General features: G+C 37.5%; 14 protein-coding genes and 2 long non-coding RNA genes across 26 annotated transcripts; 9 read left to right on the top strand and 7 right to left on the bottom strand.

The window, feature by feature from the left end:
• Positions 1-5230: 5230 nt before the first annotated feature.
• On the top strand, positions 5231-10678 carry LOC120413413 (L-2-hydroxyglutarate dehydrogenase, mitochondrial). Its single transcript, XM_039574218.2, has 3 exons — positions 5231-5705; positions 5780-6089; positions 9648-10678. Exons 1-3 carry the CDS (start codon positions 5605-5607, stop codon positions 10572-10574), a joined length of 1338 nt encoding a protein of 445 aa, XP_039430152.1. The 5' UTR covers positions 5231-5604; the 3' UTR covers positions 10575-10678.
• A 5308-nt stretch (positions 10679-15986) lies between these two features.
• LOC120413387 (zinc finger BED domain-containing protein 4-like) lies at positions 15987-17539 on the top strand. The gene is made up of 2 exons (XM_052709512.1): positions 15987-16386; positions 16448-17539. The coding sequence occupies exons 1-2, from the start codon at positions 16006-16008 to the stop codon at positions 17282-17284; spliced, it is 1218 nt and encodes a 405-aa protein (XP_052565472.1). The 5' UTR covers positions 15987-16005; the 3' UTR covers positions 17285-17539.
• A 17420-nt stretch (positions 17540-34959) lies between these two features.
• LOC120413376 (uncharacterized) lies at positions 34960-301833 on the bottom strand. 10 transcript variants are annotated; one of them, XM_052709510.1, is made up of 10 exons: positions 300967-301832; positions 297284-297743; positions 137417-137536; positions 84883-84953; positions 56745-57280; positions 56533-56650; positions 52059-52534; positions 43660-44689; positions 43460-43571; positions 34960-35862 (listed from the first exon to the last, which is right to left on the bottom strand). In XM_052709510.1, exons 3-7 carry the CDS (start codon positions 137517-137519, stop codon positions 52064-52066), a joined length of 1299 nt encoding a protein of 432 aa, XP_052565470.1. In that variant the 5' UTR covers positions 137520-137536; positions 297284-297743; positions 300967-301832; the 3' UTR covers positions 34960-35862; positions 43460-43571; positions 43660-44689; positions 52059-52063. The 10 variants fall into 10 exon arrangements, with proteins under 10 accessions (XP_052565470.1, XP_039430109.1, XP_039430101.1 ...); XM_039574175.2 differs by having other exon boundaries at positions 43460-44689; positions 56533-56647; positions 300967-301833; XM_039574167.2 differs by having other exon boundaries at positions 43460-44689.
• On the top strand, positions 109682-111627 carry LOC128093282 (uncharacterized). The gene has a single exon (XM_052709509.1). It carries the CDS (start codon positions 109950-109952, stop codon positions 111276-111278), a length of 1329 nt encoding a protein of 442 aa, XP_052565469.1. The 5' UTR covers positions 109682-109949; the 3' UTR covers positions 111279-111627.
• Positions 150901-152424, top strand: LOC120413378 (odorant receptor 82a-like). Its single transcript, XM_039574176.2, has 5 exons — positions 150901-151319; positions 151380-151560; positions 151619-152054; positions 152107-152259; positions 152316-152424. Exons 1-5 carry the CDS (start codon positions 150950-150952, stop codon positions 152370-152372), a joined length of 1197 nt encoding a protein of 398 aa, XP_039430110.1. The 5' UTR covers positions 150901-150949; the 3' UTR covers positions 152373-152424.
• On the bottom strand, positions 156446-161026 carry LOC120413379 (odorant receptor 45a-like). The gene is given in 2 exon segments (XM_039574178.2): positions 156446-157316; positions 159365-161026. Coding segments are annotated over 2 exon segments (1182 nt in total). The 5' UTR covers positions 159810-161026; the 3' UTR covers positions 156446-156579.
• LOC128093281 (uncharacterized) lies at positions 229993-233846 on the bottom strand. The gene is made up of 2 exons (XM_052709504.1): positions 232208-233846; positions 229993-232111 (listed from the first exon to the last, which is right to left on the bottom strand). Exons 1-2 carry the CDS (start codon positions 233823-233825, stop codon positions 230688-230690), a joined length of 3042 nt encoding a protein of 1013 aa, XP_052565464.1. The 5' UTR covers positions 233826-233846; the 3' UTR covers positions 229993-230687.
• Positions 292788-293847, top strand: LOC120413380 (uncharacterized). The gene is made up of 3 exons (XR_005604938.1): positions 292788-292927; positions 292992-293306; positions 293473-293847. It is a non-coding gene; the product is annotated as an uncharacterized LOC120413380 (long non-coding RNA).
• A 20516-nt stretch (positions 301834-322349) lies between the features above and the next one.
• On the bottom strand, positions 322350-324756 carry LOC120413423 (phenoloxidase 8-like). The gene is made up of 4 exons (XM_039574235.2): positions 324158-324756; positions 323638-324093; positions 322955-323582; positions 322350-322896 (listed from the first exon to the last, which is right to left on the bottom strand). Exons 1-4 carry the CDS (start codon positions 324686-324688, stop codon positions 322451-322453), a joined length of 2061 nt encoding a protein of 686 aa, XP_039430169.1. The 5' UTR covers positions 324689-324756; the 3' UTR covers positions 322350-322450.
• A 6141-nt stretch (positions 324757-330897) lies between these two features.
• Positions 330898-333480, bottom strand: LOC120413408 (phenoloxidase 8-like). Its single transcript, XM_039574213.2, has 5 exons — positions 332349-333480; positions 332193-332294; positions 331514-332141; positions 331206-331449; positions 330898-331143 (listed from the first exon to the last, which is right to left on the bottom strand). Exons 1-5 carry the CDS (start codon positions 333228-333230, stop codon positions 330945-330947), a joined length of 2055 nt encoding a protein of 684 aa, XP_039430147.1. The 5' UTR covers positions 333231-333480; the 3' UTR covers positions 330898-330944.
• Positions 333481-334098: 618 nt separating this feature from the next.
• Positions 334099-339622, top strand: LOC120413398 (phenoloxidase 8-like). The gene is made up of 10 exons (XM_039574197.2): positions 334099-334641; positions 334705-335788; positions 335847-336093; positions 336154-336343; positions 337143-337682; positions 337738-338091; positions 338148-338249; positions 338309-338936; positions 338997-339240; positions 339300-339622. Exons 1-10 carry the CDS (start codon positions 334114-334116, stop codon positions 339499-339501), a joined length of 4119 nt encoding a protein of 1372 aa, XP_039430131.2. The 5' UTR covers positions 334099-334113; the 3' UTR covers positions 339502-339622.
• Positions 339488-364462, bottom strand: LOC120413399 (uncharacterized). 2 transcript variants are annotated; one of them, XM_039574199.2, is made up of 7 exons: positions 363845-364462; positions 351622-352038; positions 351379-351508; positions 342101-342503; positions 341869-342024; positions 340019-340266; positions 339488-339944 (listed from the first exon to the last, which is right to left on the bottom strand). In XM_039574199.2, the coding sequence occupies exons 1-7, from the start codon at positions 364258-364260 to the stop codon at positions 339846-339848; spliced, it is 1869 nt and encodes a 622-aa protein (XP_039430133.1). In that variant the 5' UTR covers positions 364261-364462; the 3' UTR covers positions 339488-339845. The 2 variants fall into 2 exon arrangements, with proteins under 2 accessions (XP_039430133.1, XP_039430132.1); XM_039574198.2 differs by having other exon boundaries at positions 339488-339953; positions 363845-364458.
• Positions 364463-366640: 2178 nt separating this feature from the next.
• Positions 366641-367290, top strand: LOC120413407 (DNA polymerase epsilon subunit 3). The gene is made up of 2 exons (XM_039574212.2): positions 366641-367027; positions 367119-367290. Exons 1-2 carry the CDS (start codon positions 366757-366759, stop codon positions 367211-367213), a joined length of 366 nt encoding a protein of 121 aa, XP_039430146.1. The 5' UTR covers positions 366641-366756; the 3' UTR covers positions 367214-367290.
• Positions 367291-371978: 4688 nt separating this feature from the next.
• On the bottom strand, positions 371979-373271 carry LOC120413393 (RNA exonuclease 4). The gene is made up of 4 exons (XM_039574191.2): positions 373051-373271; positions 372926-372976; positions 372482-372860; positions 371979-372415 (listed from the first exon to the last, which is right to left on the bottom strand). Exons 1-4 carry the CDS (start codon positions 373079-373081, stop codon positions 372187-372189), a joined length of 690 nt encoding a protein of 229 aa, XP_039430125.1. The 5' UTR covers positions 373082-373271; the 3' UTR covers positions 371979-372186.
• A 5119-nt stretch (positions 373272-378390) lies between these two features.
• Positions 378391-382738, top strand: LOC120413389 (uncharacterized). Its single transcript, XM_052710038.1, has 4 exons — positions 378391-378541; positions 378606-379846; positions 381364-381542; positions 381600-382738. Coding segments are annotated over exons 1-4 (2067 nt in total). The 5' UTR covers positions 378391-378539; the 3' UTR covers positions 382245-382738.
• Positions 382739-487190: 104452 nt separating this feature from the next.
• On the top strand, positions 487191-488427 carry LOC120413429 (uncharacterized). The gene is made up of 3 exons (XR_005604944.2): positions 487191-487482; positions 487546-487614; positions 487669-488427. It is a non-coding gene; the product is annotated as an uncharacterized LOC120413429 (long non-coding RNA).
• The last annotated feature ends 31418 nt before the right edge of the window (positions 488428-519845 follow it).

Raw genomic sequence — 519845 nt, 5'->3', positions numbered from 1 at the left:
AAAAAAAAAAATTGAGGAATTCAAAGGAGTTTTTTTTTGGAAAAAGTGAAGAGCTTTTGCAAAATGTCGTTGAAGTTTGGCTTTGAAATTTGTTTTGATTCATAACAACAATGAGTTATTATGATTTTGGAAACTCGCTTCCGTTTCCCGGATATCGCAATACACACTTGTGACATAGACCAATTTATCATCAAAATGATTGTGCACACTTGTGACACGTCATACATGTTGTTGGAAAATGTGGAATTTTTTTTCTTGTTTTTCACAAATTTATGTACACACATACTTTCTAAAGGCAATGCAACCTTTTGTTTATAAAAATATTCTGATTAAGTCGATTAAACCATTGATTTGAGCTTATTTAAGTTTGTATGGGAATTCTGTGCACACTTGTGACACGTAGTACAATTTTGCTTTCAAAACACACTTTTGACACGTGCTTTTCAGATTTTTGTTTACAATATTTACTGTATCTTTTAACTGGTGAAACCAAATTAGTTGAAACTTGGAGCGTTTGTTAAACGATAGTATACGAACCGATTGCTTCAAAAAGTTTGGCTCTATCATTCATAGTTTTGAAATTATTTACCAACAAACTTTAAAAATCGATTTTCTCGAAAAATACTAAATGGTCGTTGTCACAAGATAGCACACAACTGACGCCATGTTGAAATGCTTTTCTATTCATTCCATAAAAATATAAATTTACTATTTAAAATAAAAAAAATCATTATTGAGAAAAAGGTATATCACAAATAAGTTATGTAAATGTTATATATATATACAGCAATTTCTCACGAAAGCAGCATGAAAAAAAACAAAAGTGCTCGGATCGGGCTCAAAATTTTTCTGAGGGTTCCCTGGCCGAAATAATTAGACCCGTATTTTTTTGTTTGGCCATTAGGGTGACCTACGCCGTGTTAGGGTGGTCTGAAAAATGGCCATTTTCGTCGATTTTCGCAAAAACCACTTTTTTCGAAAAATCATTACTCCTCGTCATTTCAACCGATTTCAATTGTCTTATACGCAAATGAAAGGTGATAAGTTGCCCTTTCAAAGAAAAATATTAAAAAGTTTCAAAAATCTTGCCTAACATATGAAAAAGGCGTATGAAACATTAAAATGCCGTTTTGACGGTGTCTGGACCAAAGAGCCTATGTCTGGAAATATTTTGATCGGATTCCCCGGACATTTTTACATAACATATTAAAAAATGGGAGGAGTTCATTAACAGGATTCCGAGATATGATTTTTTGAAAATAAAATCCGTGTTTTTGGACGCGCCGCGCGCAAAAACCGGAAAATGACGAAATCGGCAAAAAATCAACTTTTTTCACTAAAATTGCGATAACTTTAAAATTTCAGCGATGACCTATACATGTCTGGGTACCAAAAGTTGCGTCTTTTAAATACAAAAATTTTGGTACCATAACATCTATTTTGTGGGTTTCGTGGCGCAGGGGTAGCGGCTTCGGCTGCCGATCCCGATGATGCTATGAGACGCGGGTTCGATTCCCGCCTTATCCACTGAGCTTCTATCGGATGGTGAAGTAAAACGTCGGTCCCGGTTTCTCCTGTCTCGTCAGAGGCGCTGGAGCAGAAATCCCACGTTAGAGGAAGGCCATGCCCCGGGGGGCGTAGTGCCAATAGTTTCGTTTCGTTGCGTCAAAAAACACGGATTTTATTTTCAAAAACTCATATCTCGGAATCCTGTTAATGAACTCCTCCCATTTTTTGGTATGTTATGTAAAAATGTCCGGGGAATCCGATAAAAATATTTCCAGACATAGGCTCTTTGGTCCAGACACCGTCAAAACGGCATTTTAAAGTTTCATTCGACCTTTTCATATGTTAGGCTACATTTTTGAAACTTCTTACTATTTTTCTTTGAAAGGCCAACTTATCACCTTTCATTTGCGTATAAGACAATTGAAATCGGTTAAAATGGCGAGGAGTTAAGATTTTTCGAAAAAAGTGGTTTTTGCGAAAATCGACGAAAATCGCCATTTTTCAGACCACCCTAATACGCCGTAGGTCACCCTAATGGCCAAACAAAAAAATACGGGTCTAGTTATTTCGGCCAGGGAACCCCCAGAAAAATTTTGAGCCCGATCCGAGCACTTTTGTTTTTTTCCATGCTGTTTTCGTGGGGAATTGCTGTATATATACAATCCAGACTCGATTATCCGAAGGCCTCGGAAAAACTTCACTTCGGATAATCGAATCACGAAAAAAATATTTTTGATTTTTGATTGTTGAGCATAGGTATGACCCCTAAACTACGCTAAAATTATTTAGAATTTTTTTAATCCAAGATGACGGCTAAAAGTTGAAAATGCAAAAAAAAATCATAACATTATATTCATCAGATCATTTAAAAATAATCAAAATAAAAAAAACTAGTATTGCAAATAAGATTTATTTATCTGGATTATAAGAAAGAATAACAAAGATACCTTTTGAAATTAAAATTAAATAATAAATAGAATTTATTTAAACGAAATTTGGATCCAAATCTTCTTTACCAAAAAAACACTTTTTGCTTTATTGTGCAATTTTTTGCAAATATCTTACAAAATATTATAAAATGATTTGAAACACATACAAAATTAAAAAAGTTTTTTTTTAAATTTCTTCAAACAATTGAAATTCAGTAAATCTTTTTTTTTTTGCTGTTTTGAGACATTTTTCAATAATACAAAAATATTTGCAGCGAACTCCGTTATCTGTATAAATAATTTGCTTTTTAAGCTTATTCTTGACAAAATCTATTACTAAAAGGTTTTATAAAAACTACATCATTTTTTTCTTACTCATTTTAAATAAAAATCAATTTGAATAAAATAGCTCAGGACAGAAAAACTAAAATTTAAAGTAAACACATTCAAAATTGTAAGAAATTCAATATTAGAATTATTCTGTACAACAATCAAGTTTTTTATCGTAGGGGAGAGTGGGGAGACTTGATCCCCGGGGAGACTTGATCCCAAGCCTGTATCTCGTCAGCATGTGGGTAAAACAATTAGCTTTGTTCTAGAAATTTGTGCGAAATTGACTAAAACTCATTGTAGAAAACAAAGAAAAAAATTAAAAAAAATGTTTGGATTGAGCTACACACATTTTTCTACGAAGTGCTGCAAAAAACTTCCAAGAGATCTTTTTCCTTTGTTTTGATAAGTATAGAAAACACTCAAAAATTATTCAAAAACATATTTTTTATCCATGAATTGTTTGATAAACATATCAACTCCAAAACCCTTACGCATTTGACGTTAAATTTATCGTCATACTATTTTTACAATCAATTGTTTAAAAAAATGCGTTAAGGGAGACTTGATCCCTGCATTTTTACAGTCATGCAAAAAGATCATAGTTTTGTGAGAAATTGACAGAGTTATGTGCGATACAAAAAAGGGGATCAAGTCTCCCCACTCTCCCCTACATTTAACAATTTAACGAAATTGATAATTATACTTTCTTTTCCTAGTTTTCAATTTAATTATTGATTTTGAAATCATCAATATAGAAGAGATAAAAACTAAATTCAAACATAAAGAATATTTGAATTTGAAATAAAGACATTGCTAAAGCATAAAATAACAGCCAAATTTTCTCAATTAAATTTTTGTGAAAATATGTGAAAATTTGATCTTAAGCTTATCTTTTTAAATCTAGACTCTAAATTTACTTATCGAATATTTCATTAACTGCCTTAAGGGCCATTGATAGAAATATTTTGAAATGCAGTCGCGGGCCGTCCGTTGGACAGGCCTGCCGTACACTAAAATGTAAGTCCATATTTGAGTATTCACACGTTTAAACAAGTGTTCGAAATTCCAATCTGTCATTATCGAGTGTCTGGGTTTCAAAGCAAGGGTATTTCAATTACCTGTCCAACGATAGGGCGAATTATTGATCTGGGCATGGTTTTTCATACATATAAGTGAGAGTCGGTTAAAAACGGTACATAAATATTTAATGATAATGGTCATAACTTAAGACAGGGTTGCAGATTTGATTTGTTTTAGACTCGTTTGGAAGGTCTTTTGATTATTTATCAATTGATTTGTTGTATGATTGATCCGGACATAGTTTTCATACAGATAAGTGTGATCCGGCTTCAAAAAAGTACATAAACAACACTAAAGTGAGTATAACTTGGGGCCTGGTTGCCAAAGCTTCAAAATTTACTGCTTGTTTAAAAGGACTTTTTATTACCTATCAAATGATTTATAACATGATCATATTTGATAGATTTAAACTACTTATCAAAGCGTCAAACAATTCAATGGCGAATGGAACCCTGAACTGAGTTGAATGCGACCGGTTTGGTTAAAATCGGTCCAGCAAGTGAAAACTGAGTGACAATTTTCGTGACACACATACACACAGACAGACTTTTCTAGAGTTTTTTTTAAATGTGATTCATTTATATTATTCATTTAGTTTATTGGACCTTTTAAAAAACCCCTGGATTCGTCCAGTTTTCGATTCTGAGTCGATAATTACACATGAAGGTGGGTCTACGAGCTTTGTTTGAAAAGTTCATTTGTAGAGCAGGATTATAGCCTTACTTCTCAGTAAGGAAGGCAAAAATGTAATTGAAATGTGTTCGAAAAGTGTAATATTGTATGATTTTCCTTGGAAATGAGTGCCTAAATACGTTTGAGTGACAGTTATACATTTTCAATCCTATAACAGATTTTTTGTAAGCAGAAACAAAAATAATATAATATGTTCGGATTTCAGAACATGACTAGCATTCGTTGAGTTGTTGTTAAGAATAGACCCCGGAATTGTAATAAGGAACCAAAACTAACGCTTAGAAAAACGAAAATCTTGGTGAAGTTGGGATAACATCTTAGAGACAACTCCTAGAGAATGTAATATTACCAATACAAAATATTTGTTTTAATCCCCTGAATTAGTGAAATAAGCATGTTTTAAATCTTTTATTTAAAGATAAAACATGAAAGTTTTTGATTCTATATGTGTTTGAATCGCCGTCTTCTGAATCGATATGACAAATTCAACTTTTTGTTTAGCTTTTTCAAAAGCTTTTTGTTCAAATTTATTTCATATAATATGAACCAACATGATCCGCAGCAGTATTCGTGTGTTCTAGACAGCACTCATGCTCTCACGCCAACCACGTGCCCTACTTATGCTGGTTGTGATATCACACACAACACACGCGTTTCGAGCAGCTGACGTTTGTGGCGCATGCGCAGTCCCACTTGTTGTCATCACACGCGTTCGCTGATGTTGTAGTGTGTGATATCGCGAGGCCCTTGATTTCACAAGAGTCGCGTTTTTTATTCTTTTGGCCAATTTTCGCATCTTCACTCAAGTTGTGACTCTCACACACAGCTCTGATTCGTTTGACACCGTCAAGTGATGAAGGTCAAACTTTTCGGAACTCAGCAATTTTTTAGTCAGTGAGACGTCAGTGTACTCTTGGCCGTCGGTCACAGCTGATACCGTCGTCGTCTTCGTCTTCTCAGCTAGTCGTAGCGGTGTTTGCATTTAAAATCAGCTGTTTGTTTCGGACACCAGCCGGTTTGCAGTCTAGTGCATTTAGACTATTAGTAAGTAGAGGTAAGCATGTTGTCACGAACGATCGACCGGTCGGTTCTTCGGCTGTACTCGCTGGCCAATGGCAGTCTCAACACTGGCTTCAGGGCGTACTCTCAAGCAGCGAAAAAGTAAGTCACTTTCATTCAGCACAATATTCAAAGTGAAATCGATCGTAAATTTAATTCCCTTTTTACCTTTTTAGGCAGTATGACATCGTTGTGGTTGGGGGCGGTATCGTCGGAATGGCCTCGGCCCGCGAAATTCTTCTGCGCCATCCTTCGCTGAAAGTTGCCGTCGTCGAAAAGGAGAACAAACTGGCCTTTCACCAGAGTGGCCACAACAGCGGTGTGATCCACGCTGGAATCTACTACAAACCTGGTTCGCTCAAGGCGAAACTATGCGTCGATGGTCTGCATTTAAGTTATAAATATTTGGACGAGAAAAATATTCCATACAAAAAGGTGGGAAAGTTGATTGTTGCCACGAACGACGTCGAGGTGGAAAGATTGAACGTAAGTAGTAGTAGCAGTAGCTCTTGATTTATGTTGGTCGGACACCTCGGGAGATAACCCGACGCTTATCACGGTCAGACCTTTTTTTTATGTGACCAACCAACCTGAGTGGGGTGAAATTTTGGGATGCGTCAGCAAATTTTGGTTATGGTTGTTTACTTGTTGATTAGTATGTGTCGGTTGCTAACGAACTTTATTAAAAGATCAATCAATTTTGGAAGAAGTTCAACTTAATCTAAGATCTGGTGTCTGATTTTATCATTGCGAAACAAATTAGTCGTATTAGGATAAAAGATTGAAAACGGTATATTTTTTATCAACTCAACAGGACTAAATTACGCCCAAGCCTCCCAAAAAAGTTTGAACGGTAACTTTCTTTCGCTGGTTCTCAGCCAATACACTTTTTCCGGTGATTTGTTAGGATGTTTAGGTGATCTTAGAACAACGCAAAACTCGATCTGTTTAAATCTGTAATCGTTCCAACCTTTTTGTTGCGCTTGCCTCGCTGGAATTTTGAGCATTTTTTTCACACGGGCAAAAATAAAGTTGAAACGATTTTTTTGATTGCCAAAAATACAGATTTGATCAAATCGAGTTCTGCAAAGTTCTAGGATCATCTAGACAACCTTGAAATTCACTCAAAAAATAAATCGTTATGTCTCGTATTTCTCGTAATTTTACGGGGTAAATTTAAATGTTGAAATAATCGAGCAACTTTCTATTTTTATTTTTTCTTTCGATTTTATCGGATGTTTCGTCAGAAAAGTCACTGAAAATCGATGAAATGTCGGATTCATTTACTTATCCATCAAATTTCCTATCAAAATGCCTGAAAGGACTCTGAACTGCATATTTGACCAATAGTTTACCTCCAATAAAAAAAAAATCCAACCCAAATTTACCAGTTTCCCATGACATTATCATAAAATGAACCAAGACGATCGAATGAAAATCTTTTCTGTTTGCAATTTGCTATCAAGATACAACAACAAATACAAATTTGGACATTAAACAATGCTAAACTTAGACTTTTTAATTACAAAGCTATTTACAATTTTTGTTTCAATTCTTCACCATATTAAAACAATACATTTTAGAATTCTTTCGAATCAATCACATTGTAGATTACAGACTTCAGAAAAAGTTCCATGAAAAGTATCAGCTTTGGTTCAATATAAGCAGAGATATATGTCAGATAACTCAACTTTAATTCAATATTATAGGATTTTGAAATTGTTGTAGTCAAGCTTTAATGGTGTCCCCTAAAGTGCAGGACCTATACAACTATATGCTTTGTTCCACGAAAAAATATGCTAATTTGGAGAAACACATTCCAAAAAACGTGTTTTTCGATTAGGAATCATCCGAGCAATTCCAGCCCAAAACAGGAATTTTTTAGGTACTTTTTTCTCGACCCTCTCCGATTTCAATGAAACTTTGTAGACATGTTATCCTAGGCCTATAAAAGCCATTTTTGTGTATATGGAGCCAGTTACACTCGATAATGACATTTGAGAAGGGCGCAAGTGTTTTAAATATTTTTGTGTTTCGTAATTTAAATATTGATGTATCTCTAAGCCGTTGCATCGTATCAAAAAGTGGTCAAAGACAAACTTGTAGGAAATTTGACGGGCTTTTCGAAAAAAATACACTGAAAGAAAAATGCACTCCACTTTTATGAGATTTTTTGATTTTTTAAGTTTAAAAGACAAATTTGAAGGAGAGCCCACGATTTTTTTTCGTTCAAAATTTTTGTGAAAATAGCCTAAGATGTTACAAAAAGACTCACGAAAAATGCAGGATGGAGCAACTCACCTAAAAAAATACAAAAATCATTTACTGAAACTGTTTTTTTCAAAAGTGCTCTAAACGTCAAAAACCGAACACAAGAGTCGATTCTCCAGACAATTTTACATAAAAGTCCAATTTTTGTGAAGTTACAGCGGTTTTAAAAATTAAAATGTTGAAAAAATAGCGTTTTTGATGGTTTTTGGCAATTTCTATATGACAGACTTGATTTTTCAGTCTCGACAATATTTTTACCGGAAAGCTCGTCCAATTTCCTATAAGTTTGTCTTTGACTCCATTTCAATTGGATGCATGGGCTTGCTAATTTACTATCCAGGTTACTACAATGCACTGAAAAAATATTATGTTTTCAGTCATGAGCAATGTAATTAGCTTATATCTGTAAGCCCATACATCCAATTGAAATGTGGTCAAAGTCAAACTTATGGGAAATTTGATGAGCTTTCCGTTAAACATATTTTCGAGACTGAAAAATTAAGTCTGTCATATAGAAATTGCCAAAAACCATCAAAAAACCTATTTTTTAACATTTTTATTTTTAAAACCGCTGTAACTTTACAAGAATTGGATTTAGGACAATGGTCAATATGAAGACTTTTATGTAAAATTGTCTGGAGAATCGACTCTCGTGTTCGGTTTTTGAAAATTATGACGTTTAGAGCACTTTTGAAAAAATAGTTTCATTAAATGATTTTTGAATTTTTTTTAGGTGCGTTGCTTTACCTGTATTTTTTGTGAGTCTTTTTGTAACATCTTAGGCTATTTTCACAAAAATTTTGAACGAAAAACAAAATCGTGGGCTCACCTTCAAATTTGACTTTTGAACTTAAAAATCAAAAAATCTCATAAAAGTGGAGTGCTTTTTTCTTTCAGTGTATTTTTTTCGAAAAGCCCGTCAAATTTCCTACATGTTTGTCTTTGACCACTTTTTGATACGATGCAACGGCTTAGAGTTACAGCAATATTTAAATTACGAAACACAAAAATATTTAAAACACTTGCGCCCTTCTCAAATGTCATTATCGAGTGTAACTGGCTCCATATACACAAAAATGGCTTTTATAGGCCTAGGATAACATGTCTACAAAGTTTCATTGAAATCGGAGAGGGTCGGGTACAACCGATTCCCTATTTGACATGGAATTGCTCATCCATAAACCACGTGGAAACTTTAAGGGGGGAGGGGGGTTGCTTGGCGATTGTCCACGCTCCATACATTACAGTTTTTTTTGTATGGACAATTGTCCACGAAGGGGGGGGGGAGGGGGGGGGGAGTTGAGATTCCCAAAAAAGTGTCCACATGGTTTGTGGATGGTCCCTTATTTGCTATTTTGTGCCACTCGACTGTAAAAAGGTTACTTAAACCACCTTAGTGATTGGTGGCGGTTGGTGGTGGTAAAGTATTTTTTTATATAAATATAAATGATAAATATGACATCTAGATCATTGATAAAATAATCAAGTGAAAAGTGGGTTTAGCATATTATATAATAGGGCTTGTGGTTTGGTTGAGCGTATTAGCAGAATGAATTACTATGAGCACAAAGAAACGAGTTGTTCCTTTTAATTCCGCAATATATTTTAAAATCTTGACAGATACGTATTTCGTCTACTACTTGCAGACTTCATCAGTGTTCTTTTGTTGATTTACAGGGCTTATTTTTGGAAATTGTCGATTATTTTAAATAAAACCAATCTGATTTAAGCTATGCGTGAGTTGATAACTTATGATTCAACATTACATTACAGGACCTCTACAAACGTTCGCTGGCAAACAACGTGCCCGACGTCCAGCTGGTTGACGCCAAGCGCATCAAAGAGATCGAACCATACTGCCAAGGATTGAAAGCCATCTGGTCACCGCACACCGGAATCGTCGACTGGGGTCTGGTGACGCAATACTACGGAAAGGATTTCAAGCAAGCGGGTGGCGATGTGCACCTCAACTTCGAGGTGTCCAAATTTGAGGAAAGCAAAGATCCCGACTACCCGATCATGGTGAAGAGTAAACAAAACGAAACCGTGCAGTCCAAGTACATCCTGACCTGTGGCGGACTTCAGTCGGACAAGGTCGCTGAACTTACCGGATGCTCACCACTGCCCAAGATTGTCCCATTCCGGGGCGAGTATTTGCTGCTGAATCCGGACAAATGCCACTTGGTGAAGGGAAACATCTACCCCGTTCCGGATCCCCGGTTCCCGTTCTTGGGAGTGCATTTCACTCCACGAATGGACGGTAGCGTGTGGTTGGGTCCGAACGCGGTGCTGGCCTTCAAACGTGAGGGTTACAAGTGGAGCGACATTAATTTGTTTGAGCTGTTCGATGCTATCCGATTCCCGGGATTTATCAAGATGGCGCTTAAATACGTCGGAGCTGGCATGCAGGAAATGGCCAAATCGGCACTGATTCCGCTGCAGGTGAAGGAGCTGCAAAAGTTCATTCCCGATGTGCAGGATTATGACGTGAAGCGAGGACCTGCTGGTGTACGAGCCCAAGCCTTGGACAACGATGGTAACCTGGTGGACGACTTTGTGTTTGACCAGGGCAAAGGAGACAATGCGCTGGCGAAGAATATTCTACACTGCCGAAATGCACCTTCCCCGGGAGCAACGAGCTCGTTGGCGATCGCCAAGATGATTGCGGATAAAATTGAGAGTCAATTTAATATCAAGTAATAGAATGTATTGTTTTAATTTGATTTATTTTTTGTTGAGTGTTATGTTTTTGAAAACTTTTAAATTGCCTTATTTGGAACAATAAAACAGTTTTAACAAATCAATTTGCTTTCTGACGATTTAAAATTATCACCAGCATACAAAATAATAGAAGTTTATGCAACCTGTTGTAAAAAGAAGATATTTTCAGCACGTTTTCTTATCAGCACAAGTCGTACATTAACTCAATTCGCCTATCAAAAAATTAAAAATAAACATGCTAAATTGAAATTACCTGTTATCTTTCAAAATTTTGATGCAAAAAATGATTTGAAAATCGTGGAATTGCTCGATTTTGGAATGAATTACTATATGCTGCTTTGTGTTTAAGTAAATCTTTTAAACATTTATATACTTTATACAATCAGTTACAATAATAAATGTTAATGTTTTTGGAACGTTTTATTTCAAAACCCTACCTCAAATTTAAACTGCAGCCGTACTCTTTTTCCTGTTTTTTAATGGTATCGCACAAAGCTCTTCATGAAGAGGCATTAGTGTTTGATTTCCACGTGAACGCGCACATCATAATTTGTGTTGTATGTGACTGCAACTGAGTGTGAATTCCCCAGAAGGAATGTAGAGAAGGCCTCATTATATAACGGGGACGGGGTTAGAGAGCTGTTGAAAGCATGGATGGTGGTGGTGAGATTCGTTATGCCTTTTTCCGGAGGCATTAGAACGTGAATGAGATGTTGTGAGAGTTGTGCGGTCGTGTTTACAAAGTTGACGGTGTTGATAATTCAGAAAACTGATGGAATGAGAGCTTTTATTCAAACCCATTGCTTCGTGTTTTGAATGTGTGATATCTGGGACATGTAGAAAATATAAACCCAGTTTCAGTCCAACCGCCGACCAATTTCTAAAAAAATATTAGCTTTTGTTTATAAGTACGCCTATTTGAAATAAATAACAACAAAAGAGTGCTAACTAAACTTAACATTTTTTTTTTGCTATGAGCCCGCTGAAAACGCTTATGGAATCACTAACATTTCGAGCCAGACATTTCATTAGGGCACAAAACCAAAGGGCACTAAAGCGCTATCACCTGATTGTTGTTTTTGATGATGTTTATGGGCCTTTTTGTTTAGTTAGAAATAATGAGGAATTCAGCGAAAATTTTGATGATTGGTGAAGTTTTGTAATCGAATGGTGTAGATAAGGTATGTGAAACATAAAAAAATCTTCAAACGTGTGCTGAACACGCCGTATTAAATATTGTATTTCGGCGAAGTTTTTTTCTGCAGAAATCCTTGGTGAAACGTAAACCAAACATTGTTTTGAAGTGAATGTATGAAAAGTTCACTTTATAACATAGAAAGTTCCTTAACCCCGAAAAACTAACGAAAAATAAAAGGGCACAATTGAACTTTTTTCTGGTTTGGAGTGAACATTGATATGTGCCCCACGGCGTGTTTTCTAGAAAAACCTTATCAGGAAAAAATAGTCATCGTCACTTTCAAATGTGTCTTATAGGAAATTTTCTCAGCTTTCCAATGCTTCTAAATGCGAAATGTTTCATCGGGAAATTTCTGAGATATCTCTATTTTAAGTTTTTTGGTTTTAAATTCCTTTATTATTTATTGGAAACTTAATACTAACAGTTCAGAAAACTTATCAAATGATGTGTGTCATGAGTCATTTACTCATCAAAATGTTTGCACATTTTGATGAGTAAGACAAGAAACAACTTTGTAGAAGGTTGCAAACCGCTAAACATTTTGAAAATTATGTTTTGTCTAAGTTTTTGAATATATGGGATTTATTCAGAAATTAAAATCATAAAACAGTGTAAAAATATATTTTTTACAAGAATTATTTGATAATAACATATTTTTTGTGTACAAATATCACGTGTCTAATGGTCTAATGGTATTATTGAATTTTAATGAATAAATTTGATATTTTCTTAAGCAAACATTAACAAGGAACATAAATACAAATATGATTTGAAATCGAAAATGTACTACATATTACCGTAGCAAGCTTCAAAAGTCATATTTTTATTAGTATAAAATAAAGATAAAATTTTATAAAATGTTTTCTGTAGAAAATGCACTTAAAAGTAGCAATAAACTGCCCATGATCGCATAAATGTCCCATATGCATTTTCATCACTTTCGAGTTTTTGATGCAGGTTGGTTCAAAATCGTGTGCTCTTTCTAAAGAGCCTATAACATCCAGTACTTTGAAATCGGAGGAAATACAGTTTTTTCGTGAAAACTTAACACGCAGCCTTACGTGTGGGACAAACTTCAAATGCGTTTTTCTCAGTTTGTTATTTTTGCATATGGGACATTTATGCGAACATGGGCAGTAAAACTCGAGTCTGCCAAGTCAGAATTCTGTAAACACCGTCACAAACATTTGTTTTTGTTTGAACAAAAATTAAATAGTATTTTAACAAAAAAAAATCTAACAGAAATGAGATTGAAGGAGTCTTATAAACTTCTAAAATAATGCTAATTCCTTGACCATTTAATACAAATAAAAACTGAAACAATCATTTCATACTAATGAAAAGTATTTCTCCTAGAGCTAGTAACAGTAATTTGCAGTAAAATTTCGAGTATAAAACATGTTTTGTATCCATGCAACTAGTTAGTGTTTGATTAAGGAAATATGATATTTATTCATAAAAATCTTGTAATACCCTATTAATCTCAAACCTGAAGAAATTTCGGTTGTATCAGCCAATTCCAAGCTGAATCAGAGCAGACCGGTGTTATTTGTACACAACAATTATGTTATAATCTATTTGTTCTTGTAAAAATAATATTTCAATACGGGTTTATTATTTTATTATTTGAATAAATTCCACATATTCAAAAAATCGGTTAAAACTTAATTTTCAAAATGTTTAGCGGTTTGCAACCTTCAACAAAGTTGTTTCTTGTCTTATTTTGCACATTTTGGTCAGTAAAATACTCTTGAAACACATCATTTGACAAGTTTCCTGGACTGTTATTTAAAAGTTTCCAATAAATGATCATGGATTTTAAAAGAAAAAAACTTAAAATAGAGATATCTCAGAAATTTCCCGATGAAACATTTCGCTCTTAGAAGCATTGGAAAGCTGAGAAAATTTCCTATAAGACACTTTTGAAAGTAGTGATGACTATTTTTTCTCCTTAAGGTTGCCCAGAAAACACGCCGTGTGCCCTTTTGTGTTTTTGATTTTTGCCTTCCTCACCTTACTGAGGAAAGGCTATAAAATCACTCGAAAAATGAACTTCTTAATTCGATCTCGTAGACCTACCTTCACGTATATCTATCGACTCAGAATCAAATTCTGAGCAAATGTCTGTGCGTGTGTATGTCTGTAAGTCCGTGCACCGAAAAATATGCATTCGATCATCTCCGGACTGGCTGAACCGATTTGGACCGTTCTGGTCTCATTCGATCCGTCTTGGGGTCCCACAAGACCCTGGTTAATATTATAAAGTTTTGATAAGTACTTCAAAAGTTATGCTAAAAAAACGATTCTGACTAAAGTTTGAAAGATTGTAAAAAGGGTGGCTTTTGTAAGCAAACCCGTCTGATCATACATTTTTAGAAAGGTATTTGAAAGACCATTCTAATGAGCCCAAAAGATTGAAGATCTGATAACCCCATCAAAAGTTATGAGCACCTAAGTGTCATTTGCACACATTTTAGAGGCCGGATCTCAAATATGTTGATGAAAAAGTTGTCCGGATCTATCATGCGACCCATCTTTGAATAGCCGAGCTCCTGTGGTCTAATGGTTACAGGTTTCGCTTTACGAGCGGAAGATCGTGGTTTCAAACCCACATGGCTCGGCACATCCTTTCCCCTGTACTCTTCACATGTATAAGGACCAACTGTTCTCTGTATAATTGCCCTACAGAGCTCCACGGCCCGATCGCAAAAAGTGCTTTGAAGGGACGAGTTTTCCAGAAACCAGAACTTAAGGGCTAGCTGGGTATAAGTGAACGTGAAATGTGCACTTCGGTTCTAGCGCGATACATTTGGACAGTACAGAGTGGAAAAGGCAGAGCCAAAGAGGATTGAAAAAAAAAAAAAAAAAAAAAAACATTCAAACCTCTTCGGCGGTGAAGTTACGGCAGTGGATCGCTCGACACACTCGCTCAACAATAGCGTGTGTGCGTGTCCCATCTGCCTAATAACAGAAGAAGCCTTTGTGATTCTATAAATAGAATTGCAAGTCCGCAATAGATCTAATTCCTGGTCGCAGTGGATAGTGGCATCAAACAAAAAAAAAAAAAAAATCTTTGAATAGGTAATCAAAAGACCTTTGCAACAAGCCCAAAAGATTGAAGATCTGATAACCCTATCAAAAGTTATGAGCACCTAAAGTTTCATTTGTACACATTTCAGAGGCCGGATCTCAAATATTTTGATGATCTGGCTCCTGGGATTTTGTTGATTTGAATTTCCCGGGAAAATGACCAGCAGACATGCATCGGCACGGCACGCGTGTCGCTCGCGTTCTCCTAATGGTTAAAAGAACAGTACTTTTAATCAAAGTACGCGAACATTATGTTCAAACTGATCTTAGTACCCCCGTGTCAGAACGTAAGTTGAAATTTTTTATCAGATCGCGTTTGATTGTCACCGAAGAAAGATGTCTACGGTCCACAAAAGGAATCGCAGTGTGTGTCCTCAAACACCTATCATCAAGAACCAGTTTGAAGAAGGAGAAGACGGATCGGCAAGGTGCAAGTTATGCAAAACCGTGTTGAAGAGCAGCAAAACCAGCAATTTGAAGCGGCACCTCGAAACGATCCATGTAGAAGAATACGGAGCTATTTTTGAAGAGCCACCCCCAACGCCCAGGAAAATGCGGAAGATTCAAATTGAAATGGACGAAGCGCTTTTTTACGAGGCATGCGTGAAGATGACGACCGTCGCGGGTATGCCCCTCAACGTGTTTGAGGCCCCTGGGGTCCAGGATGTCTTTTCGCGGATTGAGAGCGGTCTTGGGATAAACCACGTGAACCGGAACAACGTAACTGGTAATATATTTTGTCAATTCTGTTAAATTGTTATTTATTGATTATTTGTTTCACTTTCAGAAAGGATAGAGCATGTGGCGAAGCAGTTCCGGTCGTTCGTCAGAAGTGAGCTCAAAGGGAAGAGGGTCTGCTTGAAAATGGACGAGGCATCGAGACGCGGCAGGAGTGTTCTTGGGATTAATGTCCAGTTCCTCCACCAGAAGAAGCTGGTCATCCGCACACTCGGTCTAATTGATCTGGAAGTGGCCCACACGGCGGAGAACATCAAAGCTGAAGTGATCAAGCTCATTTCAGAGTATGGTTTGAGCCTTCGGCAGATATATACGATCACGACGGATAACGGAGCGAACTTTGTAAAAGCGGTCGAATTGCTGAAGCAGGAAATAGCGCGCTACATGCAGATGAGGGCCACAGGAAGCGATCACGAGTCTGACGATGAAGAGCTCGAAGACGAAGGTGAGGACCAAAATGAGGAAATCCACAGCGACGACGACGGCCAGGAGAACTCGGACGAAACAGCGGGAAATATTGAAGATGAGGACGACGAAATCGACAAAGCGCGTGTTCTGCTTGGAGGAGTGAGGTGTGCAGCACACACTCTGCAGCTCACCGTGCACGATTGTATAAAAGAATGCAATCTCAAGAAGCACCTCGTCAACGTTCGCTCGGCCGTGAAGGTTTTGAGAAAGTTTCCGTTTAAGGCGTCTTTCAAAATGGAAAAGAAGAAACTGCCATTCCTCGACGTCGAAACGAGGTGGAATTCAGCGTTCGAGATGGTTGGTATAATATCGTCTTTCCATTTGGCTCTATCTATTTTTTTTCTTTAATTTTTTTTAGGTATCGTACTTCAAAGAGAACGAGACTTTCATCAAGGATTTGCTTAAGTCAAACCAAAAGGAAGCGCTGATCAGCAAATCCACGTGGACGTTCATTTGGTCGTTTACGGCGGTGTTCCAGCCTGTGTTTATCGCGACAAAAAAACTGCAGGAGGAGAACATGACGATGGGCGACTTCCTATTCGCTTGGGAAACCTGCCGGCTCGAGCTTGAGGATTCAACGAGCAACATGGCAAAGTGTTTGATCAGACACATGGACCGTCGACGAGTGAAACTGTTTTCACCTCCGGTTGTTGCTGCTCTTTATTTGGACCCGAGAGTAAATTTCCATGGATCAGAGTTGTTGACCGATGTTGATCGAAAAGTGGCAGTAGATCATCTGTTGGAACTTTGGAATAGCCTGAAGGACGACCAAGAAAGCCAACCAAACGCACCTCCAAAGGATAAACGAACCACAGTGACCACCAGCTCACCCTCTACTACCAGCCAACCTTCGAAAATGGAACTGTTCTTGCGACGCAAGTCTCCAACAAAATCACCGGAATGCTTGAATATTGAACAAAAACTTCACGAGCTTTCGCTGCAACCTAGGGTGAGTTGTGATGACGACGTTCTCGAGTTTTGGGACTGCAAGAAAAAACTTGAGCCGGAACTTTACGCCCTAGCTCAGGTTGCATTAGCAGTTCCTTGTACGCAGGTGTCCGTGGAGAGATCGTTCAACTCGCTTGCGTTGATACTAAGTGACAGGAGATTGCGCTTGGGAAACGCAAATTTGACTAACATTCTTCTTGTGAAGCTCAATGCTGTATTGTTCGAGTTGATTGATTTGAAGTTTTGATTTTTTTACATTATTTTGATTTCAATTGCGTTCAATGTTGCTGATGTTATTTGGTAGAGGAAATACATGATATTCAACCCTCTTAAATAAGTGTTTGTTTACTATCTGCAGAATAAAATTATGATATTCATCCCAAAATATATAACAAGACTTTTAATTTCAAGAAAACTAAATCAAATACCATAAGAGCCGTTAAAAGAACGGCTCGCGTTCTCGTAAGCGAGTTCAGAACATTGTTCTGAACCATTCAAAGCATGCTTTGCACATTAAAGCTCGAGTACTTTGACGTACGTTCTTTTGAAGAAGTGCAAGAGCCGAGCGTTCAAATGCATGACCAGATATATTTTTTTTACTGCTTTAAGGCTTACAAAACTTTAAAGTAATATACTGCCCATGATCGCATAAATGTCCCATATGCATTTTCATCGTTTTTGAGTTAATAATGCAGTTTGGTTCGAAATCGTGTGCTCTTTCAGAAAAGTTTATAACATCCAGTACTTTGTTCTAGAAATCAGGAGGAAATCCAGTTTTTTCACGAAAACTTAACACGTAGCCTTATGTATGGGACAAACTTCAAATGCGTTTTTCTCAGCTTGCTGTTTTTGCATAAGGGACATTTATGCGAACATGGGCAGTATAACAATTGAAAGTGAACAATTTTCATGAAACAGCCCCGTAGGTGTTGTTCTAATATTACGTCCAATGATTTTTGAGATTCTAGACCCCATACTCCATGTAGATATGTTGTAAGAAGTAAAATTTAGATAAAATTTGTAGGTTTGACATTCTTACTACAGAAACAAATATGTACATAATTGTGAGGAAGGCACCAACCACCATCGGTGGATTCAGTAACGTGTACTAATGAATGGAATAGTGTAATAATCCCAAATGTTTACGTTTTGGTTTTGTGCCCTAATGAAATGTTTGGCTCGATTTCTGTGAGTATGACAATTTAACAACGAAATTGGTTTACAAAATAATCATCAATTAAATTTGTATACTAAAATGTCCCAAATCCTTTCGTGATTAAATTGTTTAGAGTGTATTTCCCTTTTAAAATCAGTGGGTTTTTAATGGCTACCATTTGAAACCCTTTCCCTTTCGGTAAAAGGCTTTTACAGTCGAAATCCAATTCAGCTTTTGATGCTGTTGGTGAACAAATTTTGGCAAATTTGTTTCGGAGAACGAAACCCCATCAACCAGAACCCGTTGTGGCGATGTAGACTGTTGAATATTTATGAGTCGATAAATTGACGTTCGGATCTCGTCGAGCTCAAAAAGGTCCACCAAATGATTACGAGGAAAGTTAAGGTTGTGTTTATCTCCCGCCGTTGTTGGTTGATTGAAATAATGACGGGTTCCTGAAAAATGGGTGGCAGTTCATCTATGAGGGAGTGATTGAGTGTAATATATTTTCTTTTTTTGTTTCATACTAGCATTATTTTAGGATAGTTGTGTCAATACTCTTTGGTTGTGTGCAATTTCACTAAATTTACTAAAAACATAATTTTCAAATACTCCTGAAAGTTTTACGAAGATAATTCATGACTGAACTGAGTAAGCGACGATTTAAGTTCACAATTTTGCCATGCGCACAGCGAACTGTCAAAATTGTGAACGTTTTTCCCTAAACAAGGAGTTGATTTACGGGTGCCACGATATCTCGAGATGGGATGGACCAAATTGGCTGAAATTTGGGTTGAAGACTCCCAAGACATATCCCGTGTGAATGACGAAGCTCGATTTCGAAGTTTTGCTTTATATTTTTAAACTTAAGTTTTTGAAAATCAGCCTTCGTCATGCACACAGGACCGATTTAACGAGTCTTCACCAAAATTTTGAGCTGATTTAGTCAAAGCAGTGTTGAGATATCGTGGTACCCGTTATTTGAAATTGCTCGGCAATAATACATCCAAATGTCTTCATATTTATTTTGTTAATAGATGAAAATGTACATTTAAATACCTTGCCAAAAGATTATAAAAAAATTAAATGTGTGCTTACACCAACCTCGGACATTAATTACGATTTACATGTAAACCCCTTAACGACCCACTCTGCCCATGTTCGCATAAATGTCCCATATGCAAAAACAGCAAGCTGAGAAAAACGCAAATGAAGTTTGTCCCATACTTAAGGCTATGTGTTAAGTTTTCGCGAAAAAATTTATGCGATCATGGGCAGCACTGGTCTTTTGTGGTCTAAGCTGCATGTTTTTGCTCGAATCTAGGATTCCAAAGGCTTGAATGGGGAGAGCAACCAAACCTTTTTTTTACTCCAAGGAACTTTCCCCAAGGGATTCGAACTGTTGACCTGTGGATTGCGAGTCCAACACAGGTGACAATTGAATATGCAAATGTTAAATCGATGCCTGATCACTTATGTATGTTAACTTAGAAATCTAAGCAAGTTTAGTACAAGAGAGCACATAGCCATTGAAGTGTTGGCATTGCACAGTGGTCCAGATCGCAAAATTAAGTGGAAAATGAATTTTCCAAAAAATGACGAAGTTTTGGCGCTTTGGTGTCTTCAGAAGAGCCGGTTGATGTGTCTCTACACCAGTTAAAAAATTCCGTTGCTTTGGGGGCATGGGAACTTTCTTCTGGTATTATCACTAGTATTTGTAATAACAAAATTCGTACCAAAATGTCGGCGGGTATGAGAATTATTCATTCATTCATTTGGAAAATCATACTTTTCAGGAAAATGCTTGGTATTGTTTTGTCTACTAGAAAGATGTTTGGTTTGCCAATCCAAGCAACTTTGTCGAAGACACTTAAATTTTATCTCGCAATCTACGTCTTCCATGGTGAAATTTATAGATAGCATCTGAGCAAACCTTGAAAAATTAGTTTAGTTTAGTGTAACGTTTAATGGAATTTTAAATTCTTAAATCTGGTAGGCATATGGTGAATTAATAAATGTAGGGGAAGCGTCATCAAATTCCTCAAGAGTATTTAATTTATTCATCTGTATATCACTGTCTCTGTCGTCCTGTTGATTGTACTAATATAAGTTTGTGTAGGGAACAGCAAACGCTAATTGAATCCCTTAACGAGCTCCCTATGCAGCTAATTGTTGGCAATCAGAAAATCAATTAATTACGCTATCAATACGTGGCTTCACGCGCATTCCTTGAAAACTTTTATTTTCAATGATGTATAATATACATTGTATATATTGACGAACGGAAATGGACCCAAATTCGAACGAACTATTTCCATATTCTGAATTGTTGTAATGCTTTTTAATTTTCTATTTTCTAACGATTATAAATTTTACATGCATTGTATTATACTTGAATTTCGCAAAACATTCGTTGAATTTTACGCATTCCTGTCATGCGACTAGTTTTACAAAGCCACCATTTCCATAATGGATGCGTGATTAATATTTCAATTTTCTCGCCGGATAGCCCAATGAACTTCGTCATTAATCATGATCCCATCGGTTAGCTTTTCCGGCCCCCGCTTGGCGGCCGCCACTCCCGGAGGAAACCCTGACTGGCCGACCAACCGTTCCGTCGGGAAATGAGGATGTCACCGAGGGGACGACAATAAAGAGCATAAACTCGGCAACCGCAAATTGACGGGACAAGGCAAACGTGTGTCCTTTGTAAACACCACTGCCGGATGGGGCTTGGATCGGGCTGGGCCAGCCTGCCAGCAGAGAAGGGGGCCTGACCGAGAGCCAGTTTTGCCGGAAACATCACGGCGGTTGGTGGTGTGGTGTCTCATAAATCATCCCCACGGAATAATAAATTCTGGCACGATAATTAAAAAATGGCGGTCAGGAAAATTGCTCAACACTTTACAGTCATTTTGCGGTTTGTTGCTCAATTTCTGATGAGTGCTATTGGTACCCAGCCATTTTGAATTTCACATTATAATCGTTCTGATGCAACTTAACAGATTGTTTTTTTGACGTCAATTTGGTTCATAACTATGAACTTATTAGACCAAAAAATCGTTCTGCTGTTTTGAAAATAAACAAAACTATGAAACATGTTCGTTATTGTTGGTTAAAATCTGAATGCTCTACACAGAAAAAAAATCTGAATGTTACATCATTAATGATATAACACTTTTGCACGTCACTAATCATATAAATTTATATGCAATTTGATGTTAATTTGCAAAAATCATACGTAAAAACATGATTTTACGTGTGAAACAGTCGTTTGTATCGAATCTTAAGTTTACATTAACCGAGTTTACATGTGACTAATTATTTTCTTGTCGAGTAAATTTACACTTTTTTCTGTGTAAGAGTCAAATCTGTGATGATCTGGTGTAGTTGAGTGCTTTAAACGATTTTCATTCAGTAAGACCCAACTTTCTTAAGATGCATGCACACTTCGAAAAAAACATGTAATATTCTGTCAAATAGATGCACATAACTGGAGCGTCTAAAAAAACATAATATTACGTTAGGTTTGAAAATTACACGATTCCAAAAATTGGACAGCAGCAATGTAATTTTACGTCATTTGAAAATTACATTGATGTAATTCGTAATTGGTCGTCGCTGTTCAGTTCCAATTGGAATTCTTATTGGAATAAAATACAAATATTTTTCATACTGCAAACACAGCTGCACAGATAGATTATTCATCAAAAACTTTCACTAAAACACAATACATTTTATCATATTTTCCTGGTCAATGTTCTTGGCCTGAACTTGTATCTCAGAACACTGTTTTCCTCACCTAACAAAAGAACTAGCAGGACACTCTTTTTACTTAACCCAAACATTCTTGTTGACACTAAACAGCACTAAAATCACCGGTTCATGTTCAGTCCTGCGAATCACGATTTTCGGGAGAATTTGTAGAAATTCAAACACTTAAAATCTGCAAGCGTTGTGGTTGGCTTGTTTTTCCGATTCAGGCGTTTAGCGATCTGGCCCGGACAGGCCACTCCATTGCAGGCGGTAGCCAATTTGATTGCTGCGATCGAATTCTGGTTCTGCTCCGGTCGTCACGAACAGCTGTGAAAAAAGCAGACATTTGTTTTCTTTTTGCAAACAAATTGTCCTCTGTCGCAGCTGATGGTTAATTGAACTTACCTTAATCATTTGAAAGGAAACTCCCTAGATTTTAGATGCATTTTCCGGTTTCCGGATGACGGTAAAAAACTCGACCTCCGCTGATTTGCACAACACAAAGATGGCTGACGTTTGGTTTGCACTGTCAAGAGAAAGCACTCAAATTAACTTAAAATTCAGTCAGCTGAGACTTAAAATTACATCTAAAAGCACGCTCCAACCATGTGCATCAAATTTGAAGCAGAATCAAGTCAAACATAAATTAAATTTACACGATATTTGATATAATGATTTGTTTCATGATTCAAGCAGGGATTTGGGAATCTGTATCAAATCAAACATAATTTTACGTTATTTTCTGAAGTACATCTATTATTTTTACATCGGATTAGAAATTCAGTTAAGTGTAATATTAATTATTTTTTAGTGTGTGGTGCTTAGGGTGACAACAAATAATCGACATCAGAGATACCCTCTGTTTCGATTCCCTAGGCAAAAATAAGTATCTGTGCTGATTTTGAGCCAAATCGGTTAAGTTTAAGGGGTCGCTTCTTATCGTTGAAAATTATAAGGGAAAACATCACTTCAGGACTTTGACAGCAGGTGGCGCAGGTCTCACCAAAAATTGTCCATGTGTGAGATTCTTGTAGGAAATTTAATTCCCTACAACTTTGTCGAAGGGTGTTGATTTCGTAAAAAGTTTTTTTTCTTATTTACTATCTATACTCCTTACCCAAGTAACATTTTTAAACCAACTAGCCACCACCAAGTTTTATTGAGGTTTTATTTTAGCATCTTGATTGCTTAATAGTTTTATTTGGGCATTCACCGCAACCAACAAGCAAGAGCTAATTAATAGGTTCAAACAGGGTTTTATGCCTCGGACATAAAACCGGGTGGAAATAAAAGCCGACTGGCTTTCAATAAGGTTTTATGAATGTTTTAATAGAGGCTTGAAAACCACATGGAAATGCCATGCCAGACGGTTTTATCGCATGCTTTGTTAAAACCTAGGGTGTTGTAGCTGTCAAGTGCCATTAGGCATGTAAAAAGCTCACTTAAAACCATAAGCTCCTAAAAGAGCATTTATCGCGGCCAAGTAGCAGTGCATAAATATGGCGCTAAACGCGTGCTCTGATTGAATATGATTGACCACCATCTTGATTAAAAAAATAGAAAACTGAAAAATTTGATTTAAATTTGATGAAAACACACATTTATGCTGAATTTCTGGTATGATAAATACAGCGATGGATGTTTAAAAATATTTTGAACATTTTTTTCAAAGAATTGCAATAAAATATTTTTTTAAATATTAAACACTATATGATTACAAAATCCCGCCCGTGTGGATCAATCGGACCGCGCGCTGGACTCACAATCCAGAGGTCGCCGGTTCGAATCCCACGGCGGGCGCTTTAAAATTCTTTGAGTAAATATGGGTATTCGGCGCCGTCGCTCCGTGCCATACTTTCATACACTAAGGAGCCCAGGGCGGCGAAGTCCTTGTAGATAAAAGGAAGACACTAGTGGTTGGTACTAGCAATGGTGGCCGACAGCTATAAAGTCAACTTCGTTTTCGATTACAAAATATTGATTTTTGATGAAGCGAGTTGAATTTTTTGTCTCTATCTCCCCTACATTTATCAATAAAATTTCAACCGCAGTTGAGTTTGAGCCATCAATTGCTAGAAATAAGCTTTCACATTGTTTGGATTTCCTCTAATATCTATTATTTATCATGGCCATTTTTGACAACCATCTCCATAATTTCATTTGGCAAGACGAAGACTTTTTTGCCAAAATAAAACCTATTTGGCATAAGACGTTTGAAGATGTATAAAATGTCATTTTTCCATAACTCCTGACTAGGTTTTAACAAAGGTTTTATCAAGACTTTGAGGATGTTGTTAGGATTCAGTTGTAAAGCCTTGAACTCCTGTGTAAGTTTTATAAATAGGCCGTAACAACCTTTTGCGGAGGTCCTTTTGGGTTTTAAGTGGGGTTTATCAAGGTTCTGTGGAGTTTGTTACGACTAAGGGGTTTTAATGTTGGTTTTGGCTGATAGGTTTTATAGGGGTTGTGACAGCTTTCATAAAGCCTAAAATGTTACTTTGGTATAAACCTTCAAGTAGGGGAGAGTGGGGAGACTTGATCCCCTTTTTTTGTATCGCACATAACTCTGTCAATTTCTCACAAAACTATGATCTTTTTGCATGAATTGAAAGCTTAAACATTCAACTATGTTTGGCTGATAAGGGTATTTCATCAGATAAATTCTTAGAATAATGACAAGCGTTTTAAAAAAATATTTTAAACCGGCATTTTCAAAATGTTGGGGGTAATTTGATCCCCCTTTCAACATTTTGAAGAAATCTTAAGCAAAATGTTTCTTATTAATCCAAACTTTTAATTTTCTATAAGATACAGCAATTTCACATTAAACCTGTACGTTTGTGTTCAAAATATAACAAGTTTAGCATGTAAAATATTTAAAAACTTAAAATTTTCTTTTTTAGACCGAAATTGAGCATGTTTGCAAAAGCTGGTAATTTTTGTTTACAAAACTTTTGAAAAATGGTTCAAACTGCAGTTAGTTATGTACAACTATACTAAAGGAAACTACGTACGAAAACCCAGCCAGTGACTGTAAAAATGCAGGGATCAAGTCTCCCTAAACGCACTTTTTTAAACAATTGATTGTAAAAATAGTATGACGATAAATTTAACGTCAAATGTGTAAGGGTTTTGGAGTTGATATGTTTATCAAACAATTCATGTATAAAAAATATTTTTTTGAATAATTTTTGAGTGTTTTCTATACTTATCAAATCAAAGAAAAAATATCTCTTGGAAGTTTTTTGCAGCACTTCTTCGAAAAATGTGTGTAACTCAATCTAAACATTTTTTATTTTTTTTTCTTTGTTTTCTACAATGAGTTTTAGTCAATTTCGCACAACTTTCTAGAACAAAGCTAATTGTTTTACCCACATGCTGACGAGATACAGGATTGGGATCAAGTCTCCCCGGGGATCAAGTCTCCCCACTCTCCCCTATATAGCAAGCCGATTTCTTTTCATCGCATTTCTAATAACTCATCAAGATCAACTCGAATCTTCTTGCACCCTTCGACAAAGTTGTAGGAAATTGAATTTCCTTCAAGAATCTCACATTTGGACATTTTGGGAGAGACCTGCGCCACCTGCTGCCAAAATCATGAAGCGATGTTTTTCCCCATACATTTTAGCGATATTCCCGATATAAACTTCAACCTTAAATGATTTTGCTCTAAATTGGCACAGTTACTGATTATTGCCTAAAGAATCAAGCCAGCCATATTCCAAAAAAAAATTTTGTCGCCCTGATGTTGCTTCAAGTTGTATTATCGAAATACTCAAAAAACAAGTTTAAATTAAAAGTCTTCGGCATCCACTCATCACCAACATGATAGTGCAACCAAAAATAAAAGGTGAAACATAAACAAAATCGATGTTAAATTTGTGGAATGCTCGAAAAATATTTCGATTGTACAGAAATTGTGGGTTTCCAATATCGACCTACTTTTTTTGTAGCGCATTTTCAAAAAAAGTTATGAGATTGCCCAATTATTTTTCATGGTTCACGTTTTTATTCCATATTCGTTCAGTGATTTATTTCCTGCTCCATTTCGGGGGTAACGAATTTCCTGCATAAAAAGCCACAATTTGGGAGCAAAGTTTATTCCCCGAGGGACGATTACTGTTCACGTTTGAATACCAATCAGTGTTCAGCTCTTGCTGCCACATCAAACTGAACTGCTACAAATTGCGTAGTACGTATCGGAACTACTCGTGTGCCTAATCGGAACTGCAGTAAGTAGTATACTCAATCAATATTTCAAACTCAATCAGGCACAACATCATCGTCGGAGGATAAATCAATTAAGTGCAAATTTCTGCTCGGGAAATTGAACCTTCATCACCTTTGGTGTAGCGTCCCGACCAGTCAGTCTCGTCTCAATATGGCATAAAAAGAGACGACCCTGGGCCGTAAAGCAATGTGGGCACCCAAGCTTCTGAACCCTGACAGGCCGCTGCTACTGCTGGTGGGGAGGGGAGAACGAAAATCACAACCTTTGATATCATCGCAGAGGCTCAATTGCATTAGACACGATTGATTTATTTTCGATATTCCTAGCATCGTTTCGGCACTACTGGTACGTTGGTACTTGGCCTTGCCGGAGTACCGTTGGACCTACACTAGGGAAAAAAGGGCACTCGGCTGGAAAATGGCCTTTCACAAGATGATGATTATTTAGAGAGGGTGCCTAAAAGAGTCTAATAAATTTGAGGGAAAATCTGGATGGCTGAATTATACTACAAGCGAATGGAAAGGACTTAAACTGACACTGATGTTCAATAAATAACAGGATGCTGATCATTTCAACTGACGAATCCCAAGAAATGGTAATCACATCCAAAGGTCACAGGGGAGTATCACAGTCTTCATCATTACATTTGAAAAGCACACCCCAGATCAGAATACCCTAACCGACATGAGACCAGATTGAACTGTCGGATTAGCATGTCAACCCGATGACAGGCAATTTTGTCTACTACATAACAGTTTCAAGAGCTCCCACTCTAGAATCACTTCCGAAGTTCACCGGGCTAGGAAACATACCACTCTGGGGAGAACTTCAGAGCATTAAAACGAAATCATCATAAAACAAGAAAAGCTGACGGAAACCCCCCACCTTGTAAATGCCACAGAACCCACACACTTTTCACCACCCCCAAAACGGACCCACTTCTTCGGAAGTGGGAGCTTTCAGATTGTAGGTGTATATATGTCAGTTGTTCCTTTTCAAAAACATTCAAACTACAAACCTCAGAATCCATTCGACAGCCGGCCGGCAACTCAGTTGGGAAAACCTTCGCCACTTTGGTGTTTGACTTTACAAGGCTTTTACCTCGGACACTGAAAAGGGGTATTTCTCAATCCTGGTCGAGCCTTGCCTCTCCAATGGAGATAACGATATCATTTTTACAAACTAGATTACAACTTGGAGGAAAGGCCATACGGTTACGACCGATGGAGGGGAAGGGTCTCATCATCGAGGGACTTTGCATATCGGATCAGCCCCTGAACTTGGATGTTCGGCCGAAGCACACAAATGGATGGGGTTTAATGTTTTGCTCTCGAGGAAGCCTTCGAAGAATCAAATTTCCTCGTTCATCTGTGCACGATTTGATTTTGATATGGCTTTCTTAGTCAATTCTAGTATTTTTTTTAATAAAAAAATTTATTGAGGAAAATGTTGCAAGATTTTGATGAATAGTATGTTGAAATTGCATTCAATTTTTTTTGTGAACTTTTGATAAAATGCTTCGTATTTAAATGGAACTAAAATTGATCAAAAGTGCAGTGCTTCTGGGGATGCGCAGTCCTGTTTTTTCGTGATCGTTTTCGTCTCTTTTGTGTCGCTGTTTGTGTGCATGGGGTGATTGGTTTTATGTGACCAGGTTTTATTTTTTTTATGTTATTTTCTTTCTCTTCATTTCCGCAGTTTGATTTGCGATGCCTTTCCGTCGGGTCGTGTTTTTTTCGCGTTCGTCGTCGGTGTGCAATAACAACAAAACCTTATCATACCATTTCAGCTCGATAAACATCTTAACTCGTCGTTCGCTTCGTTAATCAGTACCCCACTAAACATCAATCATGTAAAACTCGTAAAAACATCTCAATTAAATAGTCAGACTGTTAAATCCTTCATCATTTAATTACAAATAATTTTGGTTCTATCTTTCCACAGCCGGCTGTCTAAGATTAAACCATTTCAATTAAAAGTTAACACCCGATAAACGGGAAATGTCTCATCCGCAGCATCCGATTGCTTGCCTTGAGAATAAAACATTATACCTTTCAACAAACACTATGATTTTAGGTCGCATCATCATCTTCTATGATGAATCCTGACCAAACACCCTATCCTACTAACAAATTTTCAGGTTCCTGGCGCTTGTGGGGTGTAAGCACATAGTAAATCAGCTGCCCTAGTAGCAACCTGCGCTAACTAACATTCCCGTCCCTTAAAATCGAGATCTACAAACTGACATGGCGGGCGCCGTTGGTGGCCAATGACTGTTACCTATTCGCAACTGATCTTGTTTTGGCAATCATGGTGTTTTATCTTTTCAGCGCATTCATACATGCTGTTGATAAGGGAAACACCATTTGATTGTCGAAGCCTATGATCAGTAGAGCTGAAAGGATATTACGGTCCTGTTCAGCAAAGGAGAAGGACAACCATGGGTGGTCTCTCATGCTCATGCTCTGCTCATGCTCGTATTTAAATGGAACTAAAATTGTCGTTGTCAAAAGATGGTATACAAGCGACGATATCACAATCAGTTTCAGACGATATCACAAATGAGAAGGATTAATTTTGCTAATTTGGATATATTTTGCTTCATAAGATAAGATTACCATGGTACCGTGGTGTAGGGGTAAGCGTGGTTGCCTCTCACACAGTCGGCTTGGGTACGATCCCAGACGGTCCCGGTGGCATTTTTTGAGACGAGATTTGTCTGACCACGCCTCCCGTCGGATGGGGAAGTAAATGTTGGCCCCGGTCTAGATGTGTTAGGTCGTTAGCTCAGTCCAGGTGTAGGAGTCGTCTCCCTGGGTCCTACCTCGGTGGAGTCGCTGGTAGGCAGTTGGGCTAACAATCCAAAGGTCGTCAGTTCGAATCCCGGGGTGGATGGAAGCTAAGGTGTAAAAAGAGGTTTGCAATTGCCTCAACAATCAAACCTTCGGACACTTAGTTTCGAGTAGGAATCTCGCAATTGAGTGCGCCAAGGCAATGCTGTAGAGCGTATAATTTGATTTGAAGATAAGAACTTTTCATTTTTAAATGATTCAACGTTTCTCAGTAACAAGTTGCACGACAAGTCCAGAAATTTTTTTTTTTGAATTTCTTCATCTCATCTAAAAAGTTTTTTTTTTTGCTATAACAATAATTTCTAAATCTAAATGAAAAGCATAACTCAAAAGGGACATTTCAAACAATAAACTAGAATGAAATTGTTATTTTCTGATTTTTTTCTCCAGAAATTGTTAAGAATTATTATGTTAATAACTTCCTTCAGAAGGACGTTCCGGCAGCAGCCAGCCAGACGATTGATGGTGCCATCCTTCCTTATTTGAATCGCATTTTCAGCTTCCTTTTCCCATTCAGCGTTAAGCGTGGCGGTGGATGGCGCTAGTCATTCAGTCCCAGGCCAGTTGGTTCATTTTCCTACAACCAGAGCCGCCCTCTCTTGCTTTGGAGTCATGCCAGGGCAATAACGCAGAACAGACACCAACGGGCCAACGACTTGGCGACGTGTGGCGAAACAAGGCCAAGTTTTTTGTTCCCTACACCATTTTCCCTCAGTCGCCCACTGACAACTAATAAAAAGAGGAAAATTAAATCTCATTTTTCAATTTCCTATTCAATTTCCCGCTTTCCGAGAATGGTGCTGCTGACATTTCAAAGCACGCAAAAAAAGCATGAGTTGTTTCACCTCGGAAAAGGTCTCCGGGACGGCAACCGACTGTCCATCCGTCCGTTCAAAGAACCGTGTGTCCGGTCACTGGCTGGTTCTCAACGTGGGAGGGAAACTCATTTCGTGGTTTAGGGCTTTAAATCTTGTGAGGGAGGATGCACTTTTATTTCAAAGCGACATCACTTTTGAAATTAGGATTTTTTTTGTTTTATAAATATATATTTTAAAAGAATTAATACAAAGGTTCATTATTCAAATTATACTAGGTGTATTGTTTTTAGGCTTATATATACGCCTACTATTAGAACAAAATCTAATTTAAATGAATTTTGAACAAATCGTTGCAGTTGTGCTATTTCCGAAATTTCATGGTAACTTAAAAAAAACTTTTTTTTTTGATAATATTCATTAGAGTGTTACCAAAATGACTTTTTGGCAGGCATTCAGGGGCTGGTTCCGGTTATCGTACTGAGCCCAAATTCCAAATATGAGCTTGATTGGACATAAGAGGAGCTGGCGCTCCGCCCTTTAATTTTAAATGGGATTTGACCAGTAAAAATAGATTTCTCAAAAATGTTTATTTTTGGGGCACTTTGGCCACCAATACGTTAACATCACTGGCGTATAGGCCAGATTCTTGCGCATGTTTTGGTATACATAACATTGAAGTTTTGAGCATTCTAGAGCTCGGTACAGGCCTTCAAAGTATGGCATTTTTTCCTCCCCAGCAAAAAAGATGTGCGTTGTGACGCCCGAGACGCCATATAAATTTTCTGGGGCAAATGTAAAAAACGAAACTATTGGCACTACGCCCCCCGGGGCATGGCCTTCCTCTAACGTGGGATTTCTGCTCCAGCGCCTCTGACGAGACAAGAGAAACCGGGACCGACGTTTTACTTCACCATCCGATAGAAGCTCAGTGGATAAGGCGGGAATCGAACCCGCGTCTCATAGCATCATCGGGATCGGCAGCCGATGCCGCTACCCCTGCGCCACGAGACCCAAATGTATTGCATTTCAATTTTACTGGATAATTGGCATGATATAATCTTTTATATTTATGCCTTCTTTTATTTAATTATTTTTTCCCGTATTCAGGAGGTAATTTTGAGCAACTTTTGTTCTACGAAAAACTTGACTTCTATTGTTTTATATATTTCTTGTTTCATATTTAGTATTTTAACTTGTATTTATCTTGATTATTTTATGTTTGTTTCTGGTAGTATTAGGCTTAATCTGCCACCTCCTATAATTAACTTTTACTTTTATAGTTGTTTCATGTTCAGTTTTCAATTTGTTACTTGATTTCAAATTTTCTGCTATAGAACGATACCATTATTATTCAAATGTAGAAAAAGAAGAAGAAAGAAGAAACGCAGCGAAAATCGACCCAAGAAAAAAATCATTTTTAAAAAATATACTGCAAAGTCACATAACGTCCTTCATATTTCTCTTGGGAACCTGGAACCGGTTCCAAAGTGGCCAGATAGTTCCAAGATTGGTCTTGAGTATCATGAATGAGTTTGATTTCGAAAATTCTCATACCGGCAGGAAAAAAAAATATTCCCCGAACAACACCAATTTTTCCCGTACTCCGGATTTCACCGGGGAACCTGGAACCGGTCTCAAAGTGGCCAAATCGGTCCAGGATTGGTCTTGAGTATCATGAATTAGTTTACACTTTCACTGTGATATGAATTTGATAAAGATTATCACATAATATTTCAATCTTCTGTCAAGACAAATCGTATAAAACGAGTTGAAAAAAAGTTTCTTTATTGTTTCGGTCATAACTTAGAGTAAATGGCTCTATTTTTGACTTATCATATAAGGAACATCATCTGGACATCTGTCCCTATCTTTGGCTTTCTGAATTTCGAAAATCCGCCCTCAAGGAGCGAAGATACAGCTGGTCAAAATCGACTTCCGACTTTTTTGAAAAAAAGTTATTTCATTGATTCGTACATAACTTAGGGTAAATGCATCTTTTTTTGACTTTAAAAAAAAAGGAAAATTATCTAGACATCTGTCCGCATCTTGTGCATTTTAAATTTTGAAAATCCGTCCAACGGGAGCTGAGATACACCTTGTCAAAGTTGGACTTCCGGCTTTTTTCGCGAGCTGGGTAGTTCGCGGGATAATTTCTTCATGGGAGTTTCAGTGTTAAATTTTAAGTTTAATGTTAGTTGATAGAGGGTTGTCATATTTATAATTATATAACTTATAAATATAGTCTTTAGAAAATGGGCATTTTTTTCTCGACTCACTAATTCAATAAAATAACATTTATTACATTACTGAGCAAACATGTGGAAACAGATTAAGAATTTGTGTGAATTTGGAAGGTGTAAAATCATGATGGAGGAAACATTGAATCTGGGAATGGGTACATCTTACCTAAACTTTTGTGTTGGAATAGAAGTCTGAAAAGGGACAGCACGTTTTGGAGCACTTAAAGCTTCAAATTTGGGAATTAATGAACACTTTTTGTTACTCTGAATCTGGTAATAGAAGGCTGCAACATTGCTAAAACTGCTTTCTCAATTATCCCTATGTGTTTCGATTCCCGGTCTAACCTAGTCTAACCGTTAATCCCAGTCTAACCTAGAGGTAAGGTCGTTAGCTCAGTCCAGGTGTAGGAGTCGACTCCTTGGGCCCTGTCTCAGTGGAGTAGCTGGTTGGACTAACAATCCAAAGGTCGTCAGTTCAAATCCTGGAGTGGATGGAAGCTAAGCATGAGCATGGTTGACTGCCAATAAGCTGCTACTCCGTTATTGAATCAAAAATGATCAGTGGGATCCATCCATCCGTTCACTATTTAACCTCTGAAAATCCCTTCTTTATTAGTCAATACCAGCGCCCTCCCAAAAAGCCTGCAGTTCGACAAAAAGGGTGGAAAGGTAATGGCTTTTCGATGCCTCCCGAGCTACGATACTATGGGGAGGACTTAACACATATGCACCCGACGTCGAGCCCTCTTAGCTACGAAGCGACAAAAATGACTGAGCAGGCTAAACTCAAGAGGCAGCATGAAGTTTGGGGTCTCCAGACCCCAGGTTTAGTTTCTTTAAAAAATATTTTGAAACCCTTTTCAACAATCTGCTTGATGAGAACAATAGCGGCTTGTGTCTAATAAATCCTTCTTCTGTTATTGATGGTCAACACATCACTAAATTCATCCTCCAAGAAAATTACCTTGCACCATAAATCTACAATTGACCCATTTCCAGCGCAAAGTGGTGTGGTGCCAAAGACCCATCAGCCCATTAGCATCGCCCCGATGCACTATGGGGTTTCAGGCGGCCATAAATCGAAAAACCGACATACTCTAATTATTTTTTTGGTATTTTTTTTCGAAAATAAACATTCTAACTAAGAAAAATCCAGAGTTTGAAAGTTGTAGGTTCAAAATTCACTGAATTGCAGACCTTCAAAGGCGAAAATGGTAAGAAAAAACATGTTTTTTGACAAAAAATGATTATTTTTCATAGTTGTATTGTGTAGCTGTTTATGTATTTTTTCCTGCATCATTATATATATTCAGAAAGGTAATTGATTCAACTTTTTAATAACATTTTACAAAACACACTTTTACAGGCTAAAAAAATAATAAAAATCAAAAAAGATGGATTTTTATTCAAAATTTAGTTTTTTTCAACTTTGCTAATGGAGTACTTTTTTTGTGTGCATTTGTGCGGTCTGAAAAATTTGCAGCTTAAAATTTGAACCATGTCCTAACTTGTCTCCAAATTTCAAAGTGCACTTATGTGCACTTTTTGAGTTATGCCATTTTGAACATTTTGATTCATGCATGAAAATTAATGATTTCGCGTATACGCTTGGTTAAAATCACATTATTTACCTGCGGAAGCAGAAATGACGTACCTGCTATGTATGTTTTGAAAATGGTTTGATATTCATGACTTTGTTGGTACTTAGGTACGTTTAATAAAATTAGAAATACCTATTCTAAGTATTTTACAGAAACGATTCGTCGAATATTCATATCAGTTCGTTGTTGTGTTCTTTTGAAAGTATGGATAATAATACCGTAGTGTCCCTGTACGATATAACGAAGCACTATTTTGAAAACGTGAGAACTACTTTCGAGTATATTTGTAAGAATTACAACATTGCAGAACCATCACATGATCAACTCAGGGAAAAACCACCGAGGAAAAACTACGCATGTTGTTCTGTAGCTTCAAAACGAGGTATACAAAAGCCCATAGAAGAAGTTCATATTTTAAGTAATCTAACGACAATCGGTTACATAGTGATTTTGATTTAGAAGAATTTATCGTGGAAAACGTGAATTTGCAAGTGGATCAACAAAAAACGTGGACGAGAATCCATACAATGTTCCATAAAATAAACCGTCTAAAATTCTAAAACACCGCAAAAATCAAATTTTGATTGGAGGGGGAGGGGGGGGGGGGGTGTCTTCAAAGAGAGGTGGATTTTAACTCAAGAAGAAGGGGAGGGAGATTGAACGTAAATCAGAAACTTTAACATAGCATAAACCGCCATTCCGTGCATCAAATAGACAGAGCAAGAATATTAAAATTCACCACATTAATGCATGTGGCCTCAAATATATGAAAAAATCGAAAATTAAACTTATTTTCTGGAAAAATATCAAAATTCATTTGTTTTCATTATACTAAGTACAAACAACACAAAAAAGTCACAAAAAAGCAAAAAAATATTTTTGGCCGCTCGCTTATATGGAAATACCCCATAGTGCGATGTCGGCATCAATCTTCTCCGCTGCTCTCGCCGTTAAGTATCACTTACAGATGAATTTCGCTTGGGCGCCCTTTCGGGAATGCTTTTACATCCTGGACAAAAAAAAAGAAACGAATGAGAGGGAGGGGGAAACTATCGCTAGTAGCTGCGAGAGTGAAGCTTTTAGCGCGAATGGCACTTGACTTGTTTTATGTGCGATCCTTTTGAGTATTACCACTTGATCACCTGTTTACGATTTACGAGTTGTACTGGGGAGAGGGGGATTATTATGTTTTATTCATTCTCGTGTTGAGCTATTTCTATTTTTGGGAGGAAAGGAGTTCGGATGAATAAGTAAGCAGAGTGGGCTGAAGAGTCACTGTAACTTTTATTTAGCGATGATAATAACGAGCTTCTTTCTCCATTTTCAAGGATTGGATCTTACTAAGGTAGCACTATTCGAAATATATTCTAAACAGTTTACATTCTGATACATCAACATCGTGGCAATAATTTATATATAGTTTGATCTTGGGATACGAGGGCACAAAGTGTTTTCTTTTCTTTTATCGTCATATATCGTTTTTGGCATTTGGCATTGAATTAATTTACTAAACTTTTAACAGGGTTTTAGAATTAATAGAAAATATCTTCATCATTATCTTACATCTAAGTTTATTTTCATAATACGTCTTCAATCTTTAAGAGTCCATTGCAAACGTTAGGTTTGAATAACATTTTACGTTTTTACGGCTTCTAGCGCTAATAGTTAAGTTTAATCTCTTTTAATTTTGTTGCTCTTCTTACTCGATACCGTCACATTCAAATTGTGATATTAAAACGTTTAATGTTCGCATATTTTACAAGTTTTGCGCGCAGCAGCTCATAAGAACAAGTTTTCGTCCTCTTTCCCGGGCTTTCCATTGGCGCTCTTTTCTCATTTTCACGCGCCAGAAAAGGGAAGCGCGGGGTGGAAAACTACTGCAAACTATGTTTCGTGCTACCGGCTACCGGAAGCTAACGTGCAGATTTCCATTTGAAAGTTCCTGTTTTTGCCTTTGCCTGCTGGAGAACGAAGTGCAAGTTGTGCAGCAAAGTTGTGAAAAGAAATGTTGTTTTTTTTTGTTTCTGAAGTTGCACAACAATCCATACGAACACACTTAGAGTTCCAATGTGAAATTGAAAATTAAAAGTATTTCCCAGATCTTGGCAAGGTGTGTGTGTGTGTGTGTGTGCGCTGTTGTATACGAGTCCCGATGGCCTTGCTCAGGGCTGTAAGAGAGAACAGAAAAAAAACTGGTGGGGGTGGGCTGAAAAAGTTTGCTGCTATGTTTTTCAGTTTTTTTTTCTCTCATTTTTAGCAACCGAAAATACCGTGCATTTCGCCCCGGCGTGCGGCCTGAGCCAGAAAAATCTACTCAGACTTTATGAAAATTTAATTATTGGACTGTACAGTGTGCCCGCACCCGCTGGGACGATGGTGTTATAATTACGTATAACGAGCGAAATGTTGAATGAAACGAAATTCATTGCGCAACTTTGTTTATGCATTTGCGGTCAACAGAACGGGACGAAAAAGTGAAATGGAGATATAATGATCGAGCATTAAGTACTGTTGGTAGTTGGAATCGTTAATTTAAATAATATTTTTAAATGTTTTAATTAATCAGAACAAGAAATTACCGGATTACTGGTTGAAGCGTAAAAATGTCGATTCTTGGTTTCTGTGTAAAAATATCATATACATAAACCCATATAATCCCAAAATATGAATAAAAATTGATATTTTAACACTTCGGCTCAATTCTGAGGCAAATTCAGATTCAGTGGGCAAAAAGTACTCGTAGTAAGCATATAGTTGGATAATTTTTGAATTTCGTTAGGGTGGTCCCACATAAATTTTCATTGAAAACTAGACATTTTCAAATTAGTATATTTCGAATTTAAAGAATAAAACCCCTGAGATTTTTTAAGCTGCTAAACCCTCTTTTCGAATGCAACCTGCCACTTTTAGCTATAAAAGTGCTGTTCATATCACTTTTCTTTAAACTTTAATTCTGAATTGCAACGTTAAAAAAATGATTTTTGAAAGTTCAATCAGATGCTTTCGTTAAATTTAGTTGTAGATGCCGTAGGCTGCGAGATAAAATGTTGGTATCTTCGACAAAGTTGCTTGAGTTAGCAAGCTTAACAACTTTTAAAAGACAATCAAATCCCAAAAATATTTCTGCAAAGTTAGTTTTTTACAAAACCTTTATCACCAGAATCACTTTGACTTTCAACCAAGCCAAAAGTTGCCGTTTCCCGTTTGCAACAACTCTTCAGAAGACATCAAAGCTCAAATGAGCAATTCTTTACCAAAATCGGAAATGGATTTTATTTGTATTTTTTTTATTTTGCTCAAACTTCGTGGGAGCCTTCCCTATGATTAAAGAAGTCATTTTGTGTCGTTGGTTTACCCGTACAAGTCTATATTCGAAAATTGTAACTTTTGAAGGAATTTTCTGATCAGTTTGGTGACTTGGGCAAAGTTGTAGTTATAGGTACATGAAAAAAATAATCAGGCTGATTTTATAAATAACTTTTTTTTTACAAAAATGGAGTTGATCTTTCTGTCAGGCTAATATAAAGTTTAACATGACAGGTGCGAAAAAATATTTCGACTAATAATGTCTTAAACCTCTTTCTATGATCTAATGCTTGAACAATTGGTCGTGAGAATACGCAAATTGGAATATACAAATCCAGAGTTTTTTTTTGAAAAGGTCCAATAAACCAAACTTTCATTTTTTGCTTTTTGGGTGTTTTGGAATACCCCTGACTCAAGGCGGTTCTTAAAACACCCAAAAAGCTAAAGATGCGTAAGTTTTCCATTCAATACAAGTAAAACACGTTTTCAAATTAAAATCTTTTGTTTTTTCATAATTATTCAATTTTTGAAATAAATATTTTTTGATTTATAATGTGGTTTATCAAACCTAGTTTTTATAAGTGCGCGTATTGCAGACGCACGCCGCATTTTGAGATGTCAAAAGTTCAACTAATCAAAGTTGGGGTGGAAAATAGGTACAGTCTTCAAAATACATTCAATAAGTTCAAAAAGGATCAAACATGTTTTACTTGGCATGCTTATGACAGATAAATGGTCAAATTATTATCAATTTCCAATAGTTTGTTATGCATAAATTAAGTTTCGAAACGATCCTGAAACGAGCCAAATTAGTTAGACCGTTCCTGAGCACAATGCGAAACATGTTAATGCTGTGAATAGTAGGTCCAAAATTAGGCCATATATCCTAATAAAAAACAAATTATGTATTTTCACATTTTTATAGTTTCTTACTTTTAACGTCCAATTCGAGTTCTGCGACCCAATTTTGGTCTAATTTGAATAGTTGATTGCCTATTAAACTGCAAACAAGCATTTTTTCAATATTTTATCACCGCCATTTTGGCCGCCATCTTAGATTTGAAAATTCTAAATCACTTGAGTGTAGTTTAAGCTCTTTGATAAAAAAGACAAAAACATTTTTTGTGATTTGATCATCCGAAGTGATTTTTTTTCGAGGCCTTCGGATAACACTGACCTACAAAAAATGACAGACTCAACTCAAGCGCAGGCAAGAAGTTTAGGGTCCTCAGAAAAACGTGCACTTAGATTTTTTTCAAAAATATTTAGACAGGGCTGAATTGTTTTTCTCCAAAGTTTGTATGGAGAATCAGGGCGGTATGTGGGATCAGCGAACAGCACTTATTTTTCATACAAAGTTTTGAGAAAAAACATTCGGCCCTGTTTGTATATTTTTGAAAAATTCAAAGTGTTCCCCTCTAATTGAGGCTGTGCAGGAATTTTGCTGGTCGGTGTAATCGAGTCTGGAATGTATCTTGTAGTGTTTCATGTTATTATCAAGTTGTTTATTTAACGCTTGAAGTTTTTGATGTAATTTTTGTTTATTTTACTATTTGGGAGAAATTCTAATTCGATGTTTCCAATTTATTTATGTCAATTTTCCTCTACAAACATTATCTTTCAACAGCGATCCCTAAGCGATCCCTGAAGACGAATCAATACTTTACTCGTAATTGCTGAAAAACTTTTTTCTAATAGAAACAGCAATTTGGGACATTCTGTTTCAACGATCAAAAGAGAGAAAGTCTCGGCTAAGTTTCTCACTGCGTCTTCGGTAAACATTTACGCAAACAATCAACCTCAAATTTGTGCTGGTCTGCTGTTTCTTTGATAATGGTTGATTAAACCTCCGGTGTACTACCTCAGCAAAACAGCAGCATCAGCCTACGTTAATGAGACCATCATCGTTTCAGTTTCGGTGCCGACGCTTGTCGAAACTCTTCGCTTTTTTTCTACAGTCGAAATCACTCTAAACCTTTTTGTCTCACTGTTTGACAAGGAGCCTCAGAGGGTAGGTTAAAATTTTGAAACAGTGGAACTCGAAGAAGAAGTTTTCCTGGAAACACGCACTTTCCAAACTAATTTAGTATTAAAATTTGAACCTTTAGGTTGAGTTTTAGTTAAAATCAAAATCAGCGTAAATCCCGCAACGTAAAACAACAACCCAAGTTCCAAAATCGTTCACCCCTCCGCTGTATCTCGATAATGATGAAAGAAAGCTTTTTCACCGAAAAGGTAAGCTTTCACCGGTCGTCGGAAGGTAGTCCCGCCCGCCCAACGCGCTAGCGAAAGGATGGCAAGAAATAAAAACCGTGCAAAAGTTTTCCCGTTTGCCAGGTGTCGTAATTACAGCTTATTTTCCCGGCCAAAGCTCACTTTCTCGTCGGGACGCTGGAGTTTCGACTTGTCTCTAATTTTCAATGCTGGATTGCTGCGAAGGGGATGGGGGGTTCTGGGTAGCTCGTTGAAGGTAATTTAGAAGAATCGTACAATTAGTGGCTAAAGGAGTGCGCGAGGGGGCTGCAAAATGGCGCCTTGGGTTGAGGGTTTTTTAGTGTGCTTATGCTTGGTTGTTGGATGTCGGAAAAGTAGAGAGGTAAACAGTTGTTGCCGTGTACTGATAGCGCTAATTAGTGAGTTGTGTTTTGTGCTTGGGCATGGCAAGGGGGGAAGAGCAGTGTTTGTTTGGTACAGTGAAAATAATTGCTGCCTGTCGTAGCTCGTTTAGGTTTTTTAGCTACTTTTGTTGAGACTGCTGTTGAAATTACGCTGTGGTGAACAATTTGAAATGTTTATTTTATACAACCCTGATTAAGTTTCTATGGAGTCCCTACAAAGTACTTAACTAACCAGAATCCAAACTTAAAGCTTTTTTCCCCAGCAAAACCCACAAAACGGATTACTTTCAGTTGAAATGCAAAGAAGAATAACTTCACAAGGTACATTTCCCTTGCAGCAAACTAGAAAAATCGTACAGAAATAAAGGAGAAGCAAAAGCTAGATGAAAAACCGAAACCAACAAACGATAAAGGTCAGAGCGCAAAATAAATAACCAGAGAGATAAAAAGACAACCGGAGGGCAACAGAACTAACTTTGCTCTCGTTTCTTAGATCATGGACTGCGAAAAAAGGGAGCTTTTGCGGGGAAGGATCGACACGAGCAACGAGAAAGCTTTTACTTACTACCCCAGCGCCGGTTCAGTTCTCATTTTCATTCATTTTGCCTTTTGATTTCATCAGACACTCTGGGGCTATTTTGTGCCAACCATCTTTCCCGTTTGTATTTTTCTGGGCTGTTAGATTTTTCACCATTAGATAAGACGAACCCAATTTCATTAAACGTTATCGCCGGGCAAAGATCTGGGCTCGTGTTGAACTTTTTTGTTGTGTATTCTGTTTGCTTAACAGACGCAATGTATACAATTTTACGGCCAGGTTAAATGTTTGCAAATGGGCAGCAAAAAGGTGGTCCTGCGGGAAACGAGTCAATTAAAGTCCCCGGTCGGTGGATGGACTTATCAAAATGGAATATTATTTTGAATCATGATTTAGTTGTAACTGTGATGGGTTGTTATGGGTCTTGAATAGTTTGCTGAATAAATGAAAATTGTGCCACACAAGTGTTCGGAGAAATCTTAATCTAAAAAAAAAAAAAGATTAAACAGCATTTTTGTTTAAAGCCAAACTAAATCCAACTGTGGTTGATGCCTTTCTGTCTCTTTATCAAAAATAGTTTACACAAGGGATCCTGAAGTAAATTTCAAGTAAAATCTTAGGGATCCATATGCACAGAAAAACTTTAAGCTTCGTTAGTAAGAGCAATGTCCATTTTTATCCATTTTAACACACATTTGAGCAATTCGAAATCGGCGGATTTTGACCATTTTTATTTTTATTGATTTGGTTCTTCGGCAATGTTCTAGGTATTGATGAGGGCTGTTTTTAAATTAACTTTTTTTCCCAAAAAATAACAATTTCCTAAAATTTGTATTTTTTAAAATTTTTGATATTTTTTATGTTTGAGGGAATAAACCGCAACTTTGGCCGATAGAGAAATATGAACAAAAAATTTGCCACCGAGTTATGATTATTGTTTTAAATTGTGTTTTTTTTTGAAAATAGAAATTTTGGTCAAACATTTTGTATGGCTTCAGTTTCATATGGACGCATTTTTTTTTATGTTTTCCTTTTTGAAATGTTATTCTTGTTTCCAAAATTATCAAGTTATTTTTTTCGAAAAGATTATAAAGTATACAAATGTTTAATTTTTCATCATTGAGTATTGAACCATTAATTGCTGAGATATTGGCAATAGAAAATTTGAGATTTTTTTGACGAGACAAAGAAAACTTTAATGGGTAATTCTCTACCAACTCACACGAAATCGGAAAAAGTTGCCCCGACCCCTCTTCGATTTACGTGAAACTTTGTTCTTAGGGGTAACTTTTGTCCCTGATCACGAATCCGAGGTCCGTTTTTGATATCTCGTGACGGAGGGGCGGTACGACCCCTTCCATTTTTGAACTTGCGGAAAAAGATATGTTTTCGATAATTTGCAGCCTCAAACGGTGATGAGATAGAAATTTGGTGTCAAAGGGACTTTTATGTAAAATTAGACGCCCGATTTGATTTGATCAGAATTCCGAAAAGACGTATTTTTCATCGAAAAAAACACTTAAAAAGTTTTAAAAATTCTGCCATTTTCCGACTATAAAAAAATTTGGAACATGTCATTTTAAGGGAAATTTCATGTACTTTTCGAATCTACATTGACCCAGAAGGGTAATTTTTTCTTTAAGAACAAAATTTTTCATGTTGAAATTTCGTGTTTTTTCTAACTTTGCAGGGTTATTTTTTAGAGTGTAACAATGTTGTACAAAGTTGTAGAGCAGACAATTACAAAAATTAAATTCGAAAAGTACATTAAATTTCCCTTAAAATGATATGTTCCAAAAATTTTTACAGTTGAGTAACGGAAAATGGCAGAGTTTTTAAAACTTTTTCAGTGTTTTTTTGATGAAAAAATACGTTTTTTTCGGAATTCTGAGTACGCCATCAAATCGGGCGTCTAATTTTACAAAAATGTTCCTTTGACATCAAATTTCTGTTTCATCACCGCTTCAAGCTGCAAATTTTTGAAAAACACCTCTTTTTTCGCATGTTCAAAAATGGAAGGGGGTTTGAGGCAACTGCTGTGTGAGTTTGTGGAGAATTACCCAAATAGTTTTTGTTTCTTTTTCATTTTTCGCTGTATTTCAGCAACCAGAGGCCCATTCTTCAATATCTTTTATGAACAATCATGGACGCTGTTTCAAAATCTGAAATCGGGTATTTTTCAGTTGAGCCGAGCTACCGTGGCCGTGAGGATACGGGTTTCGCTTTGTAAGTGGAAGGTGATGGGTTCGATTACTGTCTGGTTCGGCAAAGTCAAATCCCTTAGAAGAGTAATTCTACTCACTGGGAATACTGACCGCTAGGGGATGGGTTCCGACTAGTGGCGTTAATATTTTCAACAGCTTTCGCTGGATTTCCAATCCAGAGGTCGTTTGTTCGATTCTCGTACCGGGATGATGAAGATAAAAAAACTTAAAAAATAAGCTTTAGGCTGTATCTTGAAAACGTCTAAACGTCTAACGTCCCAGAAGATCCGGGGGTGAATAGAAGCTTAGGTGTAAAAAGAGGTTTGCAATTGTCTCCACAATCAAGCCTTCTGGAAAATTGTTCCCGTTTCTCCCCACTTCCCTCTGTCGTAGAGGGCTCATATTTGGCATATACTCACTAAGAAATTTGGTTCGAGCCTCGAGTCTATTCTGGCTTAAATTCGAGCCAAATCGACTAGATGCCAAAATTCTCAGTATTGAATTGATAAACAAACGCATGAAACAGGGGTGCCCAACTGATATAAGTAGAAACGTTCGTTTAAGTACACAGCAAACAATCCGATTGTTGCGACGGGATTAACGTTCCACTACAGGTTTAGCCGAGTGGGAACAAATCTTTCTTAAGGGCATTACCAACTATTGGAAATGTAGAAAGGAGAAGTAAAGAGAAAAGAAGATCGATAGAAAGGCAAAAGAAACGACCAGAAATCACAAGTACGACAAAGATCCGGCCAAGCCGATGCCATTTGAGAATTAACGCATACTGAAAAATTGTAAGTAAAGCTTCTACTATGGTTGTATCCAAACTAATGAATTAAATAAATTTTTAGCTAATCGCCAACTAAACACGGTTGCCCAGATTTGCTCAAAGAAATTCAGTGACGCCGACTCTACCTAATCTCAACACCGATGGTCAAATCGCATGCAAAAGCATGCATAGCCGAGCGGGTTGGGGCACGACATTTTCAGGTTCAGCTTTAATTTAAAAAAAAAACATTGTGCAAACATTTTAGCCAATTAAATGATTCTCTTCTTCGAAATTGTAATTCGGACATTCAATTTTTCAACTTCAACTTACATTTACACTATCCTGAATCATATCACCAGTCGTAAGATAATAAACCAAGTATCAACAATATCAAACATTAATGATCTTTCCGATGAAGATTTACTGAGAAAACTTGCTGCTCCTGCTCCCCAGATAGTACGCAAACAAAAGAAAAGAAAAATCGAGCATGAAAAGCTATTTTCCTGCAGTCAATGGGAAAGGACACGTACCAACTCGTTCCATCTTGTCGGCGTCGTCGTCGTCGTCTCTCAACATTACGTACGCACGATCTATTAAACTTCCATTCCACAAACACACACACCCATGGAGCCAAGGCCAGGGTCTTCTTCGTTGGGCGAGTTGTTTGCTCTTGCCAGGGTTGTCACAGAATTGATTTATCTGCTGCGCTTGGCAGGCTCTAGCCTAGTTCGCGCCAGACATCCTCGCGCCATCACCACCACCCACACCCACACTTCTTTTGTGGTGGGTGGGTGGTTCGAACAATTCATCTTGGGAGAGGTGTTTTTTTTGTTCTTTGCTCCCAAAAACAACATTTCCCCACAAGCAGTTCTTAAGAAAATCGCATTTTTTGCTTGATTTTTGAGTTGATCAAACTATGACCATGCCTAGAAAATCATTTTTAAAGCATTCCTAATCGATTTAATAAACTGTAATGGATTTCACCAGGCAATTTGTTGTGCAAACCGGTATCATTTGCTCAAAAGAACGAATGGACGAAGTTTCAATAAAGTTTGAAAAGAATTACAACGAGTTTTGCGATTTCCTAGAGAATTGCCATCACTGAGTACAATATACGCGTCTACCCCGCAAGGCTATGAATTTGAAGCGTAGCGCAAGTAATCCACTTAAAACTAATGGATCAGATCGTAGAACGTGACTTTGCTGCTTATCACGCGCTTTTTTTCTTTTCTTCTTTTGCTTCCTTCGAACCTAGTCTACAATTGTGGGAAAATACGCGCAAGGACACATCAACACCGCACACCCGTGACGAGGGTTGCCCAACGGGGGGACAAGTAAGAAAAACTTATCTTCTTAGTCTGGTTCGATCCGTCCGCTGAGCCTGTGTGTTTGATCGACGTCGCTCAATGCCGAGGACCACCGTGGGAAAGGTCACCAGCTCGGCTCCGTTAGCAGCTGGCTGGGTGCTGAAAGGATGGTCTCCCGTGGCCGTTGATGATGGCCAACATATCGTCCTGGGAGATATTGCTGGGAAAAGTGTTGCCAGTGTTGTTGGTTTGTCTGGAATGAAATATGTTTTTGGAAAATCTCAATTTGAAATGAAACATTGCGGAAAAATCATCGTATTTTATCAAAATTACTTTTTCTAGTCGGTCGGTTGCAGGCCACACAGCTTTTAAATTTTAAATGAAAAGAAAACAATGTTTTTAACAGCTTTCCACTGTGACTGCTGGTCGTTGCCATGTCTGCGGGGTCAGATTTAGAACTTTTTTTTGCTTTTCCGAAAATCCATTACCGCCGGCTGTCGGACGCAGTTTGTTTCCTGGCCGAAAATTCAATTACACCACCAGAAATTGGACGGCTACTGTTGGAAAACTTTGATTTTCTTACAAGAAAAGCATTCATTGCAGCGTCCGGAACTTACTAGCTGGGCTTTTTTAAATTCTTTCAAAATTCAAATAAATTAGAAATTTAAAAATAACATCAATCGACAACCACACTTCAAAACAACTTCACAGAATCAAAGTGACCTTTTAAACCAAAAGAAGCCAAGTAAAGCTTTCCGTCATCAAGTTTCGCAGCCCCTGCTGGGCTAAATTGCAAAACTATGAGTTCGAAAGGGGATGTCAAACTGTCAAAGTGCGAATCATGATGATACATGCAAATTGCCTTACAAAAAGTGTATCGGCAAGAATAAAAAAGAAACTTTTGCTTCCCCAATCGATGCTGGTTTGACAGTGTGTAGAGCGGGAATGGTATCAGGATCCACTTCAAGTTTTCCGTATCTGCAGAACAGTTGGTGCCAAACGACCATGGGAACATTTTTTTTTATTAGTTGTTAAAAGTTATTTGATGAATTTGACTGCAAAGCTATGGGGGTTAAGATTTCCAAAAAAGTACCCACGTGGTTTATGGATGGTCCCTAACCTAACCATGGATATTTTTACAGTTTATTTTTGAACAACTAATCGAAACTTCAACAATTAAATAGCAATGCATGGGACCCAAAACAGCGGTTCCGCCAATGCAGATATAACTGAGAAAACTTACAATTTTGATGACACACAGACAGAAAACAATTGGTTCAGTTTCGATTCTAAGTCGATAGGTATACTTTAACGTAAGTCTACGAGCTTTCTGTGAAAAGTATATTTCAGGACCTTTTTTTGACCTGTAAACAAATGTTAACATTGAGTGTATCCTCCCACACCTTATTCCTTTTTTGTATTTTTAATCCAGCTGAAACTTTTTTGGTGCCTTGGGTATGCCCAAAGAAGCCATTTTGCATCTTTAGTTTGTCCATGTAGGGGAAGGTGGGGCAAGACGACCATATGGGGCAAGAGGAACAATCGCTAGTAAGGCCGTAATTTTTACAATTTTGATGATTTCCAGTATGAGGAATTGTTGCTAGCAATGCAATTAGCTGATTCTACTACCACATAACCACCAAAACGACGTAAACGCCACGGGGCATAATATTGAATGAAGTTTTTTTTCAAAACCTTTGCTCCTTATAATATTTGGAAAGTACAAAATAAGGCTTAGGGTCCGTTTTAAGGCTCATTTTATCAAAATGCTATTTTTCCTAGATCAGTAGTGTCCCTACCAATGACTTGCACGTATTATAAAGTATGATTTATGTTTTGGTTATTTTTGTAGAGAGCTTTTAAAAAATCTTGTTTAGGTGGGGCAATAGGGTGTAATATCAAAATCGATTTTCCAGCACAGCACTTTTTCAGTTCCTTTTGGAGTCCTAAACAACTCCCCAAAGTTTGGGACCGATTGGTTTAGTCCTCACTTTGCGCAAAGCAATTCAATTTTCCATATAAATTTGTATGGGGAAAATCATTTTTTTGGATTTTGGTATTTATCAAATCCACGTTTCATGCTATATCAAAACCGGACTCATATTCGGATGCTCTGGAATGTCCTCTACAACTTTGCTGAAGAGAGTATGGTGCTAACTTGCTCCTGAAAGAAGATATAGCGTCCTCAAAACTCGTCTAAAACGTGATTTTCGGGCAAATAACATGTTTTAGACGAGTTTTGAACACGTTGTATCTTTGTTTAGGGGCAAGCTAGCACCATACTCTCTTCGGGAAAGTTGTAGAGGACATTCCAGAGCATCCGAATATGAGTCCGGTTTTGATATAGCATGAAACGTGGATTTGATAAATACCAAAATCCAAAAAAATGGGTTTCCCCATACAAATTTATATGGAAAATTGAATCGCTTTGCGCAAAGTGAGGACTGAGCCAATCGGTCCCAAACTTTGGGGAGTTGTTTAGGACCCCAGAAGGAACTAAAAAAGTGCTGTGCTCACTAAATTTGGACAACTTTATTTTTTTCCATACAACCATATTACACCCTAGTGGGGCAAGCGTACCATATGGATTTTTAGTATGGAAAAAAATACGAATTGCGAAAATCAAAAAAATTAAAATCAATTTTTTACATTAAAAACAGATTTTTTTAAAAACTTGCTCTACCAAAGTCTCAGTCAAGACCTGGAATAAGATGATTCAAATAAATCCAACAGATTTTTTTACGTTTTTAATGGGTTATAACGAGCATTTCCTTAGCTTGTTACACTTTCCCCTAATGTTCCATACAAATTTGGCAGCTGTCCATACAAATATGATATATGAACAATCAAAAATCTGTATCTTAAAAAGTTTTTTTTGTGATCGATTTGGTGTCTTCGGCAAAGTTGTAGGTATGGATAAGGACTACACTGAAAAAAATGATACTCGGTATTTTTTTGTGATTTTTAATTTCACTTTTTGTCGCTAACACTTGATTTGTTAGAAAACACTATTTTTTTGTATGACATCAAATGTCATTTTTTCATAAATTTCCAGAACGGGCAAAAAATATGTGACCGGGTTATAATTTTTTGAACCAATACAGATTTTTTCAAAAATTCGAAGCATTGATCGCAAAAAAATTTCAACTTCATTTTTCGATGTAAAATCGAATTTGCAATCAAAAAGTACTGAAGTGAAATTTTGATAAAGTGTTCAAGTTATTGCCATTTTGAAGTTTTTTTTTAAATAATCGCAGCTATTCAGTTTTTAAAATCAGTGCCCATGTTAGCCTACTTTTGAAAAAAATATTTTTGAAAACCTGAAAAGCTTTTGAAATTCTCAATATTATGCTTTTTTGACTTTGTTGATACGACCCTTAGTTGATGAGATATTGCCATGCAAAGGTTTAAAAACAGGAAAATTGAAGTTTTCTTGGTCTCACCCAAACAACCAACCATTTTCTAATGTCCATATGTCAGCAATTAATGGTCCGATTTTCAATGTGGAAATATGAAACATACGTAAAATTTTTCGATCTTTTCGAAAACAAATTCAAAAGGGCGTAATATTGAATATATAATTTTTTACCGTGTATCATTTTTTCAGTGTAGTCCTTATCCATCCCTTGTCCATCCCTACAGCTTTGCCCAAGTCACCAAATCGATCAACATATTCCTTCAAAAGATACAGATTTTTGAATTTTCATATATAATTTTTGTATGGACAACTGCCAAATTTGTATGGAAAATTATATGGACAAACTTATGATGCAAAATGGCTTCTTTGGGCATACCGAAGGCACCAAAAAGTTTCGACTGGATTAACAAATACAAACATTAAAATTAAAAAAAGGACTGATTTTGTAGAGAACTGCTCTTATGTCAATGTCCATCGGAGTAAGCGGGATATTAGGATATAACAAAATGGGTGAATTTTGCGGGCATTTCAGGGTATGATCCCCTAGGTAAACTGAGTCTGAATGGGAAGGACCTGGCGAACATTCTTAAGAGCGAGTTTTTCACCGATGTGAAACAGGTCGTATCAAGTTGCTCCGATTTGGATGAAACTTTCAGGGTTTGTTTGTATATATATTAGATGAACTCATGCCAAATATGAGCCCTCTACGACAAAGGAAAGTGGGGTAAAACGGGCATTGAAGTTTGAGGTCCAAAAAACATGAAAAATCTTAAAATTGCTCGCATTTCCGTAAAACTTCATCAATTCCAAAACTCTTAGATAAATTCGAATGGTCTTTTGAAGCCCTTCAAAATGTGCTATAGACATCCAGGATTGGTTTGACTTTTTCTCATAGCTTTTGCAAATTACTGTTAAAAATTGATTTTTTTAAATCCTTAATAACTTTTTGCAACAGCCTCAAACACCCATACTCCCATAGGTCAAAAGTTAGGGAAATTCATGGACTATAAGCCTACGGTATTAGCTTTTTGGCCAATCGCAGTTTTTCTCATAGTTTTACGATTTTTCTATAACAAACATTTTACAACGTTGGTTTTTGCCCTGTAGGCTTCCATAGCGGCACTTTGTGGTCTTAATTTTGACATATTCGGAATCCTCAGAAAATTTTACATTAGATTGAGGTGTTGAAATTTTTGAATTTGATTGAAAAAAATGCCATTTAGAATTAATTAAAATATTTTTTTGCATTTTGTCGGATTATGGGTAAAACAGGAATTCGCCTACTTAATACAGCATTTGACGTATTGAACGCAGGGTATGAAAAATCTAACTTTTTTCATAAATGTTTTATTTAATTATTTTCTTAATCAAATTCATAACTCCAACATCTCAATCTAATGTAAAATTTCCTGACGATTCCGAATATGTCAAAATTGAGACCAAAAAGTGCCGCTATGAAGGCCTACAGGCCGAAAACTAAAGTTGTAAAATGTTTGTTATAGAAAAATCGTAAAACTATGAGAAAAACTGCAATTGGCCAAAAATTTAATACCGTAGACTTATAGTCCATGAAATTCCCTAACTTTTGACCTATGGGAGTATGGGTGTTTGAGGCTGTTGCAAAAAGTTATTAAGGATTTAAAAAAAATCAATTTTTCACAGTAATTTGCAAAAGCTATGAGAAAAAGTCAAACCAATCCTGGATGTCTATAGCACATTTTGAAGGGCTTCAAAAGACCATTCGAATGCATCTAAGAGATTTGGAATAGATGAAGTTTTACGGAAATGCGAGCAATTTTAAGATTTTTCATGTTTTTTGGACCTCAAACTTCAATGCCCGTTTTACCCCACTTCCCTTTGTCGTAGAGGGCTCATATTTGGCATGTGTTCATCTCATGTATAGACAAACAAACCCTGAAAGTTTCATCCAATTCGGAGCACCTCGATACGACCTCTAGAACAAACCGAGCAGAATCTACAAATACTGCCTCTTAATAGTTGACGAATCTTTTCGTCCGCTTCATGGGAACATGGGCTATGAGTTCATGAGGTTTTTGAAAAATGCAAAAAACGTAAAGGGGCTTAACACTGACAAAAACCAAAACGCACCGATTTTACGGGTTAAATCTTATTTAAACTTTTAACTCAAAGCTCTAATTTCTCTCGCCGCCATTCAAGCTCATATTTGGGATACAGGCTCAGTACATGCCCTGAAATGCCCGACGAATTAATCCATTTCGGTACATTTCTTGATTCTTGAAGTGGAATTGTAAGGTCAGGTTTCTAAGAAAATATTTGATTAAAATGATCTCTCGATCAGGGGAAAAAAGTAGATTCGGGCTACTTGTATTAAATTTGTATTAATATTTTTGTCTCATAAATTTATCAGAAAACAAAAAATAAATCCATTTACTTTAGCCTCTAGCTCTAGCAAGTCAGAACATTTAAGAGAAAACTTTTCAGGTATAACAAACTTTAAAAATCCTAACAATTCATTGACTTTAACCCACCGGCAATCGCATACGTGTACTTTGTACACAGTTTGTAAGGGCACTTGTAAGAAAGGCGAAAACACGCGACTTCCCGAAGGTTAAAATGCGTTTTAAATTTCGATTCAAAAACTGTAGCCTAGTTAAATTTAACTTTCTGACAAGCTTTTGTTTTCGTGTTCTTATTTAACTTTCTCAGCCACCATCCCAGAGCTTAAAATTATATACCGTCAGACAAAAATCTTAAATACCTAAAGCTTCAAGCTTGTCCTCAACCAACCAGGCAGCAGTCAGCCGACGGCAGGATTGATTCAAGAACAAATAAGTAATTTAAACGACGGTTGTTTGCTTGGTTTGGCTTTACAGCGTCAGGGCGTTTCAGAGGAAAATTCTGCTTTCCTAAGAAAACTGCTTGCTGCTTTCATTTCGAAAGATGATGACAGGCCCGGGGTTTGAGAGGAAACAACACAAAAATAACCGAACCAACTTTTCCGGCGTCGTCGTCGTCTTTCGTGTCATTGTGTGAGTGTGAGTGCGATTGTCGTCACGGTGAAAGATGAACAATCTACTTTTAGAAAGGCCGAATTGAAAGACGTTTTGTCTGCGTAGGTGGCGGAGGGCGCCCCAAGGATGGGAGGATATTTTGCCGAATGGAAGAATTAGCCGTTTTGTTGTTCAGCTGAGATTAGCAAATATTTATTATTAATTTGAGCATTCGTTTGCGAGACGCGTTCGATTGCTATGAGCTTTGCTTAGTTCATTTACAAATTTTCGGTGAACGTTATAAAAACCGAACAGAAACTCAATTTCCAAAAATCCGTACCGAAGAACCGAAATCCGCAACTTTTGAGCCATAGAGAAGCAAGGTCAAACATTTAGCCGCCGAGTTATGAATTCTTAAAAAATAGTTTTTTTTGAAAAATATCTAAATTTCATGCAAAAAATTGTTTTGCCTTAATTTTTGATGTAAATTTGAATTTTCAATCTAAAAGTACTTCACAGATTTCTTGATAAAATGCCTCGTTTTCAAGATATAGCCACCGAAAGTTTGATTTCAGCGAAATATTTGTAGTTTTTCGATTTAAAAAAATTACTATGGGTTTACATTTCTGAAAAAAAATATATTTCAATTTCAGTAAATTTGCTATAAAATTGTTTAAAAAACATTGAAGACAGGACCTCTGATTGCTGAGATATAGTGGCTTAAATAAAAAGAAACAGGGAAATCTAAGTTTTTTAAGCCTCACTTAAACAACCCTCCGTTTTCTAATGCCTAATATCTCAGCAACTGATGGTCCGATTTTCAATGTTAAAACATGAAACATTCGTGAAATATTGTTCGGTTGCCTATATCAGGCCATACCCAAAACCCATTTCCGGTTTTGGTAGAGAACTGCTCAAATGTTAATAATAATTAATAAGTCCAAAAACATTAATTAAAAATTGCATTAAATCCTTCATATTAGCTGTCCACCCTGTGATTATCTGTCAAAATAATTAGCACCTTCAAGCTAATAAACAAAAGGTGCTCACAATCTCTACTTCATCAAAAAAAAAGTTAAAAAATTATAACCATCTTTCAAATAAACCAACATCAATACCTCAGTGAACAATCAAATTTTCACCCATCTGAAATTTATTCCAGCAAAATTCCATCAAACGAACGAATTGTCCGTTGGAGTTAACAATTTGCGACACACAGTATTATTGCGTACCTTTCTCATGCTTCCAAATTGCTGTTCACTTCCAGTTCGTTAATTCCGTTCGCAACGGCATAATCTCGACCAGCGGAAATCGACGCCGAATCATTTTGCTGCTCGGGACCAATTTCGGTCTCATTACACTTCCGCCGGCGCACTCGTCCTCCGTCCGTCTCCGTTTCGTGAACCTGGCCAGAGATCCCTCCGTGGCGTGAATATTGATCATCTTTATTGTTACCATTGTCGTCCTCATTTTCGGCGCCATCAAAGTCGTCTTTTTGGCCGTTGATGGCGGTGATTTCGCTGGGATTGATCTGGTGGTGGTGGTGGAGCTGGTGCTGTTGACAGACGACTTCGGACAGATCTGGGTGACGACTGGTGTCATTGGACGTGAAGTACGATTGATTTACGACGAAATTGTCCTCCGGATCGTACGACCGGTCCGAGTACTCCGAGTACGAGTCGAAATCATCGCAGTCAAAGTATTGGCTCTGGGGGAGAAACAGCAAAAGGAAGTGTTAATTGATGGGTATGCGAAGAAAATTGACGTTGAAATGAAAATTATCTTTTTGCAATTCCGTCGTGAAACTATTTACTTTTCCTGTCATTCTTGAACGACGAAATAGCCTACTTTTCTATACCAAAAATAACAGAATCGAATAGCAACACTTTTCAAAATAAATGCTGAAAAGTTCTACTTTTCAGCACTCAAATGGGTGCTGAAAAGTTGCAATTTTCAGCACTTGTTTCGAAAAGTAACACTTTTCAACATTTTTTTGATTTAAACGATTTATTGACAAAATACATGAAAATTTGACAAAACATTTCACTCAGTGTGTGTTTTTTGAAATTGCAAGAAATTTTGTATGGAACTCGTTGCAAAACTTGATTTTTTCAGCACTCTTCGTATTTATCCAACTCGGTGAACCTCGTTGGATAAATGTACGGCTCGTGCTGAAAAAATCCTCTTTTTGCAACTTGTTGCATAAACTACTATTTTTAACCTGACGTTTCAAACTTATGCAACTGTCATCTGCATGAAGAATTTAAAAAAGTGTAATTAATTTAAAAAAAGAATTCTTTCAAATTAATTTACTTAATCATGAGAAAAAAACCAGCTTGCATACCACCGCTATCCCCGTCCAATCAACAGAGCGCAGTATTTAAAAAGCCGGCGAAAGGCAGAAAGTTTTCATTAAAATGCTAATAACTCCGTAATTAATGGGCGGGAAAAATTATTCATGTACCGAGTGCTTCTACTGCTGCGCATCGCTGAACTCTGAATTGTGCCATCTGAATTCAAATAAGCTGCCTTGGCTCGCTTTCTGGCTGTGACTCGGAACAACAAGTGCCGGAGTGGAAATGGGTTCTGGGAAGATGACTCCACCTTTTCACCGAAAACCACTGGACATGTATTAAGGATCAACTCATTGAAAATTCTACTCCCTGTCTCGCTCACTTACTCTTACACTCTGTCTCTCCTTCTCTATTCTCATCTTGTTGTTTAACCATGTGAAATGAACAGCCGGTTCGAGCTTCCCGGGGATGAAGGCAATAATGAATACCGAACCTGATCTGCATACATTGAGCTGTTGAGGACTCATCTCGTCTCTGACAACGGCAGACAATACCTTGGGAGTCGTTCGTAAACTCCGTGATTTGATTTTGATATGAATAAAAGCCGTCCAATTCTAAGTGAAACTTGTCAAACCCCGATGGTTTGACACCAACTGTTGTCAAACGAACGGGATCACTTTTTAGTTTGACACCCCTTTTACACGGAGTTCACACACACTACCAAACGATGGTTATGATAGTGATCGTGAGCGCTGTGTAAAAAGTGACAGTTCGTTACTTTTTAGTTTGATTTTGACCAACCAACGGGGTACAAATGAAAAAGTGACCAATCATCGGGGGTTGAGTGTGCCGTGGAGATTTTCCCTTAACGGAATCGATACCTCCTAGTAGAGCCAACTCGCATTTTTCACAATTTTTCAATATTTTAAACACTTTTTCATAACCCTTTGTACGAAACAATGAAATCTGTTATGGACCCCCTTTTCCTATAGTGGACCCGGTTACATAATCCGATTGTGGACCCGGGTCCACTATAGGAAAACTATTATTTTTATACCAAATTTAATCGATATTTGGTGTTTTGATGGATGGATGGAGGTGTTATGATAGATATAATGAATAAAAGATGGATTTTCCATCATAAACAAATATGTTTTGTTAGCAAATTTGGCTTAAAACAACAAAACACCTAACAGACATTTAAGCACATTTCTAGCAAAACAATGCCAAAGGGCCGTTGTGGGTTTGTAAACAAAGAGTGTATCCCTTTCATGCCAGATGTAAACATCCTCTAGCGTGAGCAGGACACACTCTTTGTTTACAAACCCAAAACGGCCCTTTGGCATTGTTTTGCTTGATTTATTTCAGAAAAAATCAAAGAAAACGTTTCAAAAACAACATTAAGACATTAAACATTAAAATGATTAAAAAAGTAATTTTGATGCACTTTTTCCATATAAATTACATAAATAGTTGACCGAAACAAAACAATAGATTTGTTTACAGCTGCTGATACAAATAAGCATGTTTATTTTCAAAAAATGTTTTGTTATTGATTTATTATTATAAAATATCTTTTAAAACTTTGATTATATACTCATAATTGAAAAAAATATGCAATTTTGTTGATAAAAACAAGCATTTATTGTATGTTTAAGAGAAAGTTTTGCTTAAATTCACAGTTTTCTTTATTTTTGAAGGTTAAATAAACATTAAATTAATTAAATTAACTTTTGGAAAAGTTAGGATTTTCGTTGTCCTATATTGGACCTCCCTAATTTTTGTTTGAAAATGAGAAGTTCTTCGCTTTATTTTAGTATAGGTAATTAAACTTACATTATTTCGACTTACTGAAGTTAAATAACCAGTCAAAAAATGATTGGTTAGTTAATTCAATCATAAAATAGAAATGCTGTTTCGTTGTGGAAATGCTAGTGGCCATGGCTGATTTCAGTAGTCGAACTCAAAACACTTATTTTGTGCAAAAAGGACAATTCAATGTCAATCAACATGGTTTTAAATGATGCTGAACATGACAAATAAAAGATTTGCAGACAAAAACACGCTTGAAATAAGGATTTTATTGATTTGGGTCTCGTGGCGCAGGGGTAGCGGCTTCGGCTGCCGATCCCGATGATGCTATGAGACGCGGGTTCGATTCCCGCCTTATCCACTGAGCTTCTATCGGATGGTGAAGTAAAACGTCGGTCCCGGTTTCTCCTGTCTCGTCAGAGGCGCTGGAGCAGAAATCCCACGTTAGAGGAAGGCCATGCCCCGGGGGGCGTAGTGCCAATAGTTTCGTTTTTTGATTTTTTCCTCAAAAACCCTTCAGAGGGTCCACTAAAGAAAAGGGGTCCACTAATGGATAACGTACCCTACTTTAACGAAACAAATAATAACAATAACTTAACATAAAAAGTGGTAAACAAGAGAAGAACCAAAAACAGAATGAACCATTCCGCAGAACTTGTTCAATTTGATGTACTGAACACGTAATCTGGAATTGGGAACATTGTCGCAACCTTTAAGTGAAAAATTACGCATATTTTGAAGAAAGGTTTCACAGACCATCATCAAATTTTCAGAACTTTCTGTTAGACCCAAACGTGTGCCTTTGCAATGAATTAACAATGTGGTTTATAAATTACCCCTTATGCTATGCGCTGCGTACAGTGTGTATATTAGGATGTAACAAAAATGACTTTTTGGCGGGCATTCAAGGGTTTGTTCCGGTGGGCATACCAAGCCCAAATCCAAAATATGAGCTTGATTGGACGTAACAGGAGCTGGCGCTTTGCATTTGAATTTTAAATGGGATTTAACCAGCAAAAAAAAAAGATTTTTTTTTTTTCAAAAATGTCACTTTTTGAGGCGTTTTGGCCACTGAAGCGTATATTTTCAACATCATTGGCGTGTAGGCCAGATCTTTGCGCATCTTTTGGTATATATAACATTGAAATTTGGAGCACCCTGGAGCTCGGTACAAACCAGCAAAGTTTTGCATTTTTTTCCAACAATCGGTTCCGGCAAACAAGATATGCGTTGCGCCTTGCGACGCCCTAGACGCCATTTGATTTTGCTGAGGTCAATTTTTCGAAAAAATGACAAACTTTGAAGGTCTGTACCGTGCTCTAGGGTGCTCTAAATTTCAATGTTAAGCGCCTCAAAAAGTGACATTTTTGAAAAAAATCTTTTTTTACGGGTTAAATCCCATTTAAAATTCAAATGCAAAGCGCCAGCTCCTGTTACGTCCAATCAAGCTCATATTTTGGATTTGGGCTTAGTATGCCCATTGAAACATACCCTTGAATGCCCGCCAAAAAGTCATTTTTGTTACACTCTAGTGTATATGTTTGAGAGTGAAATGTTCCGGAACGAATCGCTGGGATATTATAAATACATCTCTCCTCACCTGACAGTCGATGCACCGACAGCTGTCACTGAGCGTACACCTGATTCCGAGCAACTGAGCCGCCTCGTTGTACAGATCTTTGGTAGATTTCTCCTCGCTGGGGTTGGATTTCCTCCTGCTGTGTTGGGTTGCGTGCACAGGGATAAAAAATGGGGACACACGAATTAAAATCAGGACATTCCCGGGCTTGTTTGAAATTTGTCCGTACGTACCTCTGACACCGGCTGAAGAACTCGCTCCCGCCGTTACTGCTGGTCGTGGTGGCGTTGGTCGTCGAGCCTTTGTTCTGTATTCGGTCCTCGTCGAAGAGCTTCCAAATTTTGGCCATCTTGGAGTTGGTCCTCGAACTGCTGCTGCCGCCATGGTTGGTCGTTGGCGTCGCTGTCGGCAGGTGGGTCGTGTGCGGGTGGGGGTGGCTAGCTCTGTACCTGATTAGGTCGTTCGCATCGACAAATTTGTTGCAGTTGGCAGTTGAGGAGGCTGTTGAGTGGTGGCTCGAATGGTTGGCGGCGGCGGCACTGATGGTGCTACAGGTTCCACTGAAGCCGCAGTTTTGCAGCGGATGGTACAAGGGCTGCTGGCAGAGGGCAGAGTGGTTCTGGGTGGTGCTGGCAGAGTTGCTGGAAATGCTGGCAATGTTGGAGCTGCTGTTCGATTTACTACACGAGTGCATTTCGGCAGCTGTTCTATTATTCACCGTTAATGCTCTGCCAGCTGGCGAGCCGAATAATTCTATCATGTCGAAGTCCTGTGGAGAGGGTGAGAGGGGGAAGCATTCGTTTTTTTCATGTTAGTATTCGAGCGCGTTGCAGTGGCATAAATAGGCAAAGATAAGGCCGAGTGGGTTTATGGGACGGGTTGGATTGGATGTTATTTGGGAATGGTGGCACCCAAAAAATGAGCTGTTGGCACTAAGCCAATGGATGTTTCGTAAAGAGTTTTACTAATGAAAATGGGGTATAAACATTTCAAATTTTAAGATCACGTGGTATATGCAAGATCCCGTACTGAGCTTTTTTTTTACTCTGGTTCAGTCACCCTAACCATAGACCAGGGTTGTTAAAATATCAAAATATCAGCTCTCAGCAACTACAATTATCCCGCCTGAATATTAATGCCTCAAATACAACTGCTCTTCTCTCTTCATTGAAACTCTCAGCGCCGAACATAGCCGAACACGTTTTCGTGCTTGCCCACTCGCGATTGACATTTTCCTTTTCTCTCTCATTCCCGCTTCCACGATCATGCTACCGCAACAGCGTTTAACCACAAAAGCCGCCACAAAACCAATTTCGCAAACGCAGTTTGACGGGACGTCATGCGTGGTCGGATCCTAATCGCCATCTCGCGTTCTCTCATTGCAGTTTTTGGAGAGATTGAGAGACTCAGCGGTGAGAGCGCATAGTCGGGGTAAAGGGGAAGAGTGATAGAGAGAGAATGACATCGCTGGGAATCACGAGGCACAAGAAGAGATCTCACAAGCTATAGTGACGGCCACTATACTCTCGGATATTTTTGGTGCAGAGATAATCTGTTGATAGCTTTTTTATCACTCATTTGCAACACTGCCATAGACTAATTAATAATAATTATCTATGCCCTAAGACAGCAAAAAATCCGATGGTAAAATCGCATGCAAAAGCATGCACGTCCCTTCGTCAAAATAAATACTTAATATTACACACTGCATGTACACAGCAAATAAAGTAGTAATCCAGCTGCGTGTAAAAGACCTGGGTGTAAAATAAATTTTGCATTATTCTATGAGATTCTGTGTAATATTACACCCTGAAATATGTAGCCCATTAGTATGGGAAACCTACTTGACCGAAATGTGGAGCTCACATATACGTTTATCCTTTACATTTTTCATCGGTCTGATAGCCGAGCGGACTAAGGCGCCAGTCCTTACTGTAGGTGCTGGGTTTGAATCCCGTCGGTTGCAACTTTTTTTTTGTGTTTACAAAAATTGTACATGCAGCGTGTAAAATTAAGTGTTTATTTTGACGAAGGTGATGTGCATGCTTTTGCATGCGATTTTACCATCCGATTTTTTGCTGTGTACATTTTTTGCAAACACAAAAAAAAGTTGTTATTCTATGTAATATAACATTTTGAAATATGTAGCTCATAAGTATGGGAAACCTACTTGACCGAAATGTCAAGCTCATATATGCGTTTATCCTTTGGATTCTTCATTGGTCTGATGGCCGAGCGGGCTAAGGAGCCAGTCCTTACTGTTGGTGCTGGGTTTGAAACCCGTCGGTTGCATTTTTTTTGTGTGTAGTAAAATTGTACATTAGCGTGGTTCACGTTTCTATGAAAAAGACAAAAGTTGTTATTTTGTCTTGCATCAACCGGAATTTCGTTCTTTTATGTCCCCAGAAGCACTCCTGAAAATTTGAGCCCATTTGGTAAGGTCTAGGAGCTCCAGTTTTAATTTGAAATTTATATGGGATTTTGATTTATTTTCCATGGGAAACTATCTTTTTTTACATTGTATTAGGATTTTTTTAATAAATCGATGAAATGACTTGATTCTTATAGTAGGAGATAGGTTTTGAACTGGGGAACAACTTTGTAGAACATACCAACATGCTAGGAAGTGACCCTTTAAAGATACAGATACTTTTAGATGGTGGCTGGCCCCTTCAAAAGCCACCATCTAAAAGTATCTGTATCTTTAAAGGGTCACTTCCTAGCATGTTGGTATGTTCTACAAAGTTGTTCCCCAGTTCAATACCTATCTCCTACTATAAGAATCAAGTCATTTCATCGATTTATAAAAAAAAATCCTAATACAATGTAAAAAAAGATAGTTTCCCATGGAAAATAAATCAAAATCCCATATAAATTTCAAATTAAATCTGGAGCTCCTAGACCTTACCAAATGGGCTCAAATTTTCAGGAGTGCTTCTGGGGACATAAAAGAACGAAATTCCGGTTGATGCAAGACAAAATAACAACTTTTGTCTTTTTCATAGAAACGTGAACCACGCTATTGTACATGCAGTGTTTTTTACGAAGGTGATGTGCATGCTTTTGCATGCGATTTTACCATCGGATTTTTTGCTGTGTATGGGGAAGACCTTGCTTCAAGATTTTGCCAGCAACGGGCGTAGGTCTCGCCCAAAATTGTCGTTAAAAGATCCGAGATGATCCTGATGAGTTGAAAGCCATGCGATGTTTTTCTTCTTACATTTTCGCCATACAAACCCCAACGCTCAACAGTGACCCCTAAACCTCAACCGAGAAAAATAATCATTTCTAAAGCTGTACATATCCTTGATTTTAGTGGAAACTAAATTTGACACATTCTGTCATTACGTTACAACGGTTTGAGGATACTTTTTCAGTTTTTATGCTGTAAATCGGAAATTTCCAAGCCGCCATGGCTTCATCCATAAAGCACGTCACGCTAAAATCAGCCAAAATTTACCCCCCCCCCCATCCCCCCCCTTTGTCCCGCTTTTCCTATACTTACAACACGCAATGTCAAACTTGCTCAGACCCCCCCTCCCCCCCTAGAGCGTGACATACTTTATGGATGACGCCCATGGGTGGTCATTGGCGTTTACGTCAATATTTTTACAGATTCTAAAAGTACGTTAAATTTGCCATAAGAATCAACACAGGGCGAAGAATTTTTATTTTTTAATGCCCTTTCTGATGCCACATAGGTTGACTATGAATTGTGGACCGGTTCGGATGCCAGCGGATTTTCCGACGACGTATTTCCGGGTTGGTACGAAATTCCAACGAAAAATCTATTCTAGCGATACAAAGACCCTCAAAACGGTGTTATACCCGCTCCAGAATGTTTAAATAGCAATTTTATGGTAATATATTGACATTTAGTTAAATTGAATGTTTGCAAAATTAAGTTTAGATAAGTTTTATATAGAATTTCCAGAATTATATAAACTTTTATACTAAGTAGTTAGTAAACTCTATATTCAATCCAAATTATTTTTTTTAATCAGTCAAGTATGCCTATTGGAGTTGGGAGACTGAATTTATGGTGATTTGTCAACAAATAACATTATTTATGTTAATTTTTCGAAAGGTGTACAAACTTTTTTTGCACCTTTTTTATTTTTGTAGTAGTATTTGTTATATAACTTTTTATAGAAAACATCTATTCATGAGCTTTTTGTAGCAAACGTAGTACTAGGTTTCTGTCAAACTTTAAATTGTTACATGTTTCATCACAAAATGTGCATAGTGCTCAAGAGGTGTAAATACTTTTTTACATACTGTATACCACTAGGTGACGTAGAGATCTCTGCGCATTCTAGATAGATGTTTACTAACATACCTTCCAATCCCCGAGGTTAGCAAGGTACCGGCCAGGAGCCCCTTATCTTACTGGATAGTATTACACGCTCATCTAAAGATGAAATCATGGTATCTCCCGTGTTGGAATATTGTAACCGGATGAGAGTCTAGTGCTATTATACGTTTAATTACAGTTAAACAGCAAGATAAGCGTTGTGCAGCCTTCCGGATTTGTGCGACCTTTATTGCTAATGCTAATGCTTATGCTAAAAAAAATTCAAATTCAATGGAGACGTATGGTACTTTGAGGCAGATCGAATTATTATCGTATTGACCAATTTAAATTTTCCAGTGAGAATTTTCCCTCTTGCCAGTTGCCAAATGATAATACAGCAATGCTCATTCCGTCAGGTCCGCGGTGGCATTTGTAATTATGCGGCGGGACGATTATTCAAACGGTTGATTATGCAGACGTTGCAGCAGCAGCTCCAAAAATCTAGATAATTCTAATGGATGCAAAACATGACAAAACACACGTTTTATAGATTAGTGGTATTTTGCACACGTCGTCGTCCCGTGTGAATGGTTCGTGTCATCAGGGGGTGGTGAAATCAATCGAGTGAAACGCATCAAGAGTTATGAAATTGGTGCAGCTGGTGATGTTTGAATTGCTTATCTGATTTGCCATTAGCATGAGGTTAGCAATTTAGAGTTCGGTTATGAAATAGCTTATTGGCTCTCATCGCTGTGGTTCAGCCAAGCATAGTGATTATTATACAAAATTTCAATTAAATTAAATTAAGCTTAGGTAAATTTGCAGTGCACTGATGCGCAATTATTCCAATAATTTTGAAGCAGTTTGGAGTTACTTTTCTCAACGGCGCTCAACGCCACGAGTGCTCTGAACGTTTCTGATTTGGTTTCATCTCGGTGGATTTAGCTTTGGGAAATGAATTGAAATTGCTACTGTGCTTGCAATCATGAAAGCTAGCAAAAGCAACCCCCCAAGCTTTTGCCTTTTAGGGGGCGCAAATCACAGACAACAAACACAAATGGATGGAAATCCCAGTGCTGGCACTTCTGGCAACCCGGCTCTTTGTCTCGCTGGCATCTGTACTAGCCTCGAATGCCGCAATGGATCGTGGGCGCCGTGATGGAGCAGACCCTCGAGGACGGAAGCAATGGGCATTGTGGTAGTGCCAAAATTTGAGCTTCATTCATCTCTGCGCAATCACTGCCACCGACGAGAATTCAGCTTGGATCTGGCCTGGTGTTTGTCGAAAATTCAAGTGCTCCAATTTTGGCGCCGAACCGGATGGTCTCTCTCTGCTGCTATCTCTGACTTTCCGTCATAAATCATGAATCAGAAGCGGTTTGTATAATTTCATTTTCCGCCTGAGTGAATCTGAAACCGGCTGCCATTTTGATAATGCAAAACCGCACTGTGCAGTTCAGTGATCTATGAGGATGAGATATGTGCGGTGAGAAAAAATGTTCATTGGATCATATTTTAAATTGGAAAACGGAAAGTATAGTTGGCCTTGCAGGCTCAACAAATGAGCTTTTGAGCTTTTTAAGCTTGACTATAGATTATTGGGAATAAATTAATTATGAAATCACATCTTTCAAAAATTTAGTTTTTTCCTTTTAAAAGTGACTCACAAAAACCGTATTTCGCTCGATGGTAGTCAGTTACACGTCCGCGACCTAGACACAAATTGAGTGCTCTGATGAAAGGCAAAAAGTGGATCATGAAGGTTGTACGCTGTAAACATTCCTCTTCATTGTGGCGTGAAGTGACGACGAGTGGGATGATGATGGCTTTAAGGATACCTCCTAGGCACTGCCTACACAACGACGATGTATTTTTGGATATTTCGTCACTATCATATCTCACGCAAAGTCAATGGACATGAAATTTGGAATGTCAGTTAAAAAAATTAGGAATTTTTTTTCTCCATACTTTTTATGGATCAAAAATTGCAGTAGGAGCGGCCGTGACTGACTGATTACGGTGTTCGCTTTGTAAGCGAATGGTTCTTGGTTCGATCCCCATCTGCTCGCAACGCGAAAGTTAAGAACACAGAATTTGAAATGTTGAACGAAAAATCAAAGTCTTTAGAGGCGGGGATCGATCCCTCGTCCTTTGGATTGGTAAGCAAAAAGCTAAAGTCCATGTTGACTTGGTGAACTTTGACTGGAATTAGGAATACTGCTACTTTTTAAATTGTTACAAAGGAAAGGAACAGAATAAAGGGTGTTTGTCATAGTCTGAAACCTCCTTTAGTTCGACTCCGCCGTAGGCCGTCCCAAAAAAAATGTCAACGCAAAGCTGAGATATTTGCATTTTAGTGAACAAAATGTGACTAATTTTCAAAATCATTAGTATAAACCCGTTTTTAGCATGAAACATTGGCTACTATGATTACAAACGGGATGGCATATATTTTGGATATTTTTATTTTGCTCGCTCATAAACGATATTTGTTAATAACATTTCCTGAAAACACATGAAATTTTCTCACAATGTGACGTAAACGACAAATAATCATAAATCAAAAGTATTTTTTTAAATTCATATCTCCAAGCTGCGAATGTGATATTTTTGCATGTACATTCGAATGAAACAAATTAATTTATATAAAATATTTTTTCAAAAATAGTTTCCCATACGAACTTTATTTATTCATATCGAGAAGATCACAGAGCAGTACTTATAAATATGTATTTACGTCACATTGTGAGAAAATCTCATTTTTCATGAAATGTTATTAACAAATATCGTTTTTGAGCGAGCAAAACAAAAATATTCAAAATATATGCCTTCTCATTTGTAATCATAGTAGCCCCTGTTTTATGCTAAAAACGTTTATATGACAAGAATTTTGAAAATTCTTCACTTTTTGTTCACTAAAATGCAAATAGCTCGGCATTGCGTGGAAATAAATTGAATGTTAAAAAAGCAAAATGATCTCCGTGAAATTACTTATAAACTAAATGCATTAGTTTTGCCTGCAAAAAATTGGCTCCTTTGGGGAGTGATTTTTTTTTGTTTTTAGTTTAAAAATAAATTTTTTCTCCCTCAAGCATCCTGCTATGTCGAAACACACGTTTTTATGGACTATATATGTACAAGAATTTTTTCAGGAAAGATTAAACTATAAATTGAAGCCCAAGGTGTCCAAATATGATAACTTCAGTATGATTGTTATGCGCATTTCTGAAAAATACTCGAAAAATGCACTTTTTGCATTCAAGCTCCTCGCGCGAGTCGTAAACCATTTTTGGGATTTTTTGTTGTATGAAAATATTGCTTCTGACATCTCATTTTATTATTCTAGGGGTAAGCACCAAATATTTGACAACTTTTCATTTTTTTGGGACACCCTACTCCGCAGCCTTGATTGTCAGTTTGTATTTTGTTTAAAAATCCTGCAGAGCCAACTCTCTAAATTTGGCATATGAAAAAATGTTACGTTAAAATTAGTGCAAACTACACAGAAAAAAATATGTGAATTTACTCGAAACGGAAAACATGAATCACATGTGAATTCAGATGATGTTAATTTGAGATTCGACGTAAACGGTTGAATCAAACGTAAAATCATGTTTTTACGTATAATATGTCGCAAATTTACATCAAATTGCATTTAAATTTAAATGTTTAATGACGTGCAAAAGTGTTACATCATAAATGATGTAACATTCGGAAATATTTTTTTGTGTTTAAGGAAATGTTTTAGAAAAACCAACGAAATAAGATGTTTAACGCCAGTATGTAAGATGAAGTTTTAGTGTACCAGGGTATTTCTCCGCCAACTCACATAGCAGTTGCCCCGACCCCTCTTCGATTTGCGTGAAACTTTGTCCTAAGGGGTAACTTTTGTTCCTGATCACGAATCCATGGTCCGTTTTTTGATATCTCGTGACGAAGGGGCGATACGACCTCTTCCATTTTTGAATTTGCGGAAAAAGATATGTTTTCGATCATTTGCAGCCTGAAACGGTGATGAGATAGAAATTTGCTGTCAAAAAGACTTTAAAAAAACTAGTCACCCGATTTGATGGCGTATTCAGAATTCCGAAAAAACGTATTTTTCATCAAAAAACACTAAAGAAGTTTTTAAAACTCTGCCATTTTCCATTACTTGGCTGAAAACAATGTTGGAACATGTCATTTTAAGGGAAATTTAATTGCTTTTCGAATCTACATTGACTGAGAAGGGCCAGTTTTTAAAATTTCCAACAATTTTTTTTTCATTTTAAAATTCCGTATTTTTAAACTTTGCAGGGTTTTTTTTTAGAGTGTAACAGTGTTCTACAAAGTTCTAGAGCAGACAATTACAAAAATTTTGATATTCAAGCTTAAGGGGTGTGCCTGTAAACATCACGAGTTATCGCGATTTTACGAAAAAAAGTTTTGAATTTTTTCGAATTGTCTGCTCAACAGCTTTGTAGAACATTGTTACACACTAAACAATAACCCTGCAATGTTTAAACAACACGAAATTTTAAAAAGAGAGATTTTATTCTAAATGAAAAAATAACAGGTCAGTGTAGAATCGAAAAGTACATTAAATTTCCCTTAAAATGACATGTTTCAACATTTTAACAGTCAAGTAGTTTTTTTTTGGAATTCTGAGTAAGCCATCAAATCGGGCGTACAAGTTAACATAAAAGTCCCTTTGCAAATTTCTATATCATCACCGTTTCAGGCTGCAAATTATTGAAAAACACCTATTTTTTCGCATGTTCAAAAATGGAAGGGGTCATACCGACCCTCCGTCATGAGATATCAAAAAACGGAACTCGGATTCGTGGTTAGAGACAAAAGTTACCCCTTTGTACAAAGTTTCACGAAAATTGAAGAGGGTTCGGGGCAACTTTTCCCGATTTCGTGTGAGTTGGTAGAGAAAATTAGCCACCATACTCTTTCCGAGTGTCCATATTTACTGTTTTTTTCTTAATTCGAAGTAGAATGATTTGATAAATAAACTTCAACAAACTTATCGGAATACAATTGAAAACCTATTTAAAATTAATGCAACCCCTATACTATATTTCATCTATTTTTTGTTAGAATCACTGCTGTGTTGTCCTCCTAGTCCTGAACTAAAAAATAAATAAATAAATGGTATTGAAAATCTTCAAGCTTCATAAAGAAAATCGTTCACAAAGACACGTTTTAAAGTTCCACTAACAAAGTATCCATACCACCTACCCCCACACACCGCTTCTCAGATATAACATGTGTCCCGTCCAAACAAATTTCCTTCCTCGTGAAAACAAACACCACCACACGCTGCTGCTGCGTCTCCGGTTCCGGTCTACCCCTACTCCTTCCTCTTTACCCAAAACGTATAGGAAAACAATGATCATCCGTTTCGTCGTGTTTGTTCCGGCGGTGCTCGGAAGAAACTTTCTACTTCCGACTTTTCACACATGTGTGATACTTTTTCGAGAGAAGGAAGGTAAGGTTGGGGGTAGATTTCCACTGTTTTTTCCCGTGTTTCTGACATGAAAGCGAGAGACGATGAAAGGCTTAAGCACATCTGACACGCCGGAATCCCTTGTCTCGATGGTCGGAAGAGGTGGTTCTTTTCGGTGGAAAGAAAATCAACGTCAAAAAGCGTGCTGTTCGTGTCAAAAAGGTTGGGTTTGGAACTTTTTTGTTTTGATATCTTTGGTTATTTGGATAAGATTACTTTTAAAATTGTTGAGTTTTAAATCTGTAGATATACCTGAAATTGAAACCACATGGCCGAAATGAGCAGCTGCGAACCTATTTCCAGTTGAAATAACCGAAACGTTCCGAAACGAGTCAAGAACCGGTGAAAACGGTTCGGACACTGCGAATTCAATTTGGTGACCAGAGACTGGGCTTAACTGAGCAGAAAAGAACACAAACTGATGATGGCAGCAGAATCGAGTCGAAAAGTTAGTCATACAGAAAATCAACCGTAGCAAATTGTTTCCACTTCTCGTGCTGCCGGACAACGTTCGAAAAACAAACCCCCTCACCGGTTTCGGATGGAAAAGTTGGCAAGCCAAAGCTGTGCGGTCAGTTCTTCGAGATGTTTGAGAATGGAAAATGCTGACAGCTCGAAATTGTGTGGTTCGATTGTGAAGCGCAATCGCCTCAAAGGATGTATTAAATTGTAAGCTTTTCATTTTTAGCTGATGCCATTAAGGTTCAATTGTTTGAATTTAGCTCATACTTTAGTTTTATTTCAACAATGATTTGTCAAGTTTGACTATGTTCCTTCTTCCCTTAAACAAAACTAGTTCAATTAGTTTTAAATCATGCTTTTCGCACCAATCATGTACTTCTTAGAAAGTTATTATCCAACTGTTGGGGCGACGCCAACTCAATAATTCATCTCAAAAATCGCTGTGCAGAATCAAAAAGCATTTGGCGTCCCCACCCGGACCAATTACGGCAGGTATCTGCCGGGGAAAAATCTTCGCAATTTGTCCTAATGAGGCACTTGTCGGGCAATTCCAGCCAAAAGCCGAAAGCGCGAAAAATGTACGACACTCCTAGGAGTTGAGTCTGGATGGTTCGGTTAAGTTCTGGTGCGTTTGCTCCCTATTCTGGCAGTATTCTTCAGAAAGTAACAGATACCTTCTCTAGGAGAGAGAGGAATCCATGCGGGAAGTAAACGGCATAATAGACATTCGTTTTTCTCGGTTTCCAAGATGAGGTAGTTGTGCCCTTTTGCCACATTATAGAATTGCAGGGAGTGGTTGGAGATTGTCCACGATCCAAACAAAAAAGTTTTTTTTGTATGAACAACTGTTCACGGGGGGGGGGGGGGAAGGGGCGGGTGTGGGGTTTGTTAAGATTTCCAAAAAATGTTCACGTGGTTTATGGATGATCCGAATTGATTGCAGAGCTTCTAAAACTTTTTTGTGTTTTTTTTTTGATGAAAAATACGTTTTTCGGAATTAGAGTACGCCATCAAATCGATCGTCCAATTTTACATAAAAGTCCCTTTGACCCCAAATTTCCATCTCATCTCCTTTTCAGGCTGCAAATGATCGAAAATGGAAGGGGTCGTACCGCCCTTCCGTCACGAGATATAAAAAACGGATCCGAAATCAGGGGCAAAACATACCTCTTAGGACAAAGTTTCACGCAAATCGAAGGGGGGTCGAGGCAACTGCTGTGTGAGTTGGCGATGAATGACCCATTTTGTAATCTGTTTTAGGGGACAAAAACCGCAATTTTTGAGATATTGAGTATGGAGCCGCCGAGTTTTTCGAAAAAAAAATTGTTTTTGGGAAAATAAAAATTTAACTGGAAGAAATTTGGACTTCAATTTTTAATGTTTTTAAAACTTAATAAAAAGCGTAAAATGTGGCAACCGAGCACAACCTCAACCGACCTGGAGATCGTCTACAGCCGTCGAGTGGAACGTCTTGTCAGCACTGCGGATCCGGAGCGACATTCATTATTATTTCACTTGCAAATGAAATAATAGACGCGCTTAAGTGCTTAGCTTTCATGGGCCGGATAATTAGGAGCATTTGAATTTTTATTTTCCAGTGAGGGAAAAGCTCTTGATAAGTGAGCGGTACTTGGTGTTGGGGAACTTGGGAAACAAAAATAACGAGCTGATAGGGCAGTTGAGATTAAAATTGGAGTTCTTTTTTCTTTATAATTTGTACGACAAAGTTCTGGTTATCATAAATCTGCTTTAGAACTTCCACTCGAGCACTTTCACTGGGCTGATTTAGATCAGTTTCCAAACGATTCTGTACCTTTAACGGCAAACACCTCGAACACACCTTTTCCGACCAGGCCCCAAAGTGCCGGTTGGTAACATTCCCCGGCAAAGCTCCGCCACCATGTTTGACATAAAAGCATGAATCAAAGTTATGGCACCGCCGAAAATTTGCTCCATTGTTAGAGAACCCTATTCCGAACCAGCTCAACCTGGCGACGGAGCGGAGACGGAACACGTAGATAAGCTCCCCATAGACCGACGAAGTCTTACAACCATCGACCAAGGTGGGGCGTAGATCCGTCAAAAGCTTCCGTTACAACCCCCACGTGGCTGCGACGGGGAACGTCAACGATGAACGTGAACCAGCTCCGTGATGAATTTTATGGTTTCATTTCGACAAATGTGAAAGCTGATTTTCTCGTTTTTCATTTTCCCACGTTTCTTTTTTTTCTTCCTTCCTTCTTTCTCTCTCTCTCTCAGCTCGACTACGTTTTTATGTATTTCTATTATCGAGGCATTACCGTGGAACAACCGCGTTTGGGCTGACGGAAATGGCCCGGGGGAGCAGACCTGGGAAAACGTGGGAAGTTGGGAGGGGCACGCTCCACTGGGGGATGATGGTTGTTGTTTAATTTTGGAGAGTGTGAAAAAATGTTGGCATTCCCCTCGGTCGTGGCGGGCTGATGTTGTTAGTGCTTTTTTTTTGGTTGGGTTTTTGGGGTTAGACGGTGATGAGCCTGAAGGGAGAGAGGGGGGAGCTGAAGAAATTGCTTGTTCGGGATGGTTCTACGCTCTGTTGTGTTGGGGAGCGCTGGATGAGGCCTTTTCACGCCCCAACTGATTTGTGTGGGGAGTTTATAAATGTGGTTACGCGTGGTTAGATACAATCATCGTTGATGCTACGTTTATTTTGCTTGTGAGTTTTATTATTTGGTTTGGATGACTAGCATTAAAAAATCGGATTTAAAATTTTAAAGACAGATATTTTTTTTCCATTAAAAGGAGTGTTAATACTGAAAATTAAGTCATCCATACAGAATTATGCAAACACAAATTCAAGCACAAAGAAATGTCACAACCAGCGATGGAAGATTTTCCGAGCAGGGCCACAGTGTTCGGAATGGCAAAATTAAGTGGAATAAATTGATAACTCCTTTATTTGACGTCCAAGCCAAATGGTGTCTTCGGAAGAGTTAATGTACTTGATAAGGGCTATCTTTTAAAGTTATTGACATACAGGGTGATGACCTTCCAGGGTGTCAACCAAAAACTAACTTTGTTGGATGACGTTGTAGGGCTTTGGTGTCTTCGGCAAAGTTGTAGAGGACAAAATTTCATGAAAGTTTGTCGAAGGCGTAAAATTTGTAGCTCTTTATCTACTTGAGATATACGCCTTTTTCGTGATAACTCAAAATGTTAGCATTTAGCGGCCTACTATGTTCTGAAGAGTTGTTTATGACATAATGTTATACATCTTTGCCGAAGACTGCAAAATGATTTGAGTAGTTTTAACAATTTTTAGGTGATTTTGAGTCTATTTTCAAGTTGCCATGTTTTCAAAATGGCGCATTTTGGCGCAAAACCGAACAATGCACCTGAAAGTATTCACTTTTAACCACATCGGTGTCTATTTTTAGATATCTCAATTTGAATTTGACGGTTTTAATCAATTTATTTAAAAATGCAATTTGAAGTCATAATGAATACAATGAGAGAATCGGTAAATTGAAACGTAAATTGATCAATTTTTATGGAAAATACTTTGTCTATGAAAAATACGACAGCCTGTCTAAAGTGACCAAATATAAAAGGAAATTCTTTATTTTCACTTACATTATTTTTGGACTGAACATGTTTTAATTCATAATTTTAGAATGTGTGTCATAATTTTAAGAATAAACAATGTTTTTTCCATAAAAATCGATCAATATACCGATTATTACCACGTATTCAATAAAATTCCGCTCAAGAGGCAGTATTTGTAGATTTTGCTCGGTTTGTTCTAGAGGTCGAATCGGGGTGCTCCGATTTGGATGAAACATTCAGCGTTTGTTTATCTATACATGAGATGAACTCATGTCAAATATGAGCCCTCTTCGACAAAGGAAAGTGGGGTAAAACGGGCATTGATGTTTGAGGTCCAAAAAAAACATGAAAAATCATAAGATTGCTCCCATTTGCGTAAAACTTGATCCGATCCAACTCTCTTAGATGAATTCGAAAGGTCTTTTGAAGCACTTCAAAATGTGCCATAGACATCCAGGATTGGTTTGACTTTTTCTCATGAAACGAAACTATTGGCACTACGCCCCCCGGGGCATGGCCTTCCTCTAACGTGGGATTTCTGCTCCAGCGCCTCTGACGAGACAGGAGAAACCGGGACCGACGTTTCTTTTTTTTCTCATAGCTTTTGCAAATTACTTTTAAAAATTGATTTTTTTTAATAAACTTATTGTATCTTGATTATTCACAAATAAACCGAATTGCGAATTGAATAAAGCAACAAGTTTTCATTTACAAAACCTACGCTGAAAACCATTTAGAAACTAAACGTGGACTACGTAATTCGATTCGTCGTCCTTTTTTCTTTAAAATAGGTCCTGGATACACCTTCTAAGAGTTGAGGTTCTCGATATATCGCATTTTTTAAATTGAGGTTTTTTCTAAATTTTCACGAAAAAGGCGAAAATTTGGTCCGATTCTTGCTTGTTTCGAATCAATAGTCCCACCAAATTGAGCTTCATCTTCATCTATTTTTTACTTTTTTGTGTATGGTTGAGGTGGAATGACCCCATGTACTCAGATGTATGTTCATTAACAAATATGAAAAAAGAAAATACAGATAAATAGGGGAAATATACCCATTTTAATCACTCTAAGCCGTTCGACCAATTCTCATCACTTTGCCGTTTTCCGCTATTAAATCAACATTTACAGATATTTCAACAATGGAGAGTTGCTTGCTCACTTTAATTCGAGCTATTTATAACTTTGGAACAGTCAAAAACACTTTTTGAAAGCCGTAATTCATGAACAAAGTGCTGATAGGCCGATAATAGAAATAGGCTGAAAAAGGGTATAGTTCCCCTAATAAGGATCAATATTGTTAGAAATATGAAAAGTATGATGAATGTCCCTTGAATGACATACTCCTCGATTGTTAACAGTTAAGTAACCACCAATAAAAAAACTATGTAAAACCTTTTTTATATACCACAATACCTACTATTGCTTTGAAACCCCTAATCAAGACTCGTGATCAGGGACTAAAATTTTCCTGACAGACACAGTTCAAAGTAGCAGCGGAGAAATAGCTGAGCAAAAGGGCGACAAAAAAAAAAATAGAAAATTTTGGAAAATCTGAATACATACCCCCTGACTCGAATCTTTAGACAATAACAAGTAACTGTGCCAATTTTGAGCCAATTCGGTTAAGGTTAAGGGGGCGCTTTTTAAAGTGGATTTTAACAGCAGGTGGCGCGGGTCTCGCCCAAAATAGCCCAAGTGTGAGATTCTTGTAGGAAATTTAATTCTTACAACTTTGTCGAAGGGTGCAAGATGATCCTAGTTGACCCTGAAGAGTTATTAGCAATGCCATGAAAAGAAATCTTGAAAGTATATAAGGCGTATATGGGAAGTATTTAAGAAAATACGTTTTACTAAAAAAATCACCAACAAATCAGGATCAATTTGGATCGTTTTGCACCCTTCGACAAAGTTGTTAAATTTCCTACAAGAATCTCACAATTGGACAATTTTGGGCGAGAACCGTGCGACCTGGCAGAAAAATACTGCAACGATGTTTTTCTGCATACATTTTTGCGATTTTTCCCATATAAACTTCAACGATAAAAAGCGACCCCTTAACCTTAACCGATTTGGCTCAAAATTGGCACAGATACTTATTTTTGCCTAAGGAATCGAATCAGAGGGTATCCCTGATGTCGATTTTTTTTTATTGTCACCCTACTGAGTAAGCTGTGTGACTTGATAGAATTTTGCCAAAATTTATCCTGGATATCGAAAAAAATCGACAGGATGGATAAAATTTCGGCATTTGCCATGCAACAATCTAACCTTTTGCAACAATGTGTAGGTACTGATAAATTTGTTGTATTCAAGGGAAGATCCTTCCATCATCGGGGGAAATTCCAATCAGACTTGGACGGCTAAATAATCACCGGAGGCAGCACGTCGTCAAGAAGTTTCTTCAACAAAATGAACCCCCGTTTCGTAAGCCAAGTTCCACAGGCGAGCTTTATCAAGGTGGTGGCTTCGTAACTTCACAGCGAGTGGCAAAGAGCAACGATGACGCTGGTGTTGGTGGTGCTGCTGCTGTGGTTCCTGATGATGAAGTTTTGCATATTTCATCCACTCATTCAACTGATGCTCGGCGCATAAATTGTGCACACAAGCGCACTATTCAAGACAAGGGACATGAAAGCTTTTTTTTTCTTGCCGCTCCAGCTTCCAACTATCTCAGCAGGCGTCGTTTGGCCTCGAACAACGGTGGGTTTAGGTTCTCCTTTGAGTGTCTTCCTTTTCAAAAGAAAGCAGAGAGGAGAAAGTGAACAAAAGCTTTGACATTAGGATTTTGTTTAATTCATCGAAGCACTTTAAAAAGTTTATTTTTTGCTTGATATTTTTCTTAATTGTTAACTTTTGCTGAAGTTAACAAAACTTATAAATCTTTTCAGTTCAGAAAACTTTCCTCGTAAAACATTAGTTTTTTCTGGTGGCAATAGCAACGAATGCACGGAGCACCATACGGGCACCGAATCCGGATTATCGTTGACCTGAATAAGATTATGAGCAGAGGGTTGGTTCTGCATAGCATACATGCTGTGGACAGTACAGATTGACTAGTAAAGATTCTGTTCTAAGAACTGGGCACTGATGGTCGTAGCCGCCGGGTGTGAACGTGACGAACAGCTCATAAGCTTAAATGATTTAATTAGGTAAATCCCGGGCAGACGGTAATAACAAAATTCGTGTCATTTCAATAACGGATTTTGTTATAATAACAGAAACTGTTATTGAATATTCTTGTAAATAAATTTTGGAAGAAAAAATAATAACAGTTTTTGTTATTTTAACAAAAAATGTTATTGGTATGACATTCAATTGGAAATTTGGAATAAGATAATAATAACAGTTTATGTTATGTTTTTCCAATAAATTCTATAATAACAGAAACTGTTATTGGTTTGATTTTCTAGTGGAAATGTGAAATAAGATGATAATAACAGTTTAAGTTATGTTTTTCCATTTTATTGCATAATAACAGGAACTGATATTGATTTGATATTTCTTTGGGAATGAGGAATAAAACGATAATAACAGTTTAAGTTATGTTTTTCATGCTGTTACGCCGTCCTTCTTGGCAATTTTATTTTTTTTTTATTTCTTTATTTTTTATTGAAGAATCTTTTTTTTGGGAGTTCAGAAACATGACAAATTATTTTGGTGGTTATTTTTATCAGGAACCAAATTTTCGAAAAATCGCCGAAATTAAAGGAAATTTTCTTGACTTCTGAAAAACATTTGATTTAGATCAAAAAGTTCAAAAGTTAGTTATTTTTGCCATTACAGTTATGAATTTCATTTGTGTGCAAATACAGACTTTTCAAACACTACTCAAAATTGGCCACCATTACGACGTCTTTCTAGTTGATCTGTGCCTTTCTGTTAAAGTTGACCTAACCACCTGTTGACGTAATGGTCGAGACCCGTTTGCTTTTGTTGTTGTTGACATTTCGATCCGTCAATTTTTTTCCTATCAGTCGTCGTCCGCGGAGGAAGAGAAATCGGTGAAAATAACAGGGGGATGACAGATGGCGATTCCAGCCTACCGCACATCTTTTGCAATATGGCGTCTTTTGTTTACTAACATTAAAAATTTCTAGCTGGAAGCGAAGTAGCTTGTAAAACTCGTGCTTTTTATTTTTTTTTATTTTTTAGCCAGCGCAGCTTCCGGCGGTGTGGGCTTACCAAATATCGATAGCCGAGTAAATAATAGCGACATAAGAATTAAAACAAAGTTACTAATGTTTGTTCCATCAAAGAGAATAATCAATAAATTACGTGAAATCACTTTCTATTTGAATTTCCATAAATAGGTAACATTGATAAATTGACGTTTTACCCGAACGAAATGCAAGTTGTGCGATAAAAGGGTAATTCATCGGTACCAACATTGACACTTCTGACTTGTCAAAGTACCAAAACATGTCAAAGTACCAAAAGGTGAGAGGTAGGCTCCCACTGTATGGAATTTGACAGGTCGTCTACTCCCTGGTTTTCTCTCCCTCTCACGATGGTGATTCGACAAACGTCAAAGTAGGCTTGTGCTGATTGTTGTTGTTTTGCGCTCAGCAGTTTTTGAAACATTTTTCGCGTATCGTCGCGAGTTTTGTGTTGTACGTTTGTGTTTTGTTTATATAAGTAGTGGCCTGTTGGAAGCGGCCACCTGAGAAGCAGGATTTTCACGAAGGCGGCCTCCAAATCCACTCCAATACAAGATGCAGCTCGCAAGCCGGGAAGAATCCGTTTGCGTAAGTTTATAATTGGTCAATCCACTGGAAAATCACACAAATTCAAGTAAAACAGTGTATTGAGGCCAATGTCGAAATGTAAACAAAGAGTCTGTCCTGCTCGTTCCTAATGTAAACATCGACTGACTTGAGCAGGCTAGACTTTTGTTTACACTTGGACTTTGGCCCATTTACACTGCGTTGCTTGAAATATATCCTTGTAAACAAACCAGTCATCCCATTCTTGACGAAAGTTCTTTTTCAGATGTTTTGGAAACTTTTCTTTCCATGCAGGGGACGCTACCGACATCAGCTGGGAACTAAAAGGAGCGGATTTGGTTACTTCTAGTGGAGACTGCCCATTTCGGTTGTCCCGAGGCCACGTCGCGACCTGTAGGCCAGGACGATAAGATCGGCTGTGGGCAAACTACGTGGTTTTGCCGCATTAAATTCTGCAATCGTGATCAATTAGATAAGTATATTGGTATATTCTTCCTCCTCCTCCTACTTTTCGTCCTCCTTCTCCATCTTCGTCTATTCCCTCCACGTATTTTGCAGTGTTTTATTTAACTATTTAAGAATTGATTCTCTGTGTTATTTTCTTTTTCACAGAACTTCAAACTACAGGATTAATAATCGAAAACTGGGTTTCTATATTGAAGTAGAAATTGAACTGGCCCAGTTGCTGCTGCAAGAAGGCATCGGTCAAATGATTTATTGAATTTGATCAGTAAGGTATGTATACAAATAATATCTTAAGTGAATTTATCACTTTTATCATTTAATTAAAGTGTCAACACTTGTTAATTCAGAAAAACGCTTTGAACATGATGCAAATGAAATCATACCAGCAAATGATTAAAATATGGACAGATTTGTTAAGGCTTTCTTTAAATAAAATTCACTGCTTGTTGATCCAATTTCAAATGTGATTTGATCATTTCAATACAAAATATACTCATTTTAAAAAGCTGACTTTCCACTTCCACCAGCAGAGCTCGGTTATATTTTTTTTACAAGCTATAGAGGAATTAAAAGTGCAACATGGAGTTAAATTTTCTGTCAAGCTGCTGTGAAGTTTTCCATGACAGCTGCGAAAGTTTAACATCATGTTACCGGCTCACATCTCTCTTTTTAATTTCTCGATACTGCCCGTGTTCGCATAAATGTTCGCAAAATGCAAAACAAGTTTGTCCCACACATAAGGCTACGTGTTAAGAGCGAGTCCATGAACAGGGCATACCCCTTTTGTATGGGACGTCGTTTGGACCTCACCAATCTGCCTAAAATTTTCAGGGGTTGTTTGTACATATGAAACTAGCATCTGGCCAAAATATGAGCACTCTCTCCCGTTGACCTAGAGTGCTCATATTTTGGCCAGATGCTAGTTTTATATGTACAAACAACCCCTGAAAATTTCAGGCAGATTGGTGAGGTCGATGCGAGATGGGTATGCTTTGCTCGTGGACTCGCTCTTAAGTTTTCGCGAAAAAACTGGATTTCCTCTTGAATTCACACAGTAGAAAATAATGTAGATTTTGAAGGTCTAATTTTGGAAGGTTGAACAATACTTTTATGATTTCACCTCAAATTAGACTGAAAAAGAGACATCTATATATATAAAAAATTTCGATGGTTTTGTTCGAACGCGAATCAGTTGAACATCACAAGTTTTTTTCCGTCTGCTCGGGTATGCCCAAAAAAGCCATTTTGCATCATTAGTTTGTCCATATAATTTTCCATACAAATTTGGCAGCTGTTCATACAAAAATGATATGTGAAAATTCTAAAATCTGTATCTTTTGAAGGAATTTTTTGATCGATTTGGTGTCTTCGGCAAAGTTGTAGGTATGGATATGGACTACACTGAAAAAAAATGATACACGGTAAAAAAATTTGTGATTTTTAATTTCACTTTTTGACACTAAAACTTGATTTGCAAAAAAACACTATTTTTAATTTTTTTAATGTTTTAGAGGACATCAAATGCCAACTTTTCAGAAATTTCCAGAATGTGCAAAAAATCTTTGACCGAAATATGATTTTTTGAATCAATACATTTTTTTTTCAAAAAATCGAAATATTGGTCGCAAAAAATTTTCAACTTCATTTTTCAGTGTAAAATTGAATTTGCAATCAATAAGTAATTTAGTGAAATTTTGGTAAAGTGCACCGTTTTCAAGTTATAGCCATTTTTATGTAACTTTTTTCAAAATTCAAGAATATTCCATAACATTTTCTGTTATTTTAACAGTATTTGTTATTGATATGGCATGAATTTAGTTATTACCGTCTGATCGGGGAATCCGAAGTTTGGTAATTTCTTATCAAATGTCTGATGAGTCAGTCTTGTTACAACTTTCAAAGATTATAATACAGTAAGATTTCTGTTATTTTTCTGTCAAAAAAATCTGCTCATAGTGATAAAATAATAACACTTTTTGTTATGCAATCAATCCATATAAATAACAGTTATTGTTATTTGGGTGCTCCCCATCCAGCGCTCAGAATAACTAACCTTGTTATTCTATTGTTCTGGATTCTATGTTATTAGTATGTTATTGAAATAACAGAGCAATAACAATTTGAGTTATTTTTCGAACAAATCTTTGTTATGGAAATTTGTTATTTTAACAACTAATCCGATCATCCCAATAACGATTTTTGATCTTCTCACAATATCAAAAACTGACCTTCCCAAGTTATTTCCGTCTGCTCGGGATGCAAATGAGGAAATGAACACAGGAGAAGAATAGAAGAGTGTGAATGTGAGAGGAAATATGCATGGATATTACAGTTTTTTTCTGTGAGGAAAATGCTAATGAATGGCTGTGGCTTTTTATGTAGACAATTCCAGGAACATATATTGCGATGGCATATCCCCAAGTTGCGAGCTTAATATAGAATATTTACCAGGGTGTTACATAATTGTATTGTTTATAGATATTGCAGGTCATGCTCCATTGAACGTAACAAACGAAATTTTCACATAGAAAAAAATGTTAATTTACTCGACACGGAAAAGATGAATCACTTGTAAACTCAGTTCATGTAAACTTGAGATTCGACGTAAACGGTTGAATCACACGTAAAATCATGTTTTACGTACAATGTGTTGCAAATTTACATCAAATTGTATTTAAATTTTTAATGACGTGCAAAAGTGTTACATCATAAATGATGTAACATTCGGAAATATTTTTTTGTGTGTAGTTTACTTGTTACCACCAGCAGTCACATGAATACATCACACACTTTTTAAGAGGCAGTATTTGTAGATTTTGCTCGGTTTGTTCTAGAGGTCGTATCGAGGTGCTCCGATTTAGATGAAACTTTCAGCGTTTGTTTGTCTTTGGATGAGATGAATTTAAATGAGATGAAGTTGCCAAATATGAGCCTTCTGCGACAAAAGGAAGTGGGGTAAAACGGGTATTGAAGTTAGAGGTCCAAAAAACATGAAAAATCATAAAATCGCTACCATTTGCATAAAACATGATCAATTTCAACTCTTGTAGATGCATTCCACAATTCAATAGGGCGAATCTGCGTTTGTAAACAACGTTAACTCTTGGCCTACTTTTTTCTGAAAAATAGTGATTTTTGAAAAAAAAAACAATCGCTCACAAAAAATTTATTGACCACATTTTTTTATGTAAGTTAGAATCTGCAATCAAGAAGTTAATTACAGATTTTCTGATAATGTGCCTTGTTTTCAAGATATAGCCACCGAAAGTTTGATTTAATTGAAATAGTTGCAATTTCTGATTTTTTAAAGATTGGCTTAATGTTGAATGTTTGGCTATTTTAAAATGTTCAAAAAATCAAATTATTCGCTCTACAGCATTGCCTTGGCGTTCTCGATTGCGAGATTCCTACTCGAAACTAAGTGTCCGAAGGCTTAATTGTTGAGGCAATTGCAAACCTCTTTTTGCCTTTCTTACTAAAGAAAGGTATAGGGTTTGCTTTTGGCTCCGACGCCAAATCAAGCTTCGTTCCCAAATCATTTCTCGAGCAATATTCATTCGAAAAATCTGCAAGTTGTCAAGTTGAGCTTCACATGCAGACGCGAGCAATGCTGGCGCGTGATGCTGGCGCGTATAGAGTTTTGATACTAGATTACCCCCTTTTAGTGCAAGTTGCTTTATCGATTGCTCGGTCATCACACATCGCCTATCATTATTTTCTATGTTAAGCTTCAGTGAACGCAAACTAGACGCAAGCAGCTATCTGTTCTGAAGCCTCATGCTCATTCTTTTGCCTTTCTTTTTTGTTTTGCTCATTCTCTGATCGATATCTTAGCGAACGAATTTCTGGGAAGCGTCCAAGCTTCCCATATGCCAGTGACAATGCACATCGCGGATTTGGTTTTCTAGCTTCGGTACTAGCCTTTTTGTGTATTAGTATTTTTGTTTATCGTACCAGCGCACCAAGGTGGTTTATTCGGTACGTTTGCGTTTGTCGTAGTGAAGTCCCACCGAGCGCTCAGTCGTTGTTTGCTTCCCAATCCCAAAAACGCCTAAATGCATACTCTGGCTTGCTTATTGAAAGCTCACAATTTTGCCTAACGCCTAAATGACAGTTTAGTGAATTACAGTAGGCGTTTCAAAGCTTTCAAGAACATTTATGCGGCTTTACCGTTACATCGTTGTTTACAACACGGCAAATTCTCGGGTGTTGAAACACTTTCTGCCAGTCATTTTGTAACCACTTTAACGCTCTGGAGCAAGACGGAATTATTTTGTTTTCTCGTTAATTTTTAATATTTTGAAAAGTGCAAAAAAACACTCAGAGAATACGAACAATTTAGCGATATGCAGAAAACATTACGAACATCGCAAATTGTGAGCTAATTCTCTGTCGCAAAAACAATGTGTTCTGATTTAAAAAATCGAAAATGCTTGTGTGCGAGCACAGCTTACAACCGGCCATGGCAAATGGGGCAAAAACCAGCGCTTTTCAGTTTTATGAAAAAATCATGTTGAGTTTTGAATTGATTAATGAATGGACCATTTTTTATTTTGCTATTTCTTTGAAAAAAAAAAAAAAAATCTACTGCCGTTAACTTCCTTTTGTAAGAAAGGCTCTATCTCACCCCAGGTGGGATTAAATCGGGTTTTACACCTTAGCTTCCATCCACCCCGGGATTCGAGCTGACGACCTTTGGATTGTTAGTCAAACTGCCTTTTTTTTATTTAACCCCATAACAGGATCAGGTCTAAGATGATGTTTTCTCGTTCGAAATTCTTTGCTTGTGGTGTGTTCCGGTACGCGTTATTTAAGAATGTTCCGGATGGGTCTATTTCGCGGGTCGATTATCCGGTTTACAGAATCCGTGTTGTACTTCACCCGTGACTTCACCGGAGTTTGGTGGGTTAAAGTGGAACCAGAATTCCGACGGTTTTTCGGAGGTGTTCACGTGGATTGGGCGTTGTGACATTTTGACGTGAAATCTCGGTCACCAAATAGTGTTTTTGAAGCCAAACTTTGGGTCTGGAAACAATGTTCGTCTCAAGTGACTGAAAATTGTGAAATTGCTCGATTTTTTCGAGTTTATTTTGTAAAATTGTGAAACTTAATTCTAAATTTCAAAATGGAGGTGTTAAAAACTGTGCCTGCTGCTGGTAAAAATTTTGGTGTAGGAAGTGAAGGGTGTGGGAGGGGGGGGGGCGATTGTGGTTTGTGTTAAGTGGAATTTTCTCAGACAAGGAAGAAGCAATTCGAGGTGGAGCATACTCCGGAGAAAATCGGGGCCAGGTGGCTGTGGAAGCTGGAAACCAGTTCAACGACGACGGAGGCAATCGTGTGGATCACTTGGCGGCCACATCCGGCAACGCAAGAGATGCAAAGGAAGCGGGGATTTACATAAGAGTTTACGGAGCTGGATGGGTGATCCCAGAATTTGGTGAGAGCGTTCTAGTATTGTCTCTATTATGGAGCAGCCGTGGCTGACTGGTCACGGTTTTCGCTTTGTTAGCGAACGATCCTGGGTTCGATTCCCATCTGCTCCCAACAAGAAAATTAAAGAAATATGAATTTTTGAAACTCTAAACATGAATGAAAAATCAAATTCGTTCGAACCGGGGTTCGATCCCCCGTCCTTTGGATTGGTTGAATTAGGAATACTATTACTACAAACTATATACGCGCTGGGTCTTTGTCCACTTGACAAGGGCTCGGAAGTTCTAAATAACGTTTGAATCCGATTGATGCAATCGTTCTTTAGGGCGGGGCTTGTCGATTCAAGCTGAGGTACCTCGCGCATGGCTAGCCTGCGTAGAAATGGGTCACCGAAGCTCGGCAGAGCTGACACCGTCCAAATGCCTATGCGAGTTATTTGCATGTATAGAATACAAAATCTAAAATACATGGAAACAACTCAATTTGTAAGAAGTGACCGCGTGGTCCCGTTTAGTTGGTTGCACACACACACACATAACAGGATCAGGTCTAAGATTTAACAAGATGAAAAAATTTTGCAAACTTCTGGCAGTAGCATAACTGCACTTGTGAAACTTTTTGTACTGATTATGGAAAAATATTATCTTAAAATAAATCTTTCGATGCAATAAAAAATCGAAAGTGACTAAAATAAATTCCCCAATTTGCTCGGCTGAAGAGAAACGTTGATTACTCCTGCTGTAAACTCCAAGCCAAAAGTTTCGTAAAAGTTATTTTGGGTTGGATTATCCACGGAGAATGAAATCATAACCGTGAATCACATGCCGCCCTCGACGAAATAAAATTAATCACGCTTGGTCAAGCCATAACCGGTGAAACGGCTACTCGGAGTTTGCGAACCAATTGAGAAGCTTATCGTGGCCTCACCCCGAGGACCCCGGAGGCCATTCCAAAAGTTCCCAACCCAGCAGTTACCGGCCCACACACCAAAGCTCCAGGAGGCCAAGTCAATTTTGTAAAGTGCTCCAATTGTCGGAAACTTTTCTCATTACCCGTTTGCCACTTGAGCAATTGTGAAAATTAAAACGGAAATTTGAAATTAAAATGCGCTCCAGGATGCTTGCCTTCCTTTGGCTCCGCTCTTGGTTCTGCCGCTGCTTCCACGTGTACCAACGACATGCAGGAAAAAATCTACTTCAGAAGTACGACTTCCCAGCCGGAAGCCGGAATAATCGCCACGGATAAAGCGAAAGACAGAGAACATAAAAAGATGATGCACAGTGGGAAGCTTTGATTTCCATCGTAACAAACCCATTAGCATACGTTTTACATAATTTTTACCAGCAAATTCAAAACATCCGCCCACCGTGCCACACTGCGTACACTGGGAGTGCACGAGGAATGAACCATTCATCATCAATTCATCACTTTGTCAGATGGGAAAAAGAGACATTCCCAAGATCTGCTGCCGCGTAACTTATGCATCACATTTTGTAATTGTTTCCGCATTCATCCCAGTCAAGTTGAGTTGCACGAGCCGACATACGTTCCACACTTTCCCCCCGAGTGAATGAAAATGAGAGCTCAGAGAGTTGGAACTGAAGCGTACGGTGAAAGCTCTTTGAAATTATGATGGTAAATTGCTTGAAGGAAATGTTTTATGCTCGAGAAATGATGAAGATTTCACACATGTCTTGTACGTTAATGGACGTGAAATACACTGCGTGTTTCTTAGAAATGGTAGATGTAGGAACTTTCAAGAAAGGCTAATGTAGTCACTGTATCTTGTATGTGGCATTGTATTGAAATTTTATTCTACTCTCTTGCCAGTGTTGTGAAAACAATATCAGGTAAATTTCTTTATCGTTAAAAGTTAACTATTTTTTAAGTTCCACCCAGAATTACGTTAATTAAATCAATCCCTGCTGGATTTCCAATATAAAAAAATTGTTTTAGGTAAAATCAGCCAAATAATAAATCACATTTTCATTCGCCACTTGTTTTGAATCGCCGAATGGACAAAAAAATTGAAGAAGCTAAATGAAATGGAAATAAATTTTATTAAACATGGAAAACAGCAAAAATGTACAATCCAGATATTTTTTAAGTTAAAGGCTATGTAGTTGGTGTTGGTGGAGTCGGAGTCAACCATTTCTGAGTAGCCAGAGTCAGAGTTGTTATATTTTCAGAATCTGGAATCGGAGTCTGCAAATTTTTAACAACTTTGTTTGGACCGGATTCGGATTCAGAGTTCTTTCAATAGCTACCCGACTCCGCGACCCTGCGACAATAATTTAAACGGAAAAGAAATATTTTTTTTTCTCTTCAATAAAATTAGTTTCAATTCATATCTATCTTTTTTTCTGAATCAGCAAATACAAGATCGTTTCTTGAGCTTATAAGTACTCAAAATAGTAGTTTAAAATGTTCACAAATCTTACACAGAAAAAAAATCTTGTAATCATGAATTAAGTTCACGAATGTGAGAACCACGAAGGAATTTAGTATGGTGCATTTGCACTATAAACGTGAATATATTCCTTCGTGGTTCTCGCATTCGTGAATTTAATTAACGATTTCGAGAATTGATTTTTTTCAGTGTAATTCGCACTGAGTGATTTTTCAAAAAAATCATAACTTGTTGCAGGAACTTTTTATTCGATTTTTGTGAAGTAAAAACATAGCTTATATTTAATTTCCGAGTATTGGGATTTTAACAATATGATGAATAACGACTCAAAACAACAATTTATACTTGTTTTTCAAGATCAACTGTAAATATTCATTGAAGAAATATTTACAGTTATCAGTAAAACCCGAATGTTCTCCAGATTGCCAGAGTTTTTTTTTCAAAATATAATTGAATATTAAAGTTGACATGAAACACAAAATATATATGGATATGGAAATTGAACTTATTTTGCTTTCCCCTCTTAGAAATAGTAAATAAAAATAATATTAAAAAACGTTCGATTAATTTCTGGGGTGTAACTGCAAAGCAAGGTAAATTGAAATTCCTCATTGTTTTGGCTTCTCTCAATTATAATTATTGGAATTTTTGACAAGTTAAATTTTACATTTTCATAATAAGCAGATTAGAGAAGCATTGGTTTATTCAAAATATTAACTACGAACATTGAAATACAATGATTTAAAAAATTTAAATTTTTTGAAATAATTTGATTATTAGATTGTATAATTTTGCTTCGATATTTATAAGTTTAAAATTTCCCGGGAGTTTCGACCGATTTTCATGCCATTTGTTTTAAGAAAATACACAAAACCAACTTGTATGTTGCATGGCATATCGAAAAAGCGAGCAAATGGACACTGCTATTACACTCATCTTTCTAGAAAATTGAACAGTAAATGTCCCCACCGCCTGTGTGTACTATCGCAGAGCAAACTGTCCCTGTGCACCCTGCTGAGCAAACTCGACAGCAAGGAGATGGATGCGTTCGTAACAAGATTCCTTCCTTCCAGCCCGTCAGGTATACGATATTTGAGTTCAATTTAATTTCACCTGGCACGTTTCAAACAGTAGTCCCCCTTCTTACTTCATATCCGAGCAAAGAAAATGGAAAGAAAAGTGTCTTTCGGATGTCGCATTTTTTTCCTGACGTTTCAACGTTGAAAGCTATCGCCGACTGCCGTACCATGGGAAATGTGTTTGAGTGGGTGTGTGTACGGGTAAAAAGGGAAAATGTCTCGGCAGAAATCACTCACCGAAGAATTTCACTAAGGTATAAGAAAATTTCACCTTTCTTGGAAAGCATTTCGCCTGACGACGATGGGCGGGAAGGAATTTGTCTAATATTTATCTCTTATTTCGCTCCACTTATTTTGGGATTCGGACGGATTTGGAAGGGTAAAAACATTGGTCGAGGGTGGATTGTGTGGGACGGACTCACCCGGTATCGATAGCTGGAGTTTAGTACGTAAACACTGTTCTTGTTGCACTGCACCAGCATGTCGTCCATTTCTGCAAGAAAATACACAAATGAATGGATTAGTTTCAAGAAGCAGCTGGAATAAATTTACTATCCCTGAAAGCAAACGATATCGGATACACGTGTCGTTCTCAAGACTCGGTTTATCCTCCGGAAAAGCATTAGTCGAGCTACTAAAACCACAAACCAGGTGGGAATATTATCTCTCTGTGGCACATCCTTCCAGCCCAAGTTTCCAAACATTGTGTAAGTGGAGCTCACACCGTATCTCTTCTCGAGATCTGTCAACACCAATTAGGTTTAACTGCAGTACAAATTCAGAGTTAATTGGACGAGTAAATATCCGAACCAACTCAGAGATACTTATAGATGAGTGCGAGGTATAGTGACGAACTTTCCCAAAGGATCAACTTTGGGACGGAAGCGAAGAAGTGGCAGAGTTGTAGAGTGTGAATGTGTGTTCGGAAACATCAATCACAGTCAAGTAGTACAGATTACGGGCAATTACGCAATACAGCTGGTGGATAATCGAATTGAAATTGGCTCTGTCAATCCTAATGCGCTAGAGGAGATCAAAGAGATTCGTGCTTGTGACATGTTGGTCCTGCAATGATTGACAGTCGGGATTTGGGTTTTGCATTTGAACATAGGTTAGTTCATGCTGGGGTGGAACTGGTGCAATGGTCAAGATCGCACACCGTCGATGAATTGAAAATATTAATCATTAAGTTAAAAAATATGTTGATATTTGGTTTCGCTACATGTTTAAAGAGCATGAGCATGAGCATGAGCATGGTTGACTGCCAATGAGCTGCTACTCCGTTATTGACGGATCAGCTGAAGTTACACAATGAACCAACGGATGAGTAGTGGGAGCTAATCATCCTCACTGTATAACCCCTGAAGATCTCTGCTTTATGTCAATACCGCCCCCCCCCCCCAAGGAGATGCAGTTCAACAAAGGTAGGAATATTAGTCCGATAGTTGAAGTTGCAGACTCATCAGACACAGAGTTTGTCGCTCTATACCTGTTGACACCGCATGAGACCGTTGAATCCACAGCATCTCCTTCAAGCATCACGGGAAGTGGGGGAATTGTGTTAGTAGGGGAAGGAAAGGGAAGGTCAGGATTCATCTTGGTAGATGATATGACCAGAAAATGAAGCATGATCCTTGCCTTCCGAGCTACGACGCTATGAGAAAGACTTATTCAATCGCGTATATTTAGAAACTTCATACCGCCGGCGTCCCAAGCAGCATTTATTGTCGCCAAGCCTTATTTGCAACTAATGCCAATATTTGTAGGAGAAATTGATGGTGTTGCAACAATGTAACAAATATGTTTCAAATATGTTACCATTATGGTGAAATTTTTGGTTGCTAGAAATCAAACGTGCATCCGAAATGATTTCAAGCGCAACAAACTTCTAATTAATTTTTCATTAAATATGTTTCCGCTTTGGTTTCGCTACAAAACAAAAATGGATAAGTCTGGAAAAATAAACCAGTCGCATTTTTCGTCGACAACAAACAAAATTGTTTTTCTTAAATGTATATAGAGTGTATTTCTTTGGCCATTTCAAGTTTACCGAGTAAAATTGCATTCTACTCGAGATATTTTCATGCGCCCTTGATAGTTTAAAAATTTGCTATGTTTTTTAGAGCTATTTTCGTTTGAAGATTAAAAAAAAGTTTGCAAATATATCTGAAAATTATCTGCTTTTCAATGCAAGTTATGCAGAATGTAAATTCTGTAGAAAAACAGGGTTTTAATAGCTGAAAATTGATTATGAAAGTATTTTTTCCAATCTACCATCATGGCGCTCCGTACGCACAGGGGTGTATTCAGGAACCTTTAATAAAATCAGCGGTGAGATTTTTTTTTTTTTTTGCAAACTTGGAGGGCATCTTGCTTTTTAATATGTTAGGCGATACTTTTGTGTAAATTTTCTGATATTGGACATGCAATTTAAAAATAAGTTGATTTTATTTTATTTTGATCTAAGGGGTCCCCGAACAAAAATGTACAACCAACAATAAAAGTGTCTGTTAAATATTTTAAACTGCCTTACCCAAAGCGTTATCAGTCTCAGATGGTAGATGTCCCCCACAAGCTCCTGGTCGAATCTAGTTGATATCTGGACGGAACACTTTTTTATTTGAGTTTGAAAATTGTGCTATTTTTTCACTAAAATGCCAATAACTCCCTTCAGATTTAACCAATGGAGCACCTAATTCGAGTGGTAGAAATGACAGTTCTCCCATAAGGAATTCATTGTAGAAAAAATCAAAAACTGCTCGAATGGAAATGCTCCATTGGGATGCTTTACCCAGCATTTCGTTGCATTTTTCAAGCCCTTTCAGATGCATTTTGAATTTTAAATTAAATTGAATTTTGCTTAAGTTACTGCCTTTTAACAATTTTTGACGTTTTTAAACCTTCAAACTTTGTGTCCCGATTTGCCCCACTTCCCGTTGACCTAGAGTGCTCTAGCAGTTGCTAGTTTTATATGTACAAAAAACCCCAGGCAGATTCATGTTCGTGGACTCGCTCTTAAATTTTGTTTTTGTCAAAATATGCTGAAACCGCATCGAAATGCGGTTTTGCAAACATCAATCATCAAAGTTTTCCCTTAGTGAGTGCAAATCACCGGCTATCCCCCAGGTATATTTTAGGCTTTAGTAAAAAAATCTGTTTTCTGTTAGACTTCTTTTTCGTAATCCCTTCCGATTTAACATTGGAAAACCTTATTCAGAATGAAGAACAAAAACTATTAAATTGGATAAATGTGATAGGATTTCTAAATTATTCACCCTTGGTACGTCCCTGTTTACTTCTCTTTGAGCAAATTGCCAACCATCACTTCTGTTGAAACAACGTTTCAGATATGTAGCAACGATGTTGAAGCTAAATATCCAACACCCCAATTTGTGTAACATTGTGGTAACATAATGGTAACATAAAATTTGCAAACATTAATTTGTCTATTGAACTGTCAAACGAAATAAAAGTTCTCATTTTATTTCAGCGGTGAGATCGTAAATGATGTATATTTTAACGAATCCGTGGAATGAATTGTGTTTAGAAGGTGTGTTTTAAGAATCCTAATTTCTGGATAGCGGATGTTTCTTGGTGGGTGGTTCTCCTCCCCCTTGCGAAAAATCAAGGGGTGCGAAACGTCGCGGAGTGGGTACCGTCAGCCCTAGGCTGGTTTCGGCTGTCCCGTACCCCACGGAGGGTGTTGATTTGGGTGGTCACGTACTGGGGCCACGGCCGGAACCGTGAAAGAGTCTCGCCGGGAAATCTGATTGGGCAAGACTGTCCATCGGCGAGAAGCTAAGTGGCTCCGGGTAGGCGGCTCGGAACACCCAAGTACGCTTGCCGTGTGTGTGTTGCGGAGGTCGTCCTGAAAATCACACAGACTTGTTTTGACTCATCCGCGAAATCCTCCTCGTCATAATCAGCAGAATTATATCATGAATAGTGAATTCGTTATTTGCTGATGTGTCTAATTATCGTTTTAAGTCGATAACAGTGTGGAAAAAGTTAGTTAGAAGTTCATCTTCATGCCTCAATACTTCTGACTGTAAGTCCGTTTGGACAGATTTTTTGGTAGCTTATTCCATTTATTTAAGCGCTTGCACATTGTGGACTTCATTTTTGTGTTTTGATGGTTGCAACAAAACCACAAACTGGATTAAATTCTTTTTTTTTTCACTAAAGATGTGTTTATGTCATGGCTGTTTACAAATAGTTTTATCAAGGAAACTTTGCTGCAACTAATTTGCAACATTTTCCGCTCAACATGAAGTATGTTTTTTGTTTGTTTTAACATTGGTACAATAATGTCACCGAAACGTTGCATCAATACACAAAATCAAATTGTTGCCACAGCATATAATTGTAACTATTGGATGAAGAACTATGTTTCGATGTAACATTTTTGCGAATTGCAACATTGTTGCTCCCTTGTTGTAACATAATTTGGACTTAGACGTTTTCAACATGTTGCGCGATGCTGCTTGGGGTGTCATCCGAGCAACGAAGCTATGGGAAGGGCTTCCGAAATGAAGAGTTATTATAATTGACGTTTTAATCCGTGACGTGCAGTTCATAATATAATATCCCAAAAGTATCAAATAGCTCTGCTACACCGCGTACGACACAGCGTCAAAATTCACACAACGACACGAATTCCCGAATTCCCACTACTATCTCGCGGGTTCTCGAGCGTCGATTCACGAACCGATCTCCCCCACGAACACCAAACGACTCTTGGTTTCGCTACATGTTTAAAGATCATATTAAGTCCTGTTTAACATTATTGGCACAATTTTCACATTTTGTTTGACTAGAAGAAGAAAGCAGCAGCGTCCCACGAGCGTAGCCGTTCTTGCAGCTGGCCAGCGTAAGGTTCCCTCCTGGAGCGTGGTCGCTGCCGATAGCGGCGATGCGGCCCAGCAAGGAGTCACCGGGGAAGATCTCTTTACCCTGCTGGAGTTTTTTGCTCTCGCGGGGGAGATGATGACGCGGTTTCGAACCTGCCGTAACAAGGCGGAGCAATTTCTGGCCCTCGGGGAGCTGATGATTAAGCACATCTACAATAGATATAAAAAACTGTGATCTAGTGTAAGCTTTTTCTAATTCTATTCCCTTTTAGTAATTTTAGTAATTTTCTCTATATTTTTTCTTAATCTTGGTAATCTCTTAGTTATAAGCAATAATCGTTCCAAAATGGATTGAGATAAAACACACAGCTGAAAGGAATTCCAAAACTCTGTTATGAACTGCAGAAGAACTTATTGTAACATGATTATTCACTAATAAAACCGAATTGAAATTGAAAATGTTCGACTATTAAAATAATGGTTACCGTCATCATTTCATCCGTAGTTCTGTTAGATCATTCAAAGTATCATGGTCATAACAGATCGTAATTTGGGACGGTTGAAAGCAAGGGTCGCGACAATGCGGAAATGGGAAGATTGTAGATGGTATTGTTTTGATTCGCAGCAAGTTCAACGAGGTCTTCAGCTACATTGATCCGCTCTTTATATAGTTTATAAGTTAGTTTTAAGGTATCCATTTTTCCTTTTGTAAATGTAGGACCTGTATGGTCCGAAAGAATTCTTCAGGAGAGTTTTGTCCAGCCGCGGTTCTGGTTGATGTTGGCAGGGAATTACCCAAAATTTAGTTTGGTGGATAAGAGGTATTCAGGGAGCCAACATTTATTATACCTTGACGAAACTGAACCCTGTACTCACTTCAAAAATTTCTAGGTGTGTTATACATTTCTTTGTAGATTTTCTTGGAAAATCTGGTAAAACATCATAGGGCTTTTGTTAATTTGATTTGGTTAATCGCGGTGGATTTTCTTGAAATAATTCGAACTGTCAAAGATCCACCAAAGCATCTACCACATTGATCGCACAAAAATCTGTGGTAGAAAAGTATCCACCGGTAGATGCTTTGGTGGATTTTTGACAGTTCGAATTATTTCAAGAAAATCCACCGCGGTTAACCAAATCAAATTTACAAAAGCCCTCATATTAATAACGGCAAATCAATCTGTCAGTTGGCAATCCAGCAAAATATTCGGTTGAAGTTATTAGCTAACATTTCGACGTCGTCATGCTATCTTGCCGCACCCGCAATTTCGACGTTCCGAGAAAAACGCGTTTAATGTTTGATCTTGAACAAACAAAAACGAAAGCACGCAATGTAAACAATAACAAACACGTTTTGTTTGGCTGACCATTATGTGCATTGTCCCGACGTTTGGTTGAAGTTGGTTGCTGGAGTCCCGAGTTATAATTACAAATGTTTACGGTAATCTAACTTGTACGTGCGTCAAACGCGTTCTGACCTGAAATCCTTTTGGCCAGTTGTCGCACTTATATCAATTTTCAGGGAGTGACAAGATAGCACGACAAGATTGAAGCTACTTTCATATGTAAAGTGACAAAAATGCACGGAGTTTTTTTCGGATTTCGTTGAATATCTCAGGATTGAAATCGAATTTTTGGGGATCTGTGAAGGTCAAAACATGAGGCATTGTGAGCTGGACAAAATGGCGTTCTTAACTTCATTTGGCTCATATTGCACGTACGACAAGTTAGCACAACGGCGACGATTTGACGATTGATTCTCGATCCGCAACAAAGTGGCTTTCTAGCTATTTCAGCTCTAATGAGCTAGCTAGCGTCCCCTTGATAAACGGTGCACGTATTGAGTTAATTGAAACAGATTTAAATTAATATCGGCCAATCAATTTGTGGTTAGCCCGGGTTATTTACTGAGAGGTCATAACGTCAACAGGCAGCAGCCGGGATTATCCGGTTCAGGACGAGCAGAGCGGAAGCAGCGCTCCCCCGCTCAACACAAAACCTATAACGAATCCGGCTCTGATTATGTGGTTTCGAACGGTTTAAATTATGCCAATCTTTTCGGGCAACAATCTTGTCGAGCCGTGTATCACTTTGTGTTCTCTTCTGCGAGATGCTGGCAAAACTGCTGACTCGACGCCTGAACAAGGCAAGTCTAGAGGCAATAACTTTTAATGGACGATAAGCATGATGAGGTTCGTTCGTCCCGCTAACCTCTCGCTTCCTCACGGTGATGGTTCCTGTTCTCTCCTGGCTGGTGGAATATCACTTGATGTGCCCTGTCAGTTGCCATAAAATTTGCTCTCATTTCAGCCTGCAATCGATACAATTTGCCATTACTCCCCACCAGACATGCATTGGCACTGTACGCAGTTAGCACGCGTGCTATTTTAACGGATAGCACTGCGCTTTCAATCATAGCACTCGCCCTGGCACTCGAACATTTTCATTTGTTGATTTCAAGTTTACTGTTGTTATTGTCCAGAATATGATGAAACTAACTACAACCACATTCATCTGCGAATTTGGTGCAGTGCTAGTGTTCAAGGAATGTAAGCATAAGATCCATGGTTCTGATCCCTTCAAGGTGAACTTTTTTTTTTTGCTTTGGCAAAAATCGTAACATTTTTTTTTAAATCAATGCAGATTATTGTCCTGAAAAAAAATAAGCTTCATGGAATGAACAAGTTGATCGTTGGAAGTACCCGAAAATCAGTTCCAGGTGGCCTGGAGACATAAATGGACGTGACAAGGCTGGCATTTGAATGGGTACAACATTTGAATTTAAACATTCTGAAGATTTTGCGGATCCTGAGGTCAAGGTCAAATTTGCTTGAGGCCCCTAAAAAGGAAAAAAAATCTATGAGTGCTAAATGGGAGTGCTAAATAATAGCACTAGCACTGGGCTGGAGTAGCATGCTTTGAACTTGGTGTAAGTGCTAAATTTGAAGTGCTAGTGCAGAGCGTGCCAATGCACGTCTGCTCCCCACCATCCCTTCGACAGCGTGATTGAAACAAGGTGAATGTTTTTATGGCGCTTTGATGACTAGAGGAGCTTTTTTTTGGGTGGGGTAGTCAATTTTGCGAATATTTTGATAGGCGCATGGGTGAAGTCCGACAAATGATTTTGTAGGTCGTCGAGATTTTTTTTAAATTACATTCCTTTTTTGTTGCTTGATTCGCGTGTTTGAAATCTATAAATGTTTATAAGTTGTTGGCATCTGGAGGCTCTGATATAATTATAAATACTGATATGATACACCGACCAACACAATTTCTGCAGAGGCTCAACTCGAGGGGAAGCATTTTGGTCCCCAGAAACGCGTGCACTTTCAGTTTTTCAAAAATATTTAGACAGGGTCGATGGTTTTTCTCCAAAGTTTGTATGGAGAATCAGTGCTGTTCACTACTCCCTCATATTACATGCAATTTTTGCTTATATGCAATAGCGACGAACCGCCCTAACTCTCCATACAAACTTTGGTAAAAAGCCATTCCGCTCCGTCTAAATATTGTTGAAAAAATCAAAATGCACGTGTTTCTGGGGATCAAAAATCTAATGCTTCCCCAGGAGTTGAGCCTGTGCAGTCATTTTTGTCAATTTTGTCAGTGGTCAGTGTCATAATTACCTTTTTTATGTTGAAAAAGTGGAATTATACAGAAAGAGATGTGCCAATTTCAAATTTAAAAAGATTAAATTACACTTTTTTTGACATATGATTAAATTTTAGCGGGAACATTGACAGAACCTTCCATTTTTTTCATATAAAATGGAGCATAATCAATTTCAATAATAACGTAAAATGATTCGAATTACTACATATGGGCAAAAGTTAGTCTTGAGCTTAAAACGTGTTTCCTCGATCAACCGTTTTCCCAAATTGAACCCTGGTAACTGGCAACCACCCGGCACTGAAGCCGCGGGTGTCATTGCTGAAAATTTTACACCCCAAAAGTTTGGTGGCGCCCATCAATATCGTAATTACATTAACATTACCGATATTGAAGCTCGAGCGCAGCATCGTTCGTTGCTCAGCATTTTGTAGCGTTGTAAAACGGAAGGAAGCCATCGGAGGTGGAGGGACGACAACCGGAAGGAAGGAAGGAAGGAATCGAGCATGAAATAGAGTTGCTCACAGTTTTTGTTATGGGTGCAGAGTGGGTGAACTACCATGAACGATTTATGGGGAGTTCATTGAATTTTGTTGACAGAGTTGCATAATTAAGTTCCTCCATCAAATTGTCGATCCAATAAACAGAGTGATGATTGCTTTGCATATTGGCAAGACAATTTACAGGAAATTGAGAAGTTCAGAGCAAGTCAGCAAGCGCATTAAGTAATGATCCAATTTCAGGAATGAAAGTGTATCCATTGGAGTAATAAATTCTAGGATCAACAGTAGCGTTCAATCCATCTATCTAATTTCCCTTGCCAGCTAACTATGGCTCTTTGTTGCGATTTTCGTCCTGGTGGTAGACGACGTCGTCGTCGTCGTTCAAGACTACAAGGCTTTGCTCGTTGTTAGTTCGCTTGAGGGGGTGATAATCAAATTACTCTGGTATATGACTTTCCTTCGACACTTTGCTTGCCTCCCACAGACTCTGTATAGAATATCCGGCTGTGCTGGTGTTATACTGTGAGCCTCCGGGGAACTTCCAGCAAAACCCGGCACTCCCGGAATCGCGCAGACGAGACAAATTTATGTTTATTCACCAGCAACGACAGCCCGACCAGTTCCAACGTGTCCCTCAGGATATTTGCCCGGAAGGAAGACGATGTGCGTTCGGTTCGGTCACCAGAAACCGGATCACTTCGAACGACTCGGAGCTCGAACGGGCAAAACCACGGAGACAGACGAAGAAGCTCAAGCTGAGCTGAGCCGGAAGATTTATCGGAAATGTTAAGCGTATGCACATCGCACCATACATTATGCCAGCCAGCCAAACTGAATTTGGTAATAATATATGAGCTGACACGTGGTGGTAATTTATTGCCATTTGGAGGAAAGTGCACTACACTCGGCCCCACGTATAGTGTGTGAGCTCACAAACGACACGATTAATTTGAACAATTTGAGGGGGTAAACGGGAGCTGGCAGAGTGTACACATAATCGGGGTTAAAATTGGGAATGCGTCAAGTTTAGTAAAAAATCTACATAGACTTTTGTCTTAGGACACTTTTAAGGCATGAATTTTAGCGTTTCAAGAAACCCAGGAGCACTAATAATATCCAGCAAGAAAAAAATAAAAATTAGTTCATCAGTTTATTATCACACTACACTACAAAAGTTTCATACTTGTTATCGAAAAGAATACACATTTTGGGAAATGAAATTATAGCTTTTCTATGTAATAATCAGCACGGATGAAAGAACATTAAAATTGCTTGGATTAAAATTTAATTGAGATGACTAAATGGGATGAAATTTGGGCTAGAGGCCCAATTTTCAATACTCTTTCGGACCATCTATATGATTTTGAATCTGAGCTTCGTTTTTACCCGGGTTTATTAAAATTAGGTTAGGAAAATAAACTTGTTTTACAATCCTGATGTTGATGTTTGCTCTACAACATTGCCTTGGAGAATCATACTAGAAACTAGGTGTCCGAAAACGGTGAGATAATCCAAGCTTCTTTTCCCACCTAAGCTTCCATCCAACCCAGAGTAGCAACATGCGCTAACTAACATTTCCGTCCCTTAAAATCGAGATCTACAAACTGACATGGTGGGCCTCGTTGGTGGCCCACCATGTCTGTTTCCTATTCGCAACTGATCTAGTTTGAGCAATCATGGTGTTTTATCTTTTCAGCGCATTCATACATGCTGTTGATAAGGGAAGTAGTGCTGAAAGGATATTACGGTTCTGTTCAGCAACGGAGGAGCCACCATGGCTGTTCGCTCATGCTCATGCTCATGCTAAGCTTCCATCCAACCCGGGATTCGAACTGACAACCTTTGAATTGTGAGCACTGGCGGAATCAGGGGGAGAGGGCTGGGGGTTCCGTGCCCTCGCCCCCCCCCCCCCCCTTCGACAGAAATATGTTCTATTTTTTTCCGAGGAGTCATTCACAAACACCGTAATCAACATATTTCCTATGCGTGTGCCCCCCCCCCCTCCCCCCCCCTTCTGTCAGAGCCTGGTCACGCTACTGGTTGGTCTTTCTAATGACGAGATCTCAGCAAATAATGGTTCGATTTTCAAGAACTTATGGTTAGATTACGCCTCAAGTTCCTTCTTGTCATTATTAATGATTGCAGTACTTTCGAGAACCCCCGAAGTGTATTACAGTCATTAAAGCGACCCGGCCTACTGCCTGCGTTGCATTAACCGCATGAGACAGATTCTATGAACGGATCCCACATTTCATAGAACCATCAGGGGAAGAAGAAGAATCCGGGGACATACCGTACCAACCGGTTCGAGTTATTTATAGATTATAATGGTGTGTGGTGTGTAGGGGAATCGTTGGGGAAGGGATTGCCATGGTTTTATTTTTAGGTATTCCCGCGCCCTTGGAAAATCATATTTTGGTATTTCTGTGGTCTTTCACATACATGATTTTGGTATGATTTCATGGTATTTTACCATCTATTACTGGGCAACCAAGAGCACATTATGGTCGCTGGTATTTGAACAAGTTATACCAAAATTTGGTATTTTCATACCATTTTTAGTGCAGCAGTTGCAGTTAGTGAAAAAACGGAAATTATTCATATGCAACAGCCAAATCTACTCACCTGATGATTCCATGTTGTTATTAGTGATATTCTTCACCACACCGAATGCATTTGTCATTGATGAACGGCCTGCGCTTGAAGTTCTTGAAGCTTCTGAAAAATAACAAGATTGAAAAATAAGTATAATTAAAATGAAACTGAATTGAAATTCACCAAAATTCATTAATCTGTCGATTGACTCGTTTTTCAAAGTATTTGGTTATCCCGACTTAGAGATATTTCAACGTTTTGCCTTCCTCACTGAGGTAAGGCTATAATCCTGCTCTAAAAATGAACTTTGTATAAAAACTAACTTAATCCACCTATGTGGTTGGAGCCTTCCTCACTCATTACTAGAGCTGGAACTTCGGATTCCCGGATAATTTGCAGCATTGATAATTCTATTAGAAAATGATCTAACTCATACATGTGAGCTTTTTTCTCACGACTGTAGGGCAAAATTAAGACGAAACAAAATAATTTGACCGGAATTCAAATGACCTTTAATTTTGTATCACAGATTTTATGGTCGAATACTATTATCCGAAAAACTATCCGATCCGTTATATTTTTATTCTTAAATCTTTTTTGGGTTTGTCAATAATTTTTATCCAAATAGTTTTCAGTTCTGATAAGATTTTCGTACATCTCTTTTGATTTGGTTCGATTGAAAAGATGATACCTGATTTTATATAGAAATAATTGTAAATCATCCGGTTATCCAAAGTCCCAGCTCTACTCATTACCAACAATGGCTGTACACAAATTCCGGAATAAAAAAGTACATCAATATCACTTAAGTGGCCATATCTCGAGACAGGGTTGCCAGATCTTCAATGTTTTGGACTCGTTGGAAAGGTCTTTTGATAACCTAACCAATGATATGTCGGATGGTGGATCCGGACATAGTTTACATACATTTAAGTGAGATCCGGCTTCCGATTAGTGCGCTGACCACGGGGACGCGTTGTCTTGTTTTTGCATGCTCATTTTCATTTCTTTTGTGTCGCTGTTTGTGTGCTTGGGTGCGTGGTTATTATAATTAAATAATGGCATCATTAGTGCGCTGACCACGAGGACGCGTTGTCTTGTTTTTGCATGCTCATTTTCATTTCTTTTGTGTCGCTGTTTGTGTGCTTGGGTGCGTGGTTATTATAATTAAATAATGGCATCATTAGTGCGCTGACCACGGGGACGCGCTGTCTTGTTTTTGCATGCTCATTTTCATTTCTTTTGTGTCGATGTTTGTGTGCTTGGGTGCGTGGTTATTATAATTAAATAATGGCATCATTAGTGCGCTGACCACGGGGACGCGTTGTCTTGTTTTTGCATGCTCATTTTCATTTCTTTTGTGTCGATGTTTGTGTGCTTGGGTGCGTGGTTATTATAATTAAATAATGGCATCATTAGTGCGCTGACCACGGGGACGCGTTGTCTTGTTTTTGCATGCTCATTTTCATTTCTTTTGTGTCGATGTTTGTGTGCTTGGGTGCGTGGTTATTATATATAGGTGAAGGGATTTTATTAAATGATCATTATATTGCATTATTATATTTATTTGATTATATAACCACACTATACTTTACACTTAACACATTATACAAAACACATATGAAACTGTAAACAGGAGCGTTTGGTACGGTATGTCCACGCATCCTTCCTCCCCTGTAGATTCTGTGAAATGTGATCCGTTCTCAGAATCCTCTCTGCGGTAAACACAACGTAGTAGGGCTGGCCGCTTTAATTTTTGCAATACATTTTCGGGTGTTCTCGGATGTACTGTAATTATTAATAATGACAAGAAAAATGCTTGGGGCGTAATCTAATCACAAGACTTTCCAGCATGCTTTCATCGGACTGGCTGCGTTTGTGTTAGATTAGATTAGATTAGATTAGATTTAAGTGAGATCCGGCTTCCAAAAAGTACATCAATATCACTTAAGTGGCCATATCTCAAGACAGGGTTGCCAGATCTTCAACATTTTGGACTCGTTGGAAAGGTCTTTTGATAACCTAACCAATGATATGTTGGATGGTGGATCCGGACATAGTTTACATACATTTAAGTGAGATCCGGCTTCCAAAAAGTACATCAATATCACTTAAGTGGCCATATCTCGAAACAGGGTTGCCAGATCTTCAATGATTTAGACTCGTTGGAAAGGTCTTTTGATAACCTAACCAACAATAGGTCGGATGGTGGATCCGGACATAGTTTACATACATTTAAGTGAGATCCGGCTTCCAAAAAGTACATCAATATCACTTAAGTGGCCATATCTCAAGACAGGGTTGCCAGATCTTCAATATTTTGGACTCGTTGGAAAGGTCTTTTGATAAACTAACCAATGATATGTCGGATGGTGGATCCGGACATAGTTTACATACATTTAAGTGAGATCCGGCTTCCAAAAAGTACATCAATATCACTTAAGTGGCCATATCTCAAGACAGGGTTGCCAGATCTTCAATATTTTGGACTCGTTGGAAAGGTCTTTTGATAACTTAACCAATGATATGTCGGATGGTGGATTCGGACATAGTTTACATACATTTAAGTGAGATCCGGCTTCCAAAAAGTACATCAATATCACTTAAGTGACCATATCTCGAAACAGGGTTGCCAGATCTTCAATGTTTTGGACTCGTTGGAAAGGTCTTTTGATAACCTAAGCAATGATATGTCGGATGGTGGATCCGGACATAGTTTACACACAGTTAAGTGAGATCCGGCTTCCAAAAAGTACATCAATATCACTTAAGTGGCCATATCTCGAGACAGGGTTGCCAGATCTTCAATGTTTTGGACTCGTTGGAAAGGTCTTTTGATAACCTAACCAATGATAGGTCGGGTGGTGGATCCGGACATAGTTTACATACATTTAAGTGAGATCCGGCTTCCAAAAAGTACATCAATATCACTTAAGTGGCCATATCTCGAGACAGGGTTGCCAGATCTTCAATGTTTTGGACTCGTTGGAAAGGTCTTTTGATAACCTAACCAATGATATGTCGGATGGTGGATCCGGACATAGTTTACATACATTTAAGGGAGATCCAGATATATGTGAAAACACATTTTTATACATAACTTTTGAACTACTTATCGAAACTTCAATCTGTATAAAACTCGATCTATGGGACCCTAAACCAAGTCGAATACAACAGGTTCGGGTCAAATCGGTTCAGCCAGTGCCGAGAAACATGAGCTAGTTTGTTGGTCACATACATACATACACACACACATACACACACACATACACACACACATACACACACACATACACACAGACATTTATTCAGTTTTCGATTCTGAGTCGATATGTATACATGAAGGTGGGTCTACGACGTTTTTATACAAAGTTCATTTTTAGAGCAGGATTATAGCCTTACCTCAGTGAGGAAGGCAAAACGTCGTAGACCCACCTTCATGTATACATATCGACTCAGAATCGAAAACTGAATAAATGTCTGTGTGTATGTGTGTGTGTATGTGTGTGTGTATGTGTGTGTGTATGTGTGTGTGTATGTATGTATGTGACCAACAAACTAGCTCATGTTTCTCGGCACTGGCTGAACCGATTTGACCCGAACCTGTTGTATTCGACTTGGTTTAGGGTCCCATAGATCGAGTTTTATACAGATTGAAGTTTCGATAAGTAGTTCAAAAGTTATGTATAAAAATGTGTTTTCACATATATCTGGATCTCCCTTAAATGTATGTAAACTATGTCCGGATCCACCATCCGACATATCATTGGTTAGGTTATCAAAAGACCTTTCCAACGAGTCCAAAACATTGAAGATCTGGCAACCCTGTCTCGAGATATGGCCACTTAAGTGATATTGATGTACTTTTTGGAAGCCGGATCTCACTTAAATGTATGTAAACTATGTCCGGATCCACCACCCGACCTATCATTGGTTAGGTTATCAAAAGACCTTTCCAACGAGTCCAAAACATTGAAGATCTGGCAACCCTGTCTCGAGATATGGCCACTTAAGTGATATTGATGTACTTTTTGGAAGCCGGATCTCACTTAACTGTGTGTAAACTATGTCCGGATCCACCATCCGACATATCATTGCTTAGGTTATCAAAAGACCTTTCCAACGAGTCCAAAACATTGAAGATCTGGCAACCCTGTTTCGAGATATGGTCACTTAAGTGATATTGATGTACTTTTTGGAAGCCGGATCTCACTTAAATGTATGTAAACTATGTCCGAATCCACCATCCGACATATCATTGGTTAAGTTATCAAAAGACCTTTCCAACGAGTCCAAAATATTGAAGATCTGGCAACCCTGTCTTGAGATATGGCCACTTAAGTGATATTGATGTACTTTTTGGAAGCCGGATCTCACTTAAATGTATGTAAACTATGTCCGGATCCACCATCCGACATATCATTGGTTAGTTTATCAAAAGACCTTTCCAACGAGTCCAAAATATTGAAGATCTGGCAACCCTGTCTTGAGATATGGCCACTTAAGTGATATTGATGTACTTTTTGGAAGCCGGATCTCACTTAAATGTATGTAAACTATGTCCGGATCCACCATCCGACCTATTGTTGGTTAGGTTATCAAAAGACCTTTCCAACGAGTCTAAATCATTGAAGATCTGGCAACCCTGTTTCGAGATATGGCCACTTAAGTGATATTGATGTACTTTTTGGAAGCCGGATCTCACTTAAATGTATGTAAACTATGTCCGGATCCACCATCCAACATATCATTGGTTAGGTTATCAAAAGACCTTTCCAACGAGTCCAAAATGTTGAAGATCTGGCAACCCTGTCTTGAGATATGGCCACTTAAGTGATATTGATGTACTTTTTGGAAGCCGGATCTCACTTAAATCTAATCTAATCTAATCTAATCTAACACAAACGCAGCCAGTCCGATGAAAGCATGCTGGAAAGTCTTGTGATTAGATTACGCCCCAAGCATTTTTCTTGTCATTATTAATAATTACAGTACATCCGAGAACACCCGAAAATGTATTGCAAAAATTAAAGCGGCCAGCCCTACTACGTTGTGTTTACCGCAGAGAGGATTCTGAGAACGGATCACATTTCACAGAATCTACAGGGGAGGAAGGATGCGTGGACATACCGTACCAAACGCTCCTGTTTACAGTTTCATATGTGTTTTGTATAATGTGTTAAGTGTAAAGTATAGTGTGGTTATATAATCAAATAAATATAATAATGCAATATAATGATCATTTAATAAAATCCCTTCACCTATATATAATAACCACGCACCCAAGCACACAAACATCGACACAAAAGAAATGAAAATGAGCATGCAAAAACAAGACAACGCGTCCCCGTGGTCAGCGCACTAATGATGCCATTATTTAATTATAATAACCACGCACCCAAGCACACAAACATCGACACAAAAGAAATGAAAATGAGCATGCAAAAACAAGACAACGCGTCCCCGTGGTCAGCGCACTAATGATGCCATTATTTAATTATAATAACCACGCACCCAAGCACACAAACATCGACACAAAAGAAATGAAAATGAGCATGCAAAAACAAGACAGCGCGTCCCCGTGGTCAGCGCACTAATGATGCCATTATTTAATTATAATAACCACGCACCCAAGCACACAAACAGCGACACAAAAGAAATGAAAATGAGCATGCAAAAACAAGACAACGCGTCCTCGTGGTCAGCGCACTAATGATGCCATTATTTAATTATAATAACCACGCACCCAAGCACACAAACAGCGACACAAAAGAAATGAAAATGAGCATGCAAAAACAAGACAACGCGTCCCCGTGGTCAGCGCACTAATGATGCCATTATTTAATTATAATAACCACGCACCCAAGCACACAAACATCGACACAAAAGAAATGAAAATGAGCATGCAAAAACAAGACAGCGCGTCCCCGTGGTCAGCGCACTAATGATGCCATTATTTAATTATAATAACCACGCACCCAAGCACACAAACAGCGACACAAAAGAAATGAAAATGAGCATGCAAAAACAAGACAACGCGTCCCCGTGGTCAGCGCACTAATCGGAAGCCGGATCTCACTTAAATGTATGTAAACTATGTCCGGATCCACCATCCGACATATCATTGGTTAGGTTATCAAAAGACCTTTCCAACGAGTACAAAACATTGAAGATCTGGCAACCCTGTCTCGAGATATGGCCACTTAAGTGATATTGATGTACTTTTTTATTCCGGAATTTGTGTACAGCCATTGTTGGTAATGAGTAGAGCTGGGACTTTGGATAACCGGATGATTTACAATTATTTCTATATAAAATCAGGTATCATCTTTTCAATCGAACCAAATCAAAAGAGATGTACGAAAATCTTATCAGAACTGAAAACTATTTGGATAAAAATTATTGACAAACCCAAAAAAGATTTAAGAATAAAAATATAACGGATCGGATAGTTTTTCGGATAATAGTATTCGACCATAAAATCTGTGATACAAAATTAAAGGTCATTTGAATTCCGGTCAAATTATTTTGTTTCGTCTTAATTTTGCCCTACAGTCGTGAGAAAAAAGCTCACATGTATGAGTTAGATCATTTTCTAATAGAATTATCAAAGCTGCAAATTATCCGGGAATCCGAAGTTCCAGCTCTAGTAATGAGTGAGGAAGGCTCCAACCACATAGGTGGATTAAGTTAGTTTTTGAAAAAAATATTAGTGGGTATATCACACTAATTTTTAAAATCATCTTTAACATTTTTGGGTTTCAAGTCATTTTAGCGCAAAATTAATTAACTCGTAAATGTTTTTTAACAAATTTCCCATAGTTTCAGAGGAATTTAATAAAACACTTAAATACCAAAATAATACCAAAATGTGCCATCCTGACTTAGAAAATTTTCCACAATTTCAAGTCATTTCTTTAGGGGGTATATCAAAAATGTTTAAAATCAAGTTTGAAATTTCCGGTTTTGAATGAAAGCATTCGCTTTGAGACATCATTATAGCGCAAAATTAATTGTTTTGTCAAAATTGGTCAAATTTTTCCCATAGTTGCAGAGGAATTTGATAAAATACTGTAATACCGTCAGTGGGGGTGACTATGGGTCAAAAAACGAAACACCTCTCGAAATTTCTTAATAACAAAAACAATTTAAATAACATCGAAAATCTTTTAACGTAGATTTGTTCTTAGATAGTTTACTAACATTTTCCCAAAATATGGTCGATTTTGATGAACACTACCTTAAATGCCAATTGTTTGAAAATTGACCCAATCTCACCCCTTAGAGGGGGTGACATTGGGTCAAATGAAACTAAAATGATGCTGAAATACAAAGATATGGTAAAAACAAGTCATCCAACAGCGTTTCTTGTTCGAGGGAATCGTATTGACACGCTACAATGTTTGAAGTGGAGATTTTCAAACACTTGGGTAGTTTTCGAGCAATTCTAACAAAAATATTAGAAAAATGATTTTTCGAGAGGTCATTTTTGGCCAAAAACGTACCCCAACTTTAGACATCTGCCAAAATAACAGGATATGTTCTAGGAACGAATTTTTTTCAGCGAAGTCATCTTAAGATGTCCCCTACACAACCCTTTTAACAGAATTCAGTTTCATTGAAAAGAATCTGAGAAATGGTAAAATCCGTAAAAAATCACTTTGACCCAATCTCACCCCCCAGACCCAATGTCACCCCCACTGACGGTACCAAAAGAATACCAAAATGTGGTGTTCGATCATTGACAAATTCTGCAATTTTGCAATATCAAAACAATACCTTAAATTGGTATGATACCACATTTTGCTCTTGCATAATCCTTAAGACAAATTTTAAAGGGTCCAGGAATACCAAAATTTGGTATTGATACCAGAGAAAGGTATTATTACGCATTTCCCTTGTTATTTACCCATGCTCGGGACGGGCCGGTCTTGGTCCGATTTTCAATGTTAATACATGAAAAATTTGTGAAATTTTCCGATCTTTTCGAAAAAAATATTTTGAAAATGTTTAAATCAAGACTAACATTTTAAAAGGGCCAAAAAGACATCAAAGAACATGTCATCCAGTCGATTTTTTTTTACAAAAAATAGAATTTGCTGTTTTGTAATTTATTTTTTATCTCCATTGAAATCACTCACGTCAGCTGGGTCCAATCAGGACTTCAATTTTAATATAGGGGGACAGGGGGTAATATGCACCCCCTTAGGGAAAACTGTGATTTCTCAACCATAACAGCATTTCTGTAAAAGAATTTCGTTAGATGTTCATAAATATTCAACGTCATCCAAGTGAAAAAAGTCATTAAAAATCTCAAAATTGTTTAAAAATAACAGATTTCTTAAAATATTTTTGATTACTTTCAGACAACCATGCGGGGCAATATGTACAGCAACATTGGGGCAAAATGCACTACAACAACGGGACAAAATGCACCGCAACAATGGGGCAAAATGCACCGGGTAAAAGCTGTTTTCACTAGTCACCACTAGATGACACCGCTGTTTTTACAAAGGAGTTTCACAGCAGTGCACTTTGCTCCGACCACGCTTTTTGCAGAAAATTAAATTAAAATGCATTTTTTTGGTGTTTTTGAACTCATCTATCTTCAGAATTATGAAGATTATGGCAGAAAATATATACCCCAACACATACAATAACAATAAATGCTTTTTATATTGTCCAAAAATCATAATGAAAGTTCAATGAAAATTAGATGAAAACACAACATTTTACAGTTTTGCAAATAACTTAAGCTTTTTTTAAGGCTAAAATTTTCCAGCATGGTTTAGCAGTGTTAAGCTTCCAATTTCTATGATTTTTCCCCCGGAAAATTCTTTCAAATACCGAGAAAAGCAGGGAGTGCATTTTGCCCCGGGGTGCATATTACCCCCTCTCCCCCTACAACATTTGATTTTTAAATCGGAGTACTAATTTTGTTTTTTTGTTCCTGCAGGAACAAAAAACATTGTGAATAACATATTGAATTTATTTTCGAATTTAAAAATTTTAAAATGCGAAAATATACCCAATCTATTAAAACAAATTTAATCTACATTCCTTATACTGAATAAACTAGGTACTAACGGATCTGTACAATAAAATTTTAATAATTTTCTTTAGTAAGCCAAATTGATATCCGGTAAACTTTTTAAATCCTTTTGATTACTAAATATTCAATTGTTCCACTATTTTCAGAACAAAATCTTAACATGCAGGCTAAAAGGGTTTTTTCAATTTCGGGGAAACCGGGATAAAATATTAAAAATCCCGGGATTAGGGAGTTCCCGGTTACGAAAAATCCCGGGAATTTTGTTTCTGGAAATCCCGGGATGGACGCACTAATTGCAAATTGAAAATATTTCATTACCAAAAGGACATCACCGTTATGTTTTTTTTTCTATCGTCGTGAAAATTGTGACAATGGAAATGGAAAATAATTGCTTCATACCCGTACTGAAAAGTTTACGCTGCCTCGTTAGCCCCATCGCGCTGTAATTAATCAAATTAAACTTCTTTTTTGTGTGTGTGCCTCCGCTTGGAATTGTAAATCAATGAGTTGAAATGAATTATCACGTGCGGTGGTAAAGGACAACTTTAATTAGCCAACACGTGTGCAACTGTAATTATTTCAGCAAACAAATATTGGTGGTTACGAACATGATGCTGTGCGGTTATTACACGCACAGTTGTCATTGTTGTGAATTACACTGTGTGGTATTGATTTAATAAATGTTGCCTTTCATGTTTCGGTATGACAGATTGAATAGTCAATTGTGTTAAATAATATTTATATGGATGAACACAGTCTGTTTGGATAATTGAAACAAATATTTTAAAGCTCAATTTAGTTCACATTGAGAAACCTTAAACACATTCTCAGATGGATTTATGGTGGAATAGAAGCATCTCCACCTCGCCAGCAGCCAAATAAATTATTTATAGCCTTTCACACTGACCAGCAAACTGAAGCATTTCAACTTTCCAGTGCTCACCCCAAAGTGGAACGGAAAACTTCCCATAATTTTCAAGTGTGAAAAGTTCCACTCTTGCTAAATATTTCATTGCCTCCTCATGAGTACTAGTAGTCCATAAACACTAGAGTGGTTCAAATTTTTAAATTAAAACCATTCTTCGCTGACATGAACTATACAGGTGTGCTGAGATTAATAGTTAAATATGACAGTGATTGACGACTTTGAAAAATGTTACGTTTTTTACATAGAATTTCCAAATATTCATTTCAATATCGGAGGTTGGAATAAGTCGTAAAAATGTCCAACAAGCTGAGAAAGTGACCTTTCTGAAACATTTCCTTTTAATTAGAATTGTTTGAAGGGAAGCTCAAATTTGGACCAATCTAATAAACACAAACACAGTCTGGCGACCGGGAGGGAACCGGGTGCACAGGAATTAATTCTCAAGTTTATGCCGTTAGTTGGCCGCCACAGCTGCCAGCGGGGAGGGCCTTCCGAAAAGCACTCTCTACCTGACTGAGTTCCGTTTTTGACTAACGATGTTCCAAGAAATACGGTACGGCGCGCACCGTCAGGATAAAAAGGGGTAAATGGCCCTCGTGTCTAAGTCTTCTCGCCCCATGCTTTTTCCTTCCCTCCGAAACCAGAGTTAGGCGAAACCCGGTGCGGAAAGTGCCATGTTATAATGCTAAATGGTCCTAATTTATTTCGTCGTTTATTACCCCGCCGGGTTTCACACTGATGTGGCAAGCTCGTTATCGAATGACTGTAGATTTTAAAACAATTATCTGATGTAGACGTGCTGCTGCTGCTGCTGCTGTTGGGTCCTGGCCACCCCGGCCAGGGCATGGGGTGCGACCTTCCGGATCTTCCGGGCTTGGTTGGACTTTTTCCTTGCCTTGGGATACGTTGTTTGGAAGGAAAGTAAGCACGGAATGTGGTGGGGTGCTGAAAAAGCTTTTGCATATAGAAGTGTAAGAAGTGTGGTTATGAGGAGAAAATTCCATTGAAAGGACATAATTGGCGACGACAGTGGGGGGCTTCGGTACAGCAAAGAACAGCAGTCTGGTGATTGAGTTGTGAGGATTTAAAGCACAAATTAAGATGGTATAAAATTAGGTATATCGATTATGTCGTCACTCGAATAAACTTTACAATAGTCCAAATCAAAATAAGTAAATATGTGATAAAAATAGAAGCTGATTTAAGCTGAGAGTAAAAAATACTAAACGGAATAAAATTCAAGTATATAGTCGTGAAAATATAAAATTTTCCTGTCATTCTCAAACGACGAAACATTATAAAGCTCTACCAGAAAAAAGGAATCGCATAGAAACACGTTTCTAAACAAACACTGGAAAGTTCCTTTTTTCATTACTGAAATGGATGCTGAAAAGTTGTACTTTTCAGCACTTGTTTAGAAAATTAATACTTTTCAACATTGTTTTGGTTTAAACTGTGAATATTGACTCACTTGGCTCACAGTTAGGGGGAGAAGGAACAATATGCAACCCTGGGGCAAAATGCACCTCCTACTGTATTGGGGAAAAAATGGAGTTATTGGAAGCTTAACATTGTAAAACCATGCTGGCAAATTGTAGCATCGTAGGATAAAAACAGCTTAAGGTATTTGCAAAACTTTAAAATGTTGTGTTTTGATCTTGTCTCATTGAACTTTCAACATGATTTTTGGACAAAATAAAAAGCATTTATTGATATTGTTATTGTTGATTTATATAGTTTTTGCCATAATCTTCATTATTCTTTAGAGAGATGAGTCCAAAAACATAAAAAATGTATTTTAATTGAATTTTATGCAAAAAGCGTGGTCGGGACAAAATGCACCGCTGTGGTGCTCCTTTGTAAAAACAGTGGTGTCATCTAGTATCGTGGTCAAAGAGCCTTTTTTAAACCTAAACTAGTTGAAAAGTGGTTTTGCGAAAATCATTATTCATAAATAAATAATTAAATAAAGAAAGAAAAGTTTTAAGCGATCACCTGGGACGATTTTGTAAAAAGGCTCTTTAACATTTTTGTCTGCCACGATATGTTCTTAAACGGTTTTTAAAACCTTTGTCAAACTTACTTCTGAATCTTGAAGGCAAGATGTTGTTAAATGGTTCTAACAAGGTTTACCTTACCCGGTTCAGAATCTTATGGTCAAGGTTTCTTATGATATGTTTAAGAAACGTTCTCTATGCAAGTATGACTTGCACTTGCAAAAATAACTTAAACCACACACATTTCTAGCGGATAAAGAAGTAAACGAGTTCAACAACCAGTTCGGAAATTTCTTGGCGAACAAAGTGTGGTACTTGGGTATAACACTATTCCAAATAAGTATAACAATAAATAAAAAAAAACATGTCTAAAACAGCTGTCCCAATTTGCCCCAGTGTACGGTATCGAATTTATTTAAATATTGTCCTAAATCACGAAAATCAAAGCATAACTCACGCTAAAGCAACATTAGCTCAAATCTTTTCAGTGGAATCCCCTAAAAGCATGAATATCAACCGTTCGTATTCTGAAATCAAAACAATGTAACGAATGATCCAAATCGTTCCCCGAAGGGCACTCAGCGCCCGTACCTCGGCCCGCTTCCAGGATAGAGTGCACTCTCGATGATTCTGACACACCACCACCGTCAACGGAAACCATTCTCCAGGCTGCTTGCGTACGCTGCTGCTGGCTGCCACTCGAAATTATGCAACATGAATATTGATGAGTTGATGGCTGCCAGTCAGCGTAGAAGAAAAATGAGCAGCGGCCACCCCACCCTCACCCACAAATGATGAGATGCCACGAGGAAAAACTTTGCACAATCACGACAGACAGCTGATGCTCTCTTACAAGGGAAGGTCGAGAGCTTTTTTTAAGTTTCTCTGCCGTCGGTAGGAAAATATGCATATCACATTATTTCAGTACATCCTTTTGGTGGCATGCCGAGGTCGGTCGCTCCATTAGGATGTATTAGGATGTGACATTAGGGTGTAATATGGTTGTATGGAAAAAAATAAAATTGTCCAAATTTAGCGAGCACAGTAATTTTTCAGTTCCTTTTGGGGTCCTAAACAACTCCCCAAAGTTTGGGAACGATTGGTTTAGTCCTCACTTTGCGCAAAGCGATTCAATTTTTCATATAAATTTGTATGGGGAAAACAATTTTTTTGGTTTTTGATATTTATCAAATCCACGTTTCACGCTATATCAAAACTGGATTCATATTCGGATGCTCTGGAATGTGCTCTACAACTTTCCCGAAGAAAGTATGGTGCTAACTTGCTCCTAAAAAAAGATACAGCGTGTTCAAAACTCGTCTAAAACGTGTTTTTTGCTCGAAAATCACGTTTTAGACGAGTTTTGAACACGCTGTATCTTCTTTCAGGGACAAGGTAGCACCATACTCTCTTCGGGAAAGTTGTAGAGCACCTTCCAGAGCATCCGTATATGAATCCGGTTTTAGTACAGCGTGAAACGTGGATTTTATAAATATCAAAATCCAAAAAAATGGGTTTTCCCATACAAATTTATATGGAAAATTGAATCGCTTTGCGCAAAGTGAGGACTAAACCAATCGTTCCCAAACTTTGGGGAGTTGTTTAGGACCCCAAAAGGAACTGAAAAATTGCTGTGCTGGAAAATCGATTTTGATATTACACCCTAATGTGACATGTTTGCTTAATCTGACGGAGTGTCCGTTGTTTGTGTCTCAAATGAGCGGACTGGAAAATTAAATTTAAAGGGTGTTAAAACTAGTGTTTTTCCATCAAAATTTTTGTGTTGACGTGGAAAGATCTGTGCAGTGAGCTAACATTGGAGTGCAGTCCTGATTTGCAACAGAAGACTGATTTTTTCGTCGAGTTTTAATCCTGCCTCTGTCTCGAAGCTAAGTACCCTTGTTGCATTTGTTTTTTTGTTTGTTCTACACGGGCAAGTGCCCGGACCAGTAGAAATGGTCAAAGACGGTGATACACACATGCAGCCTTGCGCGCAGTGTGCGAAACCGATCACAGAAGAAGACGAGACGTTAGAATGTTTCGGTCACTGTAGACTCGAAATACACACAAACTGCTTGCCCGGTGCTACCGCGGTGGAGATCGATCAGCTGAGAAAGATCCACAACGCAGTCTTTGTGTGTGATGCGTGTTATGCATTGCACGGGTATGAGTACGATGCTGGACACTGTAATAAAACATTAGATGAAATTGTCAACAAATTAAATGATCTCGCGTGTGTCGTCGAATTGGTAAAAAACTTTGAACAAAAAGTGCGAAAAATTGTTAAAAGTGAATTAGTGAAAAATAACTCTAGTGTGACAGTGCAAAAAGATAATAAGGAGCAAAATGGACGAGTTCTTCGATCAGAAACCAAGAAAAATAAACCGGAAACACCAGTGTCTAATATTGCAAACGTTGAGGAGACACCCAAATCAACGTTGTCGTTTGCGGAAGTGACCAAAATTGGGCGCGTAAAGCAAAAAGCAGCGAAACCACCAGATGAAGCAGAGCCGACAGCCCCAAAGCAGTACAAGAAACCGGAGCCGGTTATCGTTATCAAGCCTAAGCAGGGTACGGAAGCCGGAAGCACAAGGGAAGAGCTGAAAAAGAAAGTGAACCCGAAAAATTTGAACGTCAGTCGCGTGATTCAAGGCAAAGATGGAGCGGTAATGGTAGTTTTGAAGGATGAAGGATCGTCGAAACAGCTGAAGGAGAGTGTCAAGAAGGCAATGGGAGATAAATTTGACGTGTCTGTACGAGAAAGCATTAAACCTACAATCAAAATAGTTGGAATGAATGAGGAGTATGAGGAAGAGGAACTACAGGAAACGCTGGTCAGCCAGAATGACGTCTTTCAAGGTATCAAGCACTTCAAACTGCGGAAGTTCCTGAGCAACCCAAGGCGAGAATATGCACAGTACTCTGCGATTGTGGAACTGGACGCTGCGACATTCTTTAAGGTGATGGAGCTGGAAAAACTCAACGTTGGATGGGACCGTTGCCGTGTTTTCGACGGTGTGGACGTTCTGCGTTGTTTCAAGTGCTGTGGATTCAATCATAAAGGTGCTGATTGCAAAGTGGAAAGTGAGATATGCCCAATTTGCAGCGAAAATCATCGCGTAAAGGAGTGTAAAGCGACCCAAGAAAAATGTATCAACTGTGAAAAGTTCCGTGTAGAACAGAAGCTGGATATTGCCGTTGACCATGCTGCCTGGAGTGTCGACTGTCCTGTTTACTTGAGGTTCAAAAAACGACGAGAAAAACAAGTCGATTTCACGCTGTAGCAACCAGAGAAACCGGAAGTCATCAGTATGAACATTGCTGGAATATCGTCGCACTTTGATGAGCTGGTGCATCTTGTAGAGAAACTAGAGCCAAAAGTTGTTATCCTGACGGAAACGCACCTGACAGCATCGCACCATCTGGAGAACTACAACATTCGGAAGTACAACATGATAAACTGTCTCTCGCGATCATCTCACACTGGAGGAGTGACAATGTTTGTTGACGATCGCCTACGAGCGACAACTGTTTCGAACCAGACTGCGGGGGATAATTGGATGCTGGCGATAGAGATTCACCATCAACAATTCAACGGTATTTTTGGAGGAGTGTATCATTCACCTAGCAGCAGCGACAGGGATTTCTTGGACAGCTTTGAAAACTGGCTTCAACAAGTTATGGCGGATGACAAAACGAATGTGATAAGTGGTGATTTCAATATCTGCTGGAATAACGAAGGCTATTCAAGGGACCTGAAAAACATTGCGGATGCAGTTGGACTAGAGCAAAAAGTATTGGAACACACTCGGATCAGTGTCAGAAGCCGCACTACTATTGACTTGGTGTTTGCAAACGTTGAAGACTGTACTGTAAAAGTACTAGCAGATTGGAGAATTACAGATCACGAGACATTGGGAATCAACGTGGAAGGAGTTTGTAAAATAAACATGCCGGAGAAGAAAACGGAGTACACATGCTGGAGAAAGTATTCTAAGGAACGGCTGCAAAACACTTTATTGTGTGATGAGACCCTGTGGAGAAACAATTTGCCGGTGGATGAAAAAGCACAGCAGTTTAGCAGAGCTCTAGCAACAGCAGTAGGACAACTCACGGAAACACGTATGCGACGCTCAGCAGACACCAAACGGTGGTTTACTCCACACTTACAAGCGGTGAAACTAAAGCGAGACGAAGCATACAAAATTTTCAAGACAACGAACTGCGCGGAACACTGGGAACGGTACAAACAATTCCGGAATGAGTACGTGCGAGAGCTGCAAAAAGCGAAAAATAGTTCGGTTCAGCAAGAGATTCAGAGCTGCAGTGGAGATTCAAAGAAGTTATGGAGATGTTTAAAAGATTTGATAAAACCTGGAGGAACGCCCGAAAAGGAAATTATCTTCGACGACAAAACTGAGCCATGCAGCGATGAAGAGACGGCGAACAGACTGAACCATTACTTCATCAAGAGTGTGAAGGAGATACACGATTCCATCCCGACTGTGAATCAACCTCAGCAAGACCCGTTACCAACTGTGCGTACGCTGGACATCTCGGAATTCAGCCAGTTCCAACCCATTTCTATGGAAAAGCTTCGAAAGATTGTAGCAGCGATGAAAAACTGTGCAGGAGTCGAGAACATCTCGAAACGTGTGTTGGAGGACGCTATGGATGTTGTAGGAGATAAGCTGCTCGATATTATCAACAGTTCATTGAACCTGGGTGTTTTCCCTCAAGAATGGAAGAAATCTGTGGTGGTGCCGATTCCGAAGGTACCGAACTCGACGCGTGCAGAAGACCGGAGACCAATAAACATGCTGCCAATCTACGAGAAGGTTTTGGAGACGGTTGTAAGGGAGCAGCTGGTGGAGTACGTTGATCGGGCCGGATTACTTATCGAGGAACAATCAGGATTCAGAAAGCAGCACTCGTGTGAATCAGCCCTTAACCTGTTGATGCTGAAGTGGAAGCAGTCTATCGAGAACAATAAGTTTATCCTGACGGTGTTTGTTGACTTGAAACGTGCTTTTGAAACCATTGATCGGCGGAAGCTGTTGGAAGTGTTGCGGCGAAACAGGATTAAAGGGGACGTTTGGAGGTGGTTTAAAAGCTATCTGGAGTACAGAACCCAAATTACACGGTATAACAACTCAGTATCAGAAGCAGAAGCAGTAGAGTTGGGTGTTCCACAAGGGAGCGTGCTGGGACCATTACTGTTTATCCTATACATAAACGACCTGACGAAAGCACTTAGGCGGGCATGTGTTAACCTGTTTGCTGACGACACCGTGATATATGTTGCTGGAGACAAACTAGACGAGTGCTACGAGATCATGAATAACGAGCTGGCAGTGTTCGCGGATTGGCTGAAATGGAAAAAGCTGAAACTGAACGTCAGCAAAACAAAATACATGGTGGTGACAACAAGGAGGAGTGAAAGTAACTGTACAATATCTGTCGACGGTGAATTGGTCGAGCGGGTTAATGCCATCAAGTACCTTGGTGTAATGTTGGACGAAAAGCTCTCTTTTGCGGAACACGTGGACTACACTATTCGGAAAGCTGCTCGGAAGTTGGGTGTCCTCTGCAGAATCAATCGCTACCTATCGTTTGACAACAAAATTATGGTCTACAAAACGCTGATTGCACCACATTTTGACTACTGCGCTTCAATTCTGTTTCTTGCCACGAACCAGCAACGGAAGAGGATGCAGATCGTACAGAGTAAAGCTATGAGGATGATACTTAGATGTGACAGATTGACACCAAGAATTTTGATGCTTGACTCTCTGCAGTGGATGTCGATTAGGCAACGTGTGGAGTATAGTACATTAGTGTTTATTTTTAAAGTTGTTAACGGATTGGCACCACAATACTTGACAAAAACTGTACAGTGTGGAAGAGACGTTCATCGACATTTTACTAGGCAAGCAGGAGATATCAGATTGCTGAATTTTAAGAAATCGTGCACACAGAACTCGCTATTCTACAGAGGATACAACTTGTTCAACATGCTACCGGAGTCAACGAGAGCGACAACTAATCTTCGTGAGTTCAAGAAAATGTGTAAACCTTTTGTAAGGCAGAGACCTTTGGAATGAAGTGGCATCCCATAGGTGTGGCTGTGAAGGAGAGCATGTCATGACGGTCGGCTTCTCTATATCGGTTCACGTCCTAATGAGGATGTCACTGGGCCGCATATGAAACAGTCCAAAGAAACGCGATTCTGGGCGCGGTAAACCCCTATGTGCTCATATGTGTGTGGAACAGGAAATGATTCCAGTACCCAAAGTGGATGTAAGCAATCTGGTGAAATGAAAAAGACTCTTGAAAGTATGAGCGCCTTGAGATGACAAATGAGAGAGACGGATGGGCATACACGGAAGTAGAGTTAGATTTAGGACACTCTCAAATACGGACAATTGAATTATCGAAAGATATCTGCTCGTAATCCTTCCATGCTACAAAGATGTGTATGGGTAAGAGGTGGGCCATCCAAGGAAAAAAAAATTAGGATGTAATGATGAAAATGAAAACAAAAAATAATCAAAAGTTTGCCCAAGAACTCCGCAGAGTCTTCCCATAAGCTCTGCAAGATTTACACTCTGCACTCGAAAAAGCTTAACACACTCACCACGTGGCGAAGCTGCTGAGAGAAAAATTAATTTAAAACTTTTCCATGCCGTACCCCGGTAATCTTGACGTGTTTGCGGTTTTAATGAGATTTTACACCTCACTCATATTTTCGGGTTTCTCGCCGGCTTCGAACGTTGCTGCACAGACTTTGTCTTTTTGATGGTGCCAACTCGAGATGATCATCAATTTAAGAAGATTATTACTTTTCAAAAATCAAAAAGCAAACTTTCGCTCGCTTCCTAGTCTCCTGAAAGTAATAAAATCGAGTTTGCCCATTTTCGTCGTTAGCCATGGCGACGGCCAATTTGTGGCACTTAGTCATCGGGGTGAAAAATCTTCGTTCTTCGTTTTCTTCTTATTATTTTTTTTAAGTTCGCGCGTTCGTTGGCCGATGAGTTTTTTTGTTCTCTTTATATAGTTTTCGATAAAAACGATCCGAGTTCGTTAGGTTTATCGCGTAACAAAATTATTTTGATTCATCAAGAACGTCGTGTTGTACGCGAGTCTTTTTTGTGTTGAAAAGACCTTCCCATAGCTCCGTAGCTCGGAGGGCTCGACGTCGGTTGTTTGTGTGTTAAGCCCTCTCCATAGCATCGTAGCTCGAGAGGCAACGAAAATCAATACCTTATCTAGCTAACAGAAAGAAGATCGAAAGGCATTTGATGGTTGAGTTCGTAGCGTCTATTCCGTAACAAATTTATGAATTAAATGGTTATATAATTAAAAATCAGACTACGCTATCATTGCAGCATTGCGTTTAACACCTCATTCTATAAATAAACATTATTTGGCTTTATCTTTCCACAGCCGGTTGTCTAAGATAAAACCATTTCATTTAAAATTTAACAACAGTTAAACGGGAAATGTCTCATCCGCAGCATCCGATTGTTTGCCTTGAGAATAATATATAAAACCTTTCAACAAACACTTCGATTTTGGGTCGCATCATCATCTTCTATGATGAATCCTGACCAAACACCCTATCCTACTAACAAGTTTTCAGGTTCCTGGCGCTCGTGGGGTGTAAGCATAGAGTAAATCAGCTGCCCTAGTAGCAACCTGCGCCAACTAACATTCCCGTCCCTTAAAATCGAGATCTACAAACTGACATGGCGGGCGCCGTTGGTGGCCAATGACTGTTACCTATTCGCAACTGATCTAGCTTTAGCAATCATGGTGTTTTATCTTTTCAGCGCATTCATACATGCTGTTGATAAGGGAGACATCACTAGATCGTCGAAGCCTATGATAAGTAGTGCTGAAAGGATATTACGGTTCTGTTCAGCAACAGAGGGGCAACCATGGGTGATCTCTCATGCTCATGCTCATGCTTAGTCATCGGGGTGAAAAATTGACTTTGTTGGGAAATTCCTGAGAAAAAAGGTGGTACTCACAATCACAATCGATTTAAAAATAACTTTCAAAACCGGACAAATTTTGACCCAAAATACTACAAAGCATAACTGTGCAAAGTCCAGATTATGAAAATGTGTATGAAAATGTGACATTTTTATATATAAATCCATGAGGGGGTATGATACGGCACAAGTAATTTTCAAAAGTTTTAATTCAAACGATTTTATGTTTCAAATAAACGAATACAATTTTTGAATATGATTTTAAATAATATCAAATTATCCTGTCCTTTGCTTCATATTTTCAGCACAATTTTATTTTATTTATTGTAAAAATATACAATTAAACTTTTTAAAGCTCTAATCCCAGATATGGTAGCGTAGTCATCAATGAAACAATCTTGGTTTTCAATTTTCAATGATTTTTGTATTTTTTCATAATATTTTTGGTTGAATGAATTAAAACTCGAAGAATGTGCCAAAAATACTTTCAATGCATGTTTTGGAATATTGCCATGGATTTTGAATAGTTTAATCAAGAAAAATCAAAGTGTCTCATTGTGACTTATGGGCTGAAAAAAGAGGGGAACAATGACACAGCTCTGGATTCTGCGTGTATTCTAAAATTTGGGTCTTTGAGGTGAGATTGATTAATTTTTTTTTAAATTTTAAATTACCTATTCACCTAACTTAAAAAAAGTCAAAACAAGGTTTGTAAAAATACAATCCGGAACTTAACAAAAATTACTACATACATATTTTGAAATAAAAAGAAGGAAATATTAGTTAAAATCACGGCCAAAGTTAAGCATTGGCAAAGACAAAAAAGGATTTTTTTAAATAATGATTTTCAAAGATTAGAAATTGGATCAAACAATGTTATTTACGAATTTTGTAGAAAATTTTCCATGTGAAAAAAACACTCTCCCATCCCCTAAATGAAACGATGAAATAAACAGGAATGCAGTAAAAATGAAAACTAAAGTTGTCTATTGATGAAAGTTTTTTTTGCGCGAAAATAGTCTGTACCAGGACAACAAACTCAAAATAGCATCCCTCTACCGAAGAGATACGAGACGCCAGGGAACTTTCACCAAAGTTAATTAGTTCCGCAAATGTTCCGGTTCGACAAGTTTGTAACCCAACCCAGGTACGGTTCAGGGGATGGTTAGTTGAGCGGTTTACGGTATTATGTGAAAGCAAAAGTGACGGTCATTGGATTTGGCTAGGCTCTGAAAACAACTACCCAAAAACTTGTTCTTCTGCTGAATGGTGTTTTAAAGTTTGTCAATCGCCTACGGGATCACTAAATTGAGCAGTTTTGATGTGGTCCAGGCGCCATTGTTAGTAATTTTATGTTAAAGGGTTGCTTTAAATGAAAATGTCTTCATCATCTTTATGATTACTTTTACGATGTAATTGATTTAATTTTCATCTCATAAGCTAACCTTTCGGTTGGCTGAACATACCAGTTAGCTCAACAAAGGTTTCCTTAAAAGGTCTACATGCTTAGGAACTGTTCTAGCCCGTTTTTCCAGAGTTCAAAATGTTAATTAGATGGGAAAACAATCCAAAAGAAGCGTTTTCATTTTGGGTTTTTTTCTTCTTCCTTGAAACAAAGCAGGGTCCACCGACCTGAGTAAACTGATTCCAGCAATTCGCGGATTCGTTGGAAATTTTGAGGGCAAAAAAGAGCACCGGGTCAAAAGTATACTTAGGATATTCATGCGCTAACAAGCTAAAAGGTTACCAAAAGCCAACAAAAAGTGGCAAAACGCGCCATTATGGAAAAGTTTTACCGTTTCGTTCACCCAAACCTGCCACCGGGCGTAGGAAATGGGAGGTTTTCCTCGGTGCTGCACTCGTTATTGCTAGGACTATGAGGTTTTGAAGGGTGTGAAAATGTGATAATGATGGTGATTTAAGTGTGAGTGTTTTTTTTTTGTTTTTATACGTTATTTTGAATATATTTTTTCTTAAAATTATTAAAAAAAAAATTTCATATTTAAGTGCAATTCTCAAAATATCATTTAAGCTTCGTTCCAATATCTAGTGAGCGAAGTTTCAAGCATTCCACAGCAAAAGTGCCCTACTTCCTACCGAAAACACTCGCAACGCCGGCTGGCAACGCACAACTTTTTTGATAAAGTTACAACTTTGATAATTTAAAACAAATGAGAATAGTTTCTAACGAGCGTGGGAGTGGCAGGGTATGAATATCATTATTAAGACAATTTAGAGATTCCTCATGCACAATATGCGCCGTTGACTCGAGACCCACCCCCGCCCTGCCCTGTCGATGCTGAACCAAAAATATGTTTCCATTTTGGAACTGCTGCTGCTGCCGTATTAGGTATGGAATGCTTGGGTTCTTCTTCTACCCAGCGAGCAAAGGCACAAGGTGAAGAATGCCGAGTCGTAGTCTCTCGTAGACTTGGCATCTTTTCCGCAAATATGCTTCTTCTTCTGCAGTCAGAGGTTGAGCAGACTCTATGTGTGGGAGGGAAATCTTGCACGGTCTGTATACTATATATTGTACAAGTAAATATGTTAAATGCACAGACTGCTTTTGAAAAGATGTGTTTAGCAATACTTTTGAAGCATTTTTGAAGTTCAACTGCATCTAATTAGGGTATCAATTCTTAAATACTCAAAATTCTGCCCATTCTGTTAATTGTCCCGAATTTTGGTTGGTTGTGTTGTCAGCTTTCCGAGTTGCAATCAAAAATGTAAACATTTACATGTTACAAAACGTCCTCTGTCAAAATTTCCTTTGGCCAGTTGTCGCACTTGCCGAGTTTGCGTGGCCGTGAGGTTACGGGTTTCGTCCCCCCCCCCTTCATGGACAATTTCCATACAATTATTTTTTTTTGTATGGATCGTGGACAAGCGCCATCCCTAAAGTGTCCACGTGGTTTATGGACGGTCCCTAATCATTTTTTCCGATTTCGCAACATTGTTGTTTAAAGTCGGTAAAAATGTTTACAATTTCGACAACATTGAGTTATCGGATCAGCGTGCACGATTGCTACACCCAAAATTCAGAATCGAGATAATCGTTCTCTCAAAATTTATTGAGGGCTCAGTGCCAAAATCGATAGAATAATGGTACCAAATCACACCATCATAACAAATGAGTTCATTCGTTAGTTGAATCAATAAATCTCCTACAAGTGTCATACATCGACTTCTGACTCCTCCATGGTCACCAAACTGTGGTGGCCGAAGCAGCTAAGTCGTTGGATTGGTTTGTCAAAGGTCTCTGGTTCGATTCCCGTTGTCGACACTTTTGGTTTTTTGTTTGACGGATGAACTTTTTTTGCAAATGAACCTCGAGAGAATAGTTCTATCGCCCATCTCGAGCTGTGTTCTCTGCGTCCGTGAATGGTACCACTATTCTCTCGACTCGAGACCATCATTCTCTCGGACTAGCGCTGCCAGTTTTGGGTGTATTCGTTCCCAGAATTCTCTCGGTGTAAAATGCAACACAGCCCAAGCAACATATTTTCCAGGAGTTCTACAAGAGCTCTTCAAGATAGCTACAGCATAGCAATTTGGACCGCGGTAGGATAAAACTCTCTTCAAGTACTCTTCCAAACTCCTGAAGAAGTTTTGAAGAGAATTTTATCCTACCGCGGTCCAAACTGCTATGCTGTAGCTATCTTGAAGAGCTCTTGTAGAAATCCTGGAAAAAATGTTACTTGGGAGTAGGCTTGGCCGCTTTATTGAGGGTAACACATCTCGGGAAGCCTCGAATGTACGACGATCATTACTATTGACAAAATATAATTTGGGGCGTAATCTATCCACATGTTTTTTCTAATTACGCTTGTGTGATAGAAATCTTGAGATCGGTATCGTCCATGTTGCCGAGTTTCTAAACAATGACAAACAAATCATCCACTTTAACAACTCACAGGTCTCTTGTGGTCTCTATTGCAAGTTTCTACACGAAACGAGGAGTCCGAAGACTTAAATGGGGAAAGCACCCAAACCTCTTTTTATTTCGAAAAACCTTCCACCCCAGGATTCGAACTAACGACCTTTGAATTGTGAGTTCAAACGCCGACAAGCGAGCCCACGGGAGCAGGCTGATGGAAGGCTGGAACCCATGATCATCCGCTTAGAAAGCGGACAGCGTGACCATTCAGCCACGCCTGCTCTTACAAAAAGTAACAATAAGTTGCTCCTAAAAATGTTACCAATTTCTCCTATCAAATGTTCTTAGAGGAAACACACACACATTTAGAGGAATAATTCATCAATTACAAAAACAATTGATATTTTCTAATTCGTCAACATTTATTTTACGGATTTGCTAAAAAAAACTCTATCCTTGCACTGAAAAAAATCTCGAAGAAAAATTCGAAAGAGACTGAATCGAGCAAGGGTAAATAAAAATACCTTTTTGCAATTTCGTTGTGAAACTACTTACTTTTCTTGTTAAAAATAACAGAATGGAATAGAAACACCTTTCAAATTAAATGCAGAAAAGTTCTACTTTTCAACTACACTCAACCCCCGATGGTTGGTCACTTTTTTGTTTGACACTTTTTTAGTTTGTACCTCGTTGGTTGGTCAAAGTCAAACTAAAAAGTGACGAACTGTCACTTTTTACACGGGACTCACAATCACTATCAAACCAAACGTTTGGTAGTAGGTGTGAGCTCTGTGTAAAGAGGGTGTCAAACTAAAAAGTGACCCCGTTCGTTTGACAACAGTTGGTGTCAAACCGTCGGGGTTTCAGTGTATATTCAAAGGGTGTTTGATTTGGAATTGCAAAAACTGTTGTATGGAACTCGATGCAAAACTTCATTTTTTAGCAATCGTCGTATTTATCCAACTCGGTGAACTTCGTTGATAAAAATTTATTTTATTATTTATTTATTATTTGTTATTCTTTTATTATTTATTGAACATTTAATGTACAACTCGTGCTGAAAAAACATTCTTTTTGCAACTTGTTATATTAAATACTAGTCTGTGCTATCAATACTTAAGTTTGGTATATTGTAAAAATTCAAAAATTTTCGAAGGATGTTGTTGTGATATTTCAATTGTTATCAAATATGTATGAAAGTATGGGAAAATTTGAACTTGTTTAAGGTCCATTACACATTTTTTTCTGCTTTCTGAATGTTTTTGAATACTCTTGACTCAAGGCGTTTTCAAATACACCCAGAAAGTGACTTAGCAAATATCTGGAGCAATATTTAAAAAGGACGCAAAAGCATTCTGACAGCTAGAAGAACTATTTCGCAAATTCCAGGCCAACAGGAAACTATTTAACACTGGAACGCCCAACGCATGTCCAACTTACACGGACGCCCAAGCCTCCCAAAAAAAGGTGGAACGGTAACTTCAACTCGCTGGTTCTCGGGCATTACTCAACCAATCGGGACGATTCTTGTTTCCAGTGATTTGTAAGAATGTCTAGATGATCCTAAAATTTTGCAGAACTCGATTTTAACAAATCTGTAACTTCTGCGACCGCAAATACGTTACACCTTTTTTAAAACAACTGCCTCCGCGAAATTTTAGGCGATTTTTTTACACTCGAAAAAAAAAGTTGGAACGATGTTTTTGATCGCAAAAATTACAGATTTGATCAAATTAAGTTCTGCAAAATTCTAAAATAATCTAGAAGTCTTAAAAAACCACTGGAAAGAAGAATCATCTTGATTGGCTGAGTTATGCCCAATAACCATTGAGTTGAAGTTACCGTTCCAAATTTTTGGAGCCTTGGACGTTGGAATGCAGCGTTAGAAGGTAGCCGAGAAGGGAAAGTATTGTTTAACTTTTAAGGTTTGGTAAAAACAGTTACCTTTTGTCTTGAAATTTTCTAATTAGTTCCAGCTGTCAAAATGCTTATCCGCCCTTTTCTCGTGTTGCTCCAGATATTTTGACCAATTTTGACAAGATCTTTGATTTCAAAACAAAGGCTTTCAACAGTGGCAACAAAAATTTTAAAGTTGATTTTTTAAGGAAATTTAAAAAATCGATGAAAATTTTCTAAGTCGGGATACCAATTTTCGGTATTTGTTGACATTTTTGTTTTTTTACCATATTCATCAAAATGTGATAATTTGAAACATTTATGTAGAAGAACTCTGCAATATCCAAATCTGCTAACCTCTTAAATCTGGTAAAAAAATGAAATTGTCGGCTCTACAACAAAGTAGAACATTGATACACTCTAAAAAATAATACTGCTTAACATCAGACACAAAACTTTGAAATGATTTTTGTTGTTCTGAAAAAAGACCCTTCAGGGTTATTACAGATTCAGAAAGTACTTCAAATTTGGCATGATAGAGGTTTTAAAAATACCCGAGCAGACGGAAATAACTTGGGAAGGTCAGTTATTGATATTGTGAGAAGATCGAAATATGTTATTGGGATGATCGGATTAGTTGTTAAAATAACAAAAATCAATAACAAAGATTTGTTCGAAGAATAACTTAAACTGTTATTATGTTGTTATTGCAATAACAAACCAATAACACAGAAGGAATCATGAAGGAATAACAAGATTTGTTATTTTGTGCGGAGAGGTGGAGCAGCATAATAACAAAAAATGTTATTGAACTGGTATGTCTCCATAACAAAAAAAGTTATTGTTTTGGTTTATTTGTAATTTGCAAATAAACCTGCAGTTGCCATAACTCCTCTGTACTAGTCAGGGCTGCAGAGTCGGGTACCTCCAAGCGACTTTGAATCCATACTTTGAAGACAACTCCGACTCTGGATGCAGGATATGACGTCAACGACGACTTTAGCTCTCCAAAAATACCCGACTTCACAGATTCCGATTCCAAGTAAAAGTTGCTGAAAATTAGATGAATCCGATGCAGTCTCCGAGGTCACACTCCAGCTCGAACTTCAACGTCAGCTCCGACTTCCTGGCTCTGTGAAAATAATAACAGTTTTTGTTATTCACACTTCAAAAATTCCCAATAAATAAATCAATTCCGTTAGGGAATATAACAAAATAAAAAAACAAGAACTCTCAAAAGTTAATTTATCGGATTAATTTTAGCTTGAAACCCCATTTCATGACCAAAATAATGATCCCGACGAAATTGGTAAAAATTATCCCATAGTTCTAGCCAATTTTAGCAAAGTCCCTTAGGGGGTATATCAAATAATTAAAAAAATCAACTTTCAAAATTTCAACTTTTTAGAATAATTTTAGCTTAAGGACCCCATTTCATGGCCAAAATAATGACCCTGACGAAATTGGTCAAAATTATCCCATAGTTCTAGCCAATTTTAACAAAGTCCCTTAGGGGGTATATCAAATAATTAAAAAAATCAACTTTCAAAATTTCAACTTTTTAGAATAATTTTAGCTTAAGGACCCCATTTCATGGCCAAAATAATGACCTCGACGAATTTGGTCAAAATTATCCCATAGTTCTAGCCAATTTTAACAAAGTCCCTTAGGGGGTATATCAAATAATTAAAAAAATCAACTTTCAAAATTTCAACTTTTTAGAATAATTTTAGCTTAAGGACCCCATTTCATGGCCAAAATAATGACCTCGACGAATTTGGTCAAAATTATCCCATAGTTCTAGCCAATTTTAACAAAGTCCCTTAGGGGGTATATCAAATAATTAAAAAAATCAACTTTCAAAATTTCAACTTTTTAGAATAATTTTAGCTTAAGGACCCCATTTTATGGCCAAAATAATGACCCCGACGAAATTGGTCAAAATTATCCCATAGTTCTAACCATTTTAAACAAAGTCCTTTAGGGGGTATATCAAATAATTAAAAAAATCAACTTTCAAAATTTCAACTTTTTAGAATAATTTTAGCTTAAGGACCCCATTTCATGACCAAAATAATGACCCCGACGAAATTGGTAAAAATTATCCCATAGTTCTAGCCAATTTTAGCAAAGTCCCTTAGGGGGTATATCAAATAATTAAAAAAATCAACTTTCAAAATTTCAACTTTTTAGAATAATTTTAGCTTAAGGACCCCATTTCATGACCAAAATAATGACCCTGACGAAATTGGTCAAAATTATCCCATAGTTCTAGCCAATTTTAACAAAGTCCCTTAGGGGGTATATCAAATAATTAAAAAAATCGTCTTTCAAAATTTCAACTTTTTAGAATAATTTTAGCTTAAGGACCCCATTTCATGGCCAAAATAATGACCCCGACGAAATTGGTAAAAATTATCCCATAGTTCTAGCCAATTTTAGCAAAGTCCCTTAGGGGGTATATCAAATAATTAAAAAAATCAACTTTCAAAATTTCAACTTTTTAGAATAATTTTAGCTTAAGGACCCCATTTCATGACCAAAATAATGACCCTGACGAAATTGGTCAAAATTATCCCATAGTTCTAGCCAATTTTAACAAAGTCCCTTAGGGGGTATATCAAATAATTAAAAAAATCATCTTTCAAAATTTCAACTTTTTAGAATAATTTTAGCTTAAGGACCCCATTTCATGGCCAAAATAATGACCCCGACGAAATTGGTAAAAATTATCCCATAGTTCTAGCCAATTTTAGCAAAGTCCCTTAGGGGGTATATCAAATAATTAAAAAAATCAACTTTCAAAATTTCAACTTTTTAAATAATTTTAGCTTAAGGACCCCATTTCATGGCCAAAATAATGACCCTGACGAAATTGGTCAAAATTATCCCATAGTTCTAGCCAATTTTAACAAAGTCCCTTAGGGGGTATATCAAATAATTAAAAAATCAACTTTCAAAATTTCAACTTTTTAGAATAATTTTAGCTTAAGGACCCCATTTCATGACCAAAATAATGACCCTGACGAAATTGGTCAAAATTATCCCATAGTTCTAGCCAATTTTAACAAAGTCCCTTAGGGGGTATATCAAATAATTAAAAAAATCATCTTTCAAAATTTCAACTTTTTAGAATAATTTTAGCTTAAGGACCCCATTTCATGGCCAAAATAACGACCCCGACGAAATTGGTCAAAATTATCCCATAGTTCTAACCATTTTAAACAAAGTCCTTTAGGGGGTATATCAAATAATTAAAAAAATCAACTTTCAAAATTTCAACTTTTTAGAATAATTTTAGCTTAAGGACCCCATTTCATGACCAAAATAATGATCCCGACGAAATTGGTAAAAATTATCCCATAGTTCTAGCCAATTTTAGCAAAGTCCCTTAGGGGGTATATCAAATAATTAAAAAAATCAACTTTCAAAATTTCAACTTTTTAGAATAATTTTAGCTTAAGGACCCCATTTCATGGCCAAAATAATGACCCTGACGAAATTGGTCAAAATTATCCCATAGTTCTAGCCAATTTTAACAAAGTCCCTTAGGGGGTATATCAAATAATAAAAAAAATCAACTTTCAAAATTTCAACTTTTTAGAATAATTTTAGCTTAAGGACGCCATTTCATGGCCAAAATAATGACCCCGACGAAATTGGTAAAAATTATCCCATAGTTCTAGCCAATTTTAGCAATGTCCCTTAGGGGGTATATCAAATAATTTAAAAATTCAACTTCCAAAATTTCAACTTTTTAGAATAATTTTAGCTTAAGGACCCCATTTCAAAAGCTTGACCCCATCGGGGTCAAAATATTGACCCCGACGAAATTAGACAAAATTATCCCAAAGATCTAAACATATTTAACAAAAGAAAAAATAATAACAGATTGTGTTATGGACACTTAGAAACTTTTCCATTTGTGCGATTTGTGGTAATTTTATTTCTAAGTCAGTATACCGAACGAATAACAAATTTTGTTATTAGGAGAGTTTTTGAAATGTATAACATTTCCTCTTATTGGCGTGTTATTAAACATTTTCAATATAATATCACTTCAATACCAAATTTTGTTATTTTATCAGAAACTGTTATTATTTTTTCTTCTTGAAGTTGAACTTCAGGTTAAAATAATAACACTTTTTGTTATTTTAACAGGATTTGTTATTGAAATATTATCAATTTTGTTATTACCGTCTGCCCGGGATACTTTTATTTTTTTATGAACATGCGATTTTTTTAAGTTCGCCATCTAACCAGGCATTTAATTTTACATAAAAATCCTTTTGACACCAAATCTTCACCTTTCTGCGAAATAATGAAAAACTTGTACTTTTTTAAATTTTGTTATCGGGGCAACTGCTGTTTGAGTTGGCGGAGAATAACTAAACAATGTGTTAAATTTTTTTATAGACTGACTACGTTTTCAAAATGATTTTCTTGGTTTGTCAAATTGTAACTAACTTGGCTTATTACTTTTTTCAACCCTTTTACAGTAAAAACATTGTTTAAAGATTTGAAAAAAAGTTTAATACTACATGAGGACCATTGCTTTGATAGAAAAATAATTGTTAATTAAAACCCTCACTCGAAAAGAAAAAAAAAATCAATCAACAATTCAGAACAAAGAGTACCAAAACTGATTTCGTTCGAGGAAATTCCATCAATCAACGATATCAAACATGACGTCGACTGCATTTAATTTATTTACACCGCCCTGATATGGTTCTACTGATGAGAATGTCACCCCACCGTTGACGTCTGACAGGGGGAGGTCATTTATTTTCCTGTCACCCTGCTCCGCGTGGGTGGTTCACAGTGGCGCGAAATGATAATTGTGGTCTTTATAGGCGAGGGGTTTGCTAAAGTCGCCTATTGAATGGTTATCAATGTGGCAAAGTGTTTTCACATACTTTCATACCCGATCGGGAATATGCAACGGAAATTACATTCGCCTAGCAGGAGGCTTGATGCTATCGTGAATGGTTCATCACACATTCACCTGCTCTGGGGTCTCTGATGGTCGACCATATATGCAAATTCCAGCTGCCAACGCATATGTCAATCATTATATTGATGGGATCATGGTGGGTGAGTGGGTGGAAAAAAGAACGAACGAAGAACGGTAAAGTTGATTGCTGATGAATTGCACCGTTTGCAGGTGGGATGTGGGATTGGCTTGATGGCATTGAGTGTGCGTGGTTAATTAACGGTATTTATTTGACGAGCGTGGAGGTAAGCAATCAAGGCCAGAAGTCATTCATCCAGATCAGTGGATGAAGATATCAATTGACCGGTAGAGATGGAGCTGGGATGGCAGTAATCGTTAATTTAAAAGAGAAAAAATTTAGCCGAAAAATGCAACCATATTACTAAGAGAAAATGATAAAATATTTTGTATTGGGGTCGAAGGGGTCGAATGGTTTGTCTCCAAACTGGGTATGAAGAATAAGTAAAGTTTATCACTATAGCAAAAATCTAAGCAACTGCATGCAAAACGTACGAGGCACGAAACCGACTAATTCTCCGTTCAATTTTACGAAATTTCAAGTAAAATCTGTAAACTCATTTTCAATTTTTTGTATCATGCTACAAATTCTCTTCTACAATACACAACCCAGAGTCCAAAAAACCTACTGCCGTACTCAGAAATTCAACAACAAAGATATCATAATCCCATAAAGAAAGAAGAAAGCCCACTTTTGCCAGCTTGTCACGCTTTTCGCCGAACATAGTAAGGTTAAACTAAAACCAAACCGACCTTCCGGCCTGCCATAAATTCTCCGCGCAATCGGCCAAATCACAGCAAACAAAAGGGCCACCACCACGTTGAAATTCGGTCCCAAAGATTTACTGCTGCTCCCGAGGAAGTTGATTTAGGGCTTTCGAAACGGCAAAACCTGGCTCCCCCCGTTATCACGCCTCAAATGACGAGGATTGACATTTTCTTGCGAGGGTAAACATTCGCCATTCACGCGAAGGGGGAAACACTTTATGGGCCTCCTTTCAACAAAAAGAAGCTTTTCTATGAAGAGATTCGCAGTTGGGCTTGAAACAAAAAGAGCCGAGTTGGGGTTTTCCATGGAAATTCGTACACTAGATTTAACACGTATACAACCCTCCTCCTTGATGGAGATCTATGAGGTGAGAAGACAATTGACAGCCTGACACGTCTCGTGCATTGTTTTCCCGCCAAGCTTGTATGAGGGAACGTTCACTCTCAATGCAACGAAAGTCGTTGATTTTCTCAAGTGTGATCATTTCGAACGTCCCTCACAGTTCACGAAAGAAACAAAAAAAGACACCTCTTTGTTATTCGAACTGAGTTTTTCTCGGAATAAATTATTACTTACTTCCCGACCAGCAGTGTTGCCATCTCACACGCACACGCACACGCCTACGTGAGCGGGAGATGTGCAAGACGACGCTCCGATTCCCGTAAAGAATGGGACTAAAAGCCCAGAACAAACACATCCTGACGTAATAAGAAGAATAAATTGATATATGTTTTGCCTTGAGAAGGCGCTATGATAATGGTTTCGCGTCTCAATCGCCATTTAGGTGTGAAAATATAAGTTACTATTTTAAAATAACCAATATGTTTAAGATGCTTACTATCCCTTTCAACATAGGCTCTGTGAGTGACAAACGTTTTACCGAAATCGAATGTTAAACTGTTTTCTATTCGCTTCGCTTCGCTAGAGGACGGTGATTTTAGCGGATTGCAGACTGGATTTTCGCCATGTGATGTGATGATTGTCTAAGCCCAAGTTGCCTAGGAATCGATAATTGGGAATAGAACCAATTCCACCTGAACCAGATTCTCACCACCATGGCAGCCGTCCATTGCCGGCCGCTCCCATCTCCACCGCACACCAGGGACAAGGAAAGGGATTTGGAAGACGGGAAGTGTTGATGCTCCACTTGTTTAAGGGGTCAAGGGCAAGTAAATTACTAATATAAGCTAATATCAAACTGTTTTCTATTACAGATAAACCTCGCATAGTGCGCTGGCGTTACGTTTTGTATTTCTTCTATTGCTCTAAAACGACAAAATATTTTTGCGATTTTTTTGAAGCTTATTGTAGATTGGATCAAGACGAGCGTTTGGTACGGTATGTCCACGCATCCTTCCTCCCCTGTTGATTCTGTGAAATGTGGTCCGTTCACAGAATCTGTCTCTGCGGTTAATGCAACGCAGTAGGCCTGGCCGCTTTAATTTTTGCAATACATTTTCGGGGTAACTCGGATGTACTGCAATTATTACTATTGACAAGAAAGAACTTGGGGCGTAATCTAACCACAAGTTCTTCCAGGATGCTTTCTTCGGACTGGCTGCGCTTGTGTTCGATTAGATTAGATTAGATTATTGTAGATTGGATCAAGACGAACAAATTGTTTAAAAAAGACTGCAAAAATATTGTGTCATGTTTGAGAAAGCGACGGAATACAAAGCGTAATGCCTGCCCACTATGCGAGTTTTAATAGTACAATTAAACTTTCAAGAAGTTTACTGCCCCTGATCGCATAAATGTCCCATATGCATTTTCATCGTTTTTGAGTTATTGATGCAGTTTTGTTCAAAATCGTGAGATCTTTCAGAAAAGCATATAACATCCAATACTTTGTTCTAGAAATCAGGAGGAAATCCAGTTTTTTCGCGAAAACTTAACACGTAGCCTTATGTGTGGGACAAACTTCAAATGCGTTTTTCTCAGCTTGCTGTTTTTGCATATGGGATATTTTTGCCAACATGGGCAGTTTACACATTAGTGATTATTTCAGATTAAACAACAAGTACAAGCAAAATGACGATTTTCGACATATTTTGCATTTTTGAAAAATTGTGATTTGTGACAGAATCGTTTGATTCCGTGTTTGGTAGACTCAAAACCCAAGTATTACTCAAGTATTACACCATATTCTTGATTTACACAACGAAATGGGGGTGTTTAATACGAGAATCGTTTAAAAAAAGAATGTCCATGACTTAAATTGAGACTATGACTTAAATTAAGAATCTTTGGGATTTCGTAATTTGTCGGAGAATTTTCATCATGTATCAATTGTATTTGGTTTAGTTATGTTATTAAAACATTTTAGCCTGGTTTTGGAACACCTGGGATGTTCTAGTCCATCCGAAACTTCCGGAAATTTTGTGCAGCAGGCTAACCGAAGAAACAAGTTGAACTTCAAAATTTTGACAATGGATCCTACCCAGACTGCTTCAGTGAGTGCGGTAGGCTACAGTGCATTGTTGTAACAACTTATTGGGATGATCTGGGACATCCAAGGACTCCCTGGAGTTAAGATCTGTGGGTCTACCGCCGTAACAAGCAAGAGGTCGACGGATTTTGACCCCGGAACATATCCACATAGCTTCAGTGAGTATGGTAGACTACTTTGCTGATGTGTTGGGATGTCCTGGGTCATCCAAGGACTCCCTGGAGTTAAGATCTGTGGGTCTACCACCATAACAAGCAGGAGGTTGACGGATTTTGACCCCGGAATATACCCGCATAGCTTCAGTGAGCATTGTAGACTACTTTGCTGATCTGCTGGGCTATCTTGAGTTATCCAAGGACTCCCTGGAGTTAAGATCTGTGGGTCTACCGCCGTAACAAGCAAGAGGTCGACAGATTTTGACTTATTTTTATTTTTAATTTTTTTTTTTTTTCTTTATTGGAGGTGGACAAAAGCCCCCTTGAGCTGTGTCTGGTTATCGATAAAAGACACTTTCTCAAAAAGGCACAAAACCACCTCATCTTATCGCATCAACAAGTACACAAAACTCAAATGATACAAGACCGGGTCACTCTTAAAACTAACTCAATAAAGTAAAAAAAAATATCACAGTTCTAAAATCTACGTGTGTATCGTCAGGTTAGGGATGGGATTTCAGGTGATTAAGGAATCGTTTTTTGATTGTGTCACGGGAGATGTCAAAGTCAAACAGATCTGAGCACAAGTTAAAAACACGACACATACTTGAAACCGGTTCGTTCTGCCCATAGTTTGTGAGAGCCCTGTGGACAGTCAAGAACGAGTGATTGCGGAGTACGCGAGGGCGAGTGTTTATGTTCACCAGTTGCAAAACGGCAGGACAATCGATGGACGATCGAAGGAGATCTGCAACGAAGGTCGCCTTGGAAACGTCACGCCTTACTGTAAGAAGTTCGAGATTAAGCACTTTACAGCGCTCTGCGTAACTCGGTGGATTGGCGGGATCAGGCCAGATAATGTGACGTTGCGCGTACTTAACGAACTTCCGCTGGACCGACTCCACGCGTTGAATCGCGTTCTGGTAGAAGGGAGCCCAAACAATACAACAGTACTCTAAAGTAGAGCGGACCAACGAACAATAAAGAGCTTTGAGACAGCCTAAATCCCGGAAGTTTTTAGCTATCCTAAAGATGAAGCCAAGAGTTTTGGAAGCCTTGGAGACTGTATACGTAATGTGGTCAGCAAACGTCATTTTGCTATCCAGCATCACACCTAAATCTTTCACACAGGAGGTCCTAGGTATGGTGGTGTTTGAAAGTGTGTAGTGGAAAGACATTGTGTTGCGCTTGCGTGTGAACATATCCGCATAGCTTCAGTGAGTATGGTAGACTACTCTGCTGATGTGTTGGGATGTCCTGGGTCATCCAAGGAGTCCCTGGAGTTAAGATCTGTGGGTCTACCACCGTAACAAGCCAGAGGTCGACGGAGTTTGACCCCGGAATATACCCGCATAGCTTCAGTGAGTATGGTAGACTACTTTACTGATGTTCTAGGATGTTCTAGGTCGTCCAAGGACTCCCTGGTGTTAAGATCTGAGGGTCTACCACCGTAACAAGCAAGAGGTTGACGGTTTTTGACCTCGGAACATATCCGCATGGCTTCAGTGAGTATGGTAGACTACTTTGCTGATGTGTTGGGATGTTCTGGGTCATCCAAGGACTCCCTGTAGTTAAGATCTGTGGGTCTACCACCGTAACAAGCCAGAGGTCGACGGAGTTTGACCCCGGAATATACCCGCATAGCTTCAGTGAGTATGGTAGACTACTTTACTGATGTTCTAGGATGTTCTAGATCGTCCAAGGACTCCCTGGTGTTAAGATCTGTGGGACTACCGCCGTAACAAGCAAGAGGTCGACGGATTTTGACCTCGGGACATACCCGCATAGCTTCAGAGAGTATGGCAGACTACTTTGTTGATGTGTTAGGCTGACTTGGGTCATCCAAGGACTCCCTGGAGTTAAGATCTGGTTGTCTATCATAAATCCAGGGAGTCCTTGGATGACCCAGAACATCTCAACACATCAGCAAATTAGTCTATCATAATCACTAAAGCTATGCGAGTGAGTCCCGGGGTCAAAACCCATCGACCTCTGGCTCATTACGGCGGTAGACCCTCAAATCTTAACTCCCGGGAGTTTTGGATGACTCAAGTCAGCCCGACACATCAGCAAAGTAGTCTACCATACTCACTGAAGCTATACGTGTATATTCCGGGGTCAAAATCCGTCGACCTCTTGCTAGTTACGGTGGTAGACCCACAGATCTTAACTCCAGGGAGTCCTTGGATGACCCAGGACATCCCAACACATCAGCAAAGTAGTCTACCGTACTCACTGAAGCCATGCGGATATGTTCCGAGGTCAAAAACCGTCAACCTCTTGCTTGGTACGGCGGTAGACCCTCAGATCTTAACTCCAGGGAGTCCTTGGATGACCTAGAACATCCTAGAACATCAGTAAAGTAGTATATAATGCTCACTGAAGCTATGCGGGTATGTTTCGGGGTCAAACTCCGTCGACCTCTTGCTTGTTACGGCGGTAGACCCTCAGATCTTAACATCAGGGAGTCCTTGGATGACCTAGAACATCCTAGAACATCAGTAAAGTAGTATATAATGCTCACTGAAGCTATGCGGGTATATTCCGGGGCCAAAATCCGTCGACCTCTTGCTAGTTACGGTGGTAGACCCACATATCTTAACTCCAGGGAGTCCTTGGATGACCCAGGACATCCCAACACATCAGCAAAGTAGTCTACCGTACTCACTGAAGCCATGCGGATATGTCCCGAGGTCAAAAACCGTCAACCTCTTGCTTGTTACGGCGGTAGACCCTCAGATCTTAACATCAGGGAGTCCTTGGATGACCTAGAACATCCTAGAATATCAGTAAAGTAGTATATAATGCTCACTGAAGCTATGCGGGTATGTTTCGGGGTCAAACTCCGTCGACCTCTGGCTTGTTACGGTGGTAGACCCACAGATCTTAACTCCAGGGAGTCCTTGGATGACCCAGGACATCCCAACACATCAGCAAAGTAGTCTACCGTACTCACTGAAGCCATGCGGATATGTCCCGAGGTCAAAAACCGTCAACCTCTTGCTTGTTACGGCGGTAGACCCTCAGATCTTAACTCCAGGGAGTCCTTGGATGTCCCAGATCATCCCAATAAGTCGTTACAACAATGCACTGTAGCCTACCGCACTCACTGAAGCAGTCTGGGTAGGATCCGTTGTCAAAATTTTGAAGTTTCAACTTGTTTCTTCGGTTAGCCTGCTGCACAAAATTTCCGGAAGTTTCGGATCGACTAGAACATCCCAGGTGTTCCAAAACCATGCTAAAATGTTTTAATAATATAACTAAACCAAACACAATTGATACATGATGAAAATTCTCCGACAAATAACGAAATCCCAAAGATTCTTAATTTAAGTCATATTCTCAATTTAAGTCATGGACATTCTCATTTTAAGCCATGACTTAAAAAAAGTTGCGTAAATCGAGAATCGTTTAAAAAAAGGTGACTTAAAAAAAGAATATGGTGTACACAAGTGCTGAAATGTTGAACTTTTCTGCACTCAAAAGAGTGCTATAATAACATTTTCAGCACTTTTTGTTATGATAGAGCAATTTCGTCGTTACAGAATCAAAGAAAAGTAAGTATTTTCAAATCGGAAAGGAGTAATTCCTTCAAAACCCGGCAATGGATTTCATTAATTTGTATTTTTTTTAAATTTGACTAAAATTTTCCCGGAGGCTACTCTCTGAACAAAGAGCCATTTTGCATACAAGTCTCGATACAACTTTGTTTTTTCGCAAATCTTTAACTGTGAAGAATTTTTTGATTGATTTCTTGTTTTGGGCAAAGTTACAGTTTTTGGTTAGGCCGATGCAAATATTTAAAAAAGTTTTTGTCCCTCGGCCCTGGCCGAGGTCAAGGGGGGGGGGGGGGGGCAAAAAAATAAAAAAATATAAAAATTTAAATAACAAGCCATAGTCTACACATTTAAATGAAAAATGTGTTTTAAAATGCATTTTACACTTGTTCAGTTGTTTTGCAATCATTAGTTTTCAAAAATTCTAAGATCTGACAAAAACAAAAATTGTATCGAAAAAAAAAGATTTTGCATCGAAAATTTTCAAAAAATCTTAAGATTTTTTAATAAACCCAAACATGCTAAAAATGATTTAAAACGCAGAAGAATGTATTTTAATTTGATTTAAGCTGGTTGCACTTGAATTTTCATTGAAATTTTGAAGTTTATTGTAAAAATATTTTTTTTGCCCCCTGATTTTTCGGGCCAATTTTGAAGGGGGGTGGGGGGTGACAAAAACTTTTAAAAATATTTGTACCAGCCTTAGGACATTTCAGAAAAAATAGTTACACTCTTAAAAATCACTATTTTCTTAATTTACTTTATATCGATAAAAGTAGAATTAAAAAAAGTGTCCATGACTTCCATTAGTATGTCCCAAAAAAAGACGATTTGGTGGAAACCCTAGGGATTTCGATAGGTTTTTGTCACAGGAAAAAAAATCATGCATTGAAAAAAAATCCAAAAATTGTTTAGAACTCGCGATTTGCGATTTTCTGAAAAATTGCCTGTTTCCATAGAAACTATATTATTTCGTTCTAAAACATTGAAATTTTTTATCAAATTGTCTCATAAAATCAGCATTGTATGTATGTAAATAATATTTTCTGTTTGATAAAAAACGTTACTTAACCCACCTTCCTGACATTCATATAGTAAATACATTTAGTCAAAATAGCACAATTCCCTCTTAACATGTTTCAAACACGATGCTTCATTACTAATTTCTTGTGTTTTTGAATCTTCAATTTTTTGGCCTATTGCAAAGATCTTTTGATTACGAATTCAATTGATCCGGACAACGTTTTCATCAAAATATTTGAGATCCGGCATATTTTTCTTTATAAATGACAGTCAAGTGCTAATAACTTTTGATAGGGGGCCAGATCTTCGATCTTTTGGATTCCTTGGAATGGTCTTTTGATTACCCATCCAACGATGGGTTGCATTAAATCCGGATAATACATTCATCAAATGGTTGAGATCCGGCCTCAAGAATGTGCATAAATAACACACTTATAATTATTGATAGGGTTGTCAGATCTGCAATATTTTGGGCTATTTATTGAGGTCTTTTGAAATACATTTTTAATTCAAAAAGCAATATTGTTTAGAAAGAAGTTGCCTACCTGTTGATGGCGTTTGTTTTAGCAGCTTTTTTTAGTTGGTTTTAGAGAGAAATTGGTTGATTCTAGAGAGAAAACATCAAACACCGGGTTGATTTACAGGTTCCAAGATATCTTGAGATGGGATGGACCAAATTGGCTGACATTTGGAGTGAGTACTGCCAAGACTTATCCCGTGTGCAGGACGAAGCCCGATTTTGAAATTTAGGTTTTTATCAAAAAACTGTTGAATTATATGAAAAACAGAAAAATATTGTAATATTTTTTTTGTTTGAAAATCAGCCTTCGTCATGCACACGTAACCAATTTAGTTAGTCTTCATCAAAATTTTGAGCCGATTTGGTCAAAGCAGTGTTGAGATATCGTGGCACCCGTTTTTGGAAACTGCTAACTTCAAGTAGCTATATCTCGGCAATGATGCAACCTAATGTCCTCAAAGTTTTGTTGATAATAGTTGAAAATGCTTATTTTAATGCCCTGAAAACTATTTTTTAAAAATAGTGTTTGCTCATACCAACCATTTTTATTAATTTACACATATTTAACCCATTAATAACAGAGCAATTCCAGCTCAAATCAGGATTTTTTCTGGTACTTTTGTACCCACTTTCCGGTAAAAATATTCACGAGACTGAAATATTAAGTCTGTCATATAAAAACTGCCAAAAAACCACAAAAAACTATTTTTTCAACATTTTTATTTTTAAAACCGCTGTATCTTCACAAGGATTGGACATAGGACAAAGGTCAATATGGAGGCTTATATGTAAAATTGTCTGGGGAATCGATTCCTACTATTGGGTTTTAAAAATTTTGACGTTTAGATCCCTTTTCAAAAAAACAGTTTCAGTAAATGATTTTTGTATTTTTTTAGGAGAGACATACCATCTTGTATTTTTCATCAGTCTTTTTGTAACATTTAAGGCTATATCCTCAAAAATTTTGAACGAAGAAAAATCGTGACAACACCTTAAAAATTAATTTTTAAACTTTAAAATCAAAAAATCTCATAGAAGTGGCGTGTATTTTTGTTCCAGTGTATTTTTTTCAGAAAGCACGTCCAATTTCCTACAAGTTTGTCTTTGACTACTTTTTGATACGAAGCAATGGCTTCGAGATACAGGAATATTTAAATTACGAAAGACAAAAATATTTAAATACCTTACGCCCTTCTCAAATGTTATTTTCGAGTACTATTGGCTCCATATACACAAAAATGGCTTATATAGGTCAAGGACAACATGTCTACAAAGTTTCATTGAAATCGGAGAGTTTCAGTCGGTTAACCTTTACAAAAGTACCAAAAAAATCCCTGATTTGAGCTGGAATTGCTCAAAAACACTATTTTTGACAAATTCAAAATTTTGCAATAAAATCATCTTAAAAATAGTGAAGATTTTGTTTCTTTCCACCTAAATAATAAAAAAAAAACAATAAAATTTAAGTTTTCTAAGTGTCACTCGCGCAATTTGTTTTATTGTTTTATGTATTGGAGGAAGAAAAGTCAAATTTGAGCCAATCTAATGAAAAGTTAAAGGATTTTTCAATATTTAAACTTTATTTCAGAACACTGAAATAAAAAAAGTACCGAATTCCTAAATTGTAGGAATTTTGGCTCATTTCCTTATTTAGTAATTGGGGTTTTTGGATTACTATAAGAGAAAAGGAGGCAAAATTCCTAGAATGTAGGAATTTGGTACTTTTTTCTAAATCCAGTGTAGGATTGGTGTTTGTCAAAATTGTATTTCTTTAAAGCATGAATGAACTAAATTAATTTTATACAAAATTCAGTTGAATGCAAACTATAAATAAACTTATAAATAAAAACAAAATGTAAATTTTGTCAAATCTGCAATCCAGAAACAATTGTACAGTATAGAAACCTAAGAGAGCACACCAGCCATCCAAAGCAGCTACACAAAACAGGATAACGTTATTGGATTGGTTTGGCACTGAGTCCTCGACGTCTCCCCGAGTGAATAAGTGATGAGTTGATTGTTTGGATGTGGCTTCGAAGCTGGGGATGGGAAAGGGATCTTTGGAAGCAATCGACATGGCACGTGTCAGCTATTAAGGGATTACGTTTGTGATTAGGCCAACCGGCGGCGGCTCATCCGTATTTGTGTAAGCACACTAAACAGCTTACCTTTGCTGTCGATTGCAACGGACGGGTGAAGAAACTGGGCGAACCCGTCCGCGGGGTATTCGTCACGCTGACTGTAATCCCAGGGACTGCACAGTCTAGTCATCCACAAGGATTGGAGACCTGTAAGTAAAAAGAAAGTGTTTCGGAAATAAGTACTTATTCAAGGGTTAAAGTCTTGAAATATTCAAATGAAAATTTACACCTCTTCACTTGAAGCTATTTTACGTGCCATCATAGCCACCACAAAATAGCCATAGTTCATGTCGGCAATAAATTCTTCATTCTCCGAGCCCACAAAAGGCGCCACAATAATGAATGATTATACGGTTCAGGCAGTGACAGTTTCATTCCAACCCCTTGCCGACCGAAGTACGGCGACGACTAATGATCTGGAAAAAGATGTCTGAACGGGTGTTCGCTTTAAAGGGGATTTCTGGGGAGTGAATTTTCCGGACGCCTTCGGCTTAGGCCGCGTGGTTGAGGTTGAGGTACGGCAACCAAACGAGAGAAAGCTCAACGACGAAGGATTTTGCAAAAAGAGGGTACAAATCATTTCGCATGCCATGATGAATGACTCTCCTGCCGGGCTGGAATGTGCATCGCAACATTTTTTTCTGGCTGTCGATTCTCAACTCCACAGCTCCACAGCGGTGTAGACTGAGTGCGATGTGTTTACGCCTTTGGGATGCTCAATTTTTGCAACATAGCTGGAAGCTTTATGTAACGTCTAACATCCCTAGTTTCCGTCAGCGATTTCATCCATCAGCACCCAAAGATAGAAGAATTTTTAGTAGTTCTGGCTGCATACTAGGGAGATGGGGGGGATAGGCCAAGCTGACAAGAATTCACACATGACAGACTTTCTCGATTGTAAGGACGATTTGAGTGACTCTGACGATCAGCAAAACAGCAGGTGAGCAATTCTCTACGAAATCGGTCTTTTTTCTTCAATTTTAATTTTTGTATTTTATAATCCGACTGAAACTTTTTTGGTGGCTTCGGTATGCCCAAAGAAGCCATTTTGCATCATTAGTTTGTCCATATAATTTTCCATACAAATTTGGCAGCTGTCCATACAAAAATGATATGTGAAAATTCAAAAATCTGTATCTTTTGAAGGAATTTTTTGATCGATTTGGTGTCTTCGGCAAAGTTGTAGGTAAGGATATGGACTACACTGGAAAAAAATGATACACGGTAAAAAAAATTTGGTGATTTTTTTATTTAACTTTTTATCACTAAAACTTGATTTGCAAAAAAACACTATTTTTAAATTTTTTTTTATATGTTTTAGAGGACATAAAATGCCAACTTTTCAGAAATTTTCAGGTTGTGCAAAAAATCTTTGAGCGAGTTATGAATTTTTTGATCAATACTGATTTTTTCAAAAAATCGAAATATTGCTCGCAAAAATTTTTCAACTTCATTTTTCGATGTAAAATCAAATTTGCAATCGAAAAGTACTTTAGTAAAATTTTGATGAAGTGCACCGTTTTCAAGTTAAATCCATTTTTATGTGACTTTTTTGAAAATAGTCGCAGTTTTTCGTTTTTTTAAATTAGTGCACATGTTTGCTCACTTTTGGAAAAAATATTTCCAATTCTCTATATTTTGCTTCTTGGGACTTTGTTGATACGACCTTTAGTTGCTGAGATATTGCAATGCAAAGGTTTAAAAACAGGAAAATTGATGTTTTCTAAGTCTCACCCAAACAACCCACCATTTTCTAATGTCGATATCTCAGCAACTAATGGTCCGATTTTCAATGTTAATATATGAAACATTTGTGAAATTTTCCGATCTTTTCGAACACAATATTTTCAAAAATTTCAAATCAAGACTAACATTTCAAAAGGGCCAAACATTCAATATTACGCCCTTGTAAAATGTTAGTCTTGAATTGAAAATTTTGAAAATATTGTTTTCGAAAAGTTCGGAAAATTTTACAAATGTTTCATATATTAACATTGAAAATCGGACCATTAGTTGCTGAGATATCGACATTGAAAAATGGTGGGTTGTTTGGGTGAGACTTAAAAAACATCAATTTTCCTGTTTTTAAACCTTTGCATTGCAATATCTCAGCAACTAAAGATCGTATCAACAAAGTCCGAAGATGCAAAATATAGAGAATTTTCTCAGCTTTTCAAAAATATTTTTTCCAAAAGTGTGCAAACATGTGCACTAATTTAAAAAAATGAAAAACTGCGACCATTTTCAAAAAATTTACCTAAATATGGATTTATCTTGAAACGGTGCACTTTATCAAAATTTTACTAAAGTACTTTTCGATTGCAAATTTGATTTTACATCGAAAAATGAAGTTGAAAAATTTTGCGACCAATTTTCGATTTTTTGAAAAAATAAGTATTGATTAAAAAATTCATAACTCGTTCAAAGATTTTTTGCACAACCTGAAAATTTCTGAAAAGTTGGCATTTTATGTCCTCTAAAACATATCAAAAAATAAAAAAAATTAAAAATAGTGTTTTTTTGCAAATCAAGTTTTAGTGATAAAAAGTTAAATAAAAAAATCACCAAATTTTTTTTACCGTGTATCATTTTTTTCAGTGTAGTCCATATCCAAACCTACAACTTTGCCGAAGACACCAAATCGATCAAAAAATTCCTTCAAAAGATACAGATTTTTGAATTTTCACATATCATTTTTGTATGGACAGCTGCCAAATTTGTATGGAAAATTATAGGGACAAACTAATGATGCAAAATGGCTTCTTTGGGCATACCGAAGCCACCAAAAAAGTTTCAGTCGGATTAAAAAATACAAAAAAAATCGAATGACCGAAATCCTAGAGAACTGTTCAGGTGAAGAGTTAAGTGTTGTCGGTGAAGAGTTTTTTTTTGTTTGTTTGAAAACAGTGAGATTTACTTTTGTAAAGATGCAGTTTTTTTTGTTTTGATCATTGGTGCGCTGGAAGTGGGAACGCGAAGTCGTGATTATTCAGGTTAATTTTTTTGATGTGCTTTTGTGTCGCTGTTCGTATGGGATGAGTGATTGTGCTAATCAAATAATAGCGCGTGGTCGTAAAAAATATTCGCAGTGAAAAGTGATTTTTTTTGTGTGCCTTTTGTCGTGAATTGTGTGTGTTTCTTGCTAGTAATAATAATATCAGTCCTTCCTTTATCATTGTTGATCGGAGGGCACGCCGCCGGTTGAGTTTGTCGTATTAATAGTGTTCCAAAGTAACTGGGTGTTAATTGTGTTTAGTACTTCAGTCGATTGCGGGCGGTGAGGCCACGCGCTTGCCTTACTGAATTATTTTTGTCTTTTTCGTTGAGTAATTGGTGTTTTTTTTTTGTGCTTTTGTAAACTTAATTAATTGTTTTGTGATTTTCAAAGCCCTTCCTATATCATCGTTGATCGGAAGGCACGGCGTCGGGTGGATTGTGCTTAAATTTTTCGAATAAGGTTTTATTTTTTTGCTGTGAAAAAGCCATTTCTATATAATGATCGAAAGACGCACTGACATTTTGGATTAATTAATAGTGGAGTGAGATAATTGTGAGTGAGTGATTTTGTGTGTTAACCAGAAAGACCTTCCCATAGCATCGTTGCTCGGAAGGCTCGCCGACGGGTCTGTTATGAAAGTCCTCCCCATAGCGTCGTAGCTCGGGAGGCATCGAAAAGCCAATACCTTATCCTACTAACCAAAAAAAAAAATTAATCACGTGATGCTTGAAGGAGATGCTGTGGATTCAACGGTCTCATGCGGTATCAACAAGTATATAGCGAAAAACTATGTGCTTGATGAGTCTGCAACTTCAACTATCGGACTAACATTCCTCCCTTTCGTTGAACTGCAGGCTTCTTGGGAGGGCGCCGGTATTGACTAATAAAGTAGGGATCTTCAGAGGTTAAACAGTGAACGGATGGTTGGCTCCCACTGATCATTTTTGATTCATTGTTTAACTTCAGCTGATCTGTCAATAACGGAGTAGCAGCTCATTGGCAGTCAACCATGCTCATGCTCATGCTCATGCTCATGTAAAGATGCAGTTTTTTTTGTTTTCTACAAGTCTTCTTTGAATGTTATGTAAATGATATAGTCCATTTGAGTCATTCTCCGCCAACTCACACAGCAGTTCGATTTGCGTGGAATTTTGTCCTAAGGGGTAACTTTTGTCCCTTTAAATTTGGAAATTGATGTGGGCGTGAGCAACCACATTTATCAAAAATCATAACATGTATATGATCGCATATGCATTTTCATCGTTTTGCCTTCCTCACTGAGGTAAGGCTATAATCCTGCTCGAAAAATGAACTTTTGAAAAACAGCTCGTAAACCTATATTCATGTATACCTATCGACTCAGAATCGAAAACTGAACAAATGTCTGTGTGTGTGTGTGTATGTGTGTGCGTATTCCCCTTGGTGCTCAAAATTCTTGCCAAGTTTTCTCGGCACTGGCTGATCCGATTTGAGTCAAATAAGTTGCATTCGATCCAGTTTGGTGCCACATACTGCACTATTGAATTGTTTGAAGATCCGATAAGTAGTTCAAAAGTTACGTATAAAAAAGTGTCAGAGTTGCGAATCGGATCTCACATAAATGCATGTAAACTATATCCAGACCCATCACCCGACCCATCGTTGGTTAGGTTATCAAAAGACCTTTCCAACGAGTCCAATACATTGAAGATCTGGCAACCCTGTCTCAAGTTATGACCACTTAAGTGATATTTATGTACTTTTTTGATGCCGGATCTCACTTAAATGTATGTAAACTATGTCCGGATCCATCATCCAACCCATCGTTGAATAGGTAATCAAAAGACCTTTCCAATGAGTCCAATACATTGAAGATCTGGCAACCCTGTCTCAAGTTATGACCACTTAAGTGATATTTATGTACTTTTTTTGATGCCGGATCTCACTTAAATGTAGGTAAACTATGTCCGGATCCATCATCCAACCCATCGTTGGATAGGTAATCGAAAGACCTTTCCAATGAGTCCAATACATTGAAGATCTGGCAACCCTGTCTGAAGTTATGACCACTTAAGTGATATTTATGTACTTTTTTGATGCCGGATCTCACTTAAATGTATGTAAACTATGTCCGGATCCATCATCCAACCCATCGTTGAATAGGTAATCGAATGATTTTTCCAATGAGTCCAATACATTGAAGATCTGGCAACCCTGTCTCAAGTTATGACCACTTAAGTGATATTTAGGTAAACTATGTCCGGATCCATCATCCAACCCATCGTTGGGTAGGTAATCGAAAGACCTTTCTAATGAGTCCAAAACATTGAAGATCTGACAACGCTGAGTATCAAGTTATGACCGCTTAAGTGACATTTAACTATTTCTTTATTGAGAAACAAACCTTACCTGACAAAGTTCGTTCTGCCTTTTTTCGTTTGTTGAAGTTTTTGACTTTTTTTGCTTATTCAGCCTCCTGTGATCAAAACTTGATTTTAACCTATCCCATACAATCTGCAAATTTTCCGGAATCGGTTCCAGAGTGGCCAAAGTTGTAACTTTTTGGCGTAAGAACCTTCCTTGGACTCACGAACTTACCATACGAACCCATCGCAACAAAGAGCACCTCGATCGGACGTTCCGTGTTGAATTGATTCGCGTTCGAACAAAACCGTCAAAATTTTGTATACATATAGAAGATAGATAGAATTTGTGTCCAAACTCATAATATCACCAAATGTTGGTAAAAAGTGAGGAAGGCACCATCCACATAGGTGGATTAAGTTAGTTTTTAAGTTATTGATGCAGTTTTGTTCAGAATCACGTGATCCAGTTCCAGTTTTTCTGCGAAAACTTAACACGTAGCCTTATGTATGGGACAAACTTCAAATGCGTTTTTCTCAGCTTGGGCTTCATCCATATAGTACGTCACGCTAAAATCAGCCAAAACTTACCCCCCCCCCTCCCCCACTTTGTCACGCTTTTCCTATACTTATAACACGCAATGTCACACTTGCTCAGACCCCCCCTCCCCCCTAGAGCGTGACATACTTTATGGATGACGCCTTGCTGTTTTTGCATATGGGACATTTATCTGACCATGGGCAGTATAAACATTGAGACAAGGTTGCCAGATTTTCCATTTATACTTTGCTAATGAATCCTAACATGGCCGTTCCGTCAGCCTTGAAAAAATGTTAATTTGTAAGATTTCTAATCACCCTTTAAAAATTTAGTTGCTTTTCGACAAAATTCATAATATCGTTCGATTACAAAAAAGATGAATAGCAAAATAAATCCTTTGCTCTGGAGACACATCAAAAGCAAAATCGTCGCCTTCTAGGGTTAACTTCGCAAATCAACAATTTCGATAGAGTTTAGCTGATAGTCTGGGAGGACACATTAATTAGCATATATAATGTTTATCTTTTGGTAAATTGCAAATGTTTTGAATCTCCTGTGATTGTACCCCGCATGTCTGAATACTTCTCAACATAACAATGTGAAGTCAAAATAGTTACAATTTCCTTAGAGAACCTGTTCATAACATTGTGATATCCTTCCTCCCTGGTCATCCGGCAAAACCATCCCCGGCACAGACGATGAAGTTGGCCGTTCCGTAACCGGCATGACAACAGCGAAAAAAGGTGTCATGAACGTCTTGCACTATCGCGGGGTACTTCATTAAGCTCAAGAGCAAACTTCCCTCCGTAAGAAAAGGGACCGTCGACGTTGACAAGGCCATTGTAGTCGCCGTGTTGACGTTGTTTGTTTGGAAAAGCTCTGCCGCTGAAACCGATGGCGACGACAAGGACGACGATGGCCACTCCGACCCTCCTTTTGCAGACAGAGAATGGAATGTCAACAGGCACCGAACAACAATCGGCAGCTGGCAACACTGCCGGCTCTTGAGACTCCTGGAGAGATGCTTCTGTGGACACGATGCATCCTTTGCATGCCGTTGAGAGATTTAGGTGGGAAATTCCCGCACGAGTTGTTGGCCAGGGAAATTATTGCAATGTTGATGTTTCTATTCTTGTCACCGCTGGCCTGGTGACGACATGAACGGGAATTTAGATGGCTGAACGGGGCTGTTGAAATAAGTTCACGCGAAGGGAATTCCGCTTTGCTGAGGATATCGATAGTTTTTATAATCATTCTTACGAAAAAGTTCGTCATTTTGCATCCTTCGAATAACCGAAAATCAATGTGTAACTTATTTGGAAATACCTTGGAGAATTCTCCTTATCCCTTTAAAAAAAAAGTAGCTTCAGACCATCTTATCGGTATATTTTAATCAAACAAATAAAAATTGCAAAAACACTCAACCATAATGGGTAATTCTCCGCCAACTCACACAGCAGTAGCCCCGACCTTTCTTTGATTTGCGTGAAACTTTGTCCTAAAAGGTAACTTTTGTCCCTGATCACGAATCCGAGGTCCGTTTTATGATATCTTGTGACGGAGGGGCGGTACGACCACGGGGATGCTACGGCTGTCATCTGCATACAATGTTACTGAAGCCTAAAAAGTACCAAAGTTTTGGTGTCTAGTGTCAAAATTATGGGGAGTAACATGACGAAAAGGGCGCAAAATCGAAAGGACGAAAATCATTTTATTTTTTTTAATATTTAAAATGAAATTAAATGTGTACTATTATTCGGGCAAATCGAGACACATGGGGTGAATTGAGAAGTGATTTTAGCAATGTTTTTGCACAATATTTGAATATTTTCATTGGTTTCAGGTAGAATAGACATAAAACAACAAAATTAGTTTCTAAATTTGAACTATTATGTCTAAAAACAGCTGTTCATAGAAGGCTTTCAGGTACCATATAAGTTGGTTTGTTTGACTCAAAAGCATGCTTTCTTGTAAACGTAAATAAGGTAAAATCTGGAGTTTTTTTTAATAGGTCAATAAACCAAATTTTCAGTTTTGGCTTTTTGGGTGTTTTTTAATACCCCTGACTCAAGGCGGTTTCAAAAACACCCAAAAAGCAAAAACTGGAAATTTGGTTTATTGGACCTTTTCAAAAAAAAAAAAAAAACTCCAGAAATATACCATGCTTTCTCGAAACTACATAGTGAGCTCCACGACGTCCCTAACAATGAGCTATGCCTTGTTCGTGGACTCGCTCTTAAGGATTAAAATTAAATTTATGACAATCTGTGAGTTCATTGGCCAGATTAAAATTTGCGGAAGACTTTTCGAAGGTTTTAAAAGACACCTGCTGGGAAGCTTTGCCTGAGACCTGATGCTAGACATATATTGTTGTTGGTGGCATTTTTGGTTTATTTTAATGAAAGAATCATTCTGAGCAGCTACAGGATTTTTTTTCCCAAAAATCAATAAGATTTATTATATTTTGATTTGTGACCCTCTGAAATGTTAATACCGAAACAGCGCCACCAAACATTTGGTGGCGGCTTCAGCAAGCTACGTCAGTATCGCGGGCCTGGGTACGACCCCTTCAATTTTTGAACATGTGAAAAAGAGGTGTTTTTCAATAATTTGCAGCCTGAAACGGTGATGAGATAGAATGTTGGTGTCCAAGAGACTTTTCTGTAAAATTAGACGCCCGATTTAATTGCGTACTCAGACTTCCGAAAAAGCGTATTTTTCATCGAAAGAAACACTAAAAAAGCTTTAAAAACTCTGCCATTTTCCGTTACTTGACTGTAAAAAATTATGGAATTTGTCATTTTATGGGAAGTTCAATGTTCTTTTCGAATCTACATTAACCCAGATTTTTTTTCATTCAGAAAAAAAATCGTTTTAAAATTTCGTGTTTTTTTAACTTTGCAGGACATTTTTAAGAGTTTAACAATGTTCTACAAAGTTGTAGATCAGACAATAACAAAAAAATTGATGTAAAAACATAAGGGGTTTGATTACAAACATTACAAGTTATCGCAATTTTACGAAAAAAAGTTAAATCTAAACTATTTAAATTATCATGAAAATCAGATACTAATTTCTTTAGGTACCATTTTCGAATAACCTAGTCAAAAGTTCGCTCCAATCCTGATTGGATTTCCACCCGAATGCGCCTCAAAATTAGCCCACCGATGCAAAGCTCCGAAGAAATAAAACCCAGCAGGTATCGTTCCGTAGGAATTTACATCCCGCAACTTCAATCTCATGCCACTTAAGCCACGGTGTGCGGTAACCCCCTCTGCCCCTGACCCGGAAAACCAACAACCAGTTATTGTTTCACAAGTAAATCTCACCTTCATCAGCCCTCGAGGGCCCCACCCCCTACTGGAAATGGCTGCTTGCTTGCCGGGGTTGTTGAGTTAGATTCAACCCGGTACCACGAAACGAAGGCCAAATTTATGGCAAACCGAAATTTATTTTGCGTTTCTAAATATTTGCCTGGACGCGCGCGTTTCGCCTTTTCAGGCAGCCCCTGGAAGGTTTTACAAGGAACTTTGGTTGGATGCTCGGCCCTCTGGCATGTCTTGGGTTCTTTGGGATTACGGGTCGGAATGCATACCCAGGTTGAATTGGGTTGAAGTGGAAATTTAATTTCAATTTTATGGGGATCGCAGTGCTGTTTGGTCAAACATGTCGGATGTACTTTTTAAACCATTTTTGTTTGATACATCTCACCAAAATTTGTATTTTTCGGAAAAAAATCTTTTTTTTTTTAAAGAAGCTCCAACATGTATCTTTATTTTCATGAGTAATTATCAGTGATTTCAGTTCTGCAATTTAAAATAAGTACGATAAAAAAATAAACAAAACAAATAATTTAAGATAAACAAGGCAATACTAAGACATGTGTGCCCAACTAATATAAAAAGTGATAATGTTCACACAAGAAAACGACAGTTTTCTTCTCGTACCAACTTTTGTCTTCTTCCGTACGACACTCAACCGATAAAAACTACATCAACAAATGGTTTCTGGGAAGCAAAACTTGATCCTAGTTTTGGGAACAACAAAAAGAAAAGAAAAGAAAAATGTATATGTTTATGCGAAGCTTGCGCATTGCAAGTTTTTCTCCCTCATTTCTTCGACAAAACTAGGTCCTGAGTATGTAAAAGTTTCCTTTTCCGGCGTGGAACAATGGGAAAAAAGTTCAGTTCCCCTACTTACTCACAGCCGAGCACCTTCTGGTTCGGCCCAGAACTTGACGACACCACCACCAACTTGACGAAACGAGAAAGTGCCCGGGATATGTGTGGTGCTGACCAGGATCAGGCCAGAGGGGACCCGGACAAAAAAAGAAACGACCCCATAAACTCACACGGCACTGCAAAATCGCACGAAATTTCAAACCAGAATGGCTGACAGCTAAAAAACACACCCACGCGCGATACACCCACTCATGTGTGGTTTCTGGGTTGAGGTTTGCGGAAGTGAGAAGTGAGTGGAAAAAGTTTTGCCCACCCTCAACTGTCAGTTCGTTTTCTAATTTTTGCCACGTGGTTCCCACACGTGTGGGCAAGTAGTGGAAGCTTTCGGCGCATTTCGCAACGACGACTGCTTGCAGCAAAAATTAACCTCATGAGTGACACTCTGACGGACGCGACGACCCATAGCGAGGGCGAGCAGCACACACCATGTGACCACGTGGTTCCCAGCGGGACCAAGTGGGAAAAGCTTTTTCCTACTTTGCTTGGACTTATGCCCAAGAAGGAGGAAAGTTGATGTGAAAATTAATTTTCAAGTGTTTCGTTTGAAAAATCACTGTTTTAGTTGTGCATTGAAAAGAAAAATGAAACAAACCAGAAACATCAACAATATGGCAATATGTTAGGTTGTTAGCAACTTCCCTTCGTTGATTTTTAGGGAAAAAATGCTTAGAAAATTATAAACTACAAATCGTCGCCGTCGTGCTAACTTGTCGTACGTTCATTTTGAGCCAAATTGAGTTAAGAACGCCATTTTGTGCAGCTCACAATGCCTCATCTTTTGACCTTCACAGATTCCCAAAATTCGATTTCTATCCTGAGATATTCAATGAAAACCAAAAGAGCTCCGAAAATTTTTGTCACTTTTCATATGAAAGAAGTTTCAATCTTGTCGTGCTATTTTGTCACTCCCTGAAAATTGATGTAAGTGCGACAAAGGGCAAAGGGATTTCAGGTCAGAACGCGTTTGACGCACGTACAAGTTAGACTACCGTAAACATTTGTAATTTTAACTCGGGACTCCAGCAACCAACTTTAACCAAACTTCGGGACAATGCACATAATGGTCAGCCAAACAAAACGTGTTTGTTATTGTTTACATTGCGTGCTCTCGTTTTTGTTTATTCAAAGTCAAACATTAAAACACGTTTTTCAACAAATTAAAAAAAGCTAAAAAAATGAAATTACAGGCCACGGTGTAAACATTTGAATCAAAAAAGTGTTTTAGAATGCATCATACACCTGTCCAGTTGTTTTGTCATCATTGATTTCCAAAATTTCTAAATACTGACGAAATTTTATTTTTGCGAGAAAAAAAGTTTTTGTGGTGCTGTACATTGTAATTTCATAAAAGTTCAAAATATTTTTAAACGATTCCAAACATGTTAAAAATGGTTATCAATGCAGAAAAAGGCATTTAAGATTGTTCTCAGTTGATTAGACTTCTATTTCCATTGAAATTTTGATATTTTTTTGAAAAAAATATTTTTTTTCCTCCTTTTTTTTTCGGACTAGTTTTGAAGGGGGAGGGGGGGGGATGACATAAACTTTGAAAAATATTTGCAGCGGCCCAAGGTGATTTTCAAATCGGGAAATTTTAGAGCGTATTTTTAAGAACGAATATAATATTCTTTGTGTGGAAACCACTCACTCAAAAGTTAAATCGTAACTAAATTATTGACATGAATTTTGAAATTATCTTCGTTGTAAATAATTGATGATTTTCTAAATAACGGTTAACAATAAGTTCACAAAAAATTTAACTTGAAAATCCAAGTGACTTTGATAGTCACTAAGTAATTCGCTACGAAATATGTTACTATTTATTTTAATTTTTATTTGGCTCAAACTTTGTGGGGGCTTTCAATATCACCAAAGGAGCCATTTTGTGCCATTGGTTCTCCGATACAAATCTCCATACAACTTTGGCAGCTGTTCATACAAAAATTGTACGTAAATATTTGAAAATCTGTGAGTTTCCTTGGAATTTTATGATTGATTTGGTGTCTTCAGTAAAGTTGTAGGAATTGATAAGGACTATTCAGAAAAAATAGCCACACGGAAAAAATTGTAATTTTTTAATTACTTTTTTTTAATTTCCATTTCCCAAAATACGTATTTTGAAATTTTTGATTTTTTTATATTTTTTAGGGGACAAAATCCGCATCTTTTAAGCCATTCAGTAGTTTGAACAAACATTTTATGAGTTATGATTTTTTTTTAAATAGTGATTTTTGTTTAAAAAAATGAAATCTTGTACCTTATATATTGTTACTTCATTTTGCCACTATAAGTCTATAATCCTGCTCTAAAAATGAACTTTTTATTCAAATCTCGAAACCCCACCTTGATGTATACTGATCAATTGTCTGTGGGTATATGTGTAACAGCAATTCCCCACGAAAACAGCATTATTCAAAAAAAAAGTTCTCCGATCGGGCTCAAAATTTTTCTGGAAGTTCCTTGGCCGAAATAATTAGACCCGTATTTTTTTGTTTGGCCTGTTAGGGTGACCTATGCCGTGTTAGGGTGGTCCGAAAAATGGTAATTTTCGCAGATTTTCGCAAAAATCACATTTTTCAAAAAATCATAAATCCGCACCATTTCAACCGATTTTAGCTGTCTTGGGTGCAAACGAAAGGGTATTAAATAGGCTTTTAAGGATAATAGTTCAAAGTTTCAAATACCTAGTCTAACATTTGAAAAGGTCAAATGAAAACTAAAAATGATTTTTCGATGGTCTCAGGACCAAAAAGCCTATGTCTGAAAATATTTTTATCGGATTCCTCGGAAAATTGTGAATACCACATCAAAAAATGGTGAAGTTATGTTTTAAATATTCCAAGATACGATTTTTAAAAAAATAAAAACTGGGTTTTTCGACGCGCCGCGCGCAAAAAAAGGAGAATGACGAAATCGTCAAAAAATCGACTTTTTTCACTTAAACTACGATAACTTTAAAATTTCAACAATGCCCTATACATGTTTGGGCACCAAAAGTTGCGTATTTCAATCGTTTCTCGGAATATTTAAAACATAACATCACCATGATGAACAAACTTCCTGGTTTATTCTAATCTGAAACTTCAAAAAGAAATCGTTAATCGATAATCAATTGTTTTTCCATGTTACTTTAATGAGTTGTTATATGTTTTATGCACCAACATTTACAAGGATCTCACCGCTCCTGATTGACTGCAAAAAAGTCATTTTTGTCGCACTCTAATATCACGATCAGTTGGATTTTTGGCTTCATCATCGTGGTTCTGCCTTTTGAAGACAACCAGTGATACAATAATCGCATGGTGCCACCAAGGATTGTCTCCATGACCTATTTTCTCACGTTTGTCAGTGGAAAAGTACTGGTCTCGTCAATACTCGTTGGTCAATAAAAACCGCTGTCAGTTCGTCTCCGTAGACCAGAGTGAACCTTAAACTGAAATGGCCACATTCACCTCCAAAATTGCCTGGACTGCCAACGATGGCAACCACCGTCGGGGCCAATCACCAGACAAGGAAAAAGACAACTTTCTGCGGGTGCAGTTGTTCACCATGGCGCTGAACGGGATTCGGAAGCACGAAACTGTGTCAAGTCGGATTTACTTCTACGGCTGTTTCCTCACCATGCTGATCATGGACTTGGCTGGGGTGCACTTTGCCTACCAGAATGCCGGCGAAATCTTGCTCGTGTGTGACTGCCTGGGGCCAACCTTCACGTGCTTTTTGGGCGTCGTGAAACAGTACTATTTGGATGTCCATCGCGAGCAACTATGGTACATAATTCATGAGCTCAGAAAGTTGAAGCAAAACGGTAAGGGATTTTTTTCGGCATTTTCTTGATGCTAACTAGTTGTGATTCATAAAACTTCAGCGACAGTGAGTGATATTGAAATGATCGAGAAGAACAACAAAATAGATCAATTTCTGGCAACAGCTTATTTTGCATCGGCTATGGGGACCGGAACAATTTTTATCGTGGAAGCCATTTTAAAAGGAACGTATAATTATTTTATTCGTAACTGTATTGAGTGGAATCTGCCGATAGCTATTAGGTAAAATACTATCAAGTTTTTTTCCTTCATAATACATTATTTTTTCTCCAATCTTTAGCTTTCCATTTGACATAAGTCATCCGGCAATTTTTGCCTTCTTTTTCATATGGTGCAGTGCTGCCACCTACATGGTTGTATTCAGCAGTGTATCCAGTGACGCCGGTTTCGGTGGATTGGCTTCCAACTTGGTGGTTCATTTCAAGATTCTTCAAAATAGATTTAAAGATCGTCGATTTGAGGACAACGACCAATCGCTGGAAGATCTCATCGAGTATCATACGTTGGTTTTGAAACTTTCACGGCGACTCATGAGTTCATTCAGGATCATAATTCTGAACAATCTACTGGTTGCCTCTGTTTTGCTGTGTGTTTTAGGATTCGAGATGGTTGTATACTTGGGAACTTCGCTGATGTTGCTCTACATCACTTATATAACCGCAATAGTAATTCAGATCTTTTTCTTCTCATATTACGGATCACAGCTGTTATACGAGGTATTACGCAGTTATCGTTTTATTTGTTTTAAAATGTTACAACTTTTTTCAGAGTGCCGCAGTTGGAGACGCCATCTATTGTAGCAACTGGTACGAAGCAACCCCAAAAACCAGAAAACTTTTGCTGTTTTGCATCAAGAGAGCGCAAGTTCCGGTTAATACCAAAGTGGGCATCATGGTGGCATCGCTGCCAACGTTTCGTGCGGTACTTATCTAGTCCACATTTTGTTAAATTAATTTTTCAAAGTTCTTCTCTCCTAGATCGTGAATTCTGCTGGATCATATGTTGCTCTACTTCTGTCCTTTACAGAAGATTAAAACAGATTCTGTATTAAATCGATTGAATTAACAAATTCCAGCAAATAAATAAAAGTTTGAATTACATTAGGGAAAACTCTCGTATGTTTGGCAGTTTAAGCACCTGCTTTTAAATTAAACTTTTTATTTAAACAACTTATTTTACCAGGACCGTGGTGTAGGGGTGTAGGGGTAAGCGTGGTTGCCTCTCACCCAGTCGGCCTGGGTTCGATCCCAGACGGTCCCGGTGGCATTTTTCGAGACGAGATTTGTCTGATCACGCCTTCCGTCGGACGGGAAGTAAATGTTGGCCCCGGATTAACCTAAAAAGGTTAGGTCGTTAGCTCAGTCCAGGTGTAGGAGTCGTCTCCCTGGGTCCCTGGTCTCGGTGGAGTCGCTGGTAGGCAGTTGGACTAACAATCCAAAGGTCATCAGTTCGAATCCCGGGGTGGATGGAAGCTAAGGTGTAAAAATAGGTTTGCAATTGCCTCAACAATCAAGCCTTCGGACACTTAGTTTCGAGTAGGAATCTCGCAATCGAGAACGCCAAGGCAATGCTGTAGAGCGAATAATTTGATTTGATTTTTTGATTTTTGATTTTACCAGACTTTTGATAGAAACTTGCTTGCGCACTTCTTAATGAGCTACTGACCACTCGATTTCAGTTGAAAACGCTTTTAATCATTGTGTATGTTGTGTCAATGGTTTACAGTAGATGGATTACAAAAGATGTCTTCACTCAAATTCCACACAGGACCCGGGCGGACAGTAGTAACTAAATTCATGCCATTTGAATAACAAATACTGTTAAAACAACAGAAAGTGTTATGGAATCTTCTTGAAAAATCCATTTTTGCATAAGAGTTTAATAAAAGTTTATGTTATCATAACAGAATTTGTTATTGGTCTGATATTGATTGAAAACCAAAACAACTTTGGAATATTTTTTTTGTTATTGGTAGAATACCTGCAACTGTTATTGGGATGATCGGATTGGTTGTAAAAATAACAAAAAATTTTAACAAAAATATGTTCGAAGAATATTTAACTAAAAGTGTTATAAGTCTGTTATTACAAAATCAATCAAATAACAAAAATTTCTTGACGAAGAATAACAAATCATAATCATAACATAAAATGTTATTGGCCTAGTATTTTCAAACATCAAAAACTGTTATTCCCAAGTTATTTCCGTCTGCTCGGGGAGCGAAAAAAAGTTGTCCCAATAAAAACATAAAACAAAAACAACTTAACGTTATGAGAAAGAAACACATTATTTTATATTTTTATGCTTGATTTTACTTGCTCTTAAACTTTTCCAGGGCTTTAGTCAAAGGGTGTTTGATCAAAATTTCTTGTTAGGATTTTTAATGTTTTATGTCTTTTCTAAAAACTTTTATATTTTTCTTAGTAGTGTTTTGCAGCAAAAAAATACTTTAAATGTTATGTTGCTTAGTTTTCGCGTTCTTTAATTGTTTAAACTAAAACATTAGCATCTTAATTTCAGGTTATAGTTTCTTGGCAATAAAGCTACATTAGGGTGATAATAGAAAAAATCGATATAAGGGATACGCTCTGACTCTGTGCCAATTTTGAGCCAAATCGGTTAAGGTCGCTTTTTATCGTTGAAATTTATATAGAGAAAATCGCAAAAACGTTCGCAGAAAAACGTCGCATCAGTATTTTTCTGCCAGGTGACGCGGGTCTCGTCCAAAATTGTTCAAGTGTGATATCTTGTAGAAAATTCAATTCCCTACAACTTTGTCCAAGGGTGCAAAACGTTCCGAGTTGATCCTGATTTTTGATGATTTTCTTTTTAAGAAAAAGGTATTTTCTTATAAACTTTCTGTATACCCCTTATATACCTTCAAGTATATAAGCCGATTTCTTTTCATCGCATTGCTAATAAATCATCAGGTTCAACTCGGATCTTTTAGCACCCTTCGACAAAGTTGTAGAAAATTAAATTTCCTTGAAGAATCTCATACTTGGGCAATTTTTTGCGAGACCTGTGCCACCAGCTGCCAAATCCTGAAGCGATGCTTTTCCCCATACATTTTTGCGCTTTCCCCCATATAAACTTCAACGATAAAAAGCGACCCTTAAACCATAACCGATTTGCCTCTAAATTGGCACCGTTACTTTTTATTGCCTAAAGAATCGAGTGTCTCTTTTCTTGTCACCCTAAGCTACATTCAACTAGGTAAACCGTTGGAAAGTGTAGATTAAAGTGTACATGATATGCCTTTTTTGAAAACTAATAATTGGTGATTTTTTTTATATAAAAACCCTTATAGCGTTGGTTAGAGCCGGATATCCGGATAATTTACAGAATTAATAATTCTATTAGAAAATGAACAAACTTATACAAGCCAGCTTTGTCTCACGACTGTGGGTTGACATCAAGATGAAACAATAGTAGTTTATGCAACAAGTTGCAAAAAGAAGATTTTTTCAGCACGAGTCGTACATTTATCCAACGAGGTTAAGCCAAGTTGGATAAATACGACGAGTGCTGAAAAAATCAAGTTTTGCAACGAGTTGCTTACAACATTTTTTGCAATTCCAAAAAAACCCTTTTTGAATGGAATTTTATGTCAAACATTCATGTGTTTAGTAAATTCACCGTTCAAAACAAAAAAATATTGAAAAATGTCACTTTTCGATACTAGTGTCGAAAAGTTCAACTTTTCAGCACCCATTTCAGTGCTGAAAAGTAGAACTTTTCAGCACTGTTATTGAAAGGTATTAATTTTCCATTCAGTTATTTTGGGTAGGGAAAAGTAGGCCGTTTCGTTTTTCCAGAAGGACAGAAAAAGTTGACAGTTTCATAGTGGAATTGCAAAAAATATTTTTTCAGGTTTCCAAAAGACCTCTAATTTTGTATCACACGAATACTATTATCCGAAAAACTATCCGATCCTTTACATTTTTAATTCTAAATCCATTTTGGGTTCATCAAATAATTTTATCCAAATAATTTTCAGTTCTGATATGATTTTCATTTATCTCTTTTGATTTGGTTTGATTAAAAAGACGATATCTGATTTAATATAGAAAAAAATGTAAATTATCCGGATATCCAAAGTCCCAGCTCTAGCGTTGGTGCAGGGTTATGCAGTGTGAAAACACTTTTGGATTGGTGTATTTTTCCCAAGTGTAAATGCTTTTAGGTTTATGAACATTTTTGAAGATGTTTTGTTTTTCACACAGTAATGACATTTTTTACCATCAGTAATGACATTTTTTACTATCAGTTACCATCAGTACCATCAGAGAAAATCAGTTTTATGTATCAGTAAATGAAAGAAGAAGTGCTACGTACGATCCAGCTGAATTCAAAATCTAGAAAAGAATAATTTCATAGACAATTCGACAGTTTCATAAACAAAATGTACCGCCAGTAAGGATGACTATGGGTCTAAAAGAATGCACCTTTCGTGTTTTCTTAATAGCAAAAACAAAAAACATTTAAATTATATCAAACATTTTCTAAGTAGATATTTTCCTAAATAGTTGAACAAAATCTTTCTAAAATCTTTCCAAAATCTTGCGAGGTTAGTTTCATTAAACTTCGCAATATTTTAGGAAGATTTTGTCTAACCGTTTAGTTTCGTCTCCACTTAAAATGTTCTTTTATATCATTTTAATTGTTTTTGCTATTCAGAAATTTTCATGTCAATTCATTTCATTTATTTCGTCGTTTAAGCATTTCTTGTGTAAAGTTGCTACCCTGAGCTGAGATGCTAGATTATCCCCCACTTTTAGATAGTTAGAAGAAAGGAGGGTTATTTAAAAATAAAAATGTGAATCGTTTGATAATTGAAGTTAGAATGATGCTCAAATACAAAGAATAATTTAAAACAAGCTATTTAACTGTATAACATGTTAGAGAATTAACAGTAAGTACTTTACGAATAATTACAAAACAAAATTGAAATGTTAAGTTTGAATGAGATCTTTTTTGGCAAAAGCGTATATGAACTGGTGCAAAATGACATCATTCTAATTGAATTTCAACCAAAGACCCTGAGACCTTCTCACTGACGGTATGAAAAAGAAAAGAAAAACTTACAGCACGAAAGGTTGGCATAGATGCCTCGATAAATCCCACTCTTATATTCACAGGCACTTGAGCTCTCATCAAACATTGCAGCAACAGCCTTCTAGTTTTGGGACTTGTTTCATACCAGTTACTACAATAGATTGCATCCCCAACCAGCGCACTCTAAAAAGTTAAGGTACAAACATTGGTTTGTTTACTAACTCCTCCAACCTCGCGACATACTTCGTGCGACAGCTGTGATCCATAGTAGGAAAAGAAGGTTATCTGTATCACAATCGCTGTAACGAAAACGATGTAAAGAAACATCATTGTGGATCCCATAAACAGCACCAGCTGAAAGCCCAGCACACAGAGTAAAAACGACGCAACGATAAAATTGTTCAGCATAATGGGTCGATACGCCGAAATCAACTTGCGCGACAGATCCAGCACATGCCTATGGTACTCGATAAGATCCTTCAGCGATTGATCGTTGTCCTCGAAGGAGCGGTCTCTGAAACCGGCCTGAATGAACTTGAAATGGACGACCAAGTTGGAGGCCAGTCCACCGAAGGCGGCATCGCTGGAAACACTGCCAAACACGACCATGTAGATGGTTGCACTGGTCCAGACAAAGAGCACGGCGAACATCAGTGGGTGACTGATGTCAAAGGGATAACTGTAGAAAGAGGAGAAAAAGGCAAATTTCAATGTACTTATCATATACAAACGGGCTTACCTTTGGAGCAGTGGCAGCTGCCATACGAATTTGCCGTGGACTACCTGTGAGTAGACAGCCTTGACAATTGCTGTTACAATAAAATGTGATCCTGTGATAACGGCAGAGGTCAAATAAGCCGTAGCCAAGTAACGATCGATCTGATTGTTTCGCTCAATGGACCTGATCTCGTCTGGTTTTGCTGAAAGTTGATCCGTACACAGATGTAGAAATTGCATTTGAGTAAGCTGCCCATAATTGAAAATTCGGCTATTATGCCAAATCAAGTATTCCGAAAAAAAACGCGTTTTAGTGTTTGTCACAAAATCTCCGTCAAGGCAATTTCCCATAAGAGTGGCATATTAGCAGTTTGGTTTTTCGCATCGGCAGCCAAGTCTACACAGAAAAAAATATGTGAATTTACTCGACACGGAAAAAATGAATCACATGTCAACTCAGTTCATGTAAACTTGAGATTCGACGTAAACGGTTGAATCACACGTAAAATCATGTTTTTACGTATAATTTGTTGCAAATTTACATCAAATTGCATTTAAATTTAAAGGCAAAAGTGTTACATCATAAATGATGTAACATTCGGCAATATTTTTTTGTGTGTAAACACTATTTCAGTAAAATTCAAGTTCCAGAAGATGCGTTGGAACATCCTCTACCACCTGGTGCTAATATCTCGTATTTGCCAAAAGTGGATATTAGTCGTTTTTTCAATGGTGGGCAGTAAGTCAGTCTCCGCCAACTCACATAGCAGTTGCCCCAACCCCCCTTCGATTTGCGTGAAACTTTGTCCTAAGGGTCGTTTTTTGATATCTCCTGACGAAGGGGCAATACGACCCCTTTCATTTTTGAGCATGCGAAAAAGAGGTGTTTTCAATAATTTGCAGCCTGACGGTGAAGAGATAGAAATTTGGTGTCAGAGGGACTTTTATGTAAAATCGAGAAAAACACTAAAAAAGTTTTAAAAACTCTGCCGTTTTCCCTTACTCAACTGTAAAAAAATTGATTTAAAAATGTTGGAACATGTCATTTTAAGGGAAATTTAATGTACTTTTCGAATCTACATTGTAGATGTAGATTGTAGATTCGAAAAGTACATTAAATTTCCCTTAAAATGACATGTTCCAAAATTTTGTACAGTCAAGTAACGGAAAATGGCAGAGATTTTATATTTTTTTCTCGATGTTTTCATACGTTAAGTACGCCATCAAATCGGGCGTCTTATTTTACATAAAAGTACCTTTGACACCAAATTTCTATCTCATCATCGTTTCAGGCTGCAAATTATTGAAAAACACCTCTTTTTTCGCATGTTCAAAAATGGAAGGGGTCGTACCGCCACTCCGTCACGAGATATCAAAAAACGGACCTCGGATACGTGATCAGGGACAAAAGTTACCCCCTTGTCCTAGGTTTCACGCAAATCGAAGAGGGGTCGGGGCAACTTTTCCCGATTTCGTGTGAGTTGGTAGAGAATTACCCATTTTTATTTTTTTTAAATACCGTAAACATAGTTCGTACTAAAGAATTATAAATGATTTCAATTTCAAGAAAATATTTTAGAAATACAGTCAAGACTCGATTGTCCGAAGTCTCGATTATCCGAAGATCGGAAGAATTTTGAAAAATCGATTCACGATTAAGAAGATGTTTTTGTTTTATTTTTTCATTTTTAAATCGCATCACCGCCATCTTGGACTTAATAATTCTAAGATACTTTAATGTAAGGTAAGGGTCATTACAAATTTTATTTTTATTTGTTTATTCAATTAAGTAACGTAAGACTACATGTCTTTTAAAATGTAACAAAGCTCAACAATCAAAAAAAAAAATTGTTATCAGATTATCTGAAGATTCTTTTATCCGAAATGACATTTTTTTCCAAGGCCTTCGGATTTTGATTTTGTTACCTGCATTTTTGTAATCGAAAGCCGCAACTTTTTGTGCTCAAAATAGTACAGGACTTCACCTCAATTTTAAAGTTATCGCAGTTTTAGTGAAACAAATTTTTAAAGACGTTCTCGCCATTTTCCTGGTTCAGCACGCGGTGCGTCGAAAAACTCAGTTTTTATTTTCCACCAGAACTTTAGGCTCGATTGCCTTGATTTTTTTTTATAATAGTGCTGTTCGTGGGAATTGTTTTGATTTTCATGATTTTTTTTATATGTCTGAATCCATTGCTTGCTAGTTTTAGAGGAGGACAAAATCGGGACGAACAAATTGACGATTACTTACCAATCTGTTTCAACTTTTTCAGCGCATAAATAATTTCCCACAGCTGCTTCCGTTGCTCGCTGAGATAGTGCTGCTTCACCATACCCAAATACGCGGTAAACCCCGGTCCCAAACAGTCACAAACTAGCACCATATCGCCGAAATGCTGCACGGCAAAAAGGACCATCGAAAGGTCCATAATCAGCAGCGAGTAGAAGCAAAAGTAAGAATAGATCCGACTTGGCACAGTTTCACGCTCCTGAACGCCAATCAACGCCATGGAGAACAGTTGTACCCGCAGAAAGTTTTCTTCGTCATCCATGATTCGGCCACCAACGTCGGTAACCCAAGCCGCCCTCGGGGTGCCAGGATTAGAAGTAGCCTTCGCAGTTGTGGTGGCCATTTCAGCGTCAAATGCACTTTGGACATCCGGGGCGGACCAGCTCCAGCTTTTATTGACCACCATGCTTCCGTCCTTTTCCGCCGCGGGCCACTGGATGTCATAATTATTTCTGTGTGCCACACTCCGGATTGACGAACGTGAGAAACTTGACCACAAAAACAGTCCTTCGTGACAGGGACAATGGTTGACGGATATGGAACGGCCTTGAACTTCAACAAACGTGCTTTAAATGTTGCATTTTGAAGAAGGATTGCAATTTCCCACATTTTTTTATGGATATATTTTGAAAATGGAAGCTTATGGTACAGACACAACGTCGCCATCGTGCTAACTTGTCGTACGTGCATTTTGGGCCAAATTGAGTTTAGAACGCCATTTTGTTCAGCTCACAATGCCTCACCTTTTGACCTTCACAGATCCTCAAAATTCGATTTCAATCCTGAGATATTCAATAAAAACCGAAAAAACTCCGTGCATTTTTGTCACTTTACATATGAAAGTAGTTTCAATCTTGTCGTGCTATCTTGTCACTCCATGAAAATTGATGTAAGTGCGACAAAAGGCCACAGGGATTTCAGGCCAGGAAAGTCAGGATGCGTTTGTCGCACGTACAAGCTAGACTACCGTGAACATTTGTAATTATAACTCGGGACTCCAGCAACCAACTTCAACCAAACTTTGGGACAATGCACAGAATGGTGAGCAAAACAAAACGTGTTTGTTATTGTTTACATTGCGTGCTCTCGTTTTTGAATATTCAAGGTCAAACATTAAAACGCGTTTTTCTCGGAACGTCAAAATGGCGGGTGCGACAAGATAGCACGACGACGTCGACAAAAAGGTTTCCTGAATTGCCATGCGTCTCCATTAAACAGTAAGTGTTAAAAGTAAACATCTTATCTTGGTGACGCAAGATTGATGGATATTAATTCATTTTTTTTGAGATAATATTCTTCATACAAAGTTGCTTTTATAATTTTATAATCAAAAGTTAACACAAGGTGTGAGAGATAAACTCAATGTTTACATTTGTTTATGAGCAGTTCTCTAGGATTTCGGTCATTCGATTTTTTTTGTATTTTTTAATCCGACTGAAACTTTTTTGGTGCCTTCGGTATGCCTAAAGAAGCCATTTTGCATCATTAGTTTGTCCATAAAATTTTCCATACAAATTTGGCAGCTGTCCATACAAAAATGATGTATGAAAATTCAAAAATCTGTATCTTTTGAAGGAATTTATTGATCGATTTGGTGTCTTCGGCAAAGTTGTAGGTATGGATATGGACTACACTGAAAAAAATGATACACGGTAAAAAAATTTGGTGATTTTTTTATTTAACTTTTTATCACTAAAACTTGTTTTGCAAAAAAACACTATTTTTATTTTTTTTGATATGTTTTAGAGGACATAAAATGCCAACTTTTCAGAAATTTCCAGGTTGTGCGAAAAATCTTTGACCGAGTTATGAATTTTTTAATCAATACTGATTTTTTCAAAAAATCGAAATATTGGTCGCAAAAAAATTTCAACGTCATTTTTCGATGTAAAATCAAATTTGCAATCGAAAAGTACTTCAGTGAAATTTTGATAAAGTGCACCGTTTTCAAGTTATAGCCATTTTTAGGTAACTTTTTTGAAAATAGTCGCAGTTTTTCATTTTTTCTAAATAGTGCACTTTGTTGATACGACCTTTAGTTGCTGAGATATTGCAATGCAAAGGTTTAAAAACAGGAAAATTTATGTTTTCTAAGTCTCACCCAAACAACCCACCATTTTTTATTGTCGATATCTCAGCAAGTAATGGTCCGATTTTCAATGTTAATATATGAAACATCTGTGAAATTTTCCGCTCTTTTCGAAAACATTTTTGTAAAAAAATTTAAACCAAGACTAACATTTTAAAAGGGCGTAATATTGAATGTTTGGCCCTAAAATTGAAGAAAAAAGACCGATTTCGTAGAGAACTGCTCTTATAGGTCATTCATTCTCTGCCATTTAAAAGAGATCGGAAAAAATAAGACCCTTCTTTGAGTTGCTTGAAACTTTGTCCTAAAGAATAAGTTTATTCCCTGACCATGAATCCGAGGTTAATTTTTCGATATCTTGAGACGGAGAGGCAGTACGACCTCTGTCATTTTAGAACAATCGAAAAATACGTGTTTTTAATTAATTTGAAGTCTAAAATGGTGATGATTTTGAAATTCGTTGTCAACTGGACTTTTTTGTAAAATTAGACGCACAAAAATGGTACAAAACACAGCTTTAAATCCTTTGCCTTTTTAAAACTTCTGTATTGTAAATGAGTCATTCGACCGAGTACACTTTTGGATTCTACTTCTCACTTTTCTTTCTAAAAAACCTTTTTCTCTTTTAGTCGAAACTTTCCAACTTGTAGACCAAAACTCTTTCTTCTGGTTGCATTTAATAGGAAACATGCTAAATCCGACAAACTTCGTCTTTTCTTTTTTCGTTTGTTAATCAGCCTCCTGTGATCAAAATTTTATTTAACGTAACTTTTCCCATACAATCTGCAGATTTTCCGGAATCGGTTCCAGAGTGGCCAAAGTTGTCACTTTTTGGCGTAAGAATCTTCATTGAACTTATACGAACCCAACGCAACAAAGAGCACCTCGATCCGTACTGTGTCTTTTTTAGTTTTTGCCTTCCTCACTGAGGTAAGGCTATAATCCTGCTCTAAAAATGAACTTCGTATAAAAACGTCGTAGACCAACCTTCATGTATACATATCGACTCAGAATCGAAAACTGAACAAATGTCTGTGTGTATGTGTGTGTGTATGTGTGTGTGTATGTGTGTGTGTATGTGACCAATAATGTCACGCAGTTTTCTCAGCACTGGCTGAACCGATTTTGACCAAACCAGTCGCATTCGACTTGGTTTAGGGTCCCATACGGTGCTATTGAATTGTTTGAAGTTACGATAAGTAGTTCAAAAGTTATGTATAAAAATGTGTTTTCCCATATTTTCGAAAGTTGAATAAATGGCAGTAAACTGAACCAAACATCATCATGATATACATCGTTAGTTAGGTAATTGAAAGACCCTTCCAATGAGTCTAAAACATTGAAGATCTGGCAACCCTGTCTCGAGTTATAACCATTTAAGTGATAATTATGAACTTTTTTGTAGCCGGATTTCACTTAAATGTATGTAAACAATGTCCGGATCCATCATCCGACCCGTCGTTGGTTAGGTAATCGTAAGACCTTTCCAACAAGTCTAAAACATTGACGATCTGGCAACCCTGTCTCGAGTTCTGACCACTTAAGTGATATTTATGTACTTTTTTTAGCCGGATCTCACTTAACTGTATGTAAACTATATCCGGGTCCATCATCCGACCCATCGTTGGTTAGGTTATCAACGAGTCTATAACATTGAAAGATCTGGCAACCCTGTCTCGAGATATGGCCACTTAAGTGATATTGATATACTTTTTTGAAGCCGGATCTCACTTAAATGTATGTAAACTATGTCCGGGTCCATCATCCGACCCATCGTTGGTTAGGTTATCAAAATACCTTTCCAACGAGTCTAAAACATTGAAGATCTGGCAACCCTGTCTCGAGATATGGCCACTTAAGTGATATTGATGTACTTTTTTGAAGCCGGATCTCACTTAAATGTATGTAAACTATGTCCGGATCCACCATCCGACCCATTGTTGGTTAGGTTATCAAAAGACCTTTCCAACGAGTCCAAAACATTGAAGATCTGGCAACCCTGTCTCGAGATATGGCCTCTTAAGTGATATTGATGCACTTTTTTGAAGCCGGATCTCACTTAAAAGTATGTAAACTATGTCCGGATCCATTATCCGACCCATTGTTGGTTAGGTTATCAAAAGACCTTTCCAACGAGTCCAAAACATTGAAGATCTGGCAACCCTGTCTCGAGATATGGCCTCTTAAGTGATATTGATGCACTTTTTTGAAGCCGGATCTCACTTAAAAGTATGTAAACTATGTCCGGATCCACCATCCGACCCATTGTTGGTTAGGTTATCAAAATACCTTTCCAACGAGTCCAAAACATTGAAGATCTGGCAACCCTGTCTCGAGATATGGCCTCTTAAGTGATATTGATGCACTTTTTTGAAGCCGGATCTCACTTAAAAGTATGTAAACTATGTCCGGATCCATTATCCGACCCATTGTTGGTTAGGTTATCAAAAGATCTTTCCAACGAGTCTATAACATTGAAGATCTGGCAACCCTGTCTCGAGATATGGCCACTTAAGTGATATTGATGTACTTTTTTGAAGCCGGATCTCACTTAAATGTATGTAAACTATGTCCGGATCCACCATCCGACCCATTTTTGGTTAGGTTATCAAAAGACCTTTCCAACGAGTCCAAAACATTGAAGATCTGGCAACCCTGTCTCGAGATATGGCCTCTTAAGTGATATTGATGCACTTTTTTGAAGCCGGATCTCACTTAAATGTATGTAAACTATGTCCGGATCCACCATCCGACCCATTGTTGGTTAGGTTATCAAAAGACCTTTCCAACGAGTCCAAAACATTGAAGATCTGGCAACCCTGTCTCGAGATATGGCCTCTTAAGTGATATTGATGCACTTTTTTGAAGCCGGATCTCACTTAAAAGTATGTAAACTATGTCCGGATCCACCATCCGACCCATTGTTGGTTAGGTTATCAAAAGAACTTTCCAACGAGTCTATAACATTGAAGATCTGGCAACCCTGTCTCGAGATATGGCCTCTTAAGTGATATTGATGCACTTTTTTGAAGCCGGATCTCACTGAAAAGTATGTAAACTATGTCCGGATCCATTATCCGACCCATTGTTGGTTAGGTTATCAAAAGAACTTTCCAACGAGTCTATAACATTGAAGATCTGGCAACCCTGTCTCGAGATATGGCCACTTAAGTGATATTGATATACTTTTTTGAAGCCGGATCTCACTTAAATGTATGTAAACTATGTCCGGGTCCATCATCCGACCCATCGTTGGTTAGGTTATCAAAATACCTTTCCAACGAGTCTAAAACATTGAAGATCTGGCAACCCTGTCTCGAGATATGGCCACTTAAGTGATATTGATGTACTTTTTTGAAGCCGGATCTCACTTAAATGTATGTAAACTATGTCCGGATCCACCATCCGACCCATTGTTGGTTAGGTTATCAAAAGACCTTTCCAACGAGTCCAAAACATTGAAGATCTGGCAACCCTGTCTCGAGATATGGCCTCTTAAGTGATATTGATGCACTTTTTTGAAGCCGGATCTCACTTAAAAGTATGTAAACTATGTCCGGATCCATTATCCGACCCATTGTTGGTTAGGTTATTAAAAGACCTTTCCAACGAGTCCAAAACATTGAAGATCTGGCAACCCTGTCTCGAGATATGGCCTCTTAAGTGATATTGATGCACTTTTTTGAAGCCGGATCTCACTTAAAAGTATGTAAACTATGTCCGGATCCACCATCCGACCCATTGTTGGTTAGGTTATCAAAAGACCTTTCCAACGAGTCCAAAACATTGAAGATCTGGCAACCCTGTCTCGAGATATGGCCTCTTAAGTGATATTGATGCACTTTTTTGAAGCCGGATCTCACTTAAATGTATGTAAACTATGTCCGGATCCACCATCCGACCCATTGTTGGTTAGGTTATCAAAAGAACTTTCCAACGAGTCTATAACATTGAAGATCTGGCAACCCTGTCTCGAGATATGGCCTCTTAAGTGATATTGATGCACTTTTTTGAAGCCGGATCTCACTTAAATGTATGTAAACTATGTCCGGATCCATTATCCGACCCATTGTTGGTTAGGTTATCAAAAGACCTTTCCAACGAGTCTATAACATTGAAGATCTGGCAACCCTGTCTCGAGATATGGCCTCTTAAGTGATATTGATGCACTTTTTTGAAGCCGGATCTCACTTAAATGTATGTAAACTATGTCCGGATCCACCATCCGACCCATTGTTGGTTAGGTTATCAAAAGAACTTTCCAACGAGTCTATAACATTGAAGATCTGGCAACCCTGTCTCGAGATATGGCCTCTTAAGTGATATTGATGCACTTTTTTGAAGCCGGATCTCACTTAAATGTATGTAAACTATGTCCGGATCCATTATCCGACCCATTGTTGGTTAGGTTATCAAAAGATCTTTCCAACGAGTCCAAAACATTGAAGATCTGGCAACCCTGTCTCGAGATATGGCCACTTAAGTGATATCGATGTACTTTTTGGAAGCCGAATCTAAAAAATAGATGAAACTTATGTACCAGTGCTGTTAAACGTTTAAATTAACGACGTTTAACTTAACGGAATCGTTAAAAGTTAACCTAAACGTGAACGCGAACGGAGCCTACGTTGATCTTAACGAGAACGCGAACGGAACACGTTAATTAACGCCGTTAATTAACGTCGTTAATTAACGTCGTTAATTAACGTCGTTAATTAACGCGTTAATCCTTCTGAGGCCCCGACTTTGAAGGCCTGTATATCCCGAATGACAACATTTAGCGGGTTACTTCCAGTTGCATTTTACGGGCATTAACTGTGACTATGAGTTCCCGGTGAGGTTATTTGTCCAAAGTTACCACCGGTTCCGGCAACCCGGAACATCCGTCAAGCATGTTTTTTTAAAGCTTTTGTCATTCAATCGACATTTGAGCCAATGTTATGAAACCTTGTTTGTAGTACATAGGTACACTGAATACCTTGGGTCAGTTCAGGGCATCTGTGGCCACTCCGGAACCGATTCCATGGTACCACGCAAATGGTTCCGATGATTGTGATGTTCAAAAGTCGACATGTTGCTTATCAAATTTAGTGAAATGAAACTCATTAATCAGCTATTATCATGCCGGTGTCCTTTGACCCGATCGGACCACTCCGGAACCGGTTACCGGAGACCGGAGGAAGTGTAGTGAGTATAGGAAAAGTCCTTTCATGCGACATATCAAACTTCATGAAATTGAAAATTATGTCCTCTTAGATGCATGTCGATGCCTTATGATTCAATATGTAGATTTTTTATTTTATTCAGGAAATATACAATTACACTTTTGTATTGGTTCCGGTTGACCAGCCTTTAAACTCCAGTGCGCTTTTGCAGTTTGTAGGCTACAAGATGGTACGCAGTTGGAGTCCCATTGCATTCCATCCAATAAGGCCAAGTAGCCAGCTGAATTGTACAGGTTTGACACTCTCATCTCGCCGGTTACCATGGAAACCCAATCAAAGAGCCAGTAGTTGCTGTTTATTACGTCAATTGTCAAATTTGCCTGATTTTTAGTTCAAGGCCTCCTAGATTGCGTTACGGAACCACTTCCGAATGTTCTGTCAATGATTTTAAAACCAGCCAACCAATACAAGTGTATAGCCACAAAGTAACACAGAGCGAGCAGTCCAAATAAATGTCATTTTACTTTTTGGCTCCATAAGGTTTGCTGGTAGCAGGCGTGCGATGTACCACAAAGTGGAACCATAAATCAAGTGGCAGTGGTAACTCTGTCTTACTCTGTGGTATAGCTAAAATATATTTATTAATAATATGAAATTCTTCAAAGGCGTCGACACTTTATCTATGATGCAGGAGAAGCGAGAGGGGAGGGGGAAGCACTGTGGCCTCCAATGGCCGATTCCGGAAGGATCAACCCTGATGACGTCAGTTTGGCCTTCATTGGTTATAATTTTCAATTTCATGATGTTTGATATGTCGCATGAAAGGACTTTTCCTATACTCACTACACTTCCTCCGGTCACCGGTAACCGGTTCCGGATTGGTCCGATCGGGTCAAAGGACACCGACATGATAATAGCTGATTAATGAGTTTCATTTCACTAAATTTGATAAGCAACATGTCGACTTTTGAACATCACAATCATCGGAACCATTTGCGTGGTACCATGGAATCGGTTCCGGAGTGGCCACAGATGCCCTGAACTGACCCAAGGTATTCAGTGTACCTATGTACTACAAACAACGTTTCATAACATTGGCTCAAATGTCGATTGAATGACAAAAGCTTTAAAAAAACATGCTTGACGGATGTTCCGGGTTGCCGGAACCGGTGATAATTTTGGACAAATAACCTCACCGGGAACTCATAGTCACAGTTAATGTCCGTAAAATGCAACTGGAAGTAACCCGCTAAATGTTGTCATTCGGGATATACAGGCCTTCAAAGTCGGGGCCTCAGAAGGATTAACGCGTTAATTAACGACGTTAATTAACGGCGTTAATTAACGTGTTCCGTTCGCGTTCTCGTTAAGATCAACGTAGGCTCCGTTCGCGTTCACGTTAATTTTAACGATTAACGGACGCGTTAACGTTAATTAACGTTTAACAGCACTGTTATGTACAGCCATTGTTGTGAGGAAGGCTCCAACCACATATGTGGATTAAGTTAGTTTTTTTGTTTGATTTTGATAATTATCATTGAGCGAGTTGTAGCGCTATAACCACGGCAAAGTAGTGTTCAGGACATTCGTGGAAATACAAATCCAAGAGGGTCCCGGAGCACCAAAACTTCTTAGCATGGTGCTCCCAACGATTCATTACCCAAACAAACAGGAACGTGAGCGGGAGATCACCACGTTTCTTCCTCCCATGTAGATTTGGATTGTGTTGTTGTTTGATCATTTACGCTCAAATTCAATCCAACTCAAGGATTCATCTTTGCGGTTTAACTTTACGCAGTTGGCCGGACCGCTTTAACGTTTATGATGTTTCAATGCAATTTACTGAAATGGGGAACTTAAAAAAAATAAATTTATTCGCTCTACTGCATTGTTTTGGCGTTCTCGATTGCGAGATTCCTACTCGAAACTACGCCACGCCATCCCCCTATGACTTTTCTTATAAAAATTTCATGGAATAAGATGGAAGAGAGGAGAGGAGCCCATTGATTAGTCAATCTTTGTAAGCAGCACTGAGGATACCCGGATATGGGCCACCCTAATGTGTATGCAGTTCAAAGATCTTAAAATTCTGTAATCTAGCAATCTGACATTTTTACAACCTTACCATCCTACAAACTTGCATTCGACAATTTTCAATGGGTTCATCTACTTGTGATGTTACTATTGCTTTTTTTTTCTTCAAACCCACTATTCACTGTCAGAGAGATTCCCTCTCTGCAAACAACTCCTGATGTCGAAGAACAATGATTTACTCTCGAAAGCTCACCGCAAAGCTCGAGGACCTAGCATTCTTCCAGCCCCAGCTTTGAATGGATGTGAAGCTGTCTGCTTCAGACATTTCTCCTATAGCTACGGAGATTCTTCCTTCATAGAAACAGTCACCGTTGCATTTCTTCGTTTTCCATCTCTTCAGCGCGCTTCGCAGTTGCGGCATTTATGGTGTGTATTGTTATTGCGAAGGGCACTTTCGTTTTATTTATTTCTTCCACCGCCCTTACAGCAGAAGCAAACCTGCGAAATTATTCATAAAAATTGAGTTTTATTCATCATAAATCGTATCATTGTGTGCGGAGTAGCAATGCTGAATGGCTGAAAAGTAGCGATGGAAGCGTTTTGTGCGGAATTTTTGTTGCTTTATTTGTTGGTAATAAAATCTTCCTAAATTGTTCATCATACTTATCGTGGCTTTGCAGCAGTGGGATTCGGTAACGTTCGTGAATTCTAACTGCTTCCAACATGCAATCCATCACGGTTGAAGTTGCACCATGAGCACTAACTGCAGATTATGTTCTCGTGCTCAAAGTGCGCTGCTAAATTTTAAACCGAAACGGTAATAAATCACGAACCATGAATTATCCAAATTTTCATTCGTCTGTGCGCCGATAAATCTTAAATGGTACCGTTGTAGGAGAGGCATCTTGCTCGGTTTCAGCACTAGGCTTTAGAGTTTGGACCGGGACAATGTGGGTCATGCCACTCTACGAGGCTTAGTGTGCATAATCCCGAGAATCTGCTTTAGTTGTCTTATAGATTTTAGTGCACTGAAAGTGAAATCGAGAAATAATCTTAAAATTTTAAAATAAAGCCTTGCTTTTCAAAAGGGTAAACATCTTTCATAAGAAAATATTTAGCATGATTTGAACATGTTTGTTTATACAAAAGAATAGGCCAACCAGTTTTCATAATAAATCAACAAATCACTAAATTCGTAAATAGTTTGAAAGATGTACGAACTTGTATTTAACGTTTTGGAAAGACAAGATTTTGAAAAAAAGATAATTACCTCAAATCACACCTTTAACCATCAATTAGTGAAATTTTTCAAACATTATCAGAATTGATTGCTCAGTGTGTTGTGCAGAAAATAGGTAAATTTTTCCTATCTAACATTTTCATCTTCCATTTAATTTTCCATCATAAGTCAAATTATGCGGGACAGTCTATGGGAGAACGCAAATTAAGGGGGCGCATCAGACTGAGAAAAAGTGCTCTGCTGTGCTTGACATCGTATTTAAGTCTGTGACCTCGCACCAGACCAGACCAGACATACCGTTTTTGCTTCGGTCTATTCTTGAAGGAGACTGGGATTCGTGAAGAGGATACGGCTTTCAAGGACATCGATGAGCAGGGTAGTTCTTTTATCATAGAACGCTTATGACGAAGATGGAAAGCTTGTATGTCGTAATATTTGATTACGTTTTTTTGTGAGCTGCGAACTTAAAGCCCAAGATTTTAAAGTTCGAACGGTTTTGCGTTAGTTTCAAGTTCATACTCAAGCATACAACATAAAAGATAAATGAGTCCGTCAACTCAACAACTCAAAATCATTTCGGGAAATTTATGCTATGTCATCAAAGCACGGTGTCTGCCATAAATTTATAAAATCCTACTCTTTCTCTCTCTTTCACCTCCAGCAGGTGCAACGCCTTACATTTATCCATCAACACAGGTTAGAAACGGCGGTCACACACCGTCAGAAACGAGCAGTTTGCGGTTTATTCCGCGGTCCCTGCACCTCCCGCCTCGCACCCACAAATCCTCCCGTTACTTAAGAATTTTCCACGGGGAGGACAGGTCCACAATAAATCAAGCAGAAAACAGACACGCAGCAGGAGTAGTAGTAACAGGAGGTCCGTCCTTCATGGTTCTGCACCCAGTAATTTTACATCGGTAAGTCAGTAACATTCTTCACATTCATGTGCATGTACTTGCGAGATCCCGGGGATAGCGTGTGTTGAGTGACTTTTTCGTGGGTGAGAGCAGTGCTGTAAAGTCAAGTTCCACGAAAATTTCGTTACCCTTAAGGGAGGACGTGAAAGGTGATGGCAGACCCGGTAAAAGGCCCCAGATAGCTGTACAGTGTACACTGTTGGGGAGTTGAGCTGGGCCAAAGACCTTCTTCATGCATGTCCGTGGCAGAAGATTCAACTCACACACACACTTACCCACATCAAACAAGACGATGTATCGTGTGAGGAAATCTTTGCAGTAAGTGCGGATGTGGTTTGGGACTCGAAACCCGTGGGGAAGGTTAAAGGTTGGCAAAGGGGAGTTTTGAAAGCTTTTCTTGTTTGATCTGAAATGTATGAGGAGACGTATGACATATGCCTACATGTTATAAACTGTTCAAGATTCAGAAAAAAAAAACATACAAATTAAAGTGCCACCAAATCTTTACATTTTCTCGTTTTTGCTTATGTTTGTTTAAAAAAAACAAAACTCTTGATGAAGAAATTATCAAAAAAAATAATATATATTTCCCGTAAAAACTCAAACTGTAATATACTAGCAGGGCTGCGGAGTCGGGTCATATTTCAAGCGACTCCGACTCCGACTCCGGCTTTCTGGGATAAGCCGACTCCGATTCCGACTCTGGCTCCGGCTTTCAGATCCAACCGACTCCGACTCCGATTCCAACTCCGGCCCACCAACTCTAGCCGACTCCGACTCCGACTCCAGCTTTCAAAAAATGGTTGGCTCCGGCTCTGACTCCGACTCCACATATTTTTAAATATTTCAAAAATAAGTTTGCTATTATTTCGAAAACATTGATAAATAGGATTATTTAAAAACTCTTTAAGTGAAAAAACCGGTAAAAAGTTTCTAGCTTTACAAGATTAAGACGTTATGGAAACAGAAATAAAAAAAAACGCCAGTTTTGAAGGCATTTTCAGAAGAACAGTTTGGTAAGTAAATTTGGATTTATTTACTTAACCTCAAATTTTCATAAAATGGATAAAAAGCTAAAATATTAAATTGTTATTTTTTAATGATCATTAAAAGAAAGCTGACCTTTTAATGATTGATTTAACATATAAATTCATTTTGCTCACTTTTAAGTTGACATTTCTAAGAAGCACAGCGACTATCATAGTCACCTTGTATTTTTAAATAACAATTTAAAACGAAACAATTTTTTAAAGCTCCATTGAAATTTTTAAGACGTACATGGATACACGCCAAGGCTGAAGAAGTTTATTACAACAAATCAATGTATCTAAAAAAACTCTTCGTGGTAAGAACGCTTAAGGGACCATCCATAAACCACGTGGACACTTTAGGGGGGGGTATGGCGATTGTCCACGCTCCGTACAAAAAAGATTTTTTTTTATATGGACAATTGTCCATGAAGTGGTGGGGGGGGGTGGTTGAGATTCCCTAAAAAGTGTCCACGTGGTCCTAAGGGGTCCCTAGGGGGTCCCTAAGGGGTCCTTTTTATATATCCGTGACCTAGAAAATATTTTACCTCGGAATTTAGGATTTATTTTATTTTTTATTTTTTTATATATATTTAAAAGGAGGCGCGCGATACTTCTTGCATCTTCGCCTAAAACGAAGCATTATGAATGGTCGTGCGCCTGAAAATATATGAAAAAACTTAGAATTGGATAAAAAACAAAAATCCACAAGATAAATATTTTCTAGGTCGCGGATATTTTTTTTATCTTGAAATCCTGTCCTATCCTGAAATCCTGAGATTTGTTCAACGATAATTTGCAGCAATATCAAAATAGTTTGCCTAAGGATCAACATTCTCAGACACTTTTAATTTTTTGTACAAACTTATAAACAAAATGCGCATGTTGAGTTCCAAGTTATAGATTGTTATAATCGTTGAATGTTTGTTGGTAGAGTTATCCTGTCAGTGTTTTTTTTTTGTCTTCGATTTCCATAAATAGTGATTATTATTTATATTTTTTGATGTACCGCGTAACTTTTTTCTTGAACATTGATTTACTTAAAACCACCAAGACATTCACTATCAGGATATAAGATGACTGTTAGCGTGGTTCACGGATATATGAAAAAGACAAAAGTGTTCAATTTCGTTTGCATCAACCGGAATTTTGAAGTACTATGACCCAAAAAGCTAGCCTGAAAATTTTAGCTTATTTGGTTATGGTTTAGTTGCTCCAGTTTTGATCTGAAGTTAGTATGGAATTTCAATAAATTTGATTGATTTATTTTTCGCTTTTTAACTCTTCTTCTAGAAAGTTTTCCTCAACCCGATAAAACTTTATCATGTAAGAGTTTTCTTATAGATTTTGATTCGGGGAACAACTTTGTAGAACATCGCAAAGCGCTAGGAAATGATCCCGAAAAGATACAGATTAATTTTTCTAGCATATTTTGAAATTTTGCCGAAAAAAGTAAACTCTAAAAAACATCCTGTATCTTTCCAGGATCAATTCTTAGCACTTTGCGATGTTCTACAAAGTTGTTCCCCGGATCAAAACCTATAAGAAACCTATGAATAGGAAAATTTGATAGGGTTTTGGGAAATTTTCTATAAGAATATGTAAAAAGTTACAATTCTCCATATTAAATTGAATCAAGTTCCATACTAACTTCAGATCAAAACTGGAGCAACTAAACCTTAACCAAATCGACGTCGTCGTGCTATCTTGTCGCACCCGCCATTTTGACGTTCCGAGAAAAACGCGTTTTAATGTTTGACCTTGAATATTCAAAAACGAGAGCACGCAATGTAAACAATAACAAACACGTTTTGTTTGGCTCACCATTCTGTGCATTGTCCCAAAGTTTGGTTGAAGTTGGTTGCTGAAGTCCCGATTTATAATTACAAATGTTTACGGTAGTCTAGCTTGTACGTGCGACAAACGCATCCTGACTTTCCTGGCCTGAAATCCCTTTGGCCTTTTGTCGCACTTACATCAATTTTCATGGAGTGACAAGATAGCACGACAAGATTGAAACTAATTTCATATGTAAAGTGACAAAAATGCACGGAGTTTTTTCGGTTTTTGTTGAATATCTCAGGATTGAAATCGAATTTTGGGGATCTGTGAAGGTCAAAAGGTGAGGCATTGTAAGCTGCACAAAATGGCGTTCTTAACTCAATTTGGCCCAAAATGCACGTACGACAAGTTAGCACGATGGCGACGAAATGAGCTCAAATTTTCAGGCTAGCTTCTGGGGTCATAGAACTTTGAAATTCCGGTTGATGCAAACGAAATAGAACACTTTTGTCTTTTTCATATATCCATGAACCACCCTAATGACTGTGTGTGTACTTTTATCAGAAAGAACTAGATTAAATTTGGTCAAATTTGAGTTTAAAGGGCACATAAATATTGGCAAAAGGATGCAGTCAAAAATCAATAAAATATTTCTGACAACAAAACCAATATTGTTTTTGCCTTCCTCACCTTACTGAGGGGAGACTATAAAATTACTCGAAAAATGAACTTTTTAGTTAGATCTCCTAGACCTACCTTCATTTGTACATATCGACTCAGAATCACCAGCTGAGCAAATGTCTGTGTGTTTGGCTGTATGTAGACATGTGTACCGAATCAATGTCACTGGAATATCTCGTCACTGGCTGAGCCGATTTTGACCGTATTACCTCATTCGATTCGTCTTTGGGTCCCATAAGCTCCCATTGAAATTTATAAGATTTAGTAAAGCACATCAAAAGTTATGCCATTTCAAATGCGGTGTCTGTATAATCTTGACAAAAAGTCTGTAGGTAGTCTGTTTTTTTACTCATCACTTATTTTTATTAGGACCTCTTAGGTGCTGCGATCACGTTAGGGGAGATCCATAAACCATGTGGAAACTTTAGGGGGCACCAACCGCCTAAAGGTGGATTATGTAACGTTTTTTTAGTTATGATGATACTTCATACTTGGGTAAGAGCTGAGAAACAGGTTATCATTTAGTGATCTCTAAAAAAATAAAAATGGCAACGCAGCGCATGCAATTATAAGAAGTTTTATAGCATATACTAAAAATTAAAAAATAAACATAATTTTTGTTGAATTTATGATAACTCCGACTCCGACTCCAACTCTAGGTAATCAAAAATTGTCGGCTCCGACTCCGACTCCGACTCCAGCTAATAAAATTTAGCCGACTCTGGCTCCGACTCCGACTCCAGCTGTTCTAGTGTTTACGACTCCGACTCCAGGCTTCCCAAAAAGACCCGACTACATTCAGGTGGTTGTTCCACGAAACAAGAAACATGAAACAAGAAACAAGAAACAAGAAACAAGAAACAAGAAACAAGAAACAAGAAACAAGAAACAAGAAACAAGAAACAAGAAACAAGAAACAAGAAACAAGAAACAAGAAACAAGAAACAAGAAACAAGAAACAAGAAACAAGAAACAAGAAACAAGAAACAAGAAACAAGAAACAAGAAACAAGAAACAAGAAACAAGAAACAAGAAACAAGAAACAAGAAACAAGAAACAAGAAACAAGAAACAAGAAACAAGAAACAAGAAACAAGAAACAAGAAACAAGAAACAAGAAACAAGAAACAAGAAACAAGAAACAAGAAACAAGAAACAAGAAACAAGAAACAAGAAACAAGAAACAAGAAACAAGAAACAAGAAACAAGAAACAAGAAACAAGAAACAAGAAACAAGAAACAAGAAACAAGAAACAAGAAACAAGAAACAAGAAACAAGAAACAAGAAACAAGAAACAAGAAACAAGAAACAAGAAACAAGAAACAAGAAACAAGAAACAAGAAACAAGAAACAAGAAACAAGAAACAAGAAACAAGAAACAAGAAACAAGAAACAAGAAACAAGAAACAAGAAACAAGAAACAAGAAACAAGAAACAAGAAACAAGAAACAAGAAACAAGAAACAAGAAACAAGAAACAAGAAACAAGAAACAAGAAACAAGAAACAAGAAACAAGAAACAAGAAACAAGAAACAAGAAACAAGAAACAAGAAACAAGAAACAAGAAACAAGAAACAAGAAACAAGAAACAAGAAACAAGAAACAAGAAACAAGAAACAAGAAACAAGAAACAAGAAACAAGAAACAAGAAACAAGAAACAAGAAACAAGAAACAAGAAACAAGAAACAAGAAACAAGAAACAAGAAACAAGAAACAAGAAACAAGAAACAAGAAACAAGAAACAAGAAACAAGAAACAAGAAACAAGAAACAAGAAACAAGAAACAAGAAACAAGAAACAAGAAACAAGAAACAAGAAACAAGAAACAAGAAACAAGAAACAAGAAACAAGAAACAAGAAACAAGAAACCAGATTTAAATTCAATGTCTCTAAATTTGTTTCAAATTCATTTTATCTCAGATCCTTTTTCCATTGTGACAAAAATAGGTCATCTCCTTTATTCAACTAAGAGTAATCGACAATAAATGATGATTGACACATCAAATTTGTGCGATCCCCAAATCAGCGTCATCACAACTCATCGTGAACTCATCCACCACTGTTTTGTACCCAACAGCGTAATCTGGCTTTCAGTCGAACAATAAAAGGAAGCGTTGGCCCAATTTTAATTTTCATCTAATTAATTCGTTCGAGCGTTCACGTCTAGATAACAGCTCGGAGGACCCCCTCCCCCCTTTTACCCTCCCTAAAAAGCTAAATGAAACGATTGCTCATCAATAAGTCAGGCAAGGGAGAAAAGCACAACAGCAACAACAGCGTGAAAAGCAGCGTGAAAAAATAACAAAGAGATATCCGCCTGGAACCTGATAGTCATGCTCGCTTTTCCTGAGTTTTTTCCTTGTTTCGTCTCGTTCCGGTGCTGGCGGCAGCAGCAGCAGCTTTTTGCCCTCGAACCTTCCAGGGCTCTTAATTTATGCAATATTAATTTGACTCCTTGTTCCTTCAGAATTTTTGCTCTTCGTTGGCTTGAGATTTTTCCGTGCTCCTTTTAAAGAAATATTATGCATTAGCTGAGTTTTAAGCTCAGAATTCATATAAAAAAAAACAAGTTTCAAGAAATTTACATAAACATACTAGGTGAATCGCTCATTTTCCCACTACAAAGGTCGAGCGTAGATGAGGCAGTGTCTACGCTGCATGTCGTTGCTTGACCACCCCCTGGTCCGGTGACGGCCATTGTACAGGTTAATCACTCTGTCAAATGTTTCTCATTGTTGGACGGTGAGCTAACGATTTAATCCTGCCAAAAAATGAGATAAGAATTTCCTTGCATCGGTAAACTGTTGTGCCATAGGGCAAACTTGGAAATTTTAAAAAATATTTTAATTCAAAATTGTTTAAGAGTTTAAAATATTTTAATTTTTAACATTGACAATCAGACGCATATTTGCAAGGGAAATTAAGTGAGTAAAAGAGTTTCCATGTATACTAACATGGACAGCATTTACTATCAAGCAGTAAACTGCACGCAACGAAATTTTTACTATCAAACTATTTACAACATAATCGGTGAGCATTTGGCTGTGAGACCAAAACATGCATTTTTCTGTATGCCAGTGACAGGGATGCCAAGTACTTTTTAAAAATATCTGTAAAAAGTCTGTGTATGTCTGTGCATTTGTCTAAAAGTCAAATACATCAATTTATGGCCATGGAAATCCATCAGAAGTTTAGCATTTTAAGACTAACAAAATGAGTTTCGGTTGAAAGTTTTACAAAACATTTATTTAATGAAGTTTTTTAATAGTCTGTGCACCTCTGTGAAACAAAGAAAAATCTGTGTATTTGTCATCCTTGGCCAGTGGTAAGTTAAAACCACAATTTCAATGGAAAGGACATCCAAAATTTGTGGTTATCCAGAGTGCCATCAGTGTCTAACCAAATCCTTCAATAAACACTGATAAATTGAAGTGAACAGTGGGAGTTTTTGTGGTAAAGGATTATCACTCAATTATTCCGAGCTTGATAACCTGGATACATCAAGCTCAAAATTCTATTAACAGGGCAGTCTTTGTTGGAGATTTTGGCATTAAAGATTAATGGGAATAATTCCGGCAAACTTCGTATAATTTTGGAAGCGCAGCCTAGCTAGGCCATATTTCATAAAACTTCTTTATGTAGCGGAGACTGCATGAAATAGGAAGAGGTGGAACCAAAATTAATAAAGTTATGAAATGTGAACTTGCCCCGACGTTCGTGTTTGGGAAAAAAGTAAACAACTGGTCTTCCACCGGAACCGAAGAAAAAAGCTAAACGCAGCATCTAGGCCCGCGGCCAAGGACAAAGGCCTGGTCTTTCGGTGATGGCTTTTTTCCCCAAGACCAAGCGCGCACAATCGAAGCAATAAATCCTTCTTAATGCAGGCCCTGGTTTTACCTGGTTGGTCGTTTGGCGTGGCCGTTCCCTGGCCAGGCCATGTGTCTCCGGGATCAGGGGCGGGAGGTTGCCTTTCTAGCTTGGAGTAAACTCTTGGAGCGCGATAATGTTCATAATGGAATGCTGGAGGGCGAGCTGAAGAGAAAAAAAAGGCACAAAAGCCGGAAAAAATTGCCGGAAACCGGGGAAATTGAGTGTCCCGTCTTGGCCTCGCCGGTCGGTAGTCGGGAATGAAGTTGAAAGTCTGTTCACTAGCCGCGGGATAGTCTTCTTTTTTGTAGGTGGGTAGAGCATATTTCTAACAAATTGAATATATAGTTTTTTATGCTATTGATGAGGTATGCAGAGTAGAGCTAGAGGTGTAGCTTAAACTTAGGTAAAACTTATTTTTCTATGAGTTTCAGGAAGTTTAACTCTTCTACAAACAAAATGTGTTCTTTGCCATATCTATTAAATTGAATCTTTGTCATGTCAGATATTAAAAATTATATTTACAAATTTAAAGTCATAAAGACGAACCCCTCCTACTTTTCTCCAGAAACGTCGTAGCCGACCACTTCAGACACTGAAACAATGAACATCCGACCGTCGTGAAGGGAAGAAGTAGAAAGCACATGGCACAAAAGCATTATTTACTTTCATTATTGCGGCTTTATTTCCTGTTGGACGGCAGCAACATAAAGGCTTAAATTTTGTTTAAACGAATTACAAAACTTCTCAATAAAATAATAAAAATGTACAACTAACATTTAAGATAATAACTTGACAATCCTCTAAGGGGTGAGATTGGGTCAATCTTCAAACTATTGGCATTTAAGGTAGTGTTCATCAAAATCTACCATATTTTTGGGAAATGTTAGTAAACTATCTAAGAACAAATCTACTTTGAAAGGTGTTCGATGTTATTTAAATTGTTTTTGTTATTAAGAAATTACGAGAGGTGTATCGTTTTTTGACCGTGGGGTGAACCCCACTGACGGTAGCTTAAGTGAATTGCGGCCATCTGTGAAGTTTTTACATTTTTCAGTACAAATTTTGACAAAAAAAAACTAGTTTTTCGGTTTATTTCTTCAGGCAATATCTTAAATGTGTTCTCATAATCCGCTGATTAGCTTTATTGTAACTAACATCATAAAGCTGTCAAAATTCCTAGACATCCATCCATCATAGCCATCAATCATCGACCAAAACCGAGGGATTTCAAAAGGTTGCGTTTTCTCTGATTAGGATGCTGATGAAGCTGCTCCTTCCTCGGGAAACAATAGTGGTAGAATGGTTGTGGGCTAACATGAATCACGGCTATATGTGCTTATTATACAGCGAAGCTTCCCTCCGGTCTATGTTCGTTGACTTGCCAGATTCCCACGCTCAACCACACCCACAGACGACCACAAACATCTAGTTCAAGAACGACGAAGACGACGGCAAAGATAACGTCGTCACGCGGCTTTGCTTTCGCCCATATATTTTGCCATCACAGCATCATCATCATCGTTGTTATGGTGCAGTATCTCGAGCTCTTCCACTTGGGTGACTGTTCTTCACACATGACGTATCACCGTACGCGATCGGGAACATCCATGCAAACACCGTGGCGTGTGTGCGTGTGTGTGTATGTATGGACGGACGAACGGCGATTGGCTACACGCACGGGTGAATGTTTATGATATGGTAGAAGATTGAAAAAAAATCAACGTTCCTCGGTTATTGATTTTTTTGTACATTATCAATCATTTTTACGTTTTATTAGTCTCATCCAAACAATCCCACATTTTCTAATGCAAATATCTTAGCAACTAATGGTTTAATTTTCCATGTTAAGAAATGAAACATTTGTGAATATTCTGAAAATTTTGGAAATAAGAATTACATTTCAAATAGGCGTAATATTGAATGTTTGGAAATTGTTTTTTTTTTTGTGAAAAACGTTATTTAATCCACCCTAACTTTTTTTTCCCTCCCGTGTGGATCCAGAGGTTGCTGGTTCGAATCCCGCGGCGGGCGCTCTAAAATTCTTTGCGTAAATATGGGTATCCGGCGCCGTCGCTCCGTGCCGTACTCAAACACTTAGGAGCCCAGGGCGGCGAAGTCCTTGTAGTTAAAAGGAAGACACTAGTGGTTGGACAGCTGTAAAGTCAACTTCGTTTTCTAATTTATGAAGTACTTAACCAAACTTCATAATTTCCAAAACAGACTTATGGGACTTTATGACGGATTGAATGAGACCAAAACGGTCCTAATCGGTTGAGCCAGTGTCGATATAATCGAGTGCAATTTTTTTGATTAACATCCCACCACACATAAAGACATTTGCTCAGAATTTGATTCGGCGTCGATATGTATACGTGAAGGTGGGTCTAGGTTTTGAATAAACCTTTCGGCGGTCGCGTTAGTATACTTTGTATAAGGATGTTCGTAAGAGAGGGTGATACACGCGACTTCCGAAAGGTTAAGATGTTCATTTTTCGAGTGATTTTTAAGCCTTTCCTCAATAAATTGAGGTAGGCAAAATGTTAATTTAAAAATCGGCAGTTCTTTCAATAGTAACAGAATTTAGAATATTTCTGTACCATTTTGCCTTCCTCACTAAGATGAGGCTATAATCCTGACCTATTTATTAACTTTTCACATAAACTCGCAGACCCACCTTCATGGCCCACCATTGAAAAACGGGTAATATCCACTTTTGGCAAAAAACGAGATATTAGCACCAGGTGTTAGAGGATGTTCCAACGCATCTTCTGCAACTTGAATTTCACTAACAGGATATTGTTTCAATAAAATTACAATTACAATTACTTAAATAGTGTTTGGATTTGGCTGCCGATGCGAAAAACCAATCGGCCAATATGCCACTCTAATGGGAAATTGCCTTGATGGAGATTTAGTGACAAGCACTGAAACGCGTTTTTCTCAGAATACTTGATTTGGCACAATAGCCGAAGGTTTTTTTTTTAAATGTCACTTTTTCAGGCATTTTGGCCACTAAAGCGTTTATTTTCAACATCATTGGTGTGTAGGCCAGATCGTTGCGCATCTTTAAGTATATATAAAATTGAAGTTTGGAGCACCCTGGAGCTCGGTACAGACCTTCAAAGTTTGGCAATTTTTCGAAAATTCGTCCCCGGCAAAAAAGATACGCGTCACAACTCGCGACGCCCGAGTCGCCATTTGATTTTGCTGGGATCAATTTGAAGGTCCGTACCGAGCTTCAGGGTGCTCCAAACTTCAATTTTATATATACCAAAAGATGCGCAAGGATCTGGCCTACACGCCAGTGATGTTGAAAATAAACGCTTTAGAGGCCAAAATGCCTTAAAAAGTGACATTTTTGAAAAATTCTTTTTTACGTGTTTAATTCCATTTGAAATTGAAGGGTGGAGCGGCAGCTCCTGTTACGCCCAATCAAGCTCATATTTAGGATTTGGACTCAGTATGCTCACCGGAACAAACCCCTGAATGCCCGCCAAAAAGTCATTTTTGTTACACTCTAATACCTATCGAATTGTAGTTCAAATGCTATGTATATAGATTTGCTTTTGGATATTTTCGGATGAAAGTAAAAGCTGGAAATCATCATGTTATATATCATTTGATAGGTAATTAAAAGAACTTGCAGGTGAGTCTAAACCATTGAAGATCTGGCAACCCTGTCTCAAGTTATAACCACTTAATTGCTTTTGATGTACTTTTTTAAAGCCGGATATCACTTATTTGTATGAAAACTATGTCCGGATCAATCATCCGATCTATCGTAGGATAGTCAAAGGGGTGAGGAAAGCACCAACAGGGGCCAAATTAGTATGGAGACTTGTACGGGTGAACCAATGAAATAAAATGGCTGCTTTCCCGAGCATGGGTAAATAACAAGGGAAATGCGTAATAATACCTTTCTCTGGTATCAATACCAAATTTTGGTATTCTTGGACCCTTTAAAATTTGTCTTAAGGATTATGCAAGAGCAAAATGTGGTATCATACCAATTTAAGGTATTGTTTTGATATTGCAAAATTGCAAAATTTGTCAATGATCGAACACCACATTTTGGTATTCTTTTGGTATTTAAGTGTTTTATCAAATTCCTCTGAAACTATGGAAAACTTTTGACCAATTTTGACAAAATAATTAATTTTGCGCTAAAATGATGTCTCAAAGCGAATGATTTCATTCAAAACCGGAAATATCAAACTTGATTTTAAACATTTTTGATATACCCCCTATAGAAATGACTCGAAATTGTGGAAAATTTTCTAAGTCAGGATGGCACATTTTGGTATTATTTTGGTATTAAAGTGTTTTATCAAATTCCTCTGAAACTATGGGAAAATTTTGACCAATTTTGACAAAATAATTAATTTTGCGCTAAAATGATGTCTCAAAGCGAATGCTTTCATTCAAAACCGGAAATTTCAAACTTGATTTTAAACATTTTTGATATACCCCCTACAAATAAGACTTGAAATTGTGGAAAATTTTCTAAGTCAGGATGGCACATTTTGGTATTATTTTGGTATTTAAGTGTTTTATCAAATTCCTCTGAAACTATGGGAAAATTTTGACCAATTTTGACAAAATAATTAATTTTGCGCTAAAATCATGTCTCAAAGCGAATGTTTTCATTCAAAACCGGAAATTTCAAACTTTATTTTATACATTTTTGATATACCCCCTATAGAAATGACTTGAAATTGTGGAAAATTTTCTAAGTCAGGACGGCACGTTTTGGTATTATTTGAATATTGAAAGGTTTCATCAATTTTCTCTGAAACTATGGGAAATTTGTTAAAAAAAATTTACGAGTTAATTAATTTTGCGCTAAAATGACTTGAAACCCAAAAATGTTAAAGATGATTTTAAAAATTAGTGTGATATACCCACTAATATTTTTTTCAAAAACGTTGAAATATCTCTAAGTCGGGATAACCAAATACTTTGAAAAACGAGTCAATCGACAGATTAATGAATTTTGGTGAATTTCAATTCAGTTTCATTTTAATAATACTCATTTTTCAATCTTGTTATTTTTCAGAAGCTTCAAGAACTTCAAGCACAGGCCGTTCATCAATGACAAATGCATTCGGTGTGGTGAAGAATATCACTAATAACAACATGGAATCATCAGGTGAGTAGATTTGGCTGTTGCATATGAATAATTTCCGTTTTTTCACTAACTGCAACTGCTGCACTAAAAATGGTATGAAAATACCAAATTTTGGTATTACTTGTTCAAATACCAGCGACCATAATGTGCTCTTGGTTGCCCAGTAATAGATGGTAAAATACCATGAAATCATTCCAAAATCATGTATGTGAAAGACCACAGAAATACCAAAATATGATTTTCCAAGGGCGCGGGAATACCTAAAAATAAAACCATGGCAATACCAAGTTTTGGTATTCAAGCAATGTTCAAAAATCCAGAAGACCTCAACTTGGAATTGAAATGGTTTTATTTTGAGGTATTATTTTACCCTTGGAATAACATGGTTTGGTATTGTTGTGCCCTTACACATACAAGATTTTGGTATGATTTCATGGTATTTTACCATCTATTACTGGGCAACCAAGGGCACATTTTGGTCGCTGTTATTTGCCCAAGTAATACCAAAATTTGGTATTCCCGTGTTATTTACCCCTGCTCGGGTTGAGCCAAATCAAAAAATACAAAATAAAAAAAAACTGTAGAAATCGCTAGATTTCGTACAAAACAGCTCAGGTGTCATTTTCATCTCATCTAGAGATTGATAAATTAAAAAAAATGTACTTAAAGAAAAAAAACATTGAAGAGATAAAATCACAGACTTAGTGATAATAGTGTTAGAAGAAGTAAACAAAAGTAACAAATAAGTAGGCTTAGTGATTTTTCACACTCAAAAATTGCAAATTTCACGGAGACCTCAATTTCAAAACACCAAATTTCACGCAAATTTCGAGGAACTTGAAAAATATTAAAATAACTATTTTTTGGAGAGACTGCATTTTTTGTCAGTTTTTTGGTTATATTTTAGGCTATTTCCTCAAATAATTTGAACGAAAAATCGTGACATCACCCTAAAATTTAAGTTTCAGACTTAAAAATCAAAAAATCTCATAGATGTAGCGTGTATTTTTATTTCAGTGTATTTTTTTTTTTTTCAGAAAGCCCATTCAATTTCCTACAAGTTTGTCTTTGACCACTTTTTGATACGACGCAACGGCTTCGAGATACAGTAATTTTTAAATTACAAAATACAAAAATATTTAAATACCTTACGCCCTTCTCAAATATAATTTTCGAGTACTATTAGCTCCATATACACAACAATTGCTTATATAAGCCTAGGATAACATGTCTACAAAGTTTCATTGAAAATGGAGAGGGTCGGGTACAAAAGTACCAGAAAAATCCTGATTTGAGCTGGAATTGCTCAAAAACAAAATTTAAAATCAATTTTCAAAAATTATATAATTTTCAACAAATTCGGAATTTTTATTCTAAATGAGAAAAGAAAACAAACAAGTAGTACTTTTTAATTTCACGCAAATCATCCACCCAATCTAAACAGGCCCAATAATGATATGCTTCTAGATATGCTTTTAAAATGTGATTCCAAAGATAGACAATACTCTTCATTTTATTTTGAATTTAACAAAGCTTGATTCTTTTAATTTCTTTCAAAACTTTACCTTTCAAATGAAATAGCACACTAACATAAAATTTCACGGGATTTCGCGGAAAAAGCCAAATTTCGTGGATTTCACACTGTTCGCGAAATTGTGGAATTGCACTAACCCTACAAATAAGTAAACATTTTTTTATTTTATGTTGTAATAACCCGAACAAATTTAATCAATATTGTTAAATAAATATATCATTAAGTTAAACATTTCAGCACTTGTATCAAAAAGTAATAATGTTCAAAAGGTTTTTTTAGAAATTGCATATTGATATTTTCAACGCAAATAAGTTCATATCATCGCGTTTCAACACTTGCAACCTGCCATGTTCAATACGTCTAGGCAAGCATGAAATCTTCCTTGGTCCCGTGGCCAGCATCGGGATAAAGCGGTTCTCACGCCAGCCGGCCTGCCTGCGGTTAGTATCCGCATCCTCCTCTTCATTTAGAGGAGGTTAGCTGTATGATTTCCGCGCGCGTGCTGAAAAACCTCGCCGGATTATGATAGTGCCAAAAGCCTCCTAAATTTGGATACATCATCATTGTGGTCGTACCAACGTCAGGACTGTGTGGTTTGTGCAAGAAAACTTAGTGCTCGTCAGCTGATTTAATGTGGCGTTGTTTTGCTTTCCCACCAAAGAGACCGCAAGTGATTGTCTTTGGTGAGATTTAAGTGTTCATGTGTGGAAAAAAAATGTGGGTAATTCTCTACCAACTCACACGAAATCGGGAAAAGTTGCCCCGACCCCTCTTCGATTTGCGTAAAACTTTGTCCTAAGGGGTAACTTTTGTCCCTGATCAATCCGAGGTCCGTTTTTTGATATCTCGTGACGGAGGGGCGGTACGACCCCTTCCATTTTTGCGAAAAAAGAGGTGTTTTTCAACAATTTGCAGCCTGAAACGGTGATGAGATAGAAATTTGGTGTCAAAGGGACTTTTATGTAAAATTAGACGCCCGATTTGATGGCGTACTCAGAATTCCGAATAAACGTATTTTTCATCGAAAAAAACACTAAAAAAGTTTTAAAAATTCTCCCGTTTTCCGTTACTCGACTGTAAATTTTTTTGGAACATGTCATTTTATGGGAAATTTAATGTACTTTTCGAATCTACATTGTCCCAGAAGGGTCATTTTTTCATTTAGAACAAAATTTTTCATTTTAAAATTTCGTGTTTATTCTAACTTTGCAGAGTTATTTTTTAGAGTGTAACAATGCTCTACAAAGTTGTAGAGCAGACAATTACAAAAATTTTGATATATAGGCATAAGGGGGTTGCTTATAAACATCACGAGTTATCGCGATTTTACGAAAAAAAAGTTTTGAAAAAGTTACTTTTTGCAATTCCACTGTGAAACTGTCAACTTTTCCTGCCCTTCTGGAGAAACGAAACGGCCTACTTTTCCCTACCAAAAATAACAGAATGGAAAATTAATACCTTTCAATAACAGTGCTGAAAACTTCTACTTTTCAGCACTGAAATGGGTGCTGAAAAGTTGAACTTTTCAGCACTAGTATCGAAAAGTAACATTTTTCAATATTGTTTTGTTTTGAACGATGAATTCACTAAACACATGAATGTTTGACATAAAATTCCATTAAATAAGCGTTTTTCGGAATTGCAAAAAATGTTGTAAGCAACTCGTTGCAAAACTTGATTTTTTCAGCACTCGTCGTATTTATCCAACTCGGTAAACCTCGTTGGATAAATGTACAGCTCGTGCTGAAAAAATCTTCTTTTTGCAACTTGTTGCATAAACTACTATTTTGCGTTTCTCTTTGTTTCGTCGTCCGTGTCTGTCGCGGGTGACCATGAACGGCCATGATCGATGACGACCAACTTTTTCAAAACTTTTTTTCGTAAAATCGCGATAACTCGTGATGTTTATAAGCAAACCCTTCATGTCTATATATAAATATTGTTGTAATTGTTTGTTCTACAACTTTGTACAACATTGTTACACTCTAAAAAATAACCCTGCAACGTTAGAAAAAACACGAAATTTTAAAATGAAAAATTTTGTTCTAAATGAAAAAATGACCCTTCTGGGACAATGTAGATTCGAAAAGTACATTAAATTTCCCATAAAATGACATGTTCCAAAATTTTTTACAGTCGAGTAACGGAAAATGTGAGAATTTTTAAAACTTTTTTAGTGTTTTTTTCGATGAAAAATACGTTTATTCGGAATTCTGAGTACGGCATCAAATCGGGCGTCTAATTTTACACAAAAGTCCCTTTGACACCAAATTTCTATCTCATCACCGTTTCAGGCTGCAAATTATTGAAAAACACCTCTTTTTTCACATGTTCAAAAATGGAAGGGGTCGTACCGCCCCTCCGTCACGAGATATCAAAAAACGGACCTCGGATTCGTGATCAGGGACAAAATTTACCCCTTAGGACAAAGTTTCACGCAAATCGAAGAGGGGTCGGGGCAACTGCTGTGTGAGTTGGCGGAGAATTACCCATGTACCTTTTAAGTTGCTCTAAATAGACATTTTTTATTAATTTATTTAAACCAATATTTTCACGTTATTTTGTGAAAATGATTGGAGAATTTCGATAGCTAACTCTGACGACCAGTTTGCCAGCACTATTTAATTTGTATCGTGATTATTATCAACTTTGATACAACCTACCTAGCAGTTAACTCAACATTTGAACAGTGCAGCGCAGAACCAGAAAGAACCAGCTGCAAATTTGCAAATCATCATCCCAGCATCTCTGATTACGAGCAAACGAAAACGTTGAGCCCGATGGTTTAAGTCCCAGTCCAAATTTGTACTTTTCCATCAGCAGCAGCAGCAGCTGCACTCTCGGAAGGCTCCAAAGGCCCACAGTTGGACGTCCTGCAGGACCAGTGGCCCAAGCTTAGTGCGATGCAATCTGTGAGCAGTGCACATTATTCACTTCCGGACCAGTTTTATTCTCTCCGTTCTCCGTACTTCTCGGGGGGCAGTTTGGTCCGGTGTTGGCTTTTGGGACTGCTTGTTTCATTTCCTAGCTTGGGGTCCGCTTCTGGGAATGATGGCCTTGGACTGGTGTGTGTGTGATGAGTTGAAGTTTAGTTTATCCCCACACACCATGGACAGGACCAGAGCAGCAAGGATGTGTTTTGAGTCTCACTTTATGTTTTTCTTTGCCTTTCTGGGGAGCCAACACTGCTGGATGTGTGAAGGATCCGATTATGCTCTGGCTTTTGGGTTGTAATTACTGTGCTTCTTTGGGAAATCTCCACGCTGGAGGGTCACTCCAAGGAGAGCTGTTGCTGACAAAAAACGGACGAAATGAGAAACTTCAGCATTAGTCAGGGATTTGGTGTTTTCACTGTTAATCCTTGTTGCCTCTTTTGAAATGGAAACCAACAGAGTTGGCTTGTGTGCAGTGCATTAGAGTGTTCCACTATGTTACCTTCTACAGAAAATCTGCATTTCTTTAAGTTCACAGTTGGATACTATATATTTATTGCTGATTCTCCATGCACTTGCTTTGGATAGGATTTATTAGATTTGAAATGACTGCTAAACAATTTAAAACTGATTTATTTTTAATGGAACTTCAGGATTTTTTAGACTCGATTATTCAAATGCAAAATTTAACTAAATTATTTTAATTTTCTTTAATTTTTTTTTGTCATCCAAAAATGAGATTTTTCAAAAATGTTCATTTTGTTTCTTGTTGCAGAAAAGTAAATCTATAAAAAAAAGTATTTTTTTAGACTGTTAGGCCGTTGCAAATATTTTTCGAAATTTATGTCGCCCCCCCCCCCCCTTCAAAGTTAGCCTTGAATAATCAGGAAGCAAAAAAGTATTTTTTCGAAAAACTTCAATTTTTTAATAACAATTAAAGTTTAATCAACTCAAAACCAGTTAAAATGCATTTTCTCGCGTTCATAATCATATCCAGCATGTTTGAACTCCTTTGAAAACATTTTTATTTTCATGAAATTCCAATGTACAGTCCCACGAAAAGTTTTTTTTGCGAATAAAATTCCGTCAATACTTATAAACTTATGATTGGAAAGCAACAGTACCCCCCCCCCCCCTCGACTTTTATCAGAGCCGAGGGACATAAACTTCAAAAAATATTTGCAACGGCCTTATTTTTTGTCTAAAAAGTTCTAAGCAATTCCTAGATTTTACCGAAGACACCAAATTCCTAAACTTGCATTTTTATTCAGATTTTCATTCAAATTTTATAAAAAAAAATATTCATTTTACTAGCATGTTTGAAGGTACAGCTGTCAAAAATGTATAAAACTTGTATGGACGAACTAATGATGCAAAATGACTTCTTTGGTCCTAGAAAAAGTAAACACAAAGTATATTCTTAGTACGAAATACAAAAAAAAACGTTTTCTCAAAGAATTGCTCTTCTACATCATCAAAACCTCAAATGCATTTTTTTTTTGCAAAAGGGAGCAGGTTGTTGCAATAGATTTTTAAAGCGATTTTTTCAACTCTGTGGTTTTGTCCAACCTTTGAACCACACTACCAATGCATGGTGCATCACGAGTGTTCGTCGGGTCAACGCCATATCGGACGACAACTTCATGCCTTGTTGTGCACCTCGGAAAACTCATTTTAAAGCAATAATATTTGCTCTGAACACGGCCAAAGCCGCCGGAAAATTACGGCTATATAAAATTGCAAGCACTAAAAAACAACAAAGAAATCATCACATGTCACGCGGTCACCCTTCGCGGAACAATATGTCCAATGTTGTCCAATATGTGACCGATATTGTTGTGCATGGCTGGTCGAGCGCACATGAGCACACAATCGACCCTTGAAACGATACACACTAGGACCTGCCCCCGGAGGGCAGTCAAAATAAATAAAACCTTGCCACACATTGATGTCGCCGTCGTTTTTGATGATGACGGCAGTGACGATGCTGCAGCAGCTGATGCCACATTTATGAACCGCTCCCCGCTATCGATTACCCATCGGGCCTCGTTGCGTTGCCGTTGTGCTAATTTGTAGCATGACGTTAGTTGGGTCACATTGGGCCATAGCCTCTTAAAATGTTTAAATTCTACTCTTGACAAGATGCCACAACGGCGACGAATATAAGGCTTTATATAAAAGAGAGCCCAAGTATCGGCCACACTTTCATCACATGTCACAGAATGAAGCGAAAATGTCCGCATTGAGTGTAAAAATCATCGACCAAAAGTTTGTCCATGTCCTCATTGTATGGTTCCGTGGCGGGAATTGGGTTCATCAGCGATTCACCATACGCCATAGTCGTTGCGGTAGGACGACGGCTGGATATGATAACCGTACCATCAGCTCTACTTGACGTTTACTGTGGAGTATGTCACACTTAACGGTACAAGCGCTTGCACAACATGACAATAATTAACTAATGGAAACAGTATCGTTTCGAATTTGGGTATCACCTCATGGTACCGAGAGGAAATTTTGAAAAAAAGTCGCTTTATGCCAGATGATGACATCCTCTAGACTTTGTAGTCTAGTAATTAACTTGAATGGAGTATCAGTTTGTTCAGGACAAAAATAAATCGTTAGGATATCGCAACAACTTTTAACATTCAAAAAGTCAAACAATTGTTTGGCCAACATTGTGACATTTTGCTATTATCAGAATTATTTCTGGTACTTTTCCACCCGACCCCCTTCGATTTCAATAAGCCATTTTTGTGTATATGGAGCCAATTGTACTCGAAAATAAAATTTTAGAAGGACTTAAGTTATTTATTTTTGTATTTAGTAATTTAAAAATTGCTGGATCACGAAGCCGTTACATCGTATCCAAAAGTGGTCGAAGACAAACTTGTAGGAAATTGGACAGGCTTTCTGAAAAAAATACAGTGAAATAAAAATACACGCCACTTTTGTGAGATTTTTGGATTTTTTTGTTTAAAAGTAAAATTTTAAGGTGATGTCACGTTTTTTTTCGTTCAAAATTTTTGAAGAAACAGCCTATGATGTTACAAAAAAATAAAAACTATGCAGGATGATATGTCTCTCCTAAAACATACAAAAATTATTTACTCAAACTGTTTTTTTAAGTTGCCTAAACGTCAAAATGTTTGAAAACCGATTGTGGGAATCGATTCTCCAGACAATTTTACATAAAAGAATTCATATTGACCATTGTTGTTTTTGAAAATAAAAATGTTGAAAAATAGGTTTTGATGGTTTTTGGAAATATTTCAATAAGCTCACGTAAATATTAAAATATCGAATTAACCATGAGGCACCAGTGTTGTCACAGTTTTCTCACTCGAATCGTGGTTCAAACGATACGTCATGACGTGACGTGATTTCCGAATGATCCCCACTGCTCCTCCCTAATACAACTGCACTAAAGCTGTAAACATAAACAAAATAGAAGCATAGAAGATTTTGGAACTTATGATATTAAAGTTTTCGCTGAAAAAATAAGTTCTTTGTGTTGTTTTTTGTTCGTAGATGGGCGGTTATTGCGTCAGAAGTGGGGGAATTTTGTGAATCGCAAGAGCAACCGGATGGAAGTTACGAGATTATGTATCTTTGAAGCGCAGTGATAATACAGGAGTAAGGTTATTCAATATTATTTGGCAGGTGCCATTCACAGTTACTGATAATTCGTCGTAAACAATTCGTAAACATAGGTTTTGTGTGAGGCATAGCGCTTATGTAAATGTTAGCGACGAATTATGGCAATCTCCATTTCATCTCTTTTCTTAAGACTAACTCAAAAGCTCGACGCCCTCGACTTTTTTATTCCTGACAAAAAAATAATAAAAAATATTAACATTTCAGTAACAAGCCTACGTTTCAACATTTGGATGGAAAATGTGTTTTGAAATGCATTTTACACGCGTTCAGTTGCTTTCTAATTATTAGTTTTCAAAACATTGATGTATTGACAAAAAAAAATTTCGGAAGAAAAAATCTTGGAACTGTAACTTGGTATTTCATGAAAATTTAAAATGTTTACAAAGGAGTTCAAACATGATAAATATGATTATAAACGCATGAAAATTGTTTTGCCCCCTTATTATTTAGGTGAAATTTGAAGGGCGTGGGAGGAGCAAAAGATTTTTTTTTAAATGTTTATTATAAAAATGTTGGCGTTCTCGATTGCGAGATTCCTACTCGAAACTAAGTGTCCGAAGGCTTGATTGTTGAGGCAATTGCAAACCTCTTTTTACACCTTAGCTTCCATCCACCCCGGGATTCGAACTGACGACCTTTGGATTGTGAGTCCAAACCTCTACCAGCGACTCCACCGAGGTAGGACCCAGGGAGACGACTCCTACACCTGGACTGAGCTATCGACCTAACCCTTTAAGTTAGACCGGGGCCAACATTTACTTCCCCATACGACGGAAGGCGTGGTCAGACAAAATTTCAAAATATTTTTTTCGAAAAGATCGGAAAATTTCACGAATTTTTCATGTATTAACATTAAAAATCGTACCATTAGCTGCTGAGATATGGTCATTAGAAAATGGTGGGTTGTTTTGGTGATATTAAGAAAACTTCAATTTTCGTGTTTCTTTTTCTTAAAGCGGCTATATCTTAGCAACCCGAGGTCCAATCTTTAATATCTCTTAGACAATTTTATAGCAAATTTTCTGAACTTTTCAAAAAAAAATAATTTTAGAAATGGTCACTCATGGTCACTTTTTTTTAAAAATTGAAAAACTGCAAATATTTCGCTAAAATCAAACTTTCGGTGGCTATATCTTGAAAACGGAGCCCTTTATCAAAAAATCTGTAAAGTACTTTTCGATTCCAAATTCAATTTTGCATTAAAAAATAATGTCAAACTTGTTTTTGCATGAAACTTCGATTTTTTCCAAAAATCACTATTTTTTCAAAAAATCATAACTCGGCGGCAGATTTTTTGACCATGTTTCTCTATGGCTCAAAAGTTGCGGATTTTTGTCCCCTAAAACATATCAAAAAATCTCGAAAATCAAAAAATACGTATTTTGGGAAAATGAGTTTTAGTGAAAAAAAGTTGAAAAAAAAATCTGCAATTTTTTTTTCCGTGTACCTATTTTTTCTCAAAAGTCCTCAACAATACCAACAACTTTGCCGAAGACACCAAATTGATCAGAAAATTCACTCAAAAGTTACAGCTGTTTGAATACTTACATACCATTTTTGTATGGACAGCAGCCAAAATTGTATGGAGACTTGTATGGATAAACCAATGACACAAAATAGCATATTTGGTCATAGGGAAGGCCCCCACAAAGTTTGAGCCAAATCAAAAAATACAAATAAAATCCATTTCCGGTTTTGGTAGAGAATTGCTCAACTGCCGAATTTTTATCTAAACTTGTAAAGACGAGCCAATCTCACAAAATTGCTACATTGATCATAAGAAAGGCTCCTACAAATATTAATGCAATTCAAAAATCGCGGTAGGCGTAAGCGTGGTTGCGTCTGACCCAGTCGGCTGGGTTCGATCCCAGATGGTCCCGGTGGCATTTTTCGAGACGAGGAGTCGTCTCCCTGGGTCCAGTCTCTGTGGAGTCGTTGGTAAGCAGTTGGGCTAACAATCCAAAGGTCGTCAGTTCGAATCTCGGGGTGGATGGAAGCTTAGGTGTAAAAATAGGTTTAGTTTCTCTTTTATTTCATGCAGTCTTTTGACTTTAAAGTATCTACGGATCATTTAAGCTTATTTATCATTTTTGAAAATTGATTATCCTGTACCCTGAAGCATGAGCATTGTTCATTCAGTTGTGCACGTATGAACAGCACCACCACAACGTTTCTGAGAAAGGAAGGCATTAGCTAGATGAAGCATAACTGCTACTCGGCGCGCGACGGATACAGCAGTGTGTTATGATGTGTGGTCAGAGCAAAACCGCAACGCAAATGATGACCCCAACAGGTCATGCGTAACATCAAGCACTTATAGAACACGTGCAACGTATCATCCGTATTCACACTATATCTACAGAGTGGAGCATTTCCGCGAAACGATTCCAACTGGGAGATGCACAGAATCGGCGACATTTGATTGCATAATTTTTGGTCGGCTTTTCGGAACTCGGGATCTGGCCCGAAATTTGCACCATCAGCAGCAAACCACAATGCAGCTCTATATCAAATTACGTAACCGCGTTGATATGCTCTGGCGGATGGTGCTTTGTAGCGCATAGTGGTGACGGTGGTCGTGGCATGTGTAGCTATGCGAATTGGACGGCAATGGCGGACATTGTCACCAAAGTGACCACTAACAGACCAGTTTATCGCTTTCATGTCGGGGCGATAAATAAATTTTGTCCCGGTCAACGCGCACGTAATTTTGGTTGGGGAGACGAATGAATTTTAGGAACAGATGCAAAAAGTGAGGCTTGTATTTTTTTTTTATATTTTTAATTTTAATTTTTTATTGGTGGCATCAATACACCATCGAAGACACTTTTAAATTAACCCTCTACAACCCAACCCCACCTTTAGACGGGTTTTGATTAAAAAAAAAATCCATTTTCAACCAATTTTTGATCTTTAAACAGCATTGGAAAGAAGAACTCTTAAAATTTTAGAAAATTTATGGGTTGGAAGTTTGACTTGTTTTATGTGACTTTGCCAATGTTTTTAAAAATGTCAATTTCTGTTTAGCAAGTACTATTTTTAAAAGTGAAGTAGTAAGGAGATGTTCAAATAAAGCAGGGCTGTGGAGTCGGAGTCGGAGTCGGAGTCGTCAAAACTCGAACAGCTGGAGTCGGAGTCGGAGCCGGAGTCGGCTAAATTTTATGAGCTGGAGTCGGAGTCGGAGTCGGAGCCGAAGATTTCTGATAACCCGGAGTCGGAGTCGGAGCCGGAGTTATCTTAAATTCAACAAAAAATATGTTTTTTTATTGTTCAGTATTTCCTATATAACAGCTTAATTTACAAAACAACTTATATTTTAATTGATTTATCAGATGCCATTATGTATTTGAAGCTTTTGATTGTGATTGATAAGCACTAATTGTGTTATTACACTATAATCACTAAATGATAACCTCTTACCCAAGTATGTAGTATCATAATTCAAAAAATAATAAAAAAACATGGTTATGTAGTCAGACTATATTTATGTTCCCTTTCAATTCAAATTTGACCAAATTTCATCCAGTTATTTCTGAAAAAAGTACACACAAAGTCATCTTTTACCCCGATAGCGAATGTCTTAGAGGTTTTAAGTTAAATCATTTTTTAGGAAAAAAATACGAGGTACATAAAAAGATTATAAATAGTAATCACTGTTTTTGCAGATCGAAAAAGAGTCACTGGCAGTTTAACTTTTGTAACAAATAATCAACGCTAATAACAATCTCTTACTTGGAACTCGACATGCGCATTTTGTTTATAACTGAGTACAAGAAAATCAAAGTGTTGCATTTAAAATAATTTAAACTAACAAAAAATGTGAAAAGAAGCTGCAACATATTTGAAATAATCATTGATTCCTAATGTTGATGTTGATTTTAGGTAAACTATTTTGATATCGTTGCAAATTATCGTTGAACAAATCTTAAGAATTCAGTACAAAAATGAACTAATAAAAAAATGTATAGAACAAAATATAGGATTTTAATTTATTTTTCAAATATTATAAATAAAAAACACAGAATCAAAATATTATCAACTGGTACGAATTTTCTCATACTGTATGTCTTACGCCAATATGACGGAAGGTGATAATTATTGCAAATCAATGTACCTTATAAAAATGAAATATTTGTGAACTAGAAAATATTTAACTTGTGGATATTTGTTTTTATTATATTTTAAGTTTTTTCATATATTTTGATGGAGGCGCAAGATCATCCAAAAAGCTTCGTTTTAGGTGAAGATTCACGAAGTATCGTGCAACTCCCTTTTAAAGTATATAAAATTTTAAAATGAAAATAATTCAAAAATTTCCAGGTTAAAATATTTTTCATGTCACAGATATTTGAAAAGGACATCTTAAGCATCCTTTTCACGAAGAAATTGTTTAGATACATCGATTTGCAATAATAATCTCCTTCAGCCATGGCGTGATGTCCATGTACGTCTTAAAAACAAAAAACAAAAAAAAGTTTCGTTTAAAATTGTCATTTAAAAAAAACAAGGTGCCTATCACTGTGCTTCTTACAATTTAAATTTATTAGCTTTGAAAAAAATATTTTCAAATTTGAGGTTAAGCAAGTAAATCCAAATTTACTTACAAAACTGTTCTTCTCAAAATGCCTCTAAACTGAAAATATTTTTTGAATTATGTTTCGATAACGTAGGGGAAATCTACCCTTTCCAATCAAACACCTATCTTCGTCATATGGAGAGTTTGATGCTAGATTAAAGCTCCAAAAATACTATTTGGGCTATAAACTTACCAGCAACAGCACCGCCTCGAGTAAGCACGCAAATGTATGCCACTTACTGGCCAAAAAGATCACATTTAATGCACTTTTGATCATAATTTGTATTTTGCGAGACCACTTCTCATCATTTTGTTGGCACACACAGTGACACACACGAGAATCCCTCAAACGCTTAATGAATATCGCCAAAATTAACTTTTCACTTTCGCTTACCTTTTCACGGCGCTTAAGATATGAAATTGCTTCCAACTACCGGCAACATGTTCTTTTGATCATTAGTAAGGCACTCACTTGAAGAATAATCCCGAAAAATGTAATAAATTAGCAAGCGCCATCAAAAAAACAAACGCGCCAAGTCGTTTGACGTTTCAATTTTCACTTTGCATTCCACTCGAAGGCTGAAGAAAACCGAGCGAGAGACGAAGGCAAAAAAGAACAAAGGCTGGCCGTCAACACCACCAGCAGCACAGCCAGCGATGCCAGGAAACTTTCCCTATAAATGCCACTTTTCGTGAGTGTTCGTTTGAACTGTCAGCGCAAATGGCAACACTCGACAGAGTGTTGGAAGAAAAAAGAACTAAGCCGATATTAGAAAAATGGGCGTGGCCCAATGCATTCGCCTCGATTAGAATACCCTTGGGAATTTTTTTTTGTTAAATGCTTGGTAAAGAAATAGAATAACTTTTAGTGAAAGTGAAAATAAACAGAAATGTTCACAAAAACTTGCTCTACTCGTTGGTGTACTTGGTTTTAGTAAAATTCAAGGGAGACTCTAGATTATCCAGCATCATTCATACACGACCGCTTATTAGGATTAAAATGGGTAGATTTCCCCTATAAAACTTGTAACCTAGAAACTTTTTTCCGTTTATTTACTTTACTTTACTTTTACATAACTTATTTTTCTTGAGAAAAACTTGTCGCTTAGAGAGTATTTAAATAATCCTATTTATCAATTTTTAAAAAATAATTAACTAATAATAGTTAACTAACATTTAAAAACATGTGGAGTCGGAGTCGGAGTCAACCATTTGTTGAAAGCTGGAGTCGGAGTCGGCTAGAGTTGGAAGGCCGGAGTCGGAGTCAGAGTCGGAGCCAACCATTTGTTCAAAGCCGGAGCCAGAGTTGGAGTCGGAGTCAGCTAATTTGAGAAAGCCGGAGTTGGAGTCGGAGTCGGAGTCGTTTGAAATATGACCCGACTCCGCAGCCCTGAAATAAAGGTCCTTAAAAATCAGCCCGGGAGCATGTTGACAGCTCCCATACAAACTGAGCGTACCCCTTTTTGTGGGCCCAGTGGGCCTAAGATGGCGGCCTTTGCTATCATCTAGCCAAACATTTGAAAATGGCGAATAGTTTAAATTAATATAGTTTTTGTCTTGTTTCGGTTTAAAACGGCAAAATAAGCATTCTGGAATGATTTTCTTGAAAAACTTGTTTTAAGATACGCCACGTTAAAATATTAGTCTCGAACAGTTGGAGGGAGCGTGCCGCGAAAGCCGTCAAGAAAAAAAAGTTTCCCATGCCATTTTGAGTTGCGTTTTTAATGGCCGGACTCCGACGAGGTCATCTCGACGTCGTCGTGCTATCTTGTCGCACCCGCCATTTTGACGTTCCGAGAAAAACGCGTTTTAATGTTTGACCTTGGATATTCAAAAACGAGAGCACGCAATGTAAACAATAACAACCACGTTTTGTTTGGCTGACCATTCTGTGCATTGTCCCAAAGTTTGGTTGAAGTTGGTTGCTGGAGTCCCGAGTTATAATTAAAAATGTTTACGGTAGTCTAGCTTGTACGTGCGACAAACGCATCCTGACTTTTCTGGCCTGAAATCCCTTTGGCCTTTTGTCGCACTTACATCAATTTTCATGGAGTGACAAGATAGCACGACAAGATTGAAACTACTTTCATATATAAAGTGACAAAAATGCACGTAGTTTTTTCGGTTTTTGTTGAATATCTCAGGATTGAAATCGAATTTTGGGGATCTGTGAAGGTCAAAAGGTGAGGCATTGTGAGCTGCACAAAATGGCGTTCTTAACTCAATTTGGCCCAAAATGCACGTACGACAAGTTAGCACGATGGCGACGATCTGTCGGTGGATACGTGCAACTCACGAAAACTGTCATGTTAGGGGACGGCTGTTAAAATTAGAAGGGTCGACAGAAATTGAGCATTTGGCAGGCTATTGACAAATTATCACAAAAGTGTTCCGAGTTTGCGGGTGTTTTGAATACGTGGAGTGACGTGGAGTGGAGTGGAGTGGATTTTTTGTGAACATATTTCAAAAAATGTAATTTGGTCCTAAAAATGCTCCTGACATCACAGACTATCTCATTTCTAGAAAAAAAGAACAGTTTTGTGCTGGATCTGTCCATGAGATCCTGAAGTATGTAAGGCGAAAACATCAAAATGTATGGAGAAATGCAATTGTTTCAGATGTTGACCACTAGAAAGCACTCTTATTTGTCAAACAAAACGCTGCCCAATTACAAATTGTATTCATTAAATCTGAACGGGAAACTTTTTTCGGTTAGAAAAAAAGCAACATTTCTAAAAACAGTCAAATAATGTCTGCTTTAAATAGCGCAGGATAGCACTTTCTAGACCATTTTCAGAAAAAAAAGATCAGGGGATTGAGTGCTGGCGTGTGATTTTCAAACGATTGCGTTTTAAATCTTATTTTCATTGCCCTCCCAAACTAGCTGTGTCCTCTAATGGGTGCTGGTGGTTCAAATGTTGCCACTCGGAACCATTTTCCACCATAATCCTTATCACCGTAATCCCACTAAATGTACTCACCCAAGTTTATGGCCATACTAACAGGCACCCCTTTACAACACTGTGTGACTTTGTGTGAGTGTGTCGGAAACCGTGTCCCCGACAGACCGAGAACGAGAACATGTGGTCAATTGCAATTTGTCGGTCCGGTACATTGTACCTTCCCTTTCTTTCCACCACAAATCCCAGCCACCCCCCTTCTTCCGGTCAATGGGGCAGTGGCTTTTCCGCATGCATCGAAATGCTCCCGAGTTTATACAATCGGTAATTTGTTTAATTACAATCCAATACTGAACAATTAATTGCATTTGTCTCAACCGATTTTCGAATGCCAAACATTTCGCCGGCTTAACCTTTGTGCTCTCTGGCTCGAATGTCCTGGGTCACCGAAGCTTTGGCGTATATGAAGGCACTGATGAGGTTCAGGGCTTCTCAAGTGGTTGATTTTTGTGGCGAACTGTCAATTAAAAACCGTTACCTTATTCTTAAATCCTCACATTTGTAAGGTCTTTTTCAAAAGATATCTTGTGATAGTGCTAAATCTTAAAAGTTTGTAGTTTTTGAAGTACATATTATTTTTAGCATAACTTTAAATGTTGCTTGTCAGTTCTTCACAAGATCTTGGGGTAATTCTCTACCAACTCACACGAAATCGGGAAAAGTTGCCCCGACCCCTCTTCGATTTGCGTGAAACTTTGTCCTAAGGGGTATCTTTTGTCCCTGATCACGAAACCGAGGTCCGTTTTTTGATATCTCGTGACGGAGGGGCGGTACGACCCCTTCCATTTTTGAACATGCGAAAAAAGAGGTGTTTTTCAACAATTTGCAGCCTGAAACGGTGATGAGATAGAAATTTGGTGTCAAAGGGACTTTTATGTAAAATTAGACGCCCGATTTGATGGCGTACCCAGAATTCCGAATTAACGTAGTTTTCATCGAAAAAAACACTAAAAAAGTTTTAAAAATTCTCCCATTTTCCGTTACTCGACTGTAAAAAAATCTATCATTGTCCCAGAAGGGTCATTTTTTCATTTAGAACAAAATTTTTCATTTTAAAATTTCGTGTTTTTCTAACTTTGCAGGGTTATTTTTTAGAGTGTAACAATGTTCTACAAAGTTGTAGAGCAGACAATTACAAAAATTTTGATATATAGACATAAGAGGTTTGCTTATAAACATCACGAGTTATCGCGATTTTACGAAAAAAAGTTTTGAAAAAGTTACTTTTTGCGTTTCTTTTTGTTTCGTCGTCCGTGTCTGTCGCGGGTGACCATGAATGGCCATGATCGATGACGACCAACTTTTTCAAAACTTTTTTTCGTAAAATCGCGATAACTCGTGATGTTTATAAGCAAACCCCTTATGTCAAATCAATTTTTTTGTAATTGTCTGCTCTACAACTTTGTAGAACATTGTTACACTCTAAAAAATAACCCTGCAAAGTTAGAAAAAACACGAAATTTTAAAATGAAAAATTTTGTTCTATATGAAAAAATGACCCTTCTGGGACAATGTAGATTCGAAAAGTACATTAAATTTCCCATAAAATGACATGTTCCAAATTTTTTTACAGTCGAGTAACGGAAAATGGGAGAATTTTGAAATGTTTTACTGTTTTTTTCGATGAAAAATACGTTTATTCGGAATTCTGAGTACGCCATCAAATCGGGCGTCTAATTTTACATAAAAGTCCCTTTGACACCAAATTTCTATCTGATCACCGTTTCAGGCTGCAAATTGTTGAAAAACACCTCTTTTTTCGCATGTTCAAAAATGGAAGGGGTCGTACCGCCCCTCCGTCACGAGATATCAAAAAACGGACCTCGAATTCGTGATCAGGGACAAAAGTTACCCCTAAGGACAAAGTTTCACGCAAATCGAAGAGGGGTCGGGGCAACTGCTGTGTGAGTTGGCGGAGAAATACCCCTTGAAATGAGAACGCGAACCCCTGTACCGAAAAAGTTCAGAACCTGAGGTCAGCGCAGTTCGGACAATCATTTGCTGTTGACCGGTCGGTGGTGCGTCGTCTCTAGCCCCCCCCCCCCTTCAATCCCTCCTCATATTCCAGGTCACCGTTCGGGATCACCAGAATAAGTACCACAAAACGCATTATAGCATTTTTATTGCCCCACCGCAAACCTCGCCCACTCCCTCGCAATTACCTTTTGCCACAAAAAGCAGTCCGAATGGTCCGGGCGGTCGCTGGTCCACGTGAGTCGCTTTCACACAGTGGACCGGTAGACTGGTTGACCAATGCACATAGTCAGCCTCGGCACGTGGCAGCAGTGTGTGTGTGTTTGAGGATTGGAAGAGAAAATCCTGCCGATCCTGGCTTTGCATTGGCAGTCGAAATCAGCAGAAATCCCGAGCCAAAGTGAGATTTATTGGACAAATTTAATTTTATCGAATTAAATCTGAAGTCTAAGGGAGAAATGTGTTTGTTGGGGTTTAAAATGTTGCGAGCTTGAGCCGAGAGAACAGAAGAAATCTTGTTTGAATGCCAAAATAATAACAAATTCATTATATGTCTCATATGAGCGACCTTGCGTGGGGCTTTCTTCCTACCGAAGAATTTCAGGATGGTTTCGAGTCTTTTACTAGATTAAGGATCATAAAATAAAACTTTTGAGCTATGGACTAATAGGATACAAAAATCATATCATATCATAAGAAAGGTGATTAGTTGGGCTTTTAATGGCAAATACTAATGCATGTTAAATCCGGGATCGGTGGTGTAGAGGTAAACAATCCACAATCCGAGGGTCGTCAGTTTGAATCCCGAGGCGGATTGGAGCTTAGGTGTAAAGAATGGTTAGGACGGTCTCACCGTTCAAGGCTTCGGACACCTGGTTTCGGGTAAGATTTTCGCCATAGAGAACGCCAAGGCAATGCTATAGAGCGAACAATTTGATTTTTAAGACATATTAAAAACATAGCCTAATCCATAAATAGATCGATTGGTTTTTTTTTTCCTCATTTGAAAGTCTCGGGACTCAAGTCTCAAGTTTATTTTTTTTTTATTTTTCAAATTCTACGAATGGTTTTTTAAAAATGAAAATCAGACCATTAATTCCAGAGATAGTGGAGTTGAAAAAATGAGTGCAGTTTAATTAATTCTAAGATAATTTAAATTGAGTTGTTTCTTAATATTTCAGGGGCTGTATCTCACGAACGCAAAGCCCAATCTTCAATGTTTCTTGGACGAATTTCTAGGTAATTTTCTCACCTTTTAAATAATATATTTTTGAAATGGGCATGAGCACTCAACGGTTTTATCAAAATTATGATGATTTTTGTCAAAACTAAAATTTTAAAACGGTGCACTTTTTAAAAAATTTGTAAACAACTTTTCGTTTAAGATTTCGATTGAAAAATTGATTTCTTTCTTACTTTTTCATACAGAAGAAACCCATGGCGCATTGGTTGTTTTGAAAAAGTAATCTAGATTTTACATAAAAAGTTGCATTTTTTGCGTAAAAAATCCTTTTTCACGAATAGAAATCTTGTAAACAAATCCGGTAACTCTATGTTTTAGAATTCGTAAACATTGAAATGTTTTCAAAATCGTCAACATTTTTCGAGCAACAGTGTTATCGATTTTGAAACATTTCAATGTTTACGAATTCGAAAACATAGAGTTACCGGTTATGTTTACAAGAGTTCTATCCGTGTTTTATAAATTCATATGTTTACATAAAATCCCTTGCTTTCAAAGGCTCAATATATGCTTTTTAGGGTCCACTAAAACAAACAAAAAAATCAATTTTATTTAAAATATTGCTTTTGGGAATTCAACTTCTTTTTATAAAAAGTTGATTAAAAAATATTTGTTTTTGAGAGGGGAACATTTTTTCTGAGTACAGTCATGCTCCGGTTTTGCACTGCCCCGGTTTTGATTCGTTCAGCTGCCTCGGTTAAGCATGGTCCAGTGCTTAACTGAAGCACAGAGCTTATGGGATTTTGGCTTTATGGGAAACATTGGCTATAACTCTATGAAAAATCATCCAAACTTTGAAAAAAAGAAGAAAGAAGAAATTTTTTTTTACGATTACATTTAACCCATATAATAAAACTTAAATTTTGAGTATTTAAAAAAAATACGTAGTTCTCGGACCGGCAGCAGCAGCAGGAAAGCTCAGCCCAGAGCAGCAGCAGCAGGAGAGACCAGAGCAGCAGCAGCAGGAGAGAGGGACCAGAACTGGAAAAGAAGCGCGCATCGCCTTCTCGTCGTCACCATCAGCCAGTTGCCTCTCGATGGCCGGACCGTTTGGATCTTTCGTGGTTCGGAGTTGCCTCACTCCCCTTCCCTCGTCCCACCCGGAACGAGGCATCAACGAGATGAGGCGCGCGCCTGCTGCTTTCCGCTAAAGAGCCTCTCGTGGGTCAAGCCGTGGTTGTGAAACAACAACTAGCTCGTCGCATTCGCGGCGAGCGCTTCTGAAAGAATTGCGTCGTGTCCAATTCCAAACTGTTGAAAGAGTTGCCCTCATCCCTCGTTCCACCCGGGACGAGGCAGCGAGCTAATTTCAATTTAAATTTCAGGAACAAATTTTGGTCTTCGGGGGCGACGGAATGCACAGCTTTCTGAGGCTGCTCTCGCTAAAATTCCTTCGTCTCTTTCTTTCCTCTCTTTGGCGTTCGAATGGGTGTTCCGTCCAAATAAGAAACTGCGCCAGATTTCAGACCATCATTCACGTCTCAGACGTCGGACCGGCAGCAGCAGCAGGAAAGTTCAGCCCAGAACAGCAGCTGCAGGAGAGAGACCATAGCAGCAGCAGCAGGAGAGAGAGGGACCAGAACTGCAAAAGAAGCGCGCATCGCGCAAACTTTCATTTGGTTCGCGAAAAAATCGTTTTTCTATCCTCCATTCGATGTTTCCATTGTTTAAATAAGGCTTTCTAGTCAAAGATTTACCAACACATTCAAAGTATGATTACATGGCAGTTGAGTTGACTGGAGTGTTTAAGTTCTGTTTTGTCGGTGGGGTCCATCTCCCATTTACGATCTTATTCCGTTAATGTATTTCAAGTATCTAGCTAATTCTTCAAAATTAAGATATGGAAAACTCAATTTCCACATCTCAAAACTTTACGTAGTCTACGCCATTCCGGTTATGTCTGTGACATAACTACTTTGACTTTTTTTTTTCTTTGCTGTAACGTAACTTTAAGCAAAACTCTCCACTGAACATTTCAAGTCTCTAAAACAGTAATTTAAATTAATTAGTTTTTTGTGTGATTGGCTGAGTGAATGAATGATTGAAAGAGTATGTAAATTACTAATGATATATTTGTTTTCAGGGCAAGCTTACTGCTGATATAAGAACAAACGGGTAGCGTTTCTCGGTGGTCGTGAGATCGATTTTATTTTAATGAAATTTAGTCCGATAGATTAGTTCGATTAGCACCGCGTCGGGTCAATTTTGTGTTGCGCGTTCGTCGCCGTGTTTGATAAACGATATAGCCGTTTTTCCGTGTATTATTTCTACGATTTGACAGTATGTGTTTTGTAGGTTCGCTATACGCTTGCGAGGTATAAATTTAAAATTTGAAGAGACGTTTTCCGTGAAACGCATGAAAAAAAAATTCTCAGCATTATAGCTCGGAGAGCACGATAACGAGTATTTCTCCTACGCGGTTGTTAAGCCCTTCTTGTAGCTTCGTAACTCATCGTCATCAGTTATCGGTCGCTAATCTTATAGTTATTCAAAAGTTGAAATCGTCTATGATCCACTCGAATTAAACACTTTACGTAGGGTTTAATATTTTACCTGTTAAATACATTCTTTGTGGTTTTATCTTTCTACAGCCGGCTGTCTAAGATAATCCATCAAAACGTAAATAAATCACAAATAAACGGGAATAGTCTCAACAGCAGCATCCGATTGCTAGCCTTGGGAAAAATACATCAACCCATTAAACAAAACTTATCGATTATTTGGGTCACATCATCATCTTCTATGATGAATCCTGACTATTACCCTTCCCTACTAACAAAATTCCAAGTAGAAGTAGTTTTCCGGCACACGCGGGGGTGTGGATATCGTATAGAACCCACCCTTGGTAGCAGCCTGTGCTAACTAACATTCCCGTCCCGTTCCCTCGAGATCTACAAACTGACATGGCGGGCGCCGTTGGTGGCCAATGACTGTTTCTTATCTACAGCAGCTCTAGTTTTGATAATCTTGATGTTTTATCTTTTCAGCGCATTCATGCATGCTGTTGATAAGGGAAACATCACTAGATCGTTGAAGCGTATGATCGCTAGTGCTGATAGGATATTACGGTCCTGTTCAGCAACGGAGAAGGACAACCATGGGTGGTCTCTCATGCTCATGCTCATGCTCATGCTCATTTAAAAAAAATACGTAGTTCTGTGAAAACTTTGAGTATTTTCAAAAAGAATCCATGAATCATTTTATACCCATTTTGAAAAAAAAAAACAAAAATTTTAGTATTTTGTCAAAAAGACTTAGTTTTGAGAAAATTTAGAGTATTTAAAAAAAAAAAGCAAAGCAATCCACTTTAACGACCCCCGGGTCTTTTGTGGGCTTTGTTGCAAGTTTCTGCTCATGTCTATGCGTCCGAAGGTTATGTGTGGTGAGTCACCCAAAACCTCTTTTACACAAATGGACCGACGTTTTACTTCCCCATCCAATAGAAGACCAGGAGGATAAGGCGGGAATCGAACCCGCGCCCCATAGCAACTTAAGGATCGGCAGCCGAAGCCGCTAACCACCACGCCACGAGGCCCGATTTCACAAAACATATTATTATTATCGAAATTTATTATAAAATCCCGACCATTTTATACCCATATTGTAAAAACTAAAAACTTTTGTATTTTTTCGAAATTTGAAGTTTTGTGAAAATTTTAAGCATATGAAAAAAATTATATTACTATTAAAATGTATAATAACATCCCGGTCATTTGATATCCATATTGTAAAACAATTTAAATTTCTAGTATTTTTTCAAAAAATGCGTTGTTTCCTGTAAATTTTGAGCATTTTAATTTTTTTTTGTTTTTACTTTCAAATGTATGACATAATCCCGATCATTTGATACCCATATTGTAAAAACTATTTTTTAGTATTTTTCCAAAAATTCGTAGTTTTGTGAATTTGAGTGTTTTCAAAAATTTATGGAAAAATTCAGATCATTAGATACCCTTAAAGCAAAAACAGTCATTTTGAGTATATTTTCGAGAAAACGTATTTTTGTGTAAATTTTCATGTATTTATAATTTCTTACTGTTTGGATGATTTTTCCTAGGTTTATATTCAATATCTCCCATATAGCTCTGTGCCTCAGTTATGCACGCCACGGTTTTGCATCCCCCATATGCAGTGCTAAACCGAGGCGAGACTGTAATCCCAGCCAACAACTACAACTTTGCTGATGACATCAAATCAATCAGAAAATTCCTTCCAAAGATACGGATTTTCGAATATTTACATACACCTTTTGTTAAATTAGCTGTCAAAATTGTATGGAGATTTGTATGGGCAAACCAATGATGCAAAGTAGCTGCTTTGATCATAGGTAAGACCATTACAAAGTTTAAGCCAAATAAAAAAATAAATACATTTAAAATCCAATTCTGGTTTTCGAGAAGAATTTATAAAAATGGAATGACAATTTATCTTTAACAATTTAGTTTCTCATACATTTAAACAAACTACTACAATATTAAATGAGTTCAATCACGTCAAGGTTTTTCAACAATCGAAAACAAAACCATTCATCCAGAACTGTATTGTGTATTGTGAAATTCCAAGCTCCCGTTCAATGGTTGCGAGGTTTTTGCTGTCCTCACTCGACGCTCGACACGGCAGAGATTAGAGTGACAAATCCCTGCCATTTTTCATCTGCTTGGAAAATACAGTTGCCTCGTATATCCACCACGGGAACGCTTGATTTGGTAGCCTCCACCACGGTCAGGTTGATCCACTGGCCCAAATTTATGTTGGCCGGAGCAGTGATAAATAATACTCCCTAATAGCGTTATATTGTCCCTTTTCCTATCTAAATAGGCATTAAAACGTTTCTTGATGTCACGACATTAGTCATCGTGTTCGGGTCAGGGATCTGGAATTTTGGACGCGCTGCAAAGCAGTGTTGCCGTTGAATATGTGTGTGTGTCTGAATCCTTTCGTCAGCTGCCCTTGAGCCTGGAGGGGCCAAAAGGGGCCACTTGTGCCGCATACATATAGGGATATGCTTTGACTCGAACTTTTTAGAGAAACATTTATTCACGTGCTGTGCTCTATGAAAATGGTTCCGAGGTCAGGTTTATCACATCATCTATCATCCATTATTGGTCGATTTTGCTGGCCCTCGGTGGCCAATCGGTTCAAAATGCGTCAGTCACAGGCGCGCTCTCTTGGGTCGGAAGTGACGGGACCGATGACGTCCAGGATGGGGGAAAAGATGTATCCCTTAACGGTATGGCGTTGGCGAACGTGTCGATGTGTATTCTATGTAGGTGTGGACAAACGGAAGGACCTAAGGATGAGGTAGCCTATGTTTGGTCTATACTAACAATCGTTACCACGTTGGACCAAAAAGCCACTATAATTTCCTAGACAAATCTACGATACACCAATGTGCTATGACAAATAACCACAACTTGGCAAAACTTGCCCAAATACCTTAAAGTTCCACGGAGGAACCATCCGAGCAGGCTGGGAATAAAAGAAAACAGCCCACGCCGTCACTTTACCCATCGCATGCAGGATGCCATGCGAATATTAAAATTAACATGTCTTCTTTTGTGCGGAGGCAGCCAGCCAGTAGCAGTGTTGCCAGTGACAGCTTCAGTGAATGGTGGGCGATTCACGATGTTTTCATTCAGCGTGGCTTGCACACACACAAACATACACACATACACTCACTAACGAGGAAATGTGGGCTTCCTTCTATTCCGAAAACAAGTATGTCTAACGACGTGCGGAAATGTAACAGCCTTTTATTTGATTTCTTTTTAAATATTTGACGTATGAGTGAGGCAGAAGGTTGTTGTTTCTCCTTTGATCTATTTTTAGAGATCATAAAAATAAAATTTAAATGAGACTTTTTGGCTTTTCAGATTGTAAATTGCTTCTGCACCTTTAAAAAGTTATCGACGTAGTTTAAAGTTATTTCTTCAAACTTCATAAAAATGTCTAATTTTCGCTTAGTTACATTTTTTTTAAATTTTCTTTAAAAACAACTAAGTAAGGGTCCTGATTTTCGGTTCAAAGTTTAGAAATCACTCAAACATTGCTGAAGGAAAGCTGACTGGAGCGCGAAACCATTCGTGAGCGAACACGACTCGCTAGCTTCCAGCGTTTTTGAAAATCGCTTCACACATCCATACAAACACTATGTGAATTTCTATGAATACTCCGTCCGGCGACCCGGGTCACAAACGAATATGCTCAGAGAGGAGAGAATTTAACAAAATACCAGCGCCAGGGTGATGTTCTATAAAGTTGATTATAAAATTAATAGAAACTCATTTTTGCCGAAAAATGTTACGTTCCTTTATTTTTTTAAATGATTTTGAGCCTATTTTCAAGTTGCTATGTTTTAAAAATGGCGTATTTTTCCGCAAAACCAAACAAAGCGTCTGAAAGTACATAATTTCAAATACATTTTCTAAAAATATCTCCGTGTCTTTCGGAGTCTGTTTTAAGATATCTCAATTTGAATTAGACGGTTTTCTTTTATCAATTTATTTACAATTTTCACAAGGAATCTTATCGAAAACGAGGAGATGATCATTTTCTTAGTTAATAAGGCTGGTACAAATATTTTTAAAAGTTTTTGACACTCCCCCCCCTTTTTTTTTTTTTTTTTGGGTTTTTAAAAAACGTTTATTGTTACGGTAGTTTTGGTCAAACAATACAGTTTACAGTTTACAATATTTTACTTTCCTAACTCTCTCGTCCTACATCCCTAACCTTAGCAAATGTGTTCCAAAAACTTTATTGAAAATTAATCTGTTATTCCATCTCATTTCACGTATTTCCTTTTTGAAAACAAACAAGCTAGGTCCAGGGTAGCACTTTAAATTGAAAGAAATCGCTAGAATACATAACCACAAAGCGGCTATTTCTGATTTTTTATTCTCATCGATCTCAAATGACAGAATATCTTCTAGATTCACTAATTTTATCCCACTTATCTTTTCTACTTTATTCTTTGTCCAATTTGAAATAATCCTGGATTGAGGGCATTCCATTATTCTGTGTCCGTTATTGTCAATTCCATTACAAATATCACATAAATTATTTGACAATCTTCCGATGTTGTAGGCCATTAGTTTTTCCTTGTTTGGTATTAAATTATTTAAAAAAGCAAAAAGCCTTGACTTTTCATCAGATCCAATGAAATTAAAATTTAAATTTTTCCAAATTGTTGTCCATTGAAATTGTGGAAAATCAACTTTAACTTTTGGAATGAAGTTTTCCTGATTCAAAAAATGTTTATAAAAAGCCTTCGAACTGTCCAATAAAGAATCGTTTTTGCAAAGTCTAGCAACTTCGATCCACTGCCTAAAACACAAGGGCAGTTGGTGTTGTGTTGAATATACTAAAATGTAATTTTCAGAAACATTTCCTCCAGGGTAAAGAATGTTTCTTATGAACAAAGCTTTCATTTTAAACTCCGCATTAACCAACCTTATACCTCCTGCATCATAATCTAAATAAAGTTGATCGCGAGCTGTTTTAAATATAAACCCATTCCACAAAAACTGCCCTACTAGTGAATTTATAATATCAATATGTTTTTTGTACGGTGGGAATATCTGCGCAAGATACCAAAACTTTGATAAGATAAAAGCATTTAATAACCACCCTCGTTCCACTAAATTTAATTTTCTAACACCATGGAGATGAAGCGTATGCTTAACATTTAAAATCACTTTATCATAATTTAAATTAATTGATTCAGATATACTATTTGAAAAATGAATTCCTAAAATTTTAAAACTATTTACTTCCCTGATCATTTGTGGTCCAAAGTTTGCACGGTTTATTCTTAAGTAAACTGACTTATTAAAATTCATCTTAATTTTTCCAAATGACTCGAAGGAATTAAGAATTTGGATTAACAAATCAAATTCCTCATCATTCCTTATAAAAATATTTATGTCGTCAGCGTAAGCAATGGTTTTTATGAACTTATCATAAATAAGTACACCTGCGATGCCGTCACTAATTTTTCTCAAAAGTGGCTCGATGTACAATACAAACAAAATCATGCTAAGTGGGCACCCTTGCCGCACCGACGATTCAATCTTAATACTATTAGTCAAAAAACCATTAAACAGAACCTTTGACGTTGCAGAATCATATAAATTTCGAATACAACTAATCAAACTATCTGGAAAATTAAATTTTTCCAAAACTTTCCATAAATATGTATGATCTACTTTATCGAAAGCTTTTTGAAGATCAATACTAACTAATGCTCCTTTAAAACGTTTTGAATCATTTGCACGAAGCATAATTCGTCTGATATCTTTTAAATTGTCCGAGCAAGATCGATCTGATTTACATGCAGACTGTTCACAGCCTAGTAAATCATCAAGATGTAACTTTATGCGCATTGCTATAATTTTAGTGAATAATTTATAATCACAGTTAAGTAAACTAATTGGTCTATAATTATTTAAATCATTCTTATCATTACCTTTATGTATAAGAGTAATAATACCAGCAGTAAAATCTCTAGGAGGTTTTTTTGTTCCTGATAAATATTCGTTAAACAATACTACCAAATCATCCTTAATTAAATCAAAATGTTTTAAATAAAATTCGTAATTCAAACCATCAGGCCCTGGTGATTTTTTATGTGCACATAATTTTAAAACGGTAAACATTTCATCAACTGTAATCGGTCTTGTGAGCTCTCTTTGCTGTTCATCTGATAAGCGACTGGTTACACCTTCTAAAGGATCAGTGATCCCATCTAGTGCATTATCCAGAGATTTTTTGAACTGTTCAGAAAAATGATCAAAAATAATTTGTTTCATAATCGAGCAGTCCCCTGTTATCACATTACCATCCTTTAATTTGAGATTGTTTGACGTACTGAATTTCTTAATTTGAGCAGAAACTTGAAAAATATTCATAACCTCCCCTTGTAACAATGAGAAATTATTCAATTTATTACTATAATGTTTAAGTCTATCTAATTCAATTTCCATTAAACGTGACTTAACTAAAAACATATCTTTGGATACCTCTTCCCCAAGACATCTTCTACGATGTAAATCGTTCAAAACTCCATGAAAATAACTTTTACGATCTAAAATATATTTATTAATTGCCCAGCTCTCCCCTTTAAAAAATTGTTTGAATTTAACTTTAGCTATCGAGTTCCACCACTGATTTTTATCATTGAAATAAGATGATCTGTTACAGATTGATTGATATTCAACACTAAGTTTATGTGAGATATTTTCATCAAAAAGAAGACTGTTATTAATTTTCCAATAGCCCCTTCCTTTCAAACAAAATGAGTTTGAATCTGTTTTAATTTTTAACACAATAGCACAATGATCAGAAAAAGGAACTGATATTGTTTTAGCTTCTATAATCAAATCAACAAAACGCGACGGTCCATAAATCCTATCAAGTCGCGAAGCGACTCCAGATCGAAAAAAGGTGAATTCATTTTGCTTCATTTCTGCAAAAATATCTTTCCATTGAAGTGATTCTACGAGTCGTTTGAGGCCCGCAGACACATTTTTTGTTGCTCCTGTAGCATCGGAAGAGTTTAAAATACAATTAAAATCCCCGGCCAGAACGGAATATTCAATACCGGATTTACTCAAATGGACAGTTAAATTGTTCAAAAATAGCTCATCTCTTTCTTTCTTTTTGTTAGTTCCTGAAAATGCGTAAATATTAATATAATTGATGCCATTGATAACTAAAGAAGATATTCTACCATTCGGATCAAGAACAACGTTGTTGAATTCGAACGATTTCCGCAACAGAATGCCAGTTCCCATACCATTTTGATTTAAATTAATAATCGCAAAATGAGAAGGAATAAAAGAAAAATTTTGATAGCAAAGCTCCTGAACAAAAACTAAATCTATATCCTGATTCCAAATAAAATCTCTTAATAAATTTTGATTGATAGTAGTTGTTGTACTGTTTAAATTGACAGACGCTATTTTAAGTGTAAAGTTCATTGTATAAAATTAAAAGAACAAAATAAATCTAACTAATCCTACCATAAAGCTAACCTATTCTAAATTGAATGTAAAATATAGCTACTTATATGACCAAAATCCGAAACAAACCCATAGTGACTAACTCCATTTTTCAAAGATTCTCCTCCAGATTGGCATCAACCCCTTCCCCCTCCCCATTCCCCCCCAATTTATCCTTCCCCTTTACATCCCCCTTTCCCCGTGTATCCCCCTTCCCCTTTACATCCCCCTTCCCCTTTACATCCCCCTTTCCCCGTGTATCCCCCTTCCCCTCTGTATCCCTGTCCCTCAAACTACGTGATCGGCTTCTCTCTTTGTTGTCCTCTTTCTTCTTTGAACGACCCCGCGTCTCCATGCTCTGCGCTGCACTCAAGTTAGACGGTGGGATAAAAATCATACCTGATCCGGGCTTTGCTGGAGCGTCAGCTGAAAGCGATCGCATTTCCTCCTTCCTCTTTTTCTTACGACCTTGCACTAGCTGGAACTCTTCTTCACCCTGCGCCTCCTTCACCGCACCATCCGTCACGATCGGCACTGCCAACGACGATACGCCGCCGCCGGTAAGAACTCCTTCGGCTGTTGTTGTCTCCTTCATTTCTGCGTCCGGCTCACTCATTGGGAGAACGATCTGCTCAACACTGCTCGAGCCGAGTCCGGCCTGATCGATCGGCTTTACAGCCGACGGTACCTCGGGCAACTTCGTCGGCACCAACAAACTCGGTTTCGCCGGCCCGAAAAAGTTGTTCAACACGACCATCTGCCCTTCTCCTCCACTCTCTCCTGCCTTGTGCGTCGATCCTCGACCCAACCAGAGCGGTGGTTGCGCAGTCACCGCACTGTACGACAAGCTTCCGTTTTGTTCCATCCGTTGGTTGACCTTCGACTTCTTTGGGCAGTTGACCTTGACGTGATCTTTGCTGCCGCAAATGAAACACTTATTCTGAAGTCCATCGTAGTACACACGCGCTTGGAAGTTTCGCACGTGTATGGTGGCCGGAATGTCCTGCTTGATTTCCATATGAACTCCCCGGACTGAGGACCAGATTGGGAAGCCAGTCTCAGGGGCGTACCTTTCCCTGACCATCCGCTGAATGACGCCGAACTTAGACATCACAGTCGAAATCTCCTGGTCGCTGATCTCCGGTGGCAGGTTGAAAATTCGGACATACTTAAAAACCGTCGATGCCGATGAGAAGGTCACCTTTGTCGACTCGTACTTGTTGTACTCAAAGTCCATCGATTCCGGCAGGTCCAGCAAGGTGTTCGTCAGCATTTCCTCCGTCTTGAACTTAATGTACACGCAGTTCTCCTTCGATTCCTTGTACATCGACAAGAGTGAATTTGGGTTCAATCTCATCTTCTGCTTCATGAAATTGAAAATTCCATGATCCAGCGGTTCCTTCTTCCCGGGGCCAAAGTAGATCCTCAACGAGTTGGCACGTGCTTCCTCAAAAGTCGCCATTTTCTGCACTGTTCCGATTTTAAAACTAAATACTATTGTTCTCGAAGAACAAAACACCCGGGCAGAGTAGCCTGAGCTACAACAAAACGTTGTCTCAACTATTAGACCGCAAAGACAATATCGACCGTTCGGCTTGAAGTCTGGCCATCAACTCCCAAAATTGGCCCGAAAAATCAGGGGGCAAAAAAAAAAATTTACAATAAACTTCAAAATTTCAATGAAAATTCAAGTGCAACTAGCTGAAATCAAATTAAAATACATTCTTCTGCGTTTAAAATCATTTTTAGCGTGTCGACAAGAGTGAATTTGGGTTCAATCTCATCTTCTGCTTCATGAAATTGAAAATTCCATGATCCAGCGGTTCCTTCTTCCCGGGGCCAAAGTAGATCCTCAACGAGTTGGCACGTGCTTCCTCAAAAGTCGCCATTTTCTGCACTGTTCCGATTTTAAAACTAAATACTATTGTTCTCGAAGAACAAAACACCCGGGCAGAGTAGCCTGAGCTACAACAAAACGTTGTCTCAACTATTAGACCGCAAAGACAATATCGACCGTTCGGCTTGAAGTCTGGCCATCAACTCCCAAAATTGGCCCGAAAAATCAGGGGGCAAAAAAAAAATTTTACAATAAACTTCAAAATTTCAATGAAAATTCAAGTGCAACTAGCTGAAATCAAATTAAAATACATTCTTCTGCGTTTAAAATCATTTTTAGCGTGTTTGGGTTTATTAAAAACTCTTAAGATTTTTTGAAAATTTTCGATGCAAAATCTTTTTTTTTCGATACTTTCTTTGTTTTTGTCTGATCTTAGATTTTTTGAAAACTAATGATTGCAAAACAACTGAACTAGTGTAAAATGCATTTTAAAACACTTTTTTCATTTAAATGTGAAGATTTTGGCTTGTTATTCAAATTCTTATATTTTTTTTTATTTTTTTGCCCCCCCCCCCCCCTTGACCTCGGCCGAGGGACAAAAACTTTTTTAAATATTTGCATCGGCCTAACGGCATTTCAAAGATTCATAGATGGAGTTTTTGGTCTTAAAACTATTGAAAGGCGAACGACAATCGACAAATAATACCATTTTTTGGACCACCCTTACACGGCGTAGGTTACCTTAATGGCCAAATAAAAAAATAAGAGTCTGTTTTTTATGGCCAGAGAACTCCCAGAGAGTCCATGCTATTTTCGAGGAGAATTGCTGTATCCAGGTTTTTAAGCGAAGATGGCGTTCGAATGGTGAACGCCCGAAGTGTCAAAATCGCGCAGTTGTACCAACATTACGAAAAAAGTGTGCCATGGCATGACAGCCACATTTTTTCTAATGTTGGTGCTACTGCGCGATTTTGACATTTCGGGCGTTCACCATTCGAACGCCATCTTCGCTTAAAAACCTGGATAGGGTTTGTTAAAAAATTACGTCAATGAATAGGAGGAGGGGGGGCGGGATCTGAGGTTTGTGACAGCTCATGTTAAAGGTATAGGAAAAGTGCGTGTGACAGGGGGGAGTGGGGGGTGTCTAAAATCCTGAAAATCTCTGGACGAAATATTTGAACAAACCCATAGCTGGTGAACCTAAGAATGTTCAAATTTAACTAAACATTGTTAGCCTATTGCAATTTCGTTCTGTCACACACTCTGATAAGTCGATTTCGAATCACTCAGCTATTGGTTTGAGCATGCGGCATTCAGCATATCCCAGTTTAAATCGACTGACAACTTTATAGTTCTGCAAAATTAATCAATCATTACTTTGCACGGCAAACAACGTATACGTTGAATAAACAAGAAAAGCAAACACATCCATATGAATCCCATTTTTACTCCCCGGGGCGCCCATTTCACCAAACCCGTACGGATGGGTTGCGTCAATATTTGCAGCTGCCATAGTCAATTGATTTACTTGAAAAGCATCGCTCTTCCCTTCATCCCCCATGTTTCCTTGAAAGCTTTCCTGTGTTATTTCGGTGAAAGAAGAAAGACGTTTTTTTTATTTATTTATTTATTTATTAAATATATCCCCGCTCAACGACATTGTCTTGATTGCTTTATTTTGGCCGTCGCAATTTTGGCAGGTCTTTTCATTTCGTTTCTCCAGTTTTGGCTTTTGTCGTCCGATGCTGTTGTCATGGGCTCCAAAACACACCGAAAGATCTGCCTCCTGGACTACGGGTTGGGCTGATTGCTCTGCCAAAAAGTGGCGTTATTTACATCGACCCGAGAAGCATCAACCGGGACGACGGAAAGCCAAAAGCAATTGTTCAAGTCTCCGGAAAATCAAAAGTTTAAACTGAAATAAAGATATTCAAAGAATAAATCTTCTACACAATCTTCTATTTCAAAAATGGTTTGAGGGGTCCGTGTGGTTCAAGTTTTGTTTTTTAAATGTTTTAAAGAAAACAAAGTTTTTGTAAATTTACATAAATGGAATAACCGAGAGAAAAATGACCTTCTCATACAGAACAAATGTGTTCATTCGTTCATTAAAATAGTAAATATGAACAAGGTTTTACATATCGACTTATGATCTTCGTAATCTAATCAAGCCGTGGTGGTCGATACTGTAAAGGCTCTGCCTTGCAGTCTGTCAAAGGTCTAGGGATGGATTTTCGTTACCGACATTTTTTTGCCGGTTGGGCGAACTTTTTTTTGGAATGAACATGATACTTAGTTTATTGATTTCCGATTCTCATCAAAACCAAGTGACTTATTTTATTGGATGACATTAAAACGTTACAATACTTATAAAAATAATTAAAAGTGAAACTTGAAAGTTTTATTTAATTTCCCAAAGAAATCTTCAATTGCTTTTCCTCTCACTGTTTTGTGTGTATTTGGCCAAAGTCCGTCCGACAGTCCTTTGGCTAAGGGTGAAGAATGTGCTCGGGTTCGTGTTATGCAAATAAAGTATTTGCGATCAGAATGGAAAAAAGTCGAACGAAACGAATAACGAGACCTGGGTTCGGGGAAGAAGAGATGGAATGAGATTTAGTATTTTTGATATTCTCTTGTCCTTTTTTTATTTACGTCTCAGATGGATTTGCCGTACTGGATGATTGCCAAGTGATGAAGAAATCAACGGAACCGGGTCAACAGACGAGCTGGACGAGACAAGGGCAGCGCATAAAGTTGAATGGCTTCTGTTTTTGTGCCAAGTGATCAATTCAATCGAAGATTTTTTTTCTCGTTTTAATCATGAAAATTCCAACAGGTTTCATTTCCAACTAATTTTATGCAAATTAAAAACGATTTTGTTTAATTTCGCTAGCATTGACGAATATAAAATAAAACTTGAAAAAAATATTATGGAATACTTTTATAACCGCTAACATAAGTATTTAACTTCATAAATTTTCAGATTATTCAAGCTTTCGAAACCCCCAAAAACTAAATCTGAAGCCATCTCAACTCTCAAAGGTTCTTCCCAAAACTTGAAATGTCCAGTTTAGCAGTCATGCCAAATTGGTTCCAGTACTCATTCGGACCAGATGTTCCGTGAAATGAATTCCGTATAAAATCTCGGCAATAAGAAACAGGAGAGCAAAAAAACGACAAGGCATTCATATTTGTCAAAAACAAATGTATTTTACTTTTTTCCTCCTCTGTTCTCTTCTCACAAGTCCGCAAAACACCTTTCTCTGGCAGGAAGTTTGTTTCGGGCTTCGCTTTGGGGTAAAGAGCATCATCATCTGGGGCTTAACCAGAACTTTTTCTTTTTCTGAGGGGGTTGGGAGGCATCAGTAGTGGAAAAGAAAATACAGAAGAATGTCAGAATCAAATAAATTACAGCTTTACCGAGACAGAGCGGTTGCCAGCGTATAGTGGTGGTACAATATCAAAAACAAACGGCAACCGTAACAAAGTCGGTAACCGATTCGGAGAAGGAAGTGACATTCCGTTGGAATAGGACCACATTAATCGAGAAGTTATAAATGTAAGAAACAAAGTAAGTTTATATTTTCATATTAAAAAAATGTCTGTGTTTGAAAAAATATCAGTTGGTATCACCGGTTTTTTGTTTTCCTTTGAGTTAAAAAAATGACAGAATTATTGAGCCACATTGATTCCATTTACTCACCCCTGGTAAGACATTATAAATTTTCTTAAAGCAACCGATAGTCGGGTTGAACTCACTGTAAAGAGGAAGCTGCGTTCATACCTGGAAGAAAATGAGAGCATATAAAAATTATGAGATAATCGTTAGCTGTAAGCTCATATCATAAAATTTTATGTACTGTCAAATAATAAAACTCCAATTCGGAAGCAAACCCCATCCACTTCGCAGCACCTTGCTGGCAGAATGCAAATTCTTGTACAACTTTATCTATTCCGAAAGCGATATCAAAATATCGTGCGCAGAAATCCCTGAGTTTCCTCAGTTTCCTGCCGTACTCTCAAGTCAAGGTAAGGCAACTTAAAATTCACGTATTAACCCCTAATACTAGCAATATAATACACACAGACACTCACACAGATGTGAACACATGGTGTATGATGCCGCTAAGCTTCGAAAGCACACACACACGCTCACGCACGCGTTGAAATTTCAGTCGATTTTCCTCATTTTCCACAGAAAGGCGCCGCTGACAGCAGCAGCTTACCGAATCACGTGAAAAACAAAACGTCGAAAATTTTAGAGAGGCGGTCTGACGCACACACGGAATCCCAGAAAACCCCCAGCCCCGGAAAGCTTTCGCCAAGATTATACACGACCTCCGCGAGCTTTCGTCTGCTCATCGCATGTGCGTATTTTCGATGCGGATAGCGGCAGCCGGGATTAGGTTTTGAGTTTCGTCTTAGAAACAAAACAGAAAAAAAAACAGCAGCAGCACCACCACGTGCCGGCAAGAGACGTAATTATGTCTAAACAACTGAATCCTCTTAGCTACAGGCTGATGCTTTTAAATTTGGGTCGGGAAAGACACAGATGTGACTACACTAGGTCATGAAAAAAAAAGTTTCCCAAACCATTGAAATAAAAAGAAGGGAAAATATAATTGGTACAACGATTTCAAATAATTTAGTGTCTAAAAAGAAAATCAGGCATTATTTTTTTGTTAGAACCACTGTACAAAATGTTGAAAACATTTATTGTAAAATTGGCTCAGGAACTGTAATTTGATAAAATGATCTCCAGAAAATGGGTTAAAGTGCTTTATTCTACACCTCAAACTGCCTTGCCCAAACCGTTCTCACTCACAGATGATAATTCCAGATGTCCCCTACAAGCGCAAAGTCAAATTGATTTGATATTTTTTTCATTTGAGTTTAAAAATATTGCTCGTTTTGCCTTCCTCACTGAGGTAAGGCTATAAACCTGCTCTAAAAATGAACTTTTTATTAAAAGCTCGAAGACCCACCTTCATATATACATATCGACTCAGAATCGAAAACTGAACAAATGTCTGTGTGTGTGTATGTGTGTGTGTGTGTATGTATGCATGTGTTCAAAAATCTTGCCAAGTTTTCTCAGCACTGGCTGAACCGATTTTGATCGAACCAATTGCATTCGACTTGGTTCAGGGTCCCATACATCGCTATTGAATTGTTTGAAGTTTCGATAAGTAGTTCAAAAGTTATGTATAAAAATGTGTTTTCACATATATCCGGATCTCAATTATATGCATGTAAACGATGTCCGGATCCATCATCCAACCCATCGTTGGTTAGGTAATCAAGAGAACTTTTCAACAAGTCCACAACATCGAAGATCTGGCAACCTTGTCTCGAGTTATGACCACTTAAGTGATATTTATGTACTTTTTTAAAGCCGGATCTCACTTAAATGCATGTAAACGATGTCCGGATCCATAATCCGACCCATCGTTGATTAGATAATCGAGAGACCTTTCCAACGAGTCCACAACATTGAAGATCTGGCAACCCTGTCTCGAGTTATGACCACTTAAGTGATATTTATGTACTTTTTTAAAGCCGGATCTCACTTAAATGCATGTAAACGATGTCCGGATCCATCATCCGACCCATCGTTGGTTAGGTAATTAAGAGACCTTTTCAACGAGTCCACAACATCGAAGATCTGGCAACCCTGTCTCGAGTTATGACCACTTAAGTGATATTTATGTACTTTTTTGAAGCCGGATCTCACTTAAATGCATGTAAACGATGTCCGGATCCATCATCCGACCCATCGTTGGTTAGATAATCGAGAGACCTTTCCAACGAGTCCACAACATTGAAGATCTGGCAACCCTGTCTCGAGTTATGACCACTTAAGTGATATTTATGTACTTTTTTGAAGCCGGATCTCACTTAAATGCATGTAAACGATGTCCGGATCCATAATCCGACCCATCGTTGATTAGATAATCGAGAGACCTTTCCAACGAGTCCACAACATTGAAGATCTGGCAACCCTGTCTCGAGTTATGACCACTTAAGTGATATTTATGTACTTTTTTGAAGCCGGATCTCACTTAAATGTATGTAAACGATGTCCGGAACCATCATCCGACCCATCGTTGGTTAGGTAATCAAGAGACCTTTCCAACGAGTCCACATAATTGAAAATCTGGCAACCCTGTCTCGAGTTATGACAACTTAAGTTATATCTGTGTACTTATTTTTCTGGACCTAAAAAAATAGCTGAAATATGTGTCCAAACCACTCATATTACCCATTGTTGGTAAAAGTGAGGAAGGCATCAACCACATAGGTGGATTAAGTTAGTTTTTCACTAAAATGCCAATAACTTCCATGCTTTATATTAGCTCTTGTTTTGTTTTGGGATTTTTTTTTAATTTGCCTCAATTAATTTTCGATTGTAAATTCGATTTAATATCTTAAAATATAGTCAAACAATTTTTCGAATTCTCTAAACAGTTTTCAAAATCATTTTTTTGTTTCGAAAAATTGTCAACACTGACAAATTAATTTTTAACAACTTGTGCTCAAAACATGTTATCTAAAACATTTCCAAAAACGAGAATATTGAAAACGGTTATTTTGCGCAATGCGTTTGTAGAAGTTGAATTAAAAAAAATGGGCATTTTTCAGATTATAACTATTATTTTCTTCAAGTCTTATACATTACCAACACTTTGCCAATATAAGATTTTTCTTTTTTTTTATAGCATGTTTGTGTGGACAGCTGCTGATAAAAGACTTGTATAAAATAATGATGCAAAATGTATTTTTTGTTCGCAGATAAGGTACATACAAATTTAAACATACAAAAATAAAATTTCCATTAAATTTGCTAATTCTTGGGAATGCCAAGTTCAATTTTATGTTTATTTCATCGAAATGCGATTTATCCTGTGAGAAGCATGACTTCCAATGACTTGTCCTAAATGTAAAGCCTCTTTTATTTTAAGTATTTTTTGTCAAGACCCTTAAAAAGTTTGGTTTAGGTGGGGCTAATATGCCATACTTATGTTTAATATGATAAGTATAAAATATTTCAAAAAAACACTTTGTAAGGAAATTAATACGCATAAAAGGATGTTATCCTTCAATGATATATTGTGAATCCTATAGGATTTGGAAAAGAAGCATAAAATTTAACATGAAGTGATTATTTTTATTGAATTGTTAATAAAAAACGTTACTTAATCTACCCTTAGGTGGTTGTTGCCTTCCTCACATTTAGAGGGTAATTCTATCCAAAATAGATACACAAGGGCGGACCTTTCAGTGTTCTATCAACTTTATTCATTATTCATACCATCAGATTGGGTAGTCAGATCTTCATGATTCAGGGCACTTATGTGCTTATAACTTTTGATAGGGTTGTCAGATCTGCAATCTACTGAACTCGTTGGAAAGGTCTTTTGATTATCTATCCATCGACAGGTCGCATGATAGATCCGGACAACGTTTTAATCGAAATATATGAGATCCGGTCTCTAAAAAGTGCATAAATAACACTTAAGTGCACATAACTTTTGATATGGTTGTCAGATCTTCAAACTTTTGAACTCGTTGGAAAGGTCTTTCAAATACCATTCTAAAAATATATAATATGACGAGGTTTCTTACAAAAACCACCCTTTTTACAATCTTCCGGACTTTTGTTAGAATCGTTTTTTTAGCATAACTTTTGAAGTACTTTACTAAACTTTATAATTTTCAATACCGACTTATGGGACCCCAAGACGGATCGAATGAGACCAAAAAAAATCAAACCATCTACATTAACGACCCCCGGGTGTTTTGTGGTCTCTATTGCAAGTTTCTGCTCAAACCTAGGAGTCCGAAGGCTTGAATGGAGAGAGCACCCAAACCTCTTTCTACTCCAAGGAACCATCCACCCCAGTGTTTGAACTGACGACCTTGAGTCTAGGAAGTCAAATTAAGAATTTCTTTTTTCGAGTGATTTTATAGCCTTTCCTCAGTAAGGTGAGGAAGGCAAAAAGCTTTATTTTTCATGCACAGTTACTTTTGCTTCAAGATTTGTTAATCTTTTCCTACCTAGCTTTAAATGTGCTGGAAAAAAAATAAGTTTCAAAGCGGTTTTATGCGATAAAATTGTTTGTTCTTGCAACTTGTTTTACGTGAGATAAAAGCAATGTAAAAAAATTAACCGATATTTGTAGTTTTTAAAAGGGTTTTTTAAAGGGCCAAACATTAAATATTACGCTCTTTTGAAATGTTAGTACTGATTTAATTTTGTTCAAAATATTCTTTTCGAAAAGATCGGAAAATTTCACGAATGTTTCGTGCTTTAACATTGAAAATCGGACCATTAGTTGCGGAGATATCAACATAAGAAAATGGTGGGTTGTTTGGATGAGACTTAGAAAATTTCAATTTTCCTGTTTCTTTTTCTTTAAGCCGCTGAATCTCAGCAACCAGAAGTCCAATCTTCCATATCTCTTAGACAATTTTATAACAAATTTTCTGAACTCTTCAAAAAAAATATTTAGAAATGGTCACTCATTTTAAAAATCGAAAAACTGCAAATATTTCGCTAAAATCAAACTTTCGGTGGCTATATCTTGAAAACAGAGCCCTTTATCAAAAAATCTGTAAAGTATTTTTCGATTGCAAATTCATTTTTACATTTAAAAGTTTCGTCAAATTTGGTCTTGCATTAAATTTCGATTTTTTTTCCAAAAATCACTATTTTTTCAAAAATTCATAACTCAGTGGCAGATTTTTTGACCATGTTTCTCTATGGCTCAAAAGTTGCGGGTTTTTGTCCCCTAAAACATATAAAAAAATCTCGAAAATAAAAAATACGTATTTTGGGAAATTGAGTCATTGTGAAAAAAAGTTGATTAAAAAAATCTGCATTTTTTTCCCTGTACCTATTTTTTTCTCAATAGTCCTCATCAATACCTACAGCTTTGCCGAAGACACCAAATTGATCAGAAAATTCACTCAGAAGTTACAGCTGTTTGAATATTTACGTACCATATTTGTATGGACAGCAGCCAAAATTGTATGGAGACTTGTATGGGTGAACCAATGACACAAAATAGCTTCTTTGATCATAGGGAAGACCCCCACAAAGTTTGAGGAAAATCAAGAAATAAAAATAAAATCCATTTTCGGTTTTGGTAGAGAATTGCTAAAATGACAATTTTTGAGGCGCTTGAGCTTCCAATGCGATCAATTTGGTTTTGTGTTTTAATAAAAAAATTGCTTTGTTATCGATACAAATATTGAAAATAGCTGTTAATGTAGTTGAAAATAAAAACTTGAACAAATCTTTTTGTAAATCACGAAGGCTAGCTGGCAAGCAAACCCCCATCATTTATATTAATTTGATTATTCTCAAACTTCTGTAGAACATTGTTACAATTTTACGGAAATTATATTATAATAATTGTCAAATGATTTGGTTAAGCACAGTCAGGCCGTTGCAAATAGTTTTGAAAGTTTATGTCAACTTCCTTCTCCCTTCAGAATTGATTTGAACGTTCAGGGGACCAGAAATCATTTGTGTGTCCTCGTTTGAAAACATTTTGATTTTGTTTGGTGAAAATTCCCGATCAATTCAATACAGACCTGCAAACATGGTCTATCATTTTGGGCGAAAATATCGTTCGTCTTCATTATATGGTATTTTGCAATGGACTTTTTTACATTCATTTACTTCATAAAAAATAAAGGACTCAATTAACAAAGTATAAACCCCATTTTCAGAGTTTATCACTCAATCACTCACGGATTCATTTTGTTATCATGTGTTTCATTCCATAAAAAAACATCCTTTTATTCAATACAGAACAAAGCAGAAAAAAGGAAAACAAATCAAAATAACGACAATCAGAGGGGATTGAGTATCGAGTGATTCAAAACGTCATCCTAATCCAACTGACAACGGAGAGACATGTGTGTGCCTTTTTGATTAGATTTTTCAGTACTCTTATTTCGAGCAAATGCACACACACACTCACACATACATCCATTCGTACACTCATACATTAGCACTGGACTGGGATTGGAAAATGGGATTTCAATACCACCAATTTATGCGGATGATACAAAAGAGGGGTGGAGAAGCGAATGATGGGAAAGGATCCTGGAAAAATGGCGATGAAACAGAAAACTGGGTTTTTGTCTCGCAAAAGCCCAGCTGTGGGGCATCCGTGGCGGCGTCGCTATAGGCTTTGGGAAAATTTTGGATACATTTTTTTGGTTTCCATAACATCAAATCCGGGGGCATAATCCAGGAAGCGATAACGACTGTAGTGTGTGCGTACATTCACAGTGCAGGCCATCGAGATGTGAGGAAGTTGAAGTTAAAGTTTTGTAATTAATTGTAAAAACTTGAGTAGTGAAATTTTGAATATTGATTTCCACTAAATCAAATTCCACTGTAGGTGAAAGGTTCTCCAAAACACTACACTAGTTATTATGTAAACAACATAGAACATAGAAACAAACATGAAATCGATTGAACTGAATCATTAGTTGGTTGTAAGTTGTTGTAGATTCAATTAATTGTCGTGAAAAAATAGAAAATTCCACATTTTTTGGACAGGACTGTAAGTGTACAAAAAGGCTAAATATGAAATCAAATCATACCGATTCTACAGTTCTTTAGTGTTCGTTCTGGTGTACCATTATTTATTTTTCCGAGAAAATGTATAGTATGTTGCGAGAAATTCTTTGTTTTGCAACAGATGACAGAATAATTTTGGTGTAGTTCACTCATTTAACATTCAACTGGTGTGACCCATTTTTATATTATTTTTATTTTTTATTTTTTTTTGATTTAATTTTTTTTTAATTTGAATAATTAATATGAAATATACAAAAATTTGGCTGAAATGTTCAGCCTGATATTTCCTCTTAAATTATACAAGAACCGATGATATGTAATTTTAAACCTTCTCATAAACAGTTTATGTCGATTGATAGTAGCTAGCTAGAATCACAAACAAAAAATATCCGCAAAGTGCAAATTACTCACAATGTTGCACCCTAAAAGAGCTGACAAACCAAAATCCCATGCATCAGCTGCTGCGCCACATCATCGTCAAAAAGCCCCTAAATTTGTTTCCAACACAATTTCACGAACGAATAAACTTGCAAAGAGAGGGGCGCCATTCTTGTCAGACTGCCAGCCAAGTCAAAGCGTCACATGTCACCCTCAGAACAATGGGAAGTGCAGTCAGTTGGAGGCAGTGATGGGGTTTGTGGGGGGAAGGGACACGTGTAGTCTCGCTCTTTATCTCTGTCTGATGTCTGATGGGACCAGTCCCAGTCAGAAGTGACTGTGTGATTGGGGTGGTGTATATGAAATTTTCGTACTTAAAAGTCATTAACCAGTTCTTGAAAATTTTTTTTTTTAAATAATCATAAAACAAAAGCGTATCCCAAATTTTGTGAAACTGTTGCATATAATAATTATTTTTAATTACAAAAGTGTAATCAATTTTGTGCTGATCAAAATGATGTTTATTGATTAAATTTAAATAATTGAGAGTGATTCCAACCAAATTCATGCAAGGTCTTGCCGCTCGATTGGAACCCAGAGACCCCCCCTACACAGCAAAAAAAGTGTAAATTTTGAAGGTGTAGTTTTAGAAGGTTGAATATTACCTCTTTTATGATGTAATTTTACCTAAATTTAGACTGAAAATTACATTACACCAGAATAGTGGTAAAATTACACATTTTCAGAGTTAGAATTACAGTCAGTGGGGGTAACATTGGGTCTGGGGGGTGAGATTGGTTCAAAGTGATTTTTTACGGATTTTACCATTTTCAGGTTATTCTCAATGAAACTGAATTCTGTTAAAAAGGTTGTGTTGGGGACATCTTAAGATGACTTCGCTGAAAAAATCTCGTTTCTAGAACAAATCCTGTTATTTTGGTAGCTGTCTAAAGTTGGGGTACGTTTTTGGCCAAAAATGACCTCTCGAAAAATCATTTTTCTATATTTTTGTTAGATTTGCTCGAAAACTACCCAAATGTTTGAAAATCTCCACTTCAAACATTGTAGCGTGACAATACGATTCCCTCGAACAAGAAACGCTGATGGATGACTTGTTTTTACCATACGTTGTATTTGAGCATAATTTTAGTTTCATTTGCCTCTAAGGGGTGATATTGGGTCAATTTTCAAACTATTGGCATTTAAGGTAGTGTTAATCAAAATCCATCATATTTTGTGAAAATGTTAGTAAACTATCTAAGATCAAATCTACGTTGGAAGATTTTCGATGTTATTTAAATTGTTTTTGTTATTAAGAAATTTCGAGAGGTGTATCGTTTTTTGACCCATAGTCTCCCCCACTGACGGTACCAATATTTTCTGACATAAAAGATGTACCCCTTTCCAGATGAAATATTACCATGATTTTTTTTGTGTATCCATAGAGGCTCTCTAAATTTGAAACAAATAAGATGAATAAAATTTTTAATAGAGATGTCATACAAATGTATATCTAATCGAAAGGATCTTTCAAAAACCTTGATTAATTTAAATTAATAGATTATCTCTAAAACCACACAGGACTTTCTTTAAAATTGCATTTTTGCATGGTCTTTTTGAATTTCAATGGGGACTTCAGGAACAGTTCGAATTTTAAGTCAATAAAAAAAAATAAGAAAAAATAACACTAATCTTAAAAATTTGTTTTTATTTTTATAGTTGTCTCAGCTCTGCCCGAGGTTGACAAAAATTAACAAAAAGATTCGTTTCTACGGTGCTGTACATCGAGAGTATTCAAAAATTAAAAAAAAAACGGATTCGACGTAACACCTTATAATGTGGCCCTCTTAAACCTTGCGGTTTCGTCAACGGATCCACAGGTGTGTATCGTTCTTTTTGCGACAAGACTCCGCCTCCCGGGTCTCCTAAGTGTGAAGGTATGGCACGGGGAGAGGGAACTCAAAAAAAATAACCTAAACTTTGAAAAATATTTGCAACGGCCTTATTTTGAAAACAAATCAGTAAAATTTAATTTTAAGTTTTTGCCCAATCAAAATTTCCATAAAACTCAGGGGGTTAACAAAATTATATACGTTTTATTGAATTTACATTGCAGCTTTGCAATTTTAGCGAAAGAAGTTGATTTTTCCCCGTTCTCTCCATTTTCTCGTTTTTGTGTATTGAATGAATTTTCTTTCTTTCAATTTTTCGAAGTTGTAGGTGTCAAAGTGGACAATTCAGAAAAAATGTTTTTCCACAAAAAATAATTTAAAATCCAATGTTTCAATGTTTAGAAACAGTCCATAGATTGTCCAATCTTCAATTTTATTTCGAGAGATTGAGAAAATTGATAATACAGTAAATAAAAGAAAACTTAACAAGAAAATTAATGTTTTCTAAGTCTCATCCACACATTTCCCCATTTTTAATGCCAATATATCAGTAACTGATGGTCCAATTTTCAATAAAAAAAATCTTGAAATTTTATGATCTTTTTGAAAAGACAATGCTTTTAAAATTTTATGTTCATGACTTTCAATTCGAAGTTTTACAATGAGACGAAAAAAGAAGATCACTTAGAAGTAAATTCGAGAAAAAAAAACCTTTTTTTAAACACCCTGCTGTATATGTTAATGTACAGAGAATTGGTAACAACACACACATGCAGCCGCACACATTACATTAAAGTGTAACAACATTGACTTAAATCAACTAAACTTATTGATCTTGCTAAACCACCACGCAAGTTGCTTTTTGACGTGAACAAGCAATGTAAACTATAACAAACACATTTTGTTTGGTTGGCCATTCTGTGTATTATTCCAAAGTTTGATTGAATTTGTTTGCCGGAGTCTCAAGTTATAATTAAAATTGTTTTAAGTAGTGGGACATGTACGTGTGTCATATTGCTTTTGACTAAATTCCATTTGAATAGTTGTCGCACTTACAGCTATTTTCAGACTGTGTCAAGATAGCACGATAAGATGGAGTGACAACAATGTACGGTGTTTTTCGGTTTTTACTGAATATCTCAGGATTGAATCCAATCAGTGCGTCCATCCCGGGAATTCCCGGGACAAAAATCCCGGGATTTTTCCAAAACCGGGAATTCCCGAATCCCGGGATTTTTTATAATTTGTCTCGGGAATCCCCGAAATTGAAAAAAAAAATCTAATTTTGGACCGGAATTATACTTTTTTGGTAGAAATACATCAACATTCCAACGCCCAAGGCTCCAAAAAAGTTGGAACGGTAACTTCCATTCAATGGTTCTCGGGCAAAACTCAACAAATCAAGATGATTCTTCTTTCCAGTGATTTGTTAGGATGTCTAGATGATTCTAGAACTTTGCAGAACTTAATTTGATCAAACCTGTAATTTTTGCGATCAAAAACATCGTTCCAACTTATTTTTTCGAGTGAAAAAAATAATTCGCCAAAAAATCCGCGGGGCAGTCGTTTAAAAAAAGGTGGAACAATGTTTTCGGTCGCAGAAATTACAGATTTGTTCAAATCAAGTTATGCAAAAATTTAGGATCATCTAGACATTCTTACAAATCACTGGAAACAAGAATCGTTCGTTCCACCTTTTTTGAGGGCTTGGGCGTCCGTGTAAGATGGACATGCGTTAGACGTTCCAGTGGTGATAGTTGAATACATAATAATCGATAAGAATTTAAAAGCATTAAAATTTGTATTCGGCATATATCAGCAAATAATTTGGCTTATTAGTGAAAATTGTTAAATTTGAGCTAACAGATTTACAAAATTCCTAGTGTTTCAAATATTTTTTATATATCTCTCTATATTTTTTAAAGACTGGTTATTACATTTATACATATTAATAATTTTAAAATATTGGAAACTATATTTAACTATTCAGACGTTAGTCTCGGTTTTTCCCAGTTGGCCAAAGCAGAATAAAAAAACAAAAAAGATATATTTCTAATTTGTTTTGAGGGGTTACATGCATGAAGAAAATGCAAAAAAAAACTTATTACAGAAAATTTATTACATCCAATTGAAAGATGATCCCTCCTGAAAGTTTCATTAAGATATTTCATTATTTAACTGAGTAAGAGACGATTTAAGCACAAAGTTTTGCCACGCGCAAAGCAAACTGTCAAACTTTGTGAACATTTTTTTCTCAAGATAGGATGGACCAAATTGGCTGGAATTAGAGAGAAGACTCGCAAGACCTCCCGTGTGCATGACGATGCCCGATTAATGAATTTTGCATATTTGAAAAATGCCTTCGTCAAGCACCGGAACCAGTTTAGCGAGTGTTCACCAAAATTTTGAGCCGATTTGATCAAAGCAGTGTTGAGATATCGTGGCAACCATTTTTTTAAACTGCCAACTTCAAATTGTTATATCTCGGCAAAGGTACAACCAAAAGTTTTCAAATTTATTTTGTTGATAGATGAAAATATATATTTTAATGTCTTGAAAATAGATTTGAAAAAGTTTAAATAATGTGTTCTCATACAAACCTCTGACATTTATGCCGATTTACATTTATGTAACTATTTAAAAGCTGTCGTATATGTTTAGATTGAAGTGTAGATTTTCACCAATTAATATAATTGAGCTAATTCTATGATTTTAAGCTTGAAAACATAACAAATATAAAGAAAATATAAATTTTATGAATGTTTAAAAAAAACCCGGGAATTCCCGGTGTAATGTGCAGTGCATTACTTCAATAACATTATTTTCGGATTATTAGTAAATTAACCCGGCGTAAGTTCGAGGATGTAAACTAACAAACTGGTGATTAAAAAGTGACTGTTTATTAAAAAGTTTCGGTTACATTATATAGTTCCTTAAATTTAGTACAATTTTTCAATGCTCTCAATCAAGAGATTTCGCTCTTGTTCTAAACCTCTCTCCTGGACTTTTGTCCTTTTCTTCCATACGCGCATAGCCTGTATATCTCGCTTACGCGGCGGTCTAGTTTGTTCTATGTTTTGTCCTCTCTATTCTAGTGGCGTCGTTCGCTCAATTTCTACTTTCTCTCTGCTTTGATCGATTAATCCGTTTGCTCGATCGTCCCTTTCACTCTATACGTGCTACTTTGTATTCAGGTGCGCGAACATGCTTCGGATGCTTGTTCTCAAGCTCTGTGCGGACAATACCGTCTTTTCATGTTTCTGATTCTAGGACCTGATAAACTTGCAGGATATATGGTTATGTCTTCGTTTGAATTTTAACCTTCTGATTTGTACTTCTGAAAAGGGTTTTCTGATGTTCCTAGAAACCTAGCTGCCTTTCCTGTCGATAGTGGTTTTCTTGGATTTCGTGTTTCTTACAGGAAATGTAATAAAATAAATCTTTCTTCTAAATTACCCGACACCGCTTGGGAATTTCTTGATTTTCGTGATTGTTGCGTCACAGGAAGCGCGAGTAAGCTTTTTCTAATAACTGAAAACATTTCGGTTAATTCAACTTCAACTAAATCTGACACCGTCAGCTACACCGGACCCCGTAAATCTACATCCGTAGGTTTACCACAAATATGAATTTAGTTGGAGTTGTTACATGAGTAAATTGTTCCTTATCCTTATGGGTATTGTTGAATATGTTTTCCTTACATTTATGTATTACTTGAAAGATGAAATTAATATAGGAAAAATAATATGATTTATTTGCTTTTACTATATATATGCTGAATACCTTCTTATCATTCCATACTTATCATCATTTTGCTTATCATCTTTCATTTCGATTTTCTTATTGCCATCATCATCTGATGCATTCCTTTGTTTACGCTTGACGTCGAGAACGGCTAATTTCACGACTGGTCTTGTCAAATACTTTCCTGATGCTGTTTTGATTCTAACTGATCTTACTATCCCGTCTTTTCCGGGTCTTGTGTCGGTTACCAAACATTTGATCCACTTTCCTTTGTTCTCTTCATCAGGAGTTATAGCAATATCTCCAACTTCAATTGGTTTCATTTCTTGATTCCATTTTGGTCTCTTTGTAAGACTGGGTAAATACTCTTTTATCCATCGGTTCCAGTAGTTATTTGCCAACTGGCTGGACCTTTTCCATTGCTCTCGTAGAGCTTCGCCTTTTGAAACATCATTTAACATTGGTTCCATATCACCGGAACAATTTATCAGAAAGTGATATGGTGTTAAAACTTCGTCGTCTTCTGACTCCAGTGGAATATGAGTCAACGGTCTGCTATTTATGATATACTCAATTTCAATGAGTAAGCCTCGTAGAACATCTTCTGGCATAGTTTCTTGCACCGATGCTAAAATACTTTTGACTTCTTTTACCATTCTTTCCCAAACACCTCCAAAATGAGGCGCTGAAGGTGGATTGAAGAACCATTCAATTCCTTCGCTTGCTAATCTCTGACGGATTCTTTTGATTTCATTATTTGCTCCAATGCAATTTGTTCCATTGTCACTGTACAATTGCATAATTCTACCTCGTCTTGATTGAACATTTTTCAAACAGATAAAAAAGGCATCTGTACTCAGATTACGAGACAGATCCAAATAAACTGCTCTTGTTATTAGGCAAGTAAATACTACTCCCCAACGTTTTTCAACTCGTCTCCCTATAGAGACATTTACCGGCCCAAAGTAATCTACTCCGGCATAAGTAAACGGTTTAACAAATGGAATTGTTCTGTATGACGGAAGCGCAGTCATTATGGGTGGCTGAGGTTGCGCCGATCTATTTTTGCATAATTGACATGCGTTCTTTACTTTCTTCATTGTTGCTCTAATGTCAATTATCCAGTACTTTTGTCTAACTGATGCTATTGACGCATCCAGTTTCAAATGGTAGAATTTCTCGTGGTAATATTTCAGTATGAGTTTACTAACATGGTGATCTTTCGGTAATATAATTGGAAACTTAGCTGCGTAGTTTAGCACGTCAGCATTTTCCAATCTTCCTCTCGACCTCATCACTCCCTTTTCATCAAGGAACGGTGTGAGACCTCTAAGAGAACTATTTTTCTCAATTGGCAATTCAAATGTTAATGACTTCATTTCGCTCGGGAACTTATCCCACTGAGCCTTTTTAATCAGAACGATTTCAGCTTCACAGAAATCTTCTTTAATAGTCAGGACCCGGTGCCTGCAATCCCCGTTACAGTTTATATGAAATTCCAATAAGAATGTAACAGAAAAATCAGGCTTCGGGTCCAGACTGTTAAGCAATGTATTTTCGTAGGCCATATTCTTAGCTTTCGAAACGATCATTTTCATTATACCACCGATGGCTCGTTTCAAACGACTCCAATCGGAACACCATTCTATTTGAATGTAACTATAGTTTGGAATTTTGCATTCCCTTATGATATGAACTGGCTTCAATTCTTCATTTGTTTGAAAACGTTTTCCTTTTACAGGCCAGTTTTCTTCTTGATACTTTAGGAAATTTGGACCATGCATCCAAATGGATTCCTTTGTTACAACCTTCGTTGCTTCATCTGCTGGATTGTTGTTCGTGTCTACCCATCTCCATTGAGATATGGTTGTAGAGTCGAGTATTTCACTAATTCGTAATCCTACGAATACATTATATGATCTAGCATCAGACTGTATCCAAGCTAGCACTGTCTTCGAATCAGACCAATATATGGTTCTGTCGATTTTCAATCTTAGTTCATTCATTATATTTTCCGCGATTCGAGTTCCTAATACTGCTGCTAATAATTCAAGACGTGGAATGGACAGCATCTTGTTGAGGGCAACACGTGCTTTTGCTGCTGATAGATTTACTTCAGTTTGTTGTCTTGGAAATTTGATATTTTTAGTAGCTAAAAGTTTAGTTAACCAATGATTCCAGGACTCATTCAAATCTTCTGGAATTGGTTCATCCCATTCTAACCCCAACTTCCACAACTCTTGCATAAATATTTTACCTTGAATTGTAATGTTTGAAATTAATCCCAATGGATCATATACTCTCATAATCGTGGATAAAATATTTCTCTTCGTTGGATTTTCCGTTTTGAATTCTTTATCATCGTGTTGTAGACCAATTTCACAATGGCCATTCTTGTTATGCGCTTCTTCAATTACGCTTTCTGTTTCCTCAATTCTTGCAATTAGAGGTTTCGACAAATTACTTTTTGGTAGGAATACACTTTTCATTTTATTTATGGATGTTTCATGATGCTGCACTTCCTTGTGCAACGCGACTGTATGTCTCCCATTGGAGTTCTTATTGGAATTATTCCCAGATACCTTGCCATGCAAGACCCAGCCTAATCTGGTTCTGTTTGCAATGGGTTCATTGAATTTGCCTACTCTTGATTCTAATCCTTGAATAACGAACGAGTGTGGCAAGCCTATTAAAAGTTTTGGACATTCTTTTCCATAACTTTTCAAATTTGTATCCTTCAGATGCGGATAACGTTTAATCATCTTGTCCTTATTTAAGGACTGTTCGGGTAGTGACATGCTACTGATAGTACGCATTTTTCGTAACTCGTAAGTTTTTCCATAACAGCCTTCGATACTAACTGTAATCTCTTGACTGTTCTCATCGTTTTGTACGTTTCCATCAGTCCATGAAAGAGCTAAGGGTTTCTTAGTGCCCTTTATGGCCAATTCTTTTCTTACATCATCTAGCAACAAACTAGTAGATGAACCGAGATCTAAAAGAGCTAAAACCCTAACTCTTTTATCTCCATTTGATAATACCACCGGCATGATTTGATAATACACACTACTATCATTCCTATCATGGTGGTTAACTTGATTTGCTGTATTTTCAGACTTTTTCTCCACGGTAGGAGTTCTTTTGGTTTCGTGAAGCATTGGGTGGTGGTTTATCTTACACCCAGCAATATTGCATTTCCTAGGGTTCTGGCAGTTTCTCGAATTATGGTTCGAGAAGTTACAACAAGCGAAACAAAGTCTATTTTGCTTCACACTTTCTATTCTTTTAGCGACATCCATTTTTGCGAAAACTGGACATTCAGCATTTCTATGAGTTGTTTCATTGCATGAGAAACACTTGTATCTTTTGTCTGATTTTATATCCAAATGAGCATTCAATTTTTCTCTTCTATTGAACCTTTCGCGGTTCCCTGGTTGAGAGTATTCTCCCGTCTTATACGACATCATCATGGTTGCCAATGACTTATGGTCCTTTAGCCATATAGAAAACGATTCTAAATCAGGCAATTTATTTGCTTCAAGCAAATTCACTGCTTTCTCTTTTTCAAGCAACGATTTCAGCCATTGCTGACGCAAATTGAATGGTAGTTTTGCTACCAGATCTTGTATCAACCTTTGATCCTTCAGGTAATCAGGTTGTTTCAGCAGTTTGATATTTGTAACTAAGTTCTCGATCGAAGTTACAAAATCAATCATTGATTGTGGGTTCTCCACACTTGGGTTTTTAAGACTGAGTGCATCTTTTAAATATCCTTCATAAAGGAATCGGACGTTACCGAACTGTTCCTTCAAGGATTTCATAATTAGTGGAACATTTGTATGATCTGTCAACAGAGACTCTACGTGAAACAGGGCTTGTCCCTTCAAATGTTTTTCTAGGCGGTTCAGATTTTCCACATCACTGAAGCCTCCTTCTTTTGTAGTTGTTTCAAAGATACTCTGAAACCTGGGCCATACCTTATAAGACCCGTCGAAATCAGGCAAGTCCATGAGGGCTTGTCTGGTCACAATTTTGTTAAGTTGGAGGATTGCAGCCTCCCCACTTGGATTATCAACTACCATTGCAGATTGATTTTCGAGTTGCTCATTTTTAACATTCAATGATGCTTTAAATGCATCCATCATTTCTTTTAAGGTTGCTACCTGATTGTTAGTACTCTTATTGGACATGTAACGGAATGCTTCCTTTTGTGCTTCCATCATTTCGATAATTGGATTTACACTTCCTCTAAGTTTTTCCGCGATGGTCACGCATCTTGGACAAAACCATTCTTGTTTCTTGGGTGGATCTTTTGGAACATTTGCACAACTTTTGTGAAACCAATGTTGGCAATCGTCACAACCTATCATCTTATCCTTTTCATCAGCATCATTACAAAGCTGACAGTGACCATTCGTATTGCCACTAAACTTGAACAATTTTGAAGCCATATTGCTTCTTTACACTCTTTTTGGTAAATTTGCGATTTTTTCCTAACTGATCACTTCTTACGGGCTAACGTTGTAGACTTACTACTTTTCTGCTGTAGCTCGTTGCGATGGTGATGCTGCGATGCTCGTTGCTGCTCGTTACGCTGCTCGTTGCGATGCTCGTTGCGTTGCTGATTCTGCTATGCTCGATGTGATGCTTCGATGTCTCGTTGTCCACACGACGATAGATTTTCCTTCAGATTGATCAGCTTCGATTGACGATTCACTGATGAAACTCCTTGGCGCATGTAAGCTCGACCTGATGTCGAATGCGACCGGGCAATCTCTAATTGACCGGATTTCTTCGTTGTAACGTGCTCTTCCAGTGAACACGACAGTTGCTGACTATTGATATCTAACCGGACTTATTCGATGTCCGGACCAGGCACACTTATCCGCAATTCGGGTGTGACCGAACAGATTTGTCCGGATTTTGACGAACGCACTTTTCCAACCGTATGTTGAAGGCGACCGATCGGCACGTGGCACTTGATCGGATTTTGATGAACACGAGTCAACCTAGACGTTGGTCGCGGCCGAAGGAAAGTGAACTACTTCTCACTTTTTACACATGAGTCACTATTTTGTGAAAAGAGTCCGTTTTGCGATGCCTGTCCGTCGGGTCGCATGTTTTTCGCGTCGTTCGTCGTCGGTGAGTTTGTCGGGTGAGTGCGCGCGTGTGTGTGTGAAGTTGCGACTGGCTCTGGTTGAAAAATGACAGTTGAGCCAGTCCGTTTTGCGATGCCTGTCCGTCGGGTCGCATGTTTTTCGCGTCGTCCGTCGTCGGTGAGTTTGTCGGGTGAGTGCGCGTGTGTGTGTGTGAAGTTGCGGCTGGCTATGGTTGAAAAAATGACAGTTGAGCCAGTCCGTTTTGCGATGCCTGTCCGTCGGGTCGCATGTTTTTCGCGTCGTTCGTCGTCGGTGAGTTTGTCGGGTGAGTGCGCGTGTGTGTGTGTGAAGTTGCGGCTGGCTCTGGTTGAAAAATGACAGTTGAGCCAGTCCGTTTTGCGATGCCTGTCCGTCGGGTCGCATGTTTTTCGCGTCGTTCGTCGTCGGTGAGTTTGTCGGGTGAGTGCGCGTGTGTGTGTGTGAAGTTGCGGCTGGCTCTGGTTGAAAAATGACAGTTGAGCCAGTCCGTTTTGCGATGCCTGTCCGTCGGGTCGCATGTTTTTCGCGTCGTTCGTCGTCGGTGAGTTTGTCGGGTGAGTGCGCGCGTGTGTGTGTGAAGTTGCGACTGGCTCTGGTTGAAAAATGACAGTTGAGCCAGTCCGTTTTGCGATGCCTGTCCGTCGGGTCGCATGTTTTTCGCGTCGTCCGTCGTCGGTGAGTTTGTCGGGTGAGTGCGCGTGTGTGTGTGTGAAGTTGCGGCTGGCTATGGTTGAAAAAATGACAGTTGAGCCAGTCCGTTTTGCGATGCCTGTCCGTCGGGTCTCATGTTTTTTCGCGTCGTTCGTCGTCGGTGAGTTTGCCGGGTGAGTGCGTGCGTGTGTGTGTGTGAAGGTGCGGCTGGCTCTGGTTGTCACGATGACAGTTGAGGCAGTACGTTTTGTGGTGACCTGTATGTTTGTCTATTCCTTTCTATTGACGTGGCTTTTTTTTCCTTTTTTTTTTCTTCTTAGTTAGATTGTAAAGTTCAATATCGCGATCGTCTTTCTCGTTAGTCAGTCGGGTTTCTTTGTTCTATGATTCGCGATTGTTTCATGGGTTGATTCGTTCTTAATTGCGTTAGCATAATATAAATTATATTTGACCATTCGTTTCCCGCGAAATCATTTTTTAGCATTATAGCTCGTAAAGCACGGTGACAAATATTGTTTCAACGCGATTGTTCAAGTCCTTCAGATAACTCATAACTCACCAGTAATTAATTGGTCGCTCATCTTATTAAAACATTAAAGTATAAATAGTCTCAGGTCAACTCTACGTAAATGTGTTACGCTGAGTATAATATTTCACCTTTTAATTACACATAATTTTGATTCTATCCTTCCACAGCCGGCTGTCTAAGATTGAATCATTTATGCTAAACTCAACACCAAATAACCGGGAATGGTCTCATCCGCATCATCCGATTGTTTGCCTTGAGAATACATAATACATCACCCTATAACTCAACGAAATTCATTGATTATTGGGCCACATCATCATCCTCTATGATGAATCCTGGCCATTACCCTTTCCCACTAACAAAATCCCAAGTAGAAGTAGTTTTCCGGCACACGCGGGGGTGTGGATATCGTATAGAACCCACCCTTGGTAGCAGCCTGTGCTAACTAACATTCCCGTCCCATCCCCTCGAGATCTACAAACTGACATGGCGGGCGCCGTTGGTGGCCAACGACTGTTTCCTATTAGCAACGGCTCTAGTTTTGATGATCGTGATGTTTTATCTTTTCAGCGCATTCATGCATGCTGTTGATAAGGGAAACATTATTTGATCGTTGAAGCGTATGACCGGTTGTGTTGATAGGATATTACGGTCCTGTTCAGCAACGGAGAAGGACAACCATGGGTGGTCTCTCATGCTCATGCTCATGCTCATGAGTCACTATTTTGTGAAAACTCGGCAAATTCCACAAACACTTGGTCCTTACTTTTGAACCATCACCAGTTTTGTACTTTTCCTCTCTGGGGAGCCACCATAAAATGTAATGTGCAGTGCATTACTTCAATAACATTATTTTCGGATTATTAGTAAATTAACCCGGCGTAAGTTCGAGGATGTAAACTAACAAACTGGTGATTAAAAAGTGACTGTTTATTAAAAAGTTTCGGTTACATTATATAGTTCCTTAAATTAAGTACAATTTTTCAATGCTCTCAATCAAGAGATTTCGCTCTTGTTCTAAACCTCTCTCCTGGACTTTTGTCCTTTTCTTCCATACGCGCATAGCCTGTATATCTCGCTTACGCGGCGGTCTAGTTTGTTCTATGTTTTGTCCTCTCTATTCTAGTGGCGTCGTTCGCTCAATTTCTACTTTCTCTCTGCTTTGATCGATTAATCCGTTTGCTCGATCGTCCCTTTCACTCTATACGTGCTACTTTGTATTCAGGTGCGCGAACATGCTTCGGATGCTTGTTCTCAAGCTCTGTGCGGACAATACCGTCTTTTCATGTTTCTGATTCTAGGACCTGATAAACTTGCAGGATATATGGTTATGTCTTCGTTTGAATTTTAACCTTCTGATTTGTACTTCTGAAAAGGGTTTTCTGATGTTCCTAGAAACCTAGCTGCCTTTCCTGTCGATAGTGGTTTTCTTGGATTTCGTGTTTCTTACAGGAAATGTAATAAAATAAATCTTTCTTCTAAATTACCCGACACCGCTTGGGAATTTCTTGATTTTCGTGATTGTTGCGTCACAGGAAGCGCGAGTAAGCTTTTTCTAATAACTGAAAACATTTCGGTTAATTCAACTTCAACTAAATCTGACACCGTCAGCTACACCCGGGATTTCAAAAATATTTTTCCCGTTTCCCGAGAAATTCAAAACCCGGGAAAATTGGACGCCCTAAATCAAATTTTGGGGATCTGTGAAGGTCAAATAGTGAGGCATTGTGAGCTAGCGTCCTTAACTCAATTAGCCCCAAATTGCACATGCAATAAGATAGCAAGACAACGACGACTACACCTAACGAAACAAAACCTGTAGAATATCAGCAAAAAGTAAATTTTGTTACACCCTAACCTACATACATATGCAAAAGTGGAAACTCGTGTACAATGTAGCATAAAATTATACACCTAGTACAAGTAAAGTTTCGCTTTTCGTAAAAGAAACATTTCCATCAAACTGAAAACGGGTGAAAGCATCAACCAGGATAGGTCATAAAGCTCCAAATCAGACATCTCAGCCAGAAGTTCGTGTGCATGAGTGTTTGTGTGCGCCAAATGGTGTACCGAGTAAAAGAGTCAAAGTCACATAATAGCGCACGAAATTTACACAGAAAAGTTTCGTTGTAAAAAACATTTTCCCTGTGACTTTGGCAGTGGGTCGTCGTCGTCGCCGGCGGAACAGACGTACATTATTACTACTACACATGAGGACAGAGTTTGGCATCCCCTTTTTCCCCACGGCACTACCCTCGGGTTGAATTACTCCTGATCGCTTGGGATCGCGGGTCTTAGTTGGCAAATCAGACCGGATGATTACGGACTGTGGGAGGATTTAGACGGAAAATTAAAGTGTGTCCTATTTTACACATAATTTTTGATTAGGGAAAGACATGATAAAAAACATGAAAAATACGTTTTATGTGACAGATAAGATAAAACATCCTTTTGAAACAATGTGTAAGAATCGAAAAATATATCTACTTTCAAACGATACGAGTAAGTTTCGACATTGACTCAATATATTGCCCACAGTGCAATGGCTCAAGCGTAATGCTCAAACTTTTAAGTCATTCTGAGGATTTCAGGAGCCATTTCAAAAGTCCTTCCAATGATGTCGCGACGAGGGTGGAAGGAGGAAACCACCAGCGCAGCACTGGCAGTCCTGTGTCACATGAGTTGAATGGATGAAGGCAATAATGTTTAAATTATCGTTTTCGTTCTGCATCCCACCTTCCAGCAGATGTGTGGATGCTGGGAGTGGCGGGGCCGTATCTTCTCATTGTAATACAAATTGCACTTAACTTTCATGGTCCAATCCATTACGACGGGAGGAAAGTGAGAGTGTGAAGATTTATCTGTTTGTACCTGTCCTTGATATGAACGGGCAAGGAGATAAGATTGTTTTTATTGAAATGAGATTCTTGACAAGTCTGAATTTGATATGGAATGAAAACTGATTTTTTTTTATCGTTTCGGAGAGTCAATAAGAAAAGACAAAGACAAGACATCTCAAAAAAATAATTTCCTTTATTTTTAATTGCTTTCTTCAAGTTTAACCCAAAAAACCTTCCATTTTCTAATGCTGATTTCTCAGCAACTAGGGGAAATATACCCATTTTTAAGCCTAATAAGAGGACGCGTTTGAATGATGCTGGATAATTTGGAGTGTAAACCAAGTAGAGCAACTTTTTGTAAACTTTTCTGTTTATTTTCACTTTTACTAAAAGTTATTCTATTCCTTTTACAAGCATTTAAAAAAATATTTCCAAAATGTATTCTTATCAGACAACAATGCATTTGGCCACGGCCATTTTTCTATTTTCAGCTTAATTCTTTTTTCTTCCAGCGCTCTTTTGAGTCTGCTTAGTGCTGCCAATTGTGATGAAATTTCAAGCGAACACTCACGAAAATTAGTATTTATAGAGAAAGTTTCCTGGCATCACTGGTTCACTCTAACAAGCGCTGCTGGTGGTGTTAGTGGCCACCCTTTGTTCTTTATTTGCCTTCGTTTCTCGCTCGATTTTCTTCAGCCTTCGATTGGGATGGGTCGTCGAAAGTCAAACGTCAAAATAATTGGCGCGTTTGTTTTTTTTTTTTTTTTTATGGCGCTTGCTAATTATTTGCATGATTCGAGATTATTTTTCAAGTGAGTGACTAACTAATGTTCAAAAGAACATATTGCCGATAGTTGGAAGCAATTTCATATCTTAGGCACTTTGAAAACGTTAGCGCAAGTTAAAAGATATTGAAGCCAACTTTCGTTAAGCGGTTAAGCTCTCATCTTGCGTGTGGATCTGTGTGCTGACAAATTGATGAGAAATGGTTTCGCAAAATAGAAATTATGATCAATAGTGCAATAAATTTGATCTTTTTGGCCAGTAAATGGCAAACATTTGCGTGCTCATTCGAGGCGGTGCTGTTGCTGATAAGTTTATAGCCTAAACAGTATTTTTGGAGCTTTAATCGAGCATCAAACTCTCCATATATGATGAAGATAGGTGTTTGATTAGAAGGGTATATTTCCCCTAATCGTCCGATTTCCAATGTAAAAAAATTAAACATTCGTGAAATTTTCCGATCTAACACGACTAACAATTCAAAAGTGCTTAATATTGGATTTTTAGCTTTTTGAAAAGTTAGTCTCTCAATGAAAATATTGTTTTCGAAAAGTTCGGAAAATTTCACGTATAACTTCATACCATAAGTTGTGGGTTTTGGTCTTCTAAAACATAAAAAAATATTGAAAATTAAAAAATATAAATTTTAGGAAATTGAGTACAGTCATCCCACATATTCGGAACGGTTTCCAGATCGGCCAATGTTCAAAAAATCATAGCAAATCGATAATTGAACTTAATGATTCGCTTTTACCTTCATTTGAAAGCTTTTCTTGCGATCTTTCGAATGCTGTATCGAACATCTGCAAATTTTAATTTTTATATGAAGTTTTTGAAGAATTACTTTGACCCTTGAAATCCACAAATTCGGAACACTTTTTTCTTACGAATGTAAACAAACTTTGGATCTCTCCAGGAGTACATATTTAGTACCAAATAATGACTTCACACACTGAAACTAATGAAACTCAAGCTTAGTGATGTTTTATACATGGTTTGATAATTTTTTTCGTGAAAATATCAGTTAAATTCAGGTGTTCCACAATTGTGGGAGGCATAATAACATCCCACAATTATGAATCAGGCCATTTGGAGGCAGTGTTTTGCTGTTCTGGACAAAATAGTCTTGGAATGAAGTATTTTGTTCAAAAAGTCCTACTTTTACTAGTGAAATAGCAAGATAATGTCCAAATGAAGGTTCTAAAAATAGTATGCTTGACAGAAAATCTAATTTTGGCATGCTATTGACAAATTATCATAAAAGTGTTCCGAATTTGTGGGTGTTCCGAATATGTGGGATGACTGTAGTTGTCAAAAAAAATCTTAAAAAAATCAGTACGATTTTTTTCGTGTACCGTCTTTAGGGGTGAATTGGGTCTGGGGGGTAAGATTTCGTCAAACAAAAAAACAGTAATTTCAGATCTTTTCAATGCCTACATCTTTGTTGAAGACACCAAATTGATCAGAAAATTCCTTCAAAAGTTACAGATTTTCGAATATCTACGAACTATTTTTGTATTGACAGCTGCCAAATTCTGTGGAGATTTGTATGAGTAAACCATTAAAATAAAATGGCTTCTTTGTTTATAGGGAAGTTTCCCACAAAGTTCTAGCCAAATAAAAAAATACATTTCCGGTATTGGTAAAGAATTGCTCATCGCCAAAAATAAAATCAACAACAAGCAGCACAACATTGCGCTTCAAAAGAGTGTGAAAGTATTGCCTCGTTGTGAACGTGCTATCTTGACGCAGGTCGATTTTGACCCAAATTGAGTTAAGAACGCCATTTTTGCTGCTCTCAATACATCACCTTTTGACCTTTACAGATCCCCAAAACTCGATTTCAATCCTGAGATATTCAACGAAATCCGAAAAACTCCGTGCATTTTTGTCACTTTACATATGAAATTAGTTTCAATCTTGTCTTGCTGACAAGACAAGGTCACTCCCTGAAAATTGATGTAAGTGCGACAACTGGCCAAAGGAATTTCAGGTCAGAACGCGTTTAACGCACATACAAGTTAGATTACCGTAAACATTTCTGAATTAAATTTTCAAAACAACCTATCCGTCATGGGTTTTCTAAGCAGAGAGGACCTTTTGAATATTTATTTTAGAATTGTAATTATAACTCGGGACTCCAGCAACCAACTTTAATCAAACTTCGGGACAATGCACATAATGGTCAGCCAAACAAAACGTGTGTGTTATTGTTTACATTGCGTGCTTTCGTTTTTGTTTATTCAAGGTCAAACATTAAAACGCGTTTTTCTCGGAACGTTGAAATGGCGGGTGCGACAAGATAGCACGACGACGTCGATATGTAATTATAACTCGAGACTACGGAAACCATATTCAACTAAACTTCGGAATAATGCACAGAATGGTCAGTGAAACAAAACATGTTTGTTATTGTTTACATTGCTTACTCTCCCGGGCAGAAAGTTGCATCTTGGAAAAATCTACCTATGTTCGTAAAAACACGAACAAGTCAAGTTCACCCCAGGGTATGGTTAAGAGATAACCGAACATGGCCACGAACATAAATTGTTCGAGGCGTATCTGCGAAAAATCTTGTTGAGTTTATTTGACCAACAATGCCACATCAAGTTGAGTTTATAGTAGCAAACAACTGAAATCTTCCAAAAATCATATCAAGTTCATAAAGTAGATTTTGATCCCAAAAATAATTTTATTGGTTTTTAATGCACCCCGCCACAATTCAGACCCCCCCCCCCCTCCCCCCTTCTTCCTCTTCACAAATATGAGTAATATTGCAGGAATATACGCACTTACATTAAAACAAGATTTTTCAAAGTTGAAAAATTATTTTACTTTAAAAACTCATTAAAAAATTGAGGAGAAAGCGTTGAATTGCCAAAATGTCATAATAATTTTCCAAATCACGAAAAATCCAAAGTCTCTATATTCCATTTTTTTAAATTAAAAATAACAGTTTATGAAAATATTCCTAAAATTGCATTAGTCCAAAAATCCACAGTAAAATTCCAAAAAGCCTGGTAATGTTTCTTATCAAAATAATTTTTCAAAATGTTGAAAAATATTCAACTGGCTGAGAGCAAAAATTTCGCAAAGTCCTGAAAATCTAAAAAATTCTACCAAAAATCTTATCGTGATACTGATCCCGTAAATTTTCTAAGTGCCGGAACGATTTTTGTAGGGGGTATATCAATAATTATTAAAAACCAACTTTCGAATTTCAAAATTTCAATGAAGACGTTTTGTTAGGGACATTATTTTAGGAACAAACTGATGTTTTTGTAAAAATCGGACGAAAATTTCCTGTAATTTCGACCATTTTTTCCGAAATTTTACTGGCCAAAAGCCAAAATTTTGATAAGTCCAAAAAATCAAATAAATTCTACCGAAAATCTTGTCGTGATACGGATCCCGTAAATTTTCTAAGTGCCGGAACGATTTTTGTAGGGGGTATATCAATAATTATTAAAAACCAACTTTCGAATTTCAAAATTTCAATGAAGACGTTTTGTTAGGGACATTATTTTAGGAACAAACTGATGTTTTTGTAAAAATCGGACAAAAATTTCCTGTAATTTCGTCGATTTTTCCGAAATTTTGGTTCAAAGCAAAAATAAACATCAAAATAATTTATCATGTTTCCAAACTCCCGAAAATTTTCTAAGTCCCAAAAAAATGCTTTTTCTGTAAAAAGTAAAGAATTTTTTTCCTTGGATGGCCCACCTCTTACCCATACACAGTTTTTGTAGCATGGAAGGATTACGAGCAGATATCTTTCGATAATTCTATCGTCTATTATTGAGAGTGTCCTTTGATCTAACTCTACTTCCGTGTATGCCCATCCGTTCCTCTCTTACTTCATCTCAAGGCGCTCTTACAAAATCCTGTGTAGAGTCCTTTTGTCTTTCACTCAGATTGCAGCTTCCATTTAGGGTATTGAGATCATTTGCTATCCCACACACATATGAGCACATAGGGTTAGAACCGCGCCCAGATTCGCGTTACTTTTGATCAAGCTTACATCATATGAGGCCCAAAGTGATCCCATGCGACATGTACCGATAATGAAGATGGCCGGCCGTCATAACATGCTCTTCCTCACAGTACCGTCGTGGTTCACTTTTACTCCATCGGTCGTTGACGCACGAAATTCTTACACAAGTTTTTGAACTCGTTGATGTTCCTTGTGTTCTTTGCTGCTTCCGGTAGCTGGTTGTACATGCTGTATCCTTTGTAGAACAGTGAATTCTGCGTACACGCCTTCCTGCACATCTGCAATCTGAGATTGTCAGCTCCTCTGGTGTCGTGCTGATGGATATCCCTCCCGTATACCACCGTACCTGTCAAGTATTTGGGCGCCATCCCTTTAGTTACACGAAACACAAAAATTAACGTATTGTACTCGATCCTTTGACGAACAGACATCCATTGTAAACAATCCAGCATGTTTTGCCTTGGTGTTAAACGATCACATTTCAAAATTAGTCGCATCACTTTGCTCTGCAGGACCTGCATTCTTTTCAGTTGTTGACGAGTTGCTAAAAACAGGATAGAGGCACAGTAGTCGAAGTGAGGAGCAATCAGGGATTTGTACACGTCTATTTTGGCTTCAGTCGTCAGGTAACGGTTAATTCTGCAGAGTACTCCAAATTTTCGGGCTGCTTTCCGTATTGTGTAGTCAATGTGGTCATTAAAGTTCAATTTTTCGTCCAGCATCACTCCGAGGTATTTGATCGTCTCGACCCTCTCGATTTCCTCGCCATCTATCCGAACCGCTCTGCTTACGCCGTCGCTTGGTCGTGTGGTCACTATCATGCATTTTGTTTTGCTGACATTCAGCTGTAGTTTCTTCCATCTCAGCCATTCGGTAAAACTGGCAAGCTCAGTATTCATCACGTTAAAGCACTCTTCAAAGCTAGTTCCGGTCAGAAACAGTACAGTATCATCAGCGAAAAGGTTTACTTGAACTCGTCTCAGTGCTTGCTTCAGGTCGTTGATATATAAAATAAAGAGAAGCGGTCCAAGCACACTGCCTTGAGGAACTCCAAGATCTACTGCCGTGGCTGCTGACGTGGAGCCGTTGTAACGAGTCACCTGCGTTCTGCTGTCCAAGTAGCTGCTAAACCATTTGAGCGCTGAACCGCGAACACCGTAGCGACGCAGTACTGCTTTCAGTTTGGTTCGGTCAATGGTCTCGAAAGCTCGCTTCAGGTCTACGAACACCGATAGGACAATTTTCCCTTCTTCAATTGCTTGTTTCCATTTCAGCAGTAACAGGTTGAGCGCTGACTCACAGGAGTGATGCTTTCGGAAACCAGACTGCTCTTCGAGTAAAACTTTCGTCCGATCCACAAACGCCAGGAGCTGCTCCTTTACTATAGTTTCCAAAACCTTCTCATAGAGTGGCAAAATGTTGATTGGTCTGTGATCTTCCGGGCGCGTCGATTTCGGTACCTTAGGTATCGGTATCACCAAAGTCCGCTTCCAAGGTTGTGGGAATTCTCCGCTTTCCAGGGATCTGTTGACAATCGCCAACAGCTGCTCTCCAACAACGTCAAATGAATCCGTCATGACCCGTTTTGTCACGCTATCAACACCAGCGCTGTCTTTTAACGAGTAGACTGTTTCTTTAAGTTTCGTCAAGGTGATTGGTTGAAGCTCCGTTAATAAGTCCTCGCTGCCATCTTCGTTTACCCTTACTTCTGCTGGTACTACTGCTGGTTCCACCTGGGCTGGTGGGATGTTTCTATGGATTGTCTCTACACTTTTCACGAAGAACTGATTCAAGCGTTCCGCCGTTTCCCTTTCGCTTCGCGCTCCCTCGAAAACAATTTCCATTGGAGGTTCTCCACCAGGCCGAATCAGCGATTTCAGGCTTCTCCAAAGCTTCTTGGGATTTCCGTGACAACTTCGAATTTCCTCTTCTACTGCCAGATTCTTTGATGATCTCAATCCTCGGACGTAGCGGTTTCGAAGCACTTTATAAAGGTTCCAATCATCCAGCCTTTTTGTATGTTTGAAGGTTCTGTAGGCATCATCCCGCTCGGTTTTCAGGTTTCTCAGCTGTTCTCCATACCACGCGTTTGAGACTTTCCGGTCATTGCTGCATAGATCGGTCAGCTCCGCAACCGCCGTCGCCAGTGTTGAGCCAAAAGTTTGTGCAGCTTCTCCAACGGTCACTCCAGCGTCAGCTCTCCTCAGTTTTGCTCGTAGCGCAGCTTGCAGTCGTTCCTTTGTATACCGTTTCCAGCTAACGTAACTCTTTTTCTGCTCCGGTAGGTTAATCGTGGTTTCTCCGACGTGAATACAGATGGTCTCGTGATCAGTTATCTTAAGCTCTTCAGTGACGCGCGCCTCCACCCCCTCCAGGTTTGTAAAGACAAGGTCAATAATTGTACTGCTACTGGGACCCACACGCGTCGGTTCTGATACTATCTGCTTCATCCCTAAGGCTTCGGTAACGTTCTTCAGCTCACGTGCGTATCCCGGTTCGTTCCATCGGATGTTGAAGTCGCCAACGAGTAGATTTGTCCTGCAGTCCTGGTAGACCGTCCTCAGCCAACTCTCAAAGCTGTCTATGAAATCAACGTCACTGCTGCTGGGAGAATGGTAGATTCCTCCATAGATTCCATTGAGCGTTGTACTTTTCACGTCGATCGCCAAGAACCAGTTATCTCCTGCTACCGTATTCGAGACAATCTCATACTCCAAGCGGTCGTCTACATACACCATCACCCCACCCGTGTGTGCTGATCTGGACAGACAGCAACTGCATCGGTAATTCTGGATCTCAAATTCGTCTAGGTCGTGCTTTTCTGTCAAGTGTGTTTCCGTCAAAAATACTATTTTAGGTTTTGTGTTCTGCATCATCAGTTTCAGCTCGTCAAGATGTGATTTTATTCCAGCAATGTTCAGGTACAGTATTTCTCCGCGTTGTTTTGGTTGCTAGATTGTGAAATCCACCATTTTGTTCCGTTTTTCCTGCTCTTTGATGAATACTGGACATTCGCTGCTCCAAGCCGAGTGGTTGACATCAATGTTGAGTTTGCGTTGCACGCGTAGTTTCTCGCAGTTGGCACACTTCTCTGTTTCAGCGTTACAGTCCTTCCATTCGTGGTCTTCACTGCAGATTGGGCACACTAAAGTCTCGGCCTTGCAGTCCGCTCCCTTATGGCCGTATCCGTTGCATTTGTAGCACCTTGTCACTTGAAGCCCGTCGAAAACACGACACCGATTCCAACCACAGTTAACTTTTCCCTGCTCCAAAACTTTGAAAAATGTCTCCGCGTCAAGCTCAACGAATGCAGCATGGTTGTTAAAGCGCCACTTCTCGATCTGGAAAGTTTTGCGCAACTTGAAGTGTTTCAGATTCGCAAAGACGTCATTCTGCTCCACCAACGACGCTCTCAGCTCCTCTTCACTAAACTCGTCACTCATTCCGATGATTTTGATCGACGGCTTCATGCTTTCCCGTAAGCGAGCCTCAAATCGACCTCCTAGCTGAGCATCCACGCTTGCTTTTAGCACTCCGACTGACGCTTCATCCTTCAGCTCGACGATAACTGAACCATTTTTGCTGCTGGTGACGCGTTGAACATTCAAATTCTTGGCGCTGATTTTCTTCTGCACCTCTGCTCGCGCGTCTTCCACCTGTACCCCTTCTTTTGGCTTGATGACAACGACTGGATCTGGTTTTCTTGCCTGTTTCTTTTTGACCTCCTCCTCCGTGACTTTCACCCGCTTTCGAAGCGCTTCAGCAAAGCTTGTTTTCGGCGTCACAAATCCTATTCCGGTTTCCTCAACATCCTCTGCCCTGTCTTCCGCTTTCCGCTTGCCTGCTGCTGCTTTTGCTGCCGATCGAGTAAATATTTTACGCGTTACTTCCGGTTTTTCCTCCGTCACTGTTTTTTTCACATTCGCACGCACTAACTCTTCACGCACTATTTTTTTGACAGCCGAATCAAAGTTTTTCACGAAATCAATCACGCCCGTCATATTGTTCAATTTCGCGTCAATATCTTGCAACATTTTCTCACAGTGTCTGTCGTCATATTCTTGCAAAGCCAGACACGTATCGCACACAAATACTGCGTTAGGCATCTGGCGAAATATTGCTATCCCTTCTGCCGGTGCCCTAGGCAAGCATCTCACATGAATAGAGAGTCTGCACTTCCCAAAACAATCGACAGACTCGTCACCGTCCGCGATCGGCGCTGCGCATTGTCCACACGGGTACGAGGATACGTTTCTCCCTCCCTCCTTCCCCTCGCCCGTGTCCATCGCCTCGGACATCGCGCCGGGGCAAAATAAACACACAATAGACGATCGTGATACTTAGCTTTGGGTTGCAGGTGAAAACTATTCGGCCAAATAATCCACAGTATAGACCATTAGTCGATTAAACTCCACCGTCCACTTGAAGCATTCACTTAATTCGTCACTTTGTACAAAAAATCTAGTCCTTCAGCGGAACAGAACACCCAGAAAATTATAATTAACGATCGGGCATTAAAACTGCAACTGTTGCTGAGTAACACAATGAATTAAAAAATATACGCAAAAATTTCAAAGTCCAGCATAAATAAAATCAAACTTTAAAATATCAGCTCATGAAAATTATTCTAAGTATCGGAAATTGAAAATTCCGTCAGTGACTGCAAATTTTGCTAAGTCCAGCATAAATTTGAAACAAAGTCAAAATAATCATTTCATGATGTTCGGGTAAAATTTTTGAAAAAAAATTAATTTTCGAAATTTTTGCTAAGTCTAAAAAAACTACCACTAACAGCTCAATATCAACTGTAGATAATGCAGTATGATCATGGAATATACTTTCCATGATTCGCAGTCGGTTTCAAAAGTCGTCATAACTCGAGGAGTTTACAGCAAGATGCGAATAAACAAGCCAAGATAGTTCGAAGTTATATCCACCAACTCACTTTCCGCCCGGGCTATTTGTTATTAAATATCTATCTATATTTTTTTTTGAAAATGTCCAATAAACCAAATTTTCCAGTTTATGATTTTTGGGTGTTTTTGAAACCGCCTTGAGTCAGGGATATTTAAAAAAACACCCAAAAAGCAAAAACTAAAAATTTGGTTTATTGGACATTTTCAAAAAAAAAACTCCAGATATCTAAAAAATTTCGGTTTTGTTGAAACGCGAATCAGTTCAATACGGAGCGTCGGATCGGGGTGCTCTTTGTTGCGTTGGGTTCGAATAAGCCCAAGGATGGTTTATACGCTAACTAATTAACACTTTGGCCACTCTGGAACCGATTCCAGAGCATCGGCAAGTTGTATTGAGAAAGTTACGTAAAATCAAATTTTGATCTCAGGAGGACAAAATAAGCAAAAAAGCAAAAAAACGTCAACAAACGAAAAAAAAGGCAGAACGAAGTTTGTTGGGTAAGGCTTGTTAAAGATAAAAAATTAAAACGCATCGAATTGCTCAACTGTCAAATAAACAAAGATTTGTTCTGGAAACGGGATTTTTCCGTTAAGTCTGTTGACCGTGTTTTCTAACCACAACCGTTTAGTAAGTTTCGTGATATTTTGATTATATTCTGAGATTTTGCCAAAACTGTTAACATGTGATTAACTTACAGTAACACGCGTTATATAAATCCAGTTATCTAACAGGAATTCAGTGCAAGTCATCTGAACAACATTACAGAATGAAACAAAGCAAAACTTTTAATGTCACATTCGTTCACCCACAGTCACTAAATCAGGCTCTGCTTGGTTACAACATAACCGCAATGCTCCATACAAGTATCACTCTCGAAACAATATCACTGTGACTTTTCCAAGTGCTCGTCTTCTGCATCAAAGGGGTTCCCACGAGCAAGGACAAGACGCAAACTATTACGGTAGGTCATATCAGGGAGCAGAATCTCGCTCGACTCACTCTGGAAGGTACTGCTGCACTCAACGGCGTGTGTACTGCTCCAGGGCTCCCCTCCTTCCAGGACATCAACAGGCCACAACAGTGCCGGGAGGGGAACGAGCAAACCAAAAACCAACTTAAACCAACAACTCTTTTCCCGGGCAATGATATTATCGTAGTGTTATGTGTGTCCCCTTCTTACCGAGAGTACTTAAGGGGGCGTACGAATACAACGTAGTTATTTAAAAAAAAAAGAAAGTGAGAATCTTAAAACCGCATTGTTTATGAATGTCCCCAGAAGCTGCTTCAAAAAGAACCCATAGCAATTTCAGGAAGGAGGTATGGGGATTCTTTACTAACTAGGTTGTACACAACTTACACACGTCAGCCCCACTTCAGACTGGCACAAATTGTCTACTTGTTCGGCTCCTGTGAAGATCATCTCCTCTCCCACCCAAGCACTTCCGGCGCGCCTCACGAGAGTCTCCGGACCGAAAGTAACTCTCGTCTGTTGGTGTTGTGAAAGCTTGCCGTTCACCGCACCATGCCATCAGTTAATTTCACGATACTTCACTCCACTCAACGCTGGGTTCATTACCACTGCTGATGTTGGGCGCGCTGCTTCCATTCGAGTGAAACTTTAAAGGAAATTACTGCTCGTAATCAGCGGGGAGATTTTGGAGGGCCGGGTGTGGCTTCCAGCACCACAGAATTATAACTTTCCTTATGCTTCAATTATTACATCTGGCTGGATCAAAGCGCTGGAAAATTAATGATGTTTTTTTAAATAGTTTTTAATTATTTTTTTGTTCGTGTTGTACATTTTAAATTTCACTGCTAAAATTCCAAACAACAAGTAAAGTATTTTTTTTCCATGGCCCATGAAGAGTATCTGGGCCGCATTTACAATACGGATTTATTTGTCAACATAATTTTAACATGTTGAGGTGTCGTGATAAGGTCCAGCTTTTGATGATACACTTCCTTTCCTTTACTAAGCAATCGAATCCAAAAGGGAAACGATCACCAATTGTGTTGGTCCGAGCCGGGATTTGATCCCTGATCTACCACTTACGAGGTGGAAGCGTTACCACTAAAAAAACACAAACCACCACTAACCTCCACTAAATTTACATTTTTTGCAAAAAGAATCACATCTGAATGTTTTAAAGCAGGGTTTTCCATTATATTTTTAAACCCCACTAAATTGTTTTGCTAAACTTTTTTTTTGTCTGAACCAGGGAGAAGGTACCAAGCAGATTACAATAAACTTGTAGCTGAAATCACTACTTTAACTGCGCATCGATTTATCTGGCGCCACATTCAATACCATTCAATTGTTTCTTGTCGCAGAATCGAGGTAAATATGTCCGCTTAAATAAACTATACTCCCGCTCTTATTGTACTATCCCCTAACTGGTTTAGAGTGTGTGTTCCTATTTTTAACCATAATTAAAAAAAACTTGGATTTTGTTTTCAATACACCTCTACTATTTTTTTGTAATTCAAAGACATTTAACAGTTTTTGACAATCAACATTTTAGAAATTAACTCTACTTTTCCGTTTTCCAATACATGGTTGCTCGCACCAGCTTACACAAACACGTCCGCCGTTCCGTTTGTGTAGTCGGAAAAATGTTCCGTGCCAAGGAAAACATCTCCTCCCTATCCTTTGCAAGCTTTGGGGGGAATACATATCCGAGAACGATAAGATGACTGGACCTTCTGGCGCCATTGAGTCCGGAGGAAAAAGGAAGCTGTCAAACAAGCGTATTCAGAGTTCTCTCTCTGTCTCTCTCTTGCTCGTTGTGCAAAAATCACTTATTTTCCTGTTCCAAGCCACGTCCTGTGGAGTTGCCTTTGTGGCGTGCCTTTTATTGATTTATGACAATGATTTTCTATGCGTTTTATAAAGATTCGGAGAATTTATCATGACTTTTTTCAAGGGTTTTTTGTCAACAAATAATATTATTTGTATTTTTCATAATTCAATATCCAACAAATAAATTTATGGAAAAAACCTCTTTAAATTCATAGCTCGTAACCACATCCGGAATCCATGCAGATACCGACCTTTTGTCATCTGCTTTTGGTCCAGCTGCAGAACCCGATTACCTTTCCGTCCGAGATTAGGATTGGTTCTAAGCTACGTTTTATTGGTGTTTATGGTCGGAGGGGTAGCTCCTTTGCATTCAGAGCCAAACCCATTCTCACCGCTGACCTCAATTGGAGCATTTTATTACCGCTTCGTGATTAGGATTACGATTATTTGGGCGACAGAGGGCAGCGTCGTCTTAGAAATGCGTATATTTTCTATTCTTTGGACGAAAAAATAAAAGCGAAATCCTTTCCCAAGTCCAACTTTCTTTCAAGTGATTTAGTGCAGAGGATCTCAAACAATTCAATTGGGTCCTAAAATGAAGCTTAGATTGCTGATATTATTGTTCACAGCGATAAAGCTTATTTTTCTGAGTACAATGACCTTTTGTACGACCATAAAGAGCTTAAAATTGATTTTTAAATCAATTTTGAAAAATTAACCTCGCGGTCCTTCTTGACAGAAAAGCTTGACAGGTCGTTCCAAGGGGACCATAGTTGATCCATCGAAAAAATGTTGTCTTGTCAAAAAAAAATTTTGCATTAAAATGAAAAAAGTGATCAGAAATGGTTTTTAATCGTGTTTTTTACCGTTGTACATAAAAATTGGCATAGGGCTTTAGTACCCAATTCTTCAATTTATGAATTCTTCAATTTATGAATTCTTCAATTCTTTAATTCTTCAATTCTTCAATTCTTCAATTCTTCAATTCTTCAATTCTTCAATTCTTCAATTCTTCAATTCTTCAATTCTTCAATTCTTCAATTCTTCAATTCTTCAATTCTTCAATTCTTCAATTCTTCAATTCTTCAATTCTTCAATTCTTCAATTCTTCAATTCTTCAATTCTTCAATTCTTCAATTCTTCAATTCTTCAATTCTTCAATTCTTCAATTCTTCAATTCTTCAATTCTTCAATTCTTCAATTCTTCAATTATTCAATTCTTCAATTCTTCAATTCTTCAATTCTTCAATTCTTCAATTCTTCAATTCTTCAATTCTTCAATTCTTCAATTCTTCAATTCTTCAATTCTTCAATTCTTCAATTCTTCAATTCTTCAATTCTTCAATTCTTCAATTCTTCAATTCTTCAATTCTTCAATTCTTCAATTCTTCAATTCTTCAATTCTTCAATTCTTCAATTCTTCAATTCTTCAATTCTTCAATTCTTCAATTCTTCAATTCTTCAATTCTTCAGCCTGTGTGGATCAATCGGACCGCGCACTGGACTCACAATCCAGAGGTCGCCGGTTCGAATCCCGGGGCGGACGCAAAAAATTCTAAGTGTAAATATAGGTATTCGGTGCCCTCTCCCCGTGCCCATACCTTCACACTTAGGAGACCCGGGAGGCGGAGTCTTGTCGCAAAAAGAACGATACACGCCTGTGGATCCGTTGACGAAACCGCAAGGTTTAAGAGGGCCACATTATAAGGTGTTACGTCGATTCCGTTCAATTCTTCAATTCTTCAATTCTTCAATTCTTCAATTCTTCAATTCTTCAATTTTTCATTTCTCCAATTCTTCAATTCTTCAATTCTTCAATTCTTCAATTCTTCAATTCTTCAATTCTTCAATTCATCAATTCGAGAACCCCTGCACGTCAAACTTTTCCCCGCTCACAAATAGCTTGTGTCATCGCAAATTGAAAGGGAAGCGCGCCGTTTCTGATCGTTAAAATTCGATTTTATTCGTGCAAGTCAGACCACCCCAGAACTTTCAACTGTCATCCAGCGCCGCCACCGTTTTCCGGTGTGGTGCTTCCATTGTTGAGGTGCTTTAGCATCATCACACATAAGGGTAGTCGCATCCCCAGATCGAGAGAGCTTTTCGCAGAACGAGAACTTTGAAAAGAAGAATTTTCGTCGATAGCGGAAAAGTGGAAATGAAACCATTGGAAAAGGTTCCATGGCCGGAATGGGAGTGGAATTTTTCATTTCCTTCGCAAGGGGCACCACTATACCGTTCGATTCACTTTAGTATAATTGATTGGAATTGGAGCGTTGACAAAAGATCGTCATTGAGTGGAAAAGAGGATAGAAATGTGAAGTGTAGGGAAAAAAGTTCTATTGCCATTCGAGGTATGCCAAAATTTCAAAAGATGAAAACCAAAATCGAGCACACCAAAGAGCAACTCACTTAAAACTCGATAGTCAATTATGCTACTTGGAAAAGTCAGCATGGCAGTCGCAAGTCGCAAGCCCATGTGCATCGAGATTGAATCAGCCAACCCCACCCACCTCACCGAATCAATCGTTCATCGTTCGTTCCACACATCGGCAGCGCATGTCCTCCCTGCCAACAACCGAAACATTGTGCAATATCACGGCATCTGATCAGCTGGCTGGCTGGCTGGCTGGTGTGGTGCCACATTCGGTGGCTGTGCACTTGGAAGCAGTTGAACTTGAAACCAGAGGGAAAAGTAGCATCGCCACGAGCCAATTCAATTTGCTTCCGCAAATATACATCACCATTTTTGAGCACCAGCGATGGAGCGAACCCAAAAAAAAAATCCTCGTGCGAAGAACAAAAACTTTGGGTCAGAGATGGGAATTTCACAAAGTGACTAAAATCTGTTTTTAAAGGGTCTGAGATGTCCTGAGCTGTCTGCCTGTGTGGATCAATCGGACCGCGCACTGGACTCACAATCCAGAGGTCGCTGGTTCGAATCCTGAGGCGGACGCAAAAAATTCTAAGTGTAAATATAGGTATTCGGTGCCCTCTCGCCGTGCCATACCTTCACACTTAGGAGACCCGGGAGGCGGAGTCTTGTCGCAAAAAGAACGATACACACCTGTGGAACCGTTGACGAAACCGCAAGGTTTAAGAGGGCCACATTATAAGCTGTTACGTCGATTCCGTTTTCCGATGTCCAAGTTGGCTTATTTTGAACAAATTTGGAGACCTTGATCTAAACAATCCTGGTCAAATTTTAGTGTTGATTTAGTGCCCTCCAATTTTTCATACAAATAATCAAACATAGATTACACAGTCAGTGCCATCTTTTACTATTTGAAAAAAAAAAATTGAAAATTCTGAACTGTCAAAAAAAATCCCATCTCTGATCCTAAATAGAGAGCATCGAGTATCATCGACATGGCGACAGTCAGTCCGTATGCACTAGAACCGAAATGCTGTCTAGCAAACGACGACGACGCAAGAACCTCCCGTCGACAGTTTGAGCAGATTTTTCGAATTTGTCACCCTCCACGGTCGATGCTGTCACCACCAGGCACCGTGAGAAAAAAAATAACGGTGATGTAGTGAAAATCCCAAAGCATACTCATCTTCACTTTTTATGCTAGAATGTGCGCACCCCATTTTGTGGAAAGTTATTAAAACGAGCAACTGCACATATTTTGTTTGGGTGTTAGACAAAAGGTAGACAAATTGAGCAAACTATAGAAACTTACTAAGGAAATAACAATAACAATATACTTTTTCAAAAACTATCTAACTATATAAATTATATTTATTTTTGAAGTGATTTATGTTAACTCACTAACTTGCACTTTGACAGGACACTTTTAAGAAACACCAAAACACGCGACTTCCGAAGGCTATAAGATCTTTTTTTATAATTTTTGATGTTGTGCCTGTGTTATTTGTTCAACCATCTGTGCAACTGTTTTTTAACTCTAGTCAAAATTTTATTTTATTTTTACGATGATTTAATGCTTGTCTTCATTAGTTCTCTCTATTTTCGCAAATTGACTTTTTTTAGTATTTTTCAATTTGATGAAACTTTGTCCTTTTATGTCGATGTTTCCCATGTGTCACTTAAAATGCCTGAAATTTTCTTCTGACGGTATACTGGATACTATTGGTTCAAATTTCAAAATTAAAAAAAATCATTTTAAATCAAGCAAGACTTTAGAAGGGGTACAAAAATAGTAGTTTATGCAACAAGTTGCAAAAAGAGGATTTTTTCAGCACGAGTCGTACATTTTTCCAACGAGGTTCACCGAGTTGGATAAATACGAAGAGTGCTGAAAAAATCAAGTTTTGCAACGAGTTCCATACAACATTTTTTGCAACTTTCAGTGCTGAAAAGTAGAACTTTTCAGCATTTATTTTGAAAAGTGTTGCTATTCGATTCTGTTATTTTTGGTACAGAAAAGTAGGCTATTTCGTCGTTCAAGAATGACAGGAAAAGTAAGTACTTTCACGACGGAATCGCAAAAAAGATTATTCTATCATTAGATATTTTAGACCATGATTAAAAACCTGACATTATTTCTTACCCAAACGCTTAGGAAGTCATTTCACCCTTATTTTTTCTTAAAATATTATAACTATTGGAAGAATTGACCAACACGGATAGAAATCTTTGTAAGCATATCCGGTTACTCTATGTTTTTGAATTTGTAAACATTGAAATGTTTTTTCTCGATTTTGATGTAAATGTTTTCAAAATCGACAACATTGGACGATTTTGGAAACATTTCAATGTTTACAAATACAGAAACTCAGATTTACCGAATTAGCTTGCAGGATTTCTATCTGTGAAATTTTATGCTTCCAGTTGCAAAAGATCCCGATTTGTCTATATTTTCAACTGCCAAATGAGGGAAAAATGGTCTTATTTTATCGAAAATGTTCCAGATTCCGTTGGGATACCTCGGCCCTAATATATGTAATTTTGGGCAATAAAACAAATACTTATAAACAGAACAATGATTGAAATTATGAAAAACCTGACGGCATCATAATAATACATCATCCTGCGAAAATAAATGACAAGGTTAAGTCCAACGGGGCACCAGAGCCAGTTCCGATTGACCACTAATCGACATCAGCTCAGTGCACGGTTTCCCGTTGGAACCGGTTCCAGTGCCCCAAAAGACTTGACCATGTCAATGTATCGTTCTGTATTCAGTATTTTTCTGTGGAAAAGTTTTTATTAGGAACGAGCTACAACAACGAAATCCGGAACATCTCCTTGTTACAGTTAACAATATAGACAGATCTGGATCTTTTGCAACCGGAAGCATGAAATTTGGTCCATTCTACCAAAAGTTATTATAATCAAGGGTCTTGATTGCTCTAAAAAGACTCATTCACTCGCGATTCATCAAGCTTTCATAGCATGCTAAGGAAAATTTGATGCTTTTTGAGGGAAAATCGTTGATTCCGGAGACATCGGATTGTTTGCCGATGCGCCAGGTCTAGGGACAACGAATCCATATGCTCTCTTCGGGAAAAGTGTTCTCCAGACCATTCCCTATAGGCCTAACCATACCAAAAGTTGGCGCGTGATTTTCCCAGACCTGTAGGAGCGTTTGAACAAAAAGTTCCAATTTCCCATAGTAATTCCCATGTAAACTTTAACCCTGATGCGCGCAGCCAGTTTACAACCAAATGAGCTGATATTTGGCATGAAAGTCCCTATGGGCATGCCCTACAAGGGGAACCATACTAAAACTTGATCCGAGAACTTTTTGAAAAACGTACCCACCCTAATGTACATACCCATTTTGTTCGACTAGTCCGCAAAATGAATGGAGGCTTGCATGGAAAAACTCATGATGCAAAATTGCCATTCAGGGGCTTTTCCGGTGGGAGTACTGGGCACAAATCCCAAATAGGCGTCATCCATAAAGTACGTACGCTCTTAGGGGGGAGGGGGGGTTACCGTAGGTGTGACAAGATGCGACGAAGGGGGTAGGGGGGTTTGCGAGACTGTGACGTCACGCTAGGTTTTTTTATGATTGCGTAATATTAATTCGAAATGCACACAATTAAATTAAATCCTCTTTTCTAAAATTGTTTGTGTTAACGCACATAAGAGCGTCTGTTGCTTGGTTCGTGGCATGATCGGATCTGGACAGAACTGAAACTCGCGGGTTAGCTAGTGCACAGTAATTTGTAATCAAAACTTTATTGCTCTTGGTTTCTGTCGGTTTATTGAACTGTACTGTACTGGTAATAAGACAAGAAAACTGTAACTTTCTACATCTTGAGCTGTATTTCAGAACAGGACGGTTCTGTTCTGTCTGATCTGTTCTGTACTGTGTCTCGTGGAGCAATGGCCACTTCTCGAGAAGATTCTTGTGACCAAAGCTGGTAGTTCTAGCGGGAAATTCTATAACAATGCCTAGAACTCATTTGGAGATGCTTAGAATTATTCTGTAGTACTAGATCTAACTGAACTGATACAAATCTACAATCTGAACCTTTTGCATGCGCAAACAGTTTGCTTACTATTATTTAGAAGTACCGTCATCAGGGGTAACATTGGTCAGTGTCTTGCGAACCTTCGTGGTGAACGGACACTAGAGCTGCGGTATTTTTTACTACCTAAGCTCAGAGTTATTTCAAAACAAAATTCACAGTCTTTTTAAAGACTACCTGAGTTATTTTCCAAAATTCTAAACAGTCTTTTCAAGACTAACCCCACCTGAAATTTTGTTGTATTTTACAAACGAAGCCATCTTTTTAAGAGAACTTTGCTTGCAAAATGCGTCAAAACAAAGGTAAACGCAAATCTTCTGAAGATTTGGTCGTTACGTCGGTGAAGCGTTTGAACGCTAAACCGGCTAACGGAAACAGAAAAAGAAAACAGCCTCATCCGAGGTCTGATTCTGATTCTGAAAGTGAGGTCAATCCTCCAATTCCATTGACAAACAGTTTCGGTGTTTTATCCGAAACTGATGACAAGGAACCTTCTCCTCGTACTGAGCCTTCTGCCGTCGAGAAACGAGTAAAGGCTCCGCCAATTGTAGTGACTTCCGTCTCCGATTTGGCCAGCTTTCGAACGCAACTGAAGAATTGCAAGGAAACTTGCAATTTGAAAGTTTCGTTCCAGCTTGGTCGAAGAGGAGAATGTCGCTTGTTGACGGAATCTTTACAAGATCACCAAACTTTTGTTGGTTATTTGAAAAACCACAAACACAATTTCTACACGTATGAGACCAAGAATGCTCGTCCATTCAAGGCGGTCTTGAAAGGTCTCTCCAACGACTTGTCGGTGGATGAGATCAAAAACGAACTTAAGGTGTTGCTTGGCTTTGCCCCATCCCAAGTAATACCGATGAAGAAAAAATCAAACGGGAATATTTCTCGCTTTGGTTTGACTTCACAATTTTATCTGATTCATTTCAACAGAAATGAAATCAACAATTTGAAACTTTTGGACAAAGTTCAGTTTTTGTTCCATGTACGGGTAAAGTGGGAGCATTTTAAGAAACATGGCGGTAATGGCCAGAATCTGACCCAGTGCCGGCGTTGCCAGGCATTTGGTCACGGTACTGATCATTGCGCCATGGTTCCAAAATGCATGGTTTGCGGGGATTCTTCTCACGACAAGGACAATTGTCCCGTGAAAGAAGTCACCCAATTTAAATGTGCAAATTGTGGTGGAAATCACAAATCAAATTTTTGGGATTGCCCCATCAGAAAAAAGGTTTTGGATTCTCGTGCTAAGCATCAGCCGAAATCCAAACCGAAATTTTCTCAAAGTCAGGTTGTACCTGCATCTTTAAATCAAACGTTCGTACTGTCTCACTCGAACAATTCTAGAAATACCCCTACCGTGGAAAAGTTAGGTAACAACAATGGCATTTCTTATGCTAACGTCGTTTCGGGTTCATCCACGAATTTTAAATCCTCTACCAATCTTTCTGAAATTGGGCAGGTACCTCAAATCTCATTTGAAAATTTTTCTGCTGGCAACGCTTTGGGATCTTCTGATCTCGGCGATGTTACGTTTGAAAAAATGACTTTTTTGCAAAACTCACTGTTTGGTTTGATTCAAACAATGAGTAATGCTACATCCATGATGGAAGCTATCCAGATTGGATTAAAATTTGCGAATGATGTTGCACTTACCCTGAAGTTTAATCATGGATCTAAGTAATTCCATCAATATTATGAATTTTAATGCTCGCTCTTTGAAAGCGAAAGAAAATGAATTTTTCAACTTTTTACGAGTTCATAACGTGCATGTTGCTGTTATAACCGAAACATTTTTAAAAACTGGCACTTATTTGAAAAGTGATCCAGATTATAAAGTTATAACTAATAACCGAATGAATCGAAATGGCGGTGGAGTTGCAATAGTTATCCACCGTAGTATGACTTATAGCACGTTACGTGACTTTAAGTTAAAAGTTATTGAAAGTTTGGGCATTGAACTTGAAACTTCTTTTGGGAAAATTATGATTGCAGCTGCATATTTGCCATTCCAATGCTCTGGGGAAAATAAAAATTATTTCAAAGGGGATTTGAATAAACTTACTCGGCATAGATCTCGATTTTTGATCATCGGTGATTTTAATGCCAAACACCAATCTTGGAATAATTCTAAAGTAAATTCCAATGGTAAAATTCTATTCAGAGATTGCACTTCTGGTCTTTATTCGGTTTTATACCCGAATGGGCCAACTTGCTTTTCTTCTGTTAGAAATCCATCAACAATTGATTTGGTTTTGACAAATCAAAGTCAGTATTGTGGTCCTTTAGTGACTCATGCTGATTTTGATTCTGATCACCTCCCAGTAACTTTTTCACTTTCTCATGAAGCAGTTACCAGACCCAATAGTTCTGTGTTTAATTACCACAAAGCTAATTGGGACAGGTATCAGCATCATATTGAGAATAATTTAAATCATGATTTTGTTTTAGAAACCAAAGCTGATATTGATTCAGCCTTGGAATCTTTAACTAATGCAATTTTGGATGCTAGGAATATTGCTATTCCTAAAGTCCAAGTCAAATTTGATTCTCCCATTATTGATGACGATCTTCAGCTTCTGATTCGTCTGAAAAATGTTCGCCGAAGACAGTATCAACGTTCTCGTGATCCTGCACTGAAGCGAATTCAAAAAGATTTGCAAAAGGTTATTGACCACAGATTCACTCTCCTGCGAAATGAAAAGTTCGCAAGAGATGTCGAACAAATTAAACCTTATTCCAAACCTTTTTGGAAACTTTCAAAGGTTCTTAAGAAACCTCAAAAACCCATCCCTTCTTTAAAAGATGGTGATAATATTCTATTAACTAATGGGGAAAAAGCTCAAAAACTTGCTCAGCAGTTTGAGAGTGCTCATAATTTCAACTTGAATGTTTTGAGTCCTATTGAAAATCAAATTTCAATAGAATTTCAGAATATTGTTGAACAAGAATTTTCATTAGATGAAGTTTTTAATACGGATCTGAATAAAATCTATTATCAAAAAATTTAAAAATATGAAAGCCCCTGGTGAGGATGGCATTTTTTACATTTTAATTAAAAAATTACCAGAAGCAACTTTAAGTTGCTTGCTCAAAATTTTCAACAAATGTTTTGATTTGGCATATTTTCCCAGTAGTTGGAAAAATGCCAAAGTAATTCCGATTTTGAAACCGGATAAAAATCCTGCTGAAGCCTCAAGCTATCGGCCCATTAGTTTGCTTTCATCTATTAGTAAATTATTCGAAAGAATAATTCTTAATAGAATGATGACGCACATTAATGAAAATTCAATTTTCGCTGATGAGCAGTTTGGATTTCGCCTTGGGCATTCAACTACTCATCAGTTGTTGAGAGTTTCAAATTTAATTCGAAGCAACAAATCTGAGGGCTATTCTACTGGCGCTGCTTTTCTAGACATAGAAAAAGCATTTGACAGTGTTTGGCATAGAGGTTTGATTGCGAAATTGAAAAGGTTTAATTTTCCGATTTATATCGTGAAAATTATTCAAAATTATTTGACGGATCGTACTCTGCAGGTATGTTATCAGAATAGCAAATCTGATCAACTACCTGTACGTGCTGGCGTCCCTCAAGGAAGCATTTTGGGTCCAATTTTATACAATATTTTTACTTCTGACTTGCCTGATTTGCCCCCAGGATGTCAGAAATCACTTTTTGCTGATGACACAAGCATCTCCGCCAAAGGCAGAAGCCTTCGTGTCATCACAAGAAGATTACAAAAAAGCTTGGATATTTTCAATTCTTATTTGAAAGAATGGAAAATTACTCCAAATGCTGCAAAAACTCAACTTATTATTTTCCCTCACAAACCAAGGGCTGATTTTCTTAAACCAAAAAGTCATCACATTATAAAGATGAATGAGGTAAATTTAAAGTGGGAGGATCAAGTGAAATATCTTGGACTTGGTTTTGACAAAAACCTTACTTACAAGGATCACATTGAAAGTATCCAGGTTAAATGTAACAAATATATTAAATGTTTGTATCCACTTATAAACAGGAATTCTAGACTTTGTCTCAAGAATAAACTGTTAATTTATAAACAAATTTTCAGACCTGCCATACTTTATGCTGTGCCGATCTGGACAAGCTGTTGCTTAACCAGGAAGAAAAAACTTCAGAGGATTCAGAACAAAATTCTGAAAATGATTCTGAAACTTCCTCCCTGGTTCAGCACCAGTGAACTTCATCAATTAGCCGAAGTTGACACTTTGGATGTTATGTCCAATAAGATAATTGATGCATTTCGACAAAAATCATTGCAGTCTTCAGCTGCATTGATCCGCTCTTTATATAGTTTATAAGTTAGTTTTAAGGTATCCCTTTTCCCCTTTGTTCATGTAGGACCTCCTACATTTGAAATCACTGAATAGCGAAAGCTACAATATTTCATGAATAAATGAAAGTTGCTAGTATTTAAAATTGAGGTGAAAAGTCATCGTTTGTGATTGGACACTCAATAATATTTTAACTGAATGAATGTACATGGAAAAGAAATTTGAATAAATATAAATTAAAAAAAAAAAAAAAAAAAAAAGGGGTAACATTGGGTCTGGTGGTAAGATTGGGTCATACAAATTTCTGCATTTTTGTATGACCCAAACTCACCCTCCAGACCCAACGTCATCCCTGATGACGGTATCACATTATGATCTATTATATAGTCACATTTTTTCAGCTAGACCTTCAATATTTTGCAAATTCATAAGAAAACTGCTATAAATGGTTTGAACTTATTACATACAAAGCTGTGAAAAACAGTTTTTAAGATTTTGTAATAGGGTAATTCTCTACCAACTCACACGAAATCGGGAAAAGTTGCCCCGACCCCTCTTCGATTTGCGTGAAACTTTGTCCTAAGAGGTAACTTTTGTCCCTGATCACGAATCCGAGGTCCTTTTTTTGATATCTCGTGACGGAGGGGCGGTACGACCCCTTCCATTTTTGAACATGCGAAAAAAGAGGTGTTTTTCAATAATTTGCAGCCTGAAACGGTGATGAGATAGAAATTTAGTGTCAAAGGGACTTTTATGTAAAATTAGACGATTTGATGGCGTACTCAGAATTCCGAAAAAACGTATTTTTCAAAACTTTTTTTTCGTAAAATCGCGATAACTCGTGATGTTTATAAGCAAACCCCTTATGTCTATATATCAAAATTTTTGTAATTGTCTGCTCTACAACTTTGTACAACATTGTTACACTCTGAAAAATAACCCAGCAAAGTTAGAAAAAACACGAAGTTTTAAAATGAAAAATTTTGTTCTAAATGCAAAAATGACCCTTGTGGGTCAATGTAGATTCGAAAAGAACATTAAATTTCCCATAAAATGACATGTTCCAAAATTTTTTACAGTCGAGTAACGAAAAATGGGAGAATTTTTAAAACTTTTTTAATTTTTTTTTTTTCGATGAAAAATACGTTTTTTCGGAATTCTGAGATCGCCATCAAATCGGGCGTCTAATTTTACATAAAAGTCCCTTTGACACCAAATTTCTATCTCATCACCGTTTCAGGCTGCAAATTATTGAAAAACACCTCTTTTTTCGCATGTTCAAAAATGGAAGGGGTCGTACCGCCCCTCCGTCACGAGATATCTAAAAACGGACCTCGGATCAGGGACAAAAAATACCCCTTAGGACAAAGTTTCACGCAAATCAAAGAGGGGTCGGGGCAACTTTTTCCGATTTCGTGTGAGTTGTTAGAGAATTACCCATATCGCAATGTTTATTCTAAAAAAATGAATAATTAGACAACTTTTTTATCATATTCAAATTTACAAAAACACAAAAATCAGCTTGATTTATTTTTAACATTCAGCATTAAAGTTTTGAACACACTGGAGCTCACACTTCAAAAATCAATACAGTATAAATTTAATGCTCTTGAAAAAATAGCAGCAATTAATGCAAAATTCCCTCCCTTTTCCAAGAATTTAAACAAACGAGGGGCAGTGCAACAAATTGTTTTCTAATAATCAATAAACGGAAGCTATAAATTGCGCTGATTTATGATGAATTTTCCACACCAAGCACTCGCCATAGCACCTTCCCCAGTCCCAACCCCGCTTTACCCTCTCTTGGGATGGCGCAATAAATTTAAAAATACTTCCTATTGTGTGTACGTGTGGCCGGATATAGTGCTGGTGCCAGCGAGCTGAGTGAAAAATTATCGCCTACAGGCTGCTGGACGGTTCGAAATCGAAAAACTCGAGGGGGTTTCACATCGAAGCTGGTCCATGGGGAAAAAATAAACTGAAACTTTATTGAATAACTTGTGTTAACCATACTAACCCTTCATTCGGTTTGTCAAAATGCATGAAAGTTTTCAGCTGAATGAAAAAATATTTCTTGAAATTGTTTATTTAATTGTCAACATGCATGGATTTCTGTCCAGTTCTACTATTCATTTGCAGCAGCATCCAGCTAAAGTCTCTTATGCAGAGTTAAACTCTGCTGGTTGTTTTACGTTATGTTTGTTCCGTTTTCCCGCTCACCCGATAAAATATTAAGCGTAGAAAAAAATAGATTTTAAATAATTTTCTTAATTTATTTATTGAATTATTGCTACCATAATTTTGATTTGACTTCGTCACTGATAAAGATTTATACAGATATGATCGATTCTCATCGAATGTGACTTGTCACTAAGCAAAATTCATATTTAAATGTTTGTAAATAAAAAGAAATTTAAAATATTGAACAATGCTTGCGATAGTTGCAAAAAAATCCACCAAAGTCATGCGATTGATTGCTTTTCTAGCCCGCGGCCGCTCTTTGCATAAGCAATTCAAGAAGCTACTCCTGTTATTATGTTCCGGAAAGTTTTCTTATCTCCTGAAGGTAATAGCACGCAAGATAAGCTTCAAAAAGGCACCCGGCAAAGTTTACGAGCGGGTCGATCAAATATTTCATCTCCTCTTGGAAATTCATGAATACAAATCCTTGCCCCCTGGAACATCCCCCTCAGTCACCTCCTCCGACAGGAAACATGCACGGTAAGAGTGTATCGACTGATGTCGAGCCATGCAAGGGATTCGAGTGTGGAGCGCAGAAAAGCTCCGACCTTTGAAGTGCTCCACAAATCCGCTCAAGCTTGGATCGTACCCACCTGCACCACCACCACCACCACACGGTTGCGTCCTTTTGGGGGGGTAAATCCTCTTGCAAGTGGCTAGAGAGCCGGTGTACCTGTACAAAGGTAAACAATACGATGGTGATGTTCCGGCCGAACCACTCCGGAAACGCTTCGTTTTTGCCTAAACCTACTTACGATACATGTTCGAACATCCCACGTCCTTTTTCGGTTCGTCCGCCCAAAACAAGGTAAAGGTAAACCTTAAATCTTATAAAATTGGGGTAAGCTTAATGGGAAATCCTACATACTACGTATAGTTTCAGTTTTCAAAGATACCTTTCATTACCTTTCATCAATCAAATTGCAAACAAGATGAGACGCAAAAAAAAAACCATTATTGGTGAACATAATCAGAGCGACTCATCTTGTAGAGCAATCAATAACACTGACCAACAAAAATGGACAAAAATGACTGCACAGGCTCAACTCGAGGGAAAGCGTGAAACACGGGTTCTCAGAAACACGTGCACTTTGATTTTTTCAAAAATATTTAGACAGGGCTAAATGGGTTTTCTCCAAAGTTTGTATGGAGAATTAGCGCGGTTCTTTGCTCTTGCATACAAGCAAAAAATGCATGAAATATGTGGGAGTAGCGAACAGCACTATTTCCCCATATAAACTTTGGACAAAAACCATTTGGCCCTGTCTAAATATTTTTGGTAAATTTAAAGTGCACGTGTTTCTGGGTACCGCAAAATTTCTTGCCTCCCCTTGAGCCTGCGTACAAATTTTGTTGGTCGGTGTAATCAGTAATTCGAATTTCTTGTAGAATTTAAGAGCGAGTCCACGAGCAGAGAAAACTAATCTTGCATCGATCTCACCAAACTGCCTGCAATTTGCAGGGGTTGTTTGAACATGTTTATCTAGCATCTGGGCCGAATATGATCACTTTAGGTCAACGGAAAGTGGGGTTATAAATGGATAAAAAATATATTTTTTTGCATTTTGCTATTGAGCAATTTTCTGAGATTTCGGTCATTCGATTTTTTCTGTATTTTTTAATTCGGCTGAAACTTTTTTGGTGCCTTCGGTATGCCCAAAGAAGCCATTTTGCATCATTAGTTTGTCCATATAATTTTCCATACAAATTTGGCAGCTGTCCATACAAAAATAATATGTGAAATTACAAAAATCTGTATCTTTTGAAGAAATATTTTGATCGGTTTGGTGTCTTCGGCAAAGTTGTAGGTATGGATATGGACTACACTGAAAAAAAATGATACACGGTAAATTTTTTTTTTGGTGATTTTTAATTTCACTTTTTGTCACAAAAACTTAAAGCTTTCGACACCGTCCTATAGCAAGGAAACAAAAAATCCACTGAAGAATACTAGTTATAAGTGATTTTTCGGTTTCCAAAAACAAATTTAAAACTCGATTTTACCAGGACCAATCGTGCTGAAGAAAGTCATAGTTATACAATAAAGTACGATTTTCATTAGCAATTATAAAATAATAACTGTGATATTTCATTTTTTTTTTGTTTTGCAAAGACCTTAATAATTTTTAATTTATTAATTACACACACGAAATATGTTGATTAGAAAAGACCAAAGTTAGATAAACTTTTTGTGTATTTGTGGGTGTAGGTGTGTGCAACGAGATGTGTGTGTGTGTCACTTTTCCCGTTGTATTTGTTTCACAGTTTTATTTTCCGCTCCCACGTTTATGTGCACTGCAAGCAAATACAATGTGCATCAGATGGTGTTTGCTTCCGCTATGAGCAAATGTTTGAGTAGGATAGTTTCCACATCGACAAAGTTAAACAACATTCGACGGGCACAAACGGTAAATGTTGCATTTTCTGGGATGTTATTGAAATCACACCACACATCCTTTGACAGCTTGAATGTTGTTATATTCGGTGCAAAAGTAATAACGGAAAAGTTATGTTTAGTTCCACTTGCGCACACAAAGAGACCACTCTATTGTTGGAAACAATTATTGACGATAAACGCAAATAGTTTGGCTGAAAGCAATTCAAGTTTTTTTTTTTTGAAAACTCCCAATTTATGTTGGATAGATAACTTTTTTTTCAATTTTAAATTCCCTGCAGCTCAAATTGCAATTCGGCATTGTTGAATTCTGCGAACTGGGTTATTGTTTCGCCCCCCAAATAATTGACTTATATTCAATTGAGTGAAACTCACACACACACACACAACTCTCCTCCAATAAAAGGGAAGCCAGTTTTGGCGGACGCTTTGTTCGAAATTAATGATGTCGTCGCGGTGGGCCACAATTCAGTGAATAAGCCGCACATAAATTAGCGATGAAAGCAATCCGTTGTTAATTAAGCGTGAGCGTCAAAGCAATTTATACTAATTAAATTAGCGCTTTTTCTTCACAATTTGGGTTTGATTGAATTAATGACTTTAAAACTCTTCCCGCCAAGTTTGAAATAAATTACTACTGTCGCTTTGGCGTCGCATTTTTTTGAAATTGTGAAGAAGCTCCAACAGCTAGGTAGTGTTTGTCCAAATAAAATCAAGTTAAAGGATAACTACGCGAATTTAAAATTTACTTTTTTGTTAAAACAGAACTCTTTGGATAATTATGAGAAAAGATCTGTTCGTCTATGTAAACTCTGACTTATTTCTCCTGTATATTCAATATAAATAAGTATGGAGTATTTTTTCGATTCACCGTTGATTGTTGCAATGATTTTTTTGATCAATTTAGTGCCTTTGGCAAAGTTGTAGGCGTTGACCAAAACCCGCAACTTTTGAGCCATAGAGAAGTATGGTCAAAAATTCTGCCGCTGAGTTATGAGTTATAGAAAAATAGTGATTTTTGGGAATAATCAAAATTTCATACATGAAATATTTTTTACTCAAATTTTTTATGTAAAATTGAATTTGCAAAAGAAAAGCATTTAACAGATAATTTGATTAAGCGTCTCATTTTTAAGAAAAAACGAAACTATTGGCACTACGCCCCCCGGGGCATGGCCTTCCTCTAACGTGGGATTTCTGCTCCAGCGCCTCTGACGAGACAGGAGAAACCGGGACCGACGTTTTACTTCACCATCCGATAGAAGCTCAGTGGATAAGGCGGGAATCGAACCCGCGTCTCATAGCATCATCGGGATCGGCAGCCGAAGCCGCTACCCCTGCGCCACGAGACCCACAAATTTTTAAGATATAGCCACCGAAAGTTTGATTTCAGTCAAATATTTGAAGTTTGAAATAAAATGACCATGAGTGATCATTTCTGAAAATATTTGTTTTGAAAAGTTCAGAAAATTTGTTGTATAAATGTCTAAGAGACACTGAAGATTGGACCTCTGGTTGTGGTGATCCGTTGGTGGTTGGTGCCTTCCTCGAAACCATAGAGTGAATACACTCATGCAAACAACCTCAAAAAGTGTATAAATAACACTTATTTCTATCAAAATATCTGAGATCCGGCCTCAAAAAAAGTGTATTAAAACACAAAAGTACTTATAACTTTTGATAGGCTTGTCAGATCTTCAATCTTCTGGGCTTGATGGAAAGGTCTTTTGATTACCTATCCAACGATGGGTCGAGAGATAAATCTGGACAACTTTTTCATCAACATATTTGGGATCCGGCCTTAAAAAGGTGTATAAATAACTCTTAAGTGCTTATAACTTTTGTTGAGGTCGTCAGATATCCAATCTTTTGAACGCGTTAGAAAGGTCTTTCAAATACCTTTCTAACAAATTTCACCCTTATTACAATTTTCCGAAGTTTAGCTGAAATCGTTTTTTTAGCATAACTTTTGAAGTACTTTTCTAAACTTCATAATATTAACTAGGGTCTTGTGGGACCCCAAGACGGATCGAATGAGACCAAAACGGTCCAAATCGGTTCAGCCAGTTCGGAGATAATCGTGTGCATATTTTTCGGTGCACGGACTCACATCCAGACACACGCACAGACATTCGTTCAGAATTTTATTCTGAGTCGATAGGTATACGTGAAGGTGGGTCTACGAGGTCGAATTAAATAGTTCATTTTTCGAGTGATTTTACAGCCTTTCCTCATTGAGGTAAGGAAGGCAAAATTAACCTAATCCACCTATGTGGTTGGTACCTTCCTCACTCTTTACAAACAGTTGGTGACATGATGGAACACATACATTTGAACATAAATTTCATCTATTTTTTTTAGATCCGGAATAAAAAAGTACAAAAATATCACTGAAGTTGTCATAATTTGAGACAGGGTTGCCAGATCATCAATGTTTTGGACAAATTGGAAAGGTCTTTCAATTACCTAACCAACGATGGGTCGGATGGTAGATTTGGACATAGTTTACATACATTTAAGTGAGATCCGGCTTTAAAGTGGTACATAAATATCACATAAGTGGTCATAACTCGAGACAGGGTTGCCAGATAATCAATGTTTTGGACTCATTGGAAAGTAATAATTTTGGTCACACACATACACACACACACATACACACAGACATTGACACAGACAGGTGAGGAAGGCAAAAGTCAGGAAAATTTAAGTTTTCTAAGTATCACGCAAACAATCCTCCATTTTCTAATGTCGGTATCTCAGCAACTAATGGTCCGATTTTCAATGTTAAAACAAGAAACATTCGTGAATTTGTCCAATCCTTTCGAAAACAATATTTTGAATTCTGTTTAACAAAGACTTATATTTCAAAAAGGCGTAATATTGAATGTTTGACCCTTTTGAAATGTTAGTCTTGATGGAGAATATCAAAATATTGTTTTCGAAAAGATCGGAAAATTTCACGAATGTTTCATAATTAATTTAATATAATCGGAACATAACTTGCTGAGATATCGACATTACAAAATGGAGGGTTTGTTTGGGTGAGACTTAGAAAACTTAAATTTTCCTGCTTCTTTTTCTTTAAGCCGTTGTTCTCAGAAACCAGAGGTCCAATATTTAATTTCTCTTAAACAATTTTATATGCAAATTTTCCGAACTTTTCATAACAGACATTTGGTGGCTTTATCATGAAGACGCGGCACAATATAAAAAAATCTGTAGATTTTTTTTCGATTGCAAATTAAATGAAACATTAAAAATTTGGAAAAAATATGTATAAAATTTAGATTTTATCCAAAAATCACAATTTTTCTGACAGAATTTCTGACCATATTTCTCTATGGCTCAAAAGTTGCCGGTTTTGGTTGATAATAAGTTCATGTAATTTAATTAACATTTTTCAAAGTTACATATAGACCGGCTCCGTGGCTAAATGGTTGCGGCTTCTGCTTCGAAAGCAGAAGGTTTAGGAATCAAATTCCGATCGGTTTCCTTGAAATTTGGAATCAGGAATTGAACATTGAATATGAAGAAAAAAACCTTTGAGAATCAGGTAGGATTCGAACTCACACCTTCGGATTGATGGTCTGGGATGCTAACCAGTCGGCCATCATGGAGTTAATGCTCTAGAACTGAATTGATCCGTAGTGGCGAAATAATTTCACAAGGCATAATATATCAAACCATTATATAACTACTAACACCGTCTTAAAACAGCCCAGGGCTATCTCATATACTCATGAACTGGACGAGGGAGTCGTGGGTTGCCTGGCCCGAGTCATCTGCATTACCGATCTATGTATGTACAATTTCAGAAGAAATCGTTAGCCATAGAAAGGTTTTTCGCTTCAAAGGTTCTTGACTTGAGATATATGGTGGTTACTAACCGAACCGTCTCAGTTGAAATATACTGTGGTCATGGCCAAGCCCTGCCAAGACCGGGGTTCAAATACATACATACATACATACATAGAATATTTTTCAAAGTTATATACAATAATGTAACTTTATTTAGAACATCAAATCAATCAGAAATGATGCTTAACTTGCTTGTGTATGCAAAACTGTGACTAAAGCAAAGTATTGACAATTTTTCATTAGTCCATTTGTTGTAAAAAAAAATGTTTTCATACGTTAACTTAACCATTTTGTAGCGGTTGCGCATCTGCATTGAATATAATTAATCCATAAGCAGGTATTGAACTATGACAAACGAACAAACAAAATCGCACTTTTGACAGTTTGGCAGTTTGCCTACTAAGTCGTTTTGCCTTTGTACGTCACCCTGCAAACATTTTGCTTTGTTTGCGAATTTGACAAACTGTCAAACACGAAAAAGTGAACGCCAAACCTGTCAAAATTCCTAGCCACAAAAGTTAGTTGTGAGCTCATTTTCTCCTCTACAAAACCGTTTAAACAGGACACAGCATTTTAGATAATTGAAATTGAAATGCATTGAAGCAGATATTATAGGTTAATTTAAAAAAAGAAGTCCACTAACATATAAAATACCTTACGCATATGCAGGTAGGTATACAATTTCCAGCACAACTGTTTAAAACAAATAATGTTGTTTATGAAATAAATCATTTATCTTTAAATTGTTGTTCAATGTTTGTAGTTTGCTTACATCTTCTTTTCATTTAAAGCACGAAATGTGCGTGCATGATTTATTTTTCTAACATTATCTCTTCAATTTTGAGATTTTTTATGAAAAATATTTAATGATTAATACATTGTGGTTTGGTTAAGCGTTTTAGCAGAATACATTACTATGAAAACAAAATAACAACTCGTCTCTTTTTATTCATAGATTAATACATGTTTGTTAGTGGTTTCATTGTGCTTCACTTTCAAGTATTACCTATGAAAAGCACAAAAAAACCTGTCATTTTTCGAAATTGCATCATGTAATTATTCACTTAACTGTTTATTGCACCACACATTCCGCAATCACTTTGCATGCAGTTTTTATTAAATAAACTTCCAACCTCCTGCAATTACTGCAAACGCATGGCAACATTTCCGCCGGCAAAAAAAGCACCCCAAAAACCTCTCGTATTCACAGTTCATATCCACAAACCGCTTAGGCGCACAAAAATGGGAACGTTCTGGTCCCTAAACTAAATTTATTACCGGAAAATGTTTGCTCTCTGCTTCGCGGTGCATAAGTGTTTTTATGTTTTCTTTTTTTTTGCACCGCATCATGCTGCATCCTTTCTCCCGCGCCCCACTGTTGTAGCGGGTACAACGGCGGCAAAAAGCGTGAAAATTTTGTAAAACGTCGGAAAAGTGTTTTTGGAATCCACCGCGGATTACGAGATAAGAGAAATTGGGCGCACGGTAAGCTTCCTCTATGCGGATAAAAAGAAAAATAATACGAAGACAACCCAGATACATCCCGCCAAACAAACACACACACACTCACACAAATTATACAAACATTCTGCTTTGGGAAAAAGAACACAAACCAGCACCAGCACACGTGAGTGCATCAGAACAAAACCCGCAACATTGCACTTGGCTGCGAACTCTTCGTTGCATTGGCTCCCACCATGGAAGGGGGTTGGTGGTGAAAGGATTTTGTTGATTTTTTTTCCGCCACTGCGGTCGCGGTGGGCAAGTTTTTAGTGTATAAAAACAACACCACACGGTGGGGAAACAAAATGCTTCGTTTTCAATGAATAGGTTGTGAGAAACACGATTCGCGGGTGCCAGGTTGGTGCCAGGTGTTGGCGGCAAATTAGGCTGAATACCACGTTGTGGCGAAATGTTTAGAAATAGTTTATATTATTTTCAATTGCATTTTTTGGTACTAGAATATTACAAATCGTTATGCACCTCACCATTGCTGAATAAAGTTTTTCATTAGATTATAAAGCAAAAATAATCACAAAGTAGTGTTTGACAAAAAGGTTTGATTGCGAAATTGATATGGTTTAATTCACGGAAAAAAAAGTGTGCGAGAAATCGTGAATTTCGATTCATGAATTCGTGAATAAATTTGTGCATGATTTCGTGATACCTTTCATGATTTCATGAATTTTATTCATGAAATCGTGCATAAAAATGCACGAATTTATGAATTTTATTCATGGCTAAAATATTTTTACGAATATTCATGAATTTTCCTTCATGAAATCATGCATATCACTATTCATGATTTCATGACTGATTTACATGAAGTCATGACTAAACTTCATGAATTCATGAAAAATATTCATGATTTTACGATTATTTATGCATGCGTAAATTTTACGCCGTAAAATTTTATTCGCGAATTTATGAATCATGTTTTTCATGATTTCATGAAAGTTTACATGATTTCATGAATAAAATGCATGAATTCGTGCATAACATTCATGGGTTTATGAATTTTTATCCATGTTTATGACGAGTGATCTTGATCAATCAAGAACAGTTTCGTTCGAACTGTCAAGTTTGTTTTTCGCTTGCCAGTTCAGCCGCGTGTTTATTAGCCACGAAGTCAATCGCGTTGTGACTTGTCGTGTCCTGTTTGTTGTGTTTGCCGGTGAAAGTGACCGTGATTTGTGGACCCGGGATTTAGAGGTGCTGTCCACCGGAACCGGGAAAAGATCTGCGGCCGTTCCGTTGGAATTGGCAACGGAGCCAAGAGCTAGCAGGAGGAGGACCAAGTTGCAGGAAGAGGACCGGGCGGCAGGAGGAGGACCGAGCGGCAGGAGGAGGACAGAACGCGGGAGGAGGACCGAGCGGCAGGAGGAGTAACAAGGTAAGAGTGAGGACAATCTGCAAAAGACAGAACAGTTCCCGGTTGGTTCGCGTGTTTGTTTTGATTGCCGAATCAAAGGGAACATGGTCCATAAGACTGTTCCCGTGTTTTATCTCCGCGTGTGACAGTTTCTTGGTCGCGGACTCGTAGGGATTTCGGTTTTCTGTCAATTGTCGGGGCATTCTACGCGTGTGACAGACTGCGAGGTTTGTTTTGGTTTTGGAAACGAAAAAATCCCGTTTTTTATTGGTTCCCGTGGATGCGCTGAGTGACATTTCGGCGATTTGTTTTGAGCTAGAAATGGGGACAGGTAAAGAATGTTAATAATTTTAATGATTTCAATATTGTAAGCATAAGCTTTTTTTAAGCATTTTAAGCAATTATATTTTCTTAGGTACTTTAATTTTGTAATGTATAATAAGTTTTTTGAATTACTATTATTTTGAGGTATGTTAAATATGCTAATGAATTTAAGTATTTTTATTTTTATTTATTTTTTAGGTATGTAAATATTGTGACTTTTAAAAGTTTTTAAGTATTTCAAGTATTTTAAATATTCAAAGTGTTTAAAGTTTGTTGAGTATTTAAATAATTTTAAGCATTTATTTTTTTCTAGGTATTTTAATATTGTATAAGTTTTAAAAATATGTTAAGTATTTGAAATATTTATTTTTGAAGTATGTTTAATATGCTAATGATTTTAAGTATATTCATTTGTTAAGGTATTTTGATATTATATGTTTTTAAAGTTTTTAATTATTTCAAGTATTTGAAATTATTGAAGTGTTTAAAATTTGTTTAGTATTTAAATAATTTTAAGCATTTAATTTTTTCTGGGTATTTTAATATTTCAAGTATTTCAAATATTTTAAGTATTTGAAATATTCATTTTTTTAAGGTGTGATTTAAGTATTTTCATTTTTTTAGGTATTTTAATATTCTATGTTTTTAAAGTTTTTAAGTATTTCAATTATTTTTCCAGGTTTTAAAATTTTTAAGTATTTCAAGCCTTTGAAAGATGTTCTTTAAAGTATGTTAAGTATGTTAATAATTTTAATATTGTAGCTAATTACTTTTTAAAGTATTTAACATATTTAAAGTATTTGAAGTATTTTGAGTATTTTATGTATTTAAAGTTTTTTAAGTATTTAAAGTATTTTAATTTATTTAAGTATTTTAAGTATTATAAGTATTTTAAGTTTTTTAAGTATTTTAAGTATTTAAAGTTTTTTAAGTATTTAAAGTATTTTAATTTATTTAAGTATTTTAAGTATTATAAGTATTTTAAGTTTTTTAAGTATTTTAAGTATTTTTAAGCATTTTAAGTATTCTAAGTAATTTAAGTATTTTAAGTATTTCAAGTATTTTAAGTATTTTAAGTATTTTAAGTATTTTAATTATTTAAAGTTTTTTAAGTATTTAAAGTATTTAAGTATTTTAAGTATTTTAAGTATTTTAAGTATTTTAAGTATTTTAAGTATTTTAAGTATTTTAAGTATTTTAAGTATTTAACGTATTTAAAGCATTTAAAGTATTTAAAGTATTTAAAGTATTTAAAGTATTTAAAGTATTTAAAGTATTTAAAGTATTTAAAGTATTTAAAGTATTTTAAGTATTTTAAGTATTTTAAGTATTTTAAGTATTTTAAGTATTTTAAGTATTTTAAGTATTTTAAGTATTTTAAGTATTTTAAGTATTTTAAGTATTTTAAGTATTTTAAGTATTTTAAGTATTTTAAGTATTTTAAGTATTTTAAGTATTTTAAGTATTTTAAGTATTTTAAGTATTTAAAGTATTTAAAGTATTTAAAGTATTTAAAGTATTTAAAGTATTTAAAGTATTTAAAGTATTTAAAGTATTTAAAGTATTTAAGTATTTTAAGTATTTTAAGTATTTTAAGTATTTTAAGTATTTTAAGTATTTTAAGTATTTTAAGTATTTTAAGTATTTTAAGTATTTTAAGTATTTTAAGTATTTTAAGTATTTTAAGTATTTTAAGTATTTTAAGTATTTTAAGTATTTTAAGTATTTTAAGTATTTTAAGTATTTTAAGTATTTTAAGTATTTTAAGTATTTTAAGTATTTTAAGTATTTTAAGTATTTTAAGTATTTTAAGTATTTTAAGTATTTTAAGTATTTTAAGTATTTTAAGTATTTTAAGTATTTTAAGTATTTTAAGTATTTTAAGTATTTTAAGTATTTTAAGTATTTTAAGTATTTTAAGTATTTTAAGTATTTTAAGTATTTTAAGTTTTTTAAGTATTTTAAGTATTTTAAGTATTTTAAGTATTTTAAGTTTTTTAAGTGATTTTAGTATTATAAATATTTTATGTATTTTAAGTATTTTAAGTATTTTAAGTATTTTAAGTATTTTAAGTATTTTAAGTATTTTAAGTATTTTAAGTATTTTAAGTATTTTAAGTATTTTAAGTATTTTAAGTATTTTAAGTATTTTAAGTATTTTAAGTATTTTAAGTATTTTAAGTATTTCAAGTATTTAAAGTATTTTAAGTATTTTAAGTATTTTAAGAATTTTAAGTATTTTAAGTATTTAAAGTATTTTAAGTTTTTTAAGTATTTTAAGTATTTTAAGTATTTTAAGTTTTTTAAGTGATTTTAGTATTATAAGTATTTTATGTATTTTAAGTATTTTAAAGTTTTCAAGTATTTTAATTATTTTAAGTTAAGAGTTGAACCAGTTTTCGGCTTAAAAACTCTTTAATAAAGTATACAAAAAAAGTTTTTTTTAGTTTTTTAAGCATTTTGAGCATTTTATTTATTTTATGTATTTTGCGTATTTCAAATATTTTGAGTTTTTTAAGTATTTAATTTATTTTGCCTATTTTGAATAGTTTGAGTTTTTGAAGTATTTTAAGATTTTAAGATTTGTTGAGTATGTTGAGTATTTTATTTCGGTGTTTTTTTTTATTTTTCAAATTTTCAATTCAACTCTCTATGAATCTATTTTCGTCAAATTAAAGTGTTTGATCATCTGCATTAACAAAAAAAAATCCCATTATTGTAATTAATCACTTTATTGTAACTGGAGTTCTTAATGAGACAAAAAAATAATGGCTTAATTATACGAATTATCGATTATTCTATTATGCACTCAGACAATCAGACAATCGAGTCTGGACTGCACATGAAATCCCTTAGGTCTTTTTGTATTTAATTAAAGTTTTTGTTGTATTTTTGTAAAGAAACGATCGGTACCCAATAAACGTTTCCGAAATGCTCATGTCAAGTTTTGAATGTTGGTTTTACTAAAGTTATGATTGTATTTTTCATTTATTTAAGGCATTTTTGAACATCACATAACTGGGACCTTTGTAAATTTAGAATTCTTCCGCAGTGACCGGTAATCAGTTCCAAGATGGCCAGATGGAGCCAGAGTACATTGGCATCACATACAATGGCCACAGTTTTAAATTTCATGAATTTTGATATGTCACAAGACAGGGTTCCTTGCACATTCCAAAATGTCCCTAGTGACCACCGGGAACCGGTGACCGGTTCCAAAGTGGCCAAGTGGGGCCAGAGTACATTGGCATCACATACAATGGCCACAGTTTTAAATTTCATGAATTTTGATATGTCACAAGACAGGGTTCCTTGCACATTCCAAAATGTCCCCAGTGACCACCGGGAACCGGTGACCAGTTCCAAAGTGGCCAAGTGGGGCCAGAGTACATTGGCATCACATACAATGGCCACAGTTTTAAAATTCATGAATTTTGATATGTTACAAGACAGGGTTCCTTGCACATTCCAAAATGTCCCTAGTGACCACCGGTAACCGGTGACCGGTTCCAAAGTGGCCAAGTGGGGCCAGAGTACATTGGCATCACATACAATGGCCACAGTTTTAAATTTCATGAATTTTGATATGTCACAAGACAGGGTTCCTTGCACATTCCAAAATGTCCCTAGTGACCACCGGGAACCGGTGACCGGTTCCAAAGTGGCCAAGTGGGGCCAGAGTACATTGGCATCACATACAATGGCCACAGTTTTAAATTTCATGAATTTTGATATGTCACAAGACAGGGTTCCTTGCACATTCCAAAATGTCCCCAGTGACCACCGGGAACCGGTGACCAGTTCCAAAGTGGCCAAGTGGGGCCAGAGTACATTGGCATCACATACAATGGCCACAGTTTTAAAATTCATGAATTTTGATATGTTACAAGACAGGGTTCCTTGCACATTCCAAAATGTCCCTAGTGACCACCGGTAACCGGTGACCGGTTCCAAAGTGGCCAAGTGGGGCCAGAGTACATTGGCATCACATACAATGGCCACAGTTTTAAATTTCATGAATTTTGATATGTCACAAGACAGGGTTCCTTGCACATTCCAAAATGTCCCCAGTGACCACCGGGAACCGGTGACCAGTTCCAAAGTGGCCAAGTGGGGCCAGAGTACATTGGCATCACATACAATGGCCACAGTTTTAAAATTCATGAATTTTGATATGTTACAAGACAGGGTTCCTTGCACATTCCAAAATGTCCCTAGTGACCACCGGTAACCGGTGACCGGTTCCAAAGTGGCCAAGTGGGGCCAGAGTACGTTGGCATCACATACAATGACCACAGTTTTAAATTTCATGAATTTTGATATGTCACAAGACAGGGTTCCTTGCACATTCCAAAATGTCCCCAGTGACCACCGGGAACCGGTGACCAGTTCCAAAGTGGCCAAGTGGGGCCAGAGTACATTGGCATCACATACAATGGCCACAGTTTTAAAATTCATGAATTTTGATATGTTACAAGACAGGGTTCCTTGCACATTCCAAAATGTCCCTAGTGACCACCGGTAACCGGTGACCGGTTCCAAAGTGGCCAAGTGGGGCCAGAGTACATTGGCATCACATACAATGACCACAGTTTTAAATTTCATGAATTTTGATATGTCACAAGACAGGGTTCCTTGCACATTCCAAAATGTCCCTAGTGACCACCGGTAACCGGTGACTGGTTCCAAAGTGGCCAAGTGGGGCCAGAGTACATTGGCATCACATACAATGACCACAGTTTTAAATTTCATGAATTTTGATATGTCACAAGACAGGGTTCCTTGCACATTCCAAAATGTCCCCAGTGACCACCGGGAACCGGTGACCAGTTCCAAAGTGGCCAAGTGGGGCCAGAGTACATTGGCATCACATACAATGGCCACAGTTTTAAAATTCATGAATTTTGATATGTTACAAGACAGGGTTCCTTGCACATTCCAAAATGTCCCTAGTGACCACCGGTAACCGGTGACCGGTTCCAAAGTGGCCAAGTGGGGCCAGAGTACGTTGGCATCACATACAATGACCACAGTTTTAAATTTCATGAATTTTGATATGTCACAAGACAGGGTTCCTTGCACATTCCAAAATGTCCCCAGTGACCACCGGGAACCGGTGACCAGTTCCAAAGTGGCCAAGTGGGGCCAGAGTACATTGGCATCACATACAATGGCCACAGTTTTAAAATTCATGAATTTTGATATGTTACAAGACAGGGTTCCTTGCACATTCCAAAATGTCCCTAGTGACCACCGGTAACCGGTGACCGGTTCCAAAGTGGCCAAGTGGGGCCAGAGTACATTGGCATCACATACAATGACCACAGTTTTAAATTTCATGAATTTTGATATGTCACAAGACAGGGTTCCTTGCACATTCCAAAATGTCCCTAGTGACCACCGGTAACCGGTGACCGGTTCCAAAGTGGCCAAGTGGGGCCAGAGTACATTGGCATCACATACAATGGCCATAGTTTTAAATTTCATGAATTTTGATATGTCACAAGACAGGGTTCCTTGCACATTCCAAAATGTCCCCAGTGACCACCGGTAAGCGGTGACCGGTTCCAAAGTGGCCAAGTGGGGCCAGAGTACGTTGGCATCACTTAAAATGGCCAAAGATTTGAATTTCATGAATTTTGATATGTCACATGACAGGGTTCCTTGCACATTCCAAATTGTCCCCAGTGACCACCGGGAACCGGTGACCAGTTCCAAAGTGGCCAGGTGGGGCCAGAGTACATTGGCAATACATAAAATGTCCTCCGTTTTTTCACAAAACAGGGTTCCTTGTCAATTCCGATATTTGCACCCAGTGGAACAATATGGTAAATGAACAGAAAAAGTAATTCGGAAATTGTGAAAATCGTACCATGAAATCGTGAATATTATGAGTTTTACTTTACGAATTTTTGAACTATGCATATTGGGCACGAATAAACCAGTAGCCGTGAATAAATTTGCATGATTAGACATGCCCGAATATACTCGTAAACGTGAATTAAATTCATGAATTCATAAAAAAAAATCACGAATTCATGAAATTTATGCATGATTTCATGAAGTTTATACATGATATCTCGAATTTTTTTACGCCTTCAAAAATAAATCATAAAAAATATTCCAGAACTCATGAATTTTGTGCACGAATTCATGCATAAAAAATCACGATTTCATGAATTTTATGCATGAAATCATGAATTTTTATTCACGATGTATATTTTTTCGACCGTAATCATGAATTTTTATTCATAAAATCGTGAATATTTTTCACGACTACATGCATCTATTTCATGAAATCATGAACATTATTCACGTTTACGAGTGAAATCGGCCATGGAAAGTCATGCATATTTATTCACGATTCCTGGATAATTCGTGCCCAATATGCATAGTTCAAAAATTCGTAAAGTAAAAATCGCGATATTCACGATTTCATGGTACGATTTGCATGATTTCCGGAACACTTTTTTTTCCGTGTTATCCGACAAAGTCGTCAAAATTATTCAAAATAATTGTTTGTTTTTAGAACTGCAAATCTGATCAAATACCAGTACGTGCTGGCGTCCCTCAAGTTAGCATTTTGGGTAAAATTGTATACAATACTTTACTTCTGACTTGTCTGATTTGCTCCCAGGATGTCAGAAATCACTTTTTGCTGATGATACAAGCATCTCCGCCTCCGTGTTATCACAAGAAGATTACATAAAAGCTTTTTTCAGTTCATATTTGAAAGAATAATGGTCACAACACAGAGAAAAATGAGGTAGAGGAAGGTAACAAGCTAAAGAATTGTTCGTTAAAAACCATTAAAAACGTTAAAAATCTGACTGATGTTGTGAAAATCATCATATTCCAGGTCTTGACTAAGACTTTGATAAAACAAGTTTCTAAAAAATCTTGAATTTCGCAATAAAAAATGGTTTTAAAATTATTGATTTTCAGCTCGTTCTACTCAACTAGTGGGGCAAGATGAGCAATACATGAAACACCATGTAAATTTGCTAACAATTGAACTGTTATCACTTAGATACAACATATTAGAATGTATTTGAAGCGTTTCTGTCAGCTTTAGATGAAATAATAGGGGCGTTGCAAATATTTTTCAAAGTAATTTTTTCGAAAAAAAATATTCAAAAGATAAACGGTAATTTTTCAGTCCTAACCCATTCCCCAGAATCCCACTCCCCAGAACAACTTGTGTCAGCATGCTGCAGATATCACAAGTCAGAATTCAACTTTAAAGAGAAATTTCAACTTTTGTCAGCAGTACTGACAAACAAGAGAGTTTTTCCTTCTTTAGAGCAGAGAAGGAATCATTCAAGTTTTGTTAGAAGTTATGTATGTATGTATGTATGTATGTATGTATGTATGAATGTATGTATTAGGGTGGGTACGTTTTTCAAAAAGTTCTCGGATCAAGTTTAAGTATGGTTCCCCTGGTAGGACATGCCCATAGGGACTTTCATGCCAAATATCAGCTCATTTGGTTGTAAACTGGCTGCGCGCTTCAGGGTTAAAGTTTAAATGGGAATTACTATGGGAAAATTGGAAATTTTGTTCAAACGCTCCTACAGGTCTGGGAAAATAACGCGCCAACTTCTGGTATGTTCAGGCCTAAGGGGAATGGTCTGGAAAACACTTTTCCCGAAGAGAGCATATGGATTCGTTGTCCCTAGACCTGGCGCATCGACAAAACATGCGATGTCTCCGGATTCAACGGTTTTCCCTCAAAAGCAAATTTTCCTTAGCATGCTATGAAAGCTTGATGAACATCGCGACGCCATACGTCAGGCAGCTACCACGTGGTTGAAATATTTGCAAAAAAAATACAAATTCGCTATGCAAAAATTCGGAATTCGACTAAATAATATCAGGATTACTCGAAATGATCATTTTCTAGTTAAAAAAAGGTTTGCAATTAAATATTCCAGCCGTTTCTCACCCTCGTGGTAGCTGCCTAACGTATGGCGTCGCGATGTTCATCAAGCTTTCATAGCATGCTAAGGAAAATTTGATGCTTTTTGAGGGAAAACCGTTGATTCCGGAAACATCGGATGTTTTGTCGATGCGCCAGGTCTAGGGACAACGAATCCATATGCTCTCTTCGGGAAAAGTGTTCTCCAGACCTTTCCCCATAGGCCTGACCATACCAGAAGTTGGCGCGTAATTTTCCCAGACCTGTAGGAGCGTTTGAACAAAAAGTTCCAATTTCCCATAGTAATTCCCATGTAAACTTTAACCCTGATGCGCGCAGCCAGTTTACAACCAAATGAGCTGATATTTGGCATGAAAGTCCCTATGGGCATGTCCTACCAGGGGAACCATACTAAAACTTGATCCGAGAACTTTTTGAAAAACGTACCCACCCTAGTATGTATGTATGTATTTGAACCCCCGTCTTGGCAGGACTTGGCCATCACCATAGTATATTTCAACTGAGACGGTTCGGTTAGTAACCACCATATATCTCAAGGACCTTTGAAGCCTTTCTATGGCTAACGATTTCTTCTGAAATAGTACAGGCATATATCGGTAATGCAGATTACTCGGGCCAGGCAATCCACGACTCCTTCGTCCAGTTCATGAGTATAGAGCTATCTAAGCCCGATCTCACACACACTAGCACACCATTTGTTTTGCTGGCTGGTACAAAATTTAACCTCACTTTTTTTCGTGTACGTACACGCAATACATGCGCACGTAGATAACTCTATATGAGATGGCCCTGGGATGTTATTGAAGCGGCAACCATTAAGCCACGGAACCGGTTTCCAACTTTTGTCAGAAGTCTGGAGCAACATTTGAAAAGGGCGCATAAGCAATTTGACAGCCAGCACTATTTTGCTAATTCTGAGCAAAAGTAAACTATTTAACAAAACTCGCAGTGTTAAATGGTAGCTGGGAAGGCCAGCTATTGATTTACATTTCGATTTTTGTGAAAAAGTTACCTGTTGGCTCGGAATTTGCAAAATTGTTCATGCTGTCAAAATGCTTATCCACCCTTTTCTCGTGTTGCTCCAGAAGTTATCACAATAATGGCGAAATCTGAACATTTCACACTTTAAAACTGATCACTTTTTGAAATAAAGTAAATTCATAATAAAAATAAAACTTTTCTGGGAAATGAGTTTCTGGGGAATGGCTCATTCTGGGAAATAGGATTCTGGGGAATGGAATGACCCTGTTTATATAGCATTTTGTTTGGTAAAATTAGGGCGTCCATCCCGGGAATTCCAGGGACAAAAATAACAACATTTATCCAAAACCGGGAATTCCCGAATCCCGGGATTTTTTATACATTAAAAAGGATACCTTCTATTAAAAAAATACCTTTTCATCAAAAACCGGCATCCGGAGCGATTTTTGTAATTGAAATACGCAACTTTTGGTATCCTAACATGTAAAGGTCATAGCTGAAATTTTCAAGTTATCGCAGTTTTTGTGAAAAATGTCGTTTTTTTGCCGTTTTCGTCATTTTTCCATTTTTGCGCGTGGCGCGTCGAAAAACACAGTTTTTATTTTAAACGTATCTCAGAAAATTGAAAACAAAACATCACCATTTTTTGAGATGTTGTGTAAAATTTTCCGAGGAATCAGGTAAAAATATTTTCAGACATAGGCTCTTTGATCCCAAGACCTTCAAAACAGCATTTTGAGTTGTCATACGACCATTTCATATATTAAGCTAGATTATGGAAACTTTTTACTTTTTTCCCCAAATAGCCAAACTAATCACCTTTCTTCTGCGTCTAAAACAGCTAAAATCGGATTGAATGGCGCGGGGATATAACTTTTTGAAAAAAGTGGTTTTGCGAAAATCGACGAAAATGGCAATTTTTTCGGACCAACCTTACACGGCGTAGGTCACCATAATGGCCAAACAAAAAAATACGGGTGTAATTATTTTGGCCAAGGAACCTCCAGAAAAAATTTGAGCCCGATCGGAGAACTTATTTTTCGAATCATGCTGTTTTCGTGGGGACGCCCTAGGTAAAATATGGACATTTAGTTGAGTTAATAGTTTTAAAAATTAAGTTTTGTTAAGTTTTACATAGAATGTCCAGAGTATTATATATATAACATACTATGTAAATAGTAAACTTTAAATTCAATCCAAATTATTTTTCTTATCAGTCTTAGTTGCCTATTGTTGAAACATCAAACACTGGAGTAATGTTGATTTTTGAACATAAAATGTGTATTATAATTTTATTTATGTTGATATTTCAAAAGGCCGTTTTGCCCGTTTTTTGCAGTTTAATTTTTATTTATTGGTTATGGAACTTTTCATAGAATTCATCTTTTCATGAACTTTTTGTGACAAAATGTTCGGAATGAGCTTCTGAACAACGTTTATGTGTATAGTGCCCAAGAGGTGTACATTTTTTTAATATACTGTACAGTATGTAAAAAAAGTATTTACACCCCTTGGGCACTATGCACATTTTGTGATGAAACATGTGAAAAATTTAAAGTTTGACAGGAACCTAGTACTACGTTTTGTTCAGAAACTCATGCCAAACATTTTGCTACAAAAAGCTCATGAAAAGATGATTTCTATAAAAAGTTATATAACAAATACTATTACGAAAATAAAAAAGGTGCAAAAAAATGTTATTTGTTGACAAATCACCATAAATCCAGTCTCCCAACTCCAAATAGGCATCCTTGACTGATAAAAAAAATAATTTGGATTGAATATACAGTTTACTAACTACTTAGTTTAAAGTTTATATAACTCTGGAAATTCTATATACAACTTATCTAAACTTAATTTTGCAAACTTTTAATTCAAATAAATGTCAATATATTACCATAGAATTGCTAAATAAATATTTTGGAGTGGGTATAACACCGTTTTGGGGGTATTTGTATCGATAGAATAGATTTTTCGTTGGAATTTCGTACCAACCCGGAATTACGTCGTACACAGAAAAAAATATGTATATTTCCACGTCATGTAAACTATGTTTTAAATGTAAATTTGGAACATGTAAAAATTAAATCACATGTAAACTGCTAAATCAGATGTAAAAGGCGATCATGTAAAATCTGTTTGCATGTAATCAACAAATCTCATGTAAATGAAACTGATTTTGCAATTTATAAACAGATCCTAAACATGTAAATCACGAAATCAATGTAAATCATAAATAATGTAAATTGGAAAGCATGTAAACTTCCATTGCAACAGCTATTTTTCGAGTGACAGCTAATCAAAACAAAACAGTTCAAAGAAATTGTTGTTTGGAAGCGGTCGCAATTATAATTGAATGCGCGATTATTTATGCAGGAATCGAGAAAGAATCCAGCCTGCGGTGTTATTGTACCGTCGTTTAGGGCAATAAAATATTCAGTAAGTATTGGAAAGATTAAATTGAAATAGCGTCGACTTTCAGATGCATTTGATATTCATTTAGCCTTTTCTTACCATAAAGGATGTTTAAACAAATTACACAGCAAACAATCAGATCAATTGTCATCTTTGTGGCGACTTGGCACTTACGGAACATCATTTTCCTCTTCGGCTGCACCGGAACTTGCAACGTCCATCCGCCTCTTTCTTCCCCGTTTGGTGCTAGTGCAGCATCTGGATCAGGACTTCTACCAGGTTGTGCCGAGCCTCATTGATAGATGAAAATCTTCTTCTACAGCTACTAGCCGCAGAAAGAGATTCCCCAGGGCACATGTACTTTACGGCCAGCTTCTTCCAGTGCTGCTGGCTGGGATGTTGAATCGATATCAGGTGCACCTCGGTGAAGATCGGTTTTGTTACGGGTGGCATCTTCTACGGCGAAGTCTGACTGGACTGATGCTAAACCTGCGCTTGTGGTCCTTAGCGAATCGGTACTGTAACAATTCTTTTTTTATCTTTTCCTATTACTTAAATTGATTTTTTTAAAGAAATATTTTTCAGATGATGTCCCAGATGAAGCGCGGTGTTTTTTTTCTTATTTTGACACTTGCATGACAGTTCGATCTGGCTGAGCTTTGGCAGGGCCCCCAGCGCGTGACTAATATGCTGTCGTGGCATTCAGTGTGGTGTACAGAAGGGTCGTGCCATGTTTTAAAAACGTAATGCACAAGTGTAAATATCTGTAACCTTAATACGATTAATCGCACTTTACTGAGTATTTTTTTCCATACATTTTAGTTCGACTACGATTGCAAAAAAAAAAAGGTGCAGTGGTAATGCTACAGGCATAACCATCATGACGAAGAACTTCGGACACAAAAGTTAATGATTTTTTTTATAGTTTTATTATTTGCGTTTCTTGGCATTTCCTACTTCCTACGGCATTCGCCACCTAGATTTCTTCGTTCCACGAAATCCCAAAACGAAAATCTATTTCATTTGCGTACTCAAATCACTCTCGACAGTCTACGAGGAAGGGACGACACAGCGGCAACAAAGATAGCTGAAGGCGGAGAAGCATCGCGGCGAAGGGGCAGACCGAACCTGGAAGGGATCAATGTTGTTCGCGATGGGGAAATGTTTTGGCAAGGCTCTTGCCAGCCATCGGCGACAGCCAAGTAAATTTCAACAGCAAGCATTAAAAAGCCCTTTTAGGGCTCAAATTGATTACGAAAGAGTTATTCTCAATTTCAATAATTTCGCAATTATCGATTTATTACCCCCAGCGATTTATTACTCATATTGCCAAAAAGTTCAAGATGGTATGTCAGAGACATAACCGAAAGACATAGGACCAAACATTTTGAATGAGTTTTTGGATTGCTAGTGAAATCTGGGATAAGATTATTGTATTTTGTTTCATAGATTTGTCGGCAAAATTGTCCTAAATGTTCCCCCAAGGTGAACTTTCCATGAGGGCACCGGCAACTCCAGGTTGTGGCCACTACTGTCGAAATGGCCATTTGCAGGTTCAATATCAAAACAATGAATTTTGATACCCATATTGCAACAACCCGTATGTTTCGGTTAATGTTACCCTGGGCCCAAGAGGAACCTGCTTTGAGGGCACCGGTCACTCCAGGTTGTGGCCACTACTGTCGAAATGTCAATTTTAGTTCAGTATCAAAAACCATGAATTTTGATACCCATATTGCCACAACTCGTATGGTTCTGTAAATGTCCCCCGGGCCCCGGGAGAACCTGCTTCGAGGGCACCAGCCAGTACAGGTTGTGGCCACTACTGCCGAAATGGCCATTTTCATGTTCAGTATCAAAAACCATGAATTTTGATACCCATATTGCCAAAACTCGTATGGATCTGTAAAAGGCCCTCCGGGCCCCGGGGGAACCTTCTTTGAGGGCACCGGCCACTCCAGGTTTTAGCCACCACTGCCGAAATGGCCATTATCATGTTCAGTATCAAAAACCATGAATTTTGATACCCATATTGCCGAAACTCATATGGTTCTGTAAAAGGCCCTCCGGGCCCCGGGGGAACCTTCTTTGAGGGCACCGGCCACTCCAGGTTTTAGCCACCACTGCCGAAATGGCCATTTTCATGTTCAGTATCAAAAACCATGAATTTTGATACCCATATTGCCACAACTCATATGGTTCTGTAAAAGGCCCTCCGGGCCCCGGGGGAACCTTCTTTGAGGGCACCGTCCACTCCAGGTTTTGGCCACCACTGTCGAAATGGCCAGTATCAAAAACCATAAATTTTGATACCCATATTGCCAAAACTCGTATGGTTCTGTAAATGTCCCCCCAGGCCCCGGGGGAACCTTCTTTGAGGGCACCGGCCACTCCAGGTTTTGGCCACCACTGCACAGTGTTCGGAATGGCAAAATTAAGTGGAATAAATTGATAACTCCTTTATTTGACGTCCTAGCAAAATGTTGTCTTCGGAAGAGTTGTTGTACTTGATAAGGGCTATTTTTTGAAGTTATTGACATACAGGGTGACGACCTTCCAGGGTGTCAACCAAAAACTAACTTTGTTGGATGACGTTGTAGGGCTTTGGTGTCTTCGGCAAAGTTGTAGAGGAGAAAATTTCATGAAAGTTTGTCGAAAGCACCAAATTTTTAGCTCTTAATCTACTCGAGATATACCCCATTTTTGCAAAAATGGTTCAAAAAAGCACTTTTTTGGTGATAACTCAAAATGATAGCATTTTAGCGGCCTACTATGTTCTGAAGAGTTGTTTATGACATAAAATTACACATCTTTGCGGAAGACAGCAAAATGTTTTGAGCCTTTATTGAAGAGTTATAACCATTTTTATGTGATTTTAAGCCTATTTTCAAGTTGCTATGTTTTCAAAATGGCGCATTTTGGGGCAAAAACGAACAATGCACCTGAAAGTACACACTTTCAACTACATTTCCTGAAAATATCTCCGTGTCTATCCGTGTCTATTTTTAGATATCTCGATTTGAATTTGACGGTTTTTAATCAATCTATTTATAAATGTTAATCGCAATCATGTAGAATACGAGTTGAAAATCGGTGAATTGAAGGGAAAATTGATCAATTTTTATGGAAAATACTTTGTCTATAAAATATAAAAGGAAATTTTAATATTTAATTTTAAATACGAACAATTATTTAAAATTTTAATTTACATTATTTTTGGGCTGAACATGTTTTTATTCATAATTTTAGAATGTGTGTCATAATTTTAAGCATAAACAATGTATTTTCCATAAAAATCGATCAATTTACCGATTATTACCACGTTTTCAATAAGATTCCGCATTAAAATATAAATGAATTGATTAAAAACCGTCAATTTCGAATCGAGATATCTAAAAATAGACACGGATAGACACGGAGATATTTTCAGGAAATGTAGTTGAAAGTGTGTACTTTCAGGTGCATTGTTCGGTTTTGCACCAAAATGCGCCATTTTGAAAACATAGCAACTTGAAAACAGGCTCAAAATCACATAAAAATTGTTATAACTCTTCAATAAAGGCTCAAAACATTTTGCTGACTTCGGCAAAGATGTGTAATTTTATGTCATAAACAACTCTTCAGAACATAGTAGGCCGCTAAAATGCTATCATTTTGAGTTATCACCAAAAAAGTGCTTTTTTGAACCATTTTTGCAAAAATGGCGTATATCTCGAGTAGATTAAGAGCTACAAATTTGGTGCTTTCGACAAACTTTCATGAAATTTTCTCCTCTACAACTTTGCCGAAGACACCAAAGCCCTACAACGTCATCCAACAAAGTTAGTTTTTGGTTGACACCATGGAAGGTCGTCACCCTGTAGTCAATAACTTCAAAAAATAGCCCTTATCAAGTACAACAACTCTTCCGAAGACACCATTTGGCTAGGACGTCAAATAAAGGAGTTATCAATTTATTCCACTTAATTTTGCCATTGCGAACACTGTGCACTGGCGTAAACAAAATCTTTGAACGAATTGGGGGAAGCTTCCTGACTGACCCGGCTGTGCATCCCGGGGCCGTGACCAATTACACGAGCTCGTAGTAGATTCGTTGTACTAACCCATACAACAGGGCTACAACAATTTTCACACAGTCTACTAGGTTAAACGATTTTACTCCACTGCCTAAAAGTTGCCTCAGCTGGCGGTTTTGCTCGTCCCCGGGTGTATCTGTAGTTGGTCGCAGTCTTTGATGGCCTTTTCAGGTGACGAATTTAGATACATCAATCGAACATCCGTGGAAGGGAAACTCGACGCATCGAACCCAATCAGCGTGTACCATGAAACGGGAGTGTGTGTGTATGTGTGTGTGAACGCGCATTTGGCAATTTTCTTGAATCTGCCATCCTACGGCATTTGATGTGTCATTCTACGGCATTCGCACACAATTTGCCCTCTTCGGTGCTGCTCTCCGATTCTCTCTCTCTCTCTCTAGAAAATAAAGCTAATTTTTCAGAAGAAATTCTTCTCCGGAAGAGAGAATTTGCGTTGCTAGGGCTCTCTCTCTCCCTGCTGCTGCTGCTTCACCCGTCTGCGGCTCAGATATGAGCCGACCCGACTTGTTCAGCATCTCGGTGGCAACTAAGTGGAGTGGAAAGGGTAGAACGCATTTTTATACTTCTACTTCGCTATTACTTCCCCTCTTTTTGTCACTGCGCGCGCCCCCGTACATACACACGTATTTGCTTTCGCATCGAAGGGTAAATCTGCTGATGTGGTTGTATTCATCTGGATTCGAACGAAACGACACCAACACGGTGATTCTTGTTTTGCGTTTGGCGCATCGGCCAACAATAGAGTTATCTACGTGCGCATGTATTGCGTGTACGTACACGGAGGATTTCTAGGTTAAAATTTGTACCCGCCAGCAAAAACAAATGGTGTGCTAGTGTGCGTGAGATCGGGCTTAGATAACTCTATTTGGCAACGCAGCAGGCTCAGATTTTTTAGGGGTTTTGTTAATTTGATTTGGTTAACCGCGGTGGATTTTCTTGAAATAATTCGAACTGTCAAAAATCCACCAAAGCATCTATCACATTGATCGCACAAAAATCAGTGGTAGAAAAGTATCCACCGGTAGATGCTTTGTTGGATTTTTGACAGTTCGAATTATTTCAAGAAAATCCACCGCGGTTAATCAAATCAAATTAACAAAAGCCCTTTGGACTGCACGCGCTTACACTCACACACACACATATGTAATCGCTCGTAAATTTCGAGGTGATTCTGATTCCGAGGCTGGATTTAATTTCATTTCCGTTTTGCGTAACCGTGCAGCAACATCACAGAGGAGCAGCTACATTTTGATACCTTTATTGCCCCAACTCTTATGGTTCCGCCAATTTCAAATTTCATGTCCAGTATCAAAAACCCTGAAGTTTGATACCCATATTGCCCCAACTCTTATGGTTCCGCAAATGTCCCCTTATCGGAACATCCCAGGGGCCTCCGGCCACTCCAGGTGGTGGCCACTATTGCCGAAATGTCAAATTTCATGTCCAGTATCAAAAACGCTAATGTTTGATACCCAAATTCCCCCAACTCTTATGGTTCCGCAAATGTCCCCCTATCGGAACACCCCCGGGGCATCCGGCCACTTCAGGTGGTGGCCACTACTGCCAAAATGTCATATTTCACGTCCAGTATCAAAATCCAGGTGGTGGTCACTACTGCCAAGCGCTTGGTGGCGCTTGCGAGAGGAGCTGAGCTCCTCTCGCTTCGGTGGTAGACCACCGACTGAAGCCAGCCTTCAGATTTCCCATGGTTTTGTAGGGAATCGGGAAGGCTAGTTCCTGAAAACGCCACCTGGTGGCGCTTGCGAGAGGAGCTGAGCTCCTCTCGCTTCGGTGGTAGACCACCGACTGAAGCCTGCCTTCAAATTTCCCGTGGTTTTGTAGGGAAGAGAGAAGGCTGGCGCTCGCGAGAAGAGCTGAGCTCCTCTCGCTTCGGTGGTAGACCACCGACTAAACTAATGCTGTGGAGGGGGTGGCGTTTATATTTATATCAAAACCGTCGGCCGCGCTGCTTCTGTGATTTTCTCCTCTGCTTGGGGAAGGCGTTTCATTTTTCGGTTTCATTTGGAAATTTTGGATTGCTACCCTGTATAGAGCCCTAAGACGAAGTTCTTCGTCAAAAAATGTTATCTTAGTTGAACTGCAGGAACTAAATTTAATTTATCTGGACGAAATGCTTTATGGGTAAATATTTACCAAGTTCTGGATTTGAATTTGAAACAATTGGATTTGGATTTGAATTTGAAACAATGTAAAAGGCTAAACTCGTTTCCTTTCCAAGCTCTATTTAAAAACATCGTTTGAAAAATATTAGCATTCATGATTTTTTTTCTTCACAATTAGCACTTTGGTTGTTAAAAATAATACAAATTTGTGCTAAAAGCCATTTAATTGAGTTGAACCGAATTCTTAAACTACCAGAGATACGTGTACTTTTCCCTTATTTCGAGTCGATTAATCGAGATCGAGTCTTAATCTACTCGAGGCTAATGCCAAAATTCTCACTGGGTTAAATCGACAAAATGTTAAATACAGACTTTTTCAGAACGAAATACAGACCTGATGACAACGCTGATGTTACCATGAACTCAGCCACTGGAGTTGCGTCATTTTTTCAAAATCAAAACAAAACTGGTTTGGATCTTTCCAGGAGTTTACATGTTTTTACTAAATTTTCGAATAATCGCAAAAAGCATTAGTGAGAGTGATTTATGGCCCTCGAGAAAGTGCAAACACGGATCAGGACTGGGAGCAGCTGAAGACTTCACGAAATTTGAAGGAGGTTTGTGGTTTTCTTAAAAAGAAAACGATATATTTTGAACTAATTTGTTGTTCAAAACTTTCAGACGTTTTTCTAGAGGTCAACATGTCCTGGTGCCTCTACTGACCTGCAAGGTTGCGTGATCGTCAAGTTCTGAAACATCCGTTCTGGTCGGACACATGTGGCACTGCAGCTGCAAACGATCGTCGGACTGGACTGGTCCAGACAAAGTCCTGATACCGTCGTGTGTTCACCGAGCGCAAATTTATCACCGTTGCGACTTGGGAAAGTTCCGCTTCACAACGTTCTGGTACACCTGGCGGAAGCAAAGACATAGATCAGCCTGATCCTGACAACAACAACGGAGTTTCGATGAGAAAAATGATGTGGAATGCATCAGGTGAGTTATCTCAAACGACAACTGCAAGTCGCGGACTAGATTCGACCTAAAAGGATAACACTTCCACATTTAAATTTGAATGGAAATATTTTTTGTTCCATTGATTGATAAAGCTCTGTTGTTTGGGCAACTATTTTTTACTTAGTTAAACGTAAGCTATTTGCAGGTATTCACAGGAAATACTACGCCCACTAGAAGGAATGTTGCAGATCTCCGTCGACGGGGTCTTGTTTGAATACGACGACTTCAAGAGGGCAGCAGAGTCATAGTCGCAGTTTTCGTCAAATGCTTTAAACGGGTCGATCCGGCCGTGGCCATTGCCGAGCGCAAAGTAATAAAGATCAAGTCGGACCGCAAGAATCAACGTGTGGACCTGATGTCAACCGATGACAGTTGAAATCTCAATAATGTAAGTTTTCCAGTTTACACATCCAGTGTTGTAAATTTTCATAAACTATCGTTTCGGGATAATTCTCTTTCAAATAATTTTTGATTACAATGCGAATTCGACTCTTCCAAATTACAGAATGCTAAAGTTTTGAAATAGACCTGGTGGACAAGGCTCGCGAGGTGGACGGCAGACGCAAGATCACAAAGTTGAATTTAACAATCTAGCAATTGCTTCATTGAATCTAGAATTAAGAAGTGACATCGAATTCTAGATTCAATGAAGCAAAAAATTTTTTTTGGTCGGCGAAGTTTACATTAGATTTGTTGGAAATTTACACGATTTCAACAGATTTTCAATATGAGAGTTTACAATGAAAGTCATGTAAATTTCCAATTAAGTCGATGTAAATATACATCATTTATCATGATACCTTTTGGTACATGATAAGTAATGTAAATCTACACGAATATTTTTTTCTGTGTAGGAAAATCCGCCGGCATTCGAACCGGTCCACGATTCACAATTCAACCTATGTGGAATCGGAAAGGGCATAAAATTTCCGATCTTTTGATACCCATACATCTAGGTTTTCTTTAAAACCTACGTTTTTAAATACCTGGGCAAAAAGTATGTTTGATCCACGAGAACAAAAATTACAAAATTCCATACATTTTTGGCAGGTTGCTCAAACGAAACCATAACAACGTTTTTGCTTAGGTATTTAAAAACGTGGGTTTTATAGAAAACCTAGATGTATGGGTATCAAAAGATCGGAAATTTTATGCCCTTTCTGATGCCACATAGGTTGACTTGTGAATTGAGGACCGGTTCAGATGCCGGCGGATTTTCCGACGACGTAATTCCGGGTTGGTACGAAATTCCAACGAAAAATCTATTCTATCGATACAAATACCCCCAAAACGGTGTTATACCCACTCCAAAATGTTTATTTAGCAATTCTATGGTAATATATTGACATTTATTTGAATTAAAAGTTTGCAAAATTAAGTTTAGATAAGTTTTATATAGAATTTCCAGAGTTATATAAACTTTTATACTAAGTAGTTAGTAAACTTTATATTCAATCCAAATTATTTTTTTAGTCAGTCAAGGATGCCTATTTGGAGTTGGGAGACTGGATTTATGGTGATTTGTCAACAAATAACATTATTTATGTTAATTTTTCGAAAGGTGTACAAACTTTTTTTGCACCTTTTTTATTTTCGTAATAGTATTTGTTATATAACTTTTTATAGAAATCATCTTTTCATGAGCTTTTTGTAGCAAAATGTTTGGCATGAGTTTCTGAACAAAACGTAGTACTAGGTTCCTGTCAAACTTTAAATTTTTTACATGTTTCATCACAAAATATGCATAGTGACCAAGGGGTGTAAATACTTTTTTTACATACTGTATAAAGTCATAACAAAAGATGGGTCGAAAAACGAATCCGGACACCTTTCTGATTCAAATTACTGAGATAAAAAAACGCACAGAACAATCACATATGTGATAAACACTTGAGATTCCAACACACGATGAATCTGGACATATTCTTTATTGAAACAACAGTGATCTGGCTTTAAAAATGATCATAACAAAAACCTCAAAAAAACCTACTCCCACCCCCTTCCGCCACCTCTTGGGCTTAAACATGGCACTGCTATGTCCACACAATAAGAAAGATTTTTTAATTTAATTTTTCGTCGTACAGTTTTTGCAACAGCCTTGAAACATTCAAAAGGACATTTCTGAGGAACACAGTTGCTCCTAGCACTATGTAGACATACATAAATTTCCAAGGACAAAAAAGCAAAAAGAAGGAAAATTTTCACTCGGGTAGCGCACATATCTAGAAAATGAGAATGGATAAAGTACGACAAAAACAGTACACTTGTTTTCACTTGAACCACATATTTAAGTGTGACTACTTTAAACTCTGAAGTTTGATTAAAAATAATATTCACTCAAACTACTTTTCAAAGAATTACAAAGTTTCCGCAATAAAAGCACGTTTGCCCTTCTTAAATGAAAACTCCAGTGAAGTGAACTTAGCACTTCAGCATGTAGCAGGAATTCATTAAGCACGGAAAATGAATTATTCCGAACGTAACGAGCAAAGCAGCTTGCAACGGTACCTGTTGTACATATTTTTCTACCATTTCCACGAAGAAGAAAAAAAACACTCACCCACAGCTAAAATGCAAGGCGAACTCAAGGCTTCTTTTCCTTGCAGTTATGCTGCAAAGTACTGCCAGAGGTATGTCGGAGAAAAGTGAAATGAAATTAATTATAACATCATCTTCTGAAGGGTAGGGGAGAGTGGGGAGACTTGATCCCCTTTTTTTGTATCGCACATAACTCTGTCAATTTCTCAAAAAACTATGATCTTTTTGCATGAATTGAAAGCTTAAACATTCAACTATGTTTGGCTGATAAGGGTATTTCATGAGATAAACTCTTCGAATCATGCCAAGCGTTTTAAAAAAATATTTTAAACCGGCATTTTCAAAATGTTGGGGGTAACTTGATCCCCCTTCCAACATTTTGAAGAAATCTTAAGCAAAATGTTTCTTATTCATCCAAACTTTTAATTTTCTATAAGTTACAGCAATTTCACATTAAACTTGTACGTTTGTGTTCAACATATAACAAGTTTAGCATGCAAAATATTTAAAAACATCAAATTTTCTTTTTTAGACCAAAATTGAGCATGTTTACAAAAGCTGGTAATTTTTGCTTACAAAACTTTTGAAAAATGGTTCAAACTGCAGTAAGTTATAAACAACTATACTAAAGAAAACTATGTACGAAAACCCAGCCCAATTATTTAATCTTGAGGCTGATTCCAGTGACTGTAAAAATTCAGGGATCAAGTCTCCCTAAACGCACTTTTTTAAACAATTGATTGTAAAAATAGTATGACGATAAATTTAAAGTCAAATGCGTAAGGGTTTTGGAGTTGATATGTTTATCAAACAATTCATGTATAAAAAATATTTTTTTGAATAATTTTTGAGTGTTTTCTATACTTATCAAAACAAAGAAAAAAGATCTCTTGGAAGTTTTTTGCAGCACTTCTTAGAAAAATGTGTGTAACTCAATCTAAACATTTTTTAATTTTTTTCTTTGTTTTCTACCATGAGTTTTAGTCAATTTCGCACAACTTTCTAGAACAAAGCTTATTGTTTTACCCACATGCTGACGAGATACAGGCTTGGGATCAAGTGTCCCCGGGGATCAAATCTCCCCACTCTCCCCTACGTGTCGAGTGATATCTTCTTCTATTCAACTTGGCACTAAGATTTTTTTTTGCTTTTGAATAGTTGTTTTCTCGTGTACATTTAATGTCAAGTGTAATTTTGCGGTGTGAAAATCTCAGGACTCTGATACGTATTGCAAAAATAGTATACCAACTTCAAATCTACTAGACAGCTTTTGAAAATCTGCACCCTTTCAACAGTCCTCTAACCAAAGACCGATGTCCTCCAATCAAACAGACTCACTCTACGCCACACCACAGACCCGACTCTCCCAAATCCCCGGGGGAATTTCAAGCATTACGGTGAACTGGCTGAGCACTTACCTTTCTTGATTTCGCCCCACGTCTTGACGATTTTTCTCCGACAACAGCTTCACAAAAAAAGGGAAGAAAGAAGCGCGACCCGTAGTAGTAATCTTAATCCGTTGATCCTGCACCAATGCTGGGAGCTGCCGCCGGCCCTCTCAGACAGAACACCGAGGACAAATCGCCAACTCTTTGAACGCTCTGGAAAGCCTGGTTGGACCACTTCTGAGAGGAGATTGCTTTTTCGGGCAGTCACTACTAGTTGGGGCTAGGCGATGGCTCGGTGAAACCGAATCCCACTTTTCACCCGATTCGTTCCAGGATTTTCAGGGCACTTTGCACGCTCGAACGGATCTCGGCCGGATATCTGTTTTCTTGGTCGAAGCACCTGCCTGCCTGCCGGCGGGGCTTTTTTTTGTATATTTTCCTTGCTTTTTTCCCACGAACTTTACTTTGACACGGGTTTTTTCTTCTTTCTCTGTAAATGTGGAAGGATATGTGCTATTGTTAGGCAAGCAGGTTCGGTAGTGTGGTTCGCTCTTTTATTTAAAGACACAAGTTGTTTTTTTTTTTAGAAACTGGATTACAGCATAGGAACATGAAAAATCTTTTTTTTCTTTTTGTTGTTGTCAATTTAGAGACTTAGAAGAGTAAAACAACTTTGGAAAAGATGTTCAGCTAAATTCGATACATCGAAAGTCAATGTCTCTAAAGTTCAAATAGTTTATTATTCTGCCAAAACGCGTTATCTCTTCTCCAATATCTTACTTAAACCGTTCAATATGATATCAATCAACGTGTTTCGAGATTTGGTGGAAAGGAATTCTAGAACCCCAAATGGGTTTCTATTGGGATTCAATTAAAATTCTTTTTGAATTCAATTTTGAGCCAAATCGTTTAAGAGTTAAGAGTCGCTTTTATGGTTGAAGTTTTTATGGGAAAATTCGAAAAAATGTGTGGGGAAAAGCAAAATTTTCCTAATTCCGCCAGAAGGTGATGGATGATTGTCAAGTGTGAGATTCTTATGTAAAATTTAATGACAACAAATTTGTAGAAGACCGCAAAACGATCCGAGTTAACCGTGACGAGGAATTAATTATTTAAAGAAGACGTTTTTGTATGAAAAGATTTTTTTCACCTACTTCAAGGATAAAAAGTGACCCCTAAACATTAACCACCCAAGTAACCGCGAAGCACTAAATAGCAGCTTTAAATCAGCATTATATTGGTATTTAATACCAGCAAATAATGCTTCAAAACATTTAATCAGCACTTTTCCCTTGAGAAATATTTCAAGTGGCGCACAGTGATGCCGGTTTAATGCTTCGCCGAAAGCTCGAACAAAAACAAACTGCTTTATCGACGTCAAGGCTGGGGGAAAAAACAGCTGCTCCACTCACACTTGGTGGTGGGTGGTGGGCCTCCTTTGTTTTTTTTCCTGTTCCATTTCATGTGCGAGTGTGACACTTTGATGTTATTCTTGCATTTTTCTCGTCGACCTCCAGGATGCGCGCCAGCCAACTGATGTATTCTGAAATGGGTGTTTGTTTTGAAAGTTTTAATCGATGTGGTTGATGCATCGAACATTAATTAAGACTTTCTTTCTGCTGTTTCGAGTTTCCGTTGTCATTTCGTTGGACGGAAATTATCGATTATCACTCAGCAAATTGCGGCCAGCCAGTCAAGTGCAGTACAATTAATTACGGGTTAAAAGGGACAAGCACTGGCTAACGGCTAACGGGAACTGCTTTTCCGAGGAGTGCTAGGTCCACGGTTGGCAAAATTTCACAAAGTGTATCAGACTTCCGGAAAGCAGCTTTTTGCTTGTGAGAAAAGTCATTCAATTTATCAGAGAACTTTTGATAATGTCCTTTGTGCTATGGGAATATGTTTTGAAAAATTTGGCTTCATTACAGGCTGCAGTTTCCCACAAAAAAAAACAAACAAAAAAACACTTCAATCAGCGGGAATTGAACCCAGTCCATGCAAAAATAAAACTGATGCACACTTGGGGAACTGCGCCTTAGCACGCACACTTATTGGAACGGTATGACGGGAGAAGGATTAAAGTCAATAAGAGCGTGCCTGGTTGAAATGTTTCCCGTATTGATGGGTTACTTTGTTGATAAACATCAAATGCTTTGAAGCACATTTTCAAGGTCGTAAATGGTGATTTAATACCAGTTGTAATGCTGCAAAGTTTTGGTACTTTGAAGCATTCGCAAAGCTTATTTACTACTTCAAAACATTCCAGTGCTGATTTAGTACTGAATTAATACTTCAATTTAGTGCTTGTGTTTACTTGGGCAATTTCACCCAAAATTTTCTCAGTTCCTTATTTTTGCCTGTGGAATCGAATCCGAGGGTATCTCTGTTGTCGATTTTTTATTTTCACCCTATTTCACGTTCATTTCCGTTGAATTTTTGTTATTTTTAATAAATTTTTTTTGCCTTATTATTTCAGCCTGATGTTGAAAGGATGGGTGGGGGGAGAATTGGAACAATGATTCGAATTCCCGGACGCTTCGAAACCCGGACACCTCATCTTGTTTCATCAGTTATTTGGTCAAAACTGTGTTATTTGATGAATGCTAACATGAACTTTCATTTAAAGTTTGTTTGAATGGTGTAGTTAGTGCCAAAATATATAAATAAAATAAAGTTATTAGTTCACAAAAAAAAAATAAAAAAAATATTTTACTGAAATATTTCATAGGCGTACGAAGCACCGGGAAGGCAAAGCAGAAATGTATGGTTTTGATTTTCTTAAGTTCTAGCAAATTTTTATATAAAATATCAATTGTTTTGATGTTAACAGCTTATTTTCGACCTAAAGAATGCCCATCATTAACGTTTCAGTCCAAGTTTGTGCGGTTCATTAGAAAAAAACGAGTGTCCGGAATTCGACGCAAAAGTGTCCGGATTTCGAATCAGCCTTTATCAGTGTCCGAGATTCGAAGCACAACAGGTCTTTTTAATTTTAAAATTCTAATGAAAAATTGTTAGAAAAGACATGTTTTGCATGAATTCTTTTAAAACATATTGTTTAAACTACATCCTGATGATATTTCTACATTTCCAACTTATAACTTGATTTTTTACCAGCTATAACAAAAATGATATGCTACTAAGTGTCCGGATTTCGAATCATGACGTTATTTGCAATCGCCTTAATCTTTGATTTCAGAAATTCAATATTTTGTCATTTGATACAAGTCGAGGTCAAGAAGAATTATCCATGCGAATCGCATAAAATAATTAAATTTCTAACGTAAAATTCGTTGTAACATTTTTTATTGTCGAGCTTTAGTATGACCCCTAAATAACACTAAAATCATTTAGAAATTTAAATCTAAGACGACGGCCAAAATACGTCGATTCAATATTCATCCTCTAACCACTAAACATTCAAGATGAAACAAAAAATGTTCACGAGTCATTTGGACCCTTCGTAAAACCCTTAAATTTGAACCAAATTTATTAATTGTACGGCTTTCAAAATGGTGCACAAGAGCACCAAATTATATATGAATGAAGTAAAAGAGTAAAAAATCTTAGAGGCTGATTTTCGGATGAGGTTGACATAACTTTTCATCAACTGAGAAACTAACGAAAGTAAAGAATGCTGTCTTTTTTAATAATGATGAACCACACTACTGATCCCGAAACGGAGTTTGGGGTATTATTTTGGTTCCACTTACAGGATCCTGTCCCAGGCCAGAGACCACGGTACATGGGAAAGGACCAGCCTGTTAGCCGAACCGCCACACAGTCCGATAATTGATTGAATCCGTTAGGATACGTTTATTTTTCCTTGTCCCGGTTTCCGGTCATCCACTCACTGCTGCAAACGTCCCAGCTCAGAGTGTGACATGTGTTTGGTTATTCCTCGTTGACCTTTCCAGCTGGTTTTGCTCTCTTCTTTGTTGTTGTCCACCTCCCCGACTGAAAGGACTGTTGTTGTAGGTCACAACCGTGGTGCTGCCACGTGACACTTTGGTCTGGCCCCGAGGCTAAACGATCGGATATACCGCCGGGAGAAAGGATAATTAATTTTCCACGAGTCGCGCGACGGAAGGAGCAAGCACACACTACCAAAAACCGCGAACCAAACAAACCCCAGACACGACGAACCGTGAACCAGATTATCAGCAGCAGCCCGAAATGCGAGATTTATGTAATATGCAAAATATTTTATTGATATTGAGACACCCTTCTGCGTTGAAACACATCCCCCACTTGAGCGCACCGCGGGAGATCTAAGCTCGGAGAGGAACTCCAGGGGAAACACGCTCCGGTAAGGTGATAAAACCGGATTTATGACTCCTTTCTATTGGGCCTTCACACGTGCCAGAAACCAGGCCGAACCAAAACACCACCCACAATTTTTCACACGCCTCGTGGCACCACCACAAACCACCAAAAAACACCAACAACCAGCAGCAGAAACAGGACGAGGAGAATCAAAGGTCGAGCGCACATACATACAGACAGCACACAAAGACATATAACCGCGAACGAACACGAGACCACGGGAGACCTGGAGAGAAGAGCTCTTTGCGGGTCCGAAAGCGTCGAATAACTAACGATGCCACCGTGGCAGGCGAGTCCTTTTAAGGGAGCTCTTCGTGCAAGGTTTGGTACGAAGTTGAGTCTTTATCTGCCAGCATCCCAGCAGCAGCAGCAGCATCCTTCGGAGACCGTCAAGGCTCCAGAGATCCTGGCATCCACGGACAACGGTAGCACTCTGGCGCCGAGCACGAGATGAACCGTTCTCTCATTGAAGTTCGCTCTCGGTTTCTCATGAATTTTACAATACACTCTCGTTCTCTTGCGATTCCAGATAGTACGGAGTACAACCCTAGTAAACATTCGATTCATTCGACTGATATCATCTGAAAACAAAGATAAACCTGAGTCTGTTACGACGTTACGAATGGGAATCCTTGAATTCCCACTGCTATTCGGAAGCTGACTGTTTGAGTTCACCGCACCGGTGCAATACGACGGTAAACCTTGCAGCTGCTGCTGGAGTATGCTGTTCATCTGGATGGGACTCTCGATGGATGGGCAAAGTGGGTAAAGTGAACCAAACAAACAGAAAGCGGTGTGCCAAACTGTAAGGCTGGTACAAATATTTTTAAAAGTTTTTGTCACCCCCCCCCCCCCCCCTTCAAAATTGGCCCGAAAAATCAGGGGGCAAAAAAAATATTTTTACAATAAACTTCAAAATTTCAATGAAAATTCAAGTGCAACCAGCTGAAATCAAATTAAAATACATTCTCCTGCGTTTAAAATCATTTTTAGCATGTTTGGGTTTATTAAAAAATCTTAAGATTTTTTGAAAATTTTCGATGCAAAATCTTTTTTTTCGATACAATTTTTTTTTTTTTTTTGAATTAAATATACTTTATTGAATCTTTCTTATAATAATTACATTTGGTTTACATAATAAGTGGTCAGCTGTGGCTCTTCAGCTTTAGTTTGCTTTTCGTGATTTAAACACTGTTCATTTTCTTAACTTTAAAAGTATATGATTTATCATTTTTGTAACACTAGGTACAATGAGGAAAAAAAAATTTAAGAAAACATAACCTAACCTAAAACTAACTTTATCTTACCATAAACTAAACCAATCCTTGAATCAAGGGGTATTCAGATATAGCACATTTTTCTCTGAATTTCAAACATTTTTCTTGAATCTTCTGATCCAACATTTTTACTTCTGCTAATTCATGAACCTCACTTGATCTTGTCCAGCCAGGAACATTCAAAACCATTTTGAGTACCTTGTTTTGGACACGCTGGAGCTTCAATTTATGAGTTCTAGCGCAACACTCCCAAACAGGTACTGCATACTCAATAACGGGGTAAATTATTTGTTTGTAAACTGCTAGCTTATTTTTCAAAGATAGCTTTGATTTTCTGTTAATTAAAGGATACAAACACCTGATGAGAATGCTGCACTTGTTCAATATTTTATCTACATGCTGCCGTAACAATAGTTTCGAGTCAAGTATGAGACCTAAATAGACAACTTCCTTTGACCAGGGTATCGAAACATCATTCATTTTTATCAAAACATCATCCTTTGGGGCAAATCTGGTCGATTTGGAAAGTGGAAAAATGATGGTTTGAGTTTTGGCTGCATTTATGCGAATTTTCCAGTCGCCAAAGTATTTGGAAAGAACGTCAAGACCCTTCTGAAGGCGGCCAACTAAATATCTGGTTATTTTACCTTTATAAATAACGGCAGTGTCATCAGCAAAAAGTGACAACACACCATTACCAGGAAGAGTAGGCAAATCAGATGTAAAAATATTGTACAGAAGAATACTTCCTTGGGGAACCCCAGCATCAATGTTGAATAATCCAGAAGCAATCCCATTCAGAAAAACCTTGAACGATCTCTCCGAAAGATAGTGCTGGATAATTTTGATAAGATACATTGGAAAACCGTACAAATACAGTTTATGTATCAAACCATCATGCCAAACATTGTCAAAAGCCTTCTCAACATCCAACAAAGCCATAGCAGTTGATTTAGCCTCAAGCTTGTTCTGCTTGATGATTTTAGTTACTCTCGTAAGCTGATGAGCAGTGTTATGTCCCTTTCGGAAGCCAAACTGCTCGTTCAAAATTATATTATTATCGTTGGTAAAATCCAAAAGCCTTGAATAGATGACCTTCTCAAAGAGTTTGGACAGACTACTCAAAAGACTAATGGGACGATAACTTGTTGGCGATGTTGGATCTTTTTGAGGCTTCAAAATTGGTATGACTTTGCCCAGCTTCCAATTGGTGGGGAAGTAACCAAGTTGCAAACATTTATTGAAAATATTGGCTAGATGTTGAAAGAACTGATCACTCTGTTTTTTCAACACTAGATTAAAAATGTTATCAAAGCCAGGAGCTTTCATATTTTTCATTTGTTTAACTGCAACTTTGACTTCCTCACCAGAAACATGGGAATCTGCAGGAAATTCAAAGGTAGAGTTATTAATTGTTGAAATACTATTGGCAACTGATGTTTCTTTGCGGCTGGTCATGGAAGCGCCAAGATTATGAGAACTAACAAAATGAAGCCCAAGTGCATTTGCCTTTTCCTCGGATGTAATCAAACGAGAATCCTCAACAACAAGAGGAGGAATAGGCTTTGGTTTGTTTTTAAGAACTTTTGAAAGTTTCCAAAATGGTTTTGAATAATTCCCCAGCTGGCTTACATGTTTTGAAAATTCTTGATTTCTGATATTGTCAAGTCGGTCTTGTATGATTTTGTTCAAATTGTTAACTGAAATCTTTTTGTCATAGTCCCCAGTCCGTTGATATTGTCTCCTATAAACATTCCTAAGTCTAATCAAGTGTTTAGTATCTACGTCAATATCAGTTACCTTAAAATTAACAGGAACCTCCCGAACGTTGGCAGCCTCTGCTTGGTTGATAGCCTGCTGGATCACCTCCAGCGAACGATCAATATCAGCAGAAGTTTCCGGCTGTTGATCATAGTCGATGTTGCTGTCGACCACTTGCTGAAACTGCTGCCAGTCAACGTTGTGGTAATCTTTCCGGGTTGGTTGCCGCTGCGGAGTAACGGAAGCTCCAACCTCCACAACCACCGGATAGTGATCAGAACTCAACTCTTCAAACACCTCAGGATGAGCCACGTTCTCAGCCATATTGGTAATGAAGAAGTCGATGATTGAGTGATTCCCAGACCGAGCCACCCTCGTTGGACGATCCGGACTCACAACGTTGTAATATCCGTTTTGCAGATCGTTGTGCAGAATCACTCCGTTCCGATTCCTCCTGCTGTTGCCCCTGTCGTGATCGGGGACTTTCTTTTATAATAAAAACACAGATATTTTGCAATTAACAAACAACACGTCTTATTCCACAGAAATTAACCACAAAACTGATTTGACAATCTTCATTCTCTCTTTCGCCGGCCGCGCGCATCTCGTTGTTTTCTCGCTCGTTGTTCTCTCTCGCAGCTCGCTAGCGCGCTCTCGCACTCAATCCACAATCCGCTAACAAGGCAATACTCATGAAGGTGCGCACTTTTTGTTGCGCTCTTAACTCTTATTTATGAATTATATCAATCTTATAATAAATACTCATTTAATAATTTATTACATATTCAATCCTGCAACCCATAATCCCTACATTCTCCCTCTTTTCTACTCTCAAGATGACTAATATCAATCATAATTCCTAACAGAAAAATTGCATGAATGTTCAATCAATCAATATTTTTTTAATTTCCTAAGAGATTTTCTTCGGGTTCCTCGACTTTGTTTTCATGCTGATCTAAATACGAAAGCGCAGTCTTCAAAATGTTTCATCTATGTTGTCCAAGAGACTGACATCCGATCGCAGGAGTTGTAGAAAATGGAATGCGCTGATGAGGTTGAAAGTTTAAAAACACCTGAAAATATAAGAAAAAGAAAAAACGAGGACAAAAACAAAAAAACACAAATATTTATTTCTCAAATAAACGCAGGTTTATCATTTTTCTTATGCAATACGAGATTAGTGATTGTTTACCTGATTTTCTTTAAATTTTATGTAATTTAAAATTAAAAAGCAAATTTTTCAAACATTGCTGAAACAACACAATTTAAAAAAAAATAATAATTCAAATTCAAAAGCAATTTTTATTTTTTTAAACATTTCGAATGAAATGGAATCACATTATTTTTATTTATTATCATTTTTTGAATATGGAATATAAAACAATGTGTTCTAAATTCAAAAATCTAACATGTTGCTGACTTAAATAACAAATGAAGCATAGGATGAACATTTCTAAAAATATATACAATGTGGTAATTTATTTAACTTATTTAAAAAAAATCTGAAACAAAAACTATGACAGGCACAGATATTGTTTTTACTCAAATTTACACTTTGAATTTATGTGCGCCCACCATGGAGTTCAAACCGCTCTATGGATTATGAGCCCAAGCCCAGTGCCACGTCCGATTGATCTACCAGACGGGACTTGAAGGTAAACATAAACTGATTTTAATATTAAATGCAGACGTGACGAAAAGTATATGATTGTAATTAATACCCAAAAACACCCAAAATGGATCTACAAGCAAGCTTATGCCTTCCTCATTTTCAATATTTTTATCTGTACTTTTCTGTAATTTATTCCCAACCAAGCTGGGTGGGTGTACAGCTAAAACAAACAACATTTTTTTTTTAAATAAAGGCTAGTATGGAGATCGAAAGGAAAGGGGTCAACAAACAGCTTTACGAACAGCAGAACAAAGGAGAGGGAGCGTCTTCTTGAGGCTTTTCTTCACCCTATCTGGCTTGCTTTCGCTTCTACTGCTGCCCATTTGAATTTTTTCTTGACCGGTTCCTTCGGATGTGCAAACACCGCTTAACATTGTATCAAAAATTATCGCATTTTAACTAATTTTGAAACTGTTAATAAATCATGGCAAAAATTACTAAAATGCAAAATCAGTAATATTTTCGAAGAATTTGTTTTCATCAGTACCGGTACACTTTTATAAAATAAAAAATAGTCCATATTTCAGTTTAAGATGAATCTCAATAAATGAAGCAAATTGCAAAAATAATATAAATAATTCAATTAATGCTCAAAATGTGCTTTGCTGCACAAAATACATTTTTTTTTATAAAAAAAATAAAATTAAATGTTGTTTATTTTTGCCACAAAAGCTTTCTTTAAAAATTACCGATTTAACGATTTTGTTCTGTAAATGCATGGTAGTATCAACATTTTTCAACTGTTATATTAAAAATTTTGAGCTTTCTATTAATATTCACTTACGCGATCTTTTAACCAGACAAACGATAGTTTTTACCGAATAGTTTTTTTTCTCTGTTGTGTCTACTTAATAATATTTTTGTTTATCTTGAAACAAAACATAGTACAGAAAATATTATTCTAATGAATAAAACAAAATCATGTGGTAAATTGTTGCAATAAAAATAAAATATATAAACTGAAATAAATGCCGTTCCGCTATATTCGATTTCTATTATATATCAAATTAATTTTCTCTTCAAATTGTATTTATTGTAGCTAAAGGTATGGATTCAAGCACTTTTGATATTACCGTAGATTAGATTACTCAATGTTACATTTAATCATGATCAAAACAATGTTTAAGATCATATTATTTATATATACCTTCAAAATGTACTGTGCTTATCAGATAACAACAAAAAAACATATTTTATTCAATTATTCTTGTAATGCATAGATGTATAGATTGCAATCTGACTACTTTCTCAAAGAGTTCCAGCTCAGGCGAAACATTTTTCAAACTACCACCGCAGAGGTCTGTCAGGCTCCAACACGGAGGAGACAACATCCTAACCATAAATTCCTTCAAAACGTATCTTGCTTATCTAAAAACAGCTGAAAGATTTTTTAATGTTTTATATTTAAATATTCTGTTTTATTTTTCTCGTAATGTAAAATGGGTTCCAAGCAACTTTGATATATTACTTGAGTAGATTGTTCACAGAAACTTATTTTTTTTTTTATCACGATCTTTACGACCCCTGTCAATAACTTCTTTTCTTATTTAAAATTTTAAATTTTTCTTTGCTGATAAACTCCTGTTATGTAATTTGAAAAAAAAAATTGGTTTCATAATTATGTACAATCGATTAAAGAACCCCAAAGTTTCTTTAATTTATTTCAAAATAATGTTTCTCTTAATTTAATTTTGATATATTTACATTACTTAAATTCTGAAAGTTTTTTTAACTCAATAAAATGATACAGTGTTAAAATATAATTTCTATAGAAATTAATGAATGATTTTGAACTATTTTGATACAAATGACAGATATTGTATTGAAAAATAAAAAATAAATTTAATAAATATTTCCTAGTTTTATTAAAATAATGTTTTTTTTTTCGTTGCTCAAATTGTCACTCATACTTCTCAACTCAAAATTAATATTTAAATATTTGTATTATTTTCTCTTGTGACGCAACGCTCTCACACTTTAAATTATATTTTAAGCATTTCTGATGATTAATCATTCCTTTATTTATTATTTAAAAATGCATCAAATAAATTAATAAGTGAATTATTTTATCTTTTTTTAACTAATAATGTATTTTTCATGTTAACGATTACTTAAATTTTTACTTCCCTGTGAAATAATGTTGGGTTTCAAGCAACTTTTGTATCACAGCTGAGTAAATCGATTAAAGTAACAATTAACCATAACAACTATCAATATGGAATACTTAATCATTAACGTCTTTCAATTTAGAGGTTTATCTTTCAAGAGAGGACAACTCCAGTGTTAGTGACAACCGTTTTAGTCCTATTCGATGAATTTAAAATCATTTTTTTTAGGTAGTTCACAGACATAACGCCAAAATACAAATCAAAATCAAATTATTCGCTCTACAGCATTGCCTTGGCGTTCTCGATTACGAGATTCATACTCGAAACTAGGTGTTCGAAGGCTTGATTGTTGAGGCAATTGCAAACCTCTTTTTACATCTTAGCTTCCATCCATCCCGGGATTCGAACTGACGACCTTTGGATTGTTAGTCCAACTGCCTACAAGCGCCTACTCCACCGAGACAGGACCCAGGGAGACGACTCCTACACCTGGACTGAGCTAACGACCTAACCTTTTTTTTTGGGTTAGTCCGGGGCCAACATTTACTTCCCGTCCGACGGAAGGCGTGATCAGACAAATCTCGTCTCGAAAAATGCCACGTCTGGGATCGAACCCAGGCCGACTGGGTGAGAGGCAATCACGCTTACCTCTACACCACGGTCCCGGCCAAAATACATATTGCTTTATTTGTGGATACCAAAAAGTGCTCACTTTCACATTTAAATTTATTTATTCATTTTCTTAGGTCAATTTCTTTTGTGATGTTAAAGACGGTCGTTAATTGAATGAAAAGATTTGCTGAACAATATATTTTTAAAATCCATAAGGCTCTTTCTGCGAAGTTATTTAAAAAAAATCATCACAAAAGTCTGTCGGGTTCCTTTATCGAGGAGATTGTTATCTGACTGCTTTCGCAAAGAACTCCAGCACAGATTATTCATTTTTTTTAATCTGACTACCATCGCAGAGGTCTGTCAGGCTCCAACACAGAGGAGACTTTTTTTCTGACTACCATCGCAGGCCTGGTGTCAGGCTCCAACACAGAGGAGACTTTTTCTGACTACCATCGCAGAGGTCTGTCAGGCTCCAACACAGAGGAGACTTTTTTCTGACTACCATCGCAGAGGTCTGTCAGGCTCCAACACAGAGGAGACTTTTTTTCTGACTACCATCGCAGAGGTCTGTCAGGCTCCAATACAGAGGACACTTTTTTCTGACTACCATCGCAGAGGTCTGTCAGGCTCCAACACAGAGGAGACTTTTTTCTGACTACCATCGCAGAGGTCTGTCAGGCTCCAATACAGAGGAGACTTTTTTTCTGACTACCATCGCAGAGGTCTGTCAGGCTCCAATACAGAGAAGACTTTTTTCTGACTACCATCGCAGAGGTCTGTCAGGCTCCAGCACAGAGGAGACTTTTTTCTGACTACCATCGCAGAGGTCTGTCAGGCTCCAACACAGAGGAGACTTTTTTCTGACTACCATCGCAGAGGTCTGTCAGGCTCCAACACAGAGGAGACTTTTTTCTGACTACCATCGCAGAGGTCTGTCAGGCTCCAATACAGAGGAGACTTTTTTCTGACTACCATCGCAGAGGTCTGTCAGGCTCCAACACAGAGGAGACTTTTTTCTGACTACCATCGCAGAGGTCTGTCAGGCTCCAATACAGAGGAGACTTTTTTTCTGACTACCATCGCAGAGGTCTGTCAGGCTCCAATACAGAGAAGACTTTTTTCTGACTACCATCGCAGAGGTCTGTCAGGCTCCAGCACAGAGGAGACTTTTTTCTGACTACCATCGCAGAGGTCTGTCAGGCTCCAACACAGAGGAGACTTTTTTCTGACTACCATCGCAGAGGTCTGTCAGGCTCCAACACAGAGGAGACTTTTTTCTGACTACCATCGCAGAGGTCTGTCAGGCTCCAATACAGAGGAGACTTTTTTCTGACTACCATCGCAGAGGTCTGTCAGGCTCCAATACAGAGGAGACTTTTTTCTGACTACCATCGCAGAGGTCTGTCAGGCTCACACAGAGGAGACTTTTTTCTGACTACCATCGGAGAGGTCTGTCAGGCTCCAACACAGAGGAGACTTTTTTCTGACTACCATCACAGAGGTTTGTCAGTCTCCAACACAGAAGAGACTTCAAAATTAACTATGACTAATCAATTATAACGTCAAAAAAGGTGCAGGTGGTTATGTTCTACATGACCAATATGACAAAGAACTTTGTACAAAACTCTAAAAAGTAAATCCATTTTTATATATATTTTAAATTCTTTGCCGATTTATTTAATCATAAATAATTAATTCTAATTTAATGTTTTCAATAACTGGCACCTCTGTGGAAATAAATTACCAAAAAACGAAAATATCGCCAAATCAAGTATGGTTCGGAAAACTCCGGGTGTGGCCAATCCTGTCAAAATGGCCATTTTCATTACCAGTATCAAAAACCATGAATTTTGATACCCATATTGGCCCAATTTGAATGGTTCCGTAAATGCCCTCCCGGGAGAACCTTCCCTCAGGGCAATGGCCACTCCGGGTGTGGCCAATTCTGCCAAAATGGCCATTTTCATCACCAGTATCAAAAACCATGAATTTTGATACCCATATTGCCCAAATTTATATGGTTCCATAAATGTCCTCCCGGGAGAACCTTCCCTCAGGGCAATGGCCACTCCAGGTGTGGCCAATCCTGTCAAAATGGCCATTTTCATTACCAGTATCAAAAACCATGAATTTTGATACCCATATTGCCCCAATTTGTATGGTTCCATAAATGTCCTCCCTGGAGAACCTTTCCCAAGGCATGTGGCCAATCCTGCCAAAATGGCCATTTTTATTACTAGTATCAAAACCCATGAATTGTGATACCCATATTGCCCAAATTTGTATGGCTCCGAAAATGTACTCCCGGGAGAACCTTCCCTCAGGGCAATAGCCACTCCGGGTGTGGCCAATTCTGCCAAAATGGCCATTTTCATCACCAGTATCGAAAACCATGAATTTTGATACCCATATTGCCCAAATTTGTATGGTTCCATAAATGTCCTCCCGGGAGAACCTTCCCTCAGGGCAATGGCCACTCCAGGTGTGGCCAATCCTGTCAAAATGGCCATTTTCATTACCAGTATCAAAAACCATGAAGTTTGATACCCATATTGCCCCAATTTGTATGGTTCCATAAATGTCCTCCCTGGAGAACCTTTCCCAAGGCATGTGGCCAATCCTGCCAAAATGGCCATTTTTATTACTAGTATCAAAACCCATGAATTGTGATACCCATATTGCCCCAAGTCGTATGGTTCGATAAATGTCCTCGGTAGAACCGGGTGTGGCCCTCAGGGCAATGGCCACTCAGGGCAATGGCAATCCTGTCAAAATGGCCATTTTCATTACCAGTATCAAAAACCATGAATTTTGATACCCATATTGGCCCAATTTGAATGGTTCCGTAAATGCCCTCCCGGGAGAACCTTCCCTCAGGGCAATGGCCACTCCGGGTGTGGCCAATTCTGCCAAAATGGCCATTTTCATCACCAGTATCAAAAACCATGAAGTTTGATACCCATATTGCCCAAATCTGTATGGTTCCGTAAATGTCCTCCCGGAAGAACCTTCCGCAGGGCAATGGCCACTCCGGGTGTGGCCAATCCTGCCAAAATGGCCATTTTCATCACCAGTATCAAAAACCATGAATTTTGATACCCATATTGCCCAAATTTGTATGGTTCCATAAATGTCCTCCCGGGAGAACCTTCCCTCAGGGCAATGGCCACTCCAGGTGTGGCCAATCCTGTCAAAATGGCCATTTTCATTACCAGTATCAAAAACCATGAATTTTGATACCCATATTGCCCCAATTTGTATGGTTCCATAAATGTCCTCCCTGGAGAACCTTTCCCAAGGCATGTGGCCAATCCTGCCAAAATGGCCATTTTTATTACTAGTATCAAAACCCATGAATTGTGATACCCATATTGCCCAAATTTGTATGGCTCCGAAAATGTACTCCCGGTAGAACCTTCCCTCAGGGCAATGGCCACTCCGGGTGTGGCCAATCCTGTCAAAATGGCCATTTTCATCACCAGTATCAAAAACCATGAATTTTGATACCCATATTGCCCAAATTTGTATGGTTCCGTGAATGTCCTCCCGGAAGAACCTTTTCCAGGGCAATGGCCACTCCGGGTGTGGCCAATATCCTACCAGTTTGGTCCCAACCCCATTGCCCCAAAGCATTCTGGTTTTCGGGTGACCGTCTTATTAATCTTCATTAGAACAGAATTCCTCCCAAGTTGGTGCACAACCTGTGTCTTTCCATGTGTGCATGTGTGTGTGTGTGAGCAATAAATTACCACCGTGGATCCGTCTTTGATGAAACCTTAATAGGCACTGAAATTTTCTGAGGCTATCTGTTAGCTTATATAGTTCGCATGAAATGTGGCAACAGTGGTGCAACATTCTCGCGTGACAGTTCCAAGAAAACAGGAGACGAGGCAAAATTTGCGCCATGTTGCCGCATTTCATGCGAACTATATAAGCTAACAGATAGCCTCTGAAATTTTAGTTTTGACTGAAAATCCGTCAGAGACGGATTGACGGTGGTAATTTTATTGCTCACACACACACACATGCACACATGGAAAGACACAGGTTGTGCACCAACTTGGGAGGAATTCTGTTCTAATGAAGATTAATAAGACGGTCACCCGAAAACCAGAATGATTTGGGGCAATGGGGTTGGAACCAAACTTTTAGGATATTGGCCACACCCGGAGTGGCCATGACCCTGAGTGAAGGTTCTTCCAGGAGGACATTTACGGAACCATACAAATTGGGGCAATATGGGTATCAAAATTCATGGTTTTTGATACTGGTAATGAAAATGGCCATTTTGACAGGATTGGCCACACCCGGAGTGGCCAGTGCCCTGGGAAAGGTTCTCCCGGGAGGACATTTATGGAACCATACAAATTGGGGCAATATTGGTATCAAAATTCATGGTTTTTGATAATGGTAAAGAAAATGGCCATTTTGGCAGGATTGGCCAAACCCGGAGTGGCCATTGCCCTGAGGGAAGGTTCTTCCGGGAGGACATTTACGGAACCATACAAATTGGAGCAATATGGGTATCAAAATTCATGGTTTTTGATACTGGTAATGAAAATGGCCATTTTGGCAGGATTGGCCACACCCGGAGTGGCCAGTGCCCTGGGAAAGGTTCTCCCGGGAGGACATTTATGGAACCATACAAATTGGGACAATATGGGTATCAAAATTCATTGTTTTTGATACTGGTAATGCAAATGTCAATTTTGACTGGATTGGCCACACCCGAAGTGGTTGTCCGGTAGGAACTTCTTCAGAACCTTCCCCCAGGGCAATAGCCACTCCAGGTGTGACCAATCCTGTAAAAATGGCCATTTTCAAAATTTCATTTCCAGTTTCAAAAACCATGAATTTTGATGCCCATTTTGCCCAAATTTATATGGTACCGTAAATGTCCTCCCGGTAGAACCTTCCCTCAGGGCAATGGCTACTCCGGGTGTGGCCAATCCTGCCAAAATGGCCATTTTTATTACTAGTATCAAAACCCATGAATTGTGATACCCATATTGCCCAAATTTGTATGGTTCCGTAAATGTCCTCCCGGAAGAACCTTCCGCAGGGCAATGGCCACTCCGGGTGTGGCCAATCCTGCCAAAATGGCCATTTTCATCACCAGACTCAAAAACCATGAATTTTGATACCCATATTGCCCAAATTTGTATGGTTCCGTAAATGTCCTCCCGGAAGATCCTTCCTCAGGGCAATGGCCACTCCGGGTGTTGCCAATCCTGCCAAAATGGCCATTTTCATCACCAGTATCAAAAACCATGAATTTTGATACCCATATTGCCCCAATTTGTATGGTTCCGTAAATGTCCTCCCGGAAGAACCTTCCGCAGGGCAATGGCCACTCCGGGTGTGGCCAATCCTGCCAAAATGGCCATTTTCATCACCAGTATCAAAAACCATGAATTTTGATACCCATATTGCCCAAATTTGTATGGTTCCGTAAATGTCCTCCCGGAAGAACCTTCCTCAGGGCAATGGCCACTCCGGGTGTTGCCAATCCTGCCAAAATGGCCATTTTCATCACCAGTATCAAAAACCATGAATTTTGATACCCATATTGCCCAAATTTGTATGGTTCCGTAAATGTCCTCCCGGAAGAACCTTCCGCAGGGCAATGGCCACTCCGGGTGTGGCCAATTCTGCCAAAATGGCCATTTTCATCACCAGTATCGAAAACCATGAATTTTGATACCCATATTGCCCAAATTTGTATGGTTCCGTAAATGTCCTCCCGGAAGAACCTTCCGCAGGGCAATGGCCACTCCGGGTGTGGCCAATCCTGCCAAAATGGCCATTTTCATCACCAGTATCAAAAACCATGAATTTTGATACCCATATTGCCCAAATTTGTATGGTTCCGTAAATGTCCTCCCGGAAGAACCTTCCGCAGGGCAATGGCCACTCCGGGTGTGGCCAATCCTGCCAAAATGGCCATTTTCATCACCAGTCTCAAAAACCATGAATTTTGATACCCATATTGCCCAAATTTGTATGGTTCCGTAAATGTCCTCCCGGAAGAACCTTCCGCAGGGTAATGGCCACTCCGGGTGTGGCCAGTCCTGCCAAAATGGCCATTTTCATCACCAGTATCAAAAACCATGAATTTTGATACCCATATTGCCCAAATTTGTATGGTTCCGTAAATGTCCTCCCGGAAGAACCTTCCGCAGGGTAATGGCCACTCCGGGTGTGGCCAGTCCTGCCAAAATGGCCATTTTCATCACCAGTATCAAAAACCATGAATTTTGATACCCATATTGCCCAAATTTGTATGGTTCCGTAAATGTCCTCCCGGAAGAACCTTCCACAGGGCACTGGCCACTCCGGGTGTGGCCAATCCTGCCAAAATGGCCATTTTCATCACCAGTATCAAAAACCATGAATTTTGATACCCATATTGCCCAAATTTGTATGGTTCCGTAAATGTCCTCCCGGAAGAACCTTCCGCAGGGTAATGGCCACTCCGGGTGTGGCCAGTCCTGCCAAAATGGCCATTTTCATCACCAGTATCAAAAACCATGAATTTTGATACCCATATTGCCCAAATTTGTATGGTTCCGTAAATGTCCTCCCGGAAGAACCTTCCACAGGGCACTGGCCACTCCGGGTGTGGCCAATCCTGCCAAAATGGCCATTTTCATCACCAGTATCAAAAACCATGAATTTTGATACCCATATTGCCCAAATTTGTATGGTTCCGTAAATGTCCTCCCGGAAGAACCTTCCACAGGGCACTGGCCACTCCGGGTGTGGCCAATCCTGCCAAAATGGCCATTTTCATCACCAGTATCAAAAACCATGAATTTTGATACCCATATTGCCCAAATTTGTATGGTTCCTCTCAAGTTCGTGCACCACCTGTTTCTTTCAACGTGTGCGTGTGTGTGTGTAAGCAATAAAATTCCCAACGTAAGGTCCGTCTTTGATGAATGTCTGATGGACACTAAATCCTCCAGAGGCTAACTTTTAGCTTAAATAGTTGGCACGGCATCCACGCAACAGAAACAAAATGTCACACCGAGGGCATGCGACGGTAACGCTACATTTTCGAAAAATTTTACATTGACACCGCAGATAGAGCTTTAAGACAAAGTCCTTTGTCAAAACGTTGCTCAAATCAAATTTCAAAGCAAAACATTGATTGTAAATTTCTGCATAAATCTATAAAATTTTCATTAGAATTCTAAAACGATAAACGATATTGCATCAAATTCACAGTAAAATTTATCGTCAATAATAACAACAATCAAATCTTCATTCAAATGAGAACTAAACATTTTTCATACAATTAATAATCGAATTTTGCATCAACTTCAAAACAAAACATTGGTCATCAATTACCATATAAACAATCAAATATTGCGTCAAATTTAAAACTCAAAATTGCCCATCATAAAACAACAATCAAATATTGCATGAAACCGAAAAAAATACCGTTCTATAATAACAAAACTCAAATTCAGAAAACAAATCTTGGCCTTCGATTGCCACAACAAAAAGCAAATCTATCATCATATTCAAAATAATAACTGGTTTTCGATTACCACAATATCAATCAAACCTCGTATCTTACTCGAAACAAAATATTGGTTTTCATTTATCGCAAAAATAAGCAAATTTGTCATCTTATCATAACAAAACATTGGCTTTAATTCCCTCATCAACAATCAAATCTTTCAATCAAAATTAAACCTGTAAATTTTGTAATTTGTGATTTTATTGGACTTTGCATCAAGTCATTGCCACAACAAGCATATCTTTCATTAAATTTAAAACAAAACTAACAAGAAGCAAATATTTATCTTATTCAAAAATAAACATTGGTCTTCAATTACCAAAATAACCAGCATCCAATCCAAAATAAAAAATAAAAATAATGATCATCAATAATAACAACAATCCATAACAATCAAATTTTGCATCAAATTCAAAACAAACATTGGTCGTCAATTATAATAACAACAATAAAATTCAAACAACAAATTTGATTTCAATTACCAAAACAACAACTAAATTAAAAACAAATTATCTACCTTCAATCGCAAACTAATCCTCCATCAAATTCAAAACGAAATATTGATTTTCAATTTCCACAATCTTGTCAAATCTTTTGTCAAATTATAAACAAAATATTGATTTTCATCAATCACAAAAATAAGAAAAAAAATTGAAGTCTAATTCGTAACAAAACATTGGAGTTCAATTTCCACAACAACAATTATACATTGCATCAAATTAAAAACAAAACATTGGTCGTCAATCAAAACAACAACAATCAAATCTAAAGCAAAAATGTGATTGTACAAAAACAATCAAATTTCGAGCAAATTATTTGCCTTCAAATTCCACCATAAACTTAGAATAAAACATTGGTTTTCAATTATCACAACGAAAAGCCAAACTTACTACTTCAAAACAAAACATTCGTTCCCAATATCACAACAACAAGCAAATCATTCATTAAATTCAAGACCGTCAATTATCGCAGATAGTTTTATGCCTTTTATCAATTTCAAATAACAAGTTCAAGCAAAAATCTACCTGTTTCAAAACACAGGCAAAACAACAAAGCGAAACTTTGGACCTGCATCCTGGCAGGTAAACAAAACTGTTGGATTTCACAACACAACAATTCAAGCAAAACAAATGATCTTTCATGAATCAAAAGGTTCGACTTACCGGACTGTGCCATTGTCGTGATCGGGGACTTTCTTTTATAATAAAAACACAGATATTTTGCAATTAACAAACAACACGTCTTATTCCACAGAAATTAACCACAAAACTGATTTGACAATCTTCATTCTCTCTTTCGCCGGCCGCGCGCATCTCGTTGTTTTCTCGCTCGTTGTTCTCTCTCGCAGCTCGCTAGCGCGCTCTCGCACTCAATCCACAATCAGCTAACAAGGCAATATTCATGAAGGTGCGCACTTTTTGTTGCGCTCTTAACTCTTATTTATGAATTATATCAATCTTATAATAAATACTCATTTAATAATTTATTACATATTCAATCCTGCAACCCATAATCCCTACAGCCCCAAACTTCATGCTTCGCGTTGAGGTCACCAGCGATGATGTACTTTGCGCTCCGCCGTGTCAGCTTCTGGATATCGCCCTTCAGTTTTGCTGCTGAACCATCTCTGGAATTCACCTGACGTGGGCAGTATGCAGCAATGAAGAGTACTGGGCCAACTGAAGTGGGAATTTCCACCCCAACGGCCTCGATGATGTCCAGCTTGAAGTGTGGCAGCCGGCGTGGCTTGAGATCACGATGAACAGCGACAAGCACACCTCCTCCTCCAGAGGCGGTCCTATCGAGCTGCGTCGCGATCTTGTAGTTTTGTAGATAAACTTTTTCACCGGGCTTCAGATGAGTTTCCGTGATGGCAGCTACGTCGATCTCCTTCTCGCGAAGAAAATCCACCAGCTCTAAATTCTTTCTCCTAATGGAGCAAGCGTTCCAATTCAGCAGCTTGAGGGACCTACGATCCATACTGGATGACGAACGAGGTCAGCACTTCAATCTGCTGGGTCTTGGTTTTGCATCCACGCAGTGCAGCGGACATCTGTTTGAAAATATTGAGGAGTTCGGTTGAGGTGTAAAGATCATTACCATTTTCCTCAACTGCTGGTTCTTGGGTTGGTCTTGGCTCCTGGCTGAAGCCCGGTGGTGGCGGTCTTGGCTCCTGGCTAGAACCCGGCCGTGGATGATTCATCTCAGCTCTCTTCCTGGGATCCAACGGCAACGGTGCCAAGTTCGGGACCTGGCGTCGCGGTTGAAGAGGTGGGAAATTTTGCTCCACCAGGGCTGGAGGAGTTCTACGACGCTGAGGCTGATTCTTCGTCGATGCTTGCTGCCGAATTTTCACGAACTCAGCTCTCTTGGGGCACTTTCGGTCGGTTGACGAGTGCTCACCGTTGCAGTTGAGGCACTTCACCAGCGAATCTTGGATGCACTGGGATGTGATGTGCGCATCGGTACCACATTTAGCGCAACGACGCTTCAGGTGGCAGTTCTTACCTCCGTGCCCGAAGCCCAGGCAGTTGAAGCATTGTGTGACGTCACGATGCACTGGTCGGTATCGCTCCCACAACACGATAATGTTGAAAACCGCTCGAATTGCCTTCAGCTCAGGAAGCGTCGTCGATCCCTTAGCCAAATGCAGCAGGTAGAGCTGGTCACGGTACTTGATGTCTTTGTTGCGTCGGCTCATTTTGTGCACGGCCAACACATCCAGTTTCAAAACTTTTAGCTCGGCAGCTAATTCCTCCACTGGCATGTCGTACAGACCTCTGACGACGATTTTGTACGGCTTATCCATGACGACATCATGGGTAAAGTACTCCGCCTCGTTTTCGGTCAAGTAATCCTTGACCAGTTGATAGTGCTGCCTGGATTGCACCAGCACCTTAAATCCGTCCTGACACAGACGAATGTTGCCTTGGACTTTCCCAGACTTGATGAGTTCAACCAGCCCCGCTCGAAAGTCGATCGTAGCTGCTGATTGCCGCACATAAAAAGGAGGCAGTTTCTCCTTTCGCTGTTTCACTTCATTCTCCTTTGCTTCCGCTACCTGGTCCTCGTCAGGCAGTCCAGCAAACTTGTTGTTCTTCAATAGCTGCTCCTCGTGCGACGAAGAGTTCTCCTCCTCCTCATCCATCGGTACAGTACCGTCGCTCTTTTTCGTCTTTTTGCTGTTCGATGTCACTTCCAAAAGCACCTTCCTTTTGGAAATTCCCGGTTTTTGGCCATCAGTTGAGGCCTCAACCTTCCTTTTGGAAATTCCCACTTTTTTGCCTGCTTGAGCCGCAGGTAGGGCAATATTGCCGGCGTTTTGCGCCGGGACGCGACGAGTCATGTTGATTCAGACAACCTTCACCAACGAATGCTCGGATAACAATGACGATACAATTTTTGTTTTTGTCAGATCTTAGATTTTTTGAAAACTAATGATTGCAAAACAACTGAACTAGTGTAAAATGCATTTTAAAATACTTTTTTCATTTAAATGTGAAGACTATGGCTTGTTATTTAAATTTTTATATTTTTTATTTTTTTGCCCCCCCCCCCTTGACCTCGGCCAGGGCCGAGGGACAAAAACTTTTTAAAATATCGGCCTAAACTAGTCCTAAAAACAAAGGGCTACCAAGTTGGAGTCGATGAGTGACTTTTTTGGGCCTTAAGTCAGCGTCAGAATTGACAAGTTCTGAGCATCCAAAATCCGAACCGGAATGGCAGAATCCTCAAAGCTGGAGTCATTTAATTTTCATCAAATGTGTACACCCAGAACCCACAACACTCAGAACTGGACATTGGCATACGAGAGGATAAAGAGCACGGTTTGGTAGTAAAGAGGTACCGTAAACTGGGTTCAATCGGGACACATTGGGAGAATTGGGAGAGCAGTTTTAACCATATTGGAGCACAATATTTTGATTTTTCTGGTTGGTTTCGGTTAGAACAGACTCATGCCAACAAAATGTATACATTCATTTCCAAATTTAAAAGCTTTAAGTTCTCTAAAAACTGCTGTCCCTATTCAGACTGTAGTCCCGATTCAACCCCATATTACGGTACGGTATACGGACGGAGAAGATAATCCAGAAATGGTCGAGAGTATTACCTTCATGGGGTTCATTTTCCAAAAAGTTCTTAAAAAAAGTGTCAATATAAGCCACCCAGTCGGATGAACTGTTTCAATGAACGAATGAACACGATTTGTTGTTGTAAGCGCGAATATAATAACTACTTTCCTGAATTGACTGAATTGACGTGCTTTGAGAGATTACACTCTTGCAAATAGTAACTACTTTCCGCTCGTTTCAATTCGGAAAGAATATTCACTCGGTATTTAACTGTGTGTGTGTACACCCAAAACAGGGCAGCGGTAGTCCGAGAGAATAATGGCCTCGAGACGAGAGAATACGGGTACCATTTACGGACACAGAGAACACAGCTCGAGATGTGCGAGAGAATTATTCTCTCTAGTTTATTTGCAAAAAAAAAGTTCATCCGTCAAAACATAAAACCAAAAGTATCAACTATGGGAATCCAACAATAGACCTTTGGCATTCCAATGACGTAACTGACTCGGCCACCACAGCTTGGTGAACTTGGATTGATTATATGTCAATGTATGACACTTGTTGGAAATTTATTGTTTCAATTAGCGAATAAACTAATTTGTTATGGTGGTGTGAGTTGGTAGCATTAATCTCTCGTTTTTGGCACTGAGCCTTCAATAAATTTCGAGGGAACGATTCTCTTGACTCGGAATTATGGAATTATGAACTACGAGGGAATAATTCCCTCACACATCTCGAGCTGTGTTCTCTGTGTCCGTGAATAGTACCACTATTCTCTCGGCTTGATGCCATTATTCTCTCAGACTAGCGCTGCCCAGTTTTGGGTGTATTCGTCCGGAGTCCGGAGCAATAATTTCTTTACATTTTTTTATTCCGCTTTGAAAACTAATGAACCGGGACCCGCGGTGTAGGGGAAGCGTGGTTGCATCTAACACAGTCGGCCTGGGTTCGATCCCAGAAAGTCCCGGTGGCATTTTCCGGGACGAGATTTGTCTGATCTCGCCTTCCGTCGGACGGGGAAGTAAATGTTGGCCCCGATCTAACCTAGAGGTTAGGTCGTCAGCTCAGTCCAGGTGTAGGAGTCGTCTCCCTGGGTTCTGTCTCGGTGGAGTCGCTGGTAGGCAGTTGGACTAACAATCCAAAGGTCGTCAGTTCGAATCCCGGGGTGGATGGAAGCTAAGGTGTAAAAAGTGGTTTACAATTGCCTCAACACCCAAGCCTTCGGACACCTAGTTTCGAGTAGGAATCTCGAGAACGCCAAGGCAATGCTGTAGAGGGAATAATTGGATTTTTGTTGATTTATAAAAAATGTAATTATAATCTGTAAATTAAATCTTTTTTTTTCTGGCGATCCAACTTTTTAACGCAACGTTCTCCCGAATTTCTGATGCCGGACAAATAAATACATCGCAAATCATCTCAAAAAACCGCACACTTTTCCAACACGTTAATCGTGAACCTCATTCATTAGCCGTTTGCCGTGAGAGAAAGTCCCCCCACAGATGAGAGGTTATACTTGCTCTCTCTTATCGCACTGTGCCATGTGGACCCCACAGAGAGACTATGTCGCATTGTTATCACATTGTGCTGGTAATGATAACAACAGAGAGAAAGTTGGTCCACGAGATGCTGCGAGAGCACGAGACCACAAGAAAGAGAGTGAGAGTGAGAACGCGTGACACGTGAGATGTTATCGGTAGAAGGGTGATATTCACTGACTAATTTTAAAATGGTGATAGTTTTGAGCATAAAATTGAATTATTTATTTCTAAGAGAAAAGACAAGTAAGAAAATGCTGTGGCCAATAAAAGTTCTCGGGTTTGATTTGAGTAATGATCTAAGTTCTGGCAATGACGGTGTTGGTGAACTTAACCTGCACATCGGTGAGCGCCATGTTGCTGTTCGGGCGCGTAAAGTCCTGCAGCGTACGAATGCTGGTGGCAGCGTTACGATCGAACGGATAGCCCATGGGACGACGATCCGGGTACAGCTGATCGCGCAGTCCACAGAACGAGTGCGAGTCGTTGCAGTTGACATTCTCGTCAAACTCCTGGTTAACGGTGTCACCACTGTAGTCCGAAATCATCGCAAACAGGTCAAACCGGAGTCCCTCGGGAGTACCCTTCGGGATCAGCAGATGGTGGGGCCATCCGCAGTTGCAGAACCGGTAAACCTCCGTACCTGGTTGGCTCGAAACGGCAGCCGAACGGAACGTCCTCTCGTACGGGATGGTCACGCTGGATTGCTCCGAGCGGCGAACGATGTTGTTGGTTCCGGGGTTGACTGTAATTAGAAAAGGGGCGTTTAGTTATGATCCTCAACAAACCTGACATCAACTTACGAGTCACGGTGAATTTGTCAAGTTCCACCATCAGGATACGTTGCTCCTTGTAGGTCAGAGGCGTGTTACGTTCGTCGGCCTTAGGACCGATGAAGATACGGCAGGTACCGCGGCGAGCAGCTCCACTGGTGTTGTTCACGGACAGACGGAAAGTAAACGGAGCATGCTGAAGATGGGTGAACGAAGCGAACACGTTTCCTTGCGGGCCAAAGTCCAGTCCGGTGGCCAGATCAACTTGGGTGCGTTGCCAGTAGGTGAGCAGAACGTTTTGCGGCGCATTCGGACGATTCAGCTGAACGGCAAGGGATTGGATCTGGATTCCGTTGTAGTTGAGCTGGTTGGCTGGATAAGCCGGGAGGGTAGCCTTGTGACGGTGGAACATGTTGTCCACTTCACAGTGCAGACGGTAGAACGAAGGATCACGCATAGCCGTCTGGAACTCTCCCACCACGCCATATCCTTCCAGGAAACGGTTGTCCGGATCGTGGCTGTAGGCAACCACGTTGTGAAGATCGCCGTGGTAACTTCCATAGTACTGTCTGTTGACGGACAGACTCGAAGGTTCCATAATGTTACCAAGTATGTCAGTGCCGTTGGCTTCGGTCAATTGAATTCGTTGGCCGTTTTGCTGAAACATTTAAAGTCGTAACCAATCGTAAAACCCATAATTCAAGTATTCTTACCCCAAGAACGAAACCAGAATCGATGCTCTCCGCAATTCGGCTTCCCCAGCGCTCCAGATCGCTGATGCTGAAGATAACATCGTCATCCACGCGGTTGATGTCCCTCAACACCTGGTTCTGTGGACGCGGTGGGAACGCACGGCTGTTCGAGCTTCGGATAATCTTCGGGAAGTAACCCTCGGGGAGTGGCTGTCGCAGGTTGTTCAACGGCTGCACGCGGCTCAGCTTGGCACAGAACCGTTCAACGTTGTAACGGGCGATCAACTGCTGATGCATGTAATAGAACAGCTCACCACGACGATCCTTGCGCACAACCGCGTCCGGACCATCACCCGGGTACACCAAATGCCAGTGCCAGTGGTGCAGATTCACACCGATATCCTCACGGAAGAACGCCAACCGCTGCTCGTCTTCGCGATCCGAAGCGGTGAAGTTCGACGGAATGTCGATCGTCATCTACCCCCCAATCAAATTTAAGTTAATATTAAACCCCGCAAAAAGTCACCATCAAACCACTCACCCGATTCTCCTGCTGAACGACGGCACCTTCCTCACGAAGCTTCGGAAAGACAGACGGATCCACAAACGAGTCCGGGAACAGCTCCAAGAACGACGGGATGTTCAAATCCTTGGTGTCCGGCCGATGCTGGATGGCGACCGCCAGGGCGTACTGGAACAGCACCGGGTTCAACCGGTCGCGAGAGTACGACGCAACACTCATCAGCGACTCCACATCGGGCTGGTTCAAGAACAGCGCGATCAAGTCTCCGGCGATCTTGCGGTGCTTAGCGTTGAACAGCGAGAATCCCCCACGACGATCGATGACCTCCGCGAAGGCAATGTTCGGTGTTCCGACGTTGCGAACAGGAATGCGGTTGTCCGCATCGTTGCCGAAACGGTTCTGCAGCGCCTCACCAATTGGACGGTACCGCTCGGTGAGGTAGTTCTCCGGCAGATCGATCACGGTCTTTCCATCGTCCTTCGGGTAGAAGGTCGGTTCCAGAGGGCGCTGCAGCAGCGCGAGCAGTTTACGGTTTCCGGAGGTGGCCATTGCGCGAACACTGGTTGGTTGTGTATCTTGGAGAAGCACTCGATTCGGTATGATTAGAAATGATCGCGAGTGATGCTTTTATAGCGGGACTGAACTGAGCAGTTTGACCGCAAATTTAAGCTAGAACGAAAAATTTCGTTGTTTATGCGGTTTGCGGTTTAGCATCGTCTCGCGCATCGTCTAAATTTGTAGCATATTTGTGACAACACGACTCTGATAAGATTAGTTCAAAGTGCAAATTTGACTGCAATTTTGTGACTGGTTTAATCGAGAAGATTGCAAAGATAATAACGATATTTTTTGTTTAAAATTTCAAGTTTTTACAAACAAAAACTTTACATTTTACTCAAGCTTAAAATGGTAAACATTCATGTTTCAGATTTAAAGGTTTTACTTTGTAAACAATGTGTAATTAATTGTAGTCAATAAACAATAGAGACATATTCAACATACACAATAGGAAAAACATATCCATCTCATCACCTTCTCGACATATTCTCATAACTTTTGCAGTTTTCCGCTATTTAAACAATATTTGTTAATATGTACATCATCAGTAGAGAGTGGCTTGCTCAATTTTATATGAGCTATTTATTACTTTGAAATACAGTCCAGACTCGATTATCCGAAGCCTCGATTATCCGAAGTTTGACTATCCGAAGTTCAATCATCCAAAGGTTTGTATGAAATAATCGGATAATCGAATTATGAACAAAAAAATGTTTTATTTTTTTATTTTTTTTTATTTTCTTATTTTTAACATAAAATTCGAGTTCTGCGACCCCATTTATCAAATTTAATGGTTGATTGCCTAATAAATCGAAAAATGCATTTTTTCTATATTTTATCACCGCCATTTTGGCCGCCACCTTGGTTTCAAAAATTCTAAATCAATTTAGAGTAGTTTTAATGGGTCATAAAAGCTCGACAATAAAAAGCAAGACCGCGATTTTTTTTCGTGATTCGATTATCCGGCATGAAATTGATGGTGCAAAATAGTTCTTTGAAGGCCTTCGGATAATCCTTCGCCTTCGGATTCCAACTTCAAACTTTAAATTAAATTACCGTAAAACGGGGTGACTTTGATAGCCGGGGTGACTTTGATAGGTTTGCGATTTTTCCGCAAAATGAAGAGTAGATTTAAAATACGTAAGGAATGGTTTAGAAACATACTGACCGTGGTAGAGAAGTGTTCAAAGTACCTCAAGAAGAACTTTTCATAAAATTTTGACAAGTTTAAAAAGTTAGTTAACTATAGTTAAGAAAATGTTAATGAAAGTCATTATTTTAAACTTCTCAAAGTGTCATGATTTTCTCAATGAACATGATTTTTAATCGGAAAACGGATTGAATTTTCGGATTCTTTGGACAATTTTCCACTAGGAGAAGGTTAAATAAATTTGTAAATAATAAATAATACGTGTTTTTGAAACAGAGGAGGCCTGGCATCACTGGCTGGACGCGGTCGAGTTGGAAATCGTGCAAGTTTTGTTTTGATATTTTGATGGTTAAAAAGCCTAATTTAAAGTCGTGAAGTGTTTCATTCGGCGCGCTAGTTGCTCGTCTATCCGGGAAAGATGGAGTTTTTGTGAAAATTTGTTATTAAAGTGACATAATCGCAATCACAATTTTGCTATCATTTGAGCCATTTGGGCTTCACTTTGAGTGCTGTGCTTTTCGCAAAGCAGTGCGATAGTATTAGTGTTATCCAACGATGCTTATGTGCTTATTCGTGTGAGTGTTATCTGGCCTGCATGTGTGTAGAAGTGGCACAGGAAGTGGCTTTGATGTGAGGAGAGGAGAGGAATCAGCATGGCCGGGTCTGTCGCGAGAGCATCGATTTTGTGAGGCGGTTCTTGACGTGGTGTTGGTGCAGAGTTGCTGTTGTCTCAGCGGCAGGAGAGATAGTGTGGTGTGTGTGGGGTGTTTTTGGTTTGCCGATGACACGTCTCGGAGTGCTGGATGGATTTGAAAAAGGTGGAAGAGTCGAAGTGGACTCTGCAGCGAGCTGTGGAAAGATTGTGTATGTGCGTGAGTGGAAGAGGGAGAAGATGCTCCACTCGCACACCCCTTCCCTTCTTGGCTTGCTCCTGGAGATTTGCGACACAAACCGCAAAGCAGCGGTTTGCGCCTATGCTGGTCCGCTGCTTTTTCGTTATTTTGTCCAGCTGAGCAGGGATTGGCGACGTCGGGGCGTGCAGAGCAGACTTCTTTGGTGAGCTCGTTTCGATTTGATATTTTAGTATGTGCGCAGAGAATGAATCTGGTGGGTGTGTGCGATTTTCGAAGTATGACAGTTTGGATCAGGGTAGGTCTACTGATTCTAGGTAGGCTTACTTGTATCGAGAGATTAAAAGCGAGAGTGTGTGCAACACTTCTGTGAAGTTGCTGTGAAAATTACCATGGCACTTTGAGAAGTTTTACTCCATGTTGCACGCACATACTCCCACGTTTAATGTCTCGATACAAACTTAACCCTCTAACGTGCATAAATTGGCCGAGCTTGAATTTATGCTGAACGGTAAATTTCTCGTGAGTAAAAAACACAAGCTTTTAACATTATTTTTAACGTTAACTGATAAGTCTCTCAGGGTTGTTTTGAACATTCCTAATGTATGTTTGAATTATGGGACTATCCATAAACCAAGTGGACACCTGGTGGGAGGGAGGGGGGGGGGGGTATGGCGATTGTCCACGCTCCGTACAAAAAAAAGATTTTTTTGTATGCACAATTTTCCACGAGGGCGGAGGGGGTTCGAGATGTCCAAAAAAGTGTCCACGTGGTTAATGGATGGTCCCTATGCTCGCGATCAATTTGTGAACTATGGTAGAAATCAAGTTTAAAGTAATGCACAAATAGGTATGATTGAGTGAGCGATTCTTAAATGCAATGGATTTATATTTACAGCAAAATAATATTTTTAATTTCAGGCTTATTGTTTGCAATCGCCGCGTGATTATGCAATATCGGTCGGTAAATAGTAGTATATATCTTGTAAGAAAAGGAATCATCGGTTAAATAGCCTACGTAGATACAACACATTTTGTCGCGGTAAATCTTCATTGTCATTGTCGTCGTCTCTGTTTATCCAACCGTCGTGTATGCATTTGATTCAAAAATCGTTTGTTTTTTACAAGACCTACCCATAGCATTGCAGCTCGGAAGGCTCGTTTGCAAAAGCGCGCAATAAAAGGTAGTGTATGCGACCGCACAGCCCATTCCCATGGATAAAGCTAAAAAACTATAAATCGCTCAAATACAACTCTTGATATCAGCGTTAAAAAGTTTAATGCATTAACCATTAATTACATACAGTTTTGGTTCTATCTTTCCACAGCCGGCTGTCTAAGATTGTAATCATTGATGCTTAACTCTATATCTAATAAACGGGAATTGTCTCAACAGCAGCATCCGATTGTTTGCCTTGAGAATAAAATGTTACCCTTATAAACCAAATTTATTGCTTATTTGGGTCACATCATCATCTTCTATGATGAATCCTGACCATTAACCTTCCCTACTAACAAAATCCTAAGTAGAGTAGTTTTCCGGCACACGTGGGGGTGTGGATATCGTATAGAACCCACCCTTGGTAGCAACCTGTGTTAACTAACATTCCCGTCCCAATCCCTCCGAGATCTACAAACTGATATGGCGGGCGCCGTTGGTGGCCAATGACTGTTACCTATTTGCACTCATGTTCAAGTTTTGGCGACCTTGATGTTTTATCTTTTCAGCGCATTCATACATGCTGTTGATAAGGGAAACATCACTTGATCCTTGAAGCGTATGTTCGGTAGTGCTAATAGAATATTACGGTCCTGTTCAGCAACGGAGAAGGACAACCATGGGTGGTCTCTCATGCTCATGCTCATGCTCATGCTCAATAATACGTGTTTTTGAAACACAATTATAAAAACTTTCTAAGTTTATAGGCAATTTCAGTTGAACAAATTTCATGTAAAATGTGAAAACTTGTGATTCGTGCTTCGAATTCAATATAAAATGCAATATAAATCGATAATTTTATAAACAAAACTAGTTTTAACAAATTTCAGGCAAAATTCCGACTTTTTAACAATTTTACCTAAAATTTATATGTATTTTGCTTAAAAGCTTATACACTTAGTTAACTAAATATAAAAATTGATTTTTTTCTTAAATGCTATATCAGATACTTTAGTGATGGTACATTCAACGTACAAATGAAGTTTGTACATCTTAAATATGATTTTAACAAGAAAAACTATGACTATCAAAGTCACCCCGGAATTCAAACTAAAAATTTTTAACGTAACTATTTTTCTAAACATTATTGAAAAAACTTTTTTCCGAAATAGTGCATGGACTTTGTGTGGCCTACCCCAGTACATGTTTTAAAAATAATAATCTTAAGAAAAACCTTACCTGTTGGAAAATATTCTAAAAATAAATTGAAATCCTATCAAAGTCACCCCGGTTTACGGTATATTGAAAGATTTTTTGAAGATAAAAAGTCCCTTCAACTTTTTGGGGCATCTTTACGACAACAAATTTCTGGAATACATGTGTTCTTTATGCAATAAACTCGATTCTTTAAAAAAAAACTCTTTTCAAAATAATACCTTAATGTTACAAACGATTATGCCTAAATATTTAATCAAGAAGTCAAAATTGCAGCAGATAAAAATGTTATTCAATATCCGAGAAATCGAACCTCCTTGTTGCTGCTGTAAAATCCTAATTTAAGACCAATGGCGCACGGTATGACGGAAGCAAAATATTATAAATCGAGATGACCCATGGGAGATTTATACGTTTCAAGTTATGTTTCACCTTCCTGAAGAATATCGCATTTTTCAGGACAAAAAATGATTTCACACTTAATGAGGACGCCTGGTACTAAATAAAGATAAAATAAAATGGACTAAAAATACTTTTTTTTAATTTCATACTAAAGGTAAAAAAATGCCAAATATTTTGAGACACTACTTAGAATAAGGCTTATTTACAGATAATTAAAATTTACTTCACACCGCATCAAAGTGGTGGCTGAATTCAGTAATTCCAGAATTACTTGGAAATTCAACAGTTATTCTTGTAATTCCGGAATTACCTATTAATTCCGTAGTAATTCTTGTAATTCCATAGTTACTCAGTAATTCGCGCATTTTCCTAGAGTGACGTATTTCCCATTATTTAGCAACTGGTAATTCATTACCCTTACGGATGTCGCGTGTTTTAAGTTTCATGCTCACTAATGCGATATCCGAAACCGAAACCTAGCAGAGGAGCCAAAATGAAGCAAGCAGGATGCTGACTTCAAGAAAACGAATCCCTTGAGGAATTATTGTAGTGACTAATGTTTGAGTGTTTTTTTTTTTTATTATTTCAGTTTTTGGGGCACGCTTGGTGGCTCCATTTAACATTCATTGTCCTTTGTCCTCATTTGATCATTTTATGATTTTTTTCTAAACTAAACATTATAATTCAATAAAACTGGTATTTCATAACCTCAAATCCTACCTTCACAAAAAAACCGAAATTCAGTAAACTAATTAAAAAACTGTCTTATTTTACCAAAATCAGTTATAATTTACCGATCATTATACAAAACTTTTCCGGACAGTTCAGTAGTTTTGCCCTTTCATCTTTGATTAAAATTAACTGATCGATCGGTAATCTGAACAGATTACCAAAATAAAATGCAATATCGATTCAGAAATTATCAATCAACACTCTTAAAAACTTCTTTAAAAATATGCTTTAAGCTAGGCAGTAATTCTAAGTCATTCTTAATAATTTTGAGCAATTTCGTGTAGCTGCTGGTAATCCCAAGTAATTCTGGGAAAGCAAAAGTAATCCGTAACATATTGCCAGTAATCCTGGTAATTCCATTCAAACTGGTCAGTACACAGTAAAAAATAATGTAAATTTGGAAGGTGTAATTTTGAAGGGTTGAATATTACCTCTTTTATGATGTAATTTTACATCATTTTAGACTGAAAAAAGGACATTACACCAGAAAAGAGGTAAAATTACTCATTTTGAGAGGTAAAATTACACATTTTTTCTGACACCAAAGATGTACCCCTTTCCAGATGTAATATTACCATGATTTTTTTTCTGTGTAATCCTTGATGCTGGAAACCCCTTGCTGGGTTTAAAAGGATCATTCTTTGGTCATCCAAATAAATGTGTGATCAGGACAAATTATTTGCAATCCATTATATTTATTGTGTCTCAAAGCAAACATGTCATGTGCTAGTCCAGTGATTACGTTTTCGAGATAACCGTGTTAGTGAAGCGAACTTCCACAACCGTTCGTTTCATGTTGGAAAACTGCTTCGTAAAGTCCTCCATATGAAGCACGTCCTTCGGCACAGTCCTATCGAATGGAAATCCCATGGCTCGACGATCCGGATAAAGTCGATCTCGTAATCCGCAATACGAGTGAGAATCATTGCAGTCCGTCCTGCAAAGTTTAATTAATCAATTTCTAATGATGTTGAAAAACCATTTACAAGGTTCACTCACTCATCAAACTTTTGATTGACGGTATCATTTTTGTAGTCCGAAACCATGACAAACAAATCATAGGGCACTCCTTCGGCGTTTCCCTTCGGCAGCAGCATATGATCCGGCCAGCCACAGTTACAAAACTGCTGACGTTCGGTCCCAGGGAAGAACGCCACGTCCTTGCGTTGGAAGCTCCTCTCGAAGGGAATCGTCACGCTCGACTCGTCCGAACGTCGCGTGATGTTGTTCATCCCGGGGATCACTGTTTGAGTAGATTGTAGCAATTAGGATGGAAGCAGAAGTTTAAAAGCAACGTTAACACTTACGATTGACCGTAAACTTATCCAACTCGATGACAGAGCGACGCTGCTTGTCGAACGTAAGTGGTTCACCAAATCCTTGGTAAATGGGTGCGAGGAAGATTCGAATAGTGCCACGTCTGTTTTTCTGCATATCGTTAACCACGTTGATCCGATAGACGAACGGGGCATGCTGAAGATGAGTGAACGTTGCCAGGACGCTTCCTTGGGGACCAAAGTCGAGTCCAACACCCAGATCAACCTGGGATCGTTGCCAGTAGGTTAGCAAACGATTAACCGCAGCTTTCCCTGTACTGATTTGAACGGAAACATCTCGAATGGTGATGCCAGGGAATCCCAACTCTTGCATGCTGTACGGGATCAACTTTCGTTTGTAGTGTTCAAGCAGATCATCTACAAACAGATGCAAGCGGTAGAACACGGGATCACGCATTGCCGTAGCTGTGTCGCCCATTGGAGCAGGCCCTTCCAGGTACACGTTGTCCGGATCGTGGATGTACGCTATGATTACGTGCAGCAGCGAGTGGATGTTACCGTAATGCGGAATGTTAACCGAGAGGATGGTGTTCTCCAGCAGATTCCCAATAATATCAATGCCAGTTGTTTCGTCCAACGTGAGCCGCTCACCATTTGGCTGAAATGAAATTAATCAGATACATGCTAGGAACACGTGTATCAGGCTTACCAATAGTACTGCACCGGAATCAACAGCTTCGAAGTAACGACGAAGCCACGTTTCAACTTCCAAAATAGTTCCGACCGCGTCATCTGCCGGTCGATTTACGTGCTGTAAAGACGAAATAATTAAACCGACTCAAAAGGATAGAATAACTGCACTTACACTTGGAACAAAATCTTTCGGTCTTGATGAAAACGTCCGGTTCAAAGCAGAGTTCAAAATCTTCGGAAAGTAAGCTTCGCCAATCGGCATTCTAAAGTTGTTCAACGGTTGAATCGGGGGCAAAAAGTTACAGTAACGTTCAGCGCTGTAACGGGCAACCATCTGACGATGCATGTAATAGAACAACTCCCCACGACGATCTTTCCGAACCACCTCAAGCGGACCATCCATGGGGTACACCAGATGCCAATGCCAGTGGTGCAGATTCACGCCGATATCCTCCCGGAAGTACGCAACCCGTTGCTCGAGCTCGGCCTCCGACGCCGTAAAGTTCATCGGTATCTCAATGGCCATCCGTTGGGGCAGATCAACAATGAAACCTTCCTCGCGCAGCTTAGGAAGTGCCAGTGGATCAATGAATCGCTGAGGGAACAGTTCCAGCAGCGATGGCATCGAAACCTGCCCGGTGTCCTTCCGGTGCAGCAGCGTAACCGAGAGCGCGTACTGAAACAACGTTGGATTCAGTCGATCTCTGGCGTACGAGGCCACCGATAGCAACGTTTCCGGGTCGGGCTGCTTCATAAAGTCCTCCACCAGCTTACCAGCGATCCGTCGCTGGGCAGTGCTGAACAAATTGTAGAACGCATGCCTCGGAACGGCCTCCGCGTAGCTCAAATCGGGAAGTTCCGTTTGTTTGACGTTCACGTGGTACGGAGTCGTACTTCCAAAACGATCAGCAATCGAGCCGGCAATGGGACGGTAACGGTCGCTGAAGTAGCTCTCCGGCAGCGACATGTACGTTTTGCCACCGTACCTGGGGTAGAACAGCGGTTCCCAAGGGCGTGTCATAAGACACAGAAAACCCGTCTTCCAGTCAGACATCTTGCTGAGCAAGGTTGGTGTATTTTGAGCGGGAAAAATAAACTTCACTATTGGAAGATCTGCTGCAAAACTGCATTCAATCGAAGTTATGCTGCACTTTTATATTATAATGTTGACAGGGCTTAGAAGTGTCATTGATCTTCAATCGGTCATGAAACCATATTAGAGCATGCGATAGAAAAACCGCAATTTTGTTCTAGTGTATATAGCAAATTCCTATCGCTATAAATGAACTAGGATTAGTCATGGTCGTTGTTACTAAGAAGCAAATAAAATAAAAGAAAATCATGTGTATCTTGTGTAGTTATTATTTGTTCTAATAGGTACCTCAAAAGTTTCAGCCACATTAAAAATACAATAATTATTATTTGAAAAAGGCTCATTTCTCATAGGATTGCTCATTATTACTTTTCTGCAAAAACATTTCAATTTATTTTCTAAAATTCAGCTTTAAGACTTAAAAAACTGAGATTAATAAGAAAATTTTCCTCCCACTACTTAGAAATTTCGTGGATTTTTGATACGAGATGTCCCGCTAAGGTCATTCTAAAATAAAATTCGAATGCGAACAAAATATTATAAAATATACGTTCCTGGAAACGTCTTCAATTTCAAACACGCAAACAAATTATAAAAATGCAAAAATAGCTCTGTTGCATCATCGGTCAATGAACTGCTTTGCAAAATTTGCGACCACAATTTTTGAGGTTTTCTAATCACGTGACCTACTTTCCAATGTTTTATTGCCTCATTCGCCAATGCTTAGAAAATTAGATCACTAGAAAATGTGGTTTGATGAAGTCATAATTATAAAAAGAAAGGGTCTCCGCCAAGTAGACAACAGTTTTCTTAGTGAATTCCGCTAGTTTAGATCTGTGCAGAGATGGTGTCCAATCAGACGCGTTTTTCCGGATTTTTCCAACATCCGCACGAGCCGCTCTTTCTGCCGAAAAACAACGGCGCCTTGTTCTACGATGTTCCGGACAGTTATTACACCGACCGCTACCGTGGCATCGGACCGAACTTGGCCAACCGATTCGGGGAGAATGCCGGCACACGGATTCCGATCATGGACATTGGCACGCCGGACATAAGTTTCGCGATGGCGGTTCGGAGACGCGAGGGATTCTCGTTGTTCAACCGGACCCATCGTGCGATTGCTGGCCAGTTGATCGAACGGTTCATGAGCCAACCGGACGTGGACACGTTGGCTTCGTTTGCTGCGTTTTCACGGGATCGACTCAATGCTCCGCTGTTCCAGTACGCGCTGGGAGTGGCACTGCTTCACAGGAGGGACACCAGGGATGTGGCGGTGCCGTCGTTTTTGCAACTGTTTCCGGATAGGTTCGTGGATCCGGCGGTTTTTCCGCGTCTACGCGAGGAAGGCATGGTCGTCGAGCAGGGAAATCGGGTAAATTTGAGGTGGTTTTTGAGAGTGAGGTTTGAGGGAGACTGATCGAGCTTAATCTTGCAGATGGCTATCGATATTCCGATGAACTTCACCGCGTTGGATCGTGAGCCGGAACAGCGTCTTGCGTACTTCCGCGAGGACATTGGCGTGAATCTGCACCACTGGCATTGGCATCTGGTATACCCGGGAATGGGTCCTCGTGAGGTGGTTGACAAGGATCGCCGGGGTGAGTTGTTTTATTACATGCATGGTCAACTCGTGGCACGATATCACTTGGAGCGGTTCTGCAATGGACTGGGCAGAGTAGCTCCTTTGAACAATTTACGTCAACCTATTCGGGAACCATACTATCCCAAAATACTGCGAAGTGCGAATAATCGTACCCATCCGGCACGGTACCGGAACATGGTTCTGAGTGACGTGGTTCGACCGGATGACGATGTCAACATTACCCTCGCGGACATGGAACTGCAATTGCGGAGAATCGTGGAAGCGATTGATACGGGATTCGCTCTTAGCGCAAACGGAGACCGGATTCCGCTGGACAACCCAAAAGGTATCGACGTTCTTGGAAACATCGTGGAAAGCTGTTTACTGACTCCAAATGAGACCTACTACGGTGACGTGCACAACAGTGGTCATATCGTGCTGTCGTACATCCACGATCCGGACGGGACCTACCTGGAGAGCTACGGAGTCATGGGAGACGTCACTACGGCCATGCGCGACCCAATCTTCTACCGCTGGCATGAATACGTCGACGAAATCTTCCGACGACACAAGAATCATTTCTCACCATACGTCTACCAAGATCTGTCCTATCATGGAATTACAATGTTGAAGTTAGAAACCAGGCTGGAAAAACGAGGTGCTCCCAACAATCTGTGGCTTACATTCTGGCAACGATCGCAGGTCGACCTCGGCGCAGGACTTGATTTTGGCCCCCAGGGGAACGTCTTCGCTACATTTACTCATCTTCAGCATGCTCCATTTGTGTTTCAACTGCAGATTATCAACGCCGATAACAGACCACGTCGTGGAACCGCTCGAATTTACCTCGCGCCAAAGTTCGACGAAAGAGGCGTTCCGTTGTCGTTTGAAGATCAACGACGCTACATCGTGGAACTGGACACGTTTAGAGTCAGATGTAAGATGTCATTTAAATTTTCTTTGAACCATACATCTATTATGTGTTGAGATTGCAGTGAACCCGGGTGTGAACAACATCGTCCGGCGATCGGATCAGTCCAGCGTGACGATCCCGTACGAGCGGACCTTCCGCAACGTGGCGATGTCCAACGAGCCGACGGGCAGTGACCAGTTCCGGTTCTGCAACTGTGGTTGGCCCTCGCATATGCTCATCCCCAAGGGCACGACCAACGGGACCACCTACGATCTGTTCGCAATGGTTTCGGACTTTACCGGGGACGTGGTGGATGTCGATTTTGACGAGTAAGAGGTGTAAATTTAATAGAATTGAACATAACTTCTAACTTTGTCTTAAAATTACAGATCTCGCGACTGTGACGATGCGCATTCATTTTGTGGCATTCGGGATCGGCTTTTCCCGGATGCTCGCAACATGGGGTATCCCTTCGATAGGAAAGTTTCGTCGGATGTGAAGAGTTTCATCGACTTTGTTGCTCCGTTCCCGAACATGAGCGTCTCGACCGTGACGATTCGATTCACCAACACCGTCATTGCTAGAACATAGCGGTGAGGAGTGCTAATAAATGTTGTATGATAAATGCATATTCTCCATCTGATGAAGATTTGTTGTGATTTGAGTAAAAAATATTCGTCTATTTTCAAAAAATTTGGTAAACAATTCAAAATTTAAATCAAATAAAGCATCAGGAAGTTTTAAATTTTAATTGGTTCATCCGAAACCTCTTCACAGAGCGGATTCGTTATTTCGAATTTCGCTACTTCGAATGTCCGCAGATGTTGACGTTTCAACACAATTGTTCGACAATTTCCGAACACGTGGTTTCAAGCTTTTGACAGCTGTCAGCTCCATTCGAATTAGTGAATCCGTTCTGTATAGTATTTTTTGAAAAATCTTATTTTGTATTTTGAATTACACTAAAACCTCGATGGATTGACACCAATTGTTGTCAAATAAACGGGGGAGAGAGAGAGAGAGAGAGAGAGATAGAGAGAGAGAGAGAGAGAGAGAGAGAGAGAGAGAGAGAGAGAGAGAGAGAGAGAGAGAGAGAGAGAGAGAGAGAGAGAGAGAGAGAGAGAGAGAGAGAGAGAGAGAGAGAGAGAGAGAGAGAGAGAGAGAGAGAGAGAGAGAGAGTTTCAGAATCGACGTTTCTGCACAAACAGCATTGGGTAGTTGAACTTTTCGCAAATCGAAAAATTGCAAAAACCACACAAAACAACAAATTCCCTTTATCAGCGTCTACTTGCGGTTTAAAGCGTCTACCCCGTTGACTCCTTCATCGCCTTTATCACAGCATAAATACATTCACGATCGTGCGCCACAGTTTAGTTGAACTGTGACGATGGTATCCAACAGCACCAAGTTCCACGGGCTGCTGCAGCGCCCGTACGAGCCCGTGTTCTTGCCCAAGTCGGGCGGTCAGGTTTACTTCGACGTGCCCGATTCGTATCTGACCGATCGGTACCGCCCGCTGGGTCAATCGCTGCAGAACCGGTTCGGATCCAACGTGCAGACGCGAATTCCCGTGCAGAACATTTCCACACCCGATATCGGCTTTGCTCAGTCGGCCGTTGATCGTCGGGGTGGATTTTCCGTGTTTAATACGGCCCATCGACAAGCGGCAGGTCGGTTGATCGAGCTGTTTTTGAGCCAGAGCAATCCGGACCAGCTGTGCGCGGTAGCCGCCTTTTGCCGGGATCGCCTCAACGGACCACTGTTTCAGTATGCTTTGTCGGTGGCGTTACAACACCGGCCAGATACGACGGATGTGCCGATTCCGAGCTTTTTGGAGCTATTCCCTGATCGGTTTATCGATCCTACGGTGATACCGCAGATGCAGGAAGAAGGTCGAATCATCAACCAGGGCGATCGCGTAAGTGTAGACATTTGAGTAGTTCAAGATCGGTGTTCTAACTCTTCATACCCAGATGGCCATCGACATCCCAATGAACTACACGGCTTCGGAACGGGAGCGGGAGCAGAGGATGGCCTACTGGCGCGAGGACATCGGAGTAAACCTGCACCACTGGCACTGGCACCTGGTGTACCCGGCTGAGGGTCCCGATACCGTTGTGCGCAAAGATCGTCGCGGTGAACTTTTTTACTACATGCACCAGCAAACGATGGCTCGGTACAACGTGGAACGATTCTCCAACGGGCTACCTCGGGTGGCGGCACTAGCTAATCTGAGAGAACCCATCCCGGAAGCGTACCATCCGAAGATTACCCGCAGTTCAAATAATCGATCGTATCCTGCTCGAGGAAAGAACCAGTATCTGACGGTGAGTGCTGCTTAGTTTGGAAATAGATTTTATAATAAACCTGACTTTTTTTAAAGGATTTGAACCGCGTTGAAGATCAGGTCATCGTAACGATCGTAGACATGGAGATGTGGACCACCAGAATCTTCGAAGCCATCGATAGTGGAGTTGCTAGATCGGTTTGGAAAAAAACAATAGATCATAATCACCCAAAAATTCTAACGCTCAATAATTCCAGACCAATGGCCAGCAAATCCAGCTGGACAACAAAAACGGCATCGACGTCCTTGGAAACATGGTTGAAAACTCAGCCCTCTCCCCGGACGTCAACTACTACGGCCGGCTGCACAACGAGGGCCACAACATGCTGGCGTACATCCACGATCCGGACAACTCGTTCCTGGAGGGGTTCGGCGTGGTCGGAGACAACACGACGGCCATGCGGGATCCGGTGTTTTACCGGTGGCACCAGCACGTGGACGACATCTTCGAGCGGCACAAGCGGCGGTTCAAGCCGTACACGAAGGCGGAGCTCGCCCACCCGGACGTCGAGATCGACGAGTTTGCCGTTCAGCTGAACCGCGCCGGCACCAAGAACAACATTCTGCTGACGTTCTGGCAGCGGTCCCAGATCGACCTGGGCACCGGGCTGGACTTTGGCCCCGAGGGAAACGTGTTTGTGACGTTCACTCACATTCAGCACGCCCCCTTTAGCTACCGGATTAAGGTCAAGAACGAGGCGAGTGGTGCCAAGCGGGGCACCGTTCGAATCTTCATCGGTCCCAAGGTGGATGAGACGGGTCGGACGATTGCGTTCCGGGACCAGCGCCGCTGGATGATCGAGTTGGACAAGTTCACTGTGAATTGTAGGTTTGACTTGGAGAATTTAGTTGGAAGCAGAAGTAAAGATATTTTTTATTGTTTAGTAAATCCAGGAGATAACAACATCGTTCGCCGGTCGGAACAGTCCAGCGTGACCATCCCGTACGAGCGGACCTTCCGCAATGTGCTTGCCTCTAGCCAGCCAAACAACGACCAGTTCCGGTTCTGCAACTGTGGCTGGCCCGCGCACATGCTCATCCCGAAGGGCACAACCCAGGGCACCAGTTACGACATGTTTGTGATGATCTCCAACTTTGCCGATGATACGGTGAACCAGGAATTTGACGAGTAAGTTTGAATCAAGATTATATTTGACCTAAATTCAATCAACCTACCTCCTCCTCAAGAAACGTCAACTGCAACGATGCCCATTCGTTCTGTGGACTGCGCGATCGTCTCTACCCGGACGCCAGGAACATGGGCTTCCCGTTCGACCGGGCCACGGCATCCTCGGTCAACAGTCTGAAGGACTTTGCGAAACCTTACAAAAACATGGCCACAACTTCGGTCGAAATACGGTTCACAAACACGGTGATTTCAAGGGTTTAAAGTTCTTTTATTGCTTCGCTCTATCGCACTACGATCACTAACGGAATGCACACACAGTTAACTAATGATTGACAATAAAACGCGCTTACCTTTCGCTGAACTAGTCGCTGCGACAAATATATATATATTAGATAGTCACTTTGATTTCTTCTTCTAACCCTACACGAAGCGGCATCAACGGAAGCAGTCTTTCTAAACATCACAAAATGTTTTGCTCTGTATTGTTGAGTAATGGAAGTGCAAATTGCAAAAGTGTGTTTGTTTTTTTCCTACCCGCTAAGTAACGATGTTCCGAAATGGCAAACTTGAGATTATCCAATATTCAAACAAGCGAAACGTCGCGTTTACAGCGACAAATCGTCGTCCGGTTCCAGATTGCTGAACAAGTCCTGCATCTGATCGTCACGCCTCTTGCTCATGATGAACGCTGCCGGTTTGTGATCCTTCGTATCCTCAAAAGAAAAAGAAAAACAAAATCTCAGTTTTAGCGTAATCTCTAAAAGAAAATAACCCTCACCGTAGTGTACGTGGTCGAGCTGGTCTTGGTGCCCGTTTCGAGCTCCATAAAAACGTCGCACTCTTTCGGTTCGGAAATCGACGACGAAGCGTCGTCCGCGTCGTTGTTGTTGACCTTGCAGCGCAGCTGCTCCAGCGTCCAGTAGTTCTTGTCGAACGCAGCAATATCGGTGTCGTCGTCCTCGCAGTACGCGGCATCCGTGTTAATCTCGTCCAGGTTGACGTTGCCGCCCGCGTCGTCCTCGAGAACTGAAATATGCGAAATAAGTTTGTTATACCTACGCGATCACGCAATCACCACCATACGAATTGAAACATGGATTAAGAGAATGACCTGTTCTTATGAAGAAAAAAAGGCATTCCCGAAACTATTGTAATCGAAAGAATTAAATTTTATTGCGTTCCTGGCTTAGGAATTCATTTTTGGACCAACAATTGAAAGGAGCTGCGCTGCTCGACCTGCTCTTTTGTCGTACTGAACATTGCAAATATTGATCAAGTTTTTTTTTTCTAAATGATCGCTGATTCCAAAAAAGCCATGCATCTCCTTCACAACATATTAGCCGATATCGAAAATATGGAGGCGCCTGGCTAATATACATTTAAATTCTGGAGCAACATTTGATAAGGGTGGTACGACATTGCACTTACACGGGTTTAAGTGAGGTGAATGGCCTTAAGTACGATGTCGTACCGCCCCTTTCAAATGTTGCTCCAGATTTATGCTACCAACACATACACAAAAGCTAAGACTAATTACTCTGTTTGTTCATTTAATTTAAATTTTGTAATGTTATTTTTGAGAATTCTGCACAAACAGAAAGATTGTCATGAATATCCAAAGACTCCTTGGAGTTACAACTAAAGTGTTTACGCCGGGAATGTCCGTGCATATGACCCAGCGTCAAAATCCGATGACCTCTTGTGTGTAATGACGGCAGACATGATATTTCACTTTGAGCCCTATTCCACTGTCTTGCATAAAAACTAACTTAATCCACCTACCACCAACCACGCCTTCCTCACTCTTTTCCGTCGGATGATGGATCCGGACATTGTTTACATACATTTAAGTGAGATCCGGCTACAAAAAAGTACATAAATATCACTTAAGTGGTTATAACTCGAGACAGGATTGCCAGATTATCAATGTTTTAGACTCGTTGGAAAAGTCTTTCAATTACTTAACTAACGATGTTTGGCTCAGTTTACTGCCATTTATTCAACTTCCGAAAATATGCGAAAACACATTTTTATACAAAACATTCGGAACTACTTATCGAAACTTCAAACAATTCAATAGCTTCAAAATGTTTCTTAGATTCTAATCTTTGGGCAGCCATGGAGACAAAAAAAGTTCGAAAAACAGCTAATTATTAACAAAAATCCAACATCCATCCACATTAACGACCCCCCGTCTTTTGTGGTCTCCATCTCCACTGACGAATTGACGTGACACGAGCCAACCACTTGTTGTCTTCTTCTTGATTTGCGTTGTTTCTTCTAGCGCACAATCTGAACATTTTCTGTTCTGAATACACTGAGAACTGAGATTTTGTTTCCATGGATAGTGGCAACAATTTGCATAATAATAAATAATTTCTCAATCTCTTTTTCTGCAACAAACTCATTGCAGACTCCTTAACTTTGTTTTGTGTTTTCACTACACTTGAAAGTTTCAGTTTCCACGCCTCTTCCAAATTACCAAAGTTATAAAAGTTAGGCCTTTGTTTGTATCTAAACGATTAAAGTTTTGCTTGCCCTGTTCTGAAAGCACTTGTAGTGGAGACGCATGGTGTTTTTTTTGTTTAAAGGTGAAACTAACTGTTGTTTAGGTCTTTCAATACTCACAGTCCTCAATGTCGTCGTCCGACTCCTCCAGCTCATCCTCCGGTCCAACGCTAGGAATTTCCGGTGGTTCCGCTTTCACCTTTGGCCTCACTCCAATGCCCGCAGGCCTCACCGTATCTTCGTCTAAAATTTCCGTTTTAATTGTGTTGAGCGTATCTAAAACGATGTTAAACCAGCTGGGATTAGTCTGTTTGATTTACGACTGACTTGTGGTGCAACCACCCATCCTCACCTGAATGATGAATGTCGTGCTTCGGCACCTGAATGCATCCACCCACGATGGCGGCCCGGTTCGGCTTCTGCTCCACCGACACAAACAGCTGCCCGTGGCGTCGCTTCGGCGTCTTGGGCGTGGCCGTGTCCTCGGGCAGAGCGATGGGCGCGTTGAACCGCCGGAAGCGCAGAATGATGTTCTTCCCGTCGATGACCTTGTTGAAGTTGGCCCGGAACGCGCCGATCGCGTCCGTCACGCAGTGGAACCGGATGAACGCATAGCGGGTGTGCTTCATGCGCTGGGCGTGGCCAATGTCGATGCGCTTGGCCGTCGGGAACATCTGCTTCACGGTAAACACGGTGACCGCGTTGGGCAGGTTGCCGATGAACAGGGTCACCGGATCGATTTCTTCCGGTTGCATCTGACGGGGCAAAGGTCAAACCAAACGGGGACATGTGCGGTGTTAGGGTGATACGAGTTTTTTTTTTAATTATACTATTCAACATTTTTGAAAAAGATGACTCCAGCAAGGCATGTAGATTTCGGCTCTCTGAACGCACTCCAATCGACAGAATTGAATTTTATTGGTTTCCTTGTCAATGAATAAAATTGTACATCTTAGGGCAACCATGCGCACCCCCTTATTTTTGCTTCTTCCTCAGATAAACGTGGGTGCGCATGGTTGCGTACGATGATTCCATAGCATTTATACCCGAAATGTACAATTTTATTTATTGACAGGAAATACACTAAAACTCAAATGTCGATTAGAACGTGTTTAGGGAGCCCAAATATATCATACCTTGAGGAAACTGAAGCGTTTACTGACATCAATTTCGAAATTGTCGAGTTTTGTTGTCTTGGTGATTTGGTTATACGTAACTGTAAACTGGAAATGGAATTCATTTTCATTTATTTCAACTTCTTTTAATAGAAAATTGTCCTGCAGTCCGTTTTAGGATCGTATTCAGAACTGTCATTGACAGTTATTGCGCCAAGAGCGAATGCCATCATCTACAACATTAAGGTGTAGCCGTCGATCATTTTCGAAGAAAATTGATCATCAGTATTAAATATTCTGTATTAAATTCAAAATAACGAATTTCAGCACCAAAAGGAATCAGCATGTGCTGGGTGTTGAGTTCTTCAAGCCACTGAAAGAATTTTTGATCTAAATCAAATGCGTTTAAAAATTTATATTATTTTGTGGTACAATCATTGATTAATGACGATTTCCATAACTTCACAAGGAATGGGATAATCGTTACCAAAAAGAATCAGCATGTGTAGGGCACTATTCTAAACAACTTGTTGAAGGAATTTTGTCAAAATATTGAAAGCGACGCAAAATTTATATTTTTGAACGAAAAATCATGACAATGATGGAAGTCTTCACGTTAAACCTCGGTCATAAATTTAGCATATCCCGAACAGACTGTAATAACTAAATTCATGTTATTTCAATAACAAATACTGTTATAATAACAGAAAGTGTTATGGATTCTCCTTGAAAAATCAATTTTAGCATAAGAGTTGAATAACAGTTTATGTTGTCATAACAAAATTTGTTATTGGTCTGGTATTGGTTGAAAGCCAAAACAACTTTGGAATAACATTTTTTGTTATGGAAGAATACCTCCAACTGTTATTCCCATATTGTTTTGGTCACCGAGAACTGATGTTAATTTAATCTTATCGGTCTTTATCGGGCCGTCCGGGAGTCATATGGATGACGCTGCAGGAATAAGTTGTCTCTGTACATTTACTGTGTGTTTCGCTCAGTACTTGTACAGAGCCAAATTAGAAGGCTAAAAGACTTGATCACACACACATACTTCCTCAAATGGCCCTTCGCTGACTTAGTTTTCCGTCCTTTATATCTTCTTCTATGACTCTTAGTCGACCTATCCACCTAAAATTTCATTATCTTTCTTCTAAAATTTGCGTCAGATTTCACCGATAAAGACCGATAAGATTAAATTAACATTAATACCAACTGTTATTGGGATGATAGGATTAGTTGTTAAAATAACAAAATATAATAACAAAAATTTGTTCGAAGAATAACAAAAAAAAAGTTCAAGATGGTATGTCAGAGACATAACCGAAAGGCATAGGACCAAACAATTTGAATGTGTTTTTGGATTGCTAGTGAAATCTGAAATAAGATTATTTTATTTTGTTTCATAGATTTGTCGGCAAAATTGTCATAAATGTTCTCCTAAGGTGAACCTTCCATGAGGGCACCGGCAACTCCAGGTTGTGGCCACTAAGGTCGAAATGTCAATTTTCATGTTCAGTATCAAAAACCATGAATTTTGATATCCATATTGCCACAACTCGTATGGTTCTGTTAAAGACCCTCCGGGCCCCGGGGAAACCTGCTTTAAGATCACCGGTCACTCAAAGTTGTGGCCACTACTGTCGGAATGTCAATTTTCATGTACAGTATCAAAAACCATGAATTTTGATACCCATATTGCCACAACTAGTATGGTTCTGTAAATGTCCCCCCACGCCCCGAGGGAACCTTCTTTGAGGGCACCGGCCACTCCAGGTTGTGGCCCCTACTGTCGAAATGGCCATTATTATGTTCAGTATAAAAAACCATGAATTTTGATACCCATATTGCCACAACTAGTATGGTTCTGTAAATGTCCCCCCACGCCCCGAGGGAACCTTCTTTGAGGGCACCGGCCACTCCAGGTTGTGGCCCCTACTGTCGAAATGGCCATTATTATGTTCAGTATAAAAAACCATGAATTTTGATACCCATATTGCCACAACTCGTATGTTTCTGTAAATGTCCACCCACGCCCCGAGGGAACCTTCTTTGAGGGCACCGGCCACTCCAGGTTGTGGCCCCTACTGTCGAAATGGCCATTATTATGTTCAGTATAAAAAACCATGAATTTTGATACCCATATTGCCACAACTCGTATATTTCTGTAAATGTCCCCCCAGGCCCCGGGGGAACCTTCTTCGTGGGCACCGGCCACTCCAGCTTTTTTTTCACCACTGTCGAATTGGCCATTTTTCATGAGAACCGCCGCATCATAGCGACTTCCACGCCGTCCGATTCGCTCGAATTTCCTCCTTCTGCTGCCGGTGTTCTTCCTTCTGGTTGCTGGTCCTCTTCTTCTATTGGCCGCTGCTGCTGCTGCTCCGCGCCGGCCCGACGTGCACAGTTCGAGTGCTCGTTCCAAAGTGACTTGCTTTTGCGAAATTTTCTGCTTATATAACGTCATGATTCGAAATCCGGACACTTAGTACCATATTATTTTTGTTATAGCTGGCAAAAAATCATGTAATAAGTTGGAAATGTAGAAATATCATCAGGATATAGTATAAATAGTCAGTTTTAAGGGAATGCATGCAAAATATGTCTTTTCTAACAATTTTTCATCAGAATTTGAAAATTAAAATGACTTGTTGTGCTTCGAATCCCGGACACTGATAAGAGCTGATTCGAAATCCGGACACTTTTGCTTCGAATTCCGGACACTCGATTTTACTTATGAATAGCACAAATTTGGACTGAAATGTTAGTGAATTGCATTCTTTAGGTCTCAAATAAGCTGTTAACATCAAAAAAATTGATAGTTTATATAAAAATGGCTAGAATTTAAGGAAATCAAAACCACTAATTTCTGCTTTGCCTTCCCGGTGCTTCGGACGCCTATGAAATATTTCCGTTGAAATGTTTCGCATTTTTGGTAAACTTATAATTTTATTTTATTTAATTGTTTCGGCATTAACTACAGCGTTCAAACAATCTTTAAATGAAAGTTGATGTTAGAATTCATCAAATAACACAGTTTTGACATTCATAATGCGCACTTATATCCAAATAATTGATAAAGCAAGTTGAAGTGTCCGGGTTTCGAAGCGTCCGGGAATTCGAATCATGACGTTAGCGGCACAGCCGGAGAACGGCACAAAAGGGGCGCGGTCTCGAATGCATACGCTCGCTCTGATTGGTCATCTGTCCGATTTGTACTGAAAAATTACTCATTTTGATTGCATGTTTTAAGTGCTTTAACTATGTTTAGTCAGACTATCTATGTAGTTAAACAATAGCTGAAGTTTTCCTCTTTCGATTGGTGGTCCAACCATCTGGATTGATTCACAGGGAAAAAAGATATAAGCGTTCAAAATGTCCCCTTTTTTAACGCTTAAAAGTGACGCTTTGGATCGAATTTCTGAACTGGCCCCCCAATATAGTAAGTAGAGACATAGTCCTATGTCAAAAATTATAAGACTGTTATTACAATAACAATCCACTAACAACAAAAAAAATCATAACAACGAATAAAAAATCTTCTTATAAATAACATAAAATGTTATTGGCCTAGTATTTTCAAATAACAAAAAATGTTATTCCCAAGCTATTCCCGTCTGCTCGGGAAGCCTAAGTGCAAAACCACAATTGCTACTCCGATGTTGACCAGGACCTCCAGAAGTTACATCCACGATTGGGTGCTATCTTTCCTCGCTTCGTAACTTCTCAAAGGCCCCTATCATACTGATCAATACCGGCGCCTACTACGACCAGAAGTATCAACTCTCAATTAAAACAATTACTCACCACTTGCACACGAACAACGACACAAAATAAATGAAAATAAACACGAAATTACACAACGGTGAGGTCAAAACTGATTTTTAATTAGGCGCACTAAGTAAAAATTAAATAACAAGTTTTCATGTGTGCAACATACACTGAAAACAATTTTAAATTTGAAAGTGGACTCCGTCAATCGATTCAATCGCAGTCCAATTTTCTTCAAAAGAAATAATTCTGTCAACGATTAGTGGTTTTCACAATTTTCACGAAAAAGCAAATCTCGAAATATCGTAGTACCCGTAAATTAACTCGATGTTTCGTGAAAAACGCTTAGAAAATTAGACGTTTCACTTTGCGCATGGCAACACAGCAAATAAATTAGTAAACCAGCTGCACAGAAAAAAAAAATGATGGTAATATTCATCAGGAAATGGTGACAGATTTTGTGGCAAAATAAATGATAAATTTTACCCCAAAAAATGATGAATTTTCATCAGTTTTTGATGAATATTCATCAGGTTCACATTTTTACACATTTTTAATGTAATATTACACAAATAAAGAGGTAATATTCAACCTACCAAATTTTCAACATTCCAAAATTCAACTTTTTTTTCTGTGTGCGTGAAAAAAACTGGGGTGTAAAAGCAATATTGCATTATTTTATGAAATTCTGTGTGATATTACACCCTGACATATGTAGCTCATCAGTATGGGAAACCTACTTGACCAAAATGTTAAGCTCACATATACACAGAAAAAAAATGATTGTAATATTCATCAGGAAATGGTGACAGATTTTGTGTCAAAAAATGATTAATTTTAACCTAGAAAATGATGAATTTTCATCAGTTTTTGATGAATACTCATCAGGTTCACATTTTTACAAATTTCTTATGTAATATTACTAAAAAAAGGTAATATTCAACCTACCAAATTTTCATCATTCCAAATTCAACTTTTTTTCTGTGTACATTTATCCTTTCCATTTTTCATCGGTCTGATGGCCGAGCGGGCTAAGGCGCCAACCCTTACTGTAGGTGCTGGGTTTGAGTCCCGTCGGTTGCAACTTTTTTGTGTTTACAAAAATTGTACATGCAGCGTGTATATCAAGAGTCTTTTTTGACGAAGGTGATGTGCATGCTTTTGCTTGCGATTTCATCACGGATTTTTTGCTGTGAATATGTCAAGCTTAAATTTTCTGTAACTAACTTGAATCATGAATTTTCTCATAAAACATTTAGGAGTGATTGGAAATCACCTTTTCAGTGAAATTAATCAATTTTCTGTAATACGAAATTTTTAAATTTAGTATAGTGAAGACAAATCAAAACTTGTTCACATAATTTTTTCTGTTCTTTAGTCAATCAATACACTAAAAAATGATGATAATATTCATTAGGAAATGGTGACAGATTTTGTGGCAAAAAAATATGTAATATTACATCAGAAAATGATGAATTTTCATCAGTTTCTGGTGAATATTCATCAGGTTCACATTTTTACACATTTTTAGATAATATTACTCAAAAAATGGATAGTATTCATCCTACCAAATTTTCAACATTCCAAAATTCAACTTTTTTTTGCTGTGCAGATCGCAAAATTAAGTGGAAATGGATTTTCAGAAACATGGTGAAGTTTTAGAGCTATGGTGTCTTAAAAAGAGTTGTTGTTACACAGAAAAAAATAATGAAAATTTGGAAGCTGTAATTTTGGAAGGTTGAATATTACCTCTTTCATGATGTAATTTTACCTCAATTTAGACCGAAAAAGTGATATTACACCAGAAAAGTGGGAAAATTACACATTTTCTTAGGTAAAATTATACCTTTTTCTGACATACATTCTGACATTCCCAGATGTAATATTACCATGATTTTTTTTTCTGTGTACAGTCGACTCTCTGGTTGTCAATATCCAAGGGACCGTCGAGGAAGAGAATCATCAGTTTACAGAACGATGCAAAATGAAGACTCGATTGAAAATATTTTTTTTTGATACCCAGCTATGGGAGAGAATCATGGCAACGTCCATCAAACAAAAACAAACTAATGCCAAACACCCTTCAAAGCTTTATTTCGCCAAGAAAAATGTCAATGCAAGCCATGAGAAAGTGAAATTATTGACAACCGAAAGAGATTTTTAAAGCAAACAGAATCCAAGGGACCGTCGAGGAAGAGATCCTTCAAGCAAGGGAAAATATCGAGGAATGAAGATAATTGAAGTATGCAGAGTGAAAGCACTGAAGAATTCATCGATAGGTGGAGAATTATTGATATCGAGAAGATCAACAGCCAGAGAGTCGACTGTATCGGTTTTTGAACATTTTTTTTAATAGAAAAGGGCAACTTTTGGTTTGGTTCAAAATAAGGGTGGTTCACGATTAGGGTGATTATGAAAATTTAACTTTTCAGGAATACTTTTCGGATTTTTTCGTCTTCTAGAAAGTTGTTGGGCTTGCCAATCTTAGCAACTTTGTCGAAGACACCAAAATGTTATCTCGCAATCTAGGCCTTCTACGACCAAATTTAGAAAAAGCATCTGAGCAAACCTTCGAAAATCAGTTTTTTGAACGTAGCAATTCAGGGTTAAGTTTAAGAAAAAAGTAATGTTTGAGACACTTTTGAAGATCTGAAAAACGAACATTTTTATTTATTGACGAGTCAATTTGACCGATTCTTCGGCTCCTTTTCAAAAAATTCCCAAGTTTTTTTTCAGCGTTTTGGCTGTAGTGGCACAATTAACGAAGAAACCCCCCAATGTTATTACATATTTGAATAGATAATTGATTTTCCAACATAGAAATTACATGCATAATGAACAATATTATACCTGTGCTTCTCCTGAAATGAAAATAAAGCGTGACGGGACAACATCGTAAAACTGGAATTTTAAAAGGCACACCAAAAAAATCGACACAGTTTTGCCAGATTGATTTTTTAAAACTTTTGCTCTTCTACTCATTATCACTAATTGAAAAACGAATCTTTTGCTCCTTGAACTGAAAGATTTGGTTGAGATTGAGTTTTTGCCAGCCATTTTTTTTCGTGACGGGACAACGAAAGGAGCAGATTTATGAAAAAAACTCCTCTCCCATTCAATGACTTGCAGACCTTGTTTGGTCAATATTTTTGGCATTTCAGATAAGAAAACGCATTTAAAGCACATTGCAATTATTAGATCATAATTAAAATGAAATTTTTCATATAAAAAATCACATTGAAAATTGAAATAAGTGACATTTTGGTGTAGCTTTGCTAAGAATCGGTCATTTGTACTTAAGGGTCAAAAGTTACAGTCATTTAAGGTAAAAAAGATGCAAATTTAAAACTCAAATATCTCGAAAAATCGAAAGCCAAATTTTAAGCGCTCGATATATGAGATTTAGTATTTTAAACGCTGAAAAAAATCCAGGGGTATTTTTCTTTAAATTCGAGATACCTGCATTTTAAATTATGTCTAATTTTCAAGGAAAAAGTGTATTGGACCACCCTAATGAAATTCGGAAAATGTCCAGCTATATATTTTTCCATTTAGTTTTGCCCACTAATATGAATCTGACTCAAAAAATCGATTTTCTATGTAAAATTATCATTATTATGTAGTACACAGCGAGGAAAGCAACAAACAACAATTTGGGGGTAAAACGATCACCCTACAGTTGCAGAATGCATGAATAACAAATCACACACACCGGAACGTGTGACACATGTGGTGTTTCTGCCGCTGCTGCTGCTGTGCCCTGGCCGATTACAAAACTTTAAGTTGTAATTTTGGCAAAGAGCCCACCACAAACAGTAGCAATGTGTGGGGAAATTCCCCCTTGCTATCCTACCCAACCCACAACCCATTTCCCCTCCCTTCCAACTGGCACGTGACATTCAGCAGCAGCAGCCTCCCCCGCATTCATTATAATGTGTCGCACACACACAAACAGACAGATTGCGCCAAAAAAAAGAAGAGGTATTAATTTAGAGCGATTATGAAGATCCGGTTTGCTCTCAGGAAGCTAAATGAAATCCAAATAACACATAAATCAAGAGAAGCAACGTTAAACCGCACTAAACACACAGCAAAAAGTGTTGCCGGAAGAAGAATGGCAAGGGGGGGGACTCGATTCGACTTTGAAGACTCTGGCTGCCAGATCCAGATGAGCAGTTCTTCAGAAAATAAACGAATCAAGGCTCAAACTAAAAAAAATTAAAAATTATTGCTATCAGTAAATTTTACTTTTGAAAACCTTTTTTTTTTCACTCTTTCCATTTAGGACATTTATTTTTTTCTACTTTTTGTCAAATTTTCTTGGAAATTAAGCGTAGAATTAGGTTTCTGTTAATTTACACTGTGTTTTGTTACGTTTGAAAGAATCTTGTGGAAAGCGGATTTGCAAGAAACCCCAACAGTTCAACGATCTTGCCAATGAATATAACAACACCAATGAACACTGTTTTTAAGATTTATTTTTCTTCACAGTTTTCATATTGCAAACCAATTCTTGGCTATATGCAACAACAACGAACCGCCCTAATTATCTTTATGTACAACAATGCAGAAAATGCATTTGGCAAAACATTAATATTTTGGAGCTTTAAAAAGCACTACATCATATTTACATTTCTATGTGCACAAAGTTTAATTCAAGCAACAAACCACTTATAACTAACAAACTTCCAGAGAACTGCACAGATAAATAATAAATATTTATGTCAGGGGACGGCCGACTTACCACCGGTTTTGGCTCCACGTTCTTCGTCTTACGCTCGACCGTTATCTTCCCAGTTCCAAAGGAGATCTTGGAGAGCTGCTCGATGACCCGGTCAACGTCTGCATCGGGCTTCAGATGCACCAAGCAATACCTAAGCACGGCCACGTGGGTGGGCGGCCACAAGAGAAGATACGAGTTCAAAATTTAAAATCGTCGCACGTGTGTCACCAATAACCCCCTCCACAACCCAATATGCAAATTTACCTTGGCGTTGACGGCCGATGGAAAATAACGGTCTCGATGCTCGGCGAGTAGCCCTGGATGATGTCCTTGTTGAGTTCCGGATCGGGAAAGCGTAACACGAGCACGTGCGGCGACTTGAGCAACTCAACGGCCTGGGCCTCCGCCTGGAGTGCCCTCGCGGCATCACTTCGCGTCCAGTTCATCATCCTCTGCGGCGGAGGGGGTGGTGGAGGAGGAGCAGGAGCAGGAAGCTGGGCCTTGTGCTGGGGTGTCGGTGGCGGCGCTGGAACCGTTGGTGGCTTCACCGGTATGGGCTGCCGTTTGGTCGTCGGAGATGCGCGCGGATGCGACCGCTGTCGGCGCTGGTCCTCGGTCGACTGCAAGTCAACTAGGTCATGATGGGACGGCGACGACGACGGTGGGTCAAAGTCGAACGAGCTGAAATAATTTCCGGTGTGTATTGATTTGCCATTATAAGCACCGAAAAATCGGTGGCAGGGTGGCTACACGGATTTAATCGACTAATTTGTTTAAAGAAAAGTTTTTTTACGTTTTTCTTCTTTTATTGATTTTCAGTAATTTTATAAGAATAAGTTTTAAGACAGGGGTGCTCAAAGTTTTTGAATGGCGGGCCAAATTTGAAGTTCAGATAAGCTTGCGGGCCAAATGTGAAAATGGCAGACTTGAGAAATAAAAATTATTTCAATCTATAACATCAGTTGATTGTTTTGCAATTTCATTTACCTTTCTAAAATTTTCGTCATTAAAGTTATAGGAACAGAAAAGATTTTTTTTCGACTGATTCTTTGAAAGAAGCTTTCAATCAAATTGGATCAAATTTATTCACATCCAAAATCTAAAAAATATTATTCAAAAGCACAAGTTCAGCCAATATTAGCCGTTATGACTTTTGAATTATTAAGGGAAACTTTTTTTCTTTGCTATCTCTACAGTTTTCTTCTTTGTCAAATTTGAACGTTTCATAACTCATTTCTTAAAATGGGGAAAATAATATTTTCAATCACACACATCAATTTTCAATAAAATAGATTATTTAAATTACATGTTTGGAACAAAGTAGGGGAAATTCTCGTATGTTTGGCAGGTTAAGCGGTCGCTCCTAACTCCGTCCAATTGGCTGATTTTCACTATTTAAACAACAAATTTTGCAAAACTTTTTGTAGAAACTTGCTTGCTCACTTCCTATTGAGCTATTTATCACTCGATTTCAGTTGAAAACGCTTTTAATGAGCTGTAATTGAATGTCAAAGAGCTGATATGGCAACATTAGAGGCACGCTGGAATTAGATGCTGTTCCCCTATGTCTAAATTATTCGTTTTATATTAACAACAAAAAAGGTTCGCAAAAAGCTTTAACTAAACCTTAATTTGTAAAAAAAAAAAACATAATCACTTTGCAGATGATTCAAAGGTCCATTTAACTTGATCATTCAAAACGGGTCCGCGGGCCACAAAAAATCACCGCGCGGGCCACGTTTGGCCCGCAGGCCATACTTTGGTCGGCCCTGTTTTAAGACCAAGCTACCTTCTCTTTATCTTTTGTCTGTTCTTTATTTTTCCTACTTAGGGGAACAGCATCTAATTCCAGCGTGCCTCTAATGTTGGCAGGTCAGAACTTTGACATTCAATTAAAGCTAATTAAAAGCGTTTTCAACTGAACTCGAGTGATAAATAGCTCAATAAGAAGTGTGCAAGCAAGTTTCTATCAAAAGTTTCGCAAAATTAGTTGTTTAAATAGTGAAAATCAGCTAATTGGATGGAGTTAGGAGCGAGTGCTTAACCTGCCAAACATACGAGAATTTCCCCTATCTAGAGATTTTTATTTTTTTATTTTTTCTAATTCAATCAGGTTAGGGTACCGACTTAGTAAGCTAGATATAACTATCGCCGATTTGATATTTTTTTGCGATTACAGATATTTTTCCTAGCGTCTGCCAGATGTAAAGTTACACATTATTAGAGGTAAGTTAAAGCTTTTTCTGACATCAAAGATGTACCCCTTTTCAGATGAAATTTTATCATGATTTTTTACTTTGTGCGGTTTCAAAGCTGATTTCGCGATTGTGCTATTCCGCTTAACAATTTTAAGGGCCAAAAAACACCTGTCAAGAAAGGGAGTCAAGAAATGGCTTCACAAACAGCAGATCAAATGAGTGGGAACGTTTTTTAGGGGTTTTCTTCAACCTCTCTGACTTGACTACGCTGCCGCAGCTGCCCAATTGAAATTTTCCTTCACCTACCAAGTCGCTTAAACCAATTTGAGTTTAACACGCCATTTTGCACTCTTTTCCAAGCCGAAATCTTGGCAGAACCTCCAACATCGGTTTCGAACCAGAAAAAAAACTAACTTACCCACCTATGTGGTCAGTGCCTTCCTCACTCCTTACCAAAAATGGGTCATACAGCAGAAAATGATTGAAATTTAGCAACAAACCTATTTTTTGGTACGGACTTTTTGGACTCGTTTTAATGGTGTTTCGGTAACCTATCAAACATTATAAAACATGATGATATTGGGGAGATTTCCAGCCCTTTATCTAACATACGGATATATGTGAAAACTAATTTTTATACTCAACTTTTGAACTACTTATCGAAACTTACAAATAATTCAAAAGCAACGTATGTAACCCTAAACAAAGTAGACTGGTTTGGTTTAAATCGGTTCAGCTAGTGCTAAAAAAAATAAGTGACATTATTTGTAACATCAAATTTAATCAAAACATTTTGTTTAGAATTCTCCACCAAACCCGGAAATAGATTTTACTTCTATTTTTTGGCTCAAACTTTGGAGGGGCCATCCATATGATCAAAGAAGTAATTTTGTGTCATTGGTTCACCCTACAAAAAATGAGTGCCACGATATCTCAACATTATCTTGACCAAATCGGCTCAAAATTTGGTGAAGCACGGTTTAAAAAAAAAAATATTTAAAAGAGATGAAAATATTTTTTGTATTTTTTATATAAAAAAACTGCTAGTTATTTAGATATTTTTGTATTTTTTTAAAAAGCATTTTTTTTAAATTGGGCTTCGACATGCACACGGGATACATCTTGAGAGTATTCACCTCAAATTTCATCCAATTTGGTCCATTCCGTCTCAAAATATCGTGGCACGTGACACTCGTAAATAAACTCGGGGTTTAGAGAAAAACGCCAAAAAAGTTTGACAGCCCACGGCAAAATTTTGAGCCTAAATTGTCTCTTACCAAGTCAGTTTTAACATGAAATATCTTCATGAAACTTTCAGGAGTAATTAAAAATCATCTTTTGAGTGGATTTAACAAATATTCTTTAATATTAAATTTTGTGGTTTTCTACATTTCTACAACTCTTTGAATCTTGCTTTGAACAGTGATTTTTGTAAAAATTGGAATCTTGTACTTACATTTTTTTCAAGCTAATTTTTTATGTCAAATCGAATTTGCAATCGAAAAGTACTTTACATTTTTTTTAATTAAGTGCACCGTTTTCAAAATATAGCCATTCAAAGTTAAATTTTGTCCGACAAATTCCAGTGAAATTTTTTCGATGAAAAAAAGGTGTTCAATTTAGAAACACCTTTTTTTCATCCTAAAATTTTCAAAATAAGCAGTACTTGTTCGATAACTGAGCGTTGTTGAACTGGGCGCTCGATAGTTGCGCCGTGGACAAGACAAACGTCAAAAAACCAAAACAAACCGAAATTGTTGTTGTTTTTGTTTGGCGTAAAGCCCTCAAATCGAAAAAAAATAAAACTTGGATTCGTGATCAGGGACCAAAATTATCCCTTTGGACAAATTTTCAAGCAAATCGTAGAATGGTCGGTGCAACTTTTTCCGATTTCCTGTGAGATAGTAGATAATGACCCATTTGCAATTGTTAAATATTTCAGGAGAATTTCAATAATCTAATTTGAATTCAATTTCAGTATTCTTGTCACAACTCGACACCATGTTATTCATGTATTGTGGCGAGACCAGGAAGGTAAGCGCTCCGACATCTTTCGGGGACAAAATTTGCGTGAAAGCCGGCCGTCGGTGGTCGGCGGACGCCGCCGGTGAGTCGTCCGTTGCCAAAATGGCGCGCGCCCGAGGACACATGCGGGAAAGTTTTCCCTGGCTCAGTGTTTTATCTCTGTTTGTTCTTGCAGCATTCCCGGCGAAGCGAGAGTTGGCATCGAGTACATCGAGATTACGAACGAGTCCCTCTGAGTGAGAGTTTTATTCTTGTTTGCCAAGACCGCACACAGCACACAGACAAGAAATGCGACAAAACGACATTATCATATTCCGCGTCAACACGACGACGTGCCCATCACTCTGTGACGGATGGCGTGTGTCAGCAGAAAAATAACGACGTCCTGGCGTTAAAGTTATGTGTGCCGTTTCATTTTTTCTGTGCGCTTCACGTTTTTAAAAACTCGTTGCGTTTGAAGGACACGCGTGGCGCGTACGGGGTTTGTTGTCAAACACACACGTGGTACAAAGCGCTTTTGAAGGAGGCTTTAAAAAGGAGCTAAGGGAAATGACAAGCGGAAAATAATTTTAGGAACGTTAAATAAAACATGTTTGGCAAATGAGAATTTATGGTGGACGTGTTTGATGCTGCTGATGCTGTCTGCCAGTTGAACATATTGACATATTTTAAAAGTGTTCCTTCCGTGGCATAAAAGGCTCCTGTGGCAAGTGTATTTTTAGTGATTTTTGTTTTAAATTTCAATTATTTAGCTTGTTCAAAACGAAATCATTCCATCAAATTTGAATGACAAACAAATTAACGCAAATAGTGAATACTACTTTTTCTTTTGATGAATTTTATGGATGTAAATTTTTGCTCGTGGACCCCTTAGATTCCATTTTCTTTACCAAAAAAAAATCGCTAAAGATAAAGTGTCTATTTTATATGTCAAACGGCTTTACCCAAAGCGTTCTCAGTCTCAGATGAAAACGCTTTCCGATGCATTTTTTGTTTTGAAATTAAATTGATTTTTTTCTAAGTTACAGCCTGTTTTTTAAGATGGTAATTCCAGATGCTTGCTACACTTTTTTGTTTGAGTTTAAAAATAAACTATTTTTTCACTTTTATGTCAAAAACTCAATTTAAATATAATCAATTAGGGTGTTTCGCCCTTCTGTTTACTTAAAGCCCTTTCAGATGTAATTTAAATTGAAATTTAAATAAACTTCGCCTAAATTGCAGCCTTTTTAGGATTTTTAAAAAAATATAGCCACTTTGCCTAAACCTTGATTAGAGCCGAATACATAAAATATGAAATTCAAATTTGGAGTGGTCTTAAAGTATATAAATAAAAATTCTAGAATTACTCAACTTGAATGTCAATACATGAAACTTTTGTCAATCGTTCTAGCTTCTTTAAAATATTTGTGAATTTGTACAAGCACTATTCTGCAAGTGATCGCATAAATGTCCTATATGTATTTTCATCGCTTTTGAGTTATTGATGCAGTTTGGTTCAAAATCGTGAGATCTTTCAGAAAAGCCTACTACATCCAGTACTTTGTTCTAGAAATCTGGAGGAAATCCAGTTTTTTCGCCAAATTTTTACTCGTAGCCTTATGTGTGGGGCAACCTTCAAATGCGTTTTTCTCAGCTTGCTATTCTTGCATATGGTACATTCATGCGAACATGGGCAGAATTAACATTTCAAAAAGGCCTCTAGTTTTTATTTTGAGCAAGGTTTTCTTCTGTTACCAAATCCATTGTTAGAAAATTCGAAAACATCAAATTGAATTAGAATGCAAATTTTTAGTTTAAGGGAACTTTAAAAATCTATTCAAATATAAAAAATACTAAATTGCGGGCCGAATATTCACAACCTTATTTCATCAGATTTTTCTTTAAAAATGAGAAAAAAAGATCAATAGAAATAGAATTTCACTATATATTTAACCTCAAAAGTTGTCATTTTTGGCCCAATAAATCAATGAAAAACCAAAGGAATGAAGTTGGTCAAGGTCGACTTTTGCAATAGATTTTTTTAAAACTAGATTACTTTTTCAAAACCCATGGATTTTTATGTACATAGGATCTTTTAACAAAAGTGAGCGAGAAATATAACCATTTAAAAAATCTTTGTATAATTTATATTTTGCCAAAAATCACAAAATCAATCAGCAAAAAAAATCTAAAAAAAAGAGACAAAATTTTCGGAATGTTTTCTTTCGATTTAAAGCAGGGGTGCCCAAAGTATGGCCCACGGGCCAAACGTGGCCCGCGAGATGACATTTTGTGGCCCGCGGACCCATTTTGAATGATCATGTAAAATGGCCCGTTGACCACTTGTAAAGTGATTTTATACTTTTTCAAAACTAAGGTTTGTTTTAACCCTTTCAGGCCTGAATTTTTCTGAGCTGTATTAATCTACAATTTTGGTACCAGTAGTTCATTTTTTCCATGAGTAAACAGAAACAGGCAAAAAAAAGTTACATTTCATTATTGGACGTTCTGGGTCCTCCAAAGTGTCCTGGAATATAGATCTTGGAGTCTACCGCCGTAACAACACGATTCTACCAAGTTTCCGATTATGGTTCAAAATTCAGCGATGTCCCTGGGACCCTTTGGCAACAATATGAGGTATGTGGATCACTTTTGGGATGTTCTGGGTCCTCCAAAGTGTCCTGGAATACAGATCTTGAAGTATACCTCCGTAACAACACGATTCTACCAAGTTTCCGATCATGGTTCATATGCAGTGATGTCCCTGGGACCCTTTGGCAACACTATGGGCTATGTGGATCACTTTTGGGATGTTCTGGGTCCTCCAAAGTGTCCTGGAATACAGATCTTGGAGTCTACCGCCGTAACAACACGATTCTACCAAGTTTCCGATCATGTTTCATATTCAGTGATGTCCCTGGGACCCTTTGGCAATACTATGAGCTATGTGGAACTCTTTTGGGATGGTCTGGGTCCTCCAAAGTGTCCTGGAATACAGATCTTGGAGTCTACCGCCGTAACAACACGATTCTACCAAGTTTCCGATCATGTTTCATATTCAGTGATGTCCCTGGGACCCTTTGGCAATACTATGAGCTATGTGGAACTCTTTTGGGATGGTCTGGGTCCTCCAAAGTGTCCTGGAATACAGATCTTGGAGTCTACCGCCGTAACAACACGATTCTACCAAGTTTCCGATCATGGTTCATATTCAGTGATGTCCCTGGGACCCTTTGGCAACACTATGAGCTATGTGGATCACTTTTGGGATGTTCTGGGTCCTCCAAAGTGTCCTAGAATACAGATCTTGGAGTCTACCGCCGTAACAACACGATTCTACCAAGTTTCCGATTATGGTTCATATTTAGTGATGTCCCTGGGACCCGTTGGAAACACTATGAGCTATGTGGATCACTTTTGGGATGGTCTGGGTCCTCCAAAGTGTCCTGGAATTCAGATCTTGGAGTATACCTCCGTAACAACACGATTGTACCAAGTTTCCGATCATGGTTCATATTCAGTGATGTCCCTAGAACCCTTTGGAAACACTCTGAGCTATGTGGATCACTTTTGGGATGTTCTGGGTCCTCCAAAGTGTCCTAGAATACAGATCTTGGAGTCTACCGCCGTAACAACACGATTCTACCAAGTTTCCGATTATGGTATAAATTCAGTGATGTCCCTGGGACCCTTTGGCAACACTATGAGCTATGTGGATCACTTTTGGGATGGTCTGGGTCCTCCAAAGTGTCCTGGAATACAGATCTTGGAGTCTACCGCCGTAACAACACGATTCTATCAATTTTCCGGTCATGGTTCATATTCAGTGATGTCCCTGGGACCCTTTGGCAACAATATGGGCTATGTGGATCACTTTTGGGATGTTCTGGGTCCTCCAAAGTGTCCTGGAATATAGATCTTGGAGTCTACCGCCGTAACAACACGATTCTACCAAGATTCCGATTATGGTTCATATTCAGTGATGTCCCTGGGACCCTTTGGCAACAATATGAGCTATGTGGATCACTTTTGAGATGTTCTGGGTCCTCCAAAGTGTCCTGGAATACAATTCTTGGAGTCTAGTAATGCTAAAGGGTGCCAGCTCCTGGCGGGTTTCGCTTTGTAAGCGAAAGGATGGCTTGAATCCCATCTGGCGAGGCAAAAGGGGTAGGTGGCGGTCGAGGGAGGATTTTGACTGCAGCGTTAGTTGAATTTGTTCAAGTCATAAACCTCCCAAAACCCAACACATTCAATCTCTCGAACGATCTGTGGGCGGCTGAATCTGAGCATTGAAAAACTCTGTAGCAATACACGGAGAAATGCCTCAACTGCAACTTTCTACTCGCTAACATAGTCTCAGGCAAAATTCGAGCTGAAAATTGGGCTATATGATCGGTATCGAACTCTATATGGGTAAAAAATATACGAGGTTTCCCCTCAATCTCACTTATCTCCACGTCCGCGGATTGGTTTCTCGTGTTCGTCAAAGGGTCCCAGGGACATCACTGAATATGAACCATAATCGGAAATTTGGTAGAATCATGTTGTTACGGTGGGAAAATCCAAGATCTGTATTCTAGGACACTTTGGATGACCCAGAACATCCCAAAAGTGATCCACATAGCTGAGTGTTTCCAAAGGGTTCTAGGGACATCACTGAATATGAACCATGATCGGAAACTTGGTAGAATCGTGTTGTTACGGCGGTAGACTCCAAGATCTGTATTCCAGGACACTTTGGAGGACCCAGAACATCCCAAAAGTGATCCACATAGCTCATAGTGTTTCCAACGGGTCCCAGGGACATCACTGAATATGAACCATAATCGGAAACTTGGTAGAATCTTGTTGTTACGGTGGTAGACTCCAAGATCTGTATTCTAGGACACTTTGGAGGACCCAGATCATCCCAAATGTGACCCACATAGCTCATATTGTTGCCAAAAGGTTCCAGGGACATCACTGAATATATACCATAATCGAAAACTTGGTAGAATCGTGTTGTTACGGCGGTAGACTCCAAGATCTGTATTCCAGGACACTTTGGAGGACCCAGAACATCCCAAAAGTGATCCACATAGCTCATAGTGTTTCCAACGGGTCCCAGGGACATCACTGAATATGAACCATAATCGGAAACTTGGTAGAATCGTGTTGTTACGGCGGTAGACTCCAAGATCTGTATTCTAGGACACTTTGGAGGACCCAGAACATCCCAAAAGTGATCCACATAGCTCATAGTGTTACCAAAGGGTCCCAGGGACATCACTAAATATGAACCATGATCGGAAACTTGGTAGAATCGTGTTGTTACGGCGGTAGACTCCAAGATCTGTATTCCAGGACACTTTGGAGGACCCAGAACATCCCAAAAGTGATCCACATAGCTCATAGTGTTGCCAAAGGTCCCAGGGACATCACTGAATATGAACCATAATCGGAAACTTGGTAGAATCGTGTTGTTACGGCGGTAGACTCCAAGATCTGTATTCTAGGACACTTTGGAGGACCCAGAACATCCCAAAAGTGATCCACATAGCTCAGAGTGTTTCCAAAGGGTTCTAGGGACATCACTGAATATGAACCATGATCGGAAACTTGGTACAATCGTGTTGTTACGGAGGTATACTCCAAGATCTGAATTCCAGGACACTTTGGAGGACCCAGACCATCCCAAAAGTGATCCACATAGCTCATAGTGTTTCCAACGGGTCCCAGGGACATCACTAAATATGAACCATAATCGGAAACTTGGTAGAATCGTGTTGTTACGGCGGTAGACTCCAAGATCTGTATTCTAGGACACTTTGGAGGACCCAGAACATCCCAAAAGTGATCCACATAGCTCATAGTGTTGCCAAAGGGTCCCAGGGACATCACTGAATATGAACCATGATCGGAAACTTGGTAGAATCGTGTTGTTACGGCGGTAGACTCCAAGATCTGTATTCCAGGACACTTTGGAGGACCCAGACCATCCCAAAAGAGTTCCACATAGCTCATAGTATTGCCAAAGGGTCCCAGGGACATCACTGAATATGAAACATGATCGGAAACTTGGTAGAATCGTGTTGTTACGGCGGTAGACTCCAAGATCTGTATTCCAGGACACTTTGGAGGACCCAGACCATCCCAAAAGAGTTCCACATAGCTCATAGTATTGCCAAAGGGTCCCAGGGACATCACTGAATATGAAACATGATCGGAAACTTGGTAGAATCGTGTTGTTACGGCGGTAGACTCCAAGATCTGTATTCCAGGACACTTTGGAGGACCCAGAACATCCCAAAAGTGATCCACATAGCCCATAGTGTTGCCAAAGGGTCCCAGGGACATCACTGAATATGAACCATAATCGGAAACTTGGTAGAATCGTGTTGTTACGGCGGTAGACTCCAAGATCTGTATTCCAGGACACTTTGGAGGACCTAGATCATCCCAAAAGAGATCCAAAGGGATCGAAGTGGTCCCAAATGGTCGTGAGGATGTGACTGGTAATAACTTAACTTCATTTGCCTTGAAAAATCTTTGTAAACCTGAATTATCTTCAACATTTTCTGAAGTTTCCAAATTTCAGGTTTTCAGGATGTTCTAGGTCGTCAAAAAGGCCATTAACAACCACTCAAACATTTTTTCCTAGGCAGGCAAAATGTGGAAGACAAAATGTGGAAATCGGAGAATCAAGTTTGCAGCAAATATTATAAAGCTTTCGTCGATCAACTCACCCCTCCACCATTATTAAAAAACTGACTCGAATAACCAGGAAAAAACTTAAAAAAATGAAATTAAGATGCATTCAGCTGAAATTAATCAAATATGCATTCCTTTGCATTTAAAATCATTTGAGCATGTTTGGGTTTATTAAAAATAATTTGAATTTTAATGAATTCGATGAAATAAATAAATGTTTTTTCGCTTTTTTTTTTGAAAATAATGATTGCAGTTTAACTATACGGAAGCTTAACACATTTTCTTAAAGTTTTTTTTCATTGAAATGTTGAAATTCTGGCTCTCAACGATTTTTCATTAGCCGCAACTTATGGATGAATTGTTCAACATGTAATGTCACCACCATTTTCGAAATATAAAAACAAAACTTTATTTTTTTTTGAAAACACAAGTACATTCAGATAAAAACTTTATTTTTTCAAATACCAGAAACAACAAAATCAACAATACCGATAGAAACCCGTTATTTCGTGGTTTCTATTATTTTGAATAGACATTTTTGTAAATAACAGAAATGTAATCTTTTACATTAAAATAACGTATTTTTTTTTAACAACCTTTTTTGTTAATTTGGCACGTAAGCTCATTTGAGCTTCAAATTTGGCCCGGCCTCCAAAAACTTTGAGCACCCCTGATTTAAAGAATAGAGAGCTAAAAAAAATAACCCAAAACAAAAAAAATTATGAATTATGTCAATGACACATTAATAGTTAGTGAACAGAAAAAAACGGGTGGACAATGTTTCATTGAAATAAAATATATCCGACTAAAAAAGAAAGCATGAAACCACGAGTATCGAAGTAGTATCGATTTTTACAAAGTATCATGCGTTTCCATCTAATTCATATTGTCAAATTTAGTTCATGGAGAAGGACGGTTGTTAACTTCGCATGCATGCAATTAACTTAAGCAGATCTTATCTAAATATTTTTTTTACGGATTGTTTAGTAATATTAAAATTACATTATTCCTATTTTAGTTAACAACATATCATGACTTGTTGTAAACAATATTTGAAATCAATAAAACTGATTAAAAAAAATGTTTATTTAAAAATAAAATAACTATTTTAAGTATATATTTTTGTGATAAAAAGTCTTGCATGAATACAAGTACAGATAAAAGTATTTTACCGCATCAGCTCAGCAAACCCTATTCCACAGGCCATTTCTAGTGCAACCCCGCCACGATTTATAGTTCAATTTCAAACCCCCTCCTAACTCACCCCTCATTAATTAGTACTAGCACAATCACACATTCGAAAGCCCATTTTGAGCTCATTTCTCGCTACACCACCGGCAGCACACCATTCAGAATAAATTCCCAGGATGCAGTTCTGCAGCATAATCTCATTATTCCTACCCCACACATACAATTTCCGCAAACTTTTTCGTGTCAAGGCTAAATCTGGCCCAGGCTGCTGCTACAATCTAACTTTCGTTCATTCCAGGGTTATACAATTTACATTGATTTTGTTCCCTTTCTCGTGCCCTCGTGACCAAAGTCCCCCCCTCTGCGAAAAAACTGACTTCTGTTGGGGGTGGAATACTCACACACGGCTACGATTCCGGCGCCGATGGTACTTCCCAGTTAGGAGCGGATGCTGGGTCCGTTTCGGCTGCTGTGGTTCGATCAGGGTCCGCGGCCGATGGCGGGTGTTCGGTGGCCGACGGTTCGCGGTTCCGGCCACCAGTCCGAACAGGGCCGCTGCCTCCTGGATCAGCTTCGGTGGCGGAGCCTCCCGGCAGTTGAACACGTCCTCGGCAAAGTCTACAAAGTCAAACTCGGACGTTTCCAGCCCGGAATCGACGTTGAAGCTGTCGTCGGACTTGCCCAACCGGGGCAGAGCGGGTTTGGCCCGCTGTTGCGAATGGGCACCAGCTGCTCCGGATCCCCGGTAATGCTGCTGGGACTGGGACTGCGACGGGAACAGGGAACTCCTGCTGGACACACTCGATCGGTACTGCATCGCGGACTCTCGCACTGAAAACTGTCCTTTACACTTGTACACTCCGAGTTACAAACTGGCTGGTGGATCGATTAAAATCTTGCCTTTGGCGGTCCGCAAACAACCATCAACGGGAAAGTCTACAGCCACAATACATAGAAGAAAGGGATGCAGCACAGGCTAGCGGGTTGTATTGAGGTGGAAAACATAAAGCTCCACCAGTGTGCCACCCCAAAAGCGGCGCATGTAAACATAAACATAAAAGAGAGGCAAAACGTAAACACAACCGAGCGACGCTGCCAGTGGCGTCCATTTTGTGAACATGAAACATTTAAATTTTTGAAGTTAAAAGAATTATAATAAATTAGGTACCTCGAAGTAATTAAAAAAACTAATTACTTACCAGTTCAAACTCAAATTCAGAGCTTTCTAATACAAATGTAGAGAAGTGGAACACACGACAAACCTAAATCGTTAGAACGCGGAGAACAACAAAGATAACATTTCAAGTGAAGTTCGCGTATGTATTCAACTCGTCTAAAAAACTATTCTTTCCATAACCATAACCAAAATCAGCATCCCGCTTCATGCTTCTTCTACACCCCTTTATCTTGAAGAGTTTTGATTATGAGGAAAATTTTATTCTGTACTTTATCCGGTGCTTCACCGTCAGTCGACCAGCGTCCATCATTAAATCCAGATCACGTATCAAAACTCAACTATACTGTTCGACAACAACCTTTTTAACTCCGAAGCCGCAAGAAATCCACTTTGTTATTTCGATGGACTCAGGTTGAGCGGACAGGAGACGCAGTCACCGAAAACTAAACGGATCGTAGCCGAAAAGATTGAAAAAAAGATTGAATTTTGACAATTATTTAGACAGGGCCGAAAAACCCCAAAGTTATGGTTATGGAAAATTTTATGGAGAATTAGGGCGGTTCGTCGCTGTTGCATACAAGCAAAAAATACATGCAATATGTGGGAGTAGAGAACAGCACTAATTATCCATACAAACTTTGGAGAAAAAACATTTTCTGGGGACCCTTAACTTCATGCTTTCCCTCGAGTTGAGGTTCTTGACATTGCCGTCCGTGTTTGGGAAGCGCTCATCTTTCTTACAAATTTTCTGCACATTGAAAACATTTTATTGAATTGAATTGAATTGTTTAGATACTAAAACTATTTTGCCAACATTGAAAGTTATTAGAAAATTGCTGAATAAATTTCGAATCAAATGCTGCGTACTGACATTACAGTCCCTTCGAGTCCTACGTCAAAAGTTGACTAACATCACAGACGACGACGACATTGTGAAGCATGTTCAGATTTCGAAAATGGCTTCTAAAGAATCCGTGCAAATGTTTTTAAAGTTCATGTCCCAGCCTTCTTCTTGTCATACGACATTAAAAAAAAGTGTCCATGTGGTTTATGAATGGTCCCTTAGCAAATCGTTTCCAATTTGATTTTGAAATTATTTTTGAATATTTTGGTTTTTTTTTTGTAAAAAAAATGGTTTGCGTCCTATCAAGATAGAAAGTATCGGTTAAAAATTTGTTTAAAAATAATAAAAAAGGTACGTTGAGTGGGGGTGACTATGGGGCAAAAAAAGTACACCTTTCTTAATTTCTTAATAACAAAAACAATTTAAATAACATCGAACATCTTTTAACGTAGAATTGTTCTTAGAAGTTTACTAGCCCTACCTTAAATGCCAATCGTTTGAAAATTGACCCAGTCTCAACCCATTGGGTCAAATGAAACTAAAATGATGCTCAAATACAAAGATATGGTAAAAAGAAGTCATCCAACAGTGTTTCTTGTTCGAGGGAATCGTATGGACATGCTACAATGTTTGGGTACTTTCCGAGCAATTCCAACTAAAATATTAAAAAGTTGATTTTTCGAGAGTTCATTGTCGGCCAAAAACGTACCTCAACTCTAGACAAATCTTCGCTTGTGCCCTATCTTGTGACACGTCTGCTATTAAAAGAAAGGACGTGTCACAAGATAGCACACAAGCGACGAAATGCCAAGATGACAGGATTTGTTCTGGGAACGAGATTTTTTCCAGCTAAGTCATCATAAGATGTCCCATACACAACCCTTCACACATAATTTAGTTTCATTGAGAAGAACCTGAGAAATGGTTAAATCCGTAAAAAATCACTTTGACGGTACATATAATTTTGCATAACAAGACTTGGGACTTATTTCAATTTGACATGCCAAATTGATTTTAAAACACCTAATTCGCCTGCAGCCAAACAATCTGCATCCCACCAATTTGAAATGCACGACAGCATATTTGCAGGCGCTTTACAAAATCTCCGACACTCCGACAATCTACCAACTCCGACAAACCATCAGACAGCTGTCAAATTTGTTTTCCCTCGCATTTTTAGTTGTTTTCAAACAAAATCCTCTTAAAACGTTCCCTCTTCGCGACACTCCCGGTAAAATCGCGTTTCATTTTCCGGTTAATCTCGCTCGTAGTGTTCCGAAACCCGCCAGAAAATGGTCGAACGGATCGAGGACCTGAACCTGCCGAACACGGTCGTGACCCGGCTGATGAAGGAGGCCCTCCCGGCGGACGTCAAGATCTCGAACGAGTCGCGGACGGCGCTCACGCGTGCCACCTCCGTGTTTGTGCTGTACCTGACCTCGGCCGCCACGGACGTGGCCGACAAGAAGAAGCAAAAAACGCTCACCGTGGACCACGTCCTGGCGGGGCTGGAGGAGATCGAGTTCGAGAGCTTCATCAAACCGCTGAAGAACGATTTGGAGAGTGAGTATTTTGTTTCTTTTTTGGTTGTTGTTGGGGTAATTTTTGCTATTTTTTGGATTGTGGCTGATACCGAAATGTTTGTTTATTCTAGATTATCGGAAGCTGGTGAAGAATAAAAAGGACAAGAAAGGAGACAAGCCTGAAACGGAAGAGGCTATGGAGGAGGACACCCCGGCCGATATGTGATCGAAGTTGAGCTGGAGGTTGCTTTTACTAGGGTTAAGCTTGGTTAATAAACTTATTTTGTAATTGACTAAATCGTACTTCTCAATTGATTGATTAAAGTTTGATGACAGTCGCCTTCCATCGGATGGGGAAGTAAAACGACAGTTATTTTGACAAAATTTCTCCAAAAAATGTTATTCCTGAAGGTGGATCCACGCCTCTGACTCATTAATCATCGACTTCGGCTACCAGACGAATCATCATCTCAACTAGGGATATTAAGTCTGGAATCGAAGAAATGAGGACCCACTCTGGGAACAGCTCCGGGTGCTCTCAACGGGCATGCCACCTGGTGGCCTTGTTCCGTGCGTTGAAGTTCGCCTCTTTTTAGTTGAAGTTTGGTTGCTTTGCCTGGACCGTTAGAGAAATTCGGACGTTTCCTACTTGGATCACGTTGAATGCTGTCCAACACATCGTAGAAGTTTTTCAAGAGCTTTCTCAATCAATCTCTGTCTTCCTTCCTCCACCGCATTGATATTGCTCTGCAAAAAATATCCGAATTGGAAGCACGGATTCTCCCTCAGTGTACACCAAGAGGCGAGCCCGAAGCTCATCCAACTGGTATCCCTTCAGATGGTTTTCGAGAAAGGTTATTCTCGTACTCGTCAATTCGCCTTTCCATTGCGTTAAGTGTTTTTGGTTGGTTAGCAGACTTCAGTAGTGAGTCGTTTAAGGCTTCGTGATCCACTTCGGAAATCTTGTATTATCGATCAGATCACGAACCCCGACGTAGATATTTAGGCTTCCATTGTCTCAGTATGGAACGGGTCAAGTTGGAAAAAATCGCGTATCATTAACGATGTCAGTTCGCCATGTAAAGCAGGAGCGACCACGTTTCCGAGGACGATCGAGAGACGATTTCTCGAGGACTGGGTTCTCTCGATGATGTCAGGCCAGCCGTCCCCTAACATGACAGTTTTCGTGAATTGCGCGTATCCACCGACAGATGGCATGTGGACCTCGTCGGAGTCCGCCCATTAAAAACGCAACTCAAAATTTGCATGGGAAACTTTTTTCCCGTGACGGCTTTCGCGGCACGCTCCCTCCAACTGTTCGAGACTTATATTTTAACGTGGCGTATCTTTAAACAAGTTTTTCAAGAAAATGATTCCAGACTGCTTATTTTGTCGTTTCAAACCGAAAATAGGCAAAAACTATATTAATTTAAACTATTCGCCATTTTCAAATGTTTGGCTAGATGATATCAAAGGCCGCCATCTTACACTGAGCAAAACTTACACAGCTCAACGAAGTGTTCTACACATGATCTGGCCCTGCTGTACAGAGCACTCAAATATCAATCGCAAAACACTTGAAATTTCGGTGATTGGCCATGAAATAATGTCAATAGCCAAACACTTGAATTTTAAATGGTGTTGAAAAATAAAATTACGTACAAGCGATTTACAGGTTCTCGCTTGCTAGTCGTGCACGCTACCACTGCGCCGGCCGGCCAGTTGAAGACGGGAGAGTTTTTTGTGCTATTGGTTCTTGCCTCGCTTCTAGCCTTCGATGAAAGTCGCGCAAAAATCAATCAGTGAAACAAATTAAATTCATGTGGATAATCACGTTGACTTTGAATAGTGCCTGTTTTGGGTAGATCTTAAGATCATTTTCAAGTGTTTTGCTCATCACTTTGAATAGTTCAAGAAGGTGGGACAAATTCATGAGCAAAACAATTGAGAAGCTTGAGCCACCCGAATGAAAATAACATGTTAAAAAATACCAAAAAGTCAACCGCCAAAACACTTGCATTTGATAGTGGATTGGATTGATGTTGAAACACAAACCAATTAGATCTACGATGTGACTTTATTCAATCATTCAAGTGTTTGGGCACTTGAATAAAAAGTGTGGCATGTTTTCAGTGTAGGCCCACTGGGCCCACAAAAAGAGGTACGCTCAGTTTGTATGGGAGCTGTCAACATGCTCCCGGGCTGTGTCAGGCACTGTTGATGTGGTTTCCATCTTCCGGAGTTAGTATCGAATCTGCTTCGTGAGTGTGGATGCGTAGTGACGAGCTACGATGCCGGGATGAATTACGTTCCATCCAAGGTTCCATCGAAGTTTGCAACGAGGCAGGAATCCGCGCAACGCATGGAATGGTTTGAAAGCTTTTTGGACACGCTCAGCCCAGTGAGTGATGTTCGTTGGCAGGGGCCTCGTTTAATACGGGTCGCGTATGAGCACTCGTGGCTTGGCGGTGTTTAGGCCAGGAGTAGAGTTAACAATTGCAGGAGACAATCGCCATCGACGGGGTCAGAGCAGAGAAAAAAGGTCGAAGGCACACACGGCAAACGGATCCGTCCTCGTGATGGAAATACACTTCCGGCATGAGCTCCTTTAAGGTCATTAGGGCGTGATGCAAAAGCATGAGGAATAGGGTTGGGCTCAGTGGGCATCCTTGTTTGACTCCTCGATGGCGTGAGGCTTTGGGTTTTACCATCCCATTGGATTGTGGTCTGCACTCCTATGTCTTGAAGGATTGTTGCTAGTTTATCAATATCCACGGCGTCGAAAGCCTGGCAAAAGTCTAAGGATTCGAAAATTGTGAGGCAACCTTTTTGCCATCGTATATCGAGGATTCGACGGAGAATCAAGATTTGATCCGTGGCATTTCGGGAGGATTTTGCAAGGCTAAAAAGGTAAGTCAAGTGTAATAGAGCATTTGACCGTTGAGCAGGCCTGCCCAACCTTTTTGGCTTAATTTTCACATTTTCGATCGTCAAAATAACAATTGTTCATTTTTATATGGTTTATTTGATGGAATCGGTGGAATCTACATTTTACGTCAAAAATCAATCCGGCCCGCAGGCTGGACCAGTTTTTCACATCAAACTTTCATACAAACGATTTGCAAAACTCGATTTTTCCAAACTTTTGTCAAAGTTATGTTTACTGGTCATCTGAGAACCGACTCCATTGATTAAATCATGGAAAAATAGACAATTGGGTACTAAAGCCCTATGTAAATTTTTATGTAAAACGTTAAAAAACACGATTAAAAACCATTTCTGACCACTTTTTTTCATTTTAATGCAAATTTTTTTTTTGACAAGACAACATTTTTTCGATGGATTAACTATGGTCCCCTTGGAACGAGCTGTCAAGTAGGAGTTTTTCTGTCAAGAAGGACCGCGAGGTTAATTTTTCAAAATTGATTTAAAAATCCATTTTAAACTCTTTGTTGTCGTACAAAGGGTCATTGTACTTAGAAAAATAAGCTTTATCGCTGTAAACAATAATATCAGCAATCTAAGCTTCATTTTAGGACCCAATTGTTATTTTGACGATCAATAAAATATGAAAATTGAGCCAAAAAGGTTTGGCAGGCCTGCCGTAGAACTTAGTGGGCTTAAGAAGGACTTATACTGATATAGTTGAATCCAATAATCGGAAGAGAATACCAGTATAAATGCAAGATGAATTGCAAAACTATAGAGTTCTCTACGCGCGCATGTTATGCGTGTACGAACACGAAAAAGATTGAGGTTAAATTTTGTACCAGCCAGCAAAACAAATGGCGTGCTAGTGTGCGTGAGAGCGGGCCTAGATAACTCTATAAAAGATTTGCATAACATGCAGACGCCTTTGAAATTGAATCAACACATCCTCGTTAAAAAATTGAAAAAATATCATGGGTGACTAATAGAATTGATCCAATAAGAGATTAATAAAAAAAGGTGCAGTGGTAATGTAACAGGCATAACCAAAATGACGAAGAACGAATAAAGAAACATTTAGCTGAATTCTTGATTTTTTAACTTTATGTGAGGAAGGCTAGGTGGTATTTAAAGAAGGCATCACCTTGAGGCGCTTGCTTTTTTATAGGGAAGCGGGAAGGCCAGTTCCTGGATCGCTACCTGGTGACGCTTGTGAGAGGAGCTGAGCTCCTCTCGCTTCGGTGGTAGACCACCGACTGAAGCCAGCCATCAAATTTCCCGTGGTTTTGTAGGGAAGCGGGAAGGCTAGTTCCTGAAGACGCCACCTGGTGGCGCTTGCTAGAGGAGCTGAGCTCCCCTCGCTTTGGTGGTAGACCACCGACTGAAGCCAGGCATCAAATTTCCTGTGGTTTGGTAGGGAAACAAGAAGGCTGGCGCTCGCGAGAAGAGCTGAGCTTCTCTCGCTTCGGTGGTAGACCACCGACTAAACTAATGCTGTGGAGGGAGTGGCGTTTATATATATAACAAACCCGTCGGCCGCGCTGCTTCTGTGATTTTCCCCTCTGCTTGGGGAAGGCGTTTCATTTTTCGGTTTCATTTCGCTTCGCGAAATTTTGGATTGCTACCCTGTATAGAGCCCTAGGACGAAGTTCTTCGTCAAAATGTAAGTTTTCCCATTAGAAATGAGAACACACTAATAATTCGAACAACAATAAAAGCGATCGCTGCCACTCACCTAGGATGGCTCCATAGACCATTCACTTTCCCAAAAACCATCCAACTCCAAGTGAAACTTGCTTGAGGATACCGTGGAGTTTTTCCCTTATCTTCTTTAAAAAGTGGAACACTCACCATTCCCGTCTTCTAAATCCCCTATCCTTGTTCCTGGTGTGCGGTGATGATGGGAGCAGCCGGAGGATGGACGATTGTTATTGTGTTGGGAATCTGGTTCAGATGGAATTAATTCTACTCCTTAAACATGACAAAATCCAGTGTACAATCCGCTTAAATCATTTCCAAGCGAAGCAAAAGTGCGATAACCAAAATAGAAGAGAACATCAGGATAACGCTTTACAAATGTATGTTTATTTTGTATTAATTCTAACTTATATCACTATATTACATTCGTCCAAAGAAAAAAAAAGTCCATTTACAATTGAAATTCCGGGCCGAACCGTGGTGGTGTCCCTCATATGTCACAGCAGGAAAAAACACTTCAAAATCCGGTGCAGCTTAGCCGAAGCCGCACCTTCGTCCTCATCTTCTCCGCCGTCATCGGTGCCGGTACCGGTGCGTCGACGATTTTCGCATCGACTTTTCCCACTCCTCCTGGAAGATGAGATAGATCTTCATCGTGGCCGTCGCGTCCTGAACCGAGTCGTGCGTGCCGATCTGGATTTCCTCGCCCAGAATCAGCTTCGAGAGGCTCTTGAGACTGGGCGTTCCGAGGGCACGGATGCGGCGCGCGATCGGGTGATACCGGGACGTGTCCCGGGTCATACTGATAGGGAGAGCAAGAAAGGAACGGTTAGTCGGGTGATTCCGCAAAACGGACCCTCAGACTTACTTCCGCGGATGTCGCAGGTTCAGCACAAGCAGATCATTTTTGAGCGCGTGTCCGACGAGGATGCGACCTTGCAGCAGCAACTTTACGGTCTCCCGCACGGCACTGTAATCCTGCCCCTCGGCCATCAGTTCCGGCCGGATGCCGCTGATTTCGGTCCGGTAATCTATCACAGCTTTTTGCGGCTTCACGTACGTGTCCAGAATGACCTCGGCGCGCTCGTTCACGATCGAAACCCGGGCCAGCATGTGCTCCTTGCCGTGCGGCCCGATTCCGACAAACTCGCAGTCCAGCGCCAGACAGTTGGTCAGTTCCGTCGAGAAGATCTTGGCCCGAGGGCGGCCACTCTTGGCGGCGGTCTTTTTGCTGAAATTGTTTTCCGCTGGAAATCACAAATAATACGTTAAAACACCCTTCCACAATCGAACCAAACCTCAAACCACTCACCATTATCGATGGACAGGTGCCGAATGTTGAGAATGTTTTCAATGTCCGCGTCTGAAATTTCCGAAGAGAACGGTTCAATGTTTACAAACAAGACCTTGACGAAAGTATCTCCAAGAAAAACTTACCCCCACTTCCTGGTTCCATTTCGCTGACCATGGCTGTTTTTGCCACCGAATCTGTGGCCAATTGATCAAAACCCTACTCACAATATTCGTTTGCAACTTGGAATCATTTTAAAATACGGAATTAAACAAGTTTTTCAAGGTTTAAAAGCGAAAAAGTTCTACTGACATTTTGTTTTTCTTTTGGCTGATTTTCTTCCTTTGCTCGTGCTCAACTGTCAAATTTGTCAAAATGGTGAAGGGAGGAGTTGGTTCGTTGGGTCAACTTGATTACGTCAACTTCAGTGATGCGAGATGGATTAGGTCAACTGTACACTCAAAACAAGATTTACCTACAATTTCAGTAATTTTCACTCAGATTTCATAAAAAACGAACGTTTTTAGTTAAGAGCAGAATTTTAAAAAATCAATCAAGTTTGAGTAGAAACAAGTATTCCCGTTAGGCTACATCCATAAAGTACGTCACGCTAAAATCTGACAAAGTTTACCCCCTCCCCCCCACCTTGTCACGCTTTTCCCATACTTATAACATGCAATGTCACACTTGCTCAGACCCCCCCCCCCTCCCCTAGAGCGTAACTTACTTTATGGATGACGCCTTACTGGAAACGCATGCAGTTCTCGTTCCTAGGATTTTCCTGTTTCCTGATCCGTCGAAAAATGTATTCTTGTCAAATATTGTTTTGCAACAAAATGAAAAAAAGTGATCAGAAATTGATTTTAATCGTAATTTTACCGATGTGCATAAAAAATACGTAAGGGGTCGTGCATAAACCACGTGGCCTTTTTTTGGAGAATTTTTGACCCCCCACCTCCGCCCTCATGGTTTTTCGTGGTTTCACTCCAACCCCCCCCCCCCCCCCCCTATATGGCCTTTCCTCCCAGGTGAAAAATCTTTAAAAAAAAAAACAAAATAAGTATAAATTTCAAAAATGTTTATCCACAAATGATGTACCGTCAGTGGTGGTGACTTTTGGTCAAAAAACGATATTACTGTTGTTATTTTAACACAATAAAAACATTTCAAATTATATCGAAATAAATATTGTTGGGGAATGCTCCTGAATTTACCAACATTTTCCCAGAATTTGGCTAGTATAATCACACCGTTCATAAATGCCAATCGTTTTAAAATTAACTCAAACTCACCCTTTAGAGGGTGTGACATTGGGTCAAACAGAAAACATTTTAATTTGTGTAGGTGCTGTAACACCATTAAACCCAATTTAATAATATATTTAAAAAAAACAGAAATTCACTTAAAAGTTTGAAAAAAGTATGATATCACAAAGTTTAAGGTAAATAATAACAGTATAACAATTTATTGAAATAGTACAGAAAGTAAAAAATACTCTCAACAAAACAAGCAACTTAGTAAAACATATGTATTCAAAATTATGGAATTGCAGTGCAACTAATTGCATCCAGAATAAATATGCTTTAAGAATTAAATTATTTTGATATAAAAAACAGCATTCATGATTTAATTTAAATGCGCTTTAAAATATTTTCTTAAAATCGAAATTGATTAAATAGAAAAGTTTTGTTTCAGGAAAAAAATGTGTTCATTTTATTTTAAGGAAAATATCTAGTTATGAAAGCTCCTAGTTAATATTTATTTTATTCCAAACATTCATAAAAATCCAAACTAAAGCAACTTTTCTTTTTAATGATTTAATGATTGATTCCAATGACCTTTTGAAATGTCAGTCTTATTATTTATTTTTTTTTTGAAAATATTGATTTCGAAAAGATCGGAAAATTTCACGAAAGTTTTATTTATAAACATTGAAAATCGCACCATTGGTTGCTGAGATATCGACATAAGAAAATTATGGGTTGTTTGGGTTTTCTGTTTTAAAATCTTTGCATGACAATATCTTAGCAACAAAGCAACAAAGAATTTTCTCAGCATTTCAAGAATATTTTTTTTTTCAAAATTAGGCAAACATGGGCACTAATTTTTTTAAATTAATAACTGCAACTAATTTTAAAAAAAGTTACCTAAAAATAGCTATAACTTGAAAACGGTGCACTTTATGAAAATTTCACTAATGTTCTTTTAGATTGCAAATTCGATTTTACATCGAAAATTAAATTGAAATTAAGTTGCGGTCAATACTTCGATTTTTTTTAATCAGTATTGATTCAAAAATTCATAACTCAAACAACGATTTTTTGCCCGTTCTGAAAATTTCTGAAAAGTTGGCAAAATTTAAAAAAAAATAAAAATAGTGTTTTTTTGCAAATCATGTTTTAGTGACAAGTGAAATTAAAAATCAGCAAAGTAAATTACCATTTATCATTTTTTTCAATGTAGTCCTTATCCATACCTACAACTTCAAAAGATACAGCTTTTTTTAATTTTCATTGCTGCCAAATTTGTATGGAAAACTATATGGACAAACTAATGATGCAAAATGGCTTGGGCACCAAAAAAGGTTTCAGACGGATTAAAAAAATCAAAAAATTAAAATTTAAGAATAAAGACCGATTTTGTATAGAATTGCTCGAAAATCGATTTCGTGTCTTTGGAAAAGTTGTAGACAACGCGCTAAAAATCATTCTTTTAGTCATGGACATCCAAATTGTTTAAGTCTTACTCTTACTTTGATTTTGCTATCGACTACGTGTTTTGATAAATTTAAAAAAGATTAAGCTAAAATTTGGAATTTATTTTACATTTTTTTGTCAGTTGTTTAAATAGGCAATTATCTACGATTTAAGATTTTTGATCCAACTTTTGGTTGGAGATATTACCTCAAAATAAATACAACAAAAAATTAAATAAGTTAATTTTTCAATCTTTTCAATATCTTTGAACGCAATATCTTCCAACGCATGTCCCACGGATGCCAAAGCCTCCCTAAAACGTTGGAACGGTAACTTCAACTCACAGGTTTTCGGGCTTGTCTCCGCGGATTTTCGGGCGATTTTTTTACTAGAGCAAACAAAAGTTGGAACGACGTTTTTGATCGCATAAATTACAGATTTGATCATATCGAGTTCTGCAAAGTTTAAGGATCATCTAGACATCCTTATAATTCACTCAAAAAAAAAATGTCCCGGTTGGTTGAGTTATGCCCGAGAACCAGCGAGTTGAAAGTACCGTTCCATCTTTTTTAATGAATTTGATTTATGTTGATCTTGACGGCATTGTATTGAAATTTATTTCACAAATTGATATCGGCATTTGAAAATTAGGTGACTCTTTAAAACTTAAATTATTTTAATGTGTCTATATATTTGAGTGGTTTTATCTCAAATATGAAGTTGAGGGTATAGTATATTTTCTCAGCTTAAAGAAAAACTAATATTTTCAGGAAAGGGCACCTTTGGCCCCTATTTTTTTAATCTTCAAATTAATTGAGAAACAAAAACAATGTTTGCTTGAAGCTCGTTTTTTTCTCTAAAAATCTAAAATGTTTGCCCATGTTTCTCTTTGGCTCAAGAGATGGTCCCTATTAACATAAAAAAATACCTACAACTTTGACGATGGATAGTAAACGTGTATTTTATGAAATGTTATGTAATATAACAATCTGAATTGTGTAACCCATGAAATAAGGAATATATTTTAGACCAAAATATTCATCAAATTTTTTGGTGAATCTTAAAGTATGTATCGTTCGTGTTTTCGTTACTGGTTATTTTTTAATGTTAGACGTTTCACTTGCAAATGAGGTAGTGAAACTGAAATTTTGCGGGATAATCCTGAAATTGGGGTTTTTAGTTTCTTTGAACTTAAAAAAATATTGCATGAGAGAGGAGATACAAGATATCTTGAGTTTGTTTTAAGTGTCAAAAGGAAATCTTTCGATTAAGATTCTTCGAGCTACGGTAATTAGCTAAGATCTGAGATTTTGAATTTTTTTTTCGCAGAGAATCATTTTTAGACACTTCATTGTATTATATTTAGTTTTTTGCCTTGTTACGAAAATCTTATAAAATTGTCAGCAATATTTATTTTTTAAGTTGTTCCAAAATAGAACTATCGAAGACTACATCTACTTTATATTAACTTTGGATACTGTCACTTTATTTTTTAACAGCTTTTAAAGTTTTGCAAAACGTAGTTACATGAGTATTAAAAAGTGTACATTCAATTACAGGCACAAAGTATTGATATATATATATAATTCAATATTGAATTGGAAAATATAATGACATTGAAATATAAGTAATAATTTTGAATACAATAATTGTATGGTTTTGAAGTGTAACAAAAAATTTATGCATATAAGTAAATTCAAAGCGCGTATTTTTTTTTTTTAAGAAAAGATTTTTTTTAAAGGCCACGTGGTCAGCCGTCGACCCCCCCCCCTCCCCCCCATGGCTTTTCATGGTTTTTTTCGATCGGATTTTGGACCCCCTCCCCCCCCCTAAGGAGACCACGTGGTTTATGCACGACCCCTAAGGCTTTAGGACCATATTGACTGGTCAAAACAGAATCTCACGGATAGGTGTCCCGCGGGTACTTTGACAATGGAGCATTTCCATTCCAGCAGTTTTTGCCTTTTTCTACAATGTATTCCTTATGGGCCAATACGCACCTCCCAAGAAAAGGGGTCAACAAATGGCTTTACAAACAGCAGAACAAAGGAGAGGAAACGATTTCTTGGGGCTTTTCTTCACCCTCTCTAGCTTGCTTTCGCTGCCGCTGCTGCCCATTTGAAATTTTTGTTGACCGGTTCCTTCCGAAGTGCGTACACCGCTTATGGGAGAACTGTCATTTCTACCACTCGAATCTAGAGATCCTAAATAGGGAGACTGGTCGAAGTGAATTTGACGTACCCAAACGGACACGAGTTTGACGTATCCAAACAAGCATTTGCCTTTACGCCCAGCAAAACTTTTCAGTGTTGCCAAGCTCAAAACATACGTTGCCAGATCGATTTAGCCAGCTTAGACCAGTCTCCCTATTTAGGGTCTCTACTCGAATCCGGTGCTCCATTGCAGTGCTGCAAGCTATTTTGACTAATGTGAATGCAGTGGTGCCAGTTTAAGTATTTTAAGATGTCCTTTCTCTAAAAAGCTCCAGGTTCTCTACCCTCAAAATCAGAAGTCCCCCTCAAAAAGGGTTCTACCTACCCTTTATCTGTCAACACAAGAAAAACAAACCCTTTTGCAAAGGGTTACTACCGGTAAACTTAAAAAAAAGGGTGGAAGTAATCCTCAAAAAGAGTTTGTTTTCCTTGAGATGACAGATAAGGGGTAGATAGAACTCTTTTTGAGGGATCCTTTGATTTTGGATGTAGGTTTGATGAATTCGGAGTAAAAATAACATTAAAATAGTTGTTTTGAATGAGCGTGTATGCATGCCAACAATGCTAAAAATGGCTCGTTCATAAATTTGTGAACGTCCCCTTCCAAACAAGCAAAAAGTTACGCCATATTGGAAGATTCGAAAAAGTGAAAAGTGGCTTATCTGTAAGGAGCGCTGAAAAATCATATTTTTTACTATAAATCTTGTTTAAAGCCAAACTAAAACTATGTAAGTTGTTTGCATAACATGCATACCAAGTTTTATGCTAATTTTCATCGCTTAATTCGGCCAGGAATCGCCGTGGTGGAAGCGACCGTGGAGGGCGTGACTTTCGCAGTGGCGGGGGCGGAGGCTCATCCAGCTTAATGCGTCGGAATGATCGCAACGGAGGCAGGGTGGAGAAGCGTTTCGATCGACAGGAACGCAACGGGGAAAATCTGCGCGCCATCCGGTGGGATCAGGAAAAGTTGGACGCTTTTGCGAAGAACTTTTTCAAACCGGCTAGCAGTGTTCTGGACCGTTCCCGGGCGGAGGTGAACGCGTACCTGGACAAGAATGAAATCACCGTGATCGGGAAGAACATCCCGGCTCCGATTTTGTACTTTGAGGAGGGCGGCTTCCCGAGCAGTATTCTGGCGGAGATTACGCGCCAAGGTTACAAGGAACCGACGCAGATTCAGGCCGTCGGATGGTCGATTGCGACCAGTGGCCGGGACATGGTGGGTATCGCCAAGACCGGAAGTGGCAAAACGTTGGCTTACATTTTGCCGGCGTTGATCCACATCAGCAACCAACCGAGGTTGATGCGCGGAGACGGTCCGATTGCGTTGGTTTTGGCCCCGACTCGGGAGTTGGCGCAGCAGATTCAGCAGGTTTGCGACGATTTTGGTCGGAGAATGAGCGTCATGAACACATGCATCTTTGGAGGTGCCTCCAAGATGGGACAGGCAAACGACTTGAGACGGGGCGTCGAGATTGTGATTGCCACGCCAGGTCGGTTGATTGATTTTCTCGAAAGCGGGACGACAAACTTGCGCCGGACGACGTATCTTGTGCTGGATGAAGCCGATCGTATGCTTGACATGGGCTTCGAGCCTCAAATCCGAAAAATCATCTCCCAGATTCGTCCGGATCGCCAGGTTCTTATGTGGTCCGCCACTTGGCCTAAGGAAATTCGCAAATTGGCGGAAGAATTCTTGCGAGACTACATCCAAATCAACATCGGTTCGCTCAACTTGGCCGCGAACGAGAACATTTTGCAGATCATCGAGTGTTGCCAGGAGTACGAGAAAGAATCGCGTTTGTTTAAGCTACTCGCAGAGATTGGTAAACAGGGCGATAACAAGGCGATTGTTTTCGTTGAAACAAAGCGGAAGGTCGATCAAATTGCTGGAATAATTAAACGTAACGGATGGAGAGCGGATGGAATCCACGGTGACAAAACACAAAAAGATCGCGATTACGTTCTGAACACTTTCCGACGCATGAACAACGGAATCCTGGTGGCCACCGACGTGGCTTCTCGTGGTTTAGGTGAGAACTTCCTGAGGGGATTCGTTTGATTCAAGACGAGGAAATTCAACCCAGGTGTGAAAACGTCATCATTCCGAAGCGAGAGCCTGCTGGGGTCGTTCCTGGAGTTGTAGTACAAACGTCGGGTTCATTCAAGCTTGGAGCAGTGAATCGCCTTTTTCTATCCCGTCGATTCCTGCCCCACCATGACTACAATTCCAACCCCGCCGGTGCTGATGGTCCTGGAATTCACGTTGAATTTCATCTCGTCACGATTGTCAACCAGCGGAAAATCGGTTCAACTCATTCGCACGCTCTGCGGTCAGTCACATTCGTCAGCGAACCATGGCCAGAATCCAGCAACGGTAAACGGAGCCGACCAACCTCCCCTTCAGCGCTGAATCGATCCGACCAACGACTGGCATTCTCCGTTTGTTGCTTGCCGGCAAGGATCGATTGCGCAGACTTTCGTCTCTTCAGACAGACTGCTCCGTTTCCGGGATTCTGCAACGTTCGTGTTGTCTCGATACGGCGTCACTCGCGAGCGTCGTTGTTCCGTCTCTAATGCGCAGTTACACACACGCACTGGGCCGATGGGCTGTGTTGTGTCCGTAAGGGAACGTGAAACAAGAAACGCTTTCACGACCAACGGCAGCAAATGTATTCTAAGAAGGTATCGGACATGTCAGTTCATGCAGCTGTACTAGCTTTTGGTTTTGACGTTGATACAAAGTTCACAAAGGTAAGTTGTTCGCCAAAACGGTGCAGCCGAGCGAAGGTAGAAGGATAACTGACATGTACCTTTTTGGAATCACCCATTCACGTTGGCCCATTGAGCCCAGAAAGGCACTAGATAATCAGGGTGCCTTTTATGGATGTGCGTTTCTTGGAAAAATGACTGCGCGTTAGCTATCAAAAAAATCGGAACAAATTGAACCGCTCGCGCTGCCAAGTGACGCTGAAAACTGCAAGTAGAGAGGAGTAGAAGGTGCAAATTGAGCAAGACATACGGCGTTCAAAGTAGAATCACTGGCGTTAGAATTATGATGGGAATCCCGTAGTAGACATTTGATGGTATAATTGAGAACATGTTCTAGCAGTAGGTGACAGGAGGGATAGGTTGATATTGTGGACACGACTATTTCATAATCTTCATCATCATCAATTCATCTGTTGATTTTTACGTTCGTATTAGAAAAGCTCGAGTTTATCATTGTCAAATACCAGTCAACAACAGGCTTTTTGCGTGCTCGATACCCTCTCTACTGTTATAAAAACGCCCTTTTGAACGGTGTCTTATTAGCAGTTTGAATTTGTCTTACATGCGTAAGGCAAACCCCGGACTGAAAAGCTAAGCGGATTTGTTTTACCTAATTTTCGATTGGAGAAAATCGTACTCGTACTCAAACAGTTATAATTACATTATGTTTTGTTATGGGTAGGTACTGGTTATCCTATCTGTTTTCGCTCAGCAATGTAGGCAACTGTCTTCAGCTGAACTTTGTATTAATTTGGTTTCTTTACAACGAATACTATAGATGTGGACGATGTCAAGTACGTCATCAACTTTGATTTTCCGAACAACACGGAGGACTACATTCATCGTATCGGTCGTACCGGACGATCTACCAACAAGGGTACGGCTTACACCTTCTTCACGCCGGCCAACTCTTCCAAGGCTAACGATCTGATTCAAGTTCTGAAGACGGCCAATCAGGTTAGTATCGAGATTTAGGTTTTCAGAACAGTAAGTAACACTTTGCTTCTTATACAGTATGTCAACCCGGAACTGCAGGAGTACGCGCGCTTCGGCGGCGGTGGTGGTCGTAACCGTGGCCGTGGAGGAAACGGCGGAGGACGATTTGGAGGCGGTGGAGGCCGCGATCGTGGCTCGTTCAGAAATGATGCCAAGGGTCGACGTGGGGACGATTTCGGTCGGAATGGAGATGATCGTGGACCGAAGTTTGCACGCCGGGATGACTACGGCGGAGGTTTTGGAGCCAAGAGTGGTGGTGGTGGCCTGGATAGTGGATTCAAATCGGGTGGCGCGTTTGGTTCCGGTGGTGGGCGCGATAGTGGATTCAGGTCTGGAGGAACCTCGGGATTGGGAGGGTTCGGCAGTAGCAACAGCAGCAGCGTCCGCCCTCTGAATGGCGCCAGTTCTGGTGGGTACGGCGCAGACAGACACGTTCCAAGCATTCCATCTGCTGCCAGCTTCAGCAAGCCTCCGCCGTCGTTTGGAAGTGCGCCACCTTCCGGTTTCAGTGCTCCGCCACCTTCTCGCGGCACAGACCTACGATCAAGACCTCCGTTGGCGAGCACAGTTGGCAGCTCTTTTGGAACACTCAACGGAAGTGCGGGCTACGGAGCTGGTGGTGCGGGCGGTTTTTCCAGCAGCACCAGTGCTCGACCCTACTGAACTCATACAAAATCATGGAACAATCACTCATACCGGCAAAATACAAATTTTAACTACACAGAAAAAAAAATCATGGTAATATTACATCTGGGAAGGGGTACATCTTTTATGTCAGAAAAAAGGTGTAATTTTACCTCTGGAAATGTGTAATTTTACCACTTTTCTGTTGTAATGTCACTTTTTCAGTCTAAATTGAGGTAAAATTACATCATAAAAGAGGTAATATTCAACCTTCCAAAATTAAAGCTTCCAAATTTACATTATTTTTTTCTGTGTAGCGTGACATAACCAAAATCCCACATCGCATTGCATGAATATTTGCTTCAATCAGTGGAACGGTGACAATTTTTTATTATTTTTATTACTTTCAAAGTTTATAAAGAGCCTCCAGGTTCGCAACTCAATCATTGATTAACTTCACTCGAACACATTACTAGCGATAAGTCTAATATATTAAGCTGAGAAAAATATAAAATGGTGTGTATATCGTCAAACATACTGGTGTACGATAATTTTGATGACATTCTAGTCTTCTAAATACAATTGTTGCTGAAGGTAAATGACGGCACCCAAAATGTCTCTTCAAAATATCTGAGATCCGGCCTCAAACTCGTGTATGAGAAAGATCGATTGAGCCACTAGTTCATTAGTCTCCAGCGTTAAGGATCCTTTTTTTAATCTATCTACTGGTCAGCTATTCGCAAAATTTTCGGATATTTCTAGCGAATTCGTAGTTTACCTAAGCACGAGAACAGTTTCGAGCATGATGCCGCGGATTCCGAAAGCGAAATGTTTTATTTTTGACGAAATATCCACTGTCACTTCGAAGAATGGCCTAAGGATCTGAACGGCTAGTTTCATTTCCATCTCTTTTGCAACTAAATTGCTGAGCTCTTTCCCTTTTACAACTACTATTCTACTTTCCACTGCTGGTTTTAGTTCTGTTTTTAGTCTTATACGTACTGTTTGTTTCTTATTTACTTAATTCTGTTTCTGCTATTACCCTCCTAAAGGTCAAGAGATGGCTCATTGTTTGACACAGACTAGAGCAGGGGTGCCCAACCTTTTGGCCCTGCGGGCCAGATCTGATTTTTCTGAGGCAGTGGCAGGCCGGAACTAATATTTGATAAAAGTTGAAAGTAAGTATTTTTTTCAATTTTCTTATGATTGGGTTCTTCTAAAGTAAATAAATAAAAGAACTAGTGTTCAAAATATGATTCATATATCTTGAATTTAAGAATGAAAAACAAAGATAACATTAAACAATGTTTTTATTTGACTTATTTTAATTTTTGTTTGTTTAAAATTGTATAGATATTGTTTTTGACGATTGCAATTAAATACCTTGATATATTTTTTTTTATTAAAAAAAAACATCCAATGACAATTTTTTGAAGTTTTTAATACATTTTAAAAATATTTGCAGCGATCTATTTTTCCAGTATGAATAATTTGATTTTTTAAGCTTTTTTTTTAAAAAAAAACCTTATTAATAAAAAGTTGTTCAGGGAAAATACTAATTTATTTAAAAAAAGAAAATAGAATAAAAAACTTAAATTTGAAGTAAACACAGTTAAAACTGAAAGAAATAACATTTAGTCTCTTTTTGTAAATTTTAATACAACAATCCAAGTTTTTTCTTAAATTTCACAATTTTACAAAATGGATAATTTTGTTTTCCTGCTCATTTTTTCAGTAAAAAAATATGAATATAAAAATATAAGAATTAAATTCAAACATGTAGAATGTTCTAATAATATGTTAAAATTTGATCTAAAGCTTATTTTTTTTTAATTCAGACAATAATTTTATTTATTTAATACTTCATGAACATCCCTAAGGGCCGGTCATAGAATTATTTAGAAAAGCAGTCGCGGGCCGGATGAAATGGCTTCAGGGGCCGGATCCGGCCCGCGGGCCGGACGTTGGGCAGGCCTGGACTAGAGGTATTGTTCTTCTGCTGTGCTTTGTTGGCACTATATGCATCGTTTTCTTCCTCTAAGTTACTGCTTTCTGGAACGGACTGGACCTCTGACGATCAACCAGGATACAGCGCTTCTACTGGGATCGTAGCTAGGTTGATTGATGTCGTGATACTTTCCAAATCGCTAAAGCGATCGACAGCAGGTCTATCTTGAACTTGATCTGGATTTGAGCTTTAGTTCCTCCATATTCGGCGTGAGAGTCCCTATGGGTATGCCCTACACCAGAACTTAATCTGAGAACTTTTCAAAACCCGTACTAACCATACATACTGGGCACTCAAGGGCTTTTGATAACTCATCCAACGATGAGTCGTTTGATTGATCCGGAGATCATTTTCATCAAAATATCGGAGATCCGGCCTCAACAAAGTGTATAATTTATACCTACCTAAGTGCTCAAAACTCGTCAAAAAAGTCTTTCAAATATCTTTCTAAAAATATACAAGACAGGTTTTCTTACAATAACTACCCTTTTTTCAATCTTTTGGACTCTAGCCCGAATTGTGTTTTAGCCTAACTTTGAAGAACTGATAATTTTTAAGTAGTGACTTATGAGACCAAATCGGTCAAAGTTGGTTCAGTCAGTGCCAAGATAATCGAGTGCAATTATTTTGACCAATTTCCCACCATATCAGACATTGACATTGCTCACAATTTGATTCCTAGTCGATATTTTTTAGGGGAAGGTGGGGCAAGACGACCATATGGGGCAAGAGGAACAATCGCTCGTACGGCCGTAATTTTTACAATTTTGATTATTTCCAGTATGACGAATTGTTGCCAGCAATGCAATTACCTGATTCTACTACCACATAACCGCCAAAACGACGTAAACGCCACGGGGCATAAGATTTAATGAAGTTTTTTTTTTTCAAAACCTTTGTTTTGCCTTCCTCACTGAGGTAAGGCTATAATCCTGCTCTAAAAATGAACTTTGTATAAAAATGTCGTAGACCCACCTTCATGTATACATATCGACTCAGAATCGAAAACTGAACAAATGTCTGTGTGTTTGTGTGTGTGTATGTGTGTGTGTATGTATGTATGTGACCAACAAACTAGCTCATGTTTCTCGGCACTGGCTGAACCGATTTGACCCGAACCTGTTGCATTCGACTTGATTTAGGGTCCCATAGATCGAGTTTTATACAGATTGAAATTTTGATAAGTAGTTCAATGTTTAAAAATGTGTTTTCACATATATCCGGATCTCACTCAAATGTATGTAAACTATGTTCGGGTCCATCACCCGACCCATCGTTGGTTAGGTCATCAAAAGACCTTTCCAACGAGCCTAAAACATTGAAGATCTGGCAACCCTGTCTCGAGATATGCCCACTTAAGTGATATTGATGCACTTTTTTGAAGCCGGATCTCACTTAAATGTATGTAAACTAGGTCCGGATCCACCATCTGACTCTTCGTTGGTTAGGTTATCAAAAGACCTTTCCAACGAGTCCAGAACATTGATGATCTGGCAACCCTGTCTCGAGATATGCCCACTTAAGTGATATTGATGTACTTTTTTGAAGCCGGATCTCACTTAAATGTCTGTAAACTATGTCCGGATCCACCATCCGCCCCTCGTTGGTTAGGTTATCAAAAGACCTTTCCAACGAGTCCAAAACATTGAAGATCTGGCAACCCTGTCTCGAGATATGCCCACTTAAGTGATATTGATGCACTTTTTTGAAGCCGGATCTCACTTAAATGTATGTAAACTAGGTCCGGATCCACCATCTGACCCATCGTTGGTTAGGTTATCAAAAGACCTTTCCAACGAGTCCAAAACATTGAAAATCTGGCAACCCTGTCTCGAGATATGCCCACTTAAGTGATATTGATGTACTTTTTTGAAGCCGGATCTCACTTAAATGTCTGTAAACTATGTCCGGATCCACCATCCGCCCCTCGTTGGTTAGGTTATCAAAAGACCTTTCCAACGAGTCCAAAACATTGAAGATCTGGCAACCCTGTCTCGAGATATGCCCACTTAAGTGATATTGATGCACTTTTTTGAAGCCGGATCTCACTTAAATGTATGTAAACTAGGCCCGGATCCACCATCTTACCCATCGTTAGTTAGGTTATCATAAGTCCTTTCCAACGAGTTCAAAACATTGAAGATCTGGCAACCCTGACTCGAGCTATGGTCACTTAAGTGACATTAATGTACTGTTTGGAAGCTGGATCTAATTTAAATGTATGTAAACTATGTCCGGATCCACCATCCGACCCATCGTTGGTTAGGTTATCAAAAGACCTTTTCAACAAGTCCAAAACATTGATGATCTGGCAACTCTGTCTCGAGGTATGGCCACTTAAGTGATATTTTTGTACTTTTTTATTCCGGATCTAAAAAATAGATGAAATGTTTGTACAATTCCTTCACATCAGCCATTGTTGGAAATAAGTGAGGAAGGCTCCAACCACGTAGGTGGATTAAGTTAGTTTTTTTTATAATATTTGGAAAGTACAAAATAAGGCTTAGGGTTCGTTTTAGGGCTCATTTTATCAAAATGCTATTTTTCCTAGATCAGTAGTGTCCCTACCAATGACTTGCACGTATTATAAAGTATGATTTATGTTTTGGTTATCTTTGTAGAGAGCTTTTAAAAAATCTTGTTTAGACGGGGCAAGTGTACCATATAGATTTTTAGTATGGAAAAAAAAAATACGAATTTTAGCAACAACATGTTTTATTGGGAAATAAACACACGAAAGTACTTAAAAACTGATAAACAATTGTTAAAAAAATTGTCAATATAAAATATAGTGATATTATGAAAATTTACTATTTATCATCGAAGTATTTTTTTTTTTTGTAAAAACGATAATTTTTTTAGTAATATATTATTATTTAATCTAAAAATGGAAGAAACCTTTCAAATACATTCTAATCTGATGTATCTTAGTGATAACAGTTCAATTGTTAGCAAATTAACATGTTTTTTCATGCATTATTCCTCTTGCCTCAACGGGTTGTTCGTCTTGCCCACTAGTTGAGTAGAACCATAGAATAGAAGTGTAACTTGGAGAGAAAACAAGATGGCGACGTGTTTTAAAAGGCCTCCACGATTTTTTTCACTTCTCACTGTTCTGACTTCACAGTGTACCTTGAAGTGGTATCCAGGTTTTTAAGCGAAGATGGCGTTTGAATGGTGAACGTCCGAAATGTCAAAATCACGCAGTGGTACCAATATTCCGAAAAAAGTGTGCCATGGCATGACAGCCACATTTGTTTTCTAATGTTGGGGCTACTGCGCGATTTTGACATTTCGGACGTTCACCATTCAAACGCCATCTTCGCTTAAAAACCTGGATAACTGGTGGTATAATTCACTGTAAACAAACGATTACAGTAGAGCTCCGCTAATTCGGCAATTTCGAAAAAAAAAACTAAATTTTATAATCATATTTTCCAGTTTAAAACTATAAGTACCGCCAACTGTGGTGAATTGGGACTACGGTCTGAATAGGGACAGCAACTTTAAAAACAGTTTAAGAACGAAACACGGATTTCGAAGATTAGTAATAAATTGGCAATATTTATTCGAGCAGTTGTTTGGGTGGGTAGCACTAGCGTGCCCAGATCTTCAAGGAAGGTGGGGCAACAATATGAGCGTTTTGAAAATTTCGTCGTTTATGGACACCCCCTTGGCAATTTTAGAACATTATTATTATTATTAATTTGTATAACATTATTTTTTTTTAATTCTTAGCATTTTCCAAAATAAAAGGATGAGAGCTTCGAAACAACTTGTTGAGTTTTTATATTATTGTGATATTTCATTGTTTTATTGTTATAAGGCCGTTGCAAATATTTGTTGAAGTTTATGTCCCTCGACTCTGACCAAAGTCGAGGGGGGGGGGGGGGGCAAAAAAATAAAAAAAAGTATAAAAATTGAAATTACGAGCCATGGTTTCAACATTTTGATGGAAAAAGTGTTTCAAAATGCATTATACACCTGTCCAGTTGTTTTGCCATCATTAGTTTCCAAAATATCTAAGTATTGACGAAAATTTTATTATTTGCGAAAAATAAAATTATTGCGGTGCTGTACATTGCAATTTCATAAAAATTCAAAACATTTTCAAACATTTTCAAACATGCTAAATATGATTATCAATGCAGAAAAATGCATTTTAGATTGTTTTCAGTTGAATAGACTTCTATTTTCATGGAAATTTTGAAGTTTATATGAAAAATATTTTTTTTGCCCCCTGATTTTTCAGACCAATTTTGAAGGGGGGGGGGCGACATAAACTTTGTAAAATATTTGCAACGGTCTAACTATACATTGATATATCTTTTAATTCATAACATTGATTATTAATTTTTTATCATATATAATTATATTTCAAACGCCTAACCCCCCCAAAAAAAACTAACCCCTCTCAAAAAATATCCCAGGGCCTTCATATATTTTATGGACTGGATGAGGGAGTCGTGGATCGCCTGGCCCAAGTCACATGAATGTCATTATCTATTTAATCATATCATAACAAATGGTTGGATAGAGAATGATAATCTTCTAAGGTCCTTAAGATATAAGTCGGTTACTAACCGAACCGTCTCAGTTGAAACATACTGTGGTCATGGCCAAGTCCTGCCAAGACGGGGGACTAATACATACATACATACATACATACATACATACCCCCTTGGCAATTTTAGAACAAATTTCTGAGGATGGTGGGGCAACTGCCCCATGTTGCCCCACCCTGTGCACGCTAGTGGTGGGTAGATTTATTTGCTTGGTTCTCAGATGTTCAATTTTCTTGCCTTTGCCAACTCCTTGGACTTTTGCTTCTTCTTCGTTTTGTTGGCTAAAACAAAATAAGAATAACTAAATTTCAAGCCTATTTAAAAAACGTTACCTACTCAATCCACCTTGAGGTGGCTGATGCCATCCTTACATTAATCCAGTTTTATTTTCTACAAATAGCATTGCAAATACAAATTCAATTAAAACATCGTCTACTCATAACTTTTCTAAACATTGTCAGAACTTTTGAAGTACTTTTCTAAACTTCATAATATTTACTAGGGCCTGATGGGAACCCAAGACGGATCGAACCGGAGATAATTGAGTGCAGTTTTTTGGTGCACGGACTTACAGACATACACACGCACCAACATTTGTTCAGAATTTGATTCTGAGTCGTTAGGTATACGTGAAGGTGGATCTACGAGGTTGAATTAATAAGTTCACTTTTTGAGTGATTTTATAGCCTTTCCTCAATAAGATGAGGAAGGCAAAAATAAACAAAACGGGTCACAAAATGCGTTTAACATTATAGTTATGCTACTGTCACAAAATTGCAAGCATCAATGCATAAATAATTTTTTAGATCTGTGCACCCAAAAGTTTAAAATTTGTTCAAAGATTAAAAGCCTATATTTGAAATAAAATAATAAAAAGAAAAAAACGCGATGCAGATAGTTTACAAATTACCAGTTTGTTCAATGAAAATTAAATATTCGGCAATCATTTTGTTTTGCCCCTGATTTTTTTTTGTATATTTTTGTAAGCGGGCGTTTCGGAACTACAGTCTAAATAGGGACACCACGTTTTAGAGCACTTAAAAGCTTCATATTTGGGAATGAATGAACACATTTTGTTGCTCTGAATCTGAAAAAAAAACATTGCTTAAACTGCTGTCCCAATTCGCCCCATGTGTCCCGATTCGCCCCAGATGACGGTACCGCTGCTTCAACCGTTTACAATACTCTTTGCCACAAATAAATAAATATTGTCTTATCCGTAATCACAACCAATTCGATCCATGCAGTTTCAAATGAATGTATGTAGTTTTTTATTACGAAACAATGTTCATTATTTTAAAAAAAGGACACTACATAATAATGCTCCTTTTATTTTGCTTTTGATTAATTTTGGTTCGTTGTCTTTTTAGCTGAACATTGCTATAAAAACCATTGAAAGTTTTTTAAAACTTTTTAAAAGTTCAACCTTTCCAAATTAACGAGGTTTGACTGTAGCCCAAGCTTGCATAATTATACCAGATTTTATCATGGCGAAGCTGGATTGTTGGTACAAGATGACGGCAAATCGGTGGCTACGACAAATCGTTGCAAACTTTTTAAATAATGTTATAAACATTGCTTTTTCTAATTTTTATTTTTAAAGGTATTCAGTGATATGTGATCGCTACGTTATGCATTATTACGGTAAACTTACCCTTTCGACTTGCACGACGCGTCCTTAAATTGCTCAGGGAGGAAATGATCGGAGCAGATGAACAGGTTTTGACAAAGAACTTTGTCCTAAGGTTTCTATACGTGGTGTCAATCCAAAATTTTCGCGAAGCGAAAACGTTACGTGACGAATTCCCCTCTCGGCAAATTTCTCCTCTTTTTGGTGCACGCTGGTTGGATGAACGAACGTTTCCCAATCAGTCGATCGAGAGACGTGAGATTGATGTATCTAAAATCTCCCCCACTCCACCTCATAATTTTCGGATCGTCGACGAGCCAACAAAACTCGGCTCGGTCGGTCCCGAAAATTCATTCTATTGCTGGACGACGACGAGGACACATCAGAAGCAGATGGCCTGGTGGCCCGGTAGCAGACGGCCTGGAGGTCCGGGAGCAGATGGCTTGGAGGCAAGGACCAGCTAAGACATGCCGGTCGCGTGAGTCGATCATTGGAACTGGCCACCACCTGGAGTGGCCGGAGGCCCCGCGGATGTTCCGATGGGGGGACATTTTCCGGACCGTAAGAGTTGTGGCAATATGGGTATCAAACTTTATGGTTTTTGATACCGGACATGAAAGTTGACATTTTGGCAGTAGTGGCCACAATCCGGAGTGGCCGGAGGCCCCGCGGATGTTCCGATGGGGGGACATTTGCCGGACCGTAAGAGTTGGGGCAATATGGGTATCAAACTTTATGGTTTTTGATACTGGATATGAAATTTGACATTTCGGCAGTAGTGGTCACAATCCGGAGTGGCCGGAGGCCCCGCGGATGTTCCGATAAGGGGACATTTGCGGAACCATAAGAGTTGGGGCAATATGGGTATCAAACTTTAGGGATTTTGATACTGGACATGAAATTTGACATTTTGGCAGTAGTGGCCACCACCTGGAGTGTCCGGAGGCCCCGGGGATGTTCCGATGGGGGGACATTTGCCGGACCGTAAGAGTTGGGGCAATATGGGTATCAAACTTTATGGTTTTTGATACTGGACATAAAAAGTTGCATTTGGCCATTATCTGAAATTAAGCAGTTAAAATATGCTAATGCTAAGCAGTTAAAATATATTGCTTATTAGGCAGGAAGTAATAAATAGACTACTGCAATGCACATTTTTTTGTGCCACTGTGAAAATCTGTCTCTGGAAATTTAGAATAACTATCTCGTAATCATTAAGAGCCCTGTAAAGGGTTGTTTTTAATGTCTGCTGTTCAAATTTCCTTTACTGCCGCCGATTGCTTGCAACAGCCTTGCAAAAACATTCCCGCATCTTGGTAACTTTCGAGTGGTGAAGGAAAGTAAATTGATTTCACTTCGATTTCTATTTCAGCTCCACTTGCAATTTCCGTCCCCTTAGTTCGATAGGACGGTTATTATAAGGGGGGAATTTGGACCGGACATTCTAATCGAAAATTTCAACAATCATCTTGCAAAGTTCTTTGTCATACTGGTCATGTGTAACATAACCACCTGCACCTTTTTTTCACCGTCCACAGCATTTTGGGATCGAAGAGTAGCGACCAAGCAACAAATTCCGAACTGTGGGAGACATTTTAAGCATTGAGCTATCCAAAATTAATTCGACATTGTTTTTCCTAAACTTACACTAGTTCAATTGTTTTGCAATCATAAGTTTACAAAAAATGCAAGATTTGAAGAAAACAAAAAATTAAGCGAAAATAGTAGTTTATGCAACAAGTTGCAAAAAGAGGATTTTTTCAGCACGAGTCGTACATTTATCCAACGAAGTTCACCGAGTTGGATAAATACGACGAGTGCTGAAAAAATTAAGTTTTGCAACGAGTTCCATACAACATTTTTTGCAATTCCGAAAAACCCATTGAGTGAAATTTCAAGTCAAATTTTCAAGTATTTTGTCGATAAATCGTTTAAATTAAAAAAATGATGAAAAGTGTTACTTTTCGAAACAAGTGCAAAAGTAAGTTGTTTCGCGACGGAATTGCAAAAAAAAAAACTTTTTGCAATAATAAATATCGAAAATTCCAAAGATCTTTAAATCTTTAACCAGGTACCAGTACCGAAAAGAACAGAACAAAAATAATTTTAAGAAAAAATGCAGATTCGCCAATATGAATAGAACTGTTATTGAATTAGCAAATCTGAATTCGCGAATTGGAACAACTGACAGCTGTAAAAAGCTTAAAACCACGTGTGTGTGTGTGTGTGTGTGTGTGTGTGGTCCAATCCAATATCCGCTAACCGGTAGCGAAATTATGGGAAAGTATAATTTGTATCAGACTTTGTATATGCCGAATGCTGATACAACTTATCTCAGTCCTGGGTATTAGGTGGTGATAGCCCTCGCGCTGCTTCCAACGATCCATTTCAGAATGGCAGAGATCCTAGCGGCCCAATTCCGAGGTCGTTGGGCATTGTCCGGCCCCGCCTTTACATAGAAGCAAGCACCAGACGGATCCTTGATCTATCTTAAGACTCTCAATCCCTTCTGGCAAATCAGGGATCAGAGCGTATTTAATATGAGAAGAATACAACATGTTTTATAACCTTCAGATGGCCGACTGGTTAGAGTCCCAGACCATCAATCCAGAGGTGTGAGTTCGAATCCCACCTGATTCAGTTTCGTTTTTGTTCAATTCCTGATTCCAAATTTCAAAGGTACCGACCGGGATTTGATCCCTGAGGCAGAAGCCGTAACCATTAAGCCACGGAGCCGGTTCTGTCAAAAGCTTAAAACCACGTGCTCGAAAATTATCGAACAATAGAGGAGAAAAGCAACTCGCGACAAAATTTTGAGGCTAGGAATTTTGACAGGTATGATTTTCATAAAGTATTCGCCTCCTTTTCTCTCCCACAGAAAACTGGGGACAATGTAGCTGTCAAACTAGGCCAAGCTGTTAAAGTCACTCACAAAATGAACTTTGAGTGATTTGAGTTCATTTCTGACGTCACGATTTTCTCCTCAATAGAAATGAAGAGATTCGTTTTTTTTTAAGAATAAAATTTGATTTTCAATTGCAATGATGTCAGTTTTTTGGCAATGCGATGCAAAAATGGTGGTAAAACAAATCATATAACAAATCAACATATATGTTGATTAAAAATAATATTAAAAATAATTTTCAAAACGAAGTTTAAAAGCGCTGTGAATGTTTAGAACCATAGAAAAATATAGCAGCAGACTTTCCATACTGCCCCTTTGTCTGCGTGTTTCACTCCCGGTTTGTTGATGCTAAGAATAAAACAAATTTTAATTAAATTCTTCCGAATAAAAATCAATAATGGTGTTGTTGCCACCTTTAGCAACACTTTCTTGAAATTATGCCAGAGTAGTGGTATAATAAAGTATACCATCGCCGATACGCGGCGCTACTTGTTCTTGAGAAAAAAGTGATACAACTTGTTTTTGACAGTTGGACTTCTATTCTATGGTAGAACGTACGGAAAATCACAAATTTTAAAATCAATTTTTTACATAAAAAAACTGGATTTTTAAAAAAACTTGTTCTAACAAAGTTATAGTCAAGACCTAGAATAAGATGATTATAATAAAATCCGACAGATTTATAAACTTTTAAATGGGTTATACCGAGCATTTCCTTAGCTTGTTACACTTGCCCCACTTTCCCCTACGTGAAAGATGATCTAGCAGATGTCTGAATAATTTAAAAAAAAATCAGAGCATCTTTGTTTTCATTCTTACATTTTAACTTTATTTGTCAAATCTGTAATACGACATTCACTAATTGCTTTTAAATGGGTACTGTTTTATTAATTCCCTTAAACCGTGAAAATCAGTCAGTTCCGTTTTATTTTAACGATTGAGTGCATCACCCGGGAACTTTTTACTAAAATTCAAATTTCTCGAAAACGTTTAAAGTTTTCGCAAAACTAATCCTGACCGGGCCTAGAGGACATTTCAGAGTATATCTTGTGCAAATATGAGCTTTGTTGGTAATCTCTAGCTCATAGAAATATGTATTTTGTAAACAACTTTTGATGAACGTAACATTTTTGCCAAGTTCCCCTTCGTGTAGCAGAAAACAAAACCATTTTTTGGGAAAACTGGTCCCGACAGGTTTTAGTTTAGACAATTCCCTTCAATTTGATGTATAGAAAGTATACCATTGTATACCAAAAACTTACAGAACTATCCATTTTGTAAAAAAAAATCAATTTCATTTATGTTGGAATGTTTACGTTTTGACACAGCAAAGCGCTTGAAAAGGAAGTGCTGCCAGATTGTTTTCCAACGAGATTGAATAAAGTTTTGAGGAATGTGACTTGAACAAAAAACATTTTTTTTCCTCAAATGAACTCATTTTTTCAATTTTAAAATTTTGAAAGGAAATGTTTCTGGCCACTGTCATGACCAGGTGGCCACTTGGCCTCGCCGGAACCGGTTCCGCCGGATTCCGTGAAACCTGTGTGCGGTTATTTGGCGGATTGGTCCAAACCTCACTATGCTGCATATCAAATGCCATGAAATTTCGAAAGGAATTATTTTTGACCACTTTCATGACCAGGTGGCCACTTGGCCTCACCGGAACCGGTTCCGCCGGATTCCGTGGAACCCGTGTGCGGTCATTTGACGGATTATTCCGAACCTCATTATGCTGCATATCAAATGCCATGAAATTTCGAAAGGAAATGAGTTTGATCATTTTCATGACCAGGTGGCCACTTGGCCTCGCCGGAACCGGTTCTGCCGGATTCCGTGGAACCTGTGTGCGGTCATTTGGTGGATTGGTCCAAACATTATTATGCTGCATATCAAATGTCATGAAATTTCGAAAGGAAATAAGTTTGACCATTTTCATGACCAGGTGGCCACTTGGCCTCACCGGAACCGGTTCTGCCGGATTCCGTGGAACCCGTGTGCGGTCATTTGGCGGATTGTTCCGAACCTCATTATGCTGCATATCAAATGCCATGAAATTTCGAAAGGAAATAAGTTTGATCATTTTCATGACCAGGTGGCCACTTGGCCTCGCCGGAACCGGTTCCGCCGGATTCCGTGGAACCTGTGTGCGGTCATTTGGTGGATTGGTCCAAACATTATTATGCTGCATATCAAATGTCATGAAATTTCGAAAGGAAATAAGTTTGACCATTTTCATGACCAGGTGGCCACTTGGCCTCACCGGAACCGGTTCTGCCGGATTCCGTGGAACCCGTGTGCGGTCATTTGGCGGATTGTTCCGAACCTCATTATGCTGCATATCAAATGCCATGAAATTTCGAAAGGAAATGAGTTTGATCATTTTCATGACCAGGTGGCCACTTGGCCTCGCCGGAACCGGTTCCGCCGGATTCCGTGGAACCTGTGTGCGGTCATTTGGCGGATTGTTCCGAAACTCATTATGCTGCATGTCAAATGCCATGAAATTTCGAAAGGAATTATTTTGACCACTTTCATGACCAGGTGGCCACTTGGCCTCACCGGAACCGGTTCTGCCGGATTCCGTGGAACCCGTGTGCGGTCATTTGGCGGATTGTTCCGAACCTCATTATGCTGCATATCAAATGTCATGAAATTTCGAAAGGAATTATTTTTGACCAATCGACTTTTTTACATAACAAATTTCTTGGCCGAACTTGGGGAACCAGCCGCATTGTGGACGTAATTGCCTTTTCCCGATTTTATCCCACTGTGACTTGGCGTTCTCGATTCCGAGATTCCTATTCGAAACTAGGTGTCCGAAGGCTTGATTGTTGAAGTAATTGCAAACCTCTATTTACACCTAAGCTTTCATCCACCCTGGGATTCAAATTGACGACCTTTGGATTGCGAGTCCAACTGCACGGATAGAAATCCTGTAAGTAAAACCGGTAACTCTGTGTTGATGAATTCGACAACATGGAAATTATTTGAAAATCGTCAACATTTTTGTCGATTTCGTTGCAAATGTTTTCAAAATCGATAACATTGTTGTTCGAAATCGAAAAAAAATAGACGATTTTGTCGAAATGTTGTCAAATTCAAACAGAGTTACCAAATTTGCTTACATTACTTCCATATGTGTGCCTACCTGTGACTCCACCGAGACAGGACCCAAGGAAGCGACACCTGGACTGAGCAAACGACCTAACCTTTAGGATAGACAGGGGCCGACATTTACTTCCTAAACCTCGTCTCGAAAAATCCCACCAGGACCTTCTGGGATCGAACCCAGGCCGACTGGGTGAGAGGAAACAACGCTTACCCCTCAATTATAAAATTATAAAATTATAAAATTATAAAATTATAAAATTATAAAATTATAAAATTATAAAATTATAAAATTATAAAATTATAAAATTATAAAATTATAAAATTATAAAATTATAAAATTATAAAATTATAAAATTATAAAATTATAAAATTATAAAATTATAAAATTATAAAATTATAAAATTATAAAATTATAAAATTATAAAATTATAAAATTATAAAATTATAAAATTATAAAATTATAAAATTATAAAATTATAAAATTATAAAATTATAAAATTATAAAATTATAAAATTATAAAATTATAAAATTATAAAATTATAAAATTATAAAATTATAAAATTATAAAATTATAAAATTATAAAATTATAAAATTATAAAATTATAAAATTATAAAATTATAAAATTATAAAATTATAAAATTATAAAATTATAAAATTATAAAATTATAAAATTATAAAATTATAAAATTATAAAATTATAAAATTATAAAATTATAAAATTATAAAATTATAAAATTATAAAATTATAAAATTATAAAATTATAAAATTATAAAATTATAAAATTATAAAATTATAAAATTATAAAATTATAAAATTATAAAATTATAAAATTATAAAATTATAAAATTATAAAATTATAAAATTATAAAATTATAAAATTATAAAATTATAAAATTATAAAATTATAAAATTATAAAATTATAAAATTATAAAATTATAAAATTATAAAATTATAAAATTATAAAATTATAAAATTATAAAATTATAAAATTATAAAATTATAAAATTATAAAATTATAAAATTATAAAATTATAAAATTATAAAATTATAAAATTATAAAATTATAAAATTATAAAATTATAAAATTATAAAATTATAAAATTATAAAATTATAAAATTATAAAATTATAAAATTATAAAATTATAAAATTATAAAATTATAAAATTATAAAATTATAAAATTATAAAATTATAAAATTATAAAATTATAAAATTATAAAATTATAAAATTATAAAATTATAAAATTATAAAATTATAAAATTATAAAATTATAAAATTATAAAATTATAAAATTATAAAATTATAAAATTATAAAATTATAAAATTATAAAATTATAAAATTATAAAATTATAAAATTATAAAATTATAAAATTATAAAATTATAAAATTATAAAATTATAAAATTATAAAATTATAAAATTATAAAATTATAAAATTATAAAATTATAAAATTATAAAATTATAAAATTATAAAATTATAAAATTATAAAATTATAAAATTATAAAATTATAAAATTATAAAATTATAAAATTATAAAATTATAAAATTATAAAATTATAAAATTATAAAATTATAAAATTATAAAATTATAAAATTATAAAATTATAAAATTATAAAATTATAAAATTATAAAATTATAAAATTATAAAATTATAAAATTATAAAATTATAAAATTATAAAATTATAAAATTATAAAATTATAAAATTATAAAATTATAAAATTATAAAATTATAAAATTATAAAATTATAAAATTATAAAATTATAAAATTATAAAATTATAAAATTATAAAATTATAAAATTATAAAATTATAAAATTATAAAATTATAAAATTATAAAATTATAAAATTATAAAATTATAAAATTATAAAATTATAAAATTATAAAATTATAAAATTATAAAATTATAAAATTATAAAATTATAAAATTATAAAATTATAAAATTATAAAATTATAAAATTATAAAATTATAAAATTATAAAATTATAAAATTATAAAATTATAAAATTATAAAATTATAAAATTATAAAATTATAAAATTATAAAATTATAAAATTATAAAATTATAAAATTATAAAATTATAAAATTATAAAATTATAAAATTATAAAATTATAAAATTATAAAATTATAAAATTATAAAATTATAAAATTATAAAATTATAAAATTATAAAATTATAAAATTATAAAATTATAAAATTATAAAATTATAAAATTATAAAATTATAAAATTATAAAATTATAAAATTATAAAATTATAAAATTATAAAATTATAAAATTATAAAATTATAAAATTATAAAATTATAAAATTATAAAATTATAAAATTATAAAATTATAAAATTATAAAATTATAAAATTATAAAATTATAAAATTATAAAATTATAAAATTATAAAATTATAAAATTATAAAATTATAAAATTATAAAATTATAAAATTATAAAATTATAAAATTATAAAATTATAAAATTATAAAATTATAAAATTATAAAATTATAAAATTATAAAATTATAAAATTATAAAATTATAAAATTATAAAATTATAAAATTATAAAATTATAAAATTATAAAATTATAAAATTATAAAATTATAAAATTATAAAATTATAAAATTATAAAATTATAAAATTATAAAATTATAAAATTATAAAATTATAAAATTATAAAATTATAAAATTATAAAATTATAAAATTATAAAATTATAAAATTATAAAATTATAAAATTATAAAATTATAAAATTATAAAATTATAAAATTATAAAATTATAAAATTATAAAATTATAAAATTATAAAATTATAAAATTATAAAATTATAAAATTATAAAATTATAAAATTATAAAATTATAAAATTATAAAATTATAAAATTATAAAATTATAAAATTATAAAATTATAAAATTATAAAATTATAAAATTATAAAATTATAAAATTATAAAATTATAAAATTATAAAATTATAAAATTATAAAATTATAAAATTATAAAATTATAAAATTATAAAATTATAAAATTATAAAATTATAAAATTATAAAATTATAAAATTATAAAATTATAAAATTATAAAATTATAAAATTATAAAATTATAAAATTATAAAATTATAAAATTATAAAATTATAAAATTATAAAATTATAAAATTATAAAATTATAAAATTATAAAATTATAAAATTATAAAATTATAAAATTATAAAATTATAAAATTATAAAATTATAAAATTATAAAATTATAAAATTATAAAATTATAAAATTATAAAATTATAAAATTATAAAATTATAAAATTATAAAATTATAAAATTATAAAATTATAAAATTATAAAATTATAAAATTATAAAATTATAAAATTATAAAATTATAAAATTATAAAATTATAAAATTATAAAATTATAAAATTATAAAATTATAAAATTATAAAATTATAAAATTATAAAATTATAAAATTATAAAATTATAAAATTATAAAATTATAAAATTATAAAATTATAAAATTATAAAATTATAAAATTATAAAATTATAAAATTATAAAATTATAAAATTATAAAATTATAAAATTATAAAATTATAAAATTATAAAATTATAAAATTATAAAATTATAAAATTATAAAATTATAAAATTATAAAATTATAAAATTATAAAATTATAAAATTATAAAATTATAAAATTATAAAATTATAAAATTATAAAATTATAAAATTATAAAATTATAAAATTATAAAATTATAAAATTATAAAATTATAAAATTATAAAATTATAAAATTATAAAATTATAAAATTATAAAATTATAAAATTATAAAATTATAAAATTATAAAATTATAAAATTATAAAATTATAAAATTATAAAATTATAAAATTATAAAATTATAAAATTATAAAATTATAAAATTATAAAATTATAAAATTATAAAATTATAAAATTATAAAATTATAAAATTATAAAATTATAAAATTATAAAATTATAAAATTATAAAATTATAAAATTATAAAATTATAAAATTATAAAATTATAAAATTATAAAATTATAAAATTATAAAATTATAAAATTATAAAATTATAAAATTATAAAATTATAAAATTATAAAATTATAAAATTATAAAATTATAAAATTATAAAATTATAAAATTATAAAATTATAAAATTATAAAATTATAAAATTATAAAATTATAAAATTATAAAATTATAAAATTATAAAATTATAAAATTATAAAATTATAAAATTATAAAATTATAAAATTATAAAATTATAAAATTATAAAATTATAAAATTATAAAATTATAAAATTATAAAATTATAAAATTATAAAATTATAAAATTATAAAATTATAAAATTATAAAATTATAAAATTATAAAATTATAAAATTATAAAATTATAAAATTATAAAATTATAAAATTATAAAATTATAAAATTATAAAATTATAAAATTATAAAATTATAAAATTATAAAATTATAAAATTATAAAATTATAAAATTATAAAATTATAAAATTATAAAATTATAAAATTATAAAATTATAAAATTATAAAATTATAAAATTATAAAATTATAAAATTATAAAATTATAAAATTATAAAATTATAAAATTATAAAATTATAAAATTATAAAATTATAAAATTATAAAATTATAAAATTATAAAATTATAAAATTATAAAATTATAAAATTATAAAATTATAAAATTATAAAATTATAAAATTATAAAATTATAAAATTATAAAATTATAAAATTATAAAATTATAAAATTATAAAATTATAAAATTATAAAATTATAAAATTATAAAATTATAAAATTATAAAATTATAAAATTATAAAATTATAAAATTATAAAATTATAAAATTATAAAATTATAAAATTATAAAATTATAAAATTATAAAATTATAAAATTATAAAATTATAAAATTATAAAATTATAAAATTATAAAATTATAAAATTATAAAATTATAAAATTATAAAATTATAAAATTATAAAATTATAAAATTATAAAATTATAAAATTATAAAATTATAAAATTATAAAATTATAAAATTATAAAATTATAAAATTATAAAATTATAAAATTATAAAATTATAAAATTATAAAATTATAAAATTATAAAATTATAAAATTATAAAATTATAAAATTATAAAATTATAAAATTATAAAATTATAAAATTATAAAATTATAAAATTATAAAATTATAAAATTATAAAATTATAAAATTATAAAATTATAAAATTATAAAATTATAAAATTATAAAATTATAAAATTATAAAATTATAAAATTATAAAATTATAAAATTATAAAATTATAAAATTATAAAATTATAAAATTATAAAATTATAAAATTATAAAATTATAAAATTATAAAATTATAAAATTATAAAATTATAAAATTATAAAATTATAAAATTATAAAATTATAAAATTATAAAATTATAAAATTATAAAATTATAAAATTATAAAATTATAAAATTATAAAATTATAAAATTATAAAATTATAAAATTATAAAATTATAAAATTATAAAATTATAAAATTATAAAATTATAAAATTATAAAATTATAAAATTATAAAATTATAAAATTATAAAATTATAAAATTATAAAATTATAAAATTATAAAATTATAAAATTATAAAATTATAAAATTATAAAATTATAAAATTATAAAATTATAAAATTATAAAATTATAAAATTATAAAATTATAAAATTATAAAATTATAAAATTATAAAATTATAAATTATCAAACACAGGTTTCACGGAATCCGACGGAACCGGTTCCGGAGTGGACAAGTAGCCACCTGGTCATGAGAGTGGTCAAAAATAATTCCTTACAAAATTTCATGGAATTTGATATGTAACATGATTAGGATTGAAACAATCCACCAAATGACCGCACCCGGATTCACGGAATCCGACGGAACCGGTTCCGGAGTGGACAAGTGGCCACCTGGTCATGAAAGTGGTCAAAAATAATTCCTTACAAAATTTCATGGAATTTGATATGTAACATGATTAGGATTGAAACAATCCACCAAATGACCGCACCCGGATTCACGGAATCCGACGGAACGGGTTCCGGAGTGGACAAATGGGAACCGGTTCCAGCGTGGACAAGTGGCCATCTGGTCATGAAAGCGGTCAAAAATAATTCCTAACAAAATTTCAGGGCATTTGATATGTTACATGATTGGGATCGAAACAATCCACCAAATGACCGCACCCGGATTCACGGAATCCGACGGAACCGGTTCCGGAGTGGACAAGTGGCCACCTGGTCATGAAAGTGGTCAAAAATAATTCCTTACAAATTTCATGGAATTTGATATGTAACATGATTAGGATTGAAACAATCCACCAAATGACCGCACCCGGATTCACGGAATCCGACGGAACCGGTTCCTGAGTGGACAAGTGGCCACTCGGTCATGAAAATGATCAACATAGACTCTTCACAAAATTTGAGATCAATCGACATAAAAAAAATCTCAAAATTAATTTGAGTTAATAAAAACCAAACTTGATTTACTGGCAGCACTGCCATGATGAGCAAAAAAGCGCTCCCGGGCCATGCACTCTCCCCTTAAGCAGTAGCATCAACTCTCATGGATAAAAACCAGCAAAAACCCATCGCTTTTTGCTAATGTAAAATGTAAAGCTCACTCCAGCACCCCCGAACAAAGCGGAAAATAGCACCAACAACACATTGAATCATTTAGCAGCCGGCTAATTTACCGGATATATCGGGCTGCCTAGCTAGCAGCTAGTTATTTAGTTACTTTCTGTAAACTTTTCACCGCGTTCACTGTTTTTTTTTCAGGAAGAGGCTTTTTCAAGTTTTCGTCGAATCCGGCTCGGTAAACAAGCAAAAGTTGGTTCCAGCACGGCTATTTAAGTGGCCAGCAAGACTTTTGAACCTTGAGCAAAAAAAAAAAAGATGAAAATTTACGACTCTCACCCCTTATGATGGTAAAGCTTAAGAGATCCAACTTAGGAAAAAATAGTGTTTGGTGCTTCTGCACGGTTCTAGGTTTAAAATTTTTATCGTAAGTGTGTAGATAGAAATTGGTGGAAAAATAAACTGAATAATCTAAAATACAATAAATAATTGAAAACTACGCAGTTTAAGGATGATCCTCCCAGGAAAAAATATGTTAAATGAGGAACAAATCATTTGTAAATGTTTCTGACCTTGTCAAAGAAGTTTCAAAATTCTAAACTGCAAATTCGATAGAACTTTATGGAAAAATAATAATAAATTTACAACAATTACATAATCTTGCTCTCCCTTATAAAAAGCAGCAAAACTAAAATGAAAAGAGACGAACCACTCCACTACTTTTTGGTACAATGATCTCAACCATTTCTCAGTGGGTTTCATCTTCCGTCGACTATACGGTTACCCACGCCTTATTTGGGGCCTTTTTCGTAATAGATAAATTATTTTTGTGAAATATTAAATTCATCGAAAAATGTGTATAACGAAAGTTTTCATCGGGAAGAGACATTCATTATAAAGTTTATCTAAGATTGGTAAAGATTTGATTAAGTTACCCTAATTCAAGTCAAGCTGGGGCACACTTCAGGTGCGGTGATTATAAACCGCGATGATAGCGAGTAAAAAAGAATCTAATTAAGACTACTGCTTCTGGTTTTTTATTCCGTGTTCCACGGTGATGAAGTGCCTCTTTAGCAGCAATGAAAGTTGCATTCTGGAAAATTTAAGGTATTTCCAAGCTGCAAGATTTCGTGAAGAGTGTCGTTCAAAGTTGCCAAACGAGAAATGCAGCTGGAAATGTTCAAATGAACGACTAATCAAGGTCTACTCTTAACATCAGACGTCGACAAGTACAGCAATGAATTTCCCCGGGCAGGTGGGAATAACAAAAGAAAACGGATATCTAATTTTGTTTTAAGAAAGTCATGATCAGCGATGGAATAATCATCATCAAGAGAAAATCTTTGGACGATCATCAAGAGAAAACCGAAGGAAGCATGGCTCTCCTCCCTCGCGCACGAATGGTCGGTAAAAGGAATCTCAAAAAATCATCATCTTTTTCCCTATTACATTTGCAATTGTAACCTCACAAGTCGAAAAATGACCTGTCACTTTTTGTAGATGGGTTATGTGTGTGAACAAAGCGAAATAACTAATTTTAAGTAGTACTTACAAGAAATCGCGTTATTCATGTGATATTACTTAAAAAAACAATTATCAGTCATAACCTAACTTGTTATTATTTTTTTTGGTTAAATATTACCTTATCAATGGGACTACAGTCTGAATAGGGGCAGCACGTTTTACAGCACTATAAAGCTTCAAATTTGGGAATGAACATTTTGACCAATTTTGTCGTGGACATCATTTTGTCAATGAAATGTTGTCTTTATACAAAAACTTTTTTTAAAGTGACAATTTTTAATTTTTGATTTTTTTTATATTTTTGATATTGAAATATTTTTTTAAGTTTGATCGACAATGTTGTGCATAACGAGATATTTTACCATTTTTTAAATCTCCAGAACTTTCAAACACGAAATCGGGAAAAGTTGCCCCGACCCCTCTTCGATTTGCGTGAAACTTTGTCCTAATGGGTAACTTTTGTCGCTGATCACGAATCCGAGGCCCGTTTTTTGATATCTCATGACGGAGGGGCGGTACGACCCCTTCCATTTTTGAACATGCGAAAAAAGAGGTGTTTTTCAATAATTTGCAGCCTGAAACGGTGATGAGATAGAAATTTGGTGTCAAAGGGACTTTTATGTAAAATTAGACGCCCGATTTGATGACGTACTCAGAATTCCGAAAAAACGTATTTTCATCGAAAAAAACACTAAAAAAGTTTTAAAAATTCTCCCATTTTCCGTTACTCGACTGTAAAAAAATTTGGAACATGTCATTTTATGGAAAATTTGATGTACTTTTTGAATCTACATTGACCCAGAAGGGTCATTTTTTCATTTAGAACAAAAATTTTCATTTTAAAATTTCGTGTTTTTTTTAACTTTGCAGGGTTATTTTTTAGAGTGTAACAATGTTCTACAAAGCCGTAGAGCAGACAATTTATTTTATTTTGATGTATAGACATGAGTGGTTTGCTTATAAACATCACGAGTTATCGCGATTTTACGAAAAAAAGTTTTGAAAAAGTAACTTTTTGCGTTTCTCTTTGTTTCGTCGTCCGTGTCTGTCGCGGGTGACCATGAACGGCCATGACCCAACTTTTTCAAAACTTTTTTTTCGTAAAATCGCGATAACTCGTGATGTTTATAAGCAAACCCCTTATGTCTATATATCAAATTTTTTGTAATTGTCTGCTCTACACTTTTGTAGAATATTGTTACTCTCTAAAAAATAACCCTGCAAAGTTAGAAAAAACACGAAATTCTAAAATGAAAAATTTTGTTCTAAATGAAAAAATGACCCTTCTGGGTCAATGTAGATTCGAAAAGAACATTAAATTTCCCATAAAATGACATGTTCCAAAAATTTTTACAGTCGAGTAACGGAAAATGGGAGAATTTTTAAAACTTTTTTAGTGTTTTTTTCGATGAAAATACGTTTTTTCGGAATTCTGAGTACGTCATCAAATCGGGCGTCTAATTTTACATAAAAGTCCCTTTGACACCAAATTTCTATCTCATCACCGTTTCAGGCTGCAAATTATTGAAAAACACCTCTTTTTTCGCATGTTCAAAAATGGAAGGGGTCGTACCGCCCCTCCGTCACGAAATATCAAAAAACGGACCTCGGTATCGTGATCAGGGACAAAAGTTACCCCTTAGGACAAAGTTTCACGCAAATCGAAGAGGGGTCGGGGCAACTGCTGTGTGAGTTGGCGGAGAATTACCCCAATACTTTTTTGTAATAAGCTTATAATAATGAATCAAAACCATTTTTACTAGCGCAAAAATTATATCTCAACAATACTAAATTGAGTAATCGGGAACATTTTTTCCCTGTTATCAAATTTTCTGGTAATAATTTTTGATATCAGAATGAGTTATTTTTCGAACAAATCTCTGTTAATATTTTGTGTTATTATAGCAGCTAAACTGGGTGTTTCAAAAACAAGTTCTGACGTCCTGACAACAACAGAACATGAACTTTTCCAGTTGGGTAATTCTCCGCCAACTTACACAGCAGTTGCTCCGACCCCTCTTCGATTTGCGAGATACTTTGTCCTAAGGGGTAACTTTTGTTCCTGATCACGAATTCGAGGTCCGTTTTTTGATATCTCGTTACGGAGGGGCGGTACGACCCCTTCCATTTTTGAACATACGAAAAAAGAGGTGTTTTTCAATAATTTGCAGCCTGAAACGGTAATGAGATAGAAATTTGGTGTCAAAGGGACTTTTATGTAAAATTAGACGCCCGATTTGATGGCGTACTCAGAATTCCGAAAAAAAAGTATTTTTCATCGAAAAAAACACTAAAAAAGTTTTAAAAATTCTCCCATTTTCCGTTACTCGACTGTAAAAAATTTAGGAACATGTCATTTTATGGGAAATTTAATGTTCTTCGAATCTACTTTGACCCAGAAGGGTCATTTTTTCATTTAGAACAAAAGTTTTCATTTTAGAACTTCGTGTTTTTTCTAACTTTGCAGGGTTATTTTTTTTGAGTGTAACAATGTTTTACAAAGTTTAAGAGCAGACAATTACAAAAATTTTGATATGTAGACATAAGAGGTTTGCTTATAAACATCACAAGTTATCGCGATTTTACGAAAAAAAGTTTTGAAAAAGCTGGTAGTCATCGATCATGGCCGTTCATGGTCACCCGCGACAGACACGGACGACGAAACAAAGAGAAACGCAAAAAGTTACTTTTTCAAAACTTTTTTTCGTAAAATCCCGATAACTCGTGATGTTTATAAGCAAACCCCTTATGTCTATATATAAATTTTTTGTAATTGTCTGCTCTACAACTTTGTAGAACATTGTTATACTATAAAAAATAACCCTGCAAAGTTAGAAAAAACACAAAATTTTAAAATGAAAATTTTTGTTCTAAATGAAAAAACGACCCTTCTGGGTCAATGTAGATTCGAAAAGTACATTAAATTTCCCATAAAATGACATCTTCCAAAATTTTTTACAGTCAAGTAACGGAAAATGGGAGAATTTTTAAAACTTTTTTTGTGTTTTTTTTCTATGAAAAATACGTTTTTTCGGAATTCTGAGTACTCCATCAAATCGGGCGTCTAATTTTACATAAAAGTCCCTTTGACACCAAATTTCTATCTCATCACCTTTTCACGCTGCAAATTATTGAAAACACCTCTTTTTTCGCATGTTCAAAAATGGAAGGGGTCGTACCGCCCCTCCGTCACAAGATATCAAAAAAACGGACCTCGGATTCGTGATCAGGAACAAAAGTTACCCCTTAGGACAAAGTTTCACGCAAATCGAAGAGGGGTCGGGGCAACTTTTCCCGATTTCGTGTGAGTTGGTAGAAAATTACCCAGTTATTTCCACCTGCTCGGGTGTGGCCATCAGCTGGATCGAAAGGTTAACGCAGTTGAATATAAATTCACTTATAGCTTATCCTCGTACCGAAAGTGCCGTTTCAATGTGTTGTGCATAGTCCAATAACTCAAACTGACATTTTGCAGGGCCGTTCTAAGGATATAAAACGTTTGTTTATTGGTAAATTCAGGATGATTTCAGATTGTGGTACAGCGAAATAATGGGACATTATAGTTTGTATCAGACTTGGTTTTTGCTGATATAACACCAGGTATTATAGGTCGTCGCCATCGTGCTAACTTGTCGTACGAGCATTTTGGGCTAAATTGAGTTAAGAACGCCATTTTGTGCAGCTCACAATGCCTCACCTTTTGACCTTCACAGATCCCCAAAATTCGATTTCATACCTGAGATATTCACTAAAAACCGAAAAAACTCCGTGCATTTTTGTCACTTTACATATGAAAGTAGTTTCAATCTCGTTGTGCTATTTTGTCACTACCTGTAAATTGATGTAAGTGTGACAATTGGCCAAAGGGATTTCAGGTCAGAACGCGTTTGACGCACGTACAAGTCAGACTACCGTAAACATTTGTAACTATAACTCGGGACTCCAGCAACCAAATACAACCAAACTTCGGGACAATGCACAGAATGGTCAACCAAACAAAACGTGTTTGCTATTGTTTGCATTGCGTGCTCTAGTTTTTGTTTATTCAAGGTCAAACATTAAAACACGTTTTTCTCGGAACGTCGAAATGGCGGGTGCGACATGATAGCACGACGACGTCGAGGTGACCAATTCTCGAAGATTTCAGTCATTCATTTTTTTTGTGTTTTTTAATCCGGCTGAAACGGCCATGTTGCATTAGTTTGTCCATATATTTTTCTATACAAATTTGGCAGCAGTTCATAAAAAAATAATGTATGAAAATTCTAAAATTTTTGATCGATTTGGTGTCTTCGGCAAAGCTGTAGGTATGGATAAGGACTGCACTGAAAAAATGATACACGGTAACAAAAATTTTGGAGACTTTTTTATTTAACTTCTTGTCACTAAAACTTTATTTAACTTCTTGTCACTAAAACTTGATTTTCATTATATGTTTTAGGGGACATCAAATGTCACTAAAACTTGATTTGCATTATATGTTTTAGGGGACATCAAATGCCAACTTTTCAGAAATTTCAGAAATTCTTTGAATCGAGTTATGAATTTTTGAATCAAAATGTTGGTCGCAAACATTTTTTAACTTCATTTTTCGATTTAAATTGAATTTGCAATCAAAAAGTACATTAGTGAAATTTTGATACAGTGCACCGTTTTCAAGTTGAATACATTTTCTTTAGATAATTTGGCACTTTTCACAAAATCTTCCCACATCCTTACTTTATTTATAAGAGAATCATTGAAGAAACAATGCCCTACAGTGATGATCCCTTTCAAGTTCTTCCTAAAATTCCTTCCGAACGCATCTGCAACGTTCCGAGGTGCGTTCCCCAGAACAACAGAACCGAGACCTCCCAATCGGCTCATCGCAGCCTCAACACAACTTTGTCTGCCACGACTATGTTTTAGGTTTTATCAAATGCACCAGTGCAGTGGTCAGTAAGGTGCATCGCAAGTGCTCATCCATTGAGCATTTTCGATAATTGCCGAACTACCCAACACAGGGACGATCCAGCAACCAAAAATCGAATCCAGCACAATCGACTGCTATGGGAAGCCGACAGACTTCTTGAATCATCGCGGGTCTGCCCACATTCTGCCAACCTATCGACGGGTCCAAATATTCGCCCCAGCTTAATCCACTACAAGTGCAGGATTTTTTCCCCGGGCATGATTACGTTCAGCCCATCCAAGCCGACTCCAGTGGTCTCATGCAGGATGCATATTTTGGCTGGATGACCGGTTGACCTCCTACGGTGTAGAACAATTGCAATCTCCTCTCTTCAGCCGGTACAATATCCCTCGAAGAACGCACCAAACTCCACGGTGCGTAAAGCCTCTCATCGGAACCTGCATGGACAGCCGAACGCGGTGGTCGTGGCCAGGCCGTGCAATCTGCCGATAATAGTGCCATGATTTATACAACAAAAGCGCACTGACGGAGGATTTAATCTGGCATTCATGCGAGATACTTCAGCTATTGATTCTCGCTGACTCGGCCAAAACCGGGCCCGGATGGAACGAGGGCTGAAAAGTTCATGAACCCAACACAAAGATGGGATAATGATGGACCGTTTGGGGGTTCTTTAGAATTTGGGTTGTTTTTTTTTTCTTATTTTGTAGGAAACATTGTTCCCGGAACGAGATATTCAAGATTCATTGGGTGGCTCCTATCATAAACCACAATACAGTCATGCCTCGGTTTAGCACCGCATATGGGGGATGCAAAACCGAGGCGTGCATAACCGAGGCACAGAGCTTATGGAATTTTGGCTATATGGGAGACATTGGCTTTAATCGTACGAAAAATCATGCAAACATCAAAAATATATATTGTTTTGAAATCGGGATGATGTCAGCTAACCATTAAAAATATTATTTCATGAAAATTTTCACAAAAATACGTATTTTTCCTGTATTTCGAAAACGCATTTTTTTTTCTCTAAAGAAACCAAAAATATATTGTTATTGGAATATGGGTATCAAATGGTCAGGTTTTTTCATACATTTTGGATGTAATAACAACATTTTTAGAAAATACTCTTATTTTTCACAAAACTACGTGTTTTCGAATAAAATACTTAAAATTTCCGTTTTTACAATGTGTGTATCAAACGATCGGGATTTTTTCATGCATTTCGAATGTAATAACAACATTTTTAGAAAATACTCAAAATTTTCACAAAACTACGTATTTCCGAAAAATACACAAAATTTCCGTTTTTGCAATGTTGGTATCAAACGATCGGGATTTTTTCATACATTTCGAATGTAATAACAATTTTTTTTTTGAAAATACTTCAAATTTTCACAAAACTACGTATTTTTCAAAAAAAAAAAATACTCAAAATTTCCGTTTTGACGATGTGGGTGTCGAACGATCGGGATTTTTTCATATATTTTCACAAAACTACGTATTTTTGAAAAAAAAAAAAAATACTTGAAATTTCTGTTTTTACAATGTGGGTATCAAACGATCGGGATTTTTTCATACATTTCGAAAGCTATTAAAAAAATGAAAATACTCAAAATTTTCACAAAACTACGTATTTTTGAAAAAAATAATAATTTGATTATTTGATACCCATATTGTAAAAATTTAAATGTTGAGTATTTTTTTCAAAAAAACGTAGTTTTGTAAAAATTTGGAGTATTTTCTAAAAAAATCGTTATTATATCCGAAATGTATGAAAAAACCTGATCATTTGATACCCATATTCCAATAACAATATATTTTTGGATTCTTTAGACAAAAAAAAAATGCATTTTCAAAATACAGGAAAAATACGCAGTTTTGTGAAAATTTTCATAAAATAATAATTTTAATGGATAACTGACATCATCCCGATTCCAAAACACTATAATTTTTTGATGTTTGCATGATTTTTTATACGATTAAAGCCAATGTCTCCCATATAGCCAAACACCCATAAGTTCTGTGCTTCAGTTAAGCACAGGGCCGTGCTTAACCGAGGCAGCTGAATGGTGCAAAACCGGGGCAGTGCAAAACCAAGGCGTGCAAAACCGAGGCATGACTGTACACTATTTGTAGCTCAATCAAGAATCAAGCATCAAGCTACTGATGGCTTGTCCAGCATATATTGATAATGGAGGTGCATGGTGCTTTGTGTAACAAAATTTGAAAGAACAAAATACTACGCGTCTCCTTGGATCTCATTCCTTTAGCTTCCCACTTTTTATTCAGCAATTCCATATGACAAAATTTTAAAATGGACCTGATCAAGGCAACATTAGCACTATAATTCAGGAAAATGTAAAATCGAGGGTTTAAACGGAGAAAGACAATTCTCTAAATTGTGAATTGTGTTCAAGAATTTGAAAACCACGAAGAATATGCTGCCCTTGTTTGCATGAATGTCCTATTGCATTTTCATCACTTTTGAGTTATTGATGCAGTTTGGATCAAGTCGTGTGTTCTTTCAAAACTAAATATTAGGGGTCGTGCATAAACCACGTGGCCTTTTTTATGGAATTTTTGACCCCCCCCCCCTACCCCCCATGGTTTTTCGTGGTTTCTCGCCAACCCCTCCCCCCCCCTATATGGCCACGTGGCTTTTTCCTCCCAGGTGAAAAATCTAAAAAAAAAACAAAATTAGTATAGATTTCAAAAATGTTTACCCATCAATGATATACTGTCAGTGGGGGCGACTTTGGATCAAAAAACGATATTACTGTTGTTATTTAAACATAATAAAAACATTTCAAACTTCTTAAATATTGTTGAAAAACATATTTTCTAACTAACAAGTCTGATTTTTTTTAGTGAGGTATTGGGAGTATGAGAATGGGATAATTCTTTCAAACATGTGCAGTTCTTTGAAATAAAGGCGACTTCTCAAAAAAAAAAATATTCAAAAAACAACCTATTCCTGATTGTCATAATATTTTTGTGAATTTTTCCATTCCTTCAAACATGAGCGGTTCTTTGAAAAAAAAAGTTCGCTTCTGAATTATGATGGAAATTTATTTTTATTTCTAACAACAACCTTTTCTTGATTGTCATTGTCACTTGACAATATTTTTGTGAGTTTTTCCATTCTTTCAAACATGAGCAGTTTAAAAAAAAAGGTTGACTTCTAAAATAGTTTTATATTTTTGTTAAACAGCTTATTCTTGACTGTCGTAATGTTTTTGTAATTTTTTCCATTCTTTAAGGTTCTTTAAAAAAGGTTCGACTTCTGAAAATATCATTAAGTTTTTATTTTATTAAAAAAAAACCTATTCTTGATTGTCGTAATATTTTTGTGAGCTTTTCCATTCCTTCAAATATGAGCAGTTCTTCCAGAAAAAGTTTGATTTTTAAAATATTTTTTATTTTATTTTTAAAACCTATTCTTGACTGTTGTAATGTTTTTGTGAATTTTGCCATTCTTTCAAATATGAGCAGTTCTTTTTAAAAATACTACGTTCAAAATATTTTGTACGTTTTTGATTTATTTATAAAAAATGGATGGAATATTTTAGTGACTATTTCAATCTTCCAAATATAAACAGTTAAAAAAATGAGAAAGTTTTGTTTCTTTAATATTGTTGCAAGTTTTTTATCCTTTTTCAATCTATCTTTCATGGTCACATAAGATTCTTACAAAAATATGACTTCAAAAATATACCTGCATATATAAATAAAATCGATCGCATTAATTTATTATTAAATATAAATTTTTCATAAAGTTAAATTTGGCAATTGATTTATCACTTGTTCGAGGGAAGTGGAGATTTTCAAACATTTAGGTAGTTTTCAAGCAATCCCAACAAAAATTTTAGAAAAATGATTTTTCAAGAGGTCATTTTTGGCCAAAAACGTACCTCAACTTTAGACAGCTGTCAAAATAACAGGATTTGCTCTAGGTACGAGATTTTTTTGGTGAAGTCATCTTAAGATGTCCCCTACACAACCCTTTCAACAGAATTCATTTTCATTGAGAAGAACCTGAGAAATGGTAAAATCCGTAAAAAATCACTTTGACCCAATGTCACCCCCCAGACCCAATGTCACCCCCTACTGACGGTATGTTGAAAAAAAATTAAAGATGAGTTTTTTTTAATATTAATAAATATTTTTTTATGTATATTGATCTTTAATGGCGTTACATTAAAATTTTATTCACGAATACTGCCCATGTTCGCAAAAATGTCCCATATTTTCGCGAAAAAAATGGATTTCCTCTTAATTTCTAAAACAAAGTACTGGATGTTGTAGGCTTTTTAGAGCGTTCAATTTCAGGGGATTTCAAATTGCCCGGGAAACGGGAAATTTGCAACAAATTTCCCGGGAAATCCCGGAAATTCTTGAGAAATTTGAAATTTATCTGATCCTGGTTCTGATTTATATTATGCAACAACATTATACAGAATAGCAACTTAATTGGTTAAAATATGTGTGAGGATCGATGAGTGCCTTGACTGCTTGTAAAAAAAACATTCAGTTTCAGGAAAATATATAAATATTCTAAATTTAAAAGCTGTTTTAAAATTCGTTCGAATGAATTGTTATAACACCCCAAAATATGTAACTCATAAGTATGGACTATCTCTTAGATCAAAATGCCAAGCTCATATTCACTTTAATCCTTTTCTCGGGGAGAAGAAAATGGATTTCGCTCATACGAATGAATATCAATCAGAAAACAATTTTTCGGTGAATTTCAAAGTAGATAAGTATCGTTTGAAAAGAAAAATCGTCACGGGTTATTTTCTAATGTTAGGCGATTCACCTGCAAATGTAGTAGTGAAACCGAAATGTTGAGCGATAATCCTGAAATTGTTTTTTTTTATTCACATGACAATACAAGGTATCTTGAGATTGAAGTGTATGCATGTCATAAAATTTAATTAGCACAGTTTTTGGTGTTTTTTTTATAGAAAATATTTTTTTGATAGGCCACGTGGTCAGCCGTCGACCCCCCCTCCCCACCATGGCTTTTCGTGTTTTTTTCGGTAAGATTTTCAATCCCCCCCCCCCTAAGGAGGCCACGTGGTTTATGCACAACCCCATAGTTTGTGTTCCAGGGTACAACTTTGCCGAAGACTGCAAAGAGATTTGACTGCTCTGAAAAATGGTACAGAATTTACAAAATCTTTTTTCGTGTTTTGCCTTCCTCACTGAGGTAAGGCTATAATCCTGCTATAAAAATGAACTTTTTATTAAAAGCTCGAAGACCCACCTTCATGTATACATATCGACTCAGAATCGAAAACTGAGCAAATGTCTGTGTGTGTATGTGTAATGTATGTATGTATGTATGTATGTGACCAAAATTCTCACTGAGTTTTCTCAGCACTGGCTGAACCGATTTTGACCAAACCAGTTGCAATCGACTTGGTATAGGGTCCCATACATCGCTATTGAATTGTTTGAAGTTTCGATAACTAGTTCAAAAGTTATGTGTAAAAATGTGTTTTCACATATATCCGGATCTTATTTTTATGCATGTAAACGATGATTCGTGCCATCATCCGACCCATCGTTGGTTAGGTAATCGAGAGAGCTTTCCAACAAGCTTACAACATTGAAGATCTGGCAACCCTGTCTTGAGTTATGACCACTTAAGAGCGAGTTTTTCACCAATGTGTAACAGGTCGTATCGAGGTGCTCCGATTTGAATGAAACTTTCAGCGTTGGTTTGTCTATACATGAGATGAACTCATGCCAAATATGAGCCCTCTACGACAAAGGGAAGTGGGGTATAACTTCGACTTCGAAGTTTGAGGTCCAAAAAACCTAAAAAATCTTAAAATTGCTCGCATTTCCGTAAAACTTCATCAATTCCAACTCACGTAGATGCATTTGAAAGGTCGTTTGAAGCACTTCAAAATGGGCCATAGACATCCAGGATCGGTTAGACTTTTTCTCATAGCTTTTGCAAATTACTGTTAAAAATTGATTTTTTTAAAACCTTAATAGTGAGTTCATCTCATGTATAGACAAACCAACGCTGAAAGTTTCATCCAAATCGGAGCACCTCGATACGACCTCTAGAACAAACCGAGCAGAATTTACAAATACGGCGTCTTAAGTGATATTTTTATACATTTTTGAAGCCGGATTTCGATTAAATGTTTGCAAACAATGTCCGGTTCCATCATCTGACCCGTCGTTGGTTAGGTAATTGAGAGACTTTTCCAACGAGTCCACAACATTGATAATCTGGCAACCCTGTCTTGAGTTATGACCACTTAAGTTATATCTGTGTACTATTTTTTCTGGATCTAAAAAAATTGCTGAAATATGTGTCCAAACCACTCATATTACCCATTGTTGGTAAAAAGGGAGGAAGGCATCAACCACATAGGTGGATTAAGTTAGTTTTTCTGATAACATAAAACATTTTCTGGCAACACTAGCTTTTGATGCGCGCTTTCGGCCAACTATGCAACGCATGCTACGGTGCGTCGCGAAGCGTCGGTATTTAATAAATTGTATTTGTCTAGCGTCGTGTTTTTGTTGTTATGACTGTTGAGAACAAAAGTTCTTGTGGAACCACAAGAAGCTCTCCGGTCGACCCTCAGGTTGAGTTGGTTGTCCAGACAGAACCGATTTTAAGCCTTGCTCATGGGCCATTCCATCCCAAGTGACCACGCGTCCAACATCGACCTTCACCAAATCTGTTCATATTTGGCATGGGGGTTGTTTTTGCCCCAAAAACAAAGAATCCCTAGTTTGGTGACATTTGGTCCACCCCCGCGCCCGTGGCACCTTTTTCTGAGATTTTTGAAAACCTAATTTTTAAAATGCATTTTGCTAAGAGAAAAGTTTACAAAAAGTGAACGTGATATCAAAAAGCCCCCGTAAAGGTGAGTAAATTTTTCACCTAATCCTCACGATTCCCATCTCATACCACAGATGAAATTCCTTTTTGACACCATGGTGCAACTCAAAATCTCCCCCGGAAGCTGTGACCACAGTTGGTCCTGCATATGATGTTTCTGGAACGTGAAATTCAAGCGAGTTAGCTGCATCAGCTCCCAAAAGCCAGCGGAATTATGCGTCAATCCGCGGGGTGCAGCCTTACGTTACGAGGGTTGTGTGTTTGAGTTGTTTTAATTTTGAATTGCTTAAACTGAAAATTTAAGACGAATTTTGAAAAAGGGTAATGTGTGTAAATCAACTGTATAATGTGAAGCAAAGTGCAGCATCTCTTCTCACCAGAAAGAGGAATAAAAGTGTTTTTATCACTTTATACTACAACGTTTGTGATATTTCAATCTCGATAGAGTGTACTGTGAGCGAATAAGTTCATAGCAGTAAAACAGTGAAGATTTATCGCGATGAGATTTTTTTGCTGTTAGATTCAACTTTACAAAATTTATCATATATTTTGATCAGATTTGATGAATACAAAGTTTGTTAAAGTTAAGCAAACTAGACATGTACTGTACTAAAAAAAAACGAATCTATCAATCAAGGTAGTGTGAAAAAATGTTCTAGCTCATCGTGCAGCGGCCAGATTATCAGAGCTTTTTGCCGTGTTTGCCCTGCAAATTAGGATATAATGTGCTAATTAGGCCCACTCACCGCTGGCCCTGGTCGTTCGTGCCAATCCCTGGTCGAAACCCTCCCAGCGCAGTGATTATAACTCCTCGTTGGGTGCTCCAGGCCAAACCGAACCGGACCCTCCGGGATCAGTGTGGAATGTTTGTGGTCTTTCCTGCAAATAACCCCTCTATTAAATATTCATTAATTCCGGCGAAGAGGCGCTCATATGTTATTGCCACCGACCGGTCAGCCTTGGGAAGTTGCTACAGCAAACAAGATGTGGCATATAAACTCCGGTCGATGGACGTCTCTCGTCGTGTCTGCTCGAACTGGTCTGCTCTGTCCAGTCCAGGGTGTGTAGGACCTGAGTCGGATGAGTCCTGTCAGGTGGCATATGAGTTGGCATTAATTTTTGCCGAATAACTTACTGCTCCAAACCAGATCGGCATCCTTCACATCAAAGGGGGCATTCTCCTGCTCAAACCAGGTGGATGGTGCCAAAGGGGTGATAATCCTAGGAAATTGAATCGGTAATCCAATAAAGAATACTCGAGGGACTTATGTGGTGTGTTGGTATTGTTTTTCTTACCTATATAATTGAGAAAATTTTATTTGATTTGATTAAGGCCTGAAATATCACTGAAATACTTAGCAAAATATTTTAGATATTTTTTCGTTGGATAACTGACCTCGAATCCTCAACATAATCGTAATTGATTAGAACAAGTGGCACTCACTCTATAAAGTTTCAAAAAAAATGGAGTTCATCTTGCGCAGATTTTTTTTAAAGAAAAATGGCAACCTTGCCTAACGAAACTCATATAATGGTATATTTTGTCATCTAAAAAATAAGTCTAAAAAAGGAAAAAAAATAAGTCAAAAAATAAAGGACGTTTCGCCGAAAAGCATATTTTTTTGTATGATTTATGGTACTTCTTCGCGGCAGTGCAATATTGTCACTCGTTCAAACAAACTTGTATGGGAGCGTTCTTTTATTAAGAGGAGAGGGGGTAATATGCACCCCCTAAGAGAAAACAGTGATTTCTCAACCATTACAGCATTACTGTGGAAGAATTTTGTTCGATGTTCTAAAACAACTATTATTCTTCGTCATCCATGTGTCATCCAAAAGGTCTTAAAAAACCACAGAATTGTTCGAAAATATCACATTTCTAAAAACATTTTTGATTCATTTCAAACAACCATGCGGGGCAAAATGCACTACAGCAACGGGGCAAAATGCACCACAACATGGGGCAAAATGTACCGGCTAAAAGCAGTTTTCACGAGTTACCACTAGATGACACCGCTGTTTTTACAAAGGAGCTTCACAGCGGTGCATTTTGCAGAAAATTTAATTAAAAATGCATTTTTGATGTTTTTGGACTCATCTATGTACAGAATAATGAAGATTATGACAAAAACTATATACCTCAACACTTACAATATCAATAAATGCTTTTTATATTGTACAAAAATCATAATGAAAGTTCAATGAAATTAGATGAAAACACAACATTTTAAAGTTTTGCAAATAACTTAAGCTGTTTTTATAATGTGATGCTCAAATTTTTCCAGCATGGTTTAGCAATGTTTAGCTTCCAATTTCTATGATTGTTTCCCCGGAAAATTCTTCCAAATATCGAGAAAAGCAGGGGGTGCATTTTGCCCCGGGGGTGCATATTACCCCCTCTCCCCCTAAGTATCGCAGTTGAGGGAAGGGAAGGGAGGGGGGAGGGTCGAAGGCTGTGTTATATAACTATAAAAAATTCGAGGGGGTAAAAAATCCATTTCATTCCTATCAAGGAGCGGCAATAATTTAAATAATTTGCTTTTAAAAATGAAAGAATGCATAAACTAACAGAAATTATTTAAAATCATAAGGTGAAAAAATTAACTGCTCATAATTGAGAGAATTCAAAAACTCACAGCAATAATATAAATCATTCCCTTTAAATAACAAAAAATGCAAAAATTCACCGAAACAATTTAAAATTATATGCTGAAAATTTAATGTTGTTGTTGTTTATTTGATTAACGTAACTTTAACCTTCATAATGTTATTCGTCACTTGAAAATTAGAAGAATCTCTTATACTTTAAAGAATGCAAAACCCACAGAATCAATAAAGATTATTCGCTTTAAAAAATCTAAGAATGCAAAAATGTGCAGAATTTATTAAAAATTATATGACGAAAATTAAAAGAAATGCTCTTGCACAAACTCACAGAAATAAAACAAATATATGCTGAAAGTTTAAATAACTGCTTATGTTTGAAAGAATGCAAAAACTCACAGAAATGATATAACTTACACGAAAAACAAAAAATCTTAAAAAACAATTGTTGAAAAATTAAAGAACTGCTTGTGTTTGAAAGAATGCAAACACTTAAAGAAATTATACAACTTGCATGAAAAACAAAGATAGCAAAAACCACAGAAATTATTCCAAATTATATGATGAAAATTGGAAAAGATCTGCTGATGTTTAAAAGAATGCATAAACTCACAGAAATAACACAAAAATATTGCTTTGAGAAATCATAGAATGGGCAAAAACAAGAATTACTCAAAATTATATACTAAAATTTTAAACCTTGAAAATATGCTAAAAATTTGAAACCCTCAACTTTTGTACCTCTAGAAGTTAATATGAGAATAAAAAATATAAATGGCTACAATTCATTATTTTATATATTACACGATAAAGCTATACTCTGAGTATATCTCATTTTGCATTATGCACAAACCCTATGAATTCCTTGATGGCAGCAGTAGAGTAAAATAAAACTTAAAAAAATATATGTAGTTCCTTTGTATTTCCATTAATAAAGTAGGGGAACTATACCCTTTTTCAGCCTATTTCTATTATCGGCCTATCAGCACTTTGATCACGAATTACAGCTTTCATAATGTGTTTTTGACTGTTCCAAAGTAATACAGCAATTCCCCACGAAAACAGCATGGAAAAAAACAAAAGTGCTCGGATCGGGCTCAAAATTTTTCTTAGGGGTTCCCTGGCCGAAATAATTAGACCCGTATTTTTTTGTTTGGCCATTAGGGTGACATACGCCGTGTTAGGGTGGTCTGAAAAATGGCCATTTTCGTCGATTTTCGCAAAAACCACTTTTTTCGAAAAATCATTACTCCTCGTCATTTCAACCGATTTCAATTGTCTTATACGCAAATGAAAGGTGATAAGTTGGCCTTTCAAAGAAAAATATTAAGAAGTTTCAAAAATCTTGCCTAACATATGAAAAAGGCGTATGAAACATTAAAATGCCGTTTTGACGGTGTCTGGACCAAAGAGCCTATGTCTGGAAATATTTTTATCGGATTCCCCGGACATTTTTACATAACATACTATAAAATGGGAGGAGTTCATTAACAGGATTCCGAGATATGATTTTTTGAAAATAAAATCCGTGTTTTTCGACGCGCCGCGCGCAAAAACCGGAAAATGACGAAATCGGCAAAAAATCTACTTTTTTCACTAAAACTGCGATAACTTTAAAATTTCAGCGATGACCTATACATGTCTGGGTATCAAAAGTTGCGTCTTTTAAATACAAAAATTTTGGTACCATAACATCTATAGGTCATCGCTGAAATTTTAAAGTTATCGCCGTTTTAGTGAAAAAAGTTGATTTTTTGCCAATTTCGTCATTCTCCGGTTTTTGCGCGCGGCGCGTCAAAAAACATTAGGCTACATTTTTGAAACTTCTTAATATTTTTCTTTGAAAGGCCAACTTATCACTTTTCATTTGCGTATAAGACAATTGAAATCGGTTGAAATGACGAGGAGTAATGATTTTTCGAAAATAGTGGTTTTTGCGAAAATCGACGAAAATCGCCATTTTTCAGACCACCCTAACACGGCGTAGGTCACCCTAATGGCCAAACAAAAAAATACGGGTCTAATTATTTCGGCCAGGGAACCACCAGAAAAATTTTGAGCCCGATCCGAGCACTTTTGTTTTTTTCCATGCTGTTTTCGTGGGGAATTGCTGAATAAATAGCTCAATTAAAAGTGAGCAAGCAACTCTCCATTGTTGATTTATCTGAAAATGTTGATTTAATAGCGGAAAACGGCAAAAGTGATGACAATTGGTCGAACGGCTTAGAGTGATTAAAATGGGCATATTTCCCCTATGTGTACATTTTAAATTGCTCGGGTCGACGGACGGAGCAGGAAAGGAAGTTCACGAAATATTTGTTTCGCTTAGTGAAGAGATTGAGCAAGCCGCTGGAAATTGGCGTGTCGTGTTCGCTCGCGAATGGTTGCGCGCTCTTGTCGGCAAAGAATCGTTCGGTGATGAGCGAGTGATTTCTGATCTCTGAACTGGAAAAACAGGGCTGCGGAGTCGGGTCATATTTCAAACGACTCCGACTCCGACTCCGACTCCGGCTTTCTCAGATTAGCTGACTCCGACTCCGACTCCGGCTCCGGCTTTGAACAAATGGTTGGCTCCGACTCCGACTCCGACTCCGGCATACCAACTCTAGCCGACTCCGACTCCGACTCCGACTCCAGCTTTCAACAAATGCTTGGCTCCGACTCCGACTCCGACTCCACATGTTTTTAAATGTTTCAAAAGTTAGTTATCTATTATTAGTTAATTATTTTTAAAACATTGATAAATAGGATTATTTAAATACTCTCTAAGCGTCATGTTTTTCTCAAGAAAAATAAGTTAAGTAAAAGTAAAGTAAAGTAAATAAACGGAAAAAAGTTTCTAGATTACAAGTTTTATACGTTATGGAAACAGAAATCAAAAAATATCTTCAGTTTTAGAGGCATTTTGAGAAGAACAGTTTTGTAAGTAAATTTGGATTTACTTGCTTAACCTCAAATTTGAAAATATTTTTTTCAAAGCTAATAAATTTAAATATTAAATTGTTATTTTTGAATGAATAACTAAAAGAAACCTGGCCTTAATGATCTATTGAACATTAAAATTCAATTTGCTAACTTTAAGGCTGACATTTGTAAGAAGCACAGTGACATGCACCTTGTTTTTTAAATGACAATTTTAAACGAAACTTTTTTTTGTTTTTTTTTAAGACGTACATGGACATCACGCCATGGCTGAAGGAGATTATTATTGCAAATCAATAAAAAGTAAATCTTTCCCAGTTCCTGAGGGGAACACCCTTGAAGAGTATTGGGGCCGGCATTTACAAAGCGGATTCAGTGGCAGTTTCATTCTCAACTTAATGTTAACATGTTAGGGTTAATGATAACATTCCATAGGTCGCCTCCCTAAGGTGTCGTGATAAGGTCCAGTTTGTGACGATACACTACCTTCCCTTTACTAAGCAATCGATTCCAGAAGGGAAAAGATCACCAGTTGTGTTGGTCCGAGCCGGGATTTGAACCCCGATCTACCGCTTACGAGGCGGAAGCGTTACCACTGGGCTACGTGGCTCGGTCATTGCAAATCAATGTATCTAAACAATTTCTTCGTGGAAAGGATGCTTAAGATGTCCTTTTCAAATATCTGTGGCATGGAAAATATTTTAACCTGGAAATTTTTAATTGATTTTGATTTTAAAATTTTATATACTTTAAAAAGGAGGTGCACGATACTTCGTGAATCTTCACCTAAAACGAAGCTTTTTGGATGATCTTGCGCCTCCATCAAAATATATGAAAAAACTTAAAATATAATAAAAACAAATATCCACAAGTAAAATATTTTCTAGGTCACAAATATTTCATTTTTATAAGGTTCATTGATTTACAATAATTATCACCTTCCGTCATATTGGCGTAAGACATACAGTATGAGAAAATTCGTACCAGTTGATAATATTTTGATTCTGGATTTTTTATTTATAATATTTGAAAAATAAATTAAAATCCTATATTTTGTTCTATAGTTTTTATTATTAGTTCATTTTTGTACTGAATTCTTGAGATTTGTTCAACGATAATTTGCAACGCTATCAAAATAGTTTACCTAAAATCAACATCAACATCAACAATCAATGATTATTTCAAATTTGTTGCAACTTCTTTTAACATTTTTTGTTAGTTTAAATTATTTTAAATGCAACACTTTGATTTTCTTGTACTCAGTTGGAAACAAAATGCGCATCTTGAGTTCCAAGTAAGAGATTGTTATTATCGTTGATTATTTGTCACAAAAGTTAAACTGTCAGTGACTCTTTTTCGATCTGCAAAAACAGTGATTACTATTTATTATCTTTTTATGTACCTCGTAATTTTTTCCTAAAAAATGATATAACTTAAAACCTCTAAGATATTCGCTATAGGGGTAAAAGATGACTTTGTGTGTACTTTTTTCAGAAATAACTGAATGAAATTTGGTCAAATTTGAAATGAAAGGGAACATAAATGGGTCATTCCATCTGAAGCGGAACAGCATTTGAAAATTACCCTCTCCGATCCTGCTCAAATTTGGCAGAGCTGTTGATACTATCAAAACATGCAAGAATCCCGAATTTCATCCAAATCGGACCACCCCCTCCATTTTTGTACCTCCCCAAAAAATCGACTTTTTGGCGATTTTTGGCCAAACCTCCTAGTTTCAAACGGCGATAGCTCAGGAACCACAAATCTCATAAGGTCGGTCTTAGACTCAATTTTGAAGGAAATTGGACGCAGAATCCATTTCCGTGATCAAAATGTTGATTAATTTATTTTTTCTACCTGTATTGCGCAATTGAAAACTCTAAACGGCCGTATCTCAAAACACCCCAACTTATTTTTTTTATTTGACCTCACCATCGTGTTCCCCGGCCAATTTTACATAAGTATCACCTATCGACAGAAATGAATATGTTTCGTTCCAGAGATATCGAATTTTAAAGTTTTGTGTTTTCGAGATTACCTGCATCAGCTTCATTCGCCGCATCTGCTAGAAGCACACAGGCGGGCTGATCAATAACTGCTACCTGGCCATTTATTGAAATAATATTTCATCATAAATAATCTTCATCAAATTGAGCAAAAATTAACTGTATAATACCTACCTGGCCATTTATTGAAATAATATTTCATCATAAATAATCTTCATCAAATTGAGCAAAAATTAACTGTATAATACTGTAGGAAACTGAAGTTTAATCGCAAATGTTTATCTGCTCAAAAAAATTAATGAAGTGAATTTCTGTGTTAACCCACTGGACAGAGCAATGACGACACACAGTAAAGGGCAGAATTGGATTCCGACGGAGCGAGAGGAAAATGCAATTCTCGGATTAGTTTTCAAAAAGCCGTAAGAGCCATTGTTAAACAAAGTCCTTTTTGCATCGGTATTCGACCTACTTACGAAAAACCAATATCAAAATGCTCGAGATTGTTCATCTACACGTCCTTAAAGTGCCCCAAACTTAAAATAAGTGAAATTTTGTTTCATTTTCTAGAAAAACGAAAATTAGTGTCAGAGGTCACAATGGCTCTTACGGCTTTTTAAAAACTCACCCGAGAATTAATCTTGTTAGTAACACTGAAAAATAAGTGCACGATACATTATTGAGTAAAAATATGAATTAAAATGAATAAAATTTGTTGATACGTTGTACTCTAGTGAAGGACGATCACAAAGAGTAGGAAAAGGATTTCTGGAATGTATAAAACTGAAAAATGTAAGAAAATCACAAAGTTTGATCTGCTGCAAAGCGGCTAATTCTCCAAATTTAGTTGCGATGATTTCGACACCGTCCGAACAACAGTGTTTTTTCATCTATCATTCTTGGATTCTTGGAACACAATACGGCTGCTGTCCTCACGTATAAGGTTTTTTTTAATTAAATGTACCTTGACCAAAATCATATTTTAATGAAATGGAGCTGGCTCACTATATAAAAATTGATTTAATATGATCAATCTAAACCATAAATCAGAATTATGGTAAAGTGTCAATAATAAACTATAATAATAATAATAATAAAGCAGGTTTTGGGGTTTTTGCTGAATGGCACTATTTTGCTCCACTTCATTAATTTTTTTGAGCAGATAAACATTTGCGATTAAACTTCAGTTTCCTACAGTATTATACAGTTTTTTTTTGTCCGCCTTGTGGGCAGATATTGGGATTAGTTCACCTCGACCGTCCTAACGACTATCTTTTGTGATTCCCTGTTATACTCTTAAGGCTGCAATTTTTGCCCGAATCTTATTGAGAAGAATCAAGCTATCTGTTTACAGTCTTTTTTCCAATGCACATATACACTGGTAGAGTGCGCCTGAACGCAGTGCGTTAAAGCGTGGTTGTGCGAAAGGAAGAATTCTCCTCTCGTGTTTTTTGAGTCCGAACACTCATCGTATCTGTTAGCGCATCTTCGGCTAGTTGGCCAGTCAACTATCTTCCGAAGTGCACAGATCAGCCGAAGCTAAGTAGTTGTAGTTGACCTAGCGAAGGAGAAATGAGCAACTTTTGAAGAATTGTTGTGGCTCGCAGGCTGTTGATGTCCAACTTCAAATGATGAGGACGGACGGGGACTGGAGCGGTCCCTGTTGGCTATTTTTAGATCTCTCCCCTTTGTCATCAGTTTTTTCGGCTCTCTCGTATTGACCCGACTGTCGTCAGCTGGCATTGGAGCTCTTCGCCGAGTAGTCCATTTTTGACTAACTCGAGGTTTCTCCAAAGCGCAGACAGCAGGGAAAGAAAAACCTGTACTGATTTTGCGGGATGACCAAAGCTCCAAAGCTGCCACCCGAGGATTGAACCTCTGACCTTCCGCTTGTTAGGCGGATCCCGTAACCACTCGACCACGGGAGGTTGGCATTATACAGTTAATTTTTGCTCAATTTGATGAAGATTATTTATGATGAAATATTATTTCAATAAATGGCCAGGTAGCAGTTATTGATCAGCCCGCCTGTGTGCTTCTAGCAGATGCGGCGAATGAAGCTGATGCAGGTAATCTCGAAAACACAAAACTTTAAAATTCGATATCTCTGGAACGAAACATATTCATTTCTGTCGATAGGTGATTCTTATGTAAAATTGGCCGGGGAACACGATGGTGAGGTCAAATAAAAAAAATAAGTTGAGGTGTTTTGAGATACGGCCGTTTAAAGTTTTCAATTGCGCAATACAGGTAGAAAAAATAAATTAATCAGCATTTTGATCACGGAAATGGATTCTACGTCCAATTTCCTTCAAAATTGAGTCTAAGACCGACCTTATGAGATTTGTGGTTCCTGAGCTATCGCCGTTTGAAACTAGGAGGTTTGGCCAAAAATCGCCAAAAAGTCGATTTTGGAGCGGGTGGTCCGATTTGGATGAAATTCGGGATTCTTGCATGTTTTGATAGTATCAACAGCTCAGCCAAATTTGAGCAGGATCGGAGAGGGTAATTTTCAAATTTGCACTTTTTCGTGCACAGTTGAGATGGAATGACCCAAATATAGTCTGACAACATAACCAATATTATTTTTTATAATTTTTTGAATGCTGATACTACATACTTGGGTAAGAGGTTATCATTTAGTGATTATAGTGTAATAACACAATTAGAGCATTTCAATCACAATAAAAAGCTTCAAATACATAATGGCATCTGATAAATCAATTAAAAATATAAGTTGTTTTGTAAATTAAGCTGTTACATAGGAAATATTGAACAATAAAAAACATATTTTTTGTTGAATTTAAGATAACTCCGGCTCCGACTCCGACTCCGGGTTATCAGAAATCTTTGGCTCCGACTCCGACTCCGACTCCAGCTCATCAAATTTAGCCGACTCCGGCTCCGACTCCGACTCCAGCTGTTCGAGTTTTGACGACTCCGACTCCGACTCCGACTCCAGGTCCCCAAAAAGACCCGACTCCACCGACTCCGGCTCCGACTCCGACTCCGACTCCACAGCCCTGGGAAAAAAGTTAAATAAAAAATCCGTATTTTTTCCGCGTACCCTTTAATTTAGAAAAGTAGAACTCATAACTTATACAATTTTGCTGAAGTTTGCAAAGCGATCAGAAAATCCGTTCTGTAGAAGCGGAAAGGCTTATACTAATCATTTTTGCCAATTTTCTTCTGTTTATCCTAACAATACGTTTTTAAATGGATTTTTTTTTAATTTAAGCGTCACATTTGAAAATTGGCCTGCCGTATTTATACCCACGGACCATCTCAGATCTTTGTTACAAAAATATTCCTAAAGAGTCATGTAATCCACAAAGCCACTTGTATTATTGAGCAACAAACACCGAAGGAATTACAACAGGTCACGTGTTCTACATTTTGACACGTCATTACTTTCTATTTTGCAAATAAATGTTAACATAATCACATTCAATTAGATGATCCCAAAATGGTCTGTAAAAGTATGATTTTTGTGTACACAGAAAAAAATAATGTAAATTTGGAAGCTGTAATTTTGGAAGGTTGAATATTACCTCTTTTATGATGTAATTTTACCTCAATTTAGACTGAAAAAGTGACATTACACCAGAAAAGTGGTAAAATTACACATTTCCAGAGGTAAAATTACACCTTTTTTCTGACATAAAAGATGTACCCCTTCCCAGATGTAATATTACCATGATTTTTTTTTCTGTGTACTTACTCACCGTTCGTTGCTTGTTTCTCTGTAACACAGGTGGTTCTTCTGCATAATTTATTACACGTCGCAACCGTGAGTTATATCTGCGAGCCAATAAACGTTACTGTGTGCCTTTTTAAGAAAAGGGCATATCTAAGGTAAGAGCTTTTCTTGAGCACAAAACGGTTTGGCGTTGACTTCTAGATTATTTTTTAATTTTAGAATTTAGTGAAAGAATTATCGTTGTTTTTTAGTTGTAATCGTTATATTTCCCTTGAATATTGCAAAATATTTTGTCACTGAACAATTAAATTCGCCCTTTAACAGAACTTTAACGATTATACCCCGTTCGAGATACTCTCTGACAGCACGTCGATGTCATTTTGCATGTTTGCGTTCAATCAAGCATTGTTTAACATAAATGCCCAACTCAATTCCAAGTACAAACAGAGTGAAACAAGAGAAAAATCACTCGTACTTTAACGCGGTGCGCTTCAAACGCACACTTCCATTAAAGGGGGGAGGGGCCGCAGTGCACAATGACGCGTAAACAGCATAATTATCGACCAGGAATTAAATTAAACGCGATAATAGCCGCTAACGATAATGATGACACCGATCCTACACACGCTTGGCAATTATCGGCCTGGAAAATGCCCACCCGGTGGTAAGGGATGGGAGTTGGATTAGCTCCAACGTGGAACGGGTTTAGGAGGGTTCAATTGATTGAGTGGTTCGATGTTCTGACATGATAAGCTGTTCGTTGAAGTGATGTAAACTTGGGCGATAATTCGTTACAAATTGCGGCGACAGATGTCGAAAGTGAAAGAAACATCAGAAATTATTGTTACGTTTGTTATGACCAGGTGTTGCTGATCGCCTGCAGGGGCCATCAATTATCGTTTTCTTCGAAAGTTCGTTTTGTTTTGAGATGTGTTCATAAAACGTTTTCCCGGGCGGAAAGTGAGTTGTTGGATATAACTTCGAACTATCTTGGCTTGTTTATTCGCATCTTGCTGTAAACTCCTCGAGTTATGACGACTTTTGAAACCGACTGCGTATCATGGGAAGTATATTCCAAGATCATACTGCATTATCTACAGTTGATATTGAGGTGTTAGTGGTAGTTTTTTTTAGACTTAGCAAAAATTTCGAAAATTAATTTTTTTTCAAAAATTTTACCCGAACATCATGAAATGATTATTTTGACTTTGTTTCAAATTTATGCTGGACTTCGAAAAATTTGCAGTCACTGACATAATTTTCAATTTCCGACACTTAGAATAATTTTCATGAGCTGATATTTTAAAGTTTGATTTTATTTATGCTGGACTTTGAAATTTTTGCGTATATTTTTCAATTCTTTACTTTTTACAGAAAAAGCATTTTTTGGGACTTAGAAAATTTTCGGGAGTTTGGAAACATGATAAATTATTTTGATGTTTATATTTGCTTTAAACCAAAATTTCGGAAAAATCGACGAAATTACAGGAAATTTTTGTCCGATTTTTACAAAAACATCAGTTTGTTCCTAAAATAATGTCCCTAACAAAACGTCTTCATTGAAATTTTGAAATTCGAAAGTTGGTTTTTAATAATTATTGATATACCCCCTACAAAAATCGTTCCGGCACTTAGAAAATTTACGGGATCCGTATCACGACAAGATTTTTGGTAGAATTTATTTGATTTTTTGGACTTTGCGAAATTTTTGCTCTCAGCCAGTTGAATATTTTTCAACATTTTGAAAAATTATTTTGATAAGAAACATTACCAGGCTTTTTGGAATTTTACTGTGGATTTTTGGACTTATGCAATTTTAGGAATATTTTCATAAACTGTTATTTTTAATTTAAAAAAAATTGAATATAGAGACTTTGGATTTTTCGTGATTTGGAAAATTATTATAACATTTTGGCAATTCAACGCTTTCTCCACAATTTTTTAATGAGTTTTTAAAGTAAATAATTTTTCAACTTTGAAAAATCTTGTTTTGATGTAAGTGCGTATATTCCTGTAATATTACTCATATTTGTGAAGAGGAAGAAGGGGGGAGGGGGGGGGGTCTGAATTGTGGCGGGGTGCATTAAAAACCAATAAAATTATTTTTGGGATCAAAATCTACTTTATGAACTCGATATGATTTTTGGAAGATTTCAGTTGTTTGCTACTATAAACTCAACTTGATGTGGCATTGTTGGTCAAATAAACTCAACAAGATTTTTCGCAGATACGCCTCGAACAATTTATGTTCGTGGCCATGTTCGGTTATCTCTTAACCATACCCTGGGGTGAACTTGACTTGTTCGTGTTTTTACGAACATGGGTAGATTTTTCCAAGATACAACTTTCTGCCCGGGTTATGCTTCACTGTAAAAAAAAAAGCAAAAACCACTCAGAACCCATCACAAAATTAAAATAAACACATTAACAAATTAACAAATTAACAAATTAACAAATTAACAAATTAACAAATTAACAAATTAACAAATTAACAAATTAACAAATTAACAAATTAACAAATTAACAAATTAACAAATTAACAAATTAACAAATTAACAAATTAACAAATTAACAAATTAACAAATTAACAAATTAACAAATTAACAAATTAACAAATTAACAAATTAACAAATTAACAAATTAACAAATTAACAAATTAACAAATTAACAAATTAACAAATTAACAAATTAACAAATTAACAAATTAACAAATTAACAAATTAACAAATTAACAAATTAACAAATTAACAAATTAACAAATTAACAAATTAACAAATTAACAAATTAACAAATTAACAAATTAACAAATTAACAAATTAACAAATTAACAAATTAACAAATTAACAAATTAACAAATTAACAAATTAACAAATTAACAAATTAACAAATTAACAAATTAACAAATTAACAAATTAACAAATTAACAAATTAACAAATTAACAAATTAACAAATTAACAAATTAACAAATTAACAAATTAACAAATAAAAAAATAACAAATTAACAAATTAACAAATTAACAAATTAACAAATTAACAAATTAACAAATTAACAAATTAACAAATTAACAAATTAACAAATTAACAAATTAACAAATTAACAAATTAACAAATTAACAAATTAACAAATTAACAAATTAACAAATTAACAAATTAACAAATTAACAAATTAACAAATTAACAAATTAACAAATTAACAAATTAACAAATTAACAAATTAACAAATTAACAAATTAACAAATTAACAAATTAACAAATTAACAAATTAACAAATTAACAAATTAACAAATTAACAAATTAACAAATTAACAAATTAACAAATTAACAAATTAACAAATTAACAAATTAACAAATTAACAAATTAACAAATTAAAAAATTAACAAATTAACAAATTAACAAATTAACAAATTAACAAATTAACAAATTAACAAATTAACAAATTAACAAATTAACAAATTAACAAATTAACAAATTAACAAATTAACAAATTAACAAATTAACAAATTAACAAATTAACAAATTAACAAATTAACAAATTAACAAATTAACAAATTAACAAATTAACAAATTAACAAATTAACAAATTAACAAATTAACAAATTAACAAATTAACAAATTAACAAATTAACAAATTAACAAATTAACAAATTAACAAATTAACAAATTAACAAATTAACAAATTAACAAATTAACAAATTAACAAATTAACAAATTAACAAATTAACAAATTAACAAATTAACAAATTAACAAATTAACAAATTAACAAATTAACAAATTAACAAATTAACAAATTAACAAATTAACAAATTAACAAATTAACAAATTAACAAATTAACAAATTAACAAATTAACAAATTAACAAATTAACAAATTAACAAATTAACAAATTAACAAATTAACAAATTAACAAATTAACAAATTAACAAATTAACAAATTAACAAATTAACAAATTAACAAATTAACAAATTAACAAATTAACAAATTAACAAATTAACAAATTAACAAATTAACAAATTAACAAATTAACAAATTAACAAATTAACAAATTAACAAATTAACAAATTAACAAATTAACAAATTAACAAATTAACAAATTAACAAATTAACAAATTAACAAATTAACAAATTAACAAATTAACAAATTAACAAATTAACAAATTAACAAATTAACAAATTAACAAATTAACAAATTAACAAATTAACAAATTAACAAATTAACAAATTAACAAATTAACAAATTAACAAATTAACAAATTAACAAATTAACAAATTAACAAATTAACAAATTAACAAATTAACAAATTAACAAATTAACAAATTAACAAATTAACAAATTAACAAATTAACAAATTAACAAATTAACAAATTAACAAATTAACAAATTAACAAATTAACAAATTAACAAATTAACAAATTAACAAATTAACAAATTAACAAATTAACAAATTAACAAATTAACAAATTAACAAATTAACAAATTAACAAATTAACAAATTAACAAATTAACAAATTAACAAATTAACAAATTAACAAATTAACAAATTAACAAATTAACAAATTAACAAATTAACAAATTAACAAATTAACAAATTAACAAATTAACAAATTAACAAATTAACAAATTAACAAATTAACAAATTAACAAATTAACAAATTAACAAATTAACAAATTAACAAATTAACAAATTAACAAATTAACAAATTAACAAATTAACAAATTTACAAATTAACAAATTAACAAATTAACAAATTAACAAATTAACAAATTAACAAATTAACAAATTAACAAATTAACAAATTAACAAATTAACAAATTAACAAATTAACAAATTAACAAATTAACAAATTAACAAATTAACAAATTAACAAATTAACAAATTAACAAATTAACAAATTAACAAATTAACAAATTAACAAATTAACAAATTAACAAATTAACAAATTAACAAATTAACAAATTAACAAATTAACAAATTAACAAATTAACAAATTAACAAATTAACAAATTAACAAATTAACAAATTAACAAATTAACAAATTAACAAATTAACAAATTAACAAATTAACAAATTAACAAATTAACAAATTAACAAATTAACAAATTAACAAATTAACAAATTAACAAATTAACAAATTAACAAATTAACAAATTAACAAATTAACAAATTAACAAATTAACAAATTAACAAATTAACAAATTAACAAATTAACAAATTAACAAATTAACAAATTAACAAATTAACAAATTAACAAATTAACAAATTAACAAATTAACAAATTAACAAATTAACAAATTAACAAATTAACAAATTAACAAATTAACAAATTAACAAATTAACAAATTAACAAATTAACAAATTAACAAATTAACAAATTAACAAATTAACAAATTAACAAATTAACAAATTAACAAATTAACAAATTAACAAATTAACAAATTAACAAATTAACAAATTAACAAATTAACAAATTAACAAATTAACAAATTAACAAATTAACAAATTAACAAATTAACAAATTAACAAATTAACAAATTAACAAATTAACAAATTAACAAATTAACAAATTAACAAATTAACAAATTAACAAATTAACAAATTAACAAATTTACAAATTTACAAATTAACAAATTAACAAATTAACAAATTAACAAATTAACAAATTAACAAATTAACAAATTAACAAATTAACAAATTAACAAATTAACTAATTAACAAATTAACAAATTAACAAATTAACAAATTAACAAATTAACAAATTAACAAATTAACAAATTAACAAATTAACAAATTAACAAATTAACAAATTAACAAATTAACAAATTAACAAATTAACAAATTAACAAATTAACAAATTAACAAATTAACAAATTAACAAATTAACAAATTAACAAATTAACAAATTAACAAATTAACAAATTAACAAATTAACAAATTAACAAATTAACAAATTAACAAATTAACAAATTAACAAATTAACAAATTAACAAATTAACAAATTAACAAATTAACAAATTAACAAATTAACAAATTAACAAATTAACAAATTAACCAATTAACAAATTAACAAATTAACAAATTAACAAATTAACAAATTAACAAATTAACAAATTAACAAATTAACAAATTAACAAATTAACAAATTAACAAATTAACAAATTAACAAATTAACAAATTAACAAATTAACAAATTAACAAATTAACAAATTAACAAATTAACAAATTAACAAATTAACAAATTAACAAATTAACAAATTAACAAATTAACAAATTAACAAATTAACAAATTAACAAATTAACAAATTAACAAATTAACAAATTAACAAATTAACAAATTAACAAATTAACAAATTAACAAATTAACAAATTAACAAATTAACAAATTAACAAATTAACAAATTAACAAATTAACAAATTAACAAATTAACAAATTAACAAATTAACAAATTAACAAATTAACAAATTAACAAATTAACAAATTAACAACGGGCTCCAATATATTCTTCCATAAAAGCCCAACTAATAACATGGTTTTCAAAAGTGGCGTTCCAAAATTGGTTCTGCCGTTCCGGAGATATAATTTTTTGAAAAATGTGTTTTTTTTTTTGCAAAAATTGACGATGAACGCAATTTTGTGATCCACCCTATTTCGGATAAGAGCACCGTAATCGTCAAGCAAAAAAAAAAAGCCAAGAAACTCCCATGTCAAATTTTTAGCCGAATCGCAGCACTTTTGATCAGGATGGGAAGACTGCTTAAACAGATCGAACAATGACAACAAATTATACTTCCCGAGCAGACGGAAATAACTTGGGAAGGTCAGTTTTTGATATTGTGAGAATATCGGAATATGTTATTGGGATGATCGGATTAGTTGTTAAAATAACAAAAATCAATAACAAAGATTTGTTCGAAGAATAACTTAAACTGTTATTATGTTGTTATTGCAATAACAAACCAATAACACAGAAGGAATCATGAAGGAATAACAAGATTTGTTATTTTGTGCGGAGAGGTGGAGCAGCATAATAACAAAAAATGTTATTGAACTGGTATGTCTCCATAACAAAAAAAGTTATTGTTTTGGTTTATTTGTAATTTGCAAATAAACCTGCAGTTGCCATAACTCCTCTGTACTAGTCAGGGCTGCAGAGTCGGGTACCTCCAAGCGACTTTGAATCCATACTTTGAAGACAACTCCGACACTGGATGCAGGATATGACGTCAACGACGACTTTAGCTCTCCAAAAATACCCGACTTCACAGATTCCGACTCCAAGTAAAAGTTGCTGAAAATTAGATGAATCCGATGCAGTCTCCGAGGTCACACTCCAGCTCGAACTTCAACGTCAGCTCCAACTTCCTGGCTCTGTGAAAATAATAACAGTTTTTGTTATTCACACTTCAAAAATTCTCAATAAATAAATCAATTCCGTTAGGGAATATAACAAAATAAAAAAAAAGAACTCTCAAAATTCATCGGATTAATTTTAGCTTGAAACCCCATTTCATGGTGAAATAATGACCCCGATGAAATTGGTCAAAATTATTTCATAGTTCTAGCCAATTTTAGTAAAATCCCTTAGGGGGTATATCAAATAATTAAAAAAATCAACTTACAAAATTTCAACTTTTTAGAATAATTTTAGCTTAAGGATCCCATTTCATGGCCAAAACAATGACCCCGACGAAATTGGTCAAAATTATCCCATAGTTCTAGCCAATTTTAGCAAAGTCCCTTAGGGGGTATATCAAATAATTTAAAAAATCAACTTCCAAAATTTCAACTTTTTAGAATAATTTTAGCTTAAGGACCCCATTTCATGGCCAAAATATTGACCCCGACGAAATTAGACAAAATTATCCCAAGTTCTAAACATATTTAACAAAAGAAAAAATAATAACAGATTGTGTTATGGACACTTAGAAACTTTTCCATTTGTGCGATTTGTGGTAATTTTATTTCTAAGTCAGTATACCGAACGAATAACAAATTTTGTTATTAGGAGAGTTTTTGAAATGTATAACATTTCCTCTTATTGGCGTGTTATTAAACATTTTCAATATAATATCACTTCAATACCAAATATTGTTATTTTATCAGAAACTGTTATTATTTTTTCTTCTTGAAGTTGAACTTCAGGTTAAAATAATAACACTTTTTGTTATTTTAACAGGATTTGTTATTGAAATATTATTAATTTTGTTATTACCGTCTGCCCGGGTTTTGTATGGACAATGTCCATTGGACATCGCCTAAATTTATATGAAGACTTGTATGGCTTATTTAAAAAGAAGAGTCGATGGATAAAGTTTAAATTGCATTTAATAATAAGAAAAATCGCACATAATTTGGACTACCTAAATAAATGATTAATGTCATTTTGACTAATTAACAACTACCTTCTAGAATGTTTTTTGATTCTCGGTTCTGCTCTTAAAAATGTATTTGAACATAGCGAGTCAAGGGTAGAATCAGCAAAACAAAATGGTTGATAATATGGCACGTATTTGAATAAAATAATTATATGCCAGGAAATGCAAACAACTGGTATCGACATATCAGCGTGTCTCGACTAAGTTGTTATGATTGCGGAAGCTTAAAAAGGGATACGTTGAGGGAAAATTCTTCGCTCCAACAACCAACAAACGGTAACGCAAAAATGTTTAAAATTTTAATTAAATACCATTCGGGATGCCTTCCAACCGGTGTATGTGTGTGTGTGCACTTCCTCAGCCTGGATATCTCGTGACCTGCAGCAAGGGATGAAACGAAAAGTCCTCTCACCCACCACCCCTTAACAACCTGTCTGTGCAGAGGCAAAGTTGTTCTTAATTTCAAAAGCTATTATTAAATTATTATTTATCGTCGTTGTTGGCGTTTCACGATTTTAAAACAAACGCCACCGGCCACCGGAGCCGAAGGTTTTGTTGTTGGTTTTTTGTTTTGTTTTCGGGGATTGAAAAAATAACTCATCCTTTACACACAAAAAAGCATGTACCCAGTCCATAAGCATGGATAGTGACACCTATTTAATATTCATAACACATAAATCACATAAAATGACAAAATGCAGAAGGGATGCAAGCCGGCGACGTTGTGCCACCTTGTCGCAACGCACTACTCGCCCGTGCATGAGTTCAGGTTGTCAAAGTTGTCATTCAGTCGAGAGTAAAATGCTCTTGATTTTATTTGAGAGGATAATGCTTCTGACCTACGCACACCAGAGCTGTGGTGGCCGATACTGTAAAGGCACGGTACTGATTAGTAAGGGTTACGGGATCGATTCCCACGGTCGACACGACACTGGCGTTATTTTTTGGACCGGTACAACATAATCTCGTTTTGCACTTTATCAAACATGCAATAAGATAGCACAACGGTGGTGACCTGTTCGAGGGGAGTTTGGTTCAGCGGGGTGAGTTTTTTTGTGTGTGCGTGTTGTTTGCATGGAATCTGCGAGGATTTGACCCCAATGAACACACAATGGTTTGCCCCTGTTTTTTTGGCGGACCAATGATGTCACGCGACTTTAAACCTACCGTTTCACCACAGATTCGCGCTACCAGCTTATTTGCATACGTGGTCAACCTCACGGGTGGGTCCAATCGGGAATTCTGCCCTTTCAATGAGTCCAACGATGGAGTTTTACGTATTTCTTTGAAGTGAGAAAAATGAATTAATTACAATTATTAAATTATTTTTTCTCAATATCACGATATTCAAATTATCCCTTCCTTCAGAAATGCATTTAAAAATGAAATCCAGAACAATAACAACGGCCAACCGAGATGGGCTGCACTTTGGCGACACCCTGGAATTAAAAATAATTAAATTGAATTCCCGTTATTAACCTGATTTTCCACCACCGACCCACGCTCGAAACCGACCGGTAAATGTAGATTGGAGGATTTTGGCGCATTAATGGCGGCACCTTTGCTGACCTGACCAGCAGCACCGGAACCGATTTTTCCCACCCTTGACTTTTCGGGGGTGCTGGGGGTGGTAAACCTCGGCGGTGGACTTCTGGGGTTGGTGGGTGTATATTTACCCTTGGAACCCCGAATGGGACTAACACAAACAATGAAGGGTCGTGACATGACATATTCATGCCGGTTGTTATTATTGTGTTTACTTGCACATGTTTATCCAGAGTGGTTGTTTTTTTGAGGGCTACGAGCATTGCATTGAATAATGAATAATGATTTTTTTTCTATTGGACGCTGGGACAAATGAGCAATTGGCTGTAAAATGGAGCATCATCATTATTTATGTTTGAGTTCAGTGTCCAATAATTGCTGATGTTTTTAATTACCGTATGTTTCTGATTGCAAAACACAAACGATTAGTGAGAACATTTTTTGTTAAAAAAACTTACCAATCTTATTTTAATTCCATAATATCGAATGAATGATTTTTTTAGACGAACTGATAAGTTCAATAACAACAGTAAATTCTTCAATTCAGTTGACGTCTTTCACTATTTTTTGTATTTTATTTTTGTATTTTGTGTCCCACCCGTGTGGATCAATTGAACTGCGCACTGGACTCACAATCCAGAGGTTGCTGGTTCGAATCCCACGGCGGGCGCTCTTAAATTCTAAATGTAAATATGGGTACCCGGCGCCGTCGCTCCATGCCGTTCTCAAACACTTAGGAGCCCAAGCCGGCGAAGTCCTTGTAGTTAAAAGGAAGACACTATTAGTTGGTACTAGCAATGGTGGCCGACAGCTATTAAGTCAACTTCGTTTTTTTATTTGTATTTTGTTAAAAAATTTGCCAAAAAGTTAAGAAAATGTTTACCTCCGCTTAAATTTCGGGAATTCCCTGGAAATTTTCAAATTTTCCGGGAAACGGAAAATATTTTTTTTCGGGGAATCCCTGGAATTTCCCAAGTTTTTTCTCTGGGACGGGAAATTGGACGCTCTAGTTTTTATGGATCTTGAGATAATCGAATAAAAATATTTTTATATTTTCTTGCTTTTTACGTCATATTCGAGTTCTGCGATCCCATTTTAATCAAATTTAAATGTTTTTTGTTTTAAAACTACTGGATATATTTTTTAAATATTTCACAGCCATCATTTTGGCACCATCTTGGATCTAAAAATTTAAACCACTTAAGAGTAACTTAGAGGTCATATTTAAGCTCGACAATAAAAAATAAGACAACGAGACCTTTGAATAATCGAGTCTGGGCTGTAATTTATTATTCTTAAAAAAAGTTAGCAGCCTTATTTAAAATTTGAATAATGAAAAACTAAAAATGTTGTAAATAGTTTAAATTATGGATTGGAATGGTTTATGGTTATAGAAATAGTTTAAATTATGTATTAAATACAAGGTAATAACGAGATTTTTCAACCGAGATTGACTATCATGTCCAAATGCACCTGTTTTTTATACGCTAAACAAATACTTTTTTTGAACAGGTGAAAATCAATTTCGAATTACTATGTGCTTTCGCAAAATGATTTAAGATGTTCTTTTTTATTATTGATTTATTCCTTATCTTTTGAGGATTTATAGTCTACGGCATTCACTTTCAAAATATTACATTTTTAACATTTTTTATTATGGAAATATTTTATTTTGTAATTCCGTCGTGAAACTACTCACTTTTCCTGTCATTCTTGAACGACGAAATAGCCTACTTTTCTGTACCAAAAATAACAGAATCGAATAACAACACTTTTCAAAATAAATGCTGAAAAGTTCTACTTTTCAGCACTCAAATGGCTGCTGAAAAGTTGAACTTTTTAGCACTTGTTTCGAAAAGTAACACTTTTCAACATTTTTTTATTTAAACGATTTATTGACAAAATACATGAAAATTTGACTTAAAATTTTACTCAGTGTGTGTTTTTTGGAATTGCGAAAAATGTTGTATGGAACTCGTTGCAAAACTTGATTTTTTCAGCACTCTTCGTATTTATCCAACTCGGTGAACCTCGTTGGATAAATGTACGACTCGTGCTGAAAAAATCTTCTTTTTGCAACTTGTTGTATAAACTTCTATTTTTTATTTTAATAAAACTTTTTGCAGCTCTATTTTAAAACTACTAAGTTTTCATGTCATTCTAAAAAGGCAAAACGGCCTACTTTTCCACATCAAAAACAGCAGAATTGAACAGAAAGTAGAATCTTTTCGATACAACAGGCTGAAAAGTAGAACACTCAAATGAGTTGCAAAAAAAGTTGTTTGCCGTTCGTTGCAAAACATGATTTTTTCAGCACTTTTCGTATTAATCCAACTCGGTAAACCTTGTTGGATGACTATATAACTCGTGCTGTGAAAAATCTTCTGATTTAAACTTGTTGCATTCCCTTTGTCAAAAGAATTTTCTGATCGATTTGGTGTCTTCGGTAAAGTTAAAGGTTATTATTAGCAGGGCTGCGGAGTCGGGTCATATTTAAAACGACTCCGACTCCGACTCCGACTCCGGCTTTCTCAGATTAGCCGACTCCGACTCCGACTCCGGCTCCGGCTTTCAACAAATGGTTGGCTCCGACTCCGACTCCGACTCCGGCCTACCAACTCTAGCCAACTCCGACTCCGACTCCAGCTTTCAACAAATGGTTGGCTCCGACTCCAACTCCGACTCCACATATTTTTTAATGTTTCAAAAGTTAGTTAACTATTATTAGTTAATTATTTTTAACACATTGATAAATAGAATTCAGTAGGGTCTCGTGGCGCAGGGGTAGCGGCTTCGGCTGCCGATCCCGATGATGCTATGAGACGCGGGTTCGATTCCCGCCTTATCCACTGAGCTTCTATCGGATGGTGAAGTAAAACGTCGGTCCCGGTTTCTCCTGTCTCGTCAGAGGCGCTGGAGCAGAAATCCCACGTTAGAGGAAGGCCATGCCCCGGGGGGCGTAGTGCCAATAGTTTCGTTTTTAAATAGAATTATTTAAATACTCTCTAAGCGTCATGTTGTTCTAAAGAAAAATAAGTTAAGTAAAGTAAAGTTAAGTAAATAAACGGAAAAAAAAGTTTCTAGGTTACAAGTTTTATACGTTATGGAAACAGAAATCAAAAAATATCTTCAGTTTTAGAGGCATTTTGAGAAGAACAGTTTTGTAAGCGAATTTGAATTTATTTGCTTAACCTCAAATTTGAAAATATTTTTCTCAAAGCTAATAAATTTAAATATTAAATTGTTATTTTTGAATGAATAACTAAAAGAAACCTGGCCTTAATGATCTATTGAACATTAAAATTCAATTTGCTCACTTTCAGGCTGACATTTGTAAGAAGCACAGTGACAAGCACATTGTTTTTTAAATGACAATTTTAAACGAAACATTTTTTTTAAGACGTACATGGACATCACACCATGGCTGAAGTAGATTATTATTGCAAATCAATGTATCTAAACAATTTCTTCGTGGAAAAGACGCTTAAGATGTCCTTTTTTAAAAATCTTTGACATGGAAAATATTTTACCCTGGAAATTTTGAATTTATTTTAATTTTAAAATTTTATATACTTTAAAAAGGAGGCGCACGATACTTCGTGAATCTTCACCTAAAACGAAGCTTTATGAATGATCTTGCGCCTCCATCAAAATATATGAAAAAACTTAAAATATAATAAAAAACAAATATCCACAAGTAAAATATTGTCTAGGTCACAAATATTTCATTTTTTTAAGGTACATTGATATGAAATGATTACCACCTTCCGGCATATTGGCGTGGGACATACAATATGAGAAAATTCATACCAGTTGATAATATTTTGATTTTGTTTTTTATAATATTTGAATAATAAATCAAAATCCTATATTTTGTTCTATACATTTTTTTATTAGTTCATTTTTGTACTGAATTCTTGAGATTTGTTCAACGATAATTTGCAACAATATCAAAATAGTTTACCTAAAATCAACATCAACAATCAACGATTATTTCAAAATTTGTTGCTACTTCTTTTAATATTTTTCGTTAGTTTCAAGACTTTTAAATGCAACACTTTGATTTTCTTGTACTCAGTTATAAACAAAATGCGCATGTTGAGTTCCACGTAAGAGGTTGTTATTATCGTTGATTATTTGTTACAAAAGTTAAACTATCAGTGACTCTTTTTCGATTTGCAAAAAACAGTGATTATTATTTTTAATCTTTTTATGTACCTCGTAATTTTTTCCTAAAAAATAATTTAACTTAAAACTTTCAAGACATATGCTATCGGGGTAAAAGATGACTGTGTGTGTACTTTTTTCAGAAATAACTGGATGAAATTTGGTCAAATTTGAATTGAAAGGGCACATAAATATAGGCAAAAGGAAGCATTCAAGAATCAATTAGATATGTCTGACTACATAACCAATATTTTTTTATTATTTTTATGATTTTGATACTACATACTTGGGTAAGAGGTGATCATTTAGTGATTATAGTGTAATAACACAATTAGAGCTTTTCAATCACAATAAAAAGCTTCAAAAACATAATGGCATCTGATAAATCAATTAAAAATATAAGATGTTTTGTAAACTAAGCTGTTCTATAGGAAATATTGAACAATAATAAAAACATATTTTTTGTTGAATTTAAGATAACTCCGGCTCCGACTCCGACTCCGGGTTATCAGAAATCTTCGGCTCCGACTCCGACTCCGACTCCAGCTCTTAAAATTTAGCCGACTCCGGCTCCGACTCCGACTCCAGCTGTTCGAGTTTTGACGACTCCGACTCCAGGTCCCCAAAAAGACCCGACTCCACCGACTCCGGCTCCGACTCCGGCTCCGACTCCGACTCCGACTCCACAGCCCTGATTATTAGTAACTTTCAGAAAAAGAAGACCGAAATTTGTTTCTCAATTTAGCAAAAAATGTTCACACAGTTTTTTCGTTTTTTTTTGTCCCATTGGATGGTGCAAAATGTGGAAATATGTTTTATGAAGAAATAAAGATACGTAATCAACTTAAAATCTATTTTAAAAACGTATCCGTTAAAAGGACTTAAAATACTTGTAATATAGGGGAACGGCATGTACTTCCATCGTAAACCTAATTTTGGCATACGGTGGACGCTTTTTCAGCCCATATCAAGCAATAAATAGCTTAATGGGAAGTGAGCAAGCAAGTTTCTATCAAAACATTCGGAAAATTATTTTTTTAATAGTAAGAATTTGCAAATTGGACATTTAGCAAAGTTAGGACCTAGTCATGTACCTGCCAAACATGCGGAAATTTCCCCTATTTTATTGGAAAGAGCAGAAAATTCAATTACAAAAGTTTATTTTTTAATTAAAAAAACGAAGCTTTAAGAGGCTGCATCCTAGCAGTTCAATTCAATTCAATTCGGTTTTATTGGTGAATAATCAAGATACAATAAGTTCTTTTGAGGTACATAGCAGAGTTTTGGAGTTCCTTACTGTGTATTATCATAACCCATGTTGGAACAGTTATTGCTTGTGTAGATGCTGGAAGTATCCAGGACCTTTGTTTTGGAGGAGTCGTCTGGGTGTGAGATTATACCTTTCGGAGTTATAACACTTCACTTTTACACACTTTTACAACCTTTTATTACAACACAAATACAATTACAACTTCAATTACTGTTTAAGGATCACAATTCAACACGATTTGAAGATTAGCAAAGTAGCCTACTGAACAGCCTAGTAACTCTGTAGCTGAATAACTGAAATAACTCTGAAATAACTGATTAATGGTGTCCATTCGATCACCTTTTATACTAAGGTCAAGATTAGTATCCCATCCCCACTCTTTTGTACTAAAATATCGATTCTCTCGATAATTGGAGGGGAAGTGACCTTGGTTCCGGTCAATGACCGCGAACGCGTGGACATTCCAAAGGTATCGGAAATTTCCACTACTAAGTGATCTTTGGACTTTCCCACGATCAAGTTAGTGGAAATTTCCATTGTTGTTTTTCACCTTTGGACCCGGGGCGCTGTACTTAGATGTCGCTATTCCCCGGGTATCATCCCCAGGCGAGAGGTCTTTTTCCCGCTTGAACCTCTTAGCCTTGACCTGCCCCAAACACCGAACGGTGACGTCATAATCCGAAGCGCACTTGCTACCGGACTTGCTTATCCCTGACCTCCCTTCATAAATTGATGCCCTTGTGTGCTATCGTCAGGCGTGATTACGTCACAGCCCAAATGCATATGGAACCAGGGCCGAGGACTTAATAAGAGGTGTGCTTTATTAGAGTTGCGCACTTTTCCTGGGAATTATAAAATCGGTAAGGGTGAGGGCGAGGAGAGGTGTCGCCGACGTGTGCGGGTCCGAGTCAACCGAGGGCAAGAATGCCAAGGTTACTAACTGGGGAAATTAATCAATAAGTGAGAGCCTTCTTGACTCTTCCTCTCTTTCTCTTTGTCTGTTCTAAAGAGAGAGTAGTGGAGAGACGGACCTCTGGCTTTAGTGATGCCTCGCCAGCCTTGTTGCTAGGCGGGGGTATATGTACATTTGGATTATAAAATAATGTCTGGGCGTGGATGAGGGTGTGAGTTTAAGTAGGAATTTAGGTTCGCTACACTCCCCCATACTTATCAGCTCGATGATCGTTAATAAAAGATCGATCGTCGTGTTAGCGCAGGTTTTAAATAAGGCGCTTATGTCACAAAATAATATACTGGAAGAGGTAGTGTCGAATATTCGGTCTGTTGCACTCCCCCATGCTTATCTGCTGATTGAAGAACCGTAAAAAAATGTAACTCTACGTTACTGTGGGTATGCTTGAGGAAAAATAATTCTATCGCTGTTATTCTAAAGGTGGGTCTCCCCCCCATACTTATCAGCTTAATGATCTCTTTAAGGAGATTATTGATGCTCGAAATTGTGTTTTTGTTGGGCTGTTTGTGGGTTTTTATAATGCCTTGTCGCTTTTGGTCTTCATAGTGCTACTCTGATCCTCTATTTTACTTAATTCTTCTCGTAAACATCTAAGTTTTGAATTGGTTATATGTATAACGTTAATTGTTTCCAAGAAAAGGATTAATAGTATAAAATGCTGTGTGTTTTTTTTTCCTTTTTTTTAATATTTTTTTTTTTTTAATAAGTGTTTATAATGTGTAATATAAAAATGTGTTTATAAAAATGGAATATGTGTTTATAATGTGTAATATAAAAATGTTTTTATAAAAATGAAATGTGTAATATAAAAGTTGTGTTTATAAAAAAATGGAATAAGTTTTTATAATGTGTAATATAAAAAATGTGTTTATAAAAATTGAATAAGTGTTTATGTAGTAATTGTCTTGCCTTTTTTTCTGTTGCAACGAATAGTGGTTTAGATGAATTGAATTGCCTCCTACCTTTTTTTTTTCTTCTTTTTTGGTTGTGGTCAAAGAGAGAGAATTTCCATGTGAAGTGTCGTCGTCTCGATGTCGGCTCGATGTCATCTCGATGTCGTCTCGATGTTTGCTTCGGTTATGTGCGATCGGTTTATTTAGGCTCCGCTCCTGGAATGGCTAGGTCGTTGGGCTGGCCTTAGAGACGATTCTGCAATCCAGTTGATGTTCGTATCCTTCCTTTGCCTGCGCTGGGGACGATTGACCTGTTGGGCAAATTCCATAGTTTTGCCATGTGATCAGGGAGAGTACGTTTGATGTGTACCTCCTAAGCAGTTCCTTGTTGACCATGTTTGTGCGTTATGAGTTACTGTTTAGTCGTTTTGATGAAAAATGGTTAAACTCTGATTGTGGCGGTTGATTCTGGATGATGCGTTGAGCTTGCATCATTCCGTTAAATTATAATCTTGTTGACGTATATTGTGGGCCGACATGTTGCGTTTGGCTTGCAACAAACGTGCCCCGTTGAATTGGTTTTTCTAGTATACGCGTCTGGAAAGTACCTTTCTTATGTGAGTTTGTGACAGAGTACGTTGGGTGTGTACTGCTGTCATGGTTTTGGTCTTGGTACGTTCTCGTGTTTCTTCATTTTTTCATCTTTGTTTTCACGTATTCGCTAGTTGCACTTGGTTCGTCTGTTAGCAGCTTAGTCTCTTTCCGCATTCCTGTTGTTCATTCTGCCATCCAATGAATCGTCTTTCTGGCCCGCCTTCGGACTGTCGCCACCCATCATGCACTTGCCTTGTTGGACACCGATCGATCTTTAGCTATCAAACTAGCTACCAGTACCCGAATTTGCGTCCATTTCTCCTCCTCCTTGCTTCCTTCATTCTCCTCTCTTTTTTGAAGTCCTCCATAAGGCCCTCATATATAAAATCTGCCTTTTCGATCGGTGCTATCACCTGGCCATTTATTTTTCCTTGTTTAATTTGTTCCTCTATTTTTTGATTTTCTTGTTTAACCATGTCAAAAATCTGTTTTAAAACATCTTCAATGGGCTCGTTGTTAAAAGTGGCCATTTTCTAATTTCTATCGTGAACAAAGACAAGAGAAAAAAATAAATGTATATATATGTGGCACATTCTTAAATTGAGTGCTGAACCGAATTCCATCAAGGGAAAAAAAAATAAGCTATTTTTTTTTCTTTTTTTTTATATTGGATTTTTTTTTTTTTTTTTTGTTGGATTTTTATAAAAGGGGTGTTCTGATTGCGTTTGTAACGCAATGCTGTATCTTTGTGAAAAAAAATTCACCAATTTCGGTTTTTTCCAGTTGTATTTAGAGGCTGGTATACCGCATAACATTTGGAGTACCTTTGTGATTCTCCTGAGTTTCTTGCGTGTATTTACTCTGATTGAGGAATGAATGCGATGCCAAGAACGTGTCGAATGCAGCCAATTCACTTGGTTGCTGTTCAGTTTCTGTGTGTTGTGGCATATGTGATTCAGCCTCCTCCGCCCAAGTGGGGCGAGGCGAACGTACTACCGAGTTGTTTGCGGCAGGTAAGATCTCTGATCTAGCTGGCACACAAGTTTGAGCGTTTATCTGCGTTTGAGATTTGGTTATTGTTTGACGGGTTTGTCTTGCCACAGAAGGGCGCGATCTCTTCGACTTGGGTACGCTTTTTTTGGTGTTTTTCGTCCGCGTTAGCGGTTGAGGAGTCTGAAGCGGTGTGAACGAGCGAAGTGCCGCTGGTAGAACACCGTTCGGAAATGTTGCTGTTTGGATGTTTGGAAATGTTGCTGTAGGCAATATTCCATAACATTGATTTCCCGGATATGGGATTGTGGGCGAGACCCCGTCGATATTGTTTGGCGGGAAATGTATTCCCTGCTCGACATATTGTATAATAGCGCATTCTGTTGAGAGAAATTGCTTTTTTCTTGTTAACGAGATACGGATTTTGTCCAGACAATATGGACATGCGTATCTCGTTATGCGGCCTGTTTCGAACCTTGGGACACCGATAAACTCTACGATGTCCCGCTCTAGGTCTGGCCGTTGATTTAAATTTATTAGCCATGGCGTGCTAACGCGGCACAGGCTACACATAAGAATCTTGCTCAAAATTTCGATGCGCTGTTGGGTCATACTTACAAGTTTTTTTTTTTTTTTTGTTTTTTGATTGATTTTAATTATACTGTTGCGGTGAGGGTTAAAAGTTGTAGCGTTCTCTTTTCTGCTTCACGTCCTTGTAGTTGTTGTCGTCGGCGCCCGGCTGGTTTAGAATTTCCTTAATGCGCCTGTTGCTGCCTCGATGCGATGTTCTGTGTGGTGGTAATGATACGTGCATTTAGTGAATGTTTTATTTTGCTGTGTGATAATTGAGATGGTATATTCGTGTTATCAGATATCTTGTGTGCAGTGATGAGTTTTATGCGATGATATGGATGTGTGGTGACGTTTATATGTATGGAAAAATGGTTGTGCAAATTTAGTTGTGGATTAGTTGTGCCAAAAAAAAACGAAATCATGCATGCAGGTGTATGAATGTTTTATATCAGCAATTCTCAACGGGTACTGGGCCTGTGTACTAGCTTTTTTTTTGAGCTAGTTTCATTTAAACAAGTGTGTTCAAATGGCCGACACGTGGGTCGATGCAGGTTACAGCTCCGCTGGTTCGGACCTTTCTGAAATTGATTTTCGGGAGGACGTAGCCATTAGCCGTTCGTTTCCCGGTTTTCCTGGGCCTGAAGATTGGCTGGACTTATCTGGTAAGATTTTAAAAGTTAATGTGATGATGTGTAGTGGATGATCTTAATGCAAATCCTTGTTGTTATAATTATTTTACAGATCATTCTGTACGGTCTACCCCAGTATTAGAATCGTTGGGAGGCCCTTGGTGGGATACTTGCAGCGAGGAGGATGCTGAATCCGACGCCGGTGGTCCTAGTGCATCGTTTGCGCCTTGCGTGATGGAGGTAGATTTATTGGGGGCGTTGTTTGAACTAGGTAAGTTCGATTTCGATGACGTATTTTCACTTGTTTATTATTATTATTATTTTATTTTTATTTATTTTTTTAGGACTTTTGCTCGAAAAATATTGCCCAAAAGAATGAAAATGTAGTTATTGTAATTTGGGTAATATAAAATTGAAAACAGTAAGTGAATTTTGTTCTCATTTGTATGTATATATATGTTTTGCTTCGAGTAGTTGCTATCATACCTTTGGTGTAATTTATTGAATTTTAACTCCGTAGTTCAAAGGTTTGATGAACTTAACGGTGTGCATGTTTGTTCCGCAATCTATGATTGTTGCAGGTTTTTTCGTGAATACTTTTCCTTGAAACTTCGTATCTGATAAATCGAAGGTTTGTGTATTAGGGACCACTCTTGTTTTATTTACTATAACTGATCCCTTGAAATTGCACACCATTAGACAGATCAGTCCTCCCATGCCTAAGGCTATTCCTGCAAGAAGTCCTGTGAATTCCCAAGGGTGTGCCATAGGGTCATATATAATGTTTTTTAAAGTTATTTTATAGTTTTGTAAATCTTTTACGTCGATTCCTAAGTTGAACAGGCGTTTGTGGTCTATGATTGAATATATGTTTTTGCCTTCTTCTATTAGCGGAATGTCATTGAGTTTGTAGTTGAAGTTTGTTAAGTTTAGATAGGTTTGATTGGGTGTGTGTATTATTAGTTCTGCTATTTCTGATTCGTTGTAATTTACATAGTCTATTCGCACGTGTTTAGTTCGTATTTGCATGTTGTCGTTTAGTCGGATTTTCCCTGTTCCGTATACACTCAGTCGTGTTATATTTTTACCATGCATTAGCTCTATATCGGTTTTATTAGGTGCGACATAGGTCCATACATTTGGTTCTCTTGATTTAAACCAAAGATTAGTCGTGGCCTTCAACACGCGGATTTCGCATGATGCTGTAGAGTTTTTAAAATAATACATTGCCAAGCATTCGTTGTTGTCCGCTAAATCTTCTTCTATTGCTTGTAATTGGCACATGGCGACATCTCCGAGTGGTTCGCATTTATCGAATTCTGTACTGCTGATGATGTGACCCCAATTTGTGCCCTCTGCAAGAAGTAATACATTGGGATCAACTTTTATGAAACTGACCAGGTCATTTAGTAAACCCGGTTCTGTTTCCGCTTCGTAAGTTTCATAAATCTTACGGTTGACTAAAGGTATTTTTAGAGATACGTGAATTTCTAAGTTGCTCTCTACCTTGCTAGAAATTTCTATAAAATTTACAATTTCTGGATAAATTTGATTGTCTCTGCGTCGTGGGAAGGTTGTGTCCACTGGAAGGATGTTGGTCTGACTCATAAGTGTATCTAATAACATTTTGGGTTCAACTAGTTTGGTAATCAGTGTTGTGTCTACACTTTGGCCTGCATTAAGAATTAACTGTGTAAAAATTTGTTGCTGTTGTTTTAGTTCCTCGGAGACCAGTTGAATCCATAGACCTAGGCCCATAAGTTCATTTTCTAAATTTAGGGTTTCCCGGATTTTGTTGTGGAATTTTTTATCTTCATTTGTTAAGTGTGTAACGTTTTTTACTTTGATGTGTAGACTTAAAATTTTGGAGTTCAATTGTTCCATTGAGTTGTTAATGAAATTGTATATTGAATCTATGACCTCGGTCTGTCGATTCATAGAATTTTTTATCTGTTCTTCATTTCCTCTCAGTTTATCCATGTCGTTATCGATGCGGGCGAGGTCGTCAGTATTCATAATGCCTAGTGTATGCCATGAACGTTTTGTGCGCTTTATAACAAAGGTTTTTAAATAATCATTTCTGTCTGAAATTTGTGTGACTAATAATCTCAGGTTCTCTGATATTTTTGAGCAGCCGATTGTGGAAGATTGATTGACAAGTGTGTCGCAAGTAGATAGAAAATTTAGGATTGAGTTATTTAGTAACTTACCCCCAGTTACTAGATCTGATAGTCTTAGCTTCATCCCTAATTCATAGTGTCCTTGTTTAACTAGGACCCTCTCCCTTCTTATCAGGATAAGTGATGGGCTTATTTCTCCTGGTTCCGCTATGGAGATGCAGAACCTGTAATAAGGAGAACAAAGTAGTTTGTGTCAACTTTGTTTTTTATCATGTTTGTTTTTATTAAGTAGTTTTATTGCTATAATAATTTTTTTTTTGTTTATTTTTTTCTTTATATATATATATATTTTTTTGAATCAATCCACATAACGCTTAAGCCTATTATTGTGGACTTCCTCTAATTTGTTCCCGTTTTTTAAAACAGTGGTTTGTTCTGATTTGAGCTCAACCACTTCGTACGGACCTCTCCAATATGATTGTAATTTTTGACCAGTTCCAGTAGGGACATTGTGAACGTATACTTTTTCCCCCCACATTGGTTGCCATTCGTTTGCCGATTCGTCATATATCTGTTTACTTTTGGTCTTGCTTACGGCGAGATTGTCTAGTGCCCTTGTATGAATATCTGCAAAAATTTTCTTCATTTCTAGAACATATTCATTATATGTCATACCTTCTTTCACTATGTAGATTGAAGCAGGGATTCTAGGTGATCTCCCGAAGATTAATTCGTATGGAGAAAAACCCGTTGATGAGTTAAAGGCTGTGTTATATTCAAACAAAAAATAGGGTATTTGTTGGTCCCACATTCTCGGTCTATTGCAGACAAATTGTCTGAGATAGGTTTTTAATTCCCTATTAGACCTTTCTACCAAATTCGCTTGCGGGTGGTAAGCGTTAGTACAAATTTTCTTGATTTTTAAAAGTTTGCAAACTTCCTTCATCAGATTACTCATAAAATTTGTTCCCCGGTCTGTCACTACTTCTAGGGGAGTGCCAAATTTGCAAATTATGTTTTCGACGAAAGCCCTGGCGATTGTGACGCTTTCCTGGTTTGCTATTGGGATAATGTTAAGGTATCTTGTTAGATCATCTTGCACTGTTAATGCGTATTTGTTACCGCAATCAGATTCTGGGAGAACAACTATATCCATGTATATTTTCTCGAAAGGTTCTGAGGCTGTTGAAGTGATTTTCATTGGGATTTTGTTCGATCTTCCAATTTTGTTTCGTTGGCATGAATCGCACTGCCTGACGTAGTTTTCAATATCCCGTCTCATGTTCTTCCAATGGTATACCAGACCTACTCTTTTACGCATTCTATTCGCTCCGATATGTCCCCCTAGGGGAGCATCGTGAAATTCTCGTAACACTGTTTCGACCTCATCTGGGCTAACTTTAATCCTTTCGGCATTTGCGTTATATAAATGGATATCCATATTTAATTTCCATGCTACGAATTCTATCATTTGCAGAATTTCTGGCTGACGTATTTGACGGAATGCAATAATTTGTATTTTCGAGTTCATTTTAAAATCTTTAAAACAATCCAAAAAATGAGTAACAAAGAGATCGAAAAATTTTCGACTCTCTATCAGCGCTCTACTGTTACCGTGGACTACGATGCCCCATAATTTATTCTCTGGTATATTGATAACTTTCTCCCTGGCGAATTGACGACTTCCATGGGGTAATTTGCACAAAACCGATAGCTCATTGTGCAAGTTTTTGTTATTTGCTATGACAAATCTCCCGTCGCAATCTTCCTGTAGAAAGAAATTATCTGACGGAGTTATGTTCGTGTCCATGAAGGCATAGTTCGTTACCGCATATTCGAAGCAAGAGTACAGGTCATCTTTATCTTTGTTTTCCGTTTCTCGGATATCATTATTTACATAAGGGGGTATAGTGAGTGGATTGTTTTCGTCAGAGCTGGTCGGTGGCGTTAACCTGCTGTGGTCAGCTGGGATGTCTTCTTTGCTTTTCCCCTCTTCGTTCTTTTTATTTTGGGCTCTGGTGGTTACTGCTGCTTGAATTTTCTCTTGTTCTGGGGTATTAATGCGGGACAGAAAATCTGCCACTATGTTCTCCCTACCCTGTTTGTATCGAATATCACATTCGATGCCTATTAGTTTAAGCCTCAGACGGGTAAGTATAGGGGATGTTTCTTTGAGTCGATCAATGGCTATCAATGGCCTATGATCCGTGTAAACTATAAATTTTTGGTTGAATATGTAATGACGAAAATACTCTATTGCCCAGACGATCGCTAAAAGTTCCTTTTCGATTGTGTGATAGCGTGTTTCTGACTCTTTCAAAGCTCTGCTTGCATACGCGATCGGGCGGTCAATGGTTTTTTCGTTTGATAATACTGCACCGACGGCATAGTCACTCGCATCTGTTGTCAGCACAAATGTGTCCTTATAATTGGGGCGAACCAGTAATGGTTCAGAGATAAGTGATTTTTTTAGCCCCTCAAATGCCTGCTGGCAATCATCTGACCAAACAAATTTTACATTCTTTTTCAAAAGGTCATTTAAGGGTTTTCTTTTCCCTGCTATGTCTGGGATAAATTTTCCGTAAAAATTTACCGTTCCCAGAAAAGATCTTACTTCTTTGATTGTTTTGGGCGGTTTAAGGCCTTGAATGACCTTTATGTTTGCATTAGTAGGTTTAATACCTTCGTTTGATATAATATGCCCGAGATATTGTATTTCTTTTTTAAAAAACTGACATTTTCCCGGTTCTATTTTTAAGTTATGTTTTCTTAATGCGTTCAATACCTTCTTTAAATGGTGATTGTGTTCTTTTGCGTTTTTACCAAAAATGATTATATCATCCAGGTACACAAAAGCTTGTACGTCGCCGATCTCATAAATAATTGAGTTCATTAGACGTTGAAAAGTGCTTGGGCTGTTTTTCAGACCCATGGGCATTCGAGTGAACTCGAAATGCCCTCTTGGAGTAGAGAATGCCGTTTTCTGCGCGTCTCTGGGATCTATAGGTACCTGATAGAAACCTGATTTCAAATCTAGTGAAGAGAAGTATGAGCTTTCTCCAATGTTATCCAAAATTTCATTGATAAGCGGGATTGGGTAAATAAAACTTTTCGTGATAGTGTTTAAAGCTCTAAAATCTACCACTATTCGATAACGTTTGTTGCCGTTTAGGTCGGGTTTCTTTGGTACACAAAGTACTGGAGCGTTCCAAGGACTGGTACTGGGCTTAATTATTCCCTGTTTCAACATTTCTTCTATCTCTTCATTTACGTGGCTTTTGGTTGCTTCTGGGAACCGATACTGCCTTTTATTAATAGGAACATTTGTGGTTGTCTCGATTTCATGTTTAGCAGCGTAGGTGGTTGTTAGCCTGTCGCCGGCTAAAAAGAATATATCTTTATGTTTTATTATAATATCGCGAATTCCTGCAAAATTTTCTGGATGCAAATGGCTAAGGTCAATCAGCTTGGCTAGTTCTTGTAAACGTTCGTGACCTTCAATTGGCTCGGTATTTTTATATTCAATGAAATCGCAATCTGTGTTTTTCTCTAAATCAAGTGTCTCATCTAGGAGGTTTTCCTCCCATTCTTCTTGGGATACTGCCTCGTTTACAATTCCCGTAAATGATTCATCATATTGAGTGAAATCCTCATTTAACGTAGGGCTGTGCGCTTTTTCGTATTCCATTGTTACATCAGGGAATCTTTGCCAAATCATATACTCGAAGTGATTACCCACAAATGTTGTGTGAGTTTTTAAAAATTCAGCCCCGATAATTGCCGGTGCTGCTAGAAGATTTTCGAGCAAATGAAATTTAATAGGGAATGTGACTCCCCCTATGTAAAGTTTTACCCATACTGATCCTATGGACATCACTTGCGTGTTACTTACTCCTATTATTGGTATTATGTCAGCTTTATCTATGTCTTTTGATTTTATTTTTAATTGTGATAGTAATGATGCCTTTAAAAAATTGCGGTGTGCACCGGTGTCCAGCAGAAATGTTGTTTTTGTGTAAGGGCATCTTTCTGTTAGCGCTTCTATTAAAAAGTGCTTATTAGGGGAATGAAAAATATCAATTTTTACTTTTTTGTTTAGTCCCATAGTACAACCTACAAATTGTTCAGTTTGAGGAGGCTTTCGATGTTCCTCATCCAGAAAGCCCCCTTCTATTAGTTTTTTGAACTCATAGCAGTCATATAGGATGTGCTAGGTTCACACAAAGGTATTTCCACTTGATTGGGGTTTTGAGTAAATAGTGTGGAATTATTGTTTCTATTATGATTTTGCCTTGTTTGATTGAGCCCTGTACTGTTAAGTGAGGGCCTGAAATTTGAAGAATTGTTTAAATCTGAAACATTTGAATTCTGTCTATTATTAGAATTGTGGTTCGGGTTGTTTGTGTTTGAAAAGTAGTGGTTCTGGTTCGTGTTGTCCCGTCTGGAATTGTTATTGTTGTTGCTATTGTTATTGTTATTGTTATTGTTATAATTATAATTTCGTCTTTGTGAGTTATTCCTTGAGCTTTGATCGTTTGCTCGTGAGCTATTCGGGTTAAAATTCGAATCAAAGGCTGTTCTGGCTTTATTCTTTTTCTGCCAACATTCTGTGACTTCATCCATGAAATCACCCTTTTTCTTTAAATCCCTCGCAAGGTCTGCATAAGTTGCAGAGTCAAGCGTTGTTGCGAATTGTCTCATGCTGGCTAGTCTAATTCCCGATATGAAATTTAAACGTAACTGCCTGTCGGCAAATTCATTTTCTCCAAGCAATCTCACATATGAATATATTTTGTCTGCTCGCTCCTTGTAGTCAAGAAAGCTTTCCGCGTATTCTTGTTTTAAGTTATTAATCATCCTGGAGATGCTTTCCATTGAGATTACGGATTGGAATTGTTCTTGAAGACTTGCTCTGGTCAGAGCCCATGTTGGTTTCATAATTTCTGAAACTTTGTCCAGGGCTTTTCCCTTCAACTTCATCCTGACTGCCGCAAGTAATTGGACTTCGTTGGCGTGGACGTTTTCGGCTGCCTCATTGTTATTATCTCCCGCTGCAGCTGCCGCCGCCGCAGGGGTAGCCTGTCTTGCAAAAATATCGACTACATCTAAAAAGGTCTGTAGTTGATCGTAGGACCCATCAAAATCCGGGATACAAGTGACGGCTTTGACAAATGCAAAGGCCATGTTGATTAATAATTTTTCAAATTTTAAGCTTGTTTCAATAAAGCTAGCTTGAAGCTCGTTGAATGTAACGTTCGATAAGTCTTCTACCTCTGGATCTACCTCTGGATCGAGGACACTGTGCTCTTCTAGAAAGGTCAAAAATTCTTCTTTAGGGACCGGTACTTCCGGATCTTTAAAAGAAATCTCGTCGAGGTCTGCTTCAAATTTACTTTTGTCTAAAATGGATGAGTTCGCTTGCACTCCTTTTGCAAAAAGGAATTCAGCAGAAAAAGAATGGATTAAAGGTCCAGGATTATGATCTGGGTCTTCTGGCTGTTCACTAAAAGAGTGAGACCGACGTTGTCTGGCACTTCGCCGTCGTTTTAATTCTGTGACAAACTGGATTCCACGAGAACGAAGCTCAAGAATCCTGTCCGTCATTTAAGATGCAATCCAATTTTATTGCGTGAATTCGTCATTAAAATGAATAAAAAATTTAATGACAAGAGCAAAAAAAACTTTACGCGAATTTAATTAATTTCACTTTTAACGTTACACACAAATTAATATCGCAATCTTCACTTGTACAATTTCTCATCACATAAAAAAAAGATAGAAAAAGGATTTGATCACTTACCACAGTATTATGAAGAATTTCATCTGGTTCCTGGCCTGGTCAGGAATGGCGTTCCGTGGCTCTCCTTGAGCCGGTTTGCGCTGTCACCACGTGTAGATGCTGGAAGTATCCAGGACCTTTGTTTTGGAGGAGTCGTCTGGGTGTGAGATTATACCTTTCGGAGTTATAACACTTCACTTTTACACACTTTTACAACCTTTTATTACAACACAAATACAATTACAACTTCAATTACTGTTTAAGGATCACAATTCAACACGATTTGAAGATTAGCAAAGTAGCCTACTGAACAGCCTAGTAACTCTGTAGCTGAATAACTGAAATAACTCTGAAATAACTGATTAATGGTGTCCATTCGATCACCTTTTATACTAAGGTCAAGATTAGTATCCCATCCCCACTCTTTTGTACTAAAATATCGATTCTCTCGATAATTGGAGGGGAAGTGACCTTGGTTCCGGTCAATGACCGCGAACGCGTGGACATTCCAAAGGTATCGGAAATTTCCACTACTAAGTGATCTTTGGACTTTCCCACGATCAAGTTAGTGGAAATTTCCATTGTTGTTTTTCACCTTTGGACCCGGGGCGCTGTACTTAGATGTCGCTATTCCCCGGGTATCATCCCCAGGCGAGAGGTCTTTTTCCCGCTTGAACCTCTTAGCCTTGACCTGCCCCAAACACCGAACGGTGACGTCATAATCCGAAGCGCACTTGCTACCGGACTTGCTTATCCCTGACCTCCCTTCATAAATTGATGCCCTTGTGTGCTATCGTCAGGCGTGATTACGTCACAGCCCAAATGCATATGGAACCAGGGCCGAGGACTTAATAAGAGGTGTGCTTTATTAGAGTTGCGCACTTTTCCTGGGAATTATAAAATCGGTAAGGGTGAGGGCGAGGAGAGGTGTCGCCGACGTGTGCGGGTCCGAGTCAACCGAGGGCAAGAATGCCAAGGTTACTAACTGGGGAAATTAATCAATAAGTGAGAGCCTTCTTGACTCTTCCTCTCTTTCTCTTTGTCTGTTCTAAAGAGAGAGTAGTGGAGAGACGGACCTCTGGCTTTAGTGATGCCTCGCCAGCCTTGTTGCTAGGCGGGGGTATATGTACATTTGGATTATAAAATAATGTCTGGGCGTGGATGAGGGTGTGAGTTTAAGTAGGAATTTAGGTTCGCTACACTTGTAAATAAAGGTGTCACCAAGAGGTGATAGAAATAGAGAAAGCTTAAAACTAGATCACAGTTTTTTACCCTTTATAGATGTGCTTGATCATCAGCTCCCCAAGGGCCAGGAATTGCTCCGCCTTGTTACGGCAGGTCCGAAACCGCGTCATCATCTCCCCTGCGAGAGCAAAGAACTCTGGCAGGGTAAAGAGATCTTCCCCGGTAACTTCTTGCTGGGCCGTATTGCCACTACCGGCAGCGACCACGCTGGCGAACGATCGCCCCATCCATGATGGAATGCTGAGTTGTCCGCTGGAACCGTACGATGACCAGCTGCCGGCACGGTTACGCTCGTACTTCGCTGAGGAGGGTGGGACGATGCTGCTTTCTTCTTCCTCTTTTCCTGCTCCTCGAGGTAGTTTTTCCGTGCGCTGCATCCACGGTAGTTGCTGGTATGGTTACCTCCGCAGTTGGCGCACTTGATGCGCGCCTTCGTTTGCTCTGCCTTGTCCCCCAAGTCCGCTTTGCACGGCAGTGCACATGCCTCAGAGAGGTGTGATTTACCGCACTTCACACAGCGGGGCGGGAGGTTGCAGTTCCGCGAGCCGTGGCCGAATTTCTGGCAACGGTGGCATTGTGCTGCGTCCGACGGGTTCTTTGAGTCGAACCGCCAGTTTACCCAAAAACTGTCCAACGTCAGACTGTTCGCCGCAGGTCTTGAATTTTGACGGTTCCACGGTCGAAGTACATCAGGTACAGTGTGTGTGTACCTGTGACTGTTGTCTTCCGCGAGAGGACTTTTATGTCACGCGGCGTTATTTCAGCACCCGAGAGGTCCTTCTTGAGGTCGGAGATCGGGCGGTCTTGGTAACCCTGCAAGACGACCTTAACGGCAGTCTTCTGCACGTGGTCGAATGTGTTAAACTTGAAGTTTTGACGCTTCAGTTTCTCCACAGCCAGGTCGAAGTTCTTTTCGTCAAATGTGTAAACTTGCACTGACGACTTACCAATTTTCAGACAATATCCGAGGCCTTCCAGCAACTCGTCAACATCGTCCGCCAACGTGTCCAAAACAAAAATTGGAGGTGGTCTACGTTCCTTTGGAGGATTGTTCTTTTTTGACGTCGACACTTTCTTCCGTGCACGACCATCGTCGTCGTCGTCGTTGGTAGTGCTGCTACCGTCGGTGTTGTTGTTTTCTTCGTTGTCGCTCAGCATCTGGAACTCGTTCCTGATGGGGATGTTGGCGGATGTTGAAGTGCCACTGGCTGTGGCACCAGAAGTACCTGAGCGGGTCCTCACTGGTGATCTCGGAACATATCCGGGATGTAGATACTTTTTGTCGATTCCATCTGCGCTCACGCTCCCCTGCGCGATGGCGGCCGACACGGCGTTGGTTTGTTTACCTTTTTGCACACGGCCGGTAGACGAATTCGCGGGTTTTTCGAGGCCGCACTCGAACTGCCACGGCCACGGCCGGTAATCACAATCAACTACGGCGAAAAATGTCGAAAAAAACGGTAGAGCTCAGAGCACTTGACTGCTGCTTGCTCTCGTGCGTACACGGACACTGCATTTTATCAAATAATATGTAAACTCATTTTTGATTGCAAATTTGATTCTGAATCTTCAAATGATTTTTGATATTTCGATTGAAAATATCCTGGACTTTTTTTTCCAAAAATCTGAACCCGATTTTGCACCATCATGAAGTCTGGCATCAAAGTCTCCTACTCATTAGAACTAAGTTTCACGAAAACTGAAAAGACATCCTCTAATTAATACAAACCCTTAACCAAATCTAAGCTTATTTTTGCTGTAGTATAGCTGTAAGCATGTTCGAGCACATTGTGACAGATTTAGCTTTGGGCTGATGGAAAAGATGGAAATAACCAAGAAATATAATTCGCAACAGGTATTCAAATTTATCATTCCAAGAACATGATTTCGTTCAACCTTTAACCTGGAACAAGCACATATTATGCACATTAATTCTATTCTGCTGTTCAAACCCACATGATATGCATGTTTTCCACGTGCCACCATGAATTCCCGATTCAATTTCCCTTCTTTCTCAAAGGAATAAACAAAACAGTAGGCAAAACATCGCACATCTCCCCCAAAACGGTATGAAGAAATAATCTTATCAATTTATCTTATCATGCAAAAGCTTCTCAAAGGGGAAACCGCCCCCCCCCCCAAGAAGGGGTGGAGAGATTGGAGCTTGACGAGAAAGGAATTGTAGCAAAATGGGCATACTTAAGACGCTTAAGAGACACTTCACGCGATGACTTGCACACACACAAACAAACGCAGCCAGTCAGCCGCAGCAGAATTTCGCACGCGTGTGGCAGGTCGACCCCGCTCGTATAGAACCATGCCTACCCCGAAAGGGGGTTGTTGGTTGGCTGCCACCTCTTCCGGTCGTCGTGTTTCATCTTTCGGTGCGGCAGAGGCAATCCATCCTGAGGATGGGCGGTTTGTGGTGCATGAATAACATTTTTTTATAAACATACACACGTTTTTGTTCTGTGTTTTCCTTTTCTCACGTTGTGGCAAAGGATTTTGTACGGTTGAGGGGGTGTTTGGTTGTGGTTCTCAATGGTACAGTGGGACTATTTAGAAAATCTTTTCTTTTTTGCCAAACCAATTTGTGCTTCTAGATGAAAGCCGATGCTCTGAAGTTCTATTGGTGGTCTAACCAAATTTAAAAAAAATATATTTTTAACTGTGTGAAGGTATAACCTCAATTTTTTTTAGTAGATCGAAAAAATACAATATTTTCAAAACATTTTCAAGAATGTTTTTTTCCTCTCTAAAACCTCGATCGGTGTAAAATCATCCCATTGTGCCATTGGTCTCAGTGGAAAAGGGAAAACCTGTTCCGCTTGGCTCGTGGTGCAAAGGTGAGAGGGAAAAATAAAGATTTATCGAGAATCTTTTACCTCTCCATGACCCCTTTTTTCGTGTGATTCCCTTTCTAAGAAACGGCGGTAAAGGATTGAAGAAATATGCTGCGGAGAATTTTGTTCCCCAAAGGAAAGGGTAGTCAAGTAGGGGGTATCTCCAGTCAAAAGTGCTATTATATGGGACAGAATAATTTTTAAATTACTCCCACGATAGTCACAAATTCCAACTTCAGGTTAGTGGTTGAAAATTTCATGCTACGTAGCACAACAATGACATCCCACTGGGGAGAATGAGTGCTTGTGCTACCTGTTGAAGCAGTTTTTCACATGGAACTGCATTACAGCAGCTTTGAAAAAAATGTTCTTTGATTTTCTTTTCCAAAAAGCCACGATGGTTAAATGAAAAAATGAGATTTTTATCTAAACATCATTCAATGAGGTTTCATCATCGTTCATCCATTTTTATTGCCATCATTTACTTCAAAACTAACATAAAAATCCCCTCCTGATATGGTTGAATATGTCCCACCCCACAAGAACCACCCTTTCTACGCCAGGGGTGGGTGGCCCGCATGTCTGAGACAGCGCAGATGCTTTTGAATGTAATTAAGCACTTTCATGCAGTTTTCGTTACCTCTCATTCTTTCAGAACAGACAGATTTGAGCATCCACCCTGCGGGGGGTTTTGGCGCTGAAGAACGAAAGAAAGCGCAGTGAAAAGTTCTTTTCTCTATCTCTCTCTCTCGAAAAGGATTGTGGAAGTTTTACTTATCATCATCATACTTTTACTATTTGCTCGTCGTGTTTTTATGATGGCGAATGTTTTTGCATGGAATTTCTGGCTTTGACGGGGAGCACAGATGGAATGCAGCTCAAAGTTTTCATGTGTCTTTTTGTGAAGTTTTTCTTTATTCATCAAACGAACTTTCATTTCTATGTTTTGATGATCGTCTTGATTCAGATGGTTAACGGATTGCGAGTAAAACTTTTTGCAATCAAAGGAAATTAAAGTACAAAAAAAATAAACGATAAGACTTCAAATAGTCAAGTTGTCTTCATAATCAATTTGATTGTTTTCTCAATATTGCACAGAATTACAAATCTTCAACTACCTCAATTCGCAAGCAGTCAGCGATAGGTCCACAGCTATTCAAATACTTCGTAAATTGTTTAGCTTACTCCGCTCGCCGGCGATACTCAAACACAAATATGATTTTTATTAATTTTCACGACAGGGGTGACACCACGCACCAATTTGGGGTAAAGCATAAAAAGCGAGACTGGTCCGTTTTGGAAATTGAAGTTCATGTTTTGTATGCGTTGAAAGTAATCTGAGTTGGAACGACCCCTTTTCATTTCTGTTCCACCTAGATCAATTTTCGCAGCACAAATTTCTCATCGAAAAAAGTATGAAATATTGCAACTGACTAAAATTTCCTGCATGTCACATTCAAATGCACTCGATGTGAGTGAATCAAATTTATTATTTCCAATACCGCTGGTATAAACCGCGTCAGCACTCTGTTGCTGCTCCCCTTGGATTCCGATTCTTTTTTGAAACTCCACGTGAAAAATGTTCCACCTCGCCCACCGATGATGGCCTCTGATGGTGCCCCACGGCCTGACGGGTGGTATTGGGAAGGTTGCGATCACATTTTTATTGCGACGGGGCATGCCGTCCATATTTCATCTCGCGCAAGAACAATAATGGATGTAATACATAAATTTCCCTCAGCGTTGCCGCTGTATGACGCGTGTGGCGGCCTGTCCTCACTCACTCTGGGTGGCCGGCACGGTTGTACCTCTTTCACCTCCCCAATTATGAGGGTAGTTTGGGTCAGGACTTGGTCAAAGTGCGCGAGGTAGGAACATGATTTTGTTGAAATACTTTTTTGTACAATTATCACGTAGATTTTTTATTTAATTATTCATCTAAAAATTGCCTTCTCAACTCGTGAAATACTTAAATAAATTCATTATACTTTAAAAACTAAATACTTTAAAAACTTAGTAAGGAAAACCTTTGAATTGCCTTTGAAAGGTTTTCAAAAATCAAATCCAATTGTTCGCTCTACAGCATTGCCTTTGCGTTCTAGATTGCGAGATTCTTACTCGAAACTAGATGTTCGAAGGCTTGATTTTTGAGACAATTGCAAACCCCTTTTTACACCTATTAGGATGCTTAAAGCATCAATCCACCCTGGGATTTGAACTGACGACCTTTGCATTGTGAGTCCAACTGCGTTTACCAGCGACTCCACCTAGGCAGGACCCAGCGAAACGACTCCTACACCTGGACTGAGCTAACGACCAAATCTCAACATTTACTTCCCCGTCCGATGAAAGGCGTGATCAGACAAAATCTAGTCTCGAAGAATGCCACCGGGACCGTCTGGGATCGAACCCAGTCCAACGAGGGTGAGAGGAAACCACGCAAACCACCACACCACCGGTCTCGCCTCGGGTTCTGGGGTTGGCGTATACAAAGGGGATTCAATAACATTTTTGACGCTGAAATTTTAAAGTTATCGCAGTTTTAGTAAAAAACTAACTTAATCCACCTATGTGGTTGATGCCTTCCTCACATTTAGAGGGTAATGCTATCCAAAATAGATACAAAAGAGCGGACCTTTCAGTGTTCTATCAACATAATTCATTATACGTATCATCAGTTTGGGTAGTCAGATCTTCATAATTCAGGGCACCAATGGGCTTGTAACTTTTGATAGGGTTGTCAGAACTTCAATATTTTGAAATCGTTGAATCGTTAAATTACCTATCCAACGACAGGTCGAACGATGGGTCGGATGATGGTTCCGGACATCGTTTAAATGCATTTAAGTGAGACCCGGCTTCAAAAAAGTACATAAATATCACTTAAGTGGTCATAACTCGAGACAGGGTTGCCAGATCTTCAATTATGTGGACTCGTTGGAAAGGTCTCTCGATTACCTAATCAACGATGGGTCGGATGATGGATCCGGACATCGTTTACATGCATTTAAGTGAGATCCGGCTTCAAAAAAGTACATAAATATCACTTAAGTGGTCATAACTCGAGACAGGGTTGCCAGATCTTCAATGTTGTGGACTCGTTGGAAAGGTCTCTCGATTACCTAACCAACGATGGGTCGGATGATGGTTCCGGACATCGTTTACATACATTTAAGTGAGATCCGGCTTCAAAAAAGTACATAAATATCACTTAAGTGGTCATAACTCGAGACAGGGTTGCCAGATCTTCAATGTTATGGACTCGTTGGAAAGGTCTCTTGATTACCTAACCAACGATGGGTCGGATGATGGTTCCGGACATCGTTTACATGCATTTAAGTGAGATCCGGCTTCAAAAAAGTACATAAATATCACTTAAGTGGTCATAACTCGAGACAGGGTTGCCAGATCTTCAATGTTATAGACTCGTTGGAAAGGTCTCTTGATTTCCTAACCAACGATGGGTCGGATGATGGATCCGGACATCGTTTACATGCATTTAAGTGAGATCCGGCTTCAAAAAAGTACATAAATATCACTTAAGTAGTCATAACTCGAGACAGGGTTGCCAGATCTTCAATGTTGTGGACTCGTTGGAAAGGTCTCTCGATTACCTAACCAACGATGGGTCGGATGATGGATCCGGACATCGTTTACATGCATATAATTGAGATCCGGATATATGTGAAAACACATTTTTATACATAACTTTTGAACTAGTTATCGAAACTTCAAACAATTCAATAGCGATGTATGGGACCCTAAACCAAGTCGAATGCAACTGGTTCGATCAAAATCGGTTCATCCAGTGCTGAGAAAACTTGGCAAGATTTTTGAACACATACATACATACACACACACACACATACACACACACAGACATTTGTTCAGTTTTCGATTCTGAGTCGATATGTATACATGAAGGTGGGTCTTCGAGCTTTTAATAAAAAGTTCATTTTTAGAGCAGGATTATAGCCTTACCTCAGTGAGGAAGGCAAAAAGTTGATTTTTTGCTGATTTCGTAATTTTTTCGGTTTTGCGCACGACGCGTCAAAATCATGTCTGGAAATCCTGTTAATGAACCTCGCCCATTTTTCAAATGTTTCGTAAAATTTTCCGAGGAATCCGTTAAAAATATGTTCGAACATAGGCTCATTTGGTCAGACACCGTCAAAACGTCATATTAAGTTTTCATTTGACATTTTTCAAATGTTTGGCTAAATTTTCGGTCCTCAAACTATTTTTCCTTGAAAGCCAAACCTATCACCTTTCATCTGAGTCCAATACAGCTAAAATCGGTTGAAATGGAGCGGAGTTATGATTTGGTAAAAGTGGTTTTTGATAAAAATTGACGAAAATGGCAATTTTTTGGACCACCCTAACACGCGGTAGGTCACCCTAATGGCCAAAAAAAATGCGGGTCTAATTATTTCGGCCACAGAATCTGCACTCAAATTTTGAGCCAAATCGAAACACTTTTATTTTTTTTCTTTTACTTTTATATGGAACTGCTGTATTTGTAAAATGCTTCTACAAACAACACTCAGAAAACCATTTTTTTTATTGAAACATTCTGAATCAAGATTTGAATGTTTTTCTAAAACAAACGTGGCCGCCAAATGGCCGATCGGGAATGATGCCTATCAGAGCCTTAAGTAACAATAACTTAAGACAGGGTTGCCAGATCTCCAAACTTTTACTCTCGTGGGGAAAGATTCGTGGCAACCAATCCAGGGATGAGTTGGATGACGAATCATGACATAATTGGTAGACAGACACGTAAGAATTTTTGTGACAGGGTTGCCAGATCTTCAAGTTTATTGACTCGTTTGGATAGTTGATCCAACAATAGGTCGGATCACATAGTCCTGAAACAGATGCCTGAGATTCGGCCTAAAAAAAGTACATAAATATTAGGCGGTCATAGCTTGAAACAGAGTTGAGTTTTTCGAACTTTTAGACTCGTTAGGATGTACAAACAATTCCGAGCAAAAAACCACGTTTTAGACCAATTTTGAAGACGCTTTATCATTTGAAAGGAGCAAGATAGCACCATACTTTCTTCGGGAATGTTTAAGAGAATTTTGTCATTTTCAACGTCATTTTGCCTTCCTCACTGAGGTAAGGCTATAATCCTGCTCTAAAAATGAACTTCGTATAAAAACATCGTAGACCCACCTTCATGTATACATATCGACTCAGAATCGAAAACTGAACAAATGTCTGTGTGTATGTGTGTGTGTATGTGTGTGTGTATGTGTGTGTGTATGTATGTATGTGACCAACAAACTAGCTCATGTTTCTCGGCACTGGCTGAACCGATTTGACCCGAACTTGTTGCATTCGACTTGGTTAAGGGTCCCATAGATCGAGTTTTATACAGATTGAAGTTTCGATAAGTAGTTCAAAAGTTATGTATAAAAATGTGTTTTCACATATATTTGGATCTTGCTTAACTGTATGTAAACTATGTCCAGGACCATCATCCGACCCATCGTTGGTTAGGTTATCAAAAGACCTTTCCAACGAGTCTAAAACATTGAAGATCTGGCAACCCTGTCTCGAGATATGGCCATTTAAGTGACATTTATGTACTTTTTTGAAGCCGGAACTCACTTAAATGTATGTAAACTATGTCCGGATCCACCATCCGACCCATTGTTGGTTAGGTTATCAAATGACCTTTCCAATAAGTCCAAAAGATTGAAGATCTGGCAACCCTGTATCGAGATATGGCCACTTAAGTGATATTTATGTACTTTTTTGAAGCCGGATCTCACTTAAATTTATGTAAACTATGTCCGGATCCATCATCCGACCCATTGTTGGTTAGGTTATCAAAATACCTTTCAAACGAGTCTAAAACATTGAAGATCTGGCAACCCTGTCTCGAGATATGGCCACTTAAGTGATATTGATGTACTTTTTTGAAGCCGGATCTCACTTAAATGTATGTAAACTTTGTCCGGATCCATCATCCGACCTATTGTTGGTTAGGTTATCAAAAAACCTTTCCAACGAGCCCAAAACATTGAAGATCTGGCAACCCTGTCTCGAGATATGGCCACTTAAGTGACATTTATGTACTTTTCTGAAGCCGGATCTCACTTAAATGTATGTAAACTTTGTCCGGATCCATCATCCGACCCATCGTTGGTTAGGTTATCAAAAAAACTTTCCAACGAGCCCAAAACATTGAAGATCTGGCAACCCTGTCTCGAGATATGGCCACTTAAGTGACATTTATGTACTTTTCTGAAGCCGGATCTCACTTAAATGTATGTAAACTTTGTCCGGATCCATCATCCGACCCATTGTTGGTTAGGTTATCAAAATACCTTTCCAACGAGTCTAAAACATTGAAGATCTGGCAACCCTGTCTCGAGATATGGCCACTTAAGTGATATTGATGTACTTTTTTGAAGCCGGATCTCACTTAAATGAATGTAAACTTTGACCGGATCCATCATCCGACCTATTGTTGGTTAGGTTATCAAAAAACCTTTCCAACGAGCCCAAAACATTGAAGATCTGGCAACCCTGTCTCGAGATATGGCCACTTAAGTGACATTTATGTACTTTTCTGAAGCCGGATCTCACTTAAATGTATGTAAACTTTGTCCGGATCCATCATCCGACCCATCGTTGGTTAGGTTATCAAAAAACCTTTCCAACGAGCCCAAAACATTGAAGATCTGGCAACCCTGTCTCGAGATATGGCCACTTAAGTGACATTTATGTACTTTTCTGAAGCCGGATCTCACTTAAATGTATGTAAACTTTGTCCGGATCCATCATCCGACCCATCGTTGATTAGGTTATCAAAAAACCTTTCCAACGAGCCCAAAACATTGAAGATCTGGCAACCCTGTCTCGAGATATGGCCACTTAAGTGATATCGATGTACTTTTTGGAAGCCGGATCTGAAAAATAGATGAAACTTGTGTACAGCCATTGTTGTGAGGAAGGCTCCAACCACATAGGTGGATTAAGTTAGTTTTTAAATTTAGTGGTAAATATAATTGACAAAAATCAAAATGCAAAACAAGAAAGATTTCCCATGCTAATTCCCATACAAAGTTGATATGAAATTTGCAAAGTGTGGACGCAACTAATCGCTCCTAAATTTTGGGGAGTTGTTTAGGGGCCTAACGACGAGCCAGACACGAATTAAAATTTGAGCTGAGAAATCATGATTTATTGGACTCTAGGGTGACAAGAAAAATAGAAAATTCCGGCTCTTTAGACAAAAATAAGTAACCGTGCCAATTTTCAGCCAAATCGGGCAAGGTTTAGAGGTCGCTTTCTATCGCTGAAGTTCATTTGGGCAAAATCGCTAAAATGCATGGGGAAAATAACTGAAGCACAGAGCATATGCGATTTTGGCTATATGGGAGACATTGGCTATAATCGTATGAAAAATCATGCAAACATCGAAAAATTATAGTGTTTTGGAATCGAGATGACGGCAGCTATCCATTCTAACAATAATTACATGAAAATTTTCACAAAAATACGTATTTTTCCTGTATTTTGAAAATGCCATGTTTCTCGAAGAAATATTCGAAATAATTTTTATTGGTATCACATGATCGAAATTTTTTCAAACATTTCAAATGTAACAACAACATTTTTGAAAATACTAAAAAAATTAACAAAACTACGTATTTTCTAAAAAAAATACTCAAAATTTCACTGTTTGACAATATGGGTTACAAACGATTGGAATTTTGCCATACATTTCGAAAGTAATAAAAACCTTTTTTGAAAATACTCAAAATTTTCATAAAACTACGTATTTTTGAAAAAAAACACTCAAAAATTAAGTTTTTTTACAATCGTTGTACAAACGATCGGAATTTTTTCATAAATTTCGAATGTTATATCAACTTTTTTTAAATACCCAAAATTTTCACAAAACTACATACTTTTACTTTTGATAGTTTGATACCCATGTTGTAAGAAATGAAAATTGAGTATTTTTTCAAAAATACGTTGTTTTGTGAAAATTATCAGCATTTAAAAAAATGTGTTATAGCTTTCGAAATGTATGAAAAAATTCCGAACATTTGATACCCATATTGGGAAAAACTGAAATTTGGAGTGTTTTTTCGAAAAATACGTAGTTTTGTGATAATTTTGAGTTAAAAATGTTGTTATTACATTCAAAATGTATGACAAAACTGCCTAAGACATCGAATGAGAGAGTATTCCTGCCCAAGTAGCACACTTTCTTTTCCAAGCGATTTCCGACCTGGTTGTTGAACTCATTTACAATGTTTTCTCAACTTCCCTGAGAACTCTGAATGCCGAAAACAGCGCACGTTTTCTGTTGTTGAACATCTGTTCATCTGTTAGAAGTGTGCGTGGTTCAAGTTAGTTTTGCAAGTGCAAGTCAGACATGCATAGAAAACTTTTTTCAAACATGTCATAAGAACTCTTGACTATAACATTCTGAACCTGGTTACGTGAACGTTGCTAGAACCGTTTAACAACATCCAACCTTTTAGATTCAGAAGTGAGCTAGACAAACGTTTTGAATGAATGTTTAAGAGGCTTTCCATAAAATACGTCCCAGGCGTTTGCTTAAAAGATTTTTTTCGTTATTAAATACTACATTTGTGAATTGTCTGTATGTAGTGTACAAAAAATCTGCATCAAGAGCGCAAATTGCGGACGGAAGGCGGAATTTAATTTGATGAGTTTGTTCCGGTTAGCGCATTTAACTTCCTAATAGGCAGATTTCTTTTGGTACATATTTATTCAGATGACTAAAAAATTACATAAATTGTTTTGTGATTTCAAAAGCCCTTCACCGTTGATCGGAAGGTACGGCGTCGGGGTAGTTCGTTTAAGTTATTATTTTAGTTTCATTACAATCGGTTACGTGATGTCCTGTTTTATTTTCGTTTATATTCGTTGATCGTAATAATTTAATCCAACTAGCTGCTTCAGTATTAACTCATCATACTATCGATTTTATGAAGAGTAAAGCGTATTTTATTTATTTTTTTGGCATTTGCTCGCGTTATCTAAATTTTTCAAACAGTAAAAATATACTGATAAGTCCAGCCCATAGCACTACTGCTCGGTTGGCACGCGTTCGATTAAAAAAACTTTCTAACTAATCAATAATTTATCTTTCCGCAGCCGGCTGCCTAAGATTTAAATTTTTCAACCGATAAACAAAATGCTCATGGTCACATCACTGCCACTCGTGAATCCTGACCTCATACCCATCTACTAACCCCCTCAAAACTCATGTGATACTTTGTCGGAGAAGCAGTCGATTGGGCGGTCTCTATCACTCAAGTATCGGACTAACATTCCCATCCACTTCCCCGTGACCCTACCACTGGTCGTGGCCGGCGCCGGTATTGATCAGCATGATAGGGGCCTTTGAGAAGTTGCGAAGCGAGGAAAGATAGCACCCACTCATCTTCCACGGCTCGTGGATGTAACTTCTGGAGGTCCTGGTCAATAACGGAGTAGCAACTGCGGGTGGGCACCTATGCTTATTAGAGTGTAACAAAAATGACTTTTTGGCGGGCATTCAGGGGTTTGTTCCGGTGGGCATACTGAGCCTAAATCCCAAATATGAGCTTGATTGGACGTAACAGGAGCTGGCGCTCCGCCCTTCAATTTTAAATGGGATTTAACCCGTAAAAAAAGATTTTTTCAAAAATGTCACTTTTTGAGGCATTTTGGCCACCAATGCGTTTACCAAAAACATCACTGGCGTGAAGGCCAGATCCTTGCGCATCTTTTGGTATATACAACATTGAAGTTTGGAGCATCCTGGAGCTCGGTACAGACCTTCAAAGTTTGGCATATTTTCGAAAAATCGGTCCCAGCAAAATCAAATGGCGTCTCGGGCGTCGCGAGGTGCGACGCATATCTTTTTTGCCGGGGCCGATTTTTCGAAAAAATGACAAACTTTGAAGGTCTGTACCGAGCTCCAGGATGCTCCAAACTTCAATGTTATATATACCAAAAGATGCGCAAGGATCTGGCCTACACGCCAGTGATGTTTTTGGTAAACGCATTGATGGCCAAAATGCCTCAAAAAGTGACATTTTTGAAAAAATCTTTTTTTACGGGTTAAATCCCATTTAAAATTGAAGGGCGGAACGCCAGCTCCTGTTACGTCCAATCAAGCTCATATTTGGGATTTAGGCTCAGTATGCCCACCGGAACAAACCCCTGAATGCCCGCCAAAAAGTCATTTTTGTTACACTCTAATGCTTATGCTTATGCTTATGCTTATGCTTATGCTTATGCTTATAAAATACTACATTTGTGAATAATGTCACTTTACGATAATTTAACTACTAGTTTTTGTGATTTATAAGTTTTGACAGATATACGAGATTAATGGAGTATCCCCTAACCATTAATGATCAAAATTACAACCATAAAAAAATCAACTCAATTTAATTTTTACGAATCTGGAGACCATTTTTTTAATTATGTTTGAGTGCTAGCTAACCAACATCGCTTGCTACTATTCTGTTGCTGCTGCTGGTTCCCGGTGCTGCATTTTCAGTTTTCCTTTTTGATGAAGAATCCTTAGGGCAAGTATCGAGCCCAAGATCACTCTAAATGTCAAGAGAGTTATCTACGTGCGCATGTATTGCGTGTTTGAACACGAAGGGTTTTTTGGTTTAAATTTTACCCACCAGCAAAAACAAATGGTAAGCTAGTGTGCGTGAGATCGCGTGATGTTTCATTTAAGTCAGAATAAACTTCAAAATGAACTATTCGTAATCCGTTGCTAGATTTGGCATTTGTGTTGAACAACGGTTTTTTGATCCAAACTGACGTCGTCGTGCTATCTTGTCGCACCAGGCATTTCGACGTTCCGAGAAAACACGTTTTAATGTTTGACCTTGAACAAACTAAATCGAAAGCACGCAATGTAAACAATAACAAACACGTTTTGTTTGGCTGACCATTCTGTGCATTGTCCCAAAGTTTGGTTGAAGTTGGTTGCCGGAGTCCCGAGTTATAATTACAAATGTTTACGGTAATCTAACTTGTACGTGCGTCAAACGCGTTCTGACCTGAAATCCCTTTGTTCAGTTGTCGCACTTACATCAATTTACAGGTAGTGACAAAATAGCACAACGAGATTAAAATTTCTTTCATAAGTAAAGTGACAAAAATGCACGGAGTTTTTTGGGTTTTTATTGAATAGCTTGAATTCTGAATTTTGGGGATCTGTGAAGGTCAAAAGGTGAGGCATTGTGAGTTGCACAAAATGGCGTTCTTAACTCGATTTGACCAGAAAATGCACGTACGACAAGTTAGCACGACGACGACGAAATGCTATCAATTGACCAAATTTTATGAAACTTGTTTAATAATTTACGTGCTGTCAATTTTTTTTATTGTCGCACTATTGGACACTCAATAATGTCTTGTCCAAATGTATTTGAAAAAGAAATCAGAAAAAGGTTTAAAAAAATGCGTTTGGAATTTTCGGGGCCTTTAGATTAAATATTTTGTTTGAAAGTTAACTTCCAAACTTGATAATTTTAAAAGAGTTTATTTTATTGAATTACCAGAACACACCAGTGTTTGAAAAGCATTTATGTCAAAACGTTAATTTTAAAGTAAGACAGAATCAAATATATTGAAATCCTTCTTTATCATATGTTTGAACATTTTAACAATGCCTCTGTGCTTTCTTGTTCTAAGATTGCTAGGATTTCTATCCAGTCAGCATAGAGGCATCGAACTTTTGCCAAAGGTTTCTCTGATGTATTCAGTGATTGAAAATACTTTTAAAGAAATCCATTAGTACGAGGAAAAAGTTAAAAAGGATTTAAAAAACCTTTTATGACCCCACAATTTAATTAATCATCGTAACAACTCGATTTTCTCCCATGCGTCCAATGTAGTGACTCCATCGCCTCATGCACGGTCATAATTCTATGTGAGTAAACCAAGAGAACAAAAAAAAATCCCCACTCATGTTCGACCACGTGTACCGGGAGTGCGTGTATGTCCGTGGAAGTGAATGAAAAATTGCCTATTGAGCAGCAATATTAACTCTTGACTTGGTGGTGGTGGTCGCTTTTGAACTCGCCCCCCCCCTCTCATCCTAGTGTGGGTGTTATTTGTTCTGGTAAAAAAAAAGAAAACATCAGTTGAAAAAGGCCAGAGTACATTGTTTGTGTAGTGCATTGGAATGGGTTGGTCCTTTCATGTTGTACATTAAGCTAATGTGGGCATTTGTTTCTAGTGTCCGGTGTTTGATGTCTTTTTTGTTTCGTTAATAACCGTGTGATTGATGGTGAAGGGTTATTCAGATGGATTATCATGAAAAGCGTGGACATTCAAAGGGAAAAGAGTAGTTTAAAGCCTTTTTGAAGGGATTTATCCAAGTTTGATCCAGAAAACGTCAGATTTTTGTCAAAGTTCAACTAAACTGTAGTATTATACCAACACATTATAAATGGTAATAATCGCTGAACAGAAACATGAATCCGTTTAATATTTAACCTCATGTTTACCCAACTTGGTAGCAGTAGCAGCATGTTACGCCATTTAACCCCAGTTCCAGCAGTTGTTATTCCTCCAACTACTGTATGGAAATTTGAACCATCTGACAGCCACGGTACTTGCTTCCGATTTAGACACATGTCGACACGTGGACTTCCTCCTCGGGAGAACGCCTTCCACATATGCTTTCCCGGTGGAGAAACAGCAGTTTTGCGTACACATGATTACCATTTTGATAGCTTTCAACCGCCAGAAATAATTCGATTCACATGTAAATAGACACTTAACTTTCTATGAATTTTAAATAATCTTCCCTTTTTGATGGCATGCCGCAGGTGAAATACACGTGGTTTGGGGCACCAGCACTCACGGTAGCTCACATTAGGCAAATGTAATTAAAATTAAAATTACGGGTTGTTCGTAAAACCTAACCTCAAAACCGCAAAAAAAAATGTAAATGCCCCTAGGTGGCTCCACTGATGGGGAAATACTTCATAATTGGTTCGTTGTACCCTATTTCCGAAAAATCCGATTTCCCGCCAACCCTTTTCGGAATCTCATCTCGTTTGCGTGCTGTCACGTGGAACGAAAAAATCCAAAACTCCAAAAGCAGCTAACGAGCGATGCGGTGAAGGCTGCGATGGAATTCTCAGAGATTTCGATCAAACGTGAATTTCATTAAATATACAAAATTTAAAAATGTAATAGAATTACGAAGGCAGAACAAGACATTAGCGTTAGGCTTCATTCATGAACAATTGATGTTTGTTTGATAAAAAGCATCTATTTTTCCAGAGAAAACCGCTGATGCCCTCGGCGAGCTAGCGTTGTGGCGTTGGTGTACAAAACTAACAAAACATCTGCGATGGTGCCTTGGTAGGATCAAAGAAAGATGATACATTTCAAGATCCCATCAGAAGCAATGGGTGAGAGCACGCTCTCAGGAGTCACACCAGGCGGCACACGAGGGCTCCTTTTGCGCGCTTGGAGATAACAAGGATCCTGCCGACATGTTTGCGCGCTCGTTGTGTTCCCCCTCTCCAGGAGCGCGTGTGGCAAGCCCACCACACTGAGGTTGGACCGCAACAAGAGTTAGGGGTCGTCCGAGAATCGAGTTGCAATCGATGCAAAAAAAGCAAAAAAGCAAAAAAGCAAAAAAGCAAAAAAGCAAAAAAGCAAAAAAGCAAAAAAGCAAAAAAGCCAAAAAGTCAAAAAGTGTCTGAATTTCATCTCTTTTGCTTGTTTTAGAAATGTTATTTTTCGTAATTCATGGATGCACCGAAAACCTTACAATACACGCCTTTGGTGCTTCTATGCTGCTCGCTTGCTCCACACTATAACGTTCTATGTTGAACAACGCAACACGAACCACAACGAGCACGGTTAAAGGGCCTGATGGCTGCTGCTGCAGGGTGAATCGGAGCATAAATGACATCGTTAAAGAGGCGGATGTAAGCGAATCATATCCGATGTTTTTTCGCATTAATGCAGACATGATGACGCCCTCAACGATAGTGCACCACCACCTGTCTCTCCTCTGCCTCGGTTCACACATACTTTTACTGGAGAATCTTTTCGCATGGCGAACGTTTCTCATTTCTCATTAGCAGGTACACGTGGATGGCACCTGGCAAAGGTCCTTTTTCACATAAGCTCTCTAATATTTAAAATCACGACTCGTGAAATGAGATTGCTCACAATTCGTCGGTCCTGGAATTTGCTGTGCAAATTGTTTAAAGTTTCAACTGCTATGCGGAATGTGGCCTGCTAGCCGGTATTGATGTATGAACCCTCGACAAAAGGGGCCACGTGGAGACCCTGGGACCTTGTCCGACAGGCCCACAGGAAGTTGTAATTATATGGTCCCGTTTTGCCCCAAGTCGTCGTCGCATGCCTCAGGACAAATTTATTTGTCCTTCGCTAGGAGAAAGACAACCCGGAAACGTCGTTCTAATTTGCTCTCTTGGGGGGCAGGACTTCCACTTCACTCTGGAAAGCATTTCCATCCTTGCATTTGGTTGCTGCACGTATGTCTTCATGCGAGATAAACTCATTAGAGTACATTTAAACAACCCGGAATATGGCATGATGGTGTTTGCTCGGCAGCTTGTTAGAGTGTCGTTAGGGTGGCATGGCATTTTCTTCCCTCACTTTTAATTTTAGGGCGAAAATTCTCAGAATATTATTGCCTCAATTATTTTGAGACGGCACTTTGAATAGTTACTGCAGATTTTAGAGCACTCAGAGTTATTTTGGCTCTAGTTCACAAATCTGGAGATGGGTAGAGTAGTCATCAATGAGACACGGAGAACAATGATAATCACAATTTGTAGTTTTATCCAATCAGGCTCATTATCACATAAACTAATATTTCTACAAATTTCTTTCATCATTTAATAGGGCATGAGTTGGGCTATTTTGTCCTTACATTAGATTTGACCAAAATTAAAAATAAACCCAGAACTGGGCATCGGCATACGAGAGGATAAAGTGCACGATTCGGTAGTAAAATGGTACTGTGTGTGGAAAGAGAGGATAAATCCCGAAATTACAGAGAGTACTTAACTCATGGGTTCATTTTCCAAAAAAGTTCATCTATCAAAAAAAAAAAAGTACCGGTACCGAGACTCGAACCCAAGACCTTCGGCATATTGAACCGTGCCTTTGCTGTATGGGCCACCATGGTTCGGTGATTAAGTGGCGGTCATTTGTCCATATAAGCCACTCAATAGGATGAACTGTTCCAATAAACGAATGAACACGCGAGAGGACTATACTCTCGCAAAATAGCATTTTCCTCACGTTTCTTTCCAAGAGGACTATCCCCTCGTTCTTTAACTTTGGGTGTAGAATGAATACAAAAAAAACGAGTTGTTCCTTTTAATTCCGCTATATATAAAAGGAACAACTCGTCTCTTTGTATTCATAGTAATGCATTCTTCTAAAACGCTCAACCAAACCACAAAAACCTAGAATCCTTGCACTGAGAAAAAAGAGTTCCCAAAATCGTAAACAAGCGTTCATGAAAATGTTCATGAACCACGAACAAAGTGTTCAAATCCCATGGCATTTGAACACTTTGTTCGTGGTTCCCATTTTCATGAACGCTTGAACCGATTTTTTCTCCGTGTGGCTGTCTCATTGTTCCCCTCTCTTTTCAGCTCTTGGGTCACAATGAGACACTTTGATATTTTTTCATTAAATCATTCAAAATTAAGTAATTTTTGGCACATGAGCAACTCTCTACGAAATCGGCCGATTTCGACCATTTTTATTTTTTGTATTTTTTTATTTGACTTTGTGGGGGCCTTCCCTATGACCAAATAAGCTATTTTGCGTCATTGGTTCACCCATACAAGTCTCCATACAATTTTGGCTGCTGTCCATACAAAAATGATATGTAAATATTCAAACAGCTGTAACTTTTGAGTGAATTTTCTGATCAATTTGGTGTCTTCGGCAAAGTTGTAGGTATTGTTGAGGACTTCTGAGAAAAACATAGGTACACGGAAAAAAAAATTGCAGATTTTTTAATCAACTTTTTTTTTACTAAAACTCAATTTCCCAAAATACGTATTTTTTTTATTTTCGAGATTTTTTGATATGTTTTAGGGGACAAAAATCCGCAACTTTTGAGCCATAGAGATACATGGTCAAAAATCTGCCGCCGAGTTATGAATTTTTGAAAAAATAGTGATTTTTGGAAAAAAATAAGTTTCATGCAAAAACAAGTTTGACATTACTTTTTAATGCAAAATTGAATTTGCAATCGAAAAGTACTTTACACATTTTTTGATAAAGGGCTCCGTTTTCAAGATATAGCCACCGAAAGTTTGATTTTAGCGAAATATTTTCAGTTTTTCAATTTATAAAAATAGTGACCATGAGTGACCATTTCTAAAAATATTTTTTTGAAAAGTTCAGAAAATTTGCTATAAAATTGTCTAAGAGACATTGAAGATTGGACCTCGGGTTGCTGAGATTGAGCCGCTTTAAGAAAAAGAAACACGAAAATTGAAGTTTTCTAAATCTCACCAAAACAACCCACATTTTTCTAATAACGATATCTCAGCAACTAATGGTCCGATTTTCAATGTTAATATATGAAACATTCGTGAAATTTTCCGATCTTTTCGAAAAAAAAATATTTTAAAAAAAATTAAATCAAAACTACTATGGCTCAAAAGTTGCGGATTTTTGTCCCCTAAAACATATCAAAAAATCTCGAAAATAAAAAAATACGTATTTTGGGAAATTGAGTTTTAGTGAAAAAAAAGTTGATTAAAAAATCTGCAAATTTTTTTCCGTGTACCTATTTTTTTCTCAAAAGTCCTCAACAATACCTACAACTTTGCCGAAGACACCAAATTGATCAGAAAATTGACTCAAAAGTTACAGCTTTGTACAGCTTTGTATGGACAGCTGCCAAAATTGTATGGAGACTTGTATGGGTGAACCAATGACACAAAATAGCACATTTGGTCATAGGGAAGGCCCCCACAAAGTTTGAGCCAAATAAAAAAAATACAAATAAAATCCATTTCCGATTTTGGTAGAGAATTGCTCACATTTGTCAAGTTTTAAATTCATTTAACCAAAGTTATAAAGTTATTTGTTATTTTCTATGAACTCGAAAAACAGGCTGAGTATTTTGGAGTATTCTAGGGGTCATATTCGTGTTCAGCGACCCCAAATTAGTTAAATTTGAGTTGTTTATGGAAGTTGAAAACCCTTTTATTGTGATTTTTCCATTCCGCCGCCATATTGGACGCCACCTTGAATATCTCGGTTCTCTTTGAGAATCGGGAAAATCAACAGGCAGATTCGGATTCAGGAGGGTTGATTGAGTCTAGATCCATCAAAAAATGGCCTGTTACACGATTTGCTTCTTGCATAGCTATTTTCGGGTTTTGAACCTTGACTGGGCACTATTTGAAATTGTGATTCAACTGGAAAAGAAGTTACCAATTTCATGCGACGAACTTTGATCACCCTAGTCGCTACGGAGTACACCTGATAAATGGTGTGGGAGTCACATTGTCGTCCCTAAACACGTCCCCGAGTGCCACAACGATTATTAGATTAACATATCATCAAACGAAACAATTTAATATCGTAATCGTGTTAGCCATTCGTGTGGATTGGCACTAGTGGCATAGAGCCATTGACGAAATAATGCTCATGCATGTGTGTGTGTGTGGGGATGGGTTTAATGTTTAGAGTGGGATCAGTTATGTTTGTGCGTAATTAGTTGCAGTGTTGTTTTTGAATTATGTATTTTTTGTACATTTAAACATTTCAGAAGTAACATCCTATAAGGTAAAAAGTTAATTCCCAATGCTGCTCTGAAACATTCATGTACGAACTTTCTTGGCACGAAGCGGTCGATGACAAAGTTCTGACGCAGTTGACCGATAGTGAAGACACAAGAGAGAACAGTTAAATACTATTTCTGGCGGACCAAGAACGGTATGACCGGTTCCGACCCACAAAGTGCAACCTTAGACCAAAGATCGCCTTCGTGTGGTTTGGTATGACTTCCGCCGCATAAATGCCGAGCCTCTATCGGGGCTTTGTTTGTGGGAGTTATGGGGTAAAAGGCAACGTTTGGTAAAAATTATACATTTATTTAAACATTTGTACATAATACCAATAAATTCATGTTTTTTTGTGGCAACAATTCTTAAATTTGTTCCAAGACTGGTAATTTACCCCTTCAAACCCTAATGCAACTCCATTATGGGCCAGGGAGTGAAAGTGAAGACAGCAGTGGAGCAAGTTTGGTACACTATATTCCATAGAAATAGAGCCATCCTTGTGGACCACGATAGGACTTCTCGGGAAGTGCCCCAAGTCCTGTCCTGTCCGCCGGCGTCCATATGTAGATGGCCAAATGTGGTGAAACCCACCAAGCCAAACCGACAAAGTGACCGTTTTAATGGCGTGCTAATGCCATTACAGTGCTAATTTGCTGTCTGACACAATCAAGTGACCGGGCCATAGAGAGAGAGATAGCGAGAGAACCAACTCTCTACTCTGGGCTGTTGGCCTCGGTCAGGGCAACAATAAAACGTATTTAGGTGTGTACCTTTTGCCATATCTTGGAAGGATTAGAGTGGGGTCAATTTACGTCCGTCCAGGGCAAGCAGTTTGTGTGTGACCGCACACTTCATTCGATTAAAGGCTCTCGGCTCGTGCTTTGTTCCAACTTCATAACGGGCACATAAATTCGTTATATCATAGTCCAGGCCGTAGTCACTCTGAGGTCATCATTAAGTTGAGTCTGCTGTTTGCATTTCTTGGCAGAGAAAAGTCTTTTATCCTACTTGAAAAAATAGATTTACGTAGAAAACATGTAGAACCACCTAACAAATGTCAACGGAATCTATTAGAGTTGCAGAGTTTTCAAACATTCAAAAGCAAAATAAAACTGTCTATCAGTGCTTTGTTGAACAGTCTTATTAATATAATCTTGAGGAAGACAGCAAATTCGTAAGTGGATTTGAGTTTGTTTTTATCCTTCGAAAAAGAACTCAACCCGACAAGGAAGTGATATTTCCGTTCTTCTCCTGAAATGGAAGCTGCTACCCGTAACTACACAAATTCACCAAGTGCTGCCCTGTGGCAGGAATGCGATACCGACCGACCTATTTCTGCTGTGGGAAGGCCAAAAAGGCAAACCATAATTAAAAACGCCACCACGACAGCTTTATTTGAAGCAGGTCGGACAAGAGAAGGATCCTCCTGGGTAATTAATTAAACATCTTCCACGGTTTGCACCCCGACCTCCCTCTCCCGAATCAGAGGCCCCTCGGCGAACTGACGGAACGCCACGAGGGGTGGACACTGACTCTGTTGCAACAGCTGTCACTGGGAGGCGCCTCAAGTGTTTATTTCGGAATCTTGTTCACCCGCGACAGGACAGAACAGGATAAAAATGGCTCAATTGCCTGGTGGGTGTTGGTCAGGGTTGGGTTTCTCTCTCCGGGTCAAAAGGGCAAAGGACACAGCGAAACGTGTTTGGAAATTTATGACCTGTCAAAATAAGGCGAACTTTTGTCTTGTGGGGGAAAATCACACTTTCTACCAACAGGTTTAAGAGATTGGTGCCAAAAATCGAATCTATCAGGTGGATTTCGAGCTAGGGGAACAGTGGAACGTATCGTTTGCACGTTAACCCTCTACAAACCTAACCCCACTTTTAGACGGGCTTCGATTAAAAAAATCGCCAAAACCCATTTTTAAACCAATTTTTGATCTTTAAAAAGCATTGGAAAGAAGTACTCTTAAAATTAAAAAAAAAATTGGTTGGATGTTTGACTTGTTTTATGTGACTTTGCCAATGATTTTAAAAATGTAATTTGTTTTAGGGGTCAACTTTGGCTGTGTTTTTTACTAACATTTCCTATATTTTAAGTAAAAAGAAGTATTCAGTAATTTTTGTTGTGCTCCAAACTGTGTCTCTAAGTATTTTTTAACAATTTAAATAATAATGGTGCCAGTTTATAGCAGAAAATGTGAAAAACAAGCAAAAAATTGAAAAAGTGGCTGTACAAACATGAAAAAATAGATATGCAATATGTAATGATAGAAGTTGGTAGAATAGGCCAAATACTACAAAAAAAAAAAAACAAACATAAACTAAACAAGATAAATGCAAATCAAAATACTAAACATGAAACAAGAAAAACATAAAACAAGAGAAGAAATGTTTTTCGTAGAACAAAAGTTGCCCAGAATGACCTCCTGAACACGGGAAAAATATAAAGCCTCGAAAAAAAAATTGGGCAATAGAGGGTTAGGGACATAGTCCTATTGATATTCAGTTCGAAATTGTGTTCTAGTTAGAATACTCCGTGCTTAAACTCAACCCACTTTAACGAATCATCTCTGCGGTAAACTTAACGTAGTACACAGAAAATAAATAATGAAAATATTCATCAGGGAATGGTGACAGATTTTGTGTAAAAAAAGTGGAATATTACACCAGAAACTTGTTAATTTACATCATTTTCTGGTGAATTTTCATCAAGTTAAAATTGTTACTTATTTTTTAGTAATATTACTCAAAAAAATGTAATATTCAACCAATGAAGCTTTCAACCTTTCAAAATTTAACATAAAAAACCATAGCCCGTCGGCAAAATTTTGGTCCATACTTCTGAATGGCTTAAAAGATGCGGGGTTTTGTCCCTCAATCTTTCAAAAATGAGAAACTACGAATTTTGAGGAATTTTTTTTCTGTGAAAAAAAAGTTAATTAAAAAATCACAAAAAGCTATGATCTTATTTTTTTCTGAATAGTCCTCATCAATACCTACAGAGTGCATAATTGGCAAAGGGAGCGCGTGGTCGTAAAAAAATATTCGGAGTGAAAAGTGATTTTTTTGTGTGTGCCTTTTGTTTCGCATTTTTGTCGTGAATTGTGATATAGTTTTCGATAAAAACGATCCGAGTTCGTTAGGTTTATCGCGTAACAAAATTATTTTGATTCATCAAGAACGTTGTGTTGAAAAGACCTTCCCATAGCTCCGTAGCTCGGAGGGCTCGACGTCGGTTGTTTGTGTGTTAAGCCCTCTCCATAGCATCGTAGCTCGAGAGGCAACGAAAATCAATACCTTATCTAGCTAACAGAAAGAAGATCGGAAGGCATTTGATGATTGAGTTCGTCGCGTCTATTCCGTAACAAATTCATGAACTAAATGATTATATAATTAAAAATCAGACTACGCAATCATTGCAGCATTGCGTTTAACACCTCATTTTATAAATAAATATTATTTGGTTTTATCTTTCCACAGCCGGCTGTCTAAGATTAAACCATTTCATTAAAAATTTAACAACAGTTAAACGGGAAATGTCTCATCCGCAGCAACCGATTTTTTGCCTTGAGAATAAAATATAATACCTTTCAACAAACACTATGATTTTGGGTCGCATCATCATCTTCTATGATGAATCCTGACCAAACACCCTATCCTACTAACAAATTTTCAGGTTCCTGGCGCTTGTGGGGTGTAAGCACAGAGTAAATCAGCTGCCCTAGTAGCAACCTGCGCTAACTAACATTTCCGTCCCTTAAACTCGAGGTCTACAAACTGACATGGCGGGCGCCGTTGGTGGCCAATGACTGTTACCTATTCGCAACTGATCTAGTTTTGGCAATCATGGTGTTTTATTTTTTCAGCGCATTCATACATGCTGTTGATAAGGGAAACACCACTTATTGTCGAAGCCTATGATCAGTAGAGCTGAAAGGATATTACGGTCCTGTTCAGCAAAGGAGAAGGACAACCATGGGTGGTCTCTCATGCTCATGCTCTCATGCTCATAGTCCTCATCAATACCTACAACTTTAGAGCCGTCTGCTCAAAAATGGTCATTTTCAGAAGCTAATTATTTTTCAGCCAAAAATGATGAAAATATGGAGTCTTCGGGAAAGTTGTTAAAAATTAAAGAATGTCCTACATCTGAGAATTGATTAAGATTGGACGACTATTCCTCGACAGGTAAACAACTAAAACAGCTGCTTTTTGCCTTCGTTACCTTACTGAGGAAAGGCTATAAAATCACTCGAAAAATGAACTTTTTAATTAGGCCTCCTAGACCTACCTTCATTTGTATATATCGGCTCAGAATCACCAGCTGAGCAAATATCTGTGTGTTTGGCTGTATAAAGACATGTGTACCGAATCAATGTCACTGGAATATCTCGTCACTGGCTGAACCAATTTTGACCGTATTGGTCTCATTCGATTTGTCTTTAGGATCCCATAAGTCTCTATTGAAATTCATAAGATTAAGTACAGCACATCAAAAATTATGAATAAAAAACTGCTGCAAATAAATTTCACAATTTGCAAAAAAGGGTGGTTTTTGTATTTTAGAAAGGTCCTGCAATGACCTTTCTTGTGGATCAAGAATTTGCAAGATCTGACTTACCTTTCTAAAATTACAAGCAGTTTGAAAAATGGTCTGAATTTGCATAACCTCAATCTATTTTCCCCTCAGGTTTTTTTTTTTAATTTGTTTTTGTTTACTGAAACTCAATTGTACAGGGTGATTCAGCTCAATATATGAAAAAAAGTCAGTGATCGACGAATAGGGCTGTGCTGTTTATTTCCTATCAAGCATAACAATATAATCGGACCAAAAACGATGTGTAAGGAAGCACTGCTTCCTGTTTGTTCCTAATCTTTCCTAATGGAAACATAAACTGACGTAAGCAGGATGAACTGTTTGTTAACATTTCAAGCATCGATGTAATTGTTGCTATGATGTCGAATTGGGTTCTAAAACCCTGTGTTAATTTATATATACTACGGAAAAACACGATTAAAAACCAACCACTCTATTAATGAGAGGAAGGCATCAACCACCTGAAGGTGGGTTAAGTAACGTTTTTCCATACATTTTGACGATTTTTTCCATACAAACTTCAAGCGATTAGAGGGAGGGGTTCCCGTGGTAAGAATGAGCTCAAATTTGGAATTTAGCCTAGTGATGGGCCAATCTTTGATTTCAGGGGGTAGCCCCGAGCAATGCTTGAAAAGGAATCTATCACTGAACGGGACTGCTCAATATTCGATAAAACTTTCTGTCAGCGATCATTTCCCAAAACGATATTTGATCGCTGACACACAACGCCTATCATGACCATCATTGCTTGGCGACGGTCGATGAACGTAAACACGAAGACGAAACGAACGAAAAATGAGCACTACTCAAGCAGCCGCCCGAACGAGACAACGTGCTCTTTCTCTTTCTCTCGTTTTTGTCTCTCTCTTCTTAGTGTATGCTGCGTGGTGACAGGAGTCATATGATTGCTATCAGGAGAGATGATCGGAATCTCGGTAGAATGTCAAACGACCGCGCTCTAGGCGATTTTTCTCCTGGAGGGAAACCAATGATTGTGTGAGTGACTTTGCGTAGCACTCATTCCTTTGTGTGTGAAACGAGCGAAAGTATAATGTAAAAATCAGGTTGTCGTGGTGAAGACGATTGGAGTGTTCTGTCAGCTATCACAAACAAAGTCGAAATTTCACAAGCCCTGGCCCCGAGAAAGCCCAGATTTGGACCACCCTATTGCAAGGTCTACTACGATTATGCAATATTTCTTAAAATTTTCGCCAATAGTTAATGGTGCTCCTGGACATTTTGGATCTTTTATGGTACGTGCGATTGAAGCAAGGATTGAAGGCTAGTTTCGCACTGAATGCCGCACTCAAAGCTGTCAAAGTGTTTTTTTTAGGAAACTCGCGCTAGTTTCGCCCGAGTTTGCCACCATGATCCAAAACTGGCACCGACGAACGCTCTTCAACGAACGTATCATTAGATTTGTTTTAAATTTGAACATCCAGACTAACATTTTAAAAGGGCCAAACATTCAATATAACACCGTGACTTAAAGTCTCGCGTAAGCCTTATTCACAGTACTCTCATTAAAGGCGAACCAGAGTAGGGGAACAGCATTTAATTCCAGCGTGCCTCTAATGTTGCCATATCAGCACTTTGACATTCAATTACAGCTCATTAAAAGCCTTTTCAACATAAATCGAGGGATAAAATAGGTTTAAATAGTGAAAATCAGCGTATTGGATGGAGTTAGGAGCAAGTGCTTAACCTGCCAAACATACGAGAATTTCCCCTATGCTTGTTTAAATAACAGTTCAAACCTGCGAACAAGACAAGATAAATAATTTAATTAAAAATATAATGTTCTCATTTATTATATCGTCCACCGCACACCGCCCAACTTAGCTCTTGATAAAAATCAACCTCCTTCTGAAACCATGCCGGGTCCACCTCCGAGAACTCCTTCTTAACCCGACCCAGCCGCTGCTGGTAGGGACAAGACAACTGCCGAGAACAGTGTCACATTTTTACATTTTCTTCGGTGATGGTGGTCGTGGTGGGGCGGAACCTCCCCTCGAGTTTTCCTGTTCATTTAAGTTTTCCTTTTATTTTCTCTTTTCTTCAGTAATTCACCTTCACCACTATACCGGTGCACTGTTAACACGATATCGGTGCTCTTGTTCTTGTTCTTCTTCTTAACTTTGCTAACACACACAGGTGGAGTGTTTTTGTTTCGCGTCAGAAGGACTTACAAGTTTAATTCTGGAGTTTTTTTTGAAAAGGTCCAATAAACCAAATTTCCAGTTTTCGCTTTTTGGGTGTTTTTGAAACCGCCTTGAGTCAGGGGTATTGAAAAACATCCAAAAAGCAAAAACTGAAAATTTGGTTTATTGGACCTTTTCAAAAAAAACTCCAGAATTTACCTTTCCTCAAACTTGTCCAACTCATTCTTCTATATACTAGCGATACTGGGGAATGATACTAGAAGTTGACATTTTTTGTAGAAAAAGGAAAAATAAATGGTTTAATCACTATTGACAACGATGAACCCAAGTGATATCTAGTTTCAAATTATAAATCACCCACAGTTTGTTGTTATTGAAAAAACTTAGAAATGAAAGTCAAAACAAGATAGCAACAACCAAAAACGAGAGTTGTTCTTTTTTATTCGCCACTTGGGCAGCGCAATCTTGTCGTCAATTGAAAGTGTCATTCTGTGAATTGTCAAACCGGGGTAAATTGTGTTAGCACTGACTGCTGGCAGCTTTGTCACCACCACGGTTTCCATTAATTTTGTTAGGATTTCTCGTTTTTTTCCAGAATCCCGCTTTCACCTTTTCCTCCATCCCATTTCGAGGAATACCAGGGACAGGATGACGCTTTTCATTTGCTCTCAATTTGTCTATTGTAGCAGATTTCACGGATAATTTTCCCCCGGAGCGCCATGGCGAAACGGTGTGATTTTTAGCTGTCTCCAACAGAGCATTGTGGCGGTTGAGAGGGGCGCAGACAGAGAGGCGGGAAAAGTTGTAGCAAGTTTTAATTAATTTCACCATCCAGTGCATTTGGACATTCCGAATTAAAGGGGGTGAGGGGAGACCCACGGGAAGACATAAACGAATCGGTTGGACACTCTCGGATGTTTCGGGATCGGAAGCTATCATTAGTCTTGTTTGAAAAAAAGTGATTTTTTTTCTATGGTGAAGAGATATTAAAAAAGTCAATCAAGACAGGTTATAAATTGAGTCTGTCGGGTTTTTTTTATGTTTTCAAAATAACTGATTATTATATCAATACGTTTCTGATTAAAAAAAGATTCAAAATTTGGGTGGAGGGATACAACCCATTTGGCAAACGTCACCAAAGTTAAGCATTTACAATTCTCGGTATTTCAATCCTCCATTCATAGTCTGGACCACGAATGAGCATTTATGAGAAAAAAAACGTGACTTATTCCACCTTTAGGTGGTTGTTGCCTACCTCTCATTTATAGAGTAATTTCCCCCTTTTGAAGTGTCCACGTGATTTATAGATGAACCCTAACGTTATCGCAGCAAATAAAAATGAGTCATGAATAAAAAAAAAGATTAACTTACAGATTTTTTGTCAAGAATAAACAGACACCGCCTTTTAAGAAAATGGCAACCTTCAACACGATTTTTCGTGGCGATCGGACACGGCCATGTGAGGTTATGTTAAAATTAACTTTTTTTGTAATTCTCTACCAACTCACACGAAATCGGGAAAAGTTGCCCCGACCCCTCTTCGATTTGCGTGAAACTTTGCCCTAAGGGGTAACTTTTGTCCCTGATCACGAATCCGAGGTCCGTTTTTTGATATCTCGTGACGGAGGGGCGGTACGACCCCTTTCATTTTTGAACATGCGAAAAAAGAGGTGTTTTCAATAATTTGCAGCCTGAAACGGTGATGAGATAGAAATTTGGTGTCAAAGGGACTTTTATGTAAAATTAGACGCCCAATTTGATGGCGTACTCAGAATTCCGAAAAACGTATTTTTCATCGAAAAAAAAAACACTAAAAAAGTTTTAAAAATTCTCCCATTTTCCGTTACTCGACTGTAAAAAATTTTGGAACATGTCATTTTATGGGAAATTTAATGTTCTTTTCGAATCTACATTGACCCGGAAGGGTCATTTTTTCAACAAAATTTTTCATTTTAAAATTTCGTGTTTTTTCTAACTTTGCAGGAATATTTTTTAGAGTGTAACAATGTTCTACAAAGTTGTAGAGCAGACAATTACAAAAATTTTCATATATAGACTTAAGGGGTTTGCTTATAAACATCACAAGTTATCGCGATTTTACGAAAAAAAGTTTTGAAAAAGTTACTTTTTGCGTTTCTCTTTGTTTCGTCGTCCGTGTCTGACGCGGGTGACCATGAACGGCCATGATCGATGACGACCAACTTTTTCAAAACTTTTTTTCGTAAAATCGCGAAAACTCGTGATGTTTATAAGCAAACCCCTTATGTCTATGCATCAAAATTTTTGTAATTGTCTGCTCTACAACTTTGTAGAACATTGTAACACTCTAAAAAATAATCCTGCAAAGTTAGAAAAAACACGAAATTTTAAAATGAAAAATTTTGTTCTAAATGAAAAAATGACCCTTCAGGGTCAATGTAGATTTGAAAAGTACATTAAATTTCCCACAAAATGACATGTTCCAAATTTTTTTACAGTTAAGTAACGGAAAATGGGAGAATTTTTAAAACTTTTTTAGTGTTTGTTTCGATGAAAAATACGTTTTTTTCGAAATTCTGAGTACGCCATCAAATTGGGCGTCTTATTTTACATAAAAGTTCCTTTGACACCAAATTTCTATCTCATCGCTGTTTCAGACTGCAAATGATTGAAAAACACCTCATTTTTCGCATGCTCAAAAATGAAAGGGGTCGTACCGCCTCTCCGTCACGAGATATCAAAAAACGGACCTCGGATTCGTGATCAGGAACAAAAGTTACCCCTTAAGACAAAGTTTCACGCAAATCGAAGAGGGGTCGGGGCAACTGCTGTGTGAGTTGGCGGAGAATTTGTAACAGTTGGCCTGTTTGGCAAAATTATTTATTTATTTGTTTCAATGTTTATTGTTATTTATTTACATTTTGCAATAAAATCCACGAGTCAAACTCCGCTTGCACTTTTCTGTAAAACAACCGTTGTATTCACCACGGTAACTCAACCTGTTTTGGACCGATTGCCCGGAGAGAGACTCTTGAGAGAGATGAGCCGATCTTGAACTACCTCAGTGAGAGAACACCACAGCTAGACCCGAGAACACAGTTGCTAAAAAGGGATGGGGAGTTCGCTACTTTTGTCGCACGCAGTTACCCAGAGAGCATCTCAAGGAATGACGTAATTCCAGTCAAACCGATTGAGCGTCCGTTGCGACCTTCCCTATTCTGAGGACTCCAGGGCTCGTTCACTTTGTCCCCAGCTATCAACGAGAGTGGAAGTGCGCTTTTTGTACCGCGAGTTTTTGGCTTTTTGTACAAAAAGTAATTTAGTATTTTGACGTGTTCCTTATTTGGTCTTCTAATTAAATTTCCGTTTTTCGTTAGTTTCCCGTACAGTTATTTTGTGTGTGCGCTAGCTAAAGTAATTTTTCGTGTGCGAACAGGAGCTAGAAGGTAACAGTGCTCACTAGAAAACCGTGCATGTGCTCATAGAATTTGTTCGAACAGGAGTGAAAGAGTTCGCCCGTTAGCAACAGCGCTAACCATTCCCGCAGCAGCACCAGCCCAGCAGCAGCGCGAACACACGAGCAGCAGAAGCAGCAGAGGAAAACGGAGACGAAGTTCCCCGCGCACCGCACTTCTCGTTGTCGCCGTACGTCACCAGGCGAAGCACGAGGACGAAGAGCGTGAGCGCACGCTAGGAGGCGATCCGTCACCACATCGCCCCGGTGAAGAAGGGAGGGTCCCTGAACCACCACTGAAGGACAGCGGAGATCGTTAGTCCCGGCCTGAGTCAACCATAAGGCCGGAGCTTCCTGTCCGGTTGCCGAACGCTGACAGCCGCGGAACCGGGAAACGTCTGAACCGGCCCGAGCCACCCCGTAAGGCTGAGTCCCGCATTCCGGTCAGCTGTTTATCAGCTGACGGCCACGTGTCGTCCCTGAGCTGAGCAACCAGCCACCAGCAGCAGAGAACAACAGCAGCAACAAGATCATCATTCGGTGAGTCCGTTCTATTTGCACTTGTGGGAAGAAGCACGTCCCTAGCTGACGTAGCTCGATTTTTGCCGGCCTAGTGCCGAGGCGGCAGACGCGAGTCCGCCCTTGACGGACGCGTCCAAAGTTTGAGGAGCGAACTTTAATCCCACGGTTTCTACGCCACACGTGGATGACCCCCAAAATCTAAACGCGCGCGCGCGCAATTTCGAAGCAGTAGCCGATTTGATCAGCTGATTGCTGGAAGATGGGAAGAGCACATGAGCACGGTTAGGGAAACAGTTTTTTGGTTGATTGAATCTGGAGTTATGTCACTTTTCGTCGTCTTTTTTCGTTCTGTTTTCTGAATGACAGAGCTTGGCGTCGAATGCACTGCAACGATCGAAGCGCTGCCTGGTGGCAGGTGGCGGCACTGCCGATGATGAGCTTTTAGGCATGGGAAGCAACACACTGGAGTAAGTTGTCTGGGTAATTTCTTGTGGTTGGCGTGACGGATTCTCGGTTTCGTTTAGTGGCAGTTCTCGGTGATCTAGCTGGTTCGATCCTGAATACTCCGATGAGGATCAGTTCAAAATGGGCTCGTCTTTTAAAAGAGTCTCGACCGGGCAAACAAACATGGCGTGCGATCTCCCTTTGGGAGTGGCGCATAAATCACACGCTCACCAGATCGACTAGCAACGGTTACAAATTACCCTAAAACGATTTTGAGTATTTGAAAGTGGTTGAAATTCAACAATATTCTTATTTTTTACGCCCTTGATTGCTCACGTGCTTCATAAATTTATAACTTCAATCTGTAATTTCTCAAATACTTAGTAATGAATTCTTCTAACACAAACCTTTTTTAAAAAATTAATTATATCAGTTCAATTTCCATCCAACATGTTCAAGGTAAAAAAAAGGTCAAACAATTCTAAATGTTGATCTTGGCCGGAAGATGTAAATATCTTATTTTCAAATGATATTACAAAAAAAAAAAAACTTTTAAAAAGGTTGTCAAAAATAAAATAGTTTATATTCATTCCATAAGCGTAAGTTTTGTGGATTAGTGCGCTGACCACGCGGACGCGCTGTCCTGTTTTTGCATGCTCTTTTTCATTTCTTTTATGTCGCTGTTTGTGTGCATGGGGTGATTGGTTATTATAACTTATTGGACATCATAAGTGCAGTACTTCAGGGGACGCGCAGTCCTGTTCTTTTCGCGATAATTTTCATCGTAAATGATCGTAAAAAATTATTCCAACTCGAATCGATCGATTTTATGAAGAGTAAAGCGTCATTTATTTACTATTTTTGAAATTTGCTCGCGTTATCTAAATTGTAAAAATATACTGATAAGTCCAGCCCATAGCACTACTGCTCGGCTGGCACGCGTTCGATAAAAAAAAACTTTTTAAAAGGATCAATTATCTATCTTTCCGCAGCCGGCTGCCTAAGATTTAAAATTTTCAACCGAAAAACAAAATGCTCATGGTCACATCACTGCCACTCGTGAATCCTGACCTCATACCCATCTACTAACCCCCTCAAAACTCATGTGATACTTTGTCGGAGATGCAGTCGATTGGGCGGTCTCTATCACTCAAGTATCGGACTAACATTCCCATCCACTTCCCCGTGACCCTACCACTGGTCGTGGCCGGCGCCGGTATTGATCAGCATGATAGGGGCCTTTGAGAAGTTGCGAAGCGAGGAAAGATAGCTCCCACTTATCTTCCACGGCTCGTGGATGTAACTTCTGGAGGTCCTGATCAATAACGGAGTAGCAACTTCGGGTAGGCACCTATGCTTATGTTTATGCTTAACATCCCGACGCACACGCACACACATTTGTTTAGAATTTGATTCTGAGTCGATAAGTATAAATACAGGTGGGTCTAGGAGGTCAAATTAAAAAAAATCCGAGTGATTTTATAGCCACTTTTCAGTGAGGAAGACAACAAATTGTTTTAACAAATTTGACATTGATCGAGATTACCCTTAAAAACATAGAAGGATTTATTTTTGCCTTTTTTAGGTGTAAGATTTGCATACGTTTGGGACAACACTTCTTTTTATTTCCAACTAATCGAGAAATTAAAAGTGAGAGTGTGTGCAACATGGAGTAAAACTTTCTGTGCAGTTGCTGTGAAGGTTCCCATGGCACTTCGAAAAATTTAACTCCATGTTGCACGCACACACTCTCACTTTTTATTTCCAACTATATTCCTTTTTTTAAGGGATGCGTAAAATAATGAAAATTCATGCGTCATACGGCCCTAGCAATAAAAAGATGATTACGATGCAATTAAACACGAATTGGGCCATTTCTAACAATAAGTCCACCCCTACACATGTCAAGTTCCTTCATAGTTCTTTCAAAATAAGGGCATTTTTGGCGAAAAAAAATCCTGTCAATCATCCCATCGCACGACACCAACACGCAGTTTGTGATTTAGTGATGTGCGCGCGGTGTTGCGTCAATAGTCTGAATAATGGTCGCCACCGTACGCGCAAATTCAATCAATTTCAATATTGGCCGAGAGCCATGACGTGTGGTACGACGGAAGATCCTCTCCAGTCCAAGTTTTTTTCTTGCTCCCATACGCGAAAACCCAACAGATGTCCCTGCCGGCTGGTTCCAGGTGAAGCATCCGTACGACGGATGGTTCCGAGATGGATGCGCCACGTCGCCTGAAGCGCGCCATGACAGCTGCCATTGAACACGTGTTAACTTGTTCGCTTTGAAAGTGAGAGGTTGGCAACACTGTTTGGTTGGTGCGGTCCGAAGGTTCTGGTGCTTATTGTGGATGTTTTCACATGCTGCCGGGGAAATGGAATTATTGATGGTATCAACTAGGAACGATGATGACTACGACGATGATGGATTTGATTACAAGACTTGGGGGAGGGGAGAGAGGCCTGGGGGGTGCCCCCGATGCGATGGATGCATATCAATGAGAGCTTTTCTTCAGCTCGTTCACCAAAATGATGAATGGCACCCGTGTGACGAGGGTATTCTTGCCCGGGGTGGTTCGAGTCTATTGGGTTAATCTATTTCCATGTAAAGAGTACAGAGACATGGAGTCTGGCATAATCCATCAAACTCACGAGCTGCTGGAAATGGCCAAGTCATTTTGTGGTGGAGCTCGTTGGATTTTTATTAGGTTAGGTCGAATTTACCTTGAAAACCACATTGTTGGTTATCATTCGGTCCCTTTTGGCCACAGTTATATGGTAATTCTCTGGTAAGTTATTCTCCCAACGCAACAAGAACACCGTCGAAAAGCTGAAGCGGTGGGACGTCCTGAGCAGCATAAATTGACTAATGGTCGTTAGCAGGAAACTGGAGTATACCAAACCCTTGAGATACTCCCGGTAGCCCGGCCAAAAGTGGATAATTATGTCTCGTAATAAAATTATAATCTACACGAAAGTACCTTCCGCGTTCGAAGGAGGCCCTAGGAAGCTATGCAATGACGGAGTCTCACAAATTAACAAGATTTATCTCGTCCGATAAAGATCACAAAGCACACACACAGTCACACAAGTGGGAGGAAACTCGTGCGACACCCCCGCGGACAGACAGACAGGGCTGCGATGGCACGGCTAAACAAAGTGTGTAATAATGTTGTAAAAAACGAGCTGACATTTATCACCTCTCGTAATATCACACCCATCGCCATTTTGCTGCGGCTTAGGGAGGCGTTACGTCGTCGTAGAAGGCCGATTATAATCCTGCGAGGACTTTGTGGAAGAGGATATGTCAGAATAGAAGAGCTTCATTGGCAGTGGAAGTGGACTCGATGATGGCGTTGGGTTAGGATCACTGGATCTCTCGAAGCATTAATAGTTTTTTTTCAGGTGTCAAGTGTGTAAGGCTTATGCAAATTTTATTTGGATTTTACTGGCGGATGTGCAGTACGACCCCTTTTTAACTTAATAAAACCTCAATGATTGGAATCCTGAAATGGTGATGATGTGGAAATTAGTTTTGAAAGGGATTTTTTTGTAAAATTCTACGCCCGCCTTTTGTAAGCGATTGGTTCTGGGTTCGATGCCCATCTGCTCCCAACGAGAAAGTTAAGAACACATAAATTTGAAAAGATGAATATGAACGAAAAATCAAAGTCGCTCGAGGTGGGGTTCGATCCTCCGTCCTTTGGATTGGTAAGCAAAAATGCTAGCCACTAGGCCATCGCGACTTGGTGAGCGTGGACTGGAATTAGGAATAGGGTAGAGTAGTCATCAATGAGACACGGGGAACAATGATAAAATGGCTCTCACAAGACGTAGTTTCAACCAATCAGGCTCATATTTGGGGGAAAGGTGTGTCTACTAGATACACGTCTGCCATAATAGTGGCTTTGGTTATGGACGCTCCCTTGCAAAGTTATTCATACATGTTTGATTCTGGGGTGTAAAAGTAAATTATGACTTAAAATTACATTTTCACTCATAGACTGCCATTAACACAAAAACTAATATTTCTCCAAATTTCTTTCGTCATTTCACAGGGCATTAGTTGGGCTACAATGTCCTTTCATTAGGTTTGGCCAAAATTTAAAATATACCCAGAATCCAGGGCTGTCTCATTGTTCCCCACTCCTATCAGCCCATGGGTAACTATGAGACACTTTGATTTTTCTTCAATAAACTTTTCAAAATCTATGGAAATCTTTCAAAACATGAATTGGAAGTGAATTTTGGCATATTTAGTGAGTTTGAACTTCATTTAACCAAAAATATAAAGTTATTTGGTAAAATATATGGATTTTACAAAATTTAAATACTTTTTAGTATAACTGTTGTTATTTGAAGTTTCATGTTGACAAAATTGCTTGAAAATGTTCAAAGCAAGTCATCTGCAATGGAACAATACAAAACATGATATTTTACTAGAAAACTATTGATTTTCATAGAGTGTCTCATTGTTCCCCAGCTGTCTCATTGTTCCTGCCAAGTGCGTCTACAATGAGACAGTTGAATAACTCTGACTGTAGACGTCAGATCGATCTCATATTTTGGTCAATGTTAGAACAAACTAAAAGAAAGAAAATGCAACAAAGAGTTCTTTAAAATATGCCAATGAAAAAACACAAAAATCGTTGAAGTTTAAAAACCAAAAGTGTCTCATTGATGACTACCCTACCCTACTGTTACAGAGAGCGAGTTGTGGCGCTATAACCACGGCAAATAGTGTCCAGGGCATTCGTGGAAATACAATGTCCCATTCCAGAGGGTCCCGGAGTATCAAAACCTTCTTAGCATGGTGCTCTCAACGAATACAACCAAATCTCGGAGCGTATGGTGGTGTGTCCCCACGCTTCTTCCTCCCCTGTCGATTCTGAATTGTGTTGTTGTTCGAACAATCAGTGCTCAAACTCAACCCAATTACGAGTCATCTCTGCGATATGGCTTTACGCAGTAGGCCTGGCCGCTTTAACGCTTGTGATGTTTCAATGCATTTTTTTTACCTATAAATGTTTGGGTACCAAAATTTACGTAATTGAAAGACGCAACTTTTGGTACCCAGACATGTATAGGTCATCGCTGAAATTTTGAAGTTATCGCAGTTTTAGTGAAAAAAGTTGATTTTTTGCCAATTTCGTCATTCTCCAGTTTTTGCGCGAGGCGCGTCGAAAACACGGATTTTATTTTCAAAAAATCATATCTCGGAATCCTGTTAATGAACTCCTCCCATACTTTAGTCTGTTATTTAAAAATGTCCGGGGAATCCGATTAAAATATTTCCAGACATAGGCTCTTTGGTCCAGACACCGTCAAAACGGCATTTTCAAGTTTCATACGCCCTTTTCATATTTTAGGCTAGATTTTTTAAACTTCTTACTGTTTTTCTTTTAAAGGCCAACTTATCACCTTTCATTTGCGTATAAGACAATTGAAATCGGTTAAAACGGAGAGGAGTTATGATTTTTCGAAAAAAGTGGTTTTTGCTAAAATCGACGAAAATGGCCATTTTTCAGACCACCCTAACACGGCATAGGTCAGTCTAATGGCCAAGCAAAAAAATTTCAAAAACATTTCAAAAGGGCCAAACATTCAATATTACGCCCTTTAAAAATGTTAGTCTTGATTTGAAAATTTTGAAAATAATGTTTTCGAAAAAACCGAAAAATTTTACAAATGTTTCATATATTAACATTGAAAATCGGACCATTAGTTGCTGAAATATCGTCATTAAAAAATGGTGGGCTGTTTGGGTGAGACTTAGAAATCATCAATTTTCCTGTTTTTAAACCTTTGCATTGCAATATCTCAGCAACTAAAGGTCGTATTAATAAAGTCCGAATAAGCAAAATCTGGAGCAACATTTGAAAGGGGCGGTACGACATTGCTCTTACGGCCTTTCATTACACGTGTTTAAATGGGACGAAAGGCCGTAAGAGCAATGTCGTACCGCCCCTTTCAAATGTTGCTCCAGAAATATAGAAAATTTTCTCAGCTTTTCAAAAATATTTTTTTCAAAAGTGTGCAAACATGTGCACTAATTTAAAAAAAAAATGAAAAACTGCGACTATTTTCAAAAAAGTCACCTATATATGGATTTAACTTGAAAACGGTGCACTTTATCAAAATTTTACTAAAGTATTTTTTGATTACAAAATTGATTTTACATCGAAAAATGAAGTTGAAAAAATTTTGCGACCAATATTTCGATTTTTTGAAAAAATAAGTATTGATCAAAAAATTCATAACTCGGTCAATGATTTTTTGCACAACCTGGAAATTTCTGAAAAGTTGGCATTTTATGTCCTCTAAAACATTAAAAAAATAAAAAAAATTAAAAATAGTGTTTTTTTTGCAAATCAAGTTTTAGTGATAAAAAGTTAAATGTAAAAATCACCAAATTTTTTTTACCATGTATCATTTTTTTCCAGTGTAGTCTGTATCCATATCTACAACTTTGCCGAAGCCACCAAATCTATCAAAAAATTCATTCAAAAGATACAGATTTTTGAATTTTCATACATCATTTTTGTATGGACAGCTGCGAAATTTGTATGGAAAATTATATGGACAAACTAATGATGCAAAATGGCTTCTTTGGGCATACCGAAGGCACCAAAAAAGTTTCAGTCGGTTAATCCGCGTAAATACAAAAATTAAAATTGAAGAAAAAAGACCGATTTCGTAGAGAATTGCTCTATTGTTTCCACCGCGTGCTCTTGTTTTTGTTTTTGTTTATTCAATGTTAAATATAAGAACCCGTTTTTCTCAAAATGTCGAAATGGCGATTGCGTCAAAATAGCACGAAATAAGGATTTCAGTGTCCGCAAACATGTTTGAATGCACTGGTTTTAAGTTGCATCCTCATTCCCCTCCTGGCAAATTATCTACTCAAGAGGGAAATCGTCACCGGTTGAGAAACACTTTTCTACAAAGTTGTAGAGCTGACAATTATGAGTACAGGGTTCGACTCTACTGGCCGTCTCCATCTCAAACTTTAACTCTAAATTCTTAGTTAATATATCAGCCTACCTTTTTTAAGCCTCTTAATACATGTGGAAAAAGCAATCATTCAATTTTTTTCCAACTTCCTACGACAAGGTATCAAGAGCTCATTCCACCAACCCATTCTTCAGGAAGTCATGTCAGAGCAGCAGCAGCAACTTCCCTGCCATGTCTACTTTTCATCTCACCAACATCCGACCTGAACTCCATCTCCTGCCGCTGCCACCGCGTTACGCCTTGCCGCCGCAGTCAATGTTTATCATTAAACCGGGAAAATGAAGATAACATTATTAGGAGACCGAACGCGGCGATAATGAGGCACGTTATGTCGTCTCACCATAATCCAGTCATGTGCTGGGATTCGAAGGTACCCTGGCACTGCTTGGAATGTTTGCTATGCTGCTGAGCTGTGTATCGTACAGAGAGCGTGTCATATCCCTTTTTTTGCACGCCCAAAGTCAAGAATCTCCGGCGTTGTAATTTCTGGGGGATTAGCGGAAAACCACTACGGCACGTACGCGTACAAGCGGAAGATAAGCTCTTATACCTAATCTGTGCCATAATTTTAAACCAAATATTGTCGTTGCTGGGAGGTCGATCTATGTTTTAGCTTGATAATTCTTTAGAATTTCATATGAATGTTTATCAAAAACATGGAGATTCAAAGATTCAAAGATTCAAAGATTCAAAGATTCAAAGATTCAAAGATTCAAAGATTCAAAGATTCAAAGATTCAAAGATTCAAAGATTCAAAGATTCAAAGATTCAAAGATTCAAAGATTCAAAGATTCAAAGATTCAAAGATTCAAAGATTCAAAGATTCAAAGATTCAAAGATTCAAAGATTCAAAGATTCAAAGATTCAAAGATTCAAAGATTCAAAGATTCAAAGATTCAAAGATTCAAAGATTCAAAGATTCAAAGATTCAAAGATTCAAAGATTCAAAGATTCAAAGATTCAAAGATTCAAAGATTCAAAGATTCAAAGATTCAAAGATTCAAAGATTCAAAGATTCAAAGATTCAAAGATTCAAAGATTCAAAGATTCAAAGATTCAAAGATTCAAAGATTCAAAGATTCAAAGATTCAAAGATTCAAAGATTCAAAGATTCAAAGATTCAAAGATTCAAAGATTCAAAGATTCAAAGATTCAAAGATTCAAAGATTCAAAGATTCAAAGATTCAAAGATTCAAAGATTCAAAGATTCAAAGATTCAAAGATTCAAAGATTCAAAGATTCAAAGATTCAAAGATTCAAAGATTCAAAGATTCAAAGATTCAAAGATTCAAAGATTCAAAGATTCAAAGATTCAAAGATTCAAAGATTCAAAGATTCAAAGATTCAAAGATTCAAAGATTCAAAGATTCAAAGATTCAAAGATTCAAAGATTCAAAGATTCAAAGATTCAAAGAGTTAGAGATTGTAAAACTTAAACAATTTTCACTAATTTATTCATAGTCATAGTCAAAATTGCGCTTTCTCAGTGCTAGCCAACCATATCGCAAACTTTGCCCTTGTGAAAAATTAAGCCATTTCTGACTCCAGCGAACGAAAAAATCTGCAAGCACCGGGTAAATATGCATATTAATTAGACAACTTAAATTAACAAAATCTACACTTTAATTAAGAGAAGCAACATCTCCTGTCATATTACATCGTCGCTTGTTGGCCCCCTCCTCCCCCTTCCAGCTCTGAAGAATTTCCAGGCGCGGTCTCGGGATGGTCGTCGTTCCACCCAGCGAGTACAACCCGAGAACCTGTTTCGAGTGCAATCAACGACCCCCACCCGCTAACAGTTTCGGCAAAAATGAAGTTTTGTAGTCAGGTGAGGCAGAAGGGGCAAATAAAAAGCTCACGCGTTCAAAAGTTTATTAAGTGCGGAATGTAGCCCCACCCCCCCTTTTCGGGGGAACTGTTGTCTGAGGAAAAGCTCCTAAAATTATGAACATTGCTGAAGCGTGGGCGTTTTCTGGAAGGAGAAGGAGGGGTGGGTTTCTACCGGAAAGCGCGAGATATTTACACCTCGTTGGAGAAGGTATTTTTCGGGTGTTGTGTAGACACACTTTCTTGCTCGTCGTTTGCGCCCCTTGACTTGCGAGGGAGGTGGAAAAAAGGCTCGTAATAATGACTTGAAAAGTTAGTGCTCAAGTTTTGTGCCAGGTATGACAGGAAGTGCTTGTTAAAAATTTTGGCTGAAATCGCACAATCAGCGGAACTGATTCATCGGATCGTAGTTTGGAAAAGTTGAGAGTGTGTTTTGACACGTTTTGCAATTTTGATGATTGCTATTCATGAAAGTATTCAAACGTTTGACAATAGTTCTAGAGATTTTTTTGAATAGGTCCTGTAAACATATGAGTAATTCTCTACAAATTCAAACGAAATTGGGAAAAGTTGCCTCGACCCATCTTCGATTTGCGTGAAACTTTGTCCAAAGGGGTAACTTTTGTCCCTGATCACGAATCCGAGGTCCGTTTTTTGATATCTCCTGCGGAGGGGTGGTACGACCCCTTTCATTTTTGAACATGCGAAAAAAGAGGTGTTTTTCAACAATTTGCAGCCTGAAACGGTGATGAGATAGAAATTTGTCTTCAAAGGGACTTTTATGTAAAATTGGACGCCCGATTTGATGGCGTACTCAGAATTCCGAATAAACGTATTTTTCATCGAAAAAAACAGTAAAAAAGTTTTAAGAACTCTGCCATTTTCCTTTACTCAACTGTAAAATTTGGAACATCGTCGCCGTCGTGCTAACTTGTCGCACGTGCATTTTGGGCCAAATTTAGTTAAGAACGCCATTTTGTGCAGCTAACAATGCCTCACCTTTTGACCTTCACAGATCCCCAAAATTCGATTCCAATCTTGATATATTCAATAAAAACCGGAAAATCTCCGTGCATTCTTGTCGCTCTTCATATGAAAGAAGTTTCAATCTTGTCGTGCTATCTTGTCACTCCCTGAAAATTGATGTAAGTGCGACAACTGGCCCAAGGGATTTTGTTCAGAACGCGTTTGACGCACGTACAAGTTAGACTAACCTAAACATTTGTAATTAAACTCGGGACTCCAGCAACCAACTTCAACCAAACTTCGGGACAATGCACAAAATGGTCAGCCAAACAAAACGTGTTTGTTATTGTTTACATTGCGTGCTCTAGTTTTTGTTTATTCAAGGTCAAACATAAAAACGCGTTTTTCTCGGAACGTCGAAATGGCGGGTGCGACAAGATAGCACGACGACATCGACATGTCATTTTAAGGGAAATTTAATGTACTTTTCGGATCTACATTAACCCAGAAAGGTCATTAGAGCAATTCTTTTCGAAATCGTTTTTTTGTATTTTTTTATTTGGCTCAAACTTTGTGGGGGTCTTTCCTATGACCAAAGAAGCTATTTTGTGTCATTGGTTCACCCGTACATGTCTCCATACAATTTTGGCAGCTGTTCATACAAAAATGGTACGTAGATATTCAAACAGCTGTAACTTTTGAGTGAATTTTCTGATCAATTTGGTGTCTTGTACAAAGTTGTAGGTATTGTTGAGGACTATTCGACGTCGTCGTGCTATCTTGTCGCACCCGCCATTTTGACGTTCCGAGAAAAACGCGTTTTAATGTTTGACCTTGAATATTCAAAAACGAGAGCACGCAATGTAAACAATAACAAACACGTTTTGTTTGGCTCACCATTCTGTGCATTGTCCCAAAGTTTGGTTGAAGTTGGTTGCTGGAGTCCCGAGTTATAATTACAAATGTTTACGGTAGTTTAGCTTGTACGTGCGACAAACGCATCCTGACTTTCCTGGCCTGAAATCCCTTTGGCCTTTTGTCACACTTACATCAATTTTCATGGAGTGACAAGGTAGCACGACACGATTGAAACTACTTTCATATGTAAAGTGACAAAAATGCACGGAGTTTTTTCGGTTTTTGTTGAATATCTTAGGATTGAAATCGAATTTTGGGGATCTGTGAAGGTCAAAAGGTGAGGCATTTTGAGCTGCACAAAATGGCGTTCTTAACTCAATTTGGCCCAAAATGCACGTACGACAAGTTAGCACGATGGCGACGTATTGAGAAAAAAATAGATGCACGGAAAAACAAATTGCCGATTTTAACATTTTTTTCACAAAAACTCAATTTCCCAAAATACGTACTTTTTATTTTCAAGATTTTTTGATATGTTTTTGGGGACTTTTTTGATATGTTTTTGGGGACTTTTTGGGGATTTTTTGATATGTTTTTGGGGACTTTTGAGCCATAGAGAAGTATGGTCATAAAATTTGCCGCCGAGTTATGATTTTTTGAAAAAATTGTGATTTTTGAAAAAATCGAAATTTCATACAAAACAAATTTGACATTATTTTTTAATGCAATATTGAATTTGCAATCGAAAAGCACTTTACAGATTTTTTTATAAAGGCTTCCGTGTTCAAGATATAGCCACCGAAAGTTTGATTTTAGATTTTTTTAAAATATTGACCATGTGTGACCATTTCTGAAAATATTTTTTTGAAAAGTTCTGAAAATTTGATATAACATTATCTAAAAGACATTGAAGATTGGACCTCTGGTTACTGAGATACAGGGGCTTAAACAAAAAGAAACAGGAAAATTGAAGTTTTTTAAGTCTTACCCAAAAAAACCATAATTTTCTTATGTCGATATCTCAGCAACTAATGGTCCGATTTTCGATGTAAAAACATGAAACATTCGTGTATTTTTTCAATCTTTTCGAAAAAAATATTTTCAAAATTTTTTAATCAAGACTAACACATTTCAAAAGGGCGTAATATTGAAGAATATGACAGTTTTGCCCGTACTGACAATTATCTACTGTTTGATTGCATTGTAGAAAAAACCTGACAGAACGAGGATCGAGCCACCATTTTTTTGATTGTTGATTCGACACGCTACCACCGCGCCATATAACGCTTAAATACATGAGAGGGATGAGCACAATCAAGTTCTTCTTTCTGACCAGTTGCTCGAAGACGGATCAGAAGAAGTGAATATTGGTGAGGACTGCAGATCGTTGACATGTTTACCTACTGTCGGGTAAAATAGATATACGAGCTTGCTCCAAAATCTGTTACAAAAGGTTTAATTTTACATAGCAATCAAACTATGACAGATTTCAAAACTTTTTTTTGTGGTTGTACGTTTTCCGAAATCTGTTCAATTTTAGGATTTTTTGAAGTTGTGAAAACCTGCCTACCGTTGTGTTTTCATCCAACGTCTACTAGTCTTCGACGTTTTGAAAACAACATTGTTCGTAGCAGCATCCGTAAACTGGTCAGCACGCCAAGGATTCGGGAACGACCCACCACTGTGTGGCACCGAACGGTGTATGGCCTGGCCATCACAACTCGTTAGATGTTTGTTTTAGACATTTTAACTACGTTCATTCATGTTTTGATTTAATTGTGTCTTAAAGTGTTTCTAAATCTTAAATTCGTTCGTCGTCAGTCTGTACATCATATTGATGAAGGTGGTGAATAAATAATATAAAAGATGGACTTGGCAACAAAAGTTTACCGTAACTCATATACTACCCTCGATTGGCTTAACTATTAGCCAAATGCAGACCCACCTAATCACGCTCCGGTGCAACAAAATACCATCACTATTAGTTAAACATCTGCAGTGTATCGGAGAGCAAAATTGAGGACAGGGCTTTGGCGAAGAATATAAATTATTCGTCGCAAATTACTGCCGTTGTTGCAGCATTGACATCTTTGCGGGCTGCCGATGCAACTCGAGAACCAGCCAACAAGTCAGTATTTGGCCCAAACATGGTACACCGTAAATTGGGGTGATTTGGGGCAGGTTGGGTTAATAATTTTTAATTTTAATCTTTTGATAAATATTTCCATTTGATTATTTAAAATGTTGGTTCCATCAGTCCCAAATATCCCCATTTGAAGCTACATGTTCATGTGGTTTGAAGACATATAAGAAGTAGAGTACACCAGTACTATCAGCCGAACCAACGCTCGGTGGACCACTTATCGAACAACTTAAAGCCAGTGTGAGCTGACTTGGCTTGGCTTGGCCTGGCCTGGCATGTCTTGTGTCTTAGGACACCGGTTCTCGTAGCATGCTGCATCGAACCAAGATGGTGTAGTTTTTGGGTTCCAGCACCAACCAACCACGCTGGCTCCAAAAACTGCTGGCAGTAAAACTTCATTATTTATACATTGGCTTGTATCGATTTTCTTTGGGAGAGGAGATGTTTGGTTCGAAACGAAACGCCTCGGGCATTTTCTTAGTTTGTTGGGGCTAAGCAGCAGTCAACTGCCGGTGGCCAACAAATCCAATTTTGTGATTGTTTTTCTCGAGATTAAAGACACTGGCGATTTGTTTCAATTTGTGAACACTTGAGCTGATGGTACACCGCTTGGCGTTTGGTGATTGTTCTCTGTGGTCGGTTTTGTGAAGGGGAACTGACTGCAGTACAGGTATCTTAAAGTTTATCTTTTTTATTTGAGGGATTTACAAGATGTAAGCTCATATTCTGTTATTTTATATCACTCTAGTGACACACTACTAGTCACTGGCTTCGGTAGACATGAAATTGCCATTTGAAATAAAATTAACTTTTGTTAGTTTTTAGATACTTATTCTTTTAGAACTTTCATGTTTTTTTGTATCGTAAACAATCTATAGATGTTTCAAAATTCTGGCAATCCTCGGTATGACTTGTTGCATAAACTACTATTACTTTACAAGTGCTTAATAACATTTCTAGCACGAAAGCAAATATCTGTTTTGGAATAAAAAAATAGTAGTTTATGCAACAAGTTGCAAAAAGAGGATTTTTTCAGTACGAGTCGTACATTTATCCAACGAGGTTCACCGAGTTGGATAAATACGAAGAGTGCTGAAAAAATCAAGTTTTGCAACGAGTTCCATACAACATTTTTTGCAATTCCGAAAAACAACCATTGAGTGAAATTTTAAGTCAAATTTTCATGTTTTTGTCAGTAAATCGTTTAAATCAAAAAAAATGTTGAAAAGTGTTACTTTTCGAAACAAGTGCTGAAAAGTTCAGCTTTTCAGCACCCATTTGAGTGCTGAAAAGTAGAGCATTTATTTTGAAAAGTAACACTTTTCAACATTTTTTTTGATTTAAACGATTTACTGACAAAAACATGAAAATTTGACTTAAAATTTCACTCAATCGGAGTTTTTCGAAATTGCAAAAAATGTTGTATGAAACTCGTTGCAAAACTTGATTTTTTCAGCACTCGTCGTATTTATCCAACTCGGTGAACTTCGTTGGATAAATGTACGACACGTGCTGAAAAAATCCTCTTTTTGCAACTTGTTGCATAAACTACTATTGGAGCATTTTTTCTAGTGTTTATTAAAAATAAACGATTTTAACAACACATTCTGGTTCCAATAATCCATTTATTCATTTAAAAGAGTCGAACTTAAATAAAAGGATTTTTTTAAGCCGATCATATTTGTTTCAGAAGTTTACAATCTTCTCACTTTGAATCTGTTAAACCTATACACTCGAGGGAGCTTCGATCTAAACTCTCACCAGAAATCATCTTTTCAACTTCAAAAAGAGTTGGAAAGAAGAACACTTAAAATTAAAGAAATTGCAGGTTCGGTAGTACGACTTGTTTTTTTTTTTAAAGTATTTTTTCAGAGTCAACTTTGGATGTGTTTCACTAACTACTTTAAAAAATACCTTGTGCAAGTATAAACTTGATATTTAAAAATGAACTAAAATTGCTTATGATCAAGCAAAGCTTAAATCGTTAGATATATTGTTTTGCCTTCCTCACTGAGGTGAGGCTACACGAAAAAAAAACAATTCCCAAAATCGTGAATTAAATACACGAGTGCGAGAACCAAGAAGGAATATATTCACGTTCATAGTTCAAAAGCACCATGCTCATGAATAAATTCCTTCGTGGTTCTCACATTCGTGAACATAATTCTCGATTACTAGAATTGATTTTTTTTCTGTGTATAATCCTGCTCTAAAAATGAACTTTTAACTAATGCTCATAGACCCACCTTCACGTATACCTATCGACTCAGAATCGAAAACTGAACCAATGTCTGTCTTTCTGTGTGTATGTGTGACTGTGTTAATGTATGTGTTGTCAAAATTGTCATCCAGTTTTCTCAGCACCATTTTAGACCAAACCGTCTGCAAACCGTTTTCCGATTTTTTTATTTTTCCCGCGTTCAGGAGGTAATTATGATTAACTTTCGTTCTACGAAAAACGTTTCTTCTCTTCTTTTATGTTTTTATTTTAAGTATTTTAATTTGAATTTATTTTTTTTAGATTATGATTGTTTTGGTAGTATTTGGCCTATTCTGCCACCTTCTATAATTAAATTTTGCCTATCTTATTTGTTATGTTGTTACAGTTACTTTAATTTTTTTGCTTGTTTTTCACAATTTCACTATAAAATGGCACCATTATCATTTCAATTGTAAAAAAAGCGTAGAGGCATACACAGAAAAAATATGTGAATTTACTCGACACGGAAAAAATGAATCACATGTAAACTCAGTTGATGTAAACTTGAGATTCGACGTAAACGGTTGAATTACACGTAAAATCATGTTTTTACGTATAATTTGTTGCAAATTTATATCAAATTGCATTTGAATTTAAATGTTTAAAGACTTGCAAAATTATTACATCATAAATGATGTAACAATCAGAAATATTTTTTTGGGTGTAGTCTAGGACACTTAAAAAAATTACTGCATACTTCTTTTTGCTTAAAATATAGGAAATGTTAATAAAAACACAGCCAAAGTTGACCCCTAAAAATTTACATTTTTTAAAACATTGGCAAAGGCACCTAAAACAATAAAATTTCCAACCAATAAATCTTCTAAAATTTTATGAGTTCATCTTTCCAATGCATTTTCAAGATAAAAAATTTGGTTGAAAAATGGATTTTGGTACGATTTTTTAAATCATTGCATTTTTTTACCAATCAAGTGTTATCATTTTTAAGTATAAAACGTGAAAAGCATGCAAAAAATAAAATAAAGATGAATAAAAAGTTTTTGTAAAATATGAAAAATCTAAAAAGGCAAATGTAATAATGTTGGCAGAATCAATCAAATTCTATCAGCAACAAAAACAGAAAAGATTTTTGTACATCAAATTGACCAAGGAGGTAAATAAATTGCAAAAAAAAAAAAACATTAAAAGAGCATTAGAGGATTTAAACATTATATCTGAATAAATTGATTTAAAGTTCGTACGTTGAGTCGAATCACGCAATATTTCATGTTAAATTATTCAATAAATTTATTCATGATCCTTCCAGATTTCAACTTGAATTGATTGTTTGCGCCAATTTAGGCGCACTTTGTTTCAAAATTTATCTTCAAATCTCGTAACAAATACTCTATATTTGATTATCATAACTGAGTCATCTGAAGAATTCATAATTCGATTGTTTTTGCAAGGAGTGTTGGAATTTCAGGAATATGTTTTCAAACATCACCAAAAATTTACCTTATGTGAATAATTTAGAGACAAGTTGAATTTATAAATAGGGCAGCTACTTTTTGTGCAGTTTCCACTAACTTCCCATCAACATTTTGTGAAAAATTTAGTTTTTCTCAACCACATTATCCAAATGGCGATATCTCGGAAACTTTTGGATCGATTTGTAATGTTAAAAAATTAAACATTAGCAAAATGTTCTGATGCAAAATGAACTTTAAATTAAGTTCACAAAGATCTTTACTTACTGAGTGCATAAAACTGCTTTGGTACGCAAATAATTTTGCTGCAATTCGTTGTCATAATTACGTATGGAAATTCAACAAGTGCACCGTCCATAAAGAACCACCCAACTGGCACCAAACAACACCGAAAGCGCAAACCCGTTCAACCGTTTTCAACCAAGAACTCAGGACCAAAGGGTTATCTGAAATTGACTCCCACCCGCTGCTGATGCCGTCAGTGGTTGATGTCTGGGTTTGTAGTACACCATCCATACAACACTCAGACTGTACCAGCTCTGCGTGTGCATCATTAAATCCGTGGTGTGTAACTGGCAGCAAGCCATCCAGAAACACCCTGCTGCCATGCTGTAAAATAATGCTCCATTATGGGTTAAGGGACAAACGGGCCAGAATCCGACTGCAAAATGAGCTCTAAACCTCATCGACTAACTCCCTGTCTCTGTCTCTTATCGTCGTCCCATGTTTGGATGGGATTGTTTGCTCCTAATACGTGGATGAACTGCAAAGCGCCATCTACAGATCGCTGGCACTGTTCTGGCTTTGTCCGTGATCTCCACCTTGGGGACGAGCACACCCAAGTGCACACCAACAATCCAGCACGCACACACACACGTTGAGCCGAGCTGGGTACGATAAAGAAGACATTTATTCAAACGACATTTGACATGAGTGAAAATTTATGGCCTGTGTATTGGAAGATTAAAGCAGGGAGCTTGCAGTGATGGCACCAGCCCATTTACTTACCGCTTTACTGGGAGCAGTGGGTGTCACACTGGCGAAAGCTTCCAAGGTAGCAATGGGGGGTCTTTAAATTGAGAGTTTTGCCCGCAGCAGCAGCAGCTGGGAAATTCCTCAGCCTATTCTGAAGGCAAGGTTGATGGTGGAGGGTTTGAACTGACTGACTGGCAGTGACAGCCGTGAACAAACGACAGGCTTGAGGAATTGAGCAATCCGACAGTGATGTCCGAACCTGAGGTTTATTCTAATTTAAATATATTGTGCAATTCTCACTAACTTGGACTTCGCACTAAATTATTGCTATCGATCGCAGATGGCGCTTGGTCGAGCTAGACAAGGAGCCTTTTCCAGGCCTTTTAAGATGGGATCCGGTCTGGTTGATGTGTGCTCGGTGACGGCACGAGCTTCCAATGGTTTGGAGCGAAATCATTTTGAAAGCTGTAGAGAACGTGTTTAAATTAGTGAAAAGAAAATTAAATAATATTACCAATAAAAAAGCAAAAATATGTACTACTAACCAATCCTGGAACCAATCCCTTTCACGCCCGTCAAAAATTTTCACCAATCTAAAAAATAGGTTAACAACAACCAGTTTGCTGCGATTTGTTTGGCGGGTTTTAAAAATCATGCATGTCAGACGGCGGGATATAAAAGTCATTGTTTATGTTTTTGACATTAGTTTACATAAAGAATTGCGACTTGTCAAACTGGCTTGGGAAATTTCAATTTTCTCAAAAAATTATCAAAGCGAGCCGATGTTGCTCACCTGTCAATCGCAATTTTAAAGTGCGAATGGCCAGTTTGGTGGAAACTGCGACTAGAAATGTAAATAAACAACTGCTGGTTGCCTAGTTTTTGGAAATTTTGTTGTCAAAAGTGCGAGAGAAAAGTGCGGGCCAAATCCAAGTTACAGTGCAAGGATCAATATTTTACGGTGTTTTTTTTCGAGAACATTCAGATAAATAATTCGGCAGGTCTGATATTTGGCTCCATGAAAAAAGGGCTCTTTCGCGACAATTTGCGGGGTCCGGCGAAATATTCCGTCGGGGAGTCAAAGCAACTTTTTTTATGACATTTATTCGATTTTATAGGGTTTTTTTCAGAAAAGTCGATGGAAATCAATGGGTTCATGTTCATATCCATCAAATTTCTTATGAATGTGCCTCTAGCGACTCTTAATTACATTTTGACCTCAAATCAAAAGTTTCCAACCCAAATTTATCAGATTCCTAGCTTTCTTTGAAATAACCCCTAAAATAGTTCCTAAAATCTTGAACAAGCGTTCATGAAAATGGGAACCACGAACAAAGTGTTCAAATTTCATGGTACGTTTTTCCAAAGTGTTCAATTGGGTCCTAAAATGAAGCTTGGATTGCTGATATTATTGTTTACAGCGATAAAGCTTATTTTTCTGAGTACAATGACCCTTTGTACGACCACAATGAGTTTAAAATGGATTTTTAAATCAATTTTGAAAAATTAACCTCGCGGTCCTTCTTGACAGAAAAGCTCCTACTTGACAGCTCGTTCCAAGGGGACCATAGTTGATCCATCGAAAAAATGTTGTCTCGTCATATTTTGTTTTGCATTTAAATGAAAAAAAGTGATCAGAAATGGTTTTTGATCGTGTTTTTTACCGTTGTAGATAAAAATTGACATAAGGCTTTAGTACCTAATTGTTCGAGGTTCCCATTTTCATGAACGCTTGTTAAAAATTTTGGGAATTCTTTTTTCTTCGTGTGGAAACCTCAATACGACCGAATAAATATCTTTTCTTTGTACAATTTTTCATGAAAATACAGCAACAGACTGCCCAGATAAAAATTCGAGCATTAAACACTGCTAAACTTAGAGTATTTCAACTAAAAGCTATTTATTACTCAAAAGGTTCCTAAAATTATTTTTTTAATCCTCTGCCATATAACACTATGACGTTTTAAAACATTTTCGAATCAATCACATTGTAGAGAACAGTTTTCTGAAAAATTTCAATAAAAAAGTTTCAATTTTGGGTCATTATAAGCAGAGAAATACCCAAATTCATAAAATAAAAAGTGACTTTTCTCAAAATACCTGGATTTGATTCCCATTCAAACGATGAACACTGCCTACTATAATATTTTTCATCGTTTAAATGGGAATCAAATCCACAAATTTTGGAGAAATTCACTTTTTATTTTACGAAATTGGGTATTTCTCTGCTTAAAATGAACCAAAATTGATACTTTTTTATGGATATTTTTCAGAAAACTGACTTTACAATGTGATTGATTCGAAAATGTTTCAAAATATTTTAGTGTTGTATGGCAGAGGATTGAAAAAATAATGTTGGGAACCTTTTGGGTAATAAATAGCTTTTAATTGAAATACGCTAAGTTTAGCAATGTTTTATGCTCGAATTTGTATCTGGGGAATCTGTCGCTGTATTTTTATGACAAATTGTACAAAGAAATGATTTTTATTCGGTCGTTTTTTTCCGCTTGGATGTTGGGGTTATTTCGAAGAAAGCTAGAAATCTGGTAAATTTGGGTTGGAAACTTTTGAGTTGAGGTCAAATCTAGATACAGTATGTAAAAAAAGTATTTACACCCCTTGGGCACTATGCACATTTTGTGATGAAACATGTAAAAAATTTAAAGTTTGACAGGAACCTAGTACTACGTTTTGTTCAGAAACTCATGCCAAACATTTTGCTACAAAAAACTCATGAAAAGATGATTTCTATAAAAAGTTATATAACAAATACTATTACGAAAATAAAAAAGGCGCAAAAAAAGTTTGTACACCTTTCGAAAAATTAACATAAATAATGTTATTTGTTGACAAATCACCATAAATCCAGTCTCCCAACTCCAAATAGGCATCCTTGACTGATTAAAAAAATAATTTGGATTGAATATAAAGTTTACTAACTACTTAGTATAAAAGTTTATATAACTCTGGAAATTCTATATAAAACTTATCTAAACTTAATTTTGCAAACTTTTAATTCAACTAAATGTCAATATATTACCATATAATTGCTAAATAAACATTTTGGAGTGGGTATAACACCGTTTTGGGGGTATTTGTATCGATAGAATAGATTTTTCGTTAAAAAACGGAATCGACGTAACACCTTATAATGTGGCCCTCTTAAACCTTGCGGTTTCGTCAACGGATCCACAGGCGTGTATCGTTCTTTTTGCGACAAGACTCCGCCTCCCGGGTCTCCTAAGTGTGAAGGTATGGCACGGGGAGAGGGCACCGAAAACCTATATTTACACTTAGAATTTTTTGCGTCCGCCTCGGGATTCGAACCGGCGACCTCTGGATTGTGAGTCCAGTGCGCGGTCCGATTGATCCACACAGGCAGACAGATTTTTCGTTAAAATTTCGTACCAACCCGGAATTACGTCGTAGGAAAATCCGCCGGCATCCGAACCGGTCCACGATTCACAAGTTAACCTATGTGGAATCGGAAAGGGCATAAAATTTCCGATCTTTTGATACCCAAACATCTAGGTTTTCTTTAAAACCTACGTCTTTAAATACCTAAGCAAAAACGTTGTTATGGTTTCGTTTGAGCAACCTGCCAAAAATGTATGGAATTTCGTAATTTTTGTTCTCGTGGATCAAACTTACTTTTTGCCCAGGTATTTAAAAACGTAGGTTTTAAAGAAAACGTAGATGTTTGGGTATCAAAAGATCGGAAATTTTATGCCCTTTTCGATTCCACATAGGTTGACTTGTGAATCATGGACCGGTTCGGATGCCGGCGGATTTTCCTACGACGTAATTCCGGGTTGGTACGAAATTCCAACGAAAAATCTATTCTATCGATACAAATACCCCCAAAACGGTGTTATACCCACTCCAAAATGTTTATTTAGCAATTATATGGTAATATATTGACATTTAGTTGAATTAAAAGTTTGCAAAATTAAGTTTAGATAAGTTTTATATAGAATTTCCAGAGTTATATAAACTTTTATACTAAGTAGTTAGTAAACTTTATATTCAATCCAAATTATTTTTTTAATCAGTCAAGGATGCCTATTTGGAGTTGGGAGACTGGATTTATGGTGATTTGTCAACAAATAACATTATTTATGTTAATTTTTTGAAAGGTGTACATACTTTTTTTGCGCCTTTTTTATTTTCGTAATAGTATTTGTTATATAACTTTTTATAGAAATCATCTTTTCATGAGCTTTTTGTAGCAAAATGTTTGGCATGAGTTTCTGAACAAAACGTAGTACTAGGTTCCTGTCAAACTTTAAATTTTTTACATGTTTCATCACAAAATGTGCATACCCGGGCAGAAAGTTGCATCTTGGAAAAATCTACCCATGTTCGTAAAAACACGAACAAGTCAAGTTCACCCCAGGGTATGGTTAAGAGATAACCGAACATGGCCACGAACATAAATTGTTCGAGGCGTATCTGCGAAAAATCTTGTTGAGTTTATTTGACCAACAATGCCACATCAAGTTGAGTTTATAGTAGCAAACAACTGAAATCTTCCAAAAATCATATCAAGTTCATAAAGTAGATTTTGATCCCAAAAATAATTTTATTGGTTTTTAATGCACCCCGCCACAATTCAGACACCCCCCCCCTTCTTTCTCTTCACAAATATGAGTAATATTGCAGGAATATACGCACCTACATCAAAACAAGATTTTTCAAAGTTGAAAAATTATTTTACTTTAAAAACTCATTAAAAAAATTGTGGAGAAAGCGTTGAAATGCCAAAATGTCACAATAATTTTCCAAATCACGAAAAATCCAAAGTCTCTATATTCCATTTTTTTAAATTAAAAATAAAAGTTTATGAAAATATTCCTAAAATTGCATAAGTCCAAAAATCCAAAGTAAAATTTCAAAAAGCCTGGTAATGTTTCTTATCAAAATAATTTTTCAAAATGTTGAAAAATATTCAACTGGCTGAGAGCAAAAATTTCGCAAAGTCCTGAAAATCTAATAAATTCTACCAAAAATCTTGTCGTGATACGGATCCCGTAAATTTTCTAAGTGCCGGAACGATTTTTGTAGGGGGTATATCAATAATTATTAAAAACCGACTTTCGAATTTCAAAATTTCAATGAAGACGTTTTGTTAGGGACATTATCTTAGGAACAAACTGATGTTTTTGCAAAAATCGGACGAAAATTTCCTGTAATTTCGACGAATTTTCCGAAATTTTGGTTCAAAGCAAAAATAAACATCAAAATATTTTATCATGTTTCCAACCTCCCGAAAATTTTCTAAGTCCCAAAAAAATGCTTTTTCTGTAAAAAGTAAAGAATTAAAAAATATACGCAAAAATGTCAAAGTCCAGCATAAATAAAATCAAACTTTAAAATATCAGCTCATGAAAATTATTCTAAGTGTCGGAAATTGAAAATTCTGTCAGTGACTGCAAATTTTGCTAAGTCCAGTATAAATTTGAAATAAAGTCAAAATAATCATTTCATGATGTTCGGGTAAAATTTTGGAAAAAATAAAATTTTCGAAATTTTTGCTAAGTCCAAAAAAACTACCACTAACAGCTCAATATCAACTGTAGATAATGCAGTATGATCATGGAATATACTTTCCATGATACGCAGTCGGTTTCAAAAGTCGTCATAACTCGAGGAGTTTACAGCAAGATGCGAATAAACAAGCCAAGATAGTTCGAAGTTATATCCACCAACTCACTTTCCGCCCGGGTAGTGCCCAAGGGGTGTAAATACTTTTTTTACATACTGTATCTGCATAGGAAACCCATGAGGTATAGGTTGTTTTGAAAATTTAATCTAGAAATATGTAATTAAGAGTCGCTTGAGGCACACTCATAAGATATTGGATGGATATGAACATGAACCCAACGATTTCCATCGACTTTTCTGAAGAAAAATCCTATAAAATCGAAAAAAAAAATCTTAAAAAAAAAGTTGCTTTAGACCCCCAGACTTGCCGATTTTTTTATCCTAAGTTTGAACTAGGAAACACACCGTGAAGCTCTCAAACAGCTGGGACCTTTGGCGTAGGGGTAAGCGTGGTTGCCTCTCACAAGGCAATAATTTTTTAAGTTATTTGGGTAATTCTCCGCCAACTCACATAGCAGTTGCCCCGACCCCCCTTCGATTTGCGTGAAACTTTGTCCTAAGGGGTAACTTTTGCCCTTGATCACGAATCCGAGGTCCGTTTTTTGATATCTCGTGACGGAGGGAAGGTACGACCCCTTCCATTTTTGAACATGCGAAAAAAGAGGTGTTTTTCAATCATTTGCAGCCTGAAACGGTGATGAGATAGAAATTTGGTGTCAAAGGGACTTTTATGTAAAATTAGACGCCCGATATGATGGCGTACTCAGAATTCCGAAAAAAAAATATTTTTCGTCGAAAAAAACACTAAAAAAGTTTAAAAAATTCTCCGATTTTCCGTTACTCAACTGTAAAATTTTTTGAAACATGCCATTTTCTGGGAAATTTAATGTACTTTTCGAATCCACATTGACCGAGAAGGGTATTTTTTCATTTAGAACAAAATTTTTCATTTTAAAATTTCGTGTTTTTTCTAACTTTGCAGGGTTATTTTTTAGAGTGTAACAATGTTCTACAAAGTTGTAGAGCAAACAATTACAAAAAAATTAATATATAGACATAAGTGGTTTGCTCATAAACATCACGAGTTATAGCGATTTTACGAAAAAAAGTTTTGAAAAAGTTGGTCGTCATCGATCATGGCCGTTCATGGTCACCCGCGACAGACACGAACGACGAAACAAAGAGAAACGCAAAAAGTAACTTTTTCAAAACTTTTTTTTCGTAAAATCGCGATAACTTGTGATGTATATAAGCAAACGGAACTCGGATTCGTGATCAGCAACAAAAGTTACCCCTTAGGCCAAAGTTTCACGCAAATCTAAGAGGGGTCGGGGCAACTTTTCACGATTTCGTGTGAGTTGGTAGAGAATTACCCATTTATTATTCAAAAAACAAAAACTGGCTGAAATCTGAGGATTTTTTGGATTTCTGTTTCAATTACGCTTAAAATATTTAACGTAGAAACTTATTTTGACTGTTCTTAGTGAGAAATTGTGCAAAGAATTCGAAGATGCTGTCCGTTTTCCGAGTCTAACTCATTTTAACTGTGAAAAACACGACACTCAAAGAGTATTGAAATAGTCATATTTGTTAATGCATCCTTAATTATATATACATCAAATTTATTTTGAACTACTTCTTGAGATACTTTGAACATTTCTCTACCAAGCTTAGTATGATTAATCTGTTCTGTTTGTATTTAATTTGTATTTATCATTTGCAAAAAAAAAATATTTATCAATCTTTCAATGTCACCCGAACATCAATGTGACCCCGGTTTACGGTATTTACATAAGTGTGAAGTAAACATGTCAGCATTGCGTTCTCGATTGCGAGATTCCTACTCAAAACTAAGTGTCCGAAGGCTTGATTGTTGAGGCAATTGCAAACCTCTTTTACACCTTAGCTTCCATCCACCCCAAACTGATGACGTTTGGATGTTAGTTCAACTGCCTACCAGCGACTCCACCGAGACAGGACCCAGGGAGATGACTCCTACACCTGGACCTTTAACGACCTAGTCTCTAGGTTAGAACGGGGCCTACATTTACTTCCTCGTCCGACGGAAGGCGTGATCAGACAAATCTCGTCTCGATAATGCCACTGGTACCTTTTGGGATCGAACCCAGGCCGAGACGGTGAGAGGCAATCACGCTTACCCCTATATTATTAATACTGAGATGATGCCAAGGTTGATGTCGTAGTCGGAGTCAGAGTCAAAAATTGGTTGAAAGCTGAAGTCGGAGTCGGAGTCGTATGGAGCTGAAAGCCGGAGACGGAAACGGAGTCGGAGTCGGCTTAACTCAGAAAGCCAGAGTCGGAGTCATTTGAAAACAAAACAAGGACAATTCAATGTCTATCAACATTGTTTTCAATGTTGCTGAACATGCCAAATAAAAGATTTGCAGACAAAAAACACGCTTGAAATTGGGACTTTATTGATTTTTTCATCAAAAACCCTTCAGAGGTTCCACTATAGGAAAGGGGTCCACTAATGGATAATGTACCCTATTTGGCAGGTGCCGAATGCTAAATCTCGATTTCAACACTCTTCTTAAGATTTGTTGACTTCGAATACCTCACAAGCTCGACTTCATTTTTCAATCCTTGTAAAGTAAATTATAGATCGATTACAATAGTTGCCACTTCTTGTTATCATTTTGCAAACAGTAAATTAGTTCCGCTTTGACAGTTTTAAATTGAGGTCGCTTTGCAAACCACTATTCTGTATCCAGATTATAATGGTAACACAAAAATACTTGAAATTGGCTTATAAGGAATATTTATAAGGATTTTAAAAAATGACTTTCTTGAAAAAAAAAAAAATCAGAAATTTGCAACCATCCCAAGATAATAGAGCAAAATGTTAAACTATCAACCCTATCTTCGTTTCCAGACCATCCAGCTCTAGCAACAAGAACATCCGGGGGTTATAAATCTAAATCCTTGCGAAGCATATTTTTAATTTGGGGAATTAAACTGTCGTTTCGGTTTAGTCTCTATTGCTCACTTGTGTGAGCAGCAGCCGTTGCATTCGCATGTGTTTTTGTTTTGGGATGACCCCTTTTGACCGGCTAGAATTGTACATATTTTGCGCTTGTCCGGAAGAGGTCACATTCCAGCAGTGTAAAGCCAAAGCTGCTACTTTTCCCCGAAACCGAGAACGACGAGATCGGAGTTTTTCCATCTGCTTCGCATTTGTTACATCCCAAAACTGTGGAAAATCACACCATCACCATCACAAGCCGAGGACCGACGACGACGGAAAACTTTAAATCTCCAAGCTCCCTCCCGAAACCAAGTGCCAAAAGAGCAGGCAACTCGGCGTGACACGACGACGACCATGAGAGTGTGAGCAATGGCGCCAGTGGGAAAAGATCGCTTCAAAGCAGCTGGAAAACCCGTTTTTGGACGACACAAGGACGTCGAAATAGTGGAGGGCTGTTGCACACGTTTCCGAACAAAATGGCTCCAAACGCCGGAACTTTCCCAGAGCCCAGAGGGTCCAGGAGAAATGCAAAAGAGCAAAGGATTAACGATGGCGCAAATGCATGATTGGTAATTTATTGGCTTAGCACTCCAGTGATTTGGGTCCTAAGGAAGGATGTGATTTATACTACGTTTCTGTTTTTTTTGAGATTTTTTTTTGCAACGCCACGAAACCGTTTCTGTACACTAGTGCTGGCAGAGACAGGCTTACACACATCGGGGCAGCTGCTTGGGGACAGGGCGAGCTGGGTCGGAACGCAACTGGAATTGAAAATCATTGAAGATTTGTCGTGATTTAGAGTAGTTTATGGACGAAATGGGCTCGTTTAGCTTGCTTTATTGGCTGGGGATTTGTATTTCAATTTGAACAAATGATGACTACGATGACCAAATTTTGTGGATTTGGTTTTTGAATAGGTTGAAACTTTGTGGGTTATTTTCCATAACTAAATAAGATACTTGGCAGTGTTAGTTCGTCCAAGCATCCATACAATTTTGAGCAGCTTTCCATACAAAAGGCTATGTTAATATGCGTAAATCTATATCTTCAGAACGGATTTTCTGATTGATTTGATTAGATTCTTGCACCGAAAAAAAAACAGAACGCCGAAAATTTGACGATTTGAGCGAGGGACGATATCTAAAAACCCTCGCCATCGGCGAGGAAACGAGAAAATACCATCCCTGGTTGTTGGGGTGAGACTTAGAAAACATCAATTTTCCTGTTTTTAAACCTTTTCATGGCAATATCTCAGCAACTCAGCGTCGTATCAACAATGTTCAAAAAAGCAAAATTTAGAGAATTTTCTCAGTTTTTCAATTTATTTCTTTTCAAAAGTGGGCAAACATGTGCACTAATTTAACTTGAAAACGGTGCACTTTTTGAAAATTTTACTCAAGTACTTTTTGATTGCAAAAATTTCCGATTTTTTGAAAAAAATCAGTATTGATTTAAAAATTTATAACTCGGACAAAGATTTTTTGCACAACCTGGAAATTTCTGAAAAGTTGGCATTTGATGTCCTCTATAACAAAAAAAATAAAAATAGTGTTTTTTTGCAAATCAAGTTTTAGTGACAAAAAGTTTAAAAAAAAAATCACCAAAAATTTTTTTACCGTGTAACATTTTTTTCCAGTGTGGTCCGTATCCATACCTACAACTTTCCCGAAGACACCAAAGCAATCAAAAAACCTTCAAAAGATACAGATTTTTGAATTTTCATACATCATTTTTGTATGGCCAGCTGCCAAATTTGTATGGAAAATTATATGGACAAACCTGGACAAACTAATGATGCAAAATGGCTTTTTTGGACATACCGAAGGCACCAAAAAGTTTCAGTGGGATTAAAAAATACAAAAACAAGTCGAATGACCGAAATCTGAGAGAACTGCTTTATTAAGGTATTTTGTCAAATTATTCTGAAATTTTTGGCAATTTTTGATCAATTTTGAAAAGCTAATTAATTTTGCGCTAAAATGAATTGAAATTCCAAAATTTTAAACTTGATTTTAAAGTTGACCCATTAAAAAAATGTGTAAAATCGTTAAAATTTCCCTGAGTCGGTACAGTCTAGACTAGATTATCCGAAGTTCGATTATTCGAAGATTTTTATGGGACTTTAGATAATCGAATTATGAAAAAATATATATTTTTTCGTAGTTTTTGTCATCTTTTTAAAACATCAAATTCGAATTCTGAGACCCAATTTTAGTTTTATTTTTGAAAAATGGATTTTTTCAATAGTTCATCGCCTTTTTTGGCAGTCATTTTGGATTTGAAAAATCTGAATCATGTCAGAGTAGTTTAGGGGTCATATTTAAGCTCTACAATAAATTAAAAGACAACGAAAATCTAAATATTTTTTGTTTTTCGATTATCCGAAGTTTCCAGTGGACTCTCTGGATGTCGATCTTCTCGATATCAATATTGCTCCAGCTGTCAATAAATTGTTCAGTTCCTTCAAATAGGGGAAGGTGGGGCAAGACGACCATATGGGGCAAGAGGAACAATCGCTCGTACGGCCGTAATTTTTACAATTTTGATTATTTCCAGTATGAGGAATTGTTGCTAGCAGTGCAATTAGTCGATTCTACTACCACATAACCGCCAAAATAACGTAAACGCCACGGGGCATAAGATTTAATAAAGTTGTTTTTTAAAAACCTTTGTTTTCTTATAATATTTGGAAAGTACAAAATAAGGGTTAGGGTTCGTTTTAAGGCTCATTTTATCAAAATGCATTTTTTCCTAGATCAGTAGTGTTCCAACCAATGATTTGCACCTATTAGAAAGTATGATTTGACTTTTGGTTATTTTTGTTGAGAGCTTTTAAAAAATCTTATTCAGGTGGGGCAAGTGTACCATATGGATTTTTAGTATGGAAAAAAATACGAATTGCTGCAACAACATATTTTATTGGGAAATAAATAAAAAAAAGTTCTTAAAAACTGATAAACAATTGTTAAAACAAAAATCCACACAAAATTAAGTGAAAAAAACGAAAACGAAACTATTGGCACTACGCCCCCCGGGGCATGGCCTTCCTCTAACGTGGGATTTCTGCTCCAGCGCCTCTGACGAGACAGGAGAAACCGGGACCGACGTTTTACTTCACCATCCGATAGAAGCTCAGTGGATAAGGCGGGAATCGAACCCGCGTCTCATAGCATCATCGGGATCGGCAGCCGAAGCCGCTACCCCTGCGCCACGAGACCCACCCACATAAGTGATACTATGAAAATTTACTATTTATCATCTAAGTAATTATTTTTTACGTAAAAACGATCAAATTTTTAATAAAATATTATTAATTAGCCTAAAAATTAAAGAAACGTTTCAAATACATTCTAATCTGATGTTTCAAAGTGATAGCAGTTCACTTGTTAGCAAATTAACATGTTTTTTCATGCATTGTTCCTCTTGCCCCAACGGGTTGTTCGTCTTGCCCCACTAGTTGAGTAGAACGGACGGAAAATCAAAAATTTTAAAATCAATTTTTAACATTGAAAAACAGGATTTTTTCAAAATTTGTTCTATCAAAGTCTTAGTCAAGACCTGAAATAAGATGATTATGAAAAAATCCGACAGATGTTTTAACGTTTTAATGGGTTTTAACGAGCATTTCCTTAGCTTGTTACACTTGCCCCACTTTCCCCTAGATTGCTTTGATTTTCCGTTCTATAATTTGATAACTCCCGCTCTCGACGATCCCGTCAATATTGACAACGAGATAGTCTTTGATTAACGATTCAATTGAAAGTTTTTTTTTTGAGAACTTGAATCCTGTTTCATATTAATATCATCTAGTTTCAATCTTGTACATTTCAGATGCTTTAAGAACTTCTAGCATAAGCATAAGTTCATAAATGACAAATGTATTCGATTTGGCGAAGAATATCACTAATGCAACATGGAATCATCAGGTGAGTAAATTTTGTTGTTGCATGTGGAGCATTGTGCTATAATTTCCGTTTTTTCACTAACTGCAACTGCTGCACTACAAATTGCTTGAAAATGTCAAATTTGGGTAAAACTTTTCAAAATAACCGCGACCATAATGTGCCCTTGGTTGCCTAGTAATACAGTCGACTTTCTGGTTGTCAATATCCAAGGGACCGTCGTGGAAGGGAATCACCAGTTTACAGAACGATGCAAAATGAAGACTCGATTGAAAATATGTTTTTCTTGGGGTAGCTATGGGAGAGAATCATGGCAACGTCCAGCAAACAAAAACAAACTAATGTCAAACACCCTTCAAAGCTTCGTTTTGCAAAGAAAAATGTCTATGCAAGCCATGAGATAGTGACAATATTGACAACCGGAAGAGATTTTTAAAGCAAACAGAATCCAAGGGTCCGTCGAGGAAGAGATCCTTCAAGCAAGAGAAAATATCGAGGAATAAAGCCAATCGAAGTATACAGTTTGAAGGGACTGAAGAATTCATCGATAGATGGAGCAATATTGATATCGAGAAGATCGACAGCCAGAGAGTCGACTGTAGATGGTAAAATGCCATGAAATCATTCCAAAATTATGTTTGTGAAAGACCACAGCAATACCAAAACATGTTATTCCAGTTTCAGACATTCTGGTTTAAGATCAATTTTGTTTTGCTTTCGGATTGCTATTAAAGTAATGAGTTTCATCCATCCAACCACGGTTCACTTAACAACATTATGTCAATGGTTATGTCACTCGAGCATAATCGATGTGAAGAATCATCCAGATGTCAGAGGAAACAATTGCTATCATAATCATGAATATGACATACATCATGGCGACTCGCACCTGTGCCCTGTGTCTGCAAACGACAAAGTCGCTCCCCGCTGAACACCGCACCATCAGTCCATGAATGTCACTTTCGGCACAGAAGAAGACGAAGAAGACGAAACCATCACGTAATAAAGCCACTTCCGTATCATCCGCTGTCGAGGCGTTATCGAAAACTCGTGGGCTGGGATGGGTGATGGCAAATATATGTTTGTTTATGCCTTTCGCACATCCGCAATCCGGCTCGTACAAAATACTCTTCTCCGCATGACATTCAAACATGAAGCTGGGTGTGTGTGTGTCTGAAATGGGATTCCGGGTGTTTATCCCGACAACAGACGCTTGTCGCAAAGTGATCCACGATTGGGTTACAACCGTCACAGCGAGCGGCGACATCCACCAGCATCTGATT

Source organism: Culex pipiens, chromosome 3 (assembly GCF_016801865.2).
Source record: "Culex pipiens pallens isolate TS chromosome 3, TS_CPP_V2, whole genome shotgun sequence".
Classification (NCBI taxonomy): Eukaryota; Metazoa; Arthropoda; class Insecta; order Diptera; family Culicidae; genus Culex; species Culex pipiens.
The sequence above is the reverse complement of the archived record's forward strand: the minus strand, read 5'-3'. Positions and strand labels throughout refer to the sequence as shown.

Bases quoted from the DNA above. Each gene is read 5' to 3' on its own strand.
- LOC120413413 (XM_039574218.2), top strand. From the start codon at position 5,605: ATGTTGTCACGAACGATCGACCGGTCGGTTCTTCGGCTGTACTCGCTG. The intron at 5,706-5,779 runs GTAAGTCACTTT...TTACCTTTTTAG, and splicing joins TACTCTCAAGCAGCGAAAAA to GCAGTATGACATCGTTGTGG. The intron at 6,090-9,647 runs GTAAGTAGTAGT...ATTACATTACAG, and splicing joins TCGAGGTGGAAAGATTGAAC to GACCTCTACAAACGTTCGCT.
- LOC120413387 (XM_052709512.1), top strand. From the start codon at position 16,006: ATGCAGATGAGGGCCACAGGAAGCGATCACGAGTCTGACGATGAAGAG. The intron at 16,387-16,447 runs GTTGGTATAATA...AATTTTTTTTAG, and splicing joins GGAATTCAGCGTTCGAGATG to GTATCGTACTTCAAAGAGAA.
- LOC128093282 (XM_052709509.1), top strand. From the start codon at position 109,950: ATGGTCAAAGACGGTGATACACACATGCAGCCTTGCGCGCAGTGTGCG.
- LOC120413376 (XM_039574167.2), bottom strand. From the start codon at position 137,519: ATGACTAGACTGTGCAGTCCCTGGGATTACAGTCAGCGTGACGAATAC. The intron at 56,651-56,744 runs GTACGTACGGAC...AACCCAACACAG, and splicing joins TTCTTCAGCCGGTGTCAGAG to CAGGAGGAAATCCAACCCCA. The intron at 52,535-56,532 runs GTGAGGAGAGAT...TTTCTCCCCCAG, and splicing joins GTCGGTGCATCGACTGTCAG to AGCCAATACTTTGACTGCGA.
- LOC120413378 (XM_039574176.2), top strand. From the start codon at position 150,950: ATGGCCACATTCACCTCCAAAATTGCCTGGACTGCCAACGATGGCAAC. The intron at 151,561-151,618 runs GTAAAATACTAT...TCCAATCTTTAG, and splicing joins AATCTGCCGATAGCTATTAG to CTTTCCATTTGACATAAGTC. The intron at 152,055-152,106 runs GTATTACGCAGT...AACTTTTTTCAG, and splicing joins GATCACAGCTGTTATACGAG to AGTGCCGCAGTTGGAGACGC.
- LOC128093281 (XM_052709504.1), bottom strand. From the start codon at position 233,825: ATGCTTCACGAAACCAAAAGAACTCCTACCGTGGAGAAAAAGTCTGAA. The intron at 232,112-232,207 runs GTCTGGACCCGA...TGACTATTAAAG, and splicing joins CGAAAATACATTGCTTAACA to AAGATTTCTGTGAAGCTGAA.
- LOC120413423 (XM_039574235.2), bottom strand. From the start codon at position 324,688: ATGGCCACCTCCGGAAACCGTAAACTGCTCGCGCTGCTGCAGCGCCCT. The intron at 324,094-324,157 runs GTGAGTGGTTTG...ATTGGGGGGTAG, and splicing joins TCGTTCAGCAGGAGAATCGG to ATGACGATCGACATTCCGTC. The intron at 322,897-322,954 runs GTAAGTTGATGT...TTCTAATTACAG, and splicing joins TGACAAATTCACCGTGACTC to TCAACCCCGGAACCAACAAC.
- LOC120413408 (XM_039574213.2), bottom strand. From the start codon at position 333,230: ATGTCTGACTGGAAGACGGGTTTTCTGTGTCTTATGACACGCCCTTGG. The intron at 332,142-332,192 runs GTAAGCCTGATA...ATTTCATTTCAG, and splicing joins ATTCCGGTGCAGTACTATTG to CCAAATGGTGAGCGGCTCAC. The intron at 331,450-331,513 runs GTAAGTGTTAAC...CTACTCAAACAG, and splicing joins GGATAAGTTTACGGTCAATC to TGATCCCCGGGATGAACAAC.
- LOC120413398 (XM_039574197.2), top strand. From the start codon at position 334,114: ATGGTGTCCAATCAGACGCGTTTTTCCGGATTTTTCCAACATCCGCAC. The intron at 336,094-336,153 runs GTAAGAGGTGTA...TTAAAATTACAG, and splicing joins GTGGATGTCGATTTTGACGA to ATCTCGCGACTGTGACGATG. The intron at 338,250-338,308 runs GTTTGGAAAAAA...CAATAATTCCAG, and splicing joins ATAGTGGAGTTGCTAGATCG to ACCAATGGCCAGCAAATCCA.
- LOC120413399 (XM_039574198.2), bottom strand. From the start codon at position 364,260: ATGCAGTACCGATCGAGTGTGTCCAGCAGGAGTTCCCTGTTCCCGTCG. The intron at 342,025-342,100 runs GTGAGGATGGGT...ACATCGTTTTAG, and splicing joins GCACGACATTCATCATTCAG to ATACGCTCAACACAATTAAA. The intron at 339,954-340,018 runs GTGAGGGTTATT...TTTTCTTTTGAG, and splicing joins GCTCGACCACGTACACTACG to GATACGAAGGATCACAAACC.
- LOC120413407 (XM_039574212.2), top strand. From the start codon at position 366,757: ATGGTCGAACGGATCGAGGACCTGAACCTGCCGAACACGGTCGTGACC. The intron at 367,028-367,118 runs GTGAGTATTTTG...TGTTTATTCTAG, and splicing joins GCTGAAGAACGATTTGGAGA to ATTATCGGAAGCTGGTGAAG.
- LOC120413393 (XM_039574191.2), bottom strand. From the start codon at position 373,081: ATGGTCAGCGAAATGGAACCAGGAAGTGGGG. The intron at 372,977-373,050 runs GTAAGTTTTTCT...CGGAAATTTCAG, and splicing joins AATGGAACCAGGAAGTGGGG to ACGCGGACATTGAAAACATT. The intron at 372,416-372,481 runs GTAAGTCTGAGG...TCTCCCTATCAG, and splicing joins AACCTGCGACATCCGCGGAA to TATGACCCGGGACACGTCCC.
- LOC120413389 (XM_052710038.1), top strand. The intron at 379,847-381,363 runs GTGAGAACTTCC...CGAATACTATAG, and splicing joins CGTGGCTTCTCGTGGTTTAG to ATGTGGACGATGTCAAGTAC. The intron at 381,543-381,599 runs GTTAGTATCGAG...CTTCTTATACAG, and splicing joins TTCTGAAGACGGCCAATCAG to TATGTCAACCCGGAACTGCA.